This window comes from Phyllostomus discolor, chromosome 6 (genome assembly GCF_004126475.2).
Source record: "Phyllostomus discolor isolate MPI-MPIP mPhyDis1 chromosome 6, mPhyDis1.pri.v3, whole genome shotgun sequence".
Taxonomy (NCBI): Eukaryota; Metazoa; Chordata; class Mammalia; order Chiroptera; family Phyllostomidae; genus Phyllostomus; species Phyllostomus discolor.
The window spans coordinates 114999092-115575807 of record NC_040908.2 but is presented as its reverse complement, the minus strand read 5'-3'; the positions used below and the strand labels follow the sequence as shown (position 1 = coordinate 115575807).

General features: G+C 37.9%; 3 long non-coding RNA genes across 3 annotated transcripts; all 3 read right to left on the bottom strand.

The window, feature by feature from the left end:
• Positions 1–45122: 45122 nt before the first annotated feature.
• LOC118500994 lies at positions 45123–69573 on the bottom strand. Its single transcript, XR_004903566.1, has 3 exons — positions 69561–69573; positions 66121–66126; positions 45123–45191 (listed from the first exon to the last, which is right to left on the bottom strand). It is a non-coding gene; the product is annotated as an uncharacterized LOC118500994 (long non-coding RNA).
• Positions 69574–198924: 129351 nt separating this feature from the next.
• Positions 198925–573837, bottom strand: LOC118501249. The gene is made up of 3 exons (XR_004903871.1): positions 573783–573837; positions 413691–413752; positions 198925–199002 (listed from the first exon to the last, which is right to left on the bottom strand). It is a non-coding gene; the product is annotated as an uncharacterized LOC118501249 (long non-coding RNA).
• On the bottom strand, positions 501284–514311 carry LOC118501251. The gene is made up of 3 exons (XR_004903872.1): positions 514301–514311; positions 510703–510708; positions 501284–501344 (listed from the first exon to the last, which is right to left on the bottom strand). It is a non-coding gene; the product is annotated as an uncharacterized LOC118501251 (long non-coding RNA).
• Positions 573838–576716: the final 2879 nt, after the last annotated feature.

Below are 576716 nucleotides of genomic sequence, written 5' to 3'. Positions count from 1 at the left end.
AACCTCTACCTCCTAGATACAGAGAACAGATTGGTGATTGCAAGTGGCACAGGGTGGGGAGTAGACAAAGTGGATGGAGGCAGTCAAAAGGTAAAACTTCCAGTTATAAAATAAGTCCTGGGTGTACAAAGTACAGCATGGTGACTGTAGTTAATAACACTGTGCGATATATTTGAAAGCTGCTAAGAGAGATCTTAAAAGATCTCATTGCAAGAAAAAATAATGTTATGTATGATGATGGATGTTAACTAGACCTATTATGATAATCATTTCATAATATATGTAAATATCAAATCATTGTTATACACGAGAAACTGTTATAAGTCAATTATATCTCATCAATAATTAAAAATATATATACACAAAAAAGATTAGATATACTCTGCAGAGAATGTAAACTACTGCCCCCAGGTCATACAGACAGTCAACAGAAGACATAGAGAGCAATTCACATCCTAATCTGTCTGATCCCCACTGGTTCCTCTTCCACTCCATCAACACTGTTTCTCATGGACCCTATTCTTTGAGATTCCATATGGCATACTTACTTAAAAATGATCAAATTATACAAGATGCCTTATAATTAAGTGCTACTTGAGAATTACAGATATTAGCATTGGGGAAGAAGAAGTCACTGTGTGCATGTGTTATCTGGGAAAGCCTCCTGATTGAGGTGAAACCTCATCTAAAATTTGAGAGAAATTGGATGGGGACATAGATTGGTGGACGGGAGGTAGGAAAGCATGCACAGCTTTAATCATTCTTTTCTTCATTCAACACTTATTGAAAGCCCACTGTGTGTAAAACACTGTGTAGCTGTTATGTGAGACACACAATGAATAAGTCTAGGCTGCTTCATGCTGCCATGCCTGCCTATGGCCCTGTTGCTCCTATGTCAGTCATGTTTTCTGGAGATTGTCCAACTGCTGAATCCCCTGCTACTCAAAATGCAGCCTGGACATCTCCTTCTCTGTGAAGCCACTTAATCTTAGTAGTTATGTCTGTGAGTCATTGAGCCAGATTATCTGGATTTGAAACCTGTTCTATCAGTGAGTGGTTGGGTCTTGGACAAGCAGCTTCTCTGTGATCCAGATTTCTTGTTTGTAAAATGAAAATACATAACCCATAATATTATGACAAGGATTAATTTAGTTAATATGCATAAAGAAATTGGCGCAGCACCTGACAGCTTTCTGAATCAACACACATTATCTGGAATAATGATGAGGAAGGGTGATGATGATGGAGGAGTAGGAGGAGAAGGAGGAGAGTGAGGAGGAGAGAAAAAGAAGCTTTTCCTGACCAGTCCACATCCCCCCTCTCAGTGTTTTCCATTGTCCTTGGGTCACCACTGTCCAAAACCCAGACAACTTACAGGACTCTCCTCCTACTTCCTCCCTACTCTCATTACACAGTGAGCTTCTTAAGGGCAAAAATAATTACATGCGCATCTGAATTTCTACTGTTTGGCACAAACTCACCTTCCAACAAATCCTGAGTAAATTGTTGAATGAATTCATGGAGTCCCCATCAGTATGTTATTGCCTTTGGATGCCCAAAAGGAATCAAAGGGAACAAATGACCACCAGGAAAATAAATGCTTATTGATTTTAGAGAGAAGGGAAGGGAAGAAAAGAGGGAGAGAAACACTGATTTAAGAGAGAAACATTAATCCGTTGCCTCATACATGCCTGGACTAGGCACCAAACCTGCAACTGAGCATGTGCTCTGACTGGAAATCGAACCCGTGACCTTTTGGTTTACTGGGTGATACTCCAACCAACTGAGCCACACCAGTCATGGCATGAAAGATAGGCTTTTTAAATATACACCAATAAAAAATTGCTCTAGTAGAGGAAAGTATAAATTGGCAGAAAAATTGAGAGGAGGGAAGAAAGGAAGCTAGTATCTGTTGAGTTCCTGGCCTGTACTAACCACTATGCTGAGAGAGATGCACAGATCAACTTTATTAATACTACATAGAGATTCTATTAACTTAGTCTCATTATGTGGCTGATAATCACAAAAGATAGTGATAATAAAAAACACTAAAAATAAAAGTGATTTATTAAATGTATTAAATTGTCTGAACTATTCCAGGTAACTTACTAGTTATCTACCAAATTTGATATCATATTTGATTCTCAAAAGTATTACTTTTTTGTGCTAGGTATTATTACATTTATTTTTATATAAGAGGAAAGCAAGTCAGTAAAGTTGATTAACTTGACCAAAGTCATATAGCCAGACAGGGGCTAAGAGCCAGTTCTAACCATATCCAAAGTCAATAGTCATCTCTATGAAGTAGTCACTATACTACTACCAGATTTCAGGATCTATTAGATTCCATCACTAAATATCTGGTAAATTCATTACCAAAAAGTCAGAATTGACCACCTGTGTCACTGAACTGATTCTTGTTTTGTCAAACTTTGGGTTATTGAAATCTCTTGTAAGAAAAAAAATGATATATGAGTATTGAAACAGATCTGTAAAAATAAATATTGCTAAAGAGACAGTAAAGCAATACCTGGGTTTTACTGTAAGCATTAGAAGGTAATGTATGATGCAGCCATAACAATGTACCTTGGAATCTCCAGCTACAGGGAATGAGTGACCAAAGGCCCTGGCTGCAGTTGTTGGATTTCCTCTGTTGAATTTGCAGCAAGGTCATGTCTCTCACGGATTTCTCCAGGCAAGGACTGAACACGGTGGAGATTCTAAGGTAGACTAATTCCTGGAAGTTGTGGTCTTTTCTGAGCTGACTTTGGCTTCAGGATGCCCTGGTGGTTTTGCTTGATTTGCCTTAGGTTGCATGGTAGTCCCAGGCATTTCCAGCTAATTTTCCCTCCCTCTCTCCTTCACTTGGAGTCAGAAACTGGCCTTGCCATGATTTCCTTCTTTTCTCTCATTCTGGCATAGCCCCTAATAGAATCCTCGTATGTTTAATCTGGCCTTGGAGTCTACTTTTTGGAGGATTTAGATAATTACAATGCAGAACAAATATTTCTTGGCAAATTGCCTCACAAACCAATTCAGTTCTGACAATAGTCTTTATGCAAAATGAGGAAATAATCATAAAGCTTTAGAAAAGATTTTGTATTGGATATGAACACTCTTAAATATGAAAATATTTTAAAATTTACTAGGTGTTTTGTATTTGGGGTTTTGTTTATTCCTGACCACAATCCTACAGTGTAACATTATCACCAATTTTCATTGCCCAGGTGAGAAATCTGAAATTCCAAAAGTTTATAGATCATTCCCACACTTACACAGTGATTTGGTAGTGGCCTAAGGCTCCAGCCTTGGTCTTATGACTCAGAACTTTCACAGTTGTCAAACACGATAGCCTGAGTATATTCAGCGTCAGTTGTTGCTCGTGTCATTTAATCATTCTTCTTAGATTTGCTTTTTACAGTAAAATACAATGTGGTCTAGTCGTAGTTAAATAATTTCTGAGAAAAGAGATATGCATATGCCCAGTGCAGGTCTAGTATTAAGTGTTCAAGGCTGGTTAATTGAATTAAATTGAAAATTGATAAACATGGAAAAGATGATGTTTACCAAGAATCTAATAACCCAAGAGCTATGCAAATTTGAATAGATTTGTTTAGGTTTTCTACTTTAAAATATGTTTGTTTTTTAAAAGAAAAAAGGGATACACACAAAATAATGACTAAACATGAGAGGCTGGTAAGCAGTGGAAGCTGAGAACAGAAGGCTTTATAAACTATTGACTACAAACTGCACAGGCATACTGCATGCTGCCACATGTTGGGAACCTGCACAAATAGTGTCTCATTTAGTCTCTGCAGCAGCCCAGGGAGGATAGCATAATCTACCTGTTTCTAACAATACAAAATATGAACTTCAGAGAAGGAAATAAAAACCACACAAGGTTTACAGGATAAAACTTAAAGTGACTGACATGTCTAGAGGCCTATGTGCAAGTATTTGCCCAAGCAAACTGCCTGGTAGAAAGTAGCCCTATGGAGTGTATTTCTATAATGGACATAGGAAGGCAGGATTTGAGGATGCGCAGCTTTGTCAACATTGGTTGACAACATTCTTGGCTAAAAAATGGGTGTAGAGACAATTGTGGGTCATTCTCAAATGGCTCCATGACCAGAAAAAGCTAAGTGGTGGAGGGATGTATAGATTGGATGAGGAAGAATGTGCCACATGCCATATGATGACTAGCCAATGAACTTGTTTTTGAGCACATGTGAGACCCCTCCACTGAGGACTTTAAGACTGTGGCTGGGTCAGCTTTTACAATGGGATGGGTTTCCTCTCTGTGCTTGTTTGAACAGGAGCCAGTAAAATCTGGAGTTTCACTTTTACCATGAGTCTCCTTCCCCTTCCTACAGATAAAGAAAAATCAAATTCTATTCACACTGTTATATTAGGTATTTTGAGAGCCACCTTGGTCATAGCAGAAGAGTGCAGGACTAACAGTTAGACATGCTGCATTCTAGTACTAGCATTGCAGCTAACTAGTTATGCAACCTCATTGCTCTCTGATCCTCAAAAGAGCTGGTTAGACAGGAGCTAATGTGCCTTCAGGAGCCCATATGGGTGATGTATCTGTTTTATGTGACAATAGGGAGTGGCGAGGGCCTTTGTGAACTGAGAAATATGAATATTAGAACTCAAAAATTTTAAAGATTGATGTTGACAAAAATCTACTGTTCAACTTTGGTTTGTGGATCACCAAATTTCTAACTTCAGGACTAAATATTTGCTATCCTAAAATGTGGTAACTTCAAAGAGGAAAACTGACAATATTGATTTATTTGGGAAAAACTAATAATTGTTAAACATTTACTATTGTATGGTGAATATTGTCCTATTGTTAAATGATGTGTTATTTCTTTTTATTTATTTTTTACTCCTACTCACTATAAAGTAACTGGCATAAGAGACCCATATGCTGTAAGCTCAGGGAGATAGAGAATATTCAGAAAGAATAGTGAATTAGAGCCTAGAGTTCTGAGATTATAGGTAGACTTTTGGCAGAGGTGGGAAAACCAAGGCAATGGAAGAGGGAAGGAGGGAGGATGAATGTGTATGTGTGGTTTAGGGGAGGAGAGAGAGAAAGATTGAAAGAAAAAGGAAAAACATATGAGACTAGTGGGCTTACAGCACACCTTTACCCTGTGAAGCATAGAGAAGGGGACTCGTAGGTGGTAGAGGAAGCCTGAAAGCCCAATGATGGGAACTTAAATGCTTGCGACAGGCTGAAAGGGGGCCCAGCCATAGAAATCAAAGATAGTTTCCAGAATATTTCAGAATGGATTCATTGTCTTCCCACAGTGTGCCTAGGAGACTAGAAGTCCCATGCTCCACATTATACATGAGCAGTAGACTAGCAAAGGATGAGTTGGAATTTAGCTAGATGGTAGCAGACTTACACAGTCCTATGACCTACAGTGGTGTGGGGAAAGCTAGCCTTAATTCCCTAAAAACTTTCTAGAAAGGGTGCAGAAATGGCAGCAGGAGGCGAAGGGCTAAAAGGGATGGCTGATTGAAAGAGGATGAGGATCAGAAAGAGGATAAAAAGTTGGAAGACCTGCCACTAGAAGCCATGGCAAAGGTCAGGCTGAAGCAGGGGCTGCCAGTACACATGGCCCTTGAATTATGTGGGCATTGCTCAATAATAGTTCCCTTAATGGATCTCAGGGGGCCTTCCCTTAATCTGAGAAAAGACCAATGAAGTTGACAAACACTGACTGAGTTCTGATATGTCAGTCACTGGACTGGTTGTTAGTAAGAGGTGACCCTGTCATGGTCCTGTGTGTAAGTCAAAGTACACCAAGGAACATATGAGAGCAGAGAAGAGGGAAGGAAGGTGGTTTTCAGGTGAGTAAAAGAGGTGAAGGCCTTACAGACAAAAGACACCAAACAATACTATGAGATGAGATCATGCTGTGTCTTATGACAGAGGACTGTGAATTTGACTGCAGTGAAGGGAGAGCTGACAATGGATCATGTGTACATGAAAAGCAGAGAAATAAAGGGGAGTGAATCCAAAGAGTAAATAAAACCACTCCAGGCCTATGACGGAGGGAATCCCTACAGGAACACAAGTAAAAATGGCAAAAGATACAATGAATAGAGACCCAAAAGGCACTAATCACCATGTAGGAGGAGGAATGAAGATAGTGGGACTCTTTTCCCTTTGGAATAAATAATTCCACAAGAGACTTTGTATTCCCTTAGAACAGAATTATGTGTGGGACACAGTAGGTGCTCAACAAATACTGAATGAGGTAATAAATTTCTGCTCAAAATAAGGACAGATTTCCCAATAGTTAAAAAAATACTCAAAACAGGCTCAGATACCAAGAAAGGTATTGGATACTCCAAACTCTAATTGCTTAAGGGGAAGACTGGGGTTGGTCCACATAACCTCTTTATTTTGTGTGTGTGCTAATTCCTTGAACCTGGGGTTGGAGGTGGCAGGAGGAAGTAGAGAAGGGAGATCAGCTGGTCGTGGGAAGCTGCAGGGATCATAGACATCATTGCTTCTGCTAGCTGGCCTGGGGCCAGCCTTTCTAATTAGCCATGTGGAGATATTAACCATGTGGAGATGGAGATGATGGAAGCAAGCAAGCCCTTTATACCAGCTGCTCCTAAACAGCCTGCAGGTATAGCCCAAGTGACAGCAAATCGTCTGTCAAAACATTCCTCTCTGTGGACACCTACCTCCCCACAGATGCTAGGTATCGATTGGCCTGCAACAAACTGAACATACCTGCCTCCAAAAATGCTTCCTGAGCACAGGCAAAAGCCTAAAAGAATTTCCAGAAGAATGAGTGCATATGTCTTGCTTTTTCTTCCATCAACTAAGAACATGGTTTAGAAAAAAGAAGCCCCACAAATGTCCTTAAGGGATATCTCATTAATTCTTCTGTCTCCTGAGCATACATCTTCCTGAGGAGCAGCAGGGAATCAAGAGAAAGGCAGGACTTATTCACAAATAAGAAATAACAAGTCTAAGAAGACTGATAAGGTAAAGAAGGAAACGTTTATTATAATTGGTGTTTCTAAGCAGGTTGCCCAGTAATTGTTTAACAAAAACACACACAAGATGAAGTTTCAAATCTCTTTTAGGCAGAACAATGAGATATTAATTTGTGTGGTCCTTGTAATAGAGTTTAATGAATTTTCTGGTTGAAAATCTCTGGGAAACTATATTGCCAATTAAATAAATACCAGCTAAATAAGCACAAGCAAGCAGAAAGTAAGGAGGCCAGAAAAAAAAACTTCCACAAGAATTTCATGCTTTTTTCCCACATGCTTTTCTCCCATACACACCTCAATTTTGGAATCTGAATCTGTTTCCTCTACCTAGAATGCCTTTGCCCTGGGAATCCTGTCATGTCAATTTCCAACCCTTGGCTTTTCCTCATGGTTCTTCTTACCAGCCACTTGGTGGGTGATGTATTCCCTGCTTCACCCCTGTTACTGGCTTTCTTCTATTTGTTTCCCCAGCATTCTTTTTTGGCATTTATCATATTATACAATTATTAGTTATTTACTTATGTGCCTCTCTTGTTTGCCTATAGATTTTTCATGGGTAATAATAATTTTTTATTTATGTATTTCCAATGTCTATCTGGCCTGTCTGGCACATGGTAGGTTCCTGATTAACATTTGGAGGAACTCCTCCTTCTTTTTCTTATTTCAACTCTTAAACACTTAATGCCTACTATTCACTAAGTATTATAAGACAAAGATACATCTTCTTTCCCCTATTTAGTATGGCCTGCTGCCCTTTTCTGCAAACTTAATTTATCAACAAGATCCAGCTAAAGTGTGAGCTCCAGAATCTCTTCCCTAATCAGCCAGTTCTTATTATTCATGGTCAATGAATCTCCAGGGTTTTTGCTTTATACTCTGCACCACCCAATGTATGCTGACTACCTTTTTGCTTTTATGTGGAGACTCTATAGAAGTGTCTAGAGGGACTAGAGGAAAATTGCACATCTTAAGGCTTTAAAATTAGATTTACTTGGATGATTGAAAATTGCATTTGAGTTGTATGTAGTAGTTTGCTAGGGCTGCCATAACAAATATTATACAGTGGGTGACTAAAAACAAGAAAAATTTATTCTCACAGTTCTAGAAGCTAGAAATTCAAGATTGAGATACCAATATGTCTGGTTGCTCCTGAGGACTCTCTGCTTGTGTGCTTGCAAGTGGGCATCTTCCCACTGTGTACACACGTGGCCATTCTTTTGTGTGTGCATTCATGGTTTCTCTATGTCCTGATCACATCTTTTATATGGACACCAGTCAAACTGGATTAGGGCTCACTCTGATAGCCTCATTTTAACTCAATTACTCATTTAAAGACCGTATCTTCAAATACACTCCCATTCTATCCTAAGGGACTTGGGGTTAGGGCTTAACATATGAATTCTGGGGAGATACAATTCAGACCAGAACACTATTAACTTCCAGTTCAATGTTTAGGCCTAGAATCACAATTAGATGTGAAGCCCAACTTCCTTACCACAAGGAACCTTACATGCACCTGCAGCCAGGGCCACCAGGGCTAGATACAGGCTGTCCATGAAAAGTCTTACACCCTTCATAGCTTTGTCATGCCTCAGGGTTCTGAAGAGCCTGAGAGACACAGGTTTGTGGGAAACAAAAAGTAGTTAGGATAGAACCCCTAGGTAACACTATGGCAGAACACTAGATAAGATGAAAATTCACTGTCCACTGCTCAAATAGTGAAATTTACTTATGTTGGACTTGGGTCATTGCTTATTCCCAAAGAAGTTGAACTGGTTACTAGGATACTCTTTGTGGTAGGACTTATATTCAGATGGGGGATAGCATTGTGTCCAGAGCAATCACTGCATTGCGAGAAGGCAATTACAAAATTCCATGATTATGTATTTCCTTGCTGCTTCCTGAGCATAAGAAAACTGTAAACACACCTGTTTCAGACTTTGGAATATCTATTATTTGCAGTTTCTTTGGCTCAGTCAGGACTGGGAATAGAAAGGGTCAACAAGGGCAGGTACAAAGTTGGGTCAGATACAGTTCACCTGAGATAACTGTGTAGTAGAACAGATAAAGCATGTTCGTAAATTAGATCAAATGACATAATCCCTGAAAGTCCTTTGTGAGCGTAGAGTACTACATAAAGGTAAGCTTTTCTCATAAATCACAGTACTAAGTATCACAGCACTCAGTGAGGCCTGTGAGGCAGAGACAAAGTATGATGGGAGATCAGAAGATGACTTCATCCATGTTTGCATTGTGCACTGTGTAGGGCCAGCGAAGACACAATAAGTGTACATTGACAGGTGCCATTATGTCCAAGAAGGTCCTTTTCTTCTCCCCTTCTGGACTCTAAGGAGAAGATCAAGCTTTTTCCTTTACGTTTTTCCCTCTTTTCTTTTAGATGATACTCTAAACATAATGTTAGCATACCATGAAGTGCCTTCGGTCAAACCTCAGCACCACCCTTGACAATTTTACCACAGGAGCATTGCTAGCTGTGATGCTAGGTTTCCATTTCCTCTGCTGTGAGTGGAGTTGGAATTTTCCACCTTATATCCTGTTATGTGAATTTTAAGTGTATTTTATGTACAGTGTAGGGCTCAGTCCTCAGTATAAAGTATATTATCAATATTTCCTGTGGTTTTCTCTCCCAGTTTTCACACCAATTCCTTAGTAAATTGCACATTCATCTCCTTTTCTTCCCAACCTCACAATCAGGTAAAAATCAGGTAAAAGACAGTAGTGAGGGGTTGCAAAGGCAGAAAAAGATTAATGTTCTTTCACTTTTCTTGAGTTTATGAAATTTTGTGCACATAAGGGGCCAAGAATTCTTGAACAACTCGTGTTCCCTCACCAGTCATTTTTGCCACAGAGTACAACAGCAGTCAGGGTCCAGGACCATGTACTTCACTTTCCCAATTCCAGGTGCTAGGCTGTGTGTTTGTTCAGAAGGGAGAGGATTTTGATCCAATTTTACCTTAGTCACCTACTATGATCTTGAACAACTAATTATATTTCCTTGAGTCTCAGTTTCCTCATCTATCATGTGCATGTGCTAGCAAAATTAACCACACAATCTACCTGTAAGGACAGAATTCAATAACAGTGTTATTGTCCTTGCCATTACTAGTCATCCAATATTTTGGGTAGTGATAGCATAAAAAAGAAAATTAACTTTGAGGGTACTACCTAAATAGCTTTAACATAGCAACAATAACAATTTTATCCAGAAATATTCATTTTTGGTCCCATGATAAATTTACTAATTTTAATTATTTAGAAAAATATTGGCTTGAATTATACCTTGTAGTTCCAGGTTAATATTTTGGTTACTTGTCACAACATTTTAAAAATATATGTCTCAGAGGATAAAACTTTAGATTATTATTGTTTATCTTAGAAAATGTCATTTGGAAATGGCAACTAAGATTAAGGGTAGGGACTTATTATTTAATGATTTTTGAGCTAGGCTTTCCTCTTCCCTTTATTTTTATTTACTTAATCATTCAGTTAATTAGTAATTTAGTTCTTTCTATGGATCATACATTCTTTAAAGTACTAGTGAAACAGTGGTAAAGAAAGCAGTTAGAATTCCTGCTTTTATGCAACTTATGGTCTATTGCCTTCTAGAGGGGATAACAGACATTACATAAATGCAAGAAATAGTGAATTTTAGCATATTAAAATATAAAAAACAAGAAGTGTGATAGATAATAAGTATGCTTGGGGGGTCTACTTAAATAATCAGAGAAACCTCATTGAAGAAGTTATGTTTAAGCAAAATTCTAAATAATGCTTATTAATATTATAATGAGATACTCTTCACTTTCTAGGTAAAACTGGGGAACCAATATTTCTAGATGAAAGAATGTATGCCATGAAGAAGTTTCCAGATAAAGTCTTCCTTGATTTTTATAAACACTTTGCACTATAAACATAATTGAAAGCAAAAGTGAACCAATCACCTCAGGCAATAAACTTATATGTCCAGTAAAATGGCAGGTGAAATTTTCTGAAATAGCTAAAAATACTGAATAATGACAAACATTTTAAAATTCATAGCCTATTTCACTGGTACTCACTTGAACTCTCCCTTAGATAAGCACACAAGGAAATTACCAGAGATCCTAAATAAAGAGGAAAAAAACTACTGTGATAAATAAGTGCTGAGTGGTTTGTTTGGGGGCATTTTCCAAGACCAGCTCTCTAGAGTCTTAAGTTTTAATGGCTTTAGACTCACAGAAGATGAAGAATTAGGACTTAGGACTCCTACATAGAAGTGAGAACCTCAAAGGCTGTATTTATGTTAAAGGATAGTTTAGAGAGAATAAAAAGCCTGCTAGAAAGCAAAGTCACAAAGATAATTGTTTGTTTATTGGAGTTATCTCTAAAGGTGGATGATAAATATCCCAGTGAGGATTTGTAAGTACAAGCCATATCTCAACCAGGTTTGGAGTGTGAAACTACACTGTGTAGTTTACAAAATTTCCAGTATAATATGTATTACAAATAATTTTGGCTTTATGACATTTCAGGGATCCTGGTAGTAGTGTAAGTGTAAATTCCCCTCAGAGATGTGGACACCCAAGTTTGAGAGAAACACAAACAACAGAATTAGATACCAGAGACTTCATTTTGGGAGTTGTTATACAGAACATAAGAGTATTTAAGAAGTTTAAGGAAGGATAACATGAAGCCAAAAACATAAGACTGGAATATGATTATTAAAAATGACTCAATGTATTTGAAAAGAACAATATACAACTTCCAGAAGTGAAAAATAAACACTTAAAAAATATAACACCCCCCCCCAAAATTCTCTCTACATCTGGGTTAAAAAGAATAGAAATAGGTGAAGAGAGAATTAGTAGATTGTACAAGATGTCTGAAGAACTTATATAGAATGCAACGCAACAAAAAAATGAAGGCATTAAAGAGACATGGACAATGTAATTAGAACTAACATTTAAAATGAGACTCAAGGAGGAGAATAAGAATAATTTTAGAGTGGCAATGTGATATTATTTTGCATGTCAGACTGTTCTAGAACTAGTTAAAAACACATCTTTAGAGTCAGAAAACCAAAAGACCCCAAGTCAGTGAATGAAAGCATATATCCAGATGTGTCATGGAGAAAATGTAGGGCATTAAAGACTAAGAGAAGATCTTAAAAATAGGGAGGGAAAAAAATAAAAGAGTATAGGAATAACAGTTAGGAATAACATTTGGATTCAATGATGATAGAAGTCAGAAGACAGGAGGGTGTCTTCGAGTTGACAGAAAGTAGCTTCCGACCCATAAGAAAACACAGCAAGACAATTAAGCTAATTGACATTCTAGGAAGTAGAATGGTGGTCACCAGGGACAGGGGCTTTGGGGAATTAAGTTAAAGAGACACTCTTTAAGGGTATAAACTTGTGACTTCTTGATAAGTTCTGGAGATCTAATGCATAACATAATGATTATAGTGAACGATACTGTATTATAAACTTCAAAGTTACTAAGAGACTAGATCTTAATTGTCACCAAAAAAATAAAATGACCATGTGACATGACAGAAATGTGAGCAATGCCACAAGGGTAATGGTATTGCAATATATAAATGTATCAAAGCAAGACATTGTACAGCTTTCAGTTACGCAGTGTTATATGTTAGTTATATCTCAAAAATAAAAAAATGCATAAGTAACACTTTTCTCAATGAAAAAATAAAATGTGATGAAGGTTCAGAGAAGACTATGAATTAGTGCAAAAAATCCCTAAATAGATCAATGGAATAAAATAGCCTCCAGAGTCACATAAACTTGAAAACTTCTATGTGTCAAAGTTTGCATAGTACTATGTGTGAGTGAAGGATAAACAAGTCAGCGAATGTTGCTGGGCTAATCGGCCACACATTTGGAAAGCAATGAAATTTGAACTCTACTTTATCTGTAGTATTAAAATCAATTGCAAACAGAGTAAAAATCCAAATGCAAAAGAAAGAGGAAAATAAAATTTACATCTTTCAGAAAAAAATGTAGCAGACTATCTGTTTTGACCTCACTGTTTGAAAGATTTCTTAAATCAGGCACAAAGTGCATACACCAGAAATAACATGATTTGGTAACATTTGACTACTTTTAATAAAAAATAAATCTTTATTTAAAAAGAACATTAAAATATATAAGACAATTATCTAGAATGTAAAAAAAAGATTTAAAAAAATCAAATAGTCAAATAACTCAAGAAAGCAAAGCAAAAACAATAAATGACCAGTTCTCAGGAGAAACATGAAAGAAAATGAAAGCTCTTAAATCTCAATGATAAACTGAAAGAGGCAAATTAAAACTACTTTGCAATATCTTACATTTATAGTATGGGTCAAAGTTTAAGTCTGACAATCCCAAGTGCTGTTTGGTGAAAGTATGGTGTAACAAGAATTCATACACAGCAATTACACTCTGAGGTATATATATATATATATCCCTGAGATGAGAAACTCTCACTGGTGTATACTAAGTCACATACAAGAGTGTTCAGGACTTAAAAGAAATAAAGAACAGAACTGAAGAAAAAATTAGCAAAATGAAAAGGGAACCAACTGTATGGGAAGACATATTTGCCAATGATACCTCAGACAGGGGTTTGATCTCCAATATATATAAAGAACTCATATGACTCAACACCAGGAAGACAAACAACCCAATTAAAAAATGGGCAAATAACCTGAACAGACACTTCTCCAACGGGGACAGACGGAGAGCCAATAGGCATATGAAAGGATGCTCAGCAACACTAGCCATCAGAGAGGTGCAATTTAAAACCACAATGAGACACCACCTCACCCCAGTCAGAATGGCTATCATTAACAAATCAACAAACAAATGCTGGTGGAGCTGTAGAGGAAAGGGAACCCTAGTGCACTATTGGTGGGAATGAAGACTGGTGTAGCCACTGTGGAAACCAATATAGAATTTCCTCAAAAAACTAAAAATGGAACTGCCTTTTGACCCAGTGATTATATCCTAGGAATCCTGAGACACTAATTCAAAAGTGCTTACACACCCCAATGTTCATAACAGCACTATTTACAATGCCCAAATTCTGGAAACAGCCTAAGAGCCCATCAGTAAATGAGTGGATCAAAAAAATGGTGGTATGTTTACACAATGGAATGCTATGCAGCAGAATGAAAGGAGTCCCTACCCTTCATGACAGCATGGATGGAACTGGAGAGCATTATGCTAAGTGGAATAACCCAGGTGTCAAAAAACAAATACCATATGATCTTACCTATACATGGAACCTAATGAACAAAACAAACAAATGAGCAAAGTAGAACCAGAGACATGGAAATAAAGAACAAATTCACAGTGACTAGAGGGGAGGGGAGAGAGGAATAATGGGGGAAAAAAGGGGAAGGGTCTAGTTAAAAAACATGGATCAAGGACCCATGGTAATGGACAATGGGATGGGGGCTGAATGAGGGAGGAGGTGGGGCAATAAAAAAAAAAAGCCAATAACAATTTAAATGATCATTAAAAGAACAAAAAAGTGAATTATAGTATATTCATTCAATAATATGTTACATACCAATAAAATGACAAAATGCACTATAGTTGAAATCATCAATATCAATGATTCTTACAAATCTTGTTTGAAAAACAAGCAACAGTGGAGTATGATACATTGAAAATGCATATATAAACACACACAATTTTTTTAGGGAAAACACAAGAATATCTACAGACAAATTATTAGAATAAGAGAGTTAGTAAGGTTTTTTGGATATAAAATGAATGTGTACAAACCAATTTCATTTCTCTATACCAACAATGAAGAATTATTACACAATAAGCTACCCTTTCTCACTAACTCTAACAACAAATGCATGAAGCATCTGCATTTACACACACATATGCAGTAGCCATATTCAGATATGAATAGGCAATGTCAGCACCAAATACAGAATAGTGCTGTCCTCTGAAGGGGAGGGCAGAAAACACATTCAGAGAGGAAGCAGATCAAAGGACGCTGGTGACATTTGATTTCTTAAAGGGAGAGAAGTTTGTTTTATAAGTTCTTATATCTTTAATACTGCATATTTTTTAGAAAATCTGAAAAGCTCTGACCTCAGGTCTATATCCAAGGCAGGAGACAAGGAAAATCAGTTTTTTAATTCCAGTTTCAGATTCCTATTCTGAGCCCTAGTCCCTAAGGAGGCTGCAAAGGAGGTAAAATTAAGAAATTAATGTACACTCTGGAACAGGAAGCAAAAATCAAAGGCTCCAAGTGATACTGTTTTCAGTTGCTGTGGTTTCTTCTCACAAGTCACATTTTTGTTCAAAGACCTGTAGGCTAGAATTTTCTTTAGAAAATCTTCCCAGGATGGAAGCAAACTTTTCTTTCCTTCAATTATCTTATGGCTTCCTGTTGTTCTTTACATTCCATAACATCTTATCTTGGATTACACTTTTTGTGCATATGCCTTTTCTTTACTTCTCTCCATCAGCAGGTAGTCTATATTCCTTAAAGCACAGTGTTTTGTGTGCTCGGTGAGCATCACTGAAAGAAGGGTACAGCATGATCTAGTGAGTGTGAAGAATGCAGGCTATGGGAGTTGGGGAAACCTAGACACAAATTGTAGCGCTAGCACCTACCCGCTCTGTTGTTGTAGGGGGTGTGACTTCATTTCTGTGAGCATCACTTCTTCCACTGAAGAGGGGAGACAGCTATAGCTAAAATTTCAAGAAGTTGTGTTGTGAGGAATGAAACTACCGATTAAAGTTCCTGATCCAGAGCAGGCACCCAATGAACATCAGTTCCCTCCCTCACCTCTTAATGTTTTCAGTTTGAAAGATATTCAAGTGGCATTTCTAGTAATGAGAGTTGTACCAATGCCAACATGACAGAAATGCAGATTTAATGGTAATCTCTCTACATAGTGAGCATAATTGCTTTTGAATAAGCATCCATTTTACTTGGAGTGTAATGAGCGATTATAGATGATGATTTCGTGCACCAAGCATTCACACTTAGAAGCTAGGTATAACCCTGCCAAGGGCAGATACTCAGGAACTGATGAGATTCAGTCCATGAGAGTTCCCAAGGACCCCAGCAAATATTTCTTGTCTCTGTTCTCCCAGTGCAGAAATCAAACACACCCCTGGATCATAGGGCCAATTTTCTGCCTCTGTAGTATCATTCATTCTCAAAATAAGCTTTGGTTAATATGAAAAATAAATACAACTCTCTACCTTCCTAATTCATAGAACATCCTTTTTAAAATCTGAAGGTTTTCCTATATTTCAGAGAAGACATGGAACTATTCATCTTTTAAATCACACATTCCTGATTGAGGTAAACACGGCTCTCTTGCTAGAGGCACATCACCTGACAAGGACATTACATATAAATCAAATAGCGCAAGCTTGCTCCTTCCTTCCAGGACAACTAGCCAGTGATTTTGGAGAAGCAGTTGGGTCCCCCTTGAGTTTTTTTCCTTTAGGCAAAATATACCTTTTTTTTTTTTAAAAAAATGATTGTTCAAAATACATTTTTTTCTCTTAGGGATGAATAATAGAACATATCTAATGGTGGTATGAGAAAATGAATGGCATTCTATATGTATTCAGAATAAAAACTCATAAAGCAGAATTATCACCTTTTTTATTATTTATATTAAACTTCTGTTAATGTAACCTGAGTGTCACAGAGTCGTTAGTGACATTCTTCTACTTCTGACTAAATACTAAGCTTAGCAGGAACTAAAATCCACAGTTCTTCACATGGCCTTCTGCTGAGCTGTGTCTATCCCTCCTGTACTCACAGGATTCATTCCCTTGACAGGTATTTATTAAGTGCTCATCCTGTGCAAAGTACTGTGCTAGCTGTGGGAGAAATAACCAAGATACAACTCCAACCATCAGTCTGTTCTTAGTCTAGTCGGGGTAATACACAATTAAACACAGTAGGTACATTCCACGATAAGTAAGCTAAGAGATTCCCAGAAGAGAGGACTGAACCCCAACTTGGAAAATCAGGTAAGGCTTCCAAGATGAAGTGATATCTATGGATGAATGGCATTAGCTGGGCCAGTATGGTTGAGGAGGAAAACCAGAGAGACTTTGAGCTTCCTCACCAATAATAGTAGCCAGGTTCCAGAGTAAGTATCCCAAGAGAAACTCAACCTCAGAAATCACATGGCATCATTAATTAGATGGGCATCACAAAGGCACACTCAGTTGTAAGGAAAAGGACCACGGACCACTTCTTCATGGACTATTGGCAAATTTTTGGAAGAGCAAGTATTTGAAAAATATAATCAGGCACATAAGCAATGCACTATGATTAATGCATAAAATATGAGTGGTTGGTAGAAAGCTAGAGATGGGGCTTCATTTGCAGCTTGTTAGATTTTTGTTTTTGCTTCAATTCACATTTCCTATCATTCATACCTATCCCCGCTCCCTTTCCCTTGTTTTCTGCCAAGGTAGAGGCAACCTGGAGAAACAAGTCTTCAACATATTGGGAAATGTGCCATTATGTAAAAGTAATATACTGCTTTCATCTGTTAAAAGTTAACACTATGCAGTCAGGAATACTTATTGATAAGGAGAATAGATAGGCCTAGTGTATGTTATGTGAGGTGGAATCAGGGAAGAAAGTTTAAAGTCCTGACTCTGGGATCTTGAACAAGCTCCAAAATCTTGTTAAGATTTTATTCCCTCACCTATAAAATTTACATAGTTATAGGGCTGAATAACTATAAAAAAATCAAATGTAAAAAATGTAAGCTATTATTAGTGATTTGCCTCTCAGTTCAACCACACAATTTTAAACTCCAGTAGGATAGGAATCTCATCTTTCTTTTTTTCTGAGGACCCCAGTGCCTAGAACAATGCTCAGCTCACAGAAGAGGCTCAAATACTTGTTGAATGAATATTGTAGAATGATGGATTAATTGCAATGCTTATTCACCTGTGTGTAAGCCAAAAGACCCAGTGTTTATGTGTATTGGGTATATGTGTGGGTCAGAAGGCATTTCTCCAGGGAATGATGAAAGGATGGGTTACTAGAAGTGCATTAAGGTCACAGACTCATCAAACTGGGCTCTCAGAAAGTGCATGATTCAATTTTGTATAATCACACTTAAAAAGAAAAATATGAGAACCTGAAGTTCAGAGACATGAGCTGATGACCTTGGGGTCACTGTAGATGAAAAATGGCACAAATAAAACTAGAGTTCTGCTCATTCTTGCTCTCTCTTTCTTCATGCTTGTGCATATATGTGTAGGATGATACATTTTTTTCTCTTAAGTACTCCACTATAGTTATGGTTTTGGGTGGTGTTCATCTGTATGTCATTTTGGAGATCCACTGACTTAGCTGGCCAATAACCTAAACATACACATATCGTTTATAAGGAAAAACTTTGTAAGGTAAAGGTCACATTTATTATTATATAAGAATCTTCTGATTTACATACACCATTGTCATTTTGAATATTCATCTCCTTTATGGAGGCTGCCTATGGAAAACTCTGAGCAGAGCCTCAAGAAAGCCTTCATTTAAGAGAATGGTCTTGTAGCAGCTGTTAAAGAACAGTGTTAAAGACTATCAGTGATGATAATTGGAAGCTTTATTCTCCATTACAAAGGGAATTTTAAAAAAATTGTTAGAAAAAGACCTATTAGAAGGGAAGTAGCTATTTGGACTTTTTTCTAAGGGATGGATGATGACAGAGGTTGAGCACCTACAGCAACTGTATAAGGCAGGTATTCTGCACCCCATTTGACAGACATTAAACTAAATCAGAGAGTATTTCTACTGGACCAGTACTCCAGGCTCTAGCAATATAAGGGGCTCTCTAGAGAAGTGATTCTCAGCTTTGGTGGCACATTAGAATGACCCATGGAACTTGAAAAATACTAAAGTCTCACCCCTAGAGATACTGATTTTATTGACTTAAGGAAAAACCTGTGTGCTGAAATTTTAAAAAGCCCTGCATGTGATTCTAAAATGCAATCAATGTTGAGACCTGCTGCTCTAGACCAGGGATTCATGAACATTTTCTGTAAAGGATCAAAGATTAGTAATTTTAGGCTTTGCAAACCATAGAGTCTTTGTCTCAGTTACTCATCATTGCCATTGGAGCACAAGAGCAGTCACCCATGATACATAAACAAGAGAGAAGGCTGTATTCAAATAAAACTTTAATTACAAAAAGCAGCCCATAGTTTGCTGACCCTTGTTTAGACTCTAAAGCCATCCTCATGAATAGAAAGGACATACATATAAAGCCATGTGATCTTGTTTTGTGGAAGGAAGGTTGGATTGGTTGGGCAGAACAATTAAAGATGAAGTAATAATTCTTATAAAAGTCAATTTCTAATTTGCATGCATAATATAAAATTCTGTTGTTTTCATTGGGAAGTTCATTTTATGTTTTAAGAAAAGTCCACTGTGGCTAATATTAAGATTCTTAAACACTGGTGCTACCTTCTGTTCAAATACTTTGCATAGATATGTAAACTCACACTTAATTTTATGGCTGATACCTTGAGAGCATTTAATACCAAAGTTTAACAGTCCACATCATATTTCTGCTCATGTATTTGGAGTAAACACCGGGGCATGCATGCTCATAATTTGTTACCATCATTTTTCACACTGTTACCTTTGACAAAAAGTAATATTTCAGGAGCAGCTGGGAGTTTTGCCTTCCTTGCTAAAAAAGGAAATGCTTAGATTTAAAAGTATAATTTTGGGTTTACCAAATTAGCTGTTGGCATATCTCTGGGCTTGCCAGAATCAGGCTTTGTCCTCAATTGTTGTTTTTCCCCCCCTGTGGCAAAGTTGTGACATTGCCCACTGTTTCTCAGCCCTGTTTAATTTTAGACCCCAAGGTCCAGCCAGGCTAGGACAGGGCAGGGAAAACATTAGGAGGGTTAGCACCAATGGAGGGAGGCAGGGCTGGACTTTGTTGAGTTGCCATGTAGCACCATGCAGCATACTAGGAGAAAGCTAGGCATTGTATGAACTCAGAACTTCTCAGTTTTCCATCGCACTATCCTCGAATGTTTGGTCTGTACATGGAGTTTCTGCCTCAATATCCTGTTTGCTGCTACTGCTGCCTCTACTTTTGAACTCTTCACCCCTGGTTTATATTCTACCCCCAGGTTCTTGAAATTGGAATTGGGGTCTGGCTCTAAAATCCAACCTTGTTGTCTGGGTCTGATAAGGATGATAATGATATTAATGGTTAATGGTAATAACATATCAGCTAATGCTTTGAAAGCTTTCTAGGTACAAATCTTGATCAAAGCATTTTATGTGTATTATTTTAGGGATTAATAGGACGTAGCCCTTTGGAGAGACAATATTGCAGTATTTTCTTAAAGCAACTATATCCTGTTAATATATACGATAAGTGTTCTCTGCACTCCTTATTACTGCCTGGAAACTTGCTTTGATAGGATTTTTGTGGAATTCTTCTGTTATTACCTATACACTTTAGTATGGACCAATCAATCAGATTAACCCCCTTTGACCTTTGGTGAAGATGATAATTCAATCCAGCTTCAAAACTTTTCTTTGGATACTATAGGGCAGAAGTGTCAAACTCATTTTTACTGGGGGGCCACATCAGCCTCCAGGTTGCCTTCAAAAGGCCAAAATAATTGTAGGACTATATAAATGTAACTACTCCTTAACTGTTAAGGAGTTGAAATTACATTCCGTCCTTTGAAGGCAATCACGAGGCTGATGTGGCCTCCGGTGAAAATGAGTTTGATATCCCTGCTATGGAGTATAGATGCTACTCCACTGAGGCATCCAGAGGTAAGTCGGAACTGCTGATTATCCACTGTAGGAGCCTAGGCCTGGCTTCTTCTTGTTTCTTATGACATGTGGCATAATGTCCTTAGCATGAGTTGCACCTGTGTCTATTTATTGTAAGCACAGGGAACACCAAATGAAAATCATTTAACACTCAGGATGAATGTAGAACCAACATGGCAGGCACATGTCTAAGTACAACATCCTCAACAGCACTACTGCCATTCCCAAGGGAAAGATGAATGTCACCATCACCATTCCCTCCTCACTCTCACTGCCACCCCCCTCATCAACAATGCTGCCACAACCTGATCCACACCACAGCCACTGTTGCCACCACCACCGCCATTGCACTGCTATTTTTTTTCCAGGTGTTATGGAGTTTATTGACACTACACGTGAATCCCATGAGAATCCCGAAGATAAATAATATAGTCTCCAATTTAAAAATGATGAAATTAAAGTGGAAAGGTCATTTATTTAGGTTTACATAGCTAATAAAGGTAGAACTGGGATTTAAATCCAATTCTACCTTTGCACTTCAACGCCCATGGTCTTTCCATAATAATAATTAACATCTAAGTTCTTACTCTGTACCATACACTAGTATAAGTACACAGAGTAACTCATTTAATCCTAACAGCAACAATGAAATGTCAGTACTATTTTTCTCCCAGATAGCAAGGCAAATAAAGGAAAATAAGTACAGAATGTTCAAGTCATTTGTCAAAGGTCATGAGGCTAGCATTTGGTTGGTTTCCAGAACAGGCCATCAGACTCCAGTGCTAGTGCTCCTAACCTGGCTCTGCATTGCCTTTCACAGAGACCACTAGAGAGCATGCCAATGATACCATGCAACCTGTGCTAGGTAGGAAGGTCCTGATGAGAGAAGAGATAGGGTGAACTGCAGAGGCAGGAAGGCTGAACAGAGAAGATGTGTTTGAGCTAAGCATTCCAGGATTCATACATACATAGATACTTATCAAACAGAGCAGCCTCTGTGATAGCATTTTGATTTTCTGAGCTGAAGAGAGACTGCAGTTTCTGCAAAAGGTGTTTATTTCTCCCGGTGGTTATCAATTTGCCCAACCTTAAATTTTACTTCTTACATTCTAAGCAAAATAGTACTTTTAAAAAGCAATATCTTTGTGATGCTCTTAAAACAGATAAAATGCAGTTTCATTTTACCATATTATGAAATTGATGCTTTATATTACCACTAAAAGTAGCACTGGGCCAATCAGACATATTGTTCTAGAATAACTTGAATTTTAAAAATGAGTGCTAATATTGTATTCCTATTTGAGTCAATCAAAATATAACACCTAAGAAATCAATCTACATTTATTATTGAAATTAGTAAAGTGAATATTATGTTCAAAAAAGCCATTCCTAAGACATTTTCCAGCTGAAGATGTTGATTCAGCCTTCATTAGTGACTTGGTGGCTCACAGAGTCACAGAACATCACGAATCGAGGGGAACTTGGAGCCCCTCACTAGGCAGCACAGTGGAGCAGGTGAGTACAAAGATTCTGGATCCAGGCTATGTAACCTTGGCTAAGCAGTGTGACATTGATACCTGTCAAATAGGAAAATAGTGCCATTTAACCATTGAACTCCCAGGGTTGAAATAAGTGAATCACCAGTGTTTAGTTTTTTTAAGAGGTAGATGCTGAGGCTCAGAGAAGCCAACCTCTGAAAGTCACGTACCTAGTAATGTGACAGAAAACTGCCATGGCTCAGATACTTGAACTTCTAGCTCATTGACCTTGTACCAAGTAATTCCATCTGTTTACGTAGGAATAATTGAGGACACAAGCCTAATTCCAAAGCACCAGGACGGAGTCTACATTCCACCAAACCCAAGGTGACTAAGGTGAGTGGGTGGGATCAGTGTGTTTCTTCAGTCCATTCAAGCCTTGTGAATGCCCAGCACTCTCCCAAGTGTATTTTACTATCTCTTGTCCCATGACAGTTTCACACTATAAGAGGTGTTGTTGAAGCTACAGTTATTATAGTTATTAACATTTTATGAGCTTGTTATTCACCCCTTAAACTCCTTAATATGAAGTGGTGCATTTTAAAAGCACAGCACATACCTAATTGATTCTTCTATAAAAAGGTTGTTGGACTCCTAGGGTTTCTGTCTTTGCTTCTCAGTCTACAATGCATTAATGGAGGCAATATAGATTTATAGACTTAGGAGTGGTTCAAGACAGTTCAATTTTTTTTTTATTGGAGATTGCACAATTGTGTTAATTCCACTGGACCTTTCTCCTGTTGTCATGAATGACGACCTTTGTTTAACCTGGGGATTTTTTCCCTCTGCAGATGCATCATTTAATGTCAAGTTCTAAGGGACTCAACACTTACTTCATGCAACAGTAATACACATTTGGACTCTGGCTCTTTAGACTGTCAACTTTTACTTGTGGAAGTTTTGCCAATGGCTTTTCTCAGATCTTGTGAAATAAGTCTCATTGTTTTGAAAACAGCCCCAGCCCCCAAATTGGAAGGCTTATGCCCTGGTTTGTATGAGATACCTTTAGCCTTTATACTCCAAACTTTAAAATGGAAGCAATAGCATTTGCCCTTTTTAACTTACAGGACTATTGTCAGGGGCCACATGGAGATGGGAACTAAGATTCTTTATTCTCATCCCCATGTATTTATTGAAATATTACTTAGAAATAGGTACATGGATATGCTTTTAGAATGGCAAAGAAATATACAAGAAAGATTATGATTACTAACATTCCCTGGGCAATATACCAAATTTCCTGTTATATTACAAAATGATCAAACTCCATTTGAATCTAAAATTATTTTATGGGTTCAAGTTTTTAAAAAATGGTGATGATTATCCTTGTGAACTGAGTGTGCATTTTAATGTGTGGTAAGCCAGAGGATGGAACTGGGTGACCAGTGTTCTAGAGAAGATGTGAATATCCATACAATTTGTACCTGGGCTGAGAGAATGAATCCATTTTTTCCCCAAAGGTGGTTCCTATGTTTCTTTTGTCCAATTTCTTGCCTTGTAAGAGGGTAAACCTTGGATACCCTAAGAGAAAAGAATAAGAAAGTAGGATCCTCACTTCCCTATGGTGATAATGTGATGTAAATATGTGATACATTGCTGTTTCAAATGTTTAATGTAACTATATCCATCACAATGCTAAGTGTGGATCTTCTTTTCTTTTCTTCTCCCATGAATACTTACCAAGTGCCCCATTTTATGTCAAGTCCTGTGTTGGGCACAAGTGTCTTAACTCAACGTTCTCCCAGTTTAATTGAGAGTACAACCATATAAACCTCTAATTATAAAACTGTGTGATATGTTTATGTTATAAAAGGAAAGGACAAGGACTGAAGGGGTAAAGACAAAGACAGTGATGCCTGAGTGGAAGAGGGGATGTTTGAATTGTCTTGAGAGACATGTAGAAACTTACCACATGGAAGAGAGATGGCAATATGTTTGTCTCAGGGGGAAGTGGGTGTCCAGAGGAAGCATGTTGCATAAAAAATCGTGATGTAGTATATCAATGTCAAGTTGTCTGGTGTTCTTGGAATTACAGGGTTGGTCTAGGAAAGAGATGAGCGATTATACTGCAAGACTAGGCAGAGGTATCTGAAGGTCATGTGATGTTGAACATTCCCACATAAGGTAGAAATTCAATGGTTCCATCTGAGGTGAGCAGGGGGAATCCATAGATGGGAGAATTATGATTATTGTAGGATCTTAGTGGTCAAAGCATTTAGTTTCTTTACTTTTAAAACAGTGATAATACTATCTCCCACATAGGGTGGTCTTGAGGTGTTAGTTTTTGTGCTGAACACGGAAAAGGCACAGTCGAAGGTCAGCCCTTCCATGATGCTCTGCATGGTATCACTTCTCACAGTCTCAGTCTTTGCCCCGAAAATGATCACCTTTCTTCTGAGTATTTCCTGATAATTTCTATCATCACACCAGAAAAAAAGTTCTATAATTTCTCTGTTTATAAAAATTACTCCTTTTACCACATTCTCTTCCTTCTATGGCCTTTTTCCCTTACTTTCATAAGAGAATTTTTTTGAAGAGATGCCTATAGTTTCTGTCTACTTTTTATCACCCCACATTTTCCATTCCAATCAGATTTTCACCTCCACCATCTCCAGAGACTGTTCGTGTCAAGGTTATCAATCATCCTCAGTGGTTACTCCGCAGTTCTTCCGTCCCTTTTCCTCATAGCAGTGATTGACATGGCTGATTTCCCTCTGTAGGGTGATAGATTCCCTTCTCTTGGCATGGCTACATCACAATGTGCTGACATTTCTCCTCTCTACAGCCCCTGCTCAGTCTCCTTTGCTGTCCCTGATTGGTGGACTACCCTGGCCTTTCTTCTTGGCCCTTTTCTCTACATCTATCCTTTCATTCAGTCTAATGGCTTTCAAAGTCATTGATCAACACATCCACTTTACCAATCCTAGTCCTCTCTAAGGCTTCAATCAACACTTAAAATGACACAAACGTCTTACCAGGGCTTATGACAAAGTAGAGTTTCTATTTTGCAATCCTTCCTGTGTGTTTTACCTCATCATATGACACTCTGCTTTTTGCGCATTCCTCCCACATTACATTGCTTTTAAAAAAATTTCTTGAACACACAAGCTTGCTCCCACTTGCCATAGGGACATGGTGTTAGATGTTCCTTCTGATTGGGAGGCTCTTCTTCCAATATTGACATGACTGATTCTCTCCAGCCATTCCCATTCCCAGTCTTCCCTGAGCATCTTATGTAAAGTATTCTTAACATATTCACTTTCACATGACTTATTCTGAATCTTCACATAGCAGTTATTACTACTTGATAATTTTTCCTATATTATCTTGATTTATTGATGGACAGTCTTCTCCTCCTAATGTTAGCCCCACGAGAGCAGAGAACTTATCTTGGTAATTGCTTTTAGCCCAAGTTCAAGGACATTGCTTAGCAATGGTAAATGCTCAAAAATTATTTGTAAAAGGAAAGAATGAACAAATAAATGTTAATTTTATTTTCCTAAACCCTGTAAGCAGATTATGTTTGAATGAATAAGAATCTCCACTCATCTTTTATCAGCAGTGTTTTCAAACATCCATCACCTATACTATATTGGAATTGTTCCATATGGTCTTCACTTGGGTCAGTGGGTTTACTTTGTCCTGAGTTTGTCTCATGGCAAATCATTCTTAATTTCTTTGAAATCTTTGACCTGTTCTTTTCATCATAAGGAAACAGACACAGTAATTAGCAGCTGTCATTAACTATGGCTGCCCTTGAAGAGTTGGGTGACCCTTTCTAAATTTTGAGTGTCTGGAGTGCTCTTCCTGGAGTGGCAATTAGAAAACTTTCTGAAGAAGCTGCCCTGGAATATCCTGGCAAGGAGAGCAAGATTCGTATGTGCTTTTACATATGAGACATGGGGTAGGTATGTTGCCAGTGTGAAGTGGAAGTCTGAAGAAAGTTCAGGAGGAAGGGCTGAAAAAAGGAGAGACGCATCTGGTTTTGCATTGCAGCTTGGCTCTTCCTAGTTGTATAATCTTGAACTAGTTACCTTTATTTTGAGTTCCAATTTCTTTATCTGTGAAGTAGGTATAACAATATTTACTCCAAAGGGTTGTTGTTTATACTAAGCTGAAATTAATATTTCATTTTTGTACCTAGTATATTTTCCAGCACAATGTAGATGTTCACTGTTATTAATAATAACAGGGAAAACAGTAAAATTAACTCCCTATATTAAGGGTTGACTCAAATAATGATTTTGCGTTCTACCAAACTTTTACATAAATTTTTTTAAAATTTTAATTGTTGTTCAAGTCCAGTTTTCTGTTTTTTTTACCCCCATCCCAGCCCACCTCCAGCCCTCCCTCTCTCCCTCCCATTTTCACCCCCCTTTGTTATTGTCTATGTGTTCTCCATACTTGTTCCTGCAAACCCTTCCCCCTTTCCCCTGAAATTCCCTCCCCTCTCTGCTCTGGTCACTGTCAACCTGTTCTCAATTTCAGTGTCTTTGGTTATATTTTGTTTGTTTGTTTGTTTTGTTGATTAGGTTCCACTTAAAGATGAGATCACGTGGTATTTGTCTTTCACCACCTGGCCTATTTTGCTTAGCATAATGTTTTCCAGCTTCATCCATGCTGTTGCAAAGTGTAGGAGCTCCTTCTTTCTTTCTGCTGCATAGAATTCCATTGTGTAAATGTACCATAGTTTTTTGATCCATTCATTTACTGATGGGCATCTAGGTTGCTTCCAGCATCTAGCTATTGTAAACTGTGCTGCTATGAACATTGGGATGCATAGGTTCTTTGGGGTTGGTGTTTCAGGGTTCTTAGGAAGTGGGATAATCTTAACAGTGGGATTGCTGGGTCAAAAGGCAGTTCCATTTTTAGTTTTCTGAGAAAATTCCATACTGTTATTCAAAGCTTATTTAAAGATAAGGAGTAGAAAACTGAAGGATAATTAAGCATCCATATTTAAAAGATCTTGCTTAAATTTGCCTGAATAATTTTGACTTTACTCTCCTCATAACATTGTAATATTGTAGTGGGCCCCAGAATAAAGCATGAGACCCCCTTTGCAGGGGGCATTGAAGCAGTGGCCAACAGGCAAGGGTCTTGTGGGAATGACTCTTTGTGTGCTAGAGTATTTTCTTTCAATCCAATCAGTGAACATATTTTAAACAGATACATTGTACTGGCTTTCTACTGACCATTTTATGTGGATTTGCAAGAACTCTATGAAGCAAGTGTAATGATCACATTCTGACAGATGAGGAAACTAATGTTCAGAGTGATTAGTAACTGGCTAAGTGTATAAAGCCAGTGTTTACATGTAAATCTGTCTAATATCAAAGTTGATCATTGTTGCCTTTGCCTCTTAGGTCTTTGTCTCAGCTGTGGTCATGTTATGCTTAGCTCATAAACTAAGTCCTGCTCCTGTTACTGGAATTGCCAAGACCATCTTTCTGGTTGTCAGTGGTAACATGGACATGGGTTGGCACATGGAAATATAGCTGGTCACTGGCCACTAGATGGTTTACCAAGGGTGTCACCCTCTCACCATGACCTTTCCCTCTGCACAAATTTAGTCTACTTATGCATCCATATTTTGCATATATGTAACTAGGATCCCAAAGAAGTGCTTTCCATCCAAAGACAAACACAAGTTGGTAAAGTTGTCAACAGATCCCATATACTTTTCCATATAAAAGCTCTTGGGACAGAGGATCCAGTATGGCTCTCCCTCTGGAGCACACCCCTGCTTTCCCCACCCCTTTTCCCAGGTGTGTTTTCCTTGCTTTTCTTTTGCTCCTGAGCTCCAAGGACCTTCCTTTTGCCTCTGTTTATTAGTTGAGCTTCCTTACTCAGAGGCCTTTATTTCAAGGCCCTCAGTAGCTAAGCTATAAGATTCTAAACCTTACCATTTTACCCAATTTTAAAAATACAAAGCCTTCTATTATAGCTTCGTCAAGTAAAACAGAGGTGTAGAGGGTTCAGCTAGGGACCCTGTGACCCATCCCAGAGAGATGTCAGGACTGCTGTGCTCACTGTTGCAGAACTTGCTGGCAGCTGGGAGGTGCAGTGTTACCCCTTTTCAAAATGGTTGGAATTAAAGAATCTTCAAGGGTAAAATAGTACAGACCTGCCTTCTCTCATTTTAGGTCAGTTTCTTAAGGATATTGTGGAGAAAGTATCAACATTACATAAGAATTCCATTTTCAGGTATCATTCCTCTCTCTTTTTAATTACATTTAGTACTTAACTGACAGGTAGAAGAATAAGGCTTTAGGAGCAAAAGGAGACAAGGTATAGAAAGGAAGAAAGGCAGCCATGGGAAAAAAAGAATGACAGAGAAATGTAGGAAAAGATAAAGTAGGAGAAGAAAGGAAGAGAGGTATTGTCTGTTGGTGAACTTCAACATAAGCAGGAGCTAACATTGTCTTGTTGCCCAACTCAAAACAACTCAGTGAGATGTTATTATTCATCTTTTAAATATAAGAAACTCAGGTATAAGCAGCAGGCTTGATATATTCAAGCCACACTAGTTTGGGGCAGAGTTTGGCTGTATTTTCACTTTCTTTCTTTTAACTCAATTAATCATCCTAAGACTCCATGTGACAAGTCATATTCTGTCCTTATTTCAAAGAGACAGGAGCAGAGACTTGTGGTAGTTAAACACATTCTTTTTTTAAATACCACCTTAAATTTCTTTATTGTATTATTTCTCAGAAATTTACTCTACTAATAGTGACTCTATAAGAAAAAAAATAACTAACATTATACTGCTTCACAAACTCTTTGCCCCTAGGTCTTTTCTTTTTATTGTTATAAAGTCCCTTTTTTTTTGCAGGACTTTGGAAATATCCAGATAAAAAGAGTATTTGTTCAGTTAGGACTAGAATAACTCAAAACCCAAATTCAATATTTATTATTTGACCTCACTATTTTGTTTTGTATTATTTAACTTTAGGGAAAGCATTTAAATTCTGTGAGCTTCATTTTCTCATCTGTATGATAGGGAAAATAATTTCTGTTGTTCTGACCTTGGAGGTTATCATGGGCAAAACATCAAGAACCTCCTCTCTATTATTGCAGAGAGGAAGATTCCATCTACTTCAAGTCCTTCAGGGAAGCTCTTCTGTTCACTGAATTAAATTCTCAAGGAGATGGTAGATGGGTAGGCAGCAGAACCTAAAACTGAGAAAATGATACAACCCTGTTTGCCCAGCTGTCCTGGTAATGCATTGATAAGTTCTTTTTTATATAAACTCTGGGCCCATCTTACTTAGGTCCCAAAGTCCAAATGAGCTGCCTTCATTGTGCTGTGTCTCTACATTTATCTACAAGCAGAGAACACTATCAGCTTTGTAGGACTTTCACCTGGTTAAGATCATAGATCACGTGGGCCTGAATCCTTCACAACCATTTACCAGCTTTGTGACCTTCTATAAGTTGTTGAGCTTCTCTGTGCCATCATTTTCTCATTGGACAAAGGCAAACATTAAATAGTTTATTATGTACAAAATGTTACTTTTCCTTTACCTTTGTATTTTGCTTTTGGTTTTCTTTCCATTTTCCAAAGATAAAATGAATTCACAATTGAAGTTGGAGAAGGCAGTTATAAGGCCTGTCATACACTGTAGTTGGGAATTCTCTACTGCAACATGTTCCTGAAGGAGGTTGTATTGTCTGTGAGAGAGTTAGCCATGATGCCATTTTCTTAGCACTAGTGATCGAGGTGGGAAAAGAAAGAAATCCTCCTTTGTCAGTCTGAAAAATCTTTCTTTCTTTTTCTAGACTGTGGCCTCTATTGATCCTTCTGTCTGCTCACTTGGCTTAACCTGTAACTCCAGTTAAATTTCTTAAGTCTCAAACTTGTCTTTCTTCCCCTGTCCACCCCCAGGCTGAGTCAGGTGACTCCTGTGCTTCCATTACTTGAATACATATTGCACTTAAGGGATCTTACTTCTTCCCCAACAGAAACAGATCTTTTCTGCTTCCCTTAAAAGTGAGGAAAGAGGCAAGGTCTGTCTTGCTCAGTACTCTGCCCTTAGCACATAACACATTTTGGCAAATGGTATAAACTTAAAAAATAACCACTGGTGATCAAACAAGTGAATCTAGGTACCTTGTCCAAGTTAAACACAAGCAACTAATCTGAACATGTGCTTTCCACTAAGCCTAATTAGCTCCTCCAAAATGTTAGATTATACAGGTATGTTTGCCTTTCACCAATCAACTAACCTTATTTATTGAACCACACTTATTTATTGAATTCTATGATTACTCTAGGAAAGGTTTTAAATTCTATTTTATTCTTAGGGACAAAGTTAAGAAAACTATTCAGTTCAGTTTCTTTGAACAAAATTGACACTCTTAATATGAACCTGCATTGGAAAAACTATAGGCTCTAGAATCAGACATAGCAAGGTTGAAATCTCAATTCAGATAGTTCCTAACTCATTTAGCATTAATTACCTCTTGATATTTGGTTTCCTTCTTCATGGGAGACTCTATACAAATGAGATGACATGTGTAAGTTTCTTGATCATAATAGCTGTTTAAAAACATTTGTTACTTTTAGAGATGAGTGTTCATGAACACAATAGTCCACATGTGCTGACCAATAACTTAAATGAATAAAAATTGAACAAGTATAGATGTATAAAGAGGTGGGAGCTCTGAATGAGTAGAGGACACGTGTACCTTCTAGAAGAAACAGCTGTTGTTCATATTGATTGTTATTTTTAAATGGCAATTTACTATTGGAAATAAAGCAAAAGGACAACTTCATGTCCTTTCAAGGTCATACAGGAGCATTGTCTTACAGGCCCACCCAAGGATCACTTAAATATCTAGGGAATATAACTTTTATTATTTTGATATTTACTATGGATTAGAACCCAAATTCTGTGAAATTACTGGTTAATTTGTAGTTTTTTTCCTAAGAGAAAAAGATGTTATAATTTTGTTGTCTTTTAGGACATTCACAAATTTTATATTTGAATCTAACCACCTTATTCTAACATTTCTTTCTTTTTAAAAAAGATTTTATTTATTTATTTTTAGAGAGGGAAGGGAGGGAGAAAGAGAGAGAGAGAGAGAAACATCAATGTGCGGTTGCTGGGGGCTGTGGCCTGCAACCCAGGCATGTGCCCTGACTGGGAATTGAACCTGCGATGCTTTGGTTCGCATCCTGTGGTCAATCCATTGAGCTACACCAGCCAGGGCCACATTTATTTCTTAATGTCTATAAATAGTTCTGCAAATACCCTTTGAACCAACTTTATTGCTAGTTTTACATGCTAGTTTCTTTATTAATGAATTCATCTTTGGTATTTGTTCACTTATATTTGAATGAGTCTCTTTTTTAACTTTGTTGAATATTATACTTTGATACTGTACAATGTTTTCATGATTATTGTCTCTGGTTTGTGGCTCCTGAGTCTATAACTTCACTCTCCTGTCATATCTATCTCTTTGTGTTCAGGTGGGCTGCTTGACTTTATTTGTTTTAACAAATTCTGTCTTTAATGTATAAGCCTAAACCTAAATTATCCACCCTTGAGAAAAATCAATGAGAAAAAATGGCCATTGAAATATAGCTCAAACTTGAAGTAGGTAATCTGTATCTCTGGACATCTCCAGAGTAAGACACTGGTTACTATATGTTGCCAATTCCATAGAAACAATTGACTCAGGACACTTCACAAATTCCTCACAGAATTTCACGGACATGAGAGGAATGTCATTTCCATTGAAAGTGGCAGGATTCTCTTGGGCAATAATGAATTCAGCTTTCTTTTTCTTTAACTTGATTTCTAGGAATTTAGTTCAAAATATAATACTTACATTTTGTGATATGTGTGAAATGTGATAATTCCCTCAGTCTCCTAGTATCAGTTTGAAGGACATGGGTTTTAGATTCATACAAATCAAATTAAACTGTCTTTGAATCATTAATATTAGGTTGGCCAAAAAGTATATTATGTTTTTTCTGTGCAGTGGCTTAGTGCTTAGTTATCTTCAACTTTATTTGAAACAATTTTGTTAGATTGTACTGAGACAGCTGTCATGTCAGCATGCATTAAATAAAACTTATCAAAATTGGTAAATTTTTGTGCAGATATTTTAATATTTAAGATGGAAGAAAATATGCCATTTTTGGCATATTAGGCTTTATTATTTCAAGAAAGGTAAAAATGCAACTGAAATGTAAAAAAAAGATTTGTGCAGTGTATGGAGAAGGTGATGTGACTGATCGAACATGTCAAATGTGGTTTGCAAAGTTTCTTGGTATTATTGACATCTTGGTCAAATAATTCTTTGCTGTGGGGCTGTCTTATGCGTTGGAAGATGTTTAGCAGCACCCCTGGCCTCTACCCACTGGAAGCCAATAGCAGGAGATAGCTGACATACTCAAAATATCCAAATCAATGAACATATTGGTGAAAATAAAAAAATGTGTCTTATTTTATGGAAGAAATCTGAACAGAATTTTTTTGTGTGTGAACTTAGTGGTATCAGAAGGCAAAAAATAAAAAATAAATAAAAAACTATAGAATAACTTTTCTTAGCTTTAACATTTGCTACTGAAAACGTAGATACTATTGTCCTAAATTTGTTATGAAAGTTAATTGTGATGATGTATATAATATCACACAGCACGGTGCCCTGCACTTAGATGTTCTTTTCATTTATCACTCTGCCTTATCAGCCTTTTTCTCCTCAAATCCTTTTTGAATAGAACCTCTCCTACTTCCTATAATAATAGGTAGGATATTTGAGTGTATATTTTCTGTCAGGCATTAAACTTATACATAATAAGTTTATTTTAAAATGCAAATATGGCATCATTTATATAAATGAAGAAGAAACACATTTTTAATTAAAAATGGACATGGGTGGTTTATATACAATACCTGAATGGGTTGAATAAACAAACTCATAAATTGTTTGGCTGCATTTGTACAGAGGAGTCATACATTTTCACATTGGTTTTCTCTACCACATCCAGAAGGCAGCATTCTGTTTTCAGCATAAATGTTTCCACATGCATATAAATTATTACACACCCTCATTTTCTCTCATGCTTTCAGATCTTTATATACTCTAAATAGAATAACTCACAATCCTATATTATAATTCAAAGATTTCCCAACTCAGACTTTCTAATATACCAGGGGTTATAGTGACTTCTGAGTGACATAAGAGTGGATTTGAGTTCTGACTCCATCATCAATTCACTAAGTGACCTGGACAAGTTGCACAAGCTCAAGGACTTATAAGGCCCCCGTGAAACAAGAATGGCACAGTTCACGGCACAAAGCTACTGTGAAGAGTATATGGAGGATTCAGGTAAAGTGTTAGCACATGGAAGCTATTAAAAATGTTAGATTAAAAAGTATGTATATATATTGCTGTTATTACTTTTATAATACTGCCCTTCTTGATGGTTTGCTGAATTGGGGTTCATTCAATTTATTCTGCCTATTTCAATGCAAGTATGGAAGGCTGTGAGGGTTCTAGATTATTTTGGAGGCTATTTCTGAATTCACGGTAGTAGTTTTCAGGCCCCACTTACCTCTAGAAAAAATAATATATGTTCAGAGCTTTTGATAGCAAATGTTTCAATATTAAAAGAGCCCAAGTTAGATAAAATTTAAGCAAGCACTACTAATTGCTTAAACTTGCTAGTTTGTTAGAGCAAATGCTATGGGCTGAGTATAAATTCTAATGTATAAGTAGATATTCTTAACTAGTTCTTACTTATATATTAAGTTAAATTGAATAGATTTTATGGAAAACATGTTCTTTTCCTTCTTACAACTCTGAGCTAAGCTTCAGGGAGAGACTTTCACTTCTCAGTTACCTATACCTTTAGTGGTAAAAATGCCCACCAATTAATTAGCTTCACCTATCAGTAAATGCTTAGGAAATTGTGTGGGACTAATTCTCAGAATGTGGTTGGAGTACTTATGAGATTTCAGCTCTAAACACAAGAACTGTTAATCCTTGGACTACTCCAGTATTCAAACAGTTGCAGAGTTCTTTTCATGATAAAGTATTAAACCAGAGTAAATCTCTTTGTAAACCGAGCATTTATCCTAAGTTCCTCCTCAAATGTACTTTTAAGAAGACACAAGTTTCACTTGATTTGGATAAATGACTTCAGAAAACTTACATTTTTATTGGTCTGGAGATTCTCTATTCAGAATGGCTGAGTAAGCTCTTACCAGATGTGACTGTTCATAAAAGCATTACTTATAATAAGTGAAAGATAGAATCAATCCAAATATCAACTGGTGAATGGACAATTTATAGCTTATACAAACAATATTATAGCATATGACAATATGAAGAAACAGACATATGTTTCATCATGAAAAAACCTCAAAAATTTTATGCTCAGTGAATAAAGTCAGATGGAACAGGCAACATATTCTACTTACTGTATGACATAGCCAGAAGAGGCAAGAGAATTAAAACAGGGACGAGAAGTTGCCTGGGGCTGGGAACAGGCATTGGCTGCAATGGGTAGAAGCAAGCTCTTTGGGATGAGAGACATGTTCAAAAACTGGAATGTGGTGATGGCTTCACAAAGGTATAAATCACTACAAGCCATTGACCTATCGACTTAAAATGTGAACTTTATGGTATGCCAATACCTCAAAAATATTAAAATAAGCAAATGGGAATTATAAAACTGAAAAAGATAGTATCTGAAGTAAAGAAAAAGAAGAAGTTACTGGAAAGGCTTAAATTAAAAATGAATATGAAAGGAATAAAGGCCTAATAAACATAATCAATGGAAACTAATTTAAAGAGAATAATATTGAAAAATAGTAACAGCATCTTAGGGACCTATGGGACAACAAAAGGTTGACCACCATGTAATTGGATTCCAGAGGAAAAAGACTGGAGAAATGGGGCAGGAAAAATGTGGACATGTATTAACTGAAAATCTTCCAAATTTGGTGAAACACAATTTTTTAAATGAAAAAGCTCAGCAAAAATGAAGCAGGGACAAGCACAACACAACTATGCCTGTGCCATCATAGTCATATTCCCACAAATCAAGGAGAGAATCTTGAAAGGAGGCGGAAAAAAGTAAGTTACAGATAAGGAGACAACACTTGGAATGACTTCTTACTTCAGAGCAGTCTAATAGCATCTTTCATGCATGGAAAGGAAAAAAACATCATTGACGATGACAATAAACTCTTCACCCAGAATTCTATCTATATCCAACAAAAGTATTCTTCAAGGATGAAGGCAAAAATAAAGACTGACTCAGATACTGGCCAACTCACAATACAAGAAAGCCTATTGAAAATTCTTCAATTTGAAGGAATATGATAGATGAAAACTCAGATGATACCAGACAGGAAAGAATGAAAAACATCAGAAATAACATATAAGTGGATAAGAGTAAAATACTATTTTTCTTATAATTTCTTTAAACTACATGCAATTCTTAATGGCAAATTATAGCATTGTTTTATGATGTTTATAATATAAATATATAATATATATGACAACTGAAGTGTGACAAATGGGAAGAGTACTAACTGTATCTACACAATTGCAAGTTTTCTACATTTTGCGTGAAGTAATTCAAATTATACATAAATAAGCTGATAAAGTTTAAAATGTATATTGTAATCACTGGAGCTATTACTAAAAATGAGGCAAAGACATACATTTAAAAGGGCATAAATAAGTTAAAATAGAATTTTAAAATATTTGTCAAAAAGAAGACAGGGAAGCGGGAGCACAAGCAGCAGTTAAGCAAATATAATATGATGGTAGAGCCAAATATACACATGCCATTGTTTCTTTTAAGTATGTACTGTTAAGAGCTCAATAGTTCAGTTAGAAGTAAGGCTTTATCATACTGTATATGTGTTGTCTACAAGTGATGCACTTTAAATTTAAAGATTCAGGTAGGATAAAAATAAGGTAATGGAAAAATATCACACAACAGGATACATAAGAAGGCTGGAATGATTATATTATTATCAGATAAAGCAGGTTTCAAAACAAAGAATATACCAAACATAAAATTGGTCACTTCATAATGATAAGACAACTCACCAGGAAGATATATTATTAATGCTTATTAATAATAATTATTAATGTTTATGCAACTAATAAAACAGTTTCAAAATATAAGAAAAATTAAAAATGAACTATACAATATGTGAAGATTTTAACACCCAACTCTTAACAAATGATATGTTAGGCAGAGTAAAAAATTGGAAAATGAGAGTAACACTGTCAACTGCTTTGAAGTAATTTATATTTATGGGATACATGATTCCACACCTGCAGAATACACATTCTTTTCTAAGTCAATGGCCCATTTGCCAAGATGAGCTATATTCTAATTTACATTAGAAAAACAACAAATTTAAAAATGATTGAAACCATAAGTAATATATTCTGTGTCTACAATGTTTTATGACCAAAGGAATTAAACTAGAAATAATAAGATATCTACAGTATCATATTCAGAAATTAAATAATACACTTTTATTGTTTAGATATATCTGGAAATTTTTTAAATTCCATAGGCCAAAGAATCAAAAATAAATCAGAAGGGAAATTAGAAAAAAAGTTTGAACCAAATGATAATAAAACAAAGTATTTCAAAATCTGTGTGTTATAGCTAAAGCAATGCTTTAAGAAAAATTTATAGGTTTAAATGCTTATAATAGAAGAGAAGAATAATTTAAAACAAATAACTTAAGCTTCCATCTTAATAGGCTAACAAAGAAGAGCACTGTATAGTATACTCCTAAAAATTAGAGGGAAGGAAATAATAAACATAAGAAATACAAATGAATAGAAAACAGAAAATATGAGAAAACAAAAACTGGTTCTTTGAAAGTTTGTACAGAATTGATAAACCTGCACTTATAGTGATCAAGTGAATAAGAGAAATATAAATTACCAACATTAGGAATGACATTTAAAGGACAATAATTTATTTTTATGAATAACATTATATCAGAAAATTACACAGCTTAGATGAAATGAAAATATTTCTTGAAAAATAGAACTTACTAAAATTGACTCAAAATAAAACAAAAAAATGAATCTTTCTGTATCTATTAAACAAATTGAACGTGTATCAAAAAGAAACTTTCTACAAACCCTAATTGTAAATTATTTCCAACATTTAAGGATGAAATAACACAATTCTTTCAGAAAATAGAGGGAGAAATATATCTCAGCCTATGAGACCAGCATAACCCTAATACTATAACTAGACATCACAAGAATATCTCATAAAAATAAGTGCAAAAATACTTAGCAAATCAAATCTAACAATGTCTAAAATGGACAATACAACATGATCAAAAAGGGTTTATTCCAGTAATGCAAGGTTTACTTAACATTTACAAACCAATCTGTGTAATTCACTATGTTAAAAGAATAAATGAAAAAAATGCTGTATCATCATTATAGTAGATTCTGGCAAACTATTTGACAAAATTCAACACCAATTTTGTTAGAATCTTGCAAACAAGGAGTAGAATAGAACTTTCTCATTCTGATATAAAGCATTTAGAAAATTTATAGCTAAATATTACTTAGTTGTTAAATGTTTAACACTCTCCTATTAAGATCAGTAACATGGCAAAGCTGTCACTCTTGCCTCCTCTTTGTGTCATTTTACTGGAGGGTCTAGTCAAAACAATAAGCAAAAGGCCAACCGACAAGGAAGGAAGAAATGAAACTATACTGACTTGTAAATAACCTGGTTGTCTATCTGGAACATCCTAAAACATTTACAAAATGACTACTGAAACAGCTGAGTGAACTTAGCAAGTTGCAGGATACAAAATTAATACATAAATATCAATTCTAGTTTTTATATTCTAACATCAAGCACTTAGAAAATTAAAACAAGTCTATGCATAAGAGCATCAAAAATACTTATGAATCAAGTTAACAAAACAATTTGCAAGACTCCTATACTGTAAACTACAAAATATTGTGGAAATTAAAGATACAAATTGCTGTATGCATAAGGTCTACACCCAGGTCCAGTGAGGTGGGGGCACTTCTCACACCAACCAGCAATTCTCCTATACTAGCTGCATGTCCTACTACTCAACTAAATTCTGGCTTTATCTGCCTAGAGACAGCATCAAATCCCATCAGGCTCAGTCCCATGAAACTACCCAGTCTCCCCACTTCAGACGCAAGTTACAACTCTAGGTTTTACCCCCGCCTCTGAACAATGGAGTAAGTGCAGTTAGGAGTTCCAAGGACTTCCTCCTTGGGTTCAGTTAATTTGCTAGAGAGGTTCACAGAACTCGGAGAAACATTTTACTTACTAGAATAACAGTTTATTAGAAAAGTATGTAACTCAGGAAGATCCAGATGGAGTAGCTTCTTCCTAGCGTAAGGTATAGGGAAAGGGCATAGAGCCTCCATGCCCTCTCTAAGAGCTCCACTCTCCCCAAATCTTCACATGCCCAGCCCCTCCTTTTTCTTTTAATTCTCACCAGAGGATATGTTTATCGATTTTAGAGAGAAAAGGCAGGGGTGGAGGGAAGGAGGGGGAAGGAGAGACAGAAACATAGATGTGAGAGTAAAATATTGATCAGCTGCCTCCAGTATGCACCCCAAATGGGGATAGAACCCGCAACCTAGGTATGGGCCCTGACAGGGGATCAAAAGGTCCTGCATACCTTTTGATGTACAAGACAGTGCTGCAACCAACTGAGCCACCAGGTCACGGCCTTTTGTGTTTTTATGGAGGCTTCATTACATAGGCATGGCTGATTATGTCAGTAGTCACCGACTATGGAACTCAATCTCCAGTCCCTCCCCTTCTCTGGAGGTGGGTGGTGAGACTGAAATTCCCAACCCTCTGAGTATAGTGTTGGTTCACTTGATAATCAGCCCCTATCCTTGGCTGTTTTCAAAACGTAATCTCATTGACTTAACATGAAACATCTTTGTCACTCTCATCACTTGGGAGATTCCCAGGCTATTAGGAGCTCTGTGCCAGAAACAAAGAAGAAATATATATATATATATATATATATATATACTTCATATATATATAATATTATAAATCACAATTCACTACTTATGAATTGAGAGGTTCAACTTTGTTAAGTGTGCAATTCTCTCAAAATTCGAGGAGGCTTTTTAAAAATTTATGTTAAAATGCAAGACACCTGGAATATCCAATCAATCTTGAAAAAAAAGAGGAACAAAGCTGGAATACCTACACTATCCAACTTCAAGAGTCACTATAAGGTTACAATAATCTAGACACTGTTGCATTGGAATAGGGTTAGACAGATCTAATAGACAGAATAAAGAATCCAGAAATAGAGCTACATTTATAGGATAATTGATTGGGGGTGGAAAGAACCAAGTCAACACCAAATTAATACAATGGGCAAGGTATTAAATCTTTTTAACAAATAGTGATGGAATCATAAGGTTTTGATGTGGGAGATGGCATGAAAACCATACCTAACACCATACACAAAAAATTAATTCAAGAAGAGTCATAGACTAAAGATAAAAGATAACATTATAAAGCTTTTAGTGGAAAACAGAATATTTTCATGAAGTTAGGGTAAGAATTTCTTACGTCACTGAAAGCAATAATCATAACAGAAAAAAATGACAAATGGACTTCACTGAAATTAAAAACATTTGTTTATCCAAAAATATCATAAGGAAAATGAGTAACATGCCAGGGACAGGAAAAACGATTTGCACAACATACATTTGACAAAGAATAGCAACTGAGATGTATAAAAGCCTCTATTCTTAGGCATTTACCCAGGACAAAAAAAATAAAACAACTATGTTCATAAAGACTTGTACAAGAATGTTTACAGTAGTTGTATTCCTTACAGCTTAACATCAGCAACAGCTCTTGTAACAGGGTGCAGCCAAGAGAGGAGCCCCAAATAAGGATTTGTAATAGGGTCCAGAAGAGCTTGGAGATAATTGGCTCCACACCACATGGCCACACCTGCCCAGAATGCTGGCAGCTGTGGCCAGTTGTGAGAGGAGCCGGAAATGGGCCTGCAGAGGAAGATTAGCACTGGGATTTAAATGGAGGCACAGCAGCCATTGGGGGGGGGTCTCTCTTTTGGGGACCACACATCTGTTTGGGACCACGTGGCTTTGGTGTCTTGGTTGGGACCACAAGGCTTTGGAAGTGCTCCCTTTTCCCACGTGGAGGGTGCTGGGAGGACTGTATGCATTTGTGGGGAACTTTAGTTTGTGTTATTTCAAATGAATAATAAATTCTCTGGCATTGAGAGATGTCTTTCCTCTGGTGGCAGACATAACAAACCTGGGGGGTTCCTTTCGGGTAATAGTATATTGCCTCGGCTGCCCTTGGCACCTCCTTTTTTACTGTAACACTCTGGCAACCTTCAATAAGAGAATGGATAAACACACTTTGATATATTCATTTGGTTGAATACTACTCACAAGTAAAATTATTAATACATTTATCAACATGAATGAATCTCACATTTTGCTGAGTGAATGAAACCTTACATAAAAGAGAATGTATAGTACTATATGATTCCACTCATAAAAAATTTTAAAACAAAAACAAAGCATGGTATAAAATTTTAGAATATCTTTTTCCTGTGGGAGAGTGAGGTAATGGTAACATTTCATATCTTGATAGGTGTTTGAGTAATGCAGGTCTATGCACTTGTCAATATTTAGTGAATGTACACTTAATAAGCATACATTTCATTGCTTATAACTTTTACATTAAAAACTAAACAAATATTGAACTCTAGTTAGTGGTGTGCATCCTGAAGTATTTAGGGACATAAGTGCTCATGCTTAAAAATGTGAAGTACATTGAAAGTCAGATATAATGGACAGAAAAATACATAGATATATAATAAAGCAAATAAATAAAATCTTAATGGTAGAATCTAGATGGTGGGTATGTGGATGTCACTATTCACTGTAAGATTTTTCAACAATGATGTCTAAGTTTTCAGTTAAACATTTTGGGGGAAAATAATTGGCTTTTTGAATTCTACAATTTATAGTTCCAAATAAGACAATTACTTCAAGTTAGGAAATATTTAGAAAACTAATACAATTTAACATTGAATGCAGTTTCCACTGGTTTACTCACCTTTTCCAGATTATTTGGTGAGTTGTCCTGTCTCCTCGCCATCTTCAGTTTGTGGATACTCTGCGGCATTTGTCAAGCCTGGCCTGGAAGTCCTGCTCCAGGCTTCTCCCCCTTTCCTTCCCCACATGCCCTCATTATGTCCTTTGCTGTCTCTATTTCTTTTCACTTTCTCTAGAACTACTTTTACTTAAGGTTTTACTGTTATCTCTTTTACTTGCTCCATTAATAGCTCTCAAGATTGTTCCAAAGACCACGTAGTCTCAGAATTACCTGGTTTGTTTTTAGAAGTTCGGACTCATCAACAAACTAGGGAGCTCATGAGTTAGACTCTCTAGGAGCCATACCCTGGAATCTGTGGTCAGCAAAATCCACAGGTGACTCTGAGGTACCCTGTTAACAGCTCCTGCTTTAGGAGCTTCCCCTGTGCACACTCAGCACAGTGTGAGCTGCACCTGTTCCTCCTGAAGCTACTGTTTCCTTTGGGTGATTCACAGAACTCTCTTCCTCCTTCATACCTCCACACTCATTCCTTTAGTTTGTTTGTTTCTTTGCTTTTTACCCAGTAGATTAACATCTTCATATAATAATGAATGCTACAATGGTGTCATGCCCTTATACTGCTCCTGTTTGGCTTAACATGACATTAATCAGGAACTCCACATCTGAGGCATCAAATGACTGGCCAAGTCTATTTCTGTAGGATTGAATGTTTTCCCTTGCTTTTATTGTCTCTATTACACAAATGTTCAGCCACTTACTTTTCCCAGAAGTACCTTACCCATTTATGATTAGCCCCAAAAGCAAGAAGTTTGGTTTTATCCATTTAGAAGAGCTGTAATTTTTCAGCTTGTGATAACAAGAGTTTATATTTATAAAACAATGTTATTATTATTATATTCTGTATGAAAGTTAACTTTGTTATGATAAATCGAAAACTTTCTAATTTGTAACCCTCTTTCTACACCAAAATAATTGTTTTTGTTAGCATGATCTTTAAATAACTGGAACTTTTGTAAGAACAACTACAGCAGAACAAATTAATTATAAGATTTATGAGGCCAAAAACAGTTCAATATTGATCTTCATTGTATCCTCAGCACCTGAGACCCACTCTCCAAATGTACTATTCATAACAAAGCCCCGATATATAAAAATACATTACATTACTAACACCACAGGATTTTGTAAAAAAAATTATTAGATTGTGATATGCAGTTTTCTATACAAAGTCTTGTGCCTATATAGTATGTGCTCAATAAATGTTGGCTCCTGACTATAGCAAGAGGCATAGCTGAGTCTTCTATCAGGGCAATTAAATTTGGGAGTGGGGTCAGGTGGAGGTGGCCTATTCCAAATGTCACAAGAGAGCAAGTACAAATGGCTTCACCAAACATCTTCAATGTTTCAGAGTTACTGTTTCCTTTCACTTTTTTACATTAGTAGTTACAACCACCAGGTCAATAACTTGCTTGAAAAAATTGTTAATGGTGTCTGTGTTTGGAGGAGGACATATTTTCTTGTTCCCTCTCAAGCTAGACTTTTGTCTATAACCAAACAAAGAGTGTGAGTTAAGAACAGACCTATATACCCAAGTTCTATTATTCTTGGAATCCATGGAGATCAGGGATCAAGTTGTAATGTGACAAAGAAAATGATGATGGAATAAAGATTTGCATTGATTCTCCAGACACCAATAACTGAGAACATTCAGGCTGTCAGTCAGAGTCTCTGTTTAAATGTTCACAGGTTAAGAGATACGTATTAAGGCTCTTTGATAACTCCCAGCTTTAACCAGCAGAGTTTCTGTAAACCAATATCAATCGATTGTTGGCAGGTTCAAAGTCCTGAGATTGGAGTTTTCATAGGACTGGAAGAAAAAAGAGTTCACTTCACCCTCCTAGTTTATCTTGCTTTATCTTCAATTCAAGTCCACAAATATTAACTAAGCACCTCTAAGTACAAAGCAATGGGCTGAATGTCAAGTATCCAAAGCAAGGGAAGTGTCTGCTCTTAAATGACTGGAGGAGCAATCTGTACAGAGCTAATCATGCCACCAAATAAGCTGCATATGCATATGTGGAATCTAATGAATAAGTGAACTAAGCAAAACAGAGACTCATAGATAGAGAGCAGGCTGACAGCTCTCGGGGGTGGTTGGGAGGCTGGGCAGGGGGGAAATAGAGGGATTCAGCAAAAAAGAGAAAAAAATTCCATGCACACAGACAACAGTGTGGTGATTATTGGGGGCAGAAAGGAAGGGTAGGGGGAGATGGGGGGGGTAAAGGAGGGATAAATGATGGTGGAAGGAGATGACTTGAGGTAGTGAACAATGCAGTGTACAGATGATGTTTGTGAAATTGTGCATGGGAAATCTGCTTAATTTTTAAGGTGTGTCACCCCAATCAATTCAACAAAAATAAATAAATATATATATAATAAATCTTTCACTTAAAAAATAGAGAAAATAGGCTGTGATAGGTGCAGGAATGAAGATGGTGATGATGACGATGATGATGACAACTTTTATATCTGGAATGCTTTCTCTGGCAGATATTGTTCTAGGTGTTTAACAGGGATTAAACATATACCAAGTAGTCATCACAGTACCTTATAGAAAAATGTCACTAATTACTTCATTACACAGGTGGGGAAACTGAGGAATGAAGTTGTTATGTAACTTGACTAGGGTCATATAGCTAAGAAATGCTGTGCTAGAATTTCAACTCTATCTCCAAAGCTTTAAATGCTGAAGGGCACAATGCAGAAAGTCATTACCTCTAATTGTGAGTAGTTAGTAACAGGAAGTGAGCAAGAATTATGCACATGTGGTCTAGGACCTGGACCTATAGAAAGAACTATAGGTCCTATAGTTTTGTAGTGGGAAGGCTGTAAAAGGCAGTGGGGATTGCCTGAGCAAAGTTATAGATGCACTATAGTATATGTCATATGTGCCTGTTACTTTTCATTTGCTCTTCAGATTCAATCTTGATCCATGTCTTCCATGCTCTGTACTGTGAAAAGATAATCTCTATATACCTAGGCACTTGGACTCCATTTCCCTCTGGTTTCCAGTTGTGTTTGGCTATTGAGAGGCACCAGCATGAGAGCAAAGGGTAAGAACAGAGTCCAAGATTTATTTCCCTGCTACTTCCTGCTGGCCAAGGGTTTGGCAATTGCTGTGATCCCCTTTGAGTATACAACTTCTGACAAGTAACCTTTTTCACACAGCTACACCTCCTTCCAAGTTCTTTACCCATTCCCCTGTAACTTGTCTGTTCACCAAGCTCTCTTCAGTTACCCTTTTGAGTGTGTTTTTCTTTCTTAGGGAACACTGGGCACCACTGTGCAGGGAATGGACTAGAGGCTGGCCAGCTGCAAGGCAGGGTGGGAGTTTATGCACAAAAAATGTCAGGAGTGAGAAATGGAGATTTGAACTAGGGCTCCATTTCAAAGAAGGGGGAGAGGCTTCTCAAGGGTGTGCAACCCACAGTCTGTGGACTTCAAGTGGCCAGAGATGGCTATGAATGCAGCCCAATACAACACCATAAACTTACTTAAAACATTATGAGATTTTTTTGTGCGTGTGTGTCACATTGTACTCAATGTGTGTCCCAAGACAAGTCTTCTTGCAGTGTGGCCCAGAGATGCCAAAAATTTGGACATTCCTTATTTATAGGATCTTGTGATGACAAGTTGGAGAATTGAGGGGAAATGGGGATGGCTTTGTACAGCCCGGCTATTTGGCCTCAAAGTCACAGAAGTTAAACTCTGGACCAGCTAACAAGAAGCCAAAAGAGATTATCTGTAACTGCAAGAGCTTGGCCAAGAATGATGCCCAATTTGCTCCATTTTCTTTAGGGCATGAGGGTAGTACTGCCTTTTTTCTCTCCTAGGATTTCTAGAGAGTTCTGCAGTTTTCAGTGCTCTAACTTGTTGAATACTGAAAACAATCCTGTGAAAGAGGAACAGCAGATATAACATCAATTTCAGAATGTGAAAAAATCAAGTTTTAAAGAAGTAACATGACTTACTCCTGACAACATACCCAAAACATCAGAGCATGAGGATGAGAACTGAGTTGTACTTCTGCTGCCCTCAGGCAGCCTATTTCTCAAGGTTCTTAATGAAATCCCAGGAGATGATGGGTTAAGTTAAAGTGGAAGAGCTCTGCTATAAAGGTGTTGAAATGCAAAAGGAGGGTGCCCTGCTCATCTTCCTGCACTGAGATGGGAGTCCTGTCTCCTTAAGAATCTCTCTCAAATGAGGTCTTAAAAGGGATTAACTTCCAGAGAGCACCTGTCTCTGAATCTAACTCAAGATAAAGGGTCCTTGATGACATACAGATAATAATAATAATAATAACCATCACTTTAAAGTATTAAAAGAGAAACAAAATTTTTAAGAATGTGCTGTGACCAATGAATTATATATGACAGAAAAGCCATCTGCTCCGAAGACTGAAGACCTCGGTGAAATAAAAAAAGCAGTTATTCCCAAAAGGATATTCATTTTTCTGAGGGAAAAAAAAGATCTGTATTAGAATCTTGTCTCTACTATTATAACATTAAAATTGGAGGGAGGGGTGTGGCATTGTTCTTCCCAAACAGTTTCATGCAATTTATGCATTCATTGATAAGACAAGCAAATAAGTGAAGCAAAAAAAACAGTAGGGTGATGGGACAGAGATATGCTAATAAATACTCAGGGACAAAAGATTTCAGTGATCAAAAATTATGCAAACTTTGTGGAAAACAAGTTTGAAGAGGTTTCTGTAATGTGGGTCTTCCTAGAACTGTTAAATGCTGACATTCACTAAATGAGAGCACATATACACTGATTTCAAATGCATTTCTTCCCAGAACACTGTTTTATAGATATAGTTTAGAAAATACTAAATAAATAATCTTCTGGGTCTTGGTGGCCAATTTTTTAGTGCAGATTAGAAATGGAGATGATATTTAATATTTGGGGAGCTGTTCCTTTGCATCAAGTAATTTGCTGATACGCTGGCACATAATCATTGTTAATTGTTTTAGAGTAGATATCATGGGCCCTGGCTTGCAAATGATGACATGTGGGCTCTGGGTAACTAACTAGCACAAAGTTACTTAGCTACTAAGTTGAAAGACCAGGAATGGAGTAATGCTTTCTTTGTAAAGCTCTTATTCTTTCTGGGACACCAGAATCATCTATCTTGTTATTTTCAGAGCAGAGCTGGAACATTGATTCCTTCTTCTATCATTTTCTCAAAAATGTAAATGCCAGCACATTTAACATGCCAGCGTACTTGCCCCATGCCCCGGCCTCTAGTGTACACTCAACCCAGGTAGGGTTGTAGACATTCTGCAGTCACAACACTTGTGGACTTTCCTCTTTACATGCCCATTTCAAGGCTGTGAGCTCTTTGAAAGCAGCGACTATGACATACTATTTATAATGCTAACATTAGCATAGTACTTGGTGCCATTTGCAAAATGAATATCCAGATTTTGTAGGTCAAACCACAGGGTCATATGTTCTTCCTCACATCCACCTAGCTACCTCTGCTGCCTTTTACAGATGAGTCTCATTTTGTTTTCATAAGAGTCCTAGAATAGTTAGTTGCTCACTTCCTTATCATGACCATTTCTAGTGCAAATGAGCTTGATTACTTCTATTCCATCAGTTCTGAGTGAGAAGCACACATGGCTTCAGTTCAGTACAGTTAAATTCAATTCAAATCTGAATCCCTCCACTCCAATTCAATATAGTTCAATATCACCACGTGTCTTTTTTGAATTCATGCTAGTCCATATGACTCCAGGAAACAAGGATTATATCACTGCTATCTCCCCAGCTCCTGGCACAATGCATTTCACTTCATATGCCCTACTGTTGGTGAATGGACGAGTAAATAAATGAATGAGCAAATATGTTATCTGCTTAGGAAAGAAACAAGCCTGAAATAAAAAAAAAATGATCTTATTCCTGGATCTTTTCGCTTCTAGCTGTATGATCTTGAGTGAGATATTTAATGTCTCTGAGCTTCAGTTACTTCATCTATAAAATAGAGAAAATAATATTATCTACTTCAGAGTGTGGTGGCTTGGATTAAATGAGATAATACAGGAGAAAGTGCTTAGCATGGTGCCTGGCACATAAAGATCAGTTATTGTTGCTATGGATATTGTCAGTACAAATTATATTTAAGTGGAAGAATAGGTGAATAGACAAATGAGTAAATGTTAATTGTCTGGGCATAATGAAATTGGCAGGGATGGACTTCAGAACTAACTCTGTCCCTTAACTGCTGTGTAGCTTTGGAAAATTCATATAACCTCTCTGACTGTTTCCTCATCTATAAGTTGGGACAACATAGTCTACATTTCAGGGTTGCTTCTAGGCTCCAGGAAATAATGTATGAGAAATTGCATCATCGATAATAAAAATCAAGAGAGTTGTAAGGAATCATTGTTACTTTCATGTAATAAGCATTATCCATTAGTAGGTCTAAGAAAATTGTCTGAAACACAGAAATAACATTGGGCTTACTTACATGGCCTGATGACAGATATGAACAACCTTGTGAGTTAATTTCAAAAGAAATAAAAAAAATAAGCCTACTCTTTTCTACATAAAATTTGTGAGAGGACTGACATTTTACAGAGTTCACAATATTATGTCCAATGTCCATAGAAACTGAAATACTATCAAGGGGCATTGAATAAAAATTTTAGGGTTTTGTGTTGTCTCCTGGTGTTTGACTTATGCAGGCTAGCTACCTGCAGCCCATTGTCATCTCCTCCTGCAGGTGCTCAGCATAGGGCTCCAGGAGGAAACTGATGTTGATTTCTAGTGCTGTGCTTCAGAATCTGGATTTCTAAATGAAGTCCAATAATAAATGTGTTTGTATCATTTTCCAGCATTACAATTAGGAAAGACAAGTGTGATTAAATTTGTGCAATGCCATATATTCTCTACACATTGAGCTAATGTGTGATGATTTGAAATTAATCAAGGCTTTGATTTTTTAATAAATACATGCATGCTACCTTGGGTTGGTTACTTTTCTTTTAATATAAATCTCCTATTTCCTTTCTTAGGTCCAATTTCTTCACTGGCAAAATGGGCACAGGAATATTTAATTCCATGGGTTGTAGTGAAAATGAGATATCTGTACTTATTTAGAATTTATACAGCACCCAGACACCTTACAAATATTAAGTTATTTAATTTCCATACTAACAATTTGCATAATCCTCCCACTTTGTGGATGAGGAAACTGAGTTTCTGAGATTTGCTAACTCAGCCAAGTTCACAAACCTAGTGGAAGTAAAGCTACTAGCCAAGAGCTTGGTGAAAACTAAGACATTGTAAGGGGCTGTGTTCTTGCTATGCCCATGGCTGATGTCCTAAAGCCCCTCCTTCCATGCTGTTATATCCTCACCTTAAAAAATTAAATGTAAGTACCATTTAAATATAGGAAAAAACAATAAAAGCCCACATACTTATTTTACTTACATTTCTTAGATTAACTCAGACTCAGCAGCTCACTTTGAAAGCTCACTGTGGGTTTGACTAAAGTGTCCCAAATGAACAGACTGTTGTTTGTTTGTTTTTTTTCCTGTTTGGTGTTGGCCATCTCAAAATCCCAGCATGCAGCAGTGACTCAGCAGAATAAGGTTCAGGGAGGTTAATAATAGTGACCAGGACTTGCACTCATGTCTGTCCAGCTACAAACCTCAGAGTCTTCCCATTAAATCACAGTAAATTATGAAAGAGCCAAATGGGTCATTTAGAGGCTTTCAACTCTCCAACATGTGGGATTTCTAGAGTTCCCACCTGATAAACAGTGTGATCCTATTTATTCCAGATTTTGTTATAGATGCTAAGACTGCAAAGATGAATGAGGTATAATTTTCCAGAGAAGATTTCTCAAGTTACGTTTTAGTTGGGGGAAAAGATTGTCAGTCTGCCTTCTTCATCCCTCCCTACTCTTTCATACCAAATACATTTATACAGATGACTCAGCCAAGAGTAGCCCCAGATGAGCAGAAAGAGAAGATTTCTAGAAGGTGGGTTCTGGCATTAGTCTGGCTGCCCCCATCTAACTTTCTTGTGTCTAGAGTGATCCTAAGTATGCCATAACCAACAAGCTAAGCCATCCCACTTGCCCTTATTTCTTCAACTTTCATTGCACTTTCACCTCCTGAATGCAGTCTCAAAGTGGAGCTGGAGGCATAGCCAGATCCCCTGTCACCTAGGACTCATCACGTCCCCGTCCTCTCTGCAGCTTTCTAGCTCAGGGTTATACCAATCTGGGTAACTCATGGAAATCAACAAAATTCTCATAATACTTGGCCGCAAATATCATCTTGTATTTGTTTTTTATGACTGCATAACAATTTACCACAAACTTAAGTGCTGCATCTCCCTATTTCTGTGAGTTAAGCGCTTAGCACATTTTATTTTAGCTGAATCCTGTTCTTAGGTCTCACAGGCTAAAATCAAGGTGTTAGCCAGCGGCTTCCTTATCGAGGGAAAGATCCACTTCCAAACTTATTCAGATTGTTGCAAGAATTCATTTTCTTGCAAACCCAGAATGAGTGAGGCCCCCATTGTCTTTCCAGTTGCTGGCTGAGGACTACTCTAAGCCCCTCAAGGCTGCTCTCAGATCTCTGCCATCTGATCCCCTTTGGCTCAGCAGTGGGGAACCTCCTCATGCCAAATCCCACTCATGGTTCCAGTCTCTCTGACATCCCTTTGTGTGACCAGCCAGAGAAATCTCTTTTCTTTCCTAGGGCTCATGTGATTAGATTAGGCCCACCCTAGTAATCTCATATTAAGGCCAACTGTGCATAGAACATAACTTCATCATGACAGGGGACTGTGCTGGGTGTGCATACCAGGGGAAGGGGAAGAAAATAATGGGGGACATCTTAGGATTCTGCCTACCACACATCTCTACCACGAGATCCTGGCTGCTGTTTCCCACCCTTTATTAAAACCCCTCAGGGAGTGATGCCAAGCCTCATTATGAGATGAAATTTAAGATCCTTGCCACCTACCTTTGGAACCTGAGATTTGGTGGTCAGCTCCCATGGGTAGGTCAGTCCCTTTAACATGGTACAGATTGTTCCTAGCTTCCTGCCCTGTCCTATACTTGCCACACACCTCACACTGATCCAGCTTATACAATGATACTCAGGTATATAGCCAGCTAAATACAGCACTGCATGACAAAGGACTTATTTATATAAATAACGCCTTGAAATGTACAGTGGAGAGAGTCATTGATTCTGCCTGTTAAGAGGGTACTGGGTGGAAGAAGGTTCAGCAGGTAAGTGACAGTTGTCATGGATTTGACATAGGATTGGAGTTCTTTTAGGGACAGAAAGGGCATGTCAGGGAACAGTTAGGGAAGCCTGAAAGAGCAGGAAATCATGGCACAGGGTTAGTTTAGAGAGAATGGAAAAGAGTTGTTTTATTTTTTTTTTTTAGTTTGTGGGTCTAATTTATTCCAGTTATACCTTGAGATCTCTATCTTAAGAACAACAAACCTTTATGAAACATTTTATAGTCATTGTCTCAAAGTTCTTTGTGTGGCTATAAGCTTGGAGGATGATATTCACAAATAATTGCACCAGGAAAGGAGTAGTCAGAGGAGAGTTAAAAAAAGACCATATACATCATATTCAAATTGGAATTTAACTTGAAAATAAATGTAGCCATTCGTTCTCAAGAAGAGGATAATATGATTTGATATGTTTTGAGAATAATCATCCTGGGGACAGGGTGGGTTGACTTAAGATGGACCATATAAGAAGCTGCTACAATGGGCCAATGGGAGGGCAGTAGTTAGGGGATGAAAGAAGAAAAGAATGGTTTAGATTCTAATTGGGGAGGTAAAATTGAGACTGAACATGAAAGCTCTGCGGGTGTAGGTTTAGAATAGGCTGTTAACCGTACATGGCAATTTTACATGCCACATCACATAAATCACCTTATATTCTTCAGTAAAGTTTGCATCTGTCTGTCTGTCTTCTTCAGTGATCTACATGAACTTTGATGCTTTCATCATTCAGGTGTCAGATATAATATTTCACCAAGTGAATATTTCACTTCCACATGGATTCATAGCAGAGTGAACACATTTTTGCCTTCATGGACCCAGCATTAACACCCGTCCTCTCACAGTGAAGATATCCCAGAGTGATTTATGCATCCTGTAATGTGTTACTGATTCCAGATATCTTTTCCCAAGCTCCTCAATGGGGTCATTGTTTAAGAAGCATCTGCTTGTGATTTAGTGGCATTTGTCCTACTGTGTCATAAAAATAACACTGATATCTATCAAAAAACTACATGTTGGAAATATAATCTCTGGTGACATAAGTCAGAAGAATGGCTAGTCATTGGGAGGGGACAGATTGGAGCCTTCTGGGGTGCCAGAAATGTTCTCTGTCTTTATGTGGTGGAGGTTCCATGGCTGTGTTTACTTTATGAAAAATCATCAAGCTGTGCCCTTAAAATCCATGTGTTTTACTATACATGAGTTATGTCTCAATAAAAACAAGTATAGGAAAGAAAGAAAAAAATAACCATGTGTCATTCCCGAAACTTATGTACAATTCTTAGAAGGTGGATTTTATTATCTTCATTATTAAAAATATTGAGGTTCAAGTTTAAATGACTTCCCCAAAGTCACATGAATAGCCAGAGACAGAGTCAGGATATAAGCGTATGTTGCTCTCATTATAAAGACTCTACTTTCTCCTTTTTGAACTACAAGACTAAGGATTTGCATGACTTATTTCTGCCCTGGATTTGTTTTTCCTTCCTGGAATATGAGGAACTCTGGTTACATATAGGTCCCTCTATTATGCATATTAGACTTATTGTATTCTAATATGGTTGGCTTTGAGGGGCACAATGAGGCCACAGACCCATGCACAGGGGAAAATTATAATCTTCACATCAGCTATTCAAGGGATAAAAAGCTCTCAGGCAGTCCCAGCCAGTGAGGCTCAGTGGTTTGGAGCATCATCCAGTCACAAAAAGTTGTGGGTTTGATTCCTGGTCAGGGCACATGCCTGGATTTTGGGTTTGTTCCCCTGGCCAGGCACTACTGATTCCTGGTCTGAGAACCTGTGGGGGGCAGCCAGCCTATGCTTCTCTCTTGCATCAAGTTTATCTCTCTCCCTCTCTTTTTAAAAAGCAATGCAGAGAGGGGAAGCTCTCAGAGAGGAACCAGGAAGCAGAAGTGAGGGGCTAAGACTGGGAAAAGTAAACAGCCCTGTCTCTTGCTGGTTCTCTTAGCTGAGCCCACCTGTGAGGTAGAGGAAGGTAGACACTGTCACTTGGGGCTAGGAAGACCCTGGAGTGAAAGCCATGGTCTTCAAATGATTATACCTTATTTCTTTTTTTAACAGTTTATTTATTTATTTTTAGAGAGAGGGAAGGGAGGGAGAGAGAGAGGGAGAGAAACATCAATGTGTGGTTGCCTCTAGTGCACCCCCACTAGGGATCTGGCTTGCAATCCAAGCCTGTGCCCTGCCTGGGAATTGAACCAGTGATCCTTTGGTTTGCAAGCCAGTGCTCAATCTACTGAGCCACACCAGGGTTATTAAACCTTATTTAATAAATGAAATTATCTAGCTTATTTCCCCTTTGTGGTCCTCTGGCAGTGGTTGTCTCAGCGTGATGCAATCTTGTGTGTGTGTGTGTGTGTGTGTGTGTGTATTCCAAAAAACAGATTCCCAAACCTTGCTTATATAATTCAGACCTATATAATTAGAATATCTGGAACCTTGACCATTGTAACAAGTCTTCCAGGGGTTTCTTCTAATATACACCAAAGTGTAAAAACTACTGCCTCAGAGTTTAGGACAGCTTTAAATTCACTCTACCCTGAGGATCTCTGCAGAGACTGTACCTTAAAAGGAAAGTAGCTCCTCTCAGAGTTCACAATAAAAATGACTTAGTAAGAAATCCCTGGGAAGCAATAGAGGGTATTTGAGGTCAAACTGAAAAACTTATCGTAGAGATTTTTTGACACACATCAAATTACAGGATTAGGATATTTTTAAATAAGTTTATTTATTTTTTTTAGAGAGGGAAGGGAGGGAGAAAGAGAGAAAGAGAGAAACATCAATGTGCAGTTGCTGGGGGCCGTGGCCTGCAACCCAGGTATGTGGCCTTACTGGGAATCGAACCTGCGACACTTTGGTTTGCAGCCCACGCTCAATCCACTGAGCTACGCCAGACAGGGCAGGATATTTTTTCAAAGATACAAAATGTAACACTCACCATTCTAGAGGTTTAATTTTGGAAATACAATGTCATGTAACCACACACAGTCCAGACATAGAACAATTTTATCATCCCTCAAATTTCCCTTGCATCCTTTTATTGCCTACTTGTATCCCCACCTCTAGTTTCTGACAATCATTGATGTTTCTGTCCATTTAATTTTACATTTTCCAGAATGAAGACATTCCATATAACTAGAATAATGTAGCCTTTTGAATCTGGTCTTTTCCACTTCCCTAGTATAATCCACTTACTAACATATAATTCATGTTGCTGTGTGTTTCAGTAGTTCATTCACTCTGATTATTGAGTAGAGGTCCATTGTATGGATATATCACAATTTGTATGATGAAAGAGGAACTGGCCTGACTTAGGTGTGTGAGGGCAGGAGGTGGTAGGGTGAGGCAGTGATGGGGCATGTGATTGAGGGCCCTCAGTTTGGATATGACAGCATGACACTGAACTGCCTCTGTGATATTAACCTGCAACATCCTTTACATGTGGACATCTATAAGTAGGAGCAAGTAGGAGCTTGACACATAGGATGCCAAGATATACTTATAGATTTCCTTCCATTAATTATAATTAATTTTCTTATTTCTAGCCAAATTTGATTTGGAGCACCTTAGTGAAGGAACATTGGAATGTCTACTTTTACAAAAAGTTGACTTCTCACAGAACAAAGGATGTGAAGAGCACTGAACCGTGGTGACAAGCCCAAGAGTCTGTCTGCTACTTTCCAGCTCTAAGAACTTGGGTACACACTGAAGTCTGAGTTTACCTCATCCAACTCCTTCCTGTTCTACTTACCTTTCCTAAGTCCTAGAGATCCAGGTAAGGTAACAGATCCCAGACTCCATGAAAATCCTGAATTTATTCACACATGTTAATTACCTTGAGAGGTATGTGTGCATGTGTTGTACCTTCACTACAAGTCTGTGTGGCTCAAAGGCTGTATATCTCCACACAGTGCTTCCAGTAATGATGGAAACTCAAAAACCACTGAAGGAAAGAAAAGGAGAGAATCTCTATAACATCCAGTTTAAACTCAGACAGCTAAATTTGAGAGTCATATTGTGGTAAATACTTTTCTAAATAATTTCTGGTATGAGAAGTGATCATTTTAATTATGGTGAGTTTGGAGAAGTTAAAATCCCTTAGTTTTTTCTTTTGTTTAAAACTGTCATACAGAGGATCCAGAGACAAATGAAAAGATGCTCAATATTGCTAGCTATCAGAGAGATGCAAATTAAAACCACAATGAGATACCACTTCACAACAGTCAGAATGGCCATCATAAACAAATAAACAAACAAGAAGTGTTGGAGAGGTTGTGGAGAAAAGGGGACCCTAGTGCACTGTTGGTGGGATTGCAGACTGGTACAACCACTATGGGGAAACAGTATGGAATTTTCTCACAAAACTAAAAATCAATCTGCCTTTTAACCCAGCAATTCCATTGCTAGGATTATATCCTAAGAACGCTGAAACACCAACCCAAAAGAACCTATGCACCCCAATGTTCATAGCAGCACAATTTATAATAGCCAAATGTTGGAAGCAACCTAAGTGCCCGTTAGTAAATGAATGGATAAAAAAAGTATGGTACATTTGCACAATGGAAGTCTATGCAGCAGAAGGAAAGAAGGATCTCCTACCCTTTGCAACAGCAGGAATGGAGCTGGAAAGCATCATGCTAAGTGAAATAAGTCAGGCAGTAAAAACAAATACCATATGATCTCACCTTTAACAGGAACCTAAACAACAAAACAAACAAGCAAAATATAACCAAAGACACTGAAATAGAGAACAGGCTGACAATGACCAGAGAGGAGAGGGGAGGGAATTTCAGGGGAAAAGGGGAAGGGTTTACAGGAACCAGTATAAAGGACACAGGGACAAAAACTAGGGGGTGTGGAAATGGGAGGGAGATGGGGAGTACTGGGGGTGGGCTGGGATGGGAGTAAAAGACAGAAAACTGTACTTGAACAACAATTAAAATGAAAAAAAGTAAAAAAAATAAAATTGTCATATTTGGTATGTACACTAAAAACCACCAAATTAAATTGTTAGTTGTAACAAATAGAAATTCAAAACTAGCTTAAAATGTAAGTATAAAATACCACTTTGTAATAACTAAAATTTACATATTGCATTCTGAACTTAGTTGAGTCTTCTGATGAATTTGAAATAAAATGAAAGGTTAGAGTGATCATGCTGGAGTCACTGTGCTCCTTGGTGAGACTAGAATAACCATGCAGTTATTGTGAGGCTAACATGCGATAACACATAAACCATGGATAGGAAAGGGCTTGGTGCATTGACTGAGGACCTACCGTGGAGAGTTTACCTGGAATATGTTCAGGGTAACAACATTTGATAAAATAATATCCTTGCCTTCAAGGCATTCACAGTCTAATAGATGTGTGTGAAGGGGCAGGTAAAAGGATAATTATGATTTCACTAGGTAATGTTTTGAGTGATAGATATAGACACAAAGATATGAAAATATAGAAGAATGGGCACTGAACCTTGAAATATTGTGAGAAAAATGATTCATAAAAGCTTCCTCTATGACTAATAATATATGGTCTAATTTTTAAAAATTAAGTAGCACTTAGACAAATGATGACAACAACAGCAGCAAAGAGGAATGATTTCTAGACAAACTGCCCAAGTTCAATACTTTTACTCTGCTACTCACTGGATGAATAACCTTGGGCAACCTACTTAGTCTCTCTTTTCTGTGTCCCAGTTTCCTCAGAAACTACCCTATAGTGTAAACAAGAGCATTAAATAAGTTAATATTTGTGAACTATCTGGCAAAGAGTACATACTGTATAAAAATTTAAATGACAATAATTAGGCCAAGAGATCTGCATAAGGTGACATCTAGAGAAGGGAGAACGGAGTTTATTTGGAGTTGTGCTCAGATGCTTTTTGGCACAAGAGTAAGGTGTGAGGAGAGAAGCTGTAAGCTCTGGGGGTATCTGTCTACTGGTTAATAACAGAGAGCCTTATAGACCCTTCCTAGGGGCTTGGGTTTACCCTGATGATAATGAGAAACAGAGAAAGCATTTTAAATCAGGTAGTGATCTGGAAAGACCATAGTCAAGAAACGTAGTGAAGATTCTTTGTGATATTATAACCAATAAAAGCTGCTGGCCTGCACTAGAGAGGTGAGGAAGTATTAGGGAGATAGAATCAACAGATCTTCATGTCAGGTGGTTAGAAGTTGAGAAGACTGGGAACTAAGTTTGATTCCCAAGTATTTGGCTTTTGTGTCTCAGAGGCTGGAGGAATCATTCACTAAAGAAGAAACTGGAAGAAAAGGAGATGGAGTGGGCTGAGGCTAAGAATAATATGACATATGGAACCTAGTCTGCCTTGTAGCCTGGGACACACAAGTGGTGATCACTCACCCCAGGGCAAGAACCAGTGGCATTCCTCTGGGTTGAGGAACAAAGGAGAGATCATGGAACATGTGCTATGTCTAAGCTGAGTATATGAAACTGAGGGTCAACTATTGAAGTTGTATCCTGGAGGGCTTTGGTTCTGGGAATAAGCTCAAAACTGGACAGAGCTCCACTCGTAGCAACAAAGCTAAATGAAGCCAAGAAAAAGTGGAGTGAGGGAGAGGAAAAAACTAAGGGCCCCAGAGAGTCTATGAAGGAGCCAGTGCTTGCCCCACACACAGTTCCTATCTGAGGGTAGCAGCCCCACAAAATTTTTCTGATGAGTCACTGTGATTTTCAACATGATCTCAAGCACAAACAAGCCAGTCACCTGTTCTGTGTTGATTAAATGGGGTCTGATGTCTGAATCAATAAGGTACCACTTGGAAACCAGGAGGTCATTCCTGTTTCTCCACCTCCATCACTATGCCAACACAGCTTGGAAAGGAGGTCACCAAAAACAGCTGATATTAAAAAGTGGCATTGATGCCCACTTATATCATCTCTTCCAAAGGATAAACAGACTACAGCCAAAGGTATGGTATCTTGAATCTCGCTGTGCTGCATCATGGGTGTCCGGGCCCAGAGAGATTTTCCCACAGTGAAAGAGTTGACATTCTGTCTTACCTCATGTTCTTTGTAGGCTTGCTATCCATCCCATTATTGTCCACTTTTGTCAGAGAAAGAAACTGAGGCTCAACATGTAACATCATTATAAAAACTAAAAAACAACTCATTCATCGAATGGCTAAAATTCATTGTCTACAGCTAAATTGGGTATTTCCCCCTATTCTACAGTGCCTTGTCAATAGTTTGATAAATGTAATTCAATCAGCAGTCTATGATAAGTTTTATTAAAATGTCAAGAGGCTTACCAGTCAGGGTAAAAATGCAGGATAAAAACATATTTGTGGATTTTACTAAACCCCACACTGTTGGAATACAATTCCTACTGTTCAACAAATCCAGGCTCATTCATCTCTATTCTATTGTGCTAAGAACACAAAGTAATAGGAGGAATAATGTTTTCCTTTTTCTCTGTTCAAGCTTTAAGCTTAAAACTGAACACAGCATGCCTCTTTTTGTTCCAAAGACAGGGAATTTGATAGCTACTGTATATATGCATTTGGCTTCATCTAAAATATTACTCCTCAAGTTTGTAACAACTGACTAGCCTCCTACACTAAAAGTTTATTTGCCTGGTTTTCCTTTTCTGCAAAAACCACAAATCATAAAAAATGGTTATTATTTTTTTTCATTGAAGCCACGATAGCGTCTAATCTCTGGTAAGAAAACATGAAAGGAATGCCAAACAGAGAGAAATGGGTTCTTGCCTTACCCTCCTTTATCCCACACCGAGACTTTCAGGAGGTAAAGGTTGGCATTATCAAAGGCCTCAAAGGCACACCAGTTGTGAGATGTACATCAAGGAACAAAGTGAAATCTTTCCTGAACAAGCGATTATCAAATTACAGACCTGTCACCCCTGCTTCCTGGGAAGGGTCAGCACCTTCCCTTATTCCCCACAGACAAAGAATGTGTGACAGGCAGATCGATACTTCAGTTAACTAAACAGCTGGCTAATAACAGAACTGACAGCATGCAAAGGTTGGATTGAAGACAATGAAATAAAAGTGTGTTTTTATGGACTTTTTTTTTCTATTCAACAGCTTAGTGGGTCCTACTCATACTGTTTTTTTTTCTTTTCCTTTCACTAGATGAGACTGATAGTGATCTAAGCTCAAATTTAAAAGAAGAGGAGGCATAACTTCCAGATAACGATGTGCATAGGAGGTGTGACTCATTATGAATAAAGGAGTGGCCAAGGAGGAGAGGGAAGCCAACTGATTTATCAGCCTCCTGGGGACCGATGGCAGAGACCCAAATCAATTGTCATTAACTAATTACTCTTCTCCTTTGTCAAGATAAATTGGTTCATCCAATGTGTTTTCCAAGTGTGTCAGGTGAATTGCATTAAAAAGGATAAACGGCACTCTTTTTCTGTACACTCTGTCGAAAATCTTAACAGCTTAATTGTTGTTCGGCTGATTAGAGAGGCAGCGCTGGGCAGTAATTAAGGGCCAGGTCTGGGACTGCTCAGATTCGAAGTTTCTTCCATCACCAGCTAGTTGGGGGGCTGCCAGCAAGTTCCTTATCCTCTCTGTGTCTCAGTTTCCTTCCCATCAAAATGAGAATAACAATAGAATTGGCGTAAGAATTAAATATGTATATGTTATTATTTTCATATATATCACATAATACAATTTACAAAGTCATGTCAAGTGTTAGATGTGGCAACTGGTACATAGTAAGATAGCAAACTTGCAACAATATACTTTTCAATCTTTTTTTATTTATTTTTATTCCCAGTGACTTGGGAGCACCATATAAACATATGGGCTGCATTATTTTTTTTTATCTTCTTGGGAGAAATTTGCCCATTTTAAAACTAGTTTGTTGGTCTCTTAATTATTCAGTTGTTAGTGTTCTTTTTAAAATTTTTAAAATTTATTATTGTTTAGTTGTCTAGGCATTTTCCCTTTGGCTCACCCCTACCCCATCTCCCCCTACTCCTGTGCTCAATCCCCTCCCCCACTGTCCTGTCCACGAGTCCTCTATTTGTGTTCCTTTGCTTCCCCTTTCCACTTCTTTCCGCTGTTATCCCCTGTCCCCTCTGGTCACTGTCAGTTTGTTTTTTATTTCCAAGGATGCATCTTTTTCAATGTAAATTATCCAGGTTCTTCTGAACATTTATTTAATCAGTGACACCAATAAGTCTAGCACCTCAACTCTGAAGTGCTTTATGGTTAAAGAAGCACTTTCCAATCCAATAGCATTTTTAATTGTCACAGAATTCTGCAAGGTGATAGCTTTGAATTTCTGTTATAGGAAGGGGAACTGAAGCTGAGAGAAGTTATGAAACCTGTCAATATACTCAGACACAAGTGATAATCCAGTACAGTAAACTGGGTAAAACATTCATATTCTGTAATCACATCTCAGTTTAAATATTTGCTTTGCCACTTCGTATCTGTGTGGCAATGAATAACTTATTTAACTTCCCTGAGCTTCGATCTCTTCATCTGCAAAACAGAGATATCAATCTATACCTATCTCATAGAGTGTTGTCAAAGAGTAACAGAAATAAAATGAAGCACTTAGTAGCAAACTAGGTATGTGGTAATCATTCAATAATGTTATTGATGCCTGTTCACTATTATTGTTGTTATTATCAGCATCCTCATATTATTAATTAGGCAAAGTGCTTAATGGGGCACTATTTTTTAAAGTTATTATTATCACAAAACCTGATATCTTTCTACTTGATTATCTTCTCCTTACTCCTCCCCCTTCTCCTTCGTTGCTTCTTCCTGCTCATTCTGCTTGGTCCACATGCCATATGCAATTAACACACAGAATATGTGAGTAATAGTCCTCTTGTTATAGGTGAAACTTTTTATATTGGGGTCTATGTTATTCTGTCCTCTGAGAATCAGCCCTGTCCAATGTAACCTCAGTGGCTTATGCTAAGAAATAAGAGTTTCTCCATCTGCAACGTAAAACTCAGACACCTGAGCACTGCCTCCTGACACCTCCTCTGTTAGGCAGAAGGAACCTAACACTTAATGAACATCATTCATCATATTAATTTAAGGTCCACAATGTGTTGACACTAAACCAGGAGTGAAGATTACCATGGTAAACAAAACAAACCTTATATGTTTACTCTGTATATGATGGACCTTATAATTGGTGAGGAGACAGAATTAATCAAACCGGTATCTGATCACAGCATGTTAAGGGCTCAGAGGAAAATGATCTAGTGCCAAGTGAACATTTATGAGGCCGGTGTGGGCTCCCAGGGAGGTTTCCCTAAGGCTGACTCAGTTGAGTGGGCTCTGACAGATGAAAAGGAGTGAAGCAGAAGGGTTGAAAGGCCTGGTGGTATGAGGGACATGAAGCCTTTAAGGAACTGTTAAGAGCACAGCAAGAGTGCAGTATGTAAGTCAAGTCCTCTGTTGGCCATGATAGAACTTCAGTATTCTACAAAGAACAGGACACTCATGGGAGCTATAAGCATGTGAAGATGGGAGGTGAAAGAATCTAATAAGGGGAAGGGGCAAGTCAAAGAACATGAATAGAGGACTCATGGGCACAGACAATAGGATGGGGGATGACTGTGGGAGCGGGAGAGGGGTACAGGGCAAGGGAGAGCAATGAGGCAAATGGTAGGACAAGTGAAATTGAACAAAAATTTTTTAAAAAGAAAAAAAAAGATTTGTATTTTGAAAAGATCACTGTGACAAACAGGTGAGAGGAGAGTAGGAGTGAGTGCAGGAAGATAAATTAGGAAGCTATTGGCTATGTGCAATCACTTCATAAATCCTCACAAAAATGTGAGATGTACTTATTCCAGTTATACTAATGAGGAGTCTATATTCCAGAGGCATTAATTCACCTCCTACAGGTGCTAAACCTGATAATTGGCAGCTGAAAGAATGGGTTATTGGAGATGAGAGACCTGGGTTCAAATCCTGCCATAAGGCATAGCCTATCTGGCCCCATGTCTGGTCTGCATGCCTCAGGATAAGCACAAATGTGGGAAGTGGCTCCTCTTACCTGCAAGGGACATAAAGTGAGTCAAGTCCCTCAGTCTTTCCTGTGACACACCCACACATACGGTGCATATATGATTTTACCAGAATAAATGGGTGTATTTTTTTAAAGAAAAGTATATAAAATGAAAGTGACTTAGAGGCAAAACTGTTCCCCCTGGGGAGGGGTGGAGTGAGAGGCACAGCCCTGCACCCTCCACAGCTAGTGTAAATGCATGAAGCCCATTTTTCCTATCCTGGTTGACTGTGCTTCTCTTCCAGAGGTGCAGCCTCTGTGCCTTTGTACAGGTTGAACCCTCATCTTGGAAAACCCAACCTACCATTCCATTGCACCTGTCACCACTTTGGAAAACACCTCCCTATCTTTTATCACCACATCAGTATTCCAGTAATCATTGTCCTGAAAACTTTCGACCTGCCCTCCCCACAGCTCCCGCCACAGCCTAACCCCGACCTCCTCTGTCCCTGTCCATCCCGGCAGTGAGAACTCATTTCTGCCTTAACCCTCTCTCACAATGGTAAAGGCAGGGACTTTAGTACCTGGATCTCTACCCTGGCAAATGTATGAGAATAAACGAATTGCAGGAAAGAAGAGAGAAAACAGGAAAGAAAGTAGAGAAAGAAGAAAGGGAAGAAGGTTATGAACTTAAAATGTCATCGATGAGATATTGCTTAAATGATGTTACACCATGTCCAGAAAACAAGTATTGAGCTATGCCTGGGCCCCTCTCGGGGGTTCTGAAGAGTGAGAGAATAGAAAGTCACTGCAGCGCAATGACCAGGTTGCTATGTCTGGGGAGAAGGGAAGAAATATTTATGTGACAGAGATGGATTTGTTGTGCTCTTGCAGTTGAGGAAAGAGAAGATATTCTGGGTGGCAGCCTGACAAATTCCATCCTTTTCTGCAGAAGCAACATTGTTTCCGAGAAGCACCCATCCATGGCTCAGAAGGCTTAGGGGAAAGTGCTCTGGGCCCTGTGCTAGTCAGAACTCTGTCCTTGGCTTGGGGCATCAGAAACTGGCTAGGCTAGGGATACAGGAATTGTAAATTTGAAACGTTCTTAGGGATCGTTTAATAACAAATACTCATTGTGCAGAGGAGATCACTGAAATCCAGAGGGTTGAGTGCCTTGCTGAAGGTCACAGTACCAGTTGGTAACAGAAGACCGTTTATACTCTGCACCCCAGTGTGCCTCCCCCTGCGACAAGCCAGGAACCTGACACATACTCTTTCATTTTTACCTATGTAAAAAATACATATGTATTCTTTATTACTCACATATTTCACTCTAAGAAACAAAACTATTGAATCAACACTGGTTGCAGGACTGTGCAGGGCACTGGATTCTAGACGCAGCTTGCTATATAAGCAAGAATACAAGCTTTGGAGCTATGTGAACTTTGTTTTATATTCCTAGCTTTCCTACTGGCTGTCCGTGGGTGACACTGGGCAACTTATTTGAGCCCTGATTTTCTTTAAAAGCTTTGCCTTCTTCCACTGAATGTGTGTTTGGATAGAATGTGGATGAAAGGGTAGGAGCTAGGGTTATCAAATTATGTGGTATTTCACAGACAGAACAAGACTTGGGGTTTCTCTGGCTGGGTCTAGAGCAGGGAATCTTTACATGCAATGACACAGGAGGGGCAGGCTGGTGAGAAACACATAGATGAGTGAATAGCAATCCACTGAGGGACCTATCATCAAAGTAGAAGCCTGAACCACTCAGGCGGGGTCCATCTGAGCTGGAGGGGCCAGTGCAGTGGGGCATCTGAGAGGCAGGAGGCTCCTGAATACTTAGAGCAGAGGGAGTATAAAAACTTAAGGTGCATTAGGAAGATCAATAGGAAGGTGTATCAAATAATTTGTTTTTTAAAAATATTTTATTTATTTACTTTTTTAGAGAGAGGGGAAAGGAGGGGAAAGAGAAGGAGAGAAACATCAATGTATGAGAGTACATGACTGCCTCTCACATGCCCCCAACTAGGGACCTGGCCTGCAACCCAGGCATGTGCCCTGACTGGGAATCGAACAGATGACCTCTCGGGTTTGTAGGCCAGCACTTAATCCACTGAGCCACACCAGCCAGGGCAAATAATTTGTTAATAATAAATTTTAGTGGTTATGAATGTATGCCCATAGAGTCAAATATATCAAAAATGTTACCTCATTTAATTTTTTAAATCAAATTAAACACAACTTTGACTGTAATTGTAAACACAACTTTGATCTCATGAAGCTGATAAAAAACCCAATGTCAATAAATATTGAAGTTTGTAGCCCTAAGGGCTTGCAAAGCTCCCAGCAGTCTTACACAGAGTACAGGCTTTGGGCAGAGCCTTCAGAACTTCAGAGCACGTTAGCTGTGCTTCAGAAAGGTAGCAACCTAGAGCCTTGTGACATTTCAGATGCCAGCAATTCTTTTTTCATGTGAAAGGCTGAGGATTTCCCAGGATACCTGGAACTTGCAGACCCAGACCTGCCTCCTGCCTTCATGGCCTTTTAGAATCTTCTCTTCCCTCTTCCTCTCTAATTTTGTCTCTGACTCTTCCTTTCCTTGTACCCCATTACAACTCAACTCTAAAAGACTTTTTAAAAAATAAAAAAGCAATAATATCCATCATTTTGTGCCAGTATACATTATACAAAATATTTTCACATACTTTATTTCTTCCCATTAATCGATGGCAAGAAACTTATTCTGGAGTGGTTCCTGGAAGAGAATGATCTAGGTTTACTTGAGCAGAGGGAGGATAATAGCATTAGTCTGGCTCAGAAGAGAAAGTGAGTTTGGCAGGACTGACCTAAGCAGACACAGACTATGGGATTTCAGTGTGAACCCTTGACCCTGTGGTGTGCAAAGATGGGATACTGAGCCTTCACTTTAAGGTCCTCCTCCTCCGCACAGCTTTTGGTTCTTTGTATAAACAATGAGTATAATCACCTTGAAGGACTGGTTCTCACAAAAGTCAGGAAGGGTAGGTCTCCCTGGGGTGAGGAAACAAGCAGTTTTGGCCTCTTCCTCAGAGTGAGGCTATCAGCTCCAGTTCTCTCTGTCCATTTTCCACTTCAGAGGAAATGAAATGCAACTATTGTCTCAGTAAATTATCTTTACACAATAAAGTGCCACAGCTTGGAATTATTTAGTTTCTTAAAAAGTATAATATACACATGACACAAACATTACCACCTTAATCATTTTTAAGTGCACAGTTCAGTGTTGTTATGTATAGTTATATTTTTGTGTAAACAATCCCCAGAATTTTTTTCATCTTGCAAAATGAAAATCTCTACCCATTAAACAACTCCCCTTGTCCCTTCCTCCTAGCCCCTGGCACCCACCATTCTGTTTTCTGTTTCTCTAAATCTGACTGCTATAGGTATCTTGTATAAATGAGATCATAGAATATTAGGCTTATTCTTCTGTGACTGGCTTATATCACTTAGCATAATGTCTTCAAAGTTGATCCACAGTGCAGTGTGTGTTAGAATTTCTGTTCTTTTTAAGGCTGAGTAATACTCCATTGTATATATATACATTTTGTTTATAAATTCATCTATAGGCACTTGAGGTGCTTGCACAGGTTGGCTATTTTGAATAATGCTATGAATACAGGTATAGTAAATAATTTAATTTTAACATATAAATGAAAGTCAATTTAGGAGCAGTGTTATTATAACTTGAGACACTCACATTCTAATGTTCAGGCACTCTGTGAAAACTCCAGGGAATGTGTGGTGGGGTGACCATTAAGGGATCACAGCAGGAGACAGGACTGAGGGCATCAATTACATTCCAGGCCCAGAGGTGTAACTCAGAACACCTACCTCCCAGGGCCCCTGGGAGGGTTAAAGGAAGTAACTGAAGAAAAGCACCAGACAAAGAAAAGCTCCATATACTTACAAGCCTCTTTCCTTCCCTTGAACTTTCCCCAGAGTGCTGGGGAGGGGGCACAGAACCCACAGTTGCTTACAGCACATCAAGTATTCTGAAAATGATTAGACTGCAGCTTCTGCCTTCTGTATAGTCAAAACATTTAAAATACCATTAAACCTCTGCTTTCCCAGCTCTGTGGGTTCCTGCAACCTACAGCTCACAAAATTTCTGTGTCTGCAGGAGTTCATAATGTACTCCAGGCTCGATGCAGTGCTGTACATGTTTCCACAAAGTGATTATGGGGAAGAATGCAGTATGGCTAGACTCTTATTTTGAGATGGCAATTTTGTGTGACACTTGTCTCTCCCTTTGATTATGTATTTTTGTTCCCTGGAATCATTTTTCATGGGGTTGGAGGGGGTCTGTGAGAGTTCTGTAATCTAGTGTATTGGGATTTTTGATCTTTAGATGTATTTGTCCTACAGGCATCTAGTGTATCAGAAAAACACAAACGCCTGTGTTGCAAGGGACAAAGAGGAGAGAAGGAAAAGAAAGGGCATTTATTAGTAGACACCACTATGGAGCACCTCCTATGTCCTTGGGCCTAGGCTGGGTGCCTTACCTCCAGGATCTCTAATCTGTCAAGGATGTACATAACTCAGAAAGGTTAAATTATTTAATTTAGCCCTGGACAGTATGGCTCAGTTGCTTGGATCATCAGCTTGTGAGCCAAAAAGTCACAGGTTTGATTCCTAGTTGGGGCACATGACTAGATTGTGGGTTCCCCCCATCAACCCACCCCAATCAGGGCACGTAGAAAAGGCAACTGGTTGATGGATTTTTCTCTCTCACATCAGTGTTTTTTTCTTTCTCCTCTCCCTCTTTTCCCCTCTCTAAGCATGTCCTCGGTGAGGATAAAAAGGCATTTAAAAAAATATTGACTTAGTGATAAATGACACTTAGGTGCTAATGTCAGCACTGGAACCCAGCCCCGACTGGCTCCTGGGTCTGTGCTCATGTCACTGCACAGTTTTTATAAAGCTGCTAAAAGCCAGGTGCTGCCTGAGTTCAGGAAACACATAGGTGGTAGTGCTGGTGCTTGGAGTTTGTATTCCAGGCAAGACTAAACTTCTCTGTTACACATGACTCTCCAGGCAGAAGTGACCTTCACAGGGTAAAGTATTCTGAGAGCTTAAAGAAGAACACAATCACACCCTTTAGGCTAAGTTGGGAAACTTCATATGAACCTGAAGAATTTGTAGAAAGAAGAGCATTCTTAGAGGAGATTGTTGCTGATAAAAAGCACAGAAATGGAAAAAACCTCATAGGGGATAGTTGAAACTGAAGCTAGAAAGCCAGTTCTTATAAAAGCTATGCTGAGGACCAAACTCACTCTTAGCCTATGCTTGGCCATGCCTGAAAGAGATATGGGTCCAGGCATCTGTTCTTAACGCAGATGTTGCAGCTGCAAGGAATGAGGTTCAGGATCTTGCCCCGATTGACTACTCTTCAATGTGCTGAGTCACATGACTGACAGAGAGCAGGAATTCCAGACAGCAAAAATGATGTAGGCTAAGGAGATAGCTGGACCCCAAGGTCCCTTGAAAGTGCTCCTCTCTAGCAGTTCAGGCATGGCATCATGCCTAAAACTCTGATGGCATTCTTCTGTTTATGGGACTAAGTTCAGCCTCCTCAGCTTGGCATGGAGCTGCTCTCACAAAAGTCCTTGTACACTTACCTCCTGCTCCCACATGGGGGTGAAGAAGGGTTCCTGATTACCCCAGACTCTCTCACACCTCCAATGTTGGCTGCAGTGTCTTTCCTTCACCTGCATCCACTTCCCTCTCTCCATCAGCACAAGGGGAATGTCTAATTCATTTCTCAAGGTGAACTTGAAATTCTCTTCCTTAATAACATCTTCCTCCTCTCCTGTAGGCAGAGCTGGGCAAGTTCTTCCCTCCCAAGCACTCCCACTTTCTGTTATGGTTATATTTGTGAAGATTCTTAGAGTATGCCACCAGAATTGAGTGTGTCCAAGTTTGTCTGCTCCATGGACAGCGTATACCTCCAGAACTTAGGAAGAGTGTATGGAACAAATGAATGAATGGGTGAGGGAAGGGCTGAGTGATTATTTCTCCAACCCACAGCCTGATGTAAAGTCTGCACCAGTGGACAGGTGGGTAGAGAAGGGAATGAGTGAGGTAAGACTGAAGACATGGATAAGAGAGCTCGCAGTGGGAAGGGTACCAGATCCCCGCTCTGAGCAACATCCTGTGATGACAGACGGATATGGGAAGTGACAGGCAAAGGACACTTTCCTGAGACAGCTGCTGTGAACCTGCCTTAGAATTTAGTGAGTGACAGATGGTACTCAAACAGCTTTTCAGGGAGAAAAAAAAATCAATTGACCTAAAAAAAAAACACTTAAAAGAGGATTAAAATCTTAAAAGACAGTATACACCTGTACCATTCCATTGTGAAGGCTTTCAGCCACTACCTGGTAGAAATCTGTGGTATATGTTTTGTTTTTCTTTTTCCCATTTTCCATTTTATATAGAACAACTTTCTCCAAAGCAGTATTCCCTGTCCAATAATAGCTTTCAGGCAGCCACCTTCCACCCCTTAGCTATACAGGTAAATCACATTCCTGCACATTCCAGTAAAGGCAGCCTGGGGAGCAGAAAAAGGCCACCCTGGCTTTGCATAGATCTGGGTGCAACTCTAAATTAGACCACTTAACTAGCTGGAAAATCTTGGACAAGTTTACTCAATGTCTCCTTATCTAGAAATGTCTCCTACAGAAAATGGAAAGAAAATCCTTAGCCATTACCTTTGCAAGTACTGAGTGTATGGCTTTAAGTAGCTGATCTCCAAGTGAGTGGTGTGAAGGCAGAAGGGAATATCATCTGGAGGTACAGGAATTGAGTTGCAGTCTTACAATTTTGGAAAGTGTCCATAATTTTTTTAAAGGGTTTTCAGGTTTTTCAACATACACACATACGCACAATTATAAATAAAGCATCAGGTGCTATAACAGATGCATAAACAGAGAATTGTGGTACCACAGAGGAGTGTGTAGTTGAACAGTGAGTGTGAGAAGAAAGGAGGAGGTTGTTGCTGAGCTCCAGTTTTATCTTCAGTAACCAATACCAGAAGGTCCTTAAGAAGAGCTTTCTGCTAGTGGCCTCTCTTAGTTATGCAATTACCAGTTAGGGCACTAGGCAGCCATTACCCTGGGGAAAAACTGGATAGAAAATTTTGTGACCTTTGCCATATGGGGCTAGGTATTGGGGAGATGACAGATTAATTTGCAAAGATTTCTGAGCCTTTAGAGGATAGAGAGACCAAACCCCCAAACTCTGTTTCAGAAACTTAAAAGTAGAAATATTTTAGACAAGATTTGCTAAGGAGAATTCACCAGGAAAGCAAGGGAGTATGGCTGGTGACCCTGGCTCAGCACAGGGCACAGAGCTGTAGAAAAGTCCTGGGTCCAGCAGGCTGGGCTGAGGCTGGGAGCTCCCCAGGATTCCGTGAACCTGACTCAGCATCTCACTTGTGAGAGCAGTAGAAGGGCATCAAAGCATGGCAGCCAAAGCTGGAAACATGGAGCTGATGCAGGAGTCCCCCACAAAACCAGCAGGGGTCCAGCACTGTGTGCCAGTCAGGGTCTAGCCAGGAAAACAGAAATTATCCCAGTCTTAATGTGCAGAATTTGTTATGCAGATGACAGAGCACAGAGAAGCCAAGCAGAACACTGTGGGGTGACTAGACATTAGCAATGGCAGAAACAAGCAAACAAACAAACAAACCAGGAAAAGGAAGTAAGAGATGCTACCTGACCAGAATGACTAAGGCAGAGGAGAAGAGGGAGAAACACTTTGGCTCCTTAGTTTCTCCTAATCTCCCTCTAGTGTCTCCCATTGGCTGAAGCCATTTAGAAGGCAGCTGACCCAGGGGAAACTCCTGTCTATTGGAAACGGTCCATCTACCCTGTAATTCAGAGCAGAGCAAAGAAGGGGTGAGAGTGGGCCTGCCTGCAGACAGACCAAGATGGGCTCACAGCAGCAAGCTTGGGGCATTGGGCAAGTTCAGGCTGTGCAGATCTGGTCCTCCACAGTGACCCCATGTGACAGCAAGAAGGCATAATGGAAGGGGATTCATTAGACTGGTTCTCTCTCAGTTTTAGTACACCCCAGTGTTCTTGGACAATCCATAGAGGAGATTGTATTTGAATGTAATTGAAACTAAAGTTGGGAATAAGGTCATATACATTACATAATAATTGTATGTGCTAATATTGAGTTCTATGTGCCAAGTGCTGTATTAAACACTTTATGTAAATTAGGACACTTCATACTACTACAATCCTGTTAGGGTATATATTATTACCTCATTTTTCAAATAAGGAAACTGACATTTAGCGACTTGTGCAAAAGTTATACAACCAGTAAATAGCAAAGATAGATAGATTTTTAATCTCAGTTCACTTGGAATCTAAAATATACTCTTTATCACTATGGTATTCTGCAAAGAAACAGAAGAATGCCCTTTGCATCCCAATTAGAATGAAGCCTGTCTCTTTCCACTCCAAGGGGTAGAATGAAGTGCCACAAAGTGGAGAGAAAATCTCATATCACTAACGCAATACAACATCCCAGAAATCAGTATCAGGACCCTGATAATGTAAAAATATATTTGCAGAATGTATAGCAGTGATAGTTTCAGCTTCTGCAATTGGATAATCTGATGCTAGTCCTGCTCTCCCTACTGCTGGAGAGAGAGGTTTGGTTCTAGGGAATGGGACAGGAGAAATGGGCTGAAACCAACCACAAGAGTATTTGAGCTGATTATTTTGCAAAATATGTCTGAGATCTGAGCCTTTATGATATGAAAGATCCCCCAGGGATGGTGCAGAAGAGAAGCCCCATTACCTTTAGCTCCTCTGAGTAAGTGCTATGTAAACACAACACATCCAGATGATGGTTATGACAGTGTCCCATCAGCTAAGGATTAGTGAGGGCTGCCAGGGACCACTACAGAAACACATGGAGATGGCTTCTGGTAATAACAACCCTTAGTGCAACATCATGGCAATACAACACACATTGTCTTGTTTGAGCCTCTCAATGGCCCTGCACCAGAGGAAGAACAGATATTATTATCCTTATTTTCTGAATAAGGAAATGGAGGCCCAGAAAACAGAGGTGGTCACTGAAATTCATATTTGCTATTAGCAGAAGAGCTGGGATTAGAACTCTAATTTTGAGATACAGGTTTAGATCTTACTATCTTGTGCTAAATTGAGGTCATATGGTTATGCCTTAATGTCTTTTTCATACCTCTGTGGGTCTTGTGGAGTTGAAATGGCAGTTCTCTAGATGATTGTCCTGACAGTAGTATCCTAAATACAAATTAGTGGTGCTGTGACAACAATGCATGATTTAGCTTCAGATAATAAAGTTATTCTAGGGAAAGGCTACTTGCCCACAAGGCAGACTATGTGACAACAAGAAGGGAGCTATAGAAGGTAGCAAAGGGGTTTGCACCTCACTCCCCATAAGCCATTCATTTACAGGATTCAAGCATATCCAGACTTTAAATGTCACTTGTAGAACAGGTGTAGACTCTTGGGAAACTGTTATTACCTTTGCATCCCTTTTCAGCCCTCATTGGGCCAATTATGGTCCTGTGTCCTTTGGAAAGGGCTTCAACAGGAGGGCTGGGGCAGTCATAGAAATGGAACAGAAGCTGATGCTTCAGCTGAGGTGTAAAGAATGTGGAGAAGGTAACCAGGGACAGGATATGACTTGGTCCAACATTGCCATCTTTGAGATCTAATTCACTTTAACTCACATTTATCAAATGCTTATTTATCAACTTTCTCAGGAAACTGAGACCCAGAGAAGTTAAGATATGTTCACAATTACCCAATATGCTCATGGCAGGTCCTCTGACCCTCAGAAGAATACGATACCTGGTACATCCTCTCATCCCACTGTTCCCTCTCTTGAAGTAAGTAGCACAGAGGGGCCTTAATTACCTTATTTTCCCTGTTGTCAATACTAGTTGTGAAACTGCTAGACACTGAGATCTGTCATATTTCATGTACAGGTGAAATAATGACTAATGATCTCCATTACAATCATTAAGACTTTCCTAAAAATTAGCGGATTGAATTTGTCAGACCTGACTATGGTTTCATGAGCCACAGTGAAATCACAATTTCATTTGACATGAATGAATACTGAAGCAGCTATTTCACCTTAGGCCAAGCTAACCTATCTAATCTTGATGCTATAACAGATTGAAACCTTTACCTTGCAACTCAACTCAATTACCTTCCAATTTTGAGCACCTATTATGCACCAAGTGTTGCATGACTTCTTACCCATGTCACCACATATAACAGAAGAAAATGAGAAGTGCTATATCTGTTTCACATGTGAAAAAGCTGGGGCCTACAAATGATGTTCAATAACTTGTCCACGCTTGCATGGAAGTACAACTCATAGCTGTTTTGTTTAATCCCAAATCTCATGTTCTTTCCCCTGCACTGGGCTGCCAGAGAAAGAACACTTTAAAAGAAAATAAATAAAAAAGCAGAATCTCACATTTGGAAGAAATTTATGTCATGACTACATGGGGGTGGTGATGGGACTTACTGGGTGTTCCGTCACAGGGGTGTCAGGAACAGGAGAAGATGGAGCTGAGCTGGAGTAGGACTGGGACCAGGGAACCAAGCAGACCTAGGACTAGGCTCAGGGATCCTTAGTGCCTAAGGACAGGTCATGTAATCACTGTTATCAAAGCCATAATACAATACAATTTTATACCCCTTTAAATCATAAAAATTAAGACACCTTTCAATATTTTACAAAGTTATAAAGAAGTAGAGGATCAATAGGATCTTTTTTATCTTTATTGTACTTTTTATATTATCTTTTAGTCCCCTTATACCCCTCTACCTCCAGAAATCCCCACACTGTTTTCCATGTCCATGAGTCCTTTTTTCCCTTTTTTGCTTAATCCCTGGACCCCTAAACTCCTCCCCCACTAGCTGTCACATAAGTACCCCTATGTTTATTGCAGCATTATTTACAATCACCAAGATATGGAAGCAGCCCAAGTGTCCCTCAATAGGTGAGTGGACAAAACAACTATTGGACATTTACACAATAGAATACTACTCAGCCATAAAAAAACAAGAAAATTTTACCCTTTGTGATAGCATGGATGGACCTGGAGAACATTATGCTAAGTGAAATAAGCCAGTCAGAGAAATAAAAATACCATATGATTTCACTCATTGTGGAATCAAATGAACAAACTGAACTAGTAAGGATTTCTTATACATTACTGCTGAGAATGTAAATTGGCATAACAACTTTGGAAAATACTTTGACATTACTTCACAATTACCTTAAATTGAGTATTCACAATTTCACTCCCAGATCTACCCAAGAGAAACACATTCACATGTTTAACAGCAGACATGTTCAGGAAGGTTCACAGTAGCATTGTCCAGAGAAGCTCATATGTGGGTACAGCCCAAAGGCTATTCTCAGATAAAATGATAAATAAGATATGATATATGCTGTCTTTCCAGAGGGTATCCAGCCATGGAATATGAAAAATAGAGACATTTACTAAGGAAGATACAAGATACAAGAAACATTGTACCTAGGACAATGATGCCTCAGTCCCCTTCAAAGTAGTCATCTTGGGACCTCACACAGTTTTCCTAGTCACCATCAGCTGCCCCATCTCATATTTTCCTGAATCTCATTGATGGTCCAAAATCTCTTGCCTTTCAAAGGTAATTTTAGTTTTGGGAAAAGCCAGAGACTGTAGGTTGCCAAATCTGAGCTGTAGTGGGGCTGAGTTACCTGGGTGATGGGATGTTGCACCAAAAAACTGCAGATGTGATACATAAGTAGGCATCTTGTCATGATGAAGCTGCCAATCACCAGTTGCACATAGCTGCACTTTTCTGAATCATACATATAGTTTTGCAGAGGAATGTTCAAGCTCAATGCAAAATTTGATGCAGATTTGTTGCTCTACTCACTCAGTCATTTTGAATGCGACAACCACACAGTGCACATGCTCACTCAATGAAGTCTACCTCCTCCACTGACTACAGTGAATTTATCATTATTCATTCATGTGCATTCCAGGTCACTCTCCTTGGCTGCCAGGCTACATCAATGTTGAGCAAACCATTCTTGTTTTGTTAACAATGGCTGGACTTTTTCCGGACAGACCTCATATTTATATAATGGGATATTATACAGTAGTCAAAAATAATCTATGGTTATACACAACAATATAGGTTGCTAGCAATATCATATTACATAGAAAGTAATACCAAAAGATTACATCCTCCATGGTATCTATTTAAAAAAATAAAAGTCAAACCAAGTAAAATAAACAAATGAAAAAACATATAAAGGAATTTATATGATTTTCAGGGTAGTGTTATCTTGGATGGGGAGACAGAGGAATGAGCTAGGTGAGGTTTTTACCCTTTGGGGCAGCATGGAATAAAGCCTACATACGCTGATGTAGCTATGCCATGTCTCCCTGTATCCTTGTTCTGGGTTAGTTCTATCCCATATTGACTATGGGCTTGGAAAATGACTTAATTTGGAGATGGGATAAAGCAAATATAACGGAAGCTGAGTTGGGATATGCTTACATACTGACCTTGGCTTCTTTGGCTGATCCTAGGAACACTGCCACCACTGCCCCGTGAATATACTTCAACTAGCCTGGTAGAGAAACATGGCCTGGCCACTCCCAGTTGACAGCCAGCACTGGCCAACAGTCAGCACCATTCTGCAGACCAGTGCTGAGTGAGGCAATCTGAGAGCATCCAGTAAAACCTGCCCAGACTGCAGGACCCACACAGGTGAGCCCAGGCAGGTTGCCACTGAAGCATGAACAAATAAGTCATTGTTATTTTAAGCCACTGAGTTTTGGAGTACTTTATTATATGGCATAAGCTAACCAATTTATTTTTCATGTAGGCCGGTGATTTATTTGATAGTAAACAAACAAACAATCAAACAAATGAGATGAGAGCATATGAACCAATGATGAGAGAATGTACTGTGAACCAAGGATGACAATTAATCCAATTTTATGCACCTGAGGCTCATTTAAAAACAAACAATAACACAAAACAGAACTCATCTCTTAGCTTGATGAATATATCAGTCTGCAAACCAATCCTTCCATCTAAAATCCTTGCTCCTTGTGGCAGGCTGCTGATTGATAACCCTTCCCCCAACCCTTAATTCATTCTATGACAAAATTCTCCCTAATGAGCATAAGAGGAAGTGAGGTGCGCAGACTCCAAGTCATCTTAATAAAGACTCTTGGATACTCCTCTCTTTTGCTTCCCACTCTGGAAATGGCAAAGGCTGGAAAGTCTCAGATCCCAATTTTGAGGATGTTGCGCCTGCCCTGTTAGCTTGGGTCCCCGGGGCCCTGTGGACTCACAGACTTCTACTCTCCTTAACTTGAAGTGCTACATGAAAGGGAAATCAATTTATATCTTGTCTGAAAGAAACACTGTAACCTGTGAATCTTGGTTATAGGGCATTTCAGTTTTTCCTCCAGCTGATAAACTCTTCCATCCTAATCCTACAGTAAGCCTCTTGATACAGAATTCTTTTAAAAAATGTAAGTGCCTTTATTGTTTTTTATTGGAAGAATTCAAATAAACATACATGTATAAAAAAGGGATAAGTCCTGAGGATACCAAAAGGTTTAGAACACAATACTCCACATGTTTCAATACATATGAAATTATACATACCTGCACTGATGAGGTAACTATACTCTACCCTGGAGTGTGATCTGTGTTGTTTATTTAATAATATATTATGGCTGCCTTTCCATTTCAACACAAGATCTATGTCATAGTGCATTTAATGGAGTATAATATTTTATTTAAAAACATTCTATATGGCTTTTTTAAAACTTTTCAATGTTTCATAAGAAAAATGTCAGGAACAGTCTTAATTCCTTTTTGTGCACTTACCCAATTTATTTCCTTAAGATATTTTTTTAGGAGATGAATTTCTGAGAGACAGGGTATTAAATACACATGATATATACTTATCTGGTGGTATGTTTTAAACTAGCAAGGCTTTCCCTTAGGAAGCTTACACTGGCCCTTTAAGTTTGTCTCCCTGTCCCCAGAACACTCTGCGTTGTAGTCGTACTGATTACAATTTCCCAGTGAAGGCATTGAGTCATTTCATAAGTTTATCCATCTTATGTCACTCCTTAGGTCTTTTTACTTACTGTGTTTACCCCTATGCCTGTTCCCTATGTGAGATCACACACACACCACCATTGTCTTCTATTGTGAGATAACTTCTTTCTGTTCTTGGAGACACAACTCCATATTTCCCACTCCAAAAAGCCTTTTATTACAATTTCCCTCAGCTTGATACTATTCCCCCTCTTCTCTGCTTCTATATGATTTTTGCCTCGTTTTATCATAGCACTTACCATATTCTGCTGTGCTACTTACTGTGTTTACTGATTTCTGTCTCTGTCTAGATAGACTATGTTATGCTGAGAACAGAATGTATTTGTGTTTACATTCTTCTCAGAATAGTGCCTGGAACTTAGTAGGCATTCATACCTTGAATAGCACATATACCTTGGTTTTCTGGGTGATATGGCTACCAATATTTATTCTAGACCCTGTAAATAATGTTTCAGTGTCTGCCAATATCCCCCTGGCCATATTAACATTAGTTATGGCACTGGGGTGAGTCTACGGCTGCATAAAAAACTTGCCAGAGGTTCTATATAAGACAGGAAATGAACCAGACAGGAATCGAAACCTTAAAGTTGTAAGATCATCATGATCTTGGCCCTATGCCTCCTAAACATTCCAAGAAAAACTGAGGATTCATGACTGTGTCAAAGCCTTGAATGAATGGCCACCCTGCTAGAACATGAGAATATTGTATGTTATGGATTGTGAGGGATTTGTTTTAAAAAACGAGCATGGTAGCAGGAGGTCTATGCCACTCATTGATGTTGTAGGAACAGAGCCTATACTGTGGATCACTGCTTCTCCCTCCATTTACATGGCACAAAAATGAAGCTGAAATAATGGGCCAGATCTTAGCCTAAGTATGATTACTCAGGCCACAGACTGTCGAGTCTGGAAAGAAAACCTTTGGAAATCACTAGTCATCTTCCAGAGGAAGGAAGGGAAGCCTAGAGAGGATAAGAGATATTTCCAAGGACACACAGTGAGTAAACACTGAGCCAGGATTTGATACCAGGTATTTACTACTTCCCAACCTCTGACACCATTCAGCACTTTCTGATAGGCAGAAAACTTTGGCTTTTCCTTTTTCTCTTCTGAAAGACCAAGTTAAATTTATTCCAAGTACATCATACCACTTCTGTGATTCTGTGACAGCATGGATGCACTTGAGGGCATTGCGCTGAATGAAATAAGTTGGACAGAGAAAGACAAATGCCATATGGTTTCACTTCTATGTAAGCTAAAAACCAAAACAAAACAAAAATTAACCAAACAAAACAAGACTTATAGAAACAGACCAAAGGGATGGTTGCCATAGAGGAGGGAGGTAGAAGGAGGGATGAAATAAAGGGAATATAGTCAATACTATTGCACAATGACAGATGAGTACTAGATTTAGTGGGGTGATCATGTTGTAAGGTATGAAATGTTGAATCACTATACTGTACATCTGAAACTAATATAACTAATATAGTATTGTATATCAACCTTAAGTTATAAAAGTGGTTCTGGGAAAAGGAGAATTTAGAATATTTAAATGTTTATATATCAATAGTATCAACAATATCATAAATACCAACAGATATTTCAAAGAAATCAAATGTACTGAAGCTTATTTACTTCTAAAATTTGTGAAGACAATTATTGAAACTTTGATGATCCAGAAAGTTCAATAACAGTTTTTCAATTAGTTTCCCAAATGCTTATAATATGCTGGCCACTGTTCTAGGGGGTGTGGACACTAAGAAAATCAACCTGAAACATGACGATGTTTCAAATTTCTCACACTAAATAGCAATTAGTATTGAATCAATGAAGAAGAAAACTGGCAATATGCATATTCTCATTAGAAACACATGAATCATCTTGCCAAGTGAGTAAATTAATAACTACCAGTGTGTTACAGAACCCACCAGAATTCAGTCATTGAACTTGGGAAAATCTTTTAATATCCCATGCTTTCATGGAGATACCTATTATAGAATGTTAGAATTTATAGAATCCTTGAGGTTCATCTAACCAAACACTTAAATAACAGGTTAAAACAAACAAAACAAAACAAAACAAAAAACCAAATTTGTCCTACAACACTATTTGTTTGCCCTGCAACACTAATTTGTCCCAGATCCAAAATGTTATTTAGTATGAGAGAAAAGGTGAGATCCCAGATCTTTTGAGTTCACATCAACTCCCTTTTAGTCACATAGTTCTAGATTCTGGGCATAGACAGACTAAAATGGTCCTAATTATCCTCTCCTCCTGGTATTCCTGTCTTTGTATAATCCTCCCAACTTGAGTGAACAGGACCTGTTAACCAATAGACTTTGACAAAGTGTATAGAATGTCACTCCCTTGATTAAGTGACATTATCTATTACTCTCTCTTCAGCAGACTCACTTGCAATTCCACCAAAAATCTGGGTGAGCTTGAGGCAGATTGTTCTCTAGTCTAGTCTCTGGATGATAAAGCAACCCAGACAACACCTTGATTTTGGCCTTGTGAAACCCTACGCAGAGGACACAGCTAAGCTGTGCCTGGAGTCCTGACCCACAGAAACTATGAGATAATACATGTATGATGTTTGAAGCTGCTAAATCTGTGGCAGTTTGTTACACAATATATAATTCACTAGGTATCCAATAGAGATACCTGGGATTTAAGTAAATCAAGACAATAAAGCTATGTAACCTGATGACAGTCACATATTAAAAACAACACGGGATAAATGGTGATACAGGGAGACTTGACTTGGGTGGTGAACACACTGTGCAGTACACATATGATGTGTTGTGGAATTGTGCATCTGAAAACTGTATAACTTTATAACCTGTATAACCTGTATAACTTTATTAACTAGTGTCACCCCAATATCTTCAATAAAAAGAAAAAAATAAATGTGGAAAATCATTTAAAATACATACATATATACATAAAATTAGAAGACCTTAGTATATTCAGAAGCTCAACTTAATCAAGATGGAAAAGTGTGAGGTGCCCAGCACAAGATGGCCTGGACTGAGTGTGTTTCTGATGCTCTGTCTGCTGGTCTGCAGTCCTAACAGTAATAGAGACATTGTCTGCATTAATGACTACTGAAGCTCAATTTCTTCATATATAGGTTGCATTTGCACATATAGAAAAAAAAAGACCAGATGTTAGAGTATTCCATCTGTTGCTAAGCATGGAGATAGAAGTGAATAAGGTTGTTAAAGATGGCATTTCAATAATTTAACAGAATTAAGACATTGTTACTAATATATCAAAATGTTATTATAAGGATCATAAGGGTATATGGTTTCTTCTTGAATTAGGGCATTATATTAATCATAACAAAATTTATACCGCATTGATGTCAGCCAAAATGTGGTCAAAAGTTGAATATGTATGCTCTAAAGAGATAGATGACATCCTTTTATAACAAGAATGTCACTAGTTTTCACCTTATATGCCAACCATAACTGATTGATATTGGCAGCTCATACTGAATTAGGCTTCACAAGAAAGTATGCTATACTCAACCAGTAATGTGTACCATGGGCAAGGAGGGAGGGTAGAGGAGTGGTATGCATACCATTCCTGAGCAGGTGATTGGGTTGTGAACTTTATGTTAAAAAATATGTGGTTTGAGTACTGACAATCATATTACCCAACTTGGTGAATTGGGGCACATCACCTAACTTCCCTGAGCCTTAGGTCCAAACAGTCACCACCCTAAGTAGTTCTGAGAACTATGATTGCCTATGTAAAAGTACCCAGAAGAGTGTCAGGCCTCTATCCCATTTTTGAGTCTTTATTCATGAATGCCAAAACTTGGAAGTAACCAAGATGGCCTTCAGTATGTAAATGAGTAAGTTGTGATACAGCCAAATGATGGAATATTATACAATGTTAATATGAAATGACTTACCAAGTCATAAAAAACAAGGAAGAATATTAAATGCATGTAACTAAGTGAAAACAACCAATCTGAAAAGGCTATATAAGGTGAGATTTCAACTATATGACATTCTGAAAAAGATAAAACTATGGAGACAGTAAAAACATCAGTGGTTGCCAGGAGTTAGGGTGGGGGCAGGGATAAAGAAGCAGAGCACAGAGGGCTTTCTGCATGGTGAACTACTCAGTATGATGCTACAGTGTGGGAAACATATCATCATAAACTTTTCCAAGCCCAGGAATGGACCCTCATGCAAATTATGGAATTTTGGTGATAATGATGTATCAGTGTGTGTTCATGGACTGTAATGAATGTACCCCTGTGCCATAGTGGGGGAGGCTGAGCATTTGTGGGGATAGGGGTTGTATAGGAAGTCTCTGTACTTCCTGTTCAACTTTCCCTGAACCTAAAATTGCTCTAAAAATAAAGTTTCCCAATTAAAAAAGCTAAAATTGTTTGAATCTTTGAATAGAGCTAAACAGGTGAGTGAAGAACTCAGGGATAAGAAGTAAAAGTAAATTACACTAGAGATGAGTTGCAGATATCAGTGGATTATGGCAAAAAAACAATAAAACTTTAGGGACTAAATAGAGGTATGAGATCAGAAGAAAATGGGAATCAAATGAAAAACACAGAGATGAACATTATCAGGAGGAGATAGCCCTGGTAAGAGATGCACAGTTTGAATGGCTAAAGGACAAAGTAGAAGGTACAACCTCTGAGTTTACCCCTGTGTGACAGCCATGAGACCCATATTACTTAAAAGCACATGTGAGGAGGTGCCTGCTATCAGACCACTTCCATCTCAGTTCCACCAGCTGGATAAAGACTCATGTAATTTATGAGGAATGGTGAGATGTTCATTTTTGCAGTGATTAAAAGAACAGGGACATCTAGTTATTGAGAAGGGTCAGTAAGGGGGTAGAAAAGGGCTTCCTCACTGCTGGTGAAAAGTAGGGACACTCAGGGAGGGGAGTCCTTAGCTTTGAACTCAGAATTCTGAGTGGGAGCTGATTCTATCAGGTCAGAGCAAAGTCTAACAGCTGGAGGTGCACAGATTGCAAACTGTCCACTAGAGCTAGAGAAACTGCCTGTTTCAGCCTCAGTGCCATCTATAGACAAAGCAGAAAATCAGAAGAGAACCAGAAAGTGCCATATAAGACCCTGTAATGGGAACACATAAAGTGCTTGGTCCTTGCCCTCAGAAACTTAAGTTTCATGGAGAAAGATAGTTAACTAAATATACTACACGTCGTTCTATACTGGGTGCTATACAGCAGACAAAAGAACAATGTACTGTGGTAATGTAAAAAAGTATTTAATTTTGAAGAGTGTCAGGATCTGGTTATATCATTTAGACTCACAAGAGAAATGAATTTTCCTGACTTCTAGGTTTTTCTTGCCAACCACAGCAGTGGATTTAGGAATCTCATTGTCCAATAGATTCAAATCTAAACTGAAATATTTATTACCAAGTCACTTTGGGCAAGCTAGTAACCTCTGTGAAACTCCTTTAAAATTTTTGTATATATAAAATGGAGTTAATAATATCTATTTCACTAGTCATATCCTAGCAAAGTGTGTTGAGTCAAATCCTACTTAACAGTGTTGGTTGTGAGGGTCACTTGGAACAACAGTCATAAATACATTTTGAAAATGGCAAAGTGTCATAAAAATATAAATTACTGATGTCATTTTAAAATTTTATTATTTAATATTCAACATAACAGATTAGAATGTATGTTCCTTAAGGGCTAGAAGAGTATATTTTTATTTCTCCCATTTCTCCCTTTTATAAAATATAACACATAATACCATGCTTTCAACAAAGTATTTTCAGTAAAAGTCTTGGACTGAAGGATTAGATGTCTTCTCTCTCTGAAATATCAGTGAGGTTTATAGGGTTGAGGACTGTTTACAGACATAAGCTAACTATGTTACAATATTAATGTTAAAATATGTATTATATAAAATATCTATTTATATTTCTATATTAATATGACTATATATATGAACACATATATTTATGTATGTGTGTACAAAATCCTAATGCATTCTCTACAATCCACATAGTTGCTAAAATTTAACCCAGCTACACTACAGTAGATGTAGTCTCAAATGGAGTGCAGCTGTGTAACTGTGTAGCTAGAAAAAACTATAATGAATCTTTTATTTTATTTTTTGTGAGCATATTTCTTCATATTATATGCAGGGAGTGATTTCTTAATTTTCCAGTCAATTAAAATGTGCTTTGATAAAGAGTAAGAAAGAGTCAGCATTATCTCTGAGGACAAATACACATTCCTTCATGTAAGTATTTAAACGCTGGTTTGATTAACATCAAATTCTCAGAAGGCGCATTTAAGGGAGAAATAGGCAAGGTTATCAGACTAGGAATTCTTGTCCAAAAGGATCAGTCCCTGTTTTACTTCAACCATCTATCTTTGTAGTTGGTACTGTTTTCATACCTTTACAATATTTTATAAATAAAACCCTTTTGAAGTCTTTTCAAAAGATGCTTAATAAAATAGTGAAACCAACATTTTTCCCCCACCAACTGTTCACAGTAACTGGGAATGGTTTGCAGAGAAATAGGAAAATAGCTCCCCTTCAAGCTTGCTCAGTAGGGATAAATGGTTGGGTTCAATTTTTTTCATCACTGTGTTTCATTTGAACACAAATCCTTCCTTCCTGAAATGTGCCTTTCATAAACGTGAGCCAAGGCTGACGATACAAAGCGCAGCAAACCAAAGAAAGAACAGTGAGACACCATTCCAGGTTATAGAGAGTATACAACAAAGAGGCTGAATTCAGGATCTGAAAACCTGAGATCAAATTTTTACCATCATGTAGTAATTGGGTCCTTTGGAAAGACACTTAAACACAATTACAATTTTTCTGTTTATAAAATGGGAAGAATTAAATATCTCCTGCTTGTTTCCATAGGCTTATTTGTAGAATTCAAAATGAGCCTTATTATCATCATTGTTACCTTTTTTGAGTGGATCCTGTAAATCAAAATTAAATAGAATGTAGGTTGTATGTATTCGGGATCCACTACTAATTATAACTATCCTATAGGTATGTTCTACCTTCATTTTATGCTTGAGGAAACAGAGGGATAGGGAAGTTAACAGACTTGTTCAAGGCTGCAGGTAAATAAAATGTACAGCAGAATTCAAATCCATACAAATACTGAATCTGTGCCATTAACCACTACACAATATGACTTCCCATGATTGTGGATATACATATACTCAGGAAATCACAAACCACTAGGCAAGTACATATTACTATTTTTTATTTAACTGGGAACTTAAAGTGAGTTAAAATACTTAGCTACTTAGCAAGAGCTTGGTAAATGATGCTCAAAACATCATTTACATGTACATCAGAATGTAAATCCTGATTTGTGTCATACCTCACAAGAAGAAAGTCCACTTTGCCAGTCTCATACCTATGAAGTTAGAGACAAGTATATAGCACCATCTTCTTACTTTGTCTGTATTCCTATTACTCCTCTACCCTCCCCACAACATGCACATTATGCTGATTTGTGCCCTAGGTTAGAGAACAACTTTAAAAAACCTCTCTTATTTATTTTACAAATATTTATTGAACATCTACTATGACTCAATTCACCATCCAGTCTGTACTTCATGCATACAAAAGCTCTCCATACAAGATGATAAGATAAATCAGTTATTATAAAGTCAAGAGTCTATGGAAGTTCAGAGGAAAGGCCAAGAACCTTGAGGAAAGTATTAGATTTCTCTAGGAAGAGAAGATGGTAAGAATATTCCAGATTGTGGACTAGTTCATGAAAAACTAAGAAGGCCAAGGAGACAGGGTATATCGGAGCTGAGGGTATATTTGATGGGCTTAGATCTGAGGCCATCAGGTGTGGGCCAGTGTCACTGGGAAGTGAGCTTCATGGAGGGATATAATGGAAGAGATACCTGGACTCAGTGAGGCCAAAAAAGACCAGCCCATCCAGCCTGAATGCTAGTGCCCTTACCTAATTCCTTGAAGTATCTTATTAAACATCACCAGTAGGAAACAGGTGTGACCCTGAAATAAGCAGTCACAACAGGCCTATGGAACCAGCTCGTGTTTTGAAATTGCAGCACTTTGCCCAACTTGTCTCCACTGTTCACTCAGGACCATGGTTGAAAGGTACTATCTTTTAACTCAGTACTTCAAGAATACTTGTATAATGGATATAGTCAAAGTTCCCTTGCTGATGTGAAATAGCCCTTTCTTTATCAAAAATCGATCCTTTGCTTGGTCAGAGGTTTAGGTTGCATGTAGTCTCAACTTTCACTTCATTGATGATCCTACCAAATCTCATGTTGACATGACTAAAATATTGGCCATGGGCTTCAAATTAATGCTGTGCCTGAGGGTTCCCATAGTCTGGAACTCTAGTTTGAGGAGAGAACCCAAGGTAAACTTGGCTGGCAGGGGTCATTTGAAATCCAGCTTGCTCTAGCATAGCAGCAACAGCTCAGCAGGACTAATAGGAGCAATAATTCACACTTGCCTGTAAACTGATATAACTAGAAGCCACAGGCTGAGAAAATATATCAAGATACAGGGAGTTAACTTCAACCTCATTCTTTTCTTCATAATCTCCTAAGTATTCCACATGTTGAGGGAAGTCACTGCGCAAAAAGAGAAGAAAAGAAAGAATCCCAATAATTATGCCAAGTACTATGCAGAAACTTTTCCATGAAAGGTTTCATTTAATCCTCAGATCTCAGGAAGTATTATAATCTCACTTTATAGATGAAATTATAAGTCTCTGGGAGGCTGAGGGGATTTCTCATGGTTAATAGGTGTCAGAGAAGGCCTCCAAATCACACACACACGTAGTACTTTATCCTGATTCCACAAAAACACTCATATAGTTAGTAACTTAAATGAAATGATTTTAAACTATCTTGAACCAAGTCTCTGTGATATGGTTTCAGATATATTTGTTATGTCTCCTTAGCCAATTAACATTTAAATGTGGACAATTCTATTCAACGATAAGGTCCGAGTAGTTTTTATGTGCCATGTATCATGCTGACACGTAAGTTGCCTATCAAGGGGCACAAAGTTGGATGGGAACCAGTTTTGTCCCTGATTATTTGCTTATTTAGTCAACATATATTGATCACTTTCTTTGTGCCAGGCTCTGAACTGGAGAACAGTAGTAAATGATACAGCTATAACTGCTGGAATTATTTTTAGTCCAATGAAGTTCATTCACTTTGGAGGTGGTAATTCTATAATACTAAATCTTCAGTTGGTGACATATGCTTCTTTAATTCTGGTTAAATGGAGGGATTTTTACTGGTACAGGCACACTTGTTCACCTGGGTAATAATATCACATGTTTATAAGACATTTATAATAAGATGAAAGATGGAGAAAGAAAAACAAAATCTAGATTTCATGCTCCAATCAAATATCTTGCAAAATCTAGTAATCAGTCTGAATAACTAATGCTCAAGAATTATACAAGGTGGAGCAAAAGTACATTTACAGTTGATGCTATAGAAAATAATACAATAATAAATAAATAATAATACAATAATAAATTGTGTTTCACTTACAACTGTAAACCTACTTTTGCCCCAACTTGTATTTAAGAAAACATTTTCAATAAAGATGTAGTCAATGATACTAATACTTAAAGAGCATTTCCAATGGAGGAAAATCATGTCAAAGTTGTAATGAGTCATTAACTGTAGAATACTTTTTTAATTTTAATTTTTTTAATATATTTTATTGATTATGCTATTACATGTGTCCCATTTCCCCCCTTCTCTCCCCTCCACCCTGTACCCCCCTCCCACCCACATTTCCCCCTTTAGTTCATGTCCATGTGTCATACTTATGAGTTCTTTAGTTTCTACATTTCCCGTACTATTCTTGCCCTCCCCCTATCTATTTTCAACCTACATTCTATGCTACTTATTCTCTATACCTTTTCCCCCTCTCTCCTCCTCCCACCCCCCTGCTGCTAGCCCTCCATGTGCCCTCCATTTCTGTGGTTCTGTTCCTGTTCTAATTGTTTACTCAGTTTCTTTTGGTTTTGCTTTAGGTGTGGTTGTTAATATTTGTGAGTTTGCTGTCCTTTTACTATACATGTCTTTTCTTTATCTTCTTTTCTTAGATAAGTCCCTTTAGCATTTCATAAAATAAGGGCTTGGTGATGATGAACTCCTTTAACTTGACCTTATCTGAGAAGCACTTTATCTGCCCTTCCATTCGAAATGAGAGCTTTGCTGGATAGAGCAATCTGGGATGTAGGTCCTTGTCTTTCATGACTTGGAATATTTCTTTCCAGCCCCTTCTTGCCTGTAAGGTCTCTTTTGAGAAATCAGCTGACAGTCTGATGGGAACTCCTTTGTAGGTGACTGTCCCCTTACCTCTTGCTGCTTCTAGGATTCTCTCCTTCGTTTTTACCTTGGCTAATGTAATGATGATGTGCCTTGGTGTGTTTCTTGGGTCCAACTTCTTTGGGGCTCTCTGAGCTTCTTGGATTTCTTGGAAGACTGTTCCCTTTGCCAGATTGGGGAAGTTCTCCTTTATTATTTGTTCAAATACGTGCTCAATCTGTTGCTTTTCCCCGTCCGATTCTGGTACCCCTATGATTCGGATATTGGAACATTTAAAGGTGTCTTGGATGCTCTTAATCTTTTCCTCAATTCTTTGAATTCTTATTTCATCATGCTTTCCTGGTTGGTTGATTCTATCTTCCTTCTGGTCCACTGTATTGTTTTGAGACTCATATTCCTTCCTTTCACTATTGGCTCTCCTCCGCGTGTCTTCCTGCATCTGTTTTATGGTAATCTGCATTCTTTCATCTAAATTTCGTCCAAAATCAACCAGTTCCGTGAGCTTTCTGATCACCAGTGTTTTGAACTGCGCATCTGATAGATTGGCTAATTCTTGGTCGCTCAAAAGGATGAGTCCTGGGGGACTGATCTGCTCTGTTGAAAACATATATTTTTTTCCCCCCGTCTCTCCTTTTTTTTTTCCGTCTGGTTGCTCTTGTTACGGTGGGGGGCTGAGCCTTAGGTGCTCACCGGGGCTGGGCACCCCAGTCGCTAGATTGGGACGTTATAAGTGGGGGCGGGGCGGGAGCGGGGCGGGAGAAAACAATGGCAGTAGTTCCGTTCCCCTGGACTCAGACCCTTGTCTGGGCCTCTGGGCCGCGAGTTCTGCCCTGGTCCACAATCGCTACCCCTCTGGGTCTGCCAGCCGCAGCTTGCATATTCAGGGATCACCGCTGCCTTCTTGCGCCCCCGGATGGCTTTTGCGCCGATTTCGCGCCAAACCTTCCCCCGACCTCCGCGCACCGCTGACCCGAGCCAGCCCCGCGCCTGCCCGGCTCGTTTTTTCCTACCAGTCCAAATGAACGTGTCTACTTCAACTTCTTGGCTGCCTGACTTCCATTCAGATAAATCCTCTGCCGGATCTGGGTGTTATTCTGATAGGAAATTATTGTTGTAAATTATTGGTTTTCTAATCTTGGTTGTACGAGGAGGTACGGTGCGTCCACCTATTCCTCCTAATTTTAATTTTTTAAATTATATATTACTATTTATGCTGTGACAGTTGTCCCAATTTTTCTATCTTTCTCCCCCTCCACCCAGTCCTCTACTCCCTCAGTGCACAGGCACTCCCACACCATTGTCCATATTCATGGGTCATGCACATATGGTTTTTGGGCATTCTATTCCCTATTCTGTACTGTACATACCTATGACTATTCTGCAACTACCAATTTGTACTTCTTAATCCCTACACCTTTTCACTCATCCCCCCAACTCCACTCCCATCTAGCAACCATCAAAAAATTCTTTGTATCTGTGTTTCTGTTTCTGTTCTACTTGTTTTTTTTTTTAGATTCAGTTGTTGATAGATATGTATTTATTGCCATTTTATTACATCTCCTCTTCCTCCTCCTCCTCCTTCTTTCTCTTTTATTTAATTGTTGTTCAAGTACAATTTTCTGTCTTTTACTCCCATCCCAGCCAGCACCTGCAGACCTCCCCACCTCCCTTCCATTTCCACCCCACTTAATTTTTTTCCATTTGTCCTTTATACTGGTTCCTGCAAACCCTTCCCTTTTTCCCCTGAAATTCCCTTCGCTCTCCTCTCTGGTCACTGTCAGCCAGTTCTCTGTTTCAGTGTCTTTGGCTATATTTTGCTTATTTGTTTATTTTGTTGTTTAGGTTCCTGCTAAAGGTGAGATCATATGGTATTTGTCTTTCACCTCCTTGCTCACTTTGCTTAGCATAATGCTCTCCAGTTCCATCCATGCCATCCCAAAGGGTAGGAGCTCCTTTCTTTCTGCTGCATAGAATTCCATTGTGTAAATGTAGCATAGTTTTTTGATCCATTCATTTACTGATGGGCACCTAGGTTGCTTCCAACATTTGGCTATTTGTAAATTGTGCTGCTATAAACATTGAGGTGCATAGGTTCTTTTAGGTTAGTGTTTCAGCGTTCTCAGGATATAATCCTACCAGTGGAATTGCTGGGTCAAAAGGCAGATCCATTTTCGGTTTTCTGAGAAAATTCCATACTGTTTTCCATAGTGGTTGTACCAGTCTGCAATCCCACCAACAGTGCACTAGTGTTCCCTTTTCTTCACAACCTCTCCAATACTTGTTGTTTGTTGCTTTGTTTATGATGGTCATTCTGACCTGTGTGAAGTGGTACCTCATTGTGGTTTTAATGTGCATCTCTCTGATAGCAATACTAAGCATCTTTTCATGTGTCTCTGGATCCTCTGTATGTCCTCCTTGAAGAAGTTTCTGTTCAAGTCCTTTGCCCATTTTTTAATTGGTCTGCTTGTCTTAGAGTAGAGTCATGTAAATTCTTTATATATTTTGGAGATTAAACCCTTGTCTGAGGTATCATTGGCAAATACATTTTTCCATGTTGTTGATTCTCTTTTCATTTTAATACTGTTTTCTTTAGCTGTACAGCAGCTTTTTATTTTGATGAGATCCCATTTGTTTATTCTTTCCTTTATGTCCCTTGCTCTAGAGGACATATCAATAAAAATGTTGCTGCATGAAATATTTGAGATTTCCCTGCCTATGTTCTCCTATAGGAATTTAATGGTGCCACAGCTTATGTTTAAATCTTTTATCCACCTTGAATTTATTTTTGTGTATGATGTAAGTTGGTGCTCGAGTTTCATTTTTTTGCACATAACTGTCTAGTTCTCCCAACACCATTTGTTGAAGTGGCTATTTTTACTCAATTTTATGTTTCTGACCTCTTTGTTGAATATTAATTGACATAGAGATTTGTGTTTATTTCTGGGCCCTCTGTTCTGTTCCATTGGTCCATGTGCCTGTTTTTTATGCCAGTACTAGGCTGTTTTGATTACTGTGGACTTGTAATACAGTTTGGTATCAGGTATTGTGATTCCTCCTACTTTGCTCTTCTTTCTCAAAATTGCAGCAGCTATTTGGGATTGTTTATGGTTCCATATGAATTTTTGAAGTGTTTGTTCTATGTCTGTGAAATATGCCATTGGTACTTTAATAGGTATTGCATTGAATCTGTAAATTGCTTTGGGTAGTATGGACAAATTGATGATGTTAATTCTTCCAATCCGTGAACACGCTATATGTTTCCATTTGTTTGTGTCTTCCTTGATTTCTTTCTTCAGCGTTATGTAGTTTTCTGAGTGTAGATCTTTTACCTCCTTGGTTAGGTTTATTCCTAGGTATTTTATTTTTCTTTTTGCTATATAGAATGGGATTTTTTTCTTGATTTCTGCTTTTACTGTTTCACTGTTGGTATACAAAAATGCCTTTGATTTCTGGATATTGACTTTGTATCCCACTGTTTTGCCAAATTCATTCATTAGGTCGAGCTTGTTTTTGGCAGAGTCTATAGGATTTTCTATGTTCACTATCATGCCATCTGCAAACAATGACAGTTTTGTTTCCTTCTTTCTGATTTGGATGCCTTTTATTTCCTTTTCTTGTCTTATCACTGTGGCTAAAACTTCCAATACTATGTTGAATAGAAGTGGTGAAGTGGACAACCTGGTCTTGCTCCTGATCTTGGTGGAAAAGATTTTAGTTTCTGCCCATTGAGTATGATGTTGGCTCTAGGTCTCTCATATATGGCCTTTATTACATTGAGGAATGCTCCCTCTATTCCCACTTTGCTGAATATTTTTATCATAAATGGGTGCTGTACCTTACCAAATGCTTTTTCTGCATCTATTGATATGATCCTGTGATTTTTGTCTTTGCTTTTGTTCATATGGTGTATTAATTACATTAACTGATTTGTGAATATTGTACCATTCTTGCATCTCTGGGATGAATCCCACTTGGTCATGGTGTATGATCTTTTTAATGTACTGTTGGATGTGGTTTGCCAATATTTTGTTGAGGATTTTAGTGTCTATGTTCATCAGCAATATTGGCCTGAAGTTTTCTTTCTTTGTTGTGTCTTTATATGGTTTTGGGATTAGGATGATGCTGACTTCATAAAAAGATTTTGGGAGTCTTCCATCATTTTGGATTTTTTGGCATAGTCTGTGAAGGATAGGGGTTAGCTCTTCCTTAAATGCTTTGTGTAATTCTCCTGTGAAACCATCTGGTCCAGGGCTTTTTTGTGTTGGGAGTTTTTTGATTACTGCTTCAATTTCATCTGCTATTATTGGTCTGTTTAGGCTTTCTACTTCTTCTTCATTGAGTTTTGGAAGATTATATATTTCTTCTTCTTCTTCTTCTTCTTCTTCTTCTTCTTCTTCTTCTTCTTCTTCTTCTTCCTCTTAAAGAATACCCTTTACCATTTTTTATAATACTGGCTCGGTGATCATAAACTCCTGTAGCTTTTTCTTGTCTGGGAAGCTTTTTATCTGTCCTCTGATTCTAAATGATAGGATACAAATACAGGAAGCACAGAGAGTCCCAAACAAGATGAACCCAAAGAGGACCACACTAAGACATATCATAATTAAAATGCCAAAAATTAAATACAAAGAGAGATTCTTAAAAGCAGCAAGAGAAAAGCAGTTAGTTACCTACAAGTAAGCTCCCATGAGGCTGTCAACTGATTTCTCAAAAAAACTTTGCAGGTTAGAAGGGATTGGCAAGAAATATTCAAGGTGATGAAAAGCAAAGACCTACAACCAATATTACTCTACCCATCAAAACCATAGAATACTTCACTCTCTGTTTCTGCTGGAAAGATTCCGAAAACATCATTGAGAAAATAGGACATGACTATGAGGGGTTAACACCCATCCAAATTAAAATTATTTTACAAATCTAACAAAACCAGTACTGGCATAGAGAGACAACACTGAATTTATCATCTGTTTACAAAGTGAGACCAGTGTAAGAGTGTGTAAGATAGTTTTTGATATAAAGTGACAGCAAGTTTATTCAATAAGCACATACAATGAATGTTTTTCTTATGAAACAGTACAACATATTTTCCATCCATGCATTACACTGAGCTAGGTTAAAAAATAATTATGGGAAGGATCCTAATATATTTAGAGTAAATTTGTCTAAGAGAAAAAGGTAGAGTTGCAGCTTACAGATTACTTTCAGAGACTGATGATAAATTTCCTGGAGTTGTCTACCTGCTATAACAATGAATGGAAATGGTTACCTTGTCTCTTTAGAATTACAGAACTATTTTTAAAAAGCCAATCGAGATGGGAGTATTGCCTGGGAAGGGTCACAAGAAAACTTTCTGCTGTGATAGAAGTGTTCTGTATCTTGATCAGGCTGGAAGTTACATGGGAGCATGCATTTGTCAAAAATAATGAGACTAGGTATATAAGCTCTATGTAAATTACACTTCAATAAAAACACAAGTAAAAAATTGAAAAGGGAACCTAGTAAAGAGAAAGAAATCTTGCCAATTTCTTAAGACCTTTGCTTATACTTATTTAGATCATCTGTCTCACACTCTGTGGAGGTGACTCAAGACAACTGAATATGACACTGTTGCTTACTCTGAGCAATGAGCCAACATCTATGCCATGACCATATCCTGCTGCTGAGATGGCAGAACAGTGGTATGATTGTGTGCACATATGCACATATGTTTTTAGCATTGTGCATATCATGTGTGTGTGTCCCATTCCTTCGTTCAGCCCCAGTATCTCCATCTACAGAAAGGGAATATTAACATTTTCTCTATCTTCCTCATAGACTTGTGGCTTGGTTCAGTGATACCACACATTTGGCACAACTTCAAAAACTCTTAGCACTAATTAGCTGTGTGTGTTAAAATCTCTACCCCCCCCACCCCAAATTCAAAAGGGTGTATGCACAGGATATATAAATAGGGGTGCAAGTTCTGTGGGGTTGTCTAATAATTTTTCTCCTCTCAGAATTCCCAGGGTTCAGCCCTGGCTGGCGTAGCTCAGTGGATTGAGTGTGGGCTGCGAACCAAAGTGTTGCAGGTTCGATTCCCAGTCAGGGTACATGCCTGGGTTGCAGGCCATGCCCCCCAGCAACTGTACATTGATGTTTCTCTCTCTCTCTCTCTCTCCCTCCCTTCCCTCTAAAAATAAATATATAAAACCTTAAAAAAAAATTCCCAGGGTTTTTATTTCTCAGCTAATCCCATTTCTGAGTGCTTCTTCCTTTCTCAGAAACAGTCAGAAGGAGGTGCATACTTATCAGGTGCACACTTACTAAGTGTATATTTACTAAATATATAATTACTGAATGCCTACAATGTCCTATTTCCTGTGGAGACTCTGGAGATTTGGATCTAATTTTTTTTTCATGGTTGGTGATGTAGCTGGTTCCTGAGAAAACTAGGCTAAAGGCCAATCCTACCAGATGAACTATGTGGCCATTTCCCTCTCACTCCATGTATGTCTTCTGCACTAAGCCTGTGCATCCAATCCCAATGAGCAGAATGAGTACCTCACATATGGAGACTGAAAAAATTGTATTCCTCCTCCAAGACTGATCTCAGTCTGCTGAAAGGGTGGAGTGGATGCTTTTTAAGCAAATAAAGCCTGGGAGTCTTGCCCTAATGATTCAGCAGTGATTGAGTTGCTAGGGTGTGGAAGGTTGAGATTAGAATATTATTTCCAATGACAACTTTTCCTTCATGAAGATTTTTCTGTAAAGGAATTGCTTTTCAAACCTTTACAAAAACCATACATATTTTAATTCAAGACTTGAAAGTGTAGTGAACCTACTCTTTAGGGTAATTAGAAGGGAGTAAAATAACAGTTGAAAATATCAAAGGGAGGTAACATAAAGTAAGAGCAGCAGTGTGTGTGTTGGGATAAAGTCTAGGCAGAGATAAAGGAAACAGGAGTACCTGTGAACCAAGAAACACCTGTGAAGACCTAGGTCAGAAAGGCTAAAAACATACTTAGACTAGAACTCCTCAGTAGCTGAGCTCAAAACACATCCCTAGTTCCCTGAAGTGTGCCCAGTTACTTACCACTCAGGACTTTTCCACCTTAAGAATCATAGTTCTTAGGTGTTTTGGAATAACTGCAAGGAGAAGAGACATTCAAATGTTCTAGTGATAAAAACAAAAGACATATTTGTGTAGAGGAAACATATAGAAACAAATGCCTCTTGCTTTGCATTGTGTCCACAAAACAAATGTACAGGGCTACCCTAGAAACCACAGGGGAACAAACCCCAAACACTTTCATGAGGTAATAAATGAAAATTAATTGCACAGAAATCTGTTATTTTTAATTTAGAATGCATAAAATATCAGGAGTGCTATTTATATTGAGTGTTCTGATATTACTGTTTTATTTTAGTAAACATAAAGCCTTTCATAGATTTTACTCCTGATTTCCTTTTCACTAAATCTTTTTTTTCATAATGCCTTAAGTTCTTACAATATGAACCATCCTTCCACAGTGTTTTTCAGGAATCTAAGCCTAATGGTTGCATTGTGTCATAAAAATATACACTGTTGCTGTTTATTTCAGAAGCAGGAATCATGTGTTGTGAAGAACATGAAAGGAATTGCAGCTTATAAGCTCCCTGGGCCTCCATTTTTTTTTAATCTTCCAAGTTGGTGTATGCTAGGAAAGTTATTAAACACTCTTCCCCTGGTAACTTCCCAGTCTCTGGTAACATTACTTGCAGCCCTAAGCACAAGGAAACAACTTTAGGGACAAAGACCTCCATTTCTTTTTTAGTAACTTCTGAAAATTAAGTTTGTATCTAGAAAGTGTGAAATCATTTGGAAAAAATAATTGGTAGAAAAAAAGAAAAAGTAATCATATTTTCATTTTACTCCATTTACTCCCCTTTTAAAAAAAAATTAACCAGTCCTGAATTCTTTAGCAAGACATTCAAGCCCTCTATTATACTGCTCTAAACTATCTTTCCAACACACCTCTTTCACTCACCCTGCAACAACTGCCTTATCTGTTCCATTAACAGGCTGGGGATTGCACTTGCTTATCCTTTTATCCCATTCAGAAAAGTCTTCCCCTGTCTCCCATTAAAAATGTGTCCCCTTCCTACATAGTCGGAGCTCAAACACCCACTTTCTTGGACCTTTCTAATTAGAAACAGACTTCCTTCTTTTATTCTCTGAGCATTTTATCTGTCTTGGAAGCCTACTAATGTTGAAATACATATGTCATTCATTTTATAATAAAGTTGAAATATATCTGAGTTTATTCTCCTTAGATTGAGAGCTCCTTGAGAGCAAAAATTAGGTCTTATACATACTGACACCTCACACAAGTGGTTAGTAAAATGGTTTTATAATGTCCTAAAAAGAGTATCAGAGTAAGGGTCCGGAATTTGGAGTCCAGTTTTAAGCCCTTTAACAAGTAAGCATGTTGCCATAGAAATATTCTTTAAACTCTGTTAACCTCTATTATCTTGTGTAATATGGGAATAAAAACATCTACTTCACATGAATAATTAAATGCTAAAAGATTTTATAATTCTAAAATACTATATTACTTCAAGAATGAACATTATTAATGTTGTTCTTATTAGGAGGTAACTCAATGACTATTAAATGTGTATTAAAGAATGAAAATGCAAAAGCAAGTAGATAATAAATGTCATATTTGAATTCAGTTATAACAGAATGGAATGACTATATACATTTATTTGCTCTTTCCCAAAACTCTATTAAAATAAAATTACAGGAATTTTTAGTAGTTAAAAAAACAACATAACAAAGAGAATAAAGAGAAGACAAGAGCAGACAAAGGATTTCTATAGACTTTTTGAAATTTGGAAGTAGCTGGGGAAGAGGTAAATGGCATAGGTGAGCTGGGGTCATAACAGCCTCTCAACCTGGTGGGGGCACGTACCATGGTGAATTCAGAAGATCTCCCCTAGGAGCCCAAGAAAGACTTGTAGCTTGTAGAAGCTGGAAAGATGTCAATGAAGAGAGGAATGGGAATAAGGGGTGTAGTAAAATGGTATGGAAAGCAATTATTCTTCATGGGGCCTTCTGTCTTCGGTACTCCTCTGAGGAGGGGTTATTTCCTCTCTCCCTTCTCCTCCATCTTTCCACCCCCAGGAAACCAGAGGTTTATACCCTAGGGAAACAAACATTGGAGCCTCTGCACACCAGGAACAAGGGAGGATGGAAGTGAGGTGGGCAGACAACAGTATAGGGAGATAAAGCAAGAGCCTATATTTTGAATAGTAGAGCCCCCAGCTTCCTTCTGTTTACTCTTTGAAATGCAAGGAACAAAGTGTGTCTTTCCAAAACTAGAGGCTAGAGGCTTCCTCTCTAGAAGAAAAAAATTTAAAACCCAGGGCTAGAACATACAGATAAAAGCTATGGAGGAAAGCTGTTTGCCCTCTCATTTCGCCGAAGTAAAGCCCAGGAGTCAATGACCAACTTTACCCATTTCCCCTCTCTCCACCCAGAGAATTTTCAGTCCGCTTTTCAGTATCTCATCTTCAAATGTAAGTGAATATCTGATATTCACTTACATTTGATATTGAGGGAATGCCTTCAATATTAGGAGAGATGATAGATAGATAGATAATATGAATGAAACTTTTAAAAAACAGAAGCTGGAGAAAATTTCAAGTAAGAGACAGAAAAGATAATGATAAACAACAATAAAATAATTAAAAAAAGAAAAGATGATGAATTCTTGAAACAAGTATAGAATATATAACTAAAGAAAAATATTTCTAAAATTAAAACTATCAATGTTAAAAAATGAATTTAAAGAAAGGTTTCAAAAATTCTCCCCAAAGTTGAACTAAAAAGCAAATTTGGAAGGCTAAGATAGGAAATAAGGGGATACCTGACATCCAACAAACAGATATTTAGCAAAGATTCAAAGTTTGTTTTCCTGGAAGTAGAAAGAAACAGAGATAAACATTTCCTGTTCAGCTGACTGACTGAGCCACCCACTGATTTAAAAAGAAAATACCAACTGTAAATCAGCTCACCTAAAACTTCCCTACTCCTTCCTACACAAATAAAAGACAAAAAATAAAAATCTGCTGAGACCCTCTAATCTTCAAATCTGAGTGTTCTTCTTGTTGTTATAGTGTGAAAAAATAATCAGTTTCCTTACTTTTATTTGTCAACAGAGAGAAATTAATTAGGAAAAATTATAGAAATTGTCATATAAGTGAAGAACACAAGTCTCCGGGCTGGGGGCCAGAATGCCCATGTTCACAAGATAAAGACATACCCACATCAAAGTCCCTGGAAATAAAGACAAAATCCTAAGATGCTCCAGGGAGCACAAGTCACTCCCAGGTGATCAGGAGTCAGAATAGAACCAGACTTTTTGACAGTAACAGTGAACTCTACAATTCACTGAGCAACGTTTGCATACTGCTAAAGAAACACAATTTTTATCCTGGTGGTCTACACTTAGACACATTTTCAATCATGTATCAGAATTAGAATGAATTCCTTATTAGGAAATGATTTAATAGTTATAAGTATTCTCTAGTAATTCAAGGGTGCACTTCAGAAAAGTAATTACATTAAAAATAATGTTTCCCTAGCTGGTGTGGCTCAGTGGATTGAGTGCTGGCCTGAAAACCAAAGGGTTGCCAGGACGATTCCCAGTCTAGGGCACATGCCTGGGTTGCGGGCCAGGTCCCCAGTAGGGGGTGCATGAGGGCCAGCCACACAGTGATGTTTCTCACCCTCTATTTCTCCTTCCCTTCTCTTCTCTAAAAATAAATAAATAAATAAATAAATAAATAAGTCTTTAAAAAATGTCTATGATATAGTAACTGGGTGTTTCTCCCAGGAGCAGGGTACAGGAAAACTTAGAATGACTGGATATAATTGTTTACATTCAAACAGGAAAACAGAGGGCTCTGAAACAGAAGCCTCCATACAGAAGAAGAAAGTCACACACAATTTGAATTTTAAAAATAAATTTGGTAATTGAAAAATCTATTGAAATATTCCTGAATAACTGGTAAAAATATTGCATAAATAAAAAGAGTATTCTATTAAAATAACATATAAGAAATTAATCATAATATACTATTTAAAATGGCATCAAATAATATTTACTTGCTATACTAATTTTTAATCAGACTCTTGATTTAAAAAAAGTTGTGATAACATTAATTTTACAGAATGAAAACTAATTTTGAAGAAAGACAAGAGCTCATGTATTATAATAGAAGTAAAAATGTTTAACATGGGTAAATTAAGAAATGATAATATAAACAATTTATTTAGAGATCACACCAGTGAAAACAGACAGACAGGCTAATGGTTCAAATCTGTGCGACTTTGAAAGTTGGGGTAAAGGTGAGGCAAGGAGTAATTTTTCTTTCATTTTAATCCCCTCATTTCTATTTAATTCTAAAATATTATCCACATGTCCATGTAGCAATTTTACAGTAATAAATATAAATTCAGAGATATTAAAATAAAATGTTCCATTTTTGAGAAGCAAAACATATATTGCCATAAAACTTGGCCATTACATGAGGGCTTCCTTCTGCCTGTTCACACTACATGAGCATGGATTATGATTATGTGTACAGAAGCAGTGACTTCATAGGCCAGTGAGCATCTCTGAACTTAAATAAATCTTCCACAACTGGAATCTTTGTGCAGTGGGAAGTAAGTTGGTAAAGGTTAGTGGAATGAAAACCTGAAAGCTCTAATTGTTGCTGTTCAGCCTGGGTACATGCAAGAATAGTCTCCCTTTTGGATTATCTATTTTGACTTTTGGTCAGACAAAAATTAAATGCTCAAAATAGTAAAAAGGTTACAAATCAAAAGCTTGAAAGGGGTCCAAGAAAATGCTTGTTCATGCTCATATTTGGGAAAGAAGATGGTAAAGGAAGCTAGCTACACTGAGCACTCATTACATATCAGACTTATTCACGTAACTCATTCCCTCCTCATAATGGCTTTGTGAGACAATTACCTGCCTCTTTTGAGAGATGAAGAAGCTGAGCACTGAAGTGGTTAATAACCTACCTAAATTTGCAGGTGGTGGGGTCGGTCTCAGAGCAGTGTCAAAACACTCCCACATTTCTCAGGACTGTGTCTGTCATCCCATCATCCCATAATCCAGGGCTGTCTGACGGGAGTCCAGTGGCCTCAGTTCTGTGTCTCAATGGGTTTCTGATGCATTGAGATATTAGCCTTGTCAGTGCCCAGGGAAGGTGAAGCCCATTTTCTTTACTTAAGTGTTTCATGTTAGTATCATCATCATCTATGTATATCATGACTGGAACAGCTTAGAAGTATGGCTTTAAGTGAAAGTAAATCAGTTCTCTTACACTGCAATTTGCAAGACACTTTTACTGGAACATTTCAGAACTACTCTGAAAAAGCATTCTACTGGGCAGATAACTATTAAAATAGAAAATTTTAATGTAAGGAGAGCCAAGTGTATCAACCATTTTAATACCGTTGTTTCTTCAGACAAGAAAATGAGTCTAGACAAGCCCCATGAACTCGCCTGGAGCAGAAAGTGCTCTTAGCTCTGTTTGTTCTCACCCCTCCAGGGAAGCAGGGAAGCAGGGATGTTATGGCCCTACTCTGATGCTGTGGTCTCGCCCTGTATGGCTTTGACCAGATGGCATCTCAGTGGATGGTTGCTGCTTCAACTTTCCCTTTGGATAGGAAGCTTTGGGAGGAGGAGCACTGAGTCTTATTTATCTTTGTGTGTTCAACACTTAGAAGAGTTCTGGAACATAGCAGGCATAAATATTTGTTACGTGAATGAGTGGCTCAATAAAAATCATGTTCATAGGATCCTAGTTCAAGCTCCTTCTCCCAAACTTGTTAGCTCTCTCACCTCAGGAAAGTCATTTATATTGGCAAATGGGTATTAAAGGTCTTAGGTGAGCATATTACATCATCATCATCATCATCATCATCATCATCATCATATATGAATAGCAGCTACTATTTATTGAACATTTATAATGGGCCAGGCAAAATTATAAGTATTTTGAAAATATTACCTTATTTTACTTAAAATACATTTTATGTTGTAAGTCGTCTGCCTGTGACAGTGATTGGAGTTCCTTTTCCAACGTATCTCCCACTGCATTAAAACTCAGCCTGTGGTGTACTTGGCTGCAATCTCTAGTGCTCCTTTGGAAGCAGAGTCAAAGATGCAGACGACTTAGACCAAGTATAATAGTTGGAGCCCTTATCCCGCCACTCTGTGAAAATGGAACCAGGGAATGGAAGTGGTAGGGGATCACACGGCTCTATCTGCCTTCAGAAAGGGAGGAAATTAGTATTCTCCTAATAGGCAGAATGTCACAGAAAAGTTCAACCTTCTTCATAATACTGTAATTAGTATTTCATATACTGTAATTTTAGTCTTGATGAGATAAGCATTTTTTGAAGAAATTTCAATATCTATATTGCTCGTATAGGCAAAAAAAGGCAATTTAAAATGACACATTTTAATACATAATAGCTGCCCCAACCTTTTGATATAGCAGCATGAATATCAAATTCTCTGGGAGAATGAGGTTTGAGGTGCCTGCCAGGGGTTGGTGCCTTTATAATGAGCACAAGAGGAGTCTGCTGAATGGAGCCAACCTCCGCCCCCTGGGTCTTTTGCTATCAGGCTGGTGAGAAAGTTCCCTTTACCTAATCTTGTAATTTAAGCAGACTCATTCCCAGCACATGCTAGGAACCTAGTGGCTTCTGCTGGGGCCGGGCTTTATGCTTTACAAACTATGTCATAAATCTTCAGTCTGTGGCTGAGAAAACCAATGCTCAAAGGATGAACTAACTACTAAATAGGTAAAGCCAGTAGGCATTTGAACTCAGATCTACCTAATTCTGCCATGCTCTGAACATTGCCATAGGCTGCCTCCCTGAAACAGGTTGTTTATCAAAGGATTCTTTGCTGTGTGGTCAGATCCCCTAGCCCATACACAGAAGGTAAATCACTGAGAGGGGGGAGAAAAGTGGACACCAAAATTTTTTATTATATTTAAGTAGTACTATCCCTGGCTGGTGTGGCTCAGTGGTTTGAGAGCCAGTCTGTGAAACAAAGGGTTGCTGGTTTGATTCCCAGTCAGGGCACATGCCTGGGTTGTGGACCAGGTCCCCAGTTGGCAGTGTGTGAGAGGCAACCACACATTGATGTTTCTCTCCCTCTCTTTCTCTCCCTTACCCTCTCTAAAAATAAATAAATAAAATCTTTAAGTAGCACTGATAGTGAGACATATTCCCTGAAAAAAACCTTAGCTAGTGTGATAGCTAGGGGTTGGAACAAAGAAATGTTATCATTTGGTTTGTTATCTTTTCCACAACCATTGGGTGAAGACTGCCTGCAGTTATCAGAACAAAAGTTGTTTGTGATTACAAAGGCTCATAAACCTTCTCAATGCATTCTTCCTCTGAAAATGGAAATACAATGAAATTGCTTTGGCATTGTGTTATCTTCCTGTGAGTTTATTTTAACAGATAACTTTGATCATTTTCTAAACAGCTATAAGAGATGTACAGATTAAGCCACCTACTGGAAACTGCAGGTTGGGGGTAATTAAATTGAGTTCCCTCCACTTGGATGGCACTCGTGACCAGTGCTAATGATTATCATCACTGCAGGGACAGTGCAAATGTCACTACTATTATCACTGGTGGTATGAGGAGGAAAACGAGAAGAGAGGAGAGGTGGGAGGAGAATGAGGGAGAAAGTGGGGCAAGGATATTTGTGTTAGCTACTACATCTTCTTCATTTGTGTTCCCCAGCATGTAACACATTTGCTGGCAAATAACTGACCCTCAATCAAGAATGCAAGGAAAAATTTATGGATAGATGGACAGCTGAAAATTATGAACTACCCACATGTATAATCTGCTAGGGCTGTCATAACAAAATACCACAGACTAGATGCTTAAACTACAGAAATTTATTTTGTCACAGTTCTGGAAGCTGGAAGTTCAAGATCAAAGTGCTGGCAGAGTTGATTTCTCCTGAGCCTCTCTCTGTGGCTTGCAGATGGCTGCGTTCTTTTTGTGTCCTCACATGACCTTTCTCTCTGTGCGTGTACATCCCTGGTGTCTCTTCCTCTTCTTGTAAGGACACCAGCTCTGGTGAATTAGGGCCCCACTGTGTGACCTCATTCAACCTTATTTATTCTTCATAAGGGCTCTGTTTCCAAATATAGTCACATTAGTGGTTATAGATAAAATTCAGGGGAAACAATTCATTCTATAACATCACATAATTCAATTCTAGTTTGAATGTTATCTTTATTGTGGAATATTTTCTGATTCTTATAATTAGGATAACATTCTATTCTCTGGGCTCCCATAGCACATTACAAATATATATGCACAGAACTCACCTTTTTGCTCTTTTGAGGGACATAGCAGAAACTTCCTAGCTGGTCTCTTTACCTTTGGTCTTCCTCTCATTCTGCATAGCTGTCTAAGCAAACTACTAAAATGCTCATGGAATCATGTTATTCTTCAGCTGTGACCTTCTCAATAAGCTGGTGAAGAGAAGTACAACTTCTTGGATGCATTTAAATTCTCTGCACAGTCTAAGACCCTTCTTATGTAATGAATCTCACCTTCCCAAATGCTTATCATACATTACTGTCTGCCAACTCTGTACCACAGGAACCTCTGCTGTTTCAGATTCTGGCCATAAGCATGTCATCCGTGCTATCTGCAGACCCCTGGACCACATTTCTACCCATCCCACTGGAGTGACCATGGCCATGCACATGCACATACATGTCTTCCTTTCCTAGGGTTAAGGACATACCCTGACCTCTGGACTCAAATTCCTCTTGATCCTCCCTTTGTGTTTCCAAATTCCCATTCTTCTTTAAGATGTGCCCTAAATGGAGATCATCATTAGATGTATCTAGAAATGATCATACACAGTAAAACACTGGCAGAAGCAGTTCCAACTGCTTGATGATAATCAAGGAGGTTTCCTTTCCCTTCTTTTTTGCCTAAGAGCAGACCTCAGTTGGCACCACACCAGGTAAGTTAAATTCAGTTGGAAATTTAGTCTTAATGGCTTGAAGAACCAGTGCAGAGAGATTATTGTGATGACAAGAGTGGAAAACTGAAGGAAGAAAACCACAAAAGGAAAAAGCCAAAGGAGGGAAATACTACTTTCTGCATATAAACTCTGCCTAAACTTCTGAAGGCCCTCTGAAGTAGGAAGGCATAGAGTAGATCCCAGCTCCTAAACTAGGTAAAAGCAGCAGAGATTTCATGCATAGCAGATAAAAGCTAAGATTTGGAGTTTGAGTTCAGCCAAGTTAAAGTATGTTAAAGAAATAAAAAAGTGCACTTCAAAGGAACATCACCAGAATCCAGAAATTTTATAATATATAAATTACAATGTTTTAGATGCAATTTTTGGGGGAGGTAGGGCAAGCCAAGAAACCATATCCAGGGGAAAGAAAAACAACCAAAAATATCTTCTTCAAAATGAGCTAAAAATAAAAATATAACTGACAAACTGATAGGATTTGCTGCCAGTAGGTCTATATACTACAAGAAACAGTGAAGAGAGTTTTTCTTCAAGACTGAAGTGAAATTAAGACAGATGGAAAACTGAGAAAGAAGTAAAGAACACTGGGAATGATAAATATATAGGTGTATACAAAGTATTGGCAGCAAAATGACACCAGAATGTTATTGGTGATTGGACCTCAGTTCAGCAACCCCAGTACTTGAGTTCTGGCTTGAGATAGAATTCAGGGCCAAGACTCAAACTATAACAGAAAATTTATTTAGAAAGCTACAGAGGTAGAAGAATTGAGCCATAGAAAAAAATAGCTCAGGAAACAAGTTACAGAAGCAAAAGAATCTCCCTTGGAGTTTAGGACAGACAGGCAAGGAAAATGATCCTGCGTGGGGGAGGGGGCTGCAAGAAGGGTGGGGAGGAGAAGAGAACTCTATGGCAAAAGCAGTGCTAGATCTTCCATTCAGTGCTTTTAAGGGTGGGAATTTTATGGGAGGTCCCAAAAGATCTCAATAGAATATTCATCAGCTTTCCAGGTGTGTCCTTTCAGGGTTTTGGTCTCTACTGATTGGCAGGTATTACTTATCTGGTTTTGCTGCTTTTCTGGGCCTGGAGCTGAAATGCAACTGAGGCCTAGATGTTGTCTCCAGGAGTTAATGCATAATGAAGTGATCATGCAGGGGCCCCACATGGAAGTCACATGAGGCCACTCTCAGGCTACTTGTTCCTTCTCTAAGGGGATCTACCAGATGACTAGTAACAGGCCAGGGGAGATAAGGTCAGGGGAGGGACCAAGCTGAATGACCAGCTATATACTAGGGGACGAAATGTTACCTTGGGGGCCAGGTCTTTGTTTTCCCAGTTTTGTCTGCTGCTAGGTATCCAGGGTTGTTGACCCTGGTGACCTGCGGAGCAAGGTGGCTTCGTGTTCTTGCTCTGCTCATGCCTGTCTAACTGCCTATCACACAAAGGACTATATTTTCCAAAATACATAATTTTAAGAATATGTTTAAGGAAAAAATAGTAACATTGAGTTATGAAATTTATAATATACATAGATGCCATACATATGACAACTCCAGCACTCACTAAGATAAAACATATGCTGTGCCCTGAAACAAGTGTCAGTGTAAGACACATCTAAATCTGCAAGAATTTTTGTGAGTTTATTTGAACCAAACCAATGACAATTTCTAGGCAGCAAAATCTCAATGGATTGAGAAAATGCTCCAGAAAATGGCAGTTTTACCATTTATTTTTTATGCATCAGAATCAAAGGAAGATGCATAAAGGGGTTACATAAAATCTACTGGCAACGGATTGGAGATGTCAGAGAAAGCAAAGTGGAGAAATATTTTTGATCAGAAAGCAAATAGACACATATTTCTTTTACATTGGTGGCTATAGGATTGTAAACAGTTGACAATAAACACCATAGCAATAACAATGAGGGGCTTCTACTCTAGTGGGACATTGTGCTCTGAGGGGTCTGGGAAAAGGATATACCCGGGCATCCCAAAGGTGTGTTATTGTAGATACCAAAAGAAAATAGAGAGGCTCTGTTAAGGTGAAGATCAACCTTCATCACGAAAGATACTGGCCTAGGACAGGACTACCTTCAATGACTCACTTTTAGCTAGCAAGTTTAAATTTCAGACCATCCTATGTGGTTAGTTTAGGTCTAAGTTGGTAGGGTCCCCCACGCAGTCCTTTTCCTGGGCTTGTTAGGTTTCGTACGTGACCCCCCTTTTCATCCATGAATTTACAAGGATTGAAAGTGTGCAGTATATGTTGTCTTAAGAAAATTGAATAAGATTAGGAACAAATAACATGTCTGGAAAAACTCAAATATTAGGAAAATCATACAACACACCTCTAAATCATCCAAGAGTCAAAGAGAGCAATCACATGAGATTTTAGAAAATAATTAAAACTGAATCATATTAAAAATGCATGAAGCACTTTTCTGGGCACTGTGTCATTTTAAATAGGCATTGTCTGAGGTCCACAGTCCTGTTTTAGTGAAGTGTTACAGCATCGTGGTTACAAACATGGATGTAGGTCTGTGCCTACCTGAGTTTGAATCCCAGTTCCATCAGTGACCATCTATATTGTGATTTGAGGCAAGTTACTTAACCTCTTTGCTCCTCCATTTTTTCAAAATAAAACAGGGCTACATTCCAAAGGGTTGCTATGAGAATTAAGTTAGTTAACATAGGAAGAATGCTTAGAATAGTGCCTTGGACACAGTAAGTATTAAATAAAAGTTAGCTATTATCATTTGTCCTCCTTGCAACTTTAGGTCATATCTGAAGAAGAGTTATTTGTGTCTCAAGCATGTAGAATAGTAGCTGGCACATAATAGGACCTTGCTAAATATTTTCTATAAATGACTGTCATGTCTTTTTTACTGAGTCTTTACCAGGACTTGGGAATTGTGCTGATCAATTTATATGCCATCTTTCACTGACTTCTCACAGCATAAGTAATGATTACTCTTATCATTTCCATTTTACAAATGGCAAAGCTGGGCATAGAGTTCAGGGGCTCATTTGCAGTCAAACACAATGCAAGTGACAGACTGAGCATCATACTTCAGTCTTCAGACTCCAAAGTTCGTGCTCCTCCTCTCTTTCAAGTGACAATAAATGGGCCTAAGACTCTGACTCACTCAAATTCTTACCATACTGGGAAGAAAATTTTAAAATTAAAAACTCCAGAAAAACTTGTGATGATATGGATGAGTCACCGCTTTCTAGTAGAGTGCCTTGTCTTAAATATCTGAGTCCACAGCACATGGAAACTAAGAGCAACCTAGGAAAGCTAAGTCTTAGATTCCCTCTGTGCCTAATCACACTCTTATTTAAGGGAAAACTTGTCATACAGCTTCCTCCCAAAGTCTCAAGTGAAAAGTGGGAGCAACATCTCCATGTTTTATGACCTGGTATAGAACCTACTTTCTCAGCCAAAGCCAAGAGAGAGGAAGAGGGAGATACACTTTCTCTTTTCCTGCCTGCCACACACTGGGTCCGAAAGAGGCAGTTTTTATTTTACCTCCTTTATAACATGCCTTCCTCTGATCACAGATGGAAAGGATGTTCACCGTGGTAGACTCCAGCTGGGTCTTCCACAGACAACTTTTGTTATGTTAAAGAAACAAACTAATTTTGAAAATCTCTCACAAAGCTTAACAAAACCATGTTTTGCACATCTGAGGCTGAAATTTTATTCACTCTCTCCATTTTTTTCTTTTAGCAATCTTACGTTATGAGTCCTAAATTTTGTCTAAGAAAATTGATGTCTCTCTTATACTAGGGCAAATAACATGTATTCAGGACGAAAAAGGAGTGCTATAATAATTTTAAAAATATTTTTCCTAGCACAGAAGCTTAGTATAGGTGCCAAGTGAATGTAATAAAACACTCTACATGTACCACTTAAGTTTCAAAAAATTGTAAATTAAAAAAATTAGTAGTTTTTTTACAACTTGAATAGTAATGATCACTACAAAATTAATTTTTATTTTACCATTCATTTACATCTAGGTATCTTCAGGATCATCTACAATTATCACAAAGCAACTGAAATTTGAACTGTTTTGTTTGATATTTGCACCCAATGAAAAAACTTTGTGGGTGTATGTGTGTATGGATGTGTTTGTGGGCACATGTGTGTACATGAATGTCCCGACCTCTGTACAAATGTTCAATGATTTTTGGCTTACAAATTATACTTTTCAAGTTATTTTATTTTCCTTAATTAGGATATGAGTTACTCATAAATCATATCCATTATTGGAGATACTGTTTAAAAGTATAATAAAGGCAATAATTTATCATTTCCTTTCAGTGTATGCTAGGTACTGTGATATATGCACACACTTATTTCTTTGTTTTGTCAGCTGACAGGGCCCAGAAGCAACAATATCCTGGTAGCAATGAACAAAATTAGCACCTTCTTCTTGGTTTCTAATACCATTCATTAATAAAAGGAACTGGGGATCCTCAGAGAAGTAGCTGATTCTAGGACTGGGGTTGGGCCAGAAAGTGAAAAATTGCTCAAAGAAACAAACTACACTCTCACACACAAGCACACACACCAAACCATATAAACTCCAGTGCTGAGTATGTAAAAGGGCCACAGAAGCCATCTGAAAGAGTTATCAATGGTCAAAGCTGAACAGTCCATACTGATATAAATACATGATGGAGTAAAAAACAATGGGAGATCATAGGCAAATCTTCCACACAAAGAATCCCAAATAAATTATGTAGAGACTCCTCTCTTAAAGAGGTACAACATAATTCTTTATCCCTGAAGTATAAAGAATTATACTGTCTTTTAAAGGACAAAACATTAAAAAGGGGAGAAAAATTGGAACTGTATGAAACCTGGAAAACACTCTCTCAAGCCAAATGATCAAGACTAACATCAACAGTGATAAGTTGTACTGATAGTGTGTGTCCTTGATAAGAGATGATGTGAATGGTATTTTGTTTATGTGGTCTTTTCCCCAAAAACACATTAACCTGGTCTAATCATGAAAAAATAAATAGAACATCATACAAATCCCACTGGAGGGATTTTCTATAAAACTTGTGACCAGTAATCCTCAAAACTGTCAAGGTGATCAACAGCAAGGAATCTGGGAAACTGTCATAACCAAGAGCAGAATGAAGAGATGTGCCTTCAAAATGTAAGGGTGTTCTGGATGGGGTACTGTGACAGTAAAAGGACATTAGGGAAGAACCGGGGAAATCTCAACAAAGAATGGATGTCAGTTAAAATCATGTATCAAGATTGGTTTAGGAATTGTGACAAATATACCATAGTGACCTAAGATGCTAATTGTGGGGAAAACTGGGAGTGGAGGCCATAGGGTATACAAGAAATCTCAGTGTCACTTTCTCAATGATTCTGTAAAAATAAAAGTGTTATAAAAATAAAAAAAATATTTAAAACATGCCCCTCCTCTATTACTAAATATACCATTCATCTTTATAAGGTTAGGCAAATTTCTATTTCTAGAAGGCAGAATTTTCTGCCCCATTCACTATTCATTTATTGAGAATTATGCTGTAGAGAAAAAATAACATACTTGCGTGTGGGTTCAGTCCATGTACTTGATGACTCTACCTTAGGTAACTGTGGCCCCACAAATCATTGAAGTCATAAAGACATTGAGAGAAATGCAAGAGTATGTTAGATCAGTTTTAGATCCAGAAGACACAGCACTGCCAAGAGAACAAGGGCTGTGCCATGCAAGCCAGGTCATGCTCATGTTTTTGACATGGCCCTTGCTTGATGAGTTCTGTCCCCATGCTGTTCTAGCCCATCATTGTATGTGCATATGTATTTATACTTTCCTAGCATTTCACCACATGCCCATCACTGGGAGGACAGGAGCCTAAACATGGCTGTCAAAGCCTCTGTTGCAGTTCTTGTCCATAGTTCAGTCATCAATTGTACAATATGCTGTTGTTTTTAAAAGTGAAAAATTAATATATTGCTACTCAAGTGAATGCTTCCATCTCATTGTGATATGTACAGTGAACTATGTTACTATGTGAGTTGGTTCCTCCATGGAAAAATATATATAGTATTTTTTACTAGTAAGATTTGAGAAGTAGTAATCTTTCTTATTTTTATTTCTTGTTTTCCATGGTGATATTTACTGACATTTACCTTTTATTTAATATTGCACATAAGTACAAGAAATCACAGTGTAGGATGTCAGAAAGGACAGCAAAAATTTAGAAAAGATTGAACTTCTCAGTGGCTCAGAGATGGGCTCTTAAATGCCTGTGCCTCTTCTTCTAACTCAGTACCAATGGACAGATCATAGATCATGGTGTATTCACTACTCTTCAGCTCATGTGGTGTGATTTGAAATACAGAGTTGCAATACCACCTATTTTTACTTAAACCCATGGAAATACATTGTTTTTACTAATGTGATGCTTTTTCTATGAGTTTATTCTGTTTGCCATGCAAAGATGAATTTCCAGGGTTTGGTTTTCTGCATTTTTACCCCCTTAAATGCTTCCTGCACAGTTATCAGGAACCCAACTTCCAGAGTACAATCAGAATTGGAATCAAGGCTGGCTGTTGAACAGTGGCATGCTGACTCACATCCTGACTCCAGGGACCACCCTGGGTTTTGTTTTCACCTCTGCTGGTCAATTTTATAGTTTCAACTAATTGAATATCTGTCAGGGAAAACCACCCTTGCAACTCACTCAGTGTGAGTTTAGACATTTTTCTATTGGTTACTCTAAACTATAGCAGTGGAGGAAGGGAGGGTTGTAGTTAGGGTTAAACTCGTGATTATCTGAACTTCGAAGTGTTGGGAAGCCTGGATTTAGCTCTTGCCATATGATCCTGGCTGATGGCACAAGCAAGGACAGAAGGAAAATGAACTCAAGACTGATCATAAACATCAGGAGTTCCCTAAACACCATGTCACCACCTTCTTTTTTGTTCAAATCCTTTGCTTAGCTACTTGACTCATTATTTCTTTTGAGGGACTGAGAGGGGGAGAAAGAAGAGAAGGAAAGAGAAGAGAAGGGACAAAAAGAAGGGGAAGGGGAAAGGAAGTCCTTGGAGATTACTGTAGGTGTTACACATCAAGGTAAATCTTTTAAATTTCTGACTAACTCAACATAATCATGACTTGTCTGTCATCAATAAACAACAGAAGAGAAAAAGTTAGCGATGCATAGGAAGCTGAAGAAGGGGGAAGCAGATATCTATAGGTCTTGTTATGTAACAGATACAACACTATATATAAGTTGGCTCTTCACCCCCATCACTACACTACAGAGCTATTATTCCTATTTAATCAATGAGGACAATAAAGTGCAGGGATCCAAAGTAGTATTCCTAGAGTCTTATAATTAATGAGTGGTATAAGCCAGGATTCCAACCCTGATTTGTCCAATGTAACATGATAAAATATTTCCAACCTCTAAATTCATTATTTGGGGCTACATTTAAACATAAATAATTTTAAAAATTCTTTGTTACCTTTTTAATAATAATCTTTATAGGAACTCTAAGCATATGGAACATTCAGAACACTTGAGACTCAAACCCAGGAATTCTGACCCAATGTATGACTCTTTTGCCGAGCTGAGACTACTTAGATGGTGAGGCAAAAATTGGATGACCAGCAGGGAATAGGGCTCTTGAAAAACTTTTAAAGGAGTTGAGGCCATTGCTGCCCTCTTTCTTGGTCTGTGGGATAATTTCACTTGGACCAAAATTAATACTTTATCTTTTCTTCCTCCCCTCTTGCTTCCTTTTTTCCCGCTCTTCTCCCCTTCTCTTTTTCACTTTTTATATGCCATACAACAAGGAGAGGCATAACAGGTTCACAAGATTTTTATCCTAAGCAAATACACACACAATCAGCCATTTTTAATAACATACAAACCCACTACTTAAATAGCTTAGCTAATGAAGATATATCATGATTTCCTTAAAGTTTAGCAGACTTCCACAAATATAGGACACTGGCCTGGATGGTCATGTCTGGGATATCCTAGTGATAAGTGAATGACAGGTGTCACAATTAAGTGACTTTCATTTGCCCTCCTTACACTTTACAAGATCTATTTCCTGGACTGTCATACTTCCAGCTTACAAAAAATACCATATTTTTTCAGACTATAAGATGTACTTTTTCCTTTTACCACATTTTTTGCTTCAAAGATTTTTTCCCTATTTTCCTCCTCTAAAACCTAGGTGCATCTTATGATGCAGACCCCAGATTCACTTAGGTTTTAGAGAAGGAAAATAGAGGGAAAAATTTTGAAGCAAAAAATATGGTAAAAAAGTGCATCTTATAGTTCAAAAAATACAGTAATTCTTATTCTCCTCCCCACTTGTAAAAAATCATTATAACTTCACTTTGATAAAATTTAAAAATGGGTAAACAGCATGTTGACAATTTATTGAGTGTTTGCTTAAAGCCAGGGTGGTGGTGGGGACAACCCAAGTCCAGCTATTGAAGTAAACTGTGTTCCTTTGGCACATAATATCTATCCATAAACAAGTATCTCTATGGCTCAATAAAACTGGGACCTTGGATAAACTCATGTAAATTTTTTAAAAATCAGCTTTATGGAGACACAATTGATATACAAAAAACTGAACATACTTAATATGTACAATTTAATAAGTTCAAACATATGCATACTCCATGATACCATTGCCACCATCAAGGTAACAGATATGACTAACATCTCCAAGAATCTCTCTATTATTAATAGACATAGCAATTACCCGAACTTATTGACCACATACACATATTTTTTTATTTAACTTAATATTAATGAAACATATGACTGGACTAGCGAATCTAATGATCTGCTGCTGCTCTGTGGAGATTTGTACCAACCGTAAGAGGAGGAGCAACATGGTAATGAAAGGAAGGACTTTATCCAGCTATGTAGAAATGTTACAAAATAGAGTGGCAGCATAATTTGCATTTGTTATAGAAGTTTAGCATTTTTGGAGCCCTCCTGATTCTCATTATTATATTTCATCTTTCACAATGACTTGATAAAAAAGACAAAGAAAGTAACTGTATTGCTTCTGCTTCTACTAACAACTACCACATATTGAGTGTTTATTATATGCTAGGTACTTACTAAATTACCTTGCCTTTCAAAAAATAGCCTTTAAAATTCACTATGATCTAATATGCTAATGAAGAAAAAAAGCTAGAAAAGTACAGTGACTTCTCACACTTAGCAAGTGACTGAGTTATAACTGGAGCCCAGTTCTGACCCTTTTTCAGTAAGGATGTCCCATCCTTACTCCAGTAGAACAACGGAAGATTTGAGGCTTACAAAAGCATTAGGACATGTTCAAAGTCAAGAAGTTGTACACACTTAATAGGAAAGAGGTTTTCCCCTTGACTTCAGCTCCAATCCAATTACTATAAGCACACCTTACAATATAATTTTCTTTTTTACCTTCCACCCCTGCCCCAGTGAGGAATCTGGTAAAAGTATAGTTGACCTTTTAATAGGCAGAACATTGACTACAATTAAGGGATATGAAGAAGAAAAGTCTCATGGTTGGAAAATAACTCCACAATGATTCCAGTCTAAAATGGTGGCATGGAATGTGTTAGTCTAGGAGTTGGAAGACCCAGGTTCTAGTCCTGGTTCTTCTCTGTAATATGTGATATAATCTCAGTTTTCTCATCAGTACAAAGGGGAGAATAGCTCACAGGAAGATGGTCAAATTTTAGAAGGGGCATTATTAATAAGACATTATTGATTGAGTGGGATTTTGAGGGTTTGGACTGCTGAAATAGCACGAGCATGTTGATTTGGAGCAACTCAAACATTCCCAGAGACAGGAGTTACACAAAAATGATTTGCCTAGAGCTCCTACCCATGTGAGGGGTAGCCCTTTCTAAATAATAGAATGAGTATGTATCATCCCAGCTTTGGACCAGTTAGTCAGATGTTCTGAGAAGTATTAGTTTCTTCTTTCAAAATAAGTATGTTTATAAAATATAAAAGTACTCACCAGTATTTTTTTAGAAATAAATGAACTAGGTTATATACATATAAAAGAACAGAATACACATTTCTTGAATACTTTCTAGTGTCCATCATATTACACATTTTTCAAAACCTACCACAAAATAAATGTAAGGCACAAATATACTTTTTATGATAGTAAACCTAAGGCTTATGAACTTTAACTGTGTGGACCAAGAAAGCTGAGAACAGTAGTAGCTGGTATTTGAGCTTCTATTTGGCTGATATCAAAGCCCACATTTTGTTCTTGTCATCACACATTGCTTGGCACCTAGTGGGTGAGGAAGAAATTCAAACTCTTCTCCCTTCTCTTTCCCTTTAGTAAAACTTCTTTCCAATAGCTCTTTTCCTGGCTATGCATATATATATATATATATATATATATATATATATATGAATATTAACCAGTATATCTACACACAGTCAAATCCTGTGTACATTTGCCTTTTTAGCCTGGATGGTGGGAGTCCTGAAAACTGAATTATGTCTAGGTGTCTTACCGGGCACACAGGTGTTAAGACAGCCTTGACCAGACAGTTAAGACTTTGACAACTACCCTATAACTCAACCTTTAATACCTACAGGAGCCTGGGGATTATATAGAAGATGCAAATTAAAACTCCTATGAAAAATCACACTGTCTTCTTTTGTAATGATTTCATTACTGATGATAATGGCAGTTGTATGTCTATGAGCTCTAGTAAAACCTCCCAGCACCTCATAGAAATGTGTGGCTTATAACATGAAATGGGAAGAAATCCGAAGTGGACATAATACATGCTATTACTTTCCTTTTCCCTTTACCTTCTCTATGAACCTGGGAGAGATTGTCAATTTATTTCTGGGATTCAGAAGAAGTTATTTATTACTTTTGCCTTTGTTTAACTCTCCTTTTACCAATTCAAGTCTGCTTCACAAGTAAAATGAATAATAAGAGCTTAATTTTAATAATTCCTAGTGAAGGGAGTGAGTTTATGGGCTTAATCAGAGGTTTTCTCTGGTGCAGGTCTTGGGGCCAGGACTCCATGTAGTGAGGGCTTTGAAGCTCCAGTTTTGATATTCCCAGCATGCATCATCCTCTGGACTCATAGAGCTCCCTTAGAAGTCCACAGAAGGATGGAGCATGCAGACAGAATTGCACACCAAGAGGATTAGGCTTCTATATTCAATTACTTTGTCCAAGTGAGGCATACTTGAATAGGAAGAACAAAGCCTATCTTCACTCAAACACATCATTCCTTCCCTATGTTGAGCAATATTGGAACATTACTTTTCACAGCTCCAAGAAAATCACTCATCATGGAGGGGTGCTGATGATTAAATAAATTTTTTCAGGCCTCATAGTCTGAAGTTTATATGAAAACATTAGGCTGGACTCAGGTTAAAGTAGGTCTGAGTTAAGGCATGTTGTATACTGAGTATAGCAGGCCCTGCAGTCTGTTACTGCTGTGTGGCATTAGGCAAATCTCTCAACTTTTCTTGATATTAGTTTTGCATATTAGTTTATGTATGTTAGTATATATTTATCAAATGAATATACCTCACGTACCCCTGGAAGTAATTTTTAGCATTAGATAAGAACATGCAGGTAAATATCTTATGCCTAGTGCCTTATAGTCACTCACTGCACTATAATTTCCTTTTGCAGCATAGAAAAATTGACAAATGTTCTAGCTCTATTTTTTTTGCTCTTTCAATTTGGAAGTATCTGTGATTCTACAAGTGGTGCCAACCTGTGGGAAACAGGGTCCAGGGGTTCCTGCGCACGCATTCTTTCAGCAAGGAGGCTGCCATGCCTATGCAAGACTGCAGCCAGAGCAGGAGCTGTGTTTACAGGAAACTTGGAGTTCTGTTTGATGGAAACAAGCAGTAATGTGATCTTTCAGAGAAACACAATATTAATACAGGGAGATCCTAATATAACATGATGTGAAATTGCTAACATAATAAAGCTATATGACATTTCTGTCTCAGTGTGAGTTCTCTCTGGGATCCAACCTGCTAAGGAAAAGGATATAGGTTAAGTGAATGTATCAGGCTTCCCCTTCATCTTGGAGTGAGTGGTTCAGTACAGAAGATGGCGATGTCCTCCCACTGAAGTTGCCCAATCAAATCTTGACTCTTATCAGTCAAGAGACTGAGCAAGCCAGGGGGAAATATTACCTACAAACTCAGGATGTTGCACTGCACCCCTGTGAGAAGCAGTTGAGTACAGTGGCAAACAGTATAGCCTCTGGAGCTGAATTGTCAAGGTTCAAATCCTAGCTCTGCCATTTAGAAGCCATAGTGACTTTGGCCAAGTCTAACTTCAAGCAATCCCAGTTTCCTTATCTATAAATTTGGAAAAGATAATAATACTCAATCTGTGGGGTTGCGATGAACTTAATACTGTAAAGTGTTTTGAACAGAGCTTGGAAAATTGTTAGTGTTCAATAAATAGTCACAATTATGTCTGAAATGTGTTGGTCACCTTCTATCCCTATATGCAATAATAAAATTTGGCTTGCCAAATTTGGCACGATTCTTTTTGCATTAACCCACATATGAATATCTGATCAATGTATTGAAAATGTGAAGAAATACTATTCTGATTACAGCACTTAACTGTGGTTAGTTTTTCTGCACATGCCTGTTTATTATGAGACTGTGAATCCCTTAAGCACAGTGACTGTGTGGTTTTTGTTTGCATTTAGTGCTCTTAATGACCATTATGTTTGGCACAGCAGGTAGTGCAGTCCATAAAATCTGGTTGAAAGGTTGAGTAAGTAATTGACCAGGTAATTTAATGAATGAAGCAAAGAATACCTGGAGAGCACCATTTGCAATGTATTCAACCCCCTCTTCTTTCCTTAAGTTTTCATGTTTGTGTGCCTTTTGGAGCTAATTCATTCTGTGTTGGAGCTAATGATAAGAGGGACTGTGAGGAAAAGGGACCTCCTCTTAAGTCCAAACACTCTGTTCCTCATCACATCTGCTTGTGTTTATGTAAGTCAGGAAAAAAAAGCACACATTATATTTTTATGAGCCTTGCGATTTATTCTGTTTTGTTGTCAGACCTTTGGGAATGCATTCTATAAACTTTATTGAGACAAGATATCTAGAGATGTTTGCATATGTCTGAGCTCAGCACAATATTACTTTTTAATGCACTTTTGACTTTGCAGGCAGAGGATACAGTAAAAAAATGTAAAACAGCAGTATTTGGGACTTTTTAATCATCTGCATTTTTGCCTTCCTGGTTTGAAAACAAACAAGTGCCTCATTTGAATGAGATAAACTAATGTACATTAGTTTAGCACAGTCACAAGTGGGGTATCTCCATTGTTGAGTCAGAAATGGAGCTTTACTCCATGACAGCAGGTACAGAGCACAGGCTGGATAACATTCTTGTTGGCTGTGGTGACTGCTAGTTCCCATTCTCTATATATTAGGAAAACAACCTTTCAGGGTCTGGCAACAAGGAGGCTGATTGTAAATATTAGACTTACAGGCTCAGGGATGGAAGAAACTTGCTTCCATCTTGGGGATGGAACTTACCTCCCTCCCAGGGAGGTTTAGGGCTGCACCAGGTCATATGCTCAATGTCATCTCCTTATCACATAGTGTGAGAGTGGTAGTCAGGGCTGAATTAAAGTGTGAAAGCCAAACCACAGGGCCAAGTCCTGGGGAGTAAACCAGGACAAGGAGTCCTGATATCATCAAGGACAAAGAAAATGATGATAAATTTGAGCAAAACCAGCAAGAAACCAAAACCTGTGTGTGAGCTGGAGTCAAACAAGGTAGGTGTTAACAAGGAAATGAGTCCTGGCACAGTGAAATTGGGGGACAACATGGTGAGGAATAAATCTGAGGCACAGGGATGCTGATGCCTCACAAATGTGCCCCTTCTTATAAAGGCAGCTAAATCTCAGCTAAGAGAATGCAGCTCTGAGACCCAGACTAAACTCAGAGTTGGATGCCAACACTGATCTGCTCCTTTGCCTTTCCTCTTAAACCAGATCAACCCACTATGATATAAGAAATTATGTATATATTTTTTTCTTTGCTGGAAATAATCTATACACATACAGCTAAGTGCAGGTTAACTGAAAAAATTTCCCCAAGAGAAATGACCCTTGAACATAGCATTTCAAGAAATTACAGTGCAATGTCCTTTTAAAATTTCTGGTCACTGACAAGTCCTGGGCCTCAAAGAATCAAATGACCAATATTTAGGGCTCAAATAGTTTTATGGAAAAATGAAAGAAATTGGGACATTAAAATGAGAGCCTTTTAGAAATTTCAAGTAAAAGAGAAAAGTTATTAAATATGAATTTTTTAAAGAATTCCTTTTTTAAAAGATTTTATATATTTATTTTTAGAGAGAGAAGGGAGGGAGATAGAGAGAGACAGAGAAACATCAATGTGCGGTTGCTGGGGGTCATGGCCTGCACCCCAGGCATGTACCCTGACTGGGAATCGAACCTGTGACACTTTGGTTTGCAGCCCGTGCTCAATCCACTGAGCTATGCCAGTTGGGTCAATATGAATTTTTATTTCTACATGTAAGAAGCTTTAAAGATTACCAAGTCTTTCTCATTCTTTACAGCAGCCTTTGATAAGAACAATGGAGGTTAATTGACTTGCCTATAATTAACAAAGCTGGGGAGTGGTACAGCTAGGATTTGAACTTATGTCCCTGCACTAATTGGTGGCTTTTTCTTCCCACTGCATGGCTGTAAGATTTATGTTTATACCAGTGGGGTATGGGAAAATCTTATTATTCATAAACATAAATGGATATGGTCTTTCTTTACATTAGATGCCAAGGTTTGTTCCTCCATTTGAAAGTCATTACTCCCACAAATGTAGCAGAGGTGACAGGTGGTTTGTGGACATCAACTGACAGCTCAAACTGCCAAGGGTGAAGGTGGCGTACAAGAGAAGGGCAAAAATCACAGTGATGAAAATAACCCTGGTTTTAGGATTAGTATTTGGTCTCCACTGATTACTAATTGTTATGTCTTAGAGTTAACACCAGGAAGCCTTCCTCCCTGCCCCTGCCATGACTGGGTAAGGAGGTCCCTCTTTCTGCTCACAAAGCATCCTGCACTACCTTTGTCATATGATTTATCACAGCACCATAAAGTGAGTTCCTAAAGGATAGGGGTTGGGAAGATTTGTATTTATACTGCACAGGCCTGGCATAGTGGTTGAGTACAGTAGTATGTTACTTAGAGCTATCTAGAGGAAAGGGGAGAGAGGGGAAGGTGGGGGCAGGAGGAAGAGAGAAAGAGAGAGAGAGAGAGAGAGAGAGAGAGAGAGAATGCACATGGGAATTAAGGAGTATTAAGGTATTGGCTCATGAATTTGTAGGCACTAGAAAAAAATCTGAAGGCAGGCTGGCAGACTAGACACCCAGGAAAGAGTTGTCATAATAATCTGCTTTATTCAAAGTCTGTTAGTTAAATGTTCATAACATCTACCTTCACAGAAACAGCTACATTAATGTTTGACTAAACATCTGGGCATAGCCTAGCAAAATTGACATGTAAAATTCATCATCATAGTAGACTTTCAATAAATATTGATATACATGCCAAGTATATTCTATTTTCTTCTCAATATTTATCCTCCTTCCTTTTCCACACTGCTCTCTGTCCTAGGAGGCTGTCCTGCATGAACTACAATAACACTCTTGTGCCTTCTGGATCCCATTGGGTTTAGACAATGGGGAGCCCTGAGAGGAGGTCAGTGGGAGGGAAGAGTGAGGCCAAAGTGTTTATTTTCCTGTCATCCTCCCTTAAATCTCTAGGACTGGTGTGTGCCTTGATCAAGGGTCATTGTACTTTTCAAGATGGGCTGCTCCATGCTTCTCTTTTTCCAACTCTAATGATCTCTGTGTCCCCTAAACCTTTCAGAAACAGGGTGATAACAGCTTCCTTTCTGTTAACTCTGGGTTTCTACACTGTCCTTTGTGGTCCTCCTATACTTTGCCTATATTTTATAATTAGTCCCCCTAAAATTAAACCTTTTTTGGACTAATTAATTTAAATATGCATTATTTACTGATTGATACAGTTGACAAAATAAATTTTTGTTCTTAATCTGTCCTCAGCTATGGTTGCAAAATGGGAAAATAATGCCTTAGAACACAGGGTTATTAAATGATTAAACCAAATAATATATGTACCATACTTAGCACACATGGCAAGTCCCTCACAGAAAATAAACACTTAGCAAGTAACTATTAGTAATTATACCTGATTTCATGTGGCCACCCAAGCAAATTACAAAGATACATGGTAAAATGAGACCTGACAAACTTACTGAGACATTAAAAAGCATCATTAATTTATTCCTTCATTTACCAAACATTTACTGCATATGCTACCAATACTAAATGCTGTAAATATACAGGTCAACAAGACTGATTCCGTCCACCTTTGTTATCATCATATTAGCTGACACCTCTGTCATTTCACCTGGACAATGCTGACACTCTCAGAACTTGGCTCCCTGTCTCCACTTTGCCAACCCCATGTCCCATCTGTCCTCCGCATAATGGTCATCTAAAAACATAAACCAGATCATGTCCCTCCCTTGCTTAAGATTCAAGGTTGGCTTTGTCAATGCTTTTGGGTGCTAAGGCCCTGAATGACCTGGTCCTTTCTTATCTTGAGACAATGTTAGACTTCTTTGTGGAATTATAGCCACGGTGCCCTTACTTTGGTCCTTACAACCACCAAGTTCTCACTTCACTGGACATTCCTTATGTTTGAGCACTTACTTTTCCTAGTCTATTTTTTTCCTGATCTTCCCACCTAGTCAGAATCCCTGTCATGGTGTTATAGTACTTATCCTGTTTTCCAGTTGATTTTTTGGCACTAATAAATGGATTTCTCCCTCAAAAGCAGTAAGTCTTAGGAAGGCAGGGACACTGACTTTGCTCACCATCATATCCCCTATCATCACATAGGCATTCAGTATCTGAGACATAGTATTGATCTCAGAGAAGCTCATCAGTTTGTTGTAGTGGTCAGGTCCCTATGAGTGATGGGAAGGATTAAGAACTTTTCTGTAATTTTGCATCTATGTAGTAAGTGCCTATGAAATGGACCAGAACCCAAGTGACCATGTGGAGATCTGAAGGAACTGAATACCTAGAATTAGATATCGTGAATTTAAACCTCACTGCCTCACCTTTAAGGACAAGTCATAATGAGCAAGTAATTTAACCTTGAAGAGCCTCAGATTTTGTCATTAAAATGAGAATAATAATTCCATTTCACAAGCTTTCTAGAGGACAAAATGAAATAAAATATTAAAAGCACAGAATACAGTGCCTAGCACAGAGTAAAAGTTCAAGAACTCTTATATTCTTATTTTTTATGGTACTAGTATTATTGTCCTCACCACAATAATTACCCAATCCCATGAAATGACAGGGCTGTGAGAATGTGCATTATAATAAGTGAATATGATTGTTATATTTGGGACAACCATCTGCTATCAATCTCAAGAACAAAATTTAAGTTATACAGTATGGTCAAAACCAGCTTTTCAGAAAATTTTCAGAGTCCTCTGACATTAATCTAAGGAGAAAATTTAGAATTAGATATAGAGTCAATAACCACTAGAGTCGAAATGTGTATAGTGGGAGTGTTTGGGTCACAGCTGGAAGGAGAGAAGGCGATAAAAAAGTAAGTTATGGAAGTTTTAGCCTTTGATGTGATGCCAAGACCCATAATATAGCCCAGATCAGGCACTTAAAGAAGGGCCTAGAACTAGTAGGAAACTATATAAATATATATGGATATATTAGATATATATACACACATGTGTATATGCACATATGCATATATATGTATATATTAATAAATATATATATATACATTAATACAATTTTCAATATATTCCCTCCAAAGCCAGTAGTTCTAAAAGTGAAGGCCATCATCAGAGGGGCTGAATGCAGGAGCACTGGGACCACCCAGCAGAAACTAGCCTCTGGACCATTTGTCCAACTACAAGGGCAATCATGCAATCTTTATGGAATGGTTGATTATTTTATTACATTAGAGAGTTGGGATGGGGCTCAGAGTGAGGTTTTTTCCATTAGACTGATGCTTTAATACTCCTCATTGTGATAATCCATCCCCATGTAAATCAAATCTAAGCCCTAAATTATTGAAATCATTCAAATGCCCTAGTAGATGTCAATAATACAAAAAAAAAAAACCATGCTTAATTTTGTTTCCCCTGACAGCCTTTCTTTATGCTTCTATTCTGTAATGATGCCTTACCCAAATGGGACCTAATTATTCACACTGCTCTTGGTGTGGTGCTGTAAAGATGGGGCCAGAGCTGGACATGAAATCAAGGCCCACTGCTAACTAAAAGGCCACCTCCCTGGCGCCAGCACTGGTCAATATTTCTGTTTATTCTATTTAATCTTGTAAGTTGTCTCAAACCCCTAGTAGACAGAGGCAGAGAAAAAAACAATATTGATTATGTGACCTTGGGTTGGTTATTCTCAATTTCTCTGAGCTTAAGTTTCCTCATCTACAGAGTGCAGTTACTAGTACATACCCACATGGGTTATGTATTAATATCCTGTCTTATTGCAGGAGGGATCCAGGAAATAAAGGCACTTTGGAGATGATAAAATGAGGCAAAGTTTGGAAACTGTCTATCCAAGAGACTGGAATGAGATATATAATCATTTCCTATGGATCTCTCCTCTGTTCATTTTTTTCTCATTTCTAGTAAGAAAGAGAAAAAATAACTTTTTGCCTTTATTTTCCCTCATTTCCTTGCCGCCTTCAGCTTCTTGCTGAAAGGAATGCTGTTAGCCAATACTATATACAGATCTAGGTGCTGACCTTGGACATAAACATAAAGAAGGGACGACCCTAAACCTGAAGACACTCACCTACTGGAGAGAAACAAAAGTATGCAGACAGTTATGTTGTGAAATGTGTCATAATAGGGATAATACAAAGCACTACACAATCACAAGGAAGGCTTCACTGGGGAGGTAACATCTGAGCTGTCTCTTAATGTGAACTGGCCTGATGTCACCTGCTCCAAGAGGTAATCATGCTTGCTTCTTTTCATTCTAGGGGCACCTGTATGTATATGTTAGAGGAAGGACCTTTCCAAACTCGCTTGGATTCTGGACACAAACTAACTTCTTGAAAGATGATCAAATCCATCTAATAAGTAAACACTTGGGGATTTGTCTTCTATTTGGTCAAGGGAAGACTTGACTGACCAGCCAGGGAGAGCAGATTACTTGGCCCTGTTATTCTGTTTCCCACCCCATGGAGCCTGCCTGGTCCTGTGGAGGAGCCCACTTTGCTGGAGAGCAGTTCACCATTGTCCCCCTCGTTTCTTTCTTTTTTTGTCATGTTCAGTGCTTTACAATCAGAGAGGAAGTTAGCTCTGAAGATACTGCAATCTGCAATGTTTGAAAAAAGATCAGATCCCATTTTTTATTGGAACCACTCTTCCCTCTTACACAATCCTTGTGATATAATCTGGTTAATAAAAGTTCCACCAATTGCATTTCTACATATATTCAAACAAGTTCTCACCAACGACTGGCCCCTTTGAAGATAGGCTCATATTACATTCTAACATCTTTATTGGTGTTCATATTAAGTGGTTTAGAAACATATAGTCAAGAAGTCTGTATATTGTTTCACTCTTTTTGTGTCTTTTGCAAGCAAAAGTCATCCAAGAGAGTATCTGAGTACCTATCTGAGTACCATTTACATAGAAATGATCTATATCCCATCTACATCTATATCTGCCTCAGTTTCATGCCTTTCCTTTGATAACAACATCTCACTTTTGGGGGAAATTCTCCCTCCACTTGCTATAACTGTGTGGTCCTAGTGAATCTCACAGCTCTGCCTCCTTGGTATGAATGTAAGGATGTGGGCTGGGTTTGGTGAATCACAAATCTTCCCCAGGAATTTTCAAGTTCGAAGTCCAGAAAAAGTCTCTTTCTTTACGGTGGCCTAATTTACTAATTGTGAACACCAGGTGCTGTCTGCTTCTCCATTGGCTAAAAGACGAAGAAACCATGCAAAGGAAAGGAGAAATGGGAGAGGGAGGCAGACACCTGGTGGGGTTCCAGACACTGGGTCTTGTCAGGTTACAGGCCTCACTACATCGCTGCTCTTCTTCCATTTGGTGATGAGAGCCAGTAAATTCCCCTTCTAAGCACTCTTTTTTGAATGCTTTCAATTTGCACCCAAAATCATCTTGAAATATTTCCCTCTGTGAGTTTTACCTCTTTTCAGGAGCAGTTAGTGAGCTGAAGTGGCATCGTTGAATGTCCAAAGGAAAAGGGAAAAGATTACCCTAAAATCTTAGGACAAATCAAAGTAGAGCCCTGAAATGGAAGGAGGTTTAAGGAAAGATAATGAGTTTTAGGTCTGTATTAGTTTGTTAGGGCTGTCATAACTAAGCACCACAAATTGAATGGTTTAAAACAATAGAAATTTGTTCTCTCATAATTCTGGAGGCCAAAAAGTCCAAAATTAAGTAGTCAGCAGGGCCACAATACCTCTAAAGGATCTAGGGGGAATTCCATCTTGTCTCTTCCAGCTTTTGGTCAGGTTATTCTTCAGCTTGCGTCAGCATTGCTCCAATCTCTGCCTCAGTATTTACAGGACCTTCTCCCTGCTGGATCTGTTTCTTTGTGATTTTCTTCTTGACTCTTATAAAGAAACTCTCATTGGATTTTGAGCCTACCTTAAACCTCCCCTCAATCTCTATCTTAATTACATCAGGAAAGACCCTATTTCTAAATAAGGTTGCATTCTAAGATCCCAAGAGGACACGAAGCTGTGGGGGACATTCATGGCACTACAAGGACCAAAATGAGCTCAGGTTGAAGCATGACCCTATAATATACTGTTAACTGTGTAACTCTGGGTAAAATCATTTAAACCCTCTGAACACTTTTTTAATTGTTTTTTTTTTTTTTTTTTTTTTTTGTCTTCTGGGAGTGGAGTCGTGTGAGTTCATTATATATTTTGAATATCCAACCGTTGTCCAAGGTATCATTGGCAAATATGTTTTCCCATATAGTTGGTTCTCTTTTCATTTTAATGCTGTTTTCTCTAGTCATGCAGACACTTTTTAATTTGATGAGATCCAATTTATTAATTTTTTCCTGTGTGTCCCTTGCTTTAGGGGGCATATCTGTGAAGATATTGCTGCGTGGAAAGTCTGAGATTTTCCTGCCAAAGTTTTCCTCTAGGACTTTCATGGTGCCACAACTTATATCCAAGTCTTTTATCCACCTTGAATTTACTTTTGTGTATGGTGTAAGTTGGTGCTCAAGTTTCATTGTTTTGCATTGATCTGTCCAGATGTCCCAACACCATTTGTTGAAGAGGCTATTTTTACTCTATTTTATGCTTCTTCCCCCTTTGTCAAATATTAAATGACAATAGAGACTTGGGTTTATTCTGGGCTCTCTGTTCTGTTCCAATAGTACATGTGCCTGTTTTTATGCCAGTACCAGGATGTTTTGACTCCTGTGGCATTGTAATACAGTTTGATATCACATATTATGATCCCTCCTGCTATGTTCTTCTTTCTCAAAATTGGAGCAGCTATTCAGGGTCATTTATGGGCAGAAGACTTGAACAGACACTTCTCCAAGGACATACAGAGGGCCCAGAGACACATGAAAAGATGTTCAGCATCACTAGCCATCAGAGAGATGCAAATTAAAATTACAATGAGGTACCTCTCACAGGTCAGAATGGCCATCATAAACAAATTAACAAACAAGTGTTGGAGAGGATGTGGAGAAAAGGGAACACTAGTGCACTGTTGGTGGGACTGCAGACTGGTACAATCACTATGGAAAACAGTACGGAATTTCCTCAGAACACTAACAATGAAACTGCCTTTTGACCCAGCAATTCCACTGCTGGGATTACATCTTAAGAGCCCTGAAACACCAAACCAAAAGAACCTATGCATCCCAAGGTTCATAGCAGCACAAGTTACAATAGCCAAGTGTTGGAAGCAACCTAGGTGCCCATCAGTAAATGAGTGGATCAAAAAACTATGGTACATTTACACAATGGAATTCTACACAGCAGAGAGAAAGAAGGAGCTCCTACTCTTTGCAGCAGCATGGATGGAGCTGGAGAGCATTACGCTAAGTGAAATAAGCCAGGTGGTGAGGGACAAATACCATATGATCTTACCTTTAACTGGAACATAATTAACAAAAGAAAAAAGCAAACAATATGTAACCAGAGACACTGAAATTTAGAACATTCTAACAACAGCCAGAGGGGAGAGGGGGAGGGAACAGTGGGGGAAGGGTTTTCAGGAACTACTATAAAGGACACACGGACGAAACCAAGGGGGAGAGTGGAAGCAAGGGAGGGAGGTGGGTTTGGCTGGGGTAGTGGGGAATGATGTGGGGAAAATGCAAACAACTGTAATTGAACATCAATATAAGGTAAAAAATAAAAATAAAATAAAATAAACTCTCTGAACCTCAGTTTCCTTATCTATAAATGTATGTAATATTAACTATCTCTAAAGAATTTCCATTAATATTAAGGGAAAATGTAGAAACCTAATCTTTCCTAATGTCTGGCACATAGTAGGTACTTAAAAGTACAATTCTACAAATCCTTTATTAATGATTGCCACTGATTATATAAAATGGAAGAGTTAAATGCATTTTTAAATACACTTAACAGAGGTCAAAACAATCTACTGTGGAAGTTCCACTGACAAGATTCAAGAAAGACTTCTTAGAGAAGGTGTCCTGTTTAGCTGAATCTTAAAAATTTATGATTCCATTAAGTGAAGAAGCTATAGATGTACAATTGAATTTAAGAGTAGGTCTAAGTTCATAGGGACAAACTAGTGTGTAGCCTTCTAGTTGTTCAGTTTCCTCCACAAAATTCCTCTAGAGGTGGTCAGATGCCACACTCATTAGACAAATCATCAGTTTGCTAATTTGAAGTTTCATAAATTTCAATATATGAGTAATTTCAAGATTACAACCTATGATGAGAATATAGAACACAGGTGGCAAACACAAGGCCCACAGGCTGGATCTGGCCCTCCACCTTTTTTTATCCTGCCCAGCACATTGTTTCTACTTGGCAGCATCACTGAGCTCTCACTTAACTGCTAAGAAGTAGTTACATTTATACAGTTCTAAAATTACATTCAACCCTTTGAAGGCAACCTTGAGGCTGGTGTCACCCCCAGTGAAAATGAGTTTGACATCCCTGATCTAGAATGACATTCTATACTGTGGAGAAGGGTGGGTTTTTATATTCTGAAAATGAGTTGGATGAGCAGGTTGGCATTTTGTAATGAACAACGAGAAACCAAAAATCTGACTAATACTGAGTCATTTGGAAAGTATGTTGAAATTTGCATGTTATATGCTTCTTTCCCTTTTTTAAGGAACATATATGTATTGCTCCTTAAAGATAAGGGTTATGGCTGCTTACCACAGTGTCCCCAGTGCCCAGCATATAACAGGTATCCATAAAATACTGGGTGAACAGCAAATAAAATTGCATCACACACAGAATATCCCATGTGAAAAAATTCAGTCAATATGCACTCCTGGTTGATATCACACTTATTAATTTTTTCCCATAAGTGCACTGAGATTTGAGGCCCAAAAATTGGAAGTAAGTTAGGATTAAGTATAGACAATTGATCTTCCTGCTTTATCTTTGCACCCACTTTCCACAGTTGAGTAGTAAGAGCGAGCTTTTAAAATTTTAGTCGGACTATATCATTCCCCTGCTCACAACCTCTAAGGACTTCTGTGCTACATTAAAGATGACTATAAATACTTGCTACTCCTCTTTTTAAAAGGTGGAGTCTAGTCTTACTTCTTTCTTCAGCTGAATGGTTTCTGGTCTTAACTTATTTGACCAAAGTATGTGATATAAATATTGTTCTGGGATTTCAGAGCCTAAATTATTTTTTATTCATACTTATCACTACTAACACTTTATGTATGTATTTGTTTATTATCAACTTCCAAGACTTTATTATAAGATTTATGAAGACACAGACCTTATCTGACTGTTCATTGCTCTATTTCCAGGGCCCAAAACAGTTTCTGCCACATAGTGGACGCTCAATAACTGTCTGTTGAGTGGATGAATTGAATGGACTTATAAAATTGGATTGTTAATGCCACACTGATGGCAAAGTAGTGTTCTAAAAATGTTCCCCTTCTCTGGCAGGACATAGGCTAATCAACGTAATTGTTATTTCATCTGCTTAAATTTCTATGATTTAACTTAATCTTCCATCCTTGCCCTTCAAACCTGTGCTCTCGATTTAATCAGCAGGATCAGAACTCTTCCACTTGTCTTTGACCTTCAGTCACTCACAGAAAAAATGATTGACAGTTAATCATGTCTCAAGAGGATCTCTCCCTTTCATTTGTCTTTCACTACAGTAGGGTGGAACTAAGTTATCCACTTGACTAAAATAAATTATATTAATACATATTTTGAAACTTATTTCTCATACTTTTTGTGCATATGTTTTTGTTTCTCTCAGTTTTAAATAAGATGACATTCCTCATAACTTTATAAGGGAAAAAAGATACAACCAAAGAAAAAGGAAATCGACATTGATTGTATATTTACTATGTGTTAGACTCTGAACTTGACTATTTAATTTATAAGATATCTAGCCCTTCTTTCTAGTCCCAGGATTTGGGTCATTTCTAAAATTTAATTCTCCAGCACTTTCAAATCATACACAATTGCAGATATAGGTCAGCATATGTCAAAATTACTCAGATAATATTATCAATATTCAATATTCCAATGTTTCTTAGTGTAAAATATAATGATATGCTTATTTTTCCTTTATGTGTTAATCAACTAGCCTGGACACTTTGTACTTCTAATAAATCAACCAACTCTCCGGCATGGAAACTCCATGAGAGCAGGAGACTTTGCTTTGCCCATATCTTATCCCATGTGCCAAGAACAGCGATAGCTCCACAGTGGATACCCAATAAATGTTGTTGTTGGATGAACACAATTAATTTATTGGAGGGTCTGCCTATCATTTCTGGCCTCACAAAAGCATCCAAACCACTACACAGCAAATCTCTTTGTATCATAAAAGAACATTTCTCTCCAATGACCTGAGATATCTAAACCATTGATTAAACTCTACATTGCCTCACTTATCTAGGCTTGCTACAAGGACTTTTATGTCCACTTCAAAGTATGTTCTTAATGTTCACAAGTCCCATTGCTAAATATGATTATTTCTTTTCTTCTGAAGCATTAAATACAATGATTAACTCTGAGACCATAAAAGTTAATGAAGGAAACAATTCAGTGAAAGCTACTCAAAGAGAATTGCTTTATCCCCTATTTTTTTCTCTTTCAACCTCTTAACTTTCTGCCTTCTTATTCTATATTTCATTTCCAATATAGTCTTCTGGTTTGATCTGATATAATATTTGATTTGGTGCCACCTTTCCACCATGCACATATATACACACACTCACCAACAAATATCACTGGATTCTTAGCTCTCCATTCTCTTTTGCTGTTAGTGGGAGCTATAGCTCCTATAAGTGACTGTCTCCCCATTAATTTATTCAGTAATATTTTTTGAGCAACTGTTATTTGTCAAGGCACTGTTGTAGGTGTAGCAACAGGGGTAAACCTTAGCCTTGGTCCCCTAGAAGTCTAGCTACCTGAGCCAGCCTACTTTTGATGCTGCGTATCAGCAACCTGGGTCTCCTGCTGAAGGGAGTGACCAAACAATAATAATCCACAAAAGAACAAAGAATTTTATGAAGTGTCCAGGTAAAATGAAGTAGTGGCAGGTCTGGAGTATATATTCAAAGCATGCATTCTTTTGCAGGAACAAATACTGTTAATATGATAGATCTTTCCAGAAAAGGTCCAGCCATTGTTAATATAATGAGAATGGTATGTGCGACTTTGATGTAACCTGGAAGCCAATAAGAGTGGACTGGAATGTGCATACATGAACAATGACAACTTCATTCTATTACTCAGTGGCTATAGATGCCATTGGGTGAGCATGTGCACCTTGTGGCCATCACATTCAAAATGGCTGAGCAAGTAGTGGGACAAATCTGCATCAACTTTTGTATTAAGCTTGAACATTCCTCTGTGGAACCTATTAGGATGATTCAGAAGGCCACCGCTATGAGCAACTGGTGATTGGCAGCTTCATCATAACAATGTGCCTGCCCACACATCACATCTCATGCAGAGTTTTTTTTGTGAAAGATCAAATCACCCAGGTGACTCAGCCCCTCTACAGCCCAGATTTGGCACCCTGTGACTTCTGCACTTTCCCAAAACTAAAATAATCTTTGAAAGGGAAGAGATTTCAGACCATTTGATGAGATTCAGGAAAATATGATGGGGCGGCTGATGGTGGTTGGGAGAACTGTGTGAGGTCCCAAAGAATGTACTTTGAAGGGGACTGAGGCATCATTGTCCTATGTACAATGTTTTTTGTATCTTCTTCAATAAATGTCTCTATTTTTCATATTACATGGCTGGATACCTTCTGGACAGACCTTATATAAATAGATCATACATTATAAATAATTGTGTCTTTTAGGTAATATAAAAAGATGGAAAACAATAGCAAATATCTACAGTATGTTTTCTCAAGAAATTCACCATTGTTAGAGGATGAATATTTTTCTTTTTTTGATTTTTGTTCTTATTTGTTACTCTATGAAGAAGTCACATTTGGCTAGACTCAGAGGTAAAAGCTCTCAGAAGGAACAGCCTATGTCTCTTGGCAATCTGTTCCTGGTGTTTTTCTTTGGCCTCCTTTGTTCTCTTGGCCAAAAATTCAGCATACTTCCTCATTGTTTTTAGTATGCTGTTTCTTTAGAGCAATACGCCAATGTTTGTATTGCAGAGCATGTGGAGTAACAAGATGCTGAATCTTAGGTGCTTTTGTTCTAGGCACTTACCTTTCTGGTTTAGGGGTTTTCTCACAACATATTGGCAGGCATTATCTTCTTTAGAAAAGTTGAAAAGTTTGTGGATTCTGCTAGGTCTTTTGGGCCCCAGGTGACAAGGCACAGTAGTATTAGTGAGACCAGGAATATCTTTCTCCTCTTTCTTTTACAATGACTAAGTTGAGAACTGAGGTTGGATATGCACTTTTGCTCTCCAGTCCTCCTTGGTCTATAACAGGAATGCTCCTTGCTCAGCATCAGGTGGACACAGCCAGGGTCAAGATACCCTGCTTCGTGAAGAAACACTGTTTGTCATTCCCACCACTGATTTGAACCACATAACTTTCCATTCTTCACCAAGAGCATCAGAAACAACATCTGTGGCTGCACACTTCTCATAAAAGGTGCGAAGTTTGTGTTCATTGTCCACTTCAATGAGTTTCTGGTTGCCAGTGACTGGGAAAGAGATGTTCAGCTTCATCTTGAAGCAGTCTACCACCTCTGAGGTGCCACAAAAAAGGTGTGAGAATGAATTTTTTTTAATTTATAGATAATTGTTTAGGTTACCTCAAACATCAACTTTGGCTCTCCTTTGGGTAATGTACAATGTGCAAGTGGAAGATGCATGTGTTACAAGTATAAATCCATTAATGACTCAACATGACCTTTTTCAGCACCTACTAACTTGTTTACTATGCCAGGTAGTTATATAGACTAAAGTGATTAAACAGGATTATCCCAGAGATATTTAGGCATAAGGAGTAGTAAATGGCATTACACAGGATATAACAGGGTGTTATGTGATGGGGGTTATTTCTCAGCTAGGACTTCAGCCAAGAAATCGTTCTTCCCACAAACAGTGTACCTTTCTTGGGAAAGCACAGAAGCCCAGTTAGAAAAAGTTGGCAGAGATGGTAACGGCAGCAAGTATTCAGATTAGGAAAGAGAGAGACAGAGACAGAGAGAGGGAGAGGGAGAATTGTGATGTAAGACAAAAAAAGAAAAGAGCCTTTTGCTAGTTATGAGTAATTACTATTAGGCACTTAGGGAATCTTGGAAGGACAGACCTTCATACACATTAATTGATAAAGACTTGCAATTGATGTCAATCTGAGTGATTGCATTAACAGAGGTTGAGAACAAACTGCCAAATCCAAAGGCAACTTCATAATATAGGTGTTCATGGCATTACATTTCTGACAACTTCTTAAATTTTTAGGTTACATTCTTAAATATTACCACTCTGACAGTTCGTAGACCTCATGAAGACCTCTATGAGGTCCTATAATTTTCTAAACTATCTAAACCCCTTCCCACTTCTTATGCCCTTTCCTCCCTTAAGCAGTTCTGATCCCTTCACTTGTTAATGTAGAGATGTGAATATCTGAGGGTTTTTTTTTTTTTTTTTTACCAGATTCTCTTTGGAGTTTGGATTTCCTGCCAGAGTCTCCTCCACATTTTCTTATGCCACCTGCTTAGGGAATAGGCTGAATGGTTGTCAGGGTATTTACTCTAATCTATTTTCACTGAGAATATAGGCTAGGCCTTCTCTTCTTAAAAATCTCATTTGGTTCCATGACTTCGTCATTTACAGTTTTTTAGATCTCAAATATTTAAGTGTATCTCAGTTCTCTCTCACTTCCAGGCTTGTAGATCAAGTCCTCTGGGCCACCATTATTTTAATATCTAGTAGTTAATTAAAACTTAAAAGTGTTTCAGGAAAGTGTTCAAAACAGAGGCTTGACCCTCTCACACAACATGAATATTCCCGTCTTTCCTTATAAGCAATATTGTCATAGGTTGTTCAAACTGAAAATCAAGGGGTAACAATTATTTTCTTTCCTTCCTCTTCCTCCCCACCACCATATTCAGTCTGTGGTCAGGTCCTATCTTCTGTGAAAGACTCTAAGTCTGTCTACTTCTCTTTGTTTCCATGGCCACTACTCTGGCCCATTCCATCCCCACCTCTTACCAGTGCCGCTTCATGACATTTCTGATTTATTTCTTTACTTTTATTCTTGCTCTCCCTCCATCTACTATGTACAAAGTAGTTGGTTTATTTTATTTTATTACAAAATAGCTAATATTTCAAAACTATAATTTATATTATATTGCTTTGCCACATAAAACACTTCAAGGGCTTTTTTTATTGACCTTTAGAATAAAATCCAAACTTTGAGCATATTTTACATGAATATAATCTGCTCTCTGCCTGCTGCCTAGTATAGTCCATTCTTCCCTTTACTCACTTATGGCCCATCTACACTGGCCTTCTCTCCTTCCTTCTGTCCATTCACTCATCTAGTACATGACAAAGCAGCTTCTAAATTACAGCTATTCTTTTTAAGCAGCAAACAGAAATATCCCTACCTGCAGGAGTTTACATTTCAGTAAAGAGAACAGAGAATAAACAGATAAATATATAATTCCAGGTATGGTTACTACTATAGAGCAACAATAAAGCAAGAGAAGAGAATAAAAAGTGATGAGGCTACTATATTTTAGATAGAGTAATATAGAGCAGAGATCTATACTACTCTGCACTATTCAGAGTATAGTGTAGAGTAGTTTAGAGCTTAATGGAGTAGAGTTATACTCTATAGAGTTTAATATAGAACATATACTTTATAGAGGGACTCTATACTGCTCTATACTATGTATAGTATATATAGTATACTATATAGTATATAGTGTATAGTATATATAGTATACTATAGTATATAGCATACTATATATAGTACAGAGCAGTATAGAGCTCTATAGAATATAGTATAGAATAGCACAGAGCAGACTTAAGAAAAGGTTTGAACCAAGAGAACTCATAGGGATAACTATTCGGGGCAGAGTGAACAGAACGGGCAAACATTCTGAGACGCGAGCTTGCTTGTACTTTAAAGAATAATAAACAAGGAGGCTAGTATGTCTGTAACAGAGTAATAATAGAAAGAGTATCAATGTTCAAGGCCTTGTATTTTGTAAGGACTTCATCTTTTAAAGTGAGTGAGTTAGGAAGCTCCTGGGGAATTCTGAGCACTGGAACCACTGATTCACTCAGGTCCCTGGGAGATGGTGTGAAGAGAGTAAAGTGGTAGGTGTGTAAGGGTAGATGAGTAATTACTTGGAGTAGTTCAGGTAAAAAATTATGATATCTTGAATGAAGGAGGAAGTAGTGGGAGTGAAGAGAAGTAATGGGTTTAGGAATGTGTTTTGAAGGCAGTACTAACACAAGTTGAGTACTTACTGATGGATTGGATGTGGCATATGGATAAAAGAGAGAGGTCAAGAATCATTTACTCAACAAATACTTATTGAATGCCTGTTGCATACCAGGTACAGTGCTGGACACTGAAGGGACTAAGATGATTCAAATTCTGTTCCTGCCCCCTAAAGTGTTCACTGTGGAGCATGAGAGATGAATATATACAATGGATGTGTATCTTCCATGAATCCATTACCTAAACACAATTCAAGGGAGTCATGATAGCAATAGCTCCTACTCCAGGGAGAAACCCTACAGTCATTCCCAATTTTTCTCTAGCCAAATCCTTTCATGTCCTGTGGTAGTTTTCAATTTCATCTCTTCTTTTAATTTTCTGTAATAGCCACAAATCAGGGATATCATTATTTAGTGTCCATATAAATGGTATACCATTTTCCATTTAAACATAATTCAACACTCCAATGTTAGTTCAATATCTTTATCAGAAATGGGAAACTGCAGGCTAAGAGCACATTGATCTAAATATCTACTTAGTTGCTAATAGGAACATAAATAGATTCATAAGTAATAAGATGGCTGACCTTACACCACTAACAATAAATACTTTCAACTTGCAATTGTGGTGATTAAGGATACCTTTCTGGGCCTGTCTTTTGTAGATATGTGGAAGTCATGAATGTGCCACGTACACAGATCAATGGACATTCACCCATTCTATAAATATAGCCTTTCTGGGCTTCTTGTTTCACCCAAAGCAGATTTGGTCAACTTATATTCAAAAAGGAAACATTCTGTGCTTTTGAAATATGAGTGGATATAAAACACAGCAGCTGGATTATATTGGATAGGGTATTCAGAAATTTAATTGAACCATCAATGCAATTGCTACTAATATAAATATCAATATTTGCTGAGGGAATAAATGACTGAGGCCAGTGAGAAAGTGGAATAAGTTAACAGATTATTTGAGACTTGTCAGAATCACAACAATTTAAACTTAAGCCAGTCATCTTCTCCTTGAGCCAGTCTTCCCCTACTCCTAGGTAAGGTTGCAGGATGCTGGGTATGTTCACACAGCACCTGGTGCATGATTCTGTTTTGTGTCCTTCCCTTGTAGATGGAAGCTGTGTGTAAATAGGGGAAGCATCCTGTGTCTTTACAGGAACTTAACACATGAGTAGGACAGTTTTAAGGGTCTCTAGTGATCGTTTCAGTTACATATTATTACAAAAATATACAAATAGTATTTGTCATGAGCCTGCTTTGTGTTGGGCATTTTTAGGGCTATAAATATATTATTTCATGTAATCTGCATAATAGATTACTAGAATAGGTATTATAGTTTTTTTAATTATAATTGACATTCAGTATTACATTAGTTTCAGGCATACAGCATAGTGATTGGACATTTATTTAACTTACAAAGTGATCCCCCCATAAGTCTAGTATCAGCCTGGCACCAGGCTGTAATAGTTATAGGCTGTAACTATTATTTAGTTACTATAATATTATTGATGATATCTCCTATAGTAATGAGAACATTGAGGATCAGGAATGTGAAACACCTTGTCCAATGTCACATGGCTAAAATATGGTGGCACTCGATTTAAACTTAGGCTTATATGTATTTAAAAACATTCACTATTTGTATTAAGCTCCTTGAAGCCAGAAAACAAATTGGTAGAAAACTTGACACTAATTTTCTTTAGGGGAAGCTATATATAGCCTTAGAAACTGAGTCATTGATAAAATACTTTCTCTACACAAAAGGTTCCCAACTTTGGTATCATTGATGTTGGGGTGAGATAGTTCTTGGTTGGTGGGGGGTTGCTAGTATTGTTGGGTATTTAGCACCATCACTGGCCTTTACTCATTGGTTGCCAGTAGCACTTCCCCAATTTTAATAGCCTAAAATGTCTCTGTACCTTGCTAACTGCCCCTCACCCTGCCTTTAGAACCACCTGTCTTCACATATACTAAAAATCCTATCTCATGCTTCTTACAGGGGAGAGGGAGAGAGAGGGAGAAATGGAGAGGGAGTGGGGAGAGAGAGAAGAAAGAAAGTTTATTTTATTACAGGACTCACTTCAGTTTGGATATAATGAACTCTACCTGCAAGTGAAGTAAGAAACAAAAGACTTAATGAGTGTCTAAAATGTCCTAAAGTTACTATTTCACTCAAATGGGACTGGCAATTTCTTGAAATAAAATGCGAACCTGAAAGACAACAACAAAAGTCTTTGCAAAAAGGCTCCTGTTCTGGGGAAATCAGGCCCCGGGGTCCCACTCCACTAAACTTTACAGCACACATTTTCTTAATGGCAACCAGGGAAAACAGACACTAATACTGACCCTGGTACACAAAATTCTAGATCTTTTAAAAATGCAGAAAGGAGCCATTGTGGGCTGCACACCAGTGTAAATTATACCATAAATATTCATTAAAACACAAGTCTGGAAACATACTACTTTTGCAGATGATGAGGCAGAAAGCAGTCTGAGCACTGGTTGGAAGGGGCACACTACCAAGGAGGAGGTGGTAACAGGTCTGCTGAAGTGACTTGAGGGAGCAGGAGTACGGGCACAGGAGCTGTATTTACTAAGCTCCTCTCTATGAGATGCATACCTAGTAGGTACTCAAGAAATACTAATCACAATCCTACTACATGTATAGAAAGTAGAGCATTCACTGGATAAGGTCTAGTCATTGTCTCCCTGCATGGGCTGGGCAATGGTTTCTGGCTTATCACATGCTTTATCACATTTGTGATTATGATAACCCCCAAAGTCAGTATAATATGTCTTACTTTATGGAGGAAAAAAGCAAGGAAGGATGACTTGCCCAAGGCCATAAAACTAATAAAAAGAGGCCAAAATTTGAATGTAGGTCTTTGAACTCCAAAGTCAATGTTCTTTCAGTTATTTTACAATATAGAGAATGTGAAATGTAATATATTTTATGGTAGTTCACATTAGCTAAACTGCTGTTTCAAATAATTCTTTTTGATAGGGAGGCCAAGTATTTTGCTCTCTAATTACAGATTAGCAAATCAAGCCTTATTTCAATTCCAAAACCATTGAATTAATTCCAGGAATATTATTAAGCCTAAAACTAGAAGCAAAGCTAACTACATTCCTGAGGCTGGGCACAGACTCTAGGATCAAATCCTGGCCTTGCCAGTTTTTAGCTGTGTGAACACAAAAGTGCCTAACCTGTACCTTACATCATTTATCTGAAAAATAGGAGTAGTAAAAGTGCCTACCTCATAGCATCAGAGAAAAAACTAAATGAATTATACATATAAAACATGACATATAATAAAGATAAATATTAGTTACAATTATTATTCTTACTCTTTTTAAAGTATTCATTGAAGACATACTGTATGCAAGATGGCAGGTTTGTTGGCATGGGGAATTTAGCAAGTATTTATTGAACACTTTCTATGTGCTAGGAACTATGTCAAATGCTTAGATTATAACAAGGAAGTAAATGAACAAAGCTGAAGTCATTATTGTCCTTTCTGACCCCCTTAATGGTGTGTCATATACTGATACTGGAGTCCTGCCTGATCAATCCTCAAGTTGTTTTCACTTCCATACGTCTTCCTTCAACCTTCCACTTTATTATATTTTTATTGTCTCAAAGTATGTTGAGTCTCCATGCAAGGACAGATACACTGATGGTATTAAATAAACAAACACATACAATATTCAGTCTATGCTCATACATTATCTCATCTAACCCATTTAGTCCTAATAGTCCAATGAAATCCATTCTTTTATAATGGTCACTTAACAGATGACAAACATGAGTCTCAGAGAGGCTAAGGTACTTACCTGAAGTCACACAGCCAGTGAGTAACTTATCTGTTACTGGAAATGAGTCATGTGACTCCAGAGCCCTGGCTTGGGACCTTCTGGTATTTTTACTTTCTTCCTGTACTTAGGCACTCCTGTCAGTATTCCATCCAACCCCTCTTCTTGGGAAACAGTAATCCTACAGGAAATGAAAACATAACTCTATCTTTTCAAAGGGAAGAGAGCCCTCTTTGGAAGTGAAAGCTTACTTCTCGCTTAAGATTACTCAGCTAAAAATAGTTGAGGAGCAAATGTTTGACTCCAGCTTGGATGCAAATATTTCTATGTATATTTTCTTCTCTGATCTTTATTAGCAGTGGTGAGACATGATCAGAAGGAAAATTTGGTGTGAGCATTTTTTGGTTTTTGTTTTTCCAAATGAGACCTTTTTTAATGTTTTATGTAAATGAGGTCATACACCCAGACAGGATACCCTGGGTGTACTGAAGGAAAGTGACATCCATTATGTGTTCCACTAACAAAATGCACTGCCTCTGGTGGACCTTAATGAGGATTTTCATAAATCCTATAATGTTTATTGGACACATTTAAATTTTTATCTTAAATGTGTTCATTCCTAAAATATAAACATTTAAAACACATCACAAATTTTATAATCATATTTTGACATTTCTGAGGCTCAAAAATAAAAATTCACAGATGACTATCAATTAGTGAGAAACCACGTGGGGGAAAATTATTAGTTTGTTAAAAGTCACAGAGCAAGTTATAGAACTGAGATCAGAGAGATACTGGGCTAAATGTTGGGAAGAGATGGTGGGGGCAGATGTGACATTTGACTTCTTGAATTTGGGGAAAGTGAGAGATGAGGGAGAAAATCAATGAAAACAAGAAGAAAGGAAGGAAAGAAAAAGCAACTAACCCCATGAAGGTAAGGCCTTTGGGAAAGTAAAAACTAGGGAGAGAAAAGGCTCAGGGGGCTGCAAGGCAGGGGACAGTGAGAAGGGAGGAGAAAGAAAAAAAAATGTGCAAGTCATGCCGTTGGTTAAATTGAATCTCATTTAATGTCTCTTGCAGGTGTTAGTAAAATTGGGATGAATTTTATTTTTGGTTGGTTGACTTCTTGTTTCCTTTTCGTTTTAATAATGTACTGACACAATTAGCTTGAAGCACATGGGACCACTAGATTTTTAAGTGTTATATAAACTATCTTTGGATGGAGAGTTATTATGAATAACAAGCCAAGGAAGTAATAGTTGACCTCAATATATTCAATATCCATGTAATTCCATTCTGTTCAACAAGCATTTACTGAGCACATACAATGTGTGAGAGTAGAAATAGAAAAGTGTATAAAATATACAGATGGGCAATTATCTATAGGTTATAGAAAAGGCTTCAGAGAACTTGTGAGACTTCAGAAAAGTGTTAGACATTTGCCAGGAAAACAGGCAAGCATAATCATCATTAAAGAGTGTGAACAAATTCCCAGAAGCACAAAATAACGTGGACTATCTGGGGGCATTCGTGTGCATCTTTCTTACTTGGGGATTCCCATTAGAAGGACCTGCGCATATCTTACAAAATGGAGCCTCCGAGGCCTCACCCTGACTGCATCAGGATGCGAGTGAGTGTATTTTAAAAGAAATCTTCCAAGTGAATCTGATGTATATTCCTTTTTTAAGAGCCAATTATTTGAGTTTTCCAGTAGACAGAATATAAATTGTGGAACAAGCACAAGAATCAGAAGTTATTGTAGAATAGCAAAATAAACACAGATATTAAATACTGAAATCCTTAAGCCTCTTTTTCTGCTTTGAAATGATATAGTTAGTTATACAATTACATTTCTGTGTGTGTTACATCTTGTAGTAATTTCACCTAGAGCTTTAAAGCTTCTCATGTAAAGAGCTTCCACTAGTAAGTAGAATTTTACACTCTCTTCCATTTTGTTAAGAATTGGAATAGTATTCTTTGTGGAGTTCACAGCCTTGTTCTGACCTAGAAATTGAGTAGTTGCTGGGAAATGACAGCAGGTATATGAATAACCTTCAAACAAGCTTACTAACCTAATTATTCTCTCTGTGTAGGAAGGTTCTCTTTCTGTACCTCTGTGTTTAGTAGTATTTGAGCAATTAAATTTAAGCCTGTCATATTCTTTTTTAAAGTATGGTTTTCTAGGAAAATAAAAGTAAGGGGCACATTCATATGAAAATTGTTTCAAGTCATTGTTAGACTGGCTTTAAGAATGTCTAGAGGGAATGATAGCCACACATTTTCCAGTTCCCCTGTCTCAGTGTTTGGCATTCTCAAGTTGAAGGTCTGAAGAAACCGAAGATAAGGCCCCTGGCTGAGGGAGGTGACATAATTTTAATAGATATTAAATGTCACATGCAAAAAGTTGACAAGTCTAATTGAGTTTTCTCTGATATTAATCAAATTAAGTGACATGGAAACTTTCTAAGTCTAATGAACATAGGCTGCTGTCCAAACCAGTTACCACCCAAATATAGACCAAGACAGACAGAACTAATTGTGCCTTATGAGCTGGGTGTGTGGATCCTTTCAAAGAAGGCTCAGTTGAAAGGAAAACCTTGGGACTTTGTGTATTGTAGTTTGCTATTTACATGTCTTTCTCTGCAAATAGTAATGAGTTCATAGACAGTAGGATTGTGTCTTGTTTTACATCCTTGCAATCCAGAGTCCTCAAAGCCTGCCTCTCCTTGTCAAAGACATCCAGATCAATAGAAAATAAATTCCTTACAGCATTCTCAGGGTTGGGAATTCCTAGTTTGCTTTTCTTCAAACGCTCCCTTGACTCTAGTTCTTCTACAGTAGAAACAATTCTACTCCTTTGTGTTTCCAGTACACAGGTAGACTTAAAATAAAAAAAAAAAATGTTCTAGATCCACTCTCTATCCTTTCCACCCTGTTCCTGTTGACTACATCCACAGCAGCCTCCTTTACACTGTGTTTCTTGGTTGGTCTGGCCAAGGGATGCCCCAGCAAGAGATGAGAGGGACTAAGGGAAGAGAGTGAAATTGTGGTAGTTATTTCCAGGCTCCCTTCCTTCAGGATCTCCTCAGACAGGCTCTATCTCTCTACCCTCATCATTGACCCTCTAAGAAAGGCAGCTCTATAGTTTTCTTCCATTCCTGCTTCCAGTGGTGTTTCCCTCCTCCTCACTCCTGGCTTAAGGATGGTACATCTCACTGTCACTAGCCCTGGGTTGCTGTGCAGTCCTGTTCCCACCATTTTAACTTATGTCCTTACTGAGCCCACTTTGGCTGATCTAATTTTAGCATGATGCTTCTTTCTTATTGGGGCTGTGACTAATACAATAAAACAATTAGCTCTGGTAGCTAAGATATGCATTGTAAGAAACAAGGCTGTGAGTGAGGAGGTCATGTAGGGGCTGTTATAACTAATTCCCAAAAGAGAGGCAGAGGACCGGCACCAGTATCTATCTCCTGGAGCCACTTATTTTATGTCTTGAAAGTATATAATCCTTGCCAGTCTGTGAGCAGCCACTAACAAGCAAGAACTTTGTCTTATGCACTCTAATCCAACCATACTTCCCTCCTTTCAAGGACTCTACTTCTCTCCACCCCACCCACCCAGATGGGGCCTACCTGGTACACAGCTAACCAGGAGAACAATGAAGCCCTACAAGAATACAAAGCATAACAAGATAAGTGATTCACTTCTATCCTATGTGCCAGGCTTCCCCTGACCCTATCATTAACCTTGTAATAATAACACAACTGTGAGGTGTGTTTGTGAGGTGGATTTAGGTTTGCTGAAGGAACAAAGGAATGACTGAATATTGGGGAATGGGTGGAGGTAGTATGACCTTCAAAAGCATAAATAAAACTGCTCCAGCTGGCATAACAAGCACCTTAATGTTCTGATGAAAAAATTGTCTTTTGAGAATGGGGAGATCAGTAGATTTAAAGATTAAGGTTTGTTGTATCGAAGCCTACAACTTGGGGAAAAAATAGCAACTACAATATAAATCTCTTCTAAGTCTCCTTCACTTTTTACTTTATAGTACACCTTTTATTTGTTTCCAATTTTATATTTGAGTTTTCTTGAGGAACTAGGACTTAGACCCAGGTCTTCTTACTCCCCTCGCCCCATCTTTCTAGAACACTCAGGAGGCCCCTTTTTCCAAATAACCTTGACTCTAAACATTACATATATTCTGCTGAACTAAACTAACAAACCTTGGAAATGGCATCCCTTGGATGGTTGATAAACTTAGTACTCAACAGGAAGGCAATCTGAATTAGTGTCATCAACAAGCCATTATGAGAAATGACATATTAACATAACATCAATACCTCATTTTTAAAAGCTTGTATTTAATAGTCTTACATTTAACAAGCTCCACTCACTTAAATTTAATCTTTTCTCTTTCCAGCTCTGGAAAGTGAGGAGCTATTTTCGGCATACTGAAAAAGAGTGTTCTTTGTGAGGAGGGGGAGAGGGAGAGAGACAGAGACCAGACATGCAATACCTGTAATAGTGCATGTAATATTGGTTTTTATTTGCTTATTTTAGGGCTACAAGAATATTGAGAGCATATAGATGGGAATGAAGTCTTTCTTCATTGAACAGAAGCTGGGTAACTTTCCTGAGACTCAATCTCCTGATTTGTAAAAAGGGATAATAATGTATGTCTTATAAGGGTGTTATGAAGATTAAACAAAGTAACACTTGGAATTTCTTTTTTATTAATGTTTCAAATACAGTTTATATTACACTTGAAATTTCTTAACTTGGCACTCTAGCTGTGGTGCATGCTCCAGCTTACACCTGTAAGTGCCCCCGAATGTCTCATTACACCCACAAAATGCATAAGAGGTTCCAGGAAGAAGGAAGAAACTCTTCGAGCATTCCCTGGCAACACTCAGGACCTTCTTTGCCAGGATTCACCCTTCTCTTCCTCGTCCTTGGCACTTGTCTTTTATGGGTAAACATACTCTCCCATTTAGAATAGATTCTTAGCATTTTGTTTTCCTGGATGGGGACCACAAAGCTCTCTAAGACAGGTCTTGGCCCTTCCTGCCTCAAGCTGCTTCAGCTACTCAGACCTGACCCCATTTTCAGTTCTTTAAAACCCAATTCTCTATGATTTTTGTTAAGCTGGACAATTCCCTGGAGGTAAGAAGACATTCTGATGTATAATAGATACTTCATGATGGCTGAATTTGAAAGAAGACTTGCATTTTAAATTATTGCAAACCTCTTCTGAATTTGCTTGATACTTCTAGCAATAACACCCCCATTTTCCTGTCTATGCCCTCTCTGACCTCCTACTGCTCCTCAGTGTTCTTCGAGTGTTCAGAGCTCAGGAAACATAAGAGGTAATTTACTCATGGAGGGGAGATACGGTTGACACATTGGAAGTCTTCCAGATATGTAATTAATATGACCTTAGAAGTTACTACTTTTATTCTTACCTGAAAAATAAAATTAATGCTCTTTGGGGATGGTCTTTGCTCTACTAAATGTGGCCATTAACTTAGTTTAGTTTCTTCATCCACATAGGACTCTGTTTCTTCATATATGAAGTGGGAGAAATAAAATCTACCTCCCAGGGTTGTTGTAAAGATTCAACAAGCCATTCATTTGTAGAAGAAACTTAATTATACCACTTCTGTGTGTCTGACTCTGAGCTCAGTAAAGGAAAGAGAAGGATGAGTGAGACCTGGTTCTAGCCTAGCAGGGTCTCGGAACCTAGAGAGAGAAAGACAAACTTCGGGACCAAACCTTTGGGTGAGTGCTATGAAGGGACAGTGTTGTGGAAGCCCATGTCATTGAGGCCTGAGAAGGTCAGAGAGTGCTTCCTGGAGGAAAAGTCTCCTGAGATGACCCATGAGATAATGAATAGCAGTTCTTCAGGCACAGGTGGGTATGTGTGTGTGTTGGAGAGTCATTAAGAGCCTATTCCAAGAGGGGAAGGAGATTTCATGAGGTTTTTTGAGATTTTGGAGGCCAGACAGTCTGGAAGTTGAGTGAATCTGGAGGCAGGGTTAGAGAACAGATGAGAAGGAGGAGGAGTGGTACTGGAGGAGAGGAGTGGAGAGGGGGGAAGGCACATTTGCCCATGGTTCCCATCCTTACCCCTGCTGCCTTGATTTAGATACTTATCTTCCCTTTTCAGGGATTTGTATTGTCATCTGAAGGTCTTCAGGCCACTGAACTTGCCCTCTCTACACTTCTGTGAGAATTATTATCATAAATCTGATTACGTGGTTCTGCTTTTTAAAAGTAAAGAGTTAAGAACTCTTTACTAATATCCTTTCATTTCAGAAGCTGTCCTATTAAGCTGTTCCTAGAAACATTTGTCCTGAGAAACACCCTGGGGCTGAGACAAGAAAGAGAGGCTGTGGGTTGGTGGGCACAAAGGGTTCCATGGTAGAACTTATCTGGGAAGCACTCCCTTTTATTCCCTCATTTGGGAACACATACCAGAATCCTAAAAGTTCTGAGAAGTTTTGCAGTAAAGAAACATAGTGCTTTGGTCTAAACTAGAATTCTAGAGTTATTTTTATAATTGAACTCTTTTTTCTTTTTTCTCTTTGTTTTGCCTACATTATATTATCATGGACTGGTAGGGGTTCTTCATAGAGCTCAGGGTGGGAAATGCTGGCATGTGGGGTGAAATACAAACTTCTGAGAAGGTGATATATTTATGGCCTGGCTCCTCATTTCTTTAGCCTTATCTTCCACATCTTCCTTTTTCACCATTGCTCTAGTCCCATTGAATGGCTTAAGCTTCTCCAAATGCATTGACTAATGCCAGAATCTGAAGTGCATCTTGGGAGAGAAGTCAGCTGACAGGGAGAAGGTTCCAGATACAGTGAGCCCAACTCAGGATTAAGATGGTAGTCTTTGGAGGGGGATTGAAGCAGTGAGTTCAGCATAATAGCTGACACTTCATACCATTCCCACCAGCTCCATAGACACACATAGATTCTGGCAACAGCCTGCCAGCCGGGACTGGGATTTATATGCCAACTGTGTGTGCACTTGCAGTTATTACCTCTCTAAGCCTAGTTTCCTCAGCTAGAAAAATAGGATAACTATAATTCTTGCCTCATGAGCTACTTAGCATGTTAAATATAAAATACCTAGCATACCAGGTGGCAGATGGTAGATGGTAAGCACTTAGCTAATCTAGCCATTATTATTTATGAGTAATTATTACTAATTATTAATGATGATAATGATAGCTATTATAAATATAGTCTTATTATGTGTCAGGTACTGTTCTGAGTGCTATACATATTCATTTAATCTTCACTACAACACTATCAAGGTGGTATTACTATTGTCCCCATTGTACAGATGGGTGAGTAATTTTATGAGTCCTATGAATCTTGTAGCCAAGATTTGATCCTAGGGAGTTTGATGCCAACATCTATTCTCTTCACTACTATCCTAAGTAATAATAAGCAAAATAATAGAAGAACTATTTCACTAAGAACTCTATAAGTGGTTTTAGGGTACATAGAAATATCCATGTCAGGCTATTGCTTATGTCAGGTAACACAAAAGAAAGAAAGGCAAGCTCCCTCCTTCTGCCAGCTACCCTGTGCAATATTAGACATCAGTGGCAATCCTGAATAAAAGAATAGCAGTGGGTGGGCTAGGAGTAAAGGACAAAAACTTTACTTGAACAAAGATTAAAATAAATTAAAAAAAAATAATAGCAATGGCCTGGTAGATCAGAATTGCTAAACAGCATAAGGGAATACAGCCTGGAAGTTATCAGAAATGCTTGTAAGTATTTTGTAGAAAATAGAATAATATATGTGAGCAGATCAGGACAAACACTAGTATCACTTAAACTGTTGTGGTTAATGGTACTGACCTACACCCATGAGCTGACAGCCTGGGCATGTTCCTGGTTTATGGACACTCCCTCGATTGGCTAGTGATTCTCTCACTTGCACCCTAGGTCTTACTGTTGTTGGCACTAGCCAGAAAGGCTATTCAATAAATACATTTTAAATTAAAGTATACTAAAAAAACCACAAAATTCAAGCTTATAACTTTGAAATGTTCATAACAATTGACCATCTGATACCATGGGACCCTTATTTAATGTTATAAGAAGCAGTTGTGGAATACATATAATCTGCTTCCAAAATAATTTTATGCAGTTTTAAAGTGATAGCCTTGGCTGGCGTAGCTCAGTGGATTGAGCGCGGGCTGCGAACCCAAGTGTCGCAGGTTCGATTCCCAGTCAGGGTACATAACTGGGTTGCAGGCCATGACCCCCAGCAACTGCACATTGATGTTTCTCTCTCTCTCTCTTTCTCCTTCCCTGCCCTCTCTAAAAATAAGTAAATAAAATCTTAAAAAAAAAAAGTATCTTCAAAAGTGACACAAGCCAACTTGCAATGTTTGAACATTTAAATTAATGTTCATCCTTTTTAAAAGTTGGCTAAAAATATCTAATTCCGAAGTAATTAAAAAATATAATGCTTCTCTTTTTAATCTGAAAGAAATGGAGAAATTATTGGATCTCTGTGGACATGGAAAAAGGCAAGTGCTCAGCCTTTCAGGCTGGGAGATAAAGGAAGTAACAACTCTATTTTGAACAAGTTTGGTGCCTAAACATCTTTACTCCTGCTAAGTTTTCCAATTTATGACTTAGTTTTAGCTAGGAAGGCAATCTGGTTCAGGGAAGAGCTGTATCCTGCTGATGGAATTTTGAATGACATGTTCCTGCCATTCACCTCTTACCAGTGAGGTGACCTTGTTCAAGTCAGCCAGCAAGAATTTTTCAGGCAGTGAACAAAACTGACCTGGTCTGGTCCCTGTCCTCACACAGTTCAGTCTTGTAGACACTAAGCAATCCATCTGACAACTCTGTTTCACTTTTGTTTACAGAAAATGAGTGTAACTCTAGTACTGGAGATTGTGTAAGGGCCCTCACATATTACACATTACACTACTCATATACGTAAACATCTTCCATTCTCATTCCAGTACTTCTACCCATTTGGCCTCATATCTGAAACCCAGTCTTTCCTCTCCAGTCTCACTAGGCCCTGGTTTACCTCCACGCTTGATGTACTTTAGGTACCCAGATCCAGATTTTTAATCTATCCTTAGGCCCAAGTTTCTCCTGACCTCAGTTTCTTCCTGGGGCCTCCCTGTCCTCAGGACCCAATCTGCTTACGAGTCATCTTCCTGCCTCACCTTGGGCTCCTGGCTTTTCAAGACCAGTCTCAGCAGCTCTCACCCACTTTAGACCCATAGTTCCCTTAGGTCCCCTCCCCCACACTCCTCACAGGTCCTGATACAAGGGCCGCCACAGAAACAGTTTCCCCTAGATGTCAAGTTCATCATGGGGAACACAGTCAATAACATTGTAATAACTCTGTATAGTGTCAGATGGGCACTGGAAATATCAGGGGACATACTTCATAAAGTATATGATTGTCTAATCACTATTATATCTGAAACTATTATATCACTATTATATCTATCAGGTACTTGGCATTAGGCAAGAGGAAAGTTTCTCAACCTACACACTATTGACATTTTGAGTTGGATAATTCTCTGTTGGAAGGGACTGTTCTACGTATTATAAAATTGTTCTTCAAAATGCTAGCTGCCAGTAATCCCTTCCTCTCCACAACTGTGAAATCAAAACTGTCTTCAGACTTTGACAAATATCCTCTGAACACTGTGGATACTAATGGATTTCTGGCTAGTTTTTTGCTTCATGTCATTCCAAACATGAAGTGCCAAATGCAGACAGTTAATGTCCTTTTGGTTTTATCATCATAATAATGAGGTTTCTTCATATTTTGATTCTGTAAGAAAAAAACAACTAAAAGCCTAAACTATAGTAACTCAGGTATACAACACAGATTGGGATTCTCCCAGTGCTTTATCAGATGGGATTGAGATGAGAATGATGGAATGATAATGAATTGCTGACAGGAGTAGGTACTGGAACCCTGGACTGGAGCACCTGGTCTGAAGCTAGGACTCCTTGCTACTCAGGGGTAACTCCACAGCCAAGATATCCCTTCAGTTCTATGTACCTGCCCCTGCTACCAGTCTTAATGTGGCTTCTTCTGTATATCTTTAGATATAGGACTCTGTTCTGCTAGACTTTAGGTAGCTCTTGATAATGATTGTTCTGTAGTTTATTTGATGTGGACATGAAAGGACACAAACACAGTATTCACCTATCTGAACTGCCATCTGAACTGGGACCTCTTAGAACACCAATGTTTTGTGCAGAATGCCTAATTTCCCCCCATCTCTGTGAATGCTAATGGCTTTTGGAATTTGTGGCTCAGAGAACACTGCAGACTCAGGTGACAGACTGAGCTGGGTGATTTCCAATGTAGTAAGTAGACCTCAGGTGAGCTTTCTGAAGCTGTGGGCTCTCAGCCTAAGCACAGTAGTATGAAATGCAAGTGTGGCCTTGTGAATTTATCTCAGAAAGCCCTGAGCTCAAATCCTACCACTGCTGCTCGCTCTCCAAATTGCCCTGTGCAAGTTACTCTACACCCAGGTCCCAGGTCAGGAAAAAGGGAGTGGTGATGATGGTGACTCCCATCTCATGTTTTCAACTTGATAACATGCAGTAACTGATGTATGGATGCTCCTGGAATATTTTGTGCCTCCATTGAGTGTTTTTTTTTGAAAGATTTTATTTATTTATTTTTAGAGAAAGGGGAAGGTTTTAGAGAAGGGAAGAAGAAAGAGAAACAGAGAAACATCAATGTGTTTTTGTGTCTCGTGTGCCCCCCACCAGGGACCTGGCCTGCAACCCAGGCATGTGCCATGACTGGGAATCGAACTAGCGACCCTTTGCTTCACAGTCCGGCACTCAGTCCACTGAGCCACACAAGCCAGGGCTCCACTGACTGTTTTAGTGTCACTGAGAACTTGCAGTACAGAATTGTTTTGTAAACCAAGGCAAGAGCTAAAGAAAATGTTACAATACTCAGGAACCCATTTGTTGAATGCTGATGTGTATGTCTATTTTGAGAATTCAGTTTACTCTCAAGAAGGGGCCTCCCCAAGGAGCAGTAGCCCAGCAGGCAGAGGGAACATTACGTTTTTGATAAAATCACTCCTTCTAGAGGCTTTATAAATGGTACAAATTTCTAAGTTAGAATCCTAGATATTAAAAACCTCAAGTACCCTTAGATATCATCTATTACTTCAATGTGCAAATGTTTGTAGCAGGAGCCTTTTACCTGCAATGAACCTTTACTTAGCAACTCCATATGTAAAAGCAAGCCTGAGGCCAATGGGTAGGAGGGTGGGAGGTGCCAATCTAGGTGAAGAAACTAAGACCTGGGTAGTTTGCAGGTTAAGCCAAAGGCAAAACACAAGCTAAAATACGCTTCAATTTTGATGTACCAGAGCTCCTCCCATGGTCTTCAAATGTGTGATTTTGCATCTCAGAGGAGATTAAGCCTCACTAAAGTACCCTTGCAAGCAGCAAATATCGCCATCATCACACTTGCGGAAAGATGGTAGATTGGAGAGAATCTTAAGTGAATTTATTTTACATGCTCCACTTAACTTCACTATGTCTCACTTTGGAAGGAGGAGGATGCCCTCTCAATTTCCTTCAGGTAGTCTTTTCATATATAAATACCCCTCCTATTCACCAAGGTACTTCAGCTTTGAGAAAAGGGAAAGTATAATCTATTGAATTTCATTTTTACACCCATCTCCTCCTTCAACCATCTTTCCCCACTTAAATATTTGTCTAAGAGACCCAGAGATTTTTATTTTTTTCAATAGAAACACCCTGCAATAGTCCCTCAAACAAAGCCGAAGCAATTGCTAAAGCCCATTACCCCACAAGTATCTCTTCTTCCCTGAATTCTGAGTGCTGTTACAAAATGCTTGCTAAATAAGTGTGAATAAGATAATTACCTGCTTGCATTTCTAAAAATGCTTGATGGAAGGTAGAGTTAGTAAGACAGAGAGAGCTCTCAAGTTCAAAATACCATTGTAAATATTGTTTCCTCCTGTTTGAAATAACAATTTCCAGTTTTTAGATAAATGTTATGAAGAGGATGTTAATTGGCATGAAAATATCTTACAATTTACCATCCTGGTAGTAAAACTTTTAAATAGCCAATTCAATCAATAATTACTTCAAGGAGAAAAAGTCCTACTAAAGGTGTCATTTTGAATTTGGGGTCCCTAGGAACTGAGATGTTGGCTAGACACAGAGCATGAAGCATCACTTTTGTGAAGATAAAGATGCTATCTCATCCTCATCTAGCTTGCCTCCTTCTCAGAACCAAGGCAATATCTCTATGTCACTTTTCTAATCCCATCTCAGCAGAGACTGTCAGCTGAGCTGTGATTCAAAGATATCCTGGAGGTGAGGGTAGGCTGAAGACCTTGTTATCTAGCTGAAGAATTATTCAATTTCTTTCTTTTAAATTTTTGGTCTTTTGTCAAAGGAAGAGATTTAAATAAGGTTCTGAATCCTCCCTCTGAGTCTTTGTCCATTGGTCCCTGGATCTAATCTCTATATCAGAGCATCATAATCTTGCAAACAAATATAACCCAACTCCTCCTTTTAAAGATAGGAAGACTGAGGTCAACCCCAGGTGGGATTGTACCCGGTCAAATAGTAAGTTAAAGGAAAAGGACACATGGGCATGGACAACGGTGTGGGTCTGCTTGGGTGCGAGGGGTCTAAGGGGGTTAAATGGTAAAGGAAAAAAACACAATAAAAAAGTTTTAAAAAAACCCAAATAGTTAGCTAATGGTAAATTAAAACTGGAATGAAAACTGGTCTCATTCCTGTCTTTTTTTTTAATTGCATTTATTAGGATGACATTGATTCCCAAAACTATACAGGTTTCAGGTGTACAACTCAACAAAACATATGCACACTGTAGCACATGCCCATTTCCCCAAGTAAAGGCCAGGACTCTTAGGTCTGTTGCTCCAACCAATGAATACTCAGGATGAGGAAGTAGGTATAATGGTAATGAAAAGAAAACTATTAACTCCTCATGGGCAGGAATTTTTATATTTTGGATTAATGATATTATTCCAAGGACCTCCAATAATACTAGTCATATAATAGGTCAATAAATATTTACTGAATTTGAATTCATCTTCCATAATATTATATTAGAGCCATAACATGATACTGCTGCCTTTGGTAGGTATGTCACCTAAGAACTTGGTATGAGACCTGGCACTTCCACCTGTGTATTCTAGGGCCATTCAGAATCATTCATTTTTACTAATCTATAAAAAGAAAATAATAAACTCTACTATCTACAGAAGTGTGAAGTTATGATGAAGTATAACTCCTTCTCGGTCTCTTTGTGGGGTCCTCCTTCTATGATGGATTCTAAATGTTGGGAGAAGCCCAGCACTCAGTCCTTGAATCTCTTTTGTTTACACTTTCTCCCTAAGTCAGTGGTTCACAACCTTGGCCAAATATTGGAAACATACAAGGGTTTTTTAATAATGGAAATGCTCAGGCCACACATGAGTCCAATTACATAGGATCTCTGCAGCATCAGTATTTTAAAAAAACTCTCCAGGTGGTTCCCATGTATAGTCAAGGCTGAGAAATATTGGCTGAGTGATCTCATTCATACTGCAGCTTTACCGATCATCCATATGTCCTTGATTCTCAAATGTAGGCTCCCAGCCCTGGGTCACATTCCTAACTCTGATTCTAGCACTGACATCTGTCCCTGACTCACTCCATGCACTTTGGCTTGTTTTGGCTTTAGTACTTAGATGTTTTTCAACTCTGGATGAAAACTCCCTGGACCCTACAGATTACCACCAAGATTTGGTTCAACTCATCTTTGCTCTCTACTTCTCTACAAGCATGCCTCTAACTACCCCCCCCCCACCAGCAAAAATATTAAGACAGCCTGTTAAATATTATAGTAGAGGCTCACTTGTATTATGTACCTACCATATGACAGGTACTGCGCCTGGGATTTTATATATTGTATTTCATTTAATCTTCATGACAAACCTTTGAGCAAAGCATCATATACAATCTCATAGAAAATCATGTCTAAACAAGGTGAAGAAATTTATCCAAAATCACCTGACCGGTAAGTGGAGGGACAAGGACTCAAGCCCAGGTCAGCTTTACTACAGTTTATGCATAATCATTAAGCACCCTAGTGCCTGAATCCCTTGGCTTTGAGCCTAATGAACTGTACTCTTCCCTGAGAACATATCTGTGTTTTCCATCATTATGTGCCATAAAATCTGTGGAATTCTAGAGAGTTAGGTTTAGATAGGGCTGGAGAGTTCTTAGAATTTAATTTCCTCATTTAACAGATGAGGGTATCAAGGTCTTGAGAAAGAGTTATTTCCTCAAGGTCAAACAATTCATTAGCGTCCAGGCAAGGATTTAAATTAGGCCTCTTTCGAATCCAATGATCTTCCCAGAACATAATGTTGCCTTCCACTAAAATGGAGCGTTTCCAATAATTTGTTTTTCCCTTCAACTTAGTCAAGGACCCTTCATAAAACAGGCTATGTGTTGTTCAGCTACATAAAATAATTATTTGTTACATTCACTGCACTCTTTTTACCTTTAATTTCATTCAATTGAAATAGCCATTGCCTGCCAAGCTACTTTAACCACAGAACCCTTATGAGGTTTATTTGTCAATGAAGTCTTATTTTCTGAGGTAAATTAATGATGTGTTATTCCCAGAGACTTTATGGTGCTTATCACTATATTAACTCACATCAAAAAAATCACAGGGAGCTATTTTTCAAGCCCTGACAAAACAGCCTAGAGAAATCCTAGTGAATTGGGGGCTTTGAAATATAAACACACATATGGATCGCATATTTCTCATAAAGAAAATGTTTTCACTTCACATTAGGTAAAAGCTTTCTTTAAAAAGTTGTCACTTAGCACAGGAAAAGATTCATGCCTTCTCAGCCTGGTTTCCAGGAGCAGAGGGAATGGTAGTTTCTTTGCAAACAAGAATTATGAATTGTAGGTGGTGGTGTGGTGTGGAATTAGAGGCTGCAGTTTGAATTTCTGATCTGATTACTAGCATCTTAAGTATGTAATTTGAATTCTCAGTGCCTCAGTGCTTAGTCTATAAAATGGGCTTGGAAATGTTACATAAAAGTTGAGAGAATTAGGTGAATTAATTGAGTAATTACGTATAATACCCTTAGTGTTCCTGGACCATAAATGAGTTAAATAAATGTCATTTCTTTTCCCTGAGAAGATTAAATTTGTTCCTATAACCAGGGATGTCCAACCTGAGGCCCATGGGCTCCATGTGGCTCAGGATGGCTGTGAATGTGGCCCAACACAAAAATCATAAATTTACTTAAAACACTATGAGACTTTTTTGTGATTATGTCACAATGTATTTAATATGTGGTCCAAGACAACTCTTCTTCCAGTGTGTCCCAGAGATGCCAAAAGGTTGAGCACCTCTGCTAGTAAGCTAAGAGAACCTCAGTCAATTTTCCAAACAATTCTAGGTAAGTTCCACCCTTTTTCTTTAATGTCACTCATTTATTGTTAAACACCTCATAATTATATGCTGACCATGCCAAACACTGCAAGAGACTCGGTATCCTACCTCCTTTTAAGAGCTTGCTATCTATTGTGAAAGATAGACCAGGAAACAGATAATATTAGAGCTCACTAAGAGTGCTGATAGGTAAGTAGCAGGCACTGTATTGCCCCAAGGGGGTTTCTCTAACCAGGTCTTCCTCTATTGACAAAGATTTCCTGGAGTAACACCTAAACTGAGAATCCAATAACACTCTTCTGGATCTGGGAAAGACTGATCTAACCACCTGTTCTTTTAGGGCTAGACCTAGTAAACAGAGCATTTTTTATAAAGCCAAATGTAACAATTAAGAAATTCTGTTTATATAAATCACAGCAATATATGTGTTTGAGGGATTTCTGTTGAAGTAAGACCCCTCCCCAACTGAAAAGAAGCAGCTAAGGAAGCAAAGAGAAGAGCCTAACGTCCTTATGAAGGGATATGGGTTAGAGTCCATCAACTTTGATTCAGCAGCCAAGAAGCATCAGAACTCTCTTTGGCACTGTCTCTCTCCCTCCCTCTTCCCCCCTCCATCCATCGCTCCCTCCCTCCCTTATTTCCTTCTCTCTCACTCTCTCTGTCTCTCTCTCTCTCCCTCTCGCCTCTTTATCTATAGCTCTTGTTTTTTTTTCTTTGAAAACATTTAATCATCTTAAATTATGAGGCTATGTTATCCTCATTTTGCATAGGAAAAATAAAGTGATGTTACGTTTCCCCAGACCACACTCTAATGAGTGGCAAAGGCAGTACAGCCATATGGGCTGGCTGTACAGAGTATGGTCTTTCTGCCTGGCTCCCAGGATCTGCTAAGTGCACTGGATTCAGGGCAGCAAGTCAGGGAACCTAGAACTATTCTGTCACATCAGGCAAGGATCAACAAACCAATAGTTTTCTAGAGCACACCACAGATCACATAAGCAACAAGACTAAATCAGGACTCCACCTTTGGCTCTGTGGTGGGACCTTCACAGACTGCCAGGCAGGTTGTCATTGGCTCAGGAATGGGAAGTGCCAAGAGGAGGCAGGGAAAAACCCTGTCTCATGTTGGGAATACTGAAGAGGCACTACAATGGGCTTGGTCTGACATCCTGGGCCCACGAGGGCCACCTGACTCAAATTGGCACCAAGTCATTGGCTGCAAGAAGTATTAAAAGAATCGCTCCTTCTTTGAAAAGATAGGATAAAGCTGCTGACTGAGATGTGTTGTAGATAATGAGAATAGGGCCTGGAATAAAAGTGAAAAAAATGGAGTTGGGATGGGCAAGGTGGAGAACTGCTGAATCAGCTCTGTGGCAGAAAACAAAATTAAAGAGTTTTCTTTCTCTTTCTGACATAATGGATATTGAGGCCTTGGGGTTTTTTTCCCCCTTTTTTCTTTTTCCTCATTTATCCAAAATGATCTCTTTAGAAACAATGAATTGGAAATGCAAACCAGGAATTTCTGCCACAAACTCTTGAGAAGATAGAAGGTGGGGAAGGAGCAATCACCAATATTGAACTTGGTCCAGAGGGATGAAAAAGTCCCCTCCCTCCTCTAGGAAGAAGAAGGCATTTTGTAATCCTGGGTGCCAAGGAAGAACCCAAGATGTCTTAGTTCCCTCTGTAAAATGGAAAGAGAGGGAAAGATGAAGATGTACATTCATATTCATTGAGTATTTGCTGTGGCCCAACAATATACTCAGGAATATCCAATATTATGCCATTTTTATGTCATTTAATCCATTAAACAGCTCCGATGAGTATCTTGTATTGTAACCACTTTTCTGAAAGGAAAAGTAGACAAAGAGAGGTTGTCCAAGACCTCCTGCTAATAAGTGGTAGACCTGAGATACAGACCTGGGGTCATCTGCCTCTGAAGTCTAGGCTATCTCTTCCCTCTATACCTTCACAGTGCATTGTAGGCAAGTGAGCACATAGGTAGTATGTGACCTTTAGGTCTCTAGCTAACACACAGAGTCAGTAATTTTAGCTTTATTTCCTAATCATAAAGAAAAGCTTGGAAGAAAGGGAAAAGAGTCCTGAAATGGATTCTGAACTCCCTGAGTTTGAACCTGCCTCTGTTTATAGCACTGTCAATTTCTGTATTTCTCCCTAAACCTAAACCTGAAAATGGCTGATCCTTCCCTATCCATTTATTTATTAATTCACCCATCCATAATATGACAAAAAAATTCACATCTATGTGCCTGACCTCATCCTAAGTAAGGGGTACAGGTTCCTTCCTTCTCTGGTATAACCTCCCTGTAAAGCTGGAGGATCAGACAAAGGCACACCTACAGTATAATGGTGTGTAAGTGAACACTTGTATAACGGGACATTATACAAGCACTGTTTAAACCCAAAAGAAGCACTACATGCCCACATAGTCTGGGGGCAGTGAGGAAATGTTAGGGTAAGCTTCTCCAGAGTGACAGCAGATTAGAGCTAAAAAGATGGCTTGGAGTTGGCCAGGCAGTAGAAGAGGTTGGTGGGAGTATCATACACAGAGCAAAGGAAGAAGGATGTTCTGGGTTAAGAGAACTATGAGTCAGTGCTATTTGGCAGAATCATATATGTGGACAGAAGCAGGAGAGACAGCTTGTAGTGGGGTTTGCCAAGAGCCTTTACTACTGTATTGGCAATAAGAGCCACTGAGGAATCTTGTTCAGGGTATGATCAGATTAGATTTGTATTTTAGGAAGTTCTTGCCAATACAAGGCAATATGGAAAGACTCAGGAGTGAGCTAAGAAGTAGTCTCACTCTTTTAACAAAAATTCTAAGTGACTTTCTTTATTTATATTTATGTATTATTTGAGTTTATTACTTGCATTTTTGAATTTATTTATATTCATGTGTTTGTTCATTCATTCATTAAATATTTATGGAGTGCCTAACATGTGTCAGGTACTGAGGAAGATTCCGAGGATACAACGATGAGCAGAAGGTGTAATTCCTGTTTACCTATTACACTGAATCTAGTTAGAAAAACAGAAATTATTTAAATAAGCATATATATAACACTGCAGCTGTTACAAGAGCTTTGAAGGGGAGTGTATGGTGCCACAAGAGCCTGGTGGAGAGTCATTTCTTCTTTTCAACTTTCATGAGCAAGTAAGTGACACATGACCTGAGATTTACAGAATCAGGGGCAATGAGCCAAGAGCCATTTGCATTTCAGACAGGTCAACACTGTGCAAAAACCTTGTTTGGGTGGGAGTGTGGAGAGTGTGGGAGTGTGGAGAGGGTAGGGGTGGCTGCAACCAAAGAGGTGAAGGAAACAGGGTGTGACATGAGGCTGCATGGTCAGAAGCAGATGTCATTTGCTCTGGTCAATGGAATGTCTGCCAACACTCTGCAAGGAGAGGTTTAAAAAGCTTCTGTGGCATTGGTCTTACTTTCCCTCTTACCCCTCAGCCATGTCTGAGAACATGTTCTCCATAGAAAGACGAACCATAGGTAGCAAGGCCAAATAACCCTGGTCATTCCAGCAAAGGCCATACTGTTTTAGGCAACAACTACACAACCCTGAAACATGTGAGTGAGTCCAGCTAAGACCAAATGGACCACCCAACCAAACATAGCCTTAAATCTCCAACCTTCATACTTGTGTGAAATAAATGCTTATCATGTTAAGTCACTGAGTTTTAGGGTGGTTTCTATGTGTGCGTGTGGAACAGGAGATGGATGAGCAGAGAGATGTCAAGAATGATTCTTAAGGTTTTGATTTATAGAGCTGGGCAAATATTGGAGCCAGTCTCTGAGATAGGACCAATATGTAACTGCAGAGTAAAATGTCCTAGTGAAGGAGACAGGGAAGAAGCCCTTCAATCAAGGCTAGGTATACCTAGAACACTGCTTTGCCAAGGATGATGATTACATTCGGAAGCAACAGCTCAGCCAATTTGGATTATATACTGTTTCCAGATAACTGTTTTGTTCTTGAGTGTAATTGACATGAGTTCAAATTCTAACTCTAACACTCAATTTTTATATGACTATGGTGAGTTAATTGACTTTTCTGAATTTATGCTGAAACATAAAAACTATGATTTCTATTTGTAAAGGTTTGTATATGTACGTGTCTATGTGTAAGGATTAAATAGGCAATTGAAACAAAATCCACATTGTCTGGCCTTTGTTTCATACCCAAAGCATATTTGCTACTATGATATAATTATACCAATCTTTGTTTTGGTTGTTCTCCATCTGCCAGGATACTCTCCTTACCTAAGTCTTTTATGCTTTAATCTTGGCTCTAGATTATCAAACCCCTGAAGCCCTCTCAAACTATTTTAATACTTCAGCACTCTCACTTTTCTGAATTCCTAGATTTCTGGTTTTCTGGTTTCTTGCATATATTAATTCATCATATATTTATTGAGTACATGCTATTTATTAATCAGAAAGGGAAATAATTATAAGACACTGTTGTGCCCTATTCACAGGTACCAAATACCACATGATCTCATATTTTCATTTAAAAACAAGTACTCATTTCACTCTTCAGATTACACATTGGTTTGGCACACGTAATTGTATTCCATGTTACAAAATCCCTGTATAGAAGCAGCACAGATGTTAGCAGCCTGATGTCCCTTTCATGGATGAAGGTAAGCTTGTTGGTCAAGCCCCTTACCCCCTTATCACTTGGAAGGCCACTTGACTATAGAGCTTATTAGATTTTATTTATTTTGTAATGTGTTTGTCTTCCTCACTTGTGTGGTGGCTACAGAGCTCAGAGACCATAGGTTCCTTATCTCTGTATCTCCAGCATCCAGTTACATGCCTGACAAATGACAGGAACTTAATAAATATTTGCTGCATAGACTAGAGTCAGAGAGTTTAAGGAGTTTGCTCAAATCCACATGATAAATCAATAGCAGACCTGGGATTAAAATATAGTTTTCCTTTCTCCCAATTCAGTGTTCCCTCCATTACAACATGCTGTCTTCTATTAATTTCATGTTTCTCTGACTGATTTTATAAAGCAGATTAAAAATGTTTCAAAGAGAGAGCAATGTGTTTAGAGCATAGAGTACATTTATCATATACCTACCAATAAATAAAAGGAGGTAGGGGCCAAAGAAATAATATACAGTGTCTATGCACATGGAACATTTTATCTTATTCAAATATTTGGAACAACTTTATGAGGTCAACATTATACCTATGTACAGATAAGAAAACTGAAATTCACAGAGGTAAACTTGGGTAGAGTTACACAGCAGTAAGCTGTGAGGCTGACATTATGACCCGAGTGAGTTTAAATTAGTTCTTGTTCACTTTTTAATGTAGCTCACAGAGGAAAAGAAATAAGTGTGTGGACAAACTGAAAAACAAATGAATGGATGAATGCTGTGTTTGTTGGACTGGCTTTTAAGTTGAGAGAATGAGCCCAAATATGACAGCTTTTCATATTCAGAGACCAGTCCTCCCAATCCTCAAACTGTAATTTTTGCTCTTGTGGCTTTGTAAATAATGTTCTTTGTCATTTCATAAAATGGCTCTGATTAGAAAAGGATCGATCATTTCCTAAGACTTTTGTAAGAAATGTGCAAAGCCACTTGGCATCCCCTGTCAGTGCTTATTTTCCTGTGTTTTTGATAAAATATAATTGTCTTAAGTCTCTCAGGATTGATTAGATGGAATGTTCAAAAGGAAAGCTGTCTTATTACTGACCTGCATCCTTTAGTTAATAAGGGTTTTTTTTTCTAATTTTACTTCAAAGATGAAAGTTTCTTAATTAACCATCAGAAGTTCTCTGAAGCTAAGTATATTAAAATCATATTATGTCTTCCTGAGGCTCTCCTTAGATTTTTATTAAGCAAAGCTATTGGAAGTAAAGATATGAGGGTAGTCGTATCTATATATAATAAAAAAGATATGCTTATTAGTTTTCTATTCTAATCAACATCATTGCCACACTGAAAAAGTCAATTATTTTGCAATATTTAAGGATACTAATAAAAATGAATGTTATTTAGCTAAATCTTGTTAGCTCTGGAAATGAGAAACAAGGATATCAGAATAGAAAAAATATCACAGCTTAATTCCAAATGTAATTTAGCAAATGTGTGTCGATGTAACTCAGTTTTTCTGAACAGTTATTTATTGATCACCTGCCATGTGCCCAGCTTTCTAGCTTCTGAAAGGTAGAAAAATGAAGACATTGACCCTGCCCTCAGTGAGCTCATAAGTTTGTAGGAGAGATTGATTTTTAGCTGGTACACCAGGGTACATGAACATGTCCTGTAAGAGGGGCATGTCCAAAGCAATGATGTGCTGGAAAACCGGGTCTAGTGGGGAACAAAGCCTTAATTTGCCAACTTCCATGGTGTAAATACTTTCAGCACTGCATCCAAGGTCCAAATGAAAAAGCTTCAATTTAAAAACTGGCTTAAAAATCGTCAGTATTAAACAATCAGCTCCCATGACTTTTAATAAGATGGCTCCACTACACTTCCATTGGTAGTGGGAACATTAAAAAAGAAAAAAATGGCAATGAATTCAGCTTGAAATGGAGCTAGAACAGGGTTCAGAGCAGAGGGTGTCTTAAGAATAAGCAAGATAGGATAAAGAACAGGGAGAAAGAAAGAAGGAACTCATACCCTTCCGTGACAGCATGGGTGGTGCTGGAGAGCATTATGCTAAGTGAAATAAGCCTGGTGGTGAAAGACAAATACCATATGATCTCACCTATAAGTGGAACATAATCAACAAAACAAGCAAGTGAGCAAAATAGAACCAGAGACATTGAAATAAAAAACAAACTGACAGTGACCAGAGGGGAGGAGGGAGGGGTATAACAGAAGAAAGAAAGGGAAGGGTCAAGTCAAAGAACACGTATAAAGGACCCATGGACAAAGAAAAAGGGGGGTGGGGGAGGATTGAATGTAGGAGGTGGGGGTAGGCGGGGCAGGGGAGAGTAATGAGGGGAAATGGGGATAACTGTAACTGAACAATAATAAAAAATTTAAATTTTTTTTTAAAAGAACAGGGAGGAAGAATGCCCCAGGCAAGAGGCCAAACCCCATGCAAACTGTAGAAGACTCTGAATTGGTGCTGTGCTGGGGAATGAGTAATCTGAATTGCTGAGGCTGAGGTATGGAACCTGTGTGGTACACTGGGGCTCAATTGTAAAGGGCAATGAATGCTAGACTAGGAGTCATAATTCCTTCCTACAGAAAATTGGAGTTTCTGGAGGGGCTCACAAAACCCATTTGAAGAAAAAACTACTGAAATAGCTGAAGCACAGATGGATTCTGCCAAATGGCCAGGCATTCTGCAAACATGGTTATTTTCAAAATGACTGATTTCTTGGCTAAATTTTATTGTTTTTCAAGGAATTTGGCTCATTTAGAAGCATGGCCATAGAAGGGAGGAAAAAGTTAAAGAAAAAAAGATGGAGGTAATAAATTGAAATGCAGCTGTTACAGAAATCTAAGAGTATTACAAAAGAGTAATGGGTGTTCATATAGAAAATACAGAAGATATTGGTATGAAAAAGAAGAAAATAAAAATTACTTGTCATCCTATCACCCACATGTAGGAGCTTTGATCATTTTTATGTTTGCCTTTCTAGTTTTTATGCATATATTTATTATGCATATATTTCTAAAATTGAAAATCAGTTTTTATCATGTATGTTTTATTCAAATTAACTATGAACAATGCCCCAAGTCAGCATGTTTTATTTTGCACCTTTAATCCTAATGATTGCATAGTATTCTACTGCATGAAGGTAACTTAATTTGTCTATTATATCCACCACACATGGACATTAAGGTTGTTGCAATTTTTTTACTATCCCACATGGTGCTATAATAAAATCTCCTCTTCATTCTCAGCACACATTTTGACAGACAGTTAATTGGAAGTAAATGTAAATTTTTTTTATATTTTGTTTTAGAATAGAAAATTTTAAGGAAATAAAATGTACCTGCAATTATATCACTATCTACTCCTTGCTCTTATGACCTCCCTACCCTTTTATAGAATTTTTGTTGAGAAGTTCACATACAAAATTACCTTCTGACTTGTTTTAGGATGTACATAACATTTATGTGATGCCAGGTACACACTATGTTCTACTGCTTACCTGTTCCTCCACACCTTACCCATAGTATTAGTTTTTATGTGACAAATACTTAGATAGCCAAATATACTCTGTTGGGAACTTCCCTGCCTGATTTCAGAAGCTGTAACCCCCCATGGCTAAGGCTGACTGAGCAACCTTCAGACCATAAGCCACTAAGGAGACAAAGCTTATCTCCCTGACAGGGATACCACTTCTTCTCCTTTTTCACCCTGCCTGGCCCCCAATGCTTGATGGTTAGCCAATGATGGGTAAGATTCCCCAGGAGGGAATGATCTAAGACAGGCACAATCACAGGGAGGACCCAGGGAAAAACTTGGGGGGCTACAGCAAAAGGGGGTTATGGCCCCTTGCCCCTCAGCTTTGACATAGCCTGAGACCTCATTCTGTCTGTGAGAAGTCTCCTAATCTCTTGGCTGCCTGACTTCCCCTGCCTGACTTAAGCCTGAAACAATGACAGAGGGCAGTGCAGCCCTGTGCTGGAAAGGGCGGGTTCCCCGGCTATCAGGCCTGAGAAAGAATACATAAAACCCTGTGAAACCTGCTTTGGTAAGAATGTTCTCAATTAAATGATGAAGGTCCGAGCAGGAAATGAGCTTATTTCCCAAAGTTTTATAGCCTTTTAGCTAACAGACCCTGATTCAGAATAAGCCCTCTTAGCTCTTTGTATACTATCTATTGTTTGATCCTTACTGCCTGACAATGATTAATGAACTTTACCTGTATTCCTGTGCAAATTGAAAGCCAATAAATACCTGTCAAGGCAAGGATTGGGGCGCTCTTCTCTTGAGAGAGTGGCCAGGCCACTCTGAGGCACTCTCCCCTTGGGAGGGTAGCCGTGCCATCCCTTTTCCTCCACAGGACTTGATAGTCCATGTGAATTTATCTCGTATCTCATCCATAATGCTGAGGACACTGTGGGCCTATGTCCACATCAATACTCCACTGGAAATGAAATAGTGCACTTGGATTAATCATGTTCTCACTTGTGAGAGGTTTGTCTTATAGCTGTGTGCTTGGCACCCTGAGTAGAGGACACTGGCACAGGAAGAGGCAGTTCACTTCAGAGGCATTCTGGGAAACAGAGGTCATGAAACACATCCTTAGAGAGGGCACACTGTGTACCAAACATGGGTCCTGGGATACTGAAAATTCAGTCTGGGACCAAAATGTGGATAGCATAAACTTCAGCCTTAGGTACTTGGACTTTATTCTACAACTTACATAGCTATAAAAGGGTCTTCAAAAGGAAACACACTGTGAATCTAAACACAACAGAAAAGAAATGAAATGTTATGAATGACCACTGCATGAGTGTTTTGGGAGAATACTTTCTTCCAAGTGATGCATGCATCCTTTCTCCAAGTGATATGTTTCTTTTCTTTAAGTGATATATTGCATCACTGAAATAATGCAACAAATTTGGGAAATATATACCTACTTATAACAGATACCCTATCAGAAACAGAAGGGAAGAAAAGTAAAATCAGGATCTTTCATAAAAGAAATGCACAGTGTATTTGGGAATGAAGTACATGAGCAAGCATTCACAAAGCAATGCAGTAAATGCCATCATAGAAACACACATAAAATAAAGGGGCACCAGAGAACAGAAATGACTGACAGATAGGAGACGTGGCAGGGAGTGGTTGAGCACTGCTTCATGCAGTGGTGATGCATGGAGTGGGTTTTAAGGTGTGCATGGAACTGTGTAGGCAGACAGAAGGAAGGATATTTCTGAGACAGAGAACGATATGTGCAGAGGCAGGTACGCTTGTTTTTATATATAGGATGAAAGGCATTATTTGTCATCCAAAGAGTGAATTTTTGCTATGGATTGGAACCTGAGGAGTGATATACATGGTCACATCTGAGATGTTGATAAAAAATTCAGATAGCACTATGTGTGATAGGTTGTGATAGGTTGTAGTTTCTAAGAATCTAGGTGGAGAGAAAAATGGTGGCCTGGGTGAAACAAATGACAATGGGCATAAAGCAGATGAGAGAGATATAAGGGGTATTTAGGAAATATCAAAGGGGAGGGTTTGGTGACTAGATATGAGGATGGTGAAGAAAGATAGTATGTGGCTCCTGATTTCTGGATGTGGTGTCTTAGTAGATGATGAAAATAGTAAAGATATTGAAAACAGCAGGAGAAGCGAGTTTCATGAGTTAAGCTTTGGACATAATGCTTTTGAGATACTATGAGATGTCTGAGTGGAAATTTCTAGGTAGCAATGGCTTATATTACTAAATCTTGCTGAGGATTACTGGAATATTGTGAATCACGAGACAGTAAAAGGTTAACATTTTTTAATGTTCCAATTTTTTTTATCAAGATGACAGCTTGTGTCTTTTACCATGTACAAACCAGAGGCTAAAGGACTTCACAGCTGCACAGCTGGAATCTATGGCTTTTCCTATCTGCAGCAGAGACCCAGAGAATACCTGGAGTAACTGCTGAGAACTCAGTGTATGACATCCCCTAATTAAGATCACCACCAAGTTAGGGATTGCTGGAAGCAGGGAAGAGGAAAAGTGCATTTATTATCAGACTGAAACCACCACCAATTCTAGTAGTGGTTCTGACTGAAGTTGTAGCATTTGTCATGGTCAGTTTCCACTTCCCTTTGGGAAACTACATCTTGCAGGAAAGTGTAAGTAGTTGTCTTTTTTAGCTTGCATATTCAGAGGAATTAGATTGACATGGTAAATTCATTCATTTATTTAACCAACTTTTATTGGGTGCCTATTATTTAAGGTTCACCTTTTTTAATTTGAGGAATCAGAGATTAAGATTTAGTGTTCCTAAGACATGGCTCTGCCTCTCTAGGGACACAAAGCAATTGTTTCCCTTCATTATTATTGTTGTAGCTATTACCAGCATCATTAATTAATAAAAATAATGGTTATATTTTGTGTGTAGTTTTGATGAATAAAGCCTTGGTCTTCCTCAACCCCAGATAAGGGACATATACTGCTGGGCTAACTATCATCTCTGTGACTGCCTTCAGTGAGGAACAAATATCATATGAGGCAAGTAAGTGCTCATCTCGACTATACTCGTACCTAAGATCTAATGTGTGGCCCTGCTTTTATACAGATTCCCTGATTCAAGTTCTGGAAATTTGATTTATTAAATCTGAGGTGTAAAATTGGCATGTAAAAATTTTTTTTACAAGCACCTCCTCAAAATTCTGGAGAATGTGCTTTGTTGGGTGCACTTGCCTGTTGAGAAACACAGTTGCGTGTTGAACACAGCAGGGGCTACGAAGTCTAGCTGATTAGAATGTCAACTTTAACTTATTGACAAGCAGACCGTGGATAGGTTTTTATGAAAACTGTCTGAGCCTCAGATTCTTTCTTTTTTTTTTTTTCAGAAAAATGACTATGAGACATTTTTGTAAAACTAAAAGTAAATGAAATTTTGTATATAAAATAATATTTTATTGATGCTTAATTTTAGATTTTCTTCCTTCTTTTCCTTTTTATGCCTCAGTTAGCACTCTGTCTTATGCTTCTAATCTAGCATTTACCCTTCCTTTGACTAGAATTTCTCGTGTACCCATGTTCTTTCTCATTGAATTCTGCACACCTTGAGTACAGGGATTTGCCTTCCCTTTATTTCTATGTCCTAAAAACTTGCACACAGCAGGCACACACTGAATCCCTTTCCTAGAAAGTTGTCCTTGCACCTTGGTACTTACTTTACTTTTTAATCTTCTACCAAAATGATCATGAAGTTGCAAGAATCACACTTCCTTAAACTGACTCATTCTTCTTTGTCTTTTCATAGCACAACAAATTTTGGCAAGAAATAGGATTACACATTCTTTAATTCCCTACTCAGGAGGAAATGCCTGATTTAAATCAAGGAATGATAGAATTAAAAGCTTGTGTTGACAGTTTATACAGACTCATGCATTTGTTGGCTAAAGAATGATTTGATGACTTGGGTTATAGCCTGTAAGCTGGCAAATTCATTTACTATATTTAATTATGCCTATTACTCAGGGAATACTTATTGAGCTCACATTGTGTGGTGGGTGGTGGGGATATATAATGAACCAAATTGTCCTTATGTTCAAGGAGCCCATGAGTTAGTAATTATGGCAAACCAATATATAGACACTTTTAATACAACATGGTACATACTCACCTAGATAAATGTATAGATATTTTGGGACTTCTGACCTAGTGTAAATGGCAGAGGAAAGTTTCCTGAATGAATTATATGTGAGATGAAATCTGGAGGAGTAGACAGTGACAAGGCAAAGAGAAGAAATGTGCTCTGGGGAGAAGCAGTAACCTGTGTAAAGTAACCTGTGATGATGTGTTCTCTGTACCTGTGTTGAGCAAGTGGCTCAGTCCGCTGGGAGAGAAGAGGCTGGAGCAATAACTCTGGAACCCTGTCATGAGGAAACTTAATTTGCTCAGGCTAAGGCATTAGCTTTGTCATGAATATGAAGGGAAGCCATTACAAAGTTCCAAGTACAGATGTGACATCTGTAATTACAGTTCTAAGTTCATATTTTCTGTCCACTATAAATTTAGCCTTTGACTGAGTTTTTAAAAAATTCTTTACCAAATGCATTTATATATTTTCTTATGAAATTGAACTTCACTTTTATAATCACTTGTGAGTTGGCTATCTAATAAGAACTGATAATACTCAATAATTGAATATGATAAAGGTGTTACCTCAAAAAAGGGAACTTTTATTTATGTATTTTTAAGTAGTATATTTTCCTTAAGTTCACATTAGGAAATTCTAGTATAAAATGGCTTGTAGCTGGTATTACCTCACACGGACTCTCCTAATTGTTTAATTTGTAGGTCACAGTAAACTAGATTATGCTATAATAATAACCCCCAACTCTCAGTGGCTTCAAAGAAAGCAACATAGTGTCCAACCTACAAGTCCTGTGTGGGTGATTGTCAGTGGAATTGGCTTTGCTGATCCTAGACCCTCAGGCACTGAGGTTAATGGAGAAGCTGCCTTACTGAAAGTTGCTGGACAGTGAATCAGAGGGAAGAGAGAACTCTGGAAAATCCTACAGTGCAGCTCAGAGCAGTCCAGAACTGCCCTCACTCAAACACAATGAAGCCAGAGAATTCAAGCCCATCAGGTACCCTGACAAGGAGGAGAACAAAAACATTTGGGAGACACCATTCATTGCTCTCATGCCAGTTCAGTAACTGCGAAACCTAGGAGAAAAGGTCACGCTGCCACCAATCCAAGAATGCCTAACCTCCTGGACAAGATCTTACTACCTAGAAGGCCAATTGATGCTGGTTCGTTGTGGGGGAAACAAAATGGGTGGTTGTTGTCGTCTTATGTTCACGAAACCGAGAAGCCTCCCCTGCTTAAAGACACCCAAGATTTCCCCACTATGCCACCCTATCTTCCCCTTGGCACACAGTCCCAGTGGTAACAAAGTAAAACCCAATAACTGTCTACGTATCTCAAGGGTCTTCTTTTTGGAGTATCTGGAGTACTTTTCCCTCCCACGCCCCCAATTTTTGTTTATATGTATAATCAGAAACTGTAATCACTATTTGAGAATAGGGCAAAGAATACTGTGCTGAGTGAAGCACAAATCTTCATTTCTTTTGGTTCCAGACATTTTCTGATGAAATTAAATAGTAGCAGCATTCACTGGACTCTCATTTCCTTTGTCATGGCCACTGCAGTGCAGTCCTGGAATTTATTGTATAAAGACAAAGCTGTGGCCTTGTGGCTACTGTCTGCTCTCACAGGAACAATTTCTTCTGGCCATCAAAAGTGGAGAAGACCTTGAAGTGGAGTAAAAGGAAAGTTATAGGAACATATAGGCATGGATCTAAATTCTGGCCCTGCCACTTAGTAGCTCTGTGGACTTGACAAAGTTAACCTCTAGTGCCTCATTTTCCTCAATGTGAAAGGAAATGGTAATAGGCCCACACCATGAGGATGTTGTGATAAGATAATCTTACATGTAAAATATGTAGAAAATGCCTGGCTAGGAATATTAGTGGTATCATCACACTTTATAAGCAGACAGAGACAGAGACAGAGACAGAGACAGAGAATGTATTTTGAGTTATGGTCTAGTCATATGTGAACTTTGGGTAAAAAATAGAATTCCTCCTGTAAAGCCATCTTTCTTAGTCTTGCACAGAGGCCACCTGTGCTCTCGCTGACAATCCTGTGTAGAGATTTGTGTGTTTGTTGCCCCCTGACCTTTATTCCAGTAAAAGCCATTTCTAGCTCTTGCTGTGAAAGTCAGCAGCTCACAGGCATAAAAAGCAAACATGGTAAAATAACAACGCAAAAAAGTGTAGAGTGATTTTTCATTTTCTGAAGGACCAAAGGTTCAGGGCACTAATTGTCAATGAGCATGTGTCGTGTGAAACGTACACTTAGGGTCTTTCCTCTATTAGACTGTAAATTCTAGAAATGCAAATATCACTTTCATCTGGATTTAGAAGCATGGTGGGCATGTAATAAGTGCTCAATAAGTATTTGAATAAATGCTTGGGTACATGGCTAACCTAACATAGGTGGTAACATTACATTTTATGAACTTCAGACTCCCTTATTTGCAAAACAAAGGGGTAAATCTTAAGGTATGCAAACTCAAATGCTCTGAATGGTCTGGTAACATTAAAATAAGTATATAAAGGCACCTGATATAATGCAGAAAAGAGTGGTGAGGACTGTGGCTAATTAAAGAGGTGCCCCAAAGGACTTATATACAACTATTTTTAATACTAAGCATACCAAATAAAACTCATCCCCTAGAGAATTAACTCACCCTGTAGGCTGATTGTCTGTAACCCCTTGGAGTAATAATTCAAATCCTTTCCTGCATTAATGCTGCCTGTCCACAGCTTGGCTACTGCCAACGCTGTTAATCCCTAATTTTTTTTATGAGATGCTTATAAAGGTTTCCATGTAATTCCAGATGACTTTGTTGCCTCATTAATCAAGGATGCTGTCTTACCAGTAACTGATTTTGAATTCTAGATAATACTATTTACATCCAATCCTGGACATGAGGTCAAATGGCTGAACTATTGCTTATTCGCTTACATCCCAGACATAAGGTATCACTAGATCCAGAAATGAATTATCCCTGGTGGGGTCTCTTTGACACATGGCTTCAGGAACTCATCATTTAGATGTCAGTCATTCCCTCCTCCTGGCTTCGATGTCTCACAGGTTTCCTGACAACAATTAGGGAGACTAAAATTACTCATAATCACAGTCACACCTGCCTTGCTTATTGGCTCACAGGCAATTTACTTCTCTCAGCTTTTCTGTCACATAGCAGACCCTGGGTGTTACTTTTGCAAACTTCAATTACAGACATTCAATCTGACAGCTTCCCTGAAGTCATTATTCTGCCCCCTATTTTCTGATATTGATCCCAAATGTTTGGGTAAAAGTGTAAAAAAAAAATGTAGTCAGTCCAGATGCTTAGAAATGCCCAGATGTGTGTTATATACAGATATGCCTCTGGGTGATGGTGGTGACTGTAAGTTTTTGGGTTATATTAATCAGAATTGAAATATTTTATTGCCTGTCTCCCTTTTTGCATCCAAAGCTCATTAATGTATCTGCTAATGCAAAGGTCCATCTACACCTGGGTCACCCTTCAGCCACTCACTAAACACAGAAGAAGGTTTGAAATTTCAGGCTTCGTTCTTCTTCCCCAACCATTTTCTGGGACTGGGTTGGAATAGCTTTGACGTTTATTTTCCCACTGGTATGACTCATGCTGCCAGTTCTCTTAGAAGACAAATCATAGCTTCTGTGAGTATTATTTGAAACAATATATTTTTTTTCTGTTACAACAATAACAATTACCACCACCAATTCTTGAATATCTAGAGTGAGTTAGACACTTAGCCAGTGGCTATAGATATCCTATGACATGTAATCTTAAAGAAATTAAAATGTTGGTTTTGGGTTCCCATTTCATATACTAAAAAAAAAATACTAACAGGCATCAAAGCTCAATAGCCTAGGATGGCACATAAATGACACATAGGGAATTAAAACACAGTTCTGTCTGACTCCAAATACAAATATTAACAACAGTAGCTGTGTGTGTTACTTTCCTAAATTCAGGCCTTCGGCACACACAATTTCTGCACCCATGTGTGAACTTTATAATGTCCTCTCTGTTTTGATGATGAGCCATTATTCACCTATTTTTATTTAGTTCCTTCTAAGTCTGTGTCTCTGTAAGTTTCTCTTAATTTTCCTACTTTTTTCTTAAATTCACCAAATTAAACACTGAGTTTTGTTAAGATCTCAATGTAATTTTTAATTTAATGGTGAGATCCTTATTGCTTGCAACATATTGCTTGGGTTTGTACAGATGTGTTAAAGAGATTAAACTTCTTGGTGTTATTTATTCATTCTTCAAATCTTTCCCTCTTCAGCATTCCCATAAAACTGTACTTTTTGTGGGAGAGCGTCTCCTCTTTGAGGCTCTCATTTTCCATATCCTAACACAATCATGTGATAGAAAGAACAGGCCACTGGGAAACTGAGTGCCAGGTCCTTTCCTGATTGTGTGATCTCAGGAAATGAACCTAGACTTTCTGAATTTCAGTTTACTCACTCATAACAGGGATGTACAGCACCTTCACACACACACACAGGGTGCCTATAAAGATTGAATTACATTATAGTGAAAATGCCTGTCTGGTAGCAGTTATTTAGTAGATATTACTTTTCATCCTAGATGACATCCCTGTGCATTCAGCCTGGGTCCAGAGAACATCCATCACGTTGTCAGAGCGTCTCTTGTTGTTCAGTCTCCCTCCAAACACAAATGCTTTGGTAAAGTGTCTGACACAATATATGGAACTCAATCCATGTTAGTTCCTCCTTTATTTCCTCTAAAGCTCAGAGGATGCTTGAAACATAGTAAGTATTCCAAAATAAAACTTGACTAAATCAGGGAAGTAAATAAACCTGGGAGCTGTGTCTTAAGTGTATTTAATGCTTAACAACAATTCTGTAAGATGGCAGCTCCACCTTAATGATGAAAAAAAACTGAGGCCAATGGCTAAAGAAAATCCCCAGGATACCCAGATGGTGATTTCCAGAGGCATGGTTATGGCCCTGGTTTTTGGGTTTTACTCAAAGTCCTTTATCTTCCTAAATCTCTCACTTCATTATAAACACACCCCAAATGTATTTAGAATTTGATACTTTATTATAAACTTTTATATTAATTTAAAATTTTAAAATGCTGCATTAAATTTTATTTATGTTGATTACTGAAATTTTAGGCACTTCTTAAATTTGGCATATGGTGAGTGAGACATGCAACTCACCCTAGAGTCCCAACCCTTACCATTTCTCATGTCAATTATCAATTATCATGTCTTCATGTACTAGTTCATTCATTCATTCTTTTTTTCTTTCTTTCATTCATCCCTTAACTACAAATGCATGTCTCTATATAGTTTGGGCTGTCAGTTGTCTTGTAACCCACTTGTAAATACATCCTTGCTGCTATGGAGCCTGGGGCAGGTTGAGGAGCCCGCACTTGAATATTAATGAGTGGGAAATGGATAATTTTATGATTCCTGACCTTTCCGCTTTAATCCATTAGGAAGTATAGATTGGTTAGTAGTTAGCACAACTGGGCAAAAGCTGTCTAAGTGGAAAATTGATCCTGGTAAGTGCAAGCATAGTGGTTCCACTGTAATGCTTCTTATTTTAGCATTTTGAACTTTTGCTCACAGATACCTTAAGTTTATACCCCAGTGTGCCAAGCAGAAGGTGTGAGGGACTTGGCGTGAGCTGAGAGAGATGTCATTTTTTTATATGTTGATTAAAAGGATAAATTAAATAAATGGTATAAAAATCAGCAGATCAGTACCAGGTTCTAGGAAGCAGCCCTGAGTGTCTCTTCATCCCAGATCAACTGGCCTTGTCACTGAAAAATGTTTGCAGATACTTGAAAACATTAGGGCAGGACCCATTTTCCTTGGCTGCATGAAGTGGATGCCTCTACTTCACTGCTGAGGGCATGTCAGGCAGAGGGAACACACTGTGATCTGGTGGCAAGAGCTTGAGACCTGAACTCTTGGCCTACTTCTGCCTCATTCACTGTCTTTGTCTGGGCTCCCATTTCCCCCTTTGAAATTTAGGTGTTTGAATTGGGTGATGTCTAAGGACTGATCCTAGAATTGTATGATCCCTTTGAGTCCCCACTCCATGCCAAGCAATTTTAAAATGTTGCATACATTTGCACTATGTAAGGGTAGCAAATAAGTTTCATTTCAAGTACTGAATCCAATTAATTGGAGCTCTGTGTTGAGGGATTTCTGAAGATGCCTCTGACCACAGAAAGCCAAGTTCCATAACGTCCCCATGGAATGGAGTATGACTGAGAATAGGGCCAGAGTGGCTCCCTGAATTTGCTGTAATTGCCTTCCTTGCACTAGATTGGGAGTCATTGAAGTAGGACTTCTGTTCTTCCATTTTTACACTCCTGGCATCTAGCTCAGGGCCTGAAAATAGCAGATGTTTATTAAGTATTGAAGGATTGGAAGAAGTGAAGGAACAGCACTCATGTGGCTCTAAGTATCTGGAGGATAGAGGATCTGCATTCCCTCTGCCCAGCTCAACTAAGCCTACTGTAGCTCTCAGTAATAGTAGGGTAAATGTTTGGGTGAAAGGATTAAATCCATAACACAAAGAATATAAAGAAGGGGTAATGACATGGTTTCTGAAGTCAAAGTGCTTGTGTTCAAATCCAAGGCCTATTGTTTGCTAAGTATTATCCTTGGGCAGGTTCCTTCCCTTTACTAAGCCACAATTTCCTCATGGATAAAATGGAAATAATAACAGTACCTAAATCACTGGTGGTCTAAGTACTGAATAAAGTAGGAGTTCATAATAGAGGGCTTGGCATATATCAAGTACCCTGTATATTAGTTATTATAATTATTAGTTACTACTTGACTGTGAAAATGTATTACATACTATGCTGCAGCCAAGAATATTTTATGTTTTCATAGTACTTCAAAGGAAATCAAGGCGATTTTGAGAAAAAAAAAATATCCTTATCTTTCTGAGAGGGAGTGGAATGTTGGAAACGGAAGGTGCTAAAACAGAGAGAAATGGAAGTCAGGAACCCAGAGCTTCTCAATTATCTCCAGATGATTTTTCCATTGCCCTTCACTTCCTAATCCTTATAGATCTATAGACACTCCACCTTTTTAGCCAAGTTCAAGGTGAGAGGCACTAAATGACTCCATTATGTAATCCTGGATCCCAGCTGGACTATCTTTTCAATGTTACATACATTGTTATTCAAATTATTGTTTCCTTAAACCATTTGCACACATCAGATTTTTAAAAGACCTTAATTCAGGCAAAAGCAAATCAGTAGAGACATTGAATTGTGGCCAGGTAGGAATGTGGAGCCTGTTCCATTATTTGAGCACAGTCCCTGTGTACTGAGTGGCATATATGGCATACACTCAGGGCACTTGAAGGGTGCTGCATGAAAGTGTTTGATTTGCTGTGTCAGTGTGGCTCATATTAGAAGAAAAGGAAAATAGCATTGTCTAGCTCATAAAGTTCACTTGCTGGCTAAATTATTACATATTAAAACGGCTAGCAGAAAATCTGAAATACAATAGTGATCAGTATGTTACTCATTCTTTTACCCTAAATTCTATGACCATTATCAACACAGATAATACTCATTCCTTACACTCAATTCAAGAAATTAATTTTACAATTTTTTAAATAATTATCTTGCTCATGTTTTTTAGTTGCTAAGCATAAATTGTATTTTCTCGCCACTTACTGAAAACAACACACAATCAATGCATATCTACAGCATCTCGTCTATATCTCAGGTACTTGCTAGGCACTGTGAAGGACACTCAACGAACGAGTCCTATTTCTAAGAATTTTAAAGTCTAATTAGTCTGGTGTGGGAAGAGGGGTTAAGGTAACCTGGGTCATTATGAAATAGGGTAAAAGGTAATTCATGATCTAGAGAGCTGGACAGAAAAATATAAATAGAAAGAAAATAGAAGTGAAAAAGGATAAAAAATAAATTAATGTATATTTGATGGTCACTATATACCATGTACTGTTCTAGTCACTTAGCCATGTTTATTTCTATGTCTATACCTACACCTCTCTATCTATATGCATTATATCTGTCATCTATAACTACTTCATAAGATACATTTGCATTAGAAGGTTACTATTCCCTCTCTTTTACACATGAGGAAGCTGTGGGTCAGAGGAGCTAAGCAGTACATCTAACACATACTCAAAATGTGGAAAAAATGACAGTCAGAAAAATCATTTCTATGACCCCTTTGCTTTCCTGGCATCTATATCCGTCTCCAGAATAATAACTTCTATTTATTAAATGTCAGGTCTGTGTTAACCTTTTTATACATATGATATTACTTAATATTAACAAGGTCATAGTGAAGGAACTGTGATTGTTCTTTCTTATTTCATAATGAGAAAACGGAAATTCCAGGAACTTGCATAGGAGGGATTTCAAAACAGGACTCCAAATTGAGGCATTCTCTGTTACATCATGTTCTTCCTCCATAATCTGAAAATATATATGTATACAGTATATTTATATATGTGTATATATGTATATATACACAATGTATATGTGTAATACATATATAATGATATTAAAACCCATCATATATCAAGTTCCCAATATGTGTTGAATTTTAAGTTAAGCTCGTTCCATATACGAGACAATTTTGTCCACTTGAAAACCCCATGTCAAAGGTGCTGTCCCATTGTACAGATGAGAAAACAGGTTCAGAGAAGTTTTAAAAAGTCTCCTGTGTGCCACATAGTAGGTAAGTAGTTGAGCAGAGATGCACATGTTAGCACCCTGGCTTCAGAGATTTCACTCTTAAGCAGTTGAGTATAGGCAACTGGGCACATCACTGTGGACTCAGAGAGTTAAACCTTCAAGTGAAAGTCTGGCTTGTTCTATTCTTAATCCTTTCAAATCCTAGATACAACTGTAGCGTATGGGTTTCAGTTTACAGTTACACAGCTTGAGTGCCTGCTTTGAATTCTCTCACTTGATTTCCAAGGTTCACATTAGCATGAAGCTAGAAGAATGTCCCAGTTTCCCGACAGTCCCATTAGGCTAGCCTGACACATTAAGCCCACATTTCTGAGAGTGACAGACAATGTCATTCTGTTTGTCTTGTGTAAGGCCTTGTCACTTTCTATGCTTAGGGAGGTCTGCTCAATGTATTGACAGCCCCAATCAGGAAAATCCACTCTAGTGTGGACAAGGCCAGAGTATTCAGGCAAAATTTTCTGGAGATAAGCCTGGAGATAAGCTCAGGGCCTCAGTTGGTGAGATTGGAGGTAGTGAGGAGTGAGAAAACTTCAACCACTTGTTCTTTCTGCCTAGAAACAGTGAGTATGAGACTTGGAGCCAAGCAGATTGGGCTGGGACCAAATCTCTTTTCCGTATATTACCCATTCAATGAACTTAGACAAGTTACTTGAAATTTTTACAATAGCTAAGATTTAGGACCAGCCCAAGTGGTCATCAGTAGATGAGTGGATAAAAAAGCTGGGGTACATGTACACAATGAGATGCTACTCAGGCATGAAAAAGAAGAAAATCTTACCTTTAGTGACAGTATGGATAGGCATGGAGAGTATTATGCTAAGTGAAATAAGCCAGAAAAAGAAAGAGAAATACCATATGATTTCACTAATATATGGAATCTAATGAACAAGATAAACTAACAAACAAAATTTAAACAGACTCATAGGCACAGAGAACAAAATGATGGTTGCCAGAGGGGAATGGAGTTGGCATGTTTGGTAAAAAATATGAAGAGATTAATCAAAAAGAAAAAAAAGAAAAAAATAGACACTGATGACAGTATGATAATTGCCAGAGGGAAAAGGGGGTAAGGACAGGTGGAAGAGGTCAAAAAGAAGATAAATGGTGGCAAAAAGAGACTTGAATTTGTGTGGTTGAGTGTGTTATGCAATATCCAGATGAGGTGTTATAGAGTTGTATACTTGAAACCTGTATGGTTTTATTAACCAATGTCACCCCCAAAATTACAATAGAAAATAACTTGAGCTTTATTTTCTGAACTATAAAATTGTGATAATATTGAGCATTATCATAGTGCTTAAGTGAAATAATTAATGTACAGAAAATACCTAACGTATTTCCTGACACAGAATAGGTGGTGAAATGTGATAGATAAAATGGTTATCATCCTCCTCCTCCTCAGTATTAATAATACAGGGTATGAGCCACAAGTCTTACACACCCCTTCAGAATAGCAGGATCTACCATTGTTGGATAATTAGGACAAAAATATTTCAGGTTACAGAAAAGATCCTCTTTCCCAAGTTCAAATATTTGCTCATCCTGGAGGCAAAGGAGACATTGTTTCAGAGATTAACATGAGATCCAATTTTAAGTTTCCTATGTTGGAACTGGGGATTCTAAATAATGACCTGGAGATTTGAATATCAACATTCCCTAGAGAGGAAGTAGCCAAATGGCATTCTCTATTGCTTTCAGCAAATCCAATTAGTTGAAAGCTTAATTTACAGTGAATCATGGGAAGGACTTGTGAAAAGAACACTGACTAGGAATAAAGAGAGCTATGATTTTGTAAAAATAACATCCATAATTAATATTTGCACTCTGTGCAGTTTAAAGCACATTTCGTAGTATTTATGATCTTTAAAACAACCTCATGAGCACATATTATTTTCCCAGAATCCAGTCTCACTAAGTCCTGCTGACTATGCCTTACTATATCTGGGCTGCAGCCCTTCCTATACATAACCATAAATACAGTCCTAGATTGGGTCTCATAACCTCTTACCTGGTATATTTCAATAGACTCCTCACTGGTCTTTTTTAGTTTAACATCCTCCATTTCATTTTCTACCCCTATGACTGAAGGCTCTTCCTAAATCACAAACATGATCATTTCAATCACCTGTATAAAACCTTTCAAATTCTATGCCTACAAATTACCATGGATTTCTTTCTTCCTTTCTCCCCCTTTCCTTCCTTCCTTACTTCCTTCTTTCCTTCTTTCTTTCCTTCCTTCCTTTCATCCAGTGTTCTCTGTTGGGTGCATTCTGCCCCATAAGTCTCATGAACCTAGAGGGTATTATGCTAAGTGAAATCAGGCAGTCAGACAAAAACAAATATCATATGATTTCACTTATATGTGAAATCTAAAGAACAGAATAAATGAACAAAAATAGAAACAGACTCATAGACACAGAGAACAGAATGGCAACTGTCAGAGGGGAGGGGGTTTGAGGAGATGGTTAAAAAAAGTGAAAGAATTAAGCTGCATAAATTGGTATTTGCAGAATAGCCTCAGAGCTGTCGACGACAGCATAGGGAATGTCATCAGTAATATCAAGATAAATAGGTAAGGGACCAGGTGGGTACTTGAAGCAGTGGAGAGACTACTCTGTAAAATACATGATTTTCTAATCATTTTTCTATATGTTCACTGGAAACTAATACAGAATAATATTGAATGTAAACTGTAATTGAAAAATAAATTTAAAAATAAAAGAAAAACAAAGCAGCAATGAGATAGCTGTTTCGGTTGAGGCAAAGATGGGGAACACAAACAGCACTTGTTTGCCTCTCACTCTGTTTCATTGCCCACTACCTAATCCAACTAGTCTGTGTAACACAACTTGAAATGTCACTGGCCTGTAGAATAAAGTTTAAACTCTTTATCTGGAGGAAAAAATCCACCTTTAATCCACCAGGTTGTCAGTGCCGTATTAGCCCAAATTACAATGGGAATGACAGAGGTGGGTCTCCATTGACAAGAGTTAAGCTGACACATTTGGGGGGAGGGGAGAGGGGAGATCAAATGGAGAATGGCCCATACACCTGGCTTTCAACCTTCTCTTTGATCAAATGGAACCTTCTGCAGTTACCTGAATGAAATATACATGCTTACACTTTAGAACCTCTGCAATAGTTCCTTTTTTAATTCAATGCCACAAATATCATGTCCTTGGCCTAATCTCTCTTAGAACCCTGCCCTTCCTTTAGGCTATTTATTTTATCTTTTAACGTGTTTTTTATACCACTTTATGCTTAATTCTCTGATATCATATATCACTATGTACCAACATTAAGGTGTTGAATTTCCACACCTTAATTTTATGAACAGGGAGCATGTCTGATTCATCTTTTGATCACCACTACAGTAGTAAACACACAGTATGTGCTCCATCAATATTTGTTGAACTGAAGGTGAGGTTTTATTTCACTAATAAACAAAAGTACGAAAAGCCTACAAACACTGGCTAGTGATGTGGCTGGGTCTATAATCTGTAGGATATAATTATTTGTTTTATAAAAAGGATTTGATTGACAAGAACTGAATTAACAAATGACTCTTCTCAAAACAAAGCTATTGCATTATGAGCAGTGAGTCATTTCCTCACCAATAAAACAGACTGACTAAATTTGGGACTGCAAACTAATTTTGGAATCTTCATGGAATAAGATGATGTGTATGAGGGGAGAAAAAGAATAAAAATAAAAAAAACATATGGGCAGGATACCAGGCTTTCTGGCAACTGTAAGCTGTGCCCTTAGTGATTTGAGCTTTGGAGCAACAAAAATCAATGCACAGTGGCTGAGAGGTGATATATGGGTGATCACCATAGAAAGAAGGTGGCTTCCAGAAGAGGTCAAGACTTGACTATATCCAAATCAGTATATTATCATATCTTAAAACAGAATATAGAGAACCAAGTGAAGGGATCCCCTTACTGTAGGAAGTCTGAAGAGAAAGAAAATTGACAGAGCAGTGCAACAATCCCCAAGGGAAGAGACACTGAGTCCAGAAAGCACAAACATTCCAGTTGTTAGACAGAGAAGCTTCATCAGATCTTAGCTCTAATCAAAAATCTTTGTGATGATATTCATTTCTTTATTTTTTAATGTTTTTTTTTCTTTACTTATTTAACATATGAATAAAAACAGTCATTGAAAGCATGTGCTTTGGAGTCAAACAGGCTCAGGTTTATGTCCAAATATTGTCCCTGATCAAAAATAGGACCTGGAGTGAAATTTGTCCCATATGGCCTTGGGGATTCCCGTTACAGTGCACTACACCTGCCTTCAAACTGCCTGATGTCTGCAGCCTGCTCCCCCTGCAGCACTGAGTAAGCCAGAAAGGCTGGACGATAATGTCTCCAAAACTCACACTCAGCAGACCTTAACAAATGACTTATAGAAGATGGTGTATAAATACTCCAAATACCTTGCTTCTCTGATGGAATAGCTCTCGGTATGTGTTCTACCAACTGCCTAAATTTTCCCAGCAGGAGTAAGTTTGTCACCCACAGTTGTCTCTGGCTAGATGATGCAACTTTTATCAGCTGCTTTCCTTTTCCTGTCTTACTTCCTCCTTCTCCCATGGATATTTCCTGGGATCATCTCCAAAACAAACCGCTTGCACCTGAACCTTATTTTTGTGAATTGTTTCTTGGGGACTGAAACTAAAAGAGTGACTATCTAGTGAGCTTCATTTTCCTTTTCTGAAAATGCTGAGCATAGTATGCAAATGCAAGTTGCAGGGAATATATAATACATGCAAAATGCTTAGCACAGTGCCTGACACATCTGAATGCTGTAGACATATTAGCTATAATCTGTATTGTGATGCAGAGCTTAATGGGGGCTATATATGCTAGACACATTGTGAGTGCTGTGGAGAGAAAGGTGAACAAAATGCTACTCATCTCTGTCTTCACAGAACTTAATAGTTCCATGGAAAATATGTTTACTATTATGCCAGTGATAAGAGCTATATCATAAGCATATACAAAGCCACATTATAAGGAGGGAATGTGTCACACTGTGGGAACACATACTAGAACTTAGCATGGTATTGGGGCCTTAGAAAACACTTCATAAGGTGTTGACATTTAAGGATTGATAGAAGTTGGCCAAAATGTATGTGGGTATGTAGGTTTGGAGAAATAGTATTGTAGGTAGAGAAAATTATATGTCAAAAAACATGTGTGTGTGTGTGTGTGTGTGTGTGTGTATCTCCAGAAAACATCTAATTATGTAATATGAAAAATGGAGACATTTGTTGAAGAAGATACAAGATACAAGAAACATTGTACATAGGACAATGATGCCTCAGTCCGCTTCAAAGTAGGCACCTTGGGACCTCACACAGTTCTCCCAATCACCATCAGCTGCCCCATTGTACTTTCCTGAATCTCATCAATGGCCTGAAATCTCTTCCTTTTCAAGGTGATTTTAGTTTTAGGAAAAGCCAGAAGTCACAGGGTGCCCAATCTGGGCCATAGTAGAGGGGCTGAGTCACCTAGGTGATTTAATGTTTTGCCAAAAAACTCTGCATGAGATGTGATGCATGAGCAGGCATGTTGTTGTGATGAAGCTGCCAATCACCAGTTGCCTATAGCTGTGGCTTTCTGAATCATACAAATAGTTTCCATGGAGGAATGTTCATGGTTTTTAAAAAAATTTTTTTTAGATTTTATTTATTTTTAGAGAGGGAATGGGGGGAGAAAGAGAGCGAGAGAGAGAAACATCAATGTGCAGTTGCTGGGGGCTGTGGCCTGCAACCCAGGTATATGCCCTGACTGGGAATCGAACCTACGACACTTTGGTTCGCAGCCCGCTCTCAATCCACTGAGCTATGCCAGCCAGGTCTGGAATGTTCATGTTTAACATAAAACTTGATACAGATTCTTTGCTCTGCTCCCTCAGTCATTTTGAATGCAATGGCCACACAGTACATGTGCTCACTCAGTGGCATCTACTGCCCTCACTGACTAGTTCAGTGAAGTTGTCATTGTTCATGCATGTGCATTCCAGTACACTTTCCTTGGCTGCCAGGTACATCAATGCCATGCAAACCATTCTCATTATATCAATAATGACTACACTCTTTCTAGACAGATCTCTCTCTCTCTCTTTCTGTGTGTGTGTGTGTGTACACACACACACACATATATACATATATACATATACATACATATGTGTGTGTGTGTGTGTGTGTGTATGGAGGGAGGTAGAAAGAAGGCAGGGACAAAGAGGCACTATCCATAACTGCCTTCAAAGAACAGAAGAAAGTTTCCTTTAATCTGATCCTATATGTATCAAAGGATCAAACTTCAGTTCCCTAGGTTTTTACTTGTTTATTTGTTGGTTGGTTGGTTTTAATATTGGAAAACCAAGTAGATGTTAGTGAGCAAACAATGCCATTTAGTCACTGAAAGAAATGCCTTTGCTAATTAAGTGAATACATTGACAGGTATTCTGGTTTAATTTGAATTTGTATTGTATGAGTTGGGCTGCAATCAGGCAAGTTCCTTCAGTTACATCAATTCTGGGCCACTAACAAGATGGAAGTTATGAAGCTGAAGGTTGAAGAATGCCACCCTGAGGCTCAGCCTCTTCATGGGGTGATGTCACTCATGAGTATTTTTAGGGAACTCTCTTCTGGGGACAGCTGTATCTCACCTTTGGGCCCTCATTCTATGTTAGATACAATATTTACTCCCCCATTCTAGATGTTAGGTATCTCTCTTTTCTAATGCAGAAAATGTATACCCTCAGCAACTTTATCAGCCAAGACTGTCCATGAAAGCCTGAGCAATCTTCCTTTCTCAAGCTCTGAGACTTGGAGAAGTTATAAATCAGATGGCTGTGGTAGTGGTGAATGAAATATTACACAGTGCAGCTCTTTGAATTCGTAGAAGGGAAAGTGCTCAATAAATGCATGTTATTATTACTGCTTCTGGCTGGAGACACTAAAGCATTTGAGACCCCTCACTTTTTAAAGTGTTTTATTTATTTATTTTTTGTTGGTTGCAATGAAACATCTGCTTGTAGGTATTACCTCAGTACTCTATCTTGCCTTTAATGTTGAGTAACTTCAAAAGCCAGCAACCATTGTAACTGCCACCACTCAGACATCATCAAGAAGACATATGTTTCATTCTTAATTGGGTGGTATGGATTATTTTTCTTTTCAGTATTACTGGAAAGGGGTATGAATGGATTTTCCAGAATGGTGCAATAAAAATAAAATTTGATTGATTAATTCAATAACTATGGCTAGGAAGCATCTTACACAGCAGTGGAGAGGAAATGCACAATGCTCCACAGATAGAGGCTGCATAACTCAATGTTTGTTTGAGAAAGAGAGTCTCTCCTGAGCTAGGTGCTGGCTTCTTGGAGAATAGTTCACTCTTGAAAGTATGTGTCTTATTTTTCTTATGAGCATTATTTTGTGAGTTATAACTTTGGGACATCAGGGTATCATAGATAGTAAATCATATTTATAAAGCTCTTTAGCAAGCCACCCTCCATTTCTGCTATGAGTCTATTGGCAGAAGCACTTAGCATCTGCCTGAAGGAATGCAGAGGAGTCCTGACACTAAGGAGAGGTCTACTGAAGGGGTCACTGGTTTATTCTACATGGTACAAAACTCATGACATCATATACATGATTCTTATGTGAATACTTTTCTGTGGAAATGATAATACTAGTTTCTTCAAGATGACTATGAGTCCCCAGAAGAACCACAGCAATGGAGTATATACTCATGGGCAGGTTTCACTGAAAGGTATATGGTGTTTTTAATATGTATTTGTGAGCTTAAAATGACCATTTGGCTTGAAATACCATTTTTCTCTCTGGGGAGATTATCTTAACTCTAACTGGATTTATAAAAGGTATTACATTTGATTTAAAGGGATGTCTGCATGAACAAATCAGAGGTAGTGTGGACTTCCACTTATCTTTCTGGGCTCATTTCAAATGTAATTTCACTATAACACTTTGTACATATGTAATAGGCATATATTTCTTTTAAATGTCTGCTTTCTGATTAGTGTTGGAGCTCCCTGGGGGAAGAGAGGAAGAAACTCCATCTTTTTCAAGATTGTACTCCTAGACCACAGTGTCAGGTAGACTCCATAAATATGTATGGATTGACCGAGCAGAAAGGGCTCCCCACATGCCAGGAGCTACATCAGCAGAGATCCTAGGAGGTCAATGTGGAGATCTGTGTGAACCATGCAGCTTTATGTTGTGAGTGGCAGTTACCCTGCTAATATAAGTCAAACTGGGAGATTTCCTATTTATAAATGATGGGGAAGAAAGAGATGGGCTGGCTTCAAGATGATTAGATACTCAGCATCAAGACCTTTTCATCATCTCTTTTCTCTGCTTCTCTTTCTCCATTGGCTCAGTGTGTACCAAGTACTCAGAGACTTTTCTCTCTGCAGTGGTGAACACAGCTAACCTCCCTGCTCAGTATTTCACATTCATTACTTCCTCTAAATGGGCAACAACCTTTCCAGATAAGCACACTAAACCTCTTTCTAAGTAAACAATATCAGAGGAGTCAACTCATCTGAATAATGTTGCCCAGCTGGAAAAAAAAAAAGTAGTGGAGTACAGAATAAAACCTTCCAAAAGGTATTTGTGGACACTGGAAAATCTGAGCTCCAGTATTACACCCTTACTGAAATATTGTGGCTGCATTGCCTGAGAGATAGTAATTCAGCACACCTTTATGACTGTTGGTTTTCCTAGCTGATGAATAAAGGGCAGAATAATACCAACTCCTCACAGTTGATGGATATATTTATGCATATATATATGCATATATGTATGCATACATATAATTTCACTAATATATTATTTACATATATTGATACATTAAATATGTAGTGTATATGTATAGATATATAACTATATAACTAGCTATATAACTATAGCTATAGTATAGCAATAGATGTATAGGTATACAGATATGTAAATTAAAATGATGTACTTAGAAGTTGTTGGTACAAAGTAGATTGTCAACACATATTGACAAAGTCAAGTATATGATCTATCTAGCAAGTGTACAAAACATGATTATAAAATGAACTTCATAGAAAATCCTTCTGCTAATTTAATTTTTATTTGATGACATTTATTTTTGCCTTTTAACATTTGCACCTACTCTTTTTGTACTTTATTGCATTGTATTTGGCATGCCATTCCAAATACTAACACAAATCCTTGGAAAGATCTTTTTATTCTTTATTTCATCCAAAAGTATATATTGAACACCTGCTATAGTAGGTTCCAGATCCCAGAGCACACAACAGTAACTAAGATAGTTCAAGTCCATGCCCATGTGGAGTTTACATCATAAGAAGCAACATGCTACAAACTAGAAAATAAATAAATATACAATAAAATTTCAGGTTGAAAAGATACAGACTATGAAGACAAAAGGAAGGCAGAAAAGGCATGGAAAAGGAGAAGAAGGTAAAAATTTTAGGTACCGGGGACATCAGAGTAATCTTCTCTAAGAAACTTCCCTTTCAATTAAAAAAAACTTGAAGAAATGAAGACACTAGATGATGTGTTAGAATGATATTATGGTAGAGGATGCAGAAAGCACAAGGGGTCTAGGGTACAATCGGGTTTGCCTTTCCTTAACCTCTGCAAGGAAAGTAGAGTAAGTGACAGGAAGGGTGATAGGAGATGAAGTTGAAAAGGTGGCTAGAATACAGACCACAGGAGGCCTTACAGGCCCTGGTAAAAGTGTATATGCAAACTTCTAAGTGCACTGAGAAGCCATGGGGGTTGTCTGAGCAAAGAAGGGATTTGCATGATTTTCTGGGTGATGGGCACACTGCAGAGAACAATAATGGAAACAGAGACACCAAGTTTGGTTCTATTGAAGTTAAAAGATGATGATGGTTCCAACAAAGAGTCCTGGAATCAGTGAGAATTGATCAGATTTGGAAAATACTTTGCAGGTATTAGATGACAGGATTTTGTGATGGAAAGGAACTGTAAAGGCTATTTGAGTTTCAAAGTAAAAGAAATGGATGTTTAAAATCTTGTTTCTAGTAATAGCCAACATTTTCTAAGCACTATATCTTGTATGTCATTTATACTCATTATGTCATTTAATACCTGCCCCCATCACAAATGTTTTGATTTCACTTGTTATTGTCGTGTTTTGTTTTGTTTTGTTTTTTTAACTCTGACTCTGTTTATGTAGATTTTGACCTCTCTGGCTTTGTCTCCCATTTTCTACCCTGGGCTCAACACTTAAAACTAAAGGCAAAGGTGGTGATTGCTGTAGGGAGGGGGTATAAGGAAACTAAATCATAATGGAAAAGTATAAATAAGACTATATATTTAAAAAAAAAACTGAAGGCAGATTTAACTTTTACAAAATTTAACCCCTGAGTTTCCCAGAAGAGGGCTTCCTTATACACTTACTGACTAGTTCTTTGTTCTTACATTCTTCACATAATCACTCTGCCTTCCAAGCCTTAGCCTGTCTGACTATGCTGGCCCAGACCCCTGGAACATCAGCTCCTCTAGTCCTGGCATTCCTGTTCTTCAGCATTGTGAATATTATTATTACTATTATTATTATTGTGTATGTTCATTATATATAAAGGAACAGGTACATTGATTTGACCTGCATAGAAAATTTTAAAAACAAGTTTTTAAAATCAGGGCTCAAGTGGGTACTATGAAAAATAATAGAAGTTTCATTAAGTCTAGCTCTTAGAGAATCATACTAACTTACTAATTGCTTTTCTATATCTGTGGATGTTCACATCGTAAAGTGACGTCATTGTCATATTTACTGATATAGGTGAGATTGAATCTGAGACCCACATTTGCTTTGGCCATGACATCGTTTCATTGTTTTTTACAGTATGGCAGACAGTGAACATCCAGTGTAACATAAACAGTCATCTTCAAAACCAATGAGATCTTCAAAATCAATCTATACATAATACAGTTCCCACTCCTTAAAGTCAAAGCTTTGTTGTCTCATGTTTTAGAAATTTTCTTATGAATAATAAAAGAAATCACTCCCTCAACTGGCTTTTAGGCAATGATTCGTAATAAATAGGGGTGGTATAAACTGAAGGGATAATTAAGGATCACTTGAGAGTGACTGGGATTGCTCCTGTCTTTCCTTCTATGATGTACTTGTTTCTAAGAACTTCATTGATTTGATGACATTTCCCTGGAGATTAAAGCTGGAATGCTGCTGGACACCATGATGCTCTTATGTACTAGCCTGCACACAGAGAGGGCATAATACTCGGGAGCCAGTAGTTCTGAAGTCAGCAAGAATGGGGACTCTATGTATAGTGTTACATTGCTATGCTTATTTTAAAAAGGCATTCTATTAGCTGTTTCTGACACTATAACTTATGTAAATTATTTTACCACCTGAAATCCCAGTTTTCCAATTTCTAAAATCAGTAGACTAGACCAAATGATCTCATGCTCTTTTGGGTGTGATATTCTGTGAATCAAGTTGTTTTTAAAATCATAATCATTAGGGATAGCACAATAAAAGATAAATTGATAAACATGGGCCCAAATCATATCTTTTTTCTTTATAATGAAATCTCACATTAAAAAAATAAAAGACAATTAAAAGAGCAAATAAAACTCTCAAATCCTGTAATGCAAAGACATATGCATTCACTTCTGGGTAGGGTAAAAACACCTCCTCCCTTAACTTCTAATCTTCCCAATCTAATAAAAGGTAATCAAGTTTAGAAAGTTACAGAAGAAATAGAAAATCAGAACAGACCAATAATTGAAGATAAATGATAGAAATTTCTTTAAAAACTATCTGCCCCAAAGACATTAGATTCTGAGAGATTTAATGTTGATTTAATTCAAGCATTCAAGAAATACATAAATCTATTCCATTCTAGAGAGTAGAAAATGGAGAGATATTTAATTCATTCCACAAGGCAGATTTGATCCTGATCCCCAAAGGTGATAAGAGAGTATTAAAAAAAACCTAAACCAAGAACATAGATTCAAAACTGTAAATAACTAATAGTGCTGATATAATAATCCAATAGGAATATACCCAGTTTCAATGTAAGAAAATTGACTAATGCAATGAAAATTTATTAGCAGGTTAGTAATGAAAAGCAAATATAGATGATTATTTTAACATCCTTTCAATGTATTTGATGAAATTTAATAACATTTTCTTTTTTAAAGTTAGAATAAAATAACTATTCCTTAATATGATGGATATTTCTATTTTAAACCCTCAACCAAATGATTCTTTATTAGGGGGCACCAGTGACAGATCTCTAAATTAGGAATAAAATGAGTGTGTCCAATATGCTCTCTATAGTTTAATATTATTTAACTAGGTCTACCTAGCACAACAAGGAGATAAAAGAAAATTAATACACATTAAAAAAAGAAAAAATATCACACATCCATAAGCCTTGTTTGAAATGCTCTCTATAGTTTAATATTATTTAACTAGGTCTACCTAGCACAACAAGGAGATAAAAGAAAATTAATACACATTAAAAAAAGAAAAAATATCACACATCCATAAGCCTTGTTTGAAATTCTAAATTCCAAAATAATCTGTATAGTAAGCATTTTGCATCACTCATTTGATGCACAGACTGATTTGAGCTGCTGGGGAAGCCACTTAGTGTGAATACTTACACTGTTGCAGAAATATTAACATGTTTGACTATGGGTTTCTTCACCAGACCCTGCTCAGGGGATTATGTAATATATGGAATGTACACCATTTTGCTATTCAAAATTCTAAATTACAAAACATATCTGGCCCTAAGAAATTTAGAGAAAATGTTTTGAATCAATTATATACAGATGTCATGATTATACACCAAGGGCATTTTATAAACCAGATAATATTTGTTAGAATTAATAAAAAATGTTTGCTATAAATGGCTGTACCCAACAAAGCTAATGTTAAGATTATTTATGTATCTCTTTACCCCCTACATTGCTTAAGTGCTTGGGGATATGGGTTATATTTTGTTCATTTCTCTGTCCCTTGTACCCAGAATATTTCTTAGCATAGAAGTAGTAAACAGACATTTTATTTTAAAAAGGAGATGAATGTAGAAATAAGAATATCATAATTATTAGCTTTTCCAATTTTTACTGTTAATGTATAGATTTCACACAAATCTGATCAATTCCCCTAACAGGAATTTAAATTTTGTTTCATTTTGTTTTCATTTCAAAACCCAAAAAAGATAAAAAATTTATTTGGAAAAGTAAAACAGGTAGAAATAACAACAACAAAAAAATTCTTTAAAAGACAAGCAACCAGAAGGGAAACTAGGTTCATGCTGGAATCTGCTACCTACTCTCTGAGTGATTTCTGACAAGTTACTTACCTCTTCTAAGTACCAATATCCTCACAGGTAAAATAGTAATAATAATAATCACAGTAGTATGTTTTATGTTGAGTTGCTGGTCCTTATATCCTTACATCTCTTTTGAGGTGCTCTCCTTTATTGCACTGACATTTGTAATACTTTTTCCCAATACCAAGACATCTTTTTATGACAAGTTTATATTTTAACAGATTGTCAAGTTACCCAGAAGTCAAACTAAGTGAGGAGTTTAGGAATCAAGTGCTCCTTAATAATATTTGACATGAGTATCATAAAAAAGAAATAGAAGCAACTGAAATGGTATCTTATACATGAGAAATTGGGGTACAGAGAGTCTAAGTACCCCAATTCTCATTGTTTGTATATTGCAAGGTCAGAGTCATATCTAGAGTCATTTCCTTATTTCATCTGTATAGATGTATTTTCCATCAATTGTTAACATGAATTGCTTACACAGAATGGTGCTGGCAAAACACTATGTGTGAAAGCCTTACTTATAGAAAGTTATTGATGCTTTTTCAACTACCAACTCAGGAACTGAGAAACTGAGGTTGAACATTTGAAAAACTAGCAACGGACAATGACCTCAAAGGAACCAAAAATGAAGGAAGTAATCCCTGGACTCAGAGGGTAGAATTCATACATATGAGACAGCATCACTTCTTTCCCTCTTCTCCTCCTTCCCCTCTTTCCCTCTTCTCCTCCCCTCTCCTCTCCCTTCCTCTGGCTCCCTCTCCTCTCCCCTCTTCTTTCTTTAATGCAAGTTTCTCATAACTGAATGGAACTGAAGTTTACTTCTTCCTGTTCCAAGTGCTACGGAGGTTCTGAAGAATTCAGTATTGGCCTTAGCTACTTACAATGCTTCCCTAATTGCAGGTGGGCCTTGAGGAGAAAAAAAAAGGTCCCACCTCCAACAAGAACCTATGTGGTTAAAGTGGTCTCAGCAGTAGTACTCAGAATGAAAACTTCAGAAAATCACAGAGCATCAGTCTTTTCCACCCAGCAATAGGTTAATCTGCAAGACTTGGATCCCTCCTCACCTAGGATGTCCCATAACACACATTGCACAGTTTTGCATGCATACTTACTCTGCTTAGTATACTGTATAACTCTTCTCAGAAGAAGGACCTCTCTAGTCTATTTCTAAGACTTCTTGGTTAAAGGTCCTCATGTTTACAGTACCTTTTCCAGAGCAGCTGTAATAGTCCCACCCTGTTTCTTCTAATCACTCTTCGGTTCAATTTAAATAAATTACAGAGTGACCACCACAGCCCAGCACTGTGCTCAGTCCCAGGAAGATAGTGACAATTAAAAAAAAAAAGCTCTCAAGGGCTTCTCAGGTTATAAGGAGAAATATACAGCACTGGATCATTTCAATCCTCAGAAACAAGGCCAGTGATTTAAATATATACAACCTATGAATGATCAAGTTTCACAGAGAAGCTGATATTATAGAGGAATCAAAAGCTGAGTAGGAGTGTTAGGCAAGGCAGTGGAGAGGAAAGAGCATTCGAGCAGAAGAGTCAGCATGTGTGAAAGCATAACATGTGCAGAAAAAGGAAAGGAGTACTCAAGGAGAGAGTGTGAGGAGAACCTGAAGTCAGTCTCAGGAAGGGCATGGTGTAAGCTGAGGAATTTGGACTTTAAGGCAAGGATAATCAGGAACAATTGGGTTTTATACATAAAGACAATTACACAGATCTTCCTGCTTCAGTATCATTTCAAGATTGGCACTACCCAAATACACTGGAATTTCCTTTTCTATAGGAATTTGTCCATTCCATTTCTGGCTTAGCTGGATGTAGCCTTTGGACACTGCCTCTTTAACTGCCCAGATGCCTTTGCTCAAGGCCAAACTCTGAAGCAGAAGTCTTTACTCCATTTCTTCCTGCCTGCCCACTACTATTACCTAGCTCTGGTTAGTCCTTACTACTAAAGTATGGTCCATGGCCCACCTATATCTGTATCACCTGGGAGCTAGTTATAAAGGCAGAAGCTCACACCCTGATTAAGACCTACTAAGTAAGAATCTGAATTTTGACAAGATCCCCAGGAAGTCAGGTACACATTAAAGTGTACTTAATGCACAAGAGCAGGTTTCTTTATGGAGCCTTGTTTGCACTGGGACTGAACTGCCATCTCTCAGGTATCAGGCATTAAGAGGCATTTATTTTTCTGCCTCCATAACTTAGCATAAAACATAGCCCAATGCTATAGAAGGTGAAGGGAAATTGACATCCCTGAGGACCGTGCCTTAGGTTAGTTAATGCCTCAAGTTGATGGGCCTGAAACACCTCATGTCATTTCATCTTATAGCCATCTTGCCAGGTGAGCAGAAGTGTTTACAGAGAAAGTTCAAAGCATCTAGGACCACACAGATAGTATCATTTCATCTCACTGAATGTCCGCTTTTCCAGAGCACCCAATGAACCCCAAGAAGAATGTACCCACCATCTCTCCCAATCCACAAAAAAGAACCTGACCCAAAGGCAAGATATTTGCCAATCCTTCAACAATCAAGTCTCCATTCCTGCCAGCCTGGAATGGTCACCACTCCATCTCTGCCAGGCTCCTGTCCAGCTCAAATGCAAATTCTGTCTCGCAGGGTTAGAGTTCTGCCAGGGTTTTCCTTTACTTCCTATCTTTCCTTTTTCTCTTACACCAATGCTGCACAAATATTGAGCATTTCATGTCTCACACCTGAGTTCCAAGTCTTGGACAGCATGGTCCTATCTCAGACAGAAAAATCATACAACTGAAAAGCAGCCTGCCCTCAGAAAGGGAGGGAAAAGTAGACGGATTCAACATTGCGGCCTAGCGAAGTGTATTTATGAACATCGTTGGACTGAATGTCTCCCCATAACTGCAGCCAGCACCTCCTAATGTCACATCATGGAAATCCTGGAAAACAAATAGGGCTTATAACCAGGTTTTCTACCAGCTGGTTAGGGGTCACCCATCTCCAGCCTCCCTAGCCAGGCAGCATATGACTCACAGCTTCCTTCTAACTTCTAATGCACTTTGGATCAAAACAAAACAAAACAAAGAGAGAGAATATTTAAAAATATATACATTTCATCGGGAGTTTGCTTTTTCGTGCATCACACAATTGATCACCACAGATGCCTTAAAAGTGCTGAAACTCATTGGGGATTGATCTGACAGTGGGAGACAAGCAACCATTTTGGTTTGTATAACTTTGATTATCTGAGTGTTGTGGTTGTCCTCTCCCCTTCTATTTCCCTGTGCTTAGATATTTCCTCTGTCTGCCCCATTTCCGCTGTTGCTGCCCTTGTCCAGCACCCTCTCTCTCCTTCTCTCGTTTGGAATGTCAAATTTGAAGCTTTCTGCTGGTCTCTCTGACTCTAAGCTCTTTTCTGTCCAACCCATCCTCCACTTTCATTATTATTGTTTGCTTATTAGTCTGGTATTTTTTTTTATCATTAAGAATGTGAACTCCTTGGAATTAGGGACCAGCCATGTCTCATGTCTCTTTTACTTTTCTGCCTCCAGAACTTAGCATAAAACATAGCACAATGCTATATAATGTAATTAAAACTACTATGCAAAGAATAATTTAAAGAGTCTATTATAATGGCTGTGCCTTGAGCATCATAAAAAAAAGTGTTTTTGACAACTCAACAAAGCACCCACACCTTCTTTTGATAAAGACAGATTTTAGAACTACAATGGGAGATATTCTCTCAGGCTCATCCAGGATGTATAGACATGGGGAAATTATACATTGTTTTGCAGCAGGAATTCTATTAAAAAGAACATTAAGCCTTAGATACTGAACAAGCTCTGCCATAGGAGGGTGTAAAGGTCGGAGAGACTGTCCATATTTTCCACCTGCTGAAGCAAAAAGGCCTATGGGATGATCGTATGTATTTAATTCACATCTGCTTCAGGACCTGCATAAATATTTATTTTAGGTGGTATATTTCATGAATTCTAATATTACAGAATTGCAGTAATCTCTTTCCAACCTAGAGTTCTTACCAAATACAGTTCTGTTTGATGTCAGTTTATTTTTTCATAGTTTCCTAGAAACTAAAAGAACTTTTGTTTCCGCTTACACATTATATCTTTATCAATAATAATGTTTCTGATGACTTAATAAGAATGTGCCAGGAACTGTGCTGAGTGCATGCTATGGTCTGAATGTTTGTGTTCCCCCAAACCCACATGTTGAAATGAATACTCCCAAAGGTGATGGTGTTAATATTGGGGCTTTTTGGAGGGGCATTAAGTCAGGAAGGCGAAACCTTCATGAAAGGAATTAGTACCCCATAAAACAGGCCCCACAGAAATCCCTAGCCCACTTCCACCATGTGAGGACACAGTAAAAAGCACCAGCTGTGAACCAGGAAGATAGCCCTCACCCCAGCATACTGGCATCCTGACCTGGGACTTTCCAGATTCCAAAATGGTTAGAAATAAATTTCTGTCTTTTATATGCTAGCCAGTCTATGGTATTTTGTTATAGAGCCCAAACAGACGGAGACAGTAGTTGTGATAAAAAAAAATCTCATTTAATGCCACAAAAATTTAAAGATAGATACAATAAACTCTCATAACAAAAATACCCATGCTAATACAGTTTCACATAATATGATTGATAATTAGCTTTTATTCTCTGCCCAACCCAACTTGTAGACAGACACAGAAGCTGGATAAAGTTTTTATTTTCTGCAGATAGAGAAGAGACCGGGAAGTGAAATGTCAGTCAACCCTGCCTGGGAATTAGGGAGGCTGCAGATGGGTTTCTGAGTCTCTAATATTTTCCTGGTCTAACAGGCTGAGAAAAAAAGCCACATCTGAGTGTAGGACATTCCAGTTAGCCACCGGCAGCTGTACAGCCCCCATTAACATTTAAGCTGCAGCAGACTTCTGCCACCAGAGGGCATCAAATCCCAGTCAGGAGCTGGATGGATTTAGACTTTCCAGATGGATTCCTCAAGCTTCTGGCCAGCAGATCATAAAGGCTCACCCCAGCCATTTCAGCAATACAACTTCTTGTTTTATGTAATTGAATTGTTATGCCCCACTTATCCAGTTGTGGCAGAGCTCAATGAACTCTTATCCCTTGTGACAGATGAGCAAAGCAAGGTCCACAGGAGTGAGCTTACTCAAGGCCTTCAGGGCGGTAGGTGGCAGAACTGGAAAGTCAACCCAGAGAGTCTAATTTCAAAGTCCACGCTTGTCACCGTTAAAACCAAGACTCCTAAAAATGATTAGCTCTGGGTATGTCCTGTGGGCCCTCCATTGTGCTAAGCATTTTAAATGCATCATGCCACTTAATTCTTCCACAACCCAAAGAAACTAAAGCAGTATTTCTCCATTTTTCAGATGAGGGAACTGAGGCCATCTATGGTTAAGTAACTTGTCCAAGAAGTCATGGATAGTAAATATCAGAGACAGGACTCTCAGTTAGAGATCTATTACTCCAGATGTATTGGCAAGTAATTAGGGGTTGGGCAGGACTAGATAAAGGAGTTAGAGTTAATTTGAGGGCAGGATGAAAATGATGGCTCTTTCAAGTAAGTGGTGAGAGAGAGAAAGGGAACTGGATGTAAAATTCTCCCCTTAAAACTCATCAGGAGGAGGGTACAGAAGGTGTAAAGGAGCTGAGAACACATACTTTGAGCCTGCATCTTGGGTACATGGATGGTACCCAGGAGGCCAACATAATTAGTTCTGGGCCATGAAATCAGAAAGACCCTGAACATCTAGATGATGGACCAGAAAGAGAAACTAAATCCCTCTTAGCATTCACTTGTCTATAACAAAGTGAAACAAATATACAACTAAAAGTTTCTCCTGAGGGGAGGTGCATAGAACTGAACTGTTCAATTCTCCTGTTTTTAAACTGAAGATACATGCCATTCATTTTCTCTGTATAAGTTTTTATTGATTTTATTAAATATGAAAAGTCATTTAAAGTGCTCCTGAGAGTCACCACAACCTCAGTCCTCTAAACATTGCTTTTTCTGATACTGACAAGATCTTGAACCTTCAAATAAGAAATGGAAAAAGGCCACATTATTAGGGACTTAGCCCTGCATTTAAGGACAGGCTGTTGCACTTTGAACAGATTTTGATCAGGAAGCATGCCTTGAAGTACTTTGAATGCTGTGCTAGTTTTCAGCAGCCTTCAGGGAGGCGGGGTCTTGAACACAGCTCGAGGGAGCTGGACCAGCATCCGTGCTACACCCCGTCAAGCTGCATCCATCAGATTAGGCTAGGAGTTAAGATGTTACACGATGTGACCAATGGCATCAGAAGCAATAACACAGCCTGTCAGCCAGTGCTTTCCTGACAATTCTGGGGTAAAGAGATTGCTTGCTTGAGTGCTGAGGAGGGAAGGGGAGCTTCTCACATGGGAGAGGGGGCAAAGGGCTATTTTGTTCCTTAATCATAAGAGTGGTGCTAGGTGGAGAGGGAGTGGTAAGTCAGCCTTATTTTTCTAGTCTTATTTTAGGGTTTTGAGCTCAAGCTATGATACCAAAAACCTTTCCTTGTAGGACAAGGGTTGCAAAACTTCACATACAGCATCTCAGGAGCTGGATAACCTCTGGGGAGCAAGTCCAGAGAGAAAGACTTGTGAGGCCTTCTGTTTCATAAGGATGAGAGGGTCACCTCAGCCAACCCTGTGCTCAGACAAGGCCAGGAAATGCAATTGAAGGTTGAGAACACCTGGCGCCAACTTGGAGGTGATTGAATCATGTGGCTTGCTTGTCAGTACTGGAGCCATGGGGCTGGCCTCAGCCCAGCACAGATGAATGCCCTGATGTTGACAGACAGATGTGGCTCGGCACCTGTCTGAACCAAGTGGATGCTAATCTTGAATGTGTCTGCTAGGACTGACTTACAGAGACACACCGAGTGAAAGATAGTCCAGTGACAGAAAATGCAAACAGGGAAGGGATCTTCAGAGAAGTACCTCACAGTAAACGTGTATTCAGAACTGTGATAAGCTGCCAATTTGCAACAAGTCATTGCCAGAGAATTTCTAACCACAGGATGATACCCCAGGGCTCTCTGCTCTCCTTGTTCTAACTTCAAGCCTGCCTGACACACACTGGCTATAAAGGCAAACTAAAAACAATTTTGTTGGGTGAGTCATCATGGATATCACTCATTTTCTTAAGAACAGATCCAAACCAGTTCCTTTGAAATTGCAGTCATTGTACTGTGGCCATAGGGAAAATGGGTTCTGGAGCCATATTACCTGAGTTCAAATCCCAGCTCCACAGCTTCCTAGTTGTATGAGCTTGGGAATGTTACTTAAACTCTCTGTCTCAGTTTCCTCATCTGAAAGATGGAGACAATATTGAAACCATTCTCATTTCAATGAGTTAATATGTCTAAATATGAATAGTGACTGGTGCATACATGGCATTTTCTCTATAAATGATAGACATTTCATTTCTGATCCTTGGCTCTCTCTCTCTCCTTTCTGCCTTCTAAAGGGAAGTCTTGCCCTTTAGACTTAGAGTTTCTGTTTGGTTTATGTTGCTTAACACCTGGTTATATCTATAGGACTTTGGGTTGGAGCTTGTTGGGGACTGTCCTGCCTGGCCTCAGGAAGCTGTAAGCCCCTGTGACTTAGGCTGAGTGAGAGACCTCCAGACCAGGAGCCAATAAGGAGACAAAAACTTATTTCCCTGGCATGAACGCTGCCTGTTCTGTGCCTAAACCTCCTAAGCTTGATCAGTTAGCCAACGACAGGTAAGATTTCCCACAGCGGGGAATTGCCTAAGACAGGTATGATCATGTGGAGGCTTCTGAGAAGGGACTTGGGGCTTTGGAAATGAAGGGGTGATGGACATCAACTCCTGCACCCTCAGCTTTGTCAAAGCCTGAGTCCTTGTTCTTAGAAGTGAGTAACCCAAGTCTCCTGGCTGCTTTTGTCTCTGTTGACTCAGGCCTGTGGAAATAGCAGGGGCAGTGCAGCCCAGACCAGAAATGGCGGACCCCTGGGGTAATCAGGCCTGGGACATAGAATATGCAAGATCCTGTGAGATCTGTTTGCTGGCAGATGTTATTAGATTAGAATTTGAAGGCACAGGCAGGAAACCAAAACTGCCCTTTGAGCCCTGTTACCCCTTTCAAATGTTAAAATTCCAAGCTCTGCCCAGAATCACAGTGGGGGTTCTGTCTGCACCTTTGTAAATCACCTACTTCTTTTGATCTTTTCTACCAGACTGTGAATCCACAAACTAAGTCTGTATTCTCAATAAAAATCTGCTTGGGAATGGAAACGGGGTGCTCTCCACTAAAGAGAGTGGCCATGGCGCTCTCCACTAGAGAGAGTGGCTCTTCTGTCCCTATTTCCCCACAGGATCTGGTTGTCTCTGTGTATGTTTTTCTCGTGTTTCGAGGAGCATCCACAGCAGAGATGGATACTGCTGGCCGGTATCCGCCACACGAGCTCCATGGTTTGACTACCTGAATAAAATTTCTCTCTCTCTAGCCAGCCTTTGGAAGCCCATTAGCCTTCTAGCATTAGCCTTCCAGGCAAGCTGGCTCCCTGGATCCAGAGACAGATCTCACCATCCAGATCTTTGGTGGGAAACTCTTACCCAAGTTCATTAATTTGCAGGCTTCTTGATATGATTCATATCCTGGGTTCTTTCTCCCATAAACTGGCTCTTTCGGTTCAAAAGATCAGCCTAGAGGCATTTCTCCTCAGCTGAACTTATTCTTAAAGCATATAGAAGATACTCAATAAACATTTTTTACCAAGTCTCTGGTTCCTTTTCTAGGCTTAGTCAAATGGCCATGAAGTGCTTTTAGCCTCCATTTTATATGGGCAGTAACAGGTCATACGGGGAGAGTTTTCCAAAAGGGGTGCTCTTCCCCTGAACATCCTGGGAAACTCATCATGTTGGCATTTTCCTGAGTTTACTGTGTGTCCCAGTGGGCTCAGGCTATCTATAAGCTGTCACATTACAAGCCTCAACTCTCCACCTGCTAAAACTGGGCAAATATACACTCTTGAAAATGAGACTTTTAATGAAATGCTTTAGAAAGAGGCTCTGGGAAATGTAACCAACAATAACAAATATTCTATCCACATGTGGGAGTTACATATGGAAACTATGACTCTCAACAGTGGATCTGTACATTGTCCAGGTGGCAGAACACCTGGAAGTTGGTCATGAACACCATGATCATTGTACAGCCCCAGTACAAAAGACACAGTTAATCCCAGTATCTGAACTAGGTATGACTTTTATGAGCAGAAAATGTGACTAGATTGCTCTGTATAAATGCAACAGAAAACCAGAGCACTGTAATTCAAACCTATAAAAAATACATCATGACCTAAGTACGATCATCTATTTCTGAGTCTTTCCATTAACATTATTTGCAACTTTTTTTATTAATTTGGTCATTGGCAGATGCATATGGAAGGCTGAATAACAGCAGGTCCCAAAGTTTCAAAAGAAAACAGGAGGAGTGAAGTCTCAAAATGAGAAAATCTTATTAACTTATTTTTTCCCTGAAAGAAAGTCTGGTATTATTTAATTTTTACAGAATAATACTTTAGAACAGTGATTTTCAACCTTTTTCATTTCATGGCACACATAAACTAATTACTAAAATATTGTATGGTATGGCAAGAAAATATATATATTTTTGCTGACCTGACCAAAAAATAGGTATAATTTTGATTCATTCACACTGGACAGCTATTGTTGTATTGGCTGTTATCATTTTTTATTTGACAATCTAAGGGGTCAAATAAAATAAAGAGGTCAGTGCCCCTGACTAAATAGGTAGGTATTGAACGTTAAAATTTCCTGCAGCACACCAGTTGAAAACTGCTGTTTTAGAACAAATGGAGAAACAGCAGTATTTGCTACCTTGGTCTGCTCCAAGTCATGAGAAGGTTGGGTAGAGGGAGACAGGGATATTAGGACAACTGTCCTTCTAGGAACTCATCAAGTCCCTGAGTTGCTTTCTTTCTAGGGTTTCCCACTCAGGTCTCTATCTGATTTCTAATCCTTTGGGGTAGATAAATCAAGGGTCTTATTAAAGTTGCCTTTCATTGGCTACTCTCAGACTCTAGACCTCTGAGTTGTAGGGAAGGACATCTCATTGTTCCTTCTATGTTCCCTCAAAGGATCCCAGTCTCTTCTGGAAGCTAGCACTAAGAAAAAACATGGGATCATCTGTATCTCACTCCCTCGACCTTTCTCTCCTCAAGCGTCTTTTTTTGGTTCTTTCATAAATGCTCCTCCCTTTCCTTAGGTTGTTCCTTATAACATAGAATTTTAGCTTGCCTTTATATCCTTATGGTCCACATTTGTGATTTCCTATTCAAATGTCAGGCTTTCTGTTGAACTGGCCCAAATAGGCTTCAGTCATACTGTCACTTATGAATCAAGGAAATTCTGCCATTCTGGTATTCCTAAAGAACATTGCAATACATTGAGAATCACCACCAATCAATAGTCTGATCTGACCAGAAACCCAGCATCCCAAAGAATGAGAGATCTTCTGCAAGTGCCTGACATTCACATAGCCCTTTTCTGGGAAAGAAGCCAAAGACTGTTTCTTCCACTTTGTCATGGTTAAGCCATGTGGACTGGGCCCCCTGGCCACAAGCCATTAGACTATGTATTTGCATAACAGCTATTGACAGCTGAGTGCTGGACATAAGGGAGTCCAGGGAACTATAGACTGTTTCACATACGGACTCTTACCCCTAGAATGCCCTATAACTGATAGTGACAAACAAATTCAATGTGATGGTTCTATACTGGCCACATGGACGTGCACTTTAGCACGTCCCTGCACAGGAGCCACAAGACAGAAGCAGAGGTAGCAGTAGTGGGAGTGGGATTCTAATTTCTCTTAGAATTAGAAGCATAAAGGACTGGTTACAGTTCAAGGGAGTTCCCAGCAGTTATAAAGGGACAGCAAGATGGAATGGCCTGGGCTAAACCTCTGAGTCACTAATATATACTGGATATTGTTTCTGTTTTTCATGAAGCCTGACTATATCATTGCTTGATGGTATCTCCTGTTTCCTCACTTTTCCAGGTGCTTTTAAAATAATTCCCCATCAGCTGATGTAACTTAAATACCTCTTTCTTCTTTGTAACCTGAAAGTGTCACTATCACAGGGATATGCCCAGTCTCCTGGGGAATTCTCTCTCTTAGAACTGTGGTCTCTGTCAAGGACTGAAATATGAAAAAAGCTGAGAATATACAATAATCCTCATGAGTTCCTGTTAAAATGTGATATTGTATTTTCACATGTGCCCTGCTAAATATTGGTCCCTCAAAGCTAAAAAGATAACAGACTGAAGTGTTAATATACACACACACACACACACACACACACACACACACGAGTGCAGGACTATCTTCTGATAACCAACTTGGAAGCTCTGAGTTAGTATAAAGACTATTTGAACCTGAAGACACTTGAGATTCAACAAATGAGGAAAATAAGCCTTCTGAGAGTTTCCTTTATCTGACAGAATAAGGGAAGAAACAGAAGAAAAGCAGAAACACCTGAAAAATGAGGAGTGCCATAACATATCTCTTTGGGGTGTGTTTGCCCCTGGAGAGACCAAGAGTAAATCTACTGTAAGTCCTCTGTCATGGGAAGTTTATGGCCCTGAAGAAAATAGAAAGACTACTTATACCTGTATAGGCAAACATCACAAACTTTTTTTACCTCTTGTTTTTTCTCTCCCCCCCAAAAAAACAACATTTTTCTTTCCTAAAGAAACCTACCTATTCTTTCCATTGTAGCTTTTCTGGCTCTCTCCCATATCCTCCTGTTTGTTGCAGAACTCCCCAAATTGAACCCCTCTTTGGAATTACTCACCACTGAGCAGTCCCATGGGTATGCTCATTGCATGTGTAAATAAACGTTTTGTTCTTGTAATGTTTTCTTTGTCAGTTTAATTTACAAATTCCAGGCACTAAACCTAAGAGGGTAGGGAGAAAGTTTTCCTCCTGCACACCAAACAATTTACCTAAATTTACTTAAGTGCAGCTCTTCCTGTATTCCATTGTAATCTATTTTAGTGAACTTGAACAGAAAGAATCTGATCTGTGTGAATTTTCTAAGTGCCAGACCTTCCCTTTGCATTGCAAATAGAGGCTCAGTCCTTTCTTTTGCACTTCTCCAAAGATTAAAAACAATGCTTTGCAAGGGAAAAAAAGATCCATTAAAGCCAAACAGATTCTCCACATTTAATATCAGTCACCTCTACCAATTTGGCAGACTCTATTGACACAAGTCTGTTGAGAATGCTACTTTTTAATTCACAGGATTCTGCTCAAGACTAAAGCAAAAAGAAAAATAATGCCACAGTTTTCTCTCTCTTCCCTCTTGCCCACCAACATGTCTCTGCAAACTGCAAACACTTGAGTACAGAATAAGTACAAGAAATCTTAATTGTATATATATTTTACCTTAATTAGACAACTCCATAATGTCCAAGAAGAACATGGCAACTCAAGCTTTCCAGTGAGCATCAACACTGTTTATCCTGGTAATGAGAAAACACAGAAAATGTGTAAACTTTGAGAGTGCCTACTTTCCAATATGGTAATTCATAGTGATATACGGGAATAAAAGAAAGGGAAATGAACAAAAGTTCTTCATGGGAATGGTACAAGACAGTTAACAGAGATAGTTTGCCTAAAAACTAAGTAAACCAGTAACAGATGGTTTTCTTGGATCTTTCTTTTAAGTATTCTAGGAATAGAAGCTGATTCTTAGAGAAACAGACTTGTAGTCAGAGCATTCCTGGTGGGCAAAGACTATATCTTAGAAGAGGGAAAAAAGAGATGTACGTGTCAGAACTTCCTTGGCCAAATGATATAATCACTCAGAATTTCATTCTCATCATCTGTAAAAAGAGGGCAACATTTCCTATCTTTACCATTGGCCTGTGATAAGGATTAAGTAGGAGAAGATGCACAAAGCTCTCCTCAGAGTGCCTCACAGGGAGCTGGCACGATGCACAAGTTAGTACTTGTTTCCTCTGCAGTCCCCTCCCCCAGCAGCCCTTTGCTTCCAACACCTCATCACAGTGTTATCTTCATGGCATTTAAATGAAAAAAAAAAAAGAAAAGAAAAGAAAAGAAAACCATAATATATCCCAATGACTTCAAAATAGCTGCTTTAAAAGTATGAGGGAAAAGAAAACTAGAAATGACAGTCAACGTTGCATTTAATAATGAGAGCAGCTGAATGTATTGAATGTTTCCTACATGTTAGTCCTGTACTAATAATTTCATAGCAATCATCTCTGGAGTCCTCACAACAACTGTACAGAGAAGGTGACATTAGAAAACCAAGGCGTGGAGAAGTGAAGTCCTCTTTGTCAGACTGTACAGCTCCAAGGTGGTACAGTTAGGACTAGAGTCCGTGCAGCCTCACCTCATCCCTGCCCTCTTCCCCACCCCATCACACTGACCACCTTTCTCTGCACTTGGGGGCTGTCAAGTGCTCCAAATGATGTCACACACTGGGTTTTTCTCTTCCTCTCCCCTCTCTCTTTCACCCTGTTCCTTCTCTTCTTTCCTTCTCTGTCTTTCTCTTCCTTTCCTTCATCCTTTATATTTTTCAGAATTCACCATTTTGCTTATTTTATTCTTTTGTTTTACTCTGCAGATTAGAATGGAATGTTGATCACTGTAGTTTAACCAAGTCCTCCTCTTGGGTTCAGCCTTTTGTTACTGACTGTGATATCGCAGATGAGTCACTTGGCTTCTTTAAATCTTGGTTGTTGTTGTTTTTTATCTCTCTATAAAATGAATGTGTCAGATAAGATACTTATACTGAGAGGCCCTTTTCAGTTTCCTGGATGTATACATGGCTACTTTGGAAGTAGTTTTAATCATGCTGGTGTGAATGAAGATTCTCAGGGGTATCTATGATGCTCACAAGTTTGCTTGCTTTAGCTGAAGCTAAAGTTCCAAATTCCTGGGGGGACATATTTACAGTATTTACATTCACATGAGGATACTGATGTTCAAAGAGGATAGGTAACCTACCCAAAGTCACACAGAGTGGTTGAGCTAAAATTTGAATCCAAGTTTATCTGTCCAAAGCCCATGCTCTTTCCAGTATAGCTAAGCCTACTGAAAGGTATTATACAAAATATTAATTGACTTGCATTTATGCATTTATTTAAATAAACAGCTTCATTTCTGATATTTAACTCAAAATTTAGAGTGGCAATAATCATAGCTAGCATGCACTGCAAACTTATGTGCCAGCAATGATGTCAGAACGGTCACCTCACTTAGTCTTCCCATCAAACCAAATGCCAGATTCTATAATCATCATCTTTGGAAAAATGAGGAAGTTGAGACACTAGAACTTACATGACTTGACCAAGATACAGAGCTAATAAGTAAGGAATTTAAGGTTTGAACCATGAGCAACTAGTTACAATTTATTATTGAAGTTACAATTTATTATACTCACAGATATGAGATAGTTTTGATGCATTTTCAACTTAATAAATTGCAGTCATGAATATTGGAAGAAAAAGGTGGGGAAGGTTAGTATGAGGATAGCCACAAAGATAGACTTGTCATTTAATAATTCACACACTCCAATAAAGGAAAAGAGGATTTTTTAGAAAGATTTGCCAGACAGTATAGAGAACCTGCCTCCTGAAACATTTCCCCATTAAAATTGCCCGCTATTGTCATTCTGTCTGACAACTAGAAAAGAAATGATGAAGCGAATTTCAGGGGACAATGTTTGTCAGGGAGGTGTGCAGCAAGCCCTTCACATTTAGGGAGTCAGGCCTGCTTGCTGACATGCTGTCTACCCTTGGGCGGGGAGAAACTGAGCTACAAGAAGAAAACAGGTAAAGCAAAGAGCTGATGAGGGAAAGAAGCCCTTTTGCTTAGCTGTGTACAGATTTATAGCAAAAAAAAAAAATGCCTTCCAGAGGCATTCCAAACATGGCAATACAATTAGGATGGAGAAGGCAGTGGAGTCTATTTGACTTCTGCAGGAGATTTGTTTGTAAATTCTAATTGCATCATCGTTTAGCTTTATTTCACCTGGAACCTGCCTGCCAAATGAGAGTATTGATTACCTGTCATGGATGCATATTTCTCAATTAAAAGTCATCAAGGCTTGTAAAATCTCAACCACATCAAGACCCATGGGTAGATTTTAGTACAACTGTGAGTAGTCATGTTAGTCACCTTCTTCTCCTGAGTACCAACTACAAAGATAGCACCTAATAACTACATACACTGACTTATTTAAATGTCATAGCCACTTTAAGCATATAACATTATCTTTCTGTGTTTCAAATGAGGAAACAAAGGCTAAGGAAGATTAGTAATATTGTGCAAGGCCACCTAATTAGTAAGTGGTAGAGTAGAGATTTGAACTCCTGTATGGAACTTCAAATTCCACAGGGCTTTCTACCACATGTAGGCAGTAAAATGCACTGGCTAACAAAATAAAATAGACTCATAGATACAGAGAACAGACTGGTGGTTGCCAGAGGGCAAGGGGGTTGGGGGCCTGAGTAAAAAAGGTGAAGGGATTAAGAAGTACTAATTGATAGCTACAAAATAGTCACTGGAATGTAAAGTACAGCACAGGGAATATAGTCAATAATAGTGCAGTAGCTATGTGAGGTGCCAAGTGGGTACTTGAAATATCAGGAAGATCCCTTTGTAAAGTATATGATTGTCTAACCACTAATATAAAGTATATGACTATATACCTGAAGTTAATACAAAGTGTATTATCTTTAAAGTGTATTTATTTGTATTAACATAATCAAAATGCAAACTGTAATTGAAAAAAAAAATTAAGTGTGGACTGTAATGTCCTGCTGCTTGAAGTCCCAGCCCTGTGGCTGACTAGATCTGTGATCTTGAGTAAATTTCTTAACATTTCTGTGCCTCAGTTTCCTTAGCTGTACATCCAGGGAAATAATATTTCATAGAGTTGTTAGGATTAAATGAGCTACTTATATGCACAGAATTTAAACTAATGCCTAAGATAAGAAATAACTATTATTTTTACATCCTCTGAATGCTGAGAAAAAGAAACTGTAAATCTTGACCTTCAAAAATTTGCTGCAGGCACTTTGTACTTTCAAAGACTTTGCAACAATTCAATTTTTCTCACAGCAGCCTAGTGCTTCGGGTCAGACCACTGTCTCTCACTCTCAAGCTGAGACATGAGAACCACTGTGCCAAAATATTTTCAGTTCATGTGATCACGATCCTCCTTATCACATTTAAAGACATGCATAATAATGCCATTTATTTTTATTTATTTACATGTTTTGGATACTTTAGATCTACTCCTGACAACAACTTCAGAATTAGCTGCTATTATTTCTACTTCATGGATGAGGGTGATGTGGGATGTTTTGCCCACATGAAGTTGAGATGTTTTGCCCCAATTCATGTAGCTGGTATACAGTGACACTGGGACTTGAATCCAAATCTGAATATATTCTAAATGCGTATGCTTGCCCCCAAACCATACTTAACCAGTGATGGTTCCTCTATGTCCTCCTGGTGAACTGATGCAATTCAATCCACATATCTATCACCATCCCCAGGTTTTATATGTTGGACACATATTTCACAGAGTCCTCTCTACTGGGTGTTGTATGGACAGGGATGAACACAGGCATGGTCTCTGCATGATGCTCACAGCCTAAGGTGTGATATACAATTACACACTTGATATGTTCCATGCAGGAAATGATGAAGATGCTAAAATGGAGAAAATTGAGGGTAGCAGGCCAGTGAATGGCCCAAGGGCTGTCTGAGGAAAGGACATTTAAGCTGAGATGACCATGAGAAGGAGGCAGCCTGTGAAGAGTCAGGGAGGGTTTCCTGGCAAGGGGGGAACATGTGCCCAGATCCTGAGACAAAACAGGAGCATAAAAAACAAAAGAAAGCACATGTTTCGAAGGAGAGTGAGAATGAGGGGTGGAGGTGAGAGAAGGGATTAGTGGGGCGGGTTGAAAGCATGGGCTGGGTGGGACCCAATCATTCAGAGATCTGGTGGGCCACAGTGAGGTGTCCTACACAGCCTCGTGCAGCCCTTGTTGATAGATAGATGTTTTCATATCACACATGCTTGTTTGTCTGTTTCCCCTCCAGACCATGAGTTCATGGTAGCCGAGGGCAGTGTTCAAGACAAAGCAGACATTCAGCCAATTGAACAAAATAATGAATAAACTGCATCTGATAACACTGCAATTCTATAAGATTTTTATTGAAAAGTAGGCATGATAAAGCTGGAGTAAAAAAATAAATGAGTATTTTTGTTCCTGGCTAAAAACCAAATCAATCAGATATACTTACATATATATTTACATTTATGTGAAGATAGATGAACATTATATATTAACAATCATAACCACCATTAATAACTTGGAACTGGGCTCAGTGCTTCATATACAACCCATTTAATTTTCATGACAATGAACATGAAGTAGTTAACTATTAATCCCCATTGTAGAGGTAAAAACAACAAACAGTCTAGGGGAGAGTTTTAATAAATTACTCAGCATGAAAAGGATAGTACTTGCAGCATCAGAATTTGAAGCCAGGAATTTTATTCAGAGTCTATGTGTTGGCAACTTTATGAAGTATCTGTCTCTCAGGATAGTTAGCCTTGTCAATTTGTTCAAGTTTAAAAACATATACCATAATATATAAAAACAATAGTTCACTGAAAGGAAATGAGTAATAATAAACATCAAAAATAGAAACATTGTATTTTATAACAACAATGAATGGTTAATAGAAAGATAAAATTTGATAGAAGCTCATTAATAACCATTAGAAAACAACAAAGAAAAATAAAAGCACTCAATGCATTAAATCAGTATTTTGCAGATGCATTTGTTTTAATTTCCATTCATTTCATTATGTTGCTTGTATATTACACAAAAATTAGCAGAAAAGGGGTGGTGCAATTTCCTAGGAAGAGCAGATCTGCAAGCTGGGTATGCGTCACACTTTTTCTATTACGGTGAGCAGTCGACTGTCTAGAAGGCTTTCTTTCTCCCTTTGCTGTGTAAATAACTCCTATTCATTCTTCAACACCCAGATCAAGTTCCTCTCAATCAGGGCAGCCCCACCTGACCTTCTGGGCTCCTAGTAAGCCACATCCATTTCCTTCATACAGTTCATAGAATGTGATAGCATCTATTTTTATGATTCATTGAATGCAGAAATCAAACCCTATACTTCATAGGCAGTTTATAATTAGTTGTTGAGTAAGTTAATAAATTAATTATCCTGCCCAATTATTCTCTTTTAATGCAAATGTTGCTAGGCAGTGAGCAAAGGGAACAAAAACAAAGACTTATTTAGATATACTAGACATGACCTGTACACTTTGTTTGAATTACTACATTTAGTCTTTATAATAGCATTGCTGAACATGTATTTCTAGCCCCATCTTATATATGGGGAAACAAGTTCAAAGGAGATAAACTATAGGTTTATATTAGTGAAAATTAATTTAGTATTCTTGAGAGAGACAGGACAAGTCATGGGAAACACAGAGCATTGAGGACTTGGGGAGAGATTTAAAAAATAAGAAGAAAGTATACTGAATAGCATGTAGAATGAGATTATGAAATGAAATCTCCATTCCCCTAGCCCTAGGTTATACTCTGAGGCATCTCAGCACAGAGGATGGGGTCAGGACTGCTGGAGCCAGCCAGCCTGGGTTTGAATCCCAGCTATACTACTCTCTACCTGTGTGACCTTGGGCAAATTGCATAACATTTTTGGGATTCAGTTTAACCATCTGTAAAAATTATAACGTTTACCTTAAAAGGATAACATGAGACTGAAATGAGGTGATACTTGTGATGAGCTTAAACTCCTTGGCACTTACTATAAGGTAGAAAGTGTTATAAATTCAATATTTTCATCATTAACAAAAAAATGGACAAAGTTACATGTTAAATAATGAGTACTGCCTTGTGGGACACACAAATAAATCTATTATTTATTGTGGTAAACAGATTACTCGGGAATTATATGGCAGCTAGTGATTGGGCAGCCCCCTCTAACAAGGCACCGTACCCAGTTCTCATCAGCCTCACCTTGGCCATCCCCACAGCAATACCACTCAGAGGTAGGGCCTCTTTTAAACATTTTAAAATTTATTTGGTTTATTTTGCATTGAGGAAATAAGGGTTAGGAAGCTGACATGACTTAACTGTGATTACAAAGTAAATAAGTACAGGACCTAAAAATCAAACCCAAATTTATCTCGTGTTAATTAACATGCATGCCCAAAGCTCCCATAGCTACCCCACAATTCCACTTCTTCCTCAGGAGACTTTGTCAGCTGTTACATTATCCTGACTTGAACAAGCCCTCCAACAACCACTAAAATAGGGGAATAGGGGAAGAGTTAATTTATTTTGGGTTGTTCCAGAGGTCATAATGAACATAGCATAAAAGGAAGGAACTTTGGTTCCACATTAGAAAAGCTCTTTAGTTATATCTATGGAATCTACAAACTATCACCAGACTTTCAAGCTGGAGAGGCATTGAATTTTAACTCAATTTCTTCCCAGCTAGGCCGACAAATGTACAAAAATGCTCTAATCCTCAATTTTTTCATCTGTAAAGTTATTCAAAGAATTCTTAACTCACTTGGTTGTTTGAAAATAAGATAAGATTATATATGTAAATCTCATAGTCAACATGTATTTTCTCCTTTCCTTTACCCCATTTTTAAGCAATTATAACTGATCAAATAATGCAGTGAAAGGAATTGAATCCATCCCCATTTCCCATCACTGGAAATGCACAAGCAGAGGGCAGACGGTTCAGTGATAAGTCTCAGTGGTACCAACTCAAACTTCAATGAGTAGAAGAACTTCAAGGACCCTCCAAGCCTTTGATCCTATGGAATGAGGAAAGACAGATAAGGTGGTAAAACCAAGATTCAAGATAACCTCCACAGTTTGATTGGGGAGTTAAAATTAAGGTGATGGAATGGCATAGGGGTAAGTATAAAAAAGTATTTGCAGTTATATTAGAAATAAACAACAGCAAAAACAATATAATTTTGTATTCATAGAATAGTGGAGGAGGTATGGTTTGGCCATGGTGCAAGGGAAAAAAAGTACTGAAGTGTTTTGTCAATGGTCAGTTCAACATATGACAACTTTTTCAGCAAATAACAATAAAACATAAGCTTAACTAATCTAGTCTGAATTGCAATTTTAGAGATTCAGGATCTAAGCCAAAAAACTTATTGTCCCACATTGCAATTCACACCTTATTGGAAAAAAGTTTCCTTCTCAAATTAGCATATAGGTGAAAAAGTTCATGTAGTCAAAACCAATTTTGAAAAATCCTATTTCACACATATGGTACTGTATTCATGGTTTGGGTATACAACCAAGTTTGGTAATTCTTATGCACAACAGAATTTAAGCACTGCAGTGCTAAATTATATCCAAAATGAAAGTCTTATTATTTTACCTTTTAAAAATTTAACAGATCCTTAATGGCAAATGGCAAATGGATAAAGAATTACAAAGTATTTCTGCTCTGTTTGTCTTCAGGGTTTACTCAATTTTTAAAAAATATCATTAAGCCTTTTTAATTTATAGATTGTTGTGCAAATTGAGTGAGATAATATATGTTGATCTTAACTGAGCATTAAATTTTAAGAGAAGAAAATGGACAAGTTAAAAATTGGTGAGTAGGATTGTGACAAATTCAAAATCATGCCATAAAGTAAAATTTAGCAAACCAAGACCTGTGGGCAAAACATGGCCATTAGCCTGCTTTTGGAAACCAAGAGTGAAAAAATGTTTTTTACATTATTAAAAGGTTGTAAAACAGAAGAGGAAGAAGAATGTGTGGCAGAGACTGATGTGGTCTGCAAAATTAAAATATTTACTCTCTGGACCTACTTAGAAAAAGCTTGCTTATCTTGACCATAAAAGGATGATGTTATTGGAAATTCAGCACTGCAAAAAAAAAAAATTTCTCCCATCTCTGGGTCAAAGCTCTTTACCATGTACACAGTGTGGCATTGTAAAAGTTTCTCCAGTGTCACCTTCTCCAGGACCTCCAGTGTCACCTGTTGCTCTCAAAATACTAAATGGTCTGCAGTTCTTCATCCCTGGCACACCATTTCACTTCTCTGAGCCTTTGCTGGGCCATTTCCCCAGTGAAATCCATCCACTCTTGACATTTCCACTTTCTTTAAATGTCTTCTCTCTTCCCCTCTGTACTTAACAGCACACATGCAGCCTTCTTTTTTTTTTTTTTAACCGATTCCATCTAATTGAGTGCATCTGTTCCTTAATGGATTCCCCTTGTAGAATCTAGAGTCTAGATGGAAAGCTCCTATAAACAGTGAAACAATTTATTCATACAACTTCTTAGCAAATAACACTGTGCCTAGAACCTGATAGGCTTTTATTAAATGTTTACTAAATCAAGGTAAATGTGATTGAATATTAGCAGAGCTGTTGGTGCAGAAAGTCTGGACTGCTTTGGAAAGCCCTCAAGAAACAAAAATGAGACCAATGAATGAAAGTGAGTTGTCCAAATTTTCATTGCATGCCAGAAATATATAAAGAAACAGATTTGTCATACAAAAGACCTGACTTTGAATTTTGATAGCACCATGGCTTAGGTACAATCTGAAACATTCAAAAAAAGAAGTCAGAGGTTCAGTTCAAGATGGTGATGTAGGCAAATGTGATACACAAATCCTCCCACAACCACATCAAATTACAACTGAACTATAGGACAACCATCATTCAGAACCACCTGAAATCTTAGCTTAACAGAAGTCCCACAACAAAGATATAAAGAAGAAGCCACATAGAGACTTGTAGGAGGGGTAGAGTTGTGGACAGGGCTGATAAAAATTTCATATACACCAAATAAAATTTGGGAGGGATATCTTGGCTACAGAGACCCTCCCTGAGGAGCAAAGAGTCCCATTCCAATACCACATCCTCCAGCCAGGGTTTCAGTGCCAGGAAGAGGAGTCTCCATAACTTCTGTCTGTAAAAACCACTCAGCAATGTGGCTGAGTGAGAAAAAGAGCTTCTGGAGACCCAGGCACTCCTCTTAAAGGGCCAATGTCAGACTTACTTGGGCTCATTCACTCTGAGTTCCAGTGCGGGGCCACCAGGGACAAAAGCGAAGGAACTGAGTAGTCTGGTATGTGGGCAACAGCAGAAAGAACAGGTTTCTCCCAAACAGAAGTGCTAGCAGAGGCCATTGTTTCTTTTCTTGGTCCTCCCCTGAAAGAGCTGGCAGGTGGTGCCATACCTGAGTCTCCATCAAACTGGTTATCACTATGACCCCAATCTGGTGATTCCTTGAGACCCTGCCTCAACCAACATGCTGGCCCTCCCAAGCCCTTTCAAGTAGCTTTTCCATACAAAAAGATCTATCTTACCTCATGCTTCAGACAACTCTAATCTCTCAATCAAACAGCATCTGGCATTGGTGTGCCACATACCTCTTGCTAAGAGGTCCCAGACCTGTTACTAGCAACACTCAGCCTTGGTTCACAGCTTGGCACCTGGGCACCTCCACACCCAGCACACATATCAGCCATTTGCAGATCACTTTGTAGCTAATATCAGGTGGCCCCAGGCATGGCACAAGTGGCAGCCGACTTTAGCCTGCACCATCCAGGAGGCCCCAGAGTCTTCACACAACTTTGGACAGCTTTGGACAACTCTGAAGCACCATCCAATCTTTTCCACAAGAGACACACTCAAGAGGCAGACTCAGTAGGCACCAGAGCCCCACTAAAGTAAGTCCTGCTGCATAGGGTCATCCTCTGTACAGCTGATCCTCCACAATGATTTCAGCCAGTCCTTACAGCCAACTGGCCAACAGATATCAATATTCAACTACAATAGGAGGGTGTAAACAGGTCACATGGGGGCACATATAGAATTTCCAGCTCAAGTGATTGGAGAGGATTTGCCATTGGACCCAATAGGATACCTACTACATAAAGGAGACAGAGCAGTTCAATGTAATACATGGAAACAAACACAGGGAGGCTGCCAAAATGAGGAGATAAAGAAATGTGCCCCAAATGAAAGAACAGAACAAAACTCCATAAAAAAGAAAAACAAAATGGAGCCAAGCAGTCTGCCAGATGCAGAGTTCAAAACACTGGTTATAAAGATGATCAATGATCTTAGGGGAAGAGTAGATAAACTTAGTGAGAACTTCAACAAAGAGATAGAAAACATAGAAATGAGACTAGAAAACAGTGAAGAATATGCTGTAGAAGATCAACAGTGGAGTAGATGAAGCAGAAGATCAAATCAGAGATGTGGAAGATAAAGAAGCAGACAACGCCCTATCAGAATAGAAAAAAATATCCAAAAAATGAGGACAGTTTAAGGAGTATCTGAAACAACTTCAGTCATACCAACATTTGCATCATGGGTTTGCCTGAAGGAGAACAGAAAGAGCAAGGAATTGAAAAAATATGAAATAAATAATGATGGAAAAATTCCCTAACCTGGTAAAAGAAATAGGCATACAAGCCTAGGCATCACAGAGAGTACCAAACAAGATGAGGCCAAAGAGGCCCATGCCAAGACACGTTATAATGAAAATGCCAAAGGTAAAAGCAAGGACCAACAACCAAAATTACTTCATCCAGCAAAATTATTATTTAGAATGGAAGGACAGATAAAGAGTTTCCCAAACAAGGAAAAGCTAAAGGAGTTCATTACCAAGAAACAGGTATTACAATAAATTTAAAGGGTCTTCTTTAAGAAGATGAAAAAGGGATTAAAATATGAATAATAAAATGGCAATGAATACATATCTACCAACAATTATTTTTGGTCCCTCTCTTTTTTTATTGTTGTTCAAATACAGTTGTCTCTATTTTCTCCCCACCCCCCAACCCCAGGCATCCCCATCTCACAACATTGATCCTACCCCACTTTGACTTTGTCCATGTGTCCTCTATACATGTTCCTTGATGACCCTTCCTCATTCTCCCCCAGTGATCTTCTCCCACCTCCCCTCTGGTTACTGTCAGTTTGTTCTTTATTTCAATGTCCCTGGTTGTATTTTGCTTGCTTGTTTGTTTTGTTGATTATGTTGCACTTATAGGTGAGATCATATGGTATTTGTCTTTAACTGCCTGCCTTATTTCACTTAGCATAATGCTCTCCAGTTCCATCCATGCTGTCCTGAAGGGTAGGAGTTTCTTCTTTCTTTCTACTGTGTAGTATTCCATTGTATAAATGTAACATGGTTTTTTAATCTACCAACAATTGTTTTAAAGAAAAATGGATTAAATGCTCCAATCTAAAGATATATGGAGGCTAAATGGATAACAAAGTAAGACCTTTACATATGCTGTCTATAAGAGATTCACTTCAATTCAAAAGACACACATACACAGACTGAAAGTAAAGGGATGCCTAAAGCTATTTCATGAAAACAAACAAAAAAAGGTTGGAGTAGAAATACTTATACCAGACAAAATAAACTTTGAAACAAAAGCTAAACAACAGGAGACAAGGGAGGACCCAGCAATTCCACTTTTGGGTATTTATTCAAAGAAATCCAAAACACTAAATCAAAAAGACGTATACATTCTTATGTTCACTGTAGCATTAGTAAAAATAGCCAAGATAGGGAAGCAACTTAAGCGTCTAATAACAGATGAATGGATAAAGAAGTGGTGCATGTTTATAATGGAATATGACTCAGTCATAAAAAGAACTAAATCCTACTCTGGTTGATATGGCTCAGGGGACTGAGCACCAGCCTGTGAACCAAAGGGCCACCAGTTTGATTCCCAGTCAAGGCACATGCCTGGGTTGCGGGCCAGGTCCCAGGTAGGGGGTACACAGGAGGCAACCACACACTGATGTTTCTCTCCCTCTTTCTCTCCCTCCCTTCCACTCTGCCTAAAAATAAAATAAATAAAATATATTTTTAAAAGAATTAAATACTGCCATCTGCAATAACATGGATAGACCTAGAGGGTACTGTGCTGAAACAAAAAAATAAGTCAGACAGAGGAAGATAAATGCCATATGATTTCACTGATATGTGGAATCTAAAAAAACACACAAATAAATAAATAAGCAGAACAGAAAACAGACTTATACATACAGAGAACATTTTGAGGGTTGCCATATGGGAGGTGGATTGGGGAGATGGGTGAAAAAGTTGAAGGGATTAAGAAGTGTATATTGATAGTTACAGAATAGCCATTGGGGTGTAAAGTACAGCATGCAGAATATAGTCAATAATATGGTAATATCTATGTGTGGTTTCAGATGGATACTAGATTTATTGGGTGATCACATAGTCAATTAAATAATGTTTAATCACTGAGTCGTACACCTGAAATACAACAGTGTATGCTAACTATAATTGGAACATAAAAAAAATTAAAATAAAAAAAAGAAGTCATCTTTAAAGTAAGTTTTCTCATTTCTAGCCTGGAGATTTTAACACCTGCCCCATAGACATATTGGAAGATTGAACCCATGGATATTAATTAGATAGGCTGATATAAAATTTTACACATAGTAGGTAATCTGTTCTCTTTTGCCTCTTACTAATTCCTTATAACTTCAGGTTCTTCCCCAATGCTGTATCTTTCCTCACTACACATGAATTTTTTTTAAAAAAGTGAATTTCCAAAAAACAGTTCCAAACATTTCATCGAAGTTTTCCCTGACTTAATATACTACCCCTAGAGGATAAACACTAGGGTTCTGCCAACAGAGGAAGGCTATGCATTGAGAGAAGACAGTTCATAGTAATTTTGTCAGCAAAATTGTAACAACAAAGGCCCAAACAACACTTCATCTACCTGTCAGTTGTCGTGAAAATGGAGATTACTTTTACCCTCAATCTTGGCACATCCAATTAAGGTGGACTTGCAAGTCAGGCAGGTGTAAAGTGCAAGCCAACACTTGTTCGCATTAGCAATTATCAATGGAAAACTACATGAATGCAAAGACTCGGCACCCCTGTTGTCCTGGAAACCATCATCTTGCAGAGGCAGAGCAGACACTGACGAGAAACCTTGACATCTTTGCCTGAAAAAAGATGGCTTCTCTTTCTCCTTTTTCCTGGTTCCTTTTAAAAAATATATTATTTTAAAATATATTTTAAAAATATATTTTTTTCAATTACAGTTGACATATTATTGTATTCATTTCAGGTGTACAACATGAAGGTTAGCTATTTATATAACCTTTGAAGTGATAACCCTGATAAGTCCAATACCGACCTGACACCATATATAGTTATTGTAATATCAGTGACTATATTCCCTATCCTGTACTTCACATCTCTATTTTTGTAACTGTCAATTCATACTTCTTAATCATTTCACCCTTGCCACCCATCTTCCTAACCCTTCTCCCATATGGCAACCATCAATTTGTTCCCTGTATCTCTGACTTTGTTCCTGTTTTGTTTCTTCTTTTTGACTTATTTGACTTAGCATAATACCTTCTAGGTCCATCCATGTTGTCACACATGGCAAGAATTTATTTTTTATGGCTGAGATATATATACACATATATATGCATACACATGTCATATATATCATATATATATCTCATATGCACATATACACACACACATATATCACATCTTCTTAATGTCTCCATCTATCCATGGACACTTAGGTTGCTTCCATATCTTTGTTATTATAAATAATGCTGCAATGAACGTGGAAGCACATATATCTTTTCAAATTAGTGTTCTGGATTTCTCTGGATAAATACCAAAAACTAGAATTACTGGAACATAAGGCAGTTCTATTTTTAATATTTAAGGAAGCTATACAATGTTTTTCATACTGGCTGCACCAGTTTACACTCCCATCAACAGTTCATGAGAGTTTTCTTTTCCCTGCATCCTTGCTAACATTTGTTGGTTGTTGATTGTTTGATGATAACTTTTCTGACAGGTATGAGGTGATATCTCACTGTAGTTTCAATTTGCATTTCCTGATGATTAGTGATGTTGAGCACTTTTTCATGTGTCTACTGGCCATCTGTATGTTTGCTTTAGGGAAGTGTCTATTTAGGTCCTCTGCCCATATATTACCAGATTTTTTTGTGTGTTAAGTTGATGAATTTCTTATATACTTTTAATATTAATCCTTTATTGGATGTATCTGGCAAATATAGTTCTCCATTCAGTAGGTTTTTTTCCCATTTTGTTGATGATCACTTTTGTGCAAAAACTTTTTAGTTTGTCATAGTCCCATTTGTTTATGTTTTCTTCTATTTCCATTGCCCGTGGAGACATATCCAAAAAAAATATCAGGAAGGACCATGTCAAAGAGTTTACTGCCTATGTTTTCTTCTAGGGTTTTATGGTTTTGGGTTTACATGTACATCTTTAATCCATTTTGAGTTTGTTCTTATATATGGTACAAGAAAGTGATCCAGTTTTATTGTTTTGCATGTATCTGTCCCATGCAAAACAATCAAGCTTTCCTAACACTGTGTATACCTTTTTCAGCTTGTCACTGTAAACCCCCAAATTAAATACATCTTATTATTGGCTTGGCATTTGGGAATATATTCAAAAATTACATTGATAATTGTGTATCTTTGATGAATATATATTGAGTACCTACTATGTGCCAGACACTGCACAAATAAGACACCTTCTATCTAGAAAAGTAATTTCCTTCTTTCCTCCCTCATCCAGTCATTTAACCATACTGTTGTGAGAGTCTTGTATACAAGTTATTATGTGCAACACAGCTGATGAAGAGATAAATATAAAGTTCTCCTCACCCTCGGGAAGTTCTCAGTAATATTAATAAGCCATAAGAACAGGAGAACCATAGGTAAAGGCAAATGTGTACATAAGGAAGGTTAAAAATAATATCTTAAGGATGTTATAAGGTCAAAACAAGAAAATGCTTCAAGGTAGAAGTAGAATGCTGAAACAAAAATGCAAAATACTATTCTTATAACTCAATTGTTAGTTAATTCTTTATCTAGTCATTCATTTATTCATATATGTATTTTTGGATGAATGTAGGGTAAAAGAAGCCCAATGAAGAATAATAAGTTTGGAAAAGGGAGAGGATAAGAAACAGAAAGAGAAAGGATGATCAAGGATAGTCTGGGGGAGAAATTAACATTTACTAGGCCCCAACAAATCAGACACATATCTAATCTAACTTGACCTTCAAAAATCTTTTGAAGTTTTTTCCTTCTCCTCCTCCTCCTTATTATTATTATTAATTTCACTTTATAGATTATCAAATGAGAAAATTTTTGTTTAAGGAGGCTTACTCACTTTGAATTAACAATTCCAACTTTCAACCAAGTGTCTGACTTCAAAGCCTCTGCTCTTGTTACTATGCCATAAGGTAGGGAGAAAATGCAAATTTATGAAATGGAGACAGAAAGATCTGCACCATAAGCATGGCACTTGAGAAAGATTATAATAAACAGCGGCACTCGGGGGTATCTATTTCCTTTGGAAGGCCTTGATTTTGGAATATTTAACCTTTAATTTAGCAGAGATTCTGACAACCAAAAAAAACACCAATTGCCTCTTGACATTGCTTTTAGTTCCATAACAATCCCCATAGAAAGAGCTTTCAAAGATACTTTTTTTAAAAGAAAAGGTAAAATCAGCGAAAGAAAAGAAATTCTTTTAAGTTAGGATTGCATAGCACAATTAGACATGTGACAAATTGAAGCCACTCATGGGGACAGTGTGAGGAGATCAAGACAGGAATTGGCCTAGTTCTTGTTCTCTGGGTGAGGAAATTAATCGAGGAGGCTGTGTGACTTGTCTAAGCTCTCATGCCTCTTATTTGATTTAAAACCACCAGTTACTTTTTTTTCATGTGTATTAGTGGAGAAGAAATTGCCAATAAACTGTAATTTCAGAAAATGTGGTTGTGCACAATGGGCAATGAATATTTTAGGCCCAGAATTAGTATTCGAGGATCTTGCTACTCATAGTGTGGTCCATGGACTGGCAGCAACAACATCACCTAGGAGCTTATTAGAAAGGCAAGCTTCCAGAATCTGCATTTAAACAAGATCCACAGGTGTCTTGCCCACACACATTAAATTTTGAAGAAATCTGAGAAGAAATGGCATATATTATAAATAGAAGATGCACTTTGGGACTAAGTTCAACTGGGTTTAAATGTCACTGTAAATTTCTGAGCCCTGAGCCTGATTTGGATAATGAAGAAAGCAAGGAAAAATATTTTGGGAGAAAGAGCAGCTTGGGTAAAAGTGCAGGGGTGTGACTGAACTTGTCATGTTCAAGGGAGGTCAAATGGCCTAATGTGTAGCTTAATATTCTTCCTCAAGTGTGAAGGTAAGTTGGAAATAAGACCCGGGTGTCACAGTGAATATACAACTGCTATTTTCTGATGAATTGGAAACAATTAATGGTTCATAGCAAACCCACAACAAAACTAGTTGTTTGCATACTGTTTTTATTTTTAAATATATATTTTATTGATTATGCTATTACGATTGTTCCATTTTCTCCCCCTTTATTCCCCAATTCCTTGCACCTCCCTCCCTCCTCCTTCCCCTACCTTAGCTCATGCCCATGGGTCACACATACAAGTTCTTTGGCTTCTCCATTTCCTATACTATTCTTAACTTCCCCCTGTCTACTTTGTACCTACCATTTAGGCTTCCTATTCCCTTTACCTTTTCCCCCATTCTATCCTCTCCCCCTCTCTGTTGACAACCCTCTATGTGATCTCCATTTCTGTGATTATGTTCCTGTTCTAGTTGTTTGCTTAGTTTCTTTTTGTTTTTGGTTTTTAGGTTTGGTTGTTGATAGTTGTGAGTTTATTGTCATCTTACTATTCATAGTTTTGATCTTCTTTTTCTTAGATAAGTCTCTTTAACATTTTATATAATGAGGGATGGGTGATGAACTTCTTTAACTTGATCTTATCTGGGGAGCTCTTTATCTGCCCTTCCATTCTAAATGATAGCTTTGCTGTATAGAGTAGGCTTGGATGTAGGTTCTTGCCTTTCATGACCACAAATATTGCTTTTCAGCCCCTTCTTATCTATAATGTTTCTTTTGAGAAATTAGCTGATAGTCTTTGGGAACTCCTTTGTAGATAACCATCTCCTTTTCTCTTGCTGCTTTTCAGATTCTCCTTATGTTTCATAAGTAAGGGTAATGTAATTATAATGTGCCTTGGTGTGTGCTTCCTTGGGTCCAACTTGTCTGGCACTCTCTAAGCTTCCTGGACTTTGTAGGAGTCTATTTTCTTTGCCAGATTGGGGACATTTTCTTTCATTATATTTTCAAATAAGTTTTCCATTTCTTGCTCTTGCTCTTCTCCTTCTTGCACCCCTATGATTCTGATGTTGCAATGTTTCAAGTTGTCCTGGAGTTTCCTAAGTCTATCCTCATCACTTTTTTTGAATTCTTATTTCTTCATTTTGTTCTGGTTGAATGTTTATTTCTTCCTTCTGCTTCAAATCATTGATTTGATTCCTGGTTTCCTTCCCTTCACTGTTGGTTCCCTGAATATTTTTCTTCATCTCACTTTGTATAACCTTCACTTTTTCCTCTATTTTGTGACCATACCCAACCAATTCTGTGAGCATCCTGATTACCAGTGTTTTGAACTCTGCATCTGATAGGTTGGTTAGGTCTTCATTGCTTAGTTCTATTTTTGGAGCTTTGATCTGTTCTTTCATTAGGGCCATATTGTTTTGCCTTGGAGCAGCTGTTATGTTGTAAGGGGTAAAGCCTTAGGTATTTGCCAGAGTGGGGCAATCCACATTGTTGTCCTGTGGCACCGTATGTGGAGGAGTGGTCTGAGAGGGAACATTGCCACTTGCTTGGCGCTCTCCCAGCTTTCAGTCATGTCCCCCACTACCTACAAGCAAATTGGGCCCTCTGGTGCTGATTCCTAGGTGGGTGGGTTTGTGTACATTCTAGGACCCTGTGGGTCTCTCCAATGAACTCTCCTATGAGGTTGGGAGTTTCTCCTGTGCCACAACCCCCACAGATTTTTACTGTCAGAGGTTTTGAGGCTTTATTTTCCCATGCTGGAACTCTGGGTTGCATGGTCTGTCTCGCTCCCCAGTTGTTCTTCCCGGTTATCCTTATGCAAATGTGGGACCAACTGGTCCTCCAGCCACTGCCTTTTCACATGTCCTCTCTGCCCCAGCTGCCCATCTCCACCTCTCTTACCAGTCTGGAGAATGTTTCTCCTTTAACTCCTTGGTTGTTGGACTTTCATACAGTTCAATCTTCTGGCAGTTCTGGTTATTTTTTGTTTTTACATTTTTTGTCTGTCTTTTGGTTGTACAAGGAGGTAAAGTGTATATACCTATACCTCTGTCTTAGCCAGAAGTTCTTTCTGCACACTGTTTTAATGTTTAACTGTATCTGACGTGTAGGTACTTAATTAAAAAATTGCTGACTGATTGAATCAACATAAAATATATTAATGTCTATCATCTCCAGAGTGTTTCCAATACCACTAAAAGATAAAAGCAGTGATTTTTTTATATCTTATTATCTTTTTCCATATTATAGAAAACTGAAGTCTGGGTGGAGAAAATGATCTCCACAATATTATATTGCTAATAACTGCTGTAGTCAGATCTCAAACTGAAGTCTTTGGACTCCAAAATGTACCTTCTCTTTTGCCAGTCAGGTCTCAGTACTTTGATTTCATACTTTTGCAAGTTCACAACTCAGATCTCATCATAAGAACAAAGTACAGACAGAGATTGAGGGAAGAAAAGGATGCCCTAGTGTGTCATGGTAACCATTCCTTTACTTTGCAGAAGTTCCCTGTGTGGCTTTTTGTGCCACCAATCCTTGTATCTCCCAAAGGTGGGAGAGTGACCTCAACTAACTGGAGCTAATATGCTTTATGTGTGAACCCTACTCTGCTATCATATTGGGTGATGTGTGCAGATAACCTTTCCCTAATTCTGATTGATAGGCACTGTGTTGCATGTTCCCTTCAGAGTGGCACTGGAAGCAATTCAACCTAGGGAAAGATTTACCAAAAGAAGGGGAAATTAATAAAGCAAACAACTTAGTAACCAAGTATTTAATAGATTTAATATTAGACTATATGTCATCTAAGTAAGCCAGTTTCAGATTACTGACAACTTTATGAAGGTCATACCTAGTGTATGAAATGGTTGTTCTAGATGACTGTGGTATAATGAAATACATGGACATGGGAATCAAACTGAAACAAAGGTCATTTCTGGCATTACTACCACCAGCGTGCCCATTAACTAGTTCACATTTACCAAACACTTAGGATGTGCTAAAAAGTATTAAGTGCATCCACAGGTATTATTTCATTTACCACCCTGGTATTAACCCTAATTTATAACTAAAAATGGAGGTTTAAGAAGTTTCAGAACTTGTTCCCATCACATAACTGAAAAGAGGTGTAATTTCAAATCCAGTTCTGCCCACCTCTAGAGCTCACTCGACCTTAACATCACATGCCTCCTGTGCAGCATTGGTAACCTGAAACCAGTTGGTTAGCCTCTCAAACACATGGTTTCCTCAATTTAAAAACAGGAAGACAGCACATGCCAAGATAAATAGTTAATGCATATGAAAGTGCTAGAAGAGTGCAAAGCACACAGTAGGTACTCAATAAATGTTAGCATTTTCTTTCTTTTCTTCTTGAGAAGTCCTAGGAATGAAAAAGCTGTCATTTAAATAAACATAAGCTCTGTAAATCTTGCAAAGGTTTTGATTACAAACATCATTTTACTGGAGTTAATCAACAACATTTTGAATTCCGAGACTGGCTTTGTAGGCAGTTTTGACAGGATCATGGGATCTGTTACAGAACACAGAAACTGTTTGTTTGTTTGTCTGTTTATTCTTGAAAAGCTCTATGGTGTCACACATCTGCCAAGTCACACCAAAAATACTATCGACAGGCTTGGTAACACAACTTTGTTTTGGAGTGTCTCTGATGTTTACTCTTGGCTAATCTGTGCTAAAGTTTTCAGCTTCCTCATGACTTTTTCCTTCAATTTACTTCATATTGAGAGAGAGAAGAAACACAAGCCACTACTAGGGCTTTTTCATACTCACCAGTAAAACAAGAGGAACACCATCTATATTCCAGTTTTGCTGTGAGAAGCAAATGAGGTAAATATTGTTGGATGCCTGACTCATAGTAGGTGGTAACTAGTTCTTAATTCTCACTTCTGAAGGTCTTAAATCACAAGAGGGCCATAAACCAGCTCTTTCTTTGCTTCTAGAAAGGTTTAGCAAATGATCATTCCAAGTAAAATGTGTATGTAAATTATTTTCCTGGGAACACCTGTTCTGCTTTGCAAATGAGAAGCCCAAATATAGCTTTTATTTGTGGATAAGAGCTGGTAGATGAGGTGATGGCGAGCTTATTTTCAGAAAGTTTATAAAAGGGTCTCACAAGAACCAGGGTTAATAAGTAGAATTCAAGGGGAAGGACAGGTTAAGAAGTGAGAAGCATTTAGTCTAGAGAAGAGGTATCAAGGCTTTGTTTGCAATCATTACATAAATAAGCAATTATTCTAAAGTGAAGCTCAAATTTGGAATACAGTTCTCTACAGAGGACAGATGTAAAGGCAACTGAGTCAATGGAGCCTAGTCACATGGAATGAAGCCAGGTGAATGAAGACACTGAGTAATGTAAGTGATTACACTGTAATGTAGTTTAATAAGGAAGACCAAAGACCATATACCCCCAAAATGCTCCTCCTGTGACCAACAGCCCTCATCAGGGTCTTTTAAGATTTTTGGTTGACACCCAAGAGTGCTATTGCAGAACTCTATGACATTTTATCTACCTTGAACCTCAGTTTATTTCTCACTGATTGAATAAGAATAATGCATAATGTGACCCTTTATTTGGTATTTAGTATAGTGATTTTTCAGGTTTATTTTTTAGTTCTGATGTCACTGAATTGTCTATAACAAATTTCTGAGATAGCTTTTATTAGTTCTGTATTTTATATGCTAAAACTGAGGCTTGGATACTTAATCAAGTAATGGCAAAGACCTGTAGTTAGCAGGTGGCAGAGCCTCGATGGATAACCCAGGTGGCCTGACTCTAGCACTTGTTATGTTGAATATGTGACATTAATCACTTCAAAAAAATGTCATAAGATAATGGACTTGGAAGCAAGGGGCATTGTGTCTAGCACATAACTGACATTAAGTAAATGTTTGTTGAATCTGAGGTTAAAATGATAAAGAACTGTCTATCTTGTATTATATATCACATATAATCAACTTTAAAATCACATAAGGATGGTTTGGCAAATATACCATATAAATGAAAAGTAGTCACCATGAGAGACTAGACACCCTTCCTAAAGTTGCCACCCCATTCCAGATATTTCTAAACTCCCTCTGGTGAATCATACTGGAGTTTGAAACACATACCATTTTACCATTTTTTATTTACATTAGAGTACATTTTGAGGTTTGGGAAGGAAGCTTGGAAGTTTGAAAAGGCCATTTTGGCAATCCAGGTGACTACTTAGAGCTGGGCATGGAGTAGGTGTGATAGTCTGGGGAGGAGACTCCAACTGGAAGGTCTGTGAGACTGCTCCATAGCCCCGAAAGAAGCTGTTTTTACATGTTTGGCTTTTTAAAGTAAAAAAAAAATTCTGCTTTTAAGGAGACATTCAATAACCACTTTTATAGCAAAACAAACAAACAAAATGAAACAACAACAAACAAAGAATAACAACAAAACTTGAGCTTGTGTGTCAAAAAGATCTGGAGGTACCTCCTACCTCCACCTCCCCGCTGAGCTGTGCAAGCTCATTTCCCTTCTGAACCCATTACTGTCAAAAGCGATAACAATTTCTTCCCTGTTGGATTTTGTGGATGTTAAATGAAGTGATGTATATGAAATCACTCCTAACACAGTGCCTACATGATCATGATTCCAACACTGCCTGTGTCCTGACATTTCTTCTTAGGTTTCCTGCTTCTTACTTGTAAAAACAATGGCTTAGAGGTTCTGACAGATGTGATGACCTTTCTACCACACTGCTTCTTTTTGTGATGTGATTCACTTGTCATTTTGCAACATAATTTAATTTTAAAAGTAAGATATTGTGAGCACTTGAGACCTAGTTGAAGTTATTCAATCAGAAAAAGGTCATAGTTACATACAAATATTGAAAAGAATGATAATTAGGCAGCGAAAACAGCAGAACACATTTAAAAGGCATGGGACAATTTTTAAATGTTAACATCCCAATTTAGTAATGTTTACACTACATTTAATAGTTTTATTTCAAGCCAGACTTATGGTGTAAAGAAGAAAGGGTTTACTTAGAAGCAATTTTAGAAACATGCACACACATTATCATACATGCATAAGTACACAAGTGAGTGACTCTGTTATCTGGGGAAGTGGCTGTCATTAATGATTCTCACACTCCTCAGAACTATTTACACAATAAAGTTCTAACAAGTCAAAAAATAATGCAACACTGGGAAGAAAACAAAACATCATAATAGGCTGTGTTTCCTTTAGCACTTGGCAAGTTTCAGAGGTTCAGCAATCTGGTCTAGATGTTTATATGAAGCCTTTCAGTCTGAGAAAGAAATCTTTGAATACAAGTCCAAAAAAACAGGCCTTGCAATCCACAGATCAGGCTTTGAATCTGTCATGTACTAACTGTACAATAATTTAACTCCTCTGAGCCTCTTTCCCATCTGTAAAATGGGAATGAAATTGTCACATGTATCATAATATAAGGTTGCTCAAATAAATAAAGTCACAAGTATAGCAGGTGGCACACAGTAATTGAATATAAATGTTATTCTTCTGCTCCTATTTCCTTTTCTGAAGTACCAGAAAATATATATTTAATTATGCACATTGATTAGTTCTTTTAAGCATCTGTGCTTAATGGGTAATATTCATGCTTAATATTACATAATTTTATACAACATACTTTTTTAGTATGCAAAACACCACCAACACCACCATTCTGTAAATTGGTCTTCACCAAGACTGCAAAGACAGCATGGTGAGTAAATGAAATGAAGATGCCGATACCCACTGCATGAGCAAACTACAGCACAGGGTGCAGACCAGAGGAGATCCATAACTACACCCTGAGTAACTACACCCTGAGTGTCCAGTCCTTAAAAAAAAACATGGTATTTCTTCTGCTTCTAGCTATGACAGACTAACTGGTACTCAACTTGTCCTTCCACTAAAAAATATGAGCTGTAGAACTGGATAGAATGTATGAAGACACTACTTCCAGACATTGGACAATAGGCAGTGCTAGGCTGTGGTTCTTAAGACATGAGGTGAAGCTAAATATTGTAATGCAGAACAGGCTATACTTCTATGAAGCCGCCCACATTAATCTTAGGAAGTGTTAAAGCCAGCTTATTGCCCTAACCTGATTTTTTCTCTCAAAACGAAAACTTGCATGTTAAAAGGTATTTTTGTATACTTTTCTAGAGTCAGCAGTTTCAGTCACTATGTGAACCTGAGGAACAAGGATTGCCTATCCTTAAGTCCTCCAGACACGGGAGTTCAACCAGCTGGCCATCTCAAGGACGCTAACCATGAAAATCTACATCAGGACTAGCAAGGACACTACCTGCATGTCCACAGCCTCTGCCCCTGATCTCTTTGTTCTGCTCTCCTTCTCCCTCCTTATAAACACCTCTGCCTGCACTGAGATGTTAAGATGGGCTATGGGACATGAGTCCTTAACCTTCCCAGGTGATTGGTACATGAATAAACCTCTCCTTCTCACCGGCACCTGTCTTATGGGTTTGGCTTTGCATTGCAGCAGACAGCTGGACTTGGGCTGCCTATGTGCATTTCTAGACTGCAGCCAGCAAAGTGGAACCCCAAAGAGAACCTGGCTGAGGACTCAGGTTTGGGGCTGCTGGTGTATCTGAGCAGGTATGTGAGAGGCTGAATAAACTGTGCAGGGGGTGGAGCACAGAATTATGAGTGAGAGTTCCTGATGGGACTGTTTTGATGTGTTAAGCTATGCACGGTCAGAACAAGCAGAGAGTAACTGCTCTGGGGTTGCATAGAGCAGGGGATGTTAAAGTTCTGTCCCATCTGGTATGTAGATGTTGCTGAGTTCCTCAGGCGTCCAGCAGAAACCCAAACTATACAGAAGCAAGAAAAAAATAAAAGCAGAAATTGACAAAAATTTTAAATGATGGTAATGGAGAAACTAATTCAAAATTCAACTCCTTGTGAACATTGATAACAATGGTAAGTCCCTACCAAGAGTGATCAAGAAAAAAATGTTTTAAAGAAAAAGTCAATGAGCCAGTTTTATACTCTCTGCTTGTTCCACTATCTGTTACATTAATGGTGATGGAGATCTAGAGGCAGGACTTTTGTTAACAGTGTGTGACTTCCCAAGATATTTCCCCATGAATAAAAAGCACCAACATTGCACATAATACTAAGGCTATGTATTTCTGTGTCATCATACATCTTAGGGCACCCTTCTACATCATCCCTTATCAGATCATAGCACCCTTCTAAAGATGGAAAAACAGATTTCCAGGTAACAAAGAAATTAGTGCAGGCTCAGAGATGCCTGAGTCTCATGGTCAAGTTCAAACGGCTAAAAAGAAACCAAAGCAGAATCAGAACCAACATTTTAACTGCAGTCTTATTTTCATATTGAAAAGTGGTTAGTACTAAGATCTTTTCCCTGCCATCTTTCAGTGATCATTATTGGCCAAGAATGATTCTGTTTCTTTGATGATAATTTGTTTATTAGTAAGGGAAGGAAATTTCCATTAGTTTAAACAGTCAACCTGTACCAACAAAGAAGGCCCTGTGTCTCAGACAGACTACAAGGTCTTCTCTCTGTCTTTTTAGTTTCAAATTAAATGGCTAATAGAAGTAAACTTTAGGGGTTGCTTAACAACTGAAATGAAATGTAAACATATATAACACCCACAAGAAAATAACATTCAATCTAAATTCCTCTCTTTATTTCAATGAGCTCATTAGTCGGCTAGAAATGAATGAAACTGTAACAAGGTAACACAGTCACTAACAAAATAACTTATCAATCATATTTAATTAGCATACTTTTTCTGTAATCTAAAATAGTTTTCATTTCAAAGGACTCCTTTCAGCTGCTTTTAGTTTTTGTTTTGAATTCAAGTGATAAGGATACTAATTACAGTTTGACTTTTGTTAGTTTTTTCCCCCTGCTTTAAGAGTGAGAGAACCAAGGAAGGAAGAATCATATTTCTGACCCAAGAGAGACCCTCAGGAGGTTAGCACTTTTGGCACCAGTTCTGAGGTCATCATTCCTGCAAGACTTGGTGAACCTAGAAGATATTAGTCCTTTATCATCTCTAATTCCCCTTATTCTCTAGTTTTGATTTCAAAACACATGCAAGAGCAAGATTGTTTGGGTTTAAATCATTACCAGCTATGTGACCCTGGACAAGTTACTAAACTTGTCTGGGCTTCAGATTTTTGCCTGTAAAATAGGATTGTTGTGAAGACTGAATGAGTTTAATATATATAAGGTTGTTTCAAAAGTCTGTTGCTTTGTAAGTGTTTGCTATTGGTATTATCATTATCACCCCATTTCTTCCCAGCTGTTGTCCCTTCTCCCTTCCCTGGGAGGCCACTGGAAAATTCTTAACACCTTGTTTGGGCAGCAGAATATTTAGGTTTGGATTCTGCCATACCATTCCTCCACCATGTGATCTTCAGCAATTTACTCTACCTTTCTGAACTTCACTTTCATTATATTTATAGTGAAGACAAAATTCATTTCTGGCTTGGAGGGATGTTCTCTCACTTTGTTGAAGCTACTCATTCCCCTGACTTCATCCACTATCATTCTATGCACTCATTCAGGCAGCCCCAACTCAAAAGCTAAATCCAGGGAACACTTGTCTCAACTCCTCCCTTTTGCAAGGACTCATAGGCCTTTCTCAGTGTATTTCTTCTCCTTTTATCTTGGATTACAGCTGTTTATGAAGATAATATACTTCTTTGTTATTACTCTGCAAGGTACTTGAAGGAACAACTTGAGTTGCCATTGCTGCTGAGCAAATTGATTTGGTTCTATAAGAGAGAGGCTACATGGAAGAGGCTACAGGTGCTGCCCAGACATCAAGTGACCACAGTAACCCTAAAAATAAACAGCTACACCACAGCACCTCAGGTCAGAGTCACAGGCATCACTCCCCAACCTCCTCATTTTGACCTAAACTGTACCCAGTGGCAAAGCCAACAACCTTCCTGAAATGTCTCGTCTAGCTGCCAACTTTCAAGATCCTTTCACATTACAGTGTCTTCTACGTTTTTTTTTTGCCTTATATCCCTTTCTTCACTTTCAAATTGCTCATTTCTATTTATTGTTTCTTTTCTAGACCATCCAGTTCTTACAAATGCAGTGTGTCTTCTGCTTATAGGTATGACAGACTTACTGGTGCTAGAGTTATCCTCCCACTGAAAAATAAGAATTATAATACTGGACAGAACAGATGAAAAAACTGTTTCCTTCTCATTTCTTTAGTGGACCTTCTCACCTACACATCTATCCATCCACTCACCCATCCATCCATCCAATAACTATTTATAGATAATTCACCAGTAGTAATGCAAGAGACAATGTAGAGGGGACTGAGAATATATTGTAAAAATAAATGCACTCCTTTCCAGCCCTCAAAGAGGTATTGAGGCAATCTGATGTAGGGAAATTCATGTCAAATGAATTAAAATGGGAATGTGAATGTGAGTAAAATATGGGTCTCAAGAAGCTTATAAGACTAATGAAGAAACCAGCGCTTAGAAAAGTTTAAGTGTGATAGATGTTGAAATGCAAATATCAGACTGATACAGAATCAAATTTGTGCTCTGTCAGGTGAGTGCTTGATGACCTGGAGAAGTTTCTCAGCTGCCCTGATATTCACTTTTCTTACTTGTAAAAAAGGGTATAGTAGTTGTTTTGAACACCAGGTAAGATAAAAAGTGCTTACTTCATGGCAACCACTTTCAGAATTCTTAAGGTAATATTTTCCATGCAGAGTCACTATGAGAATTAAATAGAATAAGGGATGAAAGCATCCAGGACATAGTAGGTGTTCAATGCTTACTAGACTCCCTATTTCTTTTTCCTGTAACTTCTTTGGTCAGTGTAATTTCCATATTGTATCCTCCTAAGGAAATGCATTAGGAGTTCCATAGCTTCCATGTGATTTTCTCTCCCTACAGGTTTCTGCAGGCAGAAGTTCAACCCTGTTTTTATCTCAGACTCCCACATTATCATTAACTACTTGACAGCCTAACCCTTATCAGAGTGAGACAAGACCATCATTCCAACTCCAGGGAAGTGAAGCACTACAAAGTGATGTGCTATGGACCCCATCCACAACATCGCTGCCCTGACAGGTAGTTTAAGAATCTGCTCAGGGGTAGCACATAGCATCTCTGTCCTCTAAGGAAAAGTTATAGAAGGCAGCAGACCTTCACCCATGGAACGAAAATTGGAAGGTGTGTGGTTCTGAATTTCTTTTAGACAAACAAAGCCTGCCTCTTCAAGTGCACCTTCTTTCTTTCATTTATCATATACGATAACTTACTCATCAACATTCACTGAGAGCATAGCCTGGACCTAGATCTGTGCTAAGGAAAGGCGAATCAGAGATGGACAAGGCCCTACCTCAGCTCCCAAATGATCTCAACATCTAGTAGAAAATACAAACAAAGAAGTATTAAAATTCACTAAACTGTTATAAAAATATATATAAGGTGCTGACTGGAGCTCCATCTGGCCAGAGCAGGAAAGGTTTCATAAAAGAGGTGACATTTACTTCATGATTTGCAGAGTGAGTAGGAGCTGAACCTGTTTTATTTAATAAATATTTATTGAGCAGTTGCTATACACTGGCGATATGCTAAGTTTTGAGCCACGAACATTAATGTGACTCTTTCTGAACTACCAAAGGAGCTCACAGCCTAGGACTTGCTCATGTAGGAGGTTTCAGAGAGACAGAACTAGCTGTCAAAGTGTGTGGGATTATGGCGTGTAGAAGAATGATGAGTAACTCAGGTTCGGGGGGAATAGAGAGTAGTTGGAGATGAGGTTGGTGCCTGATTCCAAGAGTTCTTTGAACCAAGCTAAGGACTTAGCAGGGAATCTGGACTTAAGTTTTTCTAGAAAATGGACAACCATGAAGGTGTGTGTGTTTTTTAAGTGGGAGTAAGATGAATTCATATTGCTGTCCTCATTTCCAAATGAGAAAGAGTGATACAGAGCTATTTCTCCAAGTGAGGTTCATAAACCAAAACATCAGCCTTGGAGGAGCTCCTTAGTAATGCAGAGTCCCAGACCCAGATCAGAGCTACTGAATTAGGATCAGCATATAAACAAGATCCTCAGTGAGCACAAGGTTCACATGAACATTAAAGTCTGAGAAACAGTTGCCTAGGAATTCAAGCAACTTACTCATGGCCACAGAGCTCAGCAGTAACCAGACAGATTTCCTGACCTTTACCCCAATGCTCTCGTCATTTCCATGCCCCTTCCTCAGGTATTTCCATTACCCTCTCATTATGTTGAGTGGGGTAGCATATTCTAGTTTCTCAGTTTCTCAGTGCTTGAATAGAGAGGTCAGGTGTCTCCAGAAAGGACAGGCCTGAAGAGGAATCTCACCTTGGCCCAAAAGAGTGTGTTTGGCAAAAATATTTAGCATAGTCAAACCCCAGTAATTGTTACCATTTTAATTTATGCATTGCTCCAACATATACTCTCTGCAAAAAAGCAATCTATCCTTAAAATAAGCAAAAATGCAATTTTAGTTTTGATGGAGTACAAATTATACTGATGAGCAGATATTTCTTTCAAGAACAACTCCAAGGGGCTATGTGTGTAAGGGGAACATGCCAGTACCAGTGGGCTGGCACACAAAGAGAGATGGAAGAGACAGAAGGGTTAAGACCAAGGACAGAATGGCACCTATGAGACAGAGGGTGTTAGGGATATTAAAAAGGTGGGGCTCTCTGATGAGTCTCAGGGAACTTGAGAATGTTCAAGAACTGAGGTTTTTTTTTTAAGAAAAATGTTGCCATAGACTATGTTCTATGATCCCTCTGAATGTCTTTGAGGTAAGTAAATACACTAGTCGCACATTATCTGTGGAGGATACATGCCACAGTCCCCAGTGGATGCCTGAAACCATGGCCAGTACCAAACCCCATATATACTAAGTTTTTCTTCATATACATACATACCCATGATACAGTTTAATTTATAAATCACTCACAATAAGAGATAAAAAATAATAACTAGTATTAAAATAGAACAATTATAACAATATACTGTCACAAAAGTTATGTGAATGTGTTCTCTCTCTCTCTCACAGAAATGGCTAAGAGAATAATGGACAGGCAGCATATACAGTGTAGATACAATGGACAAAGGAATGATTCATGTTCTGGGCACATGGAGTGGAACAAAGTAAGATTTCATCACACTACTCAGCATAAGGCACAATTTAAAGCACTTGAATATTTATTTCTAGATATTTTTCTTTAATACTTCTAGACTGAGTTGAACATGGGTAAGTGAAACCACAAATAAGGGGGAAGTACTATCCTCCACCTTCTGTTTAGGATGAATTTCTTTATATATGTTGACATTCCAGCACTGAGATTTTTTTTATAGAACTATACGAAAAAAAATAATACTTCTAAGGCTCTCACTTAAATTTGGAGCTAACCATGTCTCCCAGTATTCATGCCCTATACAATTAGTTCCTTACCATGAAATCTAGCCTGTCCCTATGATTTGTCTGTGACCAGCAGGATCCGTGGATAGCAATGCTCTGTGACCTCTAAGACTAAGAGAACAAGAAGCCTTGCATCCTTGCCTAAATCTACTGAAATGCTCATTTTTATGAAGCTTTATACAGTCTCTATTTAATCTTTACCACATCCCTTCAGATTAGGAAATTAAGTATCATAGAGAAAATCTGTATACAGTGAGGTATAAAGTAGATAAGATTGCTGTTCTCAGAGAGCCCATGGTTGACTCCTTCCACACCACGCCATCCTTTTTTACTTCCCTGTTCTATTCTCTGATTGAGGCTGGGCAAGGACTTAGACACCCAAACCTCAACCTGTGTACCTCAACTGGTGCACAACCCACCGGCGTACTCCCCAACCCTGGACCCTTCACCCTCCAGTCCACTTTGCACATCACTACTCACAACCAAATTTACCATCTTAAAATCCCATTAAATCTTGTCATTTTCCCAGCATCAGATATACTATGACCTTCATAAGGAATTGGTAAAGTCAGAAGTGGTTGATTGATAAGAACTACTGAAATGTCTTGAGGTAGTCAGTGAGGTTAGGATCATGGGAATCATTCAGCACAAGAACTAAACTGTTGGGAGATAGAGGGTACCATGTCTGAATTTTCATACAATAAAGTAGAAAAGTCCTAATGATGTCCAGGTCCAGATTCAGAGGGTAGCCAAGTAGCACATGGCTGAAATTAAATGAGACCAAAGTTAAGGAATTTGAAAAGTTTAGGAGATAACAGGATGCTGTGTGGGTCATCCACAAGAAAAAAGTCTTTATTTTAAAAAAATCCTTATATAATAACAGGACTTGGGGTATATAATAATATTATGAATCAAGTACCAGGAAGGAATCTCTGATGAATGTGGGGAAATGACCAGGAATGCAGTGGGTGACCACGGAAGGCCTACAAGATGGTAGAGTAAAATTAGCTTTTAAGGAATGGGGAAAAGCAATGATTTAGAAGCTCTAGGGAACTGGAAGAATTAACCTCTTTACTTCCAGGCTTGTGGTTACTGAGATGTTCATTTGTTCCACAATTTTTGTGACTCATTATACGCCAAAAAAAAAAAAAAAAATCCTTGAATTGGGATGTGTAAGGAAAAAGCAGCCTTCCCTTAGTGGCATCCTTAGGTGGCAGAAACTTCCTGAGGGAATATAGCAGCCCCTCAGAATCAGACTTCACAGAGCAGTGCTTAAATTGCATAAATTTTTTTCACACAAAACAATTTCTCATTGCTACTGTCTTGATCACATGGGAATTCAATTTCACAACCACTGTTTACATGAAAAAAATCAAGAACCATTTAGGGAAAACAAAGTAATTGTTATTATTGCCAGCCACTGATTCTTGGTATTTTTAGTAGCCAGTTACTAAGGTATGCACTTTGTGATTTTGGTCTTTGTCTTACCTCCTGTCAATTTTGCTGACATTTGAGTCTTTGATCTTTCTACCACAAGAAGGCAAATAATAGAAAAGAGAGAATTAAGAAACAATGTTACTATGTACATTTTTAAAAATATTATATTTATTTATTTCTAGAGAGAGTGGGAGGGAAGAAGAAAGAGAAGGACAGAAACATCAATATGAGTTTACCTCTCATGCACTTCCTACTGGGGACCTGGCCTGCAACCCAGGTATGTGCCCTGACTGGGAATTAAACTGGTGACCCTTTGGTTTATAGTCCAGTGCTCAGTCAGCTGAGCCACCCCAGCCAGGACGCAATGTATATTCTATCCCTTGAAATGTATCTTTCAGTTCCTTGTCTCATTTGTTTTTCATAACATGTCTGAACCTTCTTCACTAGCATAGGTCACTGGCAGAATTATTGAAACACAGACTGTGAGTCTTCAGCCCCAGAGTCTGCCTCAGTAGGTCCTGGGTAAGGTCAAAGAATTTACATTTCTGACAGATTCTCAAATGACTTTGATGCTGCCTGTCCAGGAAACTCTAATTTTTCTTTTAATTTCCTCTTCGACCCATTAGTTGTTCAAGAGTATGTTGTTTAATTTGCACATGTTTGTGAAATTTTCAGTTTTTTCTTCTGCTGCTTATTTCTACTTTCATTCCATTATGGTAGAAAAAAATATGTGGTATGACTTCAATCTTTAAAAAGGCTTTGTTAAGACTTGTTTTGTGACCTAGTGTGATTTATACTGGTGAACATTCTGTGTGCTTGAGATGAATGTGTATTATGCTGCTATTGGGTAGAATATCATATATATGTCAGCTAGGTCCACTTTGTCTTTAGTGTTGTTCAAGTCCTCTGATTCCTTATTGATTTTCTGTCTCAGGATCATACCCATTATTGAAATCTGAGTATTGAAATCACCTATTATTTATGTGTTGCTGTCTAGTCTCTCTTCAGTTCTGTCAATGTTTGTTTTATATATTTAGATGCACTGATGTTGAATGAATATATATTTATAATTGCTATATCTTCCTGGTGGATTGCGTCTTTTATTCATTATATAATGTTCTTCTTTGTCTCTTGACTTAAGGACTATTTTGTCTGATATCACCATGGCATCCCTGCTTTCTTATAATTACAATTTGTATAAAATATTTTTCTACTCTTTTTCTTTTAATCTATGTGTGTTTTTTAATATAAAGTGAATCTTTTGTAGATAGCATTTGTTGGGCTTTTGCCCCATTCAGCCACTCTGTATCTTTTGATTTTGGAGTTCAGTTCATTTGCATTTAACAGAATTAGTGATAGTGAAGGATTTATTATTGTCATTTTTTTCAACTATTTTCCATCTTGTAGCTTTTTTGTCCCTCTTCTCTATCTTCCTTTATATTTTGTTAATATTTTTGGAGTGATATGCTTTTACTATTTTCTCATTTTTTGGTAATTATTTTTTGTGGTTACCATAGCATTTACACAAAACATCTTATTATATGTTGATAACTTAAATTGTATACAAAAACTATTTTTATTGCTCTACCCCCCAAATTTTATATTACTAATGTCACAAATTACATCTTTTTATTTTGTATCAACATATTTTATAGCTATATTCATCATTTATACTTTTGTCTTTTTTTAATTTTATTTTAATCATTGTTCAAATACAGTTTTCTCCTTTTTACTCCCAATCCAACCCCCTCCCACCCCTCCCCACTTCCCTCCCATTACCATCCTCCCCTTAGTTTTTGACCATGTGTCCTTTAAGTTTGTTTCCGTGAACCCTTCCCACTGTCCCCTGAAATTCCCTCTACTCTCTTCTGTGGTCACTGTCAGCCTGTCCTCTATTTCAGTGTCTTTGGTTATATTTTGTTGTTTCTTTGTTTTGTCGTTTAGGTTCCTGTTAAAGGTGAGATCATATGGTATTTGTCTTTTACTGCCTGGCTTGTTTCGCTTAGCATAATGTTTTCCAGCTCCATCCACACTGTTGCAAAGGGTAGGAGCTCCTTCTTTCTTTCTGCTGCATAGAATTCCATTGTGTAAATGTACCATAGTTTTTTGATCCATTCATTTACTGATGGGTACCTAGGTTGCTTCCAGCACCTAGCTATTGTAAATTGTGCTGCTATGAACATCGGGATGCATAGGTTCTTTTGGATTGGTGTTTCAGGGTTCTCAGGATATAATCCTAGTAGTGGAATTGCTGGGTCAAAAGGCAGATCCATTTTTAGTTTTCTGAGGGAGTTCCATACTGCTTTCCATAGTGGTTGTACCAGTCTGCAGTCCCACCAACAGTGCGCTAGGGTCCCCTTTTCTCCACAACCTCTCCAACACTTGTTTGTTGCTTTGTTTATGATGGCCATTCTGTCTGGTGTAAAGTGGTATCTCACTGTGGTTTTAATTTGCATCTCTCTGATAGCTAGCGATATTGAACATCGTTTCATGTGTCTTTGGATTTTCTGTATGTCCTCCTTGGAGAAGTGTCTGTTCAAGTCCTTTGCCCACTTTTTAATTGGATTCCTTGTCTTCTTAGAATGCAGTCATGTAAGTTCTTTATATATTTTGGAGATTAAACCCTTGTCTGAGGTATCATTGGCAAATATGTTTTCCCATGCAGTTGGTTCTCTTTTAATTTTGATACTGTTTTCTTTAGCTGTGCAGAAGCTTTTTATTTTGATGAGGTCCCATTTGTTTATTCTTTCCTTTATGTCCCTTGCTCTAGGGGACATGTCAGTAAAAAAGTTTCTTCGCGAAATATCTGAGATTTTCCTACCTACGTTCTCCTCTAGGACTTTAATGGTGTCACATTTTATATTTAAGTCTTTTATCCACCTTGAATTTATTCTTGTGTAAGGTGTAAGTTGGTGCTCAAGTTTCATTTTTTTGCACGTGACTGTACAGTCCTCCCAAAACCATTTGTTGAAGAGGCTGTTTTTACTCCATTTTATGTTGCTGCCTCCTTTGTCAAATAGTAATTGACCATAGAGACATGGGGTTATTTCTGGGCTCTCTGTTCTGTTCCATTGGTCTATGTGCCTGTTTTTAGGCCAGTGCCAGGCTGTTTTGATTACAGTGGCCTTGTAGTATAGTTTAGTGTCAGGTGTTGTGATCCCTCCTACTTTACTCTTCTTTCTCAAGATTGCAGCAGCTATTCGGGGTCGTTTATAATTCCATATAAATTTTTGAAGTGTTTGTTCTATGTCTGTGAAATATGCCATTGGTACTTTAATAGGAATTGCATTGAATGTGTAAATTGCTTTGGGTAGTATGGACATTTTGATGATATTAATTCTTCCAATCCATGGACACAATATATGTTTCCATTTGTTTGTGTCTTCCTTGATTTCTTTCCTGTGTTATATAGTTTTCTGAATAGAGGTCTTTTACCTCTTTGGTTAGGTTTATTCCTAGATATTTTATTTTTCTTTTTGCTATTTTAAATGGGATTTTTTATCTGCTTTTGGAATTAGGATGATGTTGGCCTCATAAAAAGAGTTTTGGAGACTCCCATTTTTTTTGGATTTTTTGGAATAGTCTGTGAAGGATAGGGGTTAGCTCTTCCTTAAATGCTTTGTAGAATTCTCCTGTGAAACCATCTGGTCCAGGGCTTTTGTGTGTTGGGAGTTTTTAGATTATTGCTTCAATTTCTTTTGTTGTTATTGGTCTGTTCAGGGTTTCTGCTTCTTTTTCATTGAGTTTTGGAAGATTATATTTTTCTAGAAATTTGTCTATTTCATCTAGGTTTTCAAATTTTTTGGCATACAGTTCTTTGTTTATACTTTTGTCTTTTAACTTTTATACCTGAAATAAAAGTAACTTATGCACTCACTGGTGTTACAGTATACTATGTATGTCTATATATTTACCTTCATTGGGGCAAGTGTTAGACTTTGAAAAGTTTTTGTGTTGCTGTCTAGTGTCCTTTTATTTCAACGTGAAGACCTCCTATTAGCATTTCTGTAAGGTGGGTCAGGTGTTGAAGGACTTCTTTCACTTTTGTTTTTCTGGAAAATACTTATCTCTTCATTTCTGAATAACATTTTTGCCCAGTTAAGTACCCTTAGTTGGCAATTTCATTTTTCTTTCACTGCTTTAAATACATTACCCCTTTCCCTTCTGATCTGTAAGGCTTATGCTAAGAAAACTGCTGAGTCTTACCGAGGCTCCATTGTATGTGATAAATTGCTTCTCCCTTACTGTTTTAAAAATCTCTGTTTGTCTTTGACTTTTGATGATTTGATTATAATGTGTCTCAATGTATAACTCTTTAGTTTCCGCTCAGTTGAAGTCCTTTGGGCCCCTTGAAATGAGACATCCAGGTTCTTCCCCAGATTTGAGAAGTTTTCCAGCCATTATTTCTTCAAATACGTTTGCTATTCTTTCTCTCTCTTCTCTTTCGTGACTCCAAGAATGTGTGTATGAGTCCCTTTTACAGTGTCCTGTATCCTAGACTTTCTATACTAAGTTCTTTTTTTTCTTTTTGCTTCTCTCACTGGGTAGTTTCAAATGAACTATCTTTGACTTTGCTGATTTTTTTGCTTGATCAAGTCTGTGGGTGAAGGTTTTATAGTGAATTTTAAAATTCAGTTATTATTTTCTCCAGCTCTATTTTCTTTTCCATTTTCTATCTCTGTTGATATTTTCATTTTGTTTATGTATTGTTCTCTTGAATCCACTGAGCATCTTTGTAATGATAATTTTAGACTTTTTATCAGGTAATTCATATATCTCTCCTCATTTAGTTTTAGTTTCTAGAGATTTATTTTTTTCATTCACTTGAGACACATCTCCTTGATTTTTCCATCTGACTTATTTCGCTGAGCATTTTTTCAAGCTCCATCAATGTTGTTGTAAATGGCACTATTTCATCTTTTCTTATGAGTGGTATTCCATTATGTGTGTGTATAGTATTCTATTGTGTATATATATGTATATATACACACATATAGTATATATGTATATATACATATATAATAGTATTCCATTTTGTGTGTGTGTATATATATATACATGTGTGTTTGTATATATACACATACACACACAATATGTTGCTGTCTAGTCTCTCTTCAGTTTTGTCAGTGTTTACTTCCTATATTTAGGTGCCCTGATGTTGAATTAATATACACTCATAATTGTTATATCTTCCTATATATGTATTTTATACATTTTATATATATTATACACACATATATAAAGTCTTTAGAAGATCTGCCAATAACTTGTCAAAGAACATGAGTTATTTCCATGTCTTGGCCACTGTAAATAATGCCACAATGAATATACAGGTGCATACACTTTTATGCTTTTTAACATTTGTGGGGTAGGTACCCAGAAAAAGGATTCCTAATTGTATGGTGGCCTTATTCTTAATTTTTTTAGTTATCTCCATACTCTTTTTCATAGTGGGTCTAGCAATTTACATTCCCACAAGCAGTTTAAAAGGGTTTCTATTTCTCTGCACCTCTCTAACATTTCTTATTTTTTGTCTTGTTGATAACAGCCATCCTAACAAATGTGAGGTGGTATCTCATTGTGGTTTTAATTTGAATTTCCCTAATAGTTAGTGAAGTTAAGCATCTTTTCATATATCTGTTGGCCATTTGTATGTCTTCTTGTGAAAAGTGTCTGTTCAGGACCTCTGCCCATTTTTTTTTGCCCATTTTTAATTGAATTGTTTGTATTCTTGTCATTAAATTGTATGAGATTTTTAGTTTGTTTTTACAAATTACTTAATATAGTGAAACTGCAATCTCTTCACTTATTAACAAAGAAAAACCCCACTATTTTCCTTAGAAGGATATGCTATGACTGAAATTTACTTTAAAACAATGATTCTTAAACACCAATTTGGACAGATGTCTAGTTAGCAAAGTCAGAATTAAGGGAAGGTGGGAAGGGAAAAATGATAAGATTCAAATTAGCCACCACTCTAAACAAAAAGATTAATCCAACAGGTCTGAGGTGGAGGTGAGGACTAATGAGAGAAGAATTTGTATTTTAAAGCTCCTATGTTATTTTCTTACAGCCATGAAAATTTGATCCTCATATCTCTACATGGATGTAAAGTGTATTTATGGTGAGGTGACTATCAATACTATTGAGAATAAATAATAAACTATAAGCTCGCAGAAATCAGAGTAGAGGAGCTACTGAAGATGCATTTTAAGGACCCTATATATTTCTGCACAGATGATTTTAAAGATTCAAATCAATGAGAAGTATTTTTGTGAACTTGTAGGATCAATGAATATATACTTTCTATCTGCAGTTTTTTATGGCCATGAACTAATTAATACCTAGCATCATTTCTGGCATATAATAAGTCCTCCAGAAATGTTAGCTGAATTAATGAGTATGATATTCAAGTGTGGGCACATTGGTCTGAGATTAATTGTCTAAGTGATATCAGTAAAATTTAGCAAACTCTTCACCCTCCTAATCAACAGATCTTTCCTGAATGCCTTACATGGGCAAGGCATTCTGTTGGCATATTATTGGGAAGTGAATCCTGAAGGCCTAGATCCGGTAGCTAACTAAGGAGGACAAGTAACAAACACAAAACCCAGACAAAGTAGACGTGAGTCCAGTGACAGAGGCTGGATAAGGAGCTTTGGCAGTTCAGAGAAAAACAAGATTGCATATGATCTGTGGGTCAGAGAAAGCATCCTATAAAAGGTGGGGCTGGAAGAGGAATTTGAATATATGGAATTTAGAGCTAGCGAGCATTCCAGGATGAGAAGTGAGAATTAACAAAAATGCATTGATAATACATAGAGAAATAAGAAGGCATATCTGCCTAAAGGCACTCTTGGCTCAAGATAAGCAGAATTAATACCATTATAAGGTATTCAAGAACTTGTGTGTATATCAATGCAGCACATCCTTAGGGGTAGATAGTTGCATGTTGCCTTAACTGACCAGGGTGTGGTAATATACCCCTAATTCTTACCATCATGACAAGCCAATGCCTATTTCTTCCAGAATATCTTACAAAAATCCCCTCACTGTATATCATACATTTTTATCTTTTGCTCTTTCAATTAATTTTCAATCATAATTATTGTTTTTATCAAAAATGACCCAACTTAAAATTAACTTGTGCATTATTGGATCTTTGGTGTGTACTTATGGCCTACTTTTCAGTTGTTTGAAATCTTATAGCACTTCCTAATGGCAACAAAGGAGAGGTAATTATAGCCTACCATTCAGCATCATAAGCGTGAAGCATTTTAGATTATGGGATCATTATATGCATATGACAATGAACAGAATGTCCTCTGTATAGATGAGAGAAATCATAAAACATCTCTTGGGAATGAGCAAGAACACATCACAGTCCAAGGTCTTATCCATATGCCAAATTAACTAGGATGTTAATGATTTCTGACGGGGTATAAGGATGTAGTCTCCCCCACGACATGTATAAACCGTTTTTCTTAAGGCAAGTCATTTTGATAGCTATGGTCTTAATGAGTCCAGCTTCCTGTTCTTTACCTCTTTTCAATGACAGATTTTGTTAACCAGACCACAGAGGTGAGCACATTACCCAGACTGAGCCATTCCCATAATGTCCCATCCCACAGCCACTGTGAACTTTTGGGCCTGGGCATTTTTTATGCAAGAGCAGGCAGAGAAATGAATATCTATTACAGTGCTTGACTGTAAGGCTATAAAAATGTGACTACAGCTGCCAGCCACCATGTTATGCTCCATGTGACTACAGGAAGAATGCTGAGAGGACAGAGCCAATGTCCATAGAGTAGAGAGAGAAAGCAAGCCAGGGGAACTAGGCTCTCCCTGTAGCTTCCCAGTTAGAGGTGGCTGCTTTCCTGCATCTCACCTACAGATTCTACGATCCATCCAAGTCTCCTTCCTGCAAACCTCACACTTACCCTGTTTGGAGTTAGGTTTCTGCTACTTTCAACTGAAAGTGTCCTGCCTAAAAACATATGGATCCCGACAGGCCTGTGCCAGCCTTTGGCATTTAAACTTGCTCTTCTCTTTGCTTAGAATATTTTCGCAGAACCTTCACACACCCACCCCTATCTTTTTTCTGGTGTGTAATCAAATGTCACCTCCTCAACCCTCTCCTAACCATTCTCCCTGAACCAGGCTCAGGCTCTCTACCACACTTCCCTTATCAATATTTACTGTACCATGGATTTAACTTAATGATTTTGTTCATCACATCTCTCCTAAACTATAATGTAGGTAGAGATGTTTTGTCCACTATATATCCCCAGTGCCTAGAAAAGGCCTAAAAATAGATACCATAGATAAATGTTTGTTCAATGAGTGGACAAATGAATATTAAACACTTTCTGTACACCCAGCACTGCTCAGAGTTTGACATGTGGAACTCTATGGAACATTTATTCTTTATTATTTTTGACAAAGATGATATCAAAGATGTGATGTATCATGTTGATGTCATGAAGCCCTAAAGACTGTCAGCTCCATGAGGGCAACATTCATACCTGCCTTTTTTAGCACGGATCCCCACTGCCTAAGGTGATTCCCAGGATGATTCCCAGGACCTAGAGTACACAGGGTCCTGCACAAATAATGCCCCTTTTTTATTACAAGATATTTTATTACAAAATCATAAGCATATAATTCTGTAACATAACAATATCACACTCAAGCACACCATGTGACATTTTAGGTGAAACGTTCAAACTACCGTCCATCTCGAGCAAGACATTCATGTAGCCTACCAAACACATTCAAGCAAGCCTTACTTCTGCTGGACCCTGCATGTAAGTATACCTAGTATCTTAAATATGGGAATATGAAACATAGTCATACTCCACTTAAGTCATGAGTCTGATGTAACCTCAAAATAGCTGTCAAGGCTTCCCTTTTGGGGTGTGCTACTGGACAGCTTTGTGCAAAACAGACCATTATCCATAGCCATTGCACTGGACTGACTTCCTTGTCTATCCTGTTCTTATTTTTTTCCTCATTCTTAAATTATATTATTGTGTCCTTGTAAGCCACCTTGAATCCTTTTTGGTACAAGGTGGAGAATAAGTTAATTAATTCACAGATTAATTTAATTCTCAGAGCAACTCAGCGAGGTAGGTATTAGTTCCCTCATTACATGGGAAAGGAAACTGAGCCTCAGAGATATGCAGTTTGTCCAAGGTCAAACAGCTGATAAGTGTCAGCATCAAGATTCAGATCCAAGACAATTTATCTCTATAGCAGGTGCTTCCTTGCCCTCCTTGAGATCTGCACTGTCTCAGGGCTGCTTGGAGCTGAGGACTACTGGAAATGATATCAGGCAAAAAGTCAGGAGCCTGAGTGTCAACTCCAGGCTTTTCTGTTTTTATGCCAATATGACCTTGGGTTGTTAACACGTTTTCTAAATCTTGGTTTTCCCCTTTATTCAATGGAATTGGGATGCATCTCCCTTCATGCTGTTTAGAGCTCTACCTAGATACCCCCACTGTAGAAGGGGACTAGTCTGAGAGATAGTGGTCAGAGTTCCAGTTGAGGGACCCTAATTCAGGACCGGCAAGCCATGTCCAAAGGATAGTACTCTTTTACCCACTAGAGTTCTATATGCATAGCAAATGAAGTTGGACGGTGATTGTGAACCTTCTCTGACAAGATTCCAATTCTCTTGTATGTCAGGAGCATAAAAATACCAGTGCCTCATAAAATTGAGAGGTTTTGGGCATAATGGACAGAGAATGAGTTTTGGACTTAGACATACTTTGGGTAAAGTCCCAGTCTGTCTGCTGTGCTCTGTGATTTTGGCTTAGTTACATTTTCTGAATTTCACCTCTTCTGTAAATCAAGATGTCTGGCAATAGCAGTCACAATATTTAATATATATACATGTATATTCACATTTTAAATGCATTTGAAAACGAAGCCTTTAAGAATGGCCCTGAGCACACAGTAGCTAGCCTTTTTTGGTCACATGGTTTCTTTTCTCAAATTTCTTTTGCAAAGGTCATACTATTTTTAGGACCCCTTAGGAGTTGGCCAGGTTTTTGCAGAAACAAAGATTCTTCAAGATGTTTAATTGGAGAAAGGCATTACAAACATTCTTCCCCCAAACCTTTAAAGACTCTGAAGTAGCATATATGGGACAGAGGCCAAAACTGGCATCTCCTACTTCTTTCATTTATTCAATCAGTCACACCACACCCACTTGCTGAGATCTGCTCTGAGCCAGTCACCATGCCTGACATGAAAAAAAAAGCTTTGCTCTAGAGGGGTTCACATTCTAATGGGTGACACAGTCAGGCCCATGAGAAACAGTGTTACTGGTGGCATAAGAAAAAGATTGAGTCTTACAAGGCACAGAGAAGAGCCAGTTGAAGACATGTAATCTGAAGCACCCTTTAGCACCATGTGCTTTCACACATGAGCCTGTTTCTGGTATTTGGACTGCAGAGAACATTTGCTGTCTGTATGTAGCATGTCTTGATCTTCCAGAAACCTCTGCCAATAGGTTTTTTTCTTCCTTTGCCACTGCTGTCAGAATGAAGCCATGTAATTCATCTGGTCCTCGTACTTTGTCAATTTTAATGGTCCTAATTGTCTTTTTATCTGCTTCTTTACAATAGTAAAGCCTGTTAATATTTCATTTCTCCTCAAGAGGCAAAAAACCCCTCCCAAAACCCAAGCCAAAACTGTCTTTGCAGAATCATTACTGTCTCTGTCCTTCTTATTAGAAGAAAGAGAAAGGAGACAGAGACATTGCCCTGTGTCCCAGATACACCTACTGGACACTGCACACCAGCCCTGTGACTACATCACAAGAACCCTAGAACTATGTAGCCCAGCCCTCATTTTGAACACATGGAACCTGGGATCAGGAGATGGGGAATGATTCGGTTGGGGTCTCCTGACTTCTGCTTGCCACTGTGCCAGCCTATTTTCTTTGAAACTCCAGGGCTCAACACAACTCCTCCAAGGACTGGTTCTACCTTTATCTGTGGTCCTCATCTTGCCCAATTCACTGTTTTCTTTTTACTTCCTACAGCACATAAAGGGGATAAAGGCACTATTATAACTACTTACAAATTAGATCACAAATACATTGATACTTTGGGACTGGCTGGAATAATGCAATTATAATGGAACTTTATAAACCATAATGAAGACTCCAGTGATACCTTCTTGGACTAACAAATACATTTGGTCACTCAGAAGTTGGCAGGGACAACACCTGTAGAATGGAGACACTACCAAGCCTAACAACTCTTATCTGTTCTATCTACTGATCCTCAGATTCACAAGACCAAATGCCATTTGAGCGAATTCACCTTTCCTCTATTAAAGGTACAACTTTATCCACCCACTTGACCAAAGCAGAGCACTCTAGGTATTTGACTTACTCCAATATTGAATTTGTTTTCAAGTGTTGGTAATATAATCTTTATTCACTCTGTTTTGGTGGATAAGCACATCTCCTTAGAAAAGATATGTGGTATACCCAAGTTTACACAGAAACTAAAAAGAAAAGTGAGGATTCAACTATAAATGTCAGCCTATTTTCCCTCCCTATTTTATGAAATAAGAATGTGCAGTAGAATGGCAGCCTCTTTCTTATTGCCACTCATTTAATTTCTCTGATTTTATTTCCCTGAACCAGAGGTTGTTTTTCTACTTAATAACAAAAAAGGATAAATCTTCCATGCTTACTTCACACTACACTAAAAATCAAGTCAAATTAAATGGAAATAATGCTTTGCACATTTTAAAAATAAACTTTTTTTATTAATTCTGAACAAGCATCCTTTTTTCCCCCTAGAAGGCCAGAATTTAATACTTTAAATCAAACATCGAGTCTCAAAATGCTGACAACTGGCACCCTGGAAGCAAATTAGAGCCCAGAATCAAAGATAAATGATAAACATTTACAAGCTACAGGATCTAGAAAATGGGAGGAAAGGGTCAATTTTTACAAAGAGGGGAAGAAACAATTGACTGAATAATTAGAAAAAAGAAATGACACATTAACAGAACACCACAGATAACAGAAATGCTGGTAGATTCACTGGAGAATTATTGTGTTTTTAATTTAACCACAGCCTAAGTAGACAGATGTAAAGGCAACAGAGGAGACTGTTTAGAAAGGAAGCAGGGGAATTAAATAGGAAAAACGCAACCAAAACCAAAATCAATTATTTTCCATTGCAAATTCAAAGTCAAATGTGATTCCAAATGCAGAATCAAACTAATGGTGGCAGAACGGACTTTCTGGGAAGAAGAAAAACTACAGTTTCATCAGGATTGACAAATCAAATCTACCAGGAAACCCAGAGGACCCTTACCCTTGGGCATGTCCAATATCTCAGTCTCCATTGAAACTCCTTCATGTCTTTTTCTAGGGCTGTTCTTCGTGAGTTGCCTTTTCTAATTCCAATAGCCCAGAGTCATGAGACCTGGATTTTAATTTGAGCTCTACAACTAGCAGTCTGTGTGACTTTAGGCAAATCATATGTTACTCTGAGGCTTTGTCATCTATAGAGTTGTGAGTCTAGCACTTTCCTACTGATTTCTCAATACTGTTTTGAGAGTCAGGAGGGAAGCATTAGGTGTAATGATTAAAAGAATAGATTCTATAGATTCTATAGCAAAGTTACCTGGGTTTAAAACTCAGCTACACGAGCCATGTATCCTTGAGCAAATTCTCTGGTCTCTGTTTTTTTAGCTGTGAACTGGGGACAGCTGTAGCACCTATATCATTGGGTTGTTATAAAGACTGACTGAGTCACTATCAGGTAAACTGCCTGATACTTATTAAATGCATAAGCATGTTAATCATTATTGTCTACATGTGAAAGAAATTTAAAGACATTAAAAGCCCTGCCAAATGTGAAACAATAAAGACAATAAATATTCCTCAGATCAGTGATTTCTGAGATCTGCCAGCACCACTGTTAAAGCTGCACTATGCCCCTGGGGGTCACCAGTCGATCAAGAAATGAATTCCAGAGGGGTAGAGAGGACCAACCAGAAAGATGGAAAACATAAAGAGTAAGAACAAGGTACTTGGGAGATGTTAAATAAGAATTGGCACCTGGCAGCCTCTTATTTTTCTTCCAAAACCAAGTTTAACATTACTTTGTGAAGGAAAAGAAAAAAAAAAGAGAAAGAAAAGAAAAAGAGACCTGGCTGGTAGAGCTCAGTGGATTGAGTGCGTGTCTGTGAACCAAAGGGTCACTGGTTCAATCCCCAGTCAAGGCACATGCCTGGGTTGTGGGCCAGGTCCCCAGTAGGCAGTGTGTGAGAGGCAACCACACACTGATGTTTCTCTCCCTCTTCTTCTACTCCCCTTCCCCTCTCTCTAAAAATAAATAAATAAAATCTTGAAAAAAAGAAAAAATTATGCTGAATTAGGCTATGACATCAGACTGCCTAGGTTTATATCCTCAGTTATGCTACTCAGAGGAGGCTGTGTGGCCTTAGGTAAGTGACTTAACCTAACTCTGAGATTATTTTATTTATTCTATAAAATAGGGATGATAATAAATCTTAGCTTATTGGGTTTCATGAGGAATAAATGAAATAACTACTTAAGGCATTTAGAACACTGTCGAGAACTTACCACATAGCACCTATCAATAGGTAACATTCCTGACCCTGAAATACACCAAGCGGTGTTCATGGTATTATACAGGTAAATTCTGAAAAGTCTCAGTACAACCAGCTGAAGAGAGCAGAGCTCAAGAGTATTTAGTGATTTGCTCAAAAGCCGTCAGCTAATGAGAAACAGAGCTAGGCCTATAATCCAACTTTTTCTGGTTCCCAAAGCCCACCATGCTCCACTGCCTCCCAAATGAATGGCCAAGTGTAAATCACATTCTTTCCACTGCATAGCACATCACTTAACACCCCAAAATAGAACTTTTGCATACATTAAAGAGACACAGCATTTTGCATAAGCCCAAGTTGTTTTAAAGCTAAATTCAAACAGCTAATAAAACCTACAGTAACCATGGTTTATTAAATGTTGGGTACTTTCCATACATCACATCATCAGCATCAGCATTGTCATTGTGGTTGTCATTATTTTATTGATTACCTGTTACAAGTCTGGTGCTGTGCTTAATGTTTTCTACCCGCGCTTCTAAAATTTTAAGCTGAATAAGAATCACCTGGAGATCTTGTTAAAATGCAGATTCTGATTCAGTGGATCTTGGGATAGCCTGAGATTCTACATTTTAATCAGCTCCCAGCTGATACTAGTACTGCTGTTTTGTAAATCTTAATGAGATTAGCAAGATTTTATAGTATTTTCTTATTCAATCCTCACATCAATGCTGTTAGCAGAATTTTGGAGCAATTACTGTGCTCATTTTATTGGAGAAGAAGTTTAGGTTCACAGACTTCTTGTGTCCTGGATAGAGTGAATAGGAGACAACCATATATAATACACACACATGCATATATGGTTTTATATATATATATATCTATATATATTATATAAATACATATAAATAATCAGTACTGGCAAGGGCATAGGAAGTCAAGGGCTTCAATTCAGTCTCATGGGAGTTTCAACTAGTACAGCCTTTCTGGTGGGTAATGTGATTATATATCCAAATTAAAAATATATGTATAGATTAACAGTGATTTCATTTCTAGACATTTGTCCTAGAAAAAACAGACAAGCAAAGAAAGGTGTATACATAAGGATGTTCACTGCAGTATTACTTAAGAATGGTGATGATTGAATACAATTGAATTCAATATACACTGACATAAAATTAGGTAAGTTATTATACACCTCATAGATCTACTTAGAATAATAAACTAAACTTAGTCTCCATGAATTGACATGGATAACTCTCTTACTATATTTCATGTGGCTATAAGTTTCGGAAAGCATACCACTAAACAGTAAATCTGGTAAGACCACTCATGCAATGAAGTGATCAAACCAGGGCATGTAAAGTGTGCTTCACACACACGGGGCTTCTCAGGGGTAAGATACATGTAAAGGCTCTTTCATTCTCCTCGATGTAGTTCTACTCCAGATTTTACCAAGCGGGTGGGCTGTTTGTATAGCTGGCGATAACTACAAGGATACTGCCATGCAAGGAGGAAATCGCCACTGTCAGAAATATAGCCCAGGGTGTTCAGAGCATCATTGCAAGTGAGAGGCAGTTACTCCTTTTGCTGTCTGTCCAGGTTTGGGAAGCTCTGCACAGAGGTTACCTCTCAACCAGAACTAGAGGTCTGAGTAGGATTTCCTCAGAAGGTGAAGAGAATTAAAAACACTCAATATTGAAGGGACAATTTCGGCAAATCATTGTGACTTGGTGACACCAAAATGAATAGATAGATCTCAATCCTGCCAGCCCTCAAGAGTTCCCAATCAATGTGAGAAGACAACACATACATAAGACAATTCATGTCTCAAAACAAGAAATGAAGGCATTTAGAGGAGTTATAAGGATTTGGGCAAGTACTTTTCTGAGTAAGAGGACTTAATTCTGCCTACAAGAGTTCTCAGTTTTCTCCAGCCTCAACACATCGGAATGGTAGGACATATTTTATCATAATGGTGGCACACAGAGCAGGATCTCATGAAGAACTGGGGGCTGGGCATGTCAGTTTCTCCGTGATAACTCCTGTCACTGAAAGGCATTCTGAAAGCGGAAGCTTGAGGGACACTGAGTACATGAGGTCGACTGGAAAAGCTAGTTGGTTTGTACAAGTTTAGAAGACAAACAGAGTGAGAGCTTGGCATCAGGTCCCCCTCCAAGACTAGATCCTTCTCAGAGTGGCCATGAATGATTCATAACACATCCACTGTGATTCCCCAAATTGTCTACCAATTTCCTTATAGTGTGCAAAGAATAACATAAATATAATTTTAAAATAATTGTTAAAAAATCACTCATGTTCCAATTTGATTTCATTCACTTTGTACTGATTTTTTAAGTCTTTGTTCACAAGAATATATTTTTAAATACAAATATTATATGTATACTCTGTTTGCTGATTTTTATTACCTAACATTATAGGTATACATTTTTCCATGTAAATCATATGACTTCATTATATTCCATTGAACTGATGCATCATTAGTTGTCAAATATTTAAGCTGCAATGAGTAATATGACTTATATCTTCTTTTTATATTTAAAATATATTTCTTTACAATAAATTTTCCAGAGATAGATCATTGAGTCAAGTATTATTTTTTGTCTTTCAAAAAGGCAAAATTTCCATGGCTACCTACTACATGTATGTGCAGTTTTATCCCAACGTCACTAGTACTTGATATTTTTTTTAAACAAAACATTTCCTGGTTTTAAAGAATATAAAACTAGAATTTGCTATAGAGTGATTTTTAGGGTCTCCAATTGCAAGTGCTAGTAAATTTTTTATTCTGTGTTAGTTTAGAGGTTATGTGAGCTTACAGAGTTACAGGCCTCTGTATGCTTAAGTGCTTGGGCAAGCTGTTAAATTTATTTATACTTCTGCTTCTTATCCATAGAATGGGGATGATAAAAGTGTTTATTTGGTTGGATTGTCATGAGGGTTAAATGAGTTACTTACTACATGTAAAGCACCTAGAATGTGGCCTGGTACACAATAACCACTCAATTCATGTTCCATGCTATTATTGTTGTTATTATCACAAAGACAAGTGGTGGTATTAGATAGATAGAAGCAAAGAGGTAGTATTTGTATTTTCTGTTATGAAAATTGATAGTTTGTATCACTTAAGATGTATTTTCTCTAACTTATTTATATATACTCATATACTATTTATATATTTACAGATTACTGCTTTAATTATTAAGACCACATCGCTACCTATTCACATACAATTTCAAGGAGGCACTTCATCTCTCTTTGTCTTCATTTCTTTATGCACCAAATATGAGTAGGGACATATTTTACATGACTTTTGTGAGGATTTGAAATAATATACGTAATTAAATAGAAAAAAGTTTAATCCTCTTAGAGGCTAATGTAAGAATTACCTTAGGAAAATGGCCTTCTTTGTTCAGAAATTGCCTTAATAAGCCCACTTCAGGTGGGCTTCAAGGTTTTTAAGAAAGAAATGAAACCATTATTCATATGATAAGGAGGAAATTTGTTCCAGAGGAGAGAGAAGAGAAAGGTGATGGGGTAGAGAATAAAAAGATAGCAAAGGTGATATCCTGTGTCACCTGTGACACCCCAAATTCCTAATTCCAAATTCTCCCTAAAGTTCCTATATCACAACATCTGTGGAATTCATTTGGGGGGAAGAACTGAATTTGACCTGGGACAGTATGAATATATCCCCAAGGAAATTCAGGTGCCCAGGGCTTAGTTAAGGGGCATGAGAAGAGGGTGACACAAGATAAATGGAATTTTTACCTTTAAGGTTTTGGTCACCCCAAAGTCATGAAATTAGGAAGATGTTAAAGTGCAGGGAGCCCCCGGTTAGCATCAGGATTATATAATATAATAAGTGCCTGGTGCACAGGAATTAATTCCTCAATAAATTGTAGCATAATTTTTAAGAACATAAACATTTTTATGTTTCAGAATTGACTATGTATTTTCCCATATATCATCTCATTTAATCTCATTTAATCTTCACAACAATTTTTTGACATATTTGGGGAAATATTTTTCTCAATCTGTTATTTTCTTTTATACATTAGTTATATTTTTTCATTGTGCATACATTTAAAAAATATAATTTATGCTAAATTAAATAAGCCAGGTGGTGAGGAACAAATACCATATAATCTCACCTTTAACTGGAACATAATCAACAAAAGAAAAAAGCAAACAAAATATACCCAGAGACACTGAAATTAAGAACAATCTAACAATAGCCAGAGGGGATGGGGGAGGATACAATGGGAAGAAGGGTTTTCAGGAACTACTATAAAGGACACATGGACAAAACCAAGGGGGAGGGTGGAAGCAAGGGAGGGAGGTGGATTTGGGAGGGGTGGGGAGAAGTGGTGGGGGGAAAATGTAGACAACTGTAATTGAACAACAATAAAATAATTTAAAGTATATGTCAATCTTTTCATCATGACTTCTTCTGTTGCTTCAAACATAGCCATAATTTCTCCAGGAAACTGGTAAGTACTCATTTGTCTTTATTGCTAGCCACCTGATGAATTTTTCATCTTGTTTTTAAAAATTTAACTCTACATGGTACATTCATAAAAGGAAATATATGTGGAAGACAGAGAAATTACATTAGTGAACTATGAAATTTTGTAATAGCTAGGTGATTTACATGTTTTATTATGTACATATCCATGTAAGGTAGGTTTTGTTGTACTCATTTTACAGAAAACAATGCCAACATTTACTGAGCCCCCACCTCCTGCCAGGCTCTCTTATAAGCCCTCTACAGTTCATCTTCACAACAGCCCTATCACAGAGGTATGAACATTACCCTCATTTCATACATGAGGAAACTAAAGTAGAGTTAAGTTGCTTAACTGAGCTTGCAGTACTAGCAGAGGAGAAAGTGCAGATTTATACCTGCCAGTCTGATGCCAGAGCTACTTACACCACCACCTAAATAGAAGACCCTGCAGCTTAGAGAGACTTAGTCACATAGCTGTTTAGGTGGGTGTGTCTGATTGCACAGTCCAGGTGTTTTTACACTATACATACTGTCTGCACCAGTCAACCTCCCCATCATACTGAATAGCCAAGATGGCAATGTCATTAGCACACAGATATCCTGCTAATTGCACTCACCTTTTTGAGCTATGTGTGTAAGCCTGTCTGTAGGAGTGAGCAATATACTCAGAAAAGCAGGATCCTCAATGACTGCAAATATGCTTCTCAGTGCTATTTTCACCAAGGGGTTTATGTGCATGGTAAAAATTAAATGGCTATGTGACAAATTGACCATGAGATAAAGCAATTTTCTAGGGAATAGTGAGAGGAGGAACAAAAATGATTAAGAAAATGGGACTAACTGGGTGAGACAAGATTAAAGGAGTTAACTGTGTATAGCTGAGCTTGAAAGGCAGAAGGAGAACTGAAACACCAACAAACACTGATGCACAAGGAAGCTGAAGGTAATGCCAAGGCGGGAAGGAGGGCAAGAATTATTTTACATGTTTTAGGCAACATCTAAATTAAAGAACACATTAATAGGAAAAGAGGCAAAATTACTAAATCACTAAACAGCATTAAACATTATAGCCAGGTCATATAAAAAACAAAAACAACCAGGGGCTAGTGGGGAAAAAATGAGAGTCGCTGAGAAAAAGGGTTGTTCACAGTGCTCTCTCTTTAAGAGCATGCTCACTTCTGTCAAAAAGCAGACAGATGTGGCTTCCAAAAGGCCTCTACTCTATTACATCTGGACCACAATGGCCTCTCTTCCCACTCTTCCACCATGCACTCCCTTGCTCTCTGTGCTCTGGACACACTGTTCATTTAGCTGCTTGACCAAGCCTGCCATATGCCTCGCTTTCGGCCTTCAGATGGTTGCCCCCTCTTTCTAGAATTCTCCTCTGTTTCTTCCTCCTCTTCTTCCTCCTCCTCCTTCTTATCACCATCACCATCTAGCCAGGTCATCTTCTAATTTCATTCCTTTACTTATTTCCCACAACTCTATGTGATAGGTTTTATAATAACTCTCTTTTCTCAGATGTAGAAATTCAGGCACAGAAAGCTTAATAGTGTACTCTATCCCAGAAAACTAGATTCTTCTTTCTCCACTTTCTCTTCTTTTTTTCAACTCTTACTCATTCTTTCAGTCTCAGCTTTAAGATCACTCCTTTGGGAACACAACCCCGACTGCCACATCCCAACTCTTTCATGCTCTCAAAGTAGCCTTCACACAACTGTCACTGCATACACGTTTCTATGTGTTTGATAGCTTTCTTTTATGACAGGTTGTAAGCTCCATGAGAGGAGACAGTTATTTGGTAAGTGCCAACACATAGTAGGTGCTGAACAAATATTTATTGAACAAATGAATGTGAATAAATAAATAATGGCTGGAATATTAGAAGGGATGACTGTGTTTTTTGGGTGAGAAATGGCTTCTATACTTAAAAAAGTTTATATATACATACATACATATATACATGTATACATACACATCCATTTATTGCCTCTGAATATATATAAGTACTTATATATATAAGTATTTATATGTATACTTATATACATATATGTATATATTTAAATATATAAGTATATACACATAATTATATATACAGTATATATGAGTACTTATATATAAGTATATATATGTATGTGTATGTGTATATATATATGCAGAGGCAATAAATGGGCATCTAGGGATGGCTGTGAGGGTGGCAGCTCAAAACCATGTCACATAAGGCACAGCTGACAAATGAAGGATGTTTACTCTTGGGAAAATAGGTTAGGGAGATACTTGTAATTATTTCAGAAATCTGAAGGACTCTATGTGTTAAATAGGTTCACCAACACCTAACAGCCCTCCCACACCCCCTTTATAAAAAGAGACAATTAAAAAGAAAAAAAATCTATAAATAATTAACTTTTCTGGACCAATCTGTGAAATCTTACAAAGAAGATAAACTTCCAAACAATTGGGAACATGAATTGTGTCTCTACTCCGAGGGACACTAACCTGGCACAACACAAATCCACATCCCATAAAAGCAGAAATATTTTTGAATAGTCAACTAAATTGGAATTTAGCAAAAGGTAAATTTAAAACAGCTGCCTGGAGTTTTGCTACAGATGTCTTCTACACACTGATCATATTTGATTTTCTGGTCTTTCAGTTATTTGTGGAGCCTAAGGAGTAGCCCGGGGATATTAAAGAATCGGCAATTAGTTCAGTAGGTAGGTGCTCTATATAGAGGGCCATGACTTATGGGGAGCTACCCATTTTAGCCTGCATTTTACACAACAGTTACATTTATTTAAGGAGTAGTAATTTCTTAACCTTGCCCTCTAGTCTTCAATTCTTACTTTCAACACTCAGACTTGTGCAAACCCTTTACTAAAGTTGAATTAATTTGTTCCCTAGATAGCAAGTAGGTTTTCAATTCCCTTCCCACCTTTTCTTTGCCCTATGCTGATCTAAATACTTCTGGATCCTGAGAACATACTTAAGCCATACTTCCCCATGAAAACTTTCCAGTCTCCTCTGGCCCAGGGATCTCTCTAAGAGTTTTATAATATTCTTAAACTTATTTAGCATCAAATGAAACAATGTCATGCAAAACAATTTCAAAGTATCTGGTATATTTTGTCTCACTGATAACATTTAGAGTCTACTTATTTCTTTTGGTTTTAATACCTAGAGGGTACTGTGCCAAAAGCAAGTAATCATGAAATCAGTCTATAGTAACTTTTGCTAGGTTGACAAATCAAAGCATTTTAAAATACATTTTAAATGCCTATTATACTTTATTTATTAACATTCTGACTCATTCCAAAAAGGGTTTGAGATACACCATGAAAAAAGTCAAATACATGTTAAGATTTCTGGAAGAGAATTAGACCTCAAACCATGAAAAAGAGGAAGCATCAGGATGTGCTAACCAGAAGGGTTAATATTGGGATGAATGTTAAAATTGGTTCTGAGTCTTCTGATAGCCAAAGAGATAGATAGGTGATATGTTGCATAATTTCTTACTGCCTGATAAAATTCAGTAGACCAGTTCTTATCATTTTTCTTACATTAAATTCTAATAGAAACTTATCTGTTGAGATGGTACATAAAGGGTCACTAGGTAAGACAATGAATAATGTTTTCAATATATTTTACAACAAATGCATATGGGTTTTTCTTCTGATGTTTGCTAAAGACCAAAAATGTACGTAGAATTGAGACTGCTTAGAGATATAAACACATAATATAGTATTTAGATAAGCTCCCTTAAGTATCTTTTTTTTCAGTTCGGCTTTTGAGGGAGTTTTTCAAAATCTCTTTTTTTTTGTCATTGGTCTCTTCATCTCATCACTTGTGAAACTTAGCTATTGAAGTTATCATCTCCATTCTTATAACTTATGTTCATTTGATTTACATTCATTGGATTAATTAGACAAACTGATGTCTGTTCAGTGCTTAAGAGTCCACAAAATACGTTGCTATCCATACAGAATATATTACTTAATATTGAATGTGACCCTCACAAGAACACCAAGTAAGTTTTATTACTATCTCCATTTTTTATATTTGAAAACTGACAGGATAAGAGATGAACCAATACCGGAGGCCAGTCTACATGTATAATGCATATATTAACAAAATAGGGGCGGAGGTGGGCAGAAGACCATGATGGTGCTTCCACTCTTCTCCAAAATAATCCATTTTGAAACAGCAGTGCCATCTAGTGGTTATTTTAGACACAAGAAATGGCGATGTTTCAAGATGGCCCCTGGATATTGTGATCAACATTTTATGCGATCTTGATATGCATTATTTGAGCTTAGAGCATTTCCTGCCAGTTGGCAGATTTTGACCTTTTGATATGGAAAGTGCACCACATCTACCCAGAGTCAGTCAAAGCTATTGATCCTGATAAATGATTTGACCTCAACCAGTGGTTTTTCCTCCAGTTATTTAATGCTTAAGAAAGCCAGCAATCTGAAGAGGTCAAGTGTGCTTAGGAAGAACTCTTGACAAGCTATCAGGCTGATGACTGGTATGTGCATGTGTCAGAGAAAAATAAGATTTGTTTTTCTGTATGCTTCCCCCCAAAAAGAGAGAGAGACTGAAATGTCCCACAAGTAAGATGGAGTCTCTAGAACAGTAATAAATGTAGTGCCACACATTTTAAAGGTTATAACATCAGCTGACATACATTTCAATAAACATCTTTATAAAATATTATCTCATGCCTCCTCTATAAATGTTTACAGGAAGTGTGTATTTTTCTTTGTTGGTTCATGCCATTAGCTTTGTTTGAAATATTCTCTCCTATCCAACTGGTTGGCTCTTCAGTGCTACCTTCTTCTTTAAGTTTTGACTGACCCTTTTTAGATTATCACCTTGGACTGCTGGTTTTCTATGAATGCAGGTCTTACCACACCTCTGTGTTACTTTGAACACTTAGCTTTTTTGTTTCCTTATCGTCTGTATTCTTTACTAGATCAAAAAGATGTAGGGTATCATGTATTATTGGCTACTCTCTGAAATATATGCCCTATACCTGGCCTATTGCCTATTGCTATGACTGCCAGAGATTCCTGGGTAGCTGACCCTTGTTCTAGTTTCACTCATCTAACTTAGGAATGCACTTAAACCAGTGTTGTCAGCTAGAGACTACTGGGAGTAGCAAATGAAAACTGTTTACAAGGCTGGGGGTAGAGAGCTGCACTGTATTCTATTAGTCATGCTGTATATTGCACAGACTAAAACGTGATTAAGCACACCTGGCTGATAGCAGATGATGCCACCCCAGAGCCACTCCAGCCTTGTATACATAAGCCCAACCTTGGGGTGTGGGTAGGTCAGAACTTCCTTTCTATAGTTTCGATATGACCTTCATTCACTTGGATAGTATCATATGCCACCATGCACCCCCCAAGTGAGGGTTTTGAAGTTCCAAAATTTGCACCTCTTCCTGTGCTGTATAATACTTGTGATCTTTCTACCATCTTTACTAAACAAATTTCTTTTTTATACTTTAGGTAATTGAAGCTTGATTCACCCAAGTGACGTATGAGGCTGTCATGACATCAATCTGAAGCTACTACTGTTACAGTGACTGTGCCCTTAGAATAATATTTGGCCCAGGGTATGAATTCCATATGTAATGTTGAATATATGCAAGAATAAGTAAATGTATAAACACATGAATTACCAAAAAATGGAGGAAGGAATGTATGCAAGAAGCACACGAGATAATACTGTAGTTTTATTTTAATCTACTTGTTTACTCAATAGACATGTATGCAGCACTTCTAAAGAGTCAGACTCTAATGTGTTGGGGAGATGTGTTTGGACACATGAGTCAGGTGTAACAAAGTGGTATAAAGAAATAGAAATAGGGTGATGTGTCTCTCCTTCACAGAACGTGGCTCAGCTACCCAGTGAGCTTAGATCTGCCTCCCTCTATCCCACGTTTTTGGAAAGTGGTCCTAGAGCAATAGAGAACTGCAAAATTGAAAGCACAAAAAACACAAAGGAGATAGGGGAAGCAGCCATGGTCCCACCACCAAGTTAAATACTGTTGACATTTTAGTATATGTGAGCAAAAATGATAATAGTTGCAAGGATATTAACAAAGCAAAGCACATACATGCCACCATTAATGGGGCTCTTACTATGTGCTGGGCATTAGACATTATTTCTCTTTGGGAGTGTCCTATTGTGTACCTACTGTCATAACAGCTGTGTTGCACCTTCCAGAGCTCCCCTTCAAGACTGAAGGACAGGTTGTCCAACTGCCAGAAAGGTTGTCTTGCTGACAGTGCTCCTTCTCAGCCCTCAGTGCAGACTGCCTCAGCTGTAAAGAACTGCCTCCCAAGTCTCATCACCTACCAGAGTCAGCCGGCATCCAACACCTACTTACATGGGGGAATAAAAGGCTGTCCCCCACACCCCAATTTGGAATTAATCTGATGGCTAGTCCCAGTTTCAGATGTCTTCACGGGACTGGTTTTGTTGGAACTTCTCCCTGTGTTCAAAGAAGCTGCCATCTTTCCTTTACAGGTGCTGGTCCTGAGAAGACTCTTAAGTGAAGCTTCCCATGTGAACCTCTATACCAGTGGGCTTCCTGGAGGAACTCCCAGCCTGAGACAGGTAGTGGAGGGTAGGGTATAGTATTAGATTTTAAATCCCCACTTTACAGATAATAAAATTGAAGCAGAAAGATACAAGCAAGTTGTCCTAGGCTCTGCTGAAAGGAAAGGGCTGAGCTAGATGCTACGGTCATCTGACTGTTGAGATTCGTTGCTGTAACAAGCCAATTACAGAAGCGGTTATTAGGAAAAGAACTGATTTTGGAATTTAGTTTCCTTGTTCAAGAATGAAAAAGAAGAAATGTGTCTCTTCAGGCAAGAGCTTGTCCCTCCCACCACTCCCACTTTTTCCCATGCCACAACTCACAACACACAGGGATTTGGTTTGGTGGCTTTACGATATTAGACTGAGAAGAAGACTGTATTAGACAGTCTTGAACCTGAAGGACATGGAGGGTAAAGCTTGGAGTTAAGAGTTTGCATGCCCCCACCTCAGAGAGTGAGACTGAGGAGAAGACCTTGAGCTGTTAATATCCAGGTTTGCATCCTGTTTCCAAAAAGCTCCTGGGAGCTGTGGCAGGATCTCCAGACACGGCATAGACATGTGAGAGGGAGTTCACAATGACAGTCATGGTTTTAGGGGCTGCACACCATGTCCGCATGTTTAGCATGTGGAACCACCAGCTTTAACAGGGAGAAGTGGGCTTGTATTGTGAGCATATCTAAAATGGTATAAGGAGCCAATGCTTCCCTCAGATACTGGCAGCACACAGAGTTTCTATAGCATCCCATGGACGCTACCCACTAATGTTGGAGGATGTGTTTAGCACCATTCATGTAGGTAGAGGTGGTAATGGTGAATTTTAGAGAAATAAGGAATGTAACATGCCCTACTCCTAAACATTGTGAAATAAAATATATTTATCTAAAGATAGATGTACACAGCTAAAATAAATATAATACATTTAAATTATCGCTTTATGATACCATTTTCAATGTCTGCATAAAAATCTATTCTGTGGGTTTTAATAACTAATCTAATAACCAGTTTAATTAATTAATCTAACATCAATTCTTAACCATGTGAATTTTTTGTGAACATTGCAATAAATTTCTTTGTAAAATATTTTTATTTACATCCAATATTATTTTTAGTATCAATTAAAAAATAGGAATTGCAGAGTCTTATAGAAAATGCACGTTGTTAGGGCATTGATACGTGCACCCTATTTGCTCTACTGAAAATTTGGTCCAATTTAAACACCCACCCACACATGTTCCCATACTCTCATCAGCAGGCATTCTTCTTAAGTTGTTGCCAATTTTATGTAATCTTTTATTGTTCTTAGGTGTCAACATTCATTCCTTTCTTCAAATGCTTTGATTTTTACAAGTTGACCAGTACAGACTTTCAAAGCTAGTGCATTTAAATGGCCACATTTACAGAAATCCACTGCTCTTTGTGAATTCTTTATTTTCCCTGCCACCTCTGAACATCTTATCTGGTATTCCTCAGGTAGAACCGACACATTGGAAGAAAATAATAAATACAAGTAGGTTTGATAATAGAACTCAGCCTCTTTCTCCTTCCAAATCAAAGTTCTTTTCCATGCATGATATTTTTAAAATGCAAAAGCAACAAAAGACAACATCACAGGCATTCTTCTTGGAGTGTGAACAATTCCTAACAGCACACACAAAAAGCAGACATCAAACCCTCTGAGCCTCCAGTGATAGACTCTGACCTTTACAATAATTGCTGTATTTCTCCTCGAGGTCAGCATCTCTGTTTTCCCTGGTAATTATGGAGATTTGATGGAAACTCTTTCGTATTCATTTGTTACTTATTTATTTATTCAGGATGTTTATACTAAGCACTTACTTTGCATCATACTCTATACCAAGGTCTTTATTTGCATAGTTATCATATTTTAAGTTTATTTTTAAAAATCAAGCCAAAATGGAATATTAGTATCTATAATAGTTTCTTATAACAAAATACTACAAACTGAGGGCTTAGACTGTGAAAATTTATTTTTCACAGTCTGAATGATGGAAATCCAAGATTAAGGTGTCAGAAGAGTTCATTCCTTCTGCGAGTCATGAGGGAGAATCTGTTCCAGGCCTCTCCCCTGGCTTCAGGTGGTTGGTTGTCAATCTTTGGTGTCCCTTGGAACATAGAGCATCAATCACTCTGATAACTGTCTTCATCTTCAAAAGGTGGTCTTTCTGTCTTGTCTCTGTCCAAGTTTCCCCTTTTTATAAGGACTCTAGTCATACTGAATTAGGAGCCTACCCTACTCCAGTACGACCTCAACTTAACTAGCTATATTTACAATGACCATATTTCAAAATTAGATTGTGTTCTGAGGTACTAGGGGTTAGGACTTCAATACATAAATTTGGTGGGGGAAACAGTTCAACCCATAACAAAATTCTACCTGCAGACATGAAATCTGAGGCTCAGAATATACAATATATATGAGGGACACACATTGAGTATTAGCTTTATGTAGGTCACTGTTTTTGTGCATGAAACAACCAGACTTTGAAGTCATCACACTTTCTATCACACCAGGAGATGCTGTGATTTCAAAATCATCAACACCTGAAAGAGCTGTGCATGGAGCTGAAAAAGTAGGTAAGTGCTAAAATGGCAGGGGTTTTGAAGGCCAAATTGAGAAATTTGGTATTAATTTTAGAGGAGGTTATAAAATTCACGAGAAAGTGAGTGAAATAATCAAAGTTATGTAATTGGTGGTGAAGTATTGAATTTTTTCCAGGAAAAAATGTTTTACAGTCACTTCCTTATTTTCCTAACACTCACTATCATTTTGTTTAGCTTATATTAGGATATAACTTCCTTGGTGGTATTACAATTGAGGTTGGTGGTAAAGCTACAAATAGAACCCGAGACTTGTGACTGCTAAGAAGCTTATCTTTCTCCTGTGCCTTATTGTGGATCTATTATTCTGACATCAACAAGGGTGTCCAACAATTCAATCATACTCTAACATTGCTAGGAGGTAGCATCAGGCTCCACAGTTTTAAGGGCTCAGTCCCACAAGACTGACTTCACATCAGGTGCCAGTCACAAGTTCTGTGTTCCCAGGCTACTGGCATGTCTGTTCAACTTGCCTACAGATTCAGGGTTTCTCAGGACCCCTACTCAAGTTAAATAATTTGCTAGAAATATAAAATGTAATAAAACATTTTAGTTATGTTTACTGATTCATTATAAATGATGCAGCCAGAAAAAGCCTAATGGAAGAGATGCATAGGGCAAGGAATGGGGTAGAGGTTCAAGCCTAATGGAAGAGATGCATAGGTCAAGGAATGGGGTAGAGGTTCACGAACTTTGATGCCCTCTCCTAGGGTACCACCCTTTCAGTACCTTTCAGTAAGTTGATGTATGCATAAACTTAGAAGCTCTTTGAACTGAACTGTTCAAGAGTTTTTATAACCCATTCTACAGGTAGCCCTCTCACTTCCCCAGAGATCAAGTGGGGAAGGGAGCTGAGAATTTTCACTCTGTAATCATGTCTTTTGTCTTTCTGGTGACCAGCCAACATCTTGAATATACTTGGGGGCCTCATCCTGAGTTACCTTATTAACATTGACTCCAGTATGTTCCAAAGGGACTCTTCATGAATAATAAAAGATACTCCCAATACTCAGGAAATTTCAAGGATCTCTGTGCTAGAAAACAGAGACGAGAAGCAAATACATATTTTTATTATACCACAGCAACCCTAAAGTGGTAGCTATTATTATTAACCACAAACATTTTCATCTGATGGTTATTCTTTAATTATCCTGGGCATATCCATGTCTCCAAATGAAGACAAAAACAACAACAACAACAACTAGGAGTTCAGAAAAAATGTCAGGAAAAATACAATCAGCTTAGATTTGTCCAGCAATTAAGTTTTTTTGTCATAATTTTTATCCCATTTGAACTCATAGCCTGGCTGATCTCCTCCCTGGTATCTAGATCTTATCTCTTTGGATCTACAGGATGAATGGCCTTAGTTGGCATAGTGGAACCTAGATTTGAGTTCTTCATGGTCTTAGCATTAAAAAAATAATGATACATGGCTAGCTAGCTAGATAGATAAACAGACAGACTGGGTCCAAAGTATGCTGAGTGTAATTTACTTGTGTTAGCATAGGTAGCTAGATATTAATAAAAAAAATTGGGGGGAGGGAGAAAAGGGAGACGGATATTATTAAGTCAAATCTACTACTGAATGGGTCAATAAGCCTGATTAAATATGAAAGTTACAGCTTCAGACACGCCAGGGGGTCAAAGTACTACTCTGCCAAAGAGATTAACACACCACCCTCCCCTGTGTAGGAAGGGCAGACCAACTTTCCAATCTCCCCAGAGTACGAACAGTCCACTCGCCTGGACTTGGGGGTAGGTGGTGGGGAGGAATAAAACAATAATGTGTAAATTACTGTGCTAGGCACATGCTCAGGAAAAGTCAAGAGGGCATGGGGTGGGGTTAATAAGCACATGTGCAATAAACACCAAGACGGAGCAGGGGAACACCCTCCTACAATGCAGCATGTGCAGTGGGAGCCAAGATGGTGACCATTAAGGCCTATCTGTCTATTCTGGGAGAAGAATCAGATTGGGTAAGAAAAGCAGAACCCTGGAAGATCTGGGAAATGGATTAGTTAGGAGGTGGGTATAACACTAGCCTACAAAGGATTGTAAAGTTGATTAGTTAATTTGAAGAGTGTCTATCTTTCCATATCATGAGATATTATAATCTAAGCCTTAAAAAAGCAGGCTCTCCCCCTGCTCCCTTCTCTCTCACTCTCTCTGTCTGGTCCTGTAACATTCATGTGTTCTCTCCCTGTAACAGCCATGCGGGCCTAGCAGCCACCTGGAGCCAGCAGCCATGCAGACCCCAAGTGTAGATTCCAAGTGTGAACCTGGATATGCCAATGCAGTGCAGTTGGAATGTAGTGGGGAACAGAGACTACACTGGCCAGACTGGGGCAGAGGCTGGACTGGACTGAGTTTTAGCATGGCACAGAATTTCTGGACATTGGCCCTATTTTTAGGCATGATGAAGAAAGGCTGAACTTTTTTCACAATGGGCAGAGGGAGATGAGATACTGGGAACCTGGGAGAAGCCTTTCATTTCTATTCCAATAAATCTTACTACTACATCTCATCCTCCCATATGTGAGTCCTTAGAAATGCTTTTGTGTGTATGTGTGTGTGTGTGTGTGTGTGAGAGAGAGAGAGAGAGAGAGAGAGAGAGAGACTCTGTAAAAAGACCCCATGTCCTACACTGGGCAGTTCTGACTTAACTGGTATACAAGACTCCTGCCTCCTTACTCCATCAATCATCAGCTTCTCCATTATGGGAAAAGTACATTGGAGAAATGAAAATGAAAACATTAAGCAAAAACAGAGAGCAACACAAATTGTCCAACCATATGTGACTGATGGCTTGCAACATTTTGGAATCTCTGGAAGGCCAGATACAGCTGGCAAAGAGGACTCTTTCCTGGCAATGGCAATAGTTATGTCACTAAGCTGAATTCAGGAACGGAGATGCACCTATTTTTGAGAAAATATGATAATCATCCAAAACACTATCGTGAAAAGAAATCAGCACTACAAAACTCTCCAAATTCAATAGAAGTCCAACTAGAATAATTCCAGATTACCTCTGACACACTGAAAATCCTGTAGACAGAGACATGACAAAACTAGCACCTTCATGTGATCAATAACCTTAAATATTGTCTGTCTGTTCCTATAGGTCCTGGTCCCATTCAGCATCTCAATAAAAGACAGTGTGCTGGCCTCTTTATTCTCTGTTGCTTGAATTACAGTTCTGTCTATCCAGGGAAACAATTGGACAGGCTAGCATTTCACCCTCTCCTCACTTTCAGTCTGAAGAATCCCTTGATAAACTTACAGTTCAAAAGAATTACCACCAAAGGACTAAGTGCTCTTCTGTGTCCTTAGCTAGGGTGATGGGATTGTAGGCATGAACTGCCAAAATGTTTTCCTTCAAGACCAATGCAATCTAAAAGAAAGACATGAAGAGAGAATATTCCATCATAACATAGTGCAAGCTATAACTGTGCAGGGTGATGTGGAAACCTGGGGAAGATTGCTATCTTTGGTCAAAGCTTCAGAAAAGATTTTCTGCAGAAGTATGAAGTGAACAAGAGCAAGTAATTCATATTCTTGGTCATGGAAATTTACACTGTAACTTTAACTACTCTTGGTATCAGTAGAGATATCAAGTTTTTATAGTGCCCCTTTCCTAATGTTAACATTAGTTATGTGAGAGAGTGTGTGATATTGATAGATTTGACAGATGAGAAAAATAAGACTCAGTGACTTTCAATGGCTTGCCAAAGAGTTTTGGGGCTAGGACTTGAGTCCAAAATATTTGATAATAAATTTGGGAGTCTATGTCAAAATCATCTATGAGCTATGCACTTGTTTGCATTTAATTTTCTTTTCAGAAATGCTTGTTCTATCTTCTGCAATCTGAAAGTCATTCTTCTTAATATAAAGAAGGAAGAGGCTCTTTTGTAAAATATCACAGGAAAAGTGTTATACTGATTCCAGGACCTTTACATGGCTTGGCAATGAATAATCCAACAATCAACCCAATTTATTTTATTTTTCTCTTTCTCCATTTTTTGAAATGAAAGTCACTCATCTGACTGCAGTTTTCACCACTGTTCAAGTCCCACTGCATAGCTGTAAAGACCTTCTGTAGGAGGGTGCAGCCAGAGGATCCCCAAAAGAAGGATTTGTAATGGGGTTCAGAACTCAAGGTGTCCAGGAAATATTAGAAAGATATATAGGATGTCCTCACCCTCCACCACAGGTGTGAGTTGGGGGAAGAGACACCTGGAGCAGGGCCATTGAGAGCTGTTTTGCATAGCAACTAATCTTTGCAGCTAACCTCTGGTGTGGTCATTTAACATATCTATAGCCTTTAACTGGTTGCATAGATACATTAAATAGCTGTGGCCCTGCTCTGAGCCAGGGGGATGGAAGGAACTTCTCCCCAAGATGTAACTGGGAGGCAACTCCCCGTAGTTACAGCACCTGCGTGAGAGCTTAGAGATGATTGGCTCCATGACACGGGGCCACCCCTGCACAGACTCATGATGGAGCCCAGTAAAGCTGGAAGGATATTTAAACCCAGACTCCTCAGCCATTGAAGAGAAGCACTCAGCTGCAGCCATGTACGGAGGACCACACACTTTTGGCACAGGGGGATGACCCCCCTGCCCCCACCCCCCCACAGCCATGAGGGGAATCACCACATGGCTTTAGCAGAGAACCACCACACAGCTTTAGCAAAGAATCATCACTCAGCTTCAGCGGAGAACCATCACGTGGCTTTAGCTGGAGATCCTGGCAACACAGCCGATGGTACTGAGAACCAAGGGAGGCCTACCAGCTGAGCATGGATTACTGGGAAGAACCGGGAGCTGCCTGAGCCATGGACTTCTATTTCTTTCCCTGAGATACGGTACTCCAGACTGGGCAAAGGGGAGAAGGAAAGACTGTGTGTGTTTGTGGGTGTTTTAAGGGACTTTGGGATTTTAACAAAGACATTAAGTCATTACTCTTAGTCTGCATAGCTTGAATAAATAACTCCTTTCCTTTTCACCAATCCCTAACATGGAGAGCTATAATTCTCTGGCTTTGGGAAAGGTGAACCTAGTACAGGGGGACCCCAGGAGAAATGGGGGTCAATTCGGTAGCATTGTGGGACCCTCTTCCCTGGTGGCCAATCGGGGAGGATTATGGGAGACCACATGTGCAGTAGCTTTAAAGTAATACAACTACTAGTACATACTCAGTAAAAGCCCACCAAAACTAGCCAGGAAGGATCTGCCCTATAAGAATAGAGTCCCTCCAGTCCATGAGGTCAACCTCTGCTTGGAGTTGGCCTGCTTCCATGTTCTCTTATATGAATTCTGGGTGTTCAGTTAAATTCTTTGTCCCGATCATTAAGAACCCGGTTACCTTTGCCCACCTGTGACACTTCCATCCCTCATAGGTGTGGTATACCCTCTTTGCTCCACCTGGCTATGTTGGCAGCTTCCATGTCTCCCTGTCCCTTTCCATTGGAAAGAGTTAGTCATTGCTCCACACAGTTCCTGTCCTTTTCTTATCAGCCCTTCCCAATCTATATCCTCCACTAGGTGGGAACACCTGTGCCACATTCCCCACTATTACCCTACTGGATAGCCCTGTGCTGATACTGTGGTATTTATAGTTTACTCAGCATTCTCATGTTGAGAAAAAAGTTATATATATTTAAGGTAAAATTGTAGCATAGATGCACACTTTTACATTTCTATGACATTTAGTATTAGCACATTTTACCTGGATGGGCATTCCATATTTTAGGATTAAAATTCTCCTCACTTGGGACTTATATGCAATTTCCTCTGGCCCCTACCTATGGTATACTTCCTATTACTTTTGCTTTTATTCTCTAAACACTCTCTTTCTTACTTCCTGTTATGATACTGAGATATGCTATTTCTGTTAAATTCTACCAGTTATAACAGAATCAGTTGTTCTACAACTTTCAGAGCATAACAGGTATTTTGGATGGAGATGTCACATGCACTCAGAAAACAAAAACCGTCTTCATTTCTCTCTGAAGTCAGGCCTCTGAGTGATTTTCTCACACAAAAGGGCCAATTCAGGAAATACAGACACACCTCGACTCTTCTTGCCACTGTAACTGTTCAGCTATACCATCCTAGCATCATAAAATCTTCCCTCAGCCCTGGCTGGCGTAGCTCAGTGGATTGAGCGTGGGCTGGGAACCAAAGTATCCCAGGTTTGATTCCCAGCCAGGGTACATTCCTGGGTTGCAGGCCATAACCCCCAGCAACCGCACATTGATGTCTCTCTCTTTCTCTCTCTCTGTCTCTCTGTCTCTCTCTCTCTCCCCCTTCCTTCCCTCCCTAAAAATAAATAAATAAAATCTTTAAAAAAAAATTTAAAAAAAAGGAGAGTTATCTTAAAAAAAAAAATCTTCCCTCAGGGATAGCAAGGGATAGCAATTAGATCCCAGATATACCTTCAAACCAGGTATATCTGGGATCTAATCTTGGCACTACCATGTCCTAGTTTTATGACTTACTGAGTTTCTCAAAGACTCAGTTTTCTCATAATAATGCCAACCTCACTATGGTTGTAGTTTAAAAACTGGAATACATAATATATATTTATAGAAATAAGTGGATCATTTTTGTTTTGGTCATCAAGGAAATGGATCAGGAGAGGCATGGTAAAGTATAATGGAACAGAATAAGATAGAATTACAGAGGTGAGAGAGCCATTAAATTATTTTATCCCAATCTGAACTAACTGGCAAGGCCTTTGAAATCTGGTTCAATAATCATCTTCATTTTGGGATCTTCATTTACATGACTTTTCTTCTCTCATTTCTTCCCAACACATTCCCTCTCCTATAAGACAACAGCACCCTTCTTCTATTTGATTTCTATGTCTGGCATGGGCTTAAGGCCAGAAAGATCCTGGACCTGGCATGTCTTACTGTCTAACCTTGTCAAGGCAGCACTTAAGATCTCTGAGCAATAATCTTCAATAATGCTGCATGACACCTATTAACCACTAAATAAATGTAGTCAGGATGGATACAATTAATTTAATGTGGATAGTATAAGGAATAGAGACAATACTCAGAAAGATCTGACACAAAGCAGGGGCTTACTGGCAGCTACAAGAATATTATAGCAGCCCTGGCTGGCGTAGCTCAGTGGATTGAGCGCGGGCTGGGAACCAAAGTGTCCCAGGTTCGATTCCAAGCCAGGGTACATGCCTGGGTTGCAGGCCATAACCCCCAGCAACCGCACATTGAAGTTTCTCTGTCTCTCTCTCTCTATCTCCCTCCCTTCCTTCTCTAAAAATAAATAAATAAAATCTTTAAAAAAAAAGAATATTATAGCTGGAGTGTCTATTATTGCACTTATCCCAACCTTTTATATTTATTTTCCCTACCCTTCTTTCCTACTCTGAAGTGTGATCTCCTCACAGGCAATCCTGTTGATTTATCTGTGTGTTCATAGTATGTGCTTTGTAAATATTAGCTTAACTGGGCCCATGAGGAGGGGCCAGAAGTCCTTGATCTGGCTGTCCTTACTCTTAAGAGTCACAGTATTGGGTGAGAAAACATGAACCAAAACCAGATAGGCAAAAGTGGAAGGAGTAGGGAGAGAGGGAGAGAAAAAGAGAGGATACAAGTACCTTTCAACACCAATAATAGAACTCAAAGAAGAGATACTATTTCAAGGGCATCATCATTCAGGAACTCTGCTCATGCATCTCAGTCTAGCCATCAGGCAAAGCTCGCTAATTCCACATCACTGTGTGTGTCCTTACTCCACAATTTAATGATCCCTCTCAGTGGCCCTGCCTTTCTATCTCCAATACTCCCTGCTCTTGCCGCCTTCTTCTTTGAGCTCCTGGTCACACTTTATATAACATAATTACAGCTCAGGTTGACTCCTCAGTTCCCAGTATGCCAGGGTTACTCTTTTAATTGCTGTGAGTTCTTTTAAGTTCCTGCTTATTTTTAATTATGAATGCCTGAAGCTGGCCTGCCACAGTATAACTTTCAGCTCCTAAGAAACAAGCCCAAAAAGCAGAGATGTGATAGGAATCCCATTTTCATGCAAATTACTTTTGTAACAAAGAAATGTGAGAGGAGAGACTCATTTCTGCATTCCTGAGAGGTGACACTGGCCTTTGAAAATGTCCAGCTCCACATTTAGAAGAGAATTAGATAAAATTGGTTCATTATACTATATAGTTTCAGGCCCTATAAACATATCAGTACCTCAACTCTTTTGCCTGTGTTTATGGGTCATTTTTGATTATTTTGATTGGCAGGATGAGCCTTAAGCAACACTTTCAGTTTTCTTTTTTTTTCCTTTTTTTTTTTTTTTAAATTCTGCTTTTTGGAAGCCAAACTCAGACTAGCAACCAACACAGTATCTTTTCAATAAACAGAACCATCAGCTACTATCCCTGTGTGAGAATCTTCTCACACTACCCCTGTGGTTGATGCAGGCAGATAGTCTTTTATTTCTCATGTGCCTGGTGCAGAGTTGAACACCCCAAATGTGATTGTATTATTATTATTATTATTATTATTATTTAATTAATAGTAGTTTTAAATATTTAATACCAATTAAAACATTATTAAATTAAACTTTTTCATTATTTACTCTTACAAAACAACTTTTAGTCACCGAAAGTTTGCCAAATACCTTAAGTGGACCCCTGCCAAACTCCCCATTACTGAAATCCGGGCTGACTCAGGGCTTTTCCAAGACTGGTTAAGTCATCTTTGTGGTTCTTGCTGACTTAGGTGACAACTCCTGCCTCTCTTTCTGCCTTCTTCTGCTTGGGGGCATCCTGAGGGTTGTGAGGGTGGAAGGGAAAAAGGACACCTCATACTAACCTAGTACCTAGCTGTGCCAGAGAATAAATTGATTGTTTTATTCATAGTCTTTTATTTAAAGGTAAAATAACCTTCTAAAAAAGTATCACTGGGTTTCAGAGGAGAAAACTGAGGCTCAGAGAGTTGAGGTAACTTGAAAAGCTACGACATTGGTTTGTGAGAAGCTGGAAGGCCCTCTATACCTGTAGAACTGGAGAAGTATCACCACAGTCCACTGGGACCCACTGGAGCTCAATTCAACGATGAAAGTCTAGATTTACTGGGTTGTCCCACCTGAGATATGAGGAAGCTGGGGTGTCATTCACAAACTTTTGTCAGTCATTGCTTAAGGGCTGCTCCCAGGGATGTTAGTTTTCTGCCCTTTACAGTTGGCCAAAAGTGGGCAGAGTGATCCCTTTTCTGCTTCAGAGGAAATCTTCATTAAAATCAGAAATGCACATACAGGCACATGGAGTCAGCAGTTGCCCATTTAACCACTAGGGCCAAAGAGGTAATAAGGAAAGGAGGAACCAACAACATCTGCTATAGCTATGTAGTTCATAAACACCAGAGGAGGAATTCAAACCCAGGGTTATCTGGCTCCAAGTGTATTGTGATTCTTCTATAGTGTACAATATCAAACTTTTATAGAAGGGTAGGATTCAATATAACTGGAAGGAAGTTTGTCAGTTTGTATTCAGGATTTATGTCATGAATATAAAAGAGTGTTAAGTTGCCAAATATTCAGTACACAATCTGAGGCATAGCCTGGTAAAGATGGATGTGCTCCTTCTCCTCAAACCACCACTCACTGCAGGAGCTGGCAGATCATCTTAGTACACCCCCTGCACCCTCCCCCGGGTCCTGCCCTAGCCTCTAGGCCCTTCCCCTAGCCTTCCTAGCCAAGAGTGAGCACACCCTTGTGTTGGCTGGAAGAGGGAAGAGCCCCAAAATGGCAAACATGTCCAGCTTCCAAGGAAAATAATACCTCCAGAAGAGGTCTCTTCTCAACTCCTGTGTCATCACAACTCTACAAGCTGTTGGAGGAAAGATTTGTCCCACACTTTTCATATAAACAAGCATCCACTTCCTTCTAGGAGACTGTTAGGACCACTGAGGCATCTATCTGCCTTTCATCCTTCTTTATACCTGCTATTGCCAAAGGCCCCTCCCTGACCCATCACCTGGTGTTCTACCATCACTAGAGTCTTTCATTGTTCATTCTGGAACCCACAAGTCAGCCAGTAATACACTCTGCTCATGCCTCAGGCTGGTCTCTCAAAGTTCTCATTCCTGTCACCTCCTGTCCAACCTGTCTAGCAACTATACCTGCTTTCCCTGAAGCTATCTTCGGTATGAATCTATATGTATTTATTTCCCATGTCAGAAATTTCATGTTGGCTGTGTCTTTCTCCATTTTCCCAAATATTTTCTTTTCTTTCCTTAAAAAACCTTACTCCTTGAGAACTGATATTATTAGACTGTATCACCTCTTTCCCTTCTCTGTTGCTGTCAACTGCTGCCTCCTTATCAATCCCCTGCATTCACTGATGATTTTAGTACCTGTTTTGCTGTTCTCCATCTCTATCCCTGTCACCATTCTTAGCAATTTTGAGATTTGTTTGGATGATCCATTTAACATTGGTCCTCTCTATTCTTTAGAGAAAGCTCTAATGATTTTTTTTATCCACCCTACTTCAGGCACCTACTACATAACAATACTCATAATGATGAGAGTGGACTCATATTGTTAATCTTGTCAAACACCAATAACTGGAGCCTATCCAACAATTCTTTCACCACTTTCTTTATGTTTAATTTGTATTTTTATCTCCATTCAAGCCACTTTCACCTTCTTTAAGATATTGTATCTTATGTTTTCTATCCATTTTGTTTTCTATCCTTCTGTTTGCTATTCATTTCATTCTTTCTTTTTCTCACTTCTCTTACGCAGCTTAGGTCTCATGGCTCAGCACTATAACCCCTCCTTTGCAGCTGTAGTTACTTCTTTGTCCTCAATCCTTCTTTCCTGGCAAAACTGTAACCCTAGTTAAATCTAAATCCCCAGCAACTCTATTCCTGCATCTGAACAGCTAACCAATCTGAGATATACACAGCTGTGGTGTCTGGTCTCACTTTAAAAGTATGATCACAAATCCCCATGAGTATTTCAGAATTCCTGGTTATCCTAATACCCTTCCTTATCACACTAGTTCTCCATTCTTCAGATGAATATTTTTCATTTTGCCTCTCTTCAAACCTAGTTCTTCCCCTTCACTTTCATTACCTAATACTTGACCTAGAAAATAGAAACAGTTAGACTTGCATGCACTAAGCCACCAAGGGCAGTTCACTCCACAGATGTTTAGCTTACTTTGTGTCAATTATTGTTCTAGGTCATGGGGGATACAGCAGTCAACAAATAGATGAGGGCCTCTCTGTCACAGGGTTCTCCTTCTATCACCATATCTACCACTCCTGACTCCATATTGGTACCCAAACTCTTCTCTTGTAGGAATGAATGGTCCCTTCTCTCATCTAAGGCCAACCCTCTAATTGAGTCTGTATTCTATCCCCTCTCACCTTCTCAGGAAACTTGCCCCTGCAAATATGCTCTATGTTCCTTAGCATCAATTTCTACCTCCCTACTAGATTGTTTCTAACAATTTACAAACATGCTCTAATATCTTTTACCTAAAAAATAAAATAAACCAGCAAAGCCCTCCCATGACCTTGCGCACTCCTGTAGCTATTGCCTCATTTTTAAGTCTCCCTTTACAGCAAGACTTCTTTAAAGAGTGGTTCATAGCTGTGGTTTTCTTTTTTTTTTTGTTCTCCATAACAACTTTTTTATTCTGTAACATTGGATGACCTTGCTACTGAGAATCCAAGCACATTTCTTTTTTTTAATTTTAAATGGTTTGCATCTTTTTTTTTAAAGATTTTATTTTTATTTATTTTTAGAGAGGGAAGGGAGGGAGAAAGAGAGAGAGAGAGACAGAAACATCAATGTGTGGTTGCTGGGGGCCATGGCCTGCAACCCAGGCATGTGGCCTGACTGGGAATCAAACCTGCGACACTTTGGTTCGCAGCCCATGCTCAATCCACTGAGCTATGCCAGCCAGGGTTATAGCTGTGGTTTTCACTTTCTAACTTTATATTCTTTGCCAGCCCATTCCAGTCTGATTTTTCCCTCAAGCCTTTTATAATATCAACAGCAACTTCCAAGCACCTAAATATTATGGTAATTTCTCCATCATCATTGATTTTATAGGATAAAGAGGGTTAAAGTGGGTTGGTTCAAAAGAGACCTTCTGGGTTTGAGTTTCAGTATTGCTAATTTAACAGCTGTGTGACCTTCAAAAAGTTATTTAATTTTTCAGTGTCATTATTTTCTCATCTGAAACATGAGCATAACAATTGTTCATACCTCTTAGATTTGTTATGAGAATTAAATGTGTAAATATATACAGCATTTGAACTGTGTGCCAGATACAGAGTAAGTGCTCAATTAATGTTAGCTATTATGATGATAATAATCACTACTACTGATATCATGGTAGCAGTAATATTAAAATGCTTACCTTACTTGACCACTAAGCACCATCTCAGACAATGGAGCATGCCCTCCTTGCATTTTCTAACCTTTTCCAACTCCTCCTCTGTTTGACCTGCTCCAGGTTCAAATAAGCTCAAATAGAGGGCTCCAGGCTCAGGACTGGAAATGTCATTTTTCTCTATACACACTCTGTCCTTTGGTGATCTCATACAAGCCTAAGAATTTAAATAATTTCTATATAACAGTTTCTAAATGGGTTCTCTCCTGAGGACCAGAGTCATACACTGGATGCTCACTTGACAGTTCCACCTGATTGTCTAAGATACAGCTCAGAACTGACAGAATCATTAACAACTCTTGTATGTACCCCCAGTTTCTTCCAAGTCTTTAGTAAATGTCACAACTATCTACTGAGCTGGTTAAACCAAAACATGAGCTGTTCTTGATACCACACTTTTCCTTTCCTCCATGTTATAAACTGAGTGTTTGAGTCTCTTCAAAGTTCATATGTTGAAGTCCTAATTCCTGATATGATGGTATTTGGAAGTAGGGCCTTTGGGACATATTTAGGATTAGATGAGGTCATAAAACTGAAGCCACCATGATGGGATTAATACCCTAATAAAAAAAAAAAGAAGAAGTCCTGGCTGGCATGGCTCAGTGGATTGAATGCCGAACCAAAGTGTTGCCGGTTCAATTTCCACTTTCCAGTCAGGGCACATGCATAGGTTGCAGGCCAGGTCCCCAGCAGGGAGCACACAAGAGGCACCCACACTGTGATGTTTCTCTCCCTCTCTTCCTTCCTTCCCCTCTTTCTAAAATAAAATAAAATAAACTTAATTTCAAAAAAAAAGGAGACATCTCTCTGTCATGGGAAGATTCACTAAGAAAGCAGCCATCTATAAATAAAAAGCACTCACTAGACACAGAATCTGCAAGCACCTTGATCTTGGATTTCCCAGCCTCTGGAACTAATATTTGGAATAAATGTTTGTTATTTAAGCCACTCAATCTGTAGTGTTTTATTAAAGCAGTCTGAGCCAACTGAGACACCACACTTCCACTTAATTCACTTTTTTTAACCCATATTTACTGAGCACCTACTATGTGATAGTCATTCTTCTAGGCAGTAAAGATATAGATATTGACAGAAAACGTCTTACCCTCTGGGAGCCTACACACTTGTCTTTTGACTCCACCTTGAAAATAAAACCTGTTCACTGTTCTTCACTCCAATTCTGAGCCACCATCCCACTTCACTGGGACAACTACTGTCTGGTCTCTGTAGTATTCCCTCCGGCCCACACTTGCCCCTTTTCAACCTATTCTGCACCCAGTGAGCAGCATGAATTTCCCACTTTTGTTGCTGCAAGGGATTCCCACTTTGCTTACAGTGAAATGTAATATCTTTACCTTGACTGCCTCTCTGACTTCATCTGCTTCATCACACTCTTGTTCCCTGGGCTCCAGGCACACTGACCTTCTTTCCCTTCTGCTTTGGAACAACTGCCTCAGCTTTCCCCACTGGCTTTCAGGTCTTAGTTTAAGTTTCACCTTCTCAAAAGACCTTACCTGATCATCTGCTATAAAGTAGCCCCCAGCCACATTCCTAGGTATATTTTTATTGTCTCTTTTAAAACTTCCTTGTACTTTTCCTAGGGTACTCATGCTTTAAACCTGTATTTTCTTCATTCATGTGGTTAATGTGCTGATGTTTTCTCCCCACACTTTGTTAAGGCCATGGTTTCTATTAGTTTTTACTGTTGTATCTTTCATGGTACCTTAAACAGCACCTTCACTTACTAAGAGAAAAAGTGGTAATTATAACATTTTTTGAAAAATAAAAGGAAAGTAGGCAGATATGAAATTAAGTCACATTGGGCTAGGAGTCAGAAATTTACTATTTGAATGCTACCTTTGTCACTAGCTACAAAGTACAGCTCTTGGGTATGTTGTTTTCCTGGGACTCAGATTTCATATTTAAAAATTAGGTTAGTTTAGGGACAGAGCCTCATAATGGCTATAACATGATCATTGGAACCAGAAAGGCCTGCTTTTTATCTCTGTCTCTGTCTCTGTCTCTTCCTGGGTATATGACTTCGGAGAAACTACTTAAACCTACCCTATCTATCCAAACAGTTGTTGTGAGAATTAAATGAACTATGAGCAAACCTAGCATGGAGCCCAGTATATGTGGGTACTCCAAAAATTCAAGTTCTTTTCTCTTTTCTGTATTCTTTTATGAGCTATAATAAGCAAAATTCCTTGAACTCAGCAGACACTAGCTAAAGATGTATATGAAATGAGTGAAGTACATACAGACTGAAAGTACAGAAATGTTTTTTCTTGGTCCTCATTTCCAGGCATTGTGAATTTCAAAGGATATTCCTGGCTTCATTCACTCCCGAGCTTGAATGCATTAAATTAATTAAGAAAGAATGAAAAGAACCTCACCGAGTATGCACGTAGAGCAGGCACATAATAATTGTACTAAAAAAAAAAAGGATTATGCAAAACTTTGCAAAGAATGAGCCAGTACTCCTTCCCAGCCTAGGTTGCACTGGGGAAAGGGCACACAGGCAGGGAGGATGCAGCAGGAGCTCCAGGGGCCCCTCCTCTTTGTGGTCTTCAGGCAGCACAACACCTGGGCAACACCTGGACAGTTTGAGATGCGGCTGATTCTTTAGGGAGCTTCATATACACCACAGCTGCTCTGAGAGCCCTTATCTGTCACCTTGACATTTTCTTCCCAGTGAAGAAAGGGAGTTTATATTTACTGAGTTCCAACATCTGTCACCTACACGCTTAGGTGATATATAAGCTTCATAACAAACCTTAGAGTAGGTAGCATTTTTGACATTTTACATTTGTTGAGTTTCTGCTACTTGCCAAGCCCTCTGACAGGCATGTCTCATATGTCATCTCAATCTTCACAGCAATCCTGGGAAAAGACATAATTGTGCACTTTGTACAGATAAGGAAATTAAGATTTGGAGAGGTTTAATAACTGTGGGAGGTCTTGCTACTAGAGAGTGGTAGAGCTGAAAATGAAAATGAGGTCTACCTGACACCAATAGCCAATAGTACATGAACCAGGTTCATTAATCCTGAAAAAATTACAAACCTCCAAATAGAGTCTATGCATGTATGCTTATATACATGCACCTACCTGATTTATTTTTCAAATTAGCTTAATAATGAAATGCTGTATGGTTTCCTGATATGGCACAAGCCTTTTCTCTTTAGGTCCTTAATTTCTATTTTTTATTACATTCAATTGCACTTTTCTTTCATTCCCAAATCTGCATATTGTGTTTATTCTGTCAAAGCCCAGAGGGACTGTGGCAGGCAGTATGTCTTGATGGGTAAGAGACTAGGGTCAGATCCTCAGAAGTTGGAGGATTAGATGAAAGAAGTTGGAGGATTAAAGGAGATAATATATGTAAAGTGCCTGGTACATTGTGATCTTTAAAAAGGTCAGGAGTTGTTATTGTTTTGGTTGTAGTAATAGTAGTAGTTGTTATTTTTATTTACTACTTCCCCTTAGAAAGTCTTTCATCTTCCTCTGCAGAAGTGAGCATTGCCCACTTTGGCATTTTAAAGAAATTTAGCTGGACTTTTCATCTGATACCCAGCATTTTCAGCCTAGTTTATAAAATATTTCTTCTCTTTTATTTCCTATAAAAACTGTATTTTCCTTGAGATATGGGATGTGGCTCATCTATTTTTGCCCTCATTATATCTAGAACATGGGTGTATATATAGTATTTTTGTGGGAGGGGAGGAAGGAAGGAAGGAAGGCACAAGGAAGGAGAGGAGAGGAGAGGAGAGAGGGAGGGACTCATATTCAGGTCTCCATTTGCCTGTACAGAGAACAGTATGCTCAGTGCCTGGAATAGAAGTAGCACAGGTGCTATGAAGCAGTTAGCCTTTATCTAAGTGATCAGGGCATCCAATTTAACCTATGTCATAACACCAACCATGGAATTTGGGTACTTACTTATCTTGGTTAATTTTTTAAAAGACTTTAGTTTTTTAGAGCAGTTTTAGGTTCACAGCAAACCTGAATAGAAGATACGGATTTCCCATATACCCTTATCGTCAGTGTCCCCACCACATGCATACCTTCCCCTATTATCAACATCCCCCAGCACTGAACCCACACTGACACATCAAAATCACACAAAATCCATAATGTACACTGAGGTTCATCCTTGATGTTACATATTTAGGTGTTTGGACGAATGTATAATGACATGTATCCATTGTTATAGTATTATATGGAGTGGTTTCACTGACCTAAAAATACTCTGTGTTCTCCCTATTCATCCCTACCCCCAAGTCATACCCTCGGTTACTTTTTTATTTATCCATCTCTCTTAATATATTAGAGTACCTAGGTGGTAAAAAAAATGTGCCTTTTTCACTTCTTATACCCACTTTACAGCACAAGCCTTGGCTTAGGACTCTATGAATATTTTAGTAAATTAATAAGTGGAGTTTCTTATGAGTGGACCTTCATATTGCATTAGAACATTTGTGCACATTGTGGTGAAGCCGATGTCTGTGTTAGACCTTGAAGGAGAAAGATAAGGAGGGCCTGTAAAGCAAGATTCTTATGGCTCGGTGCTGTGAGGTTTTTTTTTAATGCCTTCCAAATAATTTTAGGTGGATCTCTACTACATTGACATCTATTTTTTTATCTATCTAGAATGAGCATTCTTCCTCCTTCCCTCTCTCTCTACCTATATCTCTACCTATCTGTCTACATATCTATCATCTATCTTATACTCTATATAATCTTTACTGAATCTGAATACAAAACTACAAATGTAAATAAATATATATTATATACATTATATATATATTGCAGCTTTGTATTCAAATTCAATAAAGACTTGCTGGGCAATGCATCTATGTCCCCATTACATTTCTCCCAGTATACACCCACACCAAAAAAGATGTATTCATCACGCTGGGTTAGTGCAGGACTGAATGAGAAATACATGCCAGATGTCAGGGCCAGAAAAGCAGTAACTGGGTACGGGACAACATCAGTGATCGGCAAGGAGGGTGTGTTCAGGGCTGTCATTAGGAGCTGCTATAAGCCAACTAGAGAAGAGACAGGTGTCAAGACCAGCTAACAACAGGGTTTTGCATTGGTGACAAGGGAGAAGAAACAAAGTAATGAGAGTAGACATACAGGAAGTCATCCTCAAAATGACCCCATTGTCCAGATAGAGTCAACTCTGTTTTGGCAGGGTCGCTCCATTCCAGTGCTATTTTGGAATGACCAATTTAGCTTTCCAGTGCTGCCACTCTAAGCCTCTGCTGCCCAACTGTCAACATTTGCTACTCAGCAGTCGCCAAGGGCTTGTTTTACAAAATGAAAAATGGAATCTATTTCATTCCACTCTTAGGGTTCTAGAAATTATACTTATACAGCTGGTGACCATGCAGTTAATATGTAAAAATCAGCCAGTCCTCATACCTTGTTGGAGTTTGGCTATGGGATATAAAGAGCACACTAGAGCACATTTTCTCTCTCGTTCTTTGTTTAACCAGTTTCACACTTAGGCATATATAAACTTTTCCTCCTTTGAGTGTGTCTATAAAATGCATTTGTCATGACACAGTGGGAGAGGGATAGTGTTGGAGCCAAAGTGCCTTGTTCAAATTCTGGAATGACCACTTACTAGGTACGTGTCCTTAATCAAATCACTTAACCTCTCTTAGTCTAAGTTTCCTTGTCTAAAAAATGGGAATAATTACATAATAAATTGATTGTTAAGAGGATTATTATGAGGAGTAAAAGAAACAATTTGTGAAAAATATCTAATCCTTGGCTATTAGTGAAAACCAAATAATTATAAATTTGTTACTTTTACTACAGCTTTCAAGTAGGAGCAAAACATAGAATGAAATAAAAAACCTAAATCTCTTGCTTTACATTAGAGTTGAACATTCAATTCTTTGTTTCAGGCTCTCTTCTTTCCTCCTTCCTGTCCTCTTTCCCTCTGTCTCTTTCTCTATGTCTCTTGCTCTGTGTGGATCTCTCTGTCTCTCACTTTAAGACTAAATTTTATAGAAAACAGTGGACTTTGTTATGATTGTAGCATCATCAAAAGTAATCTGATAACTACACATTCTGAAGAATGAACTAAAGCATAAAACGATTGGAAGTAATGAGACTCACTAAAAGGTTATGATTATCACCATTATCATTAGAATTTCCTGACCTACATGTTGGTTCTTTTATCTAAATAGTCTTCAGATCATGAGCCATCCACAACTAAATCCCTTCTTCCACCTCATCTATCTGAGTATTTACTGAATCCTGACCATCTCACTTCCTAAATGTCTCTGGAATACACCCCTCCTCTCCATCCCACTGACTCTATGAACCTCTCTGTAAGAGCCTCTTAATTGTCTCTTACTGCCTATCTCACTTACCATTCAGTTTTAACTACAGCCAATGTGATCTTCAGGAAGGTAAAAAAAATCAGGGCTCTCCTTAATTTTAAACCTTTTAAAAAACCCTATTGCCTTGAGAATGAAGGCAAAACTCTTAAGCCTGGTATATGAAGCTTTTTGGGGTGGCACCTTTCATGTCTTTACAGTCCTCTTTCACACTTCCCCATGTGCCACTAACCCTCACACTTGCTGTTCTGAAGTTCCTACTGTTCACATTAAATCTTGTGTTTATGCCAACCTTTGCACATGCTGATCTTTTCTGCCTAGAATTCACCTATTCCACTTTCTGCTGCCTCACTTTCTTTTTGGTGAATATGTGCCTCTTTTGCAACTGCTCTTTCATGTAGAATAGGAATGGCTTCCTGTGTTCCCTTAGAATCTTGTTTATCCTTTAATTTAATTGCATCTCAATACATGTGCATATAAGTCCAAAGGGCAGAAATCGTTTCCTTTGACAATTAAATAGTTCTGTGATCCTGATTTCTTCATATCTTAAATGGAAATAATAATGATATCTATTTCTAGAGTTGTTATGAGGGTTACAGTGAGCATACATTAAGTACTTAGAACAGTAACTGGCAATAGTCAAAAATATGTTTATTTTTATGGCTTCTGGTTCCTTAAATTGCGGCACAGTCCTGACCTCAAATGTATGCCCAGCTTTCTCATCTCAACTGAAATATACTTCCTCACCTACCCTGACCAAGTCTAAAAATTCCCCAAATTTAAGGCTCAGTTCCAATACCTCATATATTTTATGAAGACTTTTCTCATCTTAGCACAAAGATATCTTTCCCACCTCAGTGTTTCAGAGACAATTTGCCCCTATCTTTCTCTCCCATATGTTTAGCCTCAAATTGAAGTTTTATAAGTCCCATTTCTCCACAACAACTTGCATTCCCAAGGGCAGGTCCTGATCTGGTCACTTGCATCTAACTCCTTCCCCCAGCGCGCAATACAGTGCCAAGCATGTGGTCAGGGCTCCAGAATCATTTGTGGATAAAGAACTGCATTTGTAGCTGTCTTGGTCCATTCAGCCTGCTATAATAAAAAATATAGACTGGGTGGATTGTAAAGAGCAGAAACTTTTTTCTCACAGTTCAGGAGTCAGGAAGTTCAAGATAAAGGTGCTGTCAGATTTGGTGTTTGGTGTAAGCCTGCTTTCTGGCTTATCAACAGCTATATTTTTGTAATGTTCTCACATGGCAGAAGGGGCTTGGAAACTTCCTGGGGTCTCTTCTTAAGGCACTAATCCCATTTATGAGGGCTCCATCCTCACCTAATCATATCCAGTGGTCCTCACCTCCAAATACCCTCACATTTGGGATTTGAGTTTAACAATATAAATTTTGGGAGGACACAAACATTTAGTCTATAGGAACAGGCTTCCCACTTTTATGTTTCCTTTGAATGTTGAGATTATCAAGACAGTGAACACCCAGGAGATACAATGGCTCAGTGAATAGATTTGCCTTATTAAGGACCAAGGTTTCATTTCCCTGTTTTGCAACTGTCCAGAAAAAGTACAGCCATGGTTAATACAATGAGAATGGTTTGCTCAATATTGATGTAACCTGGCAGTCAAGAAGAGTGGACTGGAACACGCATGTGTGAACAATGACGACTTCACTGTAGTACTTAGTGGGGGTGGTAGATGACTTTGAGTAAACATGTGTACTGCGTAACCATTGCATTCAAAATGACTTAGTGAGTGGAACAACAAATCTGTATTAAATTTTACATTAAGCTTGAACATTCCTCCACAGAAACTATTTAGATGATTCAGAAGGCTGCTATTATACACAACTGGTGATTGGCAGCTTCATCATGACAACATGCCTGCTTATGCCCTACGTCTCATGCAGTTTTTTGTGAAACGTCAAATCACCTAGATGACTCAGCCCCGCTACAGCCTAGATTTGGCACCTGTGACTTCTGGCTTCTCCCTAAAATAAAATCACCTTTGAAAGGGAAGAGATTTAAGACCATTTGATGAGATTTCAGGAAAATACAATGGGGCAGCTGACAGTGACTGGGGGAAGTGTTTGAGGTTCCAAGGCGCTACTTTGAAGGGGACTGAGACATCATTGTCCTATGTACAATGTTCCTTGTATCTTGTATCTTGTTCAATAAATGTCCTTGTTTTTCATATGACATGGCTGGATACCTTCTGGACAGACCTCATATAATGCTCCCAAAACCAGTCCCTGCAATGATATAGAAGCTAAGGATTTGAAGATTACTTCAAAAGTTTCTGAAAGCAGGAAAGGAGAAAGGAAGAAAAAATAATGATAAAGGCCTGGGATCAATAAGGACTGAACCCTCATTGTCAACAGCAAAAGAAAAACTTACCCTTTGCACATATGGTTGAAGGGCCAGAGATGGAGGGACTGGGAAAAGCTGACAACTTCTTTTGTGAAGGTGATGGAGCTATGGGGTATGCTGGGGCAAGAGGAGTGGAGACAATTCCCAGGGCAGTGGTGACTCAGATTTTTGAAGATAGTGTGACTATTTCCCTCAAGTTTTCTTCTTTGTCTTCACCACCACCACCATCTCACACTTGTACAGTGCTTTACACATAAATAAAAAGTGCTTTTCCAGTCACTATTTCATTTGTATTGAAGAGTATGCCACCCTGAAATATGTCTCATTGACATGAGGATTATTTTCACATGATTATTTTGAGAAACTGCAGAAACCATGAGAGAATCTTTAAAAATACAGAAGTTATCCTTTTGTAAGGGAAGTTTACATTACAAAGGAGGCCTGTGCCAGGGAAGAGAGCTATTACCAGAAATCACTTTTTCACCAGAGACTTGTCTGCCTAGAGAGCAACCTTGGCTTACCACACATTCCCTCTTCTCACTCTCCCATGAATTGCCTTCTCGCTTGCTTTGAAGACCCAGACCCCTACCCATTTCCTTAGCTCAGGGTGGTCTTTAAGCCTCAGTTGTCTGCTGCCTTTGAATCTCACATTCAAAGGCAGCTCCTGTACATGTATACATAATTAAAATTATTTTTATTTTTCCCTGTTAATCTGACTCTTTTATTACTGGATGATCTTAGCCAAGAACCTGGAAGGGTAAAGGCAAAATTATGTTTGTTCTTCAACAGTATGCAGTTTAAAATCCTGTGAAATATGAACAGTGGCCCCATTCTAGATATTAGAAAATAGGGCTCAGAGATGTCAAAACTCTGGTGATTGGTAGAGCCAGGCCTCTTTCCTTACCAGACAGGCGCTTTGACCAGCTAAGCCACAGGGCCCCCCTTTTCAGGCCTTTTTACTTTAGTGAGATCCTGAGGAAAGGGTTGGATTTTAGGAACCAGAGACGGCCCCCTGCAACTCCATTTTGATTTAGCGCCTATTTATTTTTCCTGGTTCAATTTCTGGCATTCTCTTGGGAGGTCACTTACCATTCTCATTGCAGAGTTCTTTAAAGCAACAGACTAGTGAGTGAATGAGCCCCTAAAGGCATGGTTTAGATGACTCTTTACACTTAGCAAACTATTGCTCAACCTTAATCATTATGTTTCCTTATTTTCCCCAAATGTTCAGCAAGTAAGTAACCAGTGTGGTAATGCTTTCATGATTTTTAAATTTCCCTTTTATTTGTCAAGTGGAAATTTTTAACCAACCAAATAAATTATTACTATCTTAATTTTTTCTCCTCCAGAAAAAAAAAGAGACAGTAGAGAGGGATGGAAAGGTAAATTAGGAAATTGCTAAATCATTCAGGTTTTATTAAGCAATCAGTATACTAATCCTGAGGATTATTCATATATCTAGTAACATCCTGTGTGTGTGAGACTATATATGAGGATTTGGATAAATGCGGGGAAAGTGAATGCATGTACATCAACAAGGTAAGCCCTGACTTCTTACAAATTCTGCAATAGTAAATAATACTTTATGTAAGACAACAGGAATATGAGAATGAAAAATTGCTTTAATTTAAACCTCCATATGTAAGCAGATTCTATAATGTATCACCCCTAATATTTTTATCTTCACCTGAGGACACACTTATTGATTTTAGAGAGAAGGGAAAGGAGGGGAGAAGAGAGAGACAGAAAGAGAGAAATATTGATGTGAGCGAGAAACATTGATCAGTTGCCTCTCATACATGCCCCAACCAGACCCCAAACCTGCATCCTAGTCATATGCCCTGACTAGGAATCAAACCCATGTCCTTTTGGTTTATGGGATGATGTTCTAACCAACTGAACCACACTGGCCAGGACACTGCCCTTAATTTTAACACTTGGCTCTGGCCATGTTCAGAAATACTGGCTTATAAAATGATGTAAGGTAGTTGGAAGTACATTATGGTATTTACCACCTTCATAAAGTAAGGATACCCCAGATTTGCTTCTTCCCCTTCCTTTCACCACAGACTGGGTGATTTAAACAATAAAAATTTATTTCTCAGTTTTGGAGACTGGAAAAGTAAGATGAAGGCGTTGTCAGCATGTTTGGCTTCTGTCGAGTCTTCCTTCCTTAGCATGCAGATGGCCACCTTTATATGTCCTCACATTTCCTTTTTTTGAGCATGCATCCCTGCTGTCTGTTTTGTATGCCCTAATCTCCTCTTCTTACAAAGACAACAGTTTGGCCTACCCTGGCATGATTTTAACTTAATCCCATCTCTATACATTCCAACCTACTAGGGGGTTAATGCTTCAACACATGATTTGAGGGGGATGCAATTCAGTTCCACAATAAGCACCCAGGAAGAATGTTCACAATTGGCAAGTTCACATAATATTTTTTCTTATTGCATCTCTTACTCTTTTTCTTCTCTCTCTAGTTTCTAAGAGCCCCTCTCAAAAGCATTTGAGAAGATTTGAGAGCCTCCCGAAAAGCTTTTTAGTTTTTTCAGTTGATCTTTAGCACATAGCTCTTATCGCATTCATTTTTTTGTTACCTAGCACCTTGGGTTTTTAGTCAAAATAGGTTTGAATAAGTGATTTCTAATAACTACAACCATAATTTGACCTATTACCAACAGCACTGCTATTATTATACAACCACTACAGTAACTATCACAACCAGTAATACCACATCTCTCCCTCCCTTTCTTCCTTCTCCCCTTCCTTCTACGATGAGAACATCTCAGAGACATTGTCAGAGTATAATAGATTAATACATGCAAAACATCTCATACTGCCTGGGTACTGTAGTCAAAACATTATTACCTTCCCTGTCAAATGAATAAAGAAAACAAAAGTCAGGGGGCAACTGATTCCTCTCCCCTTTCTCAATCCTCCTTTGGTTCATACCTCTCTGGTTTAAGAAAAGTTTATTTACTTTGTCTCCTAGGGCCTGTGGAAGGGTTTGGCCAGCTCAGAGACACTAAGCTATTTTTCAGGGCCCTGTCCCTTATCCAGACCTCTCCAGGGCAATTAACAGCTGCAATCAGAAGCACAGAGGCACGTTCCACCAGCTGGCAGGTTCAGGCACTTGTGACCCTGCTGGCCTTGATTGATTTGGCAAGAACGTGGCCACCCCACCGCAAACCTCAGAGCTGTGGTCTTTTCATCCCCCTTCATTATCTGCCTCCTCACTGGTGGAGCCTGGGCCCAGTCCAAGCTCTTGTGTTCTAATGGGCCTGTCTGATTGGAAGGTGATGCTGCTTTCCAAATAATCAAAAGTGATCAAGCTCCTTAGGAAGCTTTTAAACCAGAAAGGAGGACAAGAAGTCTGAATTTATCTTTTCTCTTCTTTCCTTACTTCTTTCAGTGTCTCTTTGCTATTTTCCTTCCTTTGCTCCCTCCCTCCTTCCTTTCTTTTTTTCATTTTTTCTTCTTTTCTTATCTGTTTTTCCTCTTTCCTTCTGTCCTCCTCCTGATACTGTTTTTCAAACCATTTACCCAGTCTGTATTTTCTCTTTTTCTCTGTTTTCCTTTCATAATAATAATTGTCCAAAGTTTAAGGTAATGGAGATATTCTAAGATGTGCATTGTATATGGTCCCAAACTGAAGCAAAGGGGGGCTTCTAAACATGTTCATGTTTATACTTCCATATATGGGTAGCTGAATCAATAGAAGGTAGCCACATAAGTCCTTCTGATAGAAAGAGCTTAGAATTTCTTCCCTAATAACATATTTTTATTTTAATTTTGAATTAAAGTATATTTCATTTTATTGTTTCTTCCTCTGTCCACCTCAGTTACATGATAACAGAGCTCAAATTTTCTTAGTTATTATTAATATGTATTAAATTAATAGAGTTCCTATTACAGAGCCATCCTGACAAAATAGAAACAAAACCCAGTTGGTTGTGTTGCATTTGTTTATAGTAAACTGTGGGATTCTTCTTCTTTATTTAACTTGTGTTTTTGTTTTGCATAAATACACAAGAAAAAGATAAGTGTACAGCTTTCAGCTTTATGCATTTGTTTTGATATCAGTGTAAAGCTTGTTAACACAGATTTGAAAGCTTCCTTCCCCCCACCCCACCCCTACCCCCCTGGAACATTTTCAAATCACTGAAATAGATGTTCCTTAAAAACGTGAATTAATTCTTCTGACCTTGATATTTCACAACTCAGAACTATAATTGGTGGTACGCTATTATTAAATGTTAGTAAGTGATACTTCAGGGGAAAAAGAAGTCCCTGATTTATAGCATTTGATGATTTCCATAATGTAAATATTTCAAGTACAGCTGCTTTCAAGTTTATTATTAGCATAATGTCATTGAACTTGGAGGTGGGAAGAGATATAGACAACCATCTTTCAAATCTGGTGCTAGCCAGTTCTAGCACACTACTGGTTGTAGATATTTGATAACTTTCTCCATTTTCTCCACTGCTTAGGTTGTCTGTTCTTTACAGAGTCTATTTTGGTAAAATATTTTTTCAGAAAATTATTTCATTCAAATATTAAAATAAATTATTTCATCTTGCACACTACTTTTTTAGAATTATTTTGGTTTTCTTGATATTTCTGACCTTTCTGCTATCATTTCCATGTGAAATCCTTGTATATTTGTATATTTTCTTTGTATTAATCAGATTCACTGGAGTTTCTATAATTTTTGATTGCTTGCTTTTCAAAGACAACAATTTTTAAATTTAATTGTCAGGTTTATTGCTCTTCTACTTTCTAATATATCATTTTCTGCCTATATTTATTATCAGATACTGAGAGTACACAATAGATGGCATTTGTTAATATTATATAAATACATTTAACCCCCCAAATATAATTTAGTGTATATTGGTTTCAGTTATTAGGCTAGGTATTATTTTTATGTTTTAAATTGTCTTTTTAAACTATAGAATATACTCTATGCTTTTTATAATACAATCAAACCTCAATTTATGCCTGAATTTTTTGCAATCCCACCAGGGTTGTTGGAAAACATCATTTAGATACTTCCCTTGTTTCACCCATGCCAGTGGCCGTTCCTTCTACCCCTGGCTTCCTTGTGTCCCAATCAAATCTCTTATGGTTTCCAATCCTTTCTTCCTCTTTCTTTCTTTCTTTCTTTCTTTCTTTCTTTCTTTCTTTCTTTCTTTCTTTCTTTCTTTCTTTCTTTCAGAAGATTTTATTTGTTATTTTTAGAAAGAAGGAAAAGGAGGAAGAAAGAGAGAGAGAGAGAAACATTGATGTGGTAGAAAAACACGGAGAGGATCACCACCTCTCGCACTCCCCCAACTGGGGACCTAGACTGCAACCCAGGCATCTTCCCCAACAGGAATCCAATGGGCAATTTTTTGGTTTGCAGAACGACACCTAACACACTGAGCTACACCAGTCAGGGCACAATTCCCATGTTTCTAATGTATGTCCTTGTTAAAGTCAGATTCCTTTTCACCACCCTGTCTCTGATTATAGGTTGACTACCAGACACCACATGGGACAAAAAAAATTAATTTATTTTTTTTAAAAGATTTTATTTATTTATTTGTAGAGAGGGAAGGGAGGGAGAAAGAGAGAGAGAGAGAGACATCAATGCGCAGTTGCTGGGGGTCATGGCCTGCAACCCAGGCATGTACCCTGACTGGGAATTGAACCTGTAGCATTTTGGTTCGCAGACCACACTCAATCCACTGAGCTATGCCAACCAGGGCAAAACAAAATTTAATTTCTTTATAGTCATGGCCTGTGCTGTCAGTGATGGTTTATATATATATTAAGACTAAGCCACTTGGTTGTTTTGGGGGGATGTAGAAACTATTTAAATTTAGATTTGTCAAATAGCTGCATTTGACAAATAGTTCCTACAGATAGTTCGAGGAATTAGGCCAATGGCTTTTAGAACATATGGACAATGAAGGGATTTGCATTAAGCATTTGATGTTTGTTCAACTTGCTTTTTGAGCAACACATGTGAAGGGTAACTTTGGGTCAGCCAAAAGTAATTGGGTTGGTAGTAGCTTGTTACATATTCTACTGTTCATAGTAGCATGAGTATAAAGTCCAAGTAAAAAGTGACTAAGGCAGAAGAAAAAAGAGGGATAAAAAGATTATGATTGAGTTCCTAATATGTGTCAAACCCCCATATATATTATTGACTGAGTGCTTTGAACATCTCCACAAAGCAATTAGTACTTTACAATGGAGGCATAAAAGGTAAAATATAGAGCTAAAAAGTGAGGGAGGCAGGATTCAAAGTTTGACTTATTACAGGATATGTACATTTTCAACATGGTCTGATGTCATTTTTTGCACAATATAGTTACAGCTGATTTGTATATTGCCCCGGAGTGCCCATAAAGTGAATTCTAAGAACATTTTGATTTATTTAATACTCAGAATGTTTGAAAACATCTTTGAACTCGAGTAAGTGGCATTCCTTTACTCTGGCTAAATGCATATTTTGTTTGCTTTGACTCTACTTTTATTAGGGAGAATAATTAAGAAAATCCAGTGGTCACTTATTAAGAGAGAGACAGAAAGGGCACATTTGTGTTTTGGGTTATGGACAGAACTTAAAGTGGTAAGAATGAGCTATGATAGTCCCCTAACATGTGAATTACAGAGAGCAGAGAAAGGAGCTTCAGAGAGAGAAAAGAATGGATAAGACACTCAGATCCAGAAATGTATGTCCTCATACAGAAGCTCCTCATAAATGTGCTTGGGCTTTTTTCTGATGTTCTTTTACATCCTTGCCTTTGGTTTCATGAGGCACCTTACCCTACATTTATTATAATACATTGAGTAGGTTCTTCTTTCTCAAAGTTCTTGTTTGAGAAGCTGTACCCTGTTACCTGAAAGGCAGCATGCACACTAGTGATATGACCAATCCTCCATATCACCAAAATTCCTAGAATTAAATCCTAGATCCAGAACTTAGTAGGGGCTCCCAAATACACCCGCATTTGAATCTTTGGAACGTGTATTATCTTACATGGCAAAAGTGACTTTCCAGATGTGATTGAGTTAAACAACCCTGAGATAGAGACATTATTCTGAATTATCTGGTCCCTAAATGTTACCATAGTGTCCATATAAGAAGAAAACAGATGGAGATTTAATAGAGAAGAGGAAATAGGAGATGGTGTTGAAAGCAAGAGGTTGGAGTGACACAAGGAAACATTGGAGTCATGAGCTAAGGCACACAGTCAACCTCCAGAAGTTTGAAAAGTCAAGGAAACAAATTTTTCTCTTGAGTCTCCAAGTATAACTAGCCCTGTTGACCCCTTGACTTAAGCCTACAAAAACAGCTTCAGCCTTCTGGCCTCTAGGACTATGAGACAATAAATTTTCATATTTTTAAATGTTTATTTCAATCATTCTTTATTTTTCGATTAAAGGTAAAGGGATTAAGAAGTACAAACTGATTATTACAGAATAATCATGGGGATATAAAGTACAGCATAGGGAATATGATCAATAATATTCTAACTATACATGATTTCAGATGGGTACAAGATTTATCAGGATGATCATATAGTAAGTTATACAGTGTCTAATCTCTGGGGTGTCCACCTGAAACTTTTATATTGCATGTTAGCTGCAAATTTTTGTAGTTTTAAGCCACTAAGTTTGTGGCAATTCCTTACAGCAGAAAAAACAAACTAATATTGTAGCTTTGTGATCTTGGGAAAGTTTTCTAACCACTTTATGATCCAATTTAACCACTTAAATCTGTAATATGGGGAAAACGCATATTTTATCAGGTGATTTCAAGAATGAATGAGTTGGGATATTGTCTGCCACGTAGCAGGCCCTCAATAAGCATTTGATAATTTAATGTTTGCCTTCAATACAGTTTTAGTCATATACTTCATCACAGTAGAGTCAGGACTTCTTTAAAGTTGTTCTGACCCCAAATCCACTATAATCAAGTTTGAAGAAAACTGTTAGTTAATGGATCAAATAAAATGTGATCCAATTATAAAAAATGGGCATAGTAAATCCATTTTAAAATGGAGTCAGGAAGCCATTCCAGAGAAGCTGCATTGCACATCTCACTTCCTTGAAACCTCAGAATTTTAAACTGGGCAAAATAACCTTGGGACTAAGTCATATCGACATGTTTTACAAACAGCTGTTTGTAAAACTAACAGGAAAGCATACATCCAGACTACAAGAATCAATATTCTTTAAAACCAGTAAACAGCTAGGTATAGCTAGAGAATAACTAACCTGATTAGCACCAACAGAAATTAATTCCTTCTTTTTATATAATTATATTTATTGAACAACTTAGCTTAAATAATTTAAAACTCTAATGGCCATTCTGGGGAAACTTTGTTTTACATAAGTCCACCTTCAGGAGCTCCCCTTTGAAAGAGAGGATCACAAAACTCTTGAAGACAACAGAATGCATTCTTTAATTGGTATGCAGAAGCTTCTAAAAGTCAAAATGACTTCAAAAACAGCTCTACAAAGGTTGAAAAAAAGAACTTTGGCCATTTTAGTAGTTAGCCTTAACTTTCGAATTTAAAAATAAGTTTCCTTATAAGGCTTTAGAATTCCTTACTGTTTGTCCCACCTGAAACATGACAAGATATTTTTAAATATGTAATAACTCTATGATCAGAAATGTGGCAGAACTGAAAGCTGATATTTAATATCTGAAAGGAATTTTTAGGTCTGATCATCTATTTCTCAGGCTCTCCTACAATTAGCTGAAACTTTGCCTTGTAGATCTCTACAAAATCAGGAATGTAAGCACAACCCACAACTGTCTGAGATGGAGCCCAGATTAATTCATCAGTATAAATTGAAACCAAAAGAGGAAAAATAGGAAAGGAGAACTTTTTCTTTACAAAAGTAAAACAGGCTGAATCAGTTCTCTCGCCTAAATCTAGTTCCTCTCTCTACCACCAGCAACCTTAAAACTGCTTGTCAAGAGCAAATACAAATCTTAAACTTCCCTCCATAAACAGCAAAAGCCTTAGCCATCTGAACAAGTAAATGTATCTGTTATTTTTAAATAAAACTATCAGGCCTCTGGATGTGTGTGTCTATATATTTGCACATATGTCTACCTCTAGAGGATATTATTAAAATGGTTTGTAAATATCCTTGCCTAATTTGCTAAAAATAATTCAGTTCTTATATAAATTAAAAAAATAAAAACTAACTCAAATATTTTTTAGGTTCTAGATAAAAAGTTGGTATTGAAGCTATTGAAATTGGTTTAATTTAAAAAGCATGCCTTTAGAGTGTTACCAATTTTAATATATTCTTTTACTCTGGTTTACTAAATTTATGTTATCTCTGTCCCAAAATTTGTGAACAGAAGAAATAGCTTAGAATGATAACTGGCTTTGATGTCTCCAAAAGATTTCATGGCTAATCTAAACATAATTGTAGAGAATAAGTTAAATAGATGAAAAAATTTTAAAAAAACTTCTTAGAATAATTATGCACTATAGTATATTACTTAAAATTTTTTCCTAAAATCTTTTTGGTAATGAGTTAAATAATGGAAATTTTTTGCATGTCTAGATAATTTCCAAGGAAGATACAATACTGAAACATTAATTGCTAAATAAGTCTACCTTATACACTTTTAGCTTCTTTTTACAGAGACACTAAAACATAAATTTGAATGTGTTAAGAAAAGTATCTTCTGTTTGGTTGAAGAAGCATGTGTTTCTGAAGATTATGAAATGTATTTGTGGGGTTGTTGGTCTATAGAATGCTGATATGACCAATCATAATTGAGTATTTCTTAGTTTTCACTAGAAATAAAGGTTTCTAGGTGTTAACAATTTTAATATGAAAGGAAATCAATATATGTTTTTGGAAAAGAAGGTATAAGGTGAATCATTTTTGAGGGAGATAAAAGAAAGCAAGCCTGTCCTATAGTAAAGTTGGGTGTTGCTGAATGGGTAAGACAACAAGAGACACACTAAAATGAACATAGGAAGTTGTAGAAGGTTTATTAAAAGAAATCTTGAAAAAGAAATTTATGTGTGACCAAGTTGGATAAGACTAAATAAGTTTATTACAAGCTTTCATACCCATGGTATATTTATAAAAACTAAAACTGAAAATCCTTTCATCTCCTAGAGGGACAAAGTATCTCTCTACTCTTGGCATGCTCTTACTACAAGATTATGAAGCAAAAGCAAAGATTTTGTGTTTTAATGATTTCCTGTACTCTTCATCATCTGGTCTTTGACTACCTAAGTACACTGAGTCTTTTTAATATTAAAAGAGCTACACTTTGTTGAAAACAGTTTAACAGTTTGTATTTGTTCATGAAGGCTTTGTTACCATGGTTAAATGTATAACTAAATATCATTTTGCAGTGACCTATAATCCCATGTGACCGAGTGTTTAAAACCACTTTGGTATTTCTGACAAACTTCCTTAAAATTAAATCTAAATGAACTAATTTTGAAACTTTTTAGAGGATTCCTGGTACATATCAAAGGCTATTTTCTTGATTTATAGGCAGGGGGAATAAAAAGAATTAGGCCTATTTCATTTGCTAAAGTTACATGGAAAGCATTGTCAAATAGTGATAATTATATTTATATGCATATGTGCTATTAATATAAATGTTCCAGAAATTATCCAGATTTTTTAAAAATTTAAAATGCCCTAGTATGATGTTTTCATTTGTAATCCTGGTTGTTATCTTAAAATGCTTAATGTCCTAGGAATAAGCAAAATTCCATGTCAATAGTATTTTAATAAATCAGATCTTTAACCATGCAATTTTAAGTCTTTATTATTTTTAGACAATTATTGTCATACACTGATGATCTTACAAATGTGGTTCAACTTCAAAGAAATTCATGGAAAGTACTCTAGAATACATGTATCTAATACCTTTCATATCACACCCTGAGCTGAGTAAGAATATGCAGAACTCTAAGAAAAACTGTACTCATAAAAAGAATCAAGATAAACAAGAATTATTACTTGGGGCTGAATACACTGATAGACATGATTATAATTTTTATGACTTTTTTAAAAAAAATTGCTGAATTTTATGTTTTGTTCAGATATGGGAAAACTTTTTTTTCTTTTTGTTTTAAGTTACTTATAAATTACAGCAATTTGGAAAATATTGTTGTAATTTGTGAGCAGAAGTTAAACATTTATGTCTTTTTCCCTGCATTAAAACTTCCAGAATTTGGAAACCCTTAGTAACTGAGTATTCCTCTTTTTATGGTTTACACTTACATTAGTTCAATAAGAACCTGTTCTCCTAACAGGAAACTGATGGAAACACTGGTTATTTTACCAAGACATTGACTGGAATGTCATGTTTACCAGAGGCATTTATTGACTCAGGTATGATTAGACAGCTTTTAAAAACTAAGATTAATTTAAGAAAGCTAATAAAACCTCCTTGGAATAAAATCTGCCTAGTACTTTGCTTACAGGGTTCCCAGCAGCCTTACCAGGTGAGCAGGAAAGGTTACTTTCTAGCTGACACAGACATCAGGATATTTTGTGGACCTCGAGAAGAATGGAATTAACCCAAATCTGAAGGTACTGCAGGTGAGGTCTGATGGCAATACTTAATTTGGCCTCTTAGCCTCAAGAAGCTATAAAAAGTCTAATCTAGAGATTCCTTAAGAAGATACAGTAACACAGATTTAAAAGAGCCTGTCCGGTCAATTGCCACATGTACTGCATTTACATGAATTATCTGGCCAATTTTACTGAAACTAGAACTAATTACAGTAAAACTAATTTGTTTGCAAAATATTTTGGATAAAAATAGGAATAATTGTAGAGAGAGAAAACAGGTTTCAATAGACACTGTAATACTTGTGGATATTGGTTTTGTCATCTTTGAGGTTTTGTTTGCTACCTGTAAACTGGACTGAATCCTAAAGTCTTCTAGTTTCCTCAATTATTTGGCGACAGCTCTCCAACCTAAAGTTGCTATTTTTAACTTGAAATAATTGAGAACTAAAGCTCCCCTTTTCCCTAAAGCCTTGCAAACTGATTATAAATGACTTGCTATAAACTTCAGGGAAATACACATAGTTACAATAACTCATGCTTGGAAAATGTTGTGTAAGCCACTAAGAAAGTTTACCTGAACGACTGATGATATCATCAGAGATCTTTCAAGATGCAAAAGATGCTTCTACTCTGGTACCTTTTTGACTGGCTGACCCCTCAGTTCAGAAATTGGCTTCCAAGTATCAACATTTGTTTTTCTTTTGTTTCCATAGAAATGGCTTTTACTAAATACCTGCTTGCCTGCACCATAGGTCTACCTCTGGCAAAGCAGAGACAGAACTAGATAAAACTTAGGCCTGTGCCAAATGGTAAATGTAATGCCCACTGATATCCTGTGGGCCATGACCTTTTCAGCTAGCTACACCCCAGCTTTACATTCTGGCTCAGGTCTATTCTCCAAATTGAACTTAGCATTTTGTTTGTTATTTTAGAAATTTTGTTGCCATAAAACTTTGCCTGTCTTTTATAGCTATATGTAATAAAAACACTAATCAGAAAATGGTCACACAGAGCTTTAAGATGATCACTAAGGTCTATGAGGCTTCACGCAAAAAACCTCAAGTAATGCAGAAGATGTTTGCCCCTAAAGCCTTCCAATGTTCTGGCACTCTTCTTGCTCAAATGTGACCTAAGAAAACCACATTCCATCCTATGTGGCTCATGACATACTGCCAATGAGCCTTCCTGGCAACAAAGGGCAATGGCATGACGTACCAGGAGCTAGCTTCCCTGGTGCTGGATGAACAATGAGGCTTTGAATAACTGGTCAGCATTGTCTTCCAGTGGTTGATCAGCAATGCTTTCAAAGAAAGGTCACAGTCAAAGCGGGAAATATAAAACATTGGATTAAGTTGAGCCATTTTAAAGTGGAGTTATGGCAGCCATTCTAGAGGAACTGTCTTGCATGTCTTACTCTTTCAGCCTTCAGATGCCTGAACTGGACAAAATAACCTTGGACTGGGCCAAACCGACGTTGTTTTATAGACAACTCTTTATGGAGGTAAAACAAAAAAACTTTTTCTGACTATGAGGAATGACAGGTAAAATCAGCCTTTAGAATTCATAAATGACTACGAATAGCTAAGGAATAACTTTGCTTATTGGCACCAATAGGAATTCCTTCCATCCATGCAATTATTTCCATTTGCTTTCTCATAAAAATCTCTTTCCTTCACCCCTTAATCAGGACATAATTTGGGTTTTTTAATTTAAAATAAACACTGTCTCTAACTTTTGCTTTTGCTAACAGTTTTTAGGCTCTTTAAAAAAGTGACCACTGACCATTGAATAAAGAAAATGCTGCTTACTGTCACCTTGTCTGAAAAAGTTAATATTACTTTATGTGAGTCCAAGTTCAATTCCTTCTCTAATAGAAGAATGTAATAGGTATTCCAAAATTTTCTAATTTTCTATTTAACTTGTACATTATTATTTCTAGCTCCCACATTCTACTTTTTAAATCACTAAATATATAACTTTTCTAAAAATTTTTATATTGATCTATATAACTTACTTTGCCTCACATTTGAAGTATCAGTTTAAATAACAAACTTCACTAAGTACCTACTAGGCATCATCCCATATGCTTACAGAAAATAATCCAATTATTCATATATCCATATACCCATTCATCTTTCTACCTATCCAACTATTGAGTTAGCAGGCAAACATCTGTGGGCCACTAATCTAAGCTATTTACACATGGGCTAGGCCCCGGTGCCAGTGATAAGTTGTTGACTCTGCCTAGAGAGGGCTTGTAGTGGAATTTTGGATCCAGATTTATTATCAGAACCTTCAGAGAAAGTTGGCAAGAACAGTGATCAAGGTTTTCCCAGGGAGTAAAAGGAAGGAGAGTAAAGGGGTAGCTACATCAGACAGAAAGCAGAGATTGTTAGGAAGCTGTCACAGAAGAAATGTGGGGCAGAGGATGTGAAGTTTAGAGAGGAAATGATCAGAAAGAAAAGAGCCTTAAATAAAAGCTTTAGAAGCATTAAAAGGAAAAGATAATAGGGATAGATTAAACATGGTATTTGATAACATATAATAAAAAAAGGTCTTTACTTCTCCCAGACAAGATGGTAGATTGGCATTCGGTTTTTCTATGGAAATAATTTAGAGTAATAAAACTAGGATGTTATTTATCACAGCAGGCAGCTTTCTAAGATCCGATGCATGCATTCTGACTTCTTTTTTGCCCTGAAACATTACTGACAGTCACTGCTATAGTCCAGCTATCTTGAAGTTGACATATGCTGAGTGACAGATCCAGGATAAGAGTAAAATGCATTTGAATGTGCCAATAAAGGAAAAATGGGAAAGGGATAAAATTACAGAGATATAAAAGTGTATCTTTAAAGCTCTTAGGAGGACAAATAGCTAATCAGGAATAGAACTGTAGAGAGGCTTGGTAAGTTCAAATGCAGAAACCCTTCTGAGATGGAAACTCTAGTGTAGTGGCCTTACAAGAAGCCTAACGAGACCCATTTGAACGTGCAGACTCCATTTGGTACGAAGGAGAATTGTCCAGAGATTTTCAAGTGCATGAATGAGCAGTAATAAGTCCAACTGGGCCAAGGTAGGATGTCCGATTGGCCAAGTGGTATAAAAGCTATCTTTGGAAACTCATCATCCATAATATTACATTCTGTTCCCATTAATTTTGGACAAATGGAAACAATCTGTGAGGAGATAACACTGACATCAATCAAGACAGTCATGTGCAGACTTACTTATAATGTATAATTCTAATATAGTCTATAAAAAAATGAAGCCACTTCAAAATGAAGTCAGAGCTCATCCCAGAGGAACTGCCTTGCAGGTCTTACTCTTTAAACATTTGAAACATTAAAACTAGGCAAATAAACTCAGTACTGAGCCTAAACCAGCATTGTATTCTGAACAGCTGTTTGCAAAGCCAACAGGAAAGCAGACATCATGATCACCTAACTGAAAATTAAAGACATTCTTTATAATTAGCCTCACTGTCTTAGCTTATCTATACCTATAGAAATTCCTTCCTTTGCTCATTAACACCCATAGAAATTTCTTCCTCCTAATCATGTAATTATTCCCCTTTCCTTTCTCATAACTACTTCTTGTCTTCACCACCTAATAGCAACACTATTTGGGTTTCTGCCTAATCAGGGCTTCCTGTTCATTTCTGTTTGGATCTCGAATAAACCTTGTTGCCTCTTACTTAGGCCTTTTACATATTTTATACTCATTGAAATACACTTGTACATACATATGAGCACACCCACCCGCTGGCATTTATAAAGCAGAGGTAATTTAAATTGCAACCTGTTATTAATTTCTAAAACTATAATTTTTAATAAAAATTAGTTTATTCAGTAGTTTTTTTAGGAAGTAATAGTTACTAGCACATGTAGTAACTATTTGCTTGATTTACATAGTTCCTCTCCTCCGTGATCACTAGACTATCAGTATCTAGGGATGGCAAATTGCTAAGAATTTGTCACTACTTCCCTGGCCAAAATTGATTGATTCTGGGAGTCAATGCCTGACCCTAACTGGGCCAGTGAGGGAATCTCTACTTGAAACTGAGGAGATAGTAAGGGAAGACCCACAGGAGAAGCTCACTAAAAGCATTCAAGTTGCTCAGAGCACCTCACCTAAAATCCTGGAATCTGATACCCTTGAGGACTGCTACTGTGGGTGCGTTTGAAAACATGTTCTCTCAAGCACTCTGTGTAGTATCTGCAAACTGCAGTTTGCTGAATATGGAGACCACAGTTGCCCTCACTCTTTAATGGTAGCAACACAGATTCCCACTGAACATGAAAGTGTCTCCAAAGAGGTATTTCAACAATTTTTTGATGAAAGGGTCATTTAGGATCATTTTCTTGCCCCACAACTGTTTTTCCATGTATTTTACCACTTTCAGAGTTTATTTGCCAGAATTTATTTGCCATTCCTGAGAGAAAAATCCTGCATATATCTAAGGGACCTATATAAATTTTGATAAATACTGTGTTATGATAAGAAATATATTTGTTCTTTGTCCTTGGTTCAGGAAACAAAGCAACTAAATCACCTGAAATTTCCTTCCTCCAAAAGAGGAGACTCTTTTGTCATTCATAATGATCCCCTTTAGAAACACCTGAGCTTATGTTAATACAGCAACAAGATTGGTCCTTGGACAACTCAGATTGTTAGCTGGTCAATAGAAAGAACAAACTTGGGGTTATGGAATCAAACTCTCAGCTCCATCCTCCAGGCAGGTGGGGAGTGGGGTTACAGAGAGTGGATTATAAATACTTGAAAAAGAATGTTTGAAAAACATCCAGGTTGGTGAACTCACTGAGGTGCTGGAAAAGGGAGTTGCCTGGAGAGGGAATGGAAACACTTGTGCCACCCCCAGTACCTTGTCTTATGCATCTTTTACGTTTGGCTGTTCCTGACTTGTAACCTTAACCAGTGACAGTCAGTAAAGTATTTTCCTTAGTCCTGTGAGTTGTTCAAGCAAATTGTCCAACCTGTGGAGGGGGACCTGGGAACCCCTGATTTATAACCAGTTGGTAAAAAGTACAGGTGGCCCAAGATTATGACTGGCATCTTAAGTGAGGGTAGACTTGTGGGACTGAGCCCTCTGATTTGTGGGATCTGATGTCAGGTAGGTAGTCTCAGAACTGAATTGAACTGTTGGACACCTGATTTCTGCTAGATAATTGCAGAATTGGTTGGTTTTTGAGAAAATACCCCAGAAACACTGATAAAATTTTGATGGGTTTAGCTTTTAATTAACGTAGTATTTGTTCAGTCCATAGTAATTCTTGAAATATTGCTAAACACTTTCAGTTGCTTTTTGGGGGTTTAATCCTTATAGTCAGCTGTCTCAGAAGTATAATTCTCATTCACCATTGAGGATACTGGACCTCATGTAAATATATAAAAATGTAAAAAGCAACCTATCACCACTCGAGGAATATAACATTGATATGTCCCAGTTGCTATGTGTGTGTTTGTGTGTCTGTATGTGCATGCATGTATAATATGAATGTGGGCATATACAAAAAATACATACATATATACTTTTATATATCATATAATGACATTCTGTCTCCATTTTAGTGGATTTTAATATCTTTAGTAAATATTATTTTATGACTTTATTTATTTACAGTTTATAAGGTTGTGCATAACCATTGTTTTTAATAATTTTTACCATATGTATCTTATCCTCCCTACCATCCCACATGTGCATATTTATAATTAAGATTTTTTTTCTATTTTATAGATAAGAAAGTGGAGTTTGAAAATGTAATTGACTATCAAAGCTACACATTTGAAAGGGCTAGAGTACAAACTTGTATTTGGAATTTCTTTTTCTCAACCAAATGCCTTACTTTTAGATCATCTATTAATACTTCTGCCTATATCATCTATCATCTATCTATATTTACTATCTATTATGAGAATGTGACTTGAATAGAGTTGCTATAATGAACATACTGAGTGTGTACATTAAGAGAGGGTCAAAACAGTTTTAATTTGGCCAAATCAGAGTCTTATCTGGCTGAAATAATTAAAGATGCAGAGGCAGGATGCTGTTCTGTGTAAGGGCCATTGATGTAGAGTCGGATGGATTGTGATTCAGTCTTAGCTCCTTCACCTACTGGGTACTTAAGTGTCTTAATTTTTCTTAGCCTTGCTTTCCTTATCAATAAAACAGTAATAATAAATAGAACCTGTAGGACTTTTGCTAGAATTAAATATAATGTAGGTGAAACATTTATGACAGGCTGGGCACAAGAGAGTTCCTTCTATTTTTCAGCTATAATTATCATATTACAATTACACTGGGAAATATAATCCAGACCCAATTACCAGTGCTGTCTCTACTTGCAGCCTACACTCTGAAGTCCTGCAGTAGGAATCAGAAAGGAGCTTTGATGATGGTGCCACTCTGCACTCAATTCAATTGAAATTCATTATGTACATTTAATCATTCATTCATAAATGGACGGCTTCTCTATGAAATGGTGAAAACCATTTTTAAATGCAAGCCTGGGGATAAAAGTTTTGACTAATTATTTAATTATAATTTTCCCAAGGTAGATTAGGGGAGTAGGGACATCTTTGAAAATTTAAAACATTAAGCATAGGGTGTGTAAGAGGAAATCTCATGTCCTACATCATCTATAATCTTGTAAACTATATAACTTTAATTGCATGATTATGGACCAAGTTCTTGACTTTTTCAGGCTAAGTTGACTTGTTTTAAAATGAAAGGGGTAAATAAAAAATGTAAAGTTCTCTTCCCTTTTGACGTTCAGTCAAAATTTGTTAACATTCTGGCTAAATTTGTTAACATTTTAAGATGCAGTCTAGATAAATTCATTGAAGACAAATTTATAATGAGTTATTAAGTGAAAGTAAGATGCTCAGAAGTTTCTCTAATGACTTCTTAGACATCACAGAGGAATCACCATAGCAGGCTCAATGGTTCCATGTACCCTGACCTGCTTCTGCTCACGTCACAATCTATTGTGGTTCATATGGCTTCTAACACTAGGCTCACTTCCCCTTATATGGTTATACTTTATCCTTCTTTTTATTACTTCATCAACTTATTCTTTGGCTTTCAATCCCTACCATGTTTCTGGTTTTCACTTTGACTTTGCTGCTGCTGGCTGATATAAACAGTTCACCTAAGCAGTCTGGCCCAAGGTCAGACAGAACCTCAGGAGTGGGGCCTCTGATAGTTTTGTCTGGCTATGGAGTGGGCCCCAGACAATGAGACTATCTGATCTAATATGCCAGTCTGTACATTCTTAATTGTTGAACAGAGATTCAGAAACTGTGACCTTTTCAGTTCTAGCATCACATACTATGTGATTTATTTCTACTTCCTGGTATATCTGGGGAAATTAAAAGTAGAATCAACACAAAATGTCACTCAAAAAGGGGTAGACTGATAAATTTAAATTATACTAGATTTGAGAACAGGACATACAGCTCTCTTTTCTATGTTCAACTAATGAAGTTTATTCATTTACTTACTCAGTCATGATAGTATAAGTATAATAATGATGAGAACAGATTCTGGAGTTTGCTTAGGTTTGAATCCCACCTCTACCACTCACCAAGAGGGTAGGTCAATTAACTTCCATGTGCCCCAGTTTCCTGGTCTATGGAAATGAGAACAATGATGTTAGCTTCCACAAAGGATTCATGAGGATTAATCAGTTAATGTGTATGAAGCCTTTTAAAACACTGTTTTGCACATGGCAAATCCTACATATATTAGCTATTTATTATTAATCAATAACTATTGCTCTCCTATTACATGTCTAACATAAGAGGAATCCTGTATATATTCTTGAAGTAAAAGAATAATTCAAAATAATATATTTGACAACCCATATATAGCATAGGATGTGTGGGATTTGATACTTATCCATGAGACTTCTTCCTCCCCGCATCATCCTCATCCTCATATTCATTACCAGTATGACTAAATTTTTTGAGTGTTTGTGCCTGGCACTCTTGGGTATCTTTCATGATTTTTTATATTTAGCTTCAAAAAAGTAAATTATTTGCCAAAGGTTATATAACTTGAAAATGATAAAGCCAATACTCTATACAATTAATAGCATTGGACATCTACAAACCCCATTGAGATGTGGCTTGCAGTAGCTTTGCTCAACACACACACACTTTCTGAGAACATGCTAAATACTCAGAGGGCAGAGACAACAGACTCCTGCCATAGAACACCTCCTGCTATTAGGAGATCAGAGTTTCACAGTACAGATACAAAAATGAAAATGACAAAGTGTGGAGTGTGCTATAATGATATTCACAGGACAAGCTTGAGGATCAGCATCTTAGTCAAGGGAGGGTCAAGGAGATGAGTGAAAGACAGATGCTTCAATAGTGTCAAGGATGAAGAGGGAGCAGGTAAGTAGGTATACCACAGGCATTTGAAGCAGAAAAATGACATGTGAGAAAAGTTTTGATGCATGTGGGAAGCTATGGGACTTTTTGGCTGGAGAAGATTACATGAGGGTCGAGAAGATGTAGACCAGAGAGGAAAACAAGGCATGGCCAGGAAAACTCTGCTGATGTGAGGAGTCTGACATTTAACAAGAAGGCTTGGAGAGTCTTTGAAAACATTTAACCAGAGAGAAAACAAGATCAAATTTGTTTGGCAGAGATTTTTGTATTATATAAAAAGTATTGAGGAGTGTTTTTATCATGTCTTGAATGGTATGCTTTATTGAAATGTGTGTCAAGCTCCTCTTGTTTGTGTGGATTTACACTAATGAATTTCAGTAGGTTGTATTACTGGGTTGGCCAAAAAAGTCCATATGGCTTTTTCTGTAAAATAAAAGACACATTTTTCATTTTCACCAATAGCTTTACTGATTTTGGCATTTTGAGTAGGTCTGCTGTCTCCCACATGGTATAGCATTGATTGTTCTCAATTAATGTCTTTATCTGATAACTATCAACTTCATCTTGTCTACCCAACCATGGAGCATCATCCAGTGAGAAATCTTCAGCATGAAACGTCACAAACCACTTTTGACACATTCAATCAGTCACAGCACCTTTACCATACACTGCACAAATATTGTGTGTGTGTGTGTGTGTGTATGTGTGTGTTTCAGTTGTGTTTTTACCTTTCTTGTTTTTTACCACATGGGAGGAGTGGTGCGAAAGCTTTCTGAGACCTCTTTTATCAGAGCACTAATTCCACTCAGAAGGGCTCCACCTTCATAACCTAATCACCTCCCAATGGCCTGGCCTTCAGATACCATCACACTGGGGATTAGGCTCCAACATGTATTTTGGGAGACATAAACATTTAGTCCACAGTACTACCCAACAGCCATTCTCTTGACATTGTTAAAAACAAATTTTGATTGTGACCTGGCACCCTCCCTGTAGGGAGAAGACTTCTGGGGACCGTTTGGGAAAGTTTGTTTATTTTGTTCAGATAACAGGAAGAGTAGTGTCAGGTGATAGTCTCCTTGCTTCCTCTGTTTTGTATGCTTTTGTGTGGAAATATCACATTTAGGGCTGGATTTAATTCTTGTAAACATTAAGGGATCTTTTGAGGATAAAAGGCAACATGCTGAGGATGGTGGAAGGGAAGGCCACCAGGTCTGTGGTGGGTGCTAGGATGTGATGCCAAGAACTCACTGCAGGAACTGAAGATCATTTCCCCTGCTTCTGGGGGGTGTCTCTGAAAGGCAGCCCTCAAATTTTACTTTCTTTGGAGATGTCTCAGCTATATAGGAGTCACCTTGCCTAAGGCCACATCCTTTTCCTAGAGGGGCAGATCCTTTTCCTGACTGATGGGCTGGAGGCTGTAAAATCCCAGTATTTTCACAACACAGGACAACTATGATGAGTCATCCAGTTATCAAAATTCCTCATGGGAGTCAGCCAAGGCAGTCCTTTGGCCTTCATAACAGCCTGACTTTTCCCTCTGCCCAGTGCTGCCTCTTTGCCTTTCTTTCCACTCTCTAGTAATCTCAAAAGCACTTTCTCATAACCTCGTGCAAGCTACAATCAATCTCAGAGTCTGTTTCTTGGGGAACCCCATTTGCAACTGTCCCTAATAAATATTTCAGGCTGCTGAACTAACAAAGGATTGGATTATGTTAAGCTATCAATAAACACATGGTTTAAATTATAACTATGATTACAATGTTCTGTTCCTATCTGTTGATGCATCAGTCTTTCTGACCAGACAGAGGTATCTTCAAAAGTGTTCATGTAGGAGCTCTGGCTGAGATGGAGGCATAGGTAGAAACATTTTGCTTCCTCACAAAACTGAAAGGAAAACAACCAATTTAAAAGCAAAAACCAACAGGAACTGCCAGAAAATCAAAATGCATGGAATTCCAACAACCAAGGAAAATAAAGAAACATTCATCCAGACTGGTAGGAGGGGCAGAGATGGGCAACCAGGTGGAGATGTATGGCAAGGTGGCAGACCACATGGGCAAGGCAGGCTGCTGGATCGGGCAGTCCCACATTCACGTGTGTGGATAAGCTGAGAGGAATGGCTAGGAAGTGAGACAGACCACAAAACCCAGGGTTTTAGCATGGGAAACTAAAGACTCAAAACCTCTGGCTGTAAAATCTTGTGGGGGTTGTGAAGGCAGGAGAAACTCCCAGTCTCACAGGAGAGTCTCTTAGAGACACCCACAGGATCCTAGAATGCACATAAACCCACACACCTGGGAATCAGCAACTGAAAGGGTACAATCTGTTTGTGGGAAGCAAGAGGAGTGACAGAAATTGGGGTGAGAGATGAGCAAATGGCATTGTTCCCTCTCTGACCTCTCCCCCACGGACAACTCCACAAAGAAGCAAAGAGGTATTGTCCTACCCTGTTGAGTACCTAAGGCTTATCATGTGTTTCCTTCCAGGTTTGTAACAGTAAATGGAACTTAGGCACTCAACAGATGTGTTAAATGAACAAATAAAGCCTACACCTATTCAGTGTCTGATATTCATGGCCATATTCTACTATAGTGAAGTATTCCTGCAGACCTACATTTTGTACATGGTCACTTATCTAAATTGTATTTTTTCAGGAAATGCACTCAGCAAACTGAAAAGGCTCACATGATATATCAAAATGTTCTAACACTGGAATTAGTCCCAAAATGAAAATTAGCATTTAGATCTTTAAAAGGTAATCCTACTGCTAGTGTGCCCTGGCTGGTGTGGCTCAGAGGATTGAGTGCCAGCCTGTGAACCAAAGGGTTGCCAGCTGGATTCCCAGTCAGGGCACATGCCTGGGTTGCAGGCCAGGTCCCCAGGAAGGGGGCACATGAGAGGCAACCACACATTGATGTTTCTCTCCCTCTTTCTCTCTCACTAACCATCTCTCTAAAAATAAATCAACAAAATCTTAAAAAAATAAAATAAAATGAAATCCTACTGCTAGTATAGGTTGACATGGTTTTATTACATTGAGGATCATAATGAAGGTAAATCTACACTGAGCTTCATTCTCTAAAACTTAGTTCCCTGAAAAAAATGCTCATGAATTTCATTTTTCTCTGCATGGTCTCAAAGACTAAACAAAACAAAATACATTAAAAAAGCAATAAGCAAAAATCATGGGTCAAAAATCACATCTCTGCAATTTATTAGAATATAATCAGCAGATACTTAAACTCTTGAGATTCATTTTTTTATCTATAAAATGGGCAAAATCAAATGCTATTAGAATGCTTCTAGTTTCTTATAAAGCTATAATTTGGGTATTTATTTCTAAGATTTGTGTTCTCTGTCCAGAGTCTGTTAGCAGGGCATAGCTTTCTATCTTTGTTCTAGTAGTTTTCTTGTTAGTTCATGAGAACTGTGCTTAAAGTGTTTTCCACCTGGGAGTTAAGAATTGGATTTAACACTTTGTTCTTGTTAGAATATTTTCTTTCCCCTTCATAGATATTATACTCAGTTTCTCTCATGTTAGCAGTACTGTGCCTTACTGCAAATGAGGTCTCTTGAGAAATAGGCAGATGTTATATTTCTATGTAAAATTTAATGCATGCCATGTTAAAAAACCATGTATTGATTATTCTTCTATAAGTTAGGTTCTTTAGATACATGGTTATTTTTAATCTTCACAGCAACCCCCCCAATACAAAATTATTTGTCCATTTTGCAGATGGAAAAAGTAAGACTTAGAACAATCAAGTGATGTGCCCAAGGCAACTCAGGTGAGTAGTAAGTTGTTACTCAAAGACAGAACTCCACGACACTTCAGGTTGTATTGTTTCCTCTTCCCACAAAACAAATAAACAGAGAAGCAAACAATTTCTGAACAAGTAGATAACTACACTCCTCACTATAAGACAAGTTAGACATAACTATTTTTATGAGTGTCAAGGCTCACAAGGGGCTTAATCAACACAATGATATAGTTTTTAAATCATTTAATCATTTCACATAAACTTATGAGAATCATGGGCAATGTTTATTTGGCAACTACATTTCTCCTTAAGGAATTATTCATCCCAGTGATCTTTTCAAGTAAATAAGCATTACTTGATAATAATTTAAATTTAGAGAAAAATTGAAATGATTAGACATTAAAAGACATGCCTTGTTTTTATTGTTTTAGAAGAATCAGAAATAGGGAGGAGATACAGAAATGCATTATTTAATTTCTCCCAATTTATTAATCTGAAAAAATGTCAACCACAAGGAGGCCATTTTGACACTAGATAAAATGATCTGCACAGTCACTTCCATAACACAACAGTTGTTTTCTTTTTTCTTCCCCTTGCATTTCTCTTAAGACTCTCTCAGTATGCTGCTGTAGAATTTTTATATTTGAAATATTTTTAAGAATAGCATGCTGCTAGGAACACAGGATCTTAATAAATGTGATTTGATGAAAAAACAGCAAAGTTCAGCGTTTGCACCCAAGAGTACAATATAACCAATTTTATTTGATAAAGCATCATTCACTCAGGCTAGAGCCTCTAGTACAGCTCATAATGGCACAAAGAAATATTGAATATAAAGAGAAAGACATATTTTCCAATGAGCTTTAAAGAGATGAAATGAGCTGAAAGATCAGGGAGTGAGAGCATTTTAGAAGGGTAAGATGAAGGAGGAGAGTTTCCAGCATGCAGAGAGATAAGAATACCACAGTGGGCTTTTTTTTTAAATAACATCCTTTCAACTAAAAGGAACATTATGTCCACAACTGTCCACAAATGTGTGTGTTTATGTGTGTATTTAAAATTTAATTATTGCTGGGACCTACACTGTGATAAAGATACTATCATTCCTTTTTGTACTGATGAGGAAACTGAGGCTCAGAAAGGTTAAATGACTCATCCTGGTATCCTAACCCAGCCTTATTCCTCGGCTAGAGATGGAAGCCACTTTTCTCTATTAGGTATATTCCAGAATCTCACTCCAGGCTTAGGGGGACTAGAGACAGGCTCCTTATAGTACCCTGGGTTGAGAGAAATCTAACATGCACAGAAGATCACAGTTGGAATAAGAAAGCTGATTTCATTCATTATTCATTCATTCAATCAAATGCATTGAACGCCTAATATGTGCCAAAAACTGTTCCAAGAGCTAGTGACACAGTGATAACATTAAGCTTTGTTAGGATTAAACTATAATGAAAGAGTAAAAAAATAAGTATGCAATATATAAGGCAGTGATAAATGCTTTGAAGAAAAATAACATAGGATATTATGATCAAAAGTAACAGGGAAAGGAGCTTTGTAAGGAAACAAAGAGAAGATGTTATATGAGGAGACCCGTGAATGAAGAGAGGGCACTTGCAATTAGAACTCCAGAGAAAGAGAATTCACAAAAACCAAAGTCTCCCAGGATGTGGGGAGCCAGGTACATGGGCCACACAACAGGGATGATGTGATAGATGGGATATGTGATGGAAAGAGAGGCAGGAGGAAGGACACTGGAGTGGGCAGGGATGGAACTTGAAGGTCCTTGTGGGCTGTGTGGAAGGAGTTCAGAATTTATTTCAAGCATCAGCCACTAGGACATTTGAGCAGGAGATAGTATCATGATCTGGTTTAAGCTTTAAAGACTTCATTTTGGCTAAGCATGAATGTCAGATGGGAGGAAGCCCAGCTCTCTAGGAGAAAGTTGACAGGTGGCTCAGACTAGGGTCATAGCAGTGGAGATGGAGACAAGTTTAAGAAATAGAACTTGCTTGAAATGAGGAAGTTTGCACTGGAATAACCAACAAATTCTATCCCTGGATTAAAGACATAAAAGAAACGAAATTGTAATCAGAGACTACTCCTAAGTGTACGATGAATGATGACTGATCAGCTGTGAACCTCTCATGACCAGAACACTATTTCCTGAAAATGAACTTGATGAGCCAAGAAATAATCAAGAAGGTAGCTTGGTGGGCATGGAATTTGAATAAGGGAATCAGATGAATTGGATGCTGACCAGCACCAAAGAACATAGCCTGAGTCAGCACTCTCACAGTGAGAATGCTCTTGCCACAGGGGTCAGAAAACCTTAAGTTCTGGGGCCATGATCCCATGCACCCACTGCCATTCCAGGAACCATCTGCTTTTGGATCACTGCTCAGACTGGCTCATAGTGTTTGCTCCTTAAAATTTTTCTTTTGCTGTACTCCAAGGGCTAACAATCTCTTATTTTTGCTGTGATTTGATTATTTTATGGTTGTATAGTGGGGTCTAAAATTTACCATTATTACCTGGGTGCACAAAAGAATGTAGCTATTATTTTTCCTGTAACTGATCCAAATATTCTCACAAGCTTTTATTCCCAGAGGTGGAAAGGGTCAAAGGGTGAAACTAAGAATAGCCACTTTTCACCTTAAAATATTGTGGGTTATTTCCACTGAACCTATTCTCTTTGGACAGACTGTAGGATCAAATTCAGTGTTTGAACACTCTGATGGGATTGTCCTTCCCACCAAAGGGTCTCCTCCCTTCCTCCTTTTCTCTGATATGTCATCTGCGTGTAGGCAGAAGCTCATGTAACCTCACAACAGCAGCAGAACGGGTTCTGGATGGGGTTGTATCCTCCTTAGTTTCTCATAAGTGTGGTTGGTTTGATGGTCTCTGTTTGCCAGTTATTTTTTAAGTAAAATTAAAAATTAATGCATGTATGTATTTTAAGCATAGTATGTGTTGGGAACCACCCTGCCTGGTTTCAGAAAATGTAACCTCTCATGGCTAAGGCTGAGTAAAGAGACCTTGGGACCATAAGCCACTAAAGGAGACAAAGCGTGTCTCCTTGGCAGGGGCACCGCCTCTGCCCTCTTTTACTTCACCCTGCTTGGCCCCAGGCAGATGACTGGTTAGTCAATGATGGGTAAGATTCCACAAAGGAGATGATGATCTAAGACAGGCACAATTGTGAAGGGGACCTCAGAGAAGGACTTGAGGGCCTATAGAAAAAGGGGGTGATGGACCCTTGCCCCTCGGCTTTGACATAGCCTGAGTCCTCATTTTGTCTGCAAGAAGTCTCCTAATCTCTTGGCTGCCTTACGTCCCCTGCCTGACTTAAGCCTGAAACAATGCAGGGTACCACCCTGTGCTGGAAAGGGTGAGGTTCTCCAAGGCAATCAGGCCTAAGAAAGAATGCATAAAATCCTGTGAAACCTGCTTTGCTAAGAATACCCTCAATTTAAATGGTAAAGGTCCAAGCATGAAATGAGTTTGTTTTCCCAAAGTTTTATGGCCCTTTAGCTATCTGACCTGACTCAAAATAAGTCCTCATAGTTCTTTAAAAAGTATCTATTGTTTGATCATTACTGCCTGATAATGATTGATGAGCTTTATGTATAAGCCCTGTTGTCCTGTGCAATTTAAACCCAATAAAAGCCCCTGATCCTTGCCCTTCTCCTTTGAGAGATTAGCCACCTTTCTTCCCCATGCAGATCATGTCTTGGTAGACTTACTCCCCCAAAAGTATGTACTGCTGAAGTTTGTAATGCTTAATAGCTAATTGCCTCTTACCTTGAGGTATCTGGTACTGAGTAGCTTCCACATTCTGGCTGTAGCTCTCAGAGAGGCCACCATCTTCTCAACATCTCTGGTGTTCCTTCCCAAGGTCCCTTGGGAAACCTAGGGTCTTCTACATTTTATACAGAGACATCTCTCAGAAAACCTCTCTCCCCTTGCTGCTCTCCACCCCCAGACCACCCAGATGGAGAAGGGAAGAGGATCAGCTTTCATCTTCTATTCCCCCACAGCTTCTTTGGGGAAGCTTGCTGCTTTTCTCATCCCCACCTCTCCTCTGGCTGTGGCTTTTGGAGGGAGTCAGGCAGCATACTGAACTTGGATGAAGAACCTCCAAATCTTTCTGCTTTGGGAACTATACTTAGAACCAAAAGATCCCTGCTCTTCCTTCCCACTAGCCTCCTTCTCTTTTCCATTATAGTTTGGTCCTCACATTTCTTCTGGAATTAAAGGCAGAAGGGATTCACAGAACAAAGCCTGCTAACAAAGAAAAAAATGTGAAGTGATAGATACTCTTTAGATATGATCACCTTTAATCAGGCCAGCCACAGAGCCAAGATAGTGCCTATTATTTATCTCTGCTCTGACCTTCCACGTGTGCTTAACGTTAGGTCTTCACTCTCAGGAAGCAATCTGTTTCTCTTTTGTCAAAGTCTTTAGGGAGTACATGCAGCCCCTAAGGATTCTTAAAAAATATAAGCAGAGTACTATGGGCATATAAAAAGAAACAAGAAAGGAATAATTGATATTTTAGAAGAGCTATATGCTAGAGGCTGCTAGAAGATTTACATTTATTTTTCAAATTAATACAACTAAATGCAGTGTCTCCATTACAAATCTGGAAACAAAGACTGACTGCCAGAGAGAATATCAGATCAATAAAGTTATCTGTTTACTAATATCCCATAGGTACTTCAAACCCCAAATATCTACCCTCTTCTATATTAAAGCTCCTCATCCCTATCCCCATTTTAGTTAGTGGCACCAATAGAAAGCCAAATTCTAAGGTCAGAAATTTTGTAATCATACTCTCTCACTTTTTTCTGCCTAGGCAGATGCCACATTTTAAAGCTTTTTGTCACCTTAAAATATTTTGTTCCTTTCTGTCCTCTTTCCTCCATCTACTACGTCACTGGCTTGGTTCAAACATTTATCAACTCATGTCAACAATACAATAGAATCCTAATGGGCCTATTTCATACTCTACATACTATGGAGTGGTATTTCTAACACAGTTGCTCATCTCATGTCCTCACTTAAAATTCCTCAGTGTCTCCCTGTTTCCTTCTATATAAAGTCCATCCTCCTTAGCACAGCTTGAAAAGTGCCTTGACTTGCCTACTGCAGCCTTACCTCTATGTATCCTGGTGTTTCACTTCTGTGCCTTTGCTTTTGCTGTTTTCTCAGCTTCAAATGCCTTTTACTTCTTTGTCTGTTTCTGTCAGTCCACTTATCTTCCAAAACAAATCCAAGAGTAAAGCTTTTCTAATACCCCAATTAAGATCAATCTGTTTCCCTAGGATGTCTTCCTCTTTGTGTGTCTGTAGTTATTCAATGATATTTGTTTGCATCTCTTTTACCCAGGAAAGTCTTTGGCTCTTACTTAGAACCTAATAAATATTCAACATCCATGTTGGAAAGGAGGCAAAGAAGGATAGGAAAGGAAAGAAGAAATATCTATATCTATATTGTCATTTATGTCTATATCATCATCTATATCTATATCTACCTGGGAAAAAAGGGGAAGAGAGATGGAGAAAGGGGTAGAATGGAGAATTATTAGCCAAGATTGCTATGCCCATGTTATGAGGTCCCTAAGTATTTGTCCTGAGAATAAGATAAAGACAAATGTTGGATCTATAAAGCATGTTTAAGGAGCTATCAGACCTGGAACACTCCCAGTTCACCTCTCTGTTTTTTTCACTTAAGTCAAGGCTGTTGGGCATCCCCTACACAAAACACAGTGAGCATGAAGCTGAAGTAAATGTGTTTTGTTCTATTACTGTGATTTTCAAGAAAGATGAGTCAAAATACCTGCTATCCACATCTAAGACCAGTTATCAGCCCTGGCAGCTTCTGGGGGTTGCCTGACCTCCTGGATTGCGATCTGGGTGTTTGGCACATGCTGTTATAGAGAAGGCCCCCACCTGACCCTCAGGTTCAGGGGCCAGGAGACACAAGCATTGAGTAGTGCAGAAGCCAGGTGCCACCTGCCACGAATTGAAATAGGAGCTGTGACTAGAAGGAAAATGAAATATGTGGACAAAAAAGATAAGGCTTATTTATTTGATTTATGGAAATAAAATATTACTTTGTGGTACTAGAGCTGCTTTTGTGTCATATCTGCCTTGTCTCTTCTGCTATGCCTCCTTTCCAGTAGCTATCCTGGAGTAAACTCAGATCAGACAATAATGAAGATAATGATGACAGTGTCAACAGCAGCAGCAGCAGCAGCAGCAGAGCAATAAGTAACAGGCACCATACCTGTCAGGGTCAAGTACTAAGTATTATATAGAATAGTATCAATAAATGCAATTCTCAACATAATTTTTCAAGATGGCTATTATGATGTCCATTTTATAGAAGCAGCAGCAAGCTGAACATAACTTGTTTGAGGTCACAACCTAAGTAAAAATTTTAGTTAAAGCCTCCAGTGGGTTTCTATCCCCCTAGAGTAAGTTCTGGCTGCATTGGACCTGTCTGATTTATCTCCAACTGCTTTTTTCTCTTCTCACTGTGTCTGTTTACACCCATCAGCAGCAGTTGAGTTGGCATTCTTGCCTTCCTCATAAGTGTCTTGGGGTCCTTTGTATTTTATGAGCTCCTTTTCTACACTATCTATCCTCAGTCTTTTACATAGCTGGATCCTTCTACTCAGAATTCTGCTCAAACATCAACTCCACAGAGAAGTCTTCTTGGCCACTCAGTCTGAAATAGTTCACAACAGCCTGTTACGCCCTGTCCCAACCCAAATGGCAGTGCCATCAGCTCCTGTATTTGAAGCCATATTTCAAAACATATACTAACTCATGGATACTTGGTAAGTGGAAGGCCCAGACATTATCTCCATTTTACTGACAAGGAAAGTGAGGCTAAGAGGGAGGACTTGGCAATGAATATGGAAAATTGATAGGTATAGATAGATCCATTGGTATGAGCCTGACACCACACTGGGCACTTCCACCTCATTCCCATACACAATTTGTTACCACAGAACCTACCTAAGCAGACCTAAACTTTGAAGAGTTTTGAATTGCATATCTAGTAACAATCTTATCACAACTTCTAGTATCATAATTATACAAAATTTAAAATTTTTAAAAATATCAAGCATCTTGGTTGACCTATATACAGTAAATAAAGTTTGGTGATTATATATATATATATATATATATATATATATATATATATTACATATATATATATTACATATATAACATTATGGTATAGATAAATCAAAAATTTATTTGAGAGTGACAGAACAGCAAAAAAAGGAAGAGAAAGATAAAAAGCCTAGTTTATTTCTTTGTTGTCTTATTAGTTTCTCAGAGTTCTCCATTGACTTGATTTTAATTAAGCTTTTCTTAAGCCTAAGAGTTCTGGGAAGCAAAGAGAATGTGGGTGCCAGGTGGGAATATGCCAAGAACTCCCAGATCTAATTTTTAAAATTCTTCTTCATAGCAAACATCCATTACACAGATTCTGTTGACAAAATGACCTGGATCCAGCTGAGAAGTATTGGTTGTTCATTTATGTTTAGTGTTGACAGAAGAGTCATCTACTAGGAATGCTAAATTGTCACCAGGCCCCTGGGTCAGGGAGGCAGCATGACGTGAGGGAGAGACAACTGAACTGTGAGTTAGTAGACGTCAGTTTAGCTGCTAACCACCTGTGTGACCTTGAGGATGCTGGTACAATTTCTGAATTTTACTTCTGTCAGTTGCCAAGTAAAACCATGTTATAGACAAAAAGCTCCCTCTGGAATTAAAAGTCTATACTTTCTGGTTTTTATTTAAAGTAGGGAAAAAGTTTTATACTTCTCTTTAAACAAAGCAAAATAAAAGTAGTACTTGCTATGAGCACACTGTTCTTCCTCCTGTCTAGAATATCATTTCATCCTTATTTGTCTGGCTAATATCTACTCATCATTCAAGATTCACCTCAGAGTTCTCCTCTTGCAGAAAGCATTTACTGAGTGCCTCAGGTTTCTCTAGTTTGTCCCATCTTTGTGCTCCCAATTTTCACTTTTATGTGTCATCCTGGAATGTTAATTAATTGAGGTCAGGTACTATGTCCTTTGTTATTTCTATAACCCTGGTACATTGAATAGAAACAACTACATAGCAGATGGACATTAAACATGTGAGAATGAATAAATGTAGGAATAAATGAATGCTGGGAAGAAACAATAAGAGTTAGAAACAGATAATATCTTACATTTTTAGAATGCTTTAAATCTTACACACTGTATGAAATGTTTGTGTCTGTGTTTGTTGATCCCTTTTATAAATAAGGATATGGAGGATCGGTGAAATTGTAAGTCATCCAAGATCAAAAATCATATCCCAGGTCACTGGCAAAGCCTATTGACAACTCCAGTCATCTGGGCAGATTCTGCTCTCTTTCCCTACCAGAGCACAGGCCTTCAGCAGTTCTCAGTGTATTGGACTTACCAAGAATGCATATGGTATGTAACTCAGAGTGGAATGTCATCTGCCTCACAATTTGAGGGGGGCGAGAGAGGTGCTGGGAGAGCTTCTAGTCTGGCTGTGGAGAGCTGGAAGTCTACTGGGGAAATGATGCAAAATGTCTGAAAACTTCAGCAACCTCTCCAGCCAGAAATATGGGTCTGCTGCAGGCAGAACATGGCTAAGTGCCTAATGTATGATGTGGGATCAGCAGTGACCTTCTCCACTCACAAATGCTTCCAAAGGTAGCCAGGGCAGAGGCATGTATGCAGAGGGCATCTGTAACACACCGCAATCTGACAGCCTGGCAATGAGGAAGATATTATGAAAAAAGTATGTTTTTATTTCAATCCCTATTATTGAACATCTATTATGTATCATCTTGGCAAGGACTGGGGATTTCTCCATGCATAAGACATATACTCTCAACATAATTTAATGAGCATATATTAGTTTTTCTGTGCTGTGCTAAGCATTTTTTGCATAGTATTTTATTCTTAAAAATCATAATAATTGGCTCTGACTAGGTACCACAGTTGGTTACAGCATTGTCCCAATAACACCAAGGTTGCAGGTTCGATCCCTGGTCAGGGCAAATATAAGCAGCCACCAATGAATTCATCTATAAGTGAAACAACAAATCAATTTCTCTCTCTCTCTCTCCCCCCTTTCCTTGCTCTCTCTAAAAATTAATTAATTAATTAATTAAAACATTACAATAACCCTATGAGGCAAATTTTGTTACACCATTTTTAGAGAAGAGGATACTGGGGCTTGGAGAGCTTGAGTTGCCTAACTAACAGTTGGTTAATGGTAGAGTCAGGCTGGAAATCCAGATCCTTTAGACTAGAGGTGTCAAACTCATTTTCACCGGGGGTCACATCAGCATCCTGGTTACCTTTAAAGGGCCAAAATAATTTTAGGACTGTATAAATGTAACTACTCCTTAACTGTTAAGGAGTTGAAATTATGTTCAGACCTTTAAAGGCAACCAGGAGGCTGATGTGGCCCCTGGTGAAAATGAGTTTGACACCCTTGCTTTAGTCTGTAAGTCTTTCTGTCAAACCATGGGTTACATGCCAAGCAACTGTAGTCCTGGTAAAATACAGATTCTGATTCAGTTTATTTGATACAGGACCTAAGACCTGCTTTTTTAACTAGGTACTGGGTGATGCCTATGCTTTTAGTCTGTGGACCACACATTGAGCAGAAAGGGTGTGGACCTGACTATCTAATCAGAACCCATTTTCCTCTCTTGCTTCCTAAGCAGGACCTAAATTTCCCTCACATCTTCCTCTACCTGCTACAGACCATGAAACTTAGGAACATCTGACTTTATCTTCAGCTTCAGGTAATGTCTTAATCACTCTCCTGTTTTGTTCAATATGGTAGCCACTAGCTATTAAAATGAATTAAAATAAAACCTTTCATTTTCTCAGTTATACCTGCAAGCTTCAAAAGCACAATAGCCACAAGAGGCTAGTGGCTGCTGTATTAATCAGTGAAGATTGAGTGTTTCCTCATTGCAGAAAGTTCTATTCCAGATCAACCATAGTAATCCCACCTGCACTGTTTAAGAATTCTATTTTTAAAAGGATGTATAGTTGAGTTAAATTGGCCCAGCCTGGTTGAAGGACAGGACTATAGTCCTTGGTTAAAGGAGAGATTTCTTCTCTGTCTCTCTCTGTCTCTCTCTCTCTCTCTGCATGCTAAACTAAACAGGAAATGTGTGTTTCTAGTGTCTCTTGGCAGTATCTGTGGCCTTCAATGAAAGGAGGGCAAAGCAGGATCCCTGATGGACCTTCACTAGTGGCCTCACTAAAACCTTTCTTACCTTCTGTTTCTGCTAACAAGAGATAATAAATTTCCTTATGATTGAAACCATATTTGAGTCTGGTTCCTGTTACTTAATGTTAAAGGAAAATTGATAGACTTCTTTAATCTAAGTATAGGTGTGGGGCCAAAGATAAAGGAAGACAAAAAGCTACAGTGATTGCCCTCAAGCACTATTTCGTTTCAAGTAAAAAACACATCATGCAGGAAAACACCGGTAATCAGAAGCTTCTGGAAGTCAGCAAAATTGGTGCCAATTTGGAGTAGGAAAAGTCTCTTCTCTGTAAAAATCCAGGAAGTCTTCCTAGAGGTGATGATATTTCAGCAGGGTGTTGTAATAGGTAGATTCTGAGGCAAAGGTTTGAATGAGGGCACTTTAGAAGAGGAATTTTCATGAAAAAAGGTGAAAAGGTGGGAAAGGCAGAGGATTTCATTAAAACTGTCAAAAGCCTTGCGCTGTGCTTCACATTACAGAATACGTTAAACTGAAGTAGGTAGAACCAGGCTGCCTCACTGATTAATACATGAATCTGTGTGGAAAAGCCTCCTGATCATTTGTTCAACATTTTATAATATTTAAACTATGTTAATAAGTACGTGTTTGTTTGTTCTCTTTTATTTGTAATATTGCAACAATGCAGAAAAACTAGACCTGGGTGGGCAATGTGGCCAGGGCCACAAACTAATAAATAGCAAGGCTAAAATTTGAACCCACACATCTGCTAGCTCCTGACCTGACTATTTGGTGGTTGCAAAATGTGCTATGGCCTGAGAGTGACCTTTACTGCTAACCAGGGACAATGTTGTTCAATGCTCACTTTTAAAAGTGTCCTGGTATGGGTGACAAACTACTTGGTTACCCTACAATCCCTGCAGAAATGACTTTTGTGTCTTCCTTCCAGTTTTTAGGAGGATTGGTCAGACTGGCCTAGAGAAACAGGCCCAAAACTGCAGGGAGCAGTTTGCAGCAACCTCCCATGGAGTCCAGGAGCCAGGAGAAATTTTCACACCAGGCTGTAAAAATGGTTTTACCTTTGCAGCCAAAGGTTAAAGTCAGTAGTCAGTAAAGCTTTTTGAGGAGGGGATTAACTCAATTCAAACTGTATAACTTCCTTTAAATTGTTCAGAAAAAAAAAGTACATTTGTGTATGTTTGCTGTGCATGTGTGTGTGTGGTGCATGGACAGAGACAGTGAGATGTTTAAAACCAATTATTTTTAAAGTACTATTTTCAATATTCATGTAGACTTGAATACTTTTAAAGTACAAAAGAACAGCTAAAATGTACAATAATGTGGGTAAAATTACTTGGGTTAGCAATGAGTCAGTGGGGCTCAGCCATCCTAATGTGGGCAATTAGAAGTTAATGACACTGCCCTTTATGCTCACAGCCTGGTGGACTTGCACGCAAATCACATCACAAAGTACATGACTCACAAAAGCTGCACAAGGAAAACTAGTTTCTTTTCAGGGTTTGCCTGTTCCCTTTGACACCAGCAGGTCTCTAAGCCTTGTGTGCAGTCATCTCAGCTTTGTAGGCTTGAATCCAATTCTCCACTTCCTCAACCCGCTGCCCTAACACATATAGCATTGGAACTCATTTTGCCTGACTCCAAAGCCCGTTGCATACCAATAGATTAGGTTTTCTGATAAGAACACACTGGCCAGAATTATATCCAAGCCTGGGTAATCGCTTGGGAAAAAATGCTAAGTGATGGACATGGTACAGATCTCAGTGTGTGAGAAATTGGGGAGGAGATTTATGTTAGCCGTGCTTTGAGAGCAAAGTGAGGGCTCAAAGCTTTGCTCTGGGGTCTCTGATTCTAGTCTGGTTAAAACAGATATAGCCTGGAATAGATGTCAGAGAGTCACACCAGACAACTATGTAGGTTGAGAGTCCCAAATGGGTCAATTCTTGATCACAAGAAGGAGCAGGATTGAATCTTCTTTTGGCTGGGGATGGATGAAGAACCAAAGGTTTCAGGACAACCATGGACCCCAGCAAGGGAATGCAGGAGAGAGTGTGAGGGTGGGGTGAGTCTTACTGATGCTAACTGCATGGAATATAGAAATCACCTTAAATGAAGCAGTTTGCTTTATTAGCAAAGAATATTTGGGTTGATATTCTTCAGTCCTCCCATTTTCCTCCATTATGAGAGAATGGAACACAGAAATACAGAGCAGGGAACAGCCAACTTATCTAAATGTTAATGACAATAACTACCGGCCTGGAGAAAATCTTTTAGTTCAACTAAAATGTTTCACAAACATCATTGAGAGGATTTGTGTGGGGTTAGCCATTCTCCTAGCAATGAGGGGACTTTATCCAGGCTAGCATGACTTCCCAGCAGAGTATTAACACTCTATGGGCTGACTGGAGAATTGGGAGCATGGGACTGTCTAAAAATGGTGGCAAAGGAGGAAGAAGGGATAGATTGTGAAGGTCATGGTGACAAAGGCTGAAGTAGGCAGGGCTGGGTAACTACATGTAGTGTGATTAGGCCAGACTGTCCTTGACATTCATCAGCTTGTCTCACACTTATAGTGCAAGGGTCACCCCGCTAACACACTATCAACTCTTTTGGGATGCTTTTACTGACAGCTTAGAGTGCAGAGAAGAGGAAAGTGTAGGGACTATGGGGAAGGATGTAAGTGAACAGCTATAGTCTGGGACTAAGAGAGTACCCAGGGACCTTGTGACAGAGAAGACTTTGGGAGAGATCTGACAACAAAGATTCTCAAAGTGTGATATCCAGACCAGAAGCAGCAGCATCACCTGAGACCTTGTTAGGCATGCATATTCCAAGGTCCTGTATCAGACCTACTGAATCAGAAACTCTGAGAGTGGGCCCATCCATCTGTATTTCAACAAGCCTTTTAGGCGATTTTGATGCATCCTAAATAAAGAGAAAACCACGTGCTTCATTGCCACATTCAACTTCTCCTAACTTTCATACACTCCCCTCTTTACTCACCTCTATCACCAACATCCAGTTTCTACTTGACCCTCTCCATTAAAGTGCTATGACAATTTATTTAATCTTATTTCCATATTAAAGTCTTCTACATGCCCCACACTGTAACCAGAGTGACATTTTAAAAGGCACAAGAGATGCTGGTTGACGTGATTCAGTTGGTTAGAGCATTGTCCCATAAACAGAAAGGTTGTAGGTTTACTTCCTGGTCAGGGTACATGCCTAGATTGCAGGTTTGGTTTTCTTGGGGGCATGTATGAGAGAAAACCGATAGATGTTTCTCTTTCATATGGATGTTTCTTTCCCTCTCTCCCTCCCTCCTGTCATCTCTCTCTAAAATCAATAAGCATGTCCTTGGGTGATGATAATAAATATAAATAAATAAATAAATACATACATACATAGCACAATTTATCCCACCAGTTCCTCGCTTAAATTCTTCATTCCAAAGAATTTCCTGCAGTGCTGTGTTGTGAAATTCAAATAGATGTTGAGAGAAGAAAGAAAAATATTTGTATGTTTTAAAGATTTGATTAAACTAAGTTAAACAGATTTCTTTCTTTTCAAAAGCTTTAATAAGCCGATGTGCAACATAGATTTCCAAAAAGTAAAGAATTTTTCAAACTTATTTGTCTTTGGAACCTGTTTTAGAGGAGCATCTTGTGAGAACTGGAAACTGCCATCCAATGACATGAAGGCCAAGCTCCTTAGCCTGGCCTCGTAGTCTGGCCTCTGAAGTCTCACCCCTACTGGCATTGCCAACATCCTCCCCCCACCCTGCCCTGCTATGGTCCTAATCCTGCAGTCACTTCTAGACAGATCATCACCTACTCAGCATTCCTGAAAACACCATTTACTAGTTGTCCTTTGTTCTTCTCGCCCTCTGCCCTCTGCTTGAAATGTCCTTCCCTTGTGTCCCTGTATTGAAACTTTCCCCTTGAAAGACTGAGCCTAAAAGTCATTTCTTTTCTGAAAACTTTCTAGATCCATTCAAAGCAGGTTTTTTTTAGCTCCCTCCTTTACTTTCAAGTTTCTGTGTATATCTTTACCAGAGAACTACCACATTGCAGGAGAGCTAGGTGTTGACTAGCATGTTTGCTTCTATGACTAGGTGGGGGATATCTTAAAGCTCAGGAATGTACATTATCTATCTGTCTATCTATCTATCTATCTATCTATCTATCATCTATCTATCTGATCTGTCTACCTACCTTCCTATTTACGTATCCCTCTTTCCATCCACAATGATGAGTATACATTGTACTCAAAATAAACATTTTAAATAAAAATGTGATAACATGTTAACCTGGCAAAAAACTATTAGATTAAAAATTTCATTTAGGGTAGAATAGTGCTCATGTGCAATAACTTTACATGAGTTCATCTTTTTCAAAGTTATTAGACAAACACTTCAGGCAAGTAGTAAGAAAAAGTTTTATGGGGTTAAAATATATCACCTCATTGTTTCTCCAACTTGCCTATCTCAGAACTCAACTGTTCATTTAGGAACATGCTCATGTTAGATGTTATAGTACTTAAGGATAGAAGCCCTAACTCATACTTGTACCTTAGTGCCCATCACTGTGTTGGGCACTAGCAGTCACTGATATATAATGTTATTTTGTTCTCTAACCTTAATCTGACTTTCCTTTCTAAGACAGGCTTATAACTCACCTAGTTCAGAATTTCTTTTGCTACTAAAAATCCAAATTCTCACTTTTCTGAAGACTCTTTACATCCACTAATCCCTTTAACCAATGTTTAGATTTGACCTTTGCAATCAGATAAGTAATACAGGAAGATACAGTTAAAGATTGCTGTAAACTGGTTGGGGTGGGAGTAAAAGATAGAAAATTGTACTGCAACAACAATTAAAATAAAAAAAAAAGATTGCTGTAAACTAAAGATTGGGTCTCCCCCAAATACAGACATTGAGGCCCTAAGCCACAATATTATGGCATTTGGAGATGGGGTCTTTGGAAGGTAACCGGGTTTAGATGATGTCACAAGGGTGATGCTCTTATAATAAACAAGAGGAAGAGACACAAGATCTCTCTTTGTATGCACCAACCAAGGAACCATGTGAGGCTATCACCAGAATGCTGACTCTCAAAAAGAACCTGTTCATGCCATGATGGCACTCTGATCTTAAACTTCCTTCTCCTAGAAACATGAGAAATAAATGTTTGTTATTTAAGCCACCCTATCTGTGGTAATTTATGGTAGCAGCCCAAAGTCAGATCAGAACTGACTTTGATGTGTGTATCTATTATAACCAAATAATCAGAATGCAGATGAACCACCTACTCTAGCGCTGCCCCATACCAACTTTTTGAAGAGGCCATTGTGAAGCTTTACTGGGTAGCTGACTAGGTAGCATTTAATGTTTGAAGATTAGGGAGTAGAAAATAAAGAGGAGTACTTACTAAGTGGCATACAATTATTTAATGTGTCATGTTTGTAAAAATGCATGCAAAAACTTTATTCTCCCACCTGGACTGTAAATGAAATAAAATGGAGACTTTTTTCCTTCTTACTCTTTTTTCCTAGCCTCATAGTTTGTGCCATATTTTGGATTATAAGCATTCCTCAAACATTTTTAAGCCCTTGCTATGCCCCAGGTCCTGTGTAGGATCAACTGTAACTGCTTGCTTTTTAGAATGAGTTGAATTGAAATGTCTAAAATGAATGTTACCTAAATGGAGGGAGGAAAGATGGTGGCTTTACTCTAGGCAGCGTTTTTCTTGGCTTCTCTGAAGAGGGGGGAAACTTGCGGATCGGTGGAGAAACAGAGCAAGTGGGCTAGGTTACCGAATCACTTTTGAAAGCAGGACATCAAAAATTATTACACTCACTGGAAAACCAGACGGTAAGGAGTCTGCTACAGGACAAAAGGGGCCCAGGGATCAGCTCGGGGTCTAGGGGTCTGCAGACCCCAGGCCCGCCCAGGGTGCTCCGGGGTCTGCCCCAGGGCGCCCGGGAGAGGGAAGTCACTGCTCCCTCACCCGAATACTGGGGGTAAGCAACTCCAGGGGAGAACATGTTGCTAAAAGGAACAGGTTGGCCAGTTGGACTGGGGAAAAAACTGCCCAGGGACTATGAACATCCGCCCAGAGGCCTGGGAGGAGTGAGGGACTCTAGCCAACAGGACCAGGGGCAGCCTGGAAGGGCGCCTGTTCCCCTAGCCCAGTGGAAGTGCAGATCGGTGGAAGTGCAGACCAGTGGAGAGTACAGAACCGGACCTCACTCTGCTCGTGCCCCATAGCGCGATCAGAGCGTGGCCCCATAGGAGGCCTGAATCTCGCGCTGCGATCCCGGGAGGGACATGGCACTTGGTGCATTCCTACAGTGGTGGCTCAGAGATTTCCAGCCAGCCCGACCGGGGGAGCAGGGAAAGGCGCCACCACCTGGTCGGAGTGTGGTTCGGCGGGGAACACGGAGCTGGAAAGGCTTGGTGTGCGCACCGTCAGGATGACTGACTCTCTTGTGCTTTGATCCCAGAAGGGTCGGCAGCGAGGCGCTTAGGGCAATCCTAGACCCCGAATCTCAAAAGTTTGGGGGAGGGGCACTCCCCTTTATGATCCCCAGGGAGGGCGCAGTAAATCCCAAAACTTCGCAGGTGCCTCCTGAGATCATAGAGCTGGAACCCTGCAGGACCCCGGAGTCCGGAAGAATGTGGAAGTGAGATCCAAAGAACCAGTGTGTTCGGGAGCGCCCAGGGTACCTGACAGACCAGCTGAGGTCTGGCTGGGAGAGAGAGAAGCATTTCAAAGGACCCTCAGCCAGCTGAAGCCAGCAAGATCAGAAAAACTGGTCTGGCCAGTTAGAAACCAACAAGAGGTTTTTGTTTGTTTGTTTGTTTGTTTGCTTCTTTTTGGCTTTGTTTGGTTTCTCTGGCTGTTGTTGGTTGATTGATTTTATCTTGTGTTTTACGTGACATTTTATTTTTCAATTCTTATTATTTTTATCTCGCAATCCCTTATGTTTCTCTTCCATTCATCCTAATATTATTCTTTCCACTCCAAATTTATCTCTCCTGCACTACATCTTCTGCTTTTCTTTCCTTTTTTTTTTTAATCTTGCAAGTTACTGTAAATTTGTATTATCTTTTTCTCACTCTTCCGACATTTTTTATTTTAATAATATTTTGGTATTCTTTTTCTTTCTGTATAATCTTCTTTGCTTGGCTGGTTATACTGTCATTTGATAGGTTCCCCCTGGTATCTCAGTCACAAGGTGTTGATAAGTTACTATCCTTCATCTGTGTTCCATTAATATACCTCTCAAGGTTCTATACTCTTTATTCTTGTTATCTAGACCTCATCGATTCTGCCACAAGACTGTCACTTTACTATTACTGCTAGTAAGACTAGCAGTCTTTGCAATTTCCTGAACTATACTATTGTGGGGGTTGTCTCTATTCTTTTACTCATGACTCCTATATACTAATCTTTAGTCCAATCCTACCTTAGAATCTGACCTCCCACAGCCTCACAGCTTTCTAGATCCAACTAACAATTCTCTCATCCCCAATAAGAGTCTTACCTTCTTTCCATCCTTTCTAAAACGTGGATAGTGGGGTGGAAGATCATGGTTAACACTATAAGGAGTCAAAGGATAACCCATCTCTTCTCTACTGGCTGCTAAAGTAAATATCATAGTATACTGTCTTGCTGTTTTAAACCATTTTGCCTTATTCCTCCAACTGATCACAAAAAAGAATAGGGGGAAGCTGTGAGCACCAGGATACACGAAGGAGATTGCACCACTGAATCTCACAAATATTCTACCACAGAAGTTCACACCATAATTAAAGGGAATTAGAACAGATCAAATTAACAAACAAGAAGAAAAAAGAAGAAACCCACGAAAAATGAGAAAACAAAAAAAGAACCCCCAATTGAAGGGAAACGAGGAAGCCTCAGGAAAAATGCTAAATGAAATCGAGGCAACTCAACTATCAGATAGTGAGTTCAAAACAATGATTTACCAGGAAGTTCAATGAACTCACAATGAGCTTTCAGAAATTAGAGGGAAACTACATTAATCTCACTGCAAACTATATAAACATGAAAAAGGAAATAGAAACTCTCAACAGAGGTCAAGAGGAAATGAAGAATACAATTTCTGGTGGCAAGATGGAGGAATAGGTGGATATACCGTACCTCCTCACACAACCAAGATTAGAACAACAATAATTTACAATAATTTACAGTCAGAATAACGCCCTGATCTGGCAGAGGATTTATCTGAATGGAAGTCGGGCAGCCAAGAGGTTGAAGTAGACGCGTTCATCTGGACTGGTAGGAGAAGACGAGCCGGGCGGGCACGGGGCTGGCGTGGGTTGGCGGTGCGTGGAGGTCGGGGAAAGTTTGGCGCGAAATCGGCACGACAGCCATCTGGGGCGGAAGAACACAGCGGTGATCCCTGAATATGCAAGCTGCGGCTGGCAGACCCAGAGGGGTAGTGATTGTGGACCAGGGCAGAACTCGCAGCCCAGGGGCCCAGAGAGGGGACTGAGCCCAGGAGAGAGGAACTACCGCCATTGTTTTCTCCAGTTCCTGCTCCTGCACCCGCCCCGCCTCCACATATAACATCACAATCTAGCGACTGGGGTGCCCAGCCCCAGTGAACACCTAAGGCTCCGCCCCCCCCACCGAAACAAGAGCAACCAGACCGGAAAAAAAAAAAAAAAAAAAGGAGAGACAGGGGAAAAATATGTTTTCAACAGAGCAGATCAGTCCCCCAGGACTCATTTTGAGCGACCAAGAAGTAGCCAATCTATCAGATGCGCAGTTCAAAACACTGGTGATCAGAAAGCTCACGGAATTGGATGATTTTGGGCGCAATTTAGATGAAAGGATGCAGGTTACCATAAAAGAGATGCAGGAAGATACTCGGAGGAGAGCCAATAGTGAAAGGAAGGAATCTGAGTCTCAAAACAATACAGTGGACCAGAAGGAAGATAGAATCAACCAAGCAGGAAAGCATGATGTAATAAGAATTCAAAAAAATCGAGGAAAAGCTTAAGAGCATCCAAGACACCTTTAAACGTTCCAATATCCGAATTATAGGGGTACCAGAATCGGACGGGGAAAAGCAATAAATTGAGCACGTATTTGAACAAATAATAAAGGAGAACTTCCCCAATCTGGCAAAGGGAACAGTCTTCCAAGAAATCCAAGAAGCTCAGAGAGCCCCAAAGAAGTTGGACCCAAGGAGAAACACACCAAGGCACATCATAATTATATTAGCCAAGGTAAAAATGAAGGAGAGAATCCTAGAAGCAGCAAGAGATAAGGGGACAGTAACCTACAAAGGAGTTTCCATCAGACTTTCAGCTGCTTTCTCAAAAGAGACCTTACAGGCAAGAAGGGGCTGGAAAGAAATATTCCAAGTCATGAAAGACAAGGACCTACATCCCAGATTGCTCTATCCAGCAAAGCTCTCATTTAGAATGGAAGAGAAGATAAAGTGCTTTTCAGATAAGGTCAAGTTAAAGGAGTTCAGCATCGCCAAGCCCTTATTTTATGAAATGCTAAAGGGACTTATGTAAGAAAAGAAGATAAAGAAAAGACATGTATAGTAAAAGGACAGCAAACTCACAATCATTAACAACCACACCTAAAGCAAAAACAAAAGAAACTAAGTAAACAACTAGAACAGGAACAGAACCACAAAAATGGAGGGCACATAGAGGGCTAGCAGCAGGGGGGTGGGAGGAGGAGAGAGGGGGAAAAGGTATAGAGAATAAGTAGCATAGAATGTAGGTTGAAAATAGATAGGAGGAGGGCAAGAATAGTACGGGAAATGTAGAAGCTAAAGAACTCATAAGTATGACACAGGGACATGAACTAAAGGGGGGAAAATATGGGTGGGAAGGGGGTACAGGGGGGAGGGGAGAGAAGGGGGAAATGGGACAACTGTAATAGCATAATCAATAAAATATATTTAAAAAAAAGAATACAATTTCTTAACTGAAGAACACAGTAGAAGGAATGAAAAGCAGGATGGATGAAGCAGAAGATCGGATTAGTGAGATGGAGGACAAAGTAGAAAACAGCATCCAGAAAGAGCAAGAAAAGGAAAAGAGGCTCAGAAAGAATGAAGAGGGATTAAGAGAAATGCAAGACAATATGAAACATAATAATATCCGTATAATAGGGATACCAGAAGGAGAAGAAGAAAAGCAAGGGATCGAAAACCTAGTTGAACAAGTAATGAAGGAGAACTTCCCTAATTTTATGAGAGAAAAAGTCACACAAATCCAGGAAACACAGAGAGCCCCAATCAAGAGGAACCTAAAGAGACCCACCCCAAGGCACATCATAATTAAAATGACAAAATTCCAAGACAAAGAGAGAATCCTAAAGGCAGCAAGGGAGAAAAAGGAAGTAACATACAAGGGAGCCCCAATAAGGCTAACACCTGACTTCTCAATGGAAACACTTCAAGCCAGAAGAGAATGGCAAGAAATACTCCAGGTAATGAGAACCAGAGGGCTGCAACCAAGGCTACTATATCCAGCAAGGCTCTCCATCAAGATAGAAGGCCAAATAAGAAGCTTCCCAGACAAAAGAAGTGTAAAAGAATACACCTCGTCCAAACCAGCTCTGGAAGAGATTCTAAAAGGACTGCTTTAAGGAAGGGAGGGAAAAGAGAGAGAGAGAGAGAGAGGAACACACATACATAAAAGAAAATGAATAAGTACCTATCAATAATAACCTTAAAAGTAAATAGATTAAATGCTCCAATCAAAAGACATAGAATAGCTGAATGGATAAGAAAACATGACCCACAAATCTGCTGTCTACAAGAGACCCACCTCAGGATAAAAGATCTGCACAGGCTGAAAGTGAAGGGCTGGAAACAAATCTTCCAAGCAAATGGACAAGAAAAAAAAGCCAGGGTAGCAATACTCATATCTGACAAAATAGACTTCCAAAAACGGTCCATAAAGAGAGACCCAGAAGGTCACTTCATAATACTCAAGGGAAGAATCCATCAAGAAGACATAAATATTGTAAATACATATGCACCCAACATAGGAGCACCCAACTACATAAAGAAAATCTTAGAGGACTTCAAGAAAGATATGGACAGCAACACAATTATAGTGGGAGATTTTAACACCCCACTATCAAAAATGGACAGATCTTCCAAAGAAAATATCAACAAAGATATTATGGCATTGAACAATACCCTTAATGAAATGGACTTTACTGATATATACAGAGCCCTCCACCCAAAAGAAGCTAAATATACATTCTTTTCAAATGTACATGGAACATTGTCAAAGACAGACCACATGATAGGACATAAAACAAGCCTCAACAATTTCAAGACAATTGAAATCATACCAAACATTTTCTCAGACCACAAGGGACTGAAGCTAGAAACCAACCCGAAGGGAAAAAAAACAAAAACACTCAAAATCATGGAGATTAAACAGCATGCTATTAAACAATGAATGGGTCAAGAATGATATTAGGGAAGAAATCAAAAGGTTTCTGGAAACAAATGAAAACGAACTCACAACAACCCAAAACTTATGGGACACAGCCAAGGCAGTCCTGAGAGGGAAGTTCACAGAGATACAGGTCTACCTAAAAAGGTTAGAAACATTCCAAACAAACAACCTAACCCTACGTCTACAAGAACTCGAGGAACAACAACAAAGGCAGCCCAGAGCAAGCAGAAGGAAGGAAATAACCAAGATCACAGCAGAATTCAATGACATAGAGACTAAAAGCACAATTCTAAGGATCAATGAATCCTAGAGGTGGTTCTTTGAAAAGATAAACAAAATTGACAAGCCTTTAAGCAGACTCATCAAGAAAAAAAGAGAGAAGACCCAAATAAACACAATCAGAAATGAAAGAGGAGAGATTATAACAGATACCACAGAAATACAAAGGATTGTACGAAATTACTACAAAAAGCTGTATGCCAAGAAATTTGAAAACCTAGGTGAACTGGACACATTTCTAGAAAAATATAATCTTCCAAAACTCAATGAAAAAGAAGCAGAAAGTCTGAATAGACCAATAACAGCAGATGAAATTGAAGCAGTAATCAAAAAACTCCCAACACATAAAAGCCCTGGACCAGATGGTTTCACAGGAGAATTCTACAAAGCATTTAAGGAAGAGCTAACCCCTATCCTTCACAGACTATTCCAAAAAATCCAAAAAGATGGAAGACTCCTAAACTCTTTTTATGAGGCCAATATCATCCTAATTTCAAAACCAAATAGAGACACAACAAAGAAAGAAAACTTCAGACCAATATCACTGATGAACATTGACGCTAAAATCCTCAACAAAATACTGGCAAACCACATCCAACAATACACTAAAAAGATCATACACCATGACCAAGTGGGATTCATTCCAGGGATGCAAGGATGGTTCAATATTCGCAAGTCAGTAAATCTAATACATCACATAAACAAAAGCAAAGACAAAAACCACATGATCATATCAATTGATGCAGAAAAAGCATTTGATAAGTTACAGAACCCATTCATGATAAAAACACTCCGCAAAGTGGGAATAGAGGGAGCATTCCTCAACATAATAAAGGCCATATATGAGAGACCTTCAGCCAACATCATACTCAATGGCCAAAAATTAAAATCTTTTCCACTAAGATCAGGAACAAGACAAGGCTGTCCACTTTCACCACTTCTATTCAATATAGTACTGGAAGTTTTAGCCACAGCAATCAGACAAGAAAAAGAAATAAAAGGCATTCAAATCAGAAAGGAGGAAACAAAACTGTCACTGTTAGCAGATGACATGATAGTATACATAGAAAATCCTATAGACTCTACCAAAAAACTGCTTGACCTAATAAATGAATTTGGCTAAACAGCGGGATACAAAGTCAATATCCAGAAATCAAAGGCATTTCTGTACACCAACAATGAAATAGCAGAAACAGAGATCAAGGAAAAAATCCCATTCGAAATAGCAAAAAGAAAAATAAAATATCTAGGAATAAACCTAACCAAAGAGGTAAAAGACCTGTATGCAGAAAACTACACAACGCTGAAGAAAGAAATCAAGGAAGACACAAACAAATGGAAACATATACCGTGTTCATGGATTGGAAGAATTGATATCATCAAAATGTCCATACTACCCAAAGCAATTTACACATTCAATGCAATACCTATTCAAGTACTAATGGCTTATTTCACAGACATAGAACAAACACTTCAAAAATTTATATGGAATTACAAATGACCCCGAATAGCTGCTGCAACTTTGAGAAAGAAGAGTAAAGTAGGAAGGATCACAATACCCGACACTAAACTATACTACAAGGCCACTGTAATCAAAACAGCCTGGTACTGGCATAAAAACAGGCACATAGACCAATGGAACAGAACAGAGAGCCCAGAAATAACCCCAAGTCTCTATGGTCAATTAATATTTGACAAAGGAGGCAGCCACATTAAATGGAATAAAAATAGCCTCTTCAACAAATGGTGTTGGGAGAACCGGACGGCCACGTGCAAAAAAATGAAACTTGAGCACCAACTTACACCATATACAAAAATAAATTCAAGGTGGATAAAAGACTTAAATATAAAATGTGACACCATTAAAGTCCTAGAGGAGAACGTAGGTAGGAAAATCTCAATATTTCACAAAGAAACTTTTTTACTGACATGTCCCCTAGAGCAAGGGACATAAAGAAAAGAATAAACAAATGGGACCTCATCAAAATTAAAAGCTTCTGCACAGCTAAAGAAAACAGTATCAAAATTAAAAGAGAACCAACTGTATGGGAAAACATATTTGCCAATGATACCTCAGACAAGGGTTTAATCTCCAAAATATATAAAGAACTTACACAACTGCACTCTAAGAAGACAAGGAATCCAATTAAAAAGTGGGCAAAGGACTTGAACAGACACTTCTCCAAGGAGGACATACAGGAAATCCAAAGACACATGAAACGATGTTCAATATCGCTAGCTATCAGAGAGATGCAAATTAAAACCACAATGAGATACCACTTCACACCAGACAGAATGGCCATCATAAACAAAGCAACAAACAATAAGTGTTGGAGAGGTTGTGGAAAAAAGGGGACCCTAGTGCACTGCTGGTGGGACTGCAGACTGGTACAACCACTATGGAAAGCAGTATGGAACTTCCTCAGAAAACTAAAAATGGATCTTCCGTTTGACCCAGCAATTCCACTGCTGGGACTCCATCCTAAGAATACTAAAATACCAATTCAAAAGAACCTATGCATCCCAATGTTCATAGCAGTACAATTTACAACAGCCAGATGCTGGAAGCAACCAAGATGCCCATCAGTAAATGAATGGATCAAAAAACTATGGTACATTTACACAATGGAATTCTATGCACCAGAAAGAAAGAAGGGGCTCCTACCCTTTGCAACAGCTTGGATGGAGCTGGAAAACATTATGCTTAGCGAAACAAGCCAGGCAGTGAAAGACAAATACCATGTGATCTCACCTTTAACAGGAACCTAAATAACAAAACAAAGAAACAAGCAAAATATAACCAAAGACACTGAAATAGAAGACAGGCTGATGGTGACCGGAGGGGAGAGAAGAGGGTATTTAAGGACACAGTGGGAAGGGTTCACAGGAACAAACTTAAAGGGCACATGGTCATAAACTAAGAGGAGGGTGGTAATGGGAGGGAAGTGGGGAGGGTGGGAGGTGGGACTGGATTGGGAGTAAAAAGGAGAAAACTATTTGAACAATGATTAAAATTAAAAAAAATAAATAAAAGAAAAAATATAAAATAAAATGAATGTTACCTCTTCCTATGCCTTTTCTTATTTATGAAAGTGGTCTGAAAACTAATTCAGAAGATCATCTAACTTCTACCCATATTTTAATGCCCTGCTAAAATTATGCTACTATCCCAAAGCTTTCCCTTATGTTCAAAGCCATAATCAGCCTCTTCTTGCCTTATCCTGTTACTGCCTTTTATTTTTACTTATTATAAGTATTGCTCCCTGTTTTACATATTTTGGATGCTTCATATGCTTCACTGCACACTCTCCAGCCTATTCTTTTCGCTCAGTAGCACTCAGGACTAGACCAGCAGTGCCCTATTCATCTTCACTGGGCATCTCTCACTTTCTCCTGGGGTTTTCTAATACATACCCTGGACGCATATATGAATTACCAGGCCATAAGTGACCCTTTTCCAGGGACAAAGTAGGGGTTGGTGGCTTGAGTCTCCCTTCTTCTGCCCCTCAGGTCTATAATTCTGAGACATGGTTTATACCCCTCTCAGAAGGGCATATCAGATTTGAGTTCAGATTGTCCATAGGACAATTAGCTTAATATCCCACACTCTGATTAGCTTTTGCTTTCTCTCACTTTCTCTATTCCTAGTACTCTACTCCTATTCTATGGGTCACTTCACACAATGAGCTATCTGCATGCAAATTCTTTCTCAGGCCCTGTGTGTTTAATGGTGGTGGTAAGGAGAGAGGCATTCAGTCCTAAATTCTTATTCATCTCACCTACCTGGCTATAAGTCCCTAGAAAGAAGAAATCACATTTCCTTAATTTATACATCCCCAGCTCAAAGAACCAGCACTGATCAGTTGATGTTATTGAACAAAACCTGTAAGGTCTATAGGGGCATGGACAGTATTCTTTATTTATATGTTTATTTAACAAATATTTATCTGTGTGTCTTCCATATGTCAAACACTGCTCTGGTGGCTACAGGCAGAGATAACAAAGTTCCAGCCCTCATGAAGATTGCATTCTAGTCATTGGAGAAGCATATGAATATGCAGTATGTGCAATGATATAAAATACTGTGAAGAAAACAAATCAGGGAGAGGACAGCCATTTAAGGAGGCACACGCAGTTTTATGTGGGGTGTTTAGAGAAGGCCACACTGAAGGATTTTTATTATAGATCTGAAGTCAAGGAGGAGTAGGTCACATGGAGAACAGGGAATTCAGAGCCCAAAGGCACAGGGAGCTGCAGGAGCTCAGTGTGTCTGAGGCAGAATAAACAGGAAAAGATGAGGAAGCACATGGTGTGACCAGTGCCAGAGCACAAGGATTCATAGGCTCTTGTAAGACATTTGGCTTTTACTCTAAGTGAATGAGTAAACACTGGAAAATATGGGCAGAGAATTGCCATAATTAAATTCATAGTTTAAGGAATTATTATTTTGTTTAGAGAATAGACAGAAGAAGGCCAGGTGGGAAGCAGAGAGCCAGGTTAAGAGACTCTTCCATTGATCAAGGCAAAGATGATACTGGCTTTCTCCAGAGTTGGAGAGGTAAAGTGGGCAAGGAGTGGATATATGGATATATTTTGTAGATAGAAACACTGAGATTTGCTAATAGATTTGATGCAGAGTATAAGAGAGAGAAAATCAAGTGTGAATCCATAGATTTTGCTTGAGCTACTAAAAAAATAGAGTTGAAATTTTTTAAGAGGTGATAGACTGTGGAATGAGACAGATCATGAAGTAGTAGGAATAAGAACTTCATTGTTAGAACTCTTAGTTTTGAGATGCCTGTCAGATAGCCAAGTGGTGAAGTCAAATAAGCAGTTGAGTGCACAAGTCTTGAGTTCAGAAGATGAGCTGACCTAGGTTGGCAAATATAATATTTTAAACCATGTAACTTTATCGTATTAGCTAAGGGTAACCTTGGATAGAGAGTAGAAGAAATCAGAGAAATAAACCCTAAAACATTATAAGTTTTAGAGATCTAGGAGATGGTGATGAGCCAGCAAAGAAGGAACTTAATGAAGAGGAAAGAAGACAATAGCATCCTGAAAAGATAAGTGCAGGAGATATTCCTAGGAACAGAGAGTAATGAGCTCTGTCAAATGTTGCTGAAAAATCAAGTAAGGTGAGACCAAGAATTAACTTCTGGGTTTATCAACACTGCAGTTATAGCAACACTGGTAGGACCTATTCTGATGGAAAGGTGGAGATGGACATCTGATTACAATTGACCAAGAGAAAATGAGAAGAGGGAAATTGTTGACCACACAATAATCATCTCTTTTTTCCCCAGAGTTATAGTATATTATATGTAATAAATTACATGGATTATGAGTTATATGTAATCCATAAATTCATTTTAGAGACAAGGAGCTCATCTCCAAAATAGCACAGGTCTTTCCATCATACTCTGACCTATAAAATAATCAGGAATTTAAAAATTATTTTTTACCATGTCAAAATTATTCATTTGGTGAACATAATATATTTAACACAACCCCATAATACAAGAACTATTTGTATCCTCATTTTATAGATGAGAAAATTCTGTTTAGAAATGGATAAATAAAATCTTTAAAAGATTTTATTTATTTATTATTTTAGAGAGAGAGGAAGGGAGGGAGAAAGAGAGGGAGAGAAACATCAATGTGTGGTTGTCCCTCACATGCCTCCAACTGGGGACCTGGCCAGCAACCCAGGCATGGGCCCTGACTGGGAATAGAACTGGTGACCCTTTGGTTCACAGGCTGGAGCTCAATTCACTGACCTACACCAGCCAGGGGAATAAATAAAATCTTTAAAAACAATTAAAATGAAAATAAACCATTATGCTATATGTTTTTGCCTTTTCACTAACTATATTATCAAATTATAATGAGTAGTAATAATGAATATTATCTCAAACATGTTCTGGTCACATAGGGTGGGATAACACCTGTGTTTAAGTTCTAACTCAACCGCTGCTCCTGTGTCTTAGTGGGTTTTCCTTGTCTATTACCATGAGATTCAAAGTGAAATCCCATGAAGGCAAATTAGAATAAAGAAGGCAGTCTGTACTATTCTGCCCCCTTATTACTCAACCCCATTATTCTAACTCCCATTTTTTTTCTGAAACATGAAAATAGCCTCTGAATTATTTTCTCCACATCCACTCTTATTCTCCTTCCATTCATCTTCAACACTGTAACCCAAGTAACTTTATAAAACACAAAACTTGATCATATCACTCTTCCAATTTAAAGATTTTAAAGGTAATTCTCCATTGTGCTTGAACATTTTTAAAGAACTACTCATATTTCTGACCCTGACTACCTTAACTGCTAATCATATATCATTCTTCTCATCTTCTCTTTAAGATTATGTCTTAAAGAGTCTTAAAGACATAGCCATGTTACTTTTTCTGTCTTCTCATGCTGTTCCATCTGCCAGGAAAGCTCCCTGACCCATTCTTCATCCATTAATTAGTTGCTACTCATATCTCAGAGCTCAATTCAAATTCACTTTCATAGGGTAATATTCTTTAATGCCCCTGCAATTACCTTCAGGGTAGATTCATTTATCCTGTTATATGTTTTTATAGACCCTGCACTTCTTTGTAGTACTTATTAAAACTGAAATTATACATGTGTTATATGATAATTTATCTGAAGTCTGTAATCCCTGATAGAAAGTGTTCTTCACAAGTTAAAAATTGTCATTCCCTATTATTCCCTTAAGCAGCTAGGATTTAACAAAAGAGAAGAGAGCTAGACTGTCTGAGCTTGATTAAGTCTTGAAGTTACAGCTTTAGACACCTGGGGGAAAACCACATCCTCCACCAAAGGGGACTTCATCCCAGGAAGATCAGCTTTCCAATCTTCCCCAGGGACAAATGGCCATTAGCTGGCATTCCCTGGGAGGAATAGGAGAAAGTCCTTTGTTAGGCACAGGTACAGTAGAAGTCAAGATGGAAGGATAGCAGGAGCAATAATCGAGTGCTCAGTAGAAAAAGATGATGCAGCAGAATTTGGGGGCAAGTCCAGTAGAAACTAAAATGGTGACATAAAGAGTCAGAGTCTAATCTGGGAAAAGAATCAGATACGATAAGAGTGTGGAACCCCTGGAAGTCCAGAAAAAGGTGCGTTGTGCGGGGAGCCCAGTAGAAGCCTGGGAAAACCCAGGAAGTAGGTTGGAGAGGGGACTCAAGAGTTGGAAAATTTTAGTTTAGGGTAGTTATAAGCTTAGAAAGTAATGCATATGTTAAAGCTTTTGTTTCAGAAACTACAGATAAGGCCCATCCTGACTCCTGAGAGAGATAGCCTACTTCCTGGAGCACTGCTAAAGATTACCACCTGGGGACAAGTGGAGGCATCTGGGCCATTGTTTTCCAGGGAGAGACTGACGACCACCACTCCTGGGAACAGCTAACTGCCTGGGACAAAAATGCTGCAGTTTCTTTCACCTAATTTTCCCTGAATTTCAAAACTGCTTACCGTACCTTGTTTATTCCCTGTTATAAAAACGATGGCTTGGAAAGAAAATGTAAGATGATCTCTTAGGGTATGAACCTAGCATCTTCTCAGATCACTGGCCATCTGAATAAAGTGCCCATAAAGATTCAATCCCTGTCTCTGCTTATTGGGTTTGGCATGTGACAGGCAGCAGGTGCTCTGCTGTCTTTTCTGGTTTCAAAAGCACACTTGCTTGTTCAGGAAAACCAAAAAAATATATGGAGAATTATCTGAGAACAGCTGCTCCAAGAGCCTCTTGGCCCTCCATTTTCCCAAGGGCATATTATTTTCCTTCACCCCAATAAATCTTGCCACTGCACTTAAATTTCTCCCACACATGTGTCCATTGAAACTCCTTTCCTGCAACACTGCAAAACCCCATTTTCACTGGCACCTGCTTTCTGGTGACCACAAAGGAACTAAAGAAGCAGTGGCTGTGGTAAGACTGGGATCATACTAGCCAACTGAGCTGAGGTTCCCCACCCCTGTCCCAGATGTTTTCATGCCACAAATAGTGGTCATGGGTAAGACATTTAAAAGCCATTATGGTGATGCCACGAGGAAAAAGGAAAGTCTCCTGTTTCTGGATAACCTGGTAATGATATGGGCCCGATACACTAGGCTGCCTACTAGGCTCAAGAAAACCATTTGTCCACCAAGGAACACTAGTTCACAAAACAGAGCTCAAACCCTGAGGCAGTTCTATGATAGGCCTAGGGCAAACACTGGAAAGCTAGAACTAATCTTTCTCTTAATTGCCTCTGATACTGCTTGCTTAGCCTCTACCAGTGTATCAGACCAGTATTTTTGTGCTCTTTTGCCCCCATTTCTTGGACCAACTTGGCTGATCATTTTTTTCAGGGTCTTATGTCAGTTTTTTGTATTTTATACCAAATTGCAATCTTCAGCAAGGCCTTTGCCCTTGTGGGGAGTGGGGGGCCAGAAATGGGCCTTGGGACGCTAAGACTAACAATGAAGTCGGGCAAGGAACAGTCCTCCAGAGGCGTAGGCATGCAAAGAAGGGGTTGCCTCCTATCCTAGGCTCCGGCTACATATACCTTGTGGGGCTGGGAAGCACATGGGACATTCATGCCTCCCTTAGCTACCCAGCTTCTTTCTCTTTTACAAGGAAGAAAATCTCTCTCTCTCTCTCCAAAGACAATGGACAATACCACAACCACAGTGCCTTGAAAGACACCTTTTGAAGTATATACACACCAACTGGGAGAAATTTAGATAAAGGGCATTATAAACAGAAGTCCTTCTAGGAGAAGCTTGCATTTCTTTGCCTTACCTTTGAGATGCAAATACCTGTCTTCAAGAACTCTTAGCTGGGCCATCTTTTAGAATGCAAATTTCTGGGAGGTAAATTTTACCAAGAGAGAGGAAAAATCTTAACCATCTGAGTAAATCAGTTTAACTTATTTCAGCTGCTCCTTTCTAAATCAGTAAGTTCTGCATTATAATACTTGTCTCATAAAAGTATGTCTTTTAAATGTATAAGTGTTTGCCAATAGAACAGCCTATGTTTCTAGAAGTTACAAAATGTATTTGCTCATGTAAAGAATGCTAAGTGCTTACTTTTTAGCTGTCTAATACAGAGTTGGAGTTTGGTCCTTTCCACTCTGTTAAAGGGACAAGAATTTTTCTTTTGCTTTGCATTTTTCTCCTTACCGGATCACTCCAAAATTTGGCAATTCTTAATGTGTAAGTCAGGACAATAAGTTTGTTTGCATAAATCCAATAAGAAGGTGTTCTCTTTATAATAAGATACATAAAGTAAAGCCAGTTTCCAACTGTGGTTTTATTCACCAAGATTTTGGCTGGAATGTCATGTCTGGGGGAGACATGCTTAGACTGTGGATGTCACCAGAAAGCATTAAGAAATTAAGACTGACTTTAAAAGCTGATAAAAGGATGCTGGAGAAATACCCTTATACTTTGCTTATTTGTATGGACCAGGGAAATCTTTCCAGGAAGGGAACAAAGCTTGCTTTCCTGGGAGATAGCAAAGAAGGAACCTCAAGACAGTTCTGGGAACCTCAAAAACTTGAGGAATTACCCAATTTTATAATTATTGCAGGCAAAGTCTGATGGTAACATCAGACTGTGTGGCTAGGCTTCTTTGCCCTGAGGGCCTAATTAAAGCATAATCTGAATATTTTTTATATGATCCCAGCAAAGCAGATTTTTAAAAGCTTATAGATTCAATTACTATTCTTGTTGTTTTCATAAAAACAATCAGGCCAAATTGAAGCTGATTTAATGCTTAACTTGATTCTTTGATAAAAATGGCAGTAATTTTAGGAAGAGGAATTGTGTTTTAATAGACATCACAATGCCTAGTTGTGAATACTAGACTCTAGTTCAGTTAATTGTCTTGAAACTATTGTGTTTTTTACATATAAACTGAACTGGTTCCTGAATTCTTCCAGTTTCCTTCAATCCTCCAAACTAATGTCTTATTTTATTCTTTCATTTTTTGACTAGAAATCATTACAAACTAAAACTTTTTTCTAAGACTGTGTGTGTATACACCATACAGAATTTATCTGAGCACCTTATGACATCACCAGAGATGACCAAACTGAAGACAAGAAGTGGATAGGACTACAAAAGGAGCAGAGCTGAGCCCAAAAATTTTGTCAGAAAAAAATGGGTATTTGCAGTGTTGTGAGGGAGGAATTTCAAAGGACACTCGTGCGTGAGAAGTTAAATAATAGTTGCAAGATTTATTAGGATAAAGGGAAGTAATATACTCTCAGGGAAGTAGAGGGCAGGCAGATTCTAGTAGTAACTGCTCTAAGATCCTTCATACTTTCTCCATATAATATTTTGGTTTTTGGTAATAAGCAAGCATGTTTTCAAACTATCCAACATACTTTCTGGGTATTCCCAGGCTTGTTTTGGGCCTTTATCCTAAGCAATCTTTTTCCTGGATTTTCCAGGGTTCTGTGATGCAGACACTGGCCTGCAGTGTCCAAGTCATCATGATCATGGATGAAATGAGACATTCACATGGACTACCGAGTCTGGTGCAGGAAAAGGGACAGCATAGTTTTTCTCTCAAGGGGAGCAAAAGCCTTAGCCCTTGCTATGACCAGCCTTTATTGGGTTTCTCAACACATTACTTGATGGTCCTCATTCACTATGCACAAGTTCACTTTAGGTGGTTACCTTTTACAGAAAACAAAGGAGCCAATGCCACTAATCACATCACAGAAGAGGGATATTTGCAAATGAAAAGGCAAAAGTGGTTGAACCAGTTACACTCATCCTTGGAAGGTTTAGCATGGTTTTTAGGAAGTTACTTTGCAGTAAATGTCCTCAATTCAGGGTGAGGGAGTTTTTTAGCAAGAGCAAGACTCAAAGCAGCCTAGGCACATTGCAGGCCTGATTCTCCTTGGGAGAACCTATCCGTGGGCGTGGGTCCTGTGCATCTCCAAGTGGGAGCTGAGCCATGCCACACAGAATGGTCTCCTACATTCTGGACTTTTATCCAATCTGATTCTTTACCCATATTAGACTCTGCCTCTTTGTGTCACCATTTTGGCTCCTACTGTGTTTTCCCCAAAGTTCTGCTGTACCATCTGGTTCGACTGAGCATGTGCTTACCTGTCCCCTCTGCCATCTTAACTTCTATTGCACATGAGCCTAACAAAGGCACTTTCTCTATCCTTCCCTTGACAATTTTGGCTAATGGCCAGTTGTCCCCTAGAAAGGTTGGAATGCTGATTTTGTGGGAATTAAGTCCCTTTTGGTGGAAAATGTGGCTTTCCTCTGGGGTATCTGAAGTTGTGATTTCCAGACTTAATCAGGTTCAGCCAGTCTGGCTTCCTTCTCTTTTGTTAACTCTTAGCTGCCTACCCTGACACTATAACCATCACCATGCTTGGTATTCAGTCAGCATTCAAAAAGCATTTGTTAGAAATAATTATCTCAAGACGTTTATTTTACACATGTGTAAAATGGAAAGTGACTTCTGTCTTTCTACCTGGAAGGGATCTTGTGGGGTCTGGACATACTATCACCTTTTGAGGTGCATGCACAACTCACAAGGACATCCTTTTCGACTCTGAAAAATATCCCCCTTAATTTAACAAAATAGGCTTCACAGGAGTAAGTTTTTAAGTCATTTGTGTATCAGACCACAGCTGGGTAGGCCCAAAACTGATACAATCAGGAGTCATTTATCAGGAGTTTGGAATTAAGCCTTCAAGATGTCAATTCATTCCAGACTTATTTTTTAATGAGATGGATATATGGAAAAAAACTAAAAAAAAAATAACAAAATACCACAAGTAATAATAGCAGCAGCAACAAAAACCAAAACTAAAATTAGAGAGGCAGAGAATGGACATTTTCCAGGTTTTGAGCAAGAAGCAGAAAAAAGGTGATATGCAGAAAACAAAACAATCATACAGATATGCAGAAAGAAGCTAAAATAGAATTAGAGAAAAATTCCTGGTTTCCCTATGACTTTCCTTTTCTCTGGTTCTCCTTTTGTGTGACTTGGCTGCCTGCCTGCCCTTGAGCTGGTTCCATGAGATAGCTCTGTATCCTTTATAGCAAGTTCTCCCCTTCCCTGCATAAGCCAGCTCTTCTGTGTCTATTGCTTGCAATGAAATAATTCTAATGAAAAAGTGTTTTAATACCTATAGAACATAGTAGGCACTCTATAAATAATAATTAATGTAACTATGATTACTACAAATACCACTTGTACTGGTTAACATTTATTGAGTATCTCCTACTTGACAGGTGCAAGGGCTTTTTAGTATAATAGCTCAAATTTTTGCAAAATCCCTGTAAAATACATGCATTTCCCATTGAATTAGAATTTGCTCTATATATAGCTATGTTCTTTACTACAGGTAAACATGGAAATGGGAGAGCCTCTTCCATTATTTTTTCTCATTGGCACCTTGAACAACTCCTAGTATATTAATTTGTATGAAGCACATATTGTTAAGTGAATAACTGAATGGCCTTGTGTAAGATTTTAAATATTTCTCAGCCATCAGTTTCCATTTTTTAAGTAGATATTCATGCCTGTTTCCCAAAACTGGAGTAAAAATCAAATATATAAAAGTCATCTGAAAATACTGACATGAAGTATCAGTTGCTATTTAGCTCTCTTAATACTTTGGCAGGGCAGGCACCATCAATCTCATTTTACAAATGAGAACCCCAAGGCCACAGAGGTCAAATGGCATGTCCAAAGTTAACAAGTGTTAAATATTAAAAAGACCATTAAAGAAAATAAAAACCTCTCTATTTTCCACATTTAAATATATCAAGATACCAAATATGGTCAAAATAGACCTGAAGGGAAATTTATTTTTTTTAAATGAAAATGTATGTCCTTTAGTAAAAGTAGAATGTTTTAAATCTGTGACATTGGAATAAGCAAAGTAAAATGGAAGAGGATCAAACAAAAGGAAGTAAAAAGGAGGAATTCAATGAATAAAACTGACCTATATCAGGACCACTCCCAGATGGCTCACTATGGGATGCCACTTCATTAAACTATTATCACAAGAAAAACTATTGAGCATGATGTGGTCTTGGTAGGTATACCATGGGGAAATTATTGGGGGGGAGTGTTGATTTTACACATAGGACAAATGATACTATGATGAAGAACTTGAATTGGACTTGAATTGTTGAGCCTCTGTTATAGGAAATGTTCTGGCTCTGAAGACCTATTAAGTATCCCACTAACTATGATTTTAGTCAGTTTAAATAAGGTGGATTATTTGATACAGTTAGCATAGGTAGCTAAATATTAATAAAAGAAGGGAGCAAAAAGAATCAGACATTAAAAAGCCTAATAATCTAGAAAACTGAATTCAATATTGGCCCTGCTTCACTAGGAAGCTACAGCTTCACACACTCCCAAGGAACCACCAGTTTATTCCCTGCAAATTACCAGATGGGGGATAGTACAACAAAGAAGAAATTCCTCTCCTGATGTATGCTAAGCAGAAGTCAAGATGTCACAGTGGTAGGTGCTTCTACTATGAGGCATGTGCAGTAAAAGTTAAAGTAGTAAGTATAAAGGCCTGTCAGTCTAGCCTGGGAAAAGGATCAAATTGGATACAGAACACAGAAGATGTAGGAAATGGATTGGTTAGGGAGAGGACCCAGCACCAGTCTGTGAAATATTGGGAAATTGATATGTTAGATTAAAAGGGTGCCTGGTCCTTCCCAAGCCTGACATGATATAACCTAGGCTTAACAAAGAGGCTCTCTTTCTCACCCTTCCTTGCTCAATAACACGTGCTCAGCCCATTTGCTTGCATGTTCTTTCTCCACAGCAGCTGCCTGGGTTCTGATGGCTTCACAGATTCCAAGTGAAGGCCTGGGTACAGCAATGAAGTGAAGCCAGGAACAGAAGCTAAGGTAGCCAGATGGGGATAAAGGCTGTACTGAACTAAGCTTTGATATGGACTGAATGAATTGCACAGAAATTTGGACCTTGGCCTTTACACTGGGCTTGATGAAGACAAGACTGGACTATTTTCAAGGTAGGATGTATGCTGATGGAACACTGGGAGCCCAGGAGCAGTCCTTTGATTTTGCTTCTACAATAAAACCATACCATGCCACTATCCCCCATACATGGGTCCCTAGAATGCTTTCCTTGCAACTTTGGAAAAGAGCCCCATTTCCATCAGCAACAATACTAGTGGCCTCATCTCTTCTACCTAGTGACCACCTGTTCTTAAATATAAAAATACTATCTCAAATTTAACATGAAAAATATATGTATTTCCTGGTCACCACCCACCAAAAAAAAAAAAAAAGAAAACAAAACACTCTCCTTCCTCTGCAGTCTTCCCCATGTTAGCAACTGACATCCTTATTTTTCTAATAGCTAAAGCTGAAGTTCTCCTTCATTTTTTCTCATATCCACAGTCAATCTATTAGCAAATTGTACTGGCTTAATCTTTCAAACATGATCACCTGTCAATAATCTACAGTTAGCATCCTGGTCCAAGCCATCATGATCACTTGGCCAAAGGCAATAGCCGCCCTCCTTGTCTTCTGACTTCTTCCCTTGACTCCCTTTACTTCATTTGATATATAACAGTCAGATTGATCTTTAAAAGTTTAGGTCCTTGGCTGGGTAGCTCATTTGATTAGAGCACCATCCTGATATGCCAAGGTTGCAGGTTTGACTTTCAGTCAAGGCACATACAAGAAGCAACCAATGAATGCATAGATAAGTAGAACAATAAATTGAGCTCGCTCTCTCTCTCTCACTCACCCTTTCTAAAAAAGTCAATTAAAAATTTTAGAGAACCCTCTTTCTCTAATAGTTTTTCATATCATTTAGAGAAAATGTCAAAATTCTTAGAGTGGCTTATAAGACATGACAAAATCCCTAAACATGACATATATGTGTATATATGAATACATACATTACATATATATTATTCATATATATATCTATGAATAATTTTTAGGTCTTATTTATTGACTTGAAAGGATATCTTTAACATAGCTGTTTTTATTTAAGAAATAACACATTATAAAAATAGCATGGAGTTGTATACATAAGCACTATATTCTAGTTGATAAAGTTCTTTAACTGGGGTTGGGGTAAATAGTGCTATGCACATATACTGGAATTACACAACTAAGTAAATGTATAAAAAAGTGAGAGTCAGTTTTCTTATTGTTAGTGTGAGAGGACAACAAATAAGCAAGAAGAGGAAGCTATTGGAATCTATGTGGTAATGAATTAGAGTTGGAGTCATCAGTATAAACTTATATTTTGCTTAATATAGATAATATAGATGGTCATGCATAAAAATATTTATAAATGTGTGTATAGAAATAGGTTATTATACACACATATATTTCCTTTTTCTGTTAGCTAAGGTCTAGAAGCAATGACACCCCAGTAGCAACAAGCATACCCACTACTCATATCTTGGTTTATAATATCATTCTCCAATAAAGGGAACCAGGACTCTTTGGAGAAATAACCAACTCTAGCACTGGGTTGGACATATATAAAGTGAGCTTGGGGAATATTGCAGTGCCAAAAAGTAAGGGACTGATGAAACACACAAACACACATACACATGAATGGGACTATGTCAAAAAAACACATGATCCAACTGACAAGAGTTTTTAATAGCCAAAGCTGGAACAATCTGAGCAACAAAACAAAACTAACATAGTACTGTATATATAAAATAAATATCCATGAGCCCATATTAATATTAGTAATTGAATAATGAGAAAGTGGACAACAATCTCCTGTATAGAAGCATTCCAAATAATTTATGTAGCTTTTCCATCAAGGAGATGGAGCATAACTCCTCACTCCTTAATACTGTGCATTATGTATATAACTTCTTTTCTAAAGGGAATAATAGGGGAAGGGGGAGGGAGAGGAGGAAGAAAAATTTCACAGTAGAGAAACTCAACAAATACTGTTTCAACCAGGTGGTCAAATTTAACATCTACAGTGATAAGACATGTTGACAGAATGTGCTCTGGATCGAATGTGATTAAAGTGGCACTTTCCCTCTGTGGTCTTTCTTCGCAACACCTATCACCCCAGTCTAATCATGAGAAAACATTAGACAAATCGCAACTGAGAAATATTTTCTCAAAATATCTTAACAGAACTCTTCAAAACTGCCAAGGTTTTCCAAGTCTGAGAAACTGTCACAGCCAAAAGGAGCCTAAAGAGATATAAATAAACACAAAGCTTCCTGGATGGCCTTACAGCACAGGAAAAGGACATTGGGTGAACAAACAAAACAACAAAAACAACTCACACTAAGTCAATCTGAGTAAAGTATGGACTTTAGTTCATAGTAATCTCTTGGTCAATACTGGTTCTTTAATTGTGACAAATGTACCATATTAAAATCCAATTTTAATAATAAGGAAAACTAGATGTGGGGTAAATAGGAACTCTTTGTACTATCTTTGAAATTTTTCTCTAAGTCCAAATATATTCTAAAATAATAAAACTTATTTAAAAAAACATACAATGTGGTCTAATTTATGTAAAATTGTTAATGTTAATTTATGTACAGCTATCTTAAAGTATATGCCTGAAAATATTAGCAATTATATGATATGAGAAAGTATTTTCCTTAATTATGTTTTATTCTGTTTTAATTACTTTAAAAATGTTAAGGCATACATCTTTACCTAAAAAGTTGGTTTTTCTATCATTTATCTATCTTATCTATCAAATTATTGCAGTCATCCTGTCACCTTACTTTTAAAGTGTATTTTCTTTGTTGTGAAGAAAAACCATCCCCTTCTTTTCTTGCAGAAGGGTGTATTGGTATCTGCAGTGCTTTCTAGTCTTATAGCATGACCCAGCTTTAATCTCCACCCCCCACCCCTTTGGAATAGCATCTAACAGTCTGAGGGAGCTAATCAAAGTAATTGTTGAATCCTGATGACCAGAGCTTCATATGCAAAATATTTTCTCCCAAACTGGGTTACTTAGAGTCCAATAAAACTGGGGATAAATATATAAAGTTAAGTAATTGAGAGAGATTGGAGAATTCTCAGAAAATGTCTTTCACTTGGAGGCATGAAATTACATGTATTTCAGTGGAATGAAATCAAATCAATCAGCAGCTCAGCATCTCCTCAGTAAGGTGTTCAGAAGGCTCTCACTGGGAAGGAAGCTGAGGTTTGGTGGAAAAGTACCTGGCACCAGAATGCAAAGAGACTGAGACTTTACCCTGTGGGAGATCCACCTTTGGAAGCTGATGAGAGGTGTTGACAGAAGAATATAGGCTTGTCAGGGGAGAGGTGGGGAAGCCAGAGTGATTACCCTAATGCCCAGCTCTCTGTGCTATACATCCCTGCCAGAATGGTTCAGCAGGTCCTCATTTCCTTTTGGGTAAGGCCCAAAATCATACGAGTGGAATATAATTTTCTTCAGCATCTCGTCCTTACCTCCCTTTCGAGCCGTTGTGTATCACACTTCCTGTGACACCAAAGTCAGCCTCATTAGCTGGATCCTTCTTGTGAATTTCTGAAGGATCACGCTCTCTTAGGCCTAGCTTTTTTCCAGGACACTCAGAATGCCTGGCACCTGCCTTAACACATGACAAACCCTGAAATTTTGCTTCCTCCAAAGCAGTCTGCCCATTGCCTTTGTTCTGAGATCAGTGCCTGGGCCCATGATCCCACACATTGCACCAAATCTACTATGGCACGTACCACATCAAATCCCCTGGCCTCTCCACATGGCTGTGTACCTTCAGAAAATAAAGACTACCTTCTATCAGGGGATTCTGAGAACAGAACAAACCCTAGCACTTAGTAGGTTCTCAAGAGATGCCTGCAGAATGATGAATAGGCAAATGAATGTGGCAGTTTATAGATAGACATTAAAATTTGAAAAGGGCTACATTTCAGAAACTTAGCTGAAATGCATCTGCAAAAGCACCAGATACTGCAGCCTGAAATGAATGCAAAACATAACTCATAAGGAAAAACAAGACATGTTTTTAAAGTGAACCTATTACAAATAGCAGCTTTTTCTAATACTTGTCTTAATGATTTGAACAACAACAACAACAAAAAGTCCCCAGTGCAACAGGGAGGAAGCAGAGGCAGAGGGCATTCACGGACACTGTAAATAGGCTCAAATCTCCCATAATCAGGTGGTTACCTACCTACAAGTATGTCTCTTAGAGTGTATCAGTAGTTAGGGGCCTAACAGAAAACTACCAACCAACAAAATGTGACCATTCCTAGGACAATAGAAATGCCCGAGATTACCACAGGTTTACTAAGAACAAATCATGTCCTAACATTTTGATAGTTTTTTTGATAGTGGCTGTCCAATTCCTGCCACACTTACTCCAGTGGCTCTCCATTGCCTTCTCAGTCAATTTAAAATGCCTTCTTTTGAGTTGACCTTTAAAGCTCTCTGATACTGTTTATTACTTTTTTCCCCCTCACCTCTCTCCCTAATTCCTTCCTGTGTGGTTCCCTTTCTCTTCTCTGCTACCTCACCTGGCTGTTTGTCTTTAATCACCTGCTCTTTGTGTAGACTCTCATGTAACTGCAACTTCACACATGGTGCCTGCTCTGCCCAACAGAAGTCTTCCCCCTCTCTGGGCCTCTGAATGAAGTTCTTTACTTTTGTCAAAGCCTGTCACTGATGTACCTCCTGTAGGAACCAATGCTGTCCAGGCCAGCTTCCAATGTCAGAGTTAGTCTCTCACTCCTTGCTAGATTATACTATAACTTATTTTTATCTATATCTTTCTCCTATTAAGACATGAACACAGATACTAAAATGGGAATTTCCACCATGGCAGGAATTTCTGTTATATTCCCTAGTGTGACCTGAGTACCAAGAACACATACCACCCAACACACAAACACAACTTGATACATAAATAAGTTCTCCCAAAGTAAGACTGTGTCTTATGTAACATCTGGTCTAATAAAAAAATAGCTGCCTAATTAATGACAGTTTCACTGATGCCATGGTGTTGAATGGAAAGGAACAAAAATGGATAAAATGATTCAGTTCTCTGAACAACTTTTACTTAGCCTGTCTTATAATATGATTTCCCTACCTGACAAAAATCCCCTTTGAGATCATTATTACTTCTAGGAAATATTCCTGGACATTGTTACTGTCTTTCATTTGTCCATTTTTAGTGTATTTAAAAAAAAAGAAAGTAAAATAGCTGACAGTTTTTGAAAGCCATGTACCCAAGTACTAATACTACATGAATAATTAATTTAATCTTCATAATCATAGCTTTGAGGGAGGTAATTTTTCTTAAGTTAAATTTATTTTTATTTTTTCCTATTTGTAGATTTACATTTCATTGTAGGAAATAATTCTGAGAGATCCTTGTATCTTTCATCCAATTTCCCCTAATGTTAGCATCTTATAAAGCTGTAATAAACCCCACAGACAGGATACCATCATTAACACAGTGAACACACAGAACATTGCACTACCAAAGATCCCCCATATTGCCTCTTCATTGCCCCACACATTTTTTCTATTTTCAGCCCTTTCTTAACTACCGGAAAGCACTAATATTAATCTGTTCTCCATTTCTTTATTTTTTCATTTTACTATGAATGAAATCATATGGTATATAACCTTTCGTGATTGGCTCTTTTCACTCAGCATAATTCTGTAGACATCCATGTAGGTTGTTGTATCAGTAGTTTGTCTTTTTTAAATTACTCAGTAGTATTTTGAGGTCTACCATATAAGGTATACCATATGAGGTCTACATATGAGGTATACCATAGTTTGTTTCACCACTTGCCCATTGAAGGATGTCTAAGTTGTTCCTCATTTTTGGCTATTAGGAATAAAGCTGTTATAAACACTTACAGATAGATTTTTGTATTAATACAAGCTTTTATTTCTGTGGGATAAATGGTTAGTAGTGCGATTTCTTGCTCATATGGCAGATTCATGTTTAATTTTTTTAATGATTATCCAACTGCTTTTCAGAGTGACCATGTTTACCATTCTCAACAGCAATGCATATGTGATCCAGTCTCTCCACATCCTCTGCAGCATTTGGCATTGCCATTATTTCTTATTATAGACATTCTAATAGATGTGTAGCAATATCTCATGGTTTAAAATGCATTTCCCCAATGACTCATTAGTCATTTTTAAGATGTTTTTATGTGCTTATTTGCCATCTGTATATCTTCTTCAGTGAAAAGTTTCCTCATGTGTTTTGTCCATTTTCTAATAGGATCGTTTGTTTTATAATTATTGTTAACTTGTATGGCACTTTATAAGTATTAATGGAGGCTTTATATATGCTTGTTCCTAGTTGTTACCCCAAATCTCTGTATGGTCAATTGTATTATTACAATTTTAAGGATGTCAATAACAAATAAAGTGGTAAGCCTAGTTAGTAACCACTAGAACATAAACTCCATTAAGAAAGAGACTTTGAATGTTTTTGTGTCTCTGTTATACAGAATACTGCCTAGAATGTAGGAAACACCAATAATAATGCGTACATAAGGGAACAAAGTAATAAAGTTATTCTTAAACAATACTCAGCATTTCATGAGCACAAATATCTGTCATTGCCTGTGATTTGCCCTCATTATTTTCCCTAGCGGTTTTCTCCATCACTGTTGCAGATTACTAAGAGATTCCTTTATCCAAATGGAATGTCTATGATTTCTAATTCACTCTAATAAATATCGACCTTTAACAGATGCATAACAACTGCACTATGTTGTGAATTCCAATTATGTATGAGACAGATGCCTGCCCTTTCCCATAAAGCTCACAGCTTTGGGAACTTTCACTGTAAATTGCACTTCTGATTCATAAGTAGACATTTTTCTAAGTGTGACAGTCTGTGTCTGTGTGTGTGTTTAAATCACTCAGTGACTTACATACTATGTGAGTACATAGCAACATGAATACATATTTAAGTGTATTTAACACAATTTTATACCTCCACAATGTGGTTATCATCAAACAAAGAAGCAAACAACAATAATAAAACTTGGATTTTGTCATTTAGTTAGGACTGCCAAACATAAGCCGTTTATTACACAGGAAACCAATTCTTCAAGATAAAACTCTGTGTGGAGACAATTTAACCAGGTGTATCCAACTTTTTAGTCTCTAAAGTGTCTCTATGACAAACTGGAAGAAGATTTGTCTTAGGCCACACATTAAATATACTGTGACATGTAATCACAAAAAAATAATCTCAGAATGTTTTAAGTAAATTTACAACTTTGTATCAGGCCACATTCACAGCCATCCTGGGCTGCATGAAGCCCATAGGCTGTGGATTGGACACTCTGGAACCCCTATGATTATTTAGGTTTAGGATTAAAACCTGGCTCAACCAGCATCATTGATTGTATGATCCTAAGCAAGTTACTTTACTTGTCTCTCACTGTTGATATGGATATTTGGAATAATGGTGATAATTATACATATAACTAGCACACCCATGGTGCTTACTATGTGGGGCAATGCTCTAAGCCCTTATATGTAGAAAATCTATTTAATATTAACAGCAACCTTCTAAGGTAGACGTTGTCCCCTCCTCAATATGTACATACATTCCTCACAGGTAAAATTAAGCAATTAAGTATATATAGAAAAGAGTAAGCAATCAGTGAGGTGCTATAGATTATTAGTTATAATAGCATCTTTGTAACATCATTTACATGTGCTATAATGATTTTTACAAAAAATCATACAGACAGACCTGGTGCCACCACATATTTCCTTTTGATCTTATATGATATACTTAAACTTTTCAAGTCTCAGATTTCTCCTCTGCAATTTAGATATGACATAGTGCCCATTCATAAGACTATTATGAGGACATACAGAGATAATTCATTATACCTGGTGTATTTGTTCAGTAATTGTTAGTTATAATGATGATGGAGATCATAGAGAAGATGAGTTCATTTACTAAGAAAGTAGAGCAGAATATACAAAATAATGATGGCTTCCTAAATCACATGTGTGATATTAAGGCTTCTTCAATGCATGGAAATTTTTGTGTATATTTCTTACTATCTTAACTAATTGCTAGACTGTATCCTTCATTTATTTCTTCTAGCCCCAAATATATTTGGCTCTGTGATATTTTATTTCTATTAGATCCCTGAAGCCTAGCAAGGTTAACTGTTCTGTTAGTATAATATATGTGAACCTATTTTAATTATATAATTTTAAATTCTAAGGCAGCTTAAATATTCACTTGAAATGCCTACAAATAAAGAAATTAACAAATATTTAATGCACTGATGATACAAATTTATGCACAAGGAAAGATTTATTTTAGACAAAATGTAACTATATCTTCAACAGGAAAAAGCAACATAATAATTTATAATCAGAGGGAGAAACTAGAGATATTTTATCCATCTCCTTTTGGAAGTATTTCATGAGTCTTAAAACAGAACTCATCATCTTTCTACTGAGACACACCTATCTTTCTGTGTTTTGAACTTCAGTAAATGATGGCTATGGATCCAACCAGAAATCTTGCTTCCACGTTTGATCTGTCCTTCTCTGCATTGCCAAATTTCTAAGCCATCATCACCTGCCTTCTTCTCTTGGACACATTTACTTCTCTTGACTTTCACTACTATGTTCCTCATTTTGGTCTTCACTGTTTCTTATGTGTAGTGTGACAGCATTGATTAAGCATTACCTCTTCATTTAATATCCTATAACTAAAGGGATCTTAAAAAAAAAGAAAATCTTATTGCGTCATTCATCTTAAAACTTCTCAATGATTTCTATTCCCCCGGCAACAATGTCAAACTTGCTAATACCATGGTCTTCCCCTGGTCTGCATCTCAAACCATGTAAAACCTCTTCCTTTGCCTCACTTCCTTCCTCCTGAAAACAACATTCTAGCCACAATGCACGTGCTTTAATTCTTCAAAAGTGCTGATGCTTCCCTTCCTGCTCTGAGTCTTTGAACTTGGTCTTCGTTCAGCATGGGATATCTCCCTTCGCTAAGGTAATTTCTACCTAATCAGAAAGTGTCAGTTTAGCAATCACTCTCCAGAAAGGCTTCCTCAAACCTTCAGCCAGATTATGTAGCTTCCTTACAGCCTCCCTAGCACTCCTTATCCACACCTCTCACAGCATTTAAATCACTGAACCAAAGCAAGGCACATGAATGAATAAATTCAGAACAGAAAAGATTCATAAATAAAAAGAAAGCTGTGTAAAAGGGTAAAGTGGTGAGGAATTTTGGATGAAGTGCTCAGGAAAGAAAATTATAAGTTGGCTTCATTTTAGCAAAGGCCTCAAAAAAGGCAACAGTGAACCATGTGGGTATCTGAAGATAGAGTCATCCAGGCAGAGGGTATTATTCAGAGCTTTTGAGGTTTGAGGGAACGACGAGCAGGCTGGCATAACTAGAGAGAACTGAACAGAGAGGGAAAATGGTAGAAGTTAGGGTTAATTATGCAGCAATTTGTAGGCCACAATATGAATTTGAATTTTATTCTGAGTGTACAGAAAGCAATTAGAGGGTTTTAAGTAAAGAATGCCAAGATAGAACCTAATATTTATTTCTTGAATATGCATCATAGCAAAGCACATTGGAAAACTATTATTAGATTTCTAAGTGAATACATTTGAAATAAATGACCTTCACAAAGACTTAAGACATAAAGTCACAGATCGTTTCACAGATAGATAATTTAATCCAAGGAAGGCTGATAAGTTTTTGTACCAAAAATTATACAGCAAATATAAGGTTGATAAAGATGAGAAGCCATGCCTTTTTACTGCCTGCCTGGTTTACTTTTATATAAATGAAGAGATACATATGTTGCTTAAGGCCATGTATATGAGCTCCTAAATGGCCACTGAAAATATTAAAAGTACCATGAGATAGCATTGAGTTTTCTTACATTTTAAAGGGCTGTTTCTTTGCTAGTTTCCAACTAGACTATGAGCATTTTCAAGGCAAGTACATAGTTGCACTCATTTTTTCTGTTGTCTTCTAGCATGTGTCACAGAGGCTGATGTACCACAGAGCATCAACAACAAAGGTCAAAGTGCATTGAAAGGTGTGGGTCACTTGCCCCAAATTCTGTCTAAAATAATCCCCAAATTATTTATTTATCAAGCATTTACAAACCCCTATTTTCTGCAAGATATGCTGACTACTGGCATGACAAAGATGAATATGACATCATGTCCATACTCAAGGAACTTGAATCTTAGCTAGGATGATGGGCATGGAGGTGAATCATTATTTAGTAAAATTTGAGAAGGGTTAGAGTAAGAACAATTGATTTATCAAAATGATTATAGTATTACTTCATATGTTCTCCCCCCTACTGTGTAAGTGCTATAAATGCCTAATGTGCATTATCTTATTTAACCCCCTTAACAATCCTCTTACTACCACATGGGTCATAAAACTTACCCTTCTCTTCAATTTTTTTCACATGAGAAAGCTGCCTACAGAGGGGTTAGGTAGCTTGCTCAAGGTCAGTCAGTCGGTTGGTGGTAAAGCCGAGAATCAAACACTAGCAATTTGATTTCAGAGGCTGTACTTTCAACCACCCACATCATTTTGGGAGATCTTGGTATATTTTTACTTCTCACAGAAAAATCTATGAAACAGGTTTTATTTTATCACCATTTCATAGGTAAAGAAATGGGCTCAAAGGCTTTCAGGAACTTTTCAAATTTATTCTCAAGCTCAAGGTAGACTCAAAGTCCTTTGATTCCAAATTCTACCTTATTCACCACAACGCATTCCCTCTGTACACATGTTTGCATCTTTTAGAGTGCTGAAAGAACACATTAATTCTGATTTGTCTGGTGTAAAGGTGAAGAACACATTAATTCTGATTTGTCTGGTGTAAAGGTGAAGGACTTCATTAAGGAGGTGATTTACCCAAATAGGACCACCCCTCCTATTCTAAAACATCACTGAAATAGGACATTTGCCACTATGAAATAGCCAACTGTTTCCAGATGAATGCTACTTCTGGAGAATGCAAATGGATCTCTGTTTAACCTCCTATATTCTGGATAGCATGTGCTCATTGATTTGAGCAACCTTTCTCCATCATTGCAGGCTAAATATTATTACACAAAAATGTACTCTGCCTTTCTTGGAAGAAAAGTTTTCTGACATTTACCTAGGAATCTAACTAAATATTGAATAAATATAGTCCTAACTGAAGCACACAAAGAAATTTACTGCAGCATTTTATTGATAAAAAGAACAACAGCAACATTATTATGAACTACATGCTCACTACCTTATTATTCATTTTATAAACATTGAAAACTCTCATACTCACAACAATTTAGGGGATAGGTATCCCCATTTTGCCTAGGACACTGAGGATTTGAAGTGTTAGATCCCAGAGATAAGAAATGACTAAGGTGGGCCTGAACTTTATTCTGCATAAAACAAAAGTTATTGCTCTCTGTATATTATTTTTAACTCCATGTTGAGTTGACGAAGCAGAACTTTTCACTACATTGGACAAAGTCATGGTTTGGTAATGTATTAGCTGGGTATCTGGAATGGTGTCATGGGGTCTGACGTTGGACTTATAAAATTAGTTTCACATTCCTGTGTTAAAATGATGTATTAGAGGTCAGCTATGCCAATCTCCACAGTGAGCATACAGATGCAGTCTTTCCCATTGATCCCGGCTCATCAAAATTCCAGGATTTAGCCAATGAACATACAAATGGCTTCATTAATGTCCCAATTTACAAATTCAGCAATGTATAGGTAGATGGGTTGACTGCTGAAAGTTACGTCCAATAGATATATTAGAAAGTGTTGTCGTCCTGTCTATGGGACATTTGATGATTGCCCACTTTCTCCAGGTTCTTTCAATTATTTGATAGGTTTGAAGTGAATTCTCAACTGGGCATGTTTGAATCCCATGCACTGAACAACTTCTTTTAACAAAGGCAGGACATCTCTCCTCATGGCAGCTTATGGATGTGGTAGCAGCAACCAGGATTAGATCTGAAAGCTCTATATTTATAATCATATGCTCACTAACAATGTTAATCACCCAAAAGTGCTATGGAAATTTTTCTATATTTAGAAAATTACTTAGATTTCTCTATCTTCACATAAGATTAGTTTCCTTTTTTAAAATAAATTATAATAGGACTTAACTCAGAGAATATTAAATAAAATAAGGTAAGTAAAGCATTTGGAACAAATCCTGGGACATAATGTTTTTTGGAATACATGCTAGAACATAATTTTTCTCAAAATAATGCAATTCACACTTACAACACACATTTTTACTGAGCACTTACTGTACACTGTGATAAGTTATATATACACTTCGTATTTTGTATAGAGCTATCATTTACTGATAACATATATTTTAAGCTCTGTTTAAGCAATTTATACATAATCCTATATCACCTTCACGATAACAACTTTAGATTTTAATTCTTTATTAGAAACATGTAACTTGAAGTTTAATTATATGATATCATTTTCCTAAGATCATGTAGTGACTCCTCTATGTGAACACCATAAGCTTTCTGGTCTACAAAAAGGCCATTCACCTATAGTTAATTGAGTGTGCTCAATGTTCACTCAACCTCCATCCCATGTTTTTTTTCCCTCTTGGGAGATTTGTAAAAGTTAAGCCAAAACCAATATTTCTTAAACTTATTTGTCTGTTGCATCCTGGGTGGAGAAGTGTTATCACACGCATTTGCCTGAGACCTGAGGCAGAAATGAGGTAGGTCATTTTTCCTCTCTTTTTGGCTGTGTCTGTGCAGGCACATTGTGGGAACATGGAGTTTCTCTGCAGCAGCATCCCACACCTAGCTTCATGGGGGGCTGGGGGAAACAACAACAGTGGTGGTGGCAGAGGCACCTTGACCTGATTTTTTATTCCTTGCTTTACTTTCTCCATGCTTTGGGTGTCTGCAGTGGGACAGCAGTGGTGGCAGTTTGGGGTGTGGGATAGCTCCAGAGGTGTTCCAAGTGTGTCAGTTTTCTTACAGGTTAGTTGTATTGTTTGGGAGTTATTCCTGGAGACCAGCTTATATTCCATTTCTTCAACCTATACAATGAATTTGTAAGCCCCTGATTCCCTGTATTAAGTCCATTCTTGCTTAAGATATCTAGAGCAACATCTGTTTTCTGAGCTTAATCTTGAATGTTATATTGAGTAATGGCCCCTACTTGTTAAAACATGTTTGTTTGAGAACCCATCTTGCAATTTTCTTACCAAAAGAGAGGGAGTATTATCAGAATCCTACGTGATTCTTTAGCTATCATAAATGTAGTCTCTTACATTGGACAGATCTATGGTAAGAATCCAATTATCATTGCACACATTAATTGGTGAGCAACTGAACAAGTAAAAGCTCTATCACCAATAGTGCGTTCATATTACTTCTGGCTTCTTCAGCACTCTTTCACTTTAATTAAACATCAAAGAAGCTCTGGCTTTTTGAGTGCCTATACCAGAAAAAGGAATGTTGACAACCACTCCCAATCCTCATCAGGATTTAAGTATTTTCATCCCTATTTTATTTATTTTTTTTGTTTTTCAGATTTAAAAAAAGCCAGATTTAAAGAGGTAAATCTGGCTGACTCCAAATTATCCTATGCCTCTTCTTACATATTCAGCCTAGTCTCAAACCTTTTCCTTTATCTTAGAAAAGCTGTGAATGTTTCCCCAGCTATACTGGGCAAAAAGTTTACTTGAAATTGGAAGACCTGGTGTGAATTCAGCTCCAAGATTTCCTAGCAGTAGAATCTAGAGCAAGCCACTCATATCCTCTTTACCTGTTTTCTCATCAGTTCGATGGGCACATCAGCATCTGCCTTGACTACTGCATAGTGTTTCTGATGAACTCTACAGCATTCAAAGCATCTATTAGAATGTTGGGAAGATTTAAAAATATATACATCAGATCTAAGAGTAAACAAGTCATTTTACCTTTCTGAGACTATTTTCTCATCTAAAACGTGGGTATGATAATTATAGCTCCCTCGTTGTGAGGATTAAACAGGGTACTCTCTCTGAAGTGCTCAGCACAGTGCTACCGCATGGTAATTGTCTAATAATGTTATCTTTTAATTTTTGATTATATATAATACAATCACAAGTAGTTTGAGAACTTTTATCTAAGTAGCCTCTTCTACAACACTGTTCAAAAGTTCAAGAATATTTGGGGAAAAAAATGCTGTTAACTTTAGCAGTGCCCTGAGTATAGTTCCCCTGCCAGGTATAACTTTATCCTGAAAAGGAGGAATGGACCCTCTTGCCAGTTGGCTTCATGCTCTGGTTGGAAGGCTGCTTTCTCCCTGTCCTCTTGGCTGCCAAGGCAGACAAGTGGATTTTCCATCCTTTGGTTACTGCCAATGACTCGGTCCCGAGCAACAGATGTGAAGAGTGATCCCCCAAGAGAAGAGGTTGATCAGATGTGAACCTTATCCAGGGACTTCTTTCATGTCTGGTCTTGCTGGCAAGCAGGAGAATAGATGAGAGACAGAAGCCATATGCCAGAACTTAGGGCAGATATTCAGCAACTGCAAATGCACCACAAGATTACTTTGTGTTTGCTTGCCTTTTGTAAGTCAGAAGGGGTTTTGAAATCTATTCAGAATCATAGCAAAACCCATGCCTAAGTGGGCATGAAATAGATGTGTGAGTGGATATTTGAGGAGAATGTCTAATTAAGTAATCTAGGAACTAATCTGAGAGCCATTCATTTATTCACAATGGGAAAGCCTTTTCTAGGTAGCACTAAGCATTGAACTCATCTTTTTCATGTCAATATCCCTCCCATCAATCACATTACTGCAAATATACAAATCCATTACAGCAGGCATATTTGTAGAAGAGGGTTCTCCTTGAGAACCAGCCCTACCCAAACACAAACACAAGTAAGCCACAGCAGCAGCTAGCACTACTGAAATTCAATCACCAAGGATTTTGTATTTCAAGTCGGAAATATGAGCATTTGTAGATAGAGATATTGAGATTTTTTTTGCAATTAGTTTATCAACATTGGTAAAGAAAGTCCAATGAAAGGCAATGTGCAATAGAAAATACACAGACATTTTCGAATCGATGAAACAAAAGAAGGGCTTCTGAGCTGGAGCAAGACAGCAACATTTTCCTTAGATGCTATAGGCTATGGAATTTACCAATTCCTTTGTGAAGAGACAGTGAAGACACAAATCAGAGAGTGTTTGGCGGTGGTTGTTTTTTTTCTTTTCATGTGTGCATGTACACATGCTGAATTTGCTGTGAAATGCATCTAGTCACAGGGTGGCATTATTACCAGGCCTTTGGAGACACCTTAGGTAATCTTATCATAAAATAATTTGTAGCAGATTTTATAAGAAAACACTTACATCAGTTCTACGCAAAAAGCAATTTAGAATCAGGATTCCTATGCTCGGAGTACAAGACCTTGTAAGACAAACTTTTAGATACGGCTCATTTCCTGCTTGGGTAGTGCACACATTACAGGAATCCTCTGATGTCTAATTTTCCTTGAGGTTCCTGGGTTCTTGAACTCTAGATGCTTCTCTGAGGCAATGTCCAAAGCCACTGGGAAACAGAAAACCATTTTAAAAAATCAATTTATTATTTAAAATGTACATGCACAGATCTGGATGTTTTTGATGGAACACTGAACTTACTCATCTCAAAAACCAAGGCTCTTCCTTGTGAAATTCAGCCTCAGCTCCCTGCTACCCTCTGTTTATTTGAAAATGAGCAAGAGGAGTATAACTGGGTGATGTAAGGGTCAAACACTTCTTGTGGAGACAAAGGGGGAAACTAGAAAACTATATGCTCTTCCAAGGATCTCCTTGTAGGGTTTAAAGGGAGAAACAGGGAATTTATATTTATTAAGACTACTTGTTTGTCAGGTATCCTAGTGAAATATTTTGTCTCATTTTATCTCATCTAATTCTGAAAACAGCACTGGAGTGCTGTTTTTATTCTCATTTGACATAGGAAACATCTGGCACCCAAAGTGTGGAGTAACTTACCCTAGGTGACAAAAGCAGCAAGTGGCCACGTGACAATTTGAAACTACCTGGATCGCAGAGTTCCTTCACTAATAGGTCCTCAAAGGTCTAAAGTCCCATTTGATTCTTCTCTGTTTCTTGTCCCCTCTCTCTGATCAGCAATTCCAGCCAACAGGAGAGATGGCTCCTTTCAGGTCACTCTCACTAACCTCATAGGGTTGCTTTTATCTAGATTTTCTTCTCCATTCCCACTAACTGTAGCTTACTGAGTGTATTCTGGACTAAGTCATCTCTTGACTGTTCTTTCCATTCCTTGTCTCTCCCTAACATGCACTGCTTATGGTACAGCAAGGTTAATCTTTCTCAAGTTAATTTGATCATGTCACTTAATAACAACAACAATAATAATAACAATTAAGCAATGAGTCTCTGTTGTATTCTAAATTATTATTATATTCCATACCATGATATTTAGGGTCTTCTATAATGTGACCACAGTATATGCTCCAAGTTGAATCTTTAGCCAGGAATTTACATAAAACTATATATCATTCAAACAAGAATTATACACTCCCTAAATAATCCTAGCACTTGGATTTTATTCATAGTATTTTCGCTATTGATTAACTTTCCCCTTAGCATCACCTGTTCAAAGAATACTGCTTCTCTGCAATCCATCTCAAATGCCACCATTCTCTGTAAGCCATTCTAGATACTTCCCACCAAATAATACTTTGCTTTTGTGGATTAAGTATCTTCCAGATTGGATGGCAAAACAGAAAATAAAAATACTGTCAACTGTGTGCTAAACTTGAATTATCAGCTTCAAAAATTTTACCTTATTTAATTTTTTACATAAACTTAACTGGTCTAGTAATACTCTCTCTATATTCTACAGGTGAGAAAACTGGCACTGAGAGATACTGAATTTGTCCAGTTCCCTATTGCTAATAAGTAGTAGTGTGGGAACCAAACCCATGCTTTCTAATGTCAAGTGTATAATTGTTTCTCTGTTCCACATGTATTTATTAGAGGACCAATAACTTAGTATCTCAAAGATATATTTGATTTGACCTATATAGTCCTTTAAAGAAGGTAAATAGATAATTGGGCAATAGATAGGTGATAGACAGATAGATAGATAGATAGATAATAGGTATAAATAGAAATGATTACATCTCAACCTGTATGCTATAAAAATATGGATTTTTAGCTTCTCTTGAAAATATCAGAAAATACAGATTCCTTGAGTCTGGATCCCCCTATAGCATCAGTTGGTTTACTCCACAGATTGATAAGTCTCTTTATATAGGCAAATGTCCCCCAACTCTCTATGGTCCCCACTCTGCTAACTCCAGATTGTACCATTCTGATGCCTGCACATTTGTCTCAGTTTCCCATAAGAGTTTATTTTCTGGATCCTTTTCTTGTTCTATTTTTAATTCTTCACCAGTACCTGGCACAGTACTTTCAGTAAGGAACAGTGAGGAATTCAGAACAGAAGCAACATTTAAAAGCACAGATTTTTGGTATCAGAGATATTTGAGTTTGATTTTCAGCATTATTCCTAAATGTTGGACAAATTGCTTAAACTCCCTTAGTTTCTTTTCAGAATTAGTATGTGAATTAAGTAACACCTGCGAATTAAGTGGTAATGTGACTGGCATGTAGTAAGTGCTCAATAAATACTAACTTATTATAATGGGGCTTTTATTCCTGAAGTTTAAGCAAATTGAAGTTCTCATCCATTAACATTAATAGAAATAGCAACATGAAGAAAAAAAACTATTAATGGTCTGCCCTCTTACTGAATGGATCACATAGAGCAATCTTTTTCTCTCCTTTTCCTCATTTTTCACAGGAGAAAAAGTCAATCAGAATTTGCTAGAGCAGAGAAAAGCAAATCACTTTGGCACCTGAACAACAAAGCAATGTTAGTTTATTTTCTTTGTAAAAAGTCATCTGTTCACAAACCTCTTTTATGAAATACCTGTCATAGTCCATTTTATTGAACGTTACTCACTCCGCATGTTTTTGGCCTCAAGGTCATTCCATTATCAGTTCCTACAGCACCTTCAGTACTGGAAATGGACTGGGGGAGATGGAAAGGAAAACACACACACAAATATACAACACACTCACCAGATGGACAGCTCAGATAATAAAGGTGACTTCAACCCATGGCAGGCGGAACTCCGATATGTCCCTACTTCAGATGAAAACAGCTTCAGTGACACTTACTGACAGATCCAGAGAGACAGCTTGCCATGAAAGGTGCCTGAAGCAAGGAGCAGCTTTCAATCTGACCAACAGGTCTTCCACAAGATAACCCAAATATGTTTTATGAGTTGTTTCTTAAAAAAAAACATTTGTTTTATTTTTTTCTAACAAGGGAAATAGCAATAAAAATACTGAAATATATTTTCCTGTACTAAACATCACCCAGAACTCTAGGACAATGTCCAAGTTTGATGTCATGTTTTGCTACTCTGAACTGTAGTCTTAATGGGACTGATCAGGTAATTTTTTATATAGAACTTTGATCAACATGTGGAACAGTAAAAAATAATTGTGGAGATAGATGTGTTTCATGGCTTGCCCCTACTTCTGTGTAGTTCCCTTTTCCTCTTGACAAACAACTTGGGAAGCCTCCTTTCAGAGCATGCCCACAGACCAGCAAGCATGTTACAGATAAAATCTCTTATCCTGGCCTTGAGATGAGGGAGCCAGCCTGCCTTCTGTGTTGTAAGAATCCAGCTTATATTGGACCTAAATTCTCTCACTGAATTTGTAAAATCTTGTGATGATGACGATCATGACAATGACCGTATGAAAACAGTGATGGTAATGGTGATAATAAACATCTTATAAATTAGGAAACTAGAGATTACAAGTAATAAATAACTGTAATCAAGACCATGGGGCTAATAAGAATGTACCCAGCATTTAGATCTAGGCCTTTACCACATTCTCAAAACTCTCCAGGCTTCTCCCTACCTACCTATCCAATTACTTCCCAGGACTATCCAATTAGAGCTTCTGCATGACCACTGGTCTCCAAGCATCCTTTTTGCTTTTCTATTTCTGCCTATCAATCATCCCTATTAGTTGAGATTTTTACCATATTAGCTTTTTTAGTAGTTTAGGTCCTGGCACACACACATAGACACACACAAAATTAATGCATGTAGATAGAACTGAATTAAATTCAGAAAAGGGATTGACTTTCCAAGCCCTTTGACTCTGTACATATATGAATGGATTATAGTCCAATTTTGTGCAAACAGAGCCCGTATGTGAAGACAGAATCTGTATATTCAGGTCCTAGTGAGGTCGTAGACCTATGGGTATGATATTCTGAAAGAGCAGCAAATAATTACAGACAGAGTAAGACAGATGTGTTTTTAGTCACTTCTTCCTTCTGAAATTATATGAAGAGCAAATCAATTCTCTTAGTTACCTAGGAGTATATTATACAATAAAGATTTCCAAAAAAAGAAACTACTTTCTGTTCAATCAGTAGCCTTGTTATTGATGGATGAAAGGCCAACATCAGATCTGGTATCATACAAACATGAAACTGTAGTGTGTCTTCTGGTCAAGATGGAGCTCTAGGTAAACATGGCCCACCTCCTTGTACAACCAAAGCAAAAATTACAACTAAACTATGAAACAATGATCACCTATAATTGTTGGAAAATCAAGCAGTATGGAAGTCTGACAACCAAGGAATTAAAGAACTCATATTCATGTAGATGGGTAGGAGGGACAGAGACACAGAGACACTGAGGCACAGAAAAGTGGAACAGGCAGTCTGACACCCATGTGTGGTGTATAAAAATTGGGAGGGATATATATCAGAAATGAAGCATCCCAAACCCATACCAGGCCCCCCAAAGCAGGGTTTCAGTGCCAGGAAGATAAGTCCCCACAACTTCTGGCTTAAAAAACAGTGGAGGTTGGGGAGACAGAAGAAACTGCGGGATTCTCAGGTATCTCCTCTTAAAGGGTCTGCAATGGATTTAGGACTTAGGCAGACTTACTACATTTGGGCTTCAGCACTAGAACAATGGCTTGATGAGCACCAGTGGCATAAGGGGAGAAACTGAAGTGTCTGGCATCAGGGTGAGTGCCAGAGGAGAGCTCCCTCCCAGACAAAATTCCAGAGGCTAGGTAGTGGGCATTGTCTCTTACTGAACCCTCCCCCACACAGAGCCACACAGTGGCAACACCATATGTGAGTCTCCATCAACCTTGTTCACACAAGTTGCCCCACTCAGCGGAATACTTAAAGCTCTGCCCCATCCAACTTACAGGTGTACTTTTCTATATTAGGCCACAATACTAAGACAGAGAGTCAGAGCAGCTCTACCTAAGAAATAGAAACAAACACAGGGAGGCTGCCAAAATGAGAACACAAAGAAATATGGCCAAAATGAGGACACAAAGAAATATGGCCCAAATGAAAGACACATTATAATTAAAATGGCAAAATTTAAAGACAAAGAGAGACTCTTAAAGGCAGAAAGGGAGAAATACGTAGTAACATAAAGGGAGCTCTCAGAAGGCTATCAACTGATTTCTCAACTACAGGCCAGAAGGGTTTGGCACAAAATACTCCAAGTAATGAAAAGCAAGGACCTACAGCCTGGACTACTTTATCCAGCAAGTCTCTCATTTAAAATGGAAGGCAAAATAAAGAGCTTCTCCCCACCTGCCCCCCCCCAAAAAAAAGTACTGAAACAATATATCTCCACCAAGCCAGCAATGCAAAAGATGCTAAAAGGACTCCATTAGGAAGAGGAAGAAATAGAGAGGGAGAGAGAGGAACACAGGTACAAAGGAAAAAAAATGGCAATGAACAAGTACCTATCAATAGTAACCTTAAATGTAAATGGAAAAAATGCTCTAATCAGATGGCATAGAGTAGCTGAGTAGATAAGAAAACATGACCTACATATATGCTGTCTACAAGAGACCCACGTTAGAACAAAAGACCTACACAGGCTGAAAGAGAAGGGATGGAAAAATATTTCAAGCAAATGGACATTAACAAAAGAGCTGGGGTAGCAATGCTTATCAGATAAAATAGACTTCAAAACAAAGGTCATAACAAGAGACAAAGAAGGTCACTACATAACATTAAGGGAGTTGTAAAATAAGAGGATATAACCTTATAAACATATATGCACCATAGGAGTACTACATACATAAGGAAAATCTTGGAGGACTTTAAGAAGATCAACAACAATACAGTCATTGCAGGGAATTTTAAAATTCCACTGTCAACAATGTGTAAATCTTCCAAACAATCAACAAGGATATTTTGACATTGAACAACACTCAAGATCAAATAGACTTAATTGATATTTACAGAACATTTCACCCTAATGAAGCAAAGTATACATTCTTTTCAAACACACATGGATCATTTTCAAGGATAGACCATATGGTAGGACACAAAGCATGCCTTAACAAATTCAAGAATATTAAAGTCAAATCAAGCATCTTCACAGATCACAATGGCTTGAAACTAGACAGCAAACTCAAGGATAAAACTCAAAACTATTCAAATACATGGAGACTGAATAACATGTTATTAAATAATGGATGGATTAACAATGAGATCAAGAGAGAAATAAAAATATATCTAGAAACAAATGAAAATGAACACACAACAACTCAAAAACTATGGGACACAGAGAAGGCAGGCCTGAGAGGGAAGTTCATAGCAATGCAGGCCTATCTTAAAAACACAGATAAATCTCACATAAACAACCTAATCCTACATCTTCAAGAACTAGACAAACAACAACAAAGTTCAGGGCAAGTGGAAAGAAATAATCAAGATCAGAGCAGAATTAAATGACATAGAAACAAAAAAATCATTGAAGGAGTCAATGAATCCAGGAGTTGGTTCTTTGAGAAGATAAACAAAATTGATAAACCTTTACCCAAACTCACCAAGAATAAAAGAGAGAGGACCCAAATAAATAGGATCAGAAACAAAAGAGGAGAAATAACAATCGATACCACAGAAATGCAAAGGATTGTAAGAAGTTACTATGAACAACTATGTGCCAAGAAAACGGACAACATAGGCAAAATGGACAAATTTCTGAAAACATACAATCCCCCAAAACTGAAACAAGAAGCAGAAAGCCTGAAAAGATTGATAACAACTAGTGTAATGGAAGCAATAATCATAAAACTCTCAACACAGAGACCTGGACCAGATAGCTTCATGGGCAATTTTTACAAAACATTCAGGGAATTAACACCTATCCTTCTCAAACTATTCCAAAAAAAAATCAAGAAGAGGAAAGACTCCCAAACTTCTTTTATGAGGCACATATTATCCTAATTGCAAAGCCAGGTAAGACACAACAAAGAAAGAAAATTACAGGCCAATATCTCTGATGAACATAGATGCTAAAATCCTCAACAAAATATTGGCAATCCAGGTCCAGCAATTCATTAAACAGATTATATACCACAATCTATTGGGATTTATGCCAGGGATGCAAGGACAGTATAACATTTGCAAATTAATAAATATAATAGGTCACATAAACAAACTGAAAGGCAAAAATCACATGATTATATCAATAGATGCTGAAAAAGCACTTGATAAAATTCAGCACTCATTTATAATAAAAACACTCAGTGAAGTGAGAATAGTGGAAACATATGTCAATCTACTAAAAGCCATATAAGAGAAACCTACTGTCAACATCATACTTAATGGTCAAAAGCTAAAGGTGTTTCCCTTAATATCAGGAACAAGACAAGCATACCTGCTGTCACCACTGTTATTCAACATAGTACTGGAAGTTCTAGCCACAGTGATTAGACAAGAAAAATAAATAAAAGGCATACAAATTGGAAAGGAAGAAATAAAACTGTCATTATTCCCAGAGGACTTGATAATGTACATAGAATACCCTATAGTCTCTTCCAAAACACTACTTAACCTAATAAGTGCATTTGACAAAGTAGCAAGATACAAAGTCAATATACTGAAATGGATGGCATTCTTGTACACCAACAATGACTTGTCAGAAAGAGAAACTAGGAAAATAATCCCATTTACTATAGAGACAAGAATAATAAAGTGCATAGGAAAAAGTTTAACCAAGAATGTAAAAGACCTGTACTCAGAAAACTATAGAACACTGAAGAAAGGAATTGAGGAAGATGCAAATAAATGGAAGCATACACTATGTTCATGGATTGGAGGAATTAACTTAATTAAAATATGCCTGCCACCCAAAGCAATCTATAGATTTAATGCAATTCCTTTTAAAATATCAATGACAGATTTTACAGATCTAGAATGAATAATCCAAAAATTTATATGGAATCAAAAAGAGACCCTGAAATACCTCAACAATTCTGAGAAGAACAAAGTTGGATGGTCACAATTCCTAGTATTAAACTATACTACAAGGTCACTGTAATCAAGACAGTGTGGTTCTGGCATAAGAACAAACACGTAGATAAATCAATGGAACAGAATAGAGAGCCCAGAAATAAACCCATGCCTCTACAGTTGATTGATATTCACAAAGGGGGCATGAGCACACAATAGAATAACAACAGTCCCTTCAATAAATGGTGTTGGGAGAACTGGACTGACATATGCAAAAAAATGAAACTATACCACCAACTTACACCATACACGAGAATAAATTTAAAATTGACAAAGGACTTAAATATAAGTCATGATACCATAAAAGTCCCAGCAGGAAACATAGACAGTAAAATTTCATACATCCCACATAGCAATATTTTTGCTGATATACCTCCTAGAGCAAGGGAAATAAAGAAAAAAATAAACAAATGGGACTACATCAAATTAAAAAGCTTTGCATGGCTAAAGAAAATATCATCAAAGTGAAAAGGGAACTGACTATATGGGAGAACATGTTAGCCAATGATACATCAGACAAGGATTAATTTCCAAAATATATAAAGAACACATACCACTCAACACTAGGAAGACAAACAACCCAATATAAAAATGGACAAAGGAGCTGAATAGACACTTCTCCAAAAGGGCATACAGATGGCCCATGGACATATGAAAAAATGTTCAACATCACTAGTTATCAGAGATGCAAATTAAAAGCACAATGATATATCACCTCACACCTGTCGGAATGGTCCTCATAAAAAAATCAACAGACAACAAGGGCTGGCAAGGATGTGGAGAAAAGGGAAACCTAGTGCACAGTTGGTGGGAATGCAGACTGGTGCAGCCACCATGGAAAACAGTATGGAATTTCCTCAAAAATTAAAAAATGGAACTGCCTATGACCCAGCAATTCCACTGCTGGGAATATACCCTAAGATTCCTGAAACACCAATTCAAAAGAACTTATGCTCCTCTACATTCACAGCAACACTATTTATAATGGCAAAGTGTTGGAAACAGCCCAAGTGCCCATCAGTAGATGAGTGGATTAAAAAAAACCCTGTGGTATGTTTACACATTGGAATACTATACAGCAGAAAGACAGAAGTCCTACCTTTTGCAACAGCATGGATGGAACTGGAGTCTATTATGGTAATTGAAATAAGCCAGTTGGAGAAAGACAAAGACCATATGACCTCACTTATAGCTGGGATATTAAGGAACAGAATAAACTAATGAGAAAAATAGAACCAGACTCATGGAAACATGGGAGAATGATAGCTGTAGGAGGGGAGGAGAGGAGGAAGGGAATAGTTGAAAGAAGGGAAAAGAACGTGTATGAATGACCCACGGACATGGGCAATGGAGAGGGGATTGACTGTGAGTGATAGTGGTGGGCTGGGTGAAGGGGGCCAAAAGGGAAAAAATGGACAACTGTAACAGAATAAGTAATAAAAACAGTAGAAAAAAAAACTACAGTCTGTTTAAAAATGAAATTTCTTGGGCATGCCTGTAGTGTTTGTTTTTGTTCAGATAACAATACAACTTATTCGTTAGAGATCTTTAACCTTTTTACTACTTTGTCCTGACTTGGCTGTTAAAAATTCTAGGATAACCCAAAACAATATTATTTTTTAAGAATGTTCAGAATTTCTCAGTAATTCCAGCAACTCTCTAGTGAGTCTCAGGGACCATGAGGCTTCAGCAGGCACCCAGAAGGTTATCTCCAGCCAGCCGCTAAGGACAATGGGGCTAATCATTCTTTCATTCAAGTAGCACTTTAATGTTTACAAATGACCTAACCACCCATTATGTAATGGCATTCTTATCAGGATTTAGTTGGCAATAAAATGTATGTTAGTTTTTCATTTCATTTAAAAGATGAGGAAATTAGTGTTCAGGGGCACATGCAAATAAAATGGAATTCTGAAGTGGCTATGCCAACTAAATAAGAAAAACTTCCAAGTCTATACCTCCAGTTCTGATGTCTCTCCTGAGATTGAGATCTTATTCACTTGCCTTTCAAACATCTTCATCTGGACATGCCACAATTACTTCTCAGTCAACCTGTTAAAACGAATTTGTCATAAACCACTAAAACTGTTCCTCTCCTTGGGTGCCCAGTTTCAGAGAAGAGTATCTTCCAGGACCAGGGGAACCAGTTAAAATCCCCTCCTTTATGCTTCTCACCATGCTAATGTCCAATCAACCACCACATGAGGCCAATTTAATATTTTAAACATCTTTACAATCTGTTCACTGCCTCCAATTTTCTAGTTTACATAATTTTCTCCTACTTGGACAAATACAGTTATCTTTCAACAATAGATTTTATACTTTCAATCATGCTGCAATTTCCAAATGCCTTATAAATAAAATCTAAACATTCTGTTCAGAGTTTCTTGCTAAATAAAATGGAGATAATAGCATTGATTTCACAGAGTTGTTGTAAAAAATAATTTGACTATGGATATAAAAGTAAAAAGATTTTTCATTACTTTAATAAAGGTAAGGAATGCTTGGACCATGTGAATAACTAACATTCTCCAATTCAAATGATATTGTGTCCAATTTGAATGTAAGGAAACTGAGGTTCAGACAAATAATGACAAAATATGCCTAATGTCAGTTGATAATAATCTAAAGATTTTTCCATAGGTTTGACTCCAAAACTAAACTGGACTCAATCCTATGGAAACATGGGAAGGTGGGCTGGTTTGGGGTGATTGGCTACTCAGAAGAGAATTTAATGCATATTTTCCAGATATGCAATATTATTGCTTCTTGGTCATGTCTTCCGTAGACACAGAGAAGTAGAACTGAGCTGAAGCCATGGGGAGAATGGAATCTTGACTTATTAAGAGAAACTATAAAAATAGTACCTCACTGAGGAGGATATCAGCCCCATGATTAGCTCAGGTGGGTCATTAGCCTTGAACCACATATTAGCAAGTTGCAGGGTGATTTTTCCATTGTGTTTCACAATCTTTTAACTTTTTAAAATATCTGTTGTCTTTCCTCCCTCCTTCTCTCCCTCTCTCTCTGTATTTCTCTCTCTCTCTTTTTTCTCTTCCTTCCTTCCTTCCTTCCTTCCTTCCTTCCTTCCTTCCTTCCTTCCTTCCTTCCTTCCTTTCTTTCTTTCTTTCTTTCTTTCTTTCTTTCTTTCTTTCTTTCTTTCTTTCTTTCTTATTACTTTCAATATGATTTGTATTGATCTCTCAGGTATATCTGCCTGGCACCATTCATAGTTATCATAATATTATTGACTATATTCCTTGTGCTATACTTTATATCCCTATGACTCTTTTGTAACTGCCAATTTGTACTTAAGCCTTTCATCTTTTTCACCAAGCCCCCCAATACTGTTCCCCTGTGGCATCTGTCACTGTGTTTTCTGAGTTTATGAGTTTATTTCAATTTTGTTTGCTTATTTATTTTTTGTATTATTGTATAATTATTTCACATATAAGTGAAATCATATGATATTTACCTTTCTCTGCCTGACTTATTTCACTGAACATAATACCCTCTAGGTCCATCCAAGCTGCTGCAAATGGTAACATTTCATTTTTTATGGCTGAGTAATATTCCATTGTGTAAGTGTATCACTGCATTTTTATCCACTCATCTATTGATGGACATTTGTGTTGTTTCCATATCTTGGCTATTGTAAATAATGCTGCAATGAACACAGAGGTGCATATATTCTTTAAAATTAGTTTTGATTTTTTTGGTTCATTCAGATAAATCCCTAGAAGTGCAATTGCTGAGTCATAAGGTAGTTCCATTTTTAATTTTTTGAGGAACCTTTATACCACTTTCCATAGTTGCTGCACCAAGCTGCATGTTCACTAAGAGTGCACAAAGATTCCTCCTTCTCCACATACTCACCAACACTTGTCATTTATGGATTTATTGATAATAACCAATATAGCAGGTTTAAAGTGAAATCCCATTGTGGTTTTAATTTGCATTTCTCTAACATTTAGTGGCACTGAGCATTTTTTAATACACCTATTGGCCATCTATATGTCCTCTTTAGAGAGGTATATATTTACGTCCTCTGCCTGTTTTTTAAATTAGATTATTTGCTTGTTTGTGTTTTGGTGTTGAGCAGTATGAGTTCTTTATAAATTTTGGATATTAACCTTTATTAGATGTATCATTAGCAACTATGTTTTTCTATTCAGTAGGTTGTCTTTCATTTTGTTGATGGTTTTCTTTCCTGTGCAAAAAGAATCCCACTGGTCTATTTTTCTTTTGTTTTCCTTTCCTAAGGGGATATAACAGAAAAAATATTGCTAAATGTGAGAGATTTTATTGCTTGCTTTCTTCTAAAATTTTTAAGTCTTACATTTAAGTCTTTAATTCATTTGGAGTTTATTATTTTTAAAAAAGATTTTATTTATTTATTAGAGAAAGTAGAAGGGAGGGAGAAAGAGTCCGAGAGTCATCACTGTGGGTTGCTTCTCACACGTCCTCAACTGGGGACCTGGCCTGCAACCCAGGCATGTGCCCTGACTGGGAATCGGACCAGCAACCCTCAGGCCAGTGCTCAGTCCATTGAGCCACACCAGCCAGGGCTTGAGTTTATTCTTATATATGATGTAAGAAAGTGGTCTAGTTTCACTCTCTTTCTTTTTTAACCCATGGGACCAATTTTCCCAGTACCATTTATTGAAAACACCACCTTTATCCTACTGTGTGGCCTTGCTTACTTTGTTAAATATTAATTGACCATATAGGCATGAGTTTATTTCTGGGATCTCTATTCCATACCATTAATCTATATATCTGTTTTCATGCTAGCACCATGCTGTTTTTTATTACAATGGCTTTGTAGTATAGTTTGATATTAGGTAGCGTGATACATCCAATTTTGTTCTTCTTTCTCAACATTGATGGGGCTATTTGGGGTATTTTATGGTTCCATATAAATTTTTGGATTATTTGTTCTAGTTCTGTGAAATATACCATTGGTATCTTATTAGGAATTGTGTTGAGTCTATAGATTGCTTTGGGTAGTATGAACACTTAAATGATGTTAATTCTTTCTATCCATGGACACAGTATATGCTTCCATTTATTTGTATCTTTAATTTCTTTCTTCATCATTCTATAATTTTCTGAGTTCAGGTGTTTGACCTCCTTGGTTAAATTTATTTCTAGATATTCTATTATTATTTTTGATGCAATTATAAATTGGATTTTCTCTTATTTACCCTAATAGTTCTTTATTGATATATAAAAATGCAATCAATTTCTGATCATGAATTCTGTATCCTGCTACCTTACTGAATATATTTACCTGTTCTAGTAATTTTTTGGTGTTTTTAGGGTTCTCTATCTACAGTATCATTTCATCTGCAAATGATGACAATTTTACTTCTTCCTCTCCAATTTGGATGCCTTTATTTCTTCTTCTTGTCTGATGGCTGTGGCTAGAACTTCCAATACTGTGTTGAATAGGAGTGTTGAAAGCAGACATCCTTGTCTTTTTCCTAATCTTAAGGGAAATACTTGTAGTTTATGCTCATTGAGTATGATGTTAGCTATGGGTTTTTCATACATGGCCTTTATTATGTTGAGGTATGCTCTCTCTATTCCATTTTGCTGAGAGTTTTTATTATAAATGGGTGCTTGATTTTGTTGAATCTATTTATATGATCATATGGAATTTATTCTTCATTTTGTTTATGTGGTATATCACATAAGTTGATTTGCAGATATTATATCAAATTTGCATCCCAAGAATAAATATTACTTATGCATAGTGCATGATCTTTTCAATGTGTTGCTAGATTCAACTTGCTAAGATTTTGTTTAGAATTTTTGCATCTATGTTCATCAGGGATATTGGCCTATAATTTTCTTTTTTTGTTGTGTCTTTCTCTGGTTTTATAATTCAGGTAATGCTGTCCTTGTAAAATGGAGTTGGAAGTCTTTCTTCCTTTAGAATTTTTTTGGAATAACCTGAGAAGCAGAGGTGTTTGTTCTTCTTTGAATGTTTGGTGAAACTCACCTGTGAAACCATTTGGCCCAGGACTTTTGTTTTCTGGGAATTTTTTGACTACTGCTCTGATTTCCTTAGCTGTAATCAGTCTGCTGTCTCTCAATCTTTTTAAACTAATGAGCTATTTGGAATACTTTCTTTTCACAGAAATGGCAGAGTTATAAGAGGACAAGCCCACTTACACAAGTGTGTTTCAGCCTTTGATCAAATCATGTCTACTAATACTCCATTGGCCAATGCCTGACACATGAAAGATTCTAGTGTCAAGGAACAGGGAAGTACACTGTGCCCGTGAAGTTGGTCACAACAGCTAAGGCACATAACAAAAGATGTGGACACAGGAAGGACTAAAGGGGATCCATAGTGCAGTTTACCCCATGGTAAATTCTAATTTGAGAATAATATTAAAAATCATGTACTAGGAACATTCTTGTGCATGTCCTTTTAAAAATTAATTTTATTAAATTTATTGGGGTGACATTGGTTAATAAAAATCTATAGGTTTGAAGTATCTTTTGACAAATATATGTATGTATTTTTTTAGGTATGCACATAGGAGTGGAACTGCTGAATCATAGGGTATGTATTTGTCTAGATTTAGCAGCTATAAACAAGAAATTAACAAAGTAGTTACAGAAAAATACATTTCCATCAGGACTGTGTTACAGGGAGCCAATCTGTGTAGCATAGTGAATGTAGCCCAATCCCTGATTCAGAAAAACCAATGGGGAGCAAGTTGGCACATAGGAACCAAGTCCACGGATCAGTTTTCCCATGGGGAATCAGGCCTGCATTGTACCTAGGCTTCTTTGAGGCTTGCTTTTGCTAAAACTCCCTCACCCTGAATTGAGGCAGCAAATGTTTACCGCATAGCTTTAAAGCAACTTCCTAAAATCTGAGCTAAACCTCCCAAGTACGGAATGTGTAACCAGTTCAACCACTTTCCCCTTGATCTGCAACATCATTCTCTTTGAAGTAATTAGCAACATTCTTTCCTTTGTTATATGTAAAAGTTAACCAGCTAAAGTGAACCTGTGCATAGTAAATGAGGACCATCCTCTATGTAATGTACCCAGAGAAGCAATAAAAACCTGTCCAGGCAGGGGTCAGGGCCCTCTCTCTCAGTTACAGAGTGGCCATGCTATCCCTTTTTTTCCACAGGGCTTCTGCAGTCTGTGTGAATTTGTTCATTGCAGCCACAACTCACAGATCCCATGGGCCAGAGTCTGCATCGCTGTGTAATATTTTCAGCTGTTGTATATCTTTATCAGCACTTGGTATTATTTATTTGTTTTATTCATTTCAGCCATTGTAGTCATTAAAAATTGTGCATTTTAGCTTTAACTTATGTTTCCCTGATGACTAATATGTTAAGCATCTTTTCTAAAGTAACTATTGCTACCTTTTTCTGTTGAATTGTTTATATGTTTCTAAGTGATATATGAGAATACTCTATATATTTTGGATACAAGTGCTTTTTCAGATTTAGATATTGCAAATAACTCCTTATATACTCTGTGATTTGCGTTTTCATTCCCTTAAGAATCAAAGTTCTTAATCTACATACAGTCTATGTTGCAATGCTTTTTGAGGAGTTACTAATTTTTATGCCCTGTTCAAAAATATTTTGACTACTCCAAGGTTAGGAAGATCTTTTCCTGTGTGTGCTTTTTTCTTTCTGGCTGTTTTGTATTGTTATGTTGGTTGTTGTTGGTTTACCATTGATATTTAGATCTTGAATTCATTTAGAAGTTGCAGTTTATGTGATAAGATGGTGAGAGAAAAGGGGTCATCATTTTTTCCATATATGTACCAAATTTGCAACAATATTTAAAATACCATTAAGGATAGGGGTGGATAAAAGAAGTAAAAGAATAGAGTGGATGGTGACATTACTCAGATTGTCAAACTGGATGACAATCTCATAGGGTTTGAGCCTTGGGTGGAAGGCAACACAGCTCTGAAAGGCACCCATGCCATTTCCTGAACATAACCTTGAAAAATCATATCGCTTTCAGAAACAAAAGGGGACTCCACTTTATGTCATTTGGTGTTCAAGTGTATAAAAATGACATAAGGGTAGGCAATATTTTTCATCTTGCATTTCTTCAGGTTCTCAACCATCACCTCTGAAATGGGATAAGTTTATGAATACTTTTTTAAAAAAGATTTTGTTTATTTAGTTTTAGAGAGAGGAGAATGCAGGGAGAAAGAGACGAAGAGAAACTTTGATGTGAGAGAGACATCAATTAGCTGCTTCTTGTATGTATCCCCATCCAGGGACAGAAACCCACAATCCAGGCATGTGCTCGGACTGGGAACCGAACCAGCAACCTTTCATTTTTCGGGACAGCACCTAACCAACTGAGCCATACCAGCCAGGGCTAATGAATACTTTTGTAGTCTGTGCATACTTTTCTTGATTTGACTTTCTGTGGGATTAGTAGCAAAACTCCATGTAAGTGAATCAGTTAGTGGAATGTCATAGTGACAAACTGTCCTATAGTGATAAAAAGTATTATCCTGTGTGAGAACCTCTCACCAAATACAGCCTCATCTTCTCTGTAGAAACCTCCCATTTGTATCAGAGGGAACTGTATGCACATCCTGACTCCTCCACCAAAGACTGAGATGTAAAGATTACCCTTGGCCTGGGGTGCTGTTCTGTGAATACCAGATCCATGGCTGAAATCCTGGTCTAGAGACTACAGTGTTCTTGATAGACAAAATTGCTAGTAACTGAAACCTGAAAAATGTAAGAATTAGACCAAAGAGTTTATGGGACACAGTATTGGTTAAACTCTCTGGCTCAAATAAAACTGCCTAGATTTAAATTCTGACTCTATCATTTAGCAAATATGTGTCCTGGAGCCGTTTATGTAGAATATGTGTGCCTCAATTTCTTCAAGAATAACTATAAATCTATAAATCTCTATGTTTATTTATCTGTCTTTATGTTACTAGCTAAAATGCTAGTAACATAAATGATGAGCCAAGCGCCAATGCTCTGTACATGCACAGCTATTTTAGTGTATCACAGGTGACATCATAGATGCCAAAAATCCTCCATCTTGCTGGGGTTGACGTTTTTATTATATTTAAAATAAAATTACTTTTAAATTAAGTAAAATGCCTTTCAAAACTCATCTTTAGTGATAGAAAGCATAATAGTGGACACCTCTTATATGTTACTAATTGGGAGATGACTAAAAAGGAGCCTATAGTTGCTAAGAGTGTTCTATATCATGATTTGAGTGATGCCTATAAGCATGTATACATGTAAAAATTCATTAAATTATATATTGACAAAGTGTGCATGTGACTGTTTATAATGTTATGCATCATATATCAAGTAAAAGATTTCAAAATTTCTTGAACCTCTAGCTCTAGGATGCAAATTCCCCATTCCACTGACCCCATAATCAGTCCTCAGGAAGTTCATGTTTCTCTAGTGACCTCTTCATATTTATGCTTCTGTTGAGATCCCTGACTCTCTCAACTATCCCTTTTAGATGGGATTCATATCTTTCTGCTCAATGTGTATATTGACTGAAAGAAGGAGAAAAATAACTTTTCCTTGATTTTCCCAAAGCAGTGCTCATAAATGGTGAGGGGCTAACCATAAGGATTACAACAATTATAATGCATCACAACACGAGACTTAAAAAGGAATACTAGATGTTCCTGCTTATTAAGTCACTTGTGCGCACCTGCCTCTGGGCAGTTCTTGCCAGTTTCTCCCCAGGCTTTAATCTCTTATGGCCTCACTCCATTCTTTTCATCCAAATCTCACTTTTTTTTTTTCCCATTTCTTATACCTCTGTGGGCCCTCACTAAAGATTGGAAACTTGTCTGACTTAACCCTTCAATATAACTTAGCCATTTTTATCTTCCTCTAAGCTGATAAAAACACTCTCCTTGAGCAAGCTGTAGTCAGGCTTTTTTGACACCTCTTCCCAACTAGACCTCAACATTTAGACTTTATGTCCATCTTTATATTTAGCAAAAATTTCTGCTAAGTCAGCTTAGCCAGAATCCCCTATCCTCAATATCTGATCATTCTTGAAATCTGATCAGATTATTCATTTCCTAGGTAATGTCTGATAACTCTGACCTGCCTTCAGCAAGAATCTGGTCTGGTCTGTTTAGTCAGAATTCCCCTGACCCCTTGGAGTTTCCTCAGTAAGTCTCTAACCCCCAATCTTAACCCCCTGCTTCTAGGCAGTAAATCCCTTTTATAACTTTTCCTTGTTACATTCACAGTGGATCTCAATCTTTCTAACATTGACAAATGCCATTGCAGTGGTCTCTATAGCTATCACATTAGTCCTTAACAAATTGTGCTTCATCATTTTAAGATGTCAAAATAATTTTTCTTTAACAAGTCCATGTTCTTAAGTGCTGTTTCTCCCACAGTCTATCATGTTCCCCACCCCCGCCCCCCCCAAAAGAAACACATACATATTTAGGAAAAAATAAATCATCCCTGCTCATTCAATATGTTACAATTTGGCTACATTCTAGGTAACAATTCCATAATAACAGTATAGTGATATTAATGGTATATAAACTCAAACAAACTTATGATCAGTTTAAATAAAAGCTACATATGGTTTAAGCTATTTAGACTAAATTGACTATATATATGCTATGTGGGTATATATATACATATACATGATATCATATCTACCACATTTCTTTGATTTAGAGATACAGAGTTTCACATTTTAAGGTGTCTGAAATTGGAATATGCTTTATAATTTTTGTAAAAATGGAAAATGCAGCCATAGGCAGGGGAGTGTGTGGTGACATGCTCATCTTTGCCTGTGTGCACACCATTTAGCTACATTCATACTATTTTCACCTGAGCTGAATTACTTTGATTGTTAACATTACACTGAGTTAAATTTTGACTTAAATTTGGATACCTAACTGTCCTTTAAAATATCTTTAAAAAGATTATATAGTGCTCTGAAGTTCCATTGAAAAGAAAAGTTATAGTGTATGTCAAAGACTGTCTATCATCCAGAAGGCATTGCAATTAGAGTCAGTAGAAACTGTCACATTTCTAGGGATAGATAATGGTATTTTCAGCCCTAGGAGAGGTTAGTGTGACCAATTTATGCATCGTGAAGAACCACCACTCAGGAATATAACATCTATCTGTCAAAAGCTTTGGGCTGACTTGCAAATAAAGCTGCTTCACCTCCCATAATATGTAATCCAGTTACAAAATTTCAAAATGCCAAGTTCATCCAAATGTGGAACATTTCAGATATTTTTTTATTTGGCATAAAATTATTATATTGGTTTGAAATATGATAAAATGATCTGGATGATGAGCAGAGGTTATGGGAGGGGGAATGTAGTCACTGTGATATCATGAGCACTGGTTAATGGCTAAAAGTGATTCATGCACAAAACCTTCTAGGCTCAATGCAAAGAAGGTTTAGACCAAAACTTTCATGGCCATACTAAAGAAAAATATTGTTTGTAACCATGTATATAAATGTGTACTACTACTGGTTCACTTTATAAGAATCATATTTATTTTACATTCAATGTTTTTCCCTGTCCCTCTTCCCTAAGCTGTGGTTAAAATGATAGTACATTTTATAATCACTGGCATCTTAGAATGAAGCTTTAAATACATTGATATTGAACAAATGTGAGATGGATGGGCAGGTTGTTAAATGGGTAGATGAGAGAAAGGAAGGAAAAGGACTAATGTAAATCCCCTCTTTTATTTCTGTAGTTTTGATCAGGACCCTTTTAACCAATCATAGTTCTATTGAAATAATTCATCAACTATTTTGGTTCAAACCAAGAGATACTGATTGAATACCTACACCATGTTCTATACACTGAATGTTTGTGTCTCCTCAAAATTCATATGTTGAAATCTAACCCCCAAAGTCATGGTTTTGGGAAGTGAGGTCTCTGGGAAAAGAGACCTCAGAGAGTAGCCTACTCTGTCATGTGAGGTCCCAATGAGAAGGTTTCATCTGTGGAATCAGGAAGTATGTTTTCACTGGACACAGAATTTGCTGGTGTCTTGATCTTGGGCCTCCTTTCTAGAACTGTGATAAATAAATTTCTGTTGTTTTAATCACTTAAAATATGGTATTTTTGTTATAGCTGCCAAAATGGTCTAAGACACTGTGATAAAAACTGTTGGAATACAGTGTTAAACACATTGTCCTTGCCCATAAAAAACATAAATGTCTTGCCTCTAGATTAACAGGCAGAAATACAAATAAATAATGTCTATAGGAGAAAAAGTGATTCCTCAAGACTTAGCTGACTTTGGAAGTGAGAGGCACAAATAGATTATGGAAGACATACACCAGTTACTTTTAACATATCTGGGTTTGGAGGCAATCATTGCGGTCAGAAAGCTTTAAACAACTGAGGTTAGCAGTCTGGGTCTATGTTTTTGTTATCCTTGGCTTTGCCCTTAATAATGATAGCTACATTATTATATGCCAACAAATTTTAGACAGCAAAATGACTTTAGGAATATTTAATGTATTTATACCCATTTTATTGGTAAGGGCATTGAGACATATTAAGTCAGCCAGAGTCATTCAGCCAGTAAGTAGCAGAGCTAGTATATGTAGGCATTATAACTTGTCAGCATTTTCTTTAAGTTCTCTAGAGCAGCAGTGCTCAACCTTTGTATTTTCAGGATACTCCTATCCTCTTAAAATTTATTAAGGATTCCAAAAAGCTTTTGTATATGTGGGCTATATCTATCGATATTTACTCTGTTATAAATTGAGACTTTTAAAGTAATTTGTCAATACATTTTAAAACAATAATAAGCCTATTGTGTCAATATCAATGATGCAATTTCATGAAACACTGTGTTTTACAAAACAAAACAAAATCTGAATAGAGTGGCCCTATTTAATATTTTTGCATCTCTTTTTTTAAATGTCTGACAATTTAAGACAGTTGAGTTCTCATATCTGCTTCTGCATTTGATCTATTTTGATAGGTTGTTTTCATTGAACTATATGGAGAAAATACAGCCTCACAAATATATGTACCTGGAAAATTGAAGAATATTTTAATAGCTTTTTTATATCATTGATACTGTGCCAAAACTTGACAAGTAGAGTTTTTTTATGTTATTTGCAGCATGGCAACTGAAAGCATATCAACAAACTCTTCGTGTTACATATAAAATCTACTGGTCTATTCTGCACTTCACTGGATCTTTGACCCATTTATTTTATATTATGCATTAGATATTTTTTAAAAGTATCAATTCACTGAGTTATGCAGATCTTCCAAATGTTGACACATTTAATTATATAATACCAAAAAATTGGATTTGCTAGTATCATTTTGATCTCAACAGAAAATCCTGTTAGTATTAGAAATTTGTCAAGTTTATGGCAGTTAATACACATTTCCCAGGTTCTGACTTTTATTTGTAAGCTTGAATTTCATCCTTGGCAATAAATAGTGTTAGCTTTTTCTTTAGTGATAATTTTACTCCCTTCATTTTCAAAAAAAGGTCTACCAAATAGCCTAAACAACTGTAATTTTGTTTGCCAATTGTTCCTGCCAGTAAAAATGCTATTCCTTGAATAAGTGGCTAGTTCGGCTCATAACTGAAACACTCATACTGGTGCTTTTGTTATTGAGTCAACCATCGTAACTTAATATGTGACAAGACAGCTTTGAGTACCTGTTTTATCCCAGAATTATAAGATGTGTCCTCTGGCTCAGGATTTAATGGAATTAATAGTTTTTACTGCTTCATCAAGGATATTCTTAAGTGAAATTGGCTTTAACAAAGAAAATCATGGAAAGCGGTGCTAAAGAATGTAATGATAGCTGTGCAGTTTGATGCCTTGCTTCCTGGCTTCATCCCACAGGTGGGCAAGTTTAAGCACTACTCACTTTGTACCACCAGTACAAATGCCAACACAGCTTAAAATGCAAATTTCTTTGTGCTAGCACAAGGTCTTACCACTCAGTACTATTATGAAAATAGTCTTGACCTCATGCAGTTTCTGGGAAGGTCTCAGGGACCCCCGTGAGTCTGGGGATCACACTTTGTGATGTTCTACCTTAGAGTAAAGTACACCACATCCCGTATATTTCTGTCTACAAATGTTTGTCTTAAAATGTTTTAAAAATCTGAAAGGGAAATAAACCAATAAATAAATTTTTGAAGAATCATTAAATGATATATATTTGTTGTTTCCTGATATATAGAAGTGTGTGTGCATGTGTGTATATATATATATATATATATATATGTATGTATCAGGAAACAACAAATATGTCATGTATGTAATCTTGAAAACATTAATTAGTATTAAATTCTTTGAGGTAAAAGATACTTCAAAGATTTAAAGTCATAGATATATGTTATGACATTCTATAAGATAGTACATTTATAATTTAAGTTGCTCCCCATTTTATCTATAAACTAAAGTATAATTTGAATCTATTAATATGGAGTCATGTTTGAGAGATAATTTTATTTATTTTATTTTTTAAATATTTTTTAAAGATTTTATTTGTTTACTTTTTTTAGAGGGGAAAGGGAGGGAGAAATAGAGGGAAAGAAACATCAATGTGTGGTTGCCTCTAGCACACTGCCTACTGGAGACCTGGCCCACAACCCAGCCTTGTGCCCTGACTGGGGATCAAACAAGCAATGTTTTGATTTGCAGGCTGGCACTCAACCACTGAGCCATACCAGCCAGAGCTGATAGATAATTTTAAATAATTCAGAAAACATTAGGATGAGATTTAAGTATCTCTAGGAGCAAAAGGGATTAATACCTATCATATATAAATAATAAATGCTATTAGAAAATGTTAATAGCTATTGTTTATTACTTTCTATATATTATGCAACATAATACTGCAGCTCACTTGTGATTTAACCCCAGATGAGAGAGCAGGTATAAGTCACCTACCCTCTGTCCAGAGTGGAGAAGCTGAGCCAAAATCCACTAGACTCCCTACCTCAGAGCCTAACCCTGAAGCACAGTGAAGTCACAGGCACTGACGCCTCCTTCACACTTTACATTTCAGAACCAGAAGATAAAAGATGCAACAACAATGACTACCCAGAAATACTGCTTAAAATATTTCCTGAAATATTCCGTGAGCCAGCTCTCCTTTATAATAAAAACATAGAGTGTTTCACATCTAATTAGCGATCTGAAGAAAGTAAATTAGCACCTTCTTGCTGGGGTGTTAAAAGCCAGACACAGTTGAGTCCCCATTCTTCAGAGGCTTGGAACCTCATATGTTTAGGTCCCTGAGAATAAATTGCTGGGATGCATGGTACAAGGCATCACTCAAGGCACCATGGTGAGAAACTAACATTTCTCCACTAAACAGAGGAGGGAAAACAGAAGCAGATCAAACACGATGGTATAGCTAGTTTCCCCAGTAGCTTGTAAATTTGTTTTAGGCAGAAGTGCTATATAATTCAGTTTTGAATTTCCCTAATAACAGAATGCTCATGCATACAGAAGGCATTTAATATATGTTTGTTTATTTCTAACAAAACTGAATGGGAATTGAAGGTTAGTGTTAGAAGATAAGCCGTGTATTTGAGTGTTAGTATTTCTTTAAACCTTGTCCTAATGTAGCAAGCTGTAATTAGTAAATGCTCGAAGAACTATTTATTGTGAAATTAGTAAAATTATTCACTCAAACAGCATCTGATACCATAAATGACTCTTAGAGCTTCTCATCAGTGCACTAAGCTATGCATCTATGTTTGCAGATTGTAAAGCACATCTGTCCCTGAAAGCCTTTAAAATTCTTTCCTCACATTAGACATAATGTATTTTTAAGGCTAAGTCAGTTACTATACTGATGCAGACATAAACATATGTTTATGTATGTATAATATGTGTATGTGTGCATGGGTAAATGAGTGTATACACATATATTTTATACATATTTATATATGCAGTATATGCAGTTACATATTCAATTTATATAATTTTTTAAATACAAAAGCATGATTTATACTCTATGCTTTACCTCCTTTCTAACATCTATACCCATAAAAGGTCATTACCCCAAATTTAAAAAAAACAACAGAAAGAGTTCTAAAAACTTAAAGCTATAATTTTTGTTTGGTGTTTCCTTAGTTGTCCTGGTATAGAAAAAGTCTCACAAGATAACTCATGCACTCACAAAGAGTTATTGCCATTACTTTGGTAGCAGTCACCTGAACTGTGGCACAGTGAAGACAAAGGGATGAGTATGTTCTAATATTCCTGCCTAAAAAACATCAATTTTATGTTAATTGAAAATATAAAAGAAGATACTTGGCATTAATTCACTAATTCCATTCTTACCTCCTCTGATTACTTATGGTAGTTCAAGAAATTTTCCCCACTTCCATAAATGTTTCATTAACTGATCAAATAGCAATGTATTCTACCACATCACTGAATACAGCATTTTCTCTGAAAAAAAGGGGATCTCATATAAAAGGTCTGTCCAGAAAGTATCTCGCCATATACTATGAAAAATAGAGATATTTGTTGAAGAATATGTCAGATACAAGAAACATTGTACATAGGACAATAACACCTCAGTCCCCTTCAGAGTAGGCACCTTGGGACCTTGCATAGTTCTCCCAATTGCCATCAGCCACCCCATCGTATTTTCCTGGATCTTATTGACAATCCAAAATCTATTCCCTTTCAAAGGTGATTTTAGTTTTGGGGAAAGTCAGAAGTTACAGGGCACCAAATCTATAGGGGGGCTGAGTCATCTGTATAATTTGATGTTTTGCCCAAACTCTGCATGAGATATGATGCATGAGTGGGTACATTGTCGTTACGAAGCTGCCAGTCACCAGTTGCCCATAGCTGCAGCCTTTTGAATCATCCAGATAGTTTCCATGGAGGAATGTTCAAGGTTAATGCAAAATTTGATACAGATTTGGTGCTCTTCTTGGTCAGGCATTTTGAATGCGATGGTTACACAGTACACATGCTTATTCAATGGTGTCTACTGTGCCCACTGATTAGTACGGTGAAATCATCATTGTTCACGTATGTATATTCCAGTCCATTCTCCTTGGCTGCCAGGTTACACTGATGTCATGCAAACCATTCTTGTTATATTAGCAATGGCTGGACTTTTCCAGACAGACCTCATATATACATTGGAGCCCACCCTGGATGCCTGAACAGACTATTACGTGTTCTGCTTTGAGTCTGCGTCCTTCTCAGAGGCACCTCACAGCCCAGGCCCTCATGATCAGGAGACTAGCCCAGTGAGATTTCTTTTTATTTACAAACAAATGGTTTATTTTTGTCTAATATTGTGTTGTCCAAAAAAAGTTCATTTTTTTTTCTGTAAGATGGCTCTAACTGGGCTTAGTTGTCTTTAACTTCATTCCAAGCAACATTAGACTGTATTGTGACAGCTGTCATATCAGTGTGCATTCAAAAACCTCACTAAACTTGGTGAATTTTTGTGTGGCCATTTAATATCAAATATGAAAGAAAATATACATTATAGGCATATTATGCTTTATTATTTCAAGAAAGGTATAAACACAAATGTAAAAAAGGATGTGTGCGGTGTATGGAAAAGGTCCTCTGACTGATCGATTGTGTCAAAAGTGGTTTGTGAAGTTTCGTGCTGGGGATTTCTCACTGGATGCTGCTGTATAGTCAGGCAGATCAGTTGGAATTGATAGTGATCAAATTGAGACATTGAGAACCATCAACATTATACAACATGGGAGATAGCTGACATACTCAAAATATCCAAATCAATGAAGTTATTGGTGATGAAAAATGTGTCTTTTATTTTACAGAAAAAAACACAGAGACTTTTTGGCCAACCCAATATATGGAAAAGATCACCTATTTATCAAGCTGGCAGGCTCCAGAGACACACAGATATGAATTCAAATCCCAGTGCAGCTTCTTTGGTCATCGACTAGCACTTAGCCGCTCTCAATTTCATTATTCTCAACTGAAAAATGACTGTAACACAGATACCTATTTTATATCTCTGTTTGAAGATCAAATAAGATATATAGAGTGTTGCAGGTAGTGCCTGGTACACAGTCAGTGCTTTACTCAAAGTGCTGTATTAGCCAGGATAGGTGAGGTGAGGCTGTGGAAACATGTTACCTCTGTCATCTCAGAGGCTCAGCCCAGAAGATGGCTGTTTCTCAGTCACAGCACCCCTGGTGTGGGTCTGGAGGCTCTCCTTTCCAGAGATTCTCTGGGTGGTGACTCAAACACCCTGGCTGCTCCCATCCTATTGTGCCTCCCAAAGGCACCACAGAAAGTAAAAAGAGGGAGTCAGAATTGTATGGGATTTTAAAGAGCTAATTTGGAAGGTTTTTGAAGCAATTTTACCCACATCCTATCTGTCAAATGTCACACGGCCACATGCAAGGGCTGCTAGGGCGTGTAGTCTTGCACAAGCCCCAGGCATGCAGCTGTTTGGTGACCAGTGCTTATCAGTGCTCAGGGCAGCGTTTCCATAGCGACTATGATTACTTGTAGAGTCACACCGCATTGATCTTATCTTTTATTTTTAACCAAGCTAAGTGATTAACTATACTAAAATCTTGCAATAATGTGTCACCCATAATGAAAATCCAGACATAAGCCAATTATCCATTCACACACATCCTCAGCAGCTGTGAAATGTTGGTCATTTCAATAACGTCACAAGAACACAACCCTAATATTTTACGTAATTAAAGTTTTTGACCCCAAGTTATAACACTATAGAGAGGTGTTACTGTGTTTAAAATATCTTTTTGAATGTACTGTGAGTTCCAAAGAAATGCAGTCAAATTTGCCCTTATAATATAAAAGTCACTAAAAGTGATTATTGATGATCCTTCACTGGGTAGAGAAACTGGATCATAGTGAATCAGTTTGTGGTGCTACAGAACGACCAAGAAGATAAAGCAAAAACCTGGAATTCACACTCTGATTATACTTTTTATTAACTTTATAACTCAAGACATGTGTCTCAGTTTCCTTACCTATAATTCAGATTTTCATAAAATGGAAAAATAAGGCAAAACTGCTAACAGGTATCATCTGTCTAGTGTCGAGCCATTTGTATATATTATCATATTAATTATCAGAACCACCTTATTAGCTAAATACTATTTTTATTTCTATTTTCTATAAAGGAATAGAAATAAACTTGGCAAGTTGAATAACTTGCCAAGGATCCCACAGGGTTTAAACCCAGATTTGTGTAGCTCCAAAGTCCTGAATTCTTCATGCTGCTTCTTGTAGAGCTCTGCAATTTTTTAAAATTATAGCTCTGTAGTTATTGTTATACCACTGACCTTGGCTTTTTCCATTTTGTCTTAGGAAAAGACTTTAAAAAACTTTCTTTTTCAGTCATTTAAAGCAGGTTTGGCTACAGACCACATGAAAAATGAAAAGGCAGATAATTCAAGCCACTGATACAGTTAAGGGAATCAGCAAAACTACAGAGAACATTTAACTTGCAATTCAAATACCACTTCTGGTGCTACATATGTGAGGTCCTAGTAAATACTGAGTTCATCTAGATTCTTGCTTTGATTTCTCTAGTCTTCAGCTTTGGGTGGGCCAAAATGTAAAGCTAGATCATCTTCATTAGAATTTTAAGTAGGTTTATACTGTCTCCTTTCCCCTACAAATTTGTTTCCTGAGAGCCCCAGTCGTGTTTCAAAACATTCTTCACCAACACATTTCCCCTCCTATGACATTCGTTTTACTGAGAGAGGACAGAGATGGGGGAGAAAGAAAGAGAGAGGGAGACATAAAACCTCTTTTTTTAAAAAAAAAAGTATGCATCTGTAACATCCTGTATTAACACATTTTTTTATTCTACCACACAAAAACAGGTTTAAAGGAGAGAGACTGAAGTAAGAGTGAAATAAATGAGAGAGGGGCTTATTTCGAAGTGCTCCAACCTTCCCCAACTCTTTCAGTTCACCACTCTGTCTGCATCACCCCCAGCGACATGCAACTGGGCATCAGACTGTCTCCACCTTCACATGTTGGATATTTGTGGCGGTGAAAATAATATATTTCATGGGTTGGTAATATAGTAAAAGCCTGAACTGTGGCATTCTTGATAAAGATCATTATGTAAAATACTAATGGAATCAAGCAAATACAATTTCTTGGACAAGTACTTTATTGAAGAATAGGTACTTGTATGTGATATCAGATCCCTAATAAAGGACCACATTTAGAAATTTCGCTAGCCTAGGAAAAAATAGAGCAAAGAAACTGCTTAAGGAAGACTTTTATATGCTAAAAATGTGAGCCTTTGATAGTTAATGAAAGCATACATTCCTTTATATAGCAGCACAGGCACCTGGGAATCTCAGGGTACCTATCACCTCCCAGGTGATTAAACTGACTCATCGACTTCTTAGTCAGACTAGGGAACAGGATTCACACTCATCCCCGAACCCCACACCTCTGTTACCTGACTGTACCCCCCTCTACTGTCTCTATTGGCAGCCAGAGCCAATCCTGCTGCTGTGTAAGCTCTACTGCATTTCCCCATCTTGAAAAGCCATTTCTCATTAAAATTACTAATATTTTCAGCTGGCGCATCCTCACTCTTCGTCATTCGAAGAGTAAACTATTCTCTTTAAACTATTCTCTTTAAACTATTATGTGTGTCTACACATACACACACTTACAAACTTTTGCTAGAAAAAGTCTTTATGTACTAAGCTGCTGCATATGCTTTTATTTGGAAAAAAAATCACAGAAGAGAAGAGTCTTATGGTATTTAAAAAGCTGAAAAACAATGATATAAGGTCTACCACCCTTATTTTATTAAAATTTCAAAAGAAAGGAAAGCAGCACTTTTGAAACACATTCCATACGCAAGCATTATGCTTGGTACTTCGCAGCCATCTGTTGTACTGTCTTAACAACAACCCCATAAGGCGAATATTACTGTGCCATCCTCTTAAACAAGGAAACTGTGCATTGTGCAACTTAAGTAATATTTACATGGGGGGATGGGACTGAACCCCAAGTGTGACTAATTTTTTCCAGCATAATGCACTATTTCCACTTTCTTATATTTCTAATGGATAACACTGCTGGGATTAATAAACTCCTTAACTAGGTGAAGCAGCATATTCATTTAACTACCTTAAACTCACCTCTTTCCAGCTTCATTCAGAATTTAAAAAAAAATAAACAAGGTAGTATTCATTCCATCTGTTTACTGCATGCATTTACAAGTGCTAACTTGTGAATTTTTGTAGTACTTTTGTAGTGGGGTATTGAGCCAGAGGTCCCCCAAACAGAAATGTCCCCCCATGAACCTTGAATTGGGGATAGGGAAAGCAGAGGATGGCCTTTGAGAGGTACTCTGCATATCTATGGCAACTTGGCTAGTTTAATAGTTATGTTAAAAAGCTGTGCTGCTCCCTGGGGGCCAGTAGATAGGCCTGACCCATACTGGTGATGTAGCCAGCCTTCGAGAGAGGCAGGAAAGCAGTTTGCCCTGCATCCCCTGGCCACACCTGCATGGACTGATAATGGCAGCCCAAAGATTGTGAAGTATACAAAGAACGGGCGGACAAAACTCACTGTGGGAGGAGTCGGAAATGGGGTCTGGGAACTCCAGGCCAGGGTTTAAACTAGGTGTGGCAGCCAAGAGGCTCTCTCCCTATATTTGCCATGTGGTTTGGGAAGGTGTGGGGGCTCTGGGCCTCCACCAGCCAGCCATGAAATCTGGTGTATAAGGAGGTGCCATGCTGTTTCAGATTAAGAGCTGTAGAACACAGCAACGTGGCTGATGGTGCCGGGAATTGCAGAACCTGTCCAGCAAAGCAAAGATTAATGGAAGATGCCTGAATGCTGAACTGTGACTGGGAATGCTGAGCTGTGGACTTCTGTTTTTCTGAAAATATCTCCCACTGGCATATTCTGAAACTGGGCTGATTTGGCAAAGGGAGGCAGAACTGTGTGTTTGTGGGTGTTTTAAAGGGAGTGGGATTTAACAGCAGAATTCCGCCATCATTCTAAATCTGTATACTTTTAAATAAACAATTCCTTTTCTTTTCACCAAACTCTGACATTAGGTCATGCTTCTTGGCAGTGGGCAATTGGACCCGTCACAACTGTTTCAGAACTGCATAGGCTGGGGTTCTGTAACACCTTGATTTGAACTTGAAAGAAAACGGGGAGCTTAACATGCAAAGAATAAACAGAATTTATATTTCTGTTAGATGAATCCTGATTTCCTGAGCTAATATTGTCTAGTCTTGATAAGCTACAGTTCTAGCAAACCACAAAAAACTATAAATTAGATCAATAAATGCCATGAGTTTCAGTGAAAATCTTGGTTTAGGGTACTTTAGAAACAGGATATTGTGAACAGTGCAGTGAACTAATTATTTCTGTATTTTATGAATGAATTTTATGTATGTAATTTCCCTGCTTTTATTAAAGAGACAGATTGCATTTCATATTTTTTTTTGTTGTACCCAGAGCTCGCATACCAAGCTGTGGAACACAGTAAAGTTGAATCAAAGATTTGCTGCTGAGAAAGAAACACACAGGGGAGGTAAACACTGGTTTCCAGTTGGTTTTATAACAATGTACAAAGAGGTGGGAAGAAAGAGGAAGGAACTGGCATTAATTTGGCACCTACTATCGACCAGGTATGTGGAGTTTTCCAATGCTATATTCTTTAATCCTCATCATACTTGTGTTGGACATTCTCATTCCTATTTAACAGCTAGGCTCACAGTGGTTCAGTGATCTGTTTAAGATCATCCACTTTGTAAATATACTTGATTCCAAAGTCAAGAGAACCTATGTCCTTGAATGTGTCCTTCAAAGCATCCTTATGTTGTAGGATCATAGATGTCCACACTGAGGGCCTGGGGCCACAGCTGAAAGGTGGCAAACTCCAAATGCAAAATACCTTCAGTTTGGGGTCTTGTTTAGACATTTATTCAAAAATGTAAAGTACATTCCACAATATACATGTTTATTTTAATATTAAAAATGTTTTAAATTACCTTTTCTCAACAGACTCCATAGAAATAGTCACCCTGCTTTCTTATAGATTCTTAGACATGCCTTCCATAGGCAGCCTCCTGTCCTACCAGCTTACACTTCTCTGTAAAGCAGTTACTCCTTTTGACATCAACAGGTTCCTTCTGTTGGCTTTGGTTCCAGTGGCTCCTGGCTGCTCTTCTGACAGTAGGGGATGTTTCCTTAGAAGTCCTCAGTATCAGCTTCCATCTAATTTGTCAGCATTCCTTCAGGTTCCAGCTCAAGTGGCATCATGGCTGTATCACAACCATTCTATTGCTTATTTTTTTATTAGAAGTCCTTAAGTCAGAGACAATGCTGGGAACTTAGCATTAGGTCAAACTTTTATTTTGTACAACTACGGCCTGGAACTCTATTCTTCTTATTAAGAACCACCATAACTGTAGTAGCTTTCAGATCACTAAGCACCTTGTAAACATTTTCCTGTGTAATCCTCACAGCAACTCTCTACATGTTATCATTATCTCCATTTTCAGATTAGACATGAAAACAAAAACAAAATCTACCACTTAGAAAAACTTATAATTTCCCAAGGTATAGGCTAGTGAGCAGAAAAGCCAGTAAGAATTACACACATACACACATATATCTATCTGCTCTATATTCAGGTATTCTGTCCTGATATCCCTTGCTCTTGCCAATCTTGTAAGAATGGGAGAGATTCTAAGCCTGAATCCCAGGCTAACAGGTGGGCTTTTTCCAGCCCCTTTATGGCCCTCTTACCACTCCTTTCTTTCCTTCAACCTGCCATCCACAAAACACAGTTGGGTCTCTTCAGTCTCGTAGCTTACTGTGCTTTTGAATTCTGAGTTCTGGTTGCATGAAAACCATTGAATATAATGGTAATAACTAGCAGGAGGCTCTATCAGATATCATTTCAGAAGGATTTTCACTATTTTTTGGAAGAATTCCCAGTACCTATCATTTATTTAGTCATTCATTAATTCAGTATACATTTATGGAGCATGTACAATGTAGTCCAGTATTCTATACTATACTACACTGCCTTACACTGCACTATGGTACCATCATATTCCACTTCCATCTTCATGCTGCCCCAGTAGATGTTTCTGGGCACCCCCTTCTACCTTGCTTCCCTTAGTCCCTTAGTCAGCTACAAAGATTGTTGAAAGCATTCAACCTCTGTCTCTCAAAACATGTCTTGTGCACTACCTAGTTAAAAGTAAGATTGCTATTAATGTCATCCTCATTGACATCATTCAAAATGCAGTATCAGTTATAATTGAAACAATACATGTATAAATTGTTAAGTGATATTACACAAGTAGGGTGAGGCAGACATTAATTCCTTTGACAGATGAGAAAACTTAAATTTAAAGAGACTCCATAATGTCATGTTGAACAAAAAATCTTTAATTCCAGAATTGTTTCCCTCTGTACCAAATTGTTTTTTCTATTATAAATAACATATAAGCCACCTTTTCTAAAAAAATGAAATACATTAAATAGGTATAATAAATACTAAAATAAAAATAGTGGAGAAAGTAATAAGCATGTTCTACAATTAAGCAAAATTACTGCAATTGATTACTAGATTTTGTTTAAGTTTTCTGGCTACCAAGATAAACACAATTTGAATTTTATGGAAATACATTTATATTTAAGTCATTTAGGGACCATTAATATTTCTAAAAGATATCAGATAAAATTTGAGAAGTGATATTCCAGGAACCTACTACTACTGAGTTATATTTCCAAAGCTGTGGTGTCAGCCTATGTTTAAATGAAATACTTAGGTTGGGCTCCCATGTGTAGTACCAGTGAGAGGTGGTCCGTGCTGGGAAGCACCTTGCCCATAGCTCTAAATGGATGAGAATATACTAGAAAAAGCACTAGAGAGTTGCATAGAGGATTCTACACTGAAGGGCTTACTTAAGTCAAGAGAACTGAATGAAGAGACAATCTTCATAGAAATCATCAGGGTTAAATAGAAGAATAAAGAATGTTGAGGTGTGCAGAGAAGAACAATAACATTAAGAATATTTTTCTATGATTACGTCCAAGAGGTCAAGGAAAAGTGAAGGTGCCTGGAAGCTGTGAGGGCCAGAACCACAGGCAGGGTTTCACACACCAGCAGCTGTGTTCACAGAGAGTGAAGCTGCTGCTAAACCCAGTTCTCAGAGTCATGGAGCAAGGGGAAATCTGTCCTTTAACCTCTTTCTCCTTTTACCAGCCTGGATCCTGTCCTTGCCTCTCCTCAGACAAACCCTATCAGAGAATAGCAGAGAGCAAAGAACCCTTGAAGATGTTGGGAGGGCCAGCCTCCAGGTCACAGAGCAGGACAAAAATCAATGGGGGAAGGAGGTGGTAAGAAGGAATAACCAGCACACCTGTGTGTAAGTGTTGGCTCCTTTACTCACTATGTGAAGTTAGGCAAAGTACTTCACCTAGCTGAATCTTACTCTCTACAATGGGTTACTGTGAAATATAGAAAAATTGAATATTAACATTAAGTGATTAGAACATGATGGATATTTTATAATTATTTGCCAAAGAAAAATTTGAATTAATTATAGTGCATTATGGCACTGGGAGGAGAGAATTGGGTTGAAAACTTTGTTGGCAAGGTGAGGACCCTGAACGAAGAACCAATTTCCTAAAGAGCTGAGCTAAATAGACTTATGCTTATTAGCAGCTAAATTATAGCTTCAGATCTGAGGATCTAGTGAAGCCCCACTTGCACTGAAGCCTTGAGTCATCATCTAGTAGGAATCTAAAACATCAGGGGTTCTAAAAAATAAATTATATACTTAATCGTTGCCACTGACAAGCTAAAGAAGATTCTTATGATCTCTCACCTTGAACTCACATGATGTACATTATCTATGTCCTCAAGTGACCTTGCTTACTGACTCACATCAGAAGGAAACGAACGAAGCTGGGTGGTACATCTGTCTTGGGAGGCTGCCTTTTCTGGAAATAGTCTCGAGTTCAAATGGGTGGGTCACACACTGCACCAGAGTATACAGAGACAGTCACCTGACCAAGATTGAGTGAGTCTGACTTCCGTTTCTCCTAGAGGGCCACGGACTGAAGGCTCTAGAGGCTGAGTGAGGTCTGCTTACGGCAGTGTCTAAGAGAGGAAAGTGCAGGGATTCCTGTTACTGCCACCCTGGAACAACACAGTCTTCACTTATTGCACTTTTTTAATAACACAAGCTATTTCAGTACCCATTCCATAAATTATTTTTAAAACATTAAAATAGGTATTATTTTTTATTTCTAACAAGTAGAAAAACTTTGGCTTATATAATATCTTTTGTTGGCATTTATACCAGGGTCGGTCCCTTGGCACTACTGACATTTTGGACCATTCATTGTTGTGGGGGGCTGCCCTGTGCATTGTAGGGGGTTTAGCAGCATCTCCGGCCTCTACCCACCAATAACCCACAGCCATAACAATGAAAAATGTCTCCATGTAAATGAAATATGTCCCCGGGGTGGGGCACAACTCCCCCTGCTCAGAATCACCGATTTTGATTAAGAGGAAGCTGCAATTAGACAAGAAATATTACTTATCTTCGTGTACCATTTTGGCATACCAAAGGTTTCAGTTAAAAATCACATTTTTAAGTTGGGCAAATAGGTTAAAATTCTAGCTCTACCACTTACTAGGTGACATTGGGTAAATTTTTTAACCTCTTTGAGCCTTTGACTCCTCACTTTTACATGTGGATAACAATATAAAATCCACTGCAAATCACAAGGATTTAATAGGGTTCTGTATGTATGCAAAGAGCCAAACACCAAACACCCAGCTGGGTCTCAGCTGGAGCTTGCGTGGGTCCCCTTCCCTCAGTGCCAATCACAGAGCACTAAACTTAGAATTCCATCATCTCTATTAAATGAAGAAATGATTTGAAAGCCTATAGATGTATGCATGCATATATACACGGTCATTTCCAACACTTCTGTTTGCTTATAATAATAAAATTTCAATTAAGCAAGAGAGACGAAACTTCTGTTTGCTCAGAATATCAGGACAATTAATAATGGTGGAAACAAATACTCTGGCATTTAATAGTGAATTTAGCAAAATGTTATATTTTCCCTGTTTCCCATATGTGAATGTGGCCTTCTAGGCAAATGCAAAATTGCATGCAAATTACTTATGTGCAGTTTCTAAAACAGCAAAGTCATAATCTCCCCAGTGCCCAAGTTTCTTTCAGCTGGTCAGCTGGGTCCAGTGACCCAATTAGGCCCCCATGTGGTAGAAGTTCACTGAAGTGTTCTACCCAAAGTTTTTTTTTTCTCAGTTTTTTCCAGAAATATTTTAGAACCAAACAGACTCCTAAAGAATAATCCTGGTGGAGGATATTTGGTGTGACGTTTAGGGTGAATTTAAATCAAAATCTGCAATGAAAAGCTCAGGGAGAGGAGGTTTGCTAGATTGTAGGCCTGATAAAGTATGCAGAAAATCTCCTAACTTTCTTCTTCCCTCCTATTTTCTTGAACCTTTTGATAAGGGAGAACAATGATTGGGTATTATGGAAGGGCAGGGGTAAAAATAACAGCCCCAATCATCCATTTATCCAGCATTCACTGTGAGCCTGTTTCGTGCTGATCATTCATTTGCTGCTGGGAATATAACAATCCTGGACTCCAGCTCCTGAATCCCAGAATTTGCTTACTGTTTAACACATACTACATGAGTTTCTCTGTTGTCAGGTACTGAACTGTCTTCCTCACTGGATTTTAAAATCCTCAGCATCAGGGCGTGGTCTAATTAATCATTCATCATATCCCTAAATCCTAGTATAGTGCTTGATACATGTTAAGGACTCAATAGTTTGTTTAAATAAATGAATGTATATCTGTTTTTCCCCCTGGGATATGTATATTTTAAGCACTGTATATTATGTAATTATTAGATAATATAAACTTAATTTAATTTAATGTAGCAAATATATGTATATTGCTCATTACTTCCTTCTGTGTGTTATGGGATGGGAAACAAAGGTGAATTTAACTAGTACTTTGACGTTAATTTACATTGCTATGAATAAAGGACTCGAGGGAGAAAGGCAGCAAAAGCCGCTATCTGAAATCTTAGGCTCCTGCAAAGTCTCAAAGCTGTGAAATGGGTGTTTTAATTATCCAAGGAGCTGGGTGGGACTCTAACATGGCTGGTTCTGTCATAACATCTCTTAAATTTGGACAAAGTTCTCTGTGATATCATTTGCCAGACTGGGAGAGACTGTCGCACAACCTTCATTATCTATTTCCTATATTGGGGCTACTGATCGTGGCTTACATTTTAAAAGCCATGGGGGAGTAGTATGTCTAAGCTCCACAAATATCAGCATAGTCAAAGGAACTTGCAGTTTTCGACTCACCCCTTTGGGAGAACTAGTTGTTTTAGAGGTTGTCTGCAAACTGCTTGGAGCAGCTCATTATGAGATCTGGGCTTGGCGAAGTGTTTTGCTTATATTAATGGAGGTACAATCCTCCTGTTCCCTCTTATTTTTATTTCACAGCCCCTTTCTGATATGATAGAGAAGAGATACATTTGCACAGCCAGGTTTCTTCCCCCTGTCTGCCCTCCCCCATATCTGGGAGAAAAAAACATTTAGTCTCTGTACCTAAGCAGGACAAGACATCATATGTGTCCTCTCACAAGCTCTCCCACTGCTTTTCTGCAGATGTAAATGCTGCTCCCCTCCCCCTTTGTAGGGTAAATTAAGTAATCAACTACATTTAATAAGCAACTTATTCACTAAACCATCTCTGTATTCAGTCCAGCCTCTGTGCCAGCTCTCGTGCTAACTAAGCACTAAACCTCAAAGAGTGGAAGTGAAGGTGAAGGGGCCAGAATGGGACGGGATCCGTGAAGAGAACATAGAATGATAGAGAAACCGGCAGGCAGAGCATAGCTAGCTCTGGTGTTCTGGATCCGGGGGAGCAGTGTGAGACATGATACCAGGCATGTATGCTGGGACCCGACTATCAAGTAATATAGACCATGGTCCTTAAGGAGTTTGGACTTTGTATTGAAAACAATAAAAAGCCATTCAAAAGTTCAAGCTAGGTGTTTGTAAATGATTAACACTGCTAAAAGGCTGCACTAGAAAATCTGGTAACCAGTTGCCACATGTGCTATTCAGCACTCACGATGTGGCTAGTTTGAATCCCCATGTATCCTAAATGCTATATATACACTGGATTTCAAAGACTTAAATACCAAGAAATGCACAAAGGATAATAAAATATTTCACTATTAACTTTTATCTATGGTAATGTTGTGTACATAATGGAATAATGACATATCGTTAATAGTGCCTGGGCTTTTTGTTTGTTGCTTTTGTTTGTCTGTTTACTTTTATAATGTGGCTACTAGAAAATTTAAAATTGCACGTGTGGCCCACATTAGATTTCTCACAGTGTATTTAAAAAACTCGTGGTCTAGATAAGAGAGGACTGAGGTCTAAACAGGGCAAAAGGCATGAGGATGAAGTAGAGAGAGCAGATTATTTTACATTTATTTACATTAAAGTGAACTTCCAACTAGGATTTGTGTACACTTAGTGACGAAAAATCTTTAATAGACACTAAGGTACACAGATATTTCTGTCTTAACTTTTCTGCAGATTTCCCCAAAACCCCAACTGCTGTCAAGTGAGTTCTCTTATTTTTACCTTTCCTTGAGAAAACACCTTTTTCTACACACACAGAAAAAGGGAGACCTGTCAGCTGCCCTGGGCTCCCTCGTGTGCATCGTGCCAGCAGGAAAAGCGGCAGGGCCCCCAAGGCCGGCTTGGAAGACTGAGGAGAAGTTGCCAAAGTGAAAGGGCAGAGCCAAGGGTAAAATGCGTGCTCTGGCAATGAGATCGCCTAATCTCTCCTTCCACTGACATTGAGGGAGACCTGACAAAAGTGACAGCTGATGTATCATTAAAAATATTTTTGATGAAGTATCTCACTATGATCTTTGGAATATTTTTCAGAAAAATATTAAAAAATCAAGAAAGTTGCTGTAACAACATCTGTCCATTCTCATCCACTTACATATGTGAATAAGTTCTTTTCATGCTTGCATTTAATAAACTAACAGAAAAAGAAAAAATTGATATTGAATCCCACTTTAATCTACCCATAATATTCATGCATGGATACATGCACTAATTGGAAAAAAAATCTTTTCTCTAATTGAGATTCATTTCCACTAAAATTTACCTTTTATTTGCCAATGTTAAAATTATACATATATGGATTTGATTAATATATGGATAATAATTGTAATGATAACAATCTAGAAGAAAAAAATTAACACTTAGAATTTTATGTGCCAGGAAATGGGAATTTCTAACTAATCCAATTTACATACATATATTTTGTTTCAGAAAAGTTTAATATGTTGATCAATAAAAGACTTTCAAGCATACAAATATATTACATTAGGATAAAATTCTGTGGGGGAAGTGAATTGGAAATACAAGTTCAAGGAAAACAGTAACCAAGTAAGATTTCTTATTGTTAAAGAAGAGCTTGCTCCTGTCTTTTTAAAATTGGATGACAGTGGGTGTTAAAATCACCCTAGTATTTAAATTCCATTGAATGCATTTAGAAGAGTGATGTAACAGTTTTATAGTTAAATGTTAGTTTTTATGGTACGCTGTAAATTATGTGTTTTGCAACTATTTACATTTATGATGAAAAATTGTAGACATCAAATAAAAAGTGTGTGAGAGATATATAGCTTATTTTTCTTAATTCTCAAATAGCGTGTGTGAACTGAAGGCAGTGATTTAGATTACAGATGTGCAGAGAGTTTGGAGGCCTATTCAGGATCTGCAGGGCAGGCAAGGGAGGCTCGGGCACTGTTGTGCACGCCCCGGGAGATGAAGCGTGGTTTAGCTACAAAGCCATATTGGCATTTCCTCCAGTGTAATTCTTCACTATGAGGAACAGGGCTATGTGTCCCTGGCCCCAAGGCACTACATGCCGGCAGCAATCCCTTTCTGTCATCAAGACACCTCAAAGTGCCCCCTGCTTTCCAAGCATTGCTTTGGACACAGCAATCCTTTCCCTGGCTGGGACTCACTAAAGAAAGATGAATCATAGAGGCCTTGAAGCAAGATTTTGCCAGCATTTTTGGTTCCAGCTTGGTTTGTGCCAAGGGATCTGTCAGGAACCTACATATTACTGTGTCACACCGGAACTGTAATGGAACATGTGGAGGGACAGCTCCACATTCCTGATTAGGTAACAATGGAATTATGCTCTTAAAAGGGACTTGGAGTTCCAACCATCATTTTATTTGCACCCCAGGAAGTACACCTGCTCCACCCATCAATATTTGATGGCTATTGAAAGGAGGGCAGAGCTGACATGCTGTCAGAATTTATCAAGTAAAGAACATGAAGCAAGCTTGAACTTGCACCAGAGTTGCCCGTGGGGACTCTGGGTAATTGGGAGATTGCCACTCTTTGTCTAGACCAGGGTTTGATGTAAGCAGCCTGCAAGGGGTGAGGGAGGTCTAAGGGTGAGCAGGGGAGGCTGGAAGACAGGGAGGGGGTGACTCCATGCACTATAAAGTTCATCAGAGGAAATGCATGCTGAAAATAATATGTCTAGCTTTTGTGATTTTTGTCTCTGTCTTCAGCAATGAAAGCTCATTTTAAATGTTATAATAATTAAAGAGATTGTTGGCCTCTTCTTTTTTTTAAGATTTTATTTATTTATTTATTTATTTATTTATTTATTTTTTAGAGAGGGAAGGGAGAGAGAAAGAGAGAGAGAGAGAGAAACATCAATGTGTGGTTACTGGGGGCCGTGGCCTGCAATCCAGGCATGTGCCCTGACTGGGAATCGAACCTGCGACACTTTGGTTTGCAGCCCGCGCTCAATCCACTGAGCTACGCCAGCCAGGGCTGGCCTCTTCTTCTGTGTTACTTTTCCTGATCCCCTATCCACCCCAAGATGGTTTAGGGGCCTTTCTGTTAAACTTTCATATCACCTTCTTCTTTAATTTTATTTTTAAAATTTTTATTTATTGATTTGAGAGAGAGAACTGATATGTTGTATCACTTATTTATGCATTTATTGGTTGATTCTTGTTTGTACCCTGACCCAGGACTAAACCCGCAACCTTGACATATCAGGACAATGACATAACCAACTCAACTACCCTTCCAGGGCCCAGATCACCTTCTGGTTCCTTCTATTATGGCATTGTTTATACTCTTGGTTTGTGGCCAGTCTGATGGAATAAAAGAAAAGAAGAAAAAGGTAATGTCTTTGATTGTCAAAGGTAGAGATTGAATAGAATGCAAAGCCTCTCTCTTCCATGTGCTTTTTCTCTGTGGCTTTCTCACCAGCCCTCTCTGCACTCACATTCCTTCATTTTTTGCTACTTTTTGACACATATTCAGCCTTCACATACAATTTATATGTGTTTTGTAATTGTGTTTATAGTGAATACAGTTAGCCAACTGAGTATTTTGAAATCAAGGAGTTTGGGACAGTGGAAATGTTGGAGCTCAGGGGATTCTTAGAGACTGGATGTGATGCAGGGATTCAGGAGGCCAACCATCGACATTCACATTACACAAACTATGTGCCAGACAAATCCCACACTTGACCCGGGATGTCAACAAAGGAAGTCTACAAGCTATTGAAACAAGAGCTGAGGCAGGGAAAGAACGTATTAAAGAGGTTTATAGGCTAACACATTTACAAAGTACCTACACATATAGTAGAAACAGCATCAAACTATAGAGAGTTTTAAAGAGTCAGAAAAGTGTATATGTTCAGAAAATGAGGCAATCTTAAAGTGGTTCCTATGTGAAATGTTTAAGAAGTATGCCTAGCCCATGTCTTCTTCCTGGGAAGGCGCTTCATGGTTTCATTCAGGGCATGTTCGTATCCAGTCATTTTGGGCCGCCATGCCACATCTTCATGAGCGCCTGATCTAAGCTAAGGCAGTTAGATTCTTTCCCTCCTCTGTACTGAACTCAAAAGACAAAAACTGTGAACAAATGATCCCTCTGCAGGCTGAAACCATAAGACCACAGGAAATTCAGAGCTAATAGCCAATGTTTGTCACTGAAAACTAAATGGAGAAAACCAGTCTGCAGAGGAAAGGTGCAAATGAAGCAAAGAGAGTGGCAAAGAGACAAGGGTGCACACATCCCCCCTCCCACACACACGTTCTCTATGTGCAGTCTGGCTATGCTGCCTGCTGCTGAGCTCTGTGAGCTTCCTCTCTATTTTTCAAATAAATCTCTTTTGCTTGAGGTTATTTAAGGGTTTTTTTTTAAATCTCATTTTTTTTCATCCCTTGCTAAGACAGTCATGTCATTCAAATCCCTTATTTTCAGAAAGGAAACAGTTCTGAAAAGAAAGGCAGTTTGGTTAAACTCTAATTAATGAGAGACTGAAGCCAGGCATGCAGATCTGAATTTCCTATGCTTCCAGATAGATTGCCGAGTAAAAAAGCAATCAGCTTCGAAAAAGGCTGCTGATGTTGATTCTCCTGATTGATCTCCCCATCTCAGGTCCAGACCACTATAGTCCAAGATTCTGAACTGATGTTTAGTCACCAAGTTATTGAAAAAAAATATGTATGTCTGTATTTGCCCTTACTTGACTTTAGAATTTGGCATTAGCACAGTGTTTCTAGAGATTAAAGATTATTGCTTTTAGCCACAGGTCACTTCAAGGTTTAGAGTGCAAAGATCATTTATCTACCCATAAATGCTCCCTTTAAATCTGGGGCCAGTCTCTGACCTGCTAGAAAGACAGCTCCATGATGCTCTAACCCAGGAGAGCCCTCCTCTCTTCTATTACCAGGGCTTCTTTTGCCTTTATTTTAATCTATTCTGTGGCACAGACCCCAGATTGAATCAGGGCCTTCCATTTCCCTTCCCAGAAATAGTAGGAGCCTCTATCTTAATCTAAGCTCTCACTGCTCTGAACAACCAAGTTCACCCTTGGAGCCTGCAATGAGGTGATTATCTTTGACCAGGACCTTCATGGCCTCTTGGCAAATCCTTGATCAAATACCATCTCTTCTCTATAATGCTTTTAATCTCCTGGTCTTACTTCCTTAGTCTATGTTGATCATTTAAATCTAAACTACTTTCACTGCAGACTCTTCAAAGTGCTCTCATCCCTGTCATTCTGACACTCCTCACCCGTAATGTCCCAACCCTAGAGCATGCCTTCATCTGCCTTCTCCATGCCTGCACCTCTTCAGCTGAGACCAGCTGTTCGGATGAGCCTTGATGCACACTTAAGGTCCCCAGCCTGAGCTGAGTCCTTGACAATATCTATTGGTCCTTCTCTTTCTGCCTATCAACCTCCACTTTTGTTTGTAATCCAGTTTAACACAGTCCTGGAAATGGACCTGAGTCTCCTACTTCATTGGGAATACCTGAGAACCTCATAGCTCCTTTACTTTCATGGTGTACCAATCTCTCCCTCCTACTACACTATTTATTTCCATACTTTGTGAAATCTCTTCCAAACCCAGAGAGAAAGTAATTGTTCTATAAGTCAGGATAGCTCATTTATCTGGACTCCATCCTACTCTTTATGAAAAGACCAGAATATTTCAATTATTCCTCAGCTCTAGGGTAGTTTCGGTCTCTGCTTTCCTATTGACTCACTTGTCTGAACCTATAGCAAACTGAAGTCTCTTGTAGCTGGTCTTATTCCGTTCCTGAAAGACTGCAGGCCAATGCCCTTAAGTCACTGATTGCATCTAATGAACTAACTTTGTTCCTGTGCATGTAAATAAAAACTGCTTCCTAGGTTACCCCTGACCAGACCCTATCAATAGATGGCTCTTTAAGAAAAAAGCCTTTATTCTTTCATCATGGCTCCCAATATAATGTCCCTAATCCTGGAGTTGGGAAGAGAAATGCAACAGCACACACTATTATAGTGTTTCCAGTATACAGATATAAAAGATGCAAATAATCTCAAGATCATAGGTAATAGCCAAATTTAGTGAAATAACTAGGAAATGTTAAAATTTGAGTATTTATTATCTTTGTTTTTAAACGATTTAAGTTTATATCACTTAATTTTTATAATGGCTACGCATAACAACTGGCTTGCAAAATTTAAAAATGTAATCGTCAGTTATGACAAGCCAGTGCCGGCAGCTCCAGCACACTGTTGTGCATGCACTCTCCTCCTTTTCATGGAACCTGATGCTTCTGTACATTCTAAATTCTACCTGGTCTGAAGTGACCTCGAATCTACCTAAAAACAACTTCTGTTCCCTGTGAGCTGCCTCTCTTTGCTTATCTAATCTCAGAAAACTGGTGTTAGCAAAACTTCTGGACTCAGTCAACTGATCTCACGTGGTACACACTCTTTAATACCACTCCTATAGACCTATTTCAGTTTAGTAAGTAATATCCACATCTACCTGAGCAATTAGGACACGCCACTGCAAATCATCCTTGAATCTTTCTGATTCCTTCACGTCCCACTATCATGTCTTACTTTACATCCTAAATATGTCATGTACCCTCTTTTCTTTATTCCTTTGACTATGGCCCTAATATAGGTCCTATCTTATTAAAAGAGTTTCCAAAAGGATCCAGCTTTCTCTATTCTTGTCTCTCTTTCCCAGAAGGTATCATAGCAATTTACTAAATTTTATACATGATTATGACATTTCTTGATTCAATCATTTCACTGGCTCCCCATTTCGCTGCTGGATAACTATGGTGCAACATAGATTCATCCTTTATTTGGCCTCTGTCTGACCTGCCCAGCTTCATCTCTTACCACTTCCTGCTTTATTTACTTTTTATGCTCCACCAATATCAAACTGCTAATAATTGCCTCCGTAAGTAACTCTTGCATTCCTGTATGACTTAACTCAAGCTATACCTCTTTGTTTTTATAACTTGACACTTATCACCCCTCATCTGACCATATTTATACCCAACTCTTAAGTCTTAGATCGGAAATCACATAATGTTTAGGCAGATATCCCTAATTTCTTATAATGGCCTAAGTGTCTGGGGCAACCATGGAAATGAGCCAGTCATATTTCCTGCTCTGAGGAGCTTGCTTGACTGATGGCCCCACCTTCTGCCCCTTTGGATTCCCTGGTGCAATCCTGTCCAGGTTGTGCTCTGTTTGCTTAGAGCCAATGACAGAGCACATCTGGCAGGCCCATTCTAATGAGGAACAGGACTCCTTCACTGAATGACTTTGCCATGAAAGACTTTGCCATGCCCCTGACTGAACTTTTTATGAAATTATGATGCAGTCTTAGATCTTTCTCCCTCAAGTCTCCTTCATTCTCTTTCCTTACATAGGTATCAGATCTACACTCTGATCCAAAGGCTTATCGCAGTCTTTTCCTGTCTCCTACCCACATAAATCTTGTGCAAGTCTAACGTTGTTTTGATTCCTGGCTTTTATGAGGACTCTAACTAATGCAGTATCCTACCCTTTACCAATTTCTATCAATTTTCCTGCAAGCTATGCATTAATGTTATGTGTGTATCCCCAGTGAGACTGTAATCTTAAGGTGGGAGCTCTGGTATTTACCTATATGTTAAAGCATCTAGACACATCCTACTTAATCAGTAAAATGGGCATTGAATAAATAAATAAATTTGAAGAAAATTTCTACTCTGCAAAGAAAAGATAACTTCTGTGTGATTCTCAGGGTAATTTACTGTGTTCGAGTTTTTCGGAGCATGAAAATATGTGATATGTCAGAAGTATGGCAATTTCATAAAAGGTATTAAACCACTATATCACCATTTCAACTTAATTGCAGTGTGTAAAATTACTTCAGCTCTGACTTTGGAAGCAGTCAATATAAAGAGTGACAAGATATTTTTCACAAGCCTGTGCCTTATGAAAAGTAGCTTATTTCTTCTAAAATGAATACATTCTAGTTAGACTTATTCCAAAGCATGCTGAGGAGGAATGAAAGAAAATGGAAAACAAGCTCACTCAGGGACTCCACAAATGCACACTAATTTAGAGAGCAGTATAGAGTCTAGGGAAATCGCCCTCCATTACTTCAAGTACACCTGTTTTATTTCACCTATTACTAGAGAGCACTGTGTGTCTGTGTCCTAGGCAGTATTGGAAACATGAAGAGAGGTAGCACATACTTATATAGTTTGTAAAAATTCTTAAATGTCTTTAAAATAAAATGTGATGGAATAAATTGATAACATTTTGTGACTTTATGGTTCTAGTCTCCCTCTATTTTTTAAAACACTTAAATATCTTCAGGGACATGTATGTAAAACTTATTCTTATAAACTGAAAACCAAGCAGATAAACTATTTGCCCATGAGAAGATGAGATTCTGATTAAAATAAAGGGAGAAAAAAAATACTTGGTATACTTGTATTATTGAATAGATTTTAAACTTGATATATAGATGTATTGCTGCTACCGCTATTTTTTTGGCCTTTTTTCCCCCTAATCATTGAACTGTAGGAGAGATGAGGCTCTTGAAGGTTTATATTCCAGAGTGAATAGAAAAAATAAAATTATTAAGCCTAGAAGGAAATCCTGAGGCCATAGCGAAGGTCCCCAACCTTTCTGGCACCGGGGACCAATTTCATGAGACAGTTTTTCCATGGACTGGGGTTAGGGGCATGGTTTGGGGACGATTCGAGAGCATTACATTCAAACTCACTTCATGCTGTGTGGCCCAGTTCCTAACAGGCCCAGACCAGTACTGGTCCATGGCCTGGAGGTTGGGGACTCCTGCCATGTAGCTTGTGAACAAATTTTAAAAAGGTCCAGAAAAAGTAAGTTATTTGTACAAGTACATTTAACCAGTTCATGTAGCACTGGAATGGTAATGCATTAATTGTTTGATTACTTAATTCATCCATTGCTTATGTTTTCCTGCACTCAAGTAAACATCTGTGGATCATCCAGATATGCCAGGTGTTCTGCTAATTGTGGGAACACAGAGCTACAGCAGGGTTCTAGCTTTTAAGGAGCCCACAGTCCTGTAATAGACAGAATGTAGATACATAAAGCATTGCTGTACAATGAGAGGAATAAATATGCTAGAAGCAAAAACTGAGTGCTTGGGGATACCCAAAGAGAAACAACTTCTTTTTCTGGAGACTAGAAAATGTGTCTTTGTATTTGCTGTTTTCTCTGACCTTTTACCCTTTTTCTTCCTAGTGAGACTCCTTTCCATCAAGCCCTCTAGTTTCTCCAAGTAGGCGCATCCTGCTTCAGGACACTCCAGGAGCAGAATCTTTCCTGTTTCTCGTGGAGTATAATGAGTTTGTCCTGTCCTATCCCACGATTAGAAGAATATCAGCAGGCCTTCCCACTGGAATAAAATGAGTGTGCCAGACCACGAGTAACTGGGAACCAGAGCAGCCAAATGGAAGGCAAGAGAGAATCATCTAGAATTATATACAATATCCATTCTAATATCTATAAACATCTCAACTGTAATATCTTTTTTGTTTCTCTTCTGTTTTGTTTTGGTTTGATTTAAGCAGGTATTTTTGCTTGTGTCACTTGTAGATAGTTTTTAAAAAACTAGACCCAAGAAATATCTGGCAAAATGCAGAGGATATAATTTATACAAGTCGAACATTCCAATCAATAACACTGCTAGTAGCTTGCCTTACTTAGTTTGGTTACTTAATTTTGCTCAGTTTTCTACTAAGGTTAGGATTGGCTGTGACCAAAGAGCCAGTATTTGCTTGATGGATACAGTTCCCCTATGCAGATACTTGTGGAATTTGTTATATTTCAGATCCCCAGTACTGAGTAGCTCATGGTCTTTCATAATGAAATTTCTCTTTATATAATCTTAGAAACATTCGCCACTTCTACTTTCCTACTCTTTGCACTTTACTAAATGTCTTGACGTTCCTTAAATGTGCTGGCTATTTCTTACTTCTTGAATGAAACATCTTACTTTCTCTTCCCAAAATACCTGTTGCTCCTTTCCATCTCTGCAATAACTACTCATATGTAGCCCACACCGCTCTCAGGAGACTTTCGAGATTACTCAGGCCTTTCCCAAGTGCTCATATCTTTGAAACTCCATTCAAACCATATTAAACCACCTATTTACTTTGACTCCTTGACCAGTCCGTCAGATACAAAGATAACATAAGGCACATATAAAATTTAAATGTTTTCCAAGAGGCACTTAAAAAAGGGAAAAAAATAGATGGAATTAATTTTAGTAATGTATTTTATTTGGACAATATTATCATTTCAATATATAATCAATATAAAAATTATTGAGATATGGTACATTCTTTTTTTAATACAAAATCTTTAAAATTTAGTGTATTTAGCACTTACAGTATGTCTCATTTGCACCAGCAACGCTGCAGTTGCTCAAAAGGCTGCTATGGTGGACAGTGAACTCATCAGCCCTGAGGCTTTATCGCTGAGGACCTAATCCAATTGATCACAGGATTACTGCGATGGATGGAGACTTGTAGTATGGTAGTTAACACCAGAGAAAGGGACAACTTGTTACATTTCTAAACTTGGGCAAGTTTCTTAATCTTTCTAAACTTTCTAAACTTACCTTTTTTGGTCTTTGTTTTAGCAGAACCATTATCTATAGCATATATCCTATTACAGATTAAAAGCAAAATAGATGTAAAGTATCAGGAAGCCCATGTAGCATGATATAACTGTTGACTGCTCAATTAATATCACTCAATTGAATATTTAAAAGATATTTTTCCAATTTTTATTTCAGCATTTGAAAAATAAATTATTAAATTAATACATGATTAAATGAGTTAATGAGTATGTATAAATTGAGAACAATAACCATCTGCCATTGCATCAGAATATGTATAGATAAATTTTCACCAAATTTAGGGAATACTTTTGGTTTGGTATGATTTATAGCAGGGGTGTCAAACTTATTTTCACTGGGGGCCATGTCAGCCTCGAGGTTGCTTTCAAGGGGCTGATGTAATTTCAGGACTGTATAAATGATACTACTGCTTACCTAGGCGCAAGGAGCTCCTCACTGCTGGGTAGAAACAAGGCACCAGACCAGATAAAACAAGGTGGAGGGCTGGATTCAGCCCTCGGGCCTCATGTTTGCCACCTGTGGTATATAGGATAGCTATAAGATACACCCAAAGCTCAGTTCTTGTTCCTCAAAAATGAGGAATCCCCATAAAAGGCACTCCCCATAAAAGGATATATGAGAAACTCCCCATAAATGGCACTCATATTCCATAAAAACTATAATTGAAATGTAGTGACAGATGGTGCTACTGCTGATCTGGACAAGCGTACCATGCATATGTATTATAAAGATAAATAATAGTCATTTCAAATAATGAACTGTATAAGATAAGTTACAAAGTCAAATGTTATGAATTACTATGTGTTGGTTTCAAAGTTGAAACCTTCTTATGTAGGCAACTCTATAGGGTGGTTTCAGGTTCACTAGGAGACAGTTTTAATACCTTAATAATTGTTAGTCTTTGAATTAATGAACAGACACACAAATATACACATGTTAACACAGTATTTGTTAAACATTTACTATCTGAAAGACATAGTGTCAGGTGCTTAACATGTTATTTAATTTCACAAGCCTTGCAAGGAAGGTATGTTTATATTTACTTTACAAAAAATAAATTGAAACCAGAGAGAGAAAGTAATTGTTCTAGTTTACATGGATAAGCTGATAAGAAGCAGAAATGAAATTTAAATACAGACCTTCTTATTGAAGCCTGGCAATCTTTTCATGCTGTAGCTGATTTCTTCATTTCTAAAGTTCAGTCATTTCAATAACATACTGTATATGTTTTGAAGGATTAGAGTGAAGTGAGTTAGCACTTAATATGCCTGGCAAAAGTGGGACACGTTAAGTATGCATCTACTCCTTCTTCCCTTTCATTGAGAACCAGCCACAGAGTGGGTATTTAACTTGCATGGAGTCACACAACTGTGTGTGGACCATGTCTTCTGACTCTTTTCATGACCACACCAAGCATGAAGGAGGGCAGGCTAGAACACCGGCGCTGACTTAGGTGGTTTCTGAAAGTGGGCAGGCAGACGATGGGCCTGAGCAACCTGAGCAACGCAGGGCTTTGAGCAGAGGACAGCAAGGTGCTCACAGGAGGGCCAATGCCGGAATCAATTTTTAAAATGCTAGTGTGGGATTCCATCACCTAATAACTTCAATCTGTAAAATAGTTACAGTGCAGGTGGTATTTGTTCTTGGGGAATATCAGTCTAAAAAGAAATAGATTTTAGAGGCTCATCACTTTGAAGAGAGATTAGACTTATATTGCATATAACAATTGAAAAACAAAACAAAATTAGATTGATGGAAAGAGAAGGTTTTTAAAGGAAGGTATATTGAAATGCAGTATAACAACTTTTATAACCATTTAGTCAGATATTGTCCCTGCAGGATTGTGATTTATGATATTTGTTCTTTATCTACAGTCCTGGCTCCCAGCTCCCCAAACCCTAGGAATTTTCCAAGTATAGAGAGTGTCTTTTGTTATGTTAATGAGGGTGTCTTTGGAACCCCACCCAAGGATGGGAGCTGGTTTCCAGAGGAGCCAATCATGTAATTAGAGGTTTGGGACTTTCACTCCCATCCCCTAACCACCAGGTAGCAAAAAGGGGCTTGGGGCTCAGTCCAATTGTCAATGGCCAATGACTTAGTCAATCACGACTAAGTAATGAAGCCTCCAGAACAGCCCAGGACTGCTAGTTGGTCCTTTTCTTTTCCCCCTCAGAGTATCTACTTTGGGGAACCACAACACTTCCATGCGCTATTGTGCTGGGTCCCAAGCTCCACAAGGACAGAGCCCCTCTGTTTTGGATCTCGCCCCATGTATCTCTTCATCTGGCTGTGGATTTGTATTCTTCAATATCCTTTGTAATAAACTGGTAATCAAGTGAGTACATGGGTTATCCTGAGTTCTGTAATTTGTCTTAAAAATTAATTGAGCCCAAGAAGGGGGTCACTAGAACCTCCAATATAGCTAGTTAGGCAGGAGCACAGGCAAGAGCTTGGGCTTAGGGTGTCTGAAGTGTGTGTGGAGAGAGCAGTTTATGTGACTGCACCCTTAACTTGGGGTGTCTGATGCTATCTCTGGGTAGTGTCAGAACTGAGTTGAATTCTTGGATATTCTACTGGTGTCTGAGAGTTTTTGCTTGGTATGGGGTGTGTCCTACACACACACACACACTGGGATTGGGTCCAAGAACACTTTTCCATCCCCCAGATAGGTGTTTTACCTATCATCTTACTTGGGAAAACTATCTTCCACTCCCCCCTGACCCAGGCCCTACATAAATGTGACAACTATAGGAGTAGCCATCATTTAATGCAGTGGCTGGTTAGGTAGCTGATCCTGTTTGGGACAACTAGTTTCTGTAACTAAGATTCTTATTGGAGGCAGAATGCCCTTGGTAATTAAGAACAAAAGGTACAACATTTGGGAATACACATTTTCTGACATTCAAATAAAGTAAATCTGCAGCATAAAACCATACTTGACCAAATTACTGGGGAGGGAGCGTGACATGAAATGAGAAATGGTGATGTGGATTTGTTACAGGGTGCAGCCAAGAGGGGGGCCCCAAATAGGCATTTGAAATGGGGTCTAGAACTTAAGGTGTCCAGGAGATTTTAAGATGTCTCCATTTCCCCCTCCCCCGCCACCAGGGTGTGGGTTGGGGGAAGGGACAAATGGAGCAGGGCCATTGAGAGCTGTTTAGCATAGCAACAGCCTTGCAGCTAAACTCTGGCGTGGTCGTTTGGCATATCTATAACCTTTGACTGGTTGCATAGATATGTTAAGTAGCTGTGATCAGCTCTAAGCCAGGGGAATGGAAGTAACTTCCCCACCCAGATGTAAATGGGGGGGGCGGGTCCCCTGAGTTACAGCGCCTGTGTGGGAGCTCAGAGAGGATTGGCTCCAGGACATGGGGCCACGCCTGCCCAGACTCATGATGGCAGCCCAGTAAAGCTGGAAGGACACGAGTTCTGGCATGTGAAGCCGAGTGTGGGAGGAGTCGGAAATGAGGCTGCAGAGGAAGATTGGCCACGGGGATTTAAAACCCAGATTTGGCAGCCATTGAGAGGGAGAACCATGCTGCTTTAAGGAAGTGAACCATGTGCAGCCCTGAAAGGAGGAGAGCCATGCGCAGCCCTGAGAGGGAGAGCCATGTGCAGCCCTGAGAAGGAGAACCATGCTGCTTTAGTGAGGAGAACCACGCGGCAGCCCTGAGAGAGGGAGAACCACGCGGACTTGACGGAGTGGAGACTCCTGCAGCCCTGAGAGAGGGGACCACTCGGCCTGGCAGAGTGGAGACCCCCACAGCTTTAGAAGCGGAAACCACCACCTGGTTTTAGCAGAGATCCCGGTGATTCAGCTGAGGGTGCCGGGAACCCAGGGAGGTCTCCCAGTCAAGATGGAGTTCTAACTGGGAAGAACCAGAGGACTGCCTGAGCCATGGACTTCTATTTCCTTTCCTGAGATATGGTACTCTGGACTAGGCAAAGGGGGAAGGAAGGAAGGATTGTGTCTATTTGTGGGTGTTTTAAGGGACTTTGGGATTTTGGTGAAGACATTAGGTCACTACTTTAAGTTAGTATAGCATTAAATAAACATTTCCTTTCCTTTTCATGAATCTCTGGCATTGAGAGATGTCTTTCCTCTGGCGGCGGACATAACAGACCCGGGGCCTTCTTTCAATAATAGTATATCGTCCCAGGCCCCTCCTTGTTGTGTTCTGTAACAGATTGAGTCCTGTCCAGTGCCTGCAGTGTGGTTGCCCTGAGAATCTGCACTTACTAATTGCCTTCTGTGTTCAAGCTGGATTGAGTTGAGGGTCTTCCTCATTCAATTAAAGAGTTCTAGATACCAAAAGTGAACACGTAAAAAATTAAAGGAAAAATAAGAGAAAGAAGGAAGGAAGGGGGAGGAAGAGAAGGAGCTACAGTTCCTACACTTGGCATTTGCTCCAGGCCAGGCGTGGCCTGAAGACCTGAAGATATTCCAGGTACAAGGTTCCCATGTGCAATGCTTCTAAAGAAAGGTCAGTATTCAATAGATCAGAGTTTGCAGTGAGGAAAATTCATGGATCAAGAAGGCCTAGTCTGAGAAGATGAGAGAACTAATTTTAAAATTCATCTTAAGAAAGCTTAAAACTCAGGAGTCTTGTATATCAAGGGAAGGGAGTGTGGGTAAGGTGAAGAGGTGAGTGGGAACTACACAGCCAGCCACCTAAAAGGGGTCTCAGGAAAACCACAAAATTTCTAAATCTCCTTCCTTGTTTCTGGCCTGTCCCCACTTCCCACCCCCCCAGATGTGAATCTGGTTCTGCAGACTCCTGTGCTTTGTGCACATTTCCTCAGCTCTTCACTGACAAAGGAGCTGCCCAAGCCTCAGGTAAAATCCCACTAGTTAATTAGCATATCTACTGCAGGAGCTATAGCCTAAAGGCTATCAGAGGTAGCACTTCACTTTTACAAAGATCAGAGATTTAGGATTTACTGGAGGTCCAGAGGAAAATATTCGATAGAGGTGAAGTGCAACATTAGGGTCATCACTATGAACCTCCATGCTCCAAACACACACTGATACAGATAATTGTAAATTATGCATCAAATTTTGACCATTTCCAAGCATTGACTCTTATTTGAGATAGATACCACCTTTCCTGAGATGGAGTCGAATATCCTGATTTTACAGATGGATATTAAGGTTTTACAGATCAGGCATTATACTTAAAGCCACAGAATGAGTTAGCAGTGAACAAGGCCTTAAAACCCAGTTCCTCTGAACTCTCAGTCCAAGTACTCATACTCCTCTGCTCCTGAGTCAGCAACTCACTGACATCATTTAAGCAGAAACTGAATGGCTTTCTAGCACAAGTGTAGGCAAGGGATTTCTTCTGGGCAAGAGAATTGGAGCTGAATAACAGGCGGCCCCTCCTCCTAATCTGTGTCTCTAAGAGGCACTGGGCCCTTGACTCTGTACTGAAGTCTACAATGGAATTCAGTTCCCTACTGCAAACTTTGAACAGTAATTGGTATTATAGGCAGGAAGAATAACAATGAAAGGCATTTAAACCTCCTGTTGTTAAGAATCTTGAGGTCAATAGCAGCATTTTAAAATCAATTTGAGGGTTTGCTGGAAGATACAGAAGAGAAACTGCAATCAATGTAATAAGGTTAGATAACCCTAGTCATGTTAATAGCTACCTAAAGCTTGACATCAATCCCTTACATTGATTCTCACTTACAGTTTAAAAAGAAGAAGAAAAAGAATTAGGAAGGACAAGCATAATACATACTCTCATTGAAGCATCAAATTAGTATAAATAATGATTAAGAATAATTGCTGCTGTTATTGGAGAACATGTTGAAAACGAGGTTTCCAAGATATCTGCTGACAATGAGGAGAGGCTTCGGCAGTTTTGAAATCCAGAGAAGGAAAGATTAATTGGTGTTGCAGCAGTGCACCTGGGATAGGGAACCGAGTGCACCCAGCTAGAAGGTCGGATTCTTCCTCACCTGGGAGGAGCTGCTTCCTCATCAGTACTGGGAGGACTGGCGCCACCTAGTGTTTGACACTGTGCAAAGCATGGCAGGGGATACCAAGGAGATGAGACTCCCAGTATTAGAAAGGTGGTGTGATAGTAAGTAGAAAGCTGGACTTGATTTGAAAATCCTGTGTGTACATTCTACCAGTTACCTACCTCCACCAGTTATAAGCTGAATCTTTTACATTCACTTTCTGAATCTCAGTTTCCTTACCTATCCAAAAGAATAATTAATAATAAGGAATAATAATGTCTATTCCCCGAGTTGTCAGGAGAATCAAGTAAAAAAGTTGTGTATGAGGTTCCCACCAAGTGGCACATAAAATTAACTTATTTGCTAAGAATAAGTGAGTTGCTCAGAGTCAAATAACCGGGAAGCAGAGGGGCCAGGTTTCAAACCCATGGTATTCTGACCCTGGGCTTAGCAGCTACAGAGATAAGCCAGGGCCTCCAAATGCAGTCGCATGTCACGGACACTTTCGAGGTCTCCTCACACCCACGCATGTGCACATGCAGGAACTGAGCTTCTAAACTACAGATAACTGGGGGAAATGTACTGAGTGAATAAGATTTTAGCCAAAAAGCAATAATAAAGCACTGTATTCCTGTACAAAACAAACCTAATAAAAGTCCATTGAGGAAAAGGCTCTTGGCCCTTCTCCTTTGAGAGATTGGCCACCTTTCTTCCCCAAGCAGATCATGTCTTGGTAGGCTTATTCTCATCCATCGCATCTGGGGGAGGGAGGTGCTGTGGGCAGACCCCCCACCCCGCCCCCCACAATGCAGTTGTAAGTCTTTATGGCTACACTTATGTGGTTAGTCTCTAATATCTACTTTCAGTCTTTAGGTTGCACTGAGTGAATGCTTCAAGTTCCTTAAACAGTATTTCCTCCAAGTCTATTTAATCTCTCCCTCCTCTCCTAATTGCTCCAAGATCATGCCTCTGTTGGAGAATTTAACTTATGGTAATAACTGACCACTCACAAAAACTCTGATGATGAATAAACCAAAGGGGAGATCACATCACCATCTAGGAAGGAGCTGCAGTACTTGGTGCAGCATCTGGCAAACAGAAGGTGCTCTGTGAAGCATTCTGGGATAAATGGCTAACTTCACAGGGATTTGGATTTAGAGGATAACTTGACTACATATGCTAAACAATAGCTACTTAGAATTGGGGCTTTGTTTGTATGGGGCATTTTACAGGTGTCAACTCATTTAGTCTTTCTATTACCCTGTGAAATAGTTCACCTTTTTTTTCTACAACAAAGGAAGCTGAAGCAGAGGTGAATCAAAAACACACCCAAGCGCACTGCTTTTAAGTCACAAGGCAGGGACTGAAACCCACACAATTTCCCCCCACAGCATGCACTCAGAGCCGATCTACTACAAAACCTTTCTGCCCAGTGGACCCTCCAAGATGCGAGGACAGCCTGCCTATTCACTGCCTCAGACTATCAGCAGCCTATTTAATTTCACCAAAATCTAGTGTGTGTGTTGTAAAAAAAACAATACATAATTTGCAGGGTTGTGCAGTAACTCAGATCAATAATGAACATGAAGCTTCTCTCTGTTTCCCGGGTGGGTTGTCTGACACTAATAGAGAAGCTGAATTATTGGCCTGGTTTACACTTGCCTTGATAACTTATGGCCTGTTAAAGTAATGCAGCGCCAAGTCAATACTCTTATGTATAGAGTTTCTAAAATCTCCCACATTTTCCTTCAATTCAGTCAGCAGAAACTACTTAATGTTTTTCTCCATGAAAACTCTGCAGAAGAGTAAGATGAGTCCTCAGCCTCTGGCAGGACCTCTGTGGGAGGTCAGAGCAGAACTCCGGGCTGAAGTCCATTCACGTATGCTAAGCAGCCCCCTATGCTGGGAAACATTCACTGCCCCCAGGCAAGACACCAAACTGCATTTCTGATTCCTTTGAAAGAGAGGGCAGTAACCCAAAGATGTCCAGATGGGAGGCAGGGAAGAGTGAATGACAGGGAAAGTGTTTGTTCATTTATTATTGAGGACTGATAATAATGCCTTCCATCTTTATAGCATTTAGAGTTGATACATTATTTTATAGGGGTGAAAATGTTTCATTTCAGTCCTGGTCAGGGTCAATGTAATTAGTATAACTTAAAGATGAAAAGACCAAGGATCCGAGTAGAGATATGTTAGCAGAAACTAGTTAGCAAAAGACCCCAATTCAATACCAAAGTGCCAGTCCCATGAAATATTATCATCTAGGGTCCTAAGAGATGTTTTACTACACCTCACTGCTCTTCCAAGTACAAAGTGGTAGAGATGAAATAAATGTTATTATTACAACAGCTGTCACCAGAATTCCCCTCGGATTCAATTATCTTGGAAAAATATCTTAATTAAAAATAATCATGACTTGAAGCATATAAGGGCCTGTGGGGAAGCATGGACCAAGGTGACGATTAAGGAGAACCAACAAGAAAGACACTTGCTTCTACTAATTCCTTTTGGTTTTTGTCAGTTGCCCAATGTAGCAGTTGTACATGAGAAAAGGAAAGTTAGTATTACCTGTGATCACAAGTAAACTGATAGCAACAAAGTTGTACACCTCAATATGACTGATGTTGATGCTTTTGCAAATTTATCTTTCCTCATCGGTGGAATCTGCTTTAATTTATTTATTTATATTATAAAGAAAAGCAAAGCAAAAATACCCAGAGGTCCCTGGAAAAGCAGAATGCAGCCAGATGGTCCAGGCAAAATAAAGACAAGAGGAAGAGATGAGTCTGTCCAGGCTTTGACTGAGTGCCTTGGAAACAGATTTGTCAATGTTCTCACTGGCAGTGAGGACCATGAGCTTCCCCTAACTTAATTTCATTCCCTGCTGTTTATTCTACAATGGGGTTTCAGTGTAAATTTTTATTTTCATTATAATTTTGGTTGTAAGGAGTCACTCAGCCCAGAACTCCCAATCATAAGTAGTGTGTTAGAAACTGTCCTGGATCTGGTGTCAAGAGATGGGGGTTTAAATCATGCCTCTGCCACCTACTGTGAACTTGGATGTTTTGCTTTATCTCTACAAGCCTAGGTTGTCATAATGTCTGGGAGGTTTCAGCTAGAATTCAGACGTTTGTGGATAAGTGAAAAACTGGTGTTATGAGTCTGCCAGGAGTTTACTTCATTAAAATGATCAGCAGAAATGATTCTTAACTTACCTACCTTATATCTACCCCTTTGGGACAGAAAGAAGTCAGGAGAAAGTGTTAGAAAAATGTATACCAGATCAGGGGTCCAGCATCAGTATTTCCTGGTGGCTCATCAGAAATGCAAATCCTCAGGTCCTATCTCAGAACTACTGAGTTATGACTTGTGGAGGAGGAGAACCATTCTTGTGTTTCATTAAGGTCTCCATGTGATTCTGGTACCCACTAAAGCAGGGGTGTCAAGCTCATTTTCACTGGGCCAAAATAATTTTAGGACTATATAAATGTAACTACTCCTTAACTGTTAAGGAGTTGAAATTACATTGGCCCTTTGAAGGCAACTGCGAGGCTGATGTGGCTCTGGTGAAAATGAGTTTGACATCCCTGCACTAAAGTATGAGAACTAAGGTCTCAGAAGCAGGGTGCTGTCTCTGAGCTTAGTTTTCTTGCCCACCCCCTGGGCCTCATGCCTAAAGCTCTGTATAGAAGGTTGCAGGCAAACATAGGGGAAGTGCTTACTCCAGTGTTGCTCATCTAATGCTCCTTCTTTAGGAACCTAAAGATTTTTATGCCCATCTTTAATGTTTTATAATATAATGCATCAAATTGTGTCATAAAGCCAATCAATGCAATGGGTCACAACACTGCTTTGATTCTGACTACTCATAACCACCTGGAGATTATTACATGCCCATCCTAGGAAACCTTTCTCCCCATGCTTAATCTCAAAACTCACTTGGCTATTATACTCACTCTGCAACATGTCCATATATTTTTTCTCATTTCACCACCACCTCTTAGGGTGTGAGAGCCCGCCAACCCAGCTCCATCCCAATGGATGACCCAGACACCTACAGGCTTTCCTACCTTCCCTAGAAGCAATGAAACACAGGAGAATTTTAGGAACATATGCATCACCTGCAAAAGTGGTGTGGAAACACAAAAGTATCTATTTTTGAAGGATCAGAGCACACAGAGGCTAATAGGACTATTATTCAGGTTGGCCATGTAGTTAGTTATGATGATTACCATACTTTCAAACATGCTAGAGCTATCAGTTCATACACTGTATATTAGCAGTTTATTTGCAGCACATCTAGCTTCACTTGACTGCATTTCTTTTCTGAGTGGGAGTTGCCAGTAAGAGTTGAGAGGTCCAAAATCTGCCTAAGGAAAACCAAAGGCAAAGTCCAAATTTGACACTCATACAACCTAAGTAAGAAGCAACTCTTTGAACATAAAATCAAAAATTGTACCAGTAACACCAAGGATTGATACTGGGTTTGGTATTTCAGAACAGGGATGTGTGAAAAGAAAGCTTGTATTACATATGATCAATTTATATTGTTTAATGTTTCTATATACTGTATGTTATATGGCATTATTTCCAAGCAATATTTTAGAATTCAAATGCACATCACCAAGTGAAGGCACTTTTGCCTGCCATTCAGTATGGTCACACTGGTCACTGAGAGGGGCCATGATAGCGCCTGGCCTCATGTTTCCCAAAGCCAGGTCTGTGAGGAAGGTGACTACAGCATGTACCCAGTTTTGCAGAAGAAGTCATCAGAACACAGAGAAAATGAACCTTTCCAACACTGCAAATCACAAAGTGGAGCCTCAGACTTCCCAAGAAAACGGGATTTAGAATTAGGTCTCTATCCTACGATCCAAACAGAAATCTGGGCTCGGTTTAGGAAACACTTCTAACCATTCTTCCAGTTCCTGCCTTGTTATTCACACTGCATATGAATGAGCTTTTTTCTGGATCTCCTGCTTTTACTCTAATCCCTTTTTCTTTAGGATCAGTGTCCTTCATTTAGGCTTGGCCTACATTCCCAATTATCAACTTCACATTGAAAGGAGCTGCAAAGATCTGCTGCTGCTACTTAGAGCAATGCTACTTTCTTTCTTTTTTTTTTTTTTTTAAGGCCTGTACCTCAGATCAGACTCTTTGGATGTCAAAGCTTGTCCAGACCAAACACAAGTTGCTAAATTGCTCAGCATGCAGACCAGTGTCCTTTGGCGTGAGCCCACCAACTTATGCATGGCCCTTCCCCAAGACTGAGAGCACCACAGGCTTCTCTCGGAAGCCCGAACAACATTAAGCTCAAAGAGCATACTTTTCAGTAATCAGTGCTGTTGTCCAAAGAAAGATTCCAATTTCTTCTCTTAACATGTTCTCTTTGAAAACATAAGAATGCAACACAATCTGAAATGTTTTTACTGCTTTCAGAGAAACCTATTATATTATTTTCTAAAAAAAAGAAAAGAAAAGAAAAGAAAAGAAAAGTTACAGAGAGAAATTAAAAGGAAGCAAAGGTGACCAAAAACACAGATCCAAAGAACTGTCACTGGCAATGCAGCCCATACCTTTTAGTGAGAGGAAAGATCAAGTGTGCCAACCATCTTCTCACTCCTTCAGAAAAATGGCTCTGCCAAGAGAAAGATTAATGACTGTTATATATTTGCCACTAATGACTGAGTTTCAGGGCAATCCCAAGAATTTTTAATCATTGGCTTCTTTCTTAGAACTACCAGTTTCAAAACCTAATCCAGTGTTTTCTGAAATGCCGGGCAAAATATGCATGCACTGTCTTGGACGTTAAGAGATTTTGTTCTTTGTTCCTGCTGGGCTCCAGACTCTGGGCCCCTTCCTCATTCTGGGAGTTCAAATAAAGATGATGTTGAACAGGAAACAAGTACCTCATTTCAGGAGCTTTGTATGCCGTACTAGACAATCTCACGTTCCCCTCATATGTGGTCACCAAAGGGATTTACTGGGAAGTTTGAAGCAGTGAAGCACTTTAGAAGAAATATGCAGGCCACTGTGTGGGACAGGGCTATAGGGAGCATGTGTGGGGGTGGGAGGCTAGTTAGAACTCTGGCAAATATTGTAGACCAGAACCAAGGAGGTTTAAACTACAATGATGATCACAGGGGTAGCCCAGCACAAAGTATCAAAATGAGTGCTCAGTGAGAATTTGTGAAGAAAAGGGAAGAAGGGAGGGAGGGAAGGAGGAAGGAAGGAAGGAAGAAAAAAAGAAGAGCTGAGAGCTGAAACAGCTGACATGCTTTGAATTTTTCCATGCTGCAAAAACACATAAACCCTATATAATCTTTAAAAATCATGTTCTGTAGCAGCAGTTCTCAACGAAGTAGCACATTAGAATCATCTGAGTAGCCTAAAACACCTTGATGCCATGACTAGATTCCAAACCAATTAAATCAGAATCTCTAAGGGAGGACCCCAGACCTCAGTATTTTTTTAATGCTCTCCAATGATTCTGTAATACGCAGCCAGTGCTGAAAATCAGTGCTCTGTAGACCTTCTGCCTCTGGAATCAATCTCTGCCTAATAATTGGTTGTCATGGAGATTTGTCCACCAGCTGGGTGAGGGTTGTCTGACCTCTGGGTCACTCTCAAAACTAAAAATAACTGACACTTTTCAATCATTGGGATAAGAAAATCTTTTTTATGATCCACAGCAAAATTAGAAGTATAACAATAGGACCCACTCTTTCTCTCTACAGAGCCATGAAAATTTCAGCTCTGCTCAGTGAATTCTGTAGCTGGGTTCTAGTTCCAGGTATACACTAAACAGCGCCAGAAAAACCAGTGCACGTTTTCTTCTCATTTGCTGGACAGGATTGCTACTAACGTGCATCCAGCTGTTATTTATGAGTCAGCTGTGGCACAATGGATGCAATATGAACAATAGGCTTATAAGGGTTTAGTTTGCGTGATGTCTCTGCCATTTATTACCTGTTGAGACACTGAAAAAAATCACTGAACCTGGTGAAGAGTGTTTCCATGTCCATACAATAGACACTAATACTTCATTAAAATATTTTTTGAGCACAATGAGATAATACAAATGTGTATTATCAATTTAATAATACATAAATTTATAAATTTCAACTCATGTGATTTAATATCAATAATAATAATAGATGTTTCTTTTGTTAACATCAAGCAAGATGGTACAGAGTTTTAAGATTAAAGGTAATTTATGCAATATCTTTCCTCCAATCTACACTGTTCCTAAATATTAACATCCAACCTGGGCTCCCTAGTCACTCACATCACAGTGTTTAACAATAATTTGGGTTGCCAAAATATGTGATGTGATATATGTATGGTTGAAGGCAATATTCAAGTCCTGCTAGGGAGTAAGTGCCTCATACTACGGACAAGTTTCACAAAGGTTTGCTGCACTAACACTCGCGCAGTCTGTCCCCTGGGGTTTGGTGACAAATGACTGGACCCTGAAGCCCTTGCAGAAGCACACTGGAATGATACCATGAAGTCGCTGGAATTCCCTAACACCTCCTACACGTGACAGCCACAATTACATGTGTACTTCACTGTTGCTACAGATGCTTTGTTACCTAAAAAGCAAACTTAAAGAAAGGAAAAAAGAGCAAAACAATTCATTTGCTATCTAATTAAAGTCATTATAAACAGCCTCCAGGTGCTTAACCTTTTTTCCTCTAAAATCCCAATCTTTCAGCTGAATGCTCAGATCTGGAGCTTCATTGAGGTTTTTCTTAATTGCCTTTCCATCACTAATGGGATTCACTTCATTATTACCTCTGCCAAAAGCTGTCTTCAACTTCTAGCCTCCATGCTGAGCTATTTACATGCCTATTTATAATTTATCTTTTTACTAACTGCTAATGTCACACCACCTCACAGTTTAGGAAGCTAAATTGGAGTTGGCCCCTCTAATTGGGAAGCATTGTCTTAAATTTTATACGCGCACACACACACACACTCACATATACGTACACACATACATATATATTTTTTATGGATCTATAAAGTCTCTTCCCAAGCTCCCTCTCTGTCAATTTGTCCCCTTTATTCCCTCCTTCCTCTCTTTCCTCCTTTGACCTCTCCCTCCCTCACCCCCTTTCTTATCTTGTTATTTCCCATGTCCATCCTCATATTCTCACAGATCCATCACACTAGTTCCACCATGTCTATGACAACCTTGCCATTACTATTACTGAGCAGCCAGCTTACCATCTGGTTTTACTTAATCCCAACAAAAGTCTGTGAACTAGATGTAATGATACCAGTTTAACAGCGAGGAAACTGAAGGTCAAGAGAGAAAATAAGATGAACAACTCTCACTTTACATATGCACAAGTAGGCTTTCCACCCAGCCCTTCATCTCTGGAAAGAGCTGACTGGAACCAGAGGAATCATGTGGATCTAAGAGAAGGGGCACTACCCAGAGAGGGCCAGTGCTTTTCCTGGACTCTCAGGGAGTTGGTGGAGAAGCAACAGCAGGAAGCCAGACCTGCAAACTTGTTTCTTCTATTCCTCTTTCACCAAATCTCATTAAGTAAGAATTACCAGCACATTAAGTAAGAATTACTATGGTCTAGTCAAGGAAAATGTGTTAGCACAGAAAGTAGGTTCTGTGATGGGGACTGATTCAGGAAGAGGACAGCAAGTGCTAGTGGGGCTATAGTAATTTTTGTTGGCTTGTTGGCATGAGGCTTTGGAATGTATGGTCCAATAAATTTTATTTTCTCTTAAGTAAGAGGAAGGAGCTCTGTTGCATGTGAACAGAGAGGAGTTGGTGTAGAGCATTAAGGAGAACATGGAGATATTTTGGGAAAATTGGAGACACCTGACCACTTTAGGCAGTTTCTGATCTCATGTCTACCAAAGCTTGACTGACCATGTGTCTGCATGTGTGTGTGTGTGTGTGTGTGTGTGTGTGCGCGCGCGCGCTAGGGGCAGAGAAAACCAGAGAGATGTGTATTGACTAGCCTCTGCCCTCAAAGGGTTTGCAACTCAACTGGAAAACTAATACTAACACTAAAATAATGAACAAGATGCAGTTAAAAATTTAAAGAAAATGTAATAGGGGAAAGGCTAAGTAAATTATAGTTCAGCTCCTAGAACAAATATTATGAAGACTTTGGAAATGATTATGCAAATATTTTTGAATGCGTATTATCTGCAAGACTATGTTCCTGGTTAAATAATAGTAAACAAGATATGGTACCAGCTTTTCAGTAATTTTAGTCAAGTGTGAAATGTGTTATCTTGAGGTGAACACTGGAAGCAATTAGAGCATAAAGAGGGAAAAGTCACCCATTCTCACTTTTTTGATAAAGTAATATGCAAGCTGAAACCTGGGGGATAAATCATATTTAGGCAGGAGAGATGGCTATTCTCTTTTTTGGTTCCTCCTTCCCTGTCTCTTCTCGATCCTGGCCCGATCAGCTGCTCTGTGCCCCAGTGGATGGCATCTGCAGAATGGAACACTGGTGCTTCCTTGCTCTCTGGCTTCCTGTTGGGTCTTGGCTAATGAGACATGCCAACAGGAAACAAGTGGGTTGATGGAGAGAGAAATGGGGTGTTTCTACCTGCTCTCTCCTTGCTGTGATAGCCCATCTCTATCAGTTTCTTTTCCTGACAATAGCTCCTGCCAGGTGCACCCCTCCACTGGTATCCCTGGTTCTGATTCTCCACTGGCCCTAAATGACTTGGCTCTAGGGGAATAAGAATTTCCCATCTTTCTGAGCATCTCCTTATTCTTTTCCTAACCATCATTTTCTTGTTCCCTTAAACCTGACTAATGTTCAGTAACTGGTGCCTATGTTAAAGTCTCTTCATTCGAACAATTAGGGATGGATTCTGTTTCCCACTGGCAAGCTGGCTGGTATACAAGATGTGGGCAGAGTAAGAGACAGGTTGGGAAGAGCATAGTGTTCAAGAACAGTGTGTTGCCCAGGGTGCATGGAAAGCAGAAGATGACACTACAGTAAAGAGAAGTGAGACTGACGGGGAAAACTGAGCACAAAGGGCTTTGCACATGTACTGGGGGGTTTCTGCACCAAAATGCAGAAAAATGATTTTAATATATTAAGTAAAAGTACAAATAATTTAAAAATATGTACATTATAATTTTAACTATATTATACCTATAACAAGAATATAATTATGTCAAAATAACAACTGTGTCTTATGGGTTGTGAAATAGAGGATGTTTCTTTTTTCTCTAGTGAAATTTCTGAAATGGATTATGTTGACTTTATGAATTTTAAAATATACTTTTTTAGAGCAAATACCCTGAAGAGCTTATTATTTGAAAGTCCCTTGAGAACATAAAATGAAATGCATGTTCCTGTTTAGTTTACAGCCTTCCTCACTGAATCTGCAATTCTGTGTACATCGGCAGCCAGCATCTCTCCAATCCAGGCCACCCAATGGGCTGTGGACAATGGACTGTGGCCAGTGGAGATTTCACAGTAGAGACCATGAGAAGGGACCTTCCTATATGAAGGCTGGTGATAGAAAAAACAGAAGTTTCCTGAAACAGCTTGCTTTACTAACAATCTCAAAATTAGAACATACCAGGAAATAGATGTTCTAAGAAGATGTGCTCATATGTTAAGCAACTTTGAGTAGGTTCTTAGAAGAAGAAATAGCAGTCTATAACACATGAATATAGCTTGGTCAGACGGAAGCTGTGTTGTAAGAGGGGGTGGGCAGTGCTCATCCCAGTGCAGTGCAGGAAGATGCTGTCTCAGCCAAGGAACATTGTCTATTACCTCCCCACTGGCAATAGTAGTAATAACAATGACCATAAAAATAATAAGAATCCCATATAGTGAATGTTTATTACCATTACTTCCTTGGTGCAAAAATTATATTTCTCTTTGTTTTGAAAAAAAATGTCATGATCAATGTGCATATAGAATTCTCCTATTTTGTGTGTGTGTGTGTACCTGAAAATTGCTACTAACTTTGACAATAACTTACAATTATTGACATTTAAGAATCAAGGGACATCTGGCTGCTGTAGCTCAGTAGATTGAGCATGAGCCTGTGAACCAAAGGATCGAGGTTCAATTCCCAGTCAGGGCACATGCTTGGGTTACAGGACAGATCCCCAGTAGAGAGCATGTGAGAGGCAACCACACATTGATGTTTTTTTCCCTCTCTTCCTCCTTCCCTTCCCCTCTCTCTAAAAATAAATAAATAAAATCTTTAACAAAAAAGAATCAAAGGACAATAGTGTACCAAAAATTGTGATAAGCTCTTCACTTATGACACTGGTTCTAATTCTCACAACTCTATGAGGTCCATAGGCTATTATTATTTTACAGGAGGGGGAACTGAGACTGAGGGAGGACAAAGTATTTGCTGAAGATGACGGGGCAACAAGTTGTAGTACTAAGTTAAGATCCTAACTCTGGTTCATCTAACTGTAATATCCATCCTTTAACCACTTTTAGCCATTAACTATAGTGGAATAGAGAGCTTCAAGTAAGAATATGTCATAAGATTACAATTTGAATTGTCCTTATTCTGTTCTCTTTCATCAACCATCCTTCTATTAACTACTTTGTAAATTTGCTCACAAAAACAGGTGAATTTGTGAACTGATGTACACTGATTTAAATCTCTGCTTCTTACATAGGTCACTGTGAAACAGTGTGTTTGTATTCTGATCTTATACATCTCCATGGGTTTGGTTAATGTGGATAGATCTCCAAGAGAAAAAGCCACCTTCACAGACAGGTTCAGCTGGGTGCTTTTTTGAATCTCCCTGTCCCTGTCCCTAGTTTTGGGCATCTCTTTTGAGCTCTGCATTTCCAGTGGCATTGTGTCTGGGATTTCAGCCTGGTCAAAAGGAGAGCACATTTGTAAGTTTGAATGGACAAACTACTTGAGCTCATTTCTTTACCAGGCTAGGAAATGTCAGCACAGGTAGAATCTTCTAACTCTTAGACATTTCCTGACATAGGAAAAATCTGGAGAGCGGCTCCCAGTGTTGACATCATCTGTGAGAGGCAGAGACAAAGAACTCAAACAGTTATCAAGCTTTAGGATCTGAGATCCTTGTTCTATGCAGTAGAGGTGTGGCTTTATGGTACAACAGAGAGAGCAAAGCCTTTGATGAACACAGCAGGCTCCTAGGAGCTACTCTACCACCTAGTTTTCTGTGGATTCTTTTGTTTCTCTCTCCAGTCTGTGCTTGTGGGGCCAAATCCAGCTGGAGTACAAACATAGCTATTGATATTCAATAAGCCATATGCAAGAAGGACAATGGACAATAATGGTGTGCCTTGTGGGCACACCTCATTAATATTACTGTAGTAATCAAACACTGTAGGATGGAATTATGTCTCATAGGGGAGATAACTGGACTTAAAAGTTCTGAGAAGCAAGGTGACTCAGCAATGCTTATCAGGGTTCAACTATCAGTTCTACCATGAAAAGTATGTGTGATCTTGGACATGTTTTTCCACCTGTCTGTCTTAATTTTATCATATGTAAAGTAGATTACATAAAGCATATCTGATAGAGTTAATTTGATTGCTAGATGACTGAAAATGCATAAGTGCCTACATTAGACATATGAAAGCAAAACATGTTACTTCCTTTTTAAATTCTTCTATTCAGTCCCTTCTCATTTCTTACCTGCGGACATGTCCAGAGAGGACAAATGGTTTTACCAATGTCACACAGTTGGAGTGTTTTGTTGTTGTTGTTGTTGTTGTTGTTTTGTGGTGGTTGTTTGTAGAGTACTGGAAAGCTCACTGAATCAGAAAGAAATGGGTTTAAATCCCAACTTACTCCTTAATGTGATTCTGGGAAAGTTACTTAACTTTCCTCTCTGAGTCTGAGTTTCCTCACACATATAAGGGAAGGGTAATAATGCTGCTCTTCCTGAATCTCTGGCATATACTCATTTTTATGTTCCACTGAGAAAGAAAAATGTCCAAGCTAAGTAGTCTAATAGAAGACTCCCACAAATATCTTGTATTCAAAGGGCTGCACCTTCAGTGTTAGGGAAATCATGAGAAACCTCCAGGAAGTGTGCATGACTCAGTCTTAAGAATTTGAACCACAGGTGTTCAGGCCAACTTGCCTCTGGACTTACACTGCCAGTATAAACCCCATCTCCAACAAAAAACAAAGGCCAAAAAGCAAAACACTCTGGAGCAGAAAATTGAAAGTAGGCTTAGATTGATAGTGCTTCCATGTGACTAGTAAAGCAAACTTCTAGAGAAGAACTTTGCTAGCAGTCCACTGATATTTTAAGCCATTTAAAAATCCATTCTATATTCAAAGATTTTGAACTATGAAAACATATGCATCTTGGAAGTGATGAAAGATGATAGACATGGTAGTATATCTCATATGACTATTATAAGGAAAAATGGGTACATATAAATACATAGGTATGTGTGTTTATGGGTATCTTAACTGTGGCCTTAGGTCACTTAGGAGGATGAGATCTGCAGTTCTTAAGATCCCCTTTACTCTTGCTTTAGTGATTTATCTTATGATAGTCCATGTGTTTTTATTTATTCACAATGATTTAGTTCTGTCAGGATTCAAGCTCAAAAATCAAGGCATCCTTGACTGTACTTGAGATGCCCCACAAAATTTTAATAGCTCTTTTCTCTGAAGACTTAAGAGAAATCAGAGTTTCTACTAAACTACTCTTTTTCACCTGTGGTTTCTGATCTAATCATCTGTGCATTATCTGTTTTAGCATTGAAATATATTACTATGCCAACCATCTCCTGCTCTGAAATTCAGTTCTGGACAAAGAAGGCAAAGGAATCCCAGAAGAAGCCATTTTTCCATGCCTGGATTCTAATAATGAGGGTGGTAATCAGCTTTCAACCTTTTGTTTTTATGCCACAGTAAGAGATTTCTTGAGGGATTTATTCATTAAAAACCACAAAGGGGGCATATCTACTTTTCTAATCCGTAACTAATTAGAGACAGACAAAGGAGCTTTTATTTTTGGAGGCGGAGAGAGCAGAGTATTGAGGAAAAGTGAGGAATCAGCAAGTCTGCAAAAGAACAGGACTCCCATCCTTGCAACATGCCAGTGCTTCCCTACAATGCTATCTGCTTTCCAATTCCATTGCTCAGGTGGGTTGGTGGTACTAAGAGCAGCATGTGAAAGCAAGATTAGAGTTTTGGAAGAAAGTCACTTTTAGAAGGTATAATCTCAAAAGCTTTTAACCAATCACACGTGACCCAATATAGAAGAGCTCTTCTAAAAGTAGGGACCCTGGGCGGGAAGAAGACTAATGAGGAAGATTAATGGTATAGAAATATGTATTCATCCATTCATCCAGCAACACCTCATTGAGTCCAATCTGCCTTATACTGTGCTAGGTGCAGAGAAGTGGAGTAAAGTCCCCGTGCTACTCCTTAGGTACCTTTTCTGTCTGGCCACTGTAACAACACACGCTAGCAAAGGGAGGAAGGCTTTTGTGCTTCCCCAAATGAATTAGTGTAACTTTCCTTTCTTCCTTCCTTCATTTATTTGTCAGATCAACAAACATTTGAACACATGCTATGTAGCCAGCATGGCCTTCCAGAAAATCTACAATCTAGTAAAACTATACATTTTTGTTTCCAGGATATGCTACAAGGTCTTACTCATAGCAGGTGCTCAACAAATCTTTGTCAATAATGCTGGTAACAGGGATGGTGGTTTAGCCTTTAGACTTTTTATTCAATATGCTGCACATTAGAAAATTATTTCATGTGAAATCCAAGTAGCTATTAACAATTTTAATATAATGACACTAATTTCAAACAGAAAGTTAGTCTAAGAAAATATCAAATGATCTATTAGTGTGTAATTGTTTTTCACAAATAAGTTGATTAATTTTTTAAAATGGAAAAAAGTGAGTACTTTGCATAATTCCTAATACAAGATTGGCAAGAAAATTAGATATTAAGTTAAATGCTGCTTAAAAATATATGATTTTTATGAAGCTTCACTTTATATTTCATCTGAAAGGACACTGAAGATTGAGTTTAAGGAAAAAACACAGGAGTTAATATTAGAAAGCATAGGTTCAAGGCTGTGACCACAAGTGCCACCTTTGCATTAAACACTCTGAATGACTGCTCTCCTCTCACAAACACTGGAATTAAGTCTGCCTCTTCCACTGTTTGTGGTTGGTAGAAGAAGTAAGAGGAGATAATACATAGGAAATACATTAAGACTTTCATTTTTGGTTAGGATTCTTATTATTGGGTTTCTATAATAATACACACTAGAGAAAAAAAGGAAAGTTTTGCTTCATCTCACACTTCCTGCTCTGCTGTAGGCCATGTGGAAAATAATCCACATGTAGCCACTGTATGAACTTCCTCTATTGTAGATCTTGAAGGCAGTTTCAGCCATGAGAGGCCTTCTACTAACTACTACATACTCTTGGTTGCTTCCACTATGTAATGGAGTGAGAAGGGACTTGACCCACCTGCCATTGAACCCCAGCTCCTCCACTTCTCAGTTATGGGGCCATGGAAGGACTTCCTAGCTTTTCTAAGCACAGAATCCTTGGAAGGGAGAACAACTGTCTAGAATGGTGCCTGGAACTTATGAGGTACACACAAAAAAAGGTAAGAACGATATAGGATGCTTCTCTCTTTCAACTGCTTTAGGAAGGAGAATCCTTGGTAGGGGTGATGCCTCTTAAGAAAGATGTAAGAGTGGGAAGAGATAGACTGAGGTAAACTGTGACTGTGTTGCCTAAGTTTAGCTTCTTAATCTCTCCTCTGCTCACTGAATTTGGAGCATGATACTCTAGTCATTGCTGGTAGTTTCCTCAATATCCACTTTCATCTTCTTTGTTACCAACAAACCCTTAATTAAGTTCAGGGTGTCCATATGTCCAGCTTAAACAACCAAATCCCCCAGGCTCCTTTGCTGTTTGTGACACAATTCTTAATGACAAGATATAAATGCAAATCACTCCTTTGGCTTTGGAGAAAACTTTTCCAACACAGACAGACCTAGTTGGCATTCACCTTTTGTCCTTGACATTTCTCCCTCTCTAGAACATGGGGGCCAGGGTGGAGACTGAGCAGCCACATCACAACACCAATGCTTCTTGTTGTAGGAGAAAATTAAAATTGCCACTTGGTTAAACCACTGGAGTTGAACTTCTGTTAAATAAAACTAAATGACCCATGAGCAAAGCCAAATGGAGGTAGGATTGAGGGTGGGGGAGAGTGGTAGGGGGAAAATAGAGACAACTGTACTTGAACAACAATAAAAAAGAGTACATCTTATAATGTTGCAATAAAAGCTTTCTTCTAAAAAGAATACATATCATAATATAAGGCTTTTATGAAATAATAAAGTTCTTCAGCATCTGACATGTAGTGTCAGATCCTCACTAAATGTTACTTCCCCTTCCGCTTTCTTGCCAGGATGAAGAACACAGAGGAGAACTCAGGGTAGAATCTCCCTTCAGGAGCAAAGGTGCTCTGCAACTATCTGGATTATGGCTAATGTAGTAACTAATTAGGGTGCAAAACCAGGAGATGAAAACGAAGACCTCAACATTGGGAGAAACTGGTGGTACACACTGTGCCCTCCGTGTCACAAATGAGGAGACTGAGACTTGGCAAGGGGAAATAACTTCCCCAGGTTGAGATCAGTGCCTAGTCATCATGGAAGATTTAACCCGAGGGTTACCTGATGCTGATGGCTACATGCCCTTTCTATTGTGCCCTTCAGTGGGGGTACGGCAATGTCCCAGAAGAGACATATTTTATAATCTGACTCTCATTGTGTATTTTAGGTTTCTCTAGGACTTTCATTTTTCAAAAAAATGTGTGTGCAGGGGAGGGGATAGAGACTCTGTCAGTTTCACATTTTGTCTCTTTTGAGAGTTTCCAGGCACATGGGGGGAAATGTTTTCAGTTTTCAAAGGCTGAAGGTGTTAAAGGGTTAGACACAGACACTTACGCCGGGCCTGAGCTCTCATGGTTGTGCCGGTAGCCAAGGACCTGAAGATGATGATGCTAAAGCGATCACTTAGGGAGTGTTCCTCGGCCTGGGCTCTGCGGGTGGACCATTGAGAACACTTGGGCAGGAGAACACAGCTCCCTGTTTTCACCAACTGTTTGATTAAATCACTCAGTTTCTATGCCTCTGTTTGCTCAAATGTAAAGCAGATATAATACCTAATTCACAAGGCTGATATACAGAGTAAACAAATTAATCTGATTAAAATGCTCAGTCTTGGGGAGAAAATACAGACAACTGTACATGAGCAACAATAAAATAATTTAAATTAAAAAATGCTCAGTCTAGTGCCTAGCACATAGTAGGTATTCAAGAATCCTTAGTATTCATTAGCACTATTTTTAGCCTTTACTTTTCCAGTCAAGTATAAGAAATAGAAATAGCTTTACTATCAGAAAAAAATAAGCATGTTATAAATATGCAGGAGAAAATCAAAACTATGTGTCCACATGTTTATGGAAAAAGAAAGCTGATGAAAACTAAGCATCTCAGCTGTTTCTGAGTTTTCTCATTAACATTTGTTTGCTCTTTTTGATTCCTTTTGTTTTCCGCTAGCAGACAAGTGGTAGCAGGTGCCAAAGTTTAAGAAAAAATATGGGAGAAAAATTTAAACAAGATCATAAATATTTATTTATTAACCCTCTTGCTCCCTGCAGATTATGAGAGGGTGTGAATGAGAAGAACATAACTCAGGAAACCAGTCGTCTTATGCAGACAAGTCCTGTGTTGGGCTTCTAGGAGGCTGAGCTGAGGCTGCCCAATGAAGGCAGGTGAAAAGCTTCCCAGTGGTACCTGAGGCATCAGGTGATGGGTTTTAACAAACTAGGCTGGACATAGGGTGACCAGTCATCCAGGTTTGCCTGAGACTTTTCTGTTTTTAGCACTGAAAGTGCCACACCCCAGTAAATGCCTAAGCACTGGAAAAGTAGCATGTTTGATCCCTCTAGAAAGAATTAGATTGAGCAGTAGGCAGGACATCAAATGTAACTTGACATGAACACCTGCAATAGGCATTCAACTCTCATCCCCGCCCTCTACCTTGGACCTTTACTGACTGCTATAAGGAACTAGCCACATTTCTCAGAAGACAAACCAAGTTGGTCAGACAGAGAAAAATGACAAAGGGGCAGTGGCTGTTTCTCTTCTGCTGTCTCTGACTTCTTATTCTCTGCTATTTGCAGAATGCATTCAGGGGTGTAGTTTCCTCTCTGTAAGTGAATGGCTGACCAGTACAGATGGCTGTGGTGGCAGTAGCAGGGCAACACAGCCCCTGAAAATCGATGTTGTTACCCAGGTATCAAGTACAAAGTAGGTATAATACATTCAAAGTGACTGTCTACATGGATCCAATAAATACAATAATGGATAAAACACTTATTTGATATAGAAAATGTAATCTGGCATATTGGAGAGAGCCTAGAAAAAAGAATTTTACTTTAATTCTCACCTGAGGACAGGCTCATTGATCCTAGTGAGAGAGTAAAGGAGGGAGAGAGTGAGGAAGAGAAACGTTGCTGTTAGAGAGAATCAATCCATTGCCTCTTGCACACACTCCAGTCAGGACTGGGCTAATTGGATTCTGGGACAATGCTCCAACCAACTGAGCCACACCAACTAGGGCAAGAATAATTTTTTAATAGCCATTTTTTGAGCATTTAGAATGTTCCATGCATTTATATGGGCTTGCATTTAATCCTTCGGAAACTCTGTGAAGTAGTATACTCATGAATAAACTGAGGCTCAGTGACTAGTTTGTGGAAGAAGAACGTGGCTTTCAGTCTGAACCGTGATAAGAAACATATATATCATGTAGCCATGGCAAACCTCTTTATGTCAGTCTTTAAAACAGGCTGTCCTTATTTCTCAAGGTAAATTTCAGGATTATATAAGAAAATAAACATGAATTTACTTTATAAAATATTATCCAGATATAATTATGTCTCTTCACACACACATATGCATGCAAACATACACATACACACTAACATGCCAAGTATTTTAAGGAAATTAATCTTGACAACGCTAACCAAGAAAAGATGTGGGACTGGGAACCATGGCTTTAGCTTTTGACAGAGTCCTGTCACGCCCACTTCGAGGCACACCAGAGAAACCTACGCTGTCAACACAAAGTGCTTCTTTGCAGGTGCTGTGTCCCTTCTAATGAGAAATTCCACACCCCACGCCTGCTCTAAGCCACAGTTTCACATCTACACATCTCAATTTTAACTGTTTACCTATCTATTGGAAATGTAGAAACAACTAAAATACTTGTGCTTAGAATACAAATTAAATTCTAAGTGTTTGCAAATGTTAATGAGGATGTGCTATCTAACAAAGATAAATGGTAAAGTTCTAATTTGTATCTTGATATCTTGTGGGATTTTGTTCTCAATCTTTTCAATTTCACACAATCATTATGTAGTGATTCTCTTTTTTTGCAATGGGTAAACAGCTTGTTTTAATACTTGAGTATGTCTCACTTCTGTCATATATGATGAGGTTTCTGTATATTAGAGCAAATAAAAGGACAGTAACTTCTAGGCAAATTGGCTTTTGAGGAAAGACTTCAATGCTTGATTTTTGAAGTTTTGCATTTAAAGCACCTGAAATGCTATTTTATATACTTAAATCAACAAGTATTATATTCATGTCTACTTCAAAAGGAAAAAAAAAAACCCTGAAAAGTTCTAACTTCTTTATACTAAATACAAAAAAAATGTTAGTTTTAAAAAATGTACTCATTTTAAAAAGGTCATCTAAAGTTCCTAGCAATAGAAGTACTGTTTTGCCAATGGCAAAACAAATATCAAAGGCTTTATTATGTTGAAAACTAAGACCTCAGAAGGGCTGAAAGAATTTGAATTTGACGCACGTAGTCTCTTAATTTTTTAAGGCTTGAAATGCACATTTAAAAATCTCAAGGTTGTCTTATTTCAGAAGCTTCCTAATGTCTTTAGTGTATTGGCTAATATAAGTAAGTGAGAGTTAAACTACTCTTGAGGCCGTTGAAAGGAAGTATGGTTGCTCCCTATGGATGTTTATCAAATAAGGGAGAGTTAAGAAAATCACAGGAATACTCATATATATGTTCTTTAGCCACTGTTCTCCCCTACATATGGATTGAATTGTGCCCTTGTATCTAGTTCTATTGCCAACCTCTCCTGTCTGTACCCCACCCCCAAGTCCTCATTATTTAAGATATTGTATCAGGGAATCATAGACTCCTGTGATTGAAAGGGACCTTAAAAGTCATCTAGTTCAATTCCCTTTGCAGAGCTTCAATTCTTTCTATAGCCTATGGGTCTTCTGGTCATCTGAATGGTAACTAAGGGCTTTCTGTGATTAGGAGTTCCTTACTTTCAGGTCAACCTAGTTCTTTGGGTGGTTATTACTAAAAACATTCTCCGTCAGACTGACTTGCCATTCGTTTTCTAGATTCTTTTCTTCCTCTCTTCCTCTTCTTTTCTTCCTCTCTTCCTCTTCTTTTCCTTTGCCTTATTTCCATTCTATTTTTCTTTCCTTGTGTTCTCCTTTCCCTTCCTCTCTGTCCATCCTTCCTTCTGCCCTTCCTTCCTTCCACCCTTCCTTCCTTCTTTCCTTTCTTCCTACTAGTAATATTCAATGTCTCTATCTGATTAAATTTTAAAAAATCTCTAGGAAAATTGAGTAGGGAACTTCCTTTACTTGTTAATGGCTACCTACTAATAACAAAAGGAAAACATCATACTGAAATATAAAAATATAGGATAATTTCCCTTTAGGTTGGAGACATAATACATATTCCATTTATCACTAATGTTGTTTAGTGTACACTGGACAGGACACAATTCAGTAATAAAAAGACAGAAATAAGAAATTTAAAATTGGAAAGAAAGAGTCAGAAGTATAACTAGATACAGATCACAGATGTATATAAGATATCAAAAAGAATCAGCAGAAAAACTTTGGAAACTAATTAGAAAACATAAACAAAAGTTTTGGCTACACATTCAATTAAATACATGCAATTAAGAGTGTCCCTCTATAGCAATAACCAACCATAAAATTCAACAAGAAATGAGACCATTTACAACATAACCAAAAATATGCTAAAGTATCTAAGAATTAAATTAATAAAGAATAATTACTTTAAGAAGATTAAATAATGTACATTTCAAATAAAAGACTTAAAAGGAGACTTAAATAAATACTCTTACTATGTAAGGATATCATTACCTAACCTTGTGAAAAGATAAGTTTCCCCCTACATTTAATCTATCAATTTAATGTAGTTTTGTTCAAAATTCTAGTAGTGTTTTTGAAGGACAATAAAATAATGTTTTAAACATATAGTGAAAACTACGATTATATTTAAAAATAGGAACAAAGTTGGGCACTTCCCTTTTCACATATTAAGAAATATTATAGGGTACTTCTACTCCCAACCAAGATAGAGTAGCAGGGACTGGACTTATTCTTCTGTTGAAAACAACTGGAGGAAAAATAAATAAAATATATGACACAAGGGTTTCCAGAACTTGGCCATAATTCAGCGCAAGACCAGGAAAAAACATAGTGAGCCCTCTCTGCCTGGAGAGAGCTTCCAGACCACAGTCCTGAGAGAGAGAACCCAGGAGGACCTCCTGAGACCCTGAATTGAGGAGTCAAAGCTGGAAGACTGAGATGCCCAAAGTGGCTAGAGTTTTCAGTACATAGCTCTGGAGAGGAGAAAGCTGCCCAGAGGAACACTCAGTGTCTGCAGAAGGTCCCTGGAGTCTTCGATTGAGTTTTTGTAAGAACAGGTCTCAGAGAAAACTACAGGAGGCTGGGAAAAAACTACCAGGAAGTGTGGATGATCCTGGGGCTTGATGGTGACAAATTAACCAGGGATTAACCACCCTCCTGGGGCTCGCATGGGACTGGGTCCAAACATCACACAATCAATTGTTTGGTAAAATGTGTTAGAAAAAGTGAACTTCTAATCTTTTCTAAAATCATATATGACAGTAAATTTAAGATAGATTGACAATAATATAAGATTCTTAAAAATGTCTGATTGCTTTCATGGTGTTGAGGTTTTTAGAAGAGATTCTTAAAACTTAAAAAAAAAATTTAAAGTTTAAAGAAAAATTTTCTATATTTTATTAAAAATAAAGTTTCCTATTGGGCAAAGAAAATCACAAACAAATAAAAGGTTGGTGAAAATATTTCAATGACCTAACCTTAATGAAAATAATTCTCAGAATATAAAGGACCCTCTGCAAATCAGAAAACATAATGGCTAATAAGTACAAGTTGAGATTTTCAATAACAGAAACAGTAAAATAAATGCATGTTTTTTATAATAGTAAACATACAATGTATACTAAATTCTCAAAATTTAAATTTAGTTAAGTAATAGATATATTTTTTCAAATATCATAAAGTTACAAAAAGATATTTATAACGAAAAGTCTTCCTTTCTCTCCAGTCCAACAGCTACATAGTTCTCCTGCCGTCATGTCCTAGATAATGGTTGTCAAGTTCTTCTGTCTCCTTCCAGAAGCCTTTTATGCACAATATAGCAAATACGAATCTTTTTTCCACTAATATTAATTTAACAATACCTCTCAGAGATCTTTCTATATCAGTGCTTGTAGAGTTTTCTCACATTGTGTTTAAAAACTTGTAATGACTACTTGTTGAGATGTCCACAGAACAATAAATATTTCCAGATAATACTTTTAAATATTCTCAATAGAGAACATGCTAATTAAATTATTTTATAGTTATATGACAAAATTCTGTAAATCTTTTTAAAAGAATAAAGGGTCTTTTCTCATAGAAGTTGTCCTTTACTTAGAAAGTAGCTTTATGTATAATAAATATATGAGTGGTAGCTTCCATCTTTGACATTCTTCAATGTTTTACTGTTGGATAATAATGCTGTACCAAAACAAAAACTCTATAAGGAGGTGGGTATTTTTCAACTTTGTTCCTTATATTCCCAACAACTTGAAGATTGCCTAGTCAATGGTAGGTTCTGAACAAATATTTTAAAATCTGTATCCTGGTACTCATGGCATCTGGAGAATGCATTGTTTCAATTAGAATGTCTGTCTGTTGATAATAGCCATTCTAATAGGTATGAGGTGGTATCTCATGGTGGTTTTGATTCATATTTCCCTCATAGCTAGTGAAGTTGAATATCTTTTTAATATATCTTTTGGCCAATTATATGTCTTTTGGGGACAAGTGTCTGTTCAGGTCCTCTGAACATTCTTTTTTATATGATCATTTTTGTTGCTGAATTGTATGAGCTTTTATATATTTTGGATTTTAACCTCTTATCAGAGGTGTTTGCAAACATCTCCCATTTGGTCAGTTGCTTTTATGATGTGTTGATGGTTTCTTTCACTGTGCAGAACATTTTTAGTGTAATATAGTCCCATTCAATTATTTTAGCTTTTATTTCCTTTGAATTTGAGGTCAAATTTATGAAATTTTCTTTAAAATCAAGATCCCTAAGCCCTGGAGAGGTTGTGAAATAAAAGGAACTCTCACACACTGCTGGTGGGAATGTAAATTGGTATAGTCACTATGGAAAACAGTATGGATGTTCCTCAAAAGAAGAGTTACCATACGACCCAGCAATCCCTCTGCTGGGTATGCCCCCCAAAATTTTGAAAACATTTATTCATAAAGATATACAGTGTAACCTAATGTTCACTGCAGCATTATTCATGATGACCAAAAATGGAAACAACCAAAACGTCATTTGATATGTGACTGGATAAAGAAGATGTGCTACGTAAGTACAGTGGTACCTCAGTACTCAGTGATAATTTGTTCTGGAACTCGTGGCAAGTGCCAGAACCCATGAGTACCACACTGTTTGTGAACTACCATGAGACTGATGCATCGACATCTGTTTCATCACAAGAGAGAGGCACCAAGTGGGGAGCAAGCACAAAGTGCTGAAACCTTTTTTTCTTGTTAAAATGTGGTGAGTACAGGGTTTGACAAGTTCTGAAGCTGATGAGCACCATGGTATGACTGTACTGTGGAATAATACTCAGCCATTAGAAAAGCTGAAACAATGCCCTTTGGACAACATGAGTGAAGCTTCGGGATATCATACTAAGAGAAACAAGTCAGACAGAAAAAGTCAAGAACCATATGATTTCACTCATATGTGGAATAAAAAACTGAAAGCAACAAACAAAGAAGATAAACAAAAACTCATAGACACAGACAACAGTATGGTGGTTATCAGAGGGAAAAGGGGGTTGGAGGGTAGTAAAGGGTAAAGGGTTTCAAATAAATGGTGATGGAAGGAGACTTGACTTGGGGTGGTGATCACACAAAGCAATATACAGATGGTATAGTATAGAATTGTACACTTGAAACCTACACAATTTATTTTAACCAATGTTACCCCCAAAATTTATTAAAACTAAAAAAGAATGTCTGGGTCAAAGGGTACATAACAATGGAATTTTGAAAGGCATGGCCCAACTGCTTTCACACAGGTTGTACTAACATTAATACCACCAACCCATGAGACTGTTCTTTTCACATGATTGTGTGGATGATGTGCTTTAAATTTCAGTAGTTTTGTGCATCTGATAGAAAATATGTGTATGCATTGTCTGTGTGGGTGGGGGTGTGTATATATAACAACTACAAGTTACCACTTTGTAGTTATTAGATGGAAAAATTAGAAAATTGTCAATGAATGTGAAAAAAGGCTCTTATATTCTGCTAGAAAAAGCATAATGTGCCAGAAAATTTTGCAAGCATTGTAGAGAGCATAACTGCAGTGCTGTTGGAAATCGAGTGTGTATATACCTTAAGAAAACTGTTTGCCATGCCAGTAATTGGTTTTGGAATTGTATATGATTCAATCTTTGTCAATAGGCCTGAAAGAAAATCTTCTGAGAAGCATCTGGAAATTATTGCCTTTCTTTAAGAAGGGACTTATAGAAAGAATACTTATACTTCAGCCAATAGCTGGCCTGTCTTCCAGGGATTCTTGTGGGCTGATAACTGGGAGATCGTGGAAATGCTGTACTGGTCAGGCAGAGCAGAAATGAAACAGGTGTGTGTGCGTGTGTGTGTGTGTGTGTGCGTGCGTGCACACACGTGTGTCGAGATCTTTGAGGATATGGTCTAGCCTTGGAACTATTATTCTGTACTCATACAAATGTGATGTGAGACAATACATTTATTTATTGATTGAACTATTACAGTTGCCTTTTTAAAGTTTATGTGGCCAACAAGATCCAAATGAAAGAGAACTCATCTAATTTATGTCAATTTTCTAGATGTTTAAACCAAGGCAGGCCCAGAAAGGTACTTGGGAAATATCCAAATGTACACAGCTGTAACTATAGGTTAGTTCTAAAAACAACCAAGTCAGCTGAGTAACAGGTAAAGTTTGCTAGCTGAGCAAGTAAAAATAGATATTTCTCAGACATGACTGTCAAATTCTGAAGCCAGCCATAATGCTTTTATTGCTTCCATATTTTGCCCACCATGCTGGGTAAATTTGGTAAAATGACCCTGTAGGAAGGACTGGGGATTGCAGTCAAATGATCTAGATTCACATCCCAAATTTTCTCCCTGCTGGCGGTGTGATTTTGGATAAGCCATTAAACTCCTTTGAGGTTCAGTTTCCTCTTTCATGCAGTGGAGACAACAAGAACTTCTCCCAATGGCTTCAGTGTTGTTGAGAGACCCAATCATTTTACATCTGGGATCATGTGGGGACATGAAGACAAACCACAAAATGCTGTAGTCCACTAAGCAGCAGTTCTACTGTTAATTTTTCAACCTTGAGCACTAAAATAAATTATTTTAACTCCCTCAGTCTGAGTTGTCATGATGCCTGGGGGATTTAGAACAAAACAGATATTATCTAGCTCTGGGGGTCAGTTGATTTTTATTATGCATATTTTTTTCTCCTAGTTTTCTGTACAGAACACGTATTACTTTTGGAATCATAAAGAAACTGTAAGTATTATTGGAAATAATTAGCAAAGCTCTTCCTAGTACAGGTGATTTGTGCTCACCTTTCAGTGGCCTGGTGTGTTCAGGTTTGATAAGAAAATTGTTTCTCCAAAGGTTACTTTCATTTATATGTTGCATGTATCTAGGTGAAAGGCAAGGAGTTACCATTTAACACAGTTTGTTTATACACATTCTGGTTTTAGCAGCCCAGGAGCCCAGAGCCATGGACAATAGAAAAAAAAATTTTAAGTGAAGTATTTCTGTGCTAGGACACATTTTATAACTACTTACATTTCTACAATGATTTATCTGTTCAAAAGCAATTTTATATCTATTAAGTTGTGTTATGTTTATCATTTTTAAATGTAGTTAGGATAGGTATTTTTTGGTTGTTTTTGTTCATATTGCTGTTGTTCCTCCCTGCTGCCTGCCCAAAGAAACAAAGTTTCTGAAAAATTCAGTTGTCCAAAATGACACAGCTATGAAAAGTAAAAGCAGAATTTCAAACTTGGGTTTACTTCTAAGTGAATTGAACTATTCATTAAAAGAGTCATGAGGAAAACAGTGAACACTTATTGCTCCCCTAGCATACTCTACATAAATCGTGTAATTTAAACCAAATAACGAGCTAGTCAAGGAGGTACAGTTATCCCCATTTGGATTCAATGAAAGACTCTAAACCTGAAAAAGTGAGGAGATTCACTAAGATCAGACAATAAATGATGTAAAGTTGAATTTGAACATAGGTCTATCTAGCAGTATAGCAGATACTTCTGTATTCTGTGCCCTTTGGACCCAAACTAAGTGGCCATATTGTGATCTTAATGTAAAATAACTGTCTCTCTTGCCTTTTTCCCCTTCATTTCAGCATGGACTTTTGCTTTTCTGAGTCCGCTCTGTAACAACTGTTGCACTCCATTATTTTCAATTTGGTTCCCAGATGGATGTCTTGTCCCCTAGACCGGTGATTTTCAACCTTTTTCACCTTGTGGCACACATAAACTAATTACTAAAATTCTGTGGCAACCAAAAAATATAGTATAGTTTTGCTGGTCTGACAAAAAGAGAGAAGTATGATTTTGATTCATTCATATCAAACAGCTATTGTTGGTGTTGGCTGTTGTCATCTTCTTATTTGACAACCTAAGGGAAAAGAGGTCAGTGCCCCTGAATAAATAGGCAGATACTGCATTTAAAAAATCCTTGCAGCATACCAGCTGAAAACCACCGCCCCAGACTGTAGTGTAATAAGACAAAGAACGTTGCACACACTGACAGCCTTGGTTAAAGGGCTTGTTCTGCTGCTTATTGCATGCAAAAATGGCCTGAGAAAGTCAGTGAACTACTCTGAGCCACAGTTTATTATTATAAACTAGGTGGATCAGCACATCTACCCATATCATAGATTTATAGTGAAACAAAAGTAGGTTATAAATCTTATCTGTGTAAACTGTAATTTTTATTAAAATGTCTATTTAATTCATTTACAGTATAATATTTTATTACTATAGTAATAATATTAAATATTCCTACTCAGGGCCCTGAGCTTAACTGATTTACATACATTATCTTTTGTATAACAAAACTGAGAAGTATATTAAATATTCTCCACTTTGCATAATGGAAAACTGAGGCTTAGAATGCTAAGTAATCTATTCAAGGACATATATATGTCACTAAAATATGTTCCTTCTCTGTGGTAACCTGATTTATATTAACCAACAGCACAGGCTAACTCCGTAGGGTAAGAAAAAAATATGGCAACAAATGGTATTCATCCTGAATAGTTTCAGAGAAACAAGTGATTTAATTACAACACTGCAACACCCTGCCAAGCACGTTGCTTCTCTCTGATACGGGAGGGATGTAAACACCAGCCAGGCTCTGAAGCCCAGACCAGACAACTTGACCAAGCTGGGGATTAGTCATTTGCTGGAGGCGTCAACAAAGGATTTTCCTCACTGCTGCTCAACACTTTGTATCCAGTATTCATTCATTATCTCAGACGTAAAACACAGATATTTATTCTGTTTATTCATTAATTCATCCACATAGGAAATCTGTCCTTTAGGAGGGTCTTTTAAAGGACAGGCATATATATATATATATACACACACACACACACACACACACACATTATATATTATATACATTATATGTAATTATATTAAGATATAATTATACATAAATATATAATTTCAGAGGGTTCACAGAATTCCTACAGCCCATTTATGTGTCTTTTTTGATGGTTGCAGACAAGATTAAGAACTCTCAATCTAAACACATTCCCACACTGTGCAGCTTTTAGGAGGCAGTCTAGGCTTCAGAATGTCTGAGCAAATAAAGGAAACTGAAGCCTAGAGAAGTAGAGACTCCCACTATGTGACTTAATAATTGTATATTGAAAATTTTTTCTAGAGAAAAACGATTTCTTTATATTCTCTTCTTATGAGGTAAGAATCACCATACTGATTTGAAAAATGTTGGGTATATTTGGTTAAGGTGATCACATTGAAGGCAATTAAAGAAAAAAGATTTAGCAGGATTTTGAAAAGAGCAGAATAAAACTTGCTGGGTTTTAGGGATCAGGACTTATGAATATTCTTTTCTCATTGTCCTGAGCTGGAGGATTTGGGATTTCAGGGAAGACTCAGGATGCAGGCATTGATTAAGCTTGGTGAATGTTCTAGATAGTAGAATGCAGTTACAGGAAGGAAGGTCAATTGACATAGCGTTGGTTACATTGTCTCAATTTTAGTTTTAGGTCAGAGAAATACAGAGTGCAGAGAGAGAGACAGAGAGACAGAGAGACAGAGAATCCTCAGGCATAATTATTGAAAACCTAAGATTTGACAATTGTGAGAATTAAAGATTTTGGCAAATAAATCAGCCTCTTCTATGCTCAGAAGAGCACATTTAAATCCACCTCCCTTTTCACATGCACACACACATGAAAAGACAGCCAGGCAGAAGAGAGAAAGAAGTGTTAGGAAAGGCATATGTTTTTGTAATGACTGACAAATTCAGATAAAATAAACTTACAAAGTCAATGAATAATCATATTGAGGTAGTGGGTGTTATCAGTAGACACTTCCAAGGCATTCTAATTTAGGATATGCTTAATGTTAGTAGGTAATTTTTAAACTCTTGTCCATGGGCAAGCTCCAGAGAAAGTATATTGGAAGGAGCTGGGGCTTGGGGGTAGGTGTGGGCTGAGCAGGGACAAAAAGTTACCCTACTCGCACAGAGCAGCTCTGCCTTATTTTGTTTTAAATATTGAGATTCTTATATAACATTGTATTTGAAAAGAGAAGTTATGCTATTATTTTCAAGTATGCAAGTAATTGCCTGAAAGCAGTATTTCATTTCTTAAAACATCTTTAATCAAGTATGTTCAAAATGCTCTATGCCAATCTGATGTAAATCTGTAATTCATTTATGCTTTTTTGAGGAATTATCCCAACTCTGTAATATGGGTGGGCACCACTAGAATTTAGAGTCAAAGTTCATAAAGAAATAGACTCACATAAGTGTGCCTTAAAAACCAACCCCTGTATCCCGGTGTATTAATATATAGTGCCAGGTTCATCAAATCCCATTCTGGAGGAAAGAATTTCAGAACACACTCTAATTATGGAAAAAGGGAACAACACTTTTCCAGGAATGTTCTCTCTACAAGCAGCACGTAGTAGTGAAGATAATTAGGCTGATATATAGTTTCTAATCACAGCTGTTCCCTGAGTTATTTCTTGTGATCTTGAGCAAAGCAGCTTTACCTGTAAGCTTTATTTTTTTCTAATCTTCATAATAAGAATAATATCTTCCTATTGTAAGGTGGATGTGAGAATTAAATAAACTAACAAAGTAATTGGTGGTCACTGAGGAATGTAGAGTCTCCTCAGAACCTCATGAAGAGGTGAGGAATGCAGACAAAAGATGTCTAATGTGAAAACTTCACTTTGAGAACTCCAACTGGTCAGCTTGGATGGCAGAAGAGACCAACCCACCAGCTCTGGGAAGGTGTATGGACAGCCACAGTCACATGAGTGACTTCTACAGTCTGTTCTAGGCCTCCTGGCCAAGCATTCCTGGGTTTGAGGACAACATTCACCAGGCCTGTAGCCTTTGGAAACCCTGAGAAATATTTGCTTAGTAAGTAGAAATGCTTCCCCACAAAGAGAATGGATTTAAACTTGATTTGATTAAATAAATTAGTTTTAAAAATTCTAAAAGTACAAAAGGAAGTTTTCTTTATTCTCTATGCAATGACTATTCCCAGGGTTCATACCAATAAGGATTCAAAGAAGAATATGAAACAAGCTGGGACTCAGAGGAGGCCAACACGCAGGGCAGAGGCACCAGGGAGGCATGAACGCACACTAATGATCACAATGGGGGCTGCTGCAAGTGTCCTGACGTTTCATTTCCTTGAACACATTTTGCTGCAGCAGCTTAGTTAAAAAAAAAAAAAGAATCTGATGGAGGGCTAAAATTACCAGAGCTCTCTTGATGGTCTATAATATTAGGAAATTACTTATAAAATTGAATGGTTTGAAAATTCCAAGGTAGAATTCTAGCAAAGAATAGTTTCAGTTCTCTGCTTTTATCCCCTTTTGACAATTATCTACCTCTGTCTGTAGTTGTCTATCATGTAGTTCTACAGTAAAAATAAATAAGTAAAATACTATTGTTTTTTACTTTTTGTAGCAGTTGGCACTTTTCCCTTATAAAACAGGTCACACAGTATATTGTGTTTTTTACTTTATTTTATAGATCATTCTATGTATTTTATGCACAGAGAGGGCAGGCATTGCATCTTTTTTATTTACTATAATTCTAGAGTCTTGTATTGTTTATCTTTGGATGGCAACCACTCCCGTGGGGATGCAGTGGTATCTCACTGTGGTTTTTATTCACATTTCCTTGATGAGTGATGATATTGAGGAACATTTCATTTGCTTACTGGCCATTTGGATATCCCAAATGTGAAGTAAGTGTCTGTTCAATCTTTTTGCACATTTTTCTGTTGATTTATATGTATTTTCTTTGTTGATTTGTAGGCAGGGATTCTTAATATATTCTGGATATGAGTTTGCATATATACAAGCTTAAATATATGGAAACAAATGTATATTTTTACTTATTTCAAAATCATTCATTAAGTGAAAAATTTCTATTGCATATCTAATTACTTATTGCATATCTAATTAGTTCCAAGGGCAATGTTCATTCTATATACTAGCAAGGATTCTTTTGTAAATTGTTTATGCATGTTTATAGTAAAAAACATTAGCAAATTTTAAAGTAGTAAATGGTTAACTGTGAAGAAGTATGTTAGTCTCTTACCTCTGAAAAACAAAACAAAAACACTCAGATACAGAGAACAAACAGATGGTTACCAGAGAGGAGGGGTATTGAGGGGCTGGGTGAAAAAGGTGAAGGGATTAAGAAATACAAATTGGTAGTTACAGAATAGTCACAGGCATAGGAATCATAGCACAGGGAATATAGTTAATAATGTTGTAATAACTATGTATGTGGCCAAGTAGGTACTTGAAATATTGGGTGCACTACTCTGTAAAGAATATGACTGTCCAATCACTATGCCTCATACATAAAACTAATACATAATAATATTGAATGTAAACTCTAATTGAACAAAGAGCCAAGAATGTGTCCAATAACACTGATAAACCTAGCTGTAAAATCCTCAACAAAATATTAGCAAACCAAATTCAGCATTACATTTAAAAGATTATAAATCATGATCAATTGGGATTTATTCCTGGAATGCAAGTTTGGTTTAATATCAGCAAATTAATTAACATGATATACCACATAAACAAAATGAAGAATAATAATCCTATGATTGTATTAATAGATGCAGAAAAAGCACCTGACAAAATCCAGTACTCATTTATGATAAAAACTCTTAGCAAAGTGGGACTAGAGGAAACATATTTCAACATAATAAAGGCCATGTATGACAAACCCTCAGCTAACATCATACTCAGTATGGAAATTTAAAAGCTTTTCCCTTGAGATCAGGGACAAGACAAGAATGTCCACTTTCTCCACTCTTATGCAACCTATTACTGGAAGTCATAGACACAGCAATCAGATAAGAAGAAATTAAAGGTATACAAACTGGAAAGGAAGAAGTAAAACTGTCATTATTTGCAGATGACATGATGCTATATAAAAGAAATGTAAAGGTTCCACTAAAGAAACTGCTAGAATAAATGAATTCAGTAAATTATCAGGATACTAAATAAATATTCAGAAAATTAGTTGCATTTTTATACACCAATAAAATGAACTATTAGAAAGCATAACTAAGAAAACAATCCCATTTATAATTGCATCAAAAATAAAATACCTAGAAATAAATTTAGCCAAGGACGTAAAAGACTTGTACTTAGACAAGTAAGAGACATTGAAGAAAGAAATTGAAGATGATAATAATAAAATGGAAGCATATACAGTGCTCACAGATAGGAAGAAAATTGTACCCATACACAAAGCTATGAAGGATTGGGACATAAAGAGTCTATATCTAAACTGTCTAATACTATTGCCTTAGCCACCTGTGAATATTTGCATTTAAATTAATTAAAATAAGAGAAGATTTAAAATTTAGTCCCTCAGTTAAATTATCCTCATTTCTAGTGCTCCACCAAAAGCCACATGTGGCTTGTGTCTGTCATATGGAGTCGCACAGACAGAGATGGCTTTTTTCACTTAGAACGTTCTATTGAAAAGGGCTCTAACCTAGACAGAAGAACATGAACACACCTCATGTGTAGGAAGTTGGATGGTATACCTATAGGGTAAATATTTCCCTTTCTCTGAATTTAGGTAACTTGAAGATAAACGACTAGGATAAGCTGGTTAAACTTTACATTCATTCACTACTTTCTTTTATAATACTCTGTTGGAGCCCACCCTGCCTGGTCTCACGAAGATGTATCCCCCATGACTAAGGCTGAGTGAGAGACCTCCGGACCAGGAGACACTAAGGAGACAAAACTTATTCCCTTGGCATGAATGCTGCCTGTTCTGTGCCTGGCCTCCTATGCTTGATCAGTTAGCCAATGACGGGTAAGATTTCCCACGGTGGGGGGAATCACCTAAGACACACATGATCACGAGGAGGCCTCAGGGAAGAGACTCGGGGCTGTGGAAATGTAGGGGTGATTGACATTAACCCCTGCCCCCTCAGCTTTGGCAAAGCCTGAGTCCTTGTTCTTAGTTGTGAGAATTCCAAGTCTTCTGGCTGCCTTTGTCTCCTCTGTTGACTCAGGCCTGCAGGCATAACAAGGGTGGTGCAGTCTGGACCAGAGTCAGTGGAACCCCGGGGTAATTAGGCCTGGGACATAGAATATGCAAGATCCTGTGAGATCTGCTTGCTGGAGGATGCTATTGAATTAGAATATGAAAGCATGGGCAGGAAACGAGAGTAGCCTTTTAGGTCCTGTAGTGATAAAACCCCAAACTCTCCCCAGAATCCCAGTGGGAGTTCTGCCAGCACCTTTGAAAATTACCTACTTGTTTGATCTTCCCTGCCAGGCTGGAATACACAAACTGTGTCTGTATTCTTAATGAAAACCTACTGAGGTGGGGGCTCAGGGTGCTCTCCACTAGAGAGAGTGGCCGTTTTGTCCTTATTTCCCCACAAGACTTGGTTGTCCCTGTGCATGTTTTTTCTCATGTTTTGATGAGCATCTGCAGCAGGATGGATACTGCTGGCCAGTATCCTCCACAATACTCCTTACAACAAACCTGGGACATAGGTATATTGGCTCTCACTTTGTAAATGAGGTTAATTACCACAGCTTACAAACCTATATAAAATATATATAATAAAAAAAACTGTATAATAGTTATAATAAAATTATTAATATATATTGTGATTGGCACTGTTTTAATTATTTTATTAATCTCATTTAATATTTAATACCCATTCCTAACAATCTTATGAAGAAGAGATTAGTATTCCTATCTTCCTTTAACAAGTGAGAAAACTGAGATTTTGTATTTTTACATAACTTGTCTAAGCTCACCTGATAATTAAGCAGTAGACCATGATTTGGATTCAGGCTACCTGAGTCAAGAGGCCACTCTAGTATAAAATAAAATGTACCTCTTTGATGCTAAAACCCATTTGCTTACATACAAAGGAAAAATCCTAATATTCAGTGATTTGGGTGGGTGTGAAATGTGAATAAAAGGAAAAATTACACCCCTAGATATTGGTGTCACTTTTTAGGGATGTACTATAACAATACCCTGACTTCACCTTGTCCCCTGAATAAAGTCTCTTGAGGGCCAAAACCAAGCCTTGAACTTCCTTGAATGACGCTCTCAGCCACGCCAAGGCAGGGGCTTCTGAAGCAAGACTTCAGAAATATCTCTGAACCCAAGACTTGAGATGGGATTACTTATAGTTAGGCCCATTAGTTGTTTCTGAGCTTACAGGTATTGGGCATATACTTATTCTTTGCTGCTAAACATCCTTAATGCCAATGATCTGCTGCTCTCAATGACTGACTAAGAAATTTATTATATAGAGCTAGGCTCTGCTGGCTAGGCATCCTTCCCTTCTCGCTCTCCTCTGAGGAAGGCATCATGTCTTGCTGTGCAAGTGGAGTCCCTACCAGTGATGGCAAATACCAAGCCCATTAGGGGCAGGGCAGCAATAAGCAATAATAGCCACTGAGTCTCCATTGGATTGCTCTTGAGAAATATGAGAAGTGCATCTTTGCCGTTTGGACTTTTGAAGCATATTTAACAGAGTAAGAGGTTGGGCATACAGAGTTGAATGAGACAGCATTTGGGTCTAAAATTAAGCAATTAGGACCTGGAATTTTCCTAAGTGAAGAGGCAGTGTGGTTTAATGGAAAAGGCCTGAAATTCAGCTGGTGCATTAGCCCACCCTCGCTCCACACAGAGCCACTTGACAACAGAGGAGGATGAAGGTCCAGGTCTATACCCTCTCCCTCCTCTCTTCTCTCCTGTTCTGCCCCCTCCCACCTACTTCTTTGGTGTAACTTCATATTTTGATATGTTTATTCTTGTCACTAAAATTGCCAAATTTTGGAAATTTGTTGTGGGACTAGCTGTGGGACAGAATGAGTCTTGTTGCCTCTCTGGCCTCAGATTTCTCATTTATGAAATGAGGTGTTGGAACAGATGGTTTCAACACATCCCTTCTGGCCTTATGATAGCATGAGTGAGGGTTTCAGTTCTTCCAAATCTACTCTCTTTAGAGCTTTGACATTTGAAGATCCAAGTAGGGAAGACTGCTTTGCTCCATATTCAGCACGTTACAGATTTGAAGTTCTCATCTGGAGCTTTCAAGTGTGTTCGCATGGCCAGAAGAAAAATGCTGTGATGCATTTATAAACCAGTGACTAATGTGACACAAAACACTTAAGATGCAACACCATGCAGGCATAATGGCTGAATATTTATCAGACAGAGTATTTTTATCTCAAAATTAAACTATTAAAAATGTTTAAAATGCTTTAATTTGTGACTGATTTTAACCAACAATTGGTGTTACAAAATATGGCTCGGTTTTAAGCTTGGTGAGACAATGCCTCAGCCCTTTCTCTCACATGGGTTTTTTTTTTTTCAGTATTACTAAACATCCACATGCACAGGGCAAAGTGAATAGACCTTTTTTGGGTGAAGGAGAGAACTTGCAAAGAATTACTCTCCCCTTCACACAAGTTTGCTCATCGAAACCCCTCTTTCTTTGATCTTGGATTTTGGAATTCCATCTATAAACTGAGTAATATGGGCATTATGACATGATGGAATTCTTGTCAATTAACGATAAGTTTCTGGGATGAAAGTACAAAGGAAAAGAACATGTTTGACATGTGCCTAGCACAGTGTCCAGTTCCCAGGAAATTCACCGAAAGCTTGTTAAAGGGGTGAATGGATGAACAGATGGTAAATGCACTCTACAGATCTTTCCCATTTAATGCTCACTGCAGTCCTCTAGGATAGCATTGTAGCACAATATAGTTCAGGAAAGAAATGTGCCTAAGATTCCCTAGCTGGTAACTGGCGGAGCAAGAATTTGAATGGATACAAAGCTGACTTTTGAGGGGCAAAAAGTGGATCTTAAAGATGCTTCCTTATGATGCAGATACAACTATATTGGATTTTGCTTCTGCTCTATTGGATTATTGGATTTGCTTCTACTCTATTGGGGCTATAATATGCCTATTAATAATATGATAGAGTGTCAACAAGGCAAACAAGCAAGCAAAATATAACCAGAGACATTGAAATTAAGAACAAACTGACAGTAACTAGAGGGGAGGTGGGAGGGAATAATGGAGGGAAAAGAGGGAAGGATTTTCAGGAACAACTATAAAGGACACATGGACAAAACCAAGGGGTGGTGGGATTGGGGAGGGAGGCAGGAATGGCTTGGGTGGGGGGAGTGGGGGAGGGAATGCAGACAACTGTACTTGAACAACAACAAAAAAAAATGAAAAAAGACTTTACCACAAGAAAAGAAAAGAAAAGAAAAGAAAAGAAAAGAAAAGAAAAGAAAAGAAAAGAAAAGAAAAGATTGTAAAGAATGCAGGTTTGAGATTAGAGAGATAGGTTTGACTCCTACATTTCCTGTTTAGTATGTAACTTTGGGCAAGTTCCATAACACCAAGAGTCAGTTTCCTTATCTAAAAAAAATAAAGATCATATTATCTAGAAGGGTCATTCTAAAGATTAGGGAAAATACATACAGAGGATCCTAATATATACTAATGTCTTTGGTTGTTCAACAAATGGCAGCCGTTATTATTACTGCAGGGGCTGATTAAATATTTCATAAATGGTAGCCTCAATTATACAAACAGTTAAACAGCTCAGTACCATTTCAACTCCTAAAAAATGCAATAACACACATAACCTTTTGAAACCTCTAATGAACAATAGAAAGTGAAAGCTCTGGCTATGAAGTCATTACTGTAGGAGAGGTAATTATTAGTGTGAGCTGCCTGGTGTATCACTGACCTGACTTATAATATTGTTTTGGATGAAGATTTTAGCAATGCCTAACCAGTTAAAACTGCTAAAAGAAACAGATTTAGCCTGAGTTATATTCATCCATTCTTTTCCTACTTATGAAATCAAGTTCCTTGTTATGTCTCTCAAGATTTACACACTTTCTGTAATTTACAGGTAATTTTTGTGTTGTGCTTAGCCGTCACAAAGTGAGTAACATAACTCACACACCTTGGTTCCAGTATCAGCAGCTCTTTCGATTACACACCATGATGTACGGGGCTGCCTGAGTGAATGAGCGTGGTTGCTAATGGAGTTTCTCTGCTTACCTTGCAAGAATGGAAAACTGTTTTGGTTTTATTTTTATACAGTGGAGCTAGTTAGCCCTCTGCTTTCCTTCACACACACGTAAACACTGAAATAAGATTGCCTGATGGTGTTGCCATTCCAAGTGTTGTAATTGGTATCAACATATAAACTTTATTTAGAAGTAGATAAAAATCAAATTTAAACTCATGAATAGTGCTTGAGAGAGAGAGATGCTGGGGAAGATGGGGAAGGTAGCACGTTTATGAGGGCATGATGTCTAAAGACAAAAGCCCTTGGTTCAGGTTTTAGCTAAGCAAGCCACTGTCATCTTCCCAATCATCACCAAAACAACAATGATAATAACAATAACTACAATGACAAGTAAAACAGTAACTATCTCCTTTATGCCACGTATTGTGCTAGTTACTTTATATGTCTTATATCACTTGAACTTTGTAACAGTGCTAACAGGAATATATTGTCTTTTGTTTTTTAGGTCAAAATTGGATCTTGGGTCTCTCAAGTAGTAACTGATAGAACTGAGATTCACATACAGGTCTGACTTCAAATTCATGCTCTTTTTCCTATGTCACTCCACATCTCCCCTCATATTCTGTATATCTCATTGTATTCAGGTCACAGAAACTCTCTAAATCTCTGTTTCCCCATCTGTATAGTTGTTATCATTAGCCAGGTCACAGAATTATTTGAGGTACAACTACAAGAATACATGAAAATATTCATACTTGGCTGTAATACATTATGTAGTTAATTATTAAATTATTGTACACCCTCAAGAGATATGATGTACCTATGGTTTTAACACCAAGCAACAATATCTGCCACCTCTCCTCCCCAGGGACCCTGCCTCCAAGAACAGGGACCTGGTTTCTACAACAGATACAGAACATAACCTCCTCCCCTTGTTACTTTAGGCAGTCACCAGACGGTGCTGCCCGATGGTAGACCTCCAAGCAGGGAGCAATCCTCACTGTCAAGACCACCACAGATGAAAACATATTGGAGGATGTTTTGCAGTTGCCCTCACTTATGCCAGGGTCCTCAGCAAGGAGATCTTTAACTAATCTGCAGAATATGGGTTGGGACTAGAAGATTCAGTTAAAAAATGTGGGATTAGATTCATCACAAGGACCTTGGAGTGAGACCAAGAAGATTCCCATCGCATTACTCCCTTTCCCAGCGATACAGTCTACTGCTCTGCTCTGCCAGCTGCTTCCTGCCAAGCAGGGATAGCGGGGGTGTTGGAAGGAGACTACAAGTTTGGAGAAGGAAGAAGGAACGTACTCCTCCCCATTCCGGTGGGCTTCCTGCCTGCCTATTTCTCATGCGTACATTCTCGGAACATTTCTTCCCACCACCAGCAGTTGTTCTTTCCTGGAGCAGTAGTTGAATTCAGGTTAGAAGTTTCACAGGGCTTGCAGCAAACCCTTGCAGCTCAGTCACGCCCGCTTCAGACACACCAGCATTAGGGACTGTAACCTTGTCGTGGGGGTCCTGGCCTCACAATGACTCCTTTGAGCTCAGGAACTTCAGCACCAACAGAGCAGTGGCCTCTCCTTGGAAGTCTGAATTCCAATACCTCAAGGCCTCTCTTCCAAGCTTTTAAAAATTCCAATCTCAATAGAAAGATGATGTATCATAGAACTGTGTACTTGAAACCCATAAGATCTTACTAATGTAACCCAAATACATTTTATTTAAAAATTAAAAAAATATATATTCCAACATCATCCTTTCTGCAGTTTCAACCTCTGTGATATTTCGATGTACTCTTTTTGCCTTTTCAGTTATTGCATTAAGGATTTTATACCTGCTTAACAATGATTTTATGTTAAGTACTCTTTGCTCAGATAAGTGGTATGGGTGCTGCCTCCCGTCTACCCTTTTAGTGAGATAATAGGACTGACAGGTGTAACCTTTGGCAGGAAGGAACTGGGAACATAAAACTTGAGTGTCTGAGAGGTTATGATCTTTTGGCTGGTAAATGAGAAAGGACTTCCATTCACTGAGACACTGCTATGTGCAAGCACTGTGCCAAGCACTTCATATACATTATTTCTAAATCCTCACAACAAAGCTGCGAGCCTTGTGTTACTGGGACATTTTATCAGTGAGGTTTAAAGAGGCTAAATAACTTGCATGAGGTTATACCAGTGGCAGAGGTGGGATCCAAATGCAGGTTTGAGTGATATTATAGTCTAGTTTCAAGGACAATAAAAGGGAACTTCTAGGTTTTATTATACTTCCTTAGGTCTAACTCCCCAGAGGAGAGAGGGAGATGGGCAAAACATTTAGCTTAGGAGTGAAAGTTGTTCATGCTTACATTCGCCTGTTTGCTCAGAAACATAAACAAAATGGATAAGGCTGTTGGAAGTGCTTGCTGTTCATTCCCTCGAAAGGAATAGGCCACAGCAGAAGATGCACTGGTTACCCGCTTCTTGCCACTTACTGCCACACCCCTGGAGAAAAGATGGGTATTAAAGCCTTGAGCAGATGTATGTGTATCAACTCTCTAACTGTTCGTGGGCTGTTGTGTGACCACCAATTACATCCCGGGAATTTCTAAGGGTCTTGTGTTTCTATCTTTTTTCTCTTTTTACCAGCTCTATTGAGATAAAATTGTCATGTTTAAAGTATACAGCTTGTTGATTTGATACACTTATATATGGCAAAGTGATTACTACTATAGAACACTTCCATCATATCACATAATTACCATTTCTCTTGTGTGTGCGGTGAGAACATTCAAGGTCTATTCTTTCAGCAACTTTCAAGTATATAATGCAGTGTGATTAACTACAATCACCATGCTGTACTTGTGCATCTCACAAATGAAAGTTTGTATCATTTGACCAACATCTCATTTTCCCTCCTACCCAGGCCCTGATAACTACCATTCTGGTCTGTGTGTCTGAGTTTAGCTTTTTTAGATTTTTATATACCAGTAATATCATTTATTTTTTTGTCTTTCTTTGTCTGACTTACATGGTATTATAGTTGAATGTTGACATTCTGATGAGAGTTTAGGGGCAAAGAGAGCATAATTGTACAGAATATATACATACAAAAGTAAGAATTATGTTCTAGGAACTGTGTTTTAAGTCTTGACAATAGGGAGAAGGTATGGAGGAGCATGAAATGAGCCCAAAGGGGTGTAAAGGGACTTGATCCTGAGGCAACATTAAGGTTTTGTTCTCTGTCATACAATCACAAGTGCAGGGTCTATCAATTAAAAAACCTTATTTTGAATTAATTTTTTGTATACTCAAATTGCAAATATAGTAGAATTAACTCTCCTCCTTCTCCCTTCTTCCTTTAATGTTAACATTTCACACAAGCATAGTACACTTATTGAGAATGGACAGTTTTATAAATACAGTATTATTAGGTAAACTACAGACCTTATTCAAAACTCACTAGTTTTTCCACCAATGTCTTTCATTGTCTGTTTCAGGACCCTACCCAGGATATCACATGTCACTCAGTCATTTTTTCCTTATGCCATTTAGTCTATGACAATCCCTAAGTCTTTCATTGTTTTTCATAATCTTAACATTTTCATAAAGTAGTGATTAGATACTTTGCATAATCACCCCCAATTTGAGTTTGTTTGAGGTTTTCTAGTGATTACAGTGAGGTTGGAAATTTTTGTCAGAAATCGTGCTTCTCAGTGCCTCAACTCAAGGGGTTCATAACATTGTCCCGTCTTATCACCGAGGATGTTAATTTTGTTCACCTGGTTACACTGGCATCCCCTGTGTTTCTTCACTGTCAAGTGACTATCATTTTCTTTGCAGTTGGTATCATGGGGGAAGACACTTTCAGATAATGCAAATCCTATTTTTATTCAAACCTTTATCCACTGGAAAATTCTGCCTGAAACATTAATTACTGTGGTATAAATACTAATGTGGATTTTCTACTTTCATTTTGCATTTATTAACTAGAGTTCTATTGTGAGGAAGTGCTAAGTTGGATGACAACTTAAAGAGATTAAAGATTAAACTTAAAAGATTAAAGAGGAGGACAATATTATAAAAAACAATGTGTTATAGAGACTAGCATAGCTGGACTGAAAGTAGTGAGGCTGGAGTGCCTACATGGCAAAGGGAGAGAGAGAGCAAGGTACGGAGGAGTCGTCTGTGTGGCTGGTGCTGTGGGTAAGTGACGCGGGAAGCCCAACAGAAGAAGTACACCAAGATGCAGTCTCATTCAAAACTCTGTATTCTTCTCCTTTAGAAATTATTCCCCCACCTAAAGAAGGAGACATGTCCACAAACTGACCAAACCAGAGTGGTGAGTAAGTGGTCTAAAGTAATGAACCTGTATAACTGTGCAAGGTAGCATACGTACTGTGTTTTTTATCCTGCAGGCTCCCTGGTGCTCAGGAGGAAATACAAATACATTCAGACAACACTCTGCGTGCTCTGGCTCTTGCCCACCTGTGGCCACATCTCCAGACATGCCTCGCTATTTCAGATCCCGGGCTCAAGCCACCTCACACAACTGACAGTTCCCTGACTATGCTGCGACATTCCACACTTTATGTTGTCACAGACAAAGTTGCCTCTTTTGAGCTTTTCTCATCCCATTCCACCATAAACATTACCACATCTTCTGGTTGAATCTTACACATTCTTTTAGGTGCAATACATGTGTCTCCTCCTCTAAACCTCTCCTGAAACCCTAAGGTATCTATGACCAGAATTTTCATACATCTCTGCTATTTTATTAAATACATTGCATTACAATTATTGGCTCATACCTTCATACAATTTAATAACAAATGTTAATATTAGGATACGTGTAATACCTATTAGTTTTTTGTTATATATCAGCACTTTACTGGTGTTATTTTATTTCCTTCTCCTATGAGGTTTTTACTATTGCTTTTTACTGATCTATAGACTAGGAAACAAGCTTAGAACAGAAGACAATTTGCTTAAGGATACTCAATTGGTAAGTGGTACCCCAGGCTGTCTGGCTACCAGGGCTGCATATCAAACCACTGTGCCTCTTACCCCTCTCCCACCTCCTTGAACTTTCCTAAAGCTTTCTTTTTAGATTACTTCATAAACTGAAGAGAAGACAAGTCATGGAAGAGCCTGGTATCTCTTAGTTCGGGTTTTTGGGAGCAGAGAGCATGGGGGAGGGAACTGGCCCTGCAGTGCTCACTGGGTCAATTGACCCTTAGCTCCCATCAGTGTTTCAAGCAGCCAGGCATGCTCCCTAGAAAAGATGCAGGGCCTGTATGTTCACAGTCCCCCACCCCCCTCTCCCACAGGCTGTCTCCCAGCCTACTCCATCAGACTTTGTTTCATGCACACAGCTGGGCTGGCCACGCATGTGAGAAAGCCTGTGATGCATAAACAAAGTATCTGGCAGGATGGGTTTTGTCATGCCTGTTGTTGCATGGTCTTTACCCTCCCCCACAATTTGCACTGGTTCCAATTGTGATCAGTTTGGAAGTTCCATTTGCATCTGCTGGAATAAAATAGGTACAGCTATGGAAATAATAAAAATGAAAACTCACTCTGAGTGGAGACTGGGGGATGACCTTCACAAATATCTACTCAGTATTTAACATGAAAAAGTTGTCTTTCTCAACAACTAGCATCACAGTTTTCCAGGGAGCAGTTTCCTCTGTTTGTGGGCACACACGCAATGGATGTTTTCATATATATGGCAGTTTTGTTGGGGCAACACAGACGTGAGGCTTAGACAACAGTCTCTTAACAGGCTTAAAACAGATGGGCTAGCACTTTTTAGGATACAGTTATTACTACTGGACTGAAAAGGCACAAAACACCAACAAAATTTTTCTTGGAGCATAAGATCAATCTCAATACCACTTCTTACTTGTTCTTGCCCTCATTGTGCCAGATCGGTGCTTTCTATGGGAAGGATACTTAAGCACTCTTTGATGAGCCAATTGAAGAACTCCCCCAAACAATGAAAAATGTGGAAAGTCAGAAAAAAATGGTGAAAAAGGGACAGAATATGTATTTAGATCTTATTATTTGCTGAATAATATACTTAAAATTTATTTACCTTATAGCACTTCAACCTTTTGATAACCTAAAGTGATTTTATATTCCTGTTTTATAAATAATGAGGACTCTGGAGCTTAGGGGGAAAAAACCTGTAAAAGCTTTGAGTATCTCCACTCCCTGTTAAATTAAGGTCAGAAAACTAACTTCTTCCCCCAGCACCTGTGGCCACACCCAGGGCACAGCTTCCAGCTCTCATTAGGAGTTCTGGAGTTAGAACACGGGGGCTTGAATTCTGAATACACCATTTACTATCTGTGAAGCATTGGGCAAGTTAATTAAAATTTATTTTGCCTTGGTTTCTCAATCTAAAAACTGAATTAATAATAATATTAATCTCATAGGCTTCTTGTAAAGATAAAATAAAATAAAAATGAAGTCTTTTGAATAACATCTGGACATTAATGATAATAATATTAATAACCATGATGTATTCATGCAAACACTGCAGTTGATATACTTTACAGACATTATCTCAAATCCATATAACAGCCATGAAAAGAAATAAATATCACTCCTTATTTTTAGATCAAGAAACTGGGGCTAAGGTGGTTCAAATGGCTCTTTTTCAAGCTATAGGGCTAGTAAATGAAGCAGCTAAGGTAAGGATTTATCATCTTTAGTTTCTGAATAGTATTTATTTTACTATCAACAATTATATTAACTTTTAAAATTGATTTTTATAGTCTGTTTCCTCCACTAGACTATAAGCTCAAGAAAATAGCAACTTTATCTGTTTTATTTATAACTGTTTCCCAGCACCAGGAACAAATTATTCTTACTATTGAGTGAATGAATGAATGAATGAAATAAAAACATACAGTAAGTGGGACCCAGGCCCACAAAGGGCTAGGATTCTTCCCAAATCTACCACTGTTCATCTGAATGATGGTAAGTGAGTCCTTCCATTTTCTTGAGATTTACTTTTCTTGTCTCCAAAATAAAGGTGCTGGACTAGTTAATCTCTAAATTTGTGCATAGCACTTTTTTTTCTACTCAATATCCAAATTTCCTTGGTTCATTTAAAAAGAAGACAGTAAAGCCTTGGTATGACCATTGATTATTGCATGAAATGTTACATACTTTTGATTGCCAATTTTCTTTTTGTTTTAAACAATATGAATCTTAAAGACACATCCTTCCTCCTGGGGACCACCCACCTATCTCCTCTGTCCTTTACAGTGCATTCATTTCTAGGGTCATAGATATTTCCTCTTTCTCCTCCCCTTTAATCTTCATTCATTACCATCACAACAACTATCATTCAATAAAGACTCCTCAGATGTCAAGCACCCTATTATATATTTGATAAATACAATCTCAGTGGATCCTTTTATTAAATCATTGGGAAGGTATTCTCATGGATCCCATTTTATAAGAGAGGTAGCTGAAGCTCAGAAAGTTTTAGTGACTTGCCTAATGTCATATAGTCAGTGAAGTAAATTCTGAAACCTAGGTGTGAATGACTGAAGACTTTGCTCTTAATGGCTACTCAGATTGCCTTTCCCAAACACAAGACATTGGGAATTTCAGAGTAGAACTGAAACACAGTGAAACATAAATTAAAGCATGCTTCTTATAGAAGTCCTTCTTTGCAACAAAGGGAAAAGGTTATATTGATGCTAAAATAATTAAATATATGTGTTCTTCTGTTACCTATGTTGTGTGGCATCACACCATTTCTCAGTGAGAACCTCCTGAAGGTACATGGCAAAAACTGTTGGCAATTCCATTAGCCTCTGTTAAGACTCTATCACCAACAATTTTATAAAGGCCCATAAATGCTAAACAACAAACTAAACTTACTGGGATAATCAGAATATGAAATTAGTGTTCATCATCAAAATGATACTTTTAAATCTCTAAAAGATTTTTTATAATGCATGTTTAAGCCAATAAATGACAATATTTCCTGATGCCAATATCACCACTTTTTACATTATAAGTATCAAAATCAATGTTTGCTGAGACCAAACAGCAGTAAAATTAAATATTTTCCCATAGCAATAATTAAGTACTTACATAACAGATTTTTTTTTTAAAGTAGACTAGTGTTTTATGATATCTCAGGGATTCCAGTTCTGTCATTACATTCTACATTCATTCTCAAAACAGTAATTTAGGACACATATTCAGCTAAATAGAAAAAAATAACAAGGAAATCTGACTACTCTCTACTTTTCTATATTTGACCCACTTTACTCATTTTGATTTTACTCTGACATATATAAGCATTTGAGTATAAACCCCTGTTCTATGAAAATGTTTCAAAAATTATATTGGCATTTACATCCCTCTCTTCACCATAAAAAACTATGCATTTTTCCTCCAAACATTTACTTTGCACTTATACCTAAGATGCTATTTTAAACATTTTATTTACAATAGCTCATTTAATGCTTACAACTACTTAATGAATGAACTTACATTACCTCTATCAATCTGATGAGGAAAATGAGCACAGAGAGTTTAAGTAATTTTCCCAAGGTCATATAGTTATTATGTCTTAGAATCAGAACTCATCTTTGCAGCCTAGTATCTAGCACATCATCTGTGCTAAGAAGTGCTCAATTCATAATGACAACGGCAGCTTCAACTGAAGTGTCAGCATGATCAACATTAGATGTCGAAATGTCTGAGAGACAAATCATCATGTGCAAATTTACCAAAAAGAGAGAAAAATCTGTGTAATCACACTTGAACCCTTCTACTTTTCTACTTGCTTAGAAAATGTTAAAAAAAGAATGAGGGTGTGGAAAAGAGAGTTCAATTGGAAATGTGTGTGTGTGTGTGCATTGGAGGGATTCCATCTCCTTTGCTTCAAGGTTGGAGAATAAAAGATGAATAGTCTGACTCAAGAATTTGCTGTGTGTGTCCCTGAGTTGGGACCTTACTCCTGCTTGTTACATCTTCTGGGCTAGAGCCTGGTTGGTTGTCTGCTTCAGAATGGGTGGATTACCATTGCACTGGACCTATCCTGCAAGCCCAAAAGTGATCAGAGCAAAGGATGTGCAAGTGTTTTCTGTGGCGTGGATGTGGGTTAAAGAGGAGGGAATGCTAAAATGAGAGTTGTCTTGTGGTCTAATAGGCTCACAGGGAAAGCAAAAGACACTTCAGCACCTGGACACTGAGCCTGGCTTATTAGTGCTGAGTTAAAAAGTCCAAAGGACCAGCAGGAAGAGTGATAACTTTGCTTGGGTCAAATGAACTGCAGGAGAAAAATACTCAGTAAGGGAAATCACTGCAGAATTACAAAAGTATCCATGAGAGAAAGCATCACAGGTAAGCATCTGCAAGTCTAAAGAGTATGAAGCCAATTTAAGAACTGAGGAGTTGAAGTAAAATACTTCTCCATCGCCCTCAATTATCAGACAGTAACTACATAGCTGGGTGGTGAAATAAAGAAACCTACCTTATCACTATTTCCAAATTCTTCTTATCACTATGTCCAAAAGCTTCTTCAATCTAAAGAAAGCTTAAGATGAGATTTAATGCTAAATTAAGTATGCATTTTGTTAAAAATCTTAAACTAAACTTATTGATACTGTGTTTGTAACTTAAAGTGATTTTATGATTGTAATATCTAATTGTGAGCAGAAGAGTTATGGGAACTGATAAGTTTTCATCTAGCAGAGGAAGAAAAGTTAATTTCCACTATATAACTTTTATAGGGATGGTGGGGAAGGCAAATAAATCTCTGTTTTGATTGTTATGAATCACCTTTTTCTACACAGAGGTTACAAAATGATGATGATGACAATGACAACTATTTGATTATTTTTGAATAGCTTAGCATAATGATTAAAGGCAGAGTTTTGAAGATCAACTAACTTGGGTTCAGACTCCTTTTCTGTTATTTACTCTCTGGCAAGAGGTAGAATATAGAATGCTTATGCGTTAGTTAGTTTCCTCTTCTGTAAACTGGTTCTATTTATAAATAGCTTTAAATGTTACATGGAGGAATTAAGAAAATAATGCAGACAAGGCACTTGATATATAGCCTGGATTTATTAAGCATTCAACAACAGAAACAGGGTACCTATGTGGCAATGATGGTTCCTGCCCCATGGGTGGATGAAAGCTTGACACTGAGAGCTCTGTATACCTGTCATCTCCCTAGGAGCTCTCAGCTTTGTCTTAGTTCTGGCTTCATCCTCCACTGATCCACTGTGCTTATTTGTTTATCATCTATCTATCTATCTATCTATCTATCTATCTATCTATCTATATCAGGGGGCCTAATGTGTTTATTTTAGTTACCTTGGGCTGGAAATACAAAATACTATAGGCTGGGAGGCTCAAACAACGGAAATTTATTTTTTCACAGTTATGGAGGCTAGAAGTCCCAGATCAAGGTCCAGCAGAGTTGATTCCTGGCATTGTCCTCATATAAGTGTGTGCACATGGAGCAAAAGAGAGATATCTCTCTATTTCTTTTTACAAGGCTACCAATCTTACTGGAATAGGGCCTCATGCTTATAACCACATTTAACCAAATCACCTCTTTAAGACTCTATTTCCAGATAAAGTCAAACTGAGAGTTAGAACTTCAGCATGAATTCGAGGCAGGGGGAAGAACCATTTAGTCCACAGAAATCTTCAAAGGAATTCAGTGGACATACAGAAAAAAAGAGAATCACAATCCTCTAGGTGTTCATAGACTTATTGACGTGAGAGAGACCCAAGAAAAGGAATTTTATTTTCTGGTGTTTGTGAGTGGACTGTGAGCAACTGCTATAGTAGACATGTCAAGACAGTGAAGCCTATTAAGTAAAATTTATTACTGAAATATAAAATTATTAGTCCTAGATCAACAGTGGCTGTGCACACAGCATTTATGGCCCCATTTATACTGCTGTTGGACTTAATTCTAAAAAGGAGCCTTAGAAACTGGCATTATAATGATCTCCCTTTTATAAATAAGGCAACTGAGACTGGGAGGTTGGGGATTTGGTTTTAGGTTCCTAATAGTGAGTGCTTGAGATCTCAACCTCTAACTTTTAGAAGTACCAATACTGTACCTGAGTTCAGCAAGAATAATAATAGATTTAGGACCGTGTTACTGGAAGTCTGGTTAAGGCTTATATAAAGGTATGAATGGAGCCAGACATGAGGACTTAAGGAATTTACCTCTTGAGCCAATGTTTGAATGTAGAATGTGTTGAAATAAAAATATTATTTTAATACTTATGCAATTTCTGTTCTAATAATAAATAAGCACTTGGCCAAAGAAATGAAATAAAGCTGTTAATTTCTGGAAGTTACATCAGAATCATAGGATGGGTTTTGATGACTGGCATCTTTTTCTATCTTCCCAGAGAAATGTTTCCTTGATCTATGTTTTCTTTTGTCAAAAATGTACCCTGAAAAACAATTTAATGAATCAAAGCTTTCTCTTAGGATACTTTCCCTATATTTGGGGCAAGGAAGTAGTCTTATTTTGAAAAGAGAATGCTGATTTCTAAAAATCATAAGATGGTAATTTATGATAAATTCTCAAAATGTTTTAGTCCCACTAGGAAAAGATAATATAAAGATCAACAAGCATTTATAATATTGAAGGTCCTAAGTGAGTATCTAAAACCCCTGCATTTTCTCAGTTAAACTTGGAAAAATGCAATGAGGATTAATCCTCACCTCACAGACTGGGACCAGGGTTTAGTGAGATGGAGTAAATTAGCCAAGTGTGGAGTGGGGCTAGGATTCAACCTTGGACAGGGAGATGCTTGAGCCTTTGCATCGTCCTGGCCCTGGAACTGTGCTGCAACAGCACCGAGAGAGTGGAGGACCGTTGTGTCCCAGTTACATTCCATCATATGAAAGAGCCAAAAGGAACCTCGGAGCTCACCTCATGCAGATAGTATGGGTGGGCTTTTGAGGTTCGGTGCACATGGATGAATTGCTTAAGAACCAATAGTTAATGTGTGTGACAAAGATAAACAGCATAAGGTAACACATTATTGAATTCTCACTATATATCACACACTGAACTAAGGATTTTGTGAGTGTCATTTCATTTCTTCCTTATAATAACCCTACTAGACAAGTATTATTTTCCTCATTTTTCAGAACTGAAACACAAAAGAGAGGTCAAGAAAGTTTCCCAAGTTAACCCAGCAAGTAAGTGGAAGGATCGGGCTGTGAACCTACCTACATCTACTGAATTTAACCCCAGGTCCTCTAACTTCCAGGTGAACCATTCCTCATAACTTGGAAGATCAGCTACACTACTTTTTTAGTGACCCACCTACGACTTTCAGATTACAAATAATTACAATAGCTCATAAGTGTACAGATATATAATGTATAACATGTTCAGTATTATTATTTCATTTGATATCCAAAATAACCTTATGGGTTATTTAAAAAGAAAAATAATTATCATCACATTTATTATTATTGTCCTATGGGAGAGATAGTCTGCTTTTAAATATATATTGGAGAACTTTTACTAACAGAGCTTATGAGTGGCCCAAAGTCACATATCTAATTATTATTTAATACAGCATAGTTTTATTCCACATGTCCATCCAACAAACATTCATTATGAACCTACTATTTAAAAAAAAGGAATGAGGTAGCTTTGAGATCCAGCCAAAAAAAAAAAAAGACACAAGTGAAGTAAATGTGGAAATAAAAGCAATGTAAGAATAAAGGTGAAACAGGACAAAAACCAGTACCCAATATAACATTCTTTAAATCAGGGGTCCCCGACCCCTGAACTATGGACTGGTAGCTCCCTGTGGCCTGTTACGAACTGGGCCGGACAGCAGGAGGTAAGTGGCAGGTGAGTGAACAAAGATTCATCTGTATTTACATCTGGTCCTCATCACTTGCATTACCGCCTGAGCTCCGCCTCCTATAAGATCAGGGGTAGCATTAGATTCTCACAGGGATGTGAACCCTACTGTGAGCCGTGCGAGGGATCTAGGTTGCATGCTCCTTATGAAAATCTAATGCCAGATGATCTGAGGTGGAGCTGAGGCAGTGATGCTAGTGCTGGGGAGTGGATGCAAATACAGATCATCACTAGCAGAGAGGCTTGACTGCACAGAGACCATAATAAATCAATTGCCTGTAGACTCATATCAAAACTCTATCAGTGAGTAGCAAGTAACGATGAAGCTGCATCTGGTGGCAGGCTATACAAAGCCACCTCCCACCTGCCCCCATCCCTGTCCATGGAAATATTTTCTCACAAAACTGTTTTTTGGTGCCAAAAAGGTAGGGGACTGCTACTTTAAATCATGAATAATTTTTAGGGGAGACCTGATGAGAAGAGTTAACAAAGAAAGCCTGAGACTGAATCCTTAGAAAGGCCTGCATGCGAAGGTGGGCACTTGGCTGGCTTCTGGGCACATGGATTGCAGGAGTGCTCTCGTACTGATGAGTGCCTCACTGTGACTCTACAGTTTGTATAAGAAAGGTGGTTCCTGCTAAACACTCGCTTTCCTACTGTGCTTCTGGAATTCGGACATATGCCAGAGAGTGACCATGAGACCAGCCCCCAATAAAATCCCTGGGCATTGACTCTTTGAAGAGCTTCCCCAACAGACAATGTTTTACACTTCTCACAACTCACTGCTGTGGTTATCAAGTGTCCTATGTAATTTCACCCAGAGAGGACACTTGGAGTCCTGTGTCTGGTTTTTTCTGACTTTACTCCACATACCTTTTTTTTGTGCTAATTTTGTTTTATAACCTTTCTCTGTAATAAATTGTATGTGTATAACATATAACACCATCTCATTTACTGTCCACAACAATCCTATACCAGAATTAGTGTGCTCATGTTAAGAAAAGGAAATTAAGTCTCAGAATGGCCCAGGGTTAAATTTAAGGGGATGCCCGTGTTTTTAGCTAGCCACTGTAATCACTGGTAGCTTCTTATTTTTCTCAGATCAAGTATAAAAGAAATTTATTGTCTAGATCTCTAAATAGGACACATTGGTATTACACACTCTATTTGATAATATCTCTGCAGTAAAGTCACATGACTCTCTCAAACTATCCTTCCAAGCAGCCAAGGCAAAGCAACCCACTTCAGCCACATAGTTCTCGGGCTGGAAAAGAGGAAACCTGAACCCAGATCTCCTAACTCCAAATGCTCTGCCACTGCCTGCTCATTTACAAACATCCCTGCATTAGATGGGCTCAAACCTCCTGCTGTGGTCTAAATTCGCTTTGCACAATACTATTTGAAAGATACTTGGTCTGGAAGGAAAATAACTACTCCATGGGAGGGAAGAAACAAAAAAAATCACATGTTTGAGGATTTATGAAAACTCTTGAAATGGAAATCCCTCCCCAGGACTCCTTTCTCCAATTTTCAGAAGGTGGAAGTGCAGAGGGAGCATCCTTCTGGTTACTCTCCGTTGTGCTGGTCTCTCTTACTTCTATCTTTTCCTTGCCTTCCTCACAAGTCAAGGGAATATCGTAAATGGACAATTTAAGATAAATAAAACACCATACTTTTTGTAGGACATCCCCAAAGGCCTCCCCCTTATCTTGCCTTAGAATCCTCTTCTCTCCACTCCTGTCCCACCTGTGGTCTGGGTTTTGTATCCCTCCCACAGAGCCCACTCCACTAAAGACCACTTTGTGCTTAGGTCCTGAGACTAGCTTATTGTATTATAAATAAAGCAACCAGGAAAAAAAATACACACACACACACACACACACACACACACACACTTCAAGTTTAAAAACCAGAGCAGTTTTCTTGTCCTAATACTTATTTTAAAATCACCTTAATGGATTTTTCATAATTTTTTCAACTCAAAATACTTCCTCTCCTCCTTTTGTTTACATCAGTGCCCTCTGTCTCACACAACAGATTGCCCTGTTGCCGCGGGTGTTCTGCTACACTTTGCATTGGTCTCCTGCGGCCATTCTTAGCCAGTGCACGTTAGAAACTGCAGTGTTAGGGACTTGGCTGTTACACTTACCAACACTGTCATGCATTTTACAGCCATATGGAAAAATCTGTTAGGGCTCATGGAAGTTTACTTATAGCTTTATTAAAGTCTTCCTTGGCATTTAAATAGAAGCTTCTGAATCAGGCCTGTCAATTGGCTAAGAAGTATCAGTCTTATATACTATTCCCTGTTTCTTAATGTTTATAAAAAACTTGCATGTTAATACCACAGAACTTTTTTTAAAGAATTTATTTATTTTTAGAGAGGGAAGGGAGGAAGAAAGAGAGAGAGAAAGAAACATCAATGTGCAGTGGCTGGGGGCCGTGACCTGCAACCCAGGCATGTGCCCTGACTGGGAATCGAACCTGTAACACCTTGGTTCGCAGCCCGAGTTCAATCCACTGAGCTACGCCAGCCAGGATTCACAGAACTTTTGAAGGATAAGATAATTTTGAATGAGAAAAATAAAATTTCTCTTGGTCCTTTCAATTTTTTTTTGCTTTAATAACCTGATGTTACACCCAATAATCTGATGTACAACTCTTGATTCTTGAGAGCTATGCAATCAGTGTTTTAGTTTTATCTCTGTAAAGCAGAAATCTTATGCAAACACCAGGGAGTGTGTCAGGTGCCTACAATTTACTGGCAGAAGGTTGAGTGCAATGCAGCATCCAGTGAACCGGCTGCTAGGCATACTGTGGTGGACTGTTTCTAGGCCAGGTGTAGTAGGACATGAGAGCATGAAGCAGTGATTCTTTCTTATGAGTATTTTTTTCTCTTACGAGTGAAAAAAATCTGCCTGAGCTTGGGCATCAATGCATCTGCACTCAATTGCCAGATCCCTGAGGGAATTCTATACAACACTGTGAATACTAACAACCAGCACCCGCTGATTTGGTGGGAGGGTGTGATTTGCACAGTCCCTTCCAGGGAGCATGATGGAACTACCAGTCTTAGCTAATGCATTGCCACAGAATGTCAGCAGGAGGTCCCTGGGCCACCAGCAGACACTCCTGTTGTCTTTTCACCCTCGGTAACCACATAGGATCTAAATACACAGACTGGCTTGTTGGCCAGTGATTCCTACAAAGAACCCATGATCTACAGTAAAGGCTCAATTTAGGTAGATATCTCCCATTCAGAAGTGTAACTGATTCAATTGCACTGCTGTACGTTTCACAACCCATTTATTTTGTAAGCATATTAGGGAATTTTGATTTTAAGTTAATCATTCTATGGAACATAGGATGGCCTCTGTGGGGAGTGCATAGTAACACCTGATATACAGATCTTAGATGCTAAAAGCATGTCATTTGCTGAATGACTATCTAAATGAATGAATAAACAAATATTAAGATCATCTTGATATGGAACACTAGACTTGATCCAAGACTTCCTACCTCTAGTTAGAGATTATGAATAGATTCTGCTTCACAATCTTTGATTAGAGGTAGGAAGTCTATACAGTTAGGCCATGGCTCTCTCAGGTGTGCCTCTTTCATGAGAGGGAGTGAGCTGAATCCTGCCTCCAGTTCAGATGACTATTCAAGCATCTGAACTCATGCAAAAACATAAAATAGCTGTGTACAGGGGGTAATTTGGGAAATATAACCCCAAATATGCTTTTTGTCAATATTTACCCAGAGCATGATTAAAGGAAATGGTGCTCATGGAAGAGAGCCTAAGGTTTGTCATGGCCACTGATATCCATTCTTGGGTTAGTCCAAAGGAGCAGAGAATATGTGTAGCAAGAACTGTCTCACTTTATCTCTTAACAGATCTATATTTATTAAAGTTTGACTTAATTTGATTCCATCAATGTTTTGTGACAAATTATATGTAAAGACAACCCAACTTTTTAACTAACAATATGCACCATGAGAATATTGTGGAAAACATTGCTCGTCCCATTATACACTAGCCCGAATTTTCTTTGATCACCATACCAGGAATAAACAGTGATGTTGCTCCTGAGTACCTGTCCCATTTTTATTTTATGGGTACTTGTAATTTTGTGGTTCCCTTTTTGTACTGACTACTAGAAAGCTCACAATCAAACCTGTGGCACAATTGTAGAACCCACATAGGACTTAACTAGCAAAATAGCTTGTGTTTGACATCAGTGTTATATCATATTTTCATCTCAATCTTCTTTACTCCTCTTTTCCTCTCTGTATATTTAAAATTGTTGTGTATTTTTAAGTAAGGTGCCTTAAGTAGTGGCTGGAACAAGACATTGAATTAATAAATATTATACAAACTGTCTGTTTACTATTAAACACTGTGCTTGAGTAAAGTCGACATGAGCGGCCTTGATTCAGGACTCAGAGTCATCAGCTCACACACACTCCTATTACTGAGTCCCAAGCACGAGGCAGCGCCTGGCTGGCTCCCTAGGACACTGCTGTAGGGAGGCTGGGCTCCCACGGCCCTTGTTGGTATTTCTGCCTGCATTGTTCTAATCTGCTCCTGCAGGGGCCGTTTTCTGACTACCACATCCCTCCTCCCCACCACAGATGAAGTGAAATTTCCTTGGGGCTAGCTCTGTACCTCACATACAAGTTCTTGACTGCATTTAAACATTTACTGTACTCTGTTTATATGTTTATCTCCACTGCTAGTCCATGAGCTCCCTTGGAATGGTCTTTGCCTTTCATATCCACATAGCCACCCATAAATTACATTTGAAATAAAAATTAATTAATTTAAATGAGGTAGAAATTTAAAATTAAAGAATTCAAAATCAGAAGTCATTTCTAGTATCCTATATAAAATAAATGAATTCAATTGAATTAATGAAAAATTGACTACAAGCAAACTATTTTGCTAGGTATGGAGATACAACTTTTTGAATCAAACAATGTAGCTGTCACAGCTCAGATATGACCAACATCTTGTCTGATAGCGGGACAGATACTTAGAACTTAGATTTAGAGTGTGGGTTCTACATACTCTAATATTAACCTAGAGGCAGTGTGAGATGGGATAGATCTCTGCCTTCATTCCTTGTAATCTCTTTGCTTCTCAGATGCAGAACGTAGCCATACTACTTGCTTGATGGGGTTGTGGGAATTGAAAGACATCATGTTTGTAAAGCCCTCAACCCAATGCAGAGCACTCAACTGAAGCTTACTACCAATTATAGTACCTACTTCATGCAAAGCTCTGTTCTAGGCACTAGGATAAAAAAATGAGTAAGGCACACCCCCTTGTCTTTGCAGTTTAGTGGTAGAAACTGAATAAGTAGGTTCTCAATAAAACACGGTTATTAATAAAAATGTGGATGTGGCATTGCGAGAACACAAAAGGGGAACCTTTAGTCTCTTATCTTTACACAATGCTTTATGCTTTGATAATAGTAAAATAATAATGTGAATTATTTAAGGATGTCATCCCCTTTGTAACCGTCTATCATACTGAGGCATGATAGATGGTTACCTCATAATGGCAACAATGAGGTTGCCATTAATCTAGAATGATAATAAAAAATTAACAGAGACTTTCTAAAATCAAAAGCCTTTATTGAAAAAATAAAGAAATAATTGAAAGGGAAGATGAACTGACAAAGTCCTGCTTCTGCCCCCTTCCACAGTTCCAGACTAGACACCCTTTCTAGGCTGAGGTGAGGTAAGAGCTAAAGAGGACACAAGAGAGTATAGGGGTCTGTTCTGCAGCCTTGTCCCCTGCAGTGGGCTGAAGGGAAGATGAGGAGGGAGGAGTGCAGAAGTGTGAGAAAATTTCCTATTGAAATTTGACGGACTAGAAAAAGTAGACGACGTCAGCCTTCTTTAGCCTTTTCTGTACTTCGGATATGTGTATGTCCATGAAGGCTGTTAAAGTGACCTGAGTCTGGATTTTTCTGTAGCAAGTATGTGACTGAATGGTATAGGAGAAACTGAGATTAAAATTCATGGCAAGTTAAGCCAAGGAAATGCATATCAAAAAGATGTGGTGTGACTAGTCCCCCATGTGGTTCAGGAGAAGGCACTGTGCCATCTCTACAAGGTGTCAGTGCCAGGGAGCCTCCTGGGTACATAAAGGCTTCCCGGTAGTTACTCAGCTTCTTATACTGAGTATGCAATGAATTGCATTGGGAGTGGAAGACCAGCATGAGGCCAAGGCAGATGAAGTTCCAGAAAAGAGGGACCTTTCAAGACAGCACTGTGTCAGCAGCAGAGCAAGCCCTCTGGAGCTTGCCATCAGTCCTAGGGCAGACCTGGAGGGAGAATCTCCTAAGAAGGAGTCTAAACAGAATGTGATTAAGTGATACATTTGGTAGACTAAAAAATCACTACATTAGACTGCATTTATCTGAAAGTAACCAGATTTACTTTCTGTATCATGTGTGCATGAGTAGGCATTTATAAAAGTGCACTTGCTACTTAGCATTTGCCTTTTATATGATTTTTTCTTGGAGATCAACAGCCAAAAGGAAAAAAAAAAGAGAGAATGATAAGGTCCATGAAGGCCTCAGACATGTTTACCTTGTTCATTATAGCATCCCAGTGACACACACAGTGCCCACTGCAACACAGTGTGACTGCAGGCCTGCTGATATATTTAGGACATACAATTGTTGAAGTGACTAATAGTAACAAAGATGATTCAAATAAAACATGCTATGAAAAGGAACTCTGTTACCATCCCAGGCTTTTTAAAAACAAATTCACCAAGCTGAGGTCCCCAATCTTCTAGGGGGAAATCCTGGATGTCCATTATAATACACACCTGTAGGTCTTTCGGAAATTCTGGAGTTATACACAACTACCCTAGGTTACCGACTACTTGTGGAAAGCCCATGGTGTGCATTTGCACAGACCCTCTGCTCCAGCCTGTGACTGCCCTGAGGTCAAGTTTCCTGCTTCATTCAGTTTGTATCTGAAGTGCCCAGGAGACCCTAGTGCATACAGGAGAGACTCAGTAAATATTTAATTCAAGTGTATCTACAACGTCAGAGCCTTAGGGAATACTTTTTTTTTCGAATTAAAAAAAAAGTCTGTTCTTCTGAAATTTTGTGTCCCAAATGTGTGTGTGCTAACATAATTGAAAAGTCTGGGGGGATCTAAGATGGCATCGGAGTAGGAAGGAGCAGATTCGGCTTTCCTCTGCTCAGTGGAGAAAATCCTGACTGATCCATGGAGTAGAAAGAAGCAACCAACATATTTCAGCATTTTTGAAAATAGAGGACCAAGGATTGTGGCAGAACTGAAAGGACAAAGAACGGACCCTAAGGGGAGTGCTGCAACAAGACAAAAAAGAATAGGTGGAGGAGGTGAACACCAGGATACCCACTGGAAGAGGAAACCCAACAACAAAGGAACCACTAACAGATAACAACAGAAGAAGGTGAAGGAGGGAGTAGTAACCACACAAACCTCAATCCAGGACCTATCTGGAAATACAACTAAACAGTAGAGACAGTACCCAATACAAACAACTGAACAAGATTTCTTTAAACCTTATACACACAGAAGAACCAGCTTCAACAAAACCTGCCCTCACCAGCACAACAAAATACAGGAGGTGGTGGACAGAGTGACCCTCATTTAACCAGCTGGTGGGAAGGAACCACCAAAGAAGGACTCAACAACAACCAACCCAAAGGCAAACACAAAGCCAACTTAAATGACAGCCCAAGACCAGTGAGCTTGGGAGATCAAGGAAACAGCACCACTGAAACTCACTGCTATTCTACTAAAGAAGTTCACAACATAAACCCAGGGAGCCAGAACAGATCAATATAAGAAGCTGAGGCAAACAAGAAGAGTCTCACAAACAATGGGAAGACAAAGAAATAATCCCCAAATGAAAGGAAAGGAGGAAGACTGAAAAAGAATGCTAAATGAAATAGAGGCAATTCAACTATCTGATATTGAATTCAAAGCAGTGATTGTCAGGAAGCTCAATGAACTCACAATGAGCTACGAGAAACTACAGGGAAGCTACAATGAACTCAACGAAAACTACATCAGCATAAAAAAGGAAGTAGAAACTCTCCACAAGGGCCAAGAGGAAATGAAGAATACAATTTATGAACTGAAGAACACAGTAGAAGGAATGAAGAGCAGGATCGATGAAGCAGAAGGTCGGATCAGCGAGCTAGAGGACAAAGTAGAAGAAAACACCCAGAAAGAGCAAGAAAAGGAAAAGAGGCTCAGAAAAAATGAAGAGGGATTAAGAGCAATGCAAGACAATATGAAACGTAATAATATCCGTATAATAGGGATACCAGAAGGAGAAGAAGAAGAACAAGGGATAGAAAACCTATTTGAAAAAGTAATGATGGAAAACTTCCCTAATTTGATGAGAGAAAAAGTCACACAAATTCAGGAAACACAGAGAGTCCCAAGCAAGAGGAACCCAAAGAGGCCCACCTCAAAACACATCATAATTAAAATGGCAAAATTTCAAGACAACGAGAGAATCTTAAAGGCAGCGAGGGAGAAAAAGGAAGTAACATACAAGGGAGCCCCAATAAGGCTAACAGCTGACTTCTCAATGGAAACACTCCAAGCCAGAAGAGAATGGCAAGAAATATTCCAAGTAATGAGAACCAGAGGCCTGCAACCACGACTACTTTACCCAGCAAGGCTCTCAATTAAGATAGAAGGCCAAATAAGAAGCTTCCCAGACAAAAGAAGTCTAAAAGAATATGCCTCCACTAAACCAGCTCTGCAAGAGATTCTAAAGGGACAGCTTTAAGGAAAGAAAGGAAAAGAGAGAGTGAGAGAGGATCACATGTACATAAAAGGCAAAGAATAAGTACCTATCAATAATAACCTTAAACATAAATGGATTAAATGCTCCAATCAAAAGACATAGATTAGCTGATTGGATAAGAAAACATGACCCACACATATGCTGTCTACAAGAGACCCACCTCAGGATAAAAGATCTGCACAGGCTGAAAGTGAAGGGCTGGAAACAAATTTTCCAAGCAAATGGACAGGAAAAAAAAGCCGGGGTAGCAATACTCATATCTGACAAAGTAGACTTCCAAAGAAGGACCATAAAGAGAGACCCAGAAGGTCATTTCATAATACTCAAGGGAAGAATTCACCAAGAAAACATAAATATTGTAAATATATATGCACCCAACATAGGAGCACCCAAATACATAAAGAAAATCTTAGAGGACTTCAAGAAAGATATTGACAGCAACACAATTATTGTGGGGGATTTTAACACCCCACTATCAAAAATGGACAGATCTTCCAAACAAAATATCAACAAAGATATTGTGGCATTGAACAATACCCTAGATGAAATGGGCTTTACTGATATTTACAGAACCCTCCATCCCAAGGAAGCTAAATACACATTTTTTTTCAAATGTACATGGAACATTTTCAAAGATTGACCACATGGCAGGACACAAAACAAGCCTCAGGAATTTCAAGAAAATTGAAATCATACCAAGCATTTTCTCGGATCACAAGGGACTGAAACTAGAAACCAACCCCAAGGAAAAAAACCCCAAACACTCAAATTCATGGAGATTAAATAGCATACTATTAAACAATGAATGGGTCAAGAATGATAATAGGGAAGAAATCAAAAGGTTTCTGGAAACAAATGAAAACGAACTCACAACAACCCAAAACTTATGGGACACAAGCCAAGGCAGTCCTGAGAGGGAAGTTCATAGCGATACAGGCCCACCTAAAAAAGTTAGAAACATTTCAAACAAACAACCTAACCCTACGTCTACAAGAACTCGAGGAACAACAACAAAAGTAGCCCAGAGCAAGCAGAAGGAAGGAAATAACCAAGATCAGAGCAGAATTAAATGACACAGAGACTAAAAGCACAATTCTAAAGATCAATGAATCCAAGAATTGGTTCTTTGAAAAGATAAACAAAATCGACAAGCCTTTAAGCAGGCTCATCAAGAAAAAAAGAGAGAAAACCCAAATAAACACAATCAGAAATGAAAGAGGAGAGATTACAACAGATACCACAGAAATACAAAGGATTGTAAGAAATTACTACGAAGAACTGTATACCAAGAAATTTGAAAACCTAGATGAAATGGACACATTTCTAGAAAAATATAATCTTCCAAAACTCAATAAATAGGAAGCAGAAAGCCTGAACAAATCAATAACAGCAAAAGAAATTGAAACAGTAATCAAAAAACTCCCAACACACAAAAGCCTGGGACCAGATGGTTTCACAGGAGAATTCTACAAAGCATTTAAGGAAGAGCTAATACCTATCCTTCACAGACTATTTCAAAAAATCCAAAAAGATGGAAGACTCCCAAACTCTTTTTATGAGGCCAACATCATCTTAATTCCAAAACCAGATAAAGACACAACAAAGAAAGAAAACTACAGGCCAATATCGCTGATGAACATTGATGCTAAAATCCTCAACAAAATACTGGCAAACCACATCCAACAGTACATTAAGAAGATTATACACCATGACCAAGTGGGATTCATTCCAGGTATGCAAGGATGGTACAATATTCGCAAATCAGTAAATGTAATACATCACATAAACAAAAGCAAAGACAAAAACCACATGATCATATCAATAGATGCAGAAAAAGCATTTGATAAGGTACAGCACCCATTTATGATAAAAACACTCAGTAAAGTGGGAATAGAGGGAGCATTCCCCAACATAGTAAAGGCCATATATGAGAAACCTACAGCCAACATTATACTTAATGGGAAAAAATTAAAATCTTTTCCACTAAGAACAGGAACAAGACAAGGCTGTCCACTTTCACCACTTCTATTCAATATAGTACTGGAAGTTTTAGCCACAGCAATCAGACAAGAAAAGGAAATAAAAGGAATCCAAATTGGAAAGGAGGAAACAAAACTGTCACTGTTTGCTGATGACATGACAGTGTACATAGAAAATCCTATAGACTCCACCAATAAACTGCTTGACCTAATAAATGAATTTGGCAAAACAGCGGGATACAAAGTCAATATCCAGAAACCAAAGGCATTTCTGTACACCAACAATGAAACAGCAGAAGCAGAAATCAAGGAAAAAATCCCATTTGAAATAGCAAAAAAAAAATAAAATACCTAGGAATAAACCTAACCAAAGAGGTAAAAGACCTGTATTCAGAAAACTACATAACACTGAGGAGAGAAATCAAGGAAGACAAACAAATGGAAACATATATTGTGTTCATGGATTGGAAGAATTAATATCATCAAAATGTCCATACTATCAAAAGCAATTTATACATTCAATGCAATTCCTATTAAAGTACCAATGGCATATTTCACAGACATAGAACAAACACTTCAACAATTTATATGGAACCATAAACGACCCCGAATAGCTGCTGCAATTTTGAGAAAGAAGAGTAAAGTAGGAGGGATCACAATACTTGACACTAAACTATACTACAAGGCCACTGCAATCAAAACTGCCTGGTACTGGCATAAAAACAGGCACATGGACCAATGGAACAGAACAGAGAGCCCAGGAATAAATCCAAGTCTCTACGGTCAATTAATATTTGACAAAGGAGGCAGCAACATAAAATGGAATAAAAATAGCCTCTTCAACAAATGGTTTTGGGAGAACTGGACAGCTATGTGCAAAAAAATGAAACTCTAGCACCAAATTACACCTTATACAAAAGTAGATTCAAGGTGGATAAAAGACTTAAATATAAAACGTGACACCATTAAAGTCCTAGAAGAGAAGGTAGGTAGGAAAATCTCAGATATTTCACATAGAAACTTTTTTACTGACATGTCTCCTAGAGCAAGGGACATAAAGGAAAGAATAAACAAATGGGACCTCATCAAAATAAAAAGCTTTTGCACATCTAAAGAAAACAGTATCAAAATAAAAAGAGAACCAACTGTATGGGAAAACATATTTGCCAATGATACCTCAGACAAGGGTTTAATCTCCAAAATACGTAAAGAACTTACACGACTCCACTCTAAGAAGACAAATAACCCAATTAAAAAATGGGCAAAGGACTTGAACAGGCACTTCTCCAAGGAGGACATACAGAAAATCCAAAGACACGTGAAACGATGCTCAATATCGCTAGCTATCAGAGAGATGCAGATTAAAACCACAATGAGATACCACTTCACACCAGTCAGAATGGCCATCATAAACAAAGCAACAAACAACAAGTGTTGGAGAGGTTGTGGAGAAAGGGGGTCCCTAGTGCACTGTTTGTGGGACTGCAGACTGGTACAACCACTATGGAAAGCAGTATGGAACTTCCTCAGAAAACTAAAAATGGATCTGCCTTTCGACCCTGCGATTCCACTGCTGGGACTATATCCTAAGAACACTGAAACACCAATACAAAAGAACATTTGCACCCTGATGTTCATAGCAGCACAATTTACAATAGCTAGGTGCTGGAAGCAACCTAGATGCCCATCAGTAAATGAATGGATCAAAAAACTATGGTACATTTACACAATGGAATTCTATGCAGCAGAAAGAAAGAAGGAGGTCCTACCCTTTGCAACAGCATGGGTGGAGCTGGAAAGCATTATGCTAAGCGAAACAAGCCAGGCAGTGAAAGACAAATACCACATGATATCACCTTTAACAGGAACCTAAACAACAAAACAAAGAAACAAGCAAAATATAACCAAAGACAAACAGGGGACAGACTGACAGTGACCAGAGGGGAGAGAAGAGGGAATTTCAGGGGGGAATGGGTAGGGTTTACAGGAACAAATTTGGAGGACACATGGACAAAAACTAGGAGTGGAGGGTAATGGGGGGGGAAGAGGGGAGGGTTGGGCGGGTGGCCTGGAATGGGAGTAAGTGGGAGAAAACTGTACTTGAACAATGATTAAAATAAAATTAAAAAAAAAAGTCTGTCAGGAGGTTTGGGAGCAAGTGGCTATTGCTCCACAGACTTGTATGTCACAGTGAAGTCTTACATATTTATAGGCATACAAATTTACAGTCATCTTTTTCATATGACACTTTTTATTTTGCATTTTTGTGCAAACCATGGACTTTTATGTGCCAATAAAATGTCATAATATGCTCTATTTTGTCAAGAATTGTTTCTTTCAATAATTATAATACTTATAATTTTCCATAGAATAAAGGCTCTAAAAGATGACTATAACTGTACCAACATGGATGAGAACGTTGAGATTTATACAAGCCGAGTAACTTTCTCAGGGTATCATCTGCAACAGACTGTGTGTCCAAGGATAGTCAGAGAATTAATCATAAACATTGCTTAAAGACTAGCCAAAGAAACTTTAACCTGGAGGTGGTAACAAATATTTCTCTGTCATGTATGGTATTATTGAGTCACTAATTATACTAAATTACATGTATATTGGTTAAACTCCTCAAATACAAAGGAGTTTTGCATAATGGAAAGTCAAAATACTTTGGAGAAAAAGGGAAAAGAAAACACTAGAATGAACTGATTTGAAAAGAGGACTTAGATGTTAGCTGAGCGAGAAACGTTGAATTCACCGACCACGGAAAGGAAGCCCTACACAGCACAGTGGCCCCTTCCATTGCAGCAGAGGTCACATTTTGCACAACGGGAGAGTGTGAGTGCATACGGTGTCAGAGGAGAAAGACGTCATATGTTCAGCTGTTTGCCTTTTTTCTGAGCAAGAACTTGGCCTTTCTGTGCTTGTCACTGTTCTGTGCCTTTAACACTGCATAAAATATTTGGTTAATAGTTCCCTTACAATCTGTTAGGTTCCTCTCTTAACCAGCTGCACTATTGTATAGCCAACTTTCTGCCAGAGCAATATTTTTGACACATACATATGATCACTGGCATCCAACACACTTCTCTGGCTTATCAGGCATTGCTGTGGGTCCCCATGGCCCATAATGTTTTAGCTCTAGCATATCACTTAACACACTGTATCATAAACATCTAGTTACTTATGTTTTTCTACTGAATTACAAATTCATCGATGGCAGAGACTCTAGCCAAAAAGATCCTTAAGGTGCCTGACACATGGTAGGTGTTCAAGTATATATTGATCAATGAACAACAGAAATAACATTAAGTACTTAATATTGAATGGGAAAATATTATTACAGAACCCTGGGAAGCCAGTCCACAGAGACTCATCAACAGGTAATACTGACAGTAAGAAGGTGTGGGTGTAGTCAGTGTGGAGATCCAGATCAGCACTGCCCCACCTGTACTATCTCTACCTGCTGTCCCCTCTCTCTGCTCCAGAAGATAGAGGGTAGGATAGGCAGAAAGGGCCTCCAAAGACATTAACCTGTGAATATTTTATGTTACATGTAAGAAGGACTTTACAAACACAAATAAAGTTATAATTGACCTTAAAAATAGGGTTATCCAAGCAGGTCCAGTTGAATCACAGGATTTAACAGTTATAAACAGAGAAACTTCTCAGGCTGGGGACAAGAGAGTGGCAGCAGTGGATGCCAGAGAGAGGGGATTAGATATACATACAACTGCTGACTGTGGGATATGAGGGCCACGTGCAGATACCAGAGCAAGGTGTCTAAAACATAAGCGCGGCCCTCAGTGGACAATGAGAAAACTGAGACCTGTCCTTGACTTGCAATACATTAGACTCTGCCTCCAATTTGCACGACCCTGAAAGCATATCCTCCCCCAAAGTCTCCAGAGAAGAACACAGCTTGGCCAACGCCTCAGTTTTCCCCCTTTGAGATCCAGATCCCATCCAGACTCCTGACCCTGGCTGGGAAACTATATGCTTTAAGCCACAAAGCATGTAGTAATCTGTTATTGCAGCAATGGAAAACTAACACAGAGGGGGCCCCAAGTGATTCCTGTTAAGAAAGGTTAAGAAAAAAAAAACACGAAAGAAAGGTTTAGGAACCTAAGCCAAGCAGAATAGGGGCTTGAGTGCACAAAGACAGAAAAACATTCACTCCGAGGATGTCATGTTCACACCTGTGCTAGAGTGCAAGGGTCCCTGAGTAGGAACAACATCCCTCTCTTGACATTAGGGAGAAATTGATGAAAAAAGATCTTTACAATTCTTAAAAACAGAGTTGTCATGTAGCCTGGAACAGTGGTGTTTTTAAAGGGTGGGGCCTTTCAGAAGGTTTGGGTGAGAGAAACACCTGGTTTGGCCTTAGCCTGGTGCATTCCTCTCTGAGTGTTGCTTTCTCATGGGGTCACTGGTTCAGTGATTCATCACATCATGCATCGTTAGTACTTCCATTCATCTGCTTGCCAAGAGTGCCAGGCACTCTGCTCAGTGAGGGAAATACAGGGTCAATGAAAAGTAGTTCTAACTGTGTCAGTTTAAAGGAGAGAGAGAAAGAGAGTGTGTGAGAGAGAGAGGGAGAATGAATGAGAGAGAGAATATAAACAGATATAAATAGGTAACATTACATACAGTACACTGGTCACTTCACCAACATGGGCTTGCCCTATGCCTGGCATGTATAGTCCATTTTTAACCCTCCTATCCTCTGCCATTGAATTCTGTACTTACAAGGTCATTGCAATTACCACCTGTCTCATAGCTTATGTTTACCATTGAAATATAGGATCCACTCAAATAGGGCACCTCTGTTCAGTCCCATGCCCATTCTCTGAAGAGCAGTGCTGTTTTGGTCTGCCTACCTTGGGTCTCAGGATCCCACATTGCCATCCATAATTATAAAATACCCCACCCCCCAAAATTCCCCAGCCTAATCCCCGAGATTGTACATTTCTTGAGATAGCACACCTTGATTATGTTACTAGTAAGTAGGAAAAGAAATACTGTAGATGACATTAGGGTAAATAATCAGTAGACTTTCAATTAATCATAAGGATTATTCAGGTGGGTCTAATCACATAAATCCTTTAAAAGCAGATAGTTTTCTTTCTATGGCTGATGGCAGAAGGGGAAGTCAGAGATCCAAGCATGAAAAATTTGCTTTTGAAGTCATAAATATGCCTTTGCTGATTTGAAAATGCTATGAGGCATGTGAGAAGAAATGATAAGAATTAGCCAAAAGCAGCCCCCGCTGACAGCCAACAGGGAAACAGACCTTAGTCCTCCAACCACAAGGAACTGAATTCTGCCAACAACTTGAGAGAACTTGGAAAAGAAACTTGACTTTCAGATAGAAACACAACCCAGCCAACACCTTGATTTCATTCCATGATATAACTCAGTTGAGCCTGTTTAAACTTCTATTCTATATAACTGAGAGATAATAAATGGGTGTTGTTTTAAACCACGAAGTTTGGGATAATTTGTTACAGTGATAGTAGATAACAAATATACTATCATAATAAAAAATTCACATTCTCCTGAGGCAATTGTTTCCTTTGTTAATCATCTATAAGCTATTATTAAATAAATAGTTAAGTGAAAGAATAAACTTGTGCTCTCCCTTTGGGGCCTAGGCTCTGAAATCCAGAATATCTGAATTGAGCTCTTGGTTGAGGGTGATATACAGCACGAAGCACATGGAAACAGACCATGTCTGGTGGCCTCCAGCCCTATTACATAGATCCAATCATGCAGTCAATGCCATGCACTTACTTATCCCCAATCTTTGCTGTTCTTGAGGTTTTAGACAATCTTGCCGTGACTGTTACAGCATTTCTGAGTAATTGTGGCATTAAAGGAGGAGGCAGTATCTCCATATTTATCCAGAATGTAGTGCCAAGGCTAGTATTTTTGCTATTAGTGATATTCTTAGGGTAACATTTGGGTTTATAATATTCTACCTTGAAAGTTCTGGGGCATTTTAAAAAGGGAGCATTATTTCTTTAAGTATGGCGACTTCTAATTTTTGCTAATATACTTTTCCTGAAGAGTATCTATTCTATTAAATAATATTGAATTGCTGATATTCAACCATTAAAAACTTACAAAAAACTGTTGCTTTATATGGTTAAACCTAATAAAAAAAGATTATTCAGGCAGGGCTTTAATTTTTAAAAAAGTTTAGGCATAATGATTGAAAGGTTCTATGGAATGAGTTATATATAGGTTATTAAAGAACTCATGTGTGTTCAGGAAATAAAAAATTCTCACATCATTATGGTAGTTGATAACTATATTTGACATTTCACTCATGCATTTATCCAATTACTCATTCATTTATTCACTCAAAACTGTCACCAAGCATTGATAATAAGAACGTACAACATGCCACAAGTAATCCCAAGTACTGGTGTACAATGGTGAAAACCAGAGTGTATGCCTTCAGAATCTAGTAAGAGAGACATACAATTGTCACAGCATGTTGTAAGCTCTATGATGAAAATAAGCACAGACTCTAGGTAAGTAAGAGAAGCATGCATACCAGGTTGGGGTGAGGAGGAAGTTGCTTGAGGAAGTAACCTGTTACCTACAGGACAAGGATGGGTAGAAGTTAACAAAGCAGAAAGAGACATCAGAGAGAGAGGATCACAAGCCCAGTGACAGGAGAATGAGAGAGCATGATCCACAGGGAAATCGAAGGGCACTGTGTGAGACCCTGGGCTGTGGAAGTGGCAAGGCTGAAGAGAAGGCTGGCAATAGATAGAGCCTAACTCAATAGAACAATATTGGTTCTTTGCTAAGTTTGGTCCTTACTTTCTGCTGCTTAACAATTTTTGACTTTTTGAGGCTTTATAACTTCAAAAGTAATGGAATATCATGAGTATCTTTACCATCTTCTAGATAACCTTTGTCTGAACCAGCCAAATTCTTTGTCTGAGCCTCACAACCCAACATAGCTCCCTCCTGACAGCTCCTTTTTTTCTCCTAGCTGGTGCTTTGGCTACTTGGTACTAGGAAATCATATGACAACCACAAACATCAGACAAGGAGCTCAGCTTGGGACTACTATGTGGCAGGGAAGTTTAGTGATAAACAACCAAGCAGGGCTGTAATATTGAGCTGAGCAAAGGACAGGAGTGACCAATTTTCCTGGTTGCCCAGGGCTGTTCCATTCTTAGTACAGAAAGTCCCATGTTCCTAGAAATCCTTTCCCAAAAGACTTAAAGCCATATTATTCAGAGATGAGTATGAAAGGTCAGGGAAAGACAATTACAATATGATTTCACTCATATGTGGAATCTAATGAACAAACTGAACTAACAAGGAAAATGGGGATAGACTCATGAGATGGAGCTCTGGGTAGGGTAGGTTGTGGGGCAGAGGGATCAAGCAAAAAGGAAAAGGGACACATGGATGTGTACAGTGGTGTGGTGACTGTGGTGGGGGGAGAGGGTATAAGAGGACTAAATGGTAATGAAAAAAATACAACAAAGATTAAATTTAAAAAAGGTCAGGGAAAAAGTACAAAACCCATATGGTGGTATTAAAAAAAGAGGGGGGGTGATGAAAGCAATATATTGTCAAGTTGTGTTTTTCATAGTTGCTGCTGCTAATTCCCCCCGACCACTGACCTTGGGAACCATGACTTGCAGTGCACGTTGTGCAATGTCTGAGTGTATGACTTAAGTGTACGACTCAAGTGCATTGGAGTCATGATTGCACACAGTCTTTCTAGGGCTTTGCCTGAAAAATGACTGTGGTGCTTTCTATTTAGATAGTGCTGGTGTAATTTTTAACATTTTGAATATCGTGACCATGTTTCCTAAGAGGTCAGATAATGAAAAAGAAAACGGAATGGATGACAATGCAAATACCAGCATGACCCAGATACCAAAAATAAAATTAAACAACTGTGTTCTTTTTATGACTGATGGAAGAACATATACAACTGAATTAGGGAGGAAAATGATCGGAACAAAGCATATTGAACAATAAACAGAAAAGACTATTTATAGGATATACACAATACACAGGGATTTGGAATTTTGGCACAGTAGAGAAAGAGATGAGAAAGAGATATGAAATAGTGAGACTGAATGCTACAATTTCAGGATCAGCAGACAAGAATTTCTAAAATAATGATTTTTTTTGGTAATCTTCCAAAAATATATCAATACTCAGGGGAAAATAAGGGCTGTTGAATTAGCTTGGAAATACTTTATGAATGAACACACATTATCTTATTGTTCCCTTGATTTTTCTATGAAACTTAGTGAAGTTACATTTCCTGATTCACAGATTGCAACTAAATTGTCCTGTGACAAACAGAAGGGAAATTGGCTCCTTACAGAGCAGAGCTGTTACTGTAAGATATTAACAACAATCATGTCGTGTTTTCCGCTGAGTATGGGGAGTGATACATTGAATTCCAGCAACAAAAATTAAGTTGCCCCCAGCTCTGATATACTTTGATTTGAAGAGTGTAGGTGCAAATTACTTTTTAATTGTATGAAAATTTTGATGACACTGTGGAAAACATAGAACAAAAGATTCCCGATATCTCGTCCAAATGCAAGCTAGACTTTGCTCCACAATCTGCATGTTCAACAAACAGTGCAAATATGGATTTGGGCACATTCCCTTCATTAATAGACTCCTTATCAAAAAAAATAAAAGGACCTTTAGGTTCTGCACACCTTTTGTCCATTGATAAGGAGGGGTATGATTTATTTACCTGTGAAATGAAGGGTTTCATAATGGAGGTTTATGATCACTTTTCAGTTTTCTCAAAATATACAGGAGCACTTAATGAAATTTTTGACTTCATAGAAATGGAAGGAAATAATCTTTTTAGTTGTGTGTCTACAACATGGCTATTGTTGCCTACCATAAAAAAGATGTTAAATATTGGTCTGCCTTTATTTTCAAAGTTTGAAGAAGGCTGTCTTTCTCTGATATTGGAATAAATTGAGGGTAAAAAAGGAGGAAGGATTATCCAGTAATACAGGGATGTATTGTTTCTCCAAAGCTGGGTGATAATCTTTGAAAAGGTCATAAGGAGCTTAGAAAAAGATGAACTGATTGTACCAAGCTGTCTGACATTATATTTAGGCTGCAATGAAAACTCTTACTGTCAAAAGGATGACTCACATTTTGAAAATAGGACTGCTTTAGAACTAAACACAGTCACCAGAACAGGGCAGTCGAGTTAAATAGTTGTTTCCAAGTTTCTTTATGAAAACTGTAACTTACTTGGAATTCAACTTCACTTTCAGTAGTTCAAACTACCTCTGTATATAAACCATTTTTCTTGAAAAGATAAGTTTAACTTAGGATGGTACCCAATGTACTTCAGAGCATTTAAAAAATGATTCATATTTTTAGATATAAACAGCATATAAGATGAGTGTATAGATGCAAAAGACATACTGATAAACACAGTCTATCAAAACAAGCCTGTAGACACAAAATGGATGGATACTTTGGGAGAGCAGCAAACAAATTCCTACAAGTCCAAACTTCTATTATTACTAGTGGGTAAAATCCTATTTGATGTGCAAATACTTTATCTAGAGAATATTTAGGTGATATCACTGCAGTTGTATGAGAGCAGATATCACAGTACTGAGGGCTCGATAAGAGCAGAACCTCATGCTAGGGAACTTTTATGTTTTATTGACCACTACATTAAAGGGAAGAAAGATGTCTTAAAAGCTGCAGTTCTATTAATGATATTGACTTTACAGGAATTTTTGCACTGCTTTCTTTTTAAGAAATTTTATATCTAGGGGGCTGGGTAGGGCAGGGGAGAGTAATGGGGGAACATGGGGATAACCGTAAATGACCAACAATAAAAAAAAGAAAATCAGAGGTTAAAGGAAAAAAGAAGTTCTATACCTATATATTTATATAATTTAATAATGCACAAAATATAAACAATAAAATTTAAAATTCCAGTCCAGAGTTAAAAAGTTAAAATAAGTTGGTGTATCAGAGGACAGAAAGAAACCTAAAATATTATTATATTTTCTCATCCATATTATTTAACTAGTTATACTATTGATTACTACCAATTGCCACATAGTCTTACAGCTGTTTTGTTTAAACAAGAGCATTTATGTAACAGAGAAGTAAATATATGGAATCATATATAATTTCAAATAAGCACCTCATTTTTAATGTATACATTAAAGTGATAACTCATTTTTATAGTCATTTATAGTTATTTGTACTACTATTTATTTTGGGGGTCTGGTATAACTTTGTCCTGTGTTAGCTTGGCTTTCTAAAAAGTGACCACACATCAGAAAGAGTCATTTGTGTATTTTTATAAACCTAGATTCTCAGGCTCCATAGGTATAGTTAAAGATCAATAATATAGCCTAGACGTTTATGTTGTAAGAAGCACCTAAGTACCTAATACAGCGCTCAGTTTGGAACCATTGTAGTGTTGTGCTGAAAGTAGGAGAATTCTTAAAATTTTGTCTCAGATTCAGGGAGAGAAACCCAATCTCTTCAATGTCCGGGGGTTCTACCATTATCTTCGTCATCCTGGTGACAAGGAAGTGTAATATGATCAAACTGTGCATGGACAGCAGGATGGAAAACGAGGAACCTGAGGGAAGGAATGGAGGCTCCAGCTGCCTGCGTGTGTATCCAGCTTTCACCATTTATTACTATGTCCTGGGCAGGTGAAATTTCGTCAACCCTGTTTTTCCCAATTATAAAATGTAGATTATAATAGATTACACTCAAAATATTGCACACTGCCTGGAATTTACAAAACATTCCCAACTATAAACAAACAAACAAACATACAAAAAAGGAAAGGGAATTATTTGAATTCTTTCTCTTTTCATAATATAGACCTCAGTCCCTAGATAAAAACCCAATAATGAGTAAAATTAGAAATTGTTTTTATTATTTTTTTGGGGGGGGGGAAGATGTGCCTAGATCTGGGATATGTGGTATGGGACAATGAAAAGTGTAGCCATTTAATGGATCCACCTTTCCCACATCTTGTTTGACCTTGAGGCCTGCAGAGGCCTGGTTTTAACCACTTTACCTTAGAATTTTAGTAATAACAACTTTACATAACTCTTTTGTATCAAAAGAATGGAATATTTTTAAAGATCTTAATAAATATTAGAATGCTAAATAAATAGTAGATATCTGCTTCTTTTGTGCATTCAAAACTATTGCTTGTAAATGTAGTACTGACATACAATAATTGGAAATAAAATAGAAAGTAGTAAATCTGGGCTGAAAAGACAATTTTCCTAGAAGTTGGATAGTTTTATGAGCTGTTTTATTTTTCTTATACAATAATTGAACTTAGAAGAGAGGAATGAAAGGTGTGATTCGTGTATTATAGATGTGCTTGATGGAGCCTGATGCAGAAAAGAAAGAATTCTGCCAATCTCCTGAGGCCTCTGATTTTTTTCTTTCACGTTGCCATCCCTGCTTTCCTCCGGTGTTTGATTGATCATGTGCACTGTACCTGGCATCTCAATAAATATTTCATGCTAGCTGAACACTAATGAATTGAGATTGTGAACAGGAACTTAAATTATAGAACCATCATCTAAGCTCATTCAAATTTCTAAGCTTGACAATGAATGCTCACAACTGGGTGAGCAGGGAAACAGTCCAAATTTCAAGCTACCAGAAAGATGACTAACCTGAAAATCAGCATTTCAGAATATTTCTCCTAAATCTGTGTAGGTCCTATAATAGTGGAGGTCATGGAAAAAAAAACAGGAGATAACAGTGACTTGCTTTTTATAATGATTCACAGTCTTACTTGAACTATATAATAAAATGCCTTACAGTGTTGTCAAAAAGCATTTCTTGACCATAATGTTGTTTATGGTTCTCACTAGGAAACCCACTGAGGGTCTCACTGAGTTCCATCCCAGCTGTAAAACCAGTTGTGATGTGGTGGAAAGGGCAAAAATGTGTTATAAAAATATTACAAAATTACTTTTCCAGCTCTCTGACACATATTATATGAATAATCTCTGGATAAACCTCTCTATACCTCAGTTTTCTCATCTGCAAACTGCAGGATAAGCTTACCCAAATAATTGTTCCAGATGTTCAATAAGTTACTGTTGGTGAAAAATATTTTTGTACTACAGTGCTGTGCTAGAGAAAAATCAGTCTTTTTTAAAATAAAGTTGTTCCTGAAGCCAACTCTACATAGATGAGATAAAAAATATACACTTGTTAATTTCTGCAATGGGTTGTTTTTCAGGAAGTAGTATACTTCAGAGAAACTGCTATAATTTGTGTCAAAGTAAATATGTGTTTGTGGAAACCACATTTCTACATAGTGAGGAGAGATGTGATGAACACAAAATTTAAATTCAGTTCTATTGGACTTCTTGTTAAAATGGTGGTATTGAGGCATTTTTACTCTATTCTCCTCTATTGAAACCCTCAAAAAACATCAAAAGAACACAAATTTAGAGGAAAATCCAGGAACACTTTTTTTCAATAAAATAGGATATGATAAAATATCAAAACAAAAACTTCAAAAGCATAACTTGCCAAATGTTTCAAAATTTGGGCCAATGTGAGGGGCTATCAAGCCTTGGAAAATACCTTCCAGATTTTGAGTGAGATAAAGATTTCTGTGAATAGGTAGTGCCATCCTGAAATGTCACCAATAATTGCCTAATGAAATTATTAAGTTTTAGGAACATGAATGGGATGTAGGAAAAGACAAAAAAAAAGTGTCTGAAGTTTCCAAATCGCATCTCCTAGAATGTCAGGGAGGTAGGGCTGAAAGAGAAAGGACAATGCTGAGCCTTTTAGACAATCTGTCCTATTGACTAAGGGAACTGAAAGAGGGAGGCACAGCCTTCTTACAGTGGCGATTCCTCAAGCTGCCCAGAGAGGTGGTTTAGGAGATGAATGTTTGCATATGGTCCACAGTTTGTTGTTGCTGTCTTCATGGCATTGCTAGACCTTTGGACTCCTGCTTGTGTAGAAGTGTGGTTATAAACATCATGATTCTCCAAAATCGAGGATCACTGATAGGCATTCAAGAAACAGATGATTTCACTCTCAGTCCCCTTACTACTACATTGTAAACTTCTTGAAGGTAGGAAAAGAGTACCCAGGATTAAAGCCCTGCCTAGGAGCTAATTAGTACTGAAAAACAATTTGTTTAATTAAGCCAAAGAGTTGAACAATTCCCTTTTAATTGAGAATCCTTGGTGATAAAGTTGTGTGTTGCAGTGAATATATATATACATACATGCATATATATATTTGACTTAGTACTTAGCATTTTGCTGGCCCACAAACTTCATGAATTAAATGACTGAATGAGGACACTTTGAAAATGCTTAGACTTCATTCTATTCTGATTTCATTTAACTTGGCCTGATCCTTTCACACTGTCACAAATGTCTTTTTTTTCTCTCTCCTTACTTAAATTATTTTTTTATCACCAGGAAGGAAAACCAGGTCAGTGTTCTTTGAACTCTAATTGCTTGTCCAGAGGTTGTAAAAATAACCAGCACACACATGCACTAATGTGTGAGACAGCTACGGGGCAGTAGGGTGATTGCTACCTCTGGACCCCTATGTGTCGATACCATCTCATTCAATCCTCAGAATGACCTTGCATTGTAGGCCCTACTTTCTCTATCTTACCAACTGAGCAACTCAGATGGAAACTGGTTTGTTTAAGGTCACCTAATTTTAGTAAATAGCATGGTTAAAGCTATACTTTAGGTCACTGAATTGAAAGCCTATGTTCCATGTGGGTTGCTGCTTTCCACAATGAGTTATTTTAAAAGAACAGATACCCTTGAATTAATTAGAATCTGTGATGAACTCAGAAAATAAATATGAAATGTACCAATTATATCTAATCCTCATGGGTCATTTTCTAAAGGAAAGCATAAGTCATGAAATCATTTTAAATCACATAATAAAATAGTATAGCAAAAAGATTTTTCTGATACTTTAAGTGACCATCATAATCACATGGAGAGGAATCAATGCATCATAAATAAAAAAGAGAATAAGGATAATGATATCTATTTAAGTTATTATCTATAAAAGTATGCAGAATCCATAAATAATAAAATTGCTTAATAAATTTTAACACCCAATTATTTTTGCACATCATCTTTAACTTTTATTTTTGAGCTATATTTCAAGGAATATAAAAACACTGTACTTTATCAAAAAGGAATTTTAAATTAAGCACCAAATCCTTATTCTATCTGGAATCCCAGATGCCACCATTAATCTAGGAGAGAACTACACTAACACCAAAGAGATTTCCCTTCACATTCTCTTTGAGTCTCCCTGGGAAAATGAACAGTGCATCTGGACGTTTACTGTTTTCATCCGAAAGTTTAAACCCCAACCACAACAGTGACAGACTGGGTAGAAAGGTCATTTCAGCACCACTCCAGATGGGCACTATCCCCTCCAAATATTCTACTCTACTAACCACTGTTGTGACTTAGTCAGACATCACAGGACCATGAATTTCAGAAATTTCTTTCTTATTCACAGCCAGTTTAATCTGACCTTTGATCTGACTGAATGAGCAATATAACAATATTGAGCAACAAAAATCAATCAGAAGTAAAAAGACCTGAAGTTTATTTAAACTAAATGTCTTTTCCGTTGATGGTTTTTTCCATATGGCACTATGAGTCATTTATTCTTCATTTAAGAAAATAGCAGTTGAATGTTTACCTCATACCAAGTACTGGAAAACACAATGAAAACAGAGGCAAGTTGCCTGCCTCCACTGAGCCTACAGTTGCAGCAGACAATTTTCAAATACTGAGTTTTCTTCTGATAATTTCTCATTTTTTTCTGCCCCACCCTCAATTCAAGTATTCAGCACATTTTGAATTTATTACTCCTGCAGAGGCATATGGCATGCCAAGAAGAACATGGCTATCCGTGGCTTTCCAAACCACTAAAGCCTAGAGAATAAAAGGGCCCGTATCTCACCACCTCTGCTATAACTCCCTGCGGAATCTGGCAAGCCAGCTCTATCTCTTGCCCAGGGCTTTGCAGTAGCCTCCCTAGCTACTCTTCTGCTATCTTCACTGCTCTAAAGTCCTTTTCCCATAAAGCAACTGTATAATCCATGTAAAACTTAAGCCATATCATGTTATACTTTTGTTCAAACCCCTCCAATTTTCTCTCATCTCTCAGGATAAAATCCAAAGAACTTGCTATGGTATAAAGGCTGTCTCTGAACTCTCTTGCTTCTCTTCTCTGAGCTCATATAGGTTACCTTGCTGTCTTCTGGTTACAGAAAAAAGGTTACAAGAAGACAAGCCATTTTCAGAAAGAAGCAAAGGTCAGGGAGGACACACCTTTCTTTCTCTGTGGCTGTATTCTGTAAAATGTATTGTTGTCCTTCACTGACTGATACATAACCTTAAATATACAGTCAAGAAAGAAGACAGGAGGATCTTTTCAGCTTTTCCTGATTCTAATCTGTGAATATTGTCTCTGACACACAAGCCAAAGGAAACTGATCTTTTAGGATGAGGATTTAATTCCTTGATTTGGAGATTAAAGTTTAGGCCATATATAGATTTTTCTTAAACCCCATTTGTGTCATGGAGTTTGTGACACATGTTTTTTCTATTTAGTTCGAAGTTAGAGAAGATAGTCATAGTCTGAAAACTTGCCCTGAGACGTTGCTTTACAATTGTTGTTCATGCCGCCCTAACATGTATTTACTGACGCCCACTCTGTTTTAGGTAAAGAAATAGAAGCTGGACATAGAGGTGTAACTAAAATGAACCTCCATCTCTACAGGGTACACATATTCTAGAGGCAGAAGTAGAGCCTGTGGCTAAGTTGTGCACTGCATTTTAGTTGCCAAGTGTTGTGAAAATACCACAGCCTAAAATTTTAAAAATAAAACTTAATCCTATGTATTCTTAGTCAAGCCATCTGACCTTTATTAGCTTTAGTTTCATCATCTGCAAAGGCTATTGTGAGGATTTTACTATCTTTTTTTTTCATTAGGATCCTAGTTTAGTGATAACACATAGTAGGTACTCAAGATAGGTGACGATTACTTGAATGCATGAGAAGTAGTTCAGGGTGTTGCCTTGACTTTGGATTTCTATGTGTAGCCAGCCTGTGCATGGATAATTGTATTATCCAATTAATCTAGAAGCTAACAATCAATATGAAAACAAACTAAAGCTGGGCTAGGGTTATGTCAATAATCAGAAAATCAGGAAGTGAACAAAAAGGACATACATAAATATACATTCTGGATCAACTGCTGTGTGTCTTTGACATGGCTTTATTTTCATTCTTTAAAATACCCAGCTTCCTCATAATTGTTTAGGCTAGTCATCAGATCAATCAAACTTGGCCATAATGACACAATAATAAAGTCGGCCATTTAAAAATCTGACCTCTCTTTTCATATATGTATGATACAGGTGACAGGGCTTTGTGCTTCTACTTGTTTGTTCTTGAACCAATCAGAGACCAGGGCAGAGACTCCTGTCCAGGTACGCCTGCTTCCCTCTGGTTCCAGGTGAGCACTTTCTCTTTCCACTGAAGACTGAAGGCTGCATTGCCTTCAGAGCCGAGGCACTGAAGACACCTTTCTGGAGCAGACCAGTGCAGAGTGAAGCAAAACAGAGTTCCCAAGAGGAAGAGAGGCCTGGCCCCAGGGCTACCTGGCCCAGGGCTGCCTCACAGCCATGCTGTATTACCATTGAACTGTTTACACTGAATATAGTTTTTTCTTCACCACAACCCACATTGTGGATTTCTGTGGGTGACAAATTAGCACCAACCACGGGTCAGTTGGCAACTTCTAGATGACAGCCAATGCCATTCCTTTGATTCTTATCTGCTCTGCAGAAAACCACAGGACTCACAACTTAGTTTCTGGAGTGATGAGAAACACTGAGAATTCACAAGTGGGTCTTGGGCTCCAAGCTGCAGTACTTCTCAACGAAAAACACAGTAGCAGCCTGGCTTACAAAGAACCTTGGCTGATGCAGGTGGGTGAGAGTCAGTTCAGGATGAGAAAACTGGTAACATTTAGGTTATCAGTACTGGCCAGGCTGAAGACTTCACAGAGACCTTTTCACACATAAAACCCTAGGTTGAAGAGTTTAAATGGCTTTCCTTCCTGCAGGAATTTACAGGGCTTTCAGTACACTAAAGCAGAGGGCCACAAACAGGTCTGTGGCTGTTAGCTACCAGGCTCTACAGTGGAAGTTGAGCAGCAAGCAAGCAAGGGAAGTTTCACTCTCATTATCACCTGAGCTCCGCCTCCTGTTCCCGCTCCGCATCGAAGGAGAAATTGTCTTCCATGAAACCTGACCCTGGTGCCAAAAAGGCTGGAGCCACTGCACTAAAAGTACATATGAAACTTAAAATTTTTTTTTTATCTGAAGTGATTAGTGCTTCATTGTATGCTTTGGATACAACTGTAATAATAATTTTAAAAAGTAAAAGTAACAAATTAAACTCTGGTTGATTCTTCCTCAGCCATTAACTACATACTGTACATACACAGTTGTCCTCCTTAATCTGGGGATATATGTTCCAGAACCCCAGTGGATGCCTAAAACCTTGAGTAGCACTGAAGCTTCCACATACTATGTTTTTTCCTGTGCACAAAGACTTATGATAAAGTTTAACTTATGAAATAGGTATAGTAAGAGATTAATAATAATAATAAAAGATCATAATAATATACTTAATAAAAGTTATGTAAATATGGTTTCTCCCTCTCTAAATATATTATACTCACACTTTTTTGTCTTCTTGGAGATGACAGAACAGTGGTGTCCAGCCTGTGGCCCGCCAGACACTTGTGGCTCAGGTTGGCTGTGAACATGGCCCAACACAGCATCGTAAATTTACTTAAAACATTGTGAATTTTTTTTATGATTATGTGTTGCAATGTATTTAATGTGTGGCCCAAGAGAATTCTTCTTCCAGTGTGGTGCAGAGATGCCAAAAGGTTGGACATCCCTATAACTCGCCTTTTCATTTAAAGGAAAAACTTCATGGTTTTTCTCTGGTATAACTGAGTTACCACCATCATAACTCTTCCTCTTTGGGGCCATTACTCAATAAAATAAGGGTGACTTGAACACAAGCACTGGGGTACTCTGTTCATTGATAGGCTGAGGGGCAGGGAGCATGCACAGCGTGGAGACGGACAAAATGATGAATCACATATTGGACAGGGTGGAGCAGTTGCTTGACTTTATTTTGTCACTCAGAATGGCATGTATTTAAAACTTGCAAATTTTTTGTCTCTGGAATTTTCTATTCAATATTTTCAGACAGAGGTTGACCACGCACAACAAATCACTGAGAGTGAAACTGCAGATGAGGGGAAACTGTGGTGTGCTTCAAGGGTCAATATAATAGTAACAACAATAGCAGCAGCAGCTGGTTATTAAGCCTTAGTTACTTGCCAAAAACTGTGTTAACTTTTTATCCTCATGAAAATCCTGTAAGTCAGGTACCATAAAATACTAAGAAACAGTATAATGATAACATCACAGACTCTGAAGCTGTACCCCTGAGTCTAAATTCCAACTCCTTCACTAGGTAACCATACCTAAGGTCCTAGTCTTGCTATACACTTCAATTTCTTCATTCATAAAGTAGGTATAATAATGCTTATTAGTATTATACACTATTTACCCCATTTTGCAAATGAAAAAAGCTAAAGCTTAAAGTGACATTACCATTATATTGAGAAAAGTGAGGCAGTTGTTCTTCAGGAAAAAGCCCAGATTTTGGAGCCAGAAGACCTTTCCTGGTGACTAATCTTTGCCTGTCACTACCTGCAAGGCCTTGAGAAAGCCATTTCTCCATTCAAACCTCAAAGAGTATAATGGGGCTGAAACTAGCCCCACCCCACTCCACCCTACCTTGTATGGATCAGGTGAAATAGTGAGTTGGAAAACACTCAGAATTAGGCTTGATGCACCAACATGCAATGACTGTTTCTGGAATCTAAATGTTCTCTTTGTAACATTTTTTGCATTAAACTTCAATCAAGAAAATAGTGTTTTAAGCTAACAATGATAGAAAATTGAGTCAGCAAGTGACTGTGTAAACCAAACATATGTTTTGCCTCCTTTTCTTCTTTTTCTTTCTTTCTTTCTTTTTTTTTTTTCAGAAGACAGTTTTCTCTGAAACTGCAAATGTAATATCCACCCTGTGGAGCCTTTGCAAGATAATTGCATCTTTCATTTATTTCTCTTCCAGGATGAAATTTGCATGCATATGTTCTTTACCACCTTACTTTCCCCATACCCTACCCAACATACACTTCTTTGACTATCATTTCTTCTGCTGTTTGATGTGCACTTAATTTCTGTACTGATTTCACTAGAACTGTTTTAGTCTCGAGACACATGAGGGCATTTTTCAATATAAAATAAAAATTAAATAGAGCTCACTTACTCTTGAATACCTCCCCTGGTTTCAGATTTACCTTTGACCATTGATTATCTGAACAATTTGTAATGTGAGCATAGAAGAGAAACAAACTCCCTGTTGAGTTTTCCATGGAGACTTCATAAGCTATTGCTGTGATGTCTGACCACTCCTTTTGATTGTGAGTACTTACCTCATGCTCAGGCATTCACCTTTGGTAACTTCACCTGATAATACCTTGTATTGCTTACATTTCACTCTTCTATTTCAAAAGCGTTTATTTAATACCTACCATTTGCTATGCACTAATATCTTTGGGGTGGGTCGTATGGGTACATATTCACTTAGACCTACTAATATATCTCCAAATAACTTCTGTGCAATCACCATTAGTGACTATAGACGCATGCTGTGAGAGCACAGAAGGCAGAGCAATTGGTGGTACCCTACAGATGTGGGGAAGGCTTTGCAATAAAATTCAGTCTTGATAAGTTAGCATGAGTCTTCCATGGAGAAAATAGCTTGAAGATACAGAATTCCAGGTAGAAGAAACAGCATGATCAAAGGCATGCATGTGGGAATGACAGCACAACTGGGGGGGGGGGGAGTGTATGAAAAGAAAGTAAAACAAAAATTGCTGTAGACTGAGGCAACTAGAGCAACGTTTATAGAGAGAACATTTACAGGGTTCTCAAAGGACTCTATGTTCTTATTGGCCTGAACAACCATGTAATTGTATTGTTTAAGTTATTTGTTGTAACACTGGGGTATGAACTTCAGACTTTGTCACTTATTTATTCATCTGTTTTCTTATAAAGAAATACAGGGATGGGCAAATTATATTTATAGTTGTTCACATGGAAAAACAATGCAATGTTTAATAAATAATAATATAAGAATAAACTCTTGTGTTTTGCATACTCACGACTATAAACCTACTTTTACCAACCCCTGTATACTGGGGACTTCTTAAGCTAGGCACTGTGAAGAAGACACAGATGATTTCTGCCATCACAGAACTTACAACCCAGTGTGAGAAGTGAATAAACAATTTCAACAGAGTCTGACAAGTGCTATGATGGTAGAAGTACAGGATGCTTAAGGAAGCATGTGGGGACAACACAACCTGGTCCAAGTTGGAGGACAGCAGAAAGAAAATGAAGAAGGAGGGCTGAGAAAAACTTCTTGATAAAAAAAAACTTTCTAAGCTGCAACTCCATTCAACACATATTTATTGAACACGTACAAAATTCTGGGTACAATTTGAGATGCTTGAGATAGATCAGTGAACAAAAAGACCAATTTCTATGCCCTGAAGAGTTTAGTTTGCAGTACAGGGAAACAGGAAAGAAATAATAATGATAAATAATTGAATTATACAATGTATTAGAACATGACATGTACTGTGAATAAAAGGAGAATATATATATCTATATGTGAACATATATATTTATAAAGAGGAAGTTAAGAGGGATTCGGAGTGTGAGGAATGCTCGGTAGGTATTGGAGAGACTTAAATAAACAATGACCTTTGGTTAAGTGAGTTGTTTGGAATGAAGGCTGGTGTAGGGCACATGGGAACCTGAGGCAGAGGAGCTATCACTAAAGATCATAGAACACTGAAGTTAAAGGAGGAATGTGTCAATCAGGGTCAAGGAGAAAACATATGACATACGTTAGGATTATTTGAGAAGGGTTGAGTATAAGAGACATGGTCATAAATGTATGGAAAGGGTGCAAGAATATAACAAGGGGCAGGCAAGTGCCCAATGTTAAAATCAGTGGAACTCCATTACCTCCTTGCCCTAAAGAAGAGAAGCTTTGACCAGGCCTAGAGACAAAGGGCTGTAGGGAGAGGATTGCTTAATAGGAGCTGTGATTAAGGAGTCACCCAGCCTTCAGCAGCCTCACAGGCAGTGGCCACTGGAATTACTGCCCTGGACTCACTCTCTTTCCTCCATCTGATGTCTGTCTGTTGCTCTTCGTGACTGGAATCCAATGGGATCGTGGAAATAGTTGGAGAGCAGATTTGGGGGGATAAAATGAAGACATCCACACAGGGAAATGCAGATGAGTTTATTTATGTGAATGAGAGATTTATATCTAATTAATGTGATTAAAATATATGTTTAATCAAATAAATAAAAAATGATATGTAGTTACAAAGAAGATTAACAATACCTACTGTTGGTGGAGAAGAGTGCTGAAATAGGACTGAGCAGAGAATGATAAACCTTGTCCATGAATCACTGTCGGTGAAGCCACTATTACAACTCCACTCAGAAAACTGGTGCAAAATACGCTTATGGCTTTTTTATAAGAGAAGAGCATTTTTTCCTTTTAATTTTAATTTTTACTGTTTTCAGTTACCATTGACATTCAATATTATATGAGTTTCATGTGTGCAGCAGAGTGGCTAGACATTTATATACCTTATGAAGTGATCCCTCTGATAAGTCTAGTTCCCACCTGGCACCATACACAGTTATTACAGTATTATTGACTGCATTCCCTATGCTGTACTTTAACATCCTCCTGAATATTCTGTAACTGCCAATTGGTATTTCTTCACCCCTTCACCTTTTCACCCATCCCTCCAACCACCCTCCACCCCCTGCATCCATCAGTCAGTGCTCTGTATCTATGACTCTGTTTGTGCTTTTAAATTATTTTCCATTACCGTTTAGTCCCCTTAAAACCCCCCACTCCCTGCAATTACCACACTGTTGTCTATTTAATTGCCAATGTTATAATTTTGGTGGTTAAAAGCCTTCTATATCTGGTTCTTATTCTTTATGAGAAGGACCTTCTTCACCAGCAGGACCTCAGAATTTAGGTAATAACAACAACCAACGATTATGTGATCTGAAGGAAATTAGTCCATGTGCCAAAAAAATAAAGACATAGAAAATTCAGAGGAAAGAAGGGAAGAAATAAAAGGTATATTTTTATTGGTTTGATGGCATCACAATCTATGTTTCATTGGTAACTGATGGTATTCATATTTATATAAAGAAATCAGGTTACATCAAGATATCATTGTGGAATAAGAACCATGATGCAGCTGGCAACAAATGCACTTTGACGAGATACAGATGAATCTTCTTTCTCTGACCCTACCTTATAGCAATGAATAAAGCCAGGGAAATGAAACTGGAAAAGCAAAATGTCAGAGTGGGAACAGGGAGCAAAGCTGTTTTATTTTATTTGAGTACTATGAAAATGGGATGCTCATTGACTTAATGGTCAGATTTACTAGTCTAATTTCCTGACTTGGCTTTTTCTTTGCATGTGCTCTTGCCTTCTATAAAAAAAAGCTGTATCAAAGTTTTCCATCTAGAAATAGCCAGCATTCTAATACCTTTGCAAAAGCTGAGTGGAGAATTTGCATGATTTATGAGACCTTTAAGTGACTGGAAAGAGACTTGACATGCACCTGTTCTTTATCTGTCAAATACATACAGTGTCATGAAGGAGTCTATGCCTTCTGGATCTCTGATTCTTTCTGAACATTCTCTCCCTGTGGGGAAACCTACCAAGGGTGGAACTGGTTAGAAGACTAAGGAGCATCTTTTCCATGGTTCAACTGGAGAGAGTTCCAGAGGGTTGAGTCATAACTGAAGACTTGTTTCCAACTGACTAGTGATGCCTGGGGACTATGGTGAGCCCTTGAAATATAGCTGACAGGTACAATTGAGAAGTGGAAAAGAAAAGACTGAGAAATAATAGATGTGAAGAAGTCATCAGAGGTCAGATTGAAAGAAAACTTAGAAATGGTGAATAGAAGATAGCCGATGAGGGCAAGGACAGTCAAGACCTAGTAGACAGAGATGGGAACTAGAAAAGTGTGCAAGTACACTGTTACTTTGGCCTTCAAGTTTGTGACATTAGGTGTGTGTCAGTAGCTGCTATTTGTAGCACATTTTGAACAGATGTTTTCATGTGGATTTTTAGAATGGGATTTTGAAGGGCTGTGGACCAGAGTAAAAGGACTGATGTAGTGTGAAATTAGAGTTGTAAGTGATTAACAAAATGGAAAGTTTCTGCCCTGTAAGTGTTAAATGACCTTGCTAGAGTATATATTCCATGCTGATATGCAAATATTAACAGCTGACAAGCAGTTAAGCTTATCAGATAGACTTCCCATATAAACCATACAAATTTGATTTCACACAGGAACATATAAGGTGGCCTGGCATTACTTACATGGCTATTTACTACCTAACTACTGGTTTCTTTCCCTCCCAAAAATTCATTTTATGTAGTCAAACTACTGTAGGGAATTGTACCCCATCTCCTAACATTTGAGTGTCTACAGAAGCGGCATTGTTATAAAAGGTAAAAAAGTTTCTTCAGATGCTGATGACTTAGAATCAGAGCATTCATAGTAGGAAGGGAGATTTAAAACTACCTGATCCTGCCACTCATCTGCTGCTAAAGTGTATTTGATCAGGAAATCAATGATGACATCATACCCACCTTCATGGAACTTTCAATGGAAAAAATACATATAATTTAAAAGAACAAAGTGCATTTCAAGGAATAAATGCAGTGATTTTGGATAACTACAAGCATGATAAATATATTTTGAAGTACAGTTAAAACTAGCTCTTTAAAAATGTTTTCAAAACCCTCAGATATCTTATCAAATCTGTCCTTATTTTATATGGGCCAGGTGATGACCATGAATGTGGGCAGAGGAGGAAAGTAGAAAATGTGTAACCATCCATTTGTCACAGATTCCTTGAGCATTTTCTATGTGCCAGGCACTGAGGAATATTAGGCCATGAAGATGAAGCCTTTTTGTTGTTCACCACTGTGTTCTCTACAACAGTACCTGCTGTATCAGTCAGGGTTATCTAGAGAAATGAACTAGCAGTATCCAAGAGAGGAGAAAATGGATCTCTCAGCCCAAAGAGAGAGAGAAAACTTGCCCTTCCCCTGCTTTTTGTATCCTATCCAGGCCCTCAATGAAGCAATTGATGCCCACACACATATTAGTAAGGGCAGTCTTCTTTACTCAGTCTACTAATTCAAATGCTAAAGTCTTCCAGAAACCCTCTCACAGACACACCCAGAAGTAATATTTACCAGCTTTCTAGGTGTGCCTTAGAAAGTTAAGTGGACACCAAAATAACCATTACAGGTACTTACTGTTGTTTAACCAAATGAATAAGTAAATATAAGGCATTAGAAAATCAATAACTAATAAATTAATTACTGTATTATATAGCAAGTCTAGGAGGTGGAAGATTTTCAAATTTTATGAATGAGAAAATTCAGTTTTAAATGGCTAACACAGTTGCTTAAGATTAAATAGTTAATGAGAGAGGGGCCGACACTCAGGGCAGATCTGCCCATCTCTACTCTGTGTGCTCACACGCTTCTAGTCATGACAACAAAGTCTAAAGAAGTAAATTTCTGAAACAAACCATGTTCATGCACTCCTCAGAATTTTTTCTTTTCTTTTCAATGATTTCCTAATTCATGGAAATAAAGGTTTACAAACTTTAGATTTGAATATGGAATCCTCCATTCTCTCCTCCTAAATCTAATCTCCATTCTAAACCTTCATACCAACCTCTCCTCTCAAAATTCTTCAGTCTATCACATAAACTTATTTTCCTTGAAAGTATCACATTTCTTACATTTATGCTTTCTACATGTTATCCCTCTGGACATAATTTCCTTCACTCATTTTGCTTCTAAAATTTCTATTTATAATTCAAAACCTAACTTGAGAGCCACCATCTACATCAAGCTTTCTCTGAACCTCAAGATAGCAAGAAGGATCCCTCTATGATTCTATAATTCTCTAAACACCCCTCCACCATGCAACTTACAAAATTCCCAAATTGCTCCTCGTGTTGATCTGACAACAAGGCTTTGAGCAATTAGAAGAGTAGGTCAATTTTTATTATATTCCTGTACTTTTATCACATAGCAAAATGTTTGGTATAATAGGCATTCAGTGAATATTTCATTAAAGAGGTGCTGAATAAACAAATGAATACAGGAATAAATAACCAAGACTGTGGTGCCTATGAACATGCACCCTTAAGAGCAAGTTTTAGAACTGCTCTAGAATGACTAGGACATTAGATAATTGACAAAAAGATGTCAGACATTAGCCATTATCAGAATAAGGGCATATGAAAGGAGGGTTAAAATTCATCAGAAGCAAAGGCCAGGTGCTTTTGAGTTTCCATGTGGTAATACAACATAGTTAAATCTCAGATGCCAAGTATGAGGCTGTGGGACAATGGGTGGAGAAATTATTTGTATTTGGTAGGTTAGAAATCAGTTGACCCAGGTCAGGAGGCAAAGAGGAATTGAGAATTTAGTCATAAGAAGAATGATTTATGTTGGCTTTTTTAGTCTTCTTTTAGGTTCTCTTGAAACCTTGTACTTTTTTGAAGAGGTTTTACTACAAGTTGAATTGTTTAAAGCTACACTCAGAGACTGTTCCACTGTCACTGGAATGAATTACCCCTTCACGAATATTGTACCCAGAGAACATCTCTTTCTCTTTGGAGCTCTTCTGGGTATTGATTTTGACTCACACTTATCATACCAAAATAAAAAAGAAAGAAAGCTCCCAATCAATTTTCGTTTTAGTTGAAAGCAATATAGCTTTTCAAACTAGATTTTTTTTCTCTAATGGAGCAAAGTACATAAGGTGAAAAAAGCCTAGGACTGAGAATTTCGATCCTTTTGAATTCTATCACTTTTTTTATATATCCATCTTTACCCATTCCTTAAGCAGTATTGTTAATTTTTATCTATTCTGGCCTGTGCAGCTATTTTTGCTCCTAGCAGGTGCCCACTAAATAGTAGCCAAACAGAGTTAAACTAGTCACAGTGGTAATCATGCAATGGAAGTGAGGTGAAAATAATTAAGAAAGACATAAGCCTGATTTCCTTAATTTACTTCAAAGGTTGGCAGATATAAAGCATACATTCTGAGATCAAACTGCCAAGATTCAGGTTCTGACTCTGCCCTTTACCAGCTATGTGGTCTTGGACAAGAAATGTAACTTCCTTTGCCTCATAACCTTGTATGTAAGATAGAAATGAAAATAATACCTATCTCATAAGGTGCCTGTGAGAATTTAATGTATTAATATAAGTAGAGTGCTTGGAACCTAGTCAGTATACATTAAGATCCTATAAATGCTACGTATGTATACTATTATGAAAATTTCCCTCACCTCCAATATTTTTGTGACTTTTTTTCCTGGAAATAATGTTTAAAATGAGAATTTGGAATATCTTACTTACGTATTCATTTCCTTGTTTGTTTATAAATTTCACTTATAGAGGCCTGTGGCCTACTAGCCTTTATCAGAAAAAAAGGCATATAGCCTTTAAGGCTATGAGTGACCAAGGAGATAACTAATTTAAAGCAATTTAAATTTAAGATAGGTTTAGACAGTGAAATTTACATGTGTAAAAAGTGTGGACTGTTTGCAAGGTTTCCTGTACTTCATTCCACATTGGATTCTCTGCAAAGACACTGTCTGAGCCATTGTGGTGTGATGGAGAGAACAAAGGGCTTGGCATTGATGTGAACCTGACCTTGAATACTCACTCTGCAGCTTTATATGAACATATACCATAATATTCTGTGAGCCTAGTTTTTCACATTTACAATTATAATAAGGTCATGCTAGTAATATGATTCATTACAATTTAAGGAATAATTTTTAAGCTCTTAAATTATACATACATATTCATATACACTGTATACACATACACATGCCCATGCTAGTAGACACATATATTAATCTACATACCATCATTACAAATTAATTATTATTTTAGTTTTATAGATGTGATCACCTACATTCAAACATGTTAAGTAATTTGCCAAAGTCACATAGCTAAGAAGTGGCAGATCTTGGATCTGGACCTAAACTTTTCTGGCTGTCAGGCCGTAATCTCCTGCTTCATCCTGCTGCTTCTTGTTACAGAGCTCATTTGAGGATTAGACAGAGTAACATAAAATGTGGAGTATGAGACCCAGCATATGGTAGATTCCCAATAATATAAGTTACTTCACTATTCTTAAAATTACTAGAATGATTTGTAAAGGTAATGAAGATGACGACAATGGGTTTAATGATAATAGAAACTAATATCTACCATTTAGCAGTTATTAAGTATCATATTTATATGTTTTGCATTTGTTAAGTCATCTAATCAACACTATGCTAGGACAGGAGCACTGCTATTATTGTTCCCATTTTAAAGATTTTTTTTTAAGGGAGAAAAGGAGGGTTGGAACTTTTCTAATATCACCCAAGATTTAATCCTAGACTGAATGATGTATTGGTATACAGCAACCATTTTGCTTGTGTTTAAAAAAGTAAAACAAAACAAGCCCTTGCTTTTTGAAGAATTATTCAATTTTTTTCTATTTCCTAATAACATATACTGAAATGATTGAGTACTTAAACCACATGCATATCACTTAAATTATTAGTCATGTTGGTCTTTATTTTTCTATCATAGCAAGAGTTTAATGTCAGTCCAAATTTATGGTATTCGTTTCATGCTCAGTATAGAGAGCTTAGTACCCAAATACTAAATTGAATGAGAAATAGATCTAATCCTTGAGTTGGCCACATATACATCTCAAGCAGAGAGGGTATACTGTGGACCAAAAATAATATTAAATTGATTTCTCAAATGCATCCATCTAGCAAGTGTCCTAAGTTCAAATATGAGGCTCTTTGTAAACCATTAAGCTGCTCTCCCTCTATAATATTCTGCACAAATTGGTACAAAGTTTCTCCTTATTCCACATATATCATTTAAAACATTTAATAGCAATATTGAGCATCTTTTCATGTGTCTCTGGATCCTCTGTATGTCCTCCTTGGAGAAGTGTGTGTTCAAGTCCTTTGCCCATTTTTTAATTGGGTTGCTTGTCTTCTTAGAGTGGAGTCATATAAGTTCTTTATATATTTTGGAGATTAAAGCTTTGTCTGAGGTATCATTGGCAAATATGTTTTCCCATATGGTTGGTTCTCTTTTTATTTTAATACTGTTTTCTTTAGCTGTGCAAAAGCTTTTTATTTTGATGATATCCCATTTGTTTATCCTTTCCTTTATGTCCCTTGCTCTAGGGGACATGTCAGTAAAAATGTTGCTGTGTGAAATATCTGAGATTTTCCTACCTACGTTCTCTTCTACGACTTTAATGGTGTCACAGCTTATATTTAAATCTTTTATCCACCTTGAATTTATTCTTGTGTATGGTGTAAGTTGGTGCTCAAGTTTCATTTTTTTGCACGTAGCTGTCCAGTTCTCCCAACACCATTTGTTGAAGAGGCTATTTTTACTCCATTTTATGTTGCTTCCCTCTTTGTCAAATATTAATTGACTGTAGAGACTTGGGCTTATTTCTGGGCTCTTTGTTCTGTTCCATTGGTCCATGTGCCTGCTTTTATGCCAGTACCAAGCTGTTTTGATTATAGTGGCCTTGTAGTATAGTTTAGTGTCAGGTATTGTGATCCCTCCTACTTTACTCTTCTTTCTCAAAATTGTGGCAGCTATTCGAGATCATTTATGGTTCCATATAAATTTTTGAAGTGTTTGTTCTATGTCTGTGAAATATGCCATTGGTACTTTAATAGGTATTGCATTGAATATGTAACTTACTTTGGGTAATATGGACATTTTGATGATGTTAATTCTTCTGATCCATGAGCACAGTATATGTTTCCATTTATTTGTTTCTTCCTTGATTTCTTTCTTCAGTGTTGTGTAGTTTTCTGAGTACAGGTCTTTTACCTCCTTGGTTTAGTTTATTCCTAGGCATTTTATTTTTCTTGTTGCTATACTGAATGGGATTGTTTTCTTGATTTCTGCTTCTGCTATTTCATTGTTGGTGTACAAATGTCTTTGATTTCTGGATATTGACTTTGTATTCTGCTGTTTTGCCAAATTCATTTATTAGGTCAAGCAGTTTTTTGGCCGAGCCTGTAGGATTTTCTATGTACACTATCATGTCATCTGCAAACATTGACAGTGTCATTTCCTCCTTTCTGATTTGGATTCCTTTTATTTCCTTTTCTTGTCTGATCACTGTGGCTAAAACTTCCAATACTATATTGAATAGCAATGGTGAGAGTGGACAACTTTGTCTTTTTTCTGATCTTAGTGAAAAAGATTTTAGTTTTTGCCTATTGAATATGATGTTGGTTGTAGGCTTCTCATATATGGCCTTTATTATGTTGAGGAATGCTCCCTCTATTCCTACTTTGCTGAGTGTTTTATCATAAATGGATGCTGTACCTTATCAAATGCTTTTTCCACATCTATTGATATGATTATGTGATTTTTGTCTTTGCTTTTGTTTATGTGATATATTACATTTACTGATTTGTGAATATTGTACCACCTTTGTATCCCTGGGATGAATCCCACTTGGTCATAGTGTATGACATTTTTAATGTATTGTTGGATGCAGTTTGCCAATATTTTGTTGAGGATTTTAGCATCTATGTTCATCAATGATATTGCCCTGAAGTTTTCTTTCTTTGTTGTGTCTTTATCTGGTTTTGGGATTAGGATGATGTCGGCTTCATAAAAAGATGCTCAATATTGCTAGCTATCAGAGAGATTCAAATTAAAACCACAATGAGATACCACTTCACACCAGTCAGAATGGCCATCATAAACAAAGCAACAAACAAGTGCTGGAGAGGTTGTGGAGAAAAGGGAACCCTAGTGTACTGTTGGTGGGAATGCAGATTGGTACAACCACTATGGAAAACAGTATGGACTTTTCTCAGAAAACTAAAAATGGATCTGTCTTTTGACCCAGCAATTCCACCGCTAGGATTATATCCTAAGAAACCTGAAACACCAATCCAAAAGAACCTATACACCCCAATGTTCATAAGAGCACAATTTACTATAGCCAAGTGCTGGAAGCAACCTAGGTGCCCATCAGTAAATGAATGGATCAAAAAACTATGGTACACTTACATAATGGAATTTTATGCAGCAGAAAGAAAGAAGGAGCTCCTACCCTTTGAGACAGCGTGGATGGAACTGGAAAACATTATGCTAAGCGAAATAAGCCAGGCAGTGAAAGACAAATACCATATGATCTCACCTTTTTTTTAAAAGATTTTATTTATTTTATTTTTAGAGAGGGAAGGGAGGGAGAAAGAGAGAGAGAGAGAAACATCAATGTGCAGTTTCTGGAGGCCATGGCCTGCAACCTAGGCATGTGCCCTGACTAGGAATCAAACCTGCAACACTTTGATTCGCAGGCCGCACTCAATCCACTGAGCTAACCAACCAGGGCATGATCTCACCTTTAACAGGAACCTAAACAACAAAACAAACAAACAAGCAAGACATAACCTAAGCCACTGAAATAGAGAACAGGCTGACAGTGACCAGAGGTGAGAGGAGAGGGAATTTCAGGGGAAAAGGGGAAGGGTTTACAGAAACAAGTATAAAGGACACATGTACAAAAACTAGTGGGGGTAGAAATGGGAGGGAGGTGGGGAGGGATGGATGTGTGGGTGGGGTGGGATGGGATGGGAGTAAAGGACAGAAAACTGTACTTGAACAATGATTAAAATAAAATTTAAAAAAAACAGTAGAAACTTCTCACTCTGAAATTTGTATAGTGGCCCACACTTATCTGTGGGGGAAGTGTTCCAAGAGCTCTAGAAGATGCCTGAAACTGTGGATAGTACACGACTCTAGATATACCATGATTTTTCCTATACATACCTATGGTAAAGTTTAATTTATATATTAAGCACAGTAAGAGATTAACAATAATAACTAATAGAAAAATTATCATATGCTGTAATAAAAGTTATGTGAATATGTTCTATTTTTCCTTAAAATACCTTATTATACTCTATTTACCATTTTGTGATGATATGAGAAGATACAATGCCTGCCTAATGAGAGGAAGTGAGCTGAATGGTGTGGGCATTGTCACCTAGAGTTAGGCTACTGCAAGGGTTACTTGAACACAAGTATTGTGATACTGCCACAGTAAATCTGAAACACCAGATGGTTACTAAGTACCTACTGAGCAGGTAGTGTATACAGCATGGATTCCCTGGGCAAAGGGATGATTCACATTCCAGGCAGGATGGAGTGGGGCAGCATGAGATTTCATCACATTATACATAACAACATGTATTTTAGAAGCTATTAATCACTTGTTTCTAGAATTTGACATTTAATATTTTCAGACTGTATTCACCCTGAATTACTGAAACAATGGAAAATAAAACTATGGATAACAAGGGACTACTGTACAAGGTCTATCGAGAAGAAGCCCAACCATTGTTAATGTAACAAGAATGGTTTATGTGATATCGATGTAACCTGCCAGCCAAAGAGAGTGGACTGGAATGCACATATGTAAATAATGATGGCTTCACTGTACTACTCAGTGGGGGTGATAGATGACATTGAGTGAGCATGCGTACTGTGTGGCTATCACATTCAAAATGACTGAGTAGAGCCATGAATCTACATCAAATTTAGTGTTAAGCTTGAACATTCCTCCACAGAAACCATTCAGATGATTCAGAAGGCTTTTGGGGATGATGTAATGAGTGCAGCACAAATAAAAGGGTGGCACAAATCCTTTACAGATGGTTGAGAATCTGTTGCAAGTGATACACGTTCTTGAGAGGCCTGAGCAGAACACCTGAGAATGTTGAACGTGTACAGGCTGCAGTCAATAAAGATTGGCAACTGACTGCAAAACAAAGAAGCTGATATGGGGATTCCAAAAAATACTTTGCCTGAGATTTTGTCACAAGATCTTGGCATGAAATGTGTTGTAGCAAAATTTGTTCCACAGCTTCTGCTACCAGAGCAGAAACAACATTGTGCTTCGGCTGCTAATGATGCTGAGAGAACTGTGAGGTCCCAAGGTACCTACATTGAAGGGGACTGAGGTGTTATTGTCCTGTGTACAATGTTTCTTGTATCGTGTATCTTCAATAAATGTTTCTATTTTTCATAGTACATGGCTGGATACTTTCCAGTTAGGCCACATTGTATATGCATATTAATGTAACAGATTTTGCTACTTCTAGTCCCCTTAGAGTTCTCACTACAGAGAAAAGAATAAGTACCCTTTCCAACATTGCTGATAAAGTTCCACAAAGCAAGTCACTCTCTCTGGCTTTTCTTCCCTGTGGCTCCATGTTTGTAAGTGTCATGATGTTTTGACTCTTCTTAGATGGTAAATTTTGAAGAGTCACTTGTCCTGTCTTCAAAAGTCCCAGAAAGTACAATACATATCTCGAGTGTTTTGGAAACTATGGAAACTAATGTAAGAAACAATTCCCAGAAGTAGTTTCAGGTTCAAATGATCTGGACAAATGAAGAATATGGTGGGTCCTCAGATAATGTTTCATTCAACATCATTTTGCTATAACATTGATGAGAAAAATATTAGTTTCTGGCCAGGGTCACATTCTCTACATGTCTACATGGGTTTCCTCTGCATCCTCACATTTCCTCCTGTATCCCAAAGATGTCCATGATCGACAATGGTGTGTCTGAATTGTTTTAGTCTGAGTGAGTGTGTGCATGTGTGTATGTGTATGCCTGCACACATACCTTGTTGTGGAAGTGAATCCTGCCCAGAGTGGGTTCCTGACTTGTGGTCTTAGTCACTAGGATAGGCTCTAGCCACTCTTGACCATGATATAGGGTAAGAGGGTTGGAAAATAGTTATCTTACTTATTTTTATTAAATATTTCTTAAAATATTTCTTAAATTTTTATACATATTTCTGTATGTATAGCTCACATTTATCTCAGTGTTGAATCTTGCATATGTTCTGTGTACAGATTAAAAAATAGTGAGATAAAATGCACCTTTCTGGCACCTTTGCCTATAGTTAATCACTGCCTCCATAGTCTTTTGTGACAGTGGCTTCCTGCCCACAATTCAGGCTACACATCAAGACAGTCAAGTGTTGAGGCACCCCCATTTTTTTCAGAACAACCCACAGCTTCTCATCATCCAAGCAGTCAAAGACTACTATAGTCTATAAAACACAGGCTAAACTTCTGAAATTTTTTGGAGTGTTCCAGTATCCAACAGATAGCACTCATAAATAAATAATTTGTAGAAGCACAACTGGACCCTGGAGAGAGTAGCCACAAGAAGGGGGCTGCCTGGTGGTATATAGCCTTCAGTAGAGGGATGCAGGTAACCATGTAATGCAGCGTCCCTCTTTGCCCTGCCTCTCAACTCCTCCCAGCACTTTCTATTGGCTGAACCAAACCCCAACTGGACCAGAGGACAAGGGACAAGTATGCCAGAAAGTCTTCTGGGAACCAGAGCAGAATGGAGAAAAAACAGACAGCAATTGTGAATCTAGAGAGATAAATTAAAAATAAGCAGGACAAAAGGAAAGGCTCAGCAACAAAAATAGAGAAATGACCACAACTCATTGAAGTATATGTAAAAGTAAGAGGATATTTAAAATTTTATAAAAATACATATAAAGGCAATTTGAATATATGTTCCCTAATATTATTTTCTGCTCAGCATTTGTTCTTTCATGTCCTTGCATCTCTTTGGGGTCTTTAGTTTCAAGACATTAAAGATCCCTGGACCATGGTAAGTATATCTTCATTTCTGGTCTTGGATCTCTTGAGTTGCCTATAATTCAATGGTCCAAAGACTAATCTACAGTTGCAACCTAAATGATTCCCACGTGATGTTTCAGGAGTTGCTTACATTTTTTGGATCCCTATAAGGTCATCTATAAAATAATTGAGCTGAACACATTGATCTTGATGGCAGATTTAATTTCTAGGGTTGTATGCTTATTTCTATGGCTTGCATAGTTGCAGTGCAGAGACAGAAAGGGACTAAATTCCAGCATAAATATGATTAAATTTGCTCAGGCGAGTTAATGTGAGGTACAGGGCATGAAAAGTGAAGTCTTCTGGTTCATATCCTTATATTTTAAATAATCAAAACTTTGTATGGTCATCCACACTGACAATTTCTAATGATAATGAACACAATTAAAAATCATTGTCATCCTCCACCCAGGCACCTTTCTACAATTAACAGATTGCTGGTGTGAGTTTTTCTATATTGCTTTCTTCTAGCTACCTTTCAATCCATGTGGAAGACAATTGGAATTAAGTCTGCAATTAATTTTTACAAGAAATTGCACCAAATACTTTGGTAAAATCAACACTTACATCATTAACACAACCTTAATTATGTTATCCCCTAACAGAAGGTTAGTATATCCCACAAGGCTCTGTGTGATCTTTTGCAGACACACTTTTAGCTTTTGTTCTAAACACAATTTCAGTGAGTGTTCTCAAAGTGTCAGGCACTGGGATGTGTGCTTTTACCCTCATGATCTTACTGATTATTCAAAACAATTCAGTGAGGAAAGAGACACATTTTCCCTTTTACAGATAGTTCATCAAGTCCATCTTTCTTTTGCACATGCTGTCCTTCCTGCCCAGAGACACTCTTTTCTCCAATTCCTTCAGTTGATCAGATCCTTATTTATCTTCCAAATTTAACACAAGCATTAACTATCTTAAGAGATCCTGAAGACAGGTATGTGGAATGGCATTTAGAACTGTGGGATTTGGTGCTAGATTGCTTAGATGTGAATGTGAACCCTGCCATTTGCTAGCTGTGTAACTTTGGTAATGTTATTTAACTTCTCTGCTCTTTAGATTTCCTACCTTAAAAAAATGGAAACATTTGGAATGTATACTGCATATATCATCTTCACTTGTACATAGATGTGTTATTTCTGAGAAATACCTTTTTAAAAGAATGAAATGCCCTTCATTGTCCATTGTCCACCTCCTGGGAGCTGGAATGGGGAAGTGATATCTGGAGCTACAGATACTATATTGCATAATGAGGTATCTTGGGATAACAGACCATATATTATAGAAGACCAAATGGAAGGTGTCCAGGTCATCATCATTGCAGACTCTAGACATCTATGCAAATGAGAGAGAAGACAAACAAAAAGTCTATAGTCAAGCCACTTTTATTTGGGTTTTTCTGTCACATTTAAATCTATTTACCACTATTAAGAAAGGAGGAAGAGAATCAGAGATGAAGGTGCAGCCAGGAATTAGAAACATGCATCTCTCTTACACTCACCTGTTCTGTGTTATTGAGAACCAGGAACATACTCAATCTATTGATGAAGCTCATGATGCAAGTTTTAGCACTGCCTAGATGGCCCTGCATCCTGGGATTCTCCTTTTCCTTCACAGCCTCTGATTTCTTCAGAGAAGACATAGTTGATGTCACCTATTTCGGGGCAGATAAGGTCCTCTACATTATCATGTTTCATAATACAAAGAAGAAGAAGAAGAAGAAGAAGAAGAAGAAGAAGAAGAAGAGGAAGAGGAAGAGGAAGAAGGAGAAGGAGAAGGAGAAGAAGAAGAAGAAAAATGCCCTTTGGACCAAGAAACCAAGAAACCTGCACTCAGTCAAGCATCTTTTGGTGAACTGATTCTACAAAGGAGAATCCACCCCCTTGCCATAAAGAGGACTATGTGTTATCATATCTGATGTGCAGAAGGAGCCTGTTAATCTCTTCCTTGTTTTTTGTTTGTTTTCAACTGTTCTGCTCTGTTAATATTTTAAATACAGCTAGCAGGGTAAGATATGTTATCTTGAAAAATATTGTGTACATGAGTATATATTTTTTCTTTTGTATTAGGAAACATGATAGTACTGTGATCTAATAGAGTTAGGTCACCTCGGTTCTTTTAAAGTTCTACCACTTACTGGCCATCAAAATGTTATTTAAATGCTGAACTTTAATTTTCTCTTCTGTGCAGATGGAGATAATAACACCCACTTCTCAGGGTTATTCTGAGGATTGTAATGGTTAATGCAGAGAAAGCTAGCCATCTCCACATGTTTGCTTCCCTTTTTCCAGTGGTGGTCACATACCAAGAACTGCCATGAGGTGGGCTGGAGAGGTACATGGCTGAGGTAGAGGCAATATACTGGTATCTAGCAAAGTGCACAGTGCATGCAATTACAAATTACAAAATGATTCCTAGAATGTACAGAAGCAATTAGTTGATTAGAAATGCAGGCCATGAGAAAGTGAGTTCGAGCCAATCCTGACCATAGCAAGGAGTATGTCCCAAGGTTAGAAAGTCTCCCTATCTGCTAAGACTGTGGAATGTGGCTTTCAAAAATAATATCCCCTGTTTCCTGCTGTCTTGGCCAGATTTGCTACTGGGTCTGAATTTTGTCTATACAAGAAGGTACTGAGACAACCTATAAAGCTGATTTTAAATCCTTGACCATTATTCTCTGAGGGCAGTTGGTTGACACTCAGCCTTGCCTGTAGGCATGTTCAGAGTCTCACTGAGTTCTAGGACTTCTGTCAATAAAATTGTGCTCACACTTGCCCACAAGTGCATATATCCATGCGAGCTTAGACTTCTGTGAGGGAGGAAAAAGTGTTTTCTTCACTCTACTCCAATTATATTTTCCCTGAGGTTTTCTCAGTGAACACAAATCTGGTGCCTGAACACAAATCTGATCCCATGCCTAATTATGGAATTAGACAAATCTTCTCTGAGATCCAGGCTTAGCTGCATCTTAACTGGTGAGCTTTTGCACATGTGACACTGTGGTATTGATTTTTATTTTATGGAGATCACAGAGTTGTAAGGACAGGGAAGTGAACCTGGAAATGCCGAGAACATGAGCTGGTGATATTATACAAACACTAACCATAAGTATAGTTATTCAAATTCTACCCAGCCTGTGGGGGCCTGCTCTTTTTGAAGGCTTCCTTATGACCTCCAAGTCATAATGATTTGCCCTTCATGAGACTTCTACTGAACAATATGTACTTGATAATCAACTTGCTCTCTTAAGTATTTTACATCCATTATTTTTCCTTCCTAAGCTCTACCTAAGCTCATTGTATGTAGAGATGTATCATTTTCTACCTGGATGAACTTTCCCTCAGATCTAAGCAACTGCTTAGCCCTCATAGGAATTCAATAAATATACAGTTGACACAGTTTAAGATTTAAACTGATTTTGAAGTTCAAAATCTTAGCATAACATGCAAGTCCTGGGACACCTTTGTAGGTGTTTTATTCATCATTCTCACAGCCAGTGTTCCAGCTGCAGCAAAAGAGTTACCGAGTCCTTCATGCCATTTGCCTTTGCTCATGGTATTCATTTCACCAGGAAGATTCTTCCTGGCTGTTTGCCTCCTAAATTCTTATTCTTCTTTCAAGGCTCAGATGAAATCTATTTTCTTTTGCTGATCTTTCTTAGGCAGCATTGGATGCTGCCAATGCATGACAGCCATGAAATAAAACAATACAGTCATCACAATGTAAGTTATTTCATGTTCATCATCTTTTCTAAACTCTGACCTTCACAAAGACAGAGATCACAGCTTTTAAAATGCTTATATCTATAAAATTTGGCACATTACATAGTATGTACTAAATTACATTTGTTAAACTGGATTCGTTTGATTTTCCATTCTGGCCTTTAAAAAGATCTACAGTGAACATTTTGCAACAGTGCATTAGCATTTGGATACCAACATCTTATTCTTTCTGACCGCTAAGTGCCTGTCACTTTCCCTGATTTAGGCTAACATCTGGTGTATCTTCAGATTGATTTATCAGATTGCTTTCCCACCAGATGTGTGGCAGCCAGCTGGTAGACCCTATCAGTCTGACTGTTCCTGGTTCCATCTAAACCTGTCAGTTCAGGTGCCTTTAGGATTACAAGTACTAAATCTGATCCTGCTTGAGAATCTCAGAGTATAGCCACAACTATTAAACTCACTGTAAACCTGAGGAGTTAGCTTCCTCCAGCACTAAGCAAACAAAACAAGCTAAATGCATAAACATGAAACAGAATAACCTTTGTTCTGGCATTTATTGAAGTTTTTGACCTTGGACAAGTCACTTAATCTACTAAGCTGCAGTTTTCCCCTCTGTAGAATGGGGATAAAAGAGGCTTGTTGTGAAGACTACATGATGATACTCATAAAGTGCTTAGTGCTCCTAAGCACAGTGCTCAGCAGCACATACTAAAATCTCAATAAATGATACATCTTATTACTGCAATGATTCACCTTAACTTTATGTGAAGGTTACTGTGTCCCTCGCTTGTGTTAGGGATTGGTGCAGACCTATGAAAGCAGAGACAACTAAAGGGATCTTTGCTCCCAAGAACTTCAATCATGTTGGAGCAAAAATAAGTTAAAGTTAAAAATTTATAACCAGGTGATTTGAGAGCAATGCTGGGGATATACAGAGAGTAGAGGAGCACAGAAGACAGAGATATAACCCAGCCTAATGAATTAAGGAAGGGTCCCTTGATCAAGAGGCAGTTTAAGAGACAGGCGAGTGTCCACAAAATCCAAATAACTTTGATCTCTTCAGACATCTTGATCAGTGGGAGTAAAAAGTGCCCCTACCCACTGGGACTGAGTATACTCTATCCCCGACAAGGGTCAAGGGACGGACCAGTCACACACCCTGTGGGATCACTAATGCAACCTCACTGCCAGTGCAGATTTGAGCTTAACAGAACTCATCCCCATGCCTTCTATCACTGTGTTTGTCTCCAATGCGAGAATTCCTAGATGCCTGTCATCCTCATCTCCTACTCTCCCATCTCCATAGAGTAGAATCTCTTGCTCTTTTCCCTTTCTTATCTTTAAATCCCTCCAATGAAACCCTTGGAGGGTTTCTATCATCAGCAAACTCTCTCTGAATGTTTTTTTCAACTTTGTGCTCTAACAGAAAATGGGCTTCTCTTCCTCCCCCAAGGCCTATGCCTCCCATCCACCTCTCACATAGGCCTTCAGCATCTTCCTGCACTTTTTCAGCATTTCCACACTATTCTCACACCATACTTCTGTGATGTGCTGGACTTACTCTAGGCCTGTACCTGGCAGCTGACTGTGACTAGAGAAAACAGACCAAAACACACACACAGACTGGTTAGTTTCCCTTTAAATCATGATTATGGACATCAGGTCAGAGTTCATGATTGTGAAACATACTCACATACCCCCAATCAATTCACTTCCACACTACCCTAGCAATTTTTCTCTTTATGTTAGGCTACTCTCATTGCCATAACTTCTTATTTCTTTCATAATGAAACGAAATTCTTTGGAACCCACATTTCAGCTCTTATACTGGTTCTTAGTTTCTTTTATACATTTAAATTCCTCGAAAGAGCTATTTGTGCCTCTCTCTGATACTCCTTCTCAGTTTTAAACTGGTGCAAATGGACTTCTGTCACTACGATGCTGCTAAAACTGCTTAAATGAAGATCACCTGTGACCTTTTCTGTTGCAAACTCAATGGTCAATTCTTAGCCCCTTTACCTCCCATGAACTACCAGCACCATTTGAAACAGTTAATCACCATCCCATCCATAATGATATGAAGCATTCCCCTTTTCCTCTTACATTAATTTTGTTCCTTCTCATTTTGATTACTAGGTAAACCACTTCTCTGTGACCTCATAAGAATCGAGTACCTGAGGGCTCAGTCCTTGGTTTTCTGTCTTTTTTTTCCAATCACAGTTGATATTCAATATTATTTTGTATTATTTTTAGGTACACTGCATAGTGGTTAGACAATCATATGCTTTACAAAGTTTTTTGCCTGATATTTCCAGTACCCACCTGGCACCATACAGTTATCACATTATTATTGACTACATTCTCTGTGCTGTACTTTACATCTTTGTGACTGCTTTGTAACTACTTCCTCTATCTGCTCTCACTCTCATGGTGATCTTCTCTAAGGTAGTGGCTTTAAACACCATTCATAGGCAATGCATCTCTAAGTTATTATTTTAGCCTACAACCCTTTCCTGAACCACTGGCTCATATACCCAGCTACCTACTCAGCACTTGCACTGGCATTTGATAGCCATCTGAAAGCTAACATGCCCCAAACTGAACTCTTATTCTTGACTGGGGAAGTTACTCAGGAGAAAAAAAAATCATTGTTCCTCAGTTGTGCTCATTTCAAACTGTGTAATGAAATTCAGTAGTCTTTATCTTCCATACATATCCAGAATCTGACCACCTTTCTCACTTCCACTAGACTCTCTTTCATTTCTTACCTAACTATTCCAATCATCTTTCTTTCACCCTCACCCTGCTACAGCCTCTTCTTAAGTTAGTGGTCAGAATTATTCCTTTAAAATACAGATCAGATCTTCCCACATTCTCCAGTGTCTTCAATATCCAAAGGGAAGACACATTCCTTGCCTTGGTCTACAAGATGTTTTGTTTGTTTGTTTTTTCCTTGATTTGCTTCCATTTACCAATTTGAATTCATGGTTATCACATTCCCATTAATCCACTGGGGTCTCTTTGCTTACAAGAACATACTGAGCATGAATCCAACTCAGTGGCTTTTGCAGTAGCTGAGCCCTCTTCCTGAAACACTGTTCCCACAATATCCTCTGTGCTACTGTTATTACTTCCTGAAAGTTTCTACTCAAGTGTCATTTTTTTTCCAGCAGGAACTACTCAGACTATTCTAGTTATAGTTAGCAGTCACTCCTTTACCAACTCCTGCCTCAGAAAACTGCATGGCCCATGTTCTGTACTCTCTCCCTCTCCTTTCATTAGCACTTTTCTACTGTGCTAGCTAATGCCTTTATTCAATATGTGTATTGCCTGTATCTCCTTGCTACCACGTAACCTTTAAAAGGACAGGACATGTAAAAGATTTTTAACCTCTAATTTACAACTAATATTCTTCTAGAAAGTGTTTGGCATACAGTACACTCTTCACAATGTTTTCTGAGTAAATAAGAAACTGAGATGAAAAAAAATTTAACTGCATGAGTTAGTCAAGGAAAGCTATGTCTTCCAGTGTTTTCCAGGTCTTCAACTACTTTATTATTTAGTGAATTCACTGCCTGTGTTTATGCCATAAAAGCAAATTCATGTTAAAAGCTGATCTCAGAGGGATTCTTTTTGTCAGTTTGTCCAAATTGTTGCTAAAATTTCTATCACCTCACAAAGACAATAGTACAAAATACTGCCATCATATATTGGATACCAGTGGCTTTTAATTATGCATTAGAATATCCAAACTTCACTGGAAATCAGTTTACTCAGTTGTAATTAAGCATATTATCCACTTGTTTATTTTTTTAAGAATTAGACCAAGAACAGTTTATGGTATATATTAGGTACTTAGGATATAGTAGAAATTACAAAATAAACATGTACATATTGGGTGAATGAATGAATAAATGAATTATTTAGCCAATATATTAAAATATATCCTTTGAGTAAATGTGAATTTCATTAAAATAAATTATTAAAATAATTTTATTAAATTTAATCTGGTTTTCATTTTGAATAAAGTAAAAGTCACACTATGCTTATACTATATAAATTATATACTTGCATTATTAGATGACAATATCTTGGTGTATTATAAAAAGTTTGATTTAGGTCTAAGATCCAAGAATAAGTATGCACATGTTCTACAACTGAATGTTACATTGATTTATCCAAAAAATAGGTGTGGCTAATATGGGAGATAAATAAGAATGACCATAGATATGTACTGTGTGACTTTTAATCTAATCAGTGTTTTCTTCTATAGCACAAACTATGTTTTTCTTCTCAGTGCATGTCATAAAAGGTGAATTCCATAATGCTCTAGAAAATTGACTGGTATGCCACTGACTAGTACGTATAATAGTGAGAAAGTTCAATGACACTGCTAAATGCACACCCCTCCTCCTCAACTTAAGCATGGACCTTGACCCTATAGGTTTGAAGTACCTGGTAATTATGTATAAGGTGAAACGACTATCTCTTACTATCAGTCCATCCAATGTATTGGGTCCTCTCAAGTCTGCCTCATGAGTTTAGAATCTGAAAATGGTAACCTCATGTTTATTGAATGTCATACTGGCTTCTGATGAGCTTGTCCCAAGGGATGTTTCTATTACTTTTATGTCATATTCACTTATACTATTCTGGTTTATTCTGATACTCAGATCTTTTCTTTATGAAGTCTAGCATCCTTGGCAAACAAAAGTGTGTAAATGTGGAATATGGCCATAAAATACCAAGAAAGCAGTATTTGCAATACTGATGAAATGTAGCCCATCATTAAAACACACTTTGAAAGACCTAACACTTGCCTGGAAGTCTGGATTTGGAATGATGCAAGGCCAAGGAAGCGGTTCTGCATTGGTCTCTCAGTGTTATCATGTACAAAATGCAGTGACAATATGTATGTTGCTGCAAGAAACGAAAAACATGTCATATAACTTTAAGGATCACAAATTATAAAAATGATACAAAGCTGTTTTGTGCGTGTGTGGCAGCCCTATAATTTTTAACCATAGAAGATAAAAAGAATTAAAGCACCTTGACCTCTTTAACATGAAAGATAGCATAATGCAGTGAAGAGAACAGTGAATTTGCATTCAGGCTGACCTGTTTAGAATCCTTGTCTTGAGACTCCTACTTGTGTAACCTTGTGCAAGAGGCTTAAACCCTACTCATTTTCCTTTTGAATAAAAGGAAGATTATGTACCATATAAATAAATACATATGTATCAGTAACTGTGTGGTTGTAAGGGTAAATAACACAATGCCCACAAATACACCCAGCATATGTTACATGTTCCCTAAATGCTACTGATCTTCCTTAGTTGTGGAGTAGCTTAAACAATGGCCTCAGTATAAGAGCCATATTTCAAATATCTACTCTCTTTACACAAGAATATGCCTGGTAGAGATTACAATAGTTTGGCATTCTGTAATCCATAACCAATTTGTATACCAGAATAATAATACTGAGCACTTACTGGCATATTTCATTTTATTGCTCTTTGCTTTATTGTGCTTTGTAGATATTGCATTTTTTATTCTTTACAAATTAAAGGTTTGTGGCAGCCCTGCACTACACAAGTTTATAGGAACCATTATTCCAACAGCACTTGCTTGCTTCATCTCTCTGTCACATTTTGCAATTATCCCAATATTTCAAACTTTTTCATCATTATTATATCTGTTATGGTGACTTTTGGTCAGTGATATTTATGTTGCTATTATAACTGTTTTAGGAAGCCATGAACCATTTAAGAGAGTAAATTTAGGCACTCAATGTTTTGTGTTCTGGCTGCTCCAACTGGTGCTCCCCTGTTTCTCTCCCTCTCCTTGGGCCTCCCTATTCCTGGGGACACAACAATACTAAAATTAGGCCAATTAATAATCCCACAATGACCTCTAAATTTTCAAGTAAAAGAAAGTTTTACATATCTCTCACTTTAAATCAAAAGCTAGAAATGATTAGGCTTAGTGAGGAAGGCTTGTTGAAAGTCCAGATAGGCTATAAACAAGTCTCATACATGAAGCAGCCAAGTTGAGAATGCAAAGAAAAAGTTCTTGATGGAAATTAAAAGTGCTACTCAGGGAACACATGAATGATAAGAAGTGTGACTGTCTTATGTCTATTATGGAGAAAGTTTTAGTGATCTGGATAGAAGATTATAAAAACCCACAACAGTCCCTTAAACCAAAGCCTAATCCAGAGGAAGGTCCTATCTCTCTTCAATTGTATGTAGATGAGAGAGGTGAGGAAGCTGCAGAAGAAAATGTTAAAGCTAGCAGACATTGCTTCATGAGGTTTAAGGAAAGAAGCTGTCTCCATCACTTAAAAGCGCAAGGTGGAGCATCAAATGCTGATGCTGAAGCTACAGGCAACAAGTTATCCAGATCTAGTGAAGATAATTAATGAATCTAGCAACAGATTTTAAATGTGGATAAAACAGCCTTATACTGGAGGAAAACAGCATCTAGGACTTTAATAGCAGGAAAGCAGAAGTCAGTATCTGGTTTCAAAGCTTCAACACAGGTTGTAGCCTCCACAGGTTCATGGAGGCTAATGTAGTTGGTGACTAAATTGAAGCCAATGCTAATTTTCCATTCTGAAACTCCTAGGGCCTTTAAGAATTATGCTAAAAGTACTCTGCCTGTGCACTAAGTATGGAACAACAAAGCCTGGATAACAATACAAATGTTTATAATATGGTTTACTAAATATTTTAAGCCCATTGTTGAGAGTTACTTTTCAGAAGAAAAGATTGCTTTCAAAATATAGGGTGGGGCAAAAGTAGGTTTACAGTTGTCAACATAAAAAATAATATGCTGTTTCATAAGTAATAATACAAGAAAATACTGTGTTTCATGTACTTAGAACTGTAAACCTACCTTTGCCTCTCCTTGTATTACTGCTTGTTGACAATGCAACTGGCCACCTGAGAGCCCTGATGGAGACATACCATGAGATTCATGTTGGTTTCATGCCTGCTAACAACATAACATCCATTCTGCAGCCCATGGATCAAGGAGTCATTTCAACTTTCAAGTTTTATTATCGAAGGAAAACATTTCATAAGTCTTAGATGCCAAAGACAGTGATTCCTGTGATGAATCTTGAAAAAATAAATTTTAAATCTCTGGAAAGTATTCTCCATCCTAGGTGCCATTAAGAACATGTATTCATAACACATGGGAAGAGGTCAAAATATCAGAAGTTTGAAAAAACTTGATCCAACCCCCGTGGATGGCTTTGAGGGCTGCATTACATCAGTGGGAAGAAGTAGCTGCAGGTGTGGTGGAAATAACACGAGAACTAGAATGAGAAGTAGAACTTGAAGAAGTGACTGAGTTGCTGTATTCTTGTGATAAAACTTTAACTGGTGAGGAGTGGCTTCTTATAGATTAGATGAACTTCCATGCCTTATAAAACAGCTGTGATAACTATTAAAATGATGACAAAAATTTAGAATATTATATTAACTTAGCTGATACAGCAGTGAAAGGATATGAGAAGATTGACTTCAGTTTTAGAAGGAGCTTTCCTCTGGGTAAAGTAATGTCAAACAACATCACATGCCACAGAAATCATTTGTGAAAGGAAGAGCCAATCACGAAAGCAAACTTCAACGTTGTCTTATTTTATGAAATTGCCACAGCCATGTTAACCTTCAGCAACTGCCACCCTGACCAGCCAGCAGTCACCGACATGGAGGCAGGACCCTCCACCAGCAGAAAGATCACAACTTGCTGAAGGTTCAGATGATGATGGTTGAAATTTTTAGCAAAAATGTATTTTTAGTTAATGTACACTGGTTTTTAGACATAATGCTGTTGCACACTAAATTGCCTACAATATGGTAAAAATATAAGTTTTTCAGTGGGAATCCAAAAAATTTGTATAACTTGCTTTATTGTGGTGGTCTGGCCCCAAACTTGCAATACTTCCATGGCCTGCCTATACTCTGTGCCAGGCACTGTTCACCATACTTTACATGTGTTAACTCCTTTAATTTTTACACCACCACCATAGTTGATTATATTATGATCTCCATTTTATAGATGAGTAAAATGAGGCTCAGAGGGGCGACAGGACTTTCTCAAGCTCAAGCAAGAACAACAGTCTAGAATGAGGAAAAAAGGCAAGGGAGACAGCAAGACCAAAACTTTTATGAATGCTGGCTGCTGGAAAGCTTCCCTGTTCTGGTGAACAAAACGTTAGCATCATTCTTGTGGTATAAATCTAACACAAGGGATCCACAATGTGGGCAAAGAGGAAAAGGTCAGCATGGCTGGGGTATGATGTCAGGAGGGAGAATGTTTCCCTAGCTTTCTACAGCATGTGATTCTACATTTCTAGAATATGTAAGGGAATAGGAGCTTCTCAGCTGTCTTACCTTGTATTTATCTCTTTCACAGGTTCCCTTTGCTTTCTAAACCTCCAAGGGCTTTTTATTGCCTTCCAGATGAAGCCTAAACTTTTTTCCAGCCTTAATGAGGTATAATTGAAAAAATAAAATTTCACATATTGAAAATGTACAATGTGATGATTTGATATACATAGACATCATAAAATATTTACCACAACCAACTCTCACCTCACATAGTTAGTTACCTTTTGTGTGAGTGCCTAGTGAAAATGCTTAAGATCTACCCTCCTAGAAAATTTCAAGTATGCAGTACTGTATTAACTATAGTCACTGGGCTACACATTACATCCTCAGAACTACTCATCTCATTACTGAAATTTTGTACCCTTTGGCTGACATCTCACTGCTTTCCCTGTCTCCCAACACTCTTTCTGTAAGTTTAACTTAAAAAAATTCTACATATAACTGATACAATACCTTATTTTTCTTGCTCTATCTGGCTTACTTCACTTAGCATAATGCCCTCCAGGTTCATCCATATTGTCACAAATAGCAGGATCTCCGTTCCTTATCTTTCTTTCTTATTTTCTTTCTTTCTTTCTTTCTTTCTTTCTTTCTTTCTTTCTTTCTTTCTTTCTTTCTTTCTTTCTTTCTTTCGTCTTTCTTACTGTTGAATAATATTTCACTGTGTGTGTGTGTCACATTTTATTTATCTGTTCATCTATGGATGGGCATTTAGGATGTTTCCATACCTAAGCTTATACGAATAATACCAAAAGGAACATAGGAGTTGGGATATCTCTTTAAAATAGTTACTTCATTTCTTTTAGATATACAACCAGAAGTAAGCTTGCTGAATCATGTAGTAGTTTTATTTTTAATTTTTTGAGAAACTGTCATAATGTTTTCTCTAATGGCTATACTAATCTACATTTCTACTAACTGTGTATAAGAATTTCCCTATTTTCACATTCTCACTAACACTGATCTCCTTTTGTTGAGAATAGCCATCTTAACAGGTATGAGGTAATAGGTGTCTCCCTGGGCTTTTGTGAAACCTAAACTTGTTAGTGTGCCAACGCAGGCTATGCCCCGGCATATCTGTGCCATCAGTTACAGTCACTATACCCCCTCTATTTACACACACACACACACACACACACACACACACACACACAATTTGGTCACCATAGGACCGGTGATGGTCTTTAAATACTGCTAACACTTCATATAGCTATACTTTGCTATGGTAAAATCACTTAGTTAGAAGGCATTTGGTGAACTTCTATGTATCCCTCAATGGACATTCAAGTAACACCTACTGCATAAAAATTTTCCCAGCTCCTCCTAGAAAAATTAATTCTTTTCTGTTTTCCTACTCTGAGGTATTTTTATTTTAACTACTGTATGGATCGTAATTAAATGCTTTAATGACTGTATCTCTCAGTAGGATATGAGCTTTTCCAGAGGCAGAACCATGCCTCATTCATCTAAATATCACCACTCATTACTTGATGATTTGCTTAATACATATCAATTTTCAATAAATGTTTACCAAATGGAATGGGATCAATTATATCATAAACACATCTAGGGAGAAAATCATGCATCCTTCATACTTTTCTGAAGAGCAAGCAGTAAAATTGTCGAAGAATCATAAAAGAAGTACACGAGATAAAGTATTGAAAGACAAGTACAGGGACTGGAACTTCAGCAGGATTATTTTTATATGTTCAGCCTTTTCACTGGGAGAAGTGATGGCAGGTGGGCTTTGTGGGTCTTACACAAACACAGAGATGAAATGTGCCTCCACCAATTTAGTAGCTGAGAGAGCTTTGGCTAGTATATGTTTTTTCCTTATTTTTTTTTCCAGTGGGAAAGTGAGCATAGTAGTATCTAACTCAGGATTAGGAGGGGATGAAGGGTTATGTGATAAGGGGTTAGTATATGCTTAATATGTACCCTGTATTCTATTAAGAGTTTTATTCAATACTTTTACATATTGTCTCCCCTTCAAAAAAATAACAACACAAGATTAGTGTTGAGATATATAATCTCACTGAATAGCATAATATAATGGGAAATAAAAGCATCTGTTTTGATGGTATGCAGATCTGCTCCTTTCCTGTGGTTTGACTCTGGACACAGAGATTTGGGGAAAAATAATCACTCACATCAGGATGTGGAATGAGGCAGGGCTAGAGCAGTCACAGGATAATAAGTAAAGATGGCACCCCATAAAGAGCTAGTGAAAAAAAAGCAAAGACTCCTGAGCTGGGCACTTGCAAATCCTTGACCAATTCATAAGCAGACACTTTGTGTAAATAGCTATCAGGGTTCATTATGACAATCCAGCCTGGTTTGATAGGAAGCAGCAGGAAACAGTGAACACAAAAGCAATAAGAAGCCTTCTGAGACTAGAAGGACTGAAGCAGATGAGTAAATGGAGGTGTTCTTTACATTATATTTGAAAAAAAAAATGCTTTCACCAGGTCCTTAAGTGAGGAAAAATAATAAAACAAATTGAAATGCACTCTTTTTTAGTTAGGGTTTGCAAACTGTAACTAACAATCTCTTTTAAGTACCTTTCCCTAAGTCTCCAGAATCAGGCTAAACATGCCTCCCATGAGCACCATACCACCTTCTCCATTTGGTTAGTTCATTCAATCACTTTTTCACTTACTTTGTATCCATCAATAAATAAATAGTTTTTTTGTGTGCTTCTGATGTACGTGACTGCTAATCAGTGGGGATATCCCGGTGAACAAAACAGACAGCATCCTTGTCTTCATGCCCCTTCATTCAAATTGAAGAAAATACAGTGAATGAAGCAACATATTAATAAACAAGAGAGAATACAGACTGTGTTGAATGCTGTGAAGAAAACTCATGGCGTGGGTGAGATGGAAGCTTTCTGAGGTGGCCTCTGCTTCAGACAGAAAAACCAGGGAAGGCTTCTTTGAGGAGCTGAGATCTGAAAGACGGGAATGGATTTGTCACTTGCAAAGCTAGAACATTCCAGTGGTGGACAGCAAGGGCAGAGGCTTGAGTCGGAAAGGGCTTAGTGCATTTGAGAACAGAGAGAAGGTCAGTGTCCTGAAAACAGATTCATACAGGGGTGTCCAAACTTTTGGCATCTCTGGGCCACACAGGAAGAAGAAGAGCTGTCTTGGGCTACACATTAGATATATTGACACTAATAAAAACTGATGAACAACAACAACAAAAAAGGTTTTAAGTAAATTTACAAATTTTGTGTTGGGCTGCATTCATAGCCATCCTGGGCTGCATATGGCCCATGGGCCATGGGTTGGAAACTCCTGATTGAAAAGTTCAGCTCAAACTGGCTTCCCTACTCCTCTTTAGAGCACTGAATGAGTCTTCTGCCTTGTCTCTCTGTTTCCATCCTCACCACTATGATATTCTCCACCAGCAGCCAGATTCAACCACGTTATAGCTTCCTGCATTCAGTTCTTTAATGGTTTTTGCTCACACTCACAAGAACTCAAAGTCCTTCCCATGCCTATAAGGCAATGTTTATTATGTCTATCACTCATCTTCTGATCTCACTTTTGCACTTTCCCCTTGCATATTCAGCTCCAGCCACACTGTCTCCTCTGCTGTTCCTCAATATTCCAGAAATGCCACTACCTCAAGAACTATGCTCTTCCAAATATTCATGTGGCCAGACCCTCACTATTGGTCTCAGCTCTAGTCACCTTCCCGAACATTCTCCTTGACCACCTTCCCTCTGCCACTCTCTATTAATATATATTGCTTCATTCTTCATTCTGCAATATATAAAGACCCAACCTCCTATCATGTATTTAATTGCATACTCATTTATTATCTGTCTTCTCCATTAAAATTGTAAACATCATGAACAGAGATATTTTTCTGTTTAATTTACCTGTGATAGTAATCAATATGTATTAAATATATGTATTTTATTTTATTTTAATCCTCAACCAAGGACATGCTTATTGATTTTAGAGAGCAGGGGAGAGAGAGAGAGTGAAAGAGAGAGAGGGACAGAAACATCGATTGGTTGCTTCTTGTGCATGCACCAACCAGGGATGGAACATGCAACTCAAGCATGTGCCCTGACTGGGTATCAAACCCACATCCTTTCAGTTTACTATATGATACTTCACCAAGTGAGTGATACCAGCCATGGCTCATGTATAATTTATTAACAAAGCTTGTTCTATTTTGGTAGACTACATGTCACATGCCAACAGTGCAGTGGGACTTCAGAGGAGGGTATATCTTACTCAGTTGGGGAAATGACAAAGACTTCAGAGGAGAGGTGATATATGAGTCAGGTCCTGAAAAATAAAAACTCATTCACAAAGTTTGGCAGGGCAGAGAGAAAAAGAAGGAATAAAGGCAATTGTATTAGAAGAAAGAGCATGTGTAAAGGCAACAGATCGTTCACTACAGGGAATGGTGAGATGCTCAGAGTGGCAGAAGCATGGGGAATACAGTGTCCATGAGAGAGAGCAGTGGCAGGAGAATAAGCCACTTGGGGCCAAATAATGGTGTGTTCATCAACTTAGTGAGAAAATTCTGCTCTCTTCAGATACCAGGGGGCTGGTTATAGTACATATCATGTATAAAGTGATTTCTCACAGGAAAACCATTAAAAAATCAGTTAGATCACCAGAAAAGCTGATGGGGAGTTGTCTATCTTTCTCAAATATCTGTGCCATTGACCATGTCTTTGTATATGTCACTGCAATGGGGGTTCCTCATTTCTGTCATTATCCAATATTTCTAGAGCTTATCATATCAGAGAACTTACAGACTTGGTCCAGAGCTTCCATGGCTCTCTGCGCTTTATCAGACACCAATTCATTTCAGTAAGTTCTCCACCCATAAGGAAGAGCCATACATAATAGCTACTTTCTGTTGGTCATCCTCAGTCATGCCTCAACATGCTGCTGTGCTCTTTCACTACCCCAGGGCAACACAGTGGGATAAAAACATGATGTGACTATGCAAAATCTGCTTCTCCAATGAGCAAAGCTAAGATACTGCCATTTCTCTTTCATTGTTGTTATTTTTCCATGTGTTTGTTTGATAGCCAAGGAAGGACATGGCAGGAGTGAAACCCACAGTTTGTACTCTGATTATCTAATCAGCCTTCACAACTCTGCTCACTCAAAACCTAGACGTTCTAGAATGATAGATGGGATACTGGAAAGTTTCTTTAATTAAAATGACAATAATAAAAGAAAATATAAAGAAAAAGTAAGGTTTGGGCAGATGTTAAGTTTGGGGGTTGGACTTCACAGTTCTTTCAAAAACAAATTTGGCACTATCTCAGAATAAAGATAGAATAAGCTCTTATGTAGTACTTTAATATTTTTTCTAAGTTCATCAACATTTGCCTTGGGCAATATGGTATAGTAGCTAGTAGTATGTGTTTTAGAATAGGCCTACCATGCATGGATTTAAGGTTTGGTTTCACTGCTTACTAGCTATAACCTTTAATGAACTACTGAAGCTCTCTCAACTTCCATTCCCTGAAGAATAAAATAAGGCTAAAAATAGTAATGGCTACCTCATAGAATTGTTGCAAGGGTTAAACAAGAGAATGTGTCTGAAGTAGTCTATGTAATGTGTGATTGACCCTATCTTTTCTCTGTTTTTCTCCAGTCCCCTTATTGAGGGCTTTGCCTGGTGTCAAAGCAATAAAGGGTTCTTGGTCTATATGTTCCCAAACCATCCTTCTAGTCCACCCAGGCATCACAGTTGAGAATTTTGATGAAGAAGTAAAGGAATGTATACAAATTATTTTTTTCCTCTTCTTCACTTTCTTTTGGGACTTTGAATAGTAAGGCTTGGAAGCTTCATTTGAGAGATGGATACACTTTTGATCTAGAATTCTCTTCAACCCTGGGCAAGGAAAAGAAACATACATCATGTGATGATTCTAGATGCAGGCTTTAAAGAGAAGAAAATGGGTTTTGTGTGATTTCTTTCAGTCTGTGTCAGCAGGTATCAGGAACATGCAGGGATTATGGACATAAAAATCAATCAAGAATGACAGATGAATTTGGCAGGAGCAAGCCCTTTGTTCTGCATCTCCTGACCCGATGACTGTCAGTTGTACAATCCAGTGCAGGGTTCAGAAGCCCTATCAGCTGCCCCCAATACCCTACTTTTTCATGTTGTTGTCCAGCCCAAGTTTGATTATCTACTCCCCCCCAAAAAATATGTATTATTGAGCACCTGCTATATGTTAGCTTTAAAGATAAAGACATTTTAGGAACTCAGTCTCTGCCCCCAACATAGTCTTTGTGAAGGAAGCAGACATAGAAGAGATTTTTAAGAGGGAGATACATGGCACTACAAAATCACAGAGGGACAGGAAGGACTGACAATTCTAGTGACAGATGACATACTATCTTACTAAGGTAGAATTAACCTGCCACATGTCGATTCTTAGCTTCATGACTGATATAGTGAGAGTGTTCCTTGTTTACAGTGAAACCATCTTGACCCTGTGACATTGAAGATACGGATGAGCAAAAGTGTTGGAAACTGTTGGGTCAGAAAGGGAAGGGGGAGAGAGGGATACTGGAGCTTCTGGCGCCTTTCATCTCAGGAAGCTCCTTTGCCCATTTGGCAGTTAACCTGTCATTTCTAATCAACCATGTAAAGGTGGAAGTTATAGCTAATTAGCATGCAATAACTCTCCTCCTTGCTCTTTTAAAATCTACATTGAATGCTCATGAGGGGGCCCATTCTGAGGTAGCTAATGAGAGAACTACGGTATTAATTGATACTGAATTCATAGCACATATCATCACTGTATGTCTCTGTATTAACTGGGTTTATTTTTTGTTGGAAAATCATCAGGCTTGGACTACAGTGCATGTGCATTGTGTTGCACACAGGGTGGGACTGAAAACATCAGCAATGCAGATTTTTTATCGCTATTGCTCATTTGTGTGGATTTTTTAGGGGGTCACTAGTATCAGTCACATGCCGTCTATGTGCTAGGCATGTAGACACTGACTCTACAGGGTTTGGTAGACACTGAAAATGTGGAAAGAAGAAAAAAAAATACATACTTCATCTCTGGCCCCTAGAAAATATTAGTTAAGTGGTGAGATATCAAATATTAAACAGATAATTTTAATGTAAGCATGGGCTGCTAAGAGAATACACAAAAGGATGATTTGGGGCTAAACTAACATTAATAGGGCACATGGGAATTAATCTCTTAAAAAAGGAAGGACCTCCAGACAGGGGAAACTGCTCAAGTGAAGACATGACATTACAAAGTAGTGTGATGAAAGCACTTGAATCCTCTTGCTGTTAATAAAGGGTCAATTGTAAGTCAGGAAGTGGCAGAAAAGGGGGATGGATAGATGGAGTTGTCACTCATCATTTTATTTTAGCCTTATAATAACCCTGTGAGCTAGGAGTCTTTTTTTTAATTTTATTTTACAAATGAGGAAATAAAATATGTGGTCAGTAAAAAGAAGTAACTTGACTTATAGTTCACCTGTTAAATGGTGGTACCAGAATTTGCATCCCATTCGGCCTGATTCTAAATTCCTTTCTTTCCACATCTCATGCCTAGGCGTAAAACAACTAGAGTAATTCTGAAACAAGAGATTTTTATATCATGATACTGAAGCAAAGATATCAATGTGTTAGCCTAAATAAAAATGAAATGATTCTTTGCTTCAACCAATTGAGGGTCATATCTAAAAATATATTTCATAGTTCCATAGCACGAAATCTTCTTAACCAATGAAATGTCTCTGAGTGGATTTAGTAGGTCTTTACCATAGCATCTTAACATGAAATATTATAATGACTCCTAGAATTTATTTTTGCTATAGTACTGCCTCATTTGGGAACCCAGGGTAGTTTGAAATAACAAAGGCACTAGAAATTAAGGAGAGTATATGTCCAATGAGATAAATGGTAATAAATATGGCAAACAAAGCCTGGCTCCACACGGAAAACTTTACATTTAAAATGCATTTTAAGGAATCAAAGTTCTCTACCATATATTCTAGAAAATATTGATCTAGATCATACTCATTTGTTTTACTTTCCTGTCAATCAATTTGAAGCATATAAAATTTACAAAATAAAGTTCGCTGCCTTATCATTATTATCAACACTATCAATGATATATTTTTTAAAAAGCTGTATTAATGAAGAACTAATCTCCTATTTAACTCAGTTTTCACTATTCTTGGATTCATTAGACCACTTAATTTTTAGCCCATTGGGTTTCTCCTCTTCCTTCCCCTCTGTTATACACAGTCTTACAAGCTCAATCAGTGTCATGTTTTCTCAGAGAGATCATGCTGTCTGGAATTCAGTAATCATTGCGGTACTAATGACCTTCCTGGAGAGCCAGCCATCCTTGTTACTTCCTAATTACTGCTATTGTTTCACCTATTAACTTCTATTGTAATACTTGTATGTATCTCCTCCTTACACTAGATTGTCTCTATAGAGACCCTTATGTTTTTATTATTTCTTCCACTGTCTAGTACCTATGACAAGAATGAAGAGAACCTCACTGCTGGTCCTGAAAGACCATGTTTACACCTTCTTACTGCTCCTCCCAATGCTCCCTCCAGTAGATGCACTTGCTCCTAGGGAATTTCATCCAGTGTCTAGGCAGCAAATGTATCAGCCTGTAAGGATGTCTCTCACGATTTAAGTTTCTCTCCATTCACAGTCCTGTCTGCAAATTCCACTCATACCCTATTCCTAAACTGACATTCATTAGAATGCAAATCAGTATCTGAAACTTAATAGCAAATGTCATCAGGGTAACAATGGTGTCTAATTTTTTAAGTGAGAGTTGAAAATGCAAACTTCCCCACCTCCATGTCAATGTCAAATAAACACTGCAGTTTTATAAAGTGAGGTTTAGGGAAAGCTAAAAGGGAGTGGTCCTGTGGCCAATGGGACAGCACACACCTCACTTAGAGGTGGAAGCCACCACTCAGCTTCAGCTGATTGCTGCCATGTGGGAATATGGCCCAGTAATGTCACATCTTCTAATTTTTAAGAGATGCTAAATATGTATTGATTAAAAACACTAGAGACAGGCTGGGGAACCGAGGGCAGGGGGAGGCAGTGTGGGGAGAGAATAGAAAATAAGATAGATGTGTAGACTTTGTATAAAACAGGTATGCAATCTCAGGCCTATAGGACAAATTAGCACAGCATTCTAGATTCTCCTAAACCCTTCTGATTGTGTGTATAGAGTGTCCAGACAGGAGAACATGGTTACTCAGAGTAAACATGAAGTTGGTTAGACTCCCGATTCAGTTTCAGACATTTACTGAGAGTTGATATACACCATGTAACATGCTGAAACCTCAGTTAATATTTAAAATTTTAATAAAAATAATATATGCATATAGCTAAACTTTCAAAATTTTGTGCAAGATTTATTATTACAAACAACAATACTCTGATTCCCCCTTCCTCACATTTTATGTTCTACAGAGGCAAACATGCTGAATTTTACTTCCATATCTCTGTTACATTATTATATTGTTATCATTTTACTTTTATCTTCTGGTATTATCTATTTCCTTTCAATTACAGGAGATGAGCATATAGTTCTCACACATATTCCACTGCTCCCTAAATATAGACACACACAATTCCCATTGCCTCTTATCACTCAACATACTTTCATCCTAAGTATCACTAGTTCAATATTATGTTTTTACATTTGTTTGGCTAAGTGAAATAGATTCACTGCCTACCCAGGTAGTATACTATAATTACTTCTTTCTTTCTTACCAAACTTTGTTTTGCCTGAAGTTATAAAATGTGTGTTTTTCTATTTAGTTGGTTTTCTAGGCACTTCTTTCTAATTCACTGTCAAACTTTCCCCGAGTTGTCTACATTTCATTCAATATATTCAAATACATTAGGATTCTTTCAGTTTCAGTGTGTTGAGGACATCTTTCTGAGGCACTTTGCACCTTCTTCAGAGACACTTGTTGCTCTCTGTCTTTCATGGGTAGCTGTTATTTTAAGATATTGCATCACTTTTGTGCTGTTATCTCCCCACTTCCCTCTTTGTGTTCCCCTCTTTGTGATGTAGGGATTTAACCACTTCTTCCCTCCTTTTCCCTTCCTCCTGTCCCCAACCCTTCCCCTCAATTGGATAGTGCAATTCCAGAACCCCATTTCTATTTTTTCTTAGCTTACTCCTTATTTTGGAAGAACATCTCCAGGAGCTTCTTATAAAGAGTGTTTAAGGAGGTAAAATGCTTGAGTCCTGGCACATATGTGTATAAAAAAAATCCCTATTTTATGCATAGAATTGATAAGTTTGGCTGTATATAAAATTCTAAGTTTGTAATAATTTTTCCCTCAGAATGAGGAAGGTGGTGCCCCATTCTCTCCTAGCTCCATTGTTGCTTAATGAGCAATCTTGCAAAATCATTTGGATTTCTGAACTTTTATATGCCACCTACCACCACCACCCCGCAATATTTTGTAATTTTTCTCCCCAGTGTCTGAATCTTATAATGGTGTACTGTGATACAGGTAAAATTATTCCATTACACTAGTCCATGAACAGAGACTTTTGATCAGAAAATGAATGTCCATCAACACTAGGACATTATCTCCTAGATGGTTTTCTCTTTTCCTAACTCCATTTCTGGACATAACTTTAATTTAGACCCCGTTACACAAATCTTATCTTTTCCTTTCTCCTTTGTATTTTTGTTCTACTGTCTGTGAAATTTTCTCAGGTATATCTTCTCACTCTTTCTTTAGGTTTCCCCTGGTTTTAGTTCCAAAGACATTCTTATTTATTTGCTTGTTTGTTTCCTAATTACTACTCTTTAGTGCTTCTCACAGAACTTATTGCTATGATGGAAATGTTATATAATACATGCTATTCAATACAGAAGTCTTTAACCACAAAGTGTTCAATTTTACTTAATTTAAACTTAAATAGCCATGGCTTTAATAACCAAAGTGGCTAAGACCACCACGTTGAAAAGAGCAGCTGATATTGATTTACATCAATAAGGAACATTAATGCAGACTCTTTTGAACTTTTCTTTTTCCTGCATGTCTCTGTTTCTCCAGTTAGTTTATTATCCAGTGAGCTAGTCACCCAACATCATTATCTTTAAATGTTTCTCTTGATCTAATACATTCCTCTGAGAAACACATTTCCTGATCCAGTCTGGAATTATAAACTAGTTACCTGGGTGGTGAGAATCAAGTAGGAGAGGAGGGCTGGATTTCAACTCTGCATTATTATGCATACTTTCACCATTTTCAGTACAGTATCAATACCTCTAAGCAGAGACACACTTTGTTTTACCCTGTTTAAAGATATCATTGAATCTTCTGTTCTGAGGGGAAGGAAAAGAAGATCAATGCTCCTCAGCCATGTGGCCTGGAGGGCTGGATGTAGGGATTTAACCACTTCTTAAAGAGGCTCACAATCAACCTCTCTCTACCCACTCTCCCTCTCTCCCACTCTCAGAGGTCCCTCTTGCTGCAAATGGTTGGGTCATTTCAGATCTCTGGCAAAAACAAGGGTATTTTTTGTTTGTTTGTATTTTATTTTATTTTATTTTATTTTATTTTCAGTTTTCTCACTGATGGCTTAGGATTTAGTTTTCTCATGTCAGCTAAATAATTTTCTACTCATCTTTGGTTTTCCAGTTTCCATTTTCTTCTTTCTACTTCATTGTTCTCTTTATCCTTACACATTTATGCTTTTTTTAGACTCAACAACTGTTTAGTTGACTTTCAAGAGTGAGAAAAGTAAAATATTTTATTCAATATTCTACCTTTAACTCAGACATCCTAGACTCTGAACACTTTATTCCAGTCAATTTTCTCAATCAACTATAGATTACTATTATAATTCCAGTTAAGCTGATGATGCTAAGACTCAGAAATATGAGTGATTGTACTAAAACCACGTGGATCTCTCATTCATCTGCATAGGGATCTCTGCCCACTCATTGGGCAGAGAAAGCATGAAAGAGAGCGGTAACTCCAGATAGTCTTTTTTTTGGTGACATGTTAATTTGACAACATGTATTTTTTAAAAAATATGTGCTCAAGATGTGCCAGAATTAGCAAAGTGATTACTAGGCATAAGGAGATTCCACCAGGATGGGCAGCCATAAGTGCACAATCATAGACATGCCCTGAGCTCTTGCGTGGGCACTTCCTGTATAACCTCCACGCAGCATAACACTGAGACCAGGAAGATCCTTCATTTTTCGTTACTGTTATTTGTTTGGTTCTCTTTGCCAGACCTGTGATTTTGTTCTCTTACTCCACTTTGCTGACAGTCTTGTGGGAGGAACTGAAAACACTGTGAGTGACATGTTTATTTATGTACCTCATCTGGGATGACACCGTGACAAGCTGCAGAGATGTATTTTTTCAAGCAGACTTTCTGTGTCTCTTGTCAGCTCCTTATTAGGAGGTGGCTGAGTTTACTGCATTTTTAGTTATATTTGAACGCCTAATAATCCCACCTCACATTAACTATAATTTGTGAATTATATTCATCTTCTAAGAGTGCATCATTTTATATCTCCTAGTAAATTGACTCATGTGAATCTACCTACATCAGAATGCTTCTGAGATTTCATTACCAGGCAGACAATTATACCAATTATCATTTGGCTTTTTTAAGCTGCTCTAGAAATAGCTTACCTTTTTCTTTTACCTTTTTCTATCTTAACACTTTGGCCCACTGTGACAGCCCTTGAGACTTTGAAAAATCATGGTGGTCTAGTTGTCACCTCAAAGTCTGAATGTCTAAAACTAAGCTCATTATTTATATCCCTTTTGATCCTTTGCTAGAGCCTAAATCTTTGTGCCATGTTGGCTGCACCTCTCTAACATCTTCCCAGAAGGAATTGTTGCCAAATCCTGTCAGTTCTACCTGGAATTGTATCTCCTGCTTGTGTCCGGCTTGCCCAAAGCCTTATCTCATCTGTCCTGGTTATTGCTAGTTTCTTCTTTCTGGTCTTTTTGTTCTTAGCTGGACTTTCTGACATAAGGGTTAGTTCATTATTGAAAGGTTGGGAAACAAAGAAAAAAGTAGAAAGGTAAAAGTAAACATTACCCATATATTTAGATAATCACTACTGTGATTTTGGTATATACTTTTGCAGATAAAGATAAATATAAGTGTGAATGTAATTATGCATGCAACACCTGTGATATATAAGCATTATACATACATACATGCTGTTGTATTATATAGTGTCAGGACTTATCAAGTGTTTATACTAAACACTTGATATTTTGTATTGACTAAATTTGAATTATTGAATAATCTTTATATAATTCATATCTTCGTCACTCTCTTGCTTAAAAACCTTCAGTGATGTGTCACTAATAAGAATACATTCCAAACTCAGCAAGTAATTAGGTGCTGCAGAAATTGGCTTGACTTACACTCTGGCCTCATTTTCAACTACATTTACTTAAGTGCATGGGTCTATTTGCTGTTCACCTAAAACAAGCCACACATGTTGAGGCCTCGGCATCTATGACAGAGTTTTGACTTCAGGTCTGATGGGCTTTCAGAGTCTACAATCTGCCCCCTGGCCCCTGATGTTTTCACCTATCATAATTCTGTTTGGGGTCTAAGTAGCCACTTTAAGTCCATCTCTTTTGAAGAAGCTCCACTTAGGGATTCTAAGCTCCCTATTAGAATCACTTACCTTTTTTGACAAGTTTTACATATCTTTTTGCTGGTGGGTATTATGTATGTATTTTCTTATGGAATAAGCTCAAATCTTAGAGTCAAAAAAGCCACAATTCAACTCTTGCTTTTGTATAGTACTAGTTGTGTTATGACAAAGCATTTAATTCCTCCAGGTCATAGAAAAAGGCCCAGTGGTACCACACCCAGATGGAAAAGCAGAGATGACAGAGGTAGATGTTTTTCTTAATGTCACACAGCAGGTGAAAGTTGGAATTGGCAATCATTACCTGTTTGATATCAAAGCCTATACTCCTCCTTTTCATGTTACACTAATTCTTTAGTTTTCCTCTCTTAAAAGAGGGCACTATCTAAAGCTGTTCCTGGGTATCTCTTCTCACTATACACCTTAACCAGTGAGCATGGATACTACTGTGTTAACACACTGTTTTGGTTTTCTAGGGCTGCCATAATAAATTATTGTACCACAAACCCTGTGGCTTAAACCAACAGAAATTTATTCTTTAGCAGTTCTGGAAGTTAGAAGTCCACAATGAAGATTTTGGCAAGGCCATGTTGCCTCTGAAATCTCTAAGGAAATGTCTTTCTTTGCTTCTTCTTGGTTTCCAATCGTTACTGGAAACCCTTGGCAAAAACTCTTGGCCTGTTCCTCTAGTCTCTGCCTGTTGTCTCATGACCCTCTTCTTTGTGTGTCTCTATGCCTTTACATTTCTTCTTATAAAGACACTAGTTACTGGATTCAGGGCCCAGTCCATCAAGTATGACTTCATCTTATCTTCATTATATACTCAAATACTTATTTTCAAATAAGACCATATTCACGGCACTGAGGGTTAAGACTTGAACTTACCTTTGCTGTGATGACAGGCACCAGTTAGAGGTGCTGATATATACCACCTCATATAAATTGATGCTTCCATTGTTATTGATTCATTTGGCAAGGTGAAACTTCCAGGCACTAGACATATCTCTATAACATTTCTACTACATAATAGGACAAATGCTAGTATGTTATTATTGTTTAATGCCAATTAAGATGCATTGACAATAGATAGTTGTTTTTTATAGTTTCTCATACCCATTTACTAACTAAACCTGACATTATTCATAATAGACATTGTCAAATATTACCATGATAGCAATGAGAAGTTAGAGATGATACACAAAATTGAAAAGGATGGCAGATAAATATTCAACTTTTCAAGGTCAACATACTGGAAATTTAATTTTGTTTATTATCCACATAATATACTCATAATATGTATATTTTTAAGGTTACTTATAGTATCCTTTCCCCATACTTTTTGTTTCTAACAAGAAAAGCTACCACTTGTCATAGCTGAGGTGTTAAATAATCACATGGTGATTTGTCCAGTACTTTTTCTTATTATCTGATAATTTGGGTTTAATGTACTCACAATAAAATAAAAATTTATAGGCTCATGCATTAAGTTCATGTGGCTATAATGTCACACATAGTTATAGTCATTTTAAAAAATTCTGTCTATTACAGATGTTTAACATGGTAGCTGACTGCTACCAATTCCACACATTTCAGATGAGCACCTTGGCCTTGCTTCCCTCTCCATCACTATACTTTCCCACAGAACTCACAATCCCTACCCCTATAGCTTCATCTGCTTTTTCCTGCCCTTGCTCAATCTTTGCCACATACCCTCCTGTGCCTAGGAAAAATGATGTACACTGAGATCAGAGACAAACTAATACTTATCCCATGAAGACTTTCGTGAGAATTTTCCACTTATTTTTTTCTTTTACTAGATGATTCTAATTACATACGCATTGAACAATCATTTTATCCTGCCTTAGTGGCAAAAAGTTCATTACAGGATTTGTAAATCTCTATAGTACTTAGGATAGAGCTCAGCACACAATTTCTCCCAACTCCCAACCAAGAGAGAGTTCTGATTTCATTGGTTAATAAAAAAAACAAAGTGGGCCATGGTTAGGGGTGAAGACATGGTGGTAGGGTTGAATGCCTGTCATATTCTAGACATAGTGCAAGGTATGAGGGCTATTCAGAGATGAGTAAGACAATGCCCCTGATCTCAGGCAGGTTATAGTTATATGTCAGGTGCTGAGAGAACTGACGTGTACAACAGAATCTAATAAGAACCACAGTGATGAGATAAAAAGCACACATGAGGGGCAGTCTTAGGCAATCACATTTTAAGATAATCTTGAATAGCTGAGACCATGGGCCTCAAACAAGGGAGGAAAAGTGGGCAAAATGCATTACAAGCATGGGAAGTAAAGTGAACCAAAGACAGAGAGGTAAAACAGAATACAAAGTGTTTGAAAACTGCAAGCACATTGCAGAAGAGATCTGATGCCTTACTTTTTGAAATACAAAAAAGGTATAAAAATCATTTCTCTGATTCTCATTTACTTAGGAGGTGCATGCATGCCTCTGTGTGTGTGTAGAAAAATCGGTGATACGCTTTCCATGATTCTGCATGATTTTCTGTACAAATTTACAGGAAAATGGTAGGGCAAAAAGCTCATTATGGATTTTTCTTTTAACCGCAAAAATAGTCTTACAGAAAGATGTCTGTCAGGCATCTGCCACCTTAAGCAACTTTTTGGAATGGTTACAGAAATGCATATCCAAGTCATAAAGATTAAACACAATATTCTCCTGCCATTTATAGTAATGCTTTCAAATGACAAGTTCAAATTACTTGTTGTGATTACTCTTCATCTGGGCAAAACACATGTTTGTAACATATTCACAAGATGCAATTACACTGACTGCAATGACATAGAATAACAAAACTGGGAAAAAGCTAATCACACACAATACACATACTGTTTAGTTTTTTCCCAAACACATCTTTTTGTATTGCAATCTGTTCACCATTTGGACTAATCAGTAACTTTTTTTTTTTATATTTTGCTAAGTATCAGCTGAGTTAGATGAGTACTGAAAAGGCATTAAAAATAGAACATTCATGCATGCTCCATATTCTCAAATTTTGTTGATATTTAAGAGAGAGAATGGCCTTGCCATCTTTACCAGTGATATTGTAATACTTGTAGATTTTGAGTTTGTGATGATCACAAATGGGCAAAGACAAAAATATATGTTTTCAAAGATATTCTTCATACAAAGCTAGTAACTCTATCCTGAGTAGTTTAATAGGTGGTTTTGGGATATAATATTTTTCTCTGTCAATAAAAGACCATGGTAAATCACATTTAAAGCAGTCTATATGCATTGGTACTTGTTTTCTCCACTTGGTCTTCCTAAGTCTTTCTTTTTTCTTCTTGCTTTACTGTCTTTTGGGGAATATCTTATCCATTGTAGTTCTAATTTCTAATCTGTATTTCTAAACTGTAACCCTCTTCTTACTTCAATGCCTACTAAATGGACTTTTACATCTGTAGGTCTTCAAAGTTACTGTGTGTGATTCAGAATTCATCATCTTCCTTAATATCTCCTCCCATCTCAGATTTGCACATTCAGCAGTGTTCTCAATCTCAATTAATTACATAACTATTCAAGCTAGAAAATTCTGAGTAATACTTGAATCATCATTCTCTCTCCTACTAGAATAAAGGGAAAGACACAGAGAAGAAGCACTAATGATAATATTTACCTCTTTGGCTGATTACCAAACTATATATCTGTATAGCAAGATTCTTCAAGGCCTGGTAGAGAACAGCTACTGGGAAGCTGTGAACTAAGTGGAAGTCCAAGATCGTACCATACTGAGAGACACAAATGCTCTGAGCAGCCAGGGTGAAGGGCACTGCTGAACAGCCTGGGGACTGAACTGAGGCCTCTTCAAAAAGGCCACAATTTATAAATACAGGTCCTCTAGCTTTACAAGAAGGACTACAGTAAAACCATCTTCACAAGGCTTAAAAATACTTTAAAAATAAGTCAAGCTGATTTTCCAATAAATTATCTGTCAGAGCATAATTCACATGTCTCTAAAGGATGATAACAAAATTTAGAATCACATCAATATAATATTCACACTGGCTAAATAAAACAACAAATTATTAGATACATGAAAAAGAAAAATGTGACCCACTTGTATTTTAAGAAAATACAAAAAGATATAGAAATATTAAAATGATCAGAAAACAACCTTAAAACAGTTAAAGAATATATGTACAGAAATGGAAATTAATAAAAAAAGAACCAAATTAAATTATAAAACTGAAATATACACTATGTAAAATAAAAATCCATATATGGGCTTAACATTAGATTGGACACTTTGAAAGAAAATATAAATGAATTTGAATACCTGGGAATAGAGATTCTATGGACTGGCACACAGAGAATGAAAGGCCAGGGAGAAAAATTAGTTTCTCAGTTTAAAAATACCTAGCAGTCAAAATTTGTAATGTGAGGACCAAAAGAGTGTGAGAGGAAGGATCAAGGTTAAGAAAATAATGAAAACATATTTTCACCTAATTGGATGAAAAATATTAATAGGTTGAAGAATCTCAACAAATTTCTGTGAAGCACAAATTCAAAGAAAATACATCCGAGCACCTCAGAGTCAAATTACTAAAAATTAATGATAAAGATGAGTAGTAACAAAAAACACAAATTCATGAACAACAAGAAATCATACTGACTTCTCATCAGGAACGATGAGAGTCAGAAAATTCTGGAACACTATTGCTGTGCTGAGTAAGGAAAAAAAAACAGCCTGCAATTGTATAACCATCAAAAATATTATTAAAAAAAAAAGCATTACATTTTTTTCAGACAAACAAAAGCTGAAGTATTCATAGACCTGCCCTACGATGAATATTAAAGGAAGTTCCTGAGACAAAAAGAATAGTACCAGGTGAAAGCTCAGATCTGCATTACAGAATAAAGGTCACCAAAAATAGTAAGTATATGAACAACTTTAAATTTTTTAAAAAAGGATCATTGAATAAGTACAGAATAATTCCTTTTGGGGTTGAAAGTATATATAGAACAAAGTATAGTATCTACAGACAAAAAAGGTCAAATCGAAGGACTGGAAAAGAGTAAATGAAGTTTACTGTTATAAACTTCATATGTTATATATGAAATAGTATAATATTAATACATGGTCAATTATAATAAGTTAAAGATTCATATAATAAATCTAAGTAACCATTAACTTTTTAATAGAAGTATATTTAAAAGCTAATATGATAAATAATGTGGAATAATATAACATTCAACTTTTAAAAAGACAGGAAAAAATAAAGAATCAATAAAAAGGTAAATAAAAAGGGACAAATAAAAAGGTAAATTAGTTAAAAGTAAGAGAATGAAGAAAGATATAGAATGCTGATATTAATCAAAAGAAAGATGGTAGCAAATATCTTCTCCACTGTGTCAAGTGTTGGAGAGTTTGTGGAAAAAATGGAACCCTATTCACTGCTGGTGGGAATGTGAACTGGTGCAGCCACTGTGGAAAACAGTATAGAGGCTACTCAAAAAAATAAGAATAGAGTTACTATATGACCCAGCAATGCCCCTCTGGGTATCTACCCTCCAAATTTGAAACATTTATTTGTAACAATATATGCACCCTAAGTTTATTGTTGCATTACTCATGGTGGCTAAGACAAAGAAACAATTGAGTGTCCTTCAACAGATGATTGGATAAAGAAGATGTGGTGCATATACACAATGGAATAACACTCAGCCACAAGAAAAGATAAAACATGTTTGTGACACTATGGATGAATCTTAACAGAAAAAGTCAAGAATTAAATTATTTCACTCATGTGTGGGAAGGAAAACTGTAAGCAACAAATGAACCAACAAGAAGAATGAAGAAACAAAACTCATAGACACAGACCATGGTGGAGATTACCAGAGGGGAGGAGCATGGGAGAGCAGTGAAGGGTAAAGGGGGTCGTGTATAAGATGAGTGAAGAAGATATGACTGTGGGTGGTGGGCACACAATCCGACATACAGGTCATTTATCACAAAATTGTATACTTGAACCCTATATAATCTTATTAACCAATGTCACCTCAATAAATTTAATTTAAAAAGAAAACTGGAGTGGCTGCTTTAATATCAAGCAAAGTAAACTTCTGAGCTAGCAATATTATCATCAATAAACAAAAATATACTGTAATGATAAATTAATCAAGCCACATGCAAGAATGTATGTGAATCTAAAAATGAAACTTAAAATTTCATATAGTAGCAGTAAATAAATCTGAAAGTAAAAGTACACAAATAAACAAAATTCTACTTGGAGACTTTAAAATCCTCTTTCAGTGATTAGTATAACTTTTAGTCCCCAAGATCAGAAATAATAGAGATTTGAGTAAGATCATTCAACTTGCCCTAATTTACATTTATAGATGAGTTTACCCAATAACATCAAATACAAACATTTTTCAAAGAGTACATAAATCATTAGCCAAAAGGGATCATATGTTATACAAACAAACAGCTCTAAATTAATTTCATAGAAACAAAATCACTTGTAGTGTTTTCTCTGATCACAACAAAATTAAATTGAAAATCAAGACCAAAGACATTTTGAAAATCCACACCAATTTGGAAATGATGAGACATACTTTTAAATACCCAATGAAACAAAGAAGGAATCACAAGATAAATTAGGAAATATTATGAATGGAATTAAAATTAAAATACAACCTACTGAAATGTGTAGGATTTAGCTATAAAAAGTTTTATTTAAAAAATTGATTTTACTAAAAATGTAGAAAGTTCTCAAACTAAAGCAATGCTTCTATTGAAAAAACATTTTAAAAATAAAGCAAATTAAAGGTAAAATAAGTAGAAGTAAAAAAAATCAGAAATCAATAAATAGAAAATGGAAACACAATAAAAGACAACAAAATCAAAGACTGTTTTTGAAAATGTCTATAAAATGAACAAAAAATGACAGACTGGTTAATTAAAATAGAGAAAACACAAATTACCAATATCAAGAATGAGAGAGAGATAATATCACTAGATTTACAGGGATATTAAATAGATATTAAGGTATTGTTATCAAATTTATGCCAATTACTTTATTCATTTTTAATGTCCTAACATTTATTTTAAAAATTATTTTATTGTTGTCCAATTACAGTTGTCCACATTTACCAACCCCAGTTAGTTTAAATATCCTAGAATAAAATTTTATCAAAAGCACAACTTTCCAAAACAAGAAAAACAAAAGTAGCACATTCTTAAATAAATTTTTTAAATTAACATATAATTAAACTATTTTCCAGAAAGAAAACAAGTCTAGGAACTTCAATGTTGAATTTCACCACACATTTAAGAAAAAAAATAACAGCCAACTTACTCAAATATTCCAGAACATAGACAACTTCCCAACTCGATTTACGAGGCCAGTATTCCTCTAAAACAAAAATTGATATACAGTATACATAATATATATGACACCAGAGAACAATATCCATCATGAACATAGGTGACAAGAATCTTTGAAAAATATTAACATCTGGAATCTACATCATAGAACTGGTAGACAACTATATTAAACAAAAATATATTTAAGTAGATATTGGAAAGCTACTGTATAATGAGGAAATAAAGGGAAGATATTAGAAAGGATTCAAATAAGATTTCTGTCAATAAAAATCCACTATCTGAAATAAGTCATTAGATGAAATTACTGTCAGTCTAATGATGAAGAAAGTAAACAGTGATATAACAATAAGAATTTTCTACATGGAATAGCAAAAAAGAAAAAAATAAATCACTGAAGTAAAGTTAACAGAGGATCAGCAAATTGTGGGGGCAATATTAAGTGATTAACAGAAGGAAAGGAAACAGAGGTGGTGGACAGAAAATGAATGGTCACAATTCAAAATCTATTCATTATAAAACTTCTTGGCTAACAGAATTGGAAAGAAAATTCCTCAATCTTATAATGGGCCTACTTTTTCATAATATCTCTTATACTTATTTCTATTTAAAATGATACTTATTTTTCAAGCCAGTGCCAAAAGGTAAAAAAAAAAGAAATAAGAAAAATTTTAATTTTCACAGGTGATATTACTATTTACATAGAAATTGCTAAGAAACCTACCAAACATATCCATACTAGAAGCAATATGTAAATTTAGCAATATCATAGGCACCAGGTTAATTTACAAAGATCAGTTGTAAACCTATAAAAGAAAATGGAGAGCAAAATTGAAAATAGTTATTTATAATAGCATTATCAAACAAAAACTACACAGAAATCAATTTAGCAAAAGAAGTAAAAACTTTACATAGAAAACTACAGAGTTCTGTTCAGAAATATTTTAAAACACCCAAATATATCACAAATGTCATGTTATGAATCATATTATTATTATTATGATGTAAGTTATTTCCAATTTGATGTACATTATATCTGTGTCTCCAACAGGCACGCTTGTGAAAATAAATAAGTATATTATAAAATGTATATGTAAAACACCTAAAATAAAAAAGAAAATATTTTTATATTATATTTTATTGATTATGCTATTATAGTTGTGCCAATTTTTCCCCTTTGCCTCTCTACCACTCAGCACCCCCCACACCCTCAGGCAATCCTCACACCATTGTTCATGTCCATGGGTCATGCATATAAGTTCTTTGGCTACTTCATTTCATATACTGTACATCCCCATGGCTATTCAGTAACTACCTATTTGTACTTCTTAATCCCCTCACCTCTTCATCCATTTTCCCACAGCACCCCTCCCACATGGCAACCATTAAAATGATCTCTGTGTCCATAATTTTGTCTCTGTTCTTCTTATTTGCTTAGTTTGTTTTCTAGATTCAACTGTTGATAGATACACATTGACATCTTATTGTTCATAGTTTAGATCTCCTTTTTTTTTAATAAGTCCCTTTAATATTTCATGTAATAATGGTTCGGTGATGATGAAATTCTTTAGTTTTTTCTTGTCTTGGAAACTCGTTATCTGCCCTTCAATTCTAAATGATATATTTGCTGGGTAGAGCAACCTTGTCTGTAGGTCCCTACTTTTCATGACTTTTAATATTTCTTGTCAATCCCTTCTAGCCTACAGTTTCCTTTGAGACATCAGCTGATAGTCTTATGGGAACTTCCCTGTAGGTAGCTAAGTGCTTTTCTATTGCTGCTTTTAGGATTCTCCCTTTATCTTTAACCTTTGGCATTTTAATTATGATGTGTCTTGGCATGGGCCTCCTTGCATCTATCTTGTTTGGGGCCCTCTGTGCTTCCTGGAATTGCATGTCTATTTCCTTGACCAAATTAGAGAAGCTTTCTTTCATTATTTTTTCAAACAGATTTCCAATTCCTTGCCCCTTCTCTTCTCCTTCTGGCACCCCTATGATGTGAATATTGGAACACTTGAAGTTGTCCCACAGGCCGCTAACACTATCCTCATTTTTTCTTTTTTTTTGGATTCTTGTTTTGTCTTCTTGTTCTGATTGGTTGTTTTTTGCTTCCTTATGTTCCAATTTATTTATTTTGATTCTTGGCTTCCTCCATTCTACTGTTGTTTCCCTGTAATTTTTTCTTTATTTCAATTAGTATTTTTCATTTCTGATTAGATATTTTTTAGTTGCTGAGGTCCTCATTAAGTTCCTTGAGCATCCTTATAACTAGTGCTTTGAGGTCTGCACCTGACAGATTGCTCATCTCCATTTTTTTTAGTTATTTTATTGGAGTTTTGATCTGTTTTTTCATTTGGTCCATGTTTCTTTGTCTCCTCATTTTTGCAGCCCCCTGTGTTTGTTTCTTTGTTTTAGGTAGAGCTGCTATGACTCTGTCTTAGTATCATAGCCTAATTCAGTAGGTGTCCTATAGGGTCCAGAGGTGCAACCTCCCCTATCACCCAAGCTGAGTACTTAAGGTATGCCTTTCTTGTGATCTGAGTACACCCTCCTCTTGGAGTTGAGTCTTGATTGCTATTGGTAGGTCAATGTGAGGGATTTACCCAGGCCAGGCAGTTGCAAGGACTGGCTGTGACCACTGACCACTAGCCTCTTACCTGCTTGGAGGATCAGCTGTATAGGGGTAGCATAGTATTGCTCCAACATGGTCTGTAGCTGTCCACTGGGTATGCAGGCTCTGGGGTTTCCTGTGTGGTTCAGGGCAAGGAGAGTCCCCACCTGTGTCCTACCTCAGACCACCATGCATTAGGTATAAAGCAATCTGAGATGGTTGCCATTTGTTCTGGACATGCAGATTCCCAAAGCCAAGGTATAGACCTAGTATGGCTGTTGCTAGTGCTGAGCTTGGGGCCACTTAGCAAGAACTAAGCTGGGGCTGGGGGCTTTCTGAAGTCAGTTGTTGCTTATTTGATAGGATTTAGGAAGTTGTGAAACATAAGCCAAGATCAGCCATTAATATGAAAAAGTCACAGTTAGCCATTTGGGTAGGCCCATAATTTAGGTGTGACAGAGTGTCAGGGGATCTCCAGAGTGGGGCAAACAGTGTTATCCAGGTCAATGGAGTCTCAGGTATGGCACCTGCCTGCTGACTTTGTGGTCTGTGCTCAGAGGTCTCAGAAAAAGGTCAATGGCCTCTGCCCATCTTTTTGTCTAGGAGAAAACTGTTCCCTAGGTCCCACCTTGATGCCAGACAGTTCAGTTCCTCCGTGCATGTCACTATTGCCTTTCAAGCTGCAAATGAGTGCTAGAGCTCAGAGAGAGTGAGTCTGAGTAAGTCCATGTGTGGGCCCTTTAAGTGGAACTGCTTGGGACTCCAGAAGTTTCTTCCACTGACTTAATCCCCACTGGTTTTTGTAGCCAGAAGTTATGGGGACTTATATTCCTGGTACTGGAACACTGGGCCTGGCATGGGGCTGGTAATCCTCAGTCCTGAGACATGCATCCAGAATTTTTATCCACCACAAGGTAGATGTGAGATCAGCCCATTTGCATCTCTGACTCTCCTACCAGTCTGAATGGATGTGGCTTCTTTAATTCCATTGTTGTTAAACTTCCATTCCACTCAATTTCTGATGGCTCTAAGTGATGATTGTTATATATTTTGGTTGTAATTTTGATTTGGTTGTGTGAGGAAGTGAGCCATGTTTACCTATGCTGCCATCTTGACCTAAAGTCCAAGAAAATATTATTAAATGATGAAAAAAGTTGGAGGACTAATAATGCTAACTTCTAAACTTATTTAATAATCAGTTTGGTGCTGCCATGAACTACAGACATACCTCAGAGATACTGTGGATTTAGTTGCGGACAACCCAAAAAAGTGACTTTAATCTTTTTTGCTGGTGGAGTGTCTTGCCTATAATTTATGGGGGAAAAAACAACAAACCAACACCTGTGGGGTACAATAAAGTGAAGCACAATAAAACAAGATATGCCTGTATCTTGTGTGACCTGGGAAAATAACCCTGCTGAGTCTTGGTTGTTCCTTTTGGAAACTTTGTGAAACTTCTATAGAGAGTAATGGCATAATACTCAGGTCTGGCAAAGAACAGGTGTTTAAAATGAGTTAACTATTTATAAACATGGGGATCTTCATTTCCTCTCAATCTTCAGGCAGTTAATTCACAAATGGTCTTCAAATAAATAGCATATCTTATAAATGTGAGTATATTTATAAACTGAGGTATATCTGCTAATTTGGGGGCAGGAATAGAATACTTGATAGAGTCAATGGGGTTAAAATAGAGACAAAGCCAAGCACACAGAATCAAATAATAATGAAAACAATAAAAACTACCCCCTTCCATATATTGAACATCTGAGCTATGCATTAGCATTAACCTCACTTTACAGATGAGAAAACTAATGTTTCAAATAGACATAGAGTTAGCCGAGACCACCCAGCAGTAAGTGGCAGAATTGTGGCTCATCCCAGGGCTTCCTGGCTTCAGACCAGTCACTCAAAACCTAATCTAGGTTGCTGATTTTGTTCAGGTGTGTGAATTTTTTGTCTGAGTCCAACCCTCATCAAAATGCTCAACAGTGGACGACTTTCTCAATTACTCTTGATACAATCATTCAAATCCTTTTTTCATAAAGATAGCTTAAACAAATAAAATAAACACAGAAATTAAAAAAAGGCTTTTCACCTGACCTCCAATGACCAAAAATACTGAGCAGGCAGTCATTAAGGTTATAGTATTCCAGACAAATGTCTATTGATACTTATACACACTGAAATAAAGGTTAACCCCTTTTCCTCAAGCTGTGTGTGGGTGTGCATGTACATGGGTTTCTTTGCACTCACACACACAAGTGCATTCATGACCCAAAATGAAATTCAAGACTGGCATTTTTCAGAGCCTATGCGGAATTTATTGGCCACATTTTTATTTTCATAAAAATGCAACATACCGTATGATTACATTTTACAAGTATTAATTAAAGAGGTAGCAGAAAGACCTTTAATCACAGTGTACATTGAAGGGTGCATTTTAGTATCAAGGAGGAATTGTAATTAAGGTCTAGAATTTGGCAGTGTGGGTTCTCTCACTGAAGAACTCTTTTGCACAGTTGAGATACTCGTAATCACAAAGATATCCTAATGCATGCACAGAGGGCTTAATTTTCTTAAAGTTTTCCTCTGAGAGAGAAAAACAATGAACTTCTATTGACCCTTTTAGTCACTTGGGTCAAATCAGACCTATTGTCAAAATGGCTTCAAGCCTTCATTATATTTGAAATGTATGCCAGAGAAGAAACGTTAAGCTTCCAATAATCAGACCTCATTATAGATTTCCCCTAACAAATTTTTGCTGGGAAAGGATGATCGGAGAGTTTTCTTTGTAAAGTATGCAATTGAGGATCATGATACAGGATTAAATGGTGGGATTTAACTGCTTCCTTAAATACATCATCTGGCTGTAACTTTTGGTTTTCGTAAAATTGAAAGAAACCTCCTTCTTCTCTTACTTCAAAAAATCAGAGTCCATTAATCCCCTGGCCCAGTATGCTTCAGAAATTTGAACTGAGTGAATTTTTTGGACTGGAAATATACATCCATCCACCCACCCATCCATCCATCCATTTATTCATATGAACCAGTTAGGAAACAAATATACATTTTTTGCTATAAACAGGAATGAAACTGAATTTTAGAGAATTGAAAGGGGACCTGCTTCTTTGTCAGTGATGGAATGTAAGTTATAATACCTTCATATTAAACACATTCATTCTGTTCTTTGCAACAATAGAAATACTCGGCAGGTAGCCATTGAGGTAGCTACTATTACAGAACATCTCTATTGCCATCTAAAAATGTTAAAATGCAGGTTATTCCTTCCTCTCAAACTGTGTATGTACATGCATGTAAATATGGGTTTTCATGCACTCATGCACACATGAATAAAGTCTTTACTTAAAGTAAACAAAACATTTCAAATTAAGCAAACACTTAAAAAGGGAGCCAAAAAAATCCCTATATTAAAGGAGAAAATGTCTGCAGCAGGGCAGACAACAGTGGCTTCTGATAAATATTTCTTATCTTGACATTTTTCCCTGTTTCATCTCTTTCCATCCACTCTCCTATCACTGTTTATTGTCATTTCTTTCTTTGGACTTGGCTGATGCTGTGGGTGGTCAAATTGAAACAAATGAACAACCTTCTTCTCTGATTCCTGAAGGGAGAAGCACATGGATCCCTGGCTCCTCCAGCACACCTGGAACTGCTCAGGAATGATTTCCATCATGGTTTTGAGTAGCATGGGTTTGATGAGAAGGGATGACATGTAGAGTTTATTCATCTGACTGGCCAATTCACCTTAGAACCAGGCCCTGTTCTAGAGACCAAAGGCAGAGGGAGCAAATAGCACAGGGCCTTGGCCCTCGCAGAGCTTGCCATCTATAGGAAGAGACAGATGTGTAAATGACAGCACATATTTCAACAGTGGTCACCACGTGCCAGGCTCTATTCTAAGTGTTTTACATACATTATGAGCATTTACTCTTGGTGTCAGTCCAAAGTTAGTGATGACACCACCAGTCCCATTTATAGAGAAAACAATGTACAAAATATGATGGAGGCATTCAGAATTTAAATAGTTCCTGAGGTCATGAATTTAGTAAGTGAGGCAGCTGAAATGTAAACCTAAGGACTTGGGCCCAGAGTCTGTGCCCTTAGCCACAGGTTGGAGTGCTGCATTACCTCTCAGTGTGCGAAGGCATAGGCTGGACCTGACAACCCCCATGGCCACCAGAACAAACCAGTATGCACGACCTTGCTCTACTCACCATGTGTGAGCTTTGCTCTCCTTTTTCAAAACCCCTTTTCTCCACTTTAGCCAGGAGGGTTTATTATGTAGGTCAATTTACCCTCTTAACTAAATAAGTTCCTTTTTCTCTTACAGTCAGGGTGACATATTCTTTGAGTTGACACCATTAAAGTTGGCACTCTGGGGCCTTCTGGCTAGAAAAGGTGGGGCAAAGAAAGAAGCTGAGGTGACAACTAGTGTGTTCTTTTCATACAGCTGGGGAAGAAGAGAGACTGAGATTCTTCTCTGTCAATGCCTACTTAACAGTATCTATACAAAAAAACTTTGACAATGCAAAATGGGCAGCAGATACTTGCCATAATGTTTGGCCTTAGTGTTAAATAAAAAGTGGCTATTTTCATTATTTATATTCTTTCAAAAGTCACATAGTGGGCATAGCTCCACTGTGTTTTCACTTTCTTACCATAAGCCCAAACTGCCATTTACATTTAGGCTTCCCAGAAGGTATTTCCAACAGATGAGTGCCATGCTCTAACTCCCCATCTGCAGAATTTTCATATGAACTACATAGCTTTTCTTGTTACTTTGCTGCTTTCCTTTTTTCTTCTAAAGAAGGACCTATCATGAGCACCCAGCTCCCAAGAAACAGTGGGAAGGTCTTCCCACAAAGTTATGCTGAGAATGTTTGCTTTTGAGGGTCCCTTTGACATTTCAAGGCACCTTAGAAGAAGTCAGAGAGATATATGGTTCAGTGGAAAAAGCTTGATTGACTCTAGCTTTTAGGAACTTAACTTAGCGAGAGCACAGAACAGAGTTAAAATGTGAATATGACTAGATGATTTGAAGATTCCCTGGTATCCTGTGCGCAGCAGGTCAGGGTATTATGGAAATACACAGTGTTGGCTCCTAAGCAGGACATGAGGACAGAAATTGGAAGTGATGTGCAGACTGCCAAAGGAAATAGGTATGCAAATGCCCCAAGGCTGAACTTCTCAAAATGTGAATGTTGGTTTACCTATAGCAAAGTCATCCAGGAATGTTTGTGAAAAAATGAAAATTGTTTGGGCTCACATCAAACCTAGAGGGTACAGGTTGCTTTGAGGCTGGGCCCAGGATTCTAAATTTTATCTAGGTTCTCCAGGAGTATTTTTTACATACACACACACCCATACACAAATAACATGACTGGGTCTGGCACAAATAACATGACTTTTTAATTACAAAATCATAAACATGTAAATCTGTAACATAACAATATCACACTTGAGCACACAATATGACATTTTAGGTGAAGTGTTCAAATTAAAACTATAGATTATTACATCCATATTATTACACTTCCAACCATACTCAAGCAGGTGTTACATCTGCTAGACCCTGTGTGTGTGTAAAATACACACACACACACACATATACACACACACATATATATGTAAAAGTATTAAAGTTAAGGATCATCTGTAAGATAAGAAACAAAAAGGAGGAAGTAAAAGAAATTTTGTTTCAATTGAAGCTAGGGTGTTAGTATGTTAAGAATATTTTGTCATTTAATCAGTACCTTATCATTTTGACACTATTATCTTCAGCCTCACTTTTGATAAGGAAATTAAGTCTCAGGGAGATTAAAGCCAGGGATCAGAAAGTTTACCAGTGGTGGAGGCAGGGTTTAAACTCAGGCAGTCTGACACGAGCACTTGCTTTTCTCTTAGTGGTATTATATAAAATTAAACTTAGGACATTGTTATTGAGTACATATTATATGTAAAAACCCCAAAAGTTTTATTTATTATTTTTTTATTTTTTAGTGAAGGAGGGAGTTTAAAAAAACACCAATAAAGCAAAAGCTAGTCATACAATCCAAGGTAGTTACTGATACGTACAAAAGGATTTCAATGCCCTAATAAATAATGTACTTTATAATAAAAAATAACTATCCAGTGACAGAATTTCACTTTGCTTTTTAGTTTTAGGCCAGGCATAGATCAACTGAGGTTCCAGTTTCATAAAATAAGAAATAGAAAAGTTACATACATTCTCCTAGTACTAATGGCTGAGTCATCATGTGGCAGTAAATCCAATGTGCATTTTTTAGATATTTTGGATTCAAATCTTGGCATTACTAAACCAATGTGAGTTGGGCCAAGTCCTTTAACATCCTTACACCTCCATTTTTTCATTCATAAAATGAAAAGAGAATAATACCGATTTGCCTACCTCAAGACTGTTAAAATTATCAGAGGGTACTAATGCAAATAGAAGTAATGATAACAATTATCCCCATTAACTGCAGTGTGAAGTCCATAGGTAGACAGTGATGGTAGACAGTAGATTCCTTGAGAATAACAATGGGGACATATCACATTTTACCCAGCACAGTGCTTAATGCTTAAAAGACATTTAGTAAATATTTGCTATATAAATAAAATTAATCATCTGAGTTTCTTGTTTAAATAGATACATGAATAATCAAATATGGAGGGAATAAGTGATATCCATAAACCTTTATTTTTATGGTGTGTTCCTTACCCACCCCCCAAAGAAAAGTACAGCACTATTTAAAGTGTGAAAATAAGTATGTATTTTCTTATTGTGAAAATAGAAATTGTTTTGCTCTTTCAATTTTTCTATATACTGTACATTAATTTTTTAAAAAAGAAGATTCCTTACCTTGAAACTCATCTTTCTGTTCCCATAAAATATCTAACTCTTTGACCCTACTTTAAGTTGATCTCCTCTAACTCTGAATAATATGCATGCTCCTCAAGAGTGGATGTTTACTAATAGAAACAAAAGGAAAAATGATTCTTTAAAAAAGGCTACAAGAATCTATAAGATTTGTATTCCATTTTAACACACAGATATACATTAGAACTACCATTCTAATTATGTGAGATTTGTCTAGAAAAAGTTCAGCCATTGTTAATATAAAAAGAATGGTTTGTACAACATGGATATAACCTGGCAGCCAAGGAGAGTGGACTGGGTTGCACATGGATGAATAATGACGGCTTCACTATGTTAGTCAGTGGGGGTGGTAGATGCCATTGAGTGACCATGTGTACTGTGCTGTCACATTCAGAATTACTGAGCAAGCAGAGCAACGAAACTGCATCAAATTTTGCATTAAGCTTGAACATTCCTCTGCAGAAACTATTCATATAACTCAGAAGGCTGCAGCTATAGGCAACTGGTGATTGGCAGCTTCATCAAGAAAATGTGTCTGCTCGTGCATCACATCTCATGGAGAGTGTTTGGCGAAACATCAGATCTGCTAGGTGACTCAGCCCCTGCTAGATACCAAATTTGACCAGATTTGACACCCTGTGCTTTCTGGCTTTTCCCAAAACTAAAATCACCTTTGAAAAGGAAGAGATTTCTGACCAAGAATGAGATTCAGGAAAATGTGGTAGGGAAGCTGATGGAGTTTGGGAGAACTGTGTGTGGTCCCAAGGTGCCTACTTTGAAGTGGGTTGAGGCATCATTGCCCTATGAACAACGTTTCTTGGATCTTGTATCTTCTTCAATAAATGTCTCTATTTGTCATAGTACATAGCTGGATACCTTCTGGACAGATGGCATACACATAGTACATACTTTGTACTTTTATTATTATTTGATATATTTTCAAAAATTTCTCCTACTTTATAAACAAAAGTCAAATAATATTTAAAAGTAATAAAATCAGATGTGCCTTTTCTTGCAGATATATTTTAAAAGGGGGCCATAGTCTGAGGGCAAAGGCTCTGGATCAGGAGTTATAAAAATTGATACCTAGCTCACCTCTTCCAGGGGTTCATCAAAGAACCTTGAATTTTTCTTTCTCTATCTATCTATCTATCTATCTATCTATCTATCTATCTATCTACCTACCTATCTATCTATCATCTATCTAGATTCCTCCAAAGAGTTCTCTAAAGGGAAGGACAAAGATCTGAGTATTATAGAAGAAGGAATGCCACAGGGTTTAAAAACTTATGCCCACCTCTTTTTTGTTAATTCAATGAATGCTTACTGTGGTTGCTACTGTCTGCTAAGGATATAACAGGAGGTAAGAGTCTATGCAGGGATACACACAAGCAATATGACAATGTCAGAGGACAGAACGATGTGACCAATATTACCATAGCAGCAAATCTAGGGTCTTCTGCAAACAATGAAATAAGTTGCAGAACTCAGTCTTAGTGATAAGAAAGGCTTTAAAGAGGGAACAAAGATTAACCTTAATTGGAAGGAATGGGTCAAAGTAAGCAAGGAAAGTTAGACTAATCAAATTTCAAATCCTGGTTTTACCATGTTCTGACCTTGGGTCTCATACTCATGTTCTCTGAGCCTGGGATCTTTCTTCGTAAAAGAATTGCAATAATGCTACTTGTGCGGCTTGGGGAAGCTACACAGGAAGGTGGATTTAAAGCACCATAGTAGTACCTAGCATATGCTATTAAGTACAATAAATGTTGATTCCTTTCTTTTAAAGAATGAGCCTAAAGGAACATAGATTATTTCTTAAGACACTTATTATTGTTGTCCTAATAAACCTAAAATAGGATAGTAGATAAAGACAGCATAATGCCTTTTTTCCCTCTTTTTCTCTGTCTTTTAGTTATATCAACCTGTCTTGAGATTGAAACATGATAAGGAGGCTCATAAAAGTAGGCCTGGACACTGCCCTAAGCATTTTTCATATTTTGTTGTTTTACCCTTGCAAAAACTTTTGTTTTATAAGGTAGATACTATTGTTATCCCAGTTTTCCATTTGAAGAAAATAAAACTCAGGAAATTAAGAAATTGCTTAAGATGACTCAGGTACCAAGTGTTAAATTGGGGTTCAAATTTGTGTTGCTTGGCTCCATATTTGCCCCCTTTATCACTGTACAGCACACACATCAATGATATGATATGTTTATCTGTATTATGATAACCCACAAATAATCTCTACAGTGAACACAGAAGTCAAGAACAGAACATTGGGAACATCAACAGTGATGTGTCTGTGAAAGGAGGAAAGCCTAGAGGAAACCGAGTACATATGAGGAAAGTGTGTGACCTTGCAAACAGGAAAATGTGGGTTGCCTATGCAATACCTATTGCCTTTTCTTGCTTCTGAACCAGACACCAGTGATGTTCAGGTATCCACTCTGCCCTCATCACACGGTATAGGAGAAACTGAATCTATTCCCAGTTTCAGAAATATATTCCAAACATTCTTAAAGCATTCCAAATAGGCAGAGGCCTTTCTCTATACAATCTTCTTGGCCCAGCAACCTAAACTGGCCCCATAGACCTAGAAGAAGTCCTGTTGCATGTACTGATAATGCCCCTGTTTTTCTCCCACTGCAAATGGACCAGGATACATGTTGCTCCATTTGTGATCAGTAGCCACCTTATGGCCATGACAAACCACTCTGAAGACCAAGTTGACAATGAGAAGGATGAAACAAAGAGAAACAAGGGGAGCAGAACCAGACGCCTAATGCACTTGCCACTGATTGTGTTCCTACCCATATTATCTCTTATAACTTGAGAATTATGTGACAAAAACATGCTCTCATTATTCAAGTCACTTTGCATTTTCTGTTACTTGAAACAAAGAAAAAATTCTTATTGATAATTTTTAGGAGGGAATACAAATGCAGGAAGGAGTTTTATAAAGGAAATGTTAAACAGTATTATATGTTTCAGAGACAGAAATTTAAAGTTTAGGAAAATCTCATGATGCAGATATAAATTTCTTACCTCTAAATGATTTGACCAACCAGCTCATGATAAATCTAGGAAATGTCTAAACACATGTCCTTGTACATCTGCAGTAATGGCACATTACTGCACATCATATCATAGACATGAGGGAGATCCCTCATATCCCCATTGGCAGAAGGACCAAATAAACTTCACCACTCAGCTCCTTGGAAGTTCTTTCAGTTAGTTATATGGACTCATGCCTGCAAACAAAGTGCAGATCTATATGTATCAAGCCTTGTATACTGCATCCCCCCAAAATAGACTATCTCTGAGAAACCTGTATAATAAAGCTGGAAGGATTCTGCAATTAACCCTAGAGTAATTATCTTCACACTAAGCAAACCACTCTGGATTTGACATAAGGCTTAGCTGCCAAGAACTGTGCTATAATAAGGTTGGAGGGAACAGTTTCTAACATTTTGCTCATGGTGTATCAAGTTTTAATGGAGCCAAATGCCATTCTTCTACAGAGATGTACAGAGAAGATCAGGTAAGTGAAAGCCTCCAAAGTTCAAGTACCATACTTTATCATTAGTCTTACCTGAGTATTGTCAGTATGTCATCCAGCTACATCACAAAATCAAAGAAGCTGAGAAATTGCAGAGATCTAAGAGGTGATGAAGGCTAGCCTGCGTGCCAATGTGAGGTTCCCTTCAATACTGACAGACATCTGAATAATTTCCACATAAATGTCTTCTGGGAACCAATAGTTGAAAATCAAGAACATAAGTTTCAAGCCAAACCGACTCAGGTTAATGCTCATCTCCAACACCTTATTTGTAACCTAAAACAAAACTAATGTACTTGGGCATTAGTTCCCCCTTTTGAGATGGTTAAAACATGACTTTATCTCATAACACTGTTTTGATAGAATACTTTGTTTTAACAGAGTATTCATTTCCTTTCTTTTCCCCTTTGTTGTCAGACTTTAGAATTTTTTAAAAATTCTACCAGATAGAAATCTTCAATTGGCCTCTCTAACCCTTTCTCATGGGTTCTCGTGCCACCTTCCTGTACTTCATCGAGCTTGGTTGTTTTCTCTGGAGACTTGTTTCATCCCACAGAAAGATATTACTTGAACCCTGTGGGCAGTTCTTTCACTGAAACTTAGCTTGAGATTTTTAACTCCTTGTGAGAAAATTCTTCCTAGGGTTGTTTTATTATTACTGTTTGATGTAATAAAAAAGTCAGTGATCTTTGCTAAGAAAATTAATTCTTATGCTTTTTAGCATCTAATTCTCCAATAAAAGAGCTGGATTAAGGTATCTTATTGGTTTATAAATTCTTTGTCACATAATTTTTGAATACTTTATTTCTTAAGCATCTTTCTCTATACATTCAGAAGTCTGTAAATGATTCATTAATATGGCTACCTGAATTAAATGCCAATATTTCAAATGTGTGTTGGTTGAAAATCACAATACATAACAATCTGTCATCTGGATGCTGCTCATCTATTAGAATAGGTAGCAGTTGTATAAACTCACTGAGTGGTTATATCACATAATCCATTAATTATATTCTTATTTTATAACCATTTCTAGATTTTTTCTTCCTTATCTGGGTCCCAGGTTGAAATTGAAGCTTTACTTGCTTTATGACCCCACATATGCTCTTTAACTTCAAGGATGCTTGTTTCCTATTTATAAAACTGGACTAACACCTACCTAAAATATTGTTGTGATGATTAAGTAAGGTGTTAGACACAATGTGTCTCATATCCAAAATATACTAGGATTTTAATGTGTTATTTTTTTGTACTCCTGAACCCCCTTTTCCATCCGTTACCATTCAGGTAGATGTGTAAGTGAGTGATGGGAAATACTTGACTGCTAAAGAGAGAAAGAGCAAGAGTATGAAGCATCTACCACTTTGGCATCTCTGGAAATAAGTGCACCATGGTACACTCATGGCAGATGGTACCTGGCATCTACCAACAGCAGTCCTCAGATGAGTGAGGGGACTTTAAGCAGCAAGTGGTAAATAGAACTCATTGTGTCATTGTAACACGATCATTATCATATAACATGTGAGAACAAAACAATGGCACACTGCACATATGTGCCCATGCATGTGCACATGCAGACACACACACTGACACCACAGTCCAGATCCTGACAGCACTTGTGTCCATGAGCATGAGAAATAGAAGCTGGTCCATTTGTTGCCAGCCTGCTTCCAAAGCTAACTGGAAGTGTTCTGCAGCAACATTAGCAACATGGTGGCCTCCTGAATTTATGGGCTTAATCCCTGATTCTTCATAACAAAGTGACAAGGATGGAAAGGTTTTTTAATTCCATGTCTTCTAATTTTTGTGACTCTTGAGAAAGGTCACCCATGTTAGCCATCCTCTCATTATAGTCATCTTCCAGTGAACTCTATCTACAATAGCCAGGCTGATAAAATGACTTTCCTGTGGAATGGTTCATTTTCTTTTCCTCCTACTTAGCTAGCTACACTTTAGGTAGAGTAATTGGGGAAAACTAGGATCATTATTTTAAGTTCTTGGGAAGGTCATACTTTCTCCTGTTACAACAGTCCAAATCAAATCAAGTAAATCAATTGAAACCGAACAGGCAATATTCTGCTAAAAGTACTTTAATTGGTAGAGAATATATGCATGATTTTAAAATGGCATTTTAATGATTCTAGAAAGAAACAAACAAACACTACTTGGAGCTTAAAATGTGTTCAAACACTGACTCAACAACTATTTATTGAGTAGCTACTATACTGTGCAATTTAGCTAAATGGAATGCTACGGATGTTCATGTTAGAAAACATTAGATTTTCATTTTTACCACTTTTGTAATCTACTTAAAACCAACTTCTATAAAATGGTAATAATAATATTGATTTTGTAGGGTTATTGTAAAAGACAATATGATAAATAATAGACACTAAAGAAATGAAAGAAATTATTCTTGCTATTGATGTTAAAAATACTGAAAAATACTCTGGAATTTTCCAAAGGAAACTTCCTTTGAAGTTTGGGAGCCTAAGTTAACATAAATAAATGAAATGCTACCAGAAGTTAATTGCAAATACTAATGAATAAATTGAAGAGGTTAGAAAAACCAACTTCTCACATGTTATTTTATAAACTTATGGAAATAAAATAAGGAATTAGGCAAAGCATAGTAAATTTGTTATATCAGAATGAGAGTATTTTATGCTGTCATCAAGAAAATAATGTTTAAGATTAGGAAGGACAACTTCTTTAAAATTAAAAAAAAAATCAATGTGCCTTGAAATGGAAGCCACCCAGCACTCAGTTTTTCATTGGTGCCTTATGTAATTTCGTTCAGCTACCTTCCTGCCTTATCTTGCAGGTAAAAATCTTCCAGATTGCCCTGCTTGCTTTTAGGTGTATCCCATTCTTATTGCTCATGATTGGTTTAGGAATAGGTGTGTGACAGTTCTAGCTAAAGAGCTATAATGACATCCCATGGGGGCTTTTATGAAAATTGTCTTGCTTTTAAGAAAGCTGCAAAAGGAGGTGAGCTCTCTCTGCCTCCTCAGCTCGTCACGCTGATCTCTATGTGATACCTGAAACACTGCAGCCATCTTTTGACGAGAGAATAAAACCAACATTAAAAATGGCAGTTCATAGACATGGAAAATACCTGAGACCTCGACTTCTATATATCATTTTTACTTTTTTGGTAAAAATACTTTTAGACCTCTGTTGACTTTTTACTGTGAATAAATGAACATTAAATAAACCACTCTGCCTCTGGACTTCCAGATCTAGGAGATAATTGCCCTTATAGTCTAAGTTAGTTTTGGTTGGAATTGCTATGACTTTTAGTCAGAAGCATTCTCACTAAGACTGCAACTTTCAAAAACACAAATACATATGAACAATGATGGGAAAATATATATGAAAAAATGTAGCTCATTTCATATAATTGTTATATTTTTATATTGTTATGTCATCTTTTCAGAGAAGAAAAGAAAAAATAGCAGAGCTACCCTAGACATGAATGAAAATGCTCTGTTAATGGTTCGAGATTTCTGTTCTATTTACAATATTGCTGGAGAACACGTGTCTATTTCATGTGTTCTCAGGCTGGCTATTCAGCAGATTAAAGTGGAGCTGTGGACCTTAGCTAACAAAAGTCACTTGGACAAAAAAGCAAATATCTAAATATCTTGACTTCTGTCTTCCTGTAATATGTGTAGCAAAATGCAAAACCGCTCCTTCAAGATCAGCAGAGTGGGTCTGGAAGAGGGAACACAGAGAAGGTGGAACCGCAGCTCTTCGAGTCCACTCGCAGTTCAGATGACCCTACCTCTGACCCTTTGCACTCGTTTATGCTCTATTTTCTGGCTTGGCCTGTGACTGGAGAATTTGCTCTTTTGCCATTTAATTCTTTCTTTCCTGCATGGATCTGGGTCAAATATTCCTCTTCCCAAGAGCCACTGTTTGGTCTTCTTTCACTGTGACACGTCAGACCTGCAGTAGTTTACTCCTGCTGAACTGTGTGGGTCGGGAATCCAGGCACAGCTTAGCTGTGTGTGTCCTCTCTCAGGTTCTGACAATCCTGCCCTCAAAGTGTTGGCTGGGGAATACTTCTTTCTGTATTTTGGGACCTCTTATAAGATCAGGTGGCTGTTCACTGAATTTAATTCCTTGTGGTTATAGGACTGAGGTCCCCATGTACTTGCTGGTTGTCGGGCAGATATCATTCTCAGTTCCTAGGTTCTTCCCACAGTTCTTTGCTGTTTAGCTTTCTCACAACACAGCATCTTACTTCTTCAAACCCAGCAGGAGAATCTATTGCTCTTTGCTACAACAGAGTGTCACATAGCATAATGCTCTGATGATAATGACTGTTCCATCATCTTGCCATATTCTATTGGCTAGGAGCAAGTTCCAGGTTCTACCTACACTCAGGGGAGGGAGTTACACAAGAGTAGGACTAAGTAGGGGTCATAGTAGGGTCTACATGCCAGTCAGACACCCTATACTCCTGGTGCCCCTGCCTACCATCCCACACCACTATAGCTCAAGTCCTTTGGAGGGACAACTAGTGCCTAGAAACTAATTGTTAGGCAGTGGCACATGAGAGCACTTGGAGTCAGACAAACCTTGATTCAAATGCCAATTCTCTCTGTACTTAAGTTCCTCATTTGTACAATGCAAAATATTTTATGTTAAACTTTTCACAGGAAAGTTACAAAAATTAATCTAGGTAATATTAAAGAAAAATGCTAATACAGTACTCAACACTTACTAGGAACTCAAAGTGGGCAAATATTTAAAGTGAAAAGCTACAATTTTGTATGTATACATTAAACTAAGGAGCTCTTTAAAAAGCTAGCATAGTAGAGCACGCCACTTTTTTTTCTTAAAATGCTTTGGAGCTTCCTGTTGCTCTAGGGTCCTCACCATTGCCCATCTGTTCTGTATGACAGAGTCCTTGCTGACTTTGATGATTGCCATACAGTTCCCCTGGTTCTGTGATTTTTCCAGTCCTTTTAAGGCTGCTCTTCCTGCCGTGGCTCTTTTGCAGGATCTTGTCCCTCTCCCTAGCATTCTCTTTTACCCTTGACTTGTGTGACCACAATTGTTTTTGTAAAACTGTAATTTATAGGTATTATTAATCTGTTTAATGAAGAGACTATAAGTTGATGTTCTTTGCCTTTGAACACACCTGATTAGAAAAAGTAACCTAGCATTTAAATCTAGAGCTGCTTGATTCTAAACCCTATCTCATTTTCTGTTCAGATTGTTAGTCTAATACAAGCCCAGAAATACATGTTTCCTCTCTATTAACATTTTTGGGAAATATTTAGGACACCATATGTGAGTCATAACATTTCAAACCTATGAATGTAAGTTGCCTCCTCTATCTCTAGTTCTCCCCAGGTACCCATCCTAATGGAAATAAATTAAATCAGTCTGGATGGACTAAATAAGGTCCTTTTTAGCTGTCATTTCAAAATTAATTATGCCTTTAAAAATCTTCTATAATAAAAATACACTATGGAGATTTGTTTCTGAAAATTTATTTTTCTCTTTTCCTGTGTGAGTGGGAGGAGAAGGGTAATGAGGATATTGATATTTTATTCAAAAGATTAAACCAGATAATGGATATAAATCACTCAATGCCTGACACATAGAAGTTACTTAATAAATTGTATCAGTTATTTATTAAAAAGTCCTTTTCCTGTTTATTCTGATACTCATTAATACTAACACTTTAAATTTGTTTCATATTCTTTGGAGTCATAGTGCCTGGGTTAGAATTCTGTCTGATAAACACAATAAATAAAATATTTATTGGCAACCAATTATAAATAAAAACTGGTAAGATGATAAAGTAAACAAACAGACAAATAAACAAGGAGACAATTTTCAACCAGATTGTGACCAAACCCTTAAGGAGTTTAAATTTTTGTTGGGGGAAATAATGCATATGGGAAAATAATTATAGCAAAAAAAATAGAAAGAGCTGTGTTCCAGACAAGTAAGAGGCATTTTTGTGTTGCCTAAAGTTTGCAAAATACATTTCACAAGTTACCTCTTTTAATTTCTTGACATTTCTGGGGGTCATCTATACTGTTATTACTGCTCTGTTGAAGCAACTAAGTTTGGGAGACAGTAGATGCTAAAACATTAAAGATGTATGTAGTTGAATTGCATCTGGGACCTCTGAATTCAAATTGCACTTCATTCATTACTTGCTTATTACTCATTTATTCATTAAAACTTATTTGTACTTCACATGCATTTCACATAGTAGCCAAAAGGCCTGAAATATTTAGTGTCATTCCTTCACACCAGGACTACTACTAATATCAGCACACCTGTGAGGGATGTAGATCCCAAAGGTGGTGGTGGTGGAGGGGGATGGTTACATGGAATTTGTACTAATCAGCAACTGATTTGAGCAGGAACCAGTCCCTCATTTTTGCAAGGGGACCCAGTTATTTTTACCAACATTTTCCCCTTCTGCATTCTGAGCCACCTTGACTAAAATGCCATGAAAATACTGAGACAGGAGAGCATGTTCCAGCTGCAGTATGGAGAAGACACCTGATTGCCACCTGAAAACACTGAAAGAACACCTGACCACATTGAGCAAAACATCCTGCTCACAGAAAGATGCTAGAGCTACCTAAAAGTTATGTGCCCCAGGTGGGGCAGCCCTCTTTGGAACTTATCCAGGACACTTCCTTTTGCTGTCAGGAATTTTAATTTCATTATTATTACTCTTATTCTCATAAAGCTTTAGAGGGATATTATATTACAAGGAGGGAAAGAAACCAAAAAAATAATTGTTGGCATTCTATTGTATTATCCTTACTTTTCCTATACATATTTTAAACAAAGGACAAATATGCTACCAGAATACTATTCTTAATTCACCTTTTACATTGATTGTATCATGAACATCTCATGTAAACCATAATACATATGTAGCAGTATTTTTATGGTTGTTTTATAGTCTGTGGAATGGAATGCATGCAATAAATTCTCCATAGATGCTCTTTCCTATGGGTGCCGATTCTCCTGTTAGCTCCATCCTCCAAGCCTCCCACTCATCCATTCTTCCTTTCTCCCTCCTTCTCTACCTTCTGCGGATATGGTTGACTGCCTTTCTAGTGCCAAGCTCATAGACAGATGGACTAGACATCCTTGAAGGGGTTGGGGTGGAACAGAAAGGACAAGGGTCCCAGAAGCTGACGGATGCTCTGACTGTCAATTCCCATGCTTACACCGTATGAGGCAAGGCCCATCTTTCTCTTTCTCAAGATTGACTCACTTTCGGATTACCTTGCCTTTCTTTGACATCCTTCTTTGTCCTATTTAGCTTCCCCTTTGTCCACATCCTTTCTCTTACCCTGCATAAATATTTCAAATAAAAATTTATATTTATTTAACATGAAAGAATTTTTGAATTCTATCAGATTTTTTTTTAAAGAAGAGTCTATGACTAGGTGAACTCTGTGGCTGATCTTTTGAATAAAGGGCTTCACACTTTTGAATTTTCATTCAAAATACATGGTTTATCATGATCTTGGAGGGATCATATGCCCTTCATTTTACAACTTGCCCTCTTCTCTACCAGTTAATGACCCTCCTGTTTCATCCAACTACGATCTTGATGTAACACAGAAGTGAAACAATGTGGTAATTATTATAGCAATGATGAAATATATGTAGACACAAGTATATCCCAAGACATTTTGTGACAGGACATAGCTGAACAGCAGCCATTCTCAGACAGCAGCCATTCCCAGATAAGCAGTTATCTCAAGGTCGTACATTAACCCCCACTTTCTGCTTCTGTATGCCCACTTTCAGCAGCTGCACTCCTTCCCCCTCCTCCTTCTGCCTTTGTGACAAGAATATAAGCAGCCCCTGCCTGAGCTCGGAGCCCAGAATTTGGAATCTCTCCTCTGGGTCCGCATGAGTGAATAAAACTCCCCTTTGCAAACCCCGAAGCCATTTGAGTCATCTTTTCTGTAACAATTTAACTCTTAAATATGCGGTGCAGCCCTGGCTGATATAGCTTAGTGGATTGAGTGTGGGCTACAAACCAAAGAGTCACTGGTTCAATTCCCAGTCAGGGCACATGCCTGGGTTGTGGGCCAGGTCCCCAGTGGGGGCCACATGAGAGGCAACCACACATTGATATTTCTTTCCCTTCCTTTATCTTTCCCTTCCCCTCTGTCTAAAAATAAATAAATAAAATCTTAAAACAATAAAATATGTGGTACATATGCCAAGAAATTTGGTCTGTTTTGCAGCAGCATAAAATCTACATAATGTTGCATGACTAGAACTGAAAACAATGGAAAAATTGGTGTACCACTCTCATCTCAGATTTTGCATGTACCACTTAACTCTCTGCACCCTACGAAGTGGCTACTTCTGCTTGAACCTCTAAAACCTGTTCTGTTTCTCTAGATTGCTCGTATATTTCCCCTTTTCATATATACACCTGAAATAAAGCAAATAGTGTAAATGACAAAAATAGTGAGAACCAACTAATAAGATCAGAAAGCCAAAAGATTGATCTCTAGCCCTAGGTACATCTATATTTCATTTGTAGTCCCAAAGAACCCCTTTATACCTATGTGGGCTTTATTTCTTCCTCATCCATGGGTTGGGAAGTGTAAGTACCTTCCACTGGGATGAAAGTGGGTGTAGGATTTATAAGAAGGGAGTGAAAAATTGCTAAGTGTTATTACCACTGATTCACATTTTTGCTAAGAACATGATTAAAAATCAAAACAAAACCTTCATTGCTGGAGAAAAATAAAAGCAATTAGAAGAAGCAGCAAAACTTAAGCCAGTACAGTAGTCCTCTCTTGTCCACAGTTTGGCTTTTCATAGATTCAGTGACCTGTGGCCAACCAGTGTCTAAAAATAATAAATGGAAAATTCCAGAAATAAACAATTCATAAGTCTTAAGTTGTTCTGAGTAGCATGATGAAATCTTGTGTGGCCCTGCTCCAGTCTGCTCTGGGATGTGACTCAGTCCTTTGTCCAGCATCTCCATGCTGCATAAGCTACCCGCCTGTTAATCACTCAGAAGCCAGCTGAGTTATCAGAAGGATTGTCAAAGTTCACAGTGCTTGTATTCAGGTAGCACTTATTTTATTTAATCATGGCCCCAAAGTGCAAGAGTAGTGATGATGGCAATTCAGATATGCCAAAGAGAGGAAAGTACATATATGTAACAGGAAAAAATAGTGTATATATAGTGTGTAGTACTTTAGCATTTTCAGGCACCTACTAGGGATCTTGAAAGGTATCACTTACAGATAAGGGGGAGCCACTCTATTCCATTTGTCATTTATCAACTTAAATGCAAGAATCATGACCTTTTAACCATAAAATATCATTACTGGAGACGTGTACTGCTTAGACCCCAAAGGTTAACACATTCAGAACGATTATTATGTGTAGACGTTTCTTGTGTACTCACAGTACATCAAGTGCAGTGCAGTGAACAACAACGAACTCTCCTTACCTTCAAGAAGCTTACAGACATCACCGGAGACTGTTCCTGGATTTACTGCTCTAGGTTTTTTAAATAATAAAATGGTTCTTTCCTCTTTTCTCTTGAATTTAGAAGATTGATTATAAGGTCACAGGTTGTGGTAGAACAAACTAGCTTAGACGTCAAGCTTCTCTAAAACCAAATTCCAGTAGAAACTCATTAACTGAGTAATTTTAATTTCTCATAACCTGACTCAGGTTATTATGTCAATTGCACAGCCACTGTGGAAAACAGTATGGAATTTCATCAAAAAACTAAAAATGTAATAGCCATTTCATCCATCACTTCCACTGCTGGGATTATATCCTAAGAATCCTGAAACACCAATTCAAAAGTGCCTATGCACCTCTGTGTTCATAGCAGCACACTTTACAATAGCCAAGTGCTGGAAACAGTCTAAGTGCCCATCAGTAAATGAGTGGATGAAAAAATTGTGGTACATTTACACAATGGAATACTATGAAGCAGAAAGAAAGAAGGAGCTCCTACCCTTTGCAACAGCATGGATAGAGCTGGAAAGGATTATGTGAAATAAGTCTGGCAGTGAAAGACAAATACCATATGATCTCACTTATAATTGGAACCTAATCAACAAAACAAATAAGGAGGCAAGATGGAACCAACAACATGGAAATAAGGAACAATCTGACAGTGACCAGAGGGGAGGGGGCAGGGGGATAATGGGGAAAAAGGGTCAAGTCAAGGACAATGTATAAAGGACTCATGGACAAAGACAGTGGGAGGGGGTGCGGGCAGGACTAAATGTGGGGGGCAGGTAGGGCAGGGGAGGGTAATGGGGGGCAATGGGGATACCTGTAACTGAACAATAAAATAAAAGTATATATAACTGTGTAAGTATTTGTGAATGTGTGATGCGGGTATACAATACAGACAATTATATATGGATACAGATGTGAAAGTGCCTAGCAGAGTAACAGGCACAGAGACACTTAATAAATAGTAATTTTCCTTTTCTTAAGCTATAATCTATAAATTGTTTTCAATGGTGGTCTATCAGATAGCACAATAGGCTTGTAAGAAATGTCTGATTTGGGACACAGTGTGATTCAAAGAAAGAGCAAGGGCTTTGGAGCCACATAATGTGGGTTTGAATACTGGTTTCTTGTGGGTAAATGGCCATGGAAAGATTTGAATTTTTGTATGTCCCACTCCAAAGCTATGCCTCTTTCACTAGCCCACACTTCCAGGGCACAGTGAAATGTTGAACTAATTCCAAAGCAAACCCAAAGAATATAGACGAAGCTTGGTGATTTATGTGCAAGGTGGAGAAGCTCTGATCCCCCTCCCCCTTCTTAACTGGCATTTCAGCAGGCTCAGATAATAGTTACACAATGTTCCCCCTGGCCAGCTCACTTATTGTTAATTTCCATGGAGTTTCTCTCCACGCCATTCAGGTATTGGTTTGCAGAGTGGTTCAAAGGTCTCTGGAGGATGTAAAATTGAGACTGTTCTTCCTTTGGGGATTAGTGAATCAATCACCCTTAAAAGTAATAGGTTTTCTTTCCTCAGAGAAGCCCTTCCCAGACTTAATCATTTACAACAGGAATGAGCCGTTTGCCCTTCTGGAAGGCATGGGACTTTAACCAGTTTTCACAGAATGCATTCATAGGTTTAGGCTGTTCTGTACCCATAGTCTGTCTGATTTCTTTTTTAGAACCAATTCTTTCTCTGTTTTCCTTATTACACATAATACCCGTGGGCTGATATGTATTTGAAGCAAAATGCTATTTGTCTCATGAGAAAGAAAAGGAAACGGTTAGGCCTGTTTTACAATAAATACATCACAGATTTCCTGGTGCACCTGGACTTGGATGGGCTCCTCATCGTGTATGAAAAAGGGGTAGTGGAGGAGGGAATGTCAGCATGACAATTAATTTGTCCTCCTCTTGAGAGGTGGGAGGCTTGAGAGAGGTAAGTGCACTATCCTTCAAGTCACATGAATCAAATTTTCAAGTTAGACTTTGTCTCTTCATACCTTTGGATTTACTTGGGAAGATAGTTCCTCCCTATACCTGAGTTTACCCATCATAAAATCGGGATAATGCATGATGACCCTGCATGAGAATTAAACAATAAAGTAGTGGCTGCCCCAGAAAAGGCACCCACTGACATTTGGTTCTTTCACCTGTTATGTCTTTACTTAAGGTTTTTATAGGACTGCCATATAAACCCCACAATTTTCTTCATAAAACTGTTTTGTAAATAAATTTATTTGAAAAGTTGTACTTGTTCTGAGTTAATTCTGGATTATACATGGGGAATAAAGAAGAATTGAATTAAAATACTGCGATTATGCTCTGCCCGCTGTGGCCCAGTGGATTGAGTGACAGCCTTTGAACCAAAGGGTCATGGGTTCTATTCCCAGTCTAAGGCACAAGCCTGGGTTATGGGCCAGGTACACAGTAGGGGATGCATGAGAAGCGACCAAAAATTGATTTTTCTTTTCCTCTCTTTCTCCCTCTCTTCACCTAAAAATAAGTAAATAAAATCTTCTCCAAGGAGGACACACAGAGGATCCAGAGACACGTGAAAAGATGCTCAATATTGCTAGCTATCAGAGAGATGCAAATTAAAACCACAATGAGATATCACTTCACACCAGTCAGAATGGCCACCATAAGCAACAAACAAGTGCTGGAGAGGTTGTGGAGAAAAGGGGACCCTAATGCACTGTTGGTGGGATTGCAGACTGATACAACCACTATGGAAAACAGTATGGAACTTCCTCAGAAAACTAGAAATGGATTTGCCTTTTGACCCAGCAATTCCACTGCTAGGATTATATCCTAAGAAACCTGAAACACCAATCCAATGAACCTTTGCACCTCATAGCAGCACAATTTAGTATAGCCAAGTGCTGGAAGCAACCTAGGTGCCCATCAGTAAATGAATGGATCAAAAAGCTATGATACATTTACACAGTGGAATTCTATGCAGCAGAAAAAAAGAAGGAGCTCCTACCCTTTGCAGCAGCATGGATGGAGCTGGAAAGCATTATGCTAAGTGAAATAAGCCAGGAGGTAAAAGACAAATATCACGTGATCTCACCTTTAACAGGAACCTAAACAACAAAACAAACAAACAAGCAAAATATAGCCAAAGACACTGAAATTAAGAATAGGCTGACAGTGACCAGAGGGGAGAGGAGAGGGAATTTCAGGGGAGAATGGAAAGGGTTGTCAGGAACAAATATAAAGGACACATGGACAAAAACTAGTGGGGATAGAAATGGGAGGGAGGTGGGGAGGGATGGGTAGGTAGGGTGGGATGGGAGTAAAGGACAGAAAACTGTACTTGAACAATGATTAAAATTTTAAAAATCTTAAAAATAATATTGTGATTATTTACATGATTTTTTTAAAATAAAAAGGAAATAGATTTGTTCACCAGAATTCATACCTGCCTCCTATATTTAATGGTTTCTGTGTTTCTGAGCCTTGGTTTTCTCATTTGTAAACTGGATAAAATAACCCTGGCTTTGTTTATGTCTTATTACTTAGTACATGCAATTGCACTACATACCACTTTGCTTCTAATCATATTATTTCACTAATCTTAACAATTTATGATTTTGTATGTAACTCTTTTATTGTTATATGGAAATGGTTCATTCTAATGAAGAAAGATTCTTCTCTTTTAGTACTTAAACAAAATTAAAGAAAAAAAATTTGTGTTTTTCTATTTATTCCCTAAGATTTTAGTAACAAAACAAAGAAGAGCCAAGTATATGGAAGAAATGTAATAACTATAAAAATGTTTAATAATGTCTTAAATTTCTTGAAGCCTCTTAGATTTTCATTTCCTTTGGTGTTTAAGATGCTATCACAGACAGATTCAACAAAACTAAGCTAGCCTTAAACCTGAGCTTTTCAAATTACTTATTGTTTTCAAATTTATTCTACTAACCAGCAGTAGTTGTGGGGTTAATAAGTTCTTGGTTCTTTAATCTGAAGAAATGGAGATATTGAGTGAATTTTATTGGTTTGATCATTTCCTGAGCACTAGTCATGTGCTGATCATGCTCATATACCTCATTTTTTTAATACTCATGATATTAATTAGACCACTGTTATGATCCCAGTTTGTAAACACTGATGAGGACACTGTGGCTCAGAGGGCTGAAGTCACAAGTAGGTAACAAAACCAAGATATGGATCTAGACTCGTCTGACATGCTCTCTCACAGTAGCCAGACAAGCCCATGGCTGAAATAATCAATCTTTGCCTTTGACCATTCGATGGGTTTGAATTTCAACTGGCAAAATACAGGGGAGTCCATTTCTAACTTCACTTCTAGACATCAAGAGTGACAAGTAATTGTAGGATCTAGATGCTGCAATTCTAATTACAGCAATTCTAAATGCTGCAATTGCAAAAGCTATTGCAGCATTTCACAGTCTCATACTTGAACAAAGTTTAAAAAAAGTCTTCCTAGTTGCTCAGGATTTTATGAGATTTACAATTCAGGACAAACACATTCCTCATTACATATGCATTCCTTACAGCAATGGTCATTGACAGTGGTCCTCAATAGCCCCCAATCACTAGTGCAAAAATTCCCCCATGGACAAGAGCATGATGATTGTTGGGGAGGAAGGGGGTAAAGGGGGACTAAATAGTAATGGGAAAAAATAAAATAAAGATTAAGTCAATAAAAATGCAGATTCCTGAGCTCCTCAGATCTACTGAATCAGAAACTCTGGAGGTGGGGCCCAGCAATCTCTGCTCAGGTAATTCTAATGTTTGCCAGAGGCTGGGTTCCAAAGAACTAGAGTTTACAAGTAGTGGTTGGTACTAGGGCCATATAAAATGGTCCTCACTGGGAGATCCATTTATTCAACAGGTATTGTGAGTCCATGTCACTGACAAATCATCATACATAGCTAGGCATTCAGAGCGCATAGTAAAGATTTACAGAACTAAGACAAAGTCCTAACCCTCAAAATGTTTTAAATCCAATTGGAGGGGTAAGACTAATATGCAGGAAGTTGACTTCAAACCCATATGAATTTAATGTGAACTACATAATATAGTAATATATTAGGAGAATGACAAAAGTATCCAGAGAATAGAGGTATTGCTCTCTGGGATGTTGCTATCAGACAACTCTTCTTGAAGGGCAAAAACAAAGGAAATTAGAAACAGATAGATATGGAGTTGCGCCCTAGCCATATAGTAGACAAATAGCCCTGAACAAGTTAAATTTCCTCCTTGCTTCTCAGGTTCCTCATATAGTATAGGAATTATATACTAAGGATGATGATCATGATGGTGATAAAGAAGATGAAGAGTGACAACGGTATCATTTCATGATGTTATAACACACACATGATGTTTTGGAAGGGGCCTTGCATAAATGCACTGGGCTCTGTGCATTTAAATTCCTTTCACCTCTTTTGTACCATAATTATTTCCACTTATTTTGTGACCATTCCTGGCCTTGACAACTGCTGAGAGAACTTCTATTATCTCAAGCAACCCTTACAACCTCCATAAGAGAGATGTGTCATCGCAATTTTAGGGATGAATTGTCAGGGAGGAATTCAGGGAGGGAGGGAAGGAGAGAGAGAGAGAAGGAGGAAAAGAGGAAAGGGACAAAAACAAGATTTATATGTGTAATAACATTATCGTGCAAAGTCAATGTTTCCATTGCTGTCCTTTGCTGGCTATTCAATGGCCAGTTCCCTTTATCTGTAGAACTGAGCTAAATTAGACTTTCAGTCCATATCTTCATAACAGATAAGCAAATGGATAAATAAAAATATTATTTTGATATTATTACACTTGATATTTTAGGGTAAGAAAAAGTCATACTTCACAAAAAGTATATAATAACATGATAATGATCTGCAAAGAAAAATTTGCTAAGAAGTGATGATTAAGTGAATTTGTGTGAAGGACTGTGAACCAGAATTGAAAATCAGTAAGCCTTCAGCACAGGCAAATCACTAAGAGCAGTCCCTGCTTCCATAAGCCTATTTGGAAAAGTAAGGATGAGGGTAAAGAAAACAGGAATGTTAACAGTAACGTTTGTATAGAAGCACTATATAGTTTTCAGTACAATTTTGTGTACACTTTTTCCTATAATCCCTGCATCTACCCTCTGAGGTAAACAGGCATATGTCCCCTGTTTAAATGAAAATTATACAGGTTGAAAAGCCTTTATTTACCATAACTGTGAAAGCAGGGCTCCAACCGCATGTGCAGTCCTGCGATCTTTCTTCATGGCCTGCCATCCCCTGGCCTGTAAGTTACTTGATCACAGTGCATTTACCTCACATTCTTCTTTCTTATCCCTGAGTCTATCCGGAGAAGCTTTGTCAAACTGCTTGTTAAATTCTAGCTTCACTCTGCAGTCATCCTCTATTCCACACCATAACCCTATGAAACAGCAATGAGCACAAAAGACTAATCATCCTATCCTTTGCTTTTCTGATGGGGTGAAGGGATTAGAGCAGAAAGAAATGGAGAAAGGAAGAGATAATCCTTAGGTAATGAGAAACAGGGAGGAGAGAAGCAGTGGAGACTTAGGGCCCTGCAGAAATCTTCTGCAGATTTTTGCATTTTGCTGAGTGCTTTCTCTTTCTTTCTTTCCTTCTTTCTTTCCTTCTTTCTTTCTTTCTTTCTTTCTTTCTTTCTTTCTTTCTTTCTTTCTTTCTTTCTTTCTTTCCATAAATTGAGCTAAATGTTCATAAATATATTGCCAAAAATATTTTTCTTTTATCAAAAGATGTTTTTAATGCTGTTTGGTTCATGAAAAGGATGATGATAATAATAATGCAACTTCATCCTTATAGTCCTTCAGATACCATTTGATTTTTGTAAAAACATAAAAACAAACTAAGGTTCAGAGTGAAGGAATGATTTCTTCAAGGTCACTTAGCTTAAAAGCAAGTACAGCTGGATCCAGAAGCCCCATTTTCCTTCCATTGTCATGTCCTGTGGTTGGCATGCAGACACCCTGTCATTACAATCACTTTAGACCAAATTAATCTATCTTCAGATAGACATGATTTATATAAAATTCCCCCGAGGCAAGTCCTGTCATTTTAAATTCAGTTGCGCAGGTGAGACAAAGGTGTGATTTTTATTCCATGGAACAATCGATTTCCTACCATGAACAGAACTGACATCAATTTCAAAGAAACAAAAGCAAGAAAGAAACAAATCAGGTTAGCCTGATTGTTTACAAAGTGACAATTGGAACCACAAAGTCAAGTCTGCAGACTTGCAGATGATGCTGGTTTGCAGCATTTCTCCAAGCTGGTTTTCAATTATGAGATAATAATGACTACTACTTAGAAATCGTGTTTTATTTACAAGCATATTTGGCCTCAAAGACCTACACAGGTTGTCCAAGAGTCTTGTTAATATGAAACATTCTGCACTGCATCTTCAGGGAAGCAGGATAATGCTGTGAAGGGGACTTGGGATTTGGGCAGCATCCATTTCAAGTTTCAGCTCTGATACTTTTTCTCTTTGTTATCTTGGACACATGTAGAAAGTGGACACCATAGAGTTTTATGAGAATTTCAAATAAAAGCTTTTCTTCCAGTGGTTAAAATTATATTAAAAATTTAGGAAATAACACTTTTTATGCTATGTGACCCTACTATGTGACTCTACCTAATAGAAGGAGCTCAATAAATGTTTGTACAATTGCAGGAAATCCAGCTGCATGTCTTAATGTCTTAAATGATGTAAGTGAAATATGGGGTTGGCCAAAAAGTTTGCTTAGTTTTTTTTTTCCCTGCTATGGCTCTAGTAGTGCTTAATTGTCTTTAACTTCATTTGAAACAATTTTGTTAGATTGTATTTTGACAGCTGTCATATCAGCATGCATTAAAAAAAACATCAGAATTGGTAAATGTTTTGAAGCCATTTTAATATTGCAAATGGAAGAAGATACACAACCTTTTCAGTGTATTATACTTTATTATTTCAAGGAAGTAAAAATGCAACTGAAATGCAAAAGAAAAAAAAGATCTGTGCCATGTATGGAGAAGGTGTTTTGACTGATAGAATGTGTCAGAAGTTGTTTGCAAAATTTCTTGGTACTATTGACACTTGGGCCAAATAATTCTTTGCTGTGGGGCTGTCTTACACACTGGAAGATGCTCAGCAGCACCACTGGCCTCTACCCACTAGAAGCCAAGAAGCCGACATGCTCAAAATATCCAAATCAATAAAGTTATTGATGGCAATAAAAATGTGTTATTTTATGGAAAAAATTAAACAGACTTTTTGGCCAACCAGGTACAAACTATGTCTGTCTGCATGAAGGCCTGGAGCTGGATAGGACTGAGGTGGCAGGGTCCACCCTGATGGCAGTGGAACCCTCATGGCTAACTCTCATCACTTCTGTTGAGCACTCTAGCTGGTATTTATAATCTTATGACCCTGGGAGGGGTACTCAGTATTTGTTCTGCCATCTGTAAGATGGGAATAAGGTAGCAGGGTGCGGTCTTTTTACCATGCAGGATTTTGATGAACTCAGATATTATATGTGAAAGTGCTCATCAAGTGTAAGAGTCTATTCTAGTACAGAGAAGTGTCACTGTTGCTGTGAGGCCTCGTCCTCATTGCAGATGATGTTAGTGTGTCACACATCAGCTGTTTGACCAGGAAGGCGAATTCCACAACAGTGTTTTTTAAAGCTCAGAATAAAGCAGAGGATAAAATTAGAATGTTTGAGATCATCATGCTAGGTCCATCTAAGGATTTTTGTGGTTGTTGTCATTTGATTTTTTTGCTCCCCTCTGGAAATTAAGTGGCTTGTTAAGTCATCATTTGTATATATTTTTTCATTCTAATTCAGGAATGACATAGTGAGGAAAAAATTGATTGGTACTATATTTCTGAATTGTTTAAACATATGCATATTTTGAGCTAACTTATTTTTATGAGATTCTGATACTTTTTTTAGCTCAAAAACAAAGAATCCATTTTAAGTAAAAAAAGAATAAATAAATGCAAGACTAATGTACTGAAAACTATGAAACATCGTTGAAAGAATTAAAGGATATATGAAGGAAAAACAGTAAGAAATACTTGGGGTCTTGTTTTCACATTTGCAATTTTATTTGCATGTTGGAATTTGCCTCTAAACATTTTTCCTCTCCCTAAAGGGAAGGAAAACATCCTGGACGAGTGTGCCCACCAAGGACCATACATCACAGCCAAGCTCAGTTCATTTCCCAAACCATGTACTCAGCACCCACTGTACCACACACTGTGCTGGTAGGTAACAGAGGAAAAGACACAGCCCCCCTGCTCTCAAGGACTTAAGAATCTAGTCAGGGAGACAAATGCTTAATTACAATTCAATGTACTGAATCCTTTCATATAGATGTGTTCGGTAGGACAGGAGAGCTCAGAAGACAGACACCTAGTCTGAGGAGGCAAAACAATGGAGGCTTCTGACAGGAGGTTATGTGCTTATGTATCAGACAAGTTAAAAAATAAACTAGACAAACTCTCAACTGATTAGCTAACTATATTCCAAAAAATAAGTCTAGAAAACTATTCTATCTTTATGTTCCCTGTAGTATTATTATACCTTGACTTTGTTTCAAGGGCAAAACTTAACCTTTTACCTAAGCAGATCTACTAGAAAATCTCAGGAGACAAAAACAGTGTTGGGTTCTTAAAAACAGCTGATTATATATTCTCAAGGCTGTTGAAAGAGGATTAAAAAATGTTGTTTCATCTTTCAAGTAAAAACAACTGGCTTGTTTCACTGTATTTAAAAATGTACACCTCTTTAAGAAATCATGGTAAAGGTAGCATCTTTTTCAGAGTATCAGGTGCCACATAGCATATGAAAATATTGTCATGGTCTGCTACACAAGTCTACTAACAATTTTTTAAAAGTTATACACTTTTGCCTTATCAGGCAAAAAGAAACTCAATTCCCTAATATATAATTTAAGACATCTTGTTAGATCAAAAGGAAACAAAGAATGAACAGAAACAGAGATTGTAAGAAGCTTTAATATTTAAGTGATGAACCATGTTTGAAGTGGCCTTTCTCACTGCCAGTGTAAGAGTAGCGTAAAAGCAGAAGGATGAAACCTGGGAGTGAGTTGGTCAAGGATGTTCAATGTGAGTCGGAGAGGTTTGGGTGTTTGAATGCAAGGCAAAGCTGACATCTTCATCCCCTGAAAAAAGGTGTGTTTTTTTGTGTGTGTGCATGATTGGTTTCAATCCCCAAAAGTAAACACAATCACATTTCATAATTTCAAGCAGCAAACAAGGCATAGCTGCTTTTCTTTAAGGGGAGGAAGTTTGGGGAAGCTTCAGGGGAGATGCATTTACTACATAACTAAACTATACTCCTGTTACTCAGTGAGAGTGTGGAGGAGACAGGTATGGCCTCCATGGGACAAATACTGAGGGTAGGAAGACAGGACAGGGAAGAGGTTGAGATGGGCAGTGACAGCGAGGAAGCAAGAATGGTGTGGCAGGAAATGACTGCTTCCTGCAACTTTCTAATTCCCTTTACTCTGACCACTTCTGCAGGCTTTCACCCTCTTCACCCTGCCTAACTGTTCCAAGTACATCCTATCTCCACCCTTCACATCCAGTCCATATAAAGTGATTTGCCACAAACTGAGGGACTTTTGGTAAACTAATAATGTACCTCTCTCTGAGCCTCAGGCTTTCTGTACTTTAAAAAAAGGGGGAGGTGGGTAGGGAATAACAGTGTCTGCTGCAGAGGTGGTTGCTGCAGAGGTGGATGTAGAATTAAATGAAAGAATCCATGTGCCCAATCATTGCCTGACAAGGGTGAATAAATAGCAGAGAATGTTATCATATTCATGGCCTATATTGTATATATCTTTTTTTTTGCTTGTCTTCACTTAAAGAATGAATGCTGGCTCTTCTAGAACAAGCTACAAGTAAAAAAATTCACATTCCTTCTCAATATGAACTTAGTGATAATCCTGAATCCTCTGTGGTTTCAGGGGTAAATCTACTCTGTTGAGAAATGACGTTCCATTCCTTCCCAGCCCACTTTGTCTTTGCTCCTCTTGTATACCCTGGATGTTTTCTTCTTACTGGAGAAACTTGTTTCTAAGCTCTCATTTTATTTGGTCTTTGCAGACTATTAACCCTTCACTACCTTGAAATACTTAGTGATGCATTTCATGTGGTTTGATTCACCCTATGGGGTCAGCATTTTTCAGGAATAGCAAAGAGGTATAAACTCCCTTCGGCCAGAAGGAGCTTGATTTGAAAATGGAATTCCCTGTGAGACAGCACAGTGACACTCCCCAGACAAGGCAATGTAGCTTTCCTGGATAAATGTAACTTGTAATATTGTGAGTTAATTTTCTTAAATATTCAACTGCATTTGAGTTGGCCACTTCCTTTTGGAGAGAAAGAGAGCTTTGTCCTCCTGACTCCCAAACTAGCCAGTTTTCACCAGAGAGCAAACAGGAGATGGGGGTACAAATTCTAGAGGATGAGTGAACAAACTGAGGCCTAATTTCATAGTAAGGAGATCTGAAGGTCAAATTGAAAATTTTTAGAGGCTGAATATATGGAATAACATTTGAGTAAATTATAAGGAAATATAGAGTTGAATCAGATTGGTTTGGTAGAGAGAAAACAGTGTTACAACGCAAACCATTAAAGCCAACGTAGGAAAGAAGGAACATGGAATAAGGTGAAGACTGGCAGATAAGAGAAATGACTGGTGGTTAGAATGTGGGGTTCCTAAGAAAATTAGAGATCTGAAAGGCTAGGGAGTTGGAGGTCAGTGACTAAGGTCTCAGAGAGATAACAACTATAGTCATTACCAATGACTTTGAAAAGTAATACAGAAGCTGGGCAGCTGCTATCATGAGGGGCTCCCAGACCTCCAATGCTCAGAGACTGTACTGGAGCCACTTAGAAAGAACCTGCTTTTTATGGCTGAGTAGTATTCCATCGTGTACATGCATCAAATCTTCTTTACCCAATCATGGGTCAAACAATTCAGCCCTAAAAAAAGATGAAATATTACCACTTTTGACAACAATGATGGACTTTGGCAGTATTATGCCAAGTGAAATAAGTTAGCTAGAAGAGGACAAGAACCATATGATTTTATTTGTCCAACAAATGGACAAATAAAACAAATGAACTCATAAATACAGAAAACAGAATGATGTTTACCAGAGAGGAAGGGGTTGAGAGTCGACAAAGAGGGTAAAGGGGGGGTCAAACAAATGAAGACAGAAGGAGACTAGACTTTGGGTGGTGGGTGTGCAATGGAGTGTACAGACGTTGTGTTGTAAAGGTTTACGCCTCAAACTTATACGATATTACTAACAAACACGACCACACTAAATTTAATTAAAAATAAAAGAAAACCCATTTTTTCTTTTGTTCATCTTGCCTACCCTGGGACTTTGCTTCTTACTAAAATAGCCTATTCCTAAACTTATACATTTTTCTGTCTACCTCCCTACTCTTTACACCCAACTAAACCCTGTAAGGGTCAGTACAGAGAAGACAATGGTCCAACAGAGCTGAAATTCACTGAGAATTCAAGAGAGTTCATTTGGTTATATAGGATAATAGAATTGAGAAAAGGGGGTTGTGGAGTATAAGCCAGAATTTGTATGCCTCTGAAGGGGATTTTGCATGAAAGTGGAAGAATTGTACTTGGGAGGTTTCCCCCATAGCAAAGAGCATGAGGAGATCTTCCAGACTTAAAATAAAATCAAGTGTGAGTTGATGAGGATCCTTTTGGAGGGCTATGGAGGAGGAGGTAGTAGTGTCTGGAAAAACCACATATCAATAAAAAAGACTAAGAAAAATAAACTTTTATAAGACATATGAACAAGTGTTCATTGCTTTACAGGCATTAGCTCATGAAATGCGTGCAATATCCCTATGAGACTCATATTACTATCTCCATTTTACAGAAGATAAAATTGGGTTACAGGGGGGTTAGTGGCTCTCCCAAGGTTACATAGTCAGTGAGGGGCAGCAGCAGGTTTCAAACCTAAGACCTTGTGAAATCTAGGCCACACTCTTCTCTTTTAGTCCTAAGCCCCATACTGAGCAATCGTTAGCATATTTTATGTATGTCAGTGGAGGGTAGTAGTAGAGAAAGACTGAAGGGGCAGAAAGGGAATCAGATTTGAGGAGAAATTGAAGGGCAGACACAAATACACCAAGGGCTCTCTGAATGAACCGTGGTGAGTGAGGGACTCTTGTTGGCAGCTAAAGATATCTATAGACAGACCTAAGTCATTTAGATTTTCAAACACAAATTTGATAAAAAATTAACTTTGTGCCCCATAATATTTTATCTTAGACATACCCTAGAAACTTGCTTAGGGTATTGAGTAAATAATACTAGATAAACTAATATTTTGCTGGGTTAGAATATGGACAATGTCTTATATTAGTGATTAAAACAGAATTGTCTCCTTTCTAAATATACAATAAATATTCACTGTGGAGAAAAGTACAGCAACACACTAAGTAAAATTTAACATTATTATATTAGCATACAGAATTTTTCCCAAATCTAAGAAGCCATTGACAGAGAGATGCAACATTATTTTATGTACCACTAAAAACGATGTTTCCAGTTATACCTAGGTGGTAGCATTAATGGTAGGATATGTGCTGATATCAGAGATGTTATAATGGGAATATAGCTGCATTCAAAAATCAACCAATTGCCATATTTTCTTCCCATCTGATTTCTATGTAAAAATTGAGGTCATGCCCAAATATAGACAATTTGGAATACTGCTTTTTCACTTGTCTCAACATTTTCTACTGGGTAAAAAAAATTCAAAATCATAATTTTAACAACTACATAATACTCCATTATATGTCTATACCAATTATTTAACAAGCCTTGGATTATTACTAGTTTTATTCCTAGTGTTTCATTATTATAAATAGTGTTAGAGTAAAAAAACAATATAAATGTAATAAAAATAATATAAAAAAGTAAAAAAAACCCTCATAAACTTGTGTTTGATGGTATTCTTAAAAGAGGTTCTTCTAAACTAAATTAGCAGATCAATAAATATCTTTGAGTTTACATTTGTATTCCCCAGTTGCTTCAAAGAAAAGTCACTTACTTTACACTGGAAAGGAACACTTTAAAACCAGAAACAGTAAGACCAAGAAGCTAATTCTTAATGCTTTTCCCAGAATCTAGGTTCTACCAACAAAGCTCTTCCCAGAATGTAGGTTCTTCCCAGAATCTAGGTTCTACCAACAATCTAGGTTCTACTCACTGGAACTCCACCTTACTCTGGCACTGTCTGATCCACTCTCACATCCCTTGATTCAGAACCTGTTTCAAAGCACGTGTTGTTTCTAGACTGTTTCTTCTCAGTGGGCCGAAGAGGATGCTGTGCCATGTGTCCCTCCCCCGAAAATGGGTAGGAAATATCCTCAGACACTATAGCCTCCTTAGTTTCCTTCTTCTCAGACAAGTGGACAAATTCCTTGGTCCTAATCTCAGTGCCACTATCTTTTAGCACAATCTCACCTTTACTTGACAATTCCCAGCTGGCCACTGCCAAACTTGCTGTCCAATTTGATGAAAACAGGCCAAAATAGTAATGATTCTACCTATCTGTACTGTTTGTTTTATTGAACTCAGCTCTTTATGAGGATCTGACCAAGGAGGGCAGCAGAGTGTAACCTGACCATGTTATAAAGCCAGATTGATTAAATTTAGGTTCATCACAAAATTATGTGGGTGTTAATAGCAACTCTCCAAATGGCTTACCTCATTCAGCCATGACTTTTGGGTCCCATCAGTCCAGTAAAAATGTGATTTATCTAGGAAAAGAGAAATATAGGAGTAGACTGAGTAGGGTATAAAATTATAATATGAAGCATTTAGACAAGTGCAATTCTTTCAGTAAAAATAACAATCTCACTCCATAATTCAGGAAAAGGATAACAAATGCAGTAGAGGAAATAATGTTTTTATTAAATGATTCAAACACCACCTATGGAATTTAGACCCATGTTGAGCTTAGCCTTCAAAAAAGACCTGACAAGATGAAATAAGAGTCATTTTAGAGTCATTTAATCTTTCTAACTTCAACTTTCTGAATGCAAAGGATCTCAGCAGTAGTACCTCACTAACTCAGGGAGGGGTCTGGCAAATGAATCCAATCTAATTACAAAGTGCCTTTCACATAGCAAGTGCAACATGGGTATGTCCGTTCATGGTTTCACTTCTCTGAAGGTATCACCCGCATGTCAATAAGCAGCTTGAATTCATGCTGGTATGAAAGTGATGAGTCTAATCCTAAATCTGTAATCAAAATCTTCAGCAAGAGCATTTTCCTCAGCATGAAAGAATCCTGAAAACACTCTGATGCACTAGAACTCATATATATTTTTTTAATGTAACGAAGAAGACTTTCCTTTGCCTATGTTTATAGTTGATCATGATTGATATGTTTTTTTTATTCATTATGAAAGGATTAAGGTTATTTTAGTAGAAACCTTATGATTCCTCTAAGAGGCGGGAACTCAACACCTTAAAATTATTTTAAATCTTATGACTTAAGATCATGTTATTTTAATATCCCTACCATGTCAGACACTAAAATATAAATTCACATTCTCAAAGGTCAAGGTGAAAAATCTTTTCATTTTTGTGTGTTTAAACTGTCAGTGTAAACATTTTTGCTCAAATACACACAGCCCTAACAGTACATTTCTGTCTTCAGTATCATTGTTCTTTCATGCTTTATGTAATATTCAGAAGAAGAGATTTTATGCTTTACTAGATATAAGACACATCAAATAGTAAAATTAGAAATCAATCTTCAGTAAGATCATGAGAGAAGAAAAATTGGCAGAGAAACTTCCACTAGAAAGAGAAAAAGGTTTCTTAGATTTGCAAAGGACATTGTGCAAGTTATAATCCATCTAGGTTGGCATCTTCCCGATACCCCAATGTAAGAAACCTAACTAAACAATGCTTATCACCAATCAATAGGTTTTATGATGAGTCCTGAACTTTATTATATACATCATCTCATTTCCCTTCCAGGTTCAATCTTACATTTGCATGTAATGACCAAACACATAGATCATTTAAAAATGATCCATCACAGATAGTAAATATTTTCTGATTCTTTTCCCTGTTTCTCCCAAACTAGAGCTAAAGCAGGTGCCTTGCACATAATTCTGTAGTAGCAGTTTTCATATAATGTGATAGTTTCTGGTTCAGTATGTTTCTTTTTCCCATTGTGCTTCAGTGTGTAAAGGAGGTTGGCCACATTTTAACTGCTGATGAGAGAAAATTACTTAGAGGTGTGTTCAAAACCACTCCATCCTCTGCTTAAAACAAACAAACAAACAAACAAACAAACAAACAAAGCATGTGGTTTTGTTTACTTAGATAATCCCATAACTTCTGCATACCACACACTTTCATCTGAACATAGTTTTTTTTTTTTCATTTTCTGGCCAGTTTCTGGACTTCTGTGGTAAAGAAGTGGGATAATTGACAGAGAACACAGAACTATAGAGTTCAAAGAAAATGAGATGGAAATAGGAAAAATGGGGGCAAGATGGCTTATTCTCAAGAGGAAATTGAGGAAAGAGAAAATACACTGTTTAGGTGGAGAAGACACAGCATGAGGCTAGTGTAGCGAATCTAGGTGTCAGCGGAATCGGATAGTCAGAAAAGTATAAATAGGAGAGAAAGAAGGAGGGAAGAGAGTTATTACTTAGTTGGTTAGTTTCTTGGTTAGTAAGAGATTCTAGGGATAAGAAAGTGGTGCTAAAGGACAGGATAAAAGAGAATTTCAAGAAGTTTAGGGATCATGTCTTCTAATCCTCTACATTGGTCTTTGAGAGAGATGAATAATGACTGAAGTCTTTTGGGGCATTACTTGACTTCTTACTAGCAAAACACCCTGCACTGAATCTACAAGTGTTTTTATTTAATGGTATTACAATCACTTATGCCCCCTAATTGTTCTGCATAGTGTCTGGTACAAACTGCATTTCTGGTAAGAGTTTACTGAATGAAAAAATAATGCCTGAATAAGTATAATTTTGTCTGGTTAATTTTTCCCCTAGGGGACAAAATTAAAAGATGAGGATTTAACATATATGTAAAAGATTTGACATACCCCCATGTATGCATAGTGACCTCATTCATATTTCTTTAAGATTAAAACTGTGCTAAAAATATAATTAAAGGAACTAAATATAGGTCTTATATCAGGATGAAAGCAGGAAAATACATTAAAATATCAAGATTTAAGTTAGAAAAAAGTAAATATTTCATTTGTTAGTAACAATTAAGTTGGAGGAAAATTGTCAGGTACTGAGAATTAAGAGACAGTGTTCTGAGGAGGCTTGCAAGTTGGTGATGAGAGAAAGGAATTTTAAAAGCAATCATGCTCTTCCTAACAGAGGGAAGCCCAAGTTCTGTGGGCATAAAAATAGGGCCTTTGAAGGGCCAGGACTATCTCCACTGAGCTTACTTCAAGGATGAGTGGACAGAGAAAAAGGCACTCCCGGCAGAGAAAACTACATGAATAGAACCTTGGGAGAGAGAACATGCATGCTATGCTTAAAAATTTCAAGAAGGCCATATATTTAGAAAATGTGATGCTTTTGTTTTATTTTTAGAGACAGAAAGTGGGAGAAAGAGAGAGAAACATGAATGTGAGAAATATTGATCTGG